Here is a 434852-nt window from a genome sequence, read left to right on the forward strand (position 1 = left end):
ACTGACAAGTTATTTCGTGAAATGTCCCAAAATTTGGGGTTGTGGTATGATAAAAAATATGTTTGGTCTTAGAAATAAACCCATGTGCTTATGGTGAATTAATCTATGAAAAAGGAGGCAAGAATATACAATGGAGAAAAGAAAGTCTCTTCAATAAGTGGTGCTGGGAAAACTGGACAACTACATGTAAAAAAAATGAAATTAGAGAGGGCAGACAGCAGAAGGAAGAACTACAGTCCTGCAGCCTGTGGAACAAAAACCACATTCACAGAAATATAGACAAGATGAAAAGGCAGAGGGCTATGTACCAGATGAAGGAAAAGATAAAACCCCAGAAAAACAACTAAATGAAGTGGAGATAGGAAACCTTCCAGAAAAAGAATTCAGAATAATGATAGTGAAGATGATCCAGGATCTTGGAAAAAGAATGGAGGCAAAGATCGAGAAGATGCAAGAAATATTTAACAAAGACCTAGACGAATTAAAGAACAAACACCTAGAAGAATTAAAGAACAAACAAACAGAGATGAACAATACAATAACTGAAATGAAAAATACACTAGAAGGAATCAATAGCAGAATAACTGAGGCAGAGGAACGGATAAGTGGTCTGGAAGACAGAATGGTGCAATTCACTGCCATGGAACAGAATAAAGAAAAAAGAATGAAAAGAAATGAAGACAGCTTAAGAGACCTCTGGGACAACATTTAAACACAACAACGTTCGCGTTATAGGGGTCCCAGAAGGAGAAGAGAGAGAGAAAGGACCCGAGAAAAAATTTGAAGAGGTTATACTCAAAAACTTCCCTAACATGGGAAAGGAAACAGCCACCCAAGTTCAGGAAGCACAGAGAGTCCCAAGCAGGATAAACCCAAGGAGAAACACGCTAAGACACATAGTAATCAAATTGACAAAAATTAAAGACAAAGGAAAATTACCGAAAGCAACAAGAGAAAAATGACAAGTAACATACAAGGGAACTCCCATAAGATTAACAGCTGATTTCTCAGCAGAAACTCTACAAGCCGGAAGGGAGTGGCATGATATATTTAAAGTGATGAAAGGGAAGAACCTACAACCAAGATTACTCTACCCAGCAAAGATCTCATTCAGATTCGATGGAGAAATCAAAAGCTTTACAGACAAGCAAAAGCTAAGAGAACTCAGCACCACCAAACCAGCTCTACAACAAATGCTAAAGGAACTTCTCTAAGTGGGAAACACAAGAGAAGGAAAGGACCTACAAAAACAAACCCATAACAATTAAGAAAGTGGTAATAGGAACATACATATCGATAATTACCTTAAACGTGAATGGATTAAATGCTCCAACCAAAAGACACAGGCTCACTGAATGGATACAAAAACAAGACCCATATATATGCTGTCTACAAGAAACCCATTTCAGACCTAGGGACACATACAGACTGAAAGTGAGGAAATGGAAAAAGATATTCCATGAAAATGGAAATCAAAAGAAAACTGGAGTAGCAATACTCATATCAGATAAAATAGACTTTAAAATAAAGAATGTTACAAGAGACAAGGAAGGACACTACATAATGATCAAGGGATCAATCCAAGAAGAAGATATAGCAATTTTAAATATATATGCACCCAACATAAGAGCACCTCAATACATAAGGCAACTGCTAACAGCTATAAAAGAGGAAATCAACAGTAACACCATAATAGTGGGGGACTTTAACACCTCACTTACACCAATGGACAGATCATCCAAACAAAATTAATAAGGAAACACAAGCTTTAAATGACACAATAGACCAGTAGATTTAATTGATATTTACAGGATATTCCATCCAAAAAAAGCAGATTACACTTTCTTCTCAAGTGCACATGGAACATTCTCCAGGATAGATCACATCTTGGGTCATAAATCAAACCTCAGTAAATTTAAGAAAGTTGAAATCATATCAAGCATCTTTTCTGACCACAACGCTATGAGATTAGAAATCAATTACAGGGAAAAAAAATGTAAAAAACACAAATACATGGAAGCTAAACAGTATGTTACTAAATAATGAAGAGAACACTGAAGAAATCAAAGAGGAAATCAAAAAATACCTAGAGACAAATGACAACCAAAACACCACGATCCAAAACCGGTGGGATGCAGCAAAAGCAGTTCTAAGAGGGAAGTTTATAGCAATACAAGCCTACCTCAAGAAATAAGAAAAATCTCAAATAAACCATCTAACCTTACATCTAACGGAACTAGAGAAAGGAGAACAAACAAAACCCAAAGCTAGTAGAAGGAAAGAAATTATAAAGATCAGAGCAGAGATAAATGAAATAGAAACAAAGAAAATAGCAAAGATCAATAAAACTAAAAGCTGGTTCTTTGAGAAGATAAACAAAATTGATAAACCATTAGCCAGACTCATCAAGAAAAAGAGGGAGACGACTCAAATCAATAAAATTAGAAATGAAAAAGGAGAAGTAACAACAGACACTGCAGAAATACAAAGCATCCTAAGAGACTACTACACGCAACCCTATGCCAATAAAATGGACAACTGGAAGAAATGGACAAATTCTTAGAAAGGTATAACCTTCCAAGACTGAACCAGGAAGAAATAGAAAATATAAACAGACCAATCAAAAGTAATGAAATTGAAACTGTGATTAAAAATCTTCCAACAAACAAAAGTCCAGGACCATATGGCTTCACTGGTGAATTCTATCAAACATTTAGAGAAGAGCTAACACCCATCCTTCTCAAACTCTTCCAAAAATTGCAGAGCAAGGAACACTCCCAAATTCATTCTATGAGGCCACCATCACCCTGATACCAAAACCAGACAAAGATACTACAAAAAAAGAAAATTACAGATGAATATCACTGATGAATATAGATGCAAAGATCCTCAACAAAATACTAGCAAACAGAATCCAACAACACATTAAAAGGGTCATACACCATGATCAAGTGGGGTTTATCCCAGGAATGCAAGGATTCTTCAATATACACAAATCAATCAGTGTGATACACCATATTAAAAAATTGAAGAATAAAAACCATATGATCATCTCACTAGATGCAGGAAAAGCTTTTGAGAAAATTCAACACCCATTTATGATAAAAACTCTCCAGAAAGTGGGCAGAGAGGGAACCTACCTCAACGTAATAAAGGCCATGTTAAAAAAAAAATGAAATTAAAACATTCTCTAACACCATATACAAAAATAAATTCAAACTGGATTAAAGACCTAAATGTAAGACTTCATACTATAAAACTCCTAAGGAAAACATAAGCAGAACACTTTTTGACATAAATCTCGGCAATATTTTTTGGCTCTGTCTCCTAGAGTAATGGAAATAAAAGCAAAAATAAACAAATGGGACCTAATTAAACTTAAAAGCCTTTGCACAGCAAAGAAAACCAGAAACAAAATGAAAAGGCAACTTACAGAATGGGAGAAAATATTTGCTAATTATGTGACCAACAGGGATTAATTTCATGCATATATATGAATCATTTTGTTGTATACCTAAAACTAACACATGGTATATCAACTATATTGCAATAAAAAAATTTAAAAATTTGGTCTTTGTCCCCTTTTCCTGCCATTGAGCTCCTAAAACACTTGAGATTTCCTGAGTGATAGAAGTAGCTTTGTTACACTAGTAAGGTTACTCCTGACCCTAGATAGCTTCTGGATGGGGGGCTGGTTACCAAAAAAACCCAACCATGTGATTAAAAGAATAGAAATTTCAGCCTTTGTGGAGAGAGGAGAGACTAGAGATTGAGTTCAATCACCAGTAACAAATGTTTTGTCAACTGAGAAAAATGCACAATGTGAGAGTTGTGAGTTAAGTTCTGTTTGCGGCCTAATGAGGACTATAGCCTGGGGGAATAGCCTCTCAGATAGCTCTGAGGAACTGCTCTGAAAAGGTAGGGGGGATGTCCCTGGTGGTCCAGTGGATAAGACTCCGCATTCCCAATGCAGGGGGCCTGGGTTTGATCCCTGATCAGGGAACTATATCCCACATGCATGCCATAGCTAAGAGTCTGCATGCTGCAACTAAGAAGTCTACATGCTGCAACTGTGTGCCTGCATACTGCAACTGAAGATCCCACATGCCACAACGAAGATCGCGCATGCCTCAACCAAGACCCAGTGAGAAAGAAAGGGAGGAAGGGAGGGAGGGAGAAAGAAAAAGTAGGGGGAGTTCAGTATATACATGATTTTAGTGAAGGAGGATACAGGCATTCAAGCACACGTCTTGGCAGAATGTTGCTGCTAGCCATGGGGAGAAGATGTCTCTGTCAATGCTGTGAAAAGATGCAAGAAAATGCGCTCATAAAATCTCCTAAAAGCATTCAACTATCTGAAGGCCTGTTCCACCAGTTTTCTCAAGAGCACAGAGTGCCTCATTCCTGATCTTCACCCTGAACTCCTTTCAGGGTGTGTTGGAGGTCAATGGCTGCAGTGGCTAGTAACTTCATTCTTGTAGAACCAGATGGTTAGTGACAATTTTTAGTTGGCATAATTAACCTTGTCTAGGTAATGAAGCCTTGATAGAAGCTCTTGAACAACAAGGATCTGGGAGCTTCTCGGTTGGTGAACACATTAGTGTGCTGGGAGGATAGCCCCCTGGAAAAAGTGTGGAAGCTCTGCACTCCCTAGTCCCTCCTCAACACTTGTCTTCCATTTGGCTGTTCCTGAGTTGTATCCTTTATACTAAAACTGTAGTTGTAAGTATAGCACATTCCTGAGGTCTGTGGGCTATTCTAGAGAATCATCAAAACTGAGCAGAGGGGTGTGGTTGTGGGAACCCCCAAATTTGTGATTGGGTGGGCAGAAAGGTGGTGCTTTGAGGACACTCAAGAATTTCAGCTGGTGTCTGAAGTAGGGGCAGCATTGTGGGACTGTGCCCCTTAACCTACACGGTCTGTGCTAATTCTGGGTAGTTAGTGTCAGGATTGAAGTGAATGGAAGGACACGCAGCTGGTGTTACAAAACTGATCTTGGAAAATGACACACAGGGTTATCTGATGTCTGCTCATGATAAATTCATGTTAATATTTTTGGTAAGTAAACCACAGAAGTTGATCTTGGGGGGTCACAGGGTGTGGCAGCTTGAAGCAGGATCTTAGTTACCTGACCAGGAATTGAACCCAGGCTGTGGTGAGAAGAGCACCGAATCCTAACCACTAGAACACGAGGGCCAGCAGGCTTGAAACAGAACCTCAGTCCTTGTCTTCTTTCAAGAAATAATTCAGCAAAGAGACAGAGGTAGTGAAGTGGGTAATGCATTTATTAGAAGCAAAGTACATGTGAAAGAACACACAGGCAGCATGTGGAGTGAGCCCCATGCTTTTGGGGTGGCTTAAATTGCTTATATGGGGGCAGTTTTCTGGGTTCCCTCTGGCCAATCGTCTTGCTCGTTGACCATATTTGGTCTGACTCATGTGCGTAAACATCTTTTACCCAAGATAGATTCCAGTGCGAGGGTTTCTGGGAGATTGGCAGGACATATTATGGGCTGGTGCTCCCTCCCTTCCCTGACCCCTGAGCATTTTTCTGCACATGTGTGGTCTGAGAGGTCTCCTGGATCCCAAGAAAAATGTGGCCTCCTTATCTGTTACTGAAGCAGAGCTCTGCCATTATCTTTATCTCGGAAGAGTCAACAGGAGACAATTTCCAGCTGCTCAGCCTGAGGCCCAGATATCTCCTGTCTCAAAGTGATATTGAGTCCTTCTCAGTTCATGATGTCAGCAGGCACGTGATGATGTCATGTCTCATATCAGCGAGGAAGAAATTTTCCTCTACACTTCTATGTTCTTCTGTCTGATCTAAGAATTAAATTGACATGAGGCAGATTAACAGTAGAAATCAAACAAAAGTTTAACAACATGTATACATGGGAGAGACCCAGGAGAAGTGAGTAACTCACCAAAATGGCAGAAGCCCAAATACCACCTTCAGCTAAAGACAAAAGAGGATGTTGTGGGTAGTGGTTTGGGACTTCAAAAGGGAGGAAGGCAGTTCACAGGGAGATGGAAAAGCAAATGTTTGGTAAACAGAGACAATGGAACATGGAGAGGAATTTTAACAGACAGACTTTGCTAGGCTCCTCCCTGTCTACCATACCTACTCTGTACTGTAGTTATCTATGGTGACAGTTTCTTTCCTGGAATAAGTTCTCTATTTACATTCTTTTAGGCAGTTAGGGGGAAGGTCAAAGTTTCTTCCTGAGTCTTTTGGTCCTTGACTGTTTATAGCTCTAAATTATCCAAATGCCAAAGACACGTTTTGGGGTAAATTGTGTTATTTTACACTCTGCCAGAATGTTAACTTTGATCACTTGGTTAAGGTGTTGACTGCCAGGTTTCTACACTGTATAGTTATATTTCCCCCAAACCTATTATTTTTAAATGTTTCAAATTATAAGATATTATGTTATTCATAACTTCTTCCTAGATGTCAAAAAGAATTTTTAAAAAAATTATCAGTATAAGAAAAGAGAACTCCATTAGAGAAAATGAAAGAAATATATTTGTATCATTGAACAAATTTTTGGAGAAAGTAGATGAAATACAGGAGGGAAAAGGAGAAGACCTTAGAGTTACCAGTTTCAACAGAATGTGGCACTGAGATGTCACTGATTGGACAGGGTATGAATTTACCTTCTATCTCCATGTCAGTCATAACTGATGAATTTTCATTTGAATTAGAAGATAAAAACCCAAAGATTCCATTAAACCCAATGTACTTTTCGTGAATGCAGGTACAGATCCATATAACTTGAATATTCAAAGGAAATTCTAGTTGATACTTATCCACCTCAAGTTACAAATAATAAATTTTAGGGACCATCACACACAAATTCTTCCAGATGACAGAAAAAGATTACTAGAACATTCAGCTTCAAAGGTGTCTGTATTTTGTCTCTATATCAAAGTCATTGCGAATGAAAAAAATTGACTTAAGATTGATAATAGTACAAAGTTTGGAAACATTTATCACATGCTCTTAGTAAACATGAAGAAAATTAAATGCATGTCAACAATAGTGTTAGGCATTTGAAATTGAACTGTGATTTTAAAATATAGCTATAATTATTAATGCTACAAAACAGAAACTATGTGAAAATAAGATAAAATATCTCATGCAATTGTTAACACAATATAGATGATACAGTTTTGGTGCAACAGTGCTAACATTCAGATCATCCGAGAACTTTATGACATTTTCTTTGTCTGTCGTAACTACAACAAATGATAATGATAACGTTAAATGTAGAATATTTTCTTAGAATACAAACATCAACAGCAAATCATACATTATTTGAATAAGGTAAGAAGTGCTAAATATCACCTATTTTAGTTACAATGCCTGATACACACTATGTAGAACAGATTATAATTATTACCACTTTTTTGGATTTCAAAAAGGCAAACATGTCTGTAACATTTTGGGGGAGTTTGTTCAGTAAATGATATGACTAGAAAAAGACTATATATTTTTCATAATGTTGACTATTGTCTCCCTCCACAAAAACTACCAGAATAACCTGTTGGTCAGGCAAAGTTAAGCATATTAGACTTACAGCAGCCGGGGAGAGCACCATCTCAACAGAGTCTTAGTGTCTCAGCAGGGAAGAGGTTTTGGCTCTGTGCTCAGGTAATTTAAGGCAAGTTCTTCAAGATAGGGAACTGGTGAGGATTAGGCAAAGTTTGTAACATAATAGTTTAGGATTAGTGGGCACAGCAAGTCTTGAAACAAGTCTGAATACACAAACTCTTTTCCTGATAAGCAAGCTGTTTGTCCAGTTGAGCACAGTTTTCTTGATATGACTAGCTGGTTTCCACAGTGAGGTAACTCTTTGCCATGATAAATTGGTTTGCAGAAATTTCCTGAAGCAAATGGTGAAGTTAGTTATTTACTGGTTAACAATCTTATCTCCTTGGGCTAGAATTTCCTGGGGAAAAGCAGTTAAGCCATATTGACACAGATAATATCACTTCTCAGTAGAATGCCTACAAAAATAATCTAGACAAAATCTAGACAAATCTACAAATAATAAAATAATCTAGACAAAATAATTTGAATGACCAGGCATATGACAAGGCCACAGATATGCATGGAAAACATAAGGGATCATGGCAGAAAATTCCTGAAAAGAATTATAAAATATTCCATATTCCCTGTTTCGTTTAAACTTGATAGAAAACATACAACAACTTTTTTGGTATCAGTGTTGGAGTTTATTGAAAACAATTTTAGGAAAGAAATTTGAAGCCATTTTTGAAAATAAAATATGAGCAAGTGAAGCTGAAGCTATCATGACACTAGAAACTTACTTAAAGGAAAATGCAATGCTCTGTTAAAAACCATTGTGCTGTTGCATTTTCTGCAACACAAGTCAAAGGTTTGATTTTGAAAATAATCATTTTAACATTTATTTGGTAGGTACCAATTTGTAGTAATAGCTTCAGTAAAATTGATGTTAAGTGAAAAATGATGCAGGAACAAAAATTCAGTGTACACAATGCACTTAAAAGCATCAAAGGAATTAATTACATTTTTTGAAGACAAAGCAATAATGTTTATGAAAAACATATTGATACTAAACAGATTGCAGAGTCTCTTGACACTGATATCTCTCCCAATATAGGCAATACCAAGAAAGGAGTAAGAAGTTTTAATTCAACTGAGAATCCCATTTATGATCCAAAACTAAATTTAAATTCAATTTTCTTTTTTCTTTATTAGATACAACAACATCATTTTTAAAGGAGAGTTTTACAATACTGAAAGAATATAATGGCCTTTCAGTGTCATAGATGGCAAATGTAATTTAAAGAATAAACTATTGCAGCTGTGTAAACACTAATAGTTGAAGTTGCCTGGTGAACAAAGTAAGGAAAATGATACTAAGGGGAATTCTATGTATAAGGACTAAAATCCTAAGTTGATTTCTAAAATCCACACTTACAATACTCTAGTTTAAGAATTGCAGGGGGCTTCCCTTGTGGTGCAGTGGTTGAGAGTCCACCTGCCGATGCAGGGGACGCGGGTTCGTGCCCCAGTCCGGGAGGGTCCCACCTGCCGCGGAAAGGCTGGGCCCGTGAGCCATGGCCGCTGGGCCTGCGCGTCTGGAGCCTGTGCTCCGCGGCGGGAGAGGCCACAACAGTGAGAGGCCCATGTACCGCAAAAAAAAAAAAAAAAGAATTGCAGTATATTTGCAGTAATAATTTACAGGACACATTTCCAATAACTCTTTGTGGCTCTTGGGATAAATTTAACCTTGCAGTTGCATTTGCCAATGAAGAGTTTTATAGCTTCATGAAAATAAAATTTATTAAAGGTATAAATGTCACAAGAAAAACTGCATTTCTATAGAAAATAAGACAGAAGCAAGTAGGCATTAAAACTCGTAAAAAAATTTTGTCTCTGTGAAAGCAAGATGTATAATTACTTTATAACAAATTATTAAATCCTAATTTCTTGAGTACTCTAGTGAGTTATTATGATTACAAGTTTTATTTCCTTTATTGTGTGTTCAGTACTTTAATTTGTAGATTTTAAAAATTATTATCCAAGTTTCAGGTGTACCGTGTTATAATTCAACAACTGTATACACTACAGAGTAATCACCACAAGTCCATCACCAAACAGTTGAGCCACTTCACCCATTTCACCCATCCTCAAATGCCCTTCCCCTCTGGTGACCACTAATCTAATATATATATCACATCTTCTTTATCCGTTCATTCATCAGTGGACACTTGGATGTTTCCATACCTTGGCTACTGTAAGTGATGCTGTGATGAATATAAGGGTGTTAATTTGTAGAATTTATATAGAATGATCTCAAGCTTACTGTAATTTTTATTATTAAAAAATAAATAATATACTACCTTCTAAAATTTGTACTTGAGGAAAATAAAATTAATCGTCTTTAAGGAAGGGACAAATTTCCTATTTCACACAAAGGCAGTATATGGGTGGCAAAGCATAGTCTCAAAATGTTAAAAACATAACTCTTAAACAAACAGATAGCACATTACACTGCCTATCTCACAGTAAGACTTCATTTTTGAAATCCTGTTAGATACCTGCACCCTGTGCTTCCTTTCCAGTTTTCCTACCTACACTCCTCCCCAACACCTTCCCTAGCACTTCTTTTTCCTAGTGCAAAGTGCTGCATGGTGGGGATAGTGAATAATATCCTCCAAACTGAGAAGGAACTTTGAGACTGAAAAACCAAGCAGGCAACTGTGTGAAGTGCAATTATGAAGTTTATTGTGGGTAACTTACATACAGGCAGGATCAGGTGGATGAAGGTCCAGAGGCATTCGCGGCTGCACTCTGTGCTGCCGAAAGGGGTACGGGGGGATTTAAGGGGCCTAAACTAAAAACATAATCTGACTACTAAGGGAGGAGCACGTCCACACCCATGGAAACTGGGGGTTTTTTCTTCCCTCCCTGCCGGGGGTGGGGTGGGGGGGTGGGGTCTCATGACCATCAGGCCTTGCAGGCCATTAACTGTCTGCATCAGCAAAAGGCATTCTTGCAGTTTTCATATTAGATGAAGGCAAGGGTAAATGTTGATAGGGAACTTACCTGGCTGTGGCACATTCCTGGTGAGTAGGCTAGAGCTCAGTCATGCAGAAAGGGGAGGGGGTCGTACTGTGGGCCTGAGATGGAGCTGACAAAATGGAGTCGGGGTGGTTCAGCCACACAGGAAATATAGCCGCCTGCAGCGTTGCAGCCTCACATCCAGTAGCCTCTAAGCAAAAACATTTCATACTAATGGGACTCAAGACACGTGACCCCAAAATATGGCACCTTGGTATATTGACTATCTTACACAGAAGGAGTATGGGAAAACAGCAGGAGGAAGGTCATGCTGACCTCCGCTGCCTCACCCTTCTCCTGTTTCAAGGTCAACAATCTCCCACGTGAATGTACCCTCCCTGTCCCAGGAGGAAGAAAGGCATCCTTATCACCAGAGACAGGGAACTGGGGGCTGAGAAATCTGTATAAATAAACTTTGTTAAACTAACTCTTATCTTCCTAGTTACTCCTTTATTACTGACTACTCCTAATCAAAACGTGTCTGTCTTCTCAATTCATCACAAATTTAATGTTTCTTTGTCTACAAGGTATAAAAGCTCCTACTCTGGTCACTTCTTTGAGTCGTCATTCTCTTGGGAAGGCACCCATGTGCTTGTAACAATTCAGTAAAACGTGTATGTGCTTCGCCTGTTAACCTGTCTCACGTCAGTTTAATTTTCAGACCCAGCCAGGGACCCTAAGAGGTTGACGAAAACTTTCCTCCCCTACAGTACATTAAGATCCAAAATGAATAATAAATTTCAAATCAATTTTTTTTCTTTTTATTGTCACTGTTGGCCCAAACTGACCAGCCTTGCCTCAAAAAACATAAAAGACCCTACTATATATAAAATAGATAACTAATAAGAATCTGCTATATAGCACAGGGAACTCTACTCAATACTCTGTAATAGGGACTTCCCTGGCAGTCCCGTGGTTAATATTCTGCGCTTCCACTATAGGGGCACGGGTTCGATTTCTGGTCGGGGAACTAATATCCTGCATGCCGTGTGGCAGGGCCAAAAAAACCCAAAAAAAGGACGACAACAACAAAAACCCCACACAATTTTGTAATGGCCAATATGGGAAAATAATCTAAAAACAAACAAACAAAAGATAAGCTGGCTTGTCTGTTTCCAGTCTTTATTTCCTCAACACTAACCCTGTGTTCCATGTTTTCACATCTGTTATCACAATCTGTAGTATAAGGTAGGCTGATATTACTATCACCATTTAACAAATTAAACAACTGAGTTCAAAGAGGCTGACATGTTATAGATAATAATAAATAGCAAGGCTCCAATTGAGATTCAGGTCTTCACATTCCAGGTTCAGAGTTGATTCCTTATTGCTCAGCTCAGAAGTTATAGCCCTTCCGTTCTGCTCAGGTAAATCCATGATTTTGTGCTCAATCTAAGGTGCTGCTTAGAATCTATTAACTATTTATTTCTTCTCCAGGATTTCTCAACCTCAGCAGTATCAACATTTTTCTTTTTCTTTTTCTTCTTCTTTTTCTTTTTCTCAAGAGGCTGTCCTGTGCACTGTAGGATGTTTAGCATCATCCCTGGCTTCTACTCACCAGGTGTCAATAGCACCTACTCCCAACCTTCCCTACCCGCAGTCATGACAAAATCAACCCGGGTTGAGAATCACTGTTTTACTCTGTGCTGAATTCCTTTAGAATTTGCATCCTCTGTTCCCTTCAGTATGTGAGAACACATGGAGTCTCAGACCTGGTGTGTCAATGTGGAAAACCTCCCTGCCTGTACCCTGTACTTGGTCCCTCTCCTGCAGTAACTGACATCCTCACTGTAAACTTCTATCAGTTCTTGGAAGGTATCCAAAACCTACTTACATTGGCTTGATTCTGTGCAAGTTCATCCAGTCTAATTGATGCAGTGACTGTTCAAGATCAGGGGTCCTGAATTGAATTGGCTGCCCCGAAATGATTTACTGGAGACTTCTGGAAGTGTCCCCCACAGCTAGATTAACTATTTTGATTAATTTGCCTGTCAGTTTGTTGGGAAGGAAGGGAATAGCCATTTAATTTATTTATTCACTTAATTTATTCAACTTAATAATTTATTTAGATTCATTCCTTTATTTAACTGATACTGGGACTGAGATGACTTTTTTTTTCCACTAAATTGAACAGCTAAAATTATCAGATCAGTTGTACATTTAGACTCAATCTGAATGCAGCTTCTATCTCAGCACAAATTATTTCATATCCTTTATTCCCCAGAGAATGTAGCTCAGTTAATAATCAATTTTCAGAGGCTGTTTCTAACCACTCTCTTTTCTTTTTATAGCAGAGAGAGTAGGAGAATTTTTTCCTTAAATTTCAAAAACTATTTTAAAAAATGTTTGAGGAGCCCTTGTGCTTGTTTGATCATGACTTTCAGGCAAGAGAGGGTATCGTTAGTATGTACATAGAACTCAGAACAATCAGTGTGTGTCATTGTACGTCCATGGTGGATTTCCTGTGTGATGGAGGGAAGAATAAGAGGAGACAGACCAGAGGGTTCATGTCACACTAGATTTCTTAGGAAGCTTGTAAAAAGGATTTACTGTATTTTGATTAATCCATCCTTCATCCACCTTGAGTGTCTCCATGGCAACCAGATATTTGTTTCCCAAAGATGGGCTTTCAGACTGGAAGGTTCATTCAGCTCCATACAAAACCCCCTGTATTCCTGTGGCCCACATCTTTGAAATTCCACATGCATAGACAACCACTCCCAAACCCTTATCTGTGTTACTGATCCCAGTGCTAGTATCATTTTATCAATGGCAAGACATGATCAATTGTTTGAAGCATTTTCTCAGCCAACAGAAACATCTGTTTCGCCTCTATTCCTCAAAAATATCAAGTGTTTTAAGCTCAGCCTAAAGGAAGCTAGCTGAACAGTCATTATGGGGCTTTAAAAAATATATACAATGTCACATATTGGTTAGAGTATTTCAGAGCATCCACCAATTAAATGCTCCTATGAATTAAAAAATTAGCTTTCATCAAAAATTAATGGTTCCTTTGCCAAAACAGTTATAAAGCAGAATCTAATTCAAGGTATAGTAACATGCAAAGAACATTTGCCCAAAGTCTCACATTAGTTAGAAACTGACCTTAAATAAGGACATGGAGACCCAAACTCCCAGCACTCAGCTCTGCCTACCCTACAGCAGGGCTGCCTTCTTTTGCCCATAGAAGAATCTGAGCAGTGCCCTGATTATGTGCTGTCTGAGTCTTCCACTTTGTGGGAACAGGATACTCCTCTGTCCTGCCCCCTTTCCAACTCTTTACTCTCAACCTGGAAAGATGGCATGGATGGAGGGATGGATGGAGGGATGGAAGAAAAGCTCTATATTAAAAGTCTGGAAAATATATAACTTTTTTCTTACCCATATCTCCAAAAGGTGTTATATAGGGGAAATTCACTTCAAATATCTTGCATTCCTTTCTTTTTCATGACCATAAATGATTTTTATAATCAACAAAAACAAAAAAAGCACTTTCATTTTGAAAAAGCAAAATAATAATTGTTCTTCAAAGCTCAAATTATACTCTAAATTTATTTCTAATGTAAAAACAAACAAAAACGACCATTTATGCAATTGTAATGCAGTAAGTAGGAGTTGCACAATTTCTCTCATTTTATTTTTTTAAAAATCATCACATGGTTTGTAATGCCCTTATTAATGATTAAGGTAATAAAATCATGTTCTTTTACCCACATTATGGGACTAATAATTTCAACCTTTTTTTTTCCTGCCTAAAAGTAATATTGAATTAGTCTGACACAGTTTAGGAATCATAACTTGAATTATTGGAATTCATTTGGGAAGCCCAGCCTCACTTAAAATTGCTGCTGTCTGCAGTATAATAAATGTGATCGATGGCCTTCTGCAGCGATGCAGCTCAGCTGCTCCTCCATTGCTGAGAGAGGTCTCTTTGTGTGTGTGCCTGTGCAGATTTCTTCAACATTCTGCAACTGTTTCCAACAGGAGCTAGTTTTCAGCCTCCTGTTCACAGTTATTTAAGAATAGACTGCTATTTTCCATTTACCATGGATCAATTTAGATTGCCTATAGCAAAAAGAATCTCGTTAAAGATTGATGACTCGTAAAAAAAAGTAAAAACATACACAGAGAGAGCCTTTATCAGTTCTACCTTACTTGGTTCTTTGTCATTTTGAGCTAGAAGAAAAAACTCGTTTCTACTAGAAAGTAGAACTTTCACATGATCATCAAATTAGGCAAATTAACACGAGAAGACTTAAATTAGTCTCACTGTTGCTCTTTAAGGAATAAATGTTTAAATAAACTTCCAACCAAAGTAAAAACAGACTGTAGCCAATGCCCCACCCCCAACATCTCTTCAACAATTCTGATCCCCCTCTGCTGGATTTCCTTCCTTCCATTGTACTTATCACTCGAATTAGCGATTTTCAGAAAATTTTTTGACACACCTCTTGCAATCGGTTACAATATAACTGTGTATTGAGTTAAAGCAGATAATCTAAGAAATACCCTTTGCTACCTTGTGAAATATTTAACTCATAAATCACTTCTTTCATTTAGTAAATTTATAAATATAAATAAATATTTGCAAAGAAAAACAACTGCCCAGGAGCCTTGTCAGGGTTTTATCCTAAATACAATTGCAAAATCTTAAATCATAGACTTTTTGATTTGGAAGAAATCCTAGAGACTATTTCATACATGGTGAGACTAAAGTAAGTTGAGGCTTGAGTAACTTACCCAATTTTGCAGTGCAAGTGAATAAGGAATCCAAATGCTCCTGAAATCTTTCCACCTTACTGAAACATGAGGGAAGGGGGCAGGGCACAACCTTTGAAAGAATAACACAGCCGGAGGACATGACATAAACTGATTAAAACCAAATGGGTCCAAGCTGGAGGACAAGTCAACTTCCACTAGATCTTGAGCCTCAGTATACGCCCACTGTGACACAGCAGCAAGCTAAATGACACACCCACAGGCGCCATGACAGTTCCAAGGATCCATAAGGATCAAAAAGTGGGCGGTGGCCCAATCCCTGGAAATCCCTGCCCCTTCCCAAAATAGCTAGAATACGCCTCTCGCTCATTAGCCTATGCAATTACCCACCCCTATAACCATACCCTGGTGCCTTTCTCATCTTCTGAGATGGCCCACACTCTGTGGAGTGTGTTTCTCTCTAAATAAATCCACTTCTTACCTATCACTTTGTCTCTCAGTGAATTCTTTCTATGATGAGACATCAAGAACCTGAGCTTCAGTAAGTCCTGAAATCAGGTGTGTGCTCTCAGTTGGAAGACTGTGGGTTTTGGCCGGGTTCGAGTACCAGCCACGTGGGTTCAAGTCCCAATCAGGGTTTTGGCCGGGTTCAAGTCCCGGCATGTGGGTTCAGGTCTCAGTCTGAGGTGCATGGTTTCACTACTATTCTGCTTTTCTACTGGGGGAGCGGAAAAGAAAGGCACGCACATGACCTTCCTCATTCAACACAACAATCTTGTGAGGTACATATGATACTGATCGAAGAGATAAAGAAAACTCTTCTGAGACTCTGAGATATAACTTCTCAGTTGTCCAAGGTCACACAGCTACTAAGAGCAGTGGAATTTGAACCTCAAATTGTAACCTGAGTGGATTCTATGAGCAGCCTCTATCCTTAGTCACATCCAAGTTCAGACTATTGATGAAAGGCATTGATAAGAAGAGAATATTTTGGAACTCGCCTGGCAGTGCAGTGGTTAAGACTCCGTACTTCCACTGTAGGGGGATGTGGGGCACGGGTTCAATCCCTGGTCGGGGGAACTAAGGTCCCACATGCCATGTGACCAAAAAAACAATATTTTACTGAAGATTGGGAGGATCCACTGAGAAAAATTCATATCACATTAGGCAAAAAGTAAAATTCTTCTTTAGGTATTTCTGTTATCTCCCCCCAAAAGTTTCCTATCCTCAGAGGTTTGTTTTCTATGATGTTACAAGTGGCAATGCAAATAATTAAGAAACATTCTATAATAAGGGATAGAAGAGAATTGTATTCAAGCTGACGACTATAACCTAGGAGACACAGATTTAAGAAGCACTTGAATTGTGTTCTGATGGTCTACAAAACGAGGGAGGCTTAATAGGCAAAAACCGCAAAGTTACATAATTGTCGAGGATTAGGATTGGAGGGACTTCTCTGGCGGTCCAGTATTTAGGACTCAGAGCTTCCGCTGCAAGGAGCGCTGGTTCTATCCCTGGTTGGGGAAGTAAGATCCTGCATGCCGTGCAGTGCAGCCGGGGGGGAAAAAAAAAATAGGATTGGAGCTGGCAAGAAGTAAGGGTGCTTTTTTAGCAAGGATTCCTTTGGTTCTGAAACAGTTGCATAGTTACAAGGGGAGACCTTGAGACCGTAAGGCTGCAGCGGGCATCTGCTAGCAGATACTGTTTTGAAAATGGCTGGCGGTGTCCTTGAGTTTGATAACAGTTCAGAAAAGTGAGGAATAGATGCAGGAATGTGCCGGAAACCACACCCACGATGGACACCCAGCTCCATTTTGAATACCTGAACCATAGTTCCTCCATTTTGATTATTAAATGATCTTAAACATGTCATCACAAGGGAAAGGAATTATAATTGCTTAATTAACATAAAAGCTAAGGTTTGTGAAAAGATGGCCTATCGCCAAGGCTGCATACATACAAACGCTGCAAACATTTTACTTCAAAAAGAAAAAACTGGGGTGCGGGATTCCTTGGCGGTCCAGTGGTTAGGACTCTGTGCTTCCACTGCAGGGGGCATGGGTTTGATCCCTGGTCAGGGAACTAAGATTTTGCAAGCAGTGCAGCACAACCAAAAAAAAAAAGAAGAAGGAAGAGAGAGAAAGAAAGAAAAAGAAAGAAAGAGAAAGAAAGAAAAGAAAAAAATGGGGGAAAGGGGGAAAACATAGCCAAGCTAAAAACAAAAACCCAAGATGCCAAAAAGAGAGTGAACTGAAAGTCTAAGCAGCATGAGGAGGCTGAAGCCAAAATGGCTCACAGAGTTGTTGGAGCTGGTTGGAGCCTTACATGCCGTGGGCTAGAGTGAGGACAACTTCTCAGGAATTAGCATTCAGCCCATGCCTTGTGTGCACAAAGAGCTGGACCAGGGCTGTGTGCGTAAAGCTAAGAGTTTTGGAGGACAGCTCCAGCTCTGAGATGCAGATTTAGAAAACATAACCAAATAAAGTTCATAGAAGAATATAAAGGAGACTATCTTTGTGACCTCAGGTGGGAAACAATTTCATAAACACAGTTCAAAAATTGGAACCATAAAGCAAACTATCGATGAACACAGTTATATCTAGATAAAGGATTTCTATTTAATGAAGCACACCAGGGTGAAAAATTAATAGAGAAGAATATGTGAATATATTTGTGATGTCTATGGGAAGAAAAGGGTTAAGCTGTAAGTGTGCAGTCTCTTCTCTCCTTTGATTAGGGGGAAAGAGCGTGGGGGCAGAAATAAGACAGGTGACCAGACCTTATTTCCTTGTAAAAATGCTAATGAATATCTCCTAGCAAAAGAACTAAAGGGATTTCCTAGCAAGGGAGTCCTTATCTATGGAATGTTTTTAACAGGAAGAACATAGTTGGTTAAGATTGCTTCTGATAAACAAGCCAGGAATCTATGGATTTATGGGCATGGCTCAAGGGAAAATATTATGTAATGGATAAAACCATCTAAGTATAAATTGGAGATGTTCATGACCTAGATGACAAAATATTCATTTATCCCATTTCTAGTGAACTTAACTTCATCACATGGTTAAGATGGTATCTGCCAAAATTTCTCCACTTATTATTTTCCCTTTTTCATTGTAAACAAGAACAAAAGAGCATTTTTGCTCACCACTCAGTTCTACAAAGATTCATTCACCCACTGCAGTTTCTGACCAACAGTGCACTCTGTGCTTCAGACAGAAAGTTAAGGTGATAATGGGATGAAGCACTCTTGTTCCAGATAGAGGAAATGAAGATGATAACAGGATGCTCTGTGCTTTGGACAAGCAAGGCCCTTAGATACTTAGATGTATAATCTTGGGAAGAATTTTATTGAACCCAGGTTCCTGCATCTTTCCATTCATAGAAAAGCACTAAAACCATTAACTTGAAATACTTGTTCTTTGCGACTAGTAGAAATCTTTTACCAAAATGTATACTTGACTGCATGTATTACCCAGCCAAAATCACAGATAAATTGTCTTCTCCCTCTACCTCTTCGGAACAGCTTTCCCAGAGCTACTGAGCTGCTGTCACCGGGCTATAGTCCTCGAAGACCCTGAATAAAACTCAAACTCACAGCTCTTATGTTGTGTCTTTTTCTTTCAGTTGACATAGTAAGTATCTTACAGAGAGATACTTTAAGACTATGTAAGTATCCTGTTTGTCATCAAATTTTCACCCATTCATTTTAGCCTCCCTTGATGACTCTCCCCTAAAATTATTATTCCGTGTTGGTTGCCAAATGGCAATTTTCTAATTGAATCATTTGCTCTGCATTTATTAGCTGGCACTCTGATGAAAAGAAGACATTTCACTTCTCCCCCATTTCTTTTTAAATTTTTATTGGAGTATAGTTGATTTACAATGTTGTGTTAGTTTCTGCTGTACATGAAAGTGAATCAGTTATACATATATATATATATATATATATATATATATATATATATATATATATACACACACACACACACTCTTTTTTAGATTCTTTTCCCACATAGGTCATTACAGAGTATTGAGAAGAATTTCCTGTGCTATACAGTAGGTCCTTATTAGTTATCCATTTTATATATACTAGTGTGTATATGTCAACCCAATCTCCTGACTTATCTCCCCACCCTCCACTTTCCCCCCTGGTAACTATAAGTTTGTTTTCTACATCTGTCCCTCTATTTCTGTTTTGTAAAGAAGTTCATTTGTACCATCTTTTTAGATTCCACATATAAGCGATATCATATGATATTTGTCTTTCTGTCTGACTTACTTCACTCAGTATGACAATCTCTGGGTCCATCTATGTTGCTGCAGATGGCATTATTTCATTCTTTTTTATGGCTGAGTAATATTCCATTGTATATATGTACCACATCTTCTTTTGTTTTTTTAAATTTTTGTTGGAGTACAATTGCTTTACAATGTTGAGTTAGTTTCTGCTGTACAGCAAAGTGAATCAGTTATGCATATAAGTATATCCCTCTTTTTTAGATTCCCTTCCCATTTGGGTCACCACACAGCATTGAGTAGAGTTCCCTGTGCTATACAGTAGGTTCTCATTAATTATCTATTTTATACATAGTAGTGTATGTATGTCAATCCCAATCTCCCAGATCATCCCACCCACCCCTTCCCCCCTCAGTATCCGTTAAGTTTGTTCTCTCCATCTGTGTCTCTATTTCTGCTTTGCAAATAAGTTCATCTATACCATTTTTCTAGATTCCACCTATAAACGATAGTATACCATATTTGTTTTCCTCTTTCTGACTCACTTCACTCTGCATGACAGTCTCTAGGTCTATCCATGTCTCAGCAAATGGCACTATTTTGTCCCTTTTTATGGCTGAGTAATAGTCCATTGTATATATGTACCACATTTTCTTTACCCATTCCTCTGTCAGTGGACATTTAGGTTGCATCCGTGTCCTGGCTATTATAAATAGTGCTGCAATGAATATTGGGGTGCATGTATTTTTTCAGATTATGGTTTTCTCTGGATATATGCCCAGGCCCCATTTCTTTATTCAATCTTTATTTACATCAGCATGGACTCAGATTCATACTTTATTCCTTCGGTTATGATCTAGTGTTATCATTGTTTATTTTGCTGTGTAACTTATCCTAGATTTGCCCAGTGGGTGTCCTTTATTTTTTATTTGTCTTTTTATAGTAGGTACTCCTAAGGTGAAATTGCATAGAAGGTGAAATAAAGAGAAAGAAAAAATGATGTTCCTAGCATTATATTTTCAAAATGTGTAAAGCAAAACCTAAGGGAGTAACTAGGAAAACACAAATAATCCAAAGCTATTGGGAGTTTTAAAAAACCTCTCTCTGAATCTGATAGTTGAAGCAGACCAAGTGGATCATTGCTAAGGATACAGATGTGAATAACGTACCTAAGAATATTCACCTAATACACATAGACTATTGTACCCAACAGGTAGAAAATAAACGTTCTTTTTGAGGAAACATGAAAAATTTTTTATTTGGAAATATTTTTAAATATACAGAACATTAAATAGGGAAAGCTAGAAATAGTACAAAGAACACCTATATAGCATTTACTCAGACTAACCTATTGTTAATATTTTCTCCCATTTGTTTTATCATTTTCTATGTATATGTATGCAGTGTTTTTCCTGAATCATTTTAGTGTAAGTTGCACACATTGTGGTTATTCACCCTTCAATACTTCAAGGTATATTTCCTAAAAATAGGGATATTCTCTTGTATTAGCACCACACAGTTATCACCCTTAAAATCTTTTATTGGTACTTTAATCTAACCTACTGTTTATATTCCAATTTTGTTAGCTGACCTAATAATATCATTTATAATGTTTTTTTTTTCATCTTGCATAGCATCTAGTTAAGGTTAGGTATTGCATTTATTTGTCATTATCTTTGGCCTAATGTGAAATTCTTTTTTTTTTTTTTTTTTTGTGGTATGCGGGCCTCTCACTGTTGTGGCCTCTCCCGTTGTGGAGCACGGGCTCCTGACGCGCAGGCTCAGCGGCCATGGCTCACGGGCCCAGCCGCTCTGCGGCATGTGGGATCTTCCCAGACCGGGGCACGAACCCGTGTCCCCTGCATCGGCAGGCGGACCCTCAACCACTTGCGCCACCCGGGAAGCCCCTGAAATTCTTTTTAAAATTGACCAGGTTTGACCACAGTGTAGTAGTTTTCAACCAAAAAAAAGATAATTGCATACATATTTTGAAAAAAAAAACAACATAAATTATTATTTGAAAAGAAAATCAAAGTGAAAATTAGCAGTATTTTATATTGAGATCCAAAAAACAAACTAAAAAATTGCATTTCAAATTTGTGGAATATACCAAGATTAATGCTCTGAGGAATATTTGTAGCCTTGAACGCACTAATCTGAAGACATGAAAGGTGAAAATAAAGACTTCCACTCAAGATAATAATAACATTAAGCAAGCAAACTAATGAAATAGATAAAAACAAAGAGAGCTAGTCAGTACATCCCCAAAGTAGTCATTAAAAAGATGAATATAAAAGATAACAGTCTGTGAATAAGTCAGAGAAAAACAAATACCATGTGCTAACACACATATATGGAATCTAAAAAAAAAAAAAAAATTTTCTGAAGAACCTAGGGGCAGGACAGGAATAAGGATGCAGACTTAGAGAATGGACTTGAGGACATGGGAAGGGGGAAGGGTAAATTGGGACAAAGCGAGAGAGTGTCATGGACATATATACGCTACCAAATGTAAAATAGATAACTAATGGGAAGCAGCCGCATAGCACAGGGAGATCAGCTCTGTGCTTTGTGTCCACCTAGAGGGGTGGGATAGGGAGGGTGGGAGGGAGACACAAGAGGGAGGGGATATGGGGATGTATGTATATGTATAGCTGATTCACTTTGTTATAAAGCAGAAACTAACACACGATTGTAAAGAAATTATACTCCAATAAAGATGTTTAAAAAATTTTTTTAAATAAAAGATAACACTAGATAATCTGAGCAAGAATAAAAGGAAGAAGCCATAAACAATGAATAAAAATTATGACATTCTTACAGGTATTTTAGAGATGCAAAAATAATTTTTAAAAATTTAACCAGTAAATTTTAAACATTGGATGCAATGGACAATTTTCTAAAAAAACAGAAAAAATACAAATTACCAAATCTTACTGGAAAAAATTAAAAGTTGAGTAAACTAATAAACATTAAAGAAGTTGAAAAGGTTGTCACATTTTCCCCTTCCTGTACCAAAGGACAATTTTTCAGGATGAAAAATATATGTTTTATCAGGCTTTTAAAAAATACATAATTGCTATTTCATATAAAATGTTTCAGAGAATAGAAGGAGGAAAAATCACCAAATTACCTTGCTATCAAAGAGAACAAGGACAGTATAATTTTACTATGAGCATGGATGCATTAATCCTGAATTTTAAAAATAAATCAAATTCTGAAGTACAGTCAGTTCTCATTATTTGTAGATTCCATATTTATGAACTCCTCTACTTGTCAAAATGTATTTGTAACCCCAAAATCAATACTCAAAGTGCTTGCACTGTTATTCGAAAATATGTGCAGAGTTGCAAAAACTTTGAGTTGCCTGAGCTGGTTCCCAGCTGCGGTCAGACAAGGCAACACTCTGCCTTCCTGTTTTCACTCATTTACAGTAAACTAGTGTTTATTCTGCGGCCTGTTTAGTGCCACATTTTTCACATCTTTGTGCTTTTTGTTTGTGATTTTGCACCAAATATGTGCTAAAATGCCGTCTGGTGTTTTAAGCACAAAAGGCTGTGATGTGCATTTCAGAGAAAATACATGTTAGATATGCGTCACTCAGGCATGAGTTACAGTGTTGTTGGCCATGAGTTCGATGCTAATGAATCAACAATATATATTAAATAAAGTGTCTTTAAACAAAAGCACACATAAAACAAGATATGTTGACCAGTTGACTAAAATGTGTCTAGAGTTTTACAGGACCCTAACTTTGTATTTCCTCTAGGAACAATGATTCAGTGTTCACTAATTCCGTGTTTGCAGCAACTATATAGACCATAGCTATGGTGAATAATGAGAAGTGACTCTATGTATAGTATAAATGTGGTGTGTGTGTATACAAAACAGTATATCATAATCAGGTAAAGTTTCTCTCATCAGTACAAGGATGGTTAACACAAAACTATCAATATAATTTACCACGTTAGATTTAACAAAGAGAAAGTCACCATAATCTTTCCAATAGAGTGAGATGAAAACACTCAGTAAAATTCAATATTCGTTTATGATAAAGGCTCTTAGCAAAGTAGGAATAGAAGGCAACATCTTTAAACTCATCAATGGTTTTGTAAAAAATTAATAAACAGAAACCTCAATTAAATAGAGTTGGAAGACCAGAAGGGGGAGCTCTCATGCCCTACGATGATAACAAAGCCCAATGGGAAAAAGAAATACTCCTTTCCTGACAGGGACTCAGCCAATGAAAAACCATGGTTTCTTTGTTTACTTAGCCCTCCCATCTTCCTTTTCCTCCCTATAAAAAGCATTCTCTTTTCCTTGTCCTTCAGGAACTTGCATGTGGCTCACCATGATTACAGGCCCTGAATTGCAGTTCTCTGCTGTCCAGAATAAACCCATATTTGCTGGGGATATATCTGGTTGTCTATTTGTTTCAGGTCAACAGTTTGGTAAACTCATATGAAAGAATAAAAGTCTAAAATAAAAAGGGATACCTAAATTTACTATAAAGCCATATAAATGAAGACAGTATGATATAGGGACTAGTAAATATATAAAAGACCCCAGAAACACAAACAATCACATATGAGGCTTTAATGTGTTAGAGAGATGTCCACACAAATTACTAGAAAAATAATGGACAAGTCAATAAATAGTCCTGAGTTAATTGGATTACCATATGAGAAAAAGTAAAAGTAGATTTCCATTTCATGATAAGACTCCAAAAGTATATCAAACTTAATTGTAAAAATAATTATTTAAAAATTTCAAGGAGGGATAATTTAGGAGTTTGGGATTAATATATATACACTACTATATATAAAATAGATAACCAACAGGACCTACTGTATAGCGCAGGGAACTTGACTCAATATTTTGTAGTAACCTATAAGGGAAAAGAATCTGAAAAAAATGCATATCTATATATAGATATATATCTATCTATATATCTGAGTCACCTTGCTGTACACCTGAAACTAAGACAACATTGTAAATCAACTATACTTAAATAAAAAATAAAAATAAAAATTTCAGAAGAAAATGTAGGAGAATATTTTTACAGCTTTGGAGTAATGATGGATTTCTTAACAAAATAAAAATTTTATAAACAGAAATCATAAAAAATATATGTATTTTGGTACATCAGTATTAAAACTTTTAAACAAAATTGTTGTAAGCATTTGTTCAGAGACAAACCACAAAGGATTATGTTGACAAAAAATTAATCACTTGATCTAAGAAAGAAATGGAAAATTTTATTCGAGCCAAACTGAGAATTATAACCTGGGAACAGCATCTCAGAAATCTCTGAGAACTGTTCTGCCCGTTAGAAGTCAAGGCACAGTTATATAAGTTTTTGAGATAGGGGCTATACATTAAATGATGTATTATTGACAATTTACACAATCCAGATCTGGCCCCTTACAAGATCAGGAAGGAATGTTATCTTCTAAGGAGCTGTCTTGTTGATGCTAGGAGAATATTGCTCTTTATGTTTGAGCAGATATTTCTGCTGACGGGGGAGGTATGGTCAATGCATAATGCAGGTACACAGTGCACAGCAGAGGGGAGAGAGGGGGCCAAAGGACAGAGAGGATTTTTTATGTTTAAATTTTTATTGTCTTGCCATAATATATGAATTTTCTTTCACAATTAGTATCCAGAATATAAAACGAACAAATCAATGAAAAGAGGCAAAGAGAACGTCAACATTATAGGTTTTTTAAGACAAAGAATTGAGCAGGGAGTTCACAAATGAAGAATAACTGATGAACATGTAGAAAGGTCTTCAGTCTTGTCAGTATTCAGGGAAGTACACAATAAAATGTATGAGATATTTTATATCTATCAGACTGGCAAAATTTAAAAGTCTTATAATATCAAGTGTTTACAAGGATGTGAGAAACTGGAATGTATAAGTTGCTAGAACTTGTTTGAAAAATTACTGGAGTAATAGCTATTAAGTTGAAATGACCATACCCTACAACTAGAAATTTCACTTTTTCAGTATCTCTGACACATGTATACAAGGAGACTTTTAAAAATATGCTACATTGTAACAAGAAAATTTATTTGTAAACAACTCATCTATCAGCTGGGAGATGGATAAACAAATGTTGGCATGTTTACAGAGTACAATACTATATGGATTACTATTTGAATGAAAGAATCAATCTATGTGGATCAATAGATCTCAAAAGACATTGCTGGGCAATAGATCCAAGCTGCAGAATCATATGTGTTGTATGATTCCATTACATAGTTTTTCAAACACATAAAATATAATCTCTCCCTACAGAAAATATAAAAAGTGGACTGACTCCATGTCAGATTTGTAGTGCGGAGATGTGGGGGGAATGAAGTAGAATACAACTACATCTATAATATCCCATTTATTTATTAAAATTTTTAGAAAAAGATGAAACAGCATTGATTAATTGAGTAATGAATACAACTACATTGGTTATATTATTTTCTCTACTGTTTTCTCTATTTTTAAAAAATTAATGAAAATTAAAGTCGTGAATGTTTAACTGAAATTAGAGGTAATAAACATGTACCGTCGTCAAACTCTGAAGCCCTTAATGGTATCCAGAAATTCTCTTTCGTTAAAATACCTAAAGTAGGCCCATTGGGCCTTCCCTGGCAGTCCAGTGGTTAGACTTCACCTTCCAATGCAAGGGGTGCAGGTTTGATCCTTGGTCAGGGAGCTAGGATCCCAACATGCCTCACGGCCAAAAAACCAAAATATAAAACAGAAGCAATATAGTAACAAATTCAATAAAAGACTTTAAAAATGGTTCACATCAAAAAAATCTTTAAAAAAAAATAAAGTAGGCCCAGGATGGAGTCACTCATGATAAACTAAGATGTAACTTTCTGTGCTCTGCTCCCCAGAAAAGTAAGGCCCAGATCAACCAATCAGTGCTTGCCTCCTCGGCACAGGTTATCTGACCTGTTCTAAGACTTGCCATGGCTACAAATAAGGAAAGTAACCCTGCTCTAACCAATCAACACATGCTCAGTATAATGTGCTTGTTTCTGCTCACTTTAGGCTATTAAAAGCTCTTGCCTTGTACAGCACTTTGGAGCTCCTTTCTATCTGCCAGTGTGGATGCTGCCCAATTCATGAATCACTGAGTAAAAGCCAGCAGATCAGTAAATTGTCTATAGAAATTTTTCTTTTAATACCTTGCGACTTGATTTTTTTTAATAGGATGTCTATATGATAAACTATAAGTCAGTACTCAAAAACACTTCGATGGAGTTATTAGTGATATGAAAAATGCCAATGATTTGTAATATTCAGTGAAATAATGCAAAAATTTTTAATGTATATTTAGTAAGTTCTAAGTTAGTAAAAATGCAAGCGTACAGACAGATTGGAAGGAAACACAATTCAACCAAGGGTTATTTGTCTCATCTCTGAGCAGTATGATTCTTAAACAGATTTTCTTCCTTTGCAATTTCTGTTTTCTAGTTTTTCTAAAAAGAAAATATTTTAGAATCAGAAAACATTATCTTTAAGTTAAAAATGGTTTTTCATAAAAAAGCTTTCAAGGTGTTTTTATTAACAAGTTTGTTTTCTATTTCTCTCATGACTAGCATTGAAATAGCATTTATTTTTACTGTTACATGTGAGTGATTTAAGAATTTAAACCAACCCCTACATAATATTTTAGATCAGTTCTAACTTGTGATTTGGAAATATTTAAAGCTTTCAAAATAGGAGTCCATTCCAGAGAACATGACAGAACATCAGCCATTGCAAACATCTGTCTAATCTTGGGAACTTGAACCTGTTTACTGGCTTATAGAGTGGTAGGCAGAGCCAGAGCCCAACAATTATCCTACCATTCACTTGCTATGAGTAATGACCATCTGCTGGGGACTGGGGAGGACCCAGCTCAGCCAACTTGACTGCCTTGGTTTGCATGATAAACGAAGGTCACAGAAAGTCAATACAATTGAGAGCAACTCCCCAGGTGGCAGAAGTGATCTGCAAGCAACGGCAGAAATGGCTTACATTTGAGGACTGCAACTCTGAAACGAATTTTCTCTCTTTGGGGATTGCACTTCTCAAAAAGGATGCTACTTACAAAATACAAGTGAAATTCAAAAACTACATCTCTTTAGAAGGGCTTAGGTTTTTTGCTTGTTTGTCTCCTCTATTACTGCATGGAAAGAAATATGTAGAATATTTTTTTCTTCTTGGATCTGAAGTGCGAAAGAGTTTGTCATATTTTTCAGTTCACGTTTCACTATCACCACAGATCCATGAGAGGCTTTCTTCTATTTAACTATAAAAATATTTTCTCCTTTAGGCCGAAACGCAACTCTCATTATCCTTCCTCCTTCCTGTTTTAATGTGTTAAATAAATGTCATTAAATATAAATGTTTTGTGAATGAACAATGAACCAAGTCCTCCACTTTCTCATGTGTTATTTTCCTATAACAATATTCTGAGAATTTTTATAAATTAAGGACCTTTTGCTACTTCGATAAAGTATATTATCCATTGAAAAGTTTGTCCAAATAACAGTCAGCATTACTGAGACACATGGAAATAAGGAGGGGTGGGAAAGCTCTGCTTACTCTAAGAAACAGCTGGCTTTTTGTCAAGCCTGCCAACAGAATGGCCAATCAGACAAGAACAAACACAAGCACATCATTCATTCATTCAACAAATATTTATTGAGTGCTTGCTTTGTCAGGCTGAGACAAGGCCTAGCAACCGATCACAAATCATGGTTGCAGTTCCTGCTTTGTCACTTGTTAGCTGCACGAATTAGTGCCGTCACCTAAATTCTCGATATCTTATTTCTTCATTTGTAAAGTGAGAAAAATAAACCCCACCCTATCTCCTTTGCAAGATTGTTTTGAAAATTAAATAGACACTGAAGGGTAAAAGAGTACGCAACCCCAAAATATGCCTCTTGGGCATATGGATCATTTTGAGCTGATTATTTTTGAGAGAAAGCAGACACAAGAGAATCTCTCAAAACTATTTTTTAAATTTTTATTTTGTCCACACCGTGCAGCTTGCAGGATCTCAGTTCCCTAACCAGGGACTTAACCTGGGCCACGGCAGTGAAAGCACCAAAACCTAACCACTAGACCACCAGGGAACGTCCTAAAAACATTTTCTTTATAAAGGAAATTTATATTTATAAGAGAAATCTCTACTTGTGTCTCCTTTTCGCCAGGAACAGAAGGTTGGCTCTAAATAACAGGAGGATTTTGTCAATGGAGTAGGCACCCGGTTAAATCTGCATAACAAAGCTTGCCCTTCCTTCCTGTTAACCTCCCACATCTAGACTGCCCCATCCTCAACATCATTCTTTTGTCTTCAGCTGAAGATGATATCAAGGTGGTGTCTTGGGCCATTTCAGGGAGTCTTACTCAGTTTTCCTAGATATCTCCCATGTATACATGAAGTATACATGTTTATTAAACTTGTTTGTGTTTCTCTTGTTAATCTGTCCTTTATAATCTGGGGTGGTGTTTGAGCCAAGAATCTGTGCGGCTTCCTCTATACAAGTATCACAACTGTAGGGGTTCAGAACCAGTCTCCACAAAATGTGCCACTTTTGTATGAGGATTATTTTTGAGCTAAAGGCAGTTGAGACCCTGAAGAGTCAAGAGAAACTATCCCTCCTTTAACTACCTAGAAGAATTTACATTGGGGATTATTCCCAGAAAAGAATTATTACCAGAGATAAAGTTTGTCTAAGTGCCCCATCAGTACGGCAGGGCAAATAGCTACTCACCAAACATCTGCTATTCTTCTTATCGTCCTGTGAATGATCCTCCTGTCCGTGCAAGCCTCAGGCCCCTGGCCCATTCCTTAGTTCAGCATGGCATGTATACCTCATTTTATCTTTCGGTCTTTAAACTTCTCAGGTATGTGGTTCTCTGACCTCCTCATGTATGTGGGGTTCCAGTACCTACAAAATTAAATCTGATTTTCTCCTGTTAATCTGTCTCATGTCATTTTAATTCTTAGACCAGCCAGAAGAACCTAGAAGGGTAAAGTTTTCTTTATCCTCAACACTAGTATTAATTTGTTGATGTTGCCAAAAGAAAGAGAGCAGAGGCCAGGGTAAGCCAGCTGAGAAGGAATAGCAGAGGAACCTTAGCCATTGCTGTGGCCATGCTTATAAAAACTAATAATAAAACACTTACAAGGAACTGAGGGGCTTCCCTGGTGGCACAGTGGTTAAGAATCTGCCTGCTAGGGCTTCCCTGGTGGCGCAGCGGTTGAGAGTCCGCCTGCCAATGCAGGGGACACGGGTTCATGCCCCGGTCAGGAAAGATCCCACATGCCGCGGAGCGTCTAGGCCCGTGAGCCATGGCCGCTGAGCCTGCGCGTCCGGAGCCTGTGCTCCGCAACGGGAGAGGCCACAACGGTGAGAGGCCCGCGTACCGCAAAAAAAAAAAAAGAATCCACCTGCCAGTGCAGGGGACACGGGTTTGAGCCCTGGTCCCAGACGACCCCACATGCCAGGGAGCAACTAAGCCTGTGCGCCACAACTACTGAGCCTGTGCTCTAGAGCCCGGGAGCCACAACTACTGAGCTCACACACCACAACTACTGAAACTTGTGCGCCTAGAACCTGTGCTCTGCAGCAAGAGAAACCACCACAATGAGAAGCCTGCACACCGCAGCAAAGAGCAGCCCCTGCTCGCTGCAACAAGAGAAAGCCCATGTGCAGCAACAAAGACCCAAAGCAGCCAAAAATAAATAAATAAATTTATTTTTTTAAAAAAAGAAAAAGGAACTGAAGGACTTGAAGGAATGGTCACAATCTTGCCCACTATCACTGAGAGAAAAATTATGACTGAATGTGAAATAAAACCAGAAGGTAATGAACAGCAGGCAATCCAAAATGTTCTCTTACTCCAGCTTCAAGACATTTCCATCCTAGATTTGGGGAGAGAGAACAGGATACCCAAGGAATAATGTCATCCACTTCCCCAGATGTAAGGTCAAGAACTCTTGTCACTCTGGTAAGTGTATGCAAACATCTCAGAAGCAGGGAAAACTGTGGAGTGGGATGAGAGATAGAATAAGGCCCCTGTAGAAAGAACGTGTAAAAAGTGCGTGAGCCAAAACCAAAGGAAGGAGAAAACACAAATAGAATTTTTAAGCATTTACTCCATGTTATAAAAGATATTCCAAGCAAAAATGAAAATAAGAAATATCATTGCACTGATTTATTTATAAGTGGGTAGTAGACCAAACATTTTCCCCCATACTTTAAAAAAAAAAAGTAAAAATGAAAATAAAAAGACTCATTGTAACCTTGAAAACATGATGTTGGGTGAAATAAGCTGGATACCCAAGGACAAATGTATGATTCCACATACAAGTGAAATAGCTAGAATAGGTAAATTCACAGAGTAGATTATATGTTACCAGAGCCTAAAAGGAGGGGGATTGGAGAGTTATTGCTTAATGGGTACAGAGTTTCTGTTTGGGGTGATGAAAAAGTTTTGAAAATAGTGGTGGTGGTTGCACAACATTGTGAATGTGCTTAATCCCACTGAATTGTACACTTAAAATGGTTAAAAGGCTAATTTTACGTTGCATATATATTTTACCACAATTTTTAAATGGAAGGGAAAATCCTCATTGCACTGATTTATCTTGAAACAATTAATAGAAAAACTAGCAGGTCGTAAGAGTATTTGGAATCCCAGAATTACAGCTACAGGTGATATCCATAAAGCATATTTGGATCAAGCTGACACAGCCTGAAGAACTGCCTTAGTCTAGTTTAGAGACATCTCTGTAGGACAAGCAGGAGACTATGAAAACCTTGAGGAAGGGAGCTTTGTCATAAGAATCTTTTATCTTCTTGGTAACAGAATAGAATCTGGTATCCAGTTGATATTTAAATGGCTCTTGAATGGGATATATAGAATCAAAGCTGTCTCATGAATTCACTGAAAAATAATCTATGGTTCCTCTTACGTACCAGGCACTGAGCTAGGTACTGGCAGTCTGACTGCCCTCCAAGCTCACAGTCCATAGAGAGAGAGCCGGGCTATATGGCAGGGAGACTGAGGCACAAGTGGGGGGTCTGAGAGGCTATGGGAGAAGGCTTAGCTGGGTGTAGGAGAGTGGGGCATTGGGTGTCTTCAGAGGTTCTGATGCAAAAAAGAGCAGGATGGAGAAGTGATGAAAGAGCTCAACGTAGAGGATATAAATTTTATCTGAAGAGCAATTGTTACCAAACCAAACCTGGGTCCACTCACCTGTGCACAGTAAAGCCAATCTACTGACACCGGGTTGTGGTGAAGGAAAGTGCAGCATTCATTGTAAGGCACCAGACAATGAGGCTGGAGCAGTTCATGTTCAGAAAGCCCAAACTCCCTGATGGGTTTTTAGGGAGGCATTGTTAAAGGCCAGGTGGGGGAGGAGAGTCGCAGGGTATGTGATCAGCTTGTGCACAATTCTCTGATTGATAGTGAGGTAACAGGGCGATTTCACAGGGGTTATCATTATTAATCCTCAGGCTCCAGTAGGTCTTGGAGTTATGTTCTCGTGGTCATCAAGTAGTTAACATCTTCCATTTGGTGGGGGGTTTTCACACCTGAAAAACAACTCAGGAAATGTGCATCAGATACTATTATCTAGGTTCTTCAGAGAGGAGCTAAAGCAGAGGATATGGGGGAGGCGTCTGCCCTGGGAAGGCTCCATATAGAGTCCTGCTCGGTTACACAGTGAAAAGCTATTAAAAGGCTTTGATTCGAGGAGTAAAGTGAGTATATTTGTATTCTAAGAACCCTCTCTGTATTTACCAAAATACTAGTAAGATGTACCAAAATGTTATCCATGAGATTTCACTCAACCTTTACTTAAAAATATTTTTGTCTACTCTGCCTGAATATTTTACAGTAAGCCTACAAAATATTTACAATCAACACAATCAGTAGAGCTCTTTTCATTAAGAAGAAATGAGAAAACAGGAGGAGACAAAGGAGGAAGAGGAAGAAAGAATGGGGAGGACCATCTGGTTGCAGGGTGAAGAGATTCAGGGGGGGTTCTAAAACCTATATCATACTGTGTTATTCTCTTGCTCAAACCCCCCAATGGCTTCCCAACATACTTGTATTGAAATCCAAGTCCCTGGACAGCCTGCATGTCTTAGGGGGCCTGGCCTTGCATATCTCTTGGACCTCCTTACACACCCCTCTTCCTTTGCCTCATTGAGCTACAACCATACTCAAAATCTTTGCTTCACTTTTTCACTGCATTCAGGTCTCTGATCAGATGTCACCATGGAGCCTTTTCTAGCCACCACTCCCTGCTACTCTCTGTCCTTCTCAACTTTCTTTATTTTACTTTGTCAGGGAGGAAGAAATTTTCCTCTACCGTCCTATGGTCTTCTGGCTGGCCTAAGAATTAAATTGACATGAGACAAATTAGCAGGAGAATCAAACAATAGTTTAATAACACATATACACGGGAGAAACCCTGAAGAACTGAGTAACTCACCAAAATGGCCAAAGCCCTCACCTTAAATACCACCTTCAGCTAAAGACAAAAGAGGATGTTGGGGCTAGTGGTTTGGGACTTCAGATGGAAGGAAGGCAGTTCACTTGGAGATGGAAAAGCAAATGTTTGGTAAGGTAATGTTTGCTGGGCCTTGCAGAGACAATGAGACACAGAGTGGACTCTGATCTCTAGGCCCTGCTGAGTTTCCCCCGCCACCCCAGCCCATATTCTTTGCAGATATCTCTGGTGATAGCTCTGTTCTAGAATATGTCCTTTATCAAAATTCTTTAGGCAGTTAGGGGGGAGGTAAAAAGAAAGACTTCCTGAGTCTTCTATTTCTTAAAAATAATCAGCCTAAAATAATCTTCATGCCAAAGAGACACATCATGGGGTAGCAAATTTTGCTCCCCTACAACTTCATACACTTATACTACCTGATATTAAGTTAAGGATTTGTTCATTGTCTTTTCCCCCAACAGATTGTAAACTCCAGGAGGACTTTGTTTTGTTCAGAGTTCTGTCTTCCGGTGCCCAAAACAGTGTCCGGCACAGAAAACGTCCCCGGTAAATATCTGTGGAATGAATAAAGGAAATGGTAGGCCATGGATAACATGGGTCTCTACCTTTGGTGCCTAGATGTGAATTTGTTGTCATTCTTAGGTTTAAGAGGAAGCCTGGGTCAGAGGATGAAACAGGAGGGAAGGGGGCAAGACACAACCTTTAAAAGAATGACATAGCCATAGGACATGACAGAAACTGGTTAGAACTAACTAGATCCAAGATGGCAGAGGATTTGACTTCCAGTGGACCTTGAGCCTCATTATATGCTCCTTGTAATACATTAGCATAAGCTAAGTGACACACCCACCAGCACCATGACAGTTCTGAGGCCAACCATCAAAGATCAAAAAGTGGACAGTGGCCCAATTCCTGGAAATCTCCACCCCTATCCCAAAATACTCAGAAAATCCTCCTCCTCATTAGCCTATGAAATTACCCAGCCCATAAAAACTAACCACCCCATATTTCGGGGCCTCTCGCCTTCTGAGATGGCCCACACTCTGTCTGTGGAGTGTGTTTCTCTCTAAATCAATCCACTTCTTACCTATCACTTTCTCTCACTGAATTCTTTCTCTGATGAGATATCAAGAGCCTGAGCTTCATCAAGTCCTGAGGCCAGGTGTGTGACCTCAGTTAAAAGAGCATGGGTTCAGGTCCCATCTGGGTTTTGGCTGGTTTCAAGCCCTGGCACGTGGGTTCAAGTCCCAGTCTGAGTTACACATTTCTGTGATGCAGGATATTGGTGAATTCTGGTTTGAGTGCATTGAATTTGAGGAGCTCAGGGGAAATAAAACAGCTCTGTCAACAAACGGCCCTCTCTACTGTTAAAGAACAAAATTCAGCTGAGTAAATTTAGAGATCTAATTGGCTTTATTCAGCAAGTCATGAATTGGGTAGCATCCAATCTAGCAGAGAGAAAGGAGTTTCAAGCGAGAGATTTTTATAGACTGAAGTGAGCAGGAACGAGGAAGTTTTACTGAGCATATGCTGATTGGTTAAAGCAAGGTTACCACCCTTACATAGAGCAGAGGGAAGACTTGGAGCCATCAGGTACCCTGAGCTAAGCAGGAAAGCGCTGACTGGTTGACATTGACCTTCCTTCTCTGGGAGAGCTGAGCATAGAAACTCAGGGACTTCCCTGGTGGTCCTGTGGTTAAGACGCCATGCTCCCATTGCAGAGAGCCCAGGTTTGATCCCTGGTCAGGGAACTGGATCCCACATGCCACAGCTAAAGATCCCACATGCTGCAACTAAGACCCAGTGCAGCCAAAGAAAGAAAAGAAAAGAAACTCAGTTAAGTTTTGGTTTGCTAATGTGTTTTAGCATGAGTGACTCCATTTTTGGCTCAATCTGGTTACTTTAAGAGTACTGATATAGAAGAGAGAGAAACAGTTGATTACTGAGTAAGTAAGATCAGATTTACACATACATGTAAGGTAACATGAAAATGACTACAAAATCTGGTCACAATTTCATGCAGTTTTGTACAGTAAAGTAGAAGAAAGAAATGAATGCCTCTTGAATGAAAGGCAATGAAATGCCTCTTATTTCCTTAGCAGACAAGTGGATGTGCCTGTGTTTATCTCCTCTTTACATGATCTATACATATGAGAGATTTCTGAATTAATTTTGGCAGTAGGTGTTTACAGTTCCAGGGATCAGAAGACCTTGATCTTGCATTACAAAATCCAATTTAGGGTCTCTTATGGAGCTTATTATATTTTCTGTGAGACACTCTAAGGAGGGGAGAGAAAGTTGAAACTAAGCAGAACCCTGTGGGGCCCTCCCGGGTAAAAAAAACCTTTCCTTGTCCCCAGTTTCTTATTTTCAGGATAAAGGCTTCAGCCTCCCAGACCTTCCCGAATACCACAGAGCGGATTCAAGCAGTTGCTAATCAGGGAAGTAGGGGAAAGCAGAAACAAAGGAGGAACAATCAAGAAACTATAGTGCAGGATCCTGGTTGTACAGAAGGGATATACAGAACAATATCTTTGAGTTCTTCTGCAGGAACTAAGGCCCCCACCCAGGTGGAGGATGGAAACTTCAAGCTAGTGATTAAGAGCCCTGGAAGCACCAACATGTTACCTCACCACGAATCAATCAGAAGAAAGTCACACACCCTGCAGACACCCCAAATTTTGCCTATAATAACTTTTCCCCAAAAACCATCAGGGAGTTCAAAGTTTTTGAGCATGAGCCACCTGTTCTCCTTGCTTGGCCCTAAAATAAACCTTTCCCTGCTCCAAACTCCAACATTTTGGTTTATTTGGCCTCGATGTGCATCAGGCACACAAACTTGCATTCAGTAAGAAAGGCAGGGATGGCAGCTGCTTCCCTCCCCAAAGAAAATTTCAGCATTTCACTTTACAAAGAATAAAGTGGGGGACTTCCCTGGTGGCACAGTGGTTAAGATTCCGCCTGCCAATGCAGGGGACATGGTTCAATCCCTGGTCCAGGAAGATCCCACATGCCACAGAGCAACTAAGCCCATGTGCCACAACTACTGAGCCTGCACTCTAGAACCTGCAAGCCACAGCTACTGAGGCTGCGCACCACAACTACTGAAGCCCGCGCACCTAGAGCCTGTGCTCCACAACAAGAGAAGCCACTGCAATGAGAAGCCTGCGCACTGCAATGAAGAGTAGCCCCCACTCGCCACAACTAGAGAAAACCCGCGCACAGCAACGAAGACCCAATGCAGCCAAAAAATAAATAAAATTTTTAAAAAGAATAAAGTGGAAATGCTCCATAAGACGTTGGGATTAGAACTCTGGAGATGAAGTTGGGGCTCATCCTGTAACAGGGAAGAGCAAAATCTGACTCCATGTTGGATCTGTTTCTTTTACATTAACCTTTCTTTTCATTCCTTTTGTTATTATAACCATACTTAACGGCCTGCCTCGGGGAACCCTGACCCTCTGCCTGAATGTTAAACTAAAGTGTCTGTTCAGCTCACGGGGAGACAGTCTGATCCTGCCCACCTGTGAATGGCTGCAGAAAAGAAGAAATTAACACATCCCCTCCCCAATGCTGGCCAAGCCAGGAGATATTTTACAAAACTAATGACCTTTTTGCCTTACTTCCTCACCTCCTCCTCCTCTCTGTTCTATAAAAGAAACTGGCATCCAGACCCCAATAAAATGGTTTTTGGGGACACTAGTCCACCACCTTCTTCTGCTGGCTTTCTGAATAAAGTCGCTATTCCTTGTCTCAACACTACATCTCCCAATTTACTGGCCTGTCATGCAGCAAGCAGAGCAAGCTTGGACTTGGCAACAATCTACATTTGATGCTATTCAGATATTAGAAACATAACAACAGAATCCCCTCTCTGAATTACTATTTTAACAAGACTTAAAAGTCACCAAGGGCTCCCCTGGTGGCGCAGTGGTTGAGAGTCCGCCTGCCGATGCAGGGGACACGGGTTCGTGCCCCGGTCCGCGAGGATCCCACACGCCGCGGTCCGGCTGGGCCTGTGAGCCATGGCCACTGAGCCTGCGCATCTGGAGCCTGTGCTCTGTGACGGGAGAGGCCACAACAGTGAGAGGCCCACGTACTGCAAAAAAAAAAAAACACCAAAAAATTCTTTCATTATGCTCCCTCCTGTTTCAGTTTTCAAGATTGTAGTTATAAATTTTCTGTTGATTGTTTTTTTAAGTATTAAAAAATATTTGCTTTGATGGTTGTTTTCTTTCATAGAGGTATCATTCGGCCCCTTGTGGGCAAGGAAAGAAAAGAGGAGAGAAGTGTTCTCCAGGATGGAAAGAAAACCTCTCTCTCCTCTTGAATGGATTAACTAAATTGGCCGAGTCTCCCCTGCCCTTTAGAAAAAGGAAATATCTTCTTTGTGCTGAAGATTTAGGCTCTTCCTGAGAGCTATCAAGAAAGAAAAGAAGTGAAAGAAGCTTTTATCTTGAGAACCAAGAGTGGGCAACACCCTATAGGATGTAGAGGTGATGCGAGAACTGAAGGGAAATGGATGGGGAGAAGGGAATAAAGGACCAGTGGGAGCAGCCAGAGGAGAACACCAAGAGGAAGAGCCCTGCAGGACACATGTTGTTCTTACTGGCTCCATCAACTCAACTAGAGTTGAGTCTTCTCTGGGGAAGAAACTTCTTGCCTTCAACATCTATACCTCAGAACTAGTCACCAACAGGAACAACTCCACCCAGGCACAGAGGCTTTGCCCCATTGCCTTCTGCACTCTTGGTGACTCTCTATGGTCCCCATAAGCCCAGAGGGGTCCTGGCCAGTGTCAACTAAAAATTGTCACTTACCATCTGGTTCTACAAGAATGAAGTCACTAGCCACTGCAGTCGCTGACCTTCAATACACCCTGAAAGGAGTTCCGGGTGGAGACCAGGAGTTGGGCACTCTGTGCTCTGGGGAAAACTGGTAGAACAGGCCTTCAGATAGCTAGATATTTTCAGGAGAAAATTTTATGAGCCCAATTTCTTGCATCTTCTCCTATCTCGAAAAGCACTAAAATCATTAACAGAGACATCTGCTCCTCATGACTAGCAGCAACCTTCTGCCAAAATGTGTGATTGCACGTATCCCCCTTCATTAAAATCATAGATATACTGACCTCCCCCCTACCTCTTTGGTGCAATTCCTCATAGCTATCTGAGAGGCTGTTTCCTGGGCTATAGTCTTCATTAGACCCCAGATAAAACTTAACTCACAACTTTCACATTGTGCTTTTTTTTTTCAGTCAACAATGGTAATGAAGCAAATTTTTTTGGACGAACAAAAAAAAATGCCCACAATTCCATATTTTTCTGCAAAGCAATAATAAAATACTTTAACGACCTAAGAAAAGATCTTGTAGATGAAGCTGTATTTATACCTCATTACTGAAATATCTGAATAAGAATTAAAGATTACATGCAAAGCCAGAAATTGCAAGCATCCAAACTTGCTGAATTGGAATATTCAGGAGACAACTGAATTCAGGAACACAATTTTAAGGAATGTTACATCACCACTGCCTGTGGAAAAACACAGACACTGATGATGCTGCGTTGGAAAGTTTAGTAGAAGACTTAGCCTGTGAGTATTAAGAGGATTTAGGAATTCCTTAACCAATCGTTTTCACTTATATTTCCCTTTTGTGTATGATCCAGACTGACATAAAATAAAAGGCTATGCCTAAATAAATCTAAGAGAAGTCTTTGAATAAATAGAAAATAAAAATTATGTGATTAGAAAAAATGTTATAAACACACTTTTCATACACTTCGCATAGTGAGCCAAAGTCAAAGTTTCAATCAATTCACTAATGAGGGAACCAGCTATGTGACAATGCAGGTTCTAAGGAGATAGAAGAAAGTGGATTCATAAATGAAAGAAGGAAGGCTAAAAATAAGATTGTTAAATCAGTTACAAAACGGATTAATGAGCTACAAGGCAATAAACCCAAACCTTTGAGGAACCTCTCCTTATCTGTTTTCTATAAATTAATCTGGAACTTGACAGAATTGTGAAAAGACTGGTTCTAAGTCAACATGCATTATATTCCCAGAGCCTGAGGACCCTTCAGTGGACTTGTTGGACATTAAAAAGGCATGCAAGCAGCTTTCAGCCTGATTTCTAAGTTTTAGATAGTTTTTCTGAACATTGAAGAGGCATAGCAACCAAAATATTTTCTTCCAACAGTTTTCTTGAAAGATTTTGACAGAGGGTTGTGTAATCGGGTACTTGGTAAGGAGGACTTTTTTTCTGGCTATAGGATGGTACTGATACTTTATTTTATTTTTTCCTTTTTTGACTAGTTTATTTCCCTTAGCATAATGTCTTCACAGTTCATCCATACTGTAGCACGTGTCAGAGTTTCCTTCCTTTTTAAGGCTGAACAATGTTCTAGCACATGTATACAGCACGTTTTGTTAATCCATACATCTGTTGATGAATAATTGTCAACATTTTGGCTTTTCTGAATAGTGCTGCTATGAACGTGAGGGTACAAAGATTTGTTTGGGTCTCTGCTTTCCATTCTTTGGGATATATACCCAAAAGTGGAATTTCTGAATCAGAAAATGGTATTTTAAAATTTAGATTTTACTAAGTGGGAAGGAATGCTACTAAACGGTTTTTAGCAGGGCAGTGACGTGATCTGGATGTGTTTTCAAAGAACCACTCTGGCTTTGTGTGGAGATGAGACTCTGGGGGCTGAGAGGGAAGCCACGAGACTGGTCCCAGAAGTCCATGCAGGAAGATGGTACCTCACCCAGAACAGGAGCACAAGAATAGTGAGAAGCATTGGATCTTGATTTACTTCTGAGGTGGAAACAAATAAATTTGCTGATGTATTTTCTGTATTTACACAAGTATGTATAAGGCAAATATCCCTCCTTTGTTCTTTTGTTGCAGGAAAGAGAGTGGGGTGCGAGAGGATGGTAATGTCCCAGGTCTCGGGGGGCACAGGTTTGATCTCTGGTTGGGGAACTAAGATCCCACATGCCACACAGCCAAACAAATAAATAAATAAAACAATTGCAAGTCCTGTTCAAAGCCTCTCTCCTCTTCCAAGTTTAGCTCTGTCCTAACTATGCATCTCTTCAGTGATTGTCACCTCCTGATATTCACACCCTCATGCAATCCCCTCCCACACCAAAAAAGGGCTCACATGTAATAAGGGCAGAAATTATGGCATATGACTTTCAGAACTGATATGTTGGCTTCTGACTTGTTCTTTATCGATTCACTTGCTCTGGGGATACCAGCAACCATGTCTTGAATACACTCAAGCAGCCTTATGGAGAGTTCCAAATGGTGAAGAACTGAGGCCTCCTGCCAACAGCCAGCCTCAGCTCCACAGACACATGAGTGAGCCACCTTGAAAGTGGATTCTCCAGGCCCAGTCAAGCCTTCAGATGACTGCAGCCCTTGCCAACATCTAGAATATCTTGAGAGACCCTGGGCCAGTAACACCCAACTAAGCCACTCCCAAATTCCTGATCACAGAAACTTGTTGGAAAAGACATGTTTATTTTTGGTTTAGGTTGCAAATTTTAGAGTAATTTGCTAGGCAGTGATCAATAACTTATACATCCATTTATTCCCTTTGCTGCCTCCGGCTTCTCCAAGGTCAAGTTAGAGGAGGCAGAATTAGAAAATATGGGACTAATAACTTACCTAATTGGTGGTATTGTAATCTGGTGCAGCCCAAATACTGACTCTCTTGCTGGAATGCAGGCTATGTACTCTTTAAGACTCTGCTTGGATTCTGACACGGGCAAAGTACTGTCTGTCTTTACTCATTCATTCATTCATTCATTCATTCTATCTACCTGCTCCAGGTCTTAGTTGCAGCATACAGGATCTTAGTTGCAGCATGCAGGATCTAGTTCCCTGACCAGGGATTGAACCTGGGCCCCTGCATTGGAAGTGCAGAGTGGACCACCAGAGAAGTCCCTGCATTTACTCTCATAATGCCCCTCCCCCTCAGCAACTGCCCGTGTGGTGGGAATCACAGTCTCCTATTGCTGAGGTCCCCTCACCCTGGCAGGCTTCACTCTGGGACAGGATACTTAGATGGTCACCCAGAGCCCTGTTACCATTCTCTGATGTCCATTTAACCTAAGGAAACGCATATAAACTTGCAGTGCAAGATGGTGGATATGTAGGAAGACGCCCTATTACCTTCCATTCTCCAGTGGAGGAGGCACAGGTTTCTAAGCTCATGGATGCTCCCAGATTCGAGGGCACATATATCAAACTGTTCCAAGAACCTTCTCACCATTCTATACACCAATGACTTCACCAGGATGAGTCCGTGACTTTGGCAGTTCATTAGGTGCCCAGCAGAGGAGGGAAATGCCCTTTCCCCTACTTGTAGACACCTCTAGTCTTTCCCAGTTATCTTGTTGAAGCCCTCTTCTGTTGGCTTGGTGTGGGGTAAGTAATCCTCCCCTCTTCTGGCTTGATGTGGAGAAGGAAATCCTCAAAGGCTGTCTGTGTTGGAAGTTTGCATGACACAACTTAGAACTATAGTCTAGTTTCTCTTCAGAAGGGGCTTTGTATTTCTACAGTAATGCTCTTAATTTTGGTTGCTATTGGTCACTTGTTGGTATGTGAATTCAAATTTAAATGGAGCTGAGGAAAGTACACACTGAACCTGACATTTTTCAGGTAATGCACGGACATCACTCTTAGAGTTTTGTGTGACGATCCAGACTGCATATTGCGTACATTTTAGAAACATTATTAAATCAATTTCAAATTATAATAAAATATATTAAAATATAAAACTTTCTCTTACAGTGATACTACCTTTATGTGACAACTAGATTCTTTGTGTTTGTGTTTTGTTTGTTTTCCTTTCCAAGATTGGAATGGCAGTTTGGAGAGAAGAAAATTCATAAGATTTTAAGTCAGATAAATCTAGATTAAAAATGTGGGGCTTCCCTGGTGGCGCAGTGGTTGAGAGTCCGCCTGCCGATGCTGGGGACATGGGTTCGTGCCCCGGTCTGGGAAGATCCCACATGCCACGGAGCGGCTAGACCCATGAGCCATGGCCGCTGAGCCTGCGCATCTAGAGCCTGTGCTCCGCAACGGGAAAGGCCACAACAGTGAGAGGCCCGCGTACAACAACAACAACAACAAAAAATGTGTACTCCCACTTGCTTATTAAATTAACCTCAGCTCTCTGAGCCTCTCATTTGTTATTTGGAGACAGTCATATTTATTTTGAAAGATTTTTGTGAGGATAAAAGATGATATAAGGTACTTAGAATAGCTTCTGGGAAAGAGACACTCAACAAAGTGCAGCTAGTACCAGTTATTGTCATTATGAAAGTATATAGAGCTTTTACACAGTTGAAATATAAACTAGGCTAAATTTTGAGTTCTAATTTTTTATATTTATCTAAACTTGTTTCAAAAATGTTCCCATGTGTTCCACAATAATCATACTTTCATTTCAATGACTGTAAAATATTCCAGCATATTGATATTTTATAATTTATAAGCATTCTCTATTCCCTAAAGTTTAGGATATTTATAGTTTAACGCTATTTCATTCTTGCAGTTTCAAATTATGTGCTATAAACATCTTCCAGTTGTGGAATTACCACAGTGGGTCAGAGTGCCTGAATATTTTTATGACTCTTGATATGTAATCTCTACTGGAATATAGGGCACTGTCAAAATTATTTGTTATTCCCAGGAAACCTCCCCCTATGACTCAAGAGTTCCCATGAGGAAAGGACTATGGTCTATTTGTCTCTGTATCCAGGAGTTGAGCATGGTCCCTGAAACAGAGAGGATACTAAAGGAAAGAATGAATAAATCTTAGCTACTGAAACAGACCATTACATAAACTAAGCAGCTAGCAAAATGGAGTCTGTTTAAACAGGAAAAAAAAGGCTGCAATCACAAGGACCAGTCAAAACACTATTCAAAGAAGTGGGAATAGGACCATTCTGAGCTACATTCAGCCAGATGGTGGCATCAACCCCATATATGCCAAAATGCTGGCCAGAGGGTTTACAGTATAAGAAACACTGAGCAGTCCCTGGATAGCTAAGAAGCCCACTTGGATAAACTGATTGATGGCCTTTACTCTTCTTTTCCTCTAGGAGCACAAGAATGATAATGCCTGGCTTTCCAAGGTTCTTCTGGGAAGCATTCTCAAGATTTTCAGCCTCAGAGGTCATCTTTTCTTTTTTCAAAAGTTTTATCTCTAACCTGTGACGGTAGAGAATTTTTCTCCCCTTTAATTGTGACATATAACCCATGAGCATAAAAGGGCACACAATATAAATGTATAAAGTATAAAAACTAGTTAGAAAACAAAGTTCCAGGTAACTACAACCCAAGTCAAGAAAGACAAGACACTGCTAGCAGCCACCACACTTCCAAGGGCCCTTTCCTTTTCACACTGCCTTTTCAACCCCTTCTCAGAGGTGATCCCCATTGTGACTTATGGCAATCACTTCCTTATCTTTATTTATAATTTTATCACTTGTGTATCTGCATTAGTTTCCTATTGCTGCTGTAACAAATGACCACAAACTTGGTGGTTTGAAACAATACAAATTTATCATTTTAGAGTTCTGTAAGTTACAAGTCCAACACAAGTCTTGCTGGGCTAAAGTTGAGGTGTCAGCAGGGTTGTGTTCCTTTCTGGAGGCTCTAGGGGAAAATCTCCTTGCCCTTTCCTGCTTCTAGAGGCTGGCCAAATTCTTAGGCCATGGCTCCCTTCCTCCATCTTCAAAATAAGCAATGTACCATCTCTCTGACCCTTCTTCCATTGTCACATCTCTTTCTCTGACTCTTAATTCTCACTTCAAAAGACGCTTGTATTACATTGAGTCTACCCAGATAATCCAGGAGAATCTCCCCCATCTCCAGATCTCTAACGTTAAGAGCATCTGGAAGGTCCCTTTGACATGTAAAGTAACATATTACAAATTCTGAGATTACAGAGTGGAAATCTTGGCGGGGGGTGGAGGGGGGAGGCATTATAGTATTTTGCCTAACCACAGTAACCATCTCCAAATCCATGGTTTAGTGTGACCTGTTTTTTTAAAAAAAAAATGGAAACAGTCTCTTTGTATTCAATTGTGTCTTGATTCTTTTCCTCAGCATTATGTTTGTAAGATTCACCCACATTCCGCATAGCTGTAGCTCATGTTCATTGTATGAATATACAATTAATAGACAACTGGGTTATTTCCACTCTGGAGGCCATTATGAACATCACCATTATGAACATTGCCATTCGTGTATACTTGTACACATATGCACACATTTCTCCAAGAAAGTATATTTGCAAGAGTGAAATTGCTAAGTCAAAAGTTATGTGTGTCTTCAACTTGACGAGGTAATGAAAAATGGTTTTCCAAAGTAGTATTCAAATTTACACTCCCAGGAATAGTGTCTGAAAGCTCCCACTGTTCCACATTCCTCACTCAACATGTTATTGTCAGATTTTCAATTTTTGTCAGTCGAGCGGGTACACAATAGTATCTCCTTGTGGCTTTAATTTGTATTTTATGATTAATAATGAGAGCATATTTTCATATGTTCATTGTCATTTGAATTTCTTCTTCATGAAGGAATTGTCCACACATTTAGCCCATTTTTTAACTGGGTTGTTTTTTCCTTATTAATTTTCAGGAGGCCATTCTATCTTATAGATACAATTCTTTGTAATTTCTAAGTCTTCAAATATTTTATCTAAGTCTGTGTCTTTTTTTTTTTTTACTGTATTTGTAGTGTTTTTGATGAAGAATGTCTTCATTTTAATGTAGCTTAATTTATCAATTTTAACATTTATGGTTAGTGTTTCCTTTTTAAGAAAACTTTCCCAATACTGAGGTCATAAAGATGTATTTATATATTACCTTCTAAAAGCTTTCCAGTTTCGCTTATCATGGTTGGGTCAATAATGCATCTAGAATTGAATTTTGGTATGGTGCCATGTAGGGGTTCAATTTTATTTCACTTTTTATGGCTATCCAATTGACCCTGTAGTATTTATTAAACAGACCGATTCTGCAGTGACAATTTTCTCACAAATCAAGTGCCCATATATGCAGGAGTCTGTTTCTGGATTTACTATTCTATCTCATGGTTCAAGTTCACCACCATTGCAAAAGCACCACACTATTATAATAACCATAGTTTTATAATAAGTAATATCTAATGACAGAATAAGACTTCCCATTTTGTTCTTCAACATAGTCTTAGCTGTTTGTGAAATAAAATTCATATTTTATGGCAAGACGTGAAAAAAAATTTTTTATACAAAATACAAAAAAATCCTTATTGACAATTTCTTTATTTTATTTTTTTACATCTTTATTGGAGTGTAATTGCTTTACAATGGTGTGTTAGTTTCTGCTTTATAACAAAGTGAATCAGTTATACATATACATATGTTCCCATATCTCTTCCCTCTTGCTTCTCCCTCCCTCCCACCCCTCTAGGTGGTCACAAAGCACCGAGCTGATCTCCCTGTGCTATGCGGCTGCTTCCCACTAGCTATCTATTTTACGTTTGGTAGTGTATATATGTCCATGCCACTCTCTCACTTTGTCACAGCTTACCCTTCCCCCTCCCCATATCCTCAAGTCCATTCTCTAGTAGGTCTGTGTCTTTATTCCTGTCTTATCCCTAGGTTCTTCCTGACATTTTTTTTCTTAGATTCCGTATATATGTGTTAGCATACGGTATTTGTCTTTCTCTTTCTGACTTACTTCACTCTGTATGACAGACTCTAGATCCATCCACCTCACTACAAATAACTCAATTTTGTTTCTTTTTATGGCTGAGTAGTATTCCATCGTATATATGTGCCACATCTTCTTTATCCATTCAGCTGATGATGGACACTTAGGTTGTCTCCATCTCCTGTCTATTGTAAATAGAGCTGCAATGAACATTTTGGTACATGACTCTTTTTGAATTATGGTTTTCTCAGGGTATATGCCCAGTAGTGGGATTGCTGGGTCATATGGTAGTTCTATTTGTAGTTTTTTAAGGAACCTCCATACTGTTCTCCATAGTGGCTGTACCAATTCACATTCCCACCAGCAGTGCAAGAGTGTTCCCTTTTCTCCACACCCTCTCCAGCATTTATTGTTTCTAGATTTTTTGATGATGGCCATTCTGACTGGTGTGAGATGATATCTCATTGTAGTTTTGATTTGCATTTCTCTAATGATTAATGACGTTGAGCATTCTTTCATATGTTTGTTGGTAGTCTGTATATCTTCTTTGGAGAAATGTCTGTTTAGATCTTCTGCCCATTTTTCAATTGGGTTGTTTGTTTTTTTGTTATTGAGCTGCATGAGCTGCTTGTGAATTTTGGAGATTAATCCTTTGTCAGTTGCTTCATTTGCAAATATTTTCTCCCATTCTGAGGGTTGTCTTTTGGTCTTGTTTATGGTTTCCTTTGCTGTGCAAAAGCTTTGAAGTTTCATTAGGTCCCATTTGTTTATTTTTGTTTTTATTTCCATTTCTCTAGGAGGTGGGTCAAAAAGGATCTTGCTGTGATTTATGTCATAGAGTGTTCTGCCTATGTTTTCCTCTAAGAGTTTGATACTTTCTGGCCTTACATTTAGGTCTTTAATCCATTTTGAGCTTATTTTTGTGTATGGTGTTAGGGAGTGTTCTAATCTCGTACTTTTACATGTAGCTGTCCAGTTTTCCCAGCACCACTTATTGAAGAGGCTGTCCTTTCTCCACTGTACATTCCTGCCTCCTTTATCAAAGATAAGGTGACCATATGTGCGTAGGTTTATCTCTGGGCTTTCTATCCTGTTCCATTGATCTATATTTCTGTTTTTGTGCCAATACCATACTCTCTTGATTACTGTAGCTTTGTAGTGTGGGAGCCTGATTCCTCCAGCTCCGTTTTTCATTCTCAAGATTGCTTTGGCTATTCGGGGTCTTTTGTGTTTCCATACAAATTGTGAAATTTTTTGTTCTAGTTCTGTGAAAAATGCCAGTGGTAGTTTCATAGGGATTGCATTGAATCTGTAGATTGCTTTGGGTAGTATAGTCATTTTTATAATGTTGATTCTTCCAATCCAAGAACATGGTATATCTCTCCATCTATTTGTATCATCTTTAATTTCTTTCATCAGTGTCTTATAATTTTCTGCATACAGGTCTTCTGTATCCTTAGGTAGGTTTATTCCTAGATATTTTATTCGTTTTGTTGCAATGATAAATGGGAGTGTTTTCTTGATTTCACTTTCAGATTTTTCATCATTAGTGTATAGGAATACCAGAGATTTCTGTGCATTAATTTTGTATCCTGCTACTTTGCCAAATTCATTGATTAGCTCTAGTAGTTTTCTGGTAGCATCTTTAGGATTCTCTATGTATAGTATCATGTCATCTGCAAACAGTGACAGATTTGCTCCTTCTTTTCCGATTTGGATCCCTTTTATTTCCTTTTCTTCTCTGATTGCTGTGGCTAAGACTTCCAAAACTATGTTGAATAAGAGTGGTGAGGATGGGCAACCTTGTCTTGTTACTGATCTTAGTAGAAATGCTTTTAGTTTTTCACCATTGAGGATGATGTTGGCTGTGGGTTTGTCATATATAGCCTTTATTATGTTGAGGAAAGTTCCCTCTATGCCTACTTCCTGGAGGGTTTTTGTCATAAATGGGTGTTGAATTTTGTCGAAAGCTTTCTCTGCATCTATTGAGATGACCATATGGTTTTTATTCTTCAGTTTGTTAATGTGGTGCATCACATTTATTGATTTGCGTATATTGAAGAATCCTTGCATTCCTGGAATAAACCCCACCTGATCGTGGTGTATGATCCTCTTAATGTGCTGTTGGATTCTCTTTGCTAGTATTTTGTTGAGGATTTTTGCATCTATGTTCATCAGTGATATTGGCCTGTAGTTTTCTTTCTTTGTGACATCCTTGTCTGGTTTTGGTATCAGGGTGATGATGGCCTCGTAGAATGAGTTTGGGAGTGTTCCTCTCTCCGCTATATGTTGGAAGAGTTTGAGAAGGATAGGTGTTAGCTCTTCTCTAAGTGTTTGATAGAATTCGCCTGTGAAGCCATCTGGTCCTGGGCTTTTGTTTGTTGGAAGATTTTTAATCACAGTTTCAATTTCATTACTTGTGATTGGTCTGTTCATATTTTCTATTTCTTCCTGATTCAGTCTTGGCAGGTTGTGCATTTCTAAGAATTTGTCCATTTCTTCCAGGTTGTCCATTTTATTGGCATAGAGTTGCTTGTAGTAATCTCTCATGATCTTTTGTATTTCTGCAGTGTCAGTTGTTACTTCTCCTTTTTCATTTCTAATTCTATTGATTTGAGTCTTCTCCCTTTTTTTCTTGATGAGTCTGGCTAATGGTTTATCAATTTTGTTTATCTTCTCAAAGAACCAGCTTTTAGTTTTATTGATCTTTGCTATCGTTTCCTTCATTTCTTTTTCATTTATTTCTGATCTGATCTTTATGATTTCTTTCCTTCTGCTAACTTTGGGGGTTTTTTGTTCTTCTTTCTCTAATTGCTTTAGGTGCAAGGTTAGGTTGTTTATTCGAGTTGTTTCCTGTTTCTTAAGGTAGGATTGTATTGCTCTAAAATTCCCTCTTAGAACTGCTTTTCCTGCATCCCGTAGGTTTTGGGTCATCATGTCTCCATTGTCATTTGTTTCTAGGTATTTTTTGATTTCCTCTTTGACTTCTTCAGTGATCATTTCGTTATTAAGTAGTATATTGTTTAGCCTCCATGTGTTTGTATTTTTTACAGATCTTTTCCTGTAATTGATATCTAGTCTCATAGTGTTGTGGTCGGAAAAGATACTTGGTACAATTTCAATTTTCTTAAATTTACCAAGGCTTGATTTGTGACTCAAGCTATGATCTATCCTGGAGAATGTTCCATGAGCACTTGAGAAAAATGTGTATTCTGTTGTTTTTGTATGGAATGTCCTACAAATATCAATTAAGTCCATCTTGTTTAATGTATCATTTAAAGCTTGTGTTTCCTTATTTATTTTCATTTTGGATGATCTGTCCATTGGTGAAAGTGGGGTGTTAAAGTCCCCTACTATGACTGTGTTACTGTCGATTTCCCCTTTTGTGGCTGTTAGTATTTGCCTTATGTATTGATGTGCTCCTATGTTGGGTGCATAAATATTTACAATTGTTATATCTTCTTCTTGGATCGATCCCTTGATCATTATGTAGTGTCCTTCTTTGTCTCTTCTAATAGTCTTTATTTTAAAATCTATTTTGTCTGATATGAGAATTGCTACTCCAACTTTCTTTTGGTTTCCATTTGCATGGAATATCTTTTTCCATCCCCTCACTTTCAGTCTGTATGTGTCTCAAGGTCTGAAGTGGGTCTCTGGTATACAGCATATATATGGGTCTTGTTTCTGTATCCATTCAGCCAGTCTGTGTCTTTTGGTGGGAGCATTTAATCCATTTACATTTAAGGTAGTTATCAATATGTATGTTCCTATTCCCATTTTCTTAATTGTTTTGGGTTTGTTATTGTAGGTCTTTTCCTTCTCTTGTGTTTCTTGCCTAGAGAAGATCCTTTAGCATTTGTTGGTGCTGAACTCTCTCAGCTTTTCCTTGTCTGTAAAGATTTTAATTTCTCCATCAAATCTGAATGAGATCCTTGCTGGGTAGAGTAATCTTGGTTGTAGGTTTTTCTCCTTCATCACTTGAAATATGTCCTGCCAGTCCCTTCTGGCTTGCAGAGTTTCTGCTCAAATATCAGCTGTTAACCTTATGGGGATTCCTTTGTGTGTTATTTGTTGTTTTTCCCTTGCTGCTTTTAATATGTTTCCTTTGTATTTAATTTTTGACAGTTTGATTAATATGTGTCTTGGCGTGTTTCTCCTTGGATTTATCCTGTATGGGACTCTCTGTGCTTCCTGGACTTGATTAACTATTTGCTTTCCCATATTAGGGAAGTTTTCAACTATAATCTCTTCAAATATTTTCTCACTCCCTTTCTTTTTCTCTTCTTCTTCTGGAACCCCTATAATTTGAATGTTGGTGCGTTTAATGTTGTCCCAGAGGTCTCTGAGACTGTCCTCAGTTCTTTTCATTCTTTTTTTTTTATTCTGCTCTGCAGTAGTTATTTCCACTATTTTATCTTCCAGGTCACTTATCTGTTCTTCTGCCTCAGTTATTCTGCTATTGATCCCTTCTAGAGTATTTTTAATTTCATTTATTGTGTTGTTCATCGTTGCTTGTTTCATCTTTAGTTCTTCTAGGTCCTTATTAAATGTTTCTTGCATTTTCTCTATTCTATTTCCAAGATTTTGGATCATGTTTACTATCATTATTCTGAATTCTTTTTCAGGTAGACTGCCTATTTCCTCTTCATTTGTTAGGTCTGGTGGGTTTTTATCTTGCTCCTTCATCTGCTGTGTGTTTTTCTGTCTTCTCATTTTGCTTATCTTACTGTGTTTGAGGTCTCCTTTTTGCAGGCTGCAGGTTCATGGTGTCTGTCCCCAGTGGCTAAGGTTGGTTCAGTGGGTTGTGTAGGCTTCGTGGTGGAGGGGACTAGTGCCTGCGTTCTGGTGGATGAGGCTGGATCTTGTCTTTCTGGTGGGCAGGTCCACGTCTGGTGGTGTGTTTTGGGGTGTCTGTGGACTTATTGTGATTTTAGGCAGCCTCTCTGCTAATGGATGGAGTTGTGTTCCTGTCTTGCTAGTTATTTGGCATAGGGTGTCCAGCACTGTAGCTTGCTGGTCGTTGAGTGAAGCTGGGTGTTGGTGTTGAGATGGAGATCTGTGGGAGATTTTCGCCATTTGATATTATGTGGAGCTGGGAGGTCTCTTGTGGACCAGTGTCCTGAAGTTGGCTCTCCCACCTCAGAGGTACAGCAGTGAGTCCTGGCTGCAGCACCAAGAGCCTTTCATCCACACGGCTCAGAATAAAAGGGAGGAAAAGTAGAAAGAAAGAAAGAGGATAAAAGAAAATAAAGTAAGATAAAATAAAATAAAGTTATTAAAATAAAAAATAATTATTAAGAAAAACATTTTTTAAAGTAAAAAAAAAAAAAAAAGAAAACAGACGGATAGAACCCTAGGACAAATGGTGAAAGCAAAGCTGTACAGACAAAATCTCACACAGAAGCATACACATACACACTCACAAAAAGAGGAAAAGGGGAAAAAATAATAAATCTTGCTCTCAAAGTCCACCTCCTCAATTTGGGGTGATTCGTTGTCTATTCAGGTATTTCACAGATGCAGGTACATCAAGTTGATTGTGGAGATTTAATCCGCTGCTCCTGAGGCTGCTGGGAGAGATTTCCCTTTCTCTTCTTTGTACGCACAGCTCCCAGAGCTCAGCTTTGGATTTGGCCCCGCCTCTGCATGTAGGTCACGGGAGGGCATCTGTTCTTCGCTCAGACAGGACAGGGTTAAAGGAGCTGCTGACTGGGGGGCTCTGGCTTACTCAGGCCAGGGGGAGGGAGGGGTACCGAGTACGGGGGGAGCCTGCGGCGGCAGAGACCGGCGTGACGTTGCACCAGCCTGAGGCGCGCCGTGCATTCTCCCGGGTAAGTTGTCCCTGGATCCTGGGACCCTGGAAGTGGCGGGCTGCACAGCCTCCCGGGAGGGGCGGTGTGGATAGTGACCTGTGCTCGCACACAGGCTTCTTGGTGGCGGCAGCAGCAGCCTTAGCGTCTCATGCCCGTCTCTGGGGTCCACGCTTTTAGCCGCGGCTCGCGCCCGTCTCTGGAGCTCCTTTAAGCAGAGCTCTTAATCCCCTCTCCTCGCGCACCAGGAAACAAAGAGGCAAGAAAAAGTCTCTTGCCTCTTCGGCAGGTCCAGACTTTTCCCCAGACTCCCTCCTGGCTAGCTGTGGTGCACTAACCACCTGGAGGCTGCGTTCACGCCGCCAACCCCAGTCCTCTCCCTGCGCTCCAACCGAAGCCCGAGCCTCAGCTCCCAGCCCCGCCCGCCCCGGCAGGTGAGCAGACAAGCCTCGGGCTGGTGAGTGCCAGTCGGCACCGATCCTCTGCTCTGGAATCTCTCCACTTTGCCACCCGCACCTCTGTTGCTATGCTCTCCTCCGTGGCTCCGAAGCTTCCCCCTCTGCCACCCGCAGTCTCTGCCCACGAAGGGGCTTCCTAGTGTGTGGAAACCTTTCCTCCTTCACTGCTCCCTCCCACTGGTGCAGGTCCCGTCCCTATTCTTTTGACTCTGTTTATTCTTTTTTCTTTTGCCCTACCCAGGTACATGGGGAGTTTCTTGCCCTTTGGGAGGTCTGAGATCTTCTGCCAGCGTTCAGTAGATGTTCTGTAGGTGTTGTTCCACGTGTAGATGTATTTCTGATGTATCTGTGGGGAGGAAGGTGATCTCCGCGTCTCACTCTTCCACCATCTTCCCCCTCTCCAGGACATGAAAAATTTAAACAAAAAATTTTCTCTGCTCTTTGACCTCCACTCTCTCCTCTACTGTGCATTGTGTATCTGCATTAGGCATTGACCGAACCTCCCCCAACAGCAGAAATACCTGTTCAATCATAAAGAGCAGCATTCTCCTAGCATCAATAAGACAACTCCTTAAAAGATAACACTTCTGATCTTGTAAGGGGCCACCATGACACACCACTCTGTACTTGCACATCTGGATTGTGTAAACTGTTAATAATGTCATTCAATGTACAGCCCTCTGTCTGAAAAAACTAATATAACTGTGCTTTGACTTCTAATGGGCGGAACAGTTCTTGGAGCTGTCTAAGGGGCTGTTCCTGAGTTATAATCCTCAATTTGGCTCAGATAAAATTTTCCATTTCTTTCTTAGATCAACTGATTAATTTTTCATTGACATGTTCTTAACCCTTCCATGTGTAGATAAATTTTAGGATCAGATTGTCAGTATATAAACACATTGCATTGAGTCTATAGGTCAATTTGGGGAAAATTGAAGTTTTTACAGTACTAAGCATTTTAGGTCATGAACGACACATCCCCTCATTCAAATAGGTTTCTTTAATTTCCCTCAATAAAGTTTTATAATTGTCCCCATGCACTTCCTGCATATCTTTTGTTAGATTTATTCCTAGGCTCATGATATTTTCTGATGCTTTTATATTAAAGGGTATCCTTTTTCAAATTTTATTTTCTGATTTTTGCTGTTATATAGAAATATTCGATATTAATAAGCCCTGTTATTGGCCCTAATATTTTTTCTACAGATTAAAATTTTTTTCCATATACACAATCAGATTATCTCCAAATAATAATAGTATGTTATCTTCTCCTATCCTTATGCCTTTACTTATCTTTATTGCTCCTTTTACTGGCTAGAACTGTTAGTATTTAATGAAAGTACTCCTATTATGCTTCTTTGTTTTGTCTTGATTTCAAAGGGAAAGCATTCAATATTTAATTATTAAATATAATTGCAGTGGGGGTTTTTATAGATATGTTTCTTTTTCAGAATAAGGAAGCTCTGGTTTGGTGTCTTTACACTGAAATATTGTTTCATTTTAGCATATTAGTCTATATTGATTGAGAAGATCATGATTTTTCTCTTTGAACTTATTAATATGATGAATTACATCAATTAATTTTCTAATTAATTCTTGGGGTAATACCCAACATATGATTTATGTATTGCTGGATTTGATGTAATATTTTGTTTAGACTGCTTGAATATATTATCAAAATAAGATTTGTGTTTCTGGTTCCAGAACAAGATGGTGTAGATTCACTTTTCCCTGCTCTTCTTCTCTAAATACAATGAAATACCTGGAAAATTTTCAACAGACAATGATAAAGAGCACTCTGAAAGCTGTGCGGAAGGTGGACTGTGTAAGGACCTGAGGACTTGAGGAATGACAACATGGTAAATGCACTGGGTTGTTTGTTTACTTTTTTAGTCTCCCATATACCCCAGACTAGGCACCTAAAACCTAAACGAGAGACCTATACAGAGTTACCAACAGGCATTGACTAAAATAGAAAAGCCCCAAAGGACTAGGAAAGGGCAAGCCCAGCAGAGACCTAGTGAGGAGCCTAACCCCTGCTCCAGCACTGGTGGGTTGTCACTCAGCCATGCCAGCCCCAGCCATGCCACAGTCAGACACTAGTACGTGGCTCAGTCTGTTTACAGAAGCAGCAGCAGCAGCAGCAAAGCCCTGACAGGCCGGCACACCATTCTCCATGAGCAACACAGGGAGTCAGATTAGCCTGCAGCAGCAATTCCACCCAAGTACCAGGCCATCCTGAAACTGCAAAACTCATCTCAGGATTCAGTGAAGCTCAGGTTCTTTATGTCTCAGCACAGAAGGAATTCAGCAAGAGGCAAAGTGACAGGTAAGTAGTAGATTTATTACTATAGGATGCTTATGAAGGATACCAGTGGGCAGGCAAGAAGGCTCTGCCCCAAGAACTAAGTGGGCTACGTTTTTATAATCAAAGGAAAAGCTGGGAGGGAGAGAAGACCACCTTCTTCCTCTTCCCTTGTAAAGGTGTTACAGGAAAATGGGGAGCGAGAGGATGGTCATGTCCCAGGTCTGGGATGGGCTGCCAAGTGAGGGTCCTTGGCTTTGCGCAGGAAAGAATTCAAGAGCAAGCCATAGTAAAATGAAAGCAGAGGTACACATTCCACAGGCACAAGACATATGTAGAACACATCCTCTTGCTTACTGTGAACACTTAAACATTTTCCCATCTTAGATCTTCTCACCAATTTCATTTGCAAGTTTTTTAAGTGCTTAGAATATAGTTTGGGTGAGGTTTTAAAACTCATTTTAGATCAACAATATTCTCTCTTATAATCTCTTTACCCATCTTCAATTTCCCTTTTCTCCTACCATTTTAAATCCACATTCTTTGTAGCAAACAGAAGTAAAACGGGATTTGAATTCAAATTTCTTTTTGTCATCTTCCAACTTTGTGTCATAGACCTCCAAAAGAGGCTTATTTCTTTCTTAATAGTGAAATTTTTCTTTGCTTATCTTAGCATTTGGGACAAACCTTCAGATATCTCCAGGCCTTAAATATTTTTAGAAGAAAGAATTTGATTTTTCAGGCAGAGAAGTGGGGTCTATGTGTAGAACTGGTAGCAGATATAACAGGAAAAGAGACAAACTATGATAGACTAAAAGAGAGAATAGATAAGAAAGCTAAAATCAAGTTAATGTGCCCTTCTTAGACCTGTTGTTACTGAATGCAAGTTCATGTGAAACCGTGCAAAACCCAAATTAGGACTCGAACCCACGGTCTTTTAATTGAGATCACACACCTGGTCTCAGGACTTAATGAAGCTCAGGTTCTTGATGTCTCATCGCAGAAAGGATTCAGTGAGAGACAAAGTGATAGGTAAGAAGTGGATTTATTTAGAGAGAAAGACACTCCACAGATAAAGTGTGGGCCATCTCAGAAGGCGAGAGCCCCCAAAATATGGTGGTTAGTTTTTATGGGCTGGGTAATTTCATAGGCTAATGAGCAGGAGGATTATTCCAATTATTTTGGGGAAGGGGCAGGGATTTCCAGGAATTGGGCTACTGTCCAATTTTTGATCTTTGATTGTTGGCCTCAGAACTGTCATGGTGCTGGTGGGTGTGTCACTTAGCACTGCTAATATATTACAATAAGTGTATAATGAGACTCACTGGAAGTCAGATCTTCTGCCATCTTAGACCTAGGTTGTTCTAACCAGTTTTTGTCATGTCCTATGGCTATGCCATTCTTCTAAAAGTTGTGCCCTGCTCCTTTCCCTCCTGTTTCAGTGGGACATATGGACTGGTGTCTCCACTCTCCTTGGTCTTTCCCGAATTCTTCCAGTTGTTGGTAGCTTGTTAGTTCCATGTTCTTTACCAAGACCTCCTGTTGTAAGATAACTCATGCAAGTGGTTCTTATCTTGCCTGCCCAGGGATGGCAGTTTCAGTCAGGGGTTCCCCTAACATAAGCACCATGCACATTCTCATAAACTTGTTTTTTTTCTTTATTGATCTGTCTTTGGCCAGTCTAATTTACAGGGCCACAGCTAGAGAACCTAACATGGTTGGAAGAACAATACTTTTTTCCCTCTCCCACATCTCTCTCTATCTACTGCAGCAGCTCTGGCTGTGGCTTCATTTCCTCTGGGTCTCCAAGACTGGCTACTATGGTTTCAGCTTCTGTAGCCTGACCCTAGTCCATAGAAAAATTAGAAAAACATTCACCAGATGATCGTTAAAAACGGTAAGACAGATTTATTCAAACTACTGCAGTAGGGAGAGGGACCTTGATATAGAACTGAGCTCACCTCTGGATACAGCAAAGACTGGGGATTTATAGCCAAAAAGCAGAGTGAAAAGGTCAGTGAATGGAAAAGTCCTAAGAGGAACTTGATTAGACATCAAGGGTAGGCGGAATTCTTGCTCAACTGGCCTAATAGAATTTTTGCTAAGAGCAGAACAAGGACTTAGATATCAGGATGAGGAATGAGGAATCTGATCAGTTATGAAGGGTGCAGGATTCTCACTAGACCAATTTAACAGGATTCTTACTAAAACTGGGCTTAGCAGACCAAAGACACAGAAGACCAAAGTGGAGGACTAGTCAAAAGGACAGTTCAAAGGAACTCATAACTGGACTCCAATAATATTGCCTTTGTTCCTTCAGCTGTGGAGGCATGGTTGCTTCATGCTCTTGCTAGTCTCTGAGTTGCCTCACCAGCCTTGGTTTTCTCCTCTTCCATCACATGTGTAATCAATTTCCTGCATTAAATTCCTTTTTTTTTTTTTTTTTTTTTTTTTTTTTTGCGGTACGCGGGCCTCTCACTGTTGTGGCCTCTCCCGTTGCGGAGCACAGGCTCCGGACGCGCAAGCTCAGCGGCCATGGCTCACGGGCCCAGCTGTTCCGCGGCATGCGGGATCCTCCCGGACCGGGGCACAAACCCCTGTCCCCTGCATCGGCAGGCGGAATCTCAACCGCTGCACCACCAGGGAAGCCCTAAATTCCTTTTATTTTGTTGTTGTTGTTACACTTGTTAATAAAGTTTAACATATATACAGAAAAGTACAAAATCCTAAGCATGATGAATTTTCACAAAGTGAAAACACATCCATGTAATCATCACCCAAATCAAGAATCATAAACATGATCAACATCCCAGAAAACCCGCACTTGTCCTATTGCAGTTACAACTCTGCTAAGGTTATCCTTCTAAGGCCATAAATTAGCTTTACCTATTTGTTATTTTATATAAATAGAAAAATACATTGTGTACTTTTTTTATGTCTGGCTTCTTGGCCCAACAATATAGCTGTAAGGTTTATCATTGTGTCTATTTGAAGTTTGTTCAGTCTGGTTGCCGTATAGTATAGCATTGTGTGACTGTATCAACTATCCATTCTCTGGGTCATGAATATTTGAGTAGTTTCCAGATTTGGGCTTGAATAATGCTACTATAAACAATATTGTACTTTTCATTTGGTGAACATACTATGCATTCCTCTTGAGTATGTATATCTCGGAGTGAAGCTGCTGAAATCACAGGTATGCTTCTGTGCAGTTTAGTATATTCTGCCAGTTTTACCAAAGTGACTGTATCAATTTACAGTCCCGTCAGCAGTGATGAGAGTTCCGATTGCTCCACATCCTCACCAATACTTGGTATTGCCTCCCTTTTTCATTTTAACCATTTTTATGTGTATGTAGTAGCATTGCACGATGATTTTAAATTTGCATGTCTCATAGCTAATGAAGTTGACCGCCTACTTAGGTTATTTCATTTCAATTTCAAAGTCTTATCTCATTTCTTCAATTTTAAATATACATCATAGTTCTTTTTTCTTGCTTGATTCATATACCTAAAATGTGGAGTAATAAATTTACTGTTGTGTTTTCCTTTTTCTCTCCCATTCCATTTCTACTACTTTTTTTTTTTTTTAAAGAAGATGTTGGGGGTAGGAGTTTATTAATTAATTAATTAATTTTTGGCTGTGTTGGGTCTTCGTTTCTGTGCGAGGGCTTTCTCTAGTTGTGGCGAGCAGGAGCCACTCTTCATTGCGGTGCGTGGGCCTCACACTGTCGCGGCCTCTCTTGTTGCGGAGCACAGGCTCCAGACGTGCAGCCTCAGTAGTTGTGGCTCACGGGCCTAGTTGCTCCGCGGCATGTGGGATCCTCCCAGACCAGGGCTCGAACCCGTGTCCCCTACATTAGCAGGCAGATTCTCAACCACTGTGCCACCAGTGAAGCCCCTCTACTACTTTTTAAAAATTAATTAATTTATTTATTTGGTTGTGCTGGGTCTTTAGTTGTGGCAGTTGGGCTCCTTAGTTGCAGCTCACAGCCTCCTCAGTTGCAGCAGGAGGGCTCCTTATTTGTGGCTCGTGGGCTCCTTAGTTGTGGCATTCAAATTCTTAGTTGAGGCATGCATGTGGGATCTAGTTCCCTGACCAGATATTGAACCCTGGCCCCCTACATTGGGAGTGTGGAGTCTTAACCACTGCACCACCAGGGAAGTCCCCCATTTCTACTGATATTAGTCAATTTTACCTTTCCTAGCATATCTGCTATTTTAATGCTTATAATTTTATTACTTGATTTGTCATCTTTAAATTGTATGCATTGACTCCTAGTGAACATAGATAAGCTAATCACTAAGTTTATACTACCTCAGAATTTCTACCCCCTCTTCCCCTCCTAATTTTTGGTAGTTATATTGTTTTCAGAATTTATATTATTTACATTCTTATCTGTAACTCTAGTCCTCATATTTCTTTCGGTTTCTGTTCTAGAGTTGAATATATTCAATGTTCCTTACCAGTCCATTTGTAATAGTTTCCTTTATCATATTTGGATGGTTCGAATTCATCCTCTGGAAGTTTCCTTAAGAAAGTTTGAGAGGGAATTTCCTGGAAGTCCAGTGGTTAGGACTGGGCACTTTCACTGCTGTGGCCTGGGTTCAATCCCTAGTCAGGGAACTAAGTAAGATCCTGCATGCCACATGACATAGCCAAAAAAAGAAAAAGAAAAAAAAGTTTGAGAGGCGTAACATTTCCTGAATTATTGCTTGTTAAACAATCTTCTGCTTTTATGTTTGAAAGACAACATAATTGGATTTTAAATCTTTGCTTTCCATGCTTTCTTTCCATGTTATCTTGAAGATGCCAAGCCAATAACTCCTTGAGTTGAATATTGACAACCCCAGGTCACTCTTCCACTGCAACCTCAGAGACGCACTACTCCCCACAAATATGATGGCTATGTGACTCTTTTTGCACTCTTACCTCTTCTGCACTCAGATCAGCCTGGTTCCAGGAAGGCTTCTACCGTTAGTCCTGTTGATCCCAGTTCCTTCACTCATTGCTGAAAACGAAGGATGCAGTGTTTGTACTTTAGAGTGGGCCTCTCACCATTAGGATGTGTTATTGCTGGAATATTCTGCCACCACTGGACTATTTTGAAATTTATTCTGCTTCTTTATTTCACTTTCTCTCCTGAGGCTTTTGCCAAACTCAGCTGATTTTGAAGGCTTTACACACATTTTTGGAGTATGCTGATTATGTATGTCTCATAGTTTCACTGAAAATGGAATTTACAGGGTTTGCTTTATTCTCCTGTTGCATTTGTTATTATTTTCAGGAGCAAAAGGGCAAGTATGTGACTTACATAACCATGTTTATACTGAAAGTCCAGAAATAGAGATTTTTGAAGGAAACTGAAGGTCAGGTTTCAAAATAAAGGAGTGAGGAAAAAGAAAATCTTAAGCTTCATCTTTCTGACAACATGTTTCATGACAATGTGGTCTATGAAAAGTTGAGACTAATATCTCCAGTAAAGTCAATGTGAGTTTTTTGGTGCCCTTGAAGTTTAGCTTTTGTGAAAAGATTATTTCAGGGGTCACTTCTGTTTTCAAATTCAGTATTTATTTTATTAAAGTTACAAATTCAAAAAATGAATTGTTTCTTAGACTTAAATTTGTAAATCTTATTATGCTATTTATAAATCCACAAATTTAAACAATTAAGGATTTTTTAAGCACTTAATATTGTAATCTTTTTTGGCTGTATTGGGTCTTCATTGCTGCACACGGGGCTTTTCTTGGTTGCGGTGAGCAGGGGATACTCTTCGTTGCGGTGCACATTGCAGATACTTCTCATTGCGGTGGCTTCTCTTGTTGCAGAGCACGGGCTCTAGGCATGCAGGCTTCAGTAGTTGTGGCACACGGGCTTAGTAGTTGTGGCACACGGGCTTAGTTGCTCTGTGGCATGTGGGATCTTTCCGGACCAGGGCTCGAACCCGTGTCCCCTGCATTGGCAGGCAGATTCTTAACCACTGCACCACCAGGTAAGCCCAATATTGTAATCATTTTAACTGCCTTTATACATTCAACATATTCCACTTTTTAAAAAAATATTTCAATTGTCTGATAAAAACAAGCTTTCCAAACACCCCTATAATTTATAAATCTAATATTGTAAATTTTTATGTATTTGGAATGACTCTTAAATCATATCAAATATACTAAGAAATTACTCAATCACACATTTTAAACTGTAATCCCAAAGCTGATATGCCAAATTACTCTCTAAAATGCCAAATAAGTTATTAAAACACTGCATACGCATATATAATTTCCAAACCTAAAACAAAAATATTCATTGTATTGGTTCAATTTACTTCATCCTCTCTGTATTTAATTTTAAATCTTCATGGGGTACGTTGGTACACACCAAGGCGATAGATTTGGTGTTATCTTAATGGCTGGCTGAGATTGTATATCAATCAGACATTTAATTGGAACATGAGATTCAGAGTTGCAAATCCTTGGGACAAGTTTTCCCACATTCTAGACTGCCATTTTGAGTCTTTTTCTATAGCCTCTAAGTCAGTAGGGACTCTTAAATGTATGTCATTTGGATGGGTAATCTTATAGCCCTGGCCCCAGCCTCACTTACTTACGTTACCTAATTACCAGGTCAGATTTGTCTATAGTTTCCACCAAGCTTGCCAAGTTAAACTTATTTAGATTCATCTAACCTAGTCTAATATTTTTTTCTGCTCTGAATGATTTTCATGTCCTTTCCATCTGGTAAGACAACATTTTTAGAAATATAAGACATTGGAATGAATGATGCGAATTTCTTATGTCTATGCCTGATTTTGTTTTCACAAACCTAACGATTTCACAAATTATAATGACATGAATTAAAAGTAACTAGGAGACTTCCCTGGCAGTCCAGTGGTTAAGACTCTGTGCTTCCAGTACAGGGGGGCGTGGGTTCAATCCCTGGTCAGGGAACTAAGATCCCACATGCCGTGCAGCGTGGCCAAAAAATTAAAAAAATAAAAATAAGCCCATGCTTGGTAATCAATTAGAGTTGTAGAAGGGAGAGGAAATTAGTTGAAGTTAAAGGGCAAACTTAGTTTCTATTTGTTATTATTAACCTGGAAATGGTCAAGTTAAAGGACAAACCTGTTGTATAAACGCTTGCCGTCTGTGCTGTGATTCCTAAGAGGTCCTTCTGGGAAATTTCAAGAGGGGAGACAAACTATTATTGGCCTTTTCTGAGATCAATAATATGATATGAAAACAGAAAGGTAGGGTTTTTATTTCCCATGATATGATGAAACATGTGCCTAATAGTAGAAGAAGGATAAGAAAGCTGCCATCTTACTGAAAGAAAATGAATATCTTCCAAATATGGCAGTGAAAGTGGATCCTCAATGTGGTTTGCTGCAGTTAGGACCTGAACTTCTACTCTGTCTCCAAGATTAACCCTCTGCTTGGCAACCTCTCCTTAGTTAGAGCTGCCAACCTCATGCAGCCGTGGCTCTAACACTCTGATCCATTTGGAACACATGGCCTTGCCCTTAATAGCCCACAACACTATTAAAAAGAGACGGAACATTTTATGCAAAACTAAAGGGCAAAGTATAACCAAATGGAATTTAAAAATGAAGTCAGTCACATATACCTAGATTATACTTAGTTGCTGTGGTTGTGGGACCCCGTACCTCCTCCAGCCCAAGGACCTGACTTCCCTGGATAATTGCACAGGAAATCCTACCCAGGCAGGGGAGGAAAATGTTGCCCCCAATGCATTCTATCTTATAAGCCACTTCAGGATAATTATCAGCTCGATAACACAATAACCCTGATACTAAATGCAGAAATACATATCTATAATACATGATGATGAGGGTGGATGTTTGCAAATTTCCTGCCTCCAAAAACCTGGTTTATAGAGAGGGGGAAAAAAAAAGGAGAGGTAGTCCCCTCAAAAAGTACTTGAAACTGGGATATTTTTCCTGGAGAAAAAAAGTATCAGGACAAACAAGATCTCTCTCAGTATATTGTATTTATTATTTTAGTGGAAAGAGTACAGGCTTTAAAGCAGATGAATGAAGGCTAGAATACACTTTTAGTTCCTACCAGTTATATCCTTAAATAAGGGAATTAAGCCATGTAAGCCTCGGTTTTCTCACTGATGAAATAAGATACACATCTCATGGGGTTTCTGTGAAAATTCTGTGAGATGACATAGCGTCTAGAAGAGTCTGACACATAGTAGGTATTCAACATGTGTTGGTCAATTTCATGTGTCAACTTGAAGAGTGCTTGGGATGAGATTAACCTTTAAATCAGTAAACTTTGAGTAAGCAGCTTGCCCTCCATAATGTAGATGGGCCTCATACAATCAGTTGAGGGCCTAATAGAATGAAAAGACTGGCCTCCCCAAGAAACAGGAAATTCTTCAGTAGATTGCCTTCAGACTGGAACTGCACCATGAGTTCTCCTGGGTGATCAGGCTGCCAGCCCACACGGCAGACTTGGACTTGTCAGCCTCCATAATCACAAGAGCCAATTCTTTCTTTCTCTATATATTCACATTATATTGATTCTGTTCCTCTGGAGAACCCTGACTAATATATAACAGTTATTAGTTTCCTCTTTTTCTTCAAATATTAAAAGAATTCTTTTGTGGTGCACAACTTCATAGGAAGATTTTAAAAGATTAATGTTGTAGTGACAGAGCAGACTTATAAACAGGTATGTCCAGTGGTAACCAATGCCTGAGAATTAACCACAATTACTCTGCCAAGTACAGCAAACCATCCCAGCTCCCTGGACAAGAGAGTGACCACACACACAATCTTCCAGATGCATAGGTTGGCAGGGGGACAGGGGCCACCACCTCTGCAAACTCTTCACTGCTTCTTTCCACCTCGCACAGTCATCTTCCTGGACCCTGAGCTCGGTTCTGGGGATTAATGAGATCTTAGCAATGACCGATGACCGTAGGCCAGGCTACCCCAGCTGTTGCAGATAACCTGAAGATTGTTCCATAGCTAATTTTGTAGCATGGATTATAGCTCATGTCTGGATAAACCTGGCTTTCATGCTTCAGCAATTCCGCTAATGAATAGCCTTGGTACATGTACAATTTAGCTTTCTGCAAATACTTTCCCCAAGATATCCTTGTTAAGTAACAGGCAGTGTAACATGAGCTGCATGTGCACTTTTCTTCCACAGCCTCTATAAATAATCTCTTCATAACCTCCATTGTTACCTCCTGGGCTGCACTGCAAAGCAATCCTCAGAGAAACAGAGATGGAAAAGACATCGTCCTTACCCTCAGGAAGGTCCTATTTAGTCAGTGGATGAGAAGCGAACTGAACAGCTAAAACCACGTGGTATGTGTTATAATAGTATTACCAAACCGAACTTGGGCCCGCTTGCCCGTGCACAGTAAAGCCAATCTAGTGACACCGGGTTGTGGTGAAGGAAAGTGGAATGTTTATTTAAGGCACCAGACTAGGAGTCCAGGGCAGCTCATGCTCAAAAAGCCCAAACTCCCCAGTGGGTTTCAGGGAGGCATCTTTAACAGCCAGGTGAAGGAGGGGAGTTGCAGAGTGTGTGATCAGTTTGTGCACAATTCTCTGATTGGTTGATGGTGAGGTAACAGGTCAGTGTCACAGGGGTTAACATTATCAATCCTCAGGCTCCAGTAGGTCTGGGAGCTATGTTCTTGTGGTCAACAAGTAGTTAACTTCTTCCATTTGGTGGGGGTTTTCACATCTGTAAAACAGCTCAGGAAATGTGCATCAGATACTATTATCTAGGTTCTTCAGAGAGGAGCTAAAGCAGAGGATATGGGGGAGGGATCTGTCCTGGAAAGGCCAAATAGGGTCCTGCTCAGTTACAATAGAGGTATCATCAGAGTACTGTAAGGAAACAGAAGAGGTTATGATTAATTGCAGATAAGTAGGAGATGGTCATTATCAAGGAGTGTTCATGGAAGTGATTAAATTTGACTAGGACTTGAAAGGTTGTCAGGGTTTTTATAAGAGAGCAGAGAAGAAAGCTTTCCAGGAAAATAGAATTACATGAGCAAATGCACAGGCTCAATGAGAGAACAAAGACACTCAAGAGAATGTGCCTTAAGCCGCGTAGCATAGGGAGATCAGCTCGGTGCTTTGTGACCACCTAAAGGGCTGGGATAGGGAGGATGGGAGAGAGGGAGACGCAAGAGGGAAGAGATATGGGAACATATGTATATGTATAACTGATCCACTTTGTTATAAAGCAGAAACTAACACACCATTGTAAAGCAATTATACTCCAATAAAGATGTTAAAAAAAAAAGAGAGAGAACGTGCCTTAAACTCATAAACTTTATTTTATTTATTTATTTATTGGCTGTGTCGGGTCTTAGTTGCAGCACATGGGGTCTTCCTTGCGGCACGAGGGATCTTTCACTGCAGTGTGCAGGCTTCTCTCTCATTGTGGTGTGCTGGTTTTTCTCTTCTCTAGTTGCGGCGCGTGGGCTCTATAGTTTGTGGCACGTGAGCTCTCCAGTTGAGGTGCGTGGGCTCAGTAGTTGTGGCGTGTGGGCTTAGTTGCCCCATGGCACGTGGGATCTTAGTTCCCTGACCAGGGATCAAATCCACGTCCCCTGCATTGGAAGGCAGAGTCTTTACCACTGGACCACTGGGGAAGTCCCGACTCATAAACTTCAAATTCTGTTTTACTTACAAACACCAAACCAGCAAACTGACATATCTGCATCACTCATCTTCATCATTTCCCTCTTATTGGCTATAGAGATAATAAAAGATTAACTCCAAGAAAATTAAGCATCTCTGGATTCAGTAAGTGGGGCAATACTAGATCTAAATTTGTGGAGAAACTTTTCACACTCAGGTCAGATTCTGAACTAGGTCTTTCTCCTGCATATCTTAAAGAATCATACATTAAATGAGCCTAAAGTTTGAGAAAACATGAGGATGAACAAAAGGGGGATTGTTACCCGAAGAGCAGGAGGGTTGCACATGTTAAACATGCCTGGTGCCACTTCCTAAATTGTGAAAACTTATTCTTCCATGAAATCCAGAATTCTTAAAAGCAGTACTTCGGATCTTGGGTGGAGATTGGTCTGAAAAAAAAGGCTGGGATGTGAAAGAAAGTCCTGGGAATCTTCCCAGGGAGTTAACTTTCTCCTGCAGAAAAATAAGGATCATCAAAGACTTTTAAACAGTAAAGTGGTCAGACCTGTGTTCCATAAAAATACCTGTGGCAACAGAACAGAAGATGAAGCAGAGTAGATTGTAACCACAGGCAACAAGAAAGAGTTATCCTCCTTTTCTCTTTGAGTCTTTGCAACTTTTTTATTTTTTGAATTTTTGATTTTTATTTTTTTATACAGCAGGTTTTTATTAGTTATTTTATACATATTAGTGTATACATGTCAATCCCAATCTCCCAATTCATCACACCACCAACCCCACCCCGCACCGCTTTCCCCTCTTGGTGTCCATACATTTGTTCTCTACATCTGTGTCTCTAGTTCTGCCCTACACACCAGTTCATCTGTACCATTTTTCTAGGTTCCACATATATGCGTTAATTTACGATATTTGTTTTTCTCTTTCTGACTTACTTCACTCTGTATGACAGTCTCTAGATCCATCAACGTATCTACAAATGACCCAATTTCGTTCCTTTTTATGGCTGAGTAATATTCCATTGTATATATGTACCACATCTTCTTTATCCATTCGTCTGTCCGTGGGCATTTAGGTTGCTTCCATGACCTGGCTATTGTAAATAGTGCTGCAATGAACTTGGGGCATGTGTCTTTTTGAATTATGGTTTTCTCTGGGCATATGCCCAGTAGTGGGATTACTGGGTCATATGGCAATTCTATTTTTAGTTTTTTAAGGAACCTTCGTGCTGTTCACCATAGTGGCTGTATCAGTTTACATTCCCACAAACAGTGCAAGAGGGTTCCCTTTTCTCCACACCCTCTACAGCATTTGTTGTTTGTAAATTTTCTGATGATGCCCATTCTAACTGGTGTGAGGTGATACCTCATTGTAGTTTTGATTTGCATTTCTCTAGTAATTAGTGATGTTGAGCAGCTTTTCATGTGCTTCTTGGCCATCTGTATGTCTTCTTTGGAGAAATCTCTATTTAGGTCTTCTGCCCATTTTGGATTGGGTTGTTTGTTTTTTTAATATTGAGCTGCATGAGCTGTTTATATATTTTGGAGATTAATCCTTTATCTGTTGATTTGTTTGCAAATATTTTCTCCCATTCTGAGGGTTGTCTTTTCATCTTGTTTATAGTTTCCTTTGCTTTGCAAAAGCTTTGAAGTTTCATTAGGTCCCCTTTGTTTATTTTTGTTTTTATTTCCATTACTCTAGGAGATGGATCAAAAAGGATCTTGCTGTGATTTATGTCAAAGGGTGTTCTTCCTATGTTTTCCTCTAAGAGTTTTATAGTATCCAGTCTTACATTTAGGTCTTTAATCCATTTTGAGTTCATTTTTGTGTATGGTGTTAGAGAGTGTTCTAATTTCTTTCTTTTACATGTAGCTGTCCAGTTTTTTCAGCACCACTTATTGAAGAGACTGTCTTTTCTCTATTGTATATCCTTGCCTCCTTTGTCATAGATTAGTTGACAATAGGTGCGTGGGTTTATCTCTGGGCTTTCTATCCTGTTCCATTGATCTATATTTCTGTTTTTGTGCCAGTACCATATTGTCTTGTTTACTGTAGCTTAGTAGTGTAGTCTGATGTCCAGGAGTCTGATTCCTCCAACTCCGTTTTTTTCCCTCAAGACTGCTTTGGCTATTTGGGGTCTTCTGTGTCTCCATACAAATTTTAAGATTTTTTGTTCTAGTTCTGTAAAAAATGCCATTGGTAATTTGATAAAGATTGCATTGACTCTGTAGATTACTTTGGGTAGTATATTCATTTCCACAATATTGATTCTTCCAATCCAAGAACATGATATATCTCTCCATCTGTTGGTATCATCTTTAATTTCTTTCATCAGTGTCTTATAGTTTTCTGCATACATGTCTTTTGTCTCCCTAGGTAGCTTTATTCCTAGGCATTTTATTCTTTTTGTTGCAATGGTAAATGGGAGTGTTTCCTTAATTTCTCTTTCAGATTTTTCATCATTGGAGTATAGGAATGCAAGAGATTTCTGTGCATTAATCTTGTATCCTGAAACTTTACCAAATTCATTGATTAGCTCCAGTAGTTTTCTGGTGGCATCTTTAGGATTCTCTATGTATAGTATCACGTCATCTGCAAACAGTGACAGTTTTACTTCTTCTTTTCCAATTTGTAGTCTTTTTATTTCTTTTTCTTCTCTGATTGCTGTGGCTAGGACTTCCAAAACTATGTTGAATAACAGTGGCGAGAGTGGACATCATTGTCTTGTACCTGATCTTAGAGGAAATGCTTTCAGTTTTTCACCATTGAGAATGATATTTGCTGTGGGTTTGTCATATATGGCCTTTATTATGTTGAGGTAGGTTCCCTCTATGCCCACTTTCTGGAGAGTTTTTATCATAAATGGGTGTTGAATTTTCTCAAAAGCTTTTTCTGCATCTAGTGAGATGATCATATGGTTTTTCTTCTTCAATTTGTTAATATGGTGTATCACATTGATTGATTTGCATATATTCAAGGATCCTTGCATCCCTGGGATAAATCCCACTTGATCATGGTGTATGATTCTTTTAATGTGTTGTTGGATTCTGTTTGCTAGTATTTTGTTGGGGATTTTTGCATCTATATTCATCAGTGATATTGGTCTGTAATTTTCTTTTTCTGTAGTATCTTTGTTTGGTTTGGGTATCAGCGTGATGGTGGCCTCATAGAATGAGTTTGGGAATGTTCCTTCCTCTGCAATTTTTTGGAAGAGTTTGAGAAGGATGGGTGTTAGCTCTTCTCTAAATGTTTGATAGAATTCATCTGTGAAGCCATCTGGTCCTGGACTTTTGTTTGTTGGAAGATTTTTAATCACAGTTTCAATTTCATTACTTGTGATTGGCCTGTTCCTATTTTCTATTTCTTCCTGGTTCAGTCTTAGAAGGTTATACCTTTCTACGAATTTGTCCATTTCTTCCAGGTTGTCCATTTTATTGGCATAGAGTTGCTTGTAGTAGTCTTTTAGGATGCTTTGTATTTCTGCAGTGTCTGTTGTTACTTCTCCTTTTTCATTTCTAATTTTATTGATTTGAGTCCTCTCCCTCTTTTTCTTGATGAGTCTGGCTAATGGTTTATCAATTTTGTTTATCTTCTCAAAGAACCAGCTTTTAGTTTTATTGATCTTGGCTATTGTTTTCTTTGTTTTGATTTCATTTATTTCTGCTCTGATCTTTATGATTTCTTTCCTTCCATGAGCTTTGGGTTTTGTTTGTTCTTCTTTCTCTAGTTCCTTTAAGTGTACAGTTAGATTGTTTATTGGAGTTTTTTCTTGTTTCTTGAAGTAGGCTTGTATTGCTATAAACTTCCCTCTTAGAACTGCTTTTGCTGCATCCCATAGGTTTTGCAATGTCGTGTTTTGGTTGTCATTTGTCTCTAGGTATTTTCTGATTTCCTCTTTGATTTCTTCAGTGATCTCTTGGTTATTTAGTAACGTATAGTTTAGCCTCCATGTGCTAGTTTTTCCGTTTTTTTCCCTGTAATTGATTTCTAATGTCATAGCGTTGTGGTCAGAAAAGATGCTTGAGGGCTTCCCTGGTGGTGCAGTGGTTGAGAGTCCGCCTGCCGATGCAGGGGACGCAGGTTCATGCCCCGGTCTGGGAAGATCCCACATGTCACGGAGCGGCTGGGCCCGTGAGCCATGGCCGCTGAGCCTGTGCGTCCGGAGCCTGTGCTCCGCAATGGGAGAGGCCACAGCAGTGAGAGGCCCGCGTACCGCAAAAAAAAAAAAAAAAAAAAAAGAAAAAAAAAAAAAGAAAAGATGCTTGATATGGCTTCAATTTTCTTAAACTTACTGAGGCTTGATTTATGACCCAAGATGTGATCTATCCTGGAGAATGTTCCATGTGCACTTGAGAAGGAAGTGTAATCTGCTTTTTTTGGATGAAATATCCTGTAAATATCAATTAACTCTATCTGGTCTTTGTTTTTTAATCCATTTCCCTTGTGGTAATTTCCACATATTTTGCTTTGATGTTCCATTCTGAAAGATATTAAGGTTTAGAGCAATGAACATAGTACAGGAATAAGGAGAATTGGGTTCTAGAACTGGCTCTGTTATCATTAAAATAGAACACAATCGAGTTGACGTGATTAAGAAGGTGAATATCATCTATTGAAAACCTGTTACAATACACTTTTATTCTGGCAAGAGCATTCAGATATTAGGAGATTCAGTTTCACTTATGCTGTACAATTTCATTCAACAGAAGGTTCCTGTTTCTAAAATGAAAGAGTATAAAGAGATCTAAAAATGTTATGAGACCAACTTGTCAATCATTTAATCAATGAGATAGAGTGTAGCAAGAATATGCATAGATATATTGCTATCATCTGCCAGATGTCTAATAAACACTTCCAATATATCAGGTACTATGCTAGGTACTTTATATGCTAAATACTCTTTCAATCCTCAAAATATGATATATGTATGGTTAGCTACACTTTATGGCTGTTGAAATTGAGATTCAGAGAGCTTACGTCACTCCTGAATTCACATAGTTAGGTAGTGGTGGAAGTGGTATTTGAATGACATATATCTGTCTCTTAGAGCACTTGCTCTTACCCACTATTACAGACTGCTTTCTTGGTTTCATCCTAAATGTATAATTTAGAGACCAAATTTCATAACTTATCAAGGAGGATTAACATAATATTTTGAGATATTTCAACAATTTAATGAGGCCAGTAATTTGGAGGGAAATGAATAATTTCTCACCTTAAAAATGATATAAGCAATTAGAGAGACAAGGTATTAATCATGTATTTTTAAGTGGAGAGAGTTAAACTTCTCTGAAACATTGCTATAATTAATTTTATTATGAAAAATATATGTGTGTTAAAGTGAATGAAACAACTGGATTTTATGAAAGAAACGTTGTAAATAGGAAACACATTTAGCAAATTGATGGGCTATTGGTCTTAAGTGAAGCTGTGGATATTTTTTTCTATCAGTGAACATTGTACAAAAATATACCTGAAAGGAGGTGGTCGCTCATAGAACCACTTTCCAGAATTATAAGGGAGAAGGGCTCATGTGAAACCATCTGCCTTAGGAATGGTGGTTCATATGCATTCCCTTTAGAAGAAACGTCAACTTAAAGCAGGCAGATTTTGGTATTCTCACTGAACATCTGAAGCTACCTCACCCCAGAGCGACAGTCTTTAGAGGAGGTGTATGCTGTTGAAGATACGCTGTGTCTCCTAAGCTCTTCTAAATCCTCAGTTTCCATAGGTACTACTTCCTAAACTGATATACGCTGAGAAAGCACCCACAGGCAAGGTGATTCTACTTTCCTTTTCACCATCTTCCTTCTCCAACTTTACAAAGGAAAGGCATACCTGAATCTTACCCTGCAGTGTAAAAACCTATGAGACACCTAACAAAGGCACAATTTGTAATATTGTTATTGGTAAAGCCTCCTTAAATAAAAGCACGATGAACACATAATAGGGCATCATGTCTTTTCTGGTCTTATATCAGGAAAGGGAGAGGAATGGTGTTAGAAATGGGGTATTTTGGACAGCAGGCATATTGAGTAATACCCTCTGGACTGGGAAGGAACTCTGAGACTGAAAAACAAAGCAGGCAACTCCATGAAGTGCACTTATGGAGCTTATCTTGGGTAACTTACACACAGTCAGTATCAGGAGGAGGATGACCCAGAAGCATTCTCAACTGCACTCCACACCACTGAAAGCCACCAAAAGGGGTACAAGGGGATTTAAAGGGGCCAAAGCTAGAGATAGAATCTGACTACCGGGGGAGAAGCACGTGCACACCTACAGGAACAGGGCTTTCTTCCTCCCCACAGGGGATCTCATGACCATTATGCCTTGCAGGTCATTACATCAGCATCAGCAAAAGGCATTCTAGTTTTCATATCAGATGAAGGCAAGGGTAAATGTTGATAGGGAGCTTGGCAAGCTTGGGTCCATCCCTTGTGAGTAGGCTAGAGCTCATTCATGCAGAAAGGGGAGGGGGTAGGACTGTGGGCCTGAGATGGAGCTGACAAAATGGAGTCGGGGTGGTTCAGCCACACAGGGTATTTTGGTCCACTCGGAGATGCTCTTGAAGGAAACCAGAATGCCACCTGTCAACTGAAAGAAAAATGCACAGCATAAGAACAGTGAGTTTAAGTCTTATCCAGGATCTTACTGAGAACTATAGCCTGGGAGACAGCTGCTCAGTAGCTCTGAGGAAGCTGTTTTTAAGAGGTAGGGCAGAAGAGAGTTTATATGTGATTCCTGGCTAGGGAATACCTGTAGTCAAGTATACATCTTGGTAAAGATACTGCTGGTTACAAAACATAGATATCTCAAGTTAATGATTTTAGTGCTTTTCTACGTATGGGAAGATGCAAGAATCTGGGTTCATTAAAAACTCTTCCTGAGATATACATCTAACTATCTAAAGGAACTGCTTGTCCAAAGCAGAGCATCCTGTTATCGTTAGGGGAACCACTGACCGAAACTGCCCGCCCTGGCCAGGCACCATAGTAACCACTTACACAAGTTATCTTACAACAGGAAGTCCTAGTAAGGAATGCAGAACTAACAAGCTACCACCAACTGGAAGAATTCGGGAAAGGTCAAAAGGAGAGAGGAAATGCCGGTCCATATGTCCTACCAACCTCCCAGAATCCTTCTCATTGGACTCCATCTTGGCCCAGCAATGCATGCACCACCAGGAAAGACCCTGAGTCAGAATGATTGGCCAGAGACAACCAGAAAACTAAACCCATTACCATAAAACCTGAGACTGTGAGCCACATGGCAGAGCAGTTCTCCTGGGTTCCCTTACCCTGCTGCTCTCCACCCAGGGCCCCCTCCCAATAAAGTCTCCTGCTCTGTCAGCACGTGTCTCCTTGGACAATTCATTTCTAAGTGTTAGACAAGAGCCCACTCTCGGGCCCTGGAAGGAGTCTCCCTTCCTGCAACATTATCATCTTTATTTCCTCTGTCTGGAGCGCAAAGTGTACTGTTGGTCAGAGACTGTAACAGGTTAATCCTCGAAGAATTGGGTGATGAGCAAAAACGCTCTTTGTTCTTTGTTTACACACCCTGAAATATGCTTCTTTGACGTAGGAATTATTTTAGCTAATGGCATTTAAGAAGCAGCAAATGCAGGAAAAGCTCTCTACCTTCCCCCTATTTGTGTAAAAGGAGGACAGAAATTTACAAAGTTGTCCCTCCTCCCTCTCTACCAAGAACGACAAAAGTTAATCACTAGAGACAACTTAGACCCTTATCAGTCTGGAGATGGCACCAGAGGAATCTACATAACAAACTTTACTAACTAGCCTTTATCTACCCTTAATCTCCCACATATTTGCCTTCATAATCTTCCCTTAGAGACCCAAGGTCCTTTTTCTTTGTCTTGTCACTTTTCTAAGAATGTATCGTTCCTTTGCTAAGAAGTTATATAAACTCAACTTCTAACAAAATCTTTGAGTTACTGACCTCTGAGAACTCCCATGTGTTGCATGCAGGATACACATGTTTATAAACTTCTGTACATTTTTCTCTTGTTCATCTATCTTTGTCAGCCCAATGTATAGGGCCCCAGCGCTAGATGGCTAGAGGAAGAGATTTTTATCTCGTCTATGCTCTGAAATCTGGTATATTTTTTTTAAAAAGATGCTAGGAATAGCTGTGATCTTTGTATAATGACCTTGTCTTTTCCTTCCTCCGACTATGATTTTATCAAAGAATGTGTCACTTCCCAGGGAGAGGATTTTGAGAACAAAGACAACGCAATAAGAGATAGTGAAGGCAGTGGTGCATTATTTAATCCAGGCAACAACCGATGGCCTGACGCATGTTCACTATCTACCCATCTTTCTTATCTTAGAGTTACAATATTTAACATTTCTGAATTTTAAAACATAAAGGGAAATAAAAATATGCTACAAGTCACATCTTTATATGTTCACTATTTTCAGTAATAAGAAAGAGCTTGGGACTTCCCTGGTGGCGCAGTGGTTAAGGATCCACCTGCCAATGCAGGGGACACGGGTTCAAGTTCCGGTCCGGGAAGATCCCACATGCCACAGAGCAACAAAGCCCGTGCGCCACAACTACTGAGCCTGCGCTCTAGAGCCCGCGTTCCGCAACTACTGAGTCTGCGTACTGCAACTACTGAAGCCCACACTCCTAGAGCCCATGCTCCGCAACAAAAGAAGCCACCGCAATGAACAGTCCGCGCACCACAACGAAGAGTAGCCCCCGCTCTCTGCAACTAGAGAAAGCCCGCGCGCAGCAACGAAGACCCAACGCAGCCAAAAAACATGAAAAAAACAGGAGTCTGGTGAGTATCCTTATGTGTGTTTCTGCTATCAATTTTGCATGATTTTGTAGGGGAGCAGAATTTGCCACCCCAAAGTATGTCAATTTGGCATATTAATTATTTTAAGTTGTTATTTTCTAGGAAACGGCCAGCCGTGAGAAAAACTCTAAAGCCAAGGAGTTACTCTTTTAAAAGAAACATTTACATTTGTAAGAGATCTCACTGTACCAGGAAGTGGAGATGACCAAATCTCTAGAAATCCTTATCAGTGGAGAAGCAAAACTTAAATCTGCACAACAGCCTTACCCTTGTTTGCTGTGCTTTTCCTGGTCATCTCTCAAAAGTGACTCGTCCCCACCCTCAGCATCCTCTTTTGTCTTCAGCTGAGGATGCTATTTAAGGGGAGGGCTTCAGCCATTTTGGCGACTTAGTTTTCCTGGCCTCTCCAAGGTAGAGAGTTATTAAACAGTTTTTTTAATTTTCTCCTATTAATCTATGCCATGTCAGTTTGATTCTTAGACCAGCCAAAAGAACCTAGAATTATAGGGTAAATTTTCTTCTTCCCGGACAATTTCAAGGAGATAGAAGTAAAAAAGTTCATGTTTACTTCTGATAAATCAACATTATATCTTTCATAAAAGAAACATTTATGGGAGGTGTGTTATGTTTTTATTTATATTTTCTTAAGTATTTATTAAGACCTCTTTATCTTTTGCCAAAATTCTGCCATACTTATTTTTTACTTTGGCACACAGTTTCTCCTTGCTTTCTCTAATAAACTATTTCTTTGGTTCTTTATTCATTCCTGCCATGTTCTTATTGGATTTAAGGGAACTTAAGGGGAATAGGTTGCCTATTTTACGGTAAATAATGCACTTTACAGTGATGGGGTTCAAGGCATGCTACCCACAAATATGGCACCATGGCATATGGAGCATGTAAAGCTGAGGGGATCTGAGAAAATAGCAGAAGCAGGAAGGTCACACTGACCTCCCTGTCCTAGCCCTTGTTTCCTGAAACAGGCCATAAATATCCCATGTGAAAGGCACCTTCCCTGGACCAGGAGGAAGGAAGACATTCTTATCACGAGAGACGGGGAATTTGAGGCCAAGAAGCAAACCTTGTTAAACTGTTGTCTTCCTAGTTACTTCTTCACCTTTGACTACCCCTAGTTCAAAGCTCTTTATCTTCTCAATTCATCACAAATGTATTGCTTCTTTGTCTACAAGGTATAAAAGCTCCTACTCTGGTCACTCCTTTGGGTCTTCATTCTCTGGGGAAGTCTCCCATGTACAATGTAAAAATTTCATAGAATTTGTGTGCTATTCTTATTAATCTGTCTTTGTCAGTTTGATTTTTAGACCCAGCTAGGGTCTCTAAGAGGGTAGAGGAAAATGTTTTTTCCTCCCCCACAGCAGCAATAATTAACACACTTTTCCACTGCTTACTAATGGTCCAGTACTTTTCTTTTCGCTGTTAAGTGCCATGAAGTAGTTTAAAGTGTTCTCTTAAAAGCATATTTAAGTGTGGGGATAGGATATAATGTTCTCTAAGTACAATCTAGGCTGCTCTGTTCTGAACTTCTATAAACTACCTTCATGAAGAAGATCACTATATACAATGGAGAATAAAAAGCTCTAGGATAGGGCTTCCCTGGTGGCGCAGTGGTTGAGAGTCAGCCTGCCGCTGCAGGGGACGCGGGTTCGTGCCCCGGTCCGGGAAGATCCCACATGCCGTGGAGCGGCTGGGCCCGTGAGCCGTGGCCGCTGGGCCTGTGCGTTCGGAGCCTGTGCTCCGCAGCGGGAGAGACCACAACGGTGAGAGGCCCGCCTATCGCAAAAAATTAAGTGAAAAAAGGAAGGTCCGCAATAGTGCTGTATCATTTGACTATTTTATTTTAAAAGGAGAAGAAATCAGGATATGCAAATATATTTGCTAATATTTGTGAAAATAAACATAGTAAGGATAAATCAGAAACTGATCTTAAAAATGTCTATCTGTGGTGGAGGGAGAAGGTGGAGAAGATAGCAATGGTGTGGTCAGTGGTCTCTAAATATGGTCACTGACAATTCCTCTTTTCCCTGTGAACATAGGCTGCTCCTCCCAGCAAGAGGTGGAGTCTATTTCTCCTATCTTTAAATCTGGACTGGCCTTTGACCTGCTTTGATTAATGGAATGTGACAGAAGTGACACTGTACCAGTTCCAGGTCCAGCCCATAAGAGACTTGGCAAGATTCTGCTTTCCTGGAATTCATTTGCCATGTTGTAAAGAAGTCCAGACTGTCCTGAAGAGAGAGCCATGCAAGAAAACTTGTGAGGTGAGACATTGTCTTAGGGAGAAAGGGGCTACCTGGAGAAAAATTTGAAGTGCTCAAGCTTACATTTTTTTCCAAGGCCCCAGATATGTAAGAGAGGACTTTTTAAGTGTTCCAGCCCAACCCAGATGCTAGTTTAATGCTACCATACAAGTGACCCAAAGCCAAACCAAGTACAATAAACTGTTAAAGAAACTCACAAAATGGCAAGAAATAATAAATTGCTGCTGTCTTAAGTTTTGGGTGCTTAATTATGCAGCAAAAGAGCTAATACATATGGAAACAAGACTTCTTTGACTGAGTCTTTTTTGTATTCTTTTGACTTTTGGAATGCTTTAAAAATCCAAAATCAGGGAATTCCCTGGTGGTCCAGTGGTTAGGGCTCCGCGCTTTCACTGCCAAGGGCCCAGGTTCAATCCCTAGTTGGGGAACAGAAGTCCCACAAGCTGTGCAGTTTGGAAAGAAAAAAAAACTCTAAAGCAAATTAAACCAGGAAGAAAAAAGCAATTCATAAAACCGAAAACAAATTAAAATAAATTATTCTAACTCACAATCAAATTGCTGATATAACTCTGATGAGAAAATAATTATTTTAACATATCTTAAAACTCAGTGCTTTGAATGTATATTCAGAGTGGGAAGATAAAAAGGATTGCAAAGAAATTTTAAATTTTACTTGGTAGTTTTATTGCCAGTAGTTGTGTTATTATTCTGAAACAGTTTTATGTACAAGATAAAGCAAATGTTAATTTTATTTGGAATGAAGATTTTCAGTTTAAGAGGTAAGAGATATATTCATTTGTTCATTTTAATTGGCATTCTTTTACATTTATGATTTTTAAAGATATTTTTCCTGATTTGGTCCAATGACAAGGCAAAGAAGCAATAACACCCTTGTAGCATTGAGCATCCCTAGGACCCTAATTTTGGTATACAAGTCCCCATTAAAGGGAACCAGTATTCCTTAGGGAAATGACTGATTCTAGGGAATGTTACTAATGGATGCCAAAGATGTCTTGTTGATCTAAAAAGCAAAGAAGTCTTCAAGGACAGATGATGTCAAAAGGTTATAAAAACCAGATTAATAGGGCTACTTCTGGTCAAAACTGGGACAATTTTTGCCTGATTCTACTTGACTTAAATGTATTGAATGTGTGAAAATCTACTGAATTGATCAACATACTCAAAAGGAAGAAGACCAAAATGCAAATTTAAAAACAAAACTAAACTAAAAACACATTAAAACCTTATTTGTCACCATTGGAGATAGCTATTGCATCATTTCCTTATTCTGAAAATTAGTAGATTAGTAGTTAAAGGAAACATGGTAAGCATTTTTCTTCTGTTTTTATTAGGATTATATTTTTCAGAATAAACAAAGAGGCCCAGAAAATGAAACAATTAACTCATAGAGGAATCATCAATGGTGTTCAATAGAATGAAAGGATAATCTCATAGTTCCAAAGTGTCACCCCACCAATTTTTTGCTGGTTTCATGGAAAAACAACTCACAATGAGGGACTGAGTATTCATCACCTTAATCCATGATTAACATTGGCACTTTATAGTGTGACCGCCTAAACATTATGGGCTTCTTGGTATGATGCAGTATGAAGGGCACAGCATCTCTTATGAACTATTCACACCAAATATATTTCACCCGAAACTAATCAAGTCTTTACAGCTTCCAGATCTAAATGGAGGTCAGAGTAACAACAATTTAAATGACATCATGAGGAAGCAATCAAATGAATTGAAAAGATGGGGTACTCTACAGGACAATAGTTTGTATCTATTCAACAAATAAATATCATGAAGGGAAAAAAAAGGCAGGGTATAGTGGTGGAGAGGGTCTGTTCTAGATTAGAAGAAATTTAAGAGACATAACCAAATGAAATATGTGGACCCTGATTTGTCCTGGTTTTCAAAATAATAAATGACATTATTTAGATTACCAAGGAAATTTAACTATGGACTAGGTTTTAAATTATATAAAAATTATCATTAATTTTTAGGTGTGACAATCTTATTGTGGTTAGGTAGCAAAATATCCATTTTTTAGAGATCCCTAATAACACAGCTGTGAAATGATTTGATGTCTCCCTTTTAATATAAAATATTTCAACAAACTAGGCAAATATGGCAAAAATGGACAATTATTAAATCTGTGATAGACATATGAGTGTTTATTATAGATAGTAGTATAATTTTGAAGTGTCTATCAGTCATGTCATTTTGTAGAACTAAACCATTTTAGACAAATAAAAATTATTTAATTTGGCCTAAATGTATTAAGATCCTAAAATGCACATTTTTTTTCCTATTATTTTAACCCTAGGCTTATTTTAACCCTAGTTTCCCTTCCTTCTAGCTCTACAAAGCCTGGCACAGTTAGTAACACGTGGTTAGTTAATATTCACTGATAACTTTTAGTAAGACTTCTTTGATATGCTTACTAATAACTAAGTGAATGGATGTTTTAATAAGTAGATAAATCTTTTTGCAAGTCAGATGATTTCCAGTTATTTGCTTAACAAAACTGGAAGACTTAACTGAGTTGCCAGCTGATTACCCATCAGAAAAATATTCAACAAAGAGAACTATATGACTTTTTCAAAAATAACTCAGAAAGCATCCAAAGAATTGATTGGCATCGCTGTAACAAAACTCCTTCCATTTTCATCTACATATTCATGTAATCACATTTTCTCAATGCTTATTTCTATAAAGATGAAAAATAGGAATAAGATTGATGCTGAGTCCTGTCTCATTCTAGCAATAAGTAGCAATTTAGACACAGATAAATGAAGTAATTGGGGAAGGAGCACCATCCGTCTTATTAAGAGATTCCTTCCCATTAATTTTTTACTTTTTATATTTGATAATTATTCATCAAAATGTAAAATATTTATGTTGCTCTGATTAATTGTGAATTTATAGTTGTAATGATAACCCAATCAAGAAGAATTTTTTCATATGAAAAGTCAAATCATCAGAATTTTTTTTTTTTTTTTTTTTTTTGCGGTATGCGGGCCTCTCACCGTAGTGGCCTCTCCCGTTGCGGAGCACAGGCTCCGGACACGCAGGCTCAGTGGCCATGGCTCACGGGCACAGCCGCTCCACGGCACGTGGGATCCTCCCGGACCGGAGCACGAACCCACATCCCCTGCATCGGCAGGAGGACTCCCAACCACTGTGCCACCAGGGAAGCCCCAGAATTTTTTAAAAGTATTTATACATATGTATATACAGTCAGCCCTTTGTACTGCAGGTTCTGCATCTATGGATTCAATGAAACACGGATTGAAAATACTGAGGAAAAAAAAAGTTCCAGAAAGTTTCCAAAAGCAAAACTTGAATATATCACTCCAACAAATATTTACATAGCATTTACATTGTATTAGGTATTATAAGTAATCTAGAGATGATTTAAAATATATGGAAAGATGTGTGTATGTTATATGCAAATACTACACCATTTTATATAAGGGACTTGAGCATCCTCAGATTTTGGTAGCTATGGGAGTGGTGGGGTCCTGGTACCAACCCCCTTCTGATACCAAGGGATGGCTGTGCATACATATATAGATATACATATGTATTATAGGGTGATCAATAAAAGCATTGAAGCATAAAATATATTACATTAGTATAAATTCTATGTATATTCTTTCTATTCTTACCTAGGATGACAATGAGTCCATGGAGAAAAAAGAAATGGTTTAAAATATCTGACTGCTAAAACATCATTTGGTCCTGTATTTTTAAAATGAATGATATTGTGCATCAGACTGAAGCTGAATCTGGCCTCTGTACCCTGACACCAAATTAAATCTCAGAGACACAGTGTTGGGTGAAGTAGAACATAGCTTTATTGCTTTGCCAGGCAAAGGGGGCCACAGCGGGCTATTGCCCTCAAAACTGTGTGTCCCCCCATGGAGAGGGTACTGAGAAGTTTTATAGTAATGGTTCAAAGAGGGAGTGATCAGCTCGTGGACATTCTTCTGATTGGTTGGTGGTGAGGTAAGTGAGAGTCAGCATCATCAACTTTCAGATTCCAACTGGTCTGGGGTCTACATGCTTGCCGGCAGCATACCATCATTAATCATTAACTTCTCCCACCTAGAGGGCATTTCAGTCTCTGCAAAACAGCACAAAGATATTGTGTGTATCTGTTGATGGGGAACCAGGACCTTGCCCCAAGGCTACACTATTGTTTCTCTTGACTATTTCTCCAACCATTTCTCCTTTGTCTCACATCCCTCCCTTCCCTAATTAACAACTGCTTGAATCTGCTCACTGGAACTCAGGGAAGGTCATGGAGTCTGAATGAAGGCTATTTCCTGTAATCAAAGAAATGGGGGACACAGAAAGGCCTTGTGCCCAGGAACCCCACAGGGCCCTGCTTGGTATCAAAATTGCTAAGATATTTAGATTCCATTGGATATGCAATTTTTTTAAGGTAATATAAATGTTTCCTTTCCAAATACCAATATATACAACATGTTGGAATTGTATCTTTGTCACAGGAGAGCCAGCACGGGAGAGTGCTGGTACCTGACCCCCATCAGCTGCTGACAAAGACACAGGAAATCAAGAGAGAAGACACAACATCACACACCCAGTTAGATACACAGCCCTTCCCCCTTTTCTCTAAGTCTTCTTCCTGGCCCCAATGATGGAGAAGAAAGAACTAAAACAGGAGAGGACAAAGAGTAAAAGAGAGGATCACTCTCCCCTCGCTCTCCAAATTCTCAAGTCAAAGCCAGGCTGAAGAAGATAACGTTTTTAAATGAAAAATAAAATGGAAATTTCTACTTGCACTAGAATTCATTTAATAACTGAAATTGAACAGAAAATTATAGGGTCTTTCATGGGATGGGAAAAAAATGATTCGACATAGCATGGGCAGGATTTTGACTCCACCAGATTCACACTGTTCAATAAATTGGTAATAAAAATAAAACTAGGGCTTCCCTGGTGGTGCAGTGGTTGAGAGCCCGCCTGCCGATGCAGGAGACACAGGTTCGTGCCCCGGTCTGGGAAGATCCCACATGCCGCAGAGCGGCTGGGCCCGTGAGCCATGGCCGCTGAGCCTGCACGTCCGGAGCCTGTGCTCCACGACGGGAGAGGCCACAACAGTGAGAGGCCCGCGTACCGCAAAAAATAAAATAAAATAAAATAAAAAAATAAAACTAACTAACTAAATAAAGATATTTACATATACAGTAAAAATAAAAGAATACATGGAAAGATTAATAGTGATCATCTCTGTATGATGATGATTATTTTCTTCATTGGGCATTTCTGTATTTTTCATTTTGTTAAACAACAAACATACTACTTTTAGAATGAGAAAAATATATATTTTCTTTCTTTTTTTTTTGCAGTACACGGGCCTTTCACCGCCGTGGCCTCTCCCGTTAGGGAGCACAGGCTCCATACGCGCAGGCTCAGCGGCCATGGCTCACGGACCCAGCCGCTCCGCGGCACTTGGGATCCTCCCAGACCAGGGCACGAACCTGTGTCCCCTGCAACGGCAGGCGGACTCCCAACCACTGCGCCGCCAGGGAAGCCCCAAAAGTATATATTTTCATTCCTAAGAAACTCCAATATTATTTTTAATATCTATACACATGGGTCCAGGCCAAATATTTTTTACATTTATAAAAGTATTACATGTGAGTAGTTTAAAAATTCATATAGTACTAAAAAGCTTATACATGACCCGGCATTTCCTTGGTCCCTCTGCCTTTCTCCCCTCATCCCCCTCCATGGAACAAACCACTTTCAACTGAACTGATTGTTTCTTCTGGTATTTATGTCCCTATTTCTAAAAAAAATTACATATAGCCTCTTGAGTCATCTATTTTAAACAATCCCCATGACTCCATATAATAATAGACTAAGATTTAACTCACTTCCAATTTTTGCTTTCCTCTCCCACCTCCACTCTTTATCATTTTTATCCCCATTTTTATTTTTTCCCTCTTATGACTGTGACAGTGTAAATGTTGTTCCCCTGGTGAGTCAGAGGGTACAAGGTAGAAGACTACGTTTTCTTTCTTATGTAATTTTTTCTTTTATCCGGAGTTAATTTGCTAATTTTCTTTGAATGTCTGACTAATTCTTTCTACAATTTCCATAGTTCTGTAAAATAACTTAAGCACATTTTTTAGTGTGGTTAACACTGCCCCCTGCCCCACCAAGACACACTTTTTTTTAAACCCAAGCTGGAGCTTAGATCTAGACTGGTTGTTCTCTAGAGGCTGCACAGCTAACATCTTAAGGCTTCCCTTTGCCTCTTCTGCATTGAATCTCTCATTTCTTGCATCCTTTTCCATAGAGTATCTTTCAGTACTTTCTTGAAAAAATTTACATCAGAGACATATTTTTTTCTAATTTTTCCATTTGGAAACTTTTTATTCTACCTTCATACTTGACTGATAGTGAAACCGAGCAGGACTCTAAGGGGCCCTCCAGGGTACAAAAGCCTTTCCCTGTTCCCCATTTCTTATTTGCAGGATAAAGGCCTCAGCTTCCTAGACCTCTCAGAGTTCCAAAGAGAAGATTCAAACAGTTGCTGATCAGGGAAGTAAGGAAATGCCGAAACAAAGGATCAATCAAGAAACTATAGCGCAGTGATTAAGCAGGATCCTGGTTGCTCCTCAGTGGATATACATAACAATATCTTTGAGTTCTTCTGTAGGAACTAAGGCCCCCACCCAGGTGGAGGAGATTCTAAGTTGAAAATTATTTTCACCCAGAATTTTATGGGCATTCTTCTATTATCTTCAAGCTTTCCCTGGTGTTGAAAAGTCTGATGACATTCTAATTCCCATTTCTTTGTAAGTGACTTGTTTTTTTCTCTCTAGAGTTTGTGTTTCTGGTTCTCCTTATATTTGGGGTGATTTTCTAGTTGGACAATTTTGAATAAAACAGGATGTGTGGGCTTCCCTGGTGGCGCAGTGGTTGAGAGTCCGCCTGCCGATGCAGGGGACACGGGTTCGTGCCCCAGTCCGGGAAGATCCCACATGCTGCGGAGCGGTTGGGCCCGTGAGCCATGGCCGCTGAGCCTGCGCGTCCGGAGCCTGTGCTCCGCAACGGGAGAGGCCACAACAGTGAGAGGCCTGCGTACCGCAAAAAAAAAAAAAAAAAAAAAAAAAAAACACAGGATGTGTGCTGCTCATGTCTTTAACCAATTTCTCTCTGCCCCCAGCCCAGGGACTCACACCAGAGGTCAGAGGATAGCTGTTTCCCCTAAAATCTCTGAAGAGCAACGAGAGTGCAGAGAACCTGCTCATTAGCCTGGGTAACATCGGACAGCGTAAGTGGAGGTAAGAGAACATTCTCCCTCTTCCAGTCCTCTTTTGCTGTGTAGCTGCTATACATTGAATGTTTGTGTCCCCCCAGAATTCACATGTTGAAATCTTAACCTCCAAGTTGATGGTATTAGGAAATGGGGCGTTTGGGGGGTGCCTAAATCATGAAGGTATAGTGCCCTCATGAATGGGATTAGTTTCTTTATAAAAGAGGCCTAAAAAAGGTCCCTTGCCCCTTTCCACCATGTAAGGTTACAGTGAAATAATGCCATCTGTGAGCCGGGTGGCAGGCTCTCACCAGACACCAAATGTGCTAGCTCCATGATCTTGGGCCTCCAAGCTTCCAGAATTGTGAGAAAGACATTTCTGTTGTTCATAATACACTCATTAACCTGTTAACACATGTTCATGTGCCCGATGTACAGTGAGGCCAAACTAAAACATCGGAGTTTGGAGCAGAGAAAGGTTTATTGCAAGGCCATGCAAGGAGACAAGTTGCCTCATACCCTAAAAAGCCACAAGCTCCCAGAAGGGTTTCGGCAAAGCATTTTTAAAAGCCAGGTGAGGGAGGTGGGGTCGCAGGTTATGTGATCAGATCGTGGACAGTTCTCTAACTGGCTGATGATGAGGGAACAGGGTGGTGTCACAGGGGTTAACTTTATCAGTCCTTAGGCTCCAGGAGGCCTGGGGCTATGTGCTCATGGTCATCAAGTAGTTAACGTCTTCCAATTGGTGACGGGAAAGGGGGATTTCATATCTGCAAAACAACTCAGGAAATTTGCATCAAATTCTATTATCTAGGTACTTTAGAGAGGAACTAAAGCAGAGGATATGGGGGAAGGCCCCGTAGGGTCCTGCTCGGTTACATACCCATCCTATGGCATTTTGTGAGGACACCCTGAATGGACTAAGACAGAAATAAGCCGCTCCAAAACTTAGTGGTGTAAAGCAACAATCTTTTTTTTTTTTTTTATCATTATGCTCATGACTTTGTAGATCAGGAATCTGAGCAGAGCAAGTGGGAATCGCTCACCTCTGCTCCATAACGCCTGGGTCTCAGGTGGCTCAAATGGCCAGGGGGAATTGGGTTGGGGCCATATGTCTGGGACTCCAGTTTTGACTGTCAGCTGGCTCCTCAGTTCTTCTCCTTGTCGTGTCTGATAGAGTTGAATGACCAGGATGGGTTCTGGCCATCCTGGTGACTGGGCTATGTTGGGAACAGCAGGGGCGCGGAAGTATCTCTCTTCACGCAGCCTGTCCACATGACTGGCTTGGGCTATCACGCAGCACAATGGTTACAGGTAGGATGGACTTCTATGGTAGCTGGCTTACCTCAAAGCGATCATTCTAAGATGTCCACTTGGAAGATGCAAAGCTTCTTATGACCTAGTCTCAGAAATCCCAGAATGTCACTTCTGTCACATTTTATTGGTCAAGAAAATCCTAGAGCCAGCACAGACTCAAGGTTAGTGTAATGAGACTCTACCTCTCCATGAAGGAGGAGCAAAGAAATTGTTACCATCTTTAATCAACCATACTCCCATTCAATACTGTGAACATATTGGAGTATAGAACATAACTTCTACCTGAACAACGTGCCAGAAGAGTCTAATTCGGAACTGAGAAGCAGCAACAGGGAGTATCTGCAGCATGCAGAGCAAGGAAGGAAGATACCACAGGGAGGATGCCACATTAGAACTGAGGGAGTGTGTCTCGGAGGACCTGCTGGAGGAGGAGGCACCTGGGAAGACTGCATTCACATCACACACTAGACATCTCCTGGAGAGCTCCTGAACAGTTGAAGAGAATCTGAAATCGTTTTTAGTATTCTGTGAATAAGGAGGGATTCCGAGAAACAATACACTTTTATTGCTGTTATTATGACCCCATTTCGCACACACTCAAAACAACACACGCATGCACAGGAATGGCCAAAGGAAACTCCTATTACAACAATAAGACTTCTGCAGTGATTGTGTAGCTTTACTATAGGAGGATGTTCATCATGAACCATTCAGCCCCTCCATGAGCAACACATCATCCAAAACTGATGGGTTCCATACTTTGCAAGTGAATGGATATGAAATATACTAATGAAATAAAAAATTGATACATATTTGAACATCATTTATGTACTGGGGGAGGAATATGTCAATAAATGTTGCTGATACAATAAGTAGCTCAGAATATAGCAACGGAAGTCACACATCTAAATGCCATAAGAATAAACAAAAGGAAAAACTTGAGAAACAAGTATCTGAAGACTACAAGAAGTAGACGAGGCCAACAAGAATTAATTTCTTACCTTCAGCACTAGAAAATAAATCTTTAAATCTCTCCTAATTGGATATAAATTATTTTTTCTTTTTTTAATCAACATCCTACCTATTGTCTGCTATCCTGGCCTGTCCTCATCTTCTCCCTTGGACAAAACCACTTTGGAGGAATTAAGTTGTTCCATAACCATCCCATCTTCCTCTCACAATTTCATTCCCAAAGATATTGTAGAAACTGCTGATATCCTGCATACTGTTTAACTCTGGTGAACCAGAACCATTTAATCATGTTGATATTAACCAAGCAGCATATGACAATGAACTACATGACATGTATAGTTACATTTTTCTAGATTAGAATTCCTTTTCTGGAAATATGACAGGATGGGTTTCTAAATGAAAAGATCTCACCCTCATGAGCCATAAGAATATCTGCCTTTAGGGAGCTATATTTTTAGAATATCAATTCACTCACATCTAAATCTCTCATCTTTTTATTTTCCAACTGCATGGAGAAAAAATAGAAGAAATCAAGAAACAGACATGTTTATCTCTCTTAATTCAGGGAACACTTTTAAATTTTTTCCATGATTAATCAATAAGACCTTGTTTCTTTTCATCCTTATTTTGTTCTTTGGGAAAGAATATGATATATCTTACTGAATAAGCACTTCCTGCCAAGCAGTGCACTGGTTATTAAGGTTTTTTTTTCTTCATTTATAGGTGTTCTAAACTCTGATGACTAATATTTCTGGAGATCTCAACTTTATTTTTTTTAATATTTATTCATTCTATTTTATTATTTATTTTCTTTATTTTTCTGGCTGCGTCGGGTATTATTTGTTGCGTGTGGGATCTGTGTTGAGACGTGTGGGATCTTTTTCACTGCGGCGCCCGGGCTCTTTGTTGCGGCACATGGGCTTTTCTCTAGTTGTGGCATTCGTGTTTTCTCTCCAGTTGTGGCTTTCGGGTTTTCTCTCTAGTTCTGGAATGCGGGCTCCAGGGCACATAGGCTCTGTAGTTTGCGTCATGCGGGCTCTCTCTTTGAGGCGTGCAAGCTCAGTAGCTGTGGCACGCGGGCTTAGTTGACCCCTCAGCATGTGGGATCTTAGTTTCCCAGCCAGGGATCGAACCCACATCCCCTGCATTGGAAGGCAGATTCTTTACCACTGAACCACCGAGGATGCCCCTCAACCTTTAGATAAGTAATGACATTACTCAGTCTGTATTCTTAATAATTGTAGGAGGTATATTGCTTGTCCAAAGGCCATTCTTCTACAGAATTAAGTCCTAAATTGTATTCAGAAGAATATTCTTGAGTGTGACTTGAAAAATAAAGATTTCCACGGTCAAATAAGTTTAGGAGGGGCTTCACTCGTGGTGCCGTGGTTGAGAATCAGCCTGCCAACGCAGGGGCCATGGGTTCGAGCCCTGGTCTGGGAAGATCCCACATGCCACAGAGCAACTAAGCCCCTGCGCCACAACTACTGAGCCCACATGCCACAAATACTGAAGCCCGCATGCCTAGAGCCTGCGCTCCGCAAAAAGAGAAGCCACCACAATGAGAAGCCCATGCACCACAACGAAGAGTAGCCCCCCACTCGCCGCAACTGAAAAAAAAAAAACCCCACGCACAGCAACCAAGACCCAACGCAGCCAAAAATAAATAAATAACTAAATTTATTTTAAAAATAAGTTTAGGAAACACTAAGTTAAGCAAAGTTAAATGGTGCATTTACATCAGGACTTCTCCAAACTTTAATATGGAAGATTAAAGATTTGTGAATCTTAAAATGTGGAGTGTTCCATACAGCCTTTCCAAAACTTACTGACCTTTATTGCAAGCAGCATAAATGTCATATATTTAGCTTTGTTCTGTATACATTTGAGAAATGCTACTTTAGAAATAGCTAAATAAGTCAAAATGGAAACTTCTTAAAAATCAATTTATCCACAAACATAACCTACTAGAACCTACTAATGTTAAATGATAACTTCAGAACAAATTTACTGAAAACTTTATGTTTTCTAACGATCAGTGTTACTTAATGGCTACTTTTCCTACTCTCATAATTAAGTGAGTATCTGAGATCTTCACAAAGAGTGAGCACTGAAACTTCATTCTTACTCTAGGTTTCATTTTAGCCGCTAAACAGACTGAGTTGACAGAAGGGACTCTCTAAGTTTATGAATAACCTTTTAATCTCCTAAAGACCTTCTGATGCTTTGTTTTAAGGAATTTATAAGAAATTTTCCCCATAACTCTTACCAGCAGAGTATTAACAGGCCACTCCTGACTATTTTATATTAGGGCAAATACAATGTCAATCTCCTAGCTCTTAATTTTAAAAACAAATATCCAGAAGCAAAAGAAAGAAGGAGGGGAACGGGAAAGAGAAAAGAAGAGGAGGAAAATAGCATGGCAGATTGTTTGCAAAATGGAAATATTTGCAAAGTGTTTTACAGAATAACCACAGTCCTCAGATCCTGGTTTTCACTCTTCTTTGTAATGACTTTGAGGTCCCTCCCATCAAGTAGAGTCTATTTCTCCATCCCTTGAACCTAGGCTTGGCCATGCCATTTGTTTTTGTCAATAGGCCATTATGAATGTGATGCAAGAGACTTAAAAAGTACTTGTGCCTTGGGGCTTGCCCCTTCTTGCAACTCTTTGGAATCCTGAGTCCATCATATGAAGAAGCCCAGACTAGATCTTTGGAAGATGGAGCCCATGTGGAGCAGAGAGGAGCCAAATTTCTATCTTTATTTTTAATTATAATTTATTAATTTCCTGCAATAGTAGATGATTAGCTTAGTCATACCACCCTCATCCCTCCCATTGAAAAGGCCAAGAGGAATGTTGAAACTGAGATTTCAAAGATAGGATGTAAATAGAGGGACAAAGATGTGGGAGGGCCCTGATGTAGAAAAGAGGTTGGCCCCTTGGGAAATTAAAAGAAGTCAGTGGAGGGACTTTTCTGGTGGCCCAGCAGTTAAGACTCCGCACTTCCACTGCAGAGGGCATGGGTTCGATCCTTGGTGGGGGAACTAAGATCCCCCATGCCATGTGGTGCAGCCAAAAAAAAAAGACAAAGAAAAATTTAAAAATTAAAAAAGAAAGGGAGTCAGTGGAGCTGGAACACAGTGAGCAGGGTAGTGAAGGGTATAAGATGGAGTAGAAGAGAAAATCGCAGACAGGCAGGACTCGGAACATGCAAGACACGGAACATGCAAGACCTTGTAAATTTACAAGAACTGGATTTTATTTTCAGTGGTTTTTTTTTTCTATCAAACTTAAAAAAAAAATTTTAACTGTAGTATGCAGCACCATTAACACATGGAGGTATCAATGGGGGAGACCAAATGATATAACCTAGTTGGAGGGCCATTTAGCTATACAAATCAAAGGACTTAAATTTTTCTCTTTGATCCTGAAATTCCACATTATTCGAGGAAATCATCATGGCTGTGCAAGAATGTTTCTTTTCAAATATGTTCATCTCATTATTTTTTTTTTTTTTTTTTTTTTTTTTTTTTTGCGGTATGTGGGCCTCTCACCGCTGCGGCCTCTCCCGTTGCGGAGCACAGGCTCCGGACGCACAGGCTCAGCGGCCATGGCTCACGGGCCCAGCTGCTCGGCGGCACGTGGGATCTTCCCAGACCGGGGCACGAACCTGTGTCCCCTGCATCGGCAGGCGGACTCCCAACCACTGCGCCACCAGGGAAGCCCTCATTATTTTTGATAATAGTGAAAACTGGAGGTAACCCAAAATGTCTAATAGCAGTTTATTAGTGAAATAAATTGCAATATATCATAATGGATTATTACTGAACCATGAAAATTACTGTCAAAAGGTATATGTATATATAAAACATGAAGAAGGGTAGGCCACAAAGTAGTATATTCAATATAATCTGAATTATGTAAGAAGAAAATTGCAGAGAAATAAATGAGTGGAAAAATGTAGGGCCAAATGTTAACAATGTTTATATTTGTAGCTGGAGTTAGGAGTATTGTACAGCAGAAAACTATTTGGGGAAAATTTCTTCATCCTCTGAAGGTGCCAAATTTCCTACCCCCAATATTCTTCAGTGACTGCAGCTCTGGGTCAGAAATACCGTACAAAGACTGTTTATAAATACAGATTGTTGTGTGTAAAAATGATAGTAGAAAACTGTCAGTCAAAATATAGAGATTACGTACAATATAAATTTAGCTCTGTAACAGACTATACTAAAAGGAATAGAGAAAAATATGCTTGCCAAATAATTTAAGTCTGAGTCTAGAATGAAGAAAGTGCAGAAAGGGAAAACTAACTGTGATGCCAAGTTAAAACTGTCTGATATAGGAAATACAGGGTACGGCACAGACAGATGGAGATGGGGAAAGTTTGGACTTCCATCCTACATGAGGATCCAACAGCTGCACCTGATGGTCTAGGGCTCCTGTCCATCACATCATATGTAAATCACAACCAACTAAGGAGGAAAAAATTTAAGTATCTCAGCATCCTGATCCCTGTAAAATGGACTGGGTTCACAGACTACTTTTCTCTTAAGATTCATGAGAACACCCTTCCAGGTATGCTTATCTACTTAGGAGTCCCCAAAAGTTGCTCAGACTTGGACTTGGGATTTTATCTGTGTGGAGGTGAATATCTTTATCTTCTTTAATTGACATTCTCTCAATAATTAAAGGTCGGAGAAGGTGTGGATTTTAAAAGTCTTTGAAAAAAAAAACACACTCTGCAAATTATTGTATTTCTCTAAATAACTTAACAGGGAGAAAAAAAGGGGAAAAAAAAAAAACCCTGTCTGTTATTGAGAAATTATTGAGATTAATTAGAGTTTTTTGAAGTTCAAACTCAACACAGCTGATTTTATTTTCTCCTTTTTTACTTATCTCTATTCTTTCAACTTTCTCCAGTGAGCATGTAATTACTTTCAAGGACAGAAAAATTAATGTTATTAGTTTTTATATCTCACTACCAATTTTTATTGCTTTATTTTTTAAATGCAACCAAAAAAAACAATCTCAGGAGGCTGGAGTCCCTGGGTTTGAATTCCAGAACTAATACTGAAGGTGGTTTTGAAACAGGAGGGAAGGGGGCAGGGCACAACCTTTAAAAGAATGACATAGCCGTAGGACATGACAAAAACTGGTTAGAACCAACTAGATCCAAGATGGTAGAATATTCGACTTCCAGTGGAATGCTAAATGACACACCCACCAGCACCATGACAGTTCTGAGGCTAACCATAAAAGGCCAAAAAGTGGGCGGTGGCCCAATTCCTGGAAATCTCCGCCCCTTCCCCAAAATAATTGGAATAATCCTCCTCCTCATTAGCCTATGAAATTACCCAGCCCATAAACACTAACCACCCCATATTTGGGGGCCTCTTGCCCTCTGAGATGGCCCACACTCTGTCTGTGGAGTGTGTTTCTCTCTAAATAAATCCACTTCTTACCTATCACTTTCTCTCACTGAATTCTTTCTGCGATGAGACATCAAGAACCTGAGCTTCATTAAATCCTGAGACCAAGGGTGTGATCTCAATTAAAAGACCATGGATTCAAGTCCCAATATGGGTTTTGACGGGTTTGAGTCCCGGCCCCATGCGTACAAGTCCCAATCAGAGTTACACAGTTTCAGTTTGGCAGTCAGTTACCCAGCGCATGAATCAGATAAGAAAGATCTCAAAAGCACAGATTTCTAACAGTGTTTATAAGGCCTATTTCTCCCAGCTTTAGAGCCCTTGTACAAGTGCCTACAATTTTGCAAATTCCCATAAATCAGGGAGAAAACCTAAAGCTCCAATAGAAAATGAAGGGGCAAAAAATGTTTCTATTTATGGATGTAAAAACTATAGCATATTAAATCTGAATGCTTTAAACGTAGATAATTGTGGCAAACTGTGTTTCCCCAAAATGGTCCCATTCCTCGGGCTTATCTGCAATGTTACCTTGACTCTCTTCTCATCATGAAATGGGGTCTGGTTTTCCGCTTTTCCTCCCCCTTACTCTGGGCCGATTTGTGACTCACTTGGAACACTTGGAACACTTGTAACATTCTATTTGGAATGCGTGGAAGAGATGCTGCCTGACTTTCAAGGCTAGATCAGAAAAGGCATGGTAGCTTCTGCCTCTGCTCACTGGAATACCGGCCCTTAAGCCTGCAGCTGACATATAAGTGGTCCAAATGCCCCAAGGCCCAGACCAGCCCACGCAGAGAGCTCAGTCAGCCAGACCCAGAGACCACAGAAAGTGAGTTGCCCAGCCAGCCCCCAGCTGCTCTAGCCCCCAGCTGTTCCAGCTCTAGATACTGTCTGCCAGCAACTTCATGAGAGACTCCAAGCCAGACCCACCCAGCGAGCCCTCCAGTATTCCTCAGCCCCCCAAACCATGTGTGTGCTAAAGGGGCCATGCTAAAGATGTAATATTAAGGGATGTGATTAGGCCATCCCAGTCTACTGATTGGCCCTATTCTTCTGAATGATTACAATGCAAAGCAAGGCCTCCAGAAAGACATTCCTCGGTTGTAGAAGGGACATATACATCTCAAAGGAACAGAGAAAGGATTTACAATTGCAAATTACAAGTTTTCTAAAACAAATGATCTAAGAAAAGTGAGGACAGGTGCCTATCATCAGGTCTTGGCTGGAAGAAACACTATATTCTTTTGGCAGCCTTGGGCTTTTCCAGGTTGAAACAAGGGGAGCAGGGTTGTCCCAAGAACATGGCCTTAGGCTGCTGGAAGCCAGGTAGAGCTTGGTCAAGTCTCTTAGTGGGGGGGGGGGGGTGGAGGTGGAGTGGGGAGGAGGTAGGCATGGAGTTGCTTTTGCAGTTTGCAGTTCTCAGTTGTTACATAGCAATAGATAAACAGAGCAAACTTTCTTACCTAAAAGTGAAGTGCTGCTGTAACAAAAACCTAAAACACATGGCATTGGCTTAAAGACTGGGCAGCAGGAGGAGGCTAGAGGGACCCTGAGGAGACTATTACAGAGAGCTGAAAGAGCCTGGAGGGAGCTGTCAGTGAGGGCTTACACTAAAGGTAAGGAAAATGTTATTGAAAGCTGGAGGAAAGGGGACTTTTGTTATGCAGCAGCAGAAATTTGAACACACTCTTGCCTGCAACAATGTGGAAATGTGGAAAACAGAAAATGTATCTAATATACTCTGTGATCTAGCTGAGGAGATTTTGATCTTGGGTGGACTCACTTGGAGGAGTGTGAAGCAGGGTTTCGGTTCCTGGCCAGAGACAGGTCGGGCAGCAGCAGTGAGAGCACTGAATCCTAGCCACCAGACCATCAGGGACCAGTGGCCAGTGACAAGGCCCTGGCCTGTCAGCTGTGTAGAAATGAATTTCCACATAGAGACGGAAATTAGTGAAGCAAGTAAAGTGTTTATGAGGAGAAAAAAAGAGTACAGTATGTGTGGATAGACACACATGGGCAGACTCAGAGAGTCGCACCCTCGTGGTAGTTTGAATCACTTTTATGGGGCATTTCTTCCCAGTTTCCTTTGGCCAATCATTTTGATTTGCCTGGTTCTGAGTCTGTATTTGGTATATCTCAGGATCCTCCCATGTGTGCGCACACATCTCTCAGCCAAGATGGATTCCACCAAAGAGGCCTGTGGGTAGTTGGCATCACTTACTATGGGGTGGCGCCCCCTCCCTTTTTGACCTCCAAGGAGCTTTCTAGTCAGGAAGGTCTCCTTGACTTCAAGAATGAGAAATATGTGGTCTCTTATCTTCTATCTGGGCAGGGCCCAGCCTCCTCTCTCAATTGTCCTGCTATTCTGGTCTTGGAGAATTGGTCCGCAGGGAACAAATCTCCAATAGTTTACCCTGGAGGGAGACCCATCTACCTCCTGCCTCAATTTCAAGGCAGAATATTGAAAATGCCTCTTACCTTCTATTGCCTGCCTATCAGATACAGGTAGAAAGAGGGAAGCTTAAAAGGGAACTGTTCCATTTTTAAGAAAACTGAGAGGAAATATAAAAGATTCAGGACTTGCCACATTCAAAATTAAAATTATTTCTCATTCCCAGATTTTCCAGACAGCAGCGGATACTCAAACTACATGGCTATATCTGTTTCAATTGTCCCTTCATATAGTAATATCTTTGTAATAATTTTTATAAAGAGAAGAGGAAAATAATTTGATCTTTTCTCTAGCATAATTGATCAAAAATTGGTTTTTTAATTATTCATAGTTTTGACTAGGTATTAACGAGAACTAAATCATCCACCTAATTTTATATGTTGGATATTTGCAATAATTCCCAGAGACTTGCTTCTGGCTCCATACATTTGTCAGGGAGGAAAATTTTCCCTTTACCCTTCTAGGGTCTTCTGGCTGGTCTAAAAATTAAATTGATATGAGACAGATTAACAAGAGAAAACCAAACAAAAATTTAATAACATGTATACATGGGAGAGGCCAAGAAAGACTGAGTAACTCACCAAAATAGTTGAATCCCTCACCTTAAATACCATCTTCAGCTAAAGACAAAGAGGATGTTGGGGGTGGTGGTTTGGGACTTCAAAGGGGAGGAAGGCAGTTCACAGGGAGATGGAAAAGTAAATGTTTGGTAAACAAATGTTTGCTGGGCCTTGTAGAGACAAAGAGATACAGAGAGAAATTTTAACAGACTTTGCTAGGTTTCTTCCTGTCTACACACCTAGTTCCTGCTATAGTTGTCTATGGTGATAGCTCCCTTCCTGGAACAGGTCCTCTATCTATAGTCTTTTAGGCAGTTAAGGGGAAGGTCAAAGTTTCTTCCTGGGTCTCTGGGGCCTTAAAAATAACCAGCCTAAATTAATCCTCATGCCAAGGAGACACATTTTGCGGTGGCAAATTTTTGTTTCCCTACACACATTTCTCTGTTCCTCTCCTCTAAATACAACCATAAAAATAAACAACCATAATAGGACTCTGAAAAATGGAAAAAAAAAAAAAAAAAAAAAGGCTAGGGACCTCAGGACTTGAGGAACAACAATGCAGTGAGTTCCCTGGTTCAACTTTTGTCTCCCATGCATCTTGACCTGGGTGTTGGCAGAGCCAGGATAGACCAACATGAAGCCCCAAGAAAAACTCCCTCTAGCCCAAGGACCAGTAAAGGGGCAGCCCAGCAGAAACCTAACAGGGAGCTTCGCACATGACGCCAAACTAACTGGCAACAGGCAGGCTTTCAGGGGAGACAGGGCAAAGCAGGCCTGGAATCTCCCAAACTCCACTTCCTGCAGAAGGCGACCCAGGCCTGGTGTTTCCCAACTCTTTCCCCCTGAAGGAAACCAGAATGTCACCCCAAAATATGGCTCATTGACATAAAAATTATGTTGAACTTGTTAAAGAGAAAAATCACAGGCCCAAAATGGCATCCCTTGTGCTAAAGCCCATGATACCATACCTAGATTTAACACCTGACCTAACTGAAGTTTTGACCTTCACCAGAAGTGTAGTCTTTTTTTTTTTTTTGGCTGGGTCAGGTCTTAGTTGCAGCATGCAGGATCTTTAGTTGCGGCATGTGGGCTTCTTAGTTGTGACATGTGGACTTCTGAGTTGCGGCATGCATGTGAGATCTAGTTCCCCAACCAGGGATCAAACCTGGGCCCCCTGCATTGGGAACGTGGAGTCTTACCCACTGGACCACCAGGGAAGTTCCCAGAAATGTAGTCTTAATCAACCGGTATGGAATTTTCTTGTCAGCACAAATGAGGTCATCTGTCATGTGGCATGTGGCCCTCTCCATCTTGGAGAGGAAGAAGTGGCCATCTGCATGATAAAACCCTTGCCATTCCTCCCCCACCTTCCACCAAAAGAAGAGGTCCTGGCCTAAAAATAATTTTCTCTTTTTCTTGAGAATAGCTTCCTCACTCCACCTTCCTGCCTATAAAACCCCTCAATTTTGTACCCTTCTAGTTGCTAGATGGGATGCTGCCCAATTCATGAATTGCTTAATAAAGCCAATTAAAGCTTCAAATTTACTCAGTTGAATTTTGTTTTTTTAACAATCTGAAGGCAACTAAGAAGCAACAAAGACAGAAAAAGCTTCCCCTTGTCTGCCTAAAGGCAAAATTTAAATTCTCCTTTTATTGAAGACAGACTCTTTTCAGCCCAGAGATGGCACCAGAGGAATCTCCAAACAAGCCTTACTCCATTAGTTGCCTCCCATATACTTACCTTCCCATAGTCTGTGGCCCTTGGAAGCCTAAACTGCTTTCCTTTGCCCTCTCATTTCTCTATAAATTTATTGTTATTATTTTTTATTATTGTTGTTTTTTGTTGAAGATGCTGTAAAAACTGGAATTCTAAGCTGCCATTTCAAGTTACTTTTGGTTTAGTTTTCTCTCGCATAATGTGGGCTGCACATGTTAAAAAACTGTTTTCCTCTTGTTATTCTGTCTTTTTGTTAAAGAGTCCCAGCTAAAAACCTGACATGGGTAAAGTTTTGCCTCCCCTACACCCCCATAGCTCAAGGTGACTCAAGTAGGCTCTTCCTTGCCCTGAGGTACCAACAGAGATCAGGTGAAAAGCCCACCAACACATTCACTCATCATACCATGAACCAGGAAAATCACAAATTGGATGAGAAAAGACAATTAACAGCCAATACTAAGATGAATCAGATACTGGAATTATCTGACAAAAATTTCAAAGCAGCATCACCAAAAAATGTTCTTATAGGCAATCACAAATTTTCTTGGGACAAACAAAAATTAGAAAACATCAGCAAAGAAATATGTTTTAAAAAATGGAAATTATAAAACTGAAAAATATAATAACTGAAATAAAAACTCACCAACTGGGCTCAATAGTAGAGTGGAAATGACAGAGGATAGAATCAGAAACTTGATTATCAATTAAAATAATTTAATTAATGTGAACAACAGAGGGAAAAAAGACTGGGAAAAATAGAACTTTGTGGACTTGTGGGACAATAGCAAAAGATCTAAACTTTGGATTCTCAAAAGAAGAGAAAGAATCAGGGGGAAGGGCTGAAAAAAATTCTAAGAAATAATGGCTGAAAACGTCTCAAATTTGGCAAAAGATATACATCTACAGATTAAAGAAATTGAGCAAATTCCCAAAAAAGGAAATCCACACCAAGACACATATTCTGAATACTAAAGACGAAAGTACAGTGGCTAAGATGGTATCATAGAGGCCTGCAAATATATAATTACATTGTGGCAACAGGAAAAGTCCAGGAACAGACTCATGTATATGAGTGTATATACTGAGTGTATGAGTATATACATATACATGCATGTATAATTTATATGTATAAATATATAAATACATACTATATAAATGAGTACATGCACTCATGTGTATAATTGAGGGTAAAAATGATTATAGACATGTAAATATAATTATATATATCTCTATATATAGATATATAGATATCTATACCTTGTTTTATTTTACTTCTAAGATGTTGTGTTTTTTACAAATTAAAGGTTTGCGGCAATCCTGCCTTGGAGCAAGTCTATTGGCACCACTTTTCCTATAGCATTATTTTTAAATTAAGTTATGTACATTGTTTAGACATAATGCTATTGACTATTGCACACTTAATAGACTACAGTATAGTGTAAACATAACTTTTATATGTATTGGGAAACCAAAAAATTGGTGCAACTTGCTTTATTGCAACATTTGCTTTATTGTGGTGGTCTGGGACTGAACCCGCAATATCTCCAAGGTCTGCCTGTATATAAATGAGTATCTACATGTACTCATATATGATAATTGAATGATAAATGTTGACAGCTCAAATAAATGGAGATAGGATAAATTACTCAATATGCAGTTGGAGACAATGTCTTTCCATTAGAATAACAAAGTGTGATCTCTTACACCATAATACTACAATCAAAAACTAATTCTGGCCAGATTAAAATATTAAACATAAATAACACAATAGAATTATTAAAATGAAAGAACGCAGGCAAGTGTCTGTTACAGTTTGAGGATGAAGAGCTTTTTAAACTTGAAACCAGTTCAGAAAAAAAGAAATTTTGTTTCATTCTCCATCTGACAGAAGGTGAGTGGCAAGAATAGAGTGTCTCTTGAGATGTTTTTTGGGTTTTTTTTTGCGGTATGCGGGCCCCTCACTGCTGTGGCCTCTCTCGCTGCAGAGCACAGGCTCCGGATGCACAGGCCCAGCGGCCATGTCCCACGGGCCCAGCCGCTGCGCGACATGCGGGATCCTCCCGGACCGGGACACGAACCCACGTCCCCTGCATCGGCAGGCAGACTCCCAACCACTGTGCTACAAGGGAAGCCCTCTTGAGATGTTTTTTAGCTGAGTACTCTTACTACTTTAGCTACAACAATTCAAAGAGAATATTATCCCCTATAGCCTGTAAGTAGGGTTTTCATATTTAAATCTTCAAATAAAATCTAGTGACACTTTGTTCTCATAGGGTATCAACTCCTGTAAACATCAGTTGAAAAAATCTTTATTGAAAAAAGTCATTGAATTTATGTAGGCAAGAATAAGTTTATTACTTGATTTGTATTTTCTAAATTATTCCTTCATTTCATATGTTACTAGACTTTCTCTATTGTCTACCATTCTTGGCTGCACATTATAGAACACTTAACTAACAATGACTCACAAAAGGGTTTTTGTTTTTGTCACGGCAAGAAATTTGGAGATAGGGAGTGCTGGCATCCAGACCAAGATTCTGAGACCCCCTTGTAATATACCTCATGGTTAAAAAATAGTTTTCAGAACTCTGGAAATCAAGTCTGCTTTCAAGAGAAAAAAAAGGGGAGAAGAGGTGGTGTCAACCACATCTGTTCTCTCTTAGTCTGCTCAAGCTGTTATAACAAAAATACCATACGTTGAGTGGCTTGAACAACAAATATTTATTTCTCACTGTTCTGGAGGCTGGGAAGCCCAAGGTCATGGTGCTGGCAGATTTCATGTCTGATGAGGACCCAGTTCCTGGTTCATAGATGGCTGTATTCTCACTGTGTTCTCACGTGACAGAAGGGACAAGGGAGCTCCCTGGGTCCTCTTTTATAGGGTCACTAATCCCATTCATGAGGGCCCCACCCTCATGACCTAATCACCTCCCAAAAGCCCCACCTTCTTATATCATCATATTGGGGATTAGGTTTTAGCGTATGAATTTTGGGAGGCACAAACTTTAAATCTATAACTGTCTCTTTCATCAGAAAAGAAAAAAGCTTTCCCAGTATTCACTAACAGTCATTTGTTTGTGTCACATCAACCACAACTGGCTACAAGAAAGATTAAGGAAGTCAGTATTTGGTTTTCCAAGTCTCTGTGGTGGAAAGTGTCATGAACTGTGTCTGCCACAGAATTACAGCTGCAGTCAACCCTAAATGCTTATGTTCCTTGGGAAATTAAGCTCTATTTCCGAGACACACATCCAGGAGGAGGCAACCTAGTGTCACTTTCTTTTGTAGTCTTACTTTTAAACTCTACCAGTAGTACCAGTCTTACTTTTAAACTCTACCAGTAGTCTTACTTGTAAACTCTACTTACTTTTAAGCTCTACCAGTCTTACTTTTAAACTCTACCAGTGTTTAAAACTTCTGTTTTCTTTAGTGATGTCGTTCATTTTGTATTTCCCAAAAGAAAGCTAATACTTAGAATTATAGGCAAGTCTAATCCGTTGCACGAAGATTCTGGGCGCAGCTCCACATATTTGTCACATCACGGTGCTGCTCCTCTTTGGAGCCCTGTGGCAAAATTCAAACATATTATTTTGTATTTAAATATATATATTTTTAAATCATAAAAATAGGAAAGACAAAAGTATAAAGGGAGAAGTGTAGGAAAGTATAATAACAAGATAGTCTTCCACAATTTATTCAGGTAGTAAAATTTAACATTAACAATTTCAAAGAACTATAGGGATAGAAAACGGTGATCAAAATGGTCCTATATTAATAACAATATTCATTCATTATACTGTTAATAATAATAAATATCATAACATATTTTTAGTAATAAAATGACAAAAGTACCATAGTTGTAAGCTATCCTTTCTCTTTTCACACCTTTCATGAACTAATTATCCAAAAAGCCATGAGAGATCTACACCTACCATCTCCATTTTCTTCAACTTCTTTTTTCTTTCTGTCTACAGAGTGACTTTATTTGGCATTTAGATTCTCACATGACATCATATACCAAAATCGATTCCAGATGGAATAAAAACTAATGTATAGAATGTCTTATAAAGAACAATAATTTAAGAGGCTTGGTCCTGATGCGTGAATAAACAAACAGATCGACAGAACAAAATATAAACCATAGAACTAGATCTAAATGTAAATAGGAATTTAGTATAAGATAAAGACAACATACCAAAATAGTAGAGAAAAAATTGATTCATAATAAATGGTGTTGGGCCACTGAGAAGCCATCTGGAAAAAAAATTAACTTGGCTCCCTATCTCATTCTTTTTGCCAAAATAGACTTCACATAAATCAAAAATTTAAATGTAAAAATGAAATCTTAAAAGTAATAGAAAAGAAACAAATTAATCTTGGTATATGTCTAAACAAAATACAAAACCCAGAAACCATAAAGGAAAAGATAAATTGGACTACATAAACATTTGAATTTTCTATACAGCCTAAAATACCACAAACTTAGATGACAAACTGAGGAAAAATAATTATAAAATATTTGGCAAAATACTAATTTTCTTAATACATAGAAAGTTCTTAATAAACAATTGCCTTGACTCAGCAATTCAAATTCTGAAAATTTAAACATCTGATATTCTTGCATATGTATATAGAGACATATTGTTCATTGCAACATTATATGTAACATAGTAGACTGGAGGCATAGTTTTTCATCCTGACATGTTCAGTGGAAAACTGTGCAGCTAATTTTTTAAATGGGCTACAAATACACACAATAATCTAGAAAGGTCCCATATATATTTTTAAGTAAACGAAACAAGGGACAGAAGACAGTTTGTAATAGGCTGTCATTGTTTAAAGGCTATATGTGGGTATGTGCATAAAAAATTCTGAAAGAACACAGATCCATGGATTCTGGAAATTTGGGATGAAAAGGAGACCTACTTTTCATTCTATATTCTTTTGTACTATTTGACATTTTTTTGCATGGGCATGTAACATATGTGCATATATTTCATTTCAAAAAAATTTTTATGTGCAAAGATAAATGAATAGTTGCAAAATTTCTGACAGGGAAGAACTCTAAAAGTAAAAGTAACAAAAAAAATCAGGAGGGAAAAGATTGATCACTTTGACAACATAAAATTTAAAACATCTATTTTTATAAAACACAAAAATTAAGCTGCAAACAGAGAAAACTACACAAGAAATTTCACGTTTATATCTTTATTATTAGCTCAAACAAATTAACATGACAAACACTAAGAACCCAATAGACAAATGCTCAAAAGACATAATTCACAGAAGCACCCTTACATTTTCCTTCATAGCATTTAACGCAATGTTAATTATATATTATCATGTGGCTATTTGTTTGATGTCTGTCTCCCTCACAAACCTATAAGCTCTGTGAGGGCAGAGTTAGTCTGTTTTGTTCACTTTGGTGGCCTCAGCAACTGACATACTGCTTCACACTTTGCAGGCACAGAATAAATATTTGTCGAATTGCTTTAATTATCCACCTCCTCTTCTCCTGGTTGGTGAAAGAGGGATTCCTGCCCTAGGATTATGAGGCTGGCTGAAGACACAGCTCCCAACACTGGACAGGTGAGATCAACAGCAGTTTACTAGTGTGTATAGTCACAGCCTGGGAAGGAGGACACCCCAGGCAGGGCCACGCAAGGCTGGTACTTGGGAACAGGATGAACAACCAGGGCTATGGGAAGCAGGCTTTATAGTATCATGAGGGTGGGGTGCCCCCAGTTCCTGAGGAAGAATGTGATTGGCTTGTTCGAATGATTCCACTTGTAGGCAGGAAACTGAAGCCCACTACTCAGGGATAAGTAGGAACTGCCCCCAGTCCCTCTGATAAGGAGGGTTGTTTGGCGAGGGTACCTTACTCTTAAGAGCAGAGCTGGGTGGGGAACTGGCAGTTAGGCCATTGAAGCCCCTCTCAATTTCACCAGATTTCAAAGCAGTACATTATATTAGACCTTAATTTTAGTTCTTACTCCACATGTATTATTTAATAGATGGAATACTTAAAACTTGAAAAACGTTCAAACTTGAGAGTAATCTAAGTTCAAAATTAAAACAATAAAATACTACTCCCCCCACCCCCACGTCAAATAAGCAAAGATTTCCTAATATGATAATAATTAGTGCTAGCAATGATAAAGGGATACTATCACCCTCATGCATGCTAGTGAAACTTCACATTTAAGAAAGCAATTTGCTTGGACTTCCCTGGTGGTCCAGTGGTTAAGACTCTGCCCTCCCAACGCAGGGGGCCCAAGTTCAATCCCTGCTCAGGGAACTAGATCCCACAACTAAGAGTTTGCATGTCACAACTAAGGAGCTGGCGAGCTGCAATTATGGAGCCCACGAGCTGCAACTAAGAAGACCGCCGGCCGCCACTAAGACCTGGTGCAACGAAATAAATAATAAAATACTTACAAAAAAAAAAAAAAAGAAAGCAATTGCTGAGTTGACTCCTTTAAAAAATCATCAGGGGCTTCCCTGGTGGCGCAGTGGTTGACAGTCCGCCTGGTTGAGAGTCCACCTGCCAATGCAGGGGACACAGGTTCGTGCCCCGGTCCGGGAAGATCCCACATGCTGCAGAGCGGCTGGGCCTGTGTGCCGTGGCCGCTGAGCCTGCACGTCTGGAGCCTGTGCTCCGCAACGGGAGAGGCCACAGCGGTGAGAGGCCCGCATACCGCAAAAAAAAAAAAAAAAAAAAAAAAATCATCAGAAAACCCTGTTGGATCAAGGAAAGGTAAATTTGTTAGACTTACTGCAGTAAAGTAGAAACATGACCTTGTCAGAATTTCAGTAGAATCTTAGAATGGGAAATTAAGATAGGATATTTTTAGAGTTTTAGTGCCTAGGCTAGGAGATTTTTAAAGCAGGACTTACAAGGTGGGGAACTGTTGAATACTGGGCATAGTTTATCACATGGTAACTTTGGATTGGTGGGCACAGTGAGGCAAGTGAGTCTTGATTTGTATATTTTAGTCTTCATAAATAATCAGTTGATTCATAGGGTATTTCCTTGAGCAAGCAAGTATTTACACTACTGAATACTATGATAATGTGAGACAATGTACCTTCTTTGGGGATTCTATACCAATGATGTAATCCAGGAACTAAAAATTTTATGAATGAAAAAATATTCTTCATGCTCAAAATGTTTATTACAACATTACACTGTGCATTTTCCATTATTTTTGGCCAGCCAGGGGGATGATATTCAAATTATTTAACAACCAGCAGAACATGGGCGTTGAACAGGCAGAACGTGAATGAGCTGTAAAATATCAATATGAACACTAGGAAAATATCAAGCCAGCTATTCCACATCCAGACGTCAAATCCAAAAATAGATGGGAAAGATCTTACCTCCTACTACAGCATCCTTGTGAGCTTAACACAGCGAAGATTAATATTTCTCACTAACGCTACACTTCCGTTGAGTGTTTGTGGGGCTCTGGTCTATGTCATCAATGTCGTCAGTCAGGCCCCAGGCTGACAGAGCAGCCATAATCTGGAATACCGATCACTTTGCAAAAATGAAAAGAAAGCCCTGGAGGTTCTCATGTTAGCAATCACATGTTCACTTCTGCTCACAACTCATTTATCAGAACTAGTTACTTGACCCCTCACAATCACAAGGGGCCAGCAAATACAATTCTACTATATGGCTGGAAGGAGGGCGGGGTCAGGGGGTGAACAGAACATACAGTGAACAGCACTAGGGACAACCACTGTATACTTTATGGTCATTAACTCTTTAACTCACTCTTCTTCCTGTACCTCAAGCACATTCACCACCTCCCCAAGTTAACAACCTGAAAGTCTCAGCTAGTTAAAGTAGCAAGCTCAAGTCGTGATCGACTCTACCTCTGGAATGATACGTGGACTCTCTACATCATATCCAGATGTAGCTTCTCTTCATTCAAAGGATGAATGTATTCGTCTGCTATTAATGCAATAATGATGTATAATATATCATTCCTAAATTCAATAGCTTAAAACAACAGACATTTCCGTTTTTGCTTGGCTTGGATTCAGTTCTGCTCCAGGTGTCTCCACATATTCTTGGTCCAAGGAATATGCTCAATTCATGACAGTTTACAAGAGCAGGGGAACACAAGCCAAATAAATGCTCAACATTTGAAGCCTTTACATACCTTTGCATTCCACTGGCCAAAGCAAGTCAGAGGTTCACAAGTCACAAAGCAAGGTCATGTTCAAAGTGTTAAGAACAGAGAAACGTACTGCCACACAGGGGAAAAGTGGAGAGGAATGGATATTTGATGAACAAAAATCTGATGCATCATGGCTTTGAATTAAAAGTACAAAGTATTTATTCCCTTATACAACCAATGTACAATGGGGGAACAGACACAGGATACACACAAAATACTCTCATTTGAAAAGGGAATGAGTAGGAGATACACTGCAGTGACAGGTTCACGTTAGCTCCAATTTTGCTCCTTGGTAACGCTCCACAGTCCCTGACTTTCTGTGATCCTTGGTTCCACCCTCTGGAATTTCCTTCCTTTTCTATTTTGCTCCTCAGCTATATTTGAAAAGAGCATTGGAGAATATGCCATCCTTGGGGACAGAGTAGCTTTTTTAATCTGTTTCCTGCTGATAGAAGGTTGGGGGCTAAATATGATTTTATATCTCAACCATCAGAACATCTTTTAGTCCAAGATGGCAGTCCTTTTGGCACCTATTCTAGTCAGCTTCTCATCTGATTCCAGTTAACTGAAAACACTGATAACCCCAAGCACAGTTTACTTCTAGCTATATTTTTGGGGGGTTATATATTTTTTGGCTCTCTAACCCCATAATTCTGCCTGGCTTAATTGAGGGTTCCTGAGTTTATCAAGCTCCAGTGAGAGAACTATACCCTTAATATCCCTGCTTCATTCCACTACCATCCCCAGGCCATCTGGTCTACCTAAAAGGATTTACTTGACTTCACCTTAATTTGGTAAAGAGTTTTATTATTGGTGTGATGGTCACAGCCTCAATTTAATCCTTGCAAAGAGGATTAATTGTTATCAGCCTTTGCACAGAAAAGGTCTAAATTTTATGTTGTTAGGCTGAAAAGCAATCCCTTTTTCCAAGCCTACAAATCCCCAAATTTCTGCACTTTCTATTCCCTTTCACTTTGGCAGCAACATTTGACTACCACACATGGTATCACTGTCAAAAATTTAGGCCAGGGAATTCCCTGGTGGTCCAGTGGTTAAGACGCCCTGTCTCCACTGCAGGGGGCACAGGTTTGATCCCTGGTCACGGAACTAAGATCCCACATGCTGTGTGGCATGGCCGAAAAACAAATAAAAAAATTTTTTTAAAGAGCAGAAAAATTTAGGCCAGAAAAGGAAGTTAGAGCATTCAATGTCTTGGTATAATTTGACTATGGAGGACTTTCTATTTATCTGCCTCTCCCTAGATAGGAGAAGGAGAACATGGGGTGGGGGAGAGGTGGAGAGGGTTGTCCTCACTATTAGAACTTTTGAATTAAAAAAACCACCCTCACCAAGAAGGGTTGAGGAAAAGTACAGATAACTTCTGATGATGGCTTACTGTTAGGTTAGAAAATATTATTTTTTAAAAATCCTTGTGACTCATGTCTACCTCCTTGAATTTTGAATCTTTTCTGCACTATCTTACAAAATGAGCCAATTAATTTCATGTTTGGCAAAGGGAGTGGAATTAATCTGTTCTCCACCCAATGATTCCTTTTCTACAGAGAGTGCAAGGAAGGCACATCAGGCTGGAGAAATCAGTATTTAATGCCAACGTGGCAATGAATGGAGTAGAAGTAATAATCATACTGGTCTGGTTAGGAACTCTGTAGGAAATAAGAGAGAGAACAGTGGTTAAGTGGGCCCAGTTACTAAGGATCATCACCAGTGCCTTCCTTTCTCTATGTACAAATACCTTCTTTTACTCTAGGCTCTGTCTACCTCCTGCTGGGATTATGACAAATTATTTGTAGTCACTGCATTTGCCTCCAGTCTCTGCTTATTTCAATTTCAACTAATATTGTTAGAGCAATGTATTTCTCAAATGTCACTTTTGTTATATGAATCTACAGTTGTAATCTGTTGTTAATGTCAGATCCTTTAAGGCCCTATGCATTTACCAACATATTACAAATTTGAACTTTACAGCTTAGTTAAGGTTATTATGAGGAATAATACAAGTACTTTCTAAAAGTGGAAAGCACACTCTAAAAGTTATCCCTAGTTCTATTGTTCCTATAGAAACAATTCTTGAACAAGTCACTTAATATCTCTAAATTTCAATTTTTTTTAAATCGGGGGACTTCCCTGGTGGCGCAGTGGTTAAGAATTGCCTGCTAATGCAGGGGACACGGGTTCGATCCCTGGTCCAGGAAAATCCCACGTGCCACGGAGCAACTAAGCCCGTGCACCCCAACTACTGAGCCTGCACTCTAGAGCCCGTGAGCCACAACTACTGAGCCCGCGTGCCACAGCTACTGAAGCCCGCACGCCTAGAGCCCGTGCCCCGCAACGAGAAGCCCCTGCAATGAGGAGCCTACGCACCGCAACAAAGAGCAGCCCCCGCTCACTGCAGCAAGAGAAAGCCCACGGGCAGCAACGAAGACCCAAAGCAGCCATAAATAAATTAATTAATTTTTAAAAATCGGTAAAGTATAGACAAAAACATTTTTCCTGGAAGTTAAATAAATGAAAGCCTTCAGCAGAATGTCAGGCATACAGTAATTGCTCAACAGAAGTTCACTATTTAGAATTTATTTAAAAACTTAAATATTAATTACCAGGTAATATCTGTATAAATATTTCAATGATAAATTGAGAATAAGACTTAAGAAAATAAAATCACCTTAGTACCAAATAATTACTGTCTTAACAATCTTAAACTGCTTAATCTAATGATATTCTAGGCCCCAGGAAAAACTTACTTTGATCCCCATTCTTGAGGCCCATAAATGAAGTCTATCAGCAGCTGGGAGATAAAAGTTCTTCTTGAACTGCATATTTCAGTAATTTAACAGGAAACTCAGTGATCGTTCTTCACTTCAGGTGGCCCTCTTCCAATCAACGTTAGGTCCATTTTCCTTCTCTTTGCACTTAAAACACTTTTAGTGCCACACGGCCCTCTGGCTCCAAATTGCACTCTTAAATAGCCATTTTAAAACTGTTCTTCCTTAGAGCCAAGCAAAAAGAGAGTATATTACAAAAGGAGAGATCACAGCCATACCAGGCCTAGGTCCACAACGTGTGAGTCTCTTTCAATCCCGAGCAGGTTGTCCTAGCAACAGGCTTTACTAACTTGCTCTATTTCACCTCTTAAAGCCTTTGAAGTGAGTCCCTCCTCCCTCACTGCCTTTGAAGTTATTCTTAACAGAATTCTGAACACCCATCTATTAACTGCCCCAGCAGATTTCTGAACACCCCAGAAATTTCTGCATCCCCCCAGAAAAACCTGGGGCTCTTTCCTGAGCCACAGTAACAGCCATAGGCACGTGGCTTCATGTGATTACAGCCCAAACTGTTAGTGTGACTAACCAACCCACCAACCAATATTTCTTGAACGTTTCCTATATTCTGGGCACTTTGCTGGGCTCTACAAACATAAGAATGAAATGCAGTCTCTGACCTCCATCATTTCAATCTAATGCCGTCTAATCCTCTAAACCTGCCCTGTCCAATGTAACAGCCACGGCCTCACAAGGTGTTGGTGCATTTGAAATGTGGCAGGTCCCAATTGAGGTGTACTGTAAGTGTAAAATATACACCAGGTTTTGAGGACTTGGTAGAAAAAAATGTAGAATATTTCATTAATAATTTTTTATGCTGATTACATGTCTAAATGATAATGTTTTAGATATATTGATATACATAAGATATATTATTAAAGTTAATTTTACCAATTTCTTTTCACTTTTTTTAAGTGACCGCTCGAAAATTTAAAAGGACATATGGCTCGCAGTATAATTCTGTTAGATAGTGCTACTCTAAATATATGTGTCGAAATTACCTGAAAAACTTGTTAAAATGTAGATTGCAGGTCCTAGCCCATGTCTGACATTGAATCAGAGTATCTGGGTAATGGGGTCCAGGAATAAGAATTTTCAACAAATATACCAGCTAATTCTTATGCACCTGTAAATTTAAGACTCATTTGTCTCTTGACTGCTAAACTCAGAGCCAAGAGTTATTCCTATTCCAAATAACATTATTTACATTGTTTAGGCAGATGATGAGAAAGGGTAACTGACAATTAAGAAGGGTTCCTTCAGTGAGTCCAAAGTCGTTTCTGGAATCATCCCAATAAAGAAGAGGATAAAAAAAACAACACACTTGATCTTTAACTGGGCAACCCACTGCACAATCACTCTCATGTACATTATGTGGTATTACTACGCCAGGGGCAGGTACTTTAACAAGAGAAGAAGAAAAGGCAGGTTTGGTCTTATACTATCTTGACCACCTGGTTTTCCAACTTGATGGGTCAAACTGAAAACAGAACTTGAGGATATAACTCCAACCTTCTCATTTTGGACCTTTTGTGTTTATGCACCTGATAAAAACCATTGACATTTCTTCCACAAATACTGAGGTTTTACTGTGTTTCAGGAAGTGTGGGCTGGCTGCGGCCGAGACTACCTGCTGGCTGCTTCTCGGTATCTGCTCTCACCTTCTTTCTTAGTCATAGATTTTCAACTGGCCACATAGCCAACCAGAACACGAAAAAGAATTCTACGTTTGCTGTGATGCTTTTCTTTCTTTTTTTTAATTAATTAATTAATTAATTAATTTATGGCTGTGTTGGGTCTTAGTTGCTGTGTGCGGGCTTTCTCTAGTTGCGGCGAGCGGGGGCTACTCTTCATTGCGGTGTGCAGGCTTCTCATTGCAGTGGCTTCTCTTGTTGCGGATCACGGGCTCTAGGCACACAGGCTTCAGTAGCTGTGGCACGTGGACTCAGTAATTGTGGCTTGCGGGCTCTAGAGCACAGACTCAGTAGCTGTGGCACACAGGCTTAGTTGCTCCGCGGCATGTGGTATCTTCCCGGACCAGGGCTCGAACCCGTGTCCTCTGCATTGGCAGGCGAATTCTTAACCACTGTGCCACCAGGGAAGCCCCTTCTTTTTTTTTTTTTTTGATGTTTTTCAAATAGACGTGGCAATATGACTAAGTTCTAGCCCCAGGAATATAAGCAGAAGTATTGCATGGCAACTCCCTTCAAGAGCTTCCCTTCATGGATAGTTGGCACTTCTGCTTTGCCCATTCTTTCCCTCTTCCTCCGTCTTGCTGCCCACAGTATGAATAAATCCATGGCTCCATCTTTAACCATGAACTCAAGGCCACCTTTTTGATACAGTGGGACAGAAAGATGAAAGTAGCTTGGGTTCCTGAGGATTTTGTGTAGTGCCACCATACCAGCCTTAGACTGCCTTCCTCTGGACATTGAGCTATATCCTGTTTAAGTCAACATGATTTGGGGATTTTCTGTTACTTGCAGCTGAACTGAATCCCAACTGATAAACATCTCATTTTAAAGTTGTAATATTGTAAATTCTCTAGACCAGTGCTTGGATTTTAGCTTGTAACTCTGGTCACATTTATATGGCATCTTTTCTATGGAGATCTCCAGCTCCTGTTCTATGGTATGTTTTCCAGTTTTGCAGCCTAATCATAGTTTGAAAAGTTTCTCAGGTTTTCCTGTTAACGTTGTATCAACCTCTCCCAAGCTTATACTTCTAAACTGAATACTAAAGCTTCTCACTGCTGACAAAATAATTAACCAATGGTCAATCTAGGAAAGAAATAGAAAATTTTATTCAAGCCTACATGAGGATTATAACCCGAGAGACAGTCTTTCAGAACTCTCTGAGGACTGTTCCACCCATCAGAGGTCAAAGCACAGTTACATACTTTTTTGAGACAAAGTATTTATTATACAACAAACGACGTGTTGACATTTATACACAGAAAAAAAGTTATAGGAGGCTACCAGGAAAAGCACCGTTATAAAGTGAGGAGTGGGTCATCATGACCCCTCACAAGATTAAGAAGGAAGTTTATCTCCTAAGGAGGTCTGATTAATGCAGATGCACAGTACACACTAAAGGGGAGGGAAAAGGCCCAGAGAAAAAATTTACGTTTAAATTTTCCTTGTCTTGCCAAAAATATATTTCATCATCACTATATTCCATCTGTTAATCTCTCCTTAGATTTCTTGCAGCTAAGTTTTTTCATATTTTTGTAGCTATGTTATTAGATGCAAAAAAGTGTCCATGAAGGAGATGTGGGGCTTTTTGTGAGTTATAAATGAGTTACCCTATTTAATCTGTGACTTTTTTTCTTGTACTCAGCTTTGATATGAATATAATGACCCCTCTATTCCTTATGTTATTTTGATGCTCTTTTACTTGGCATATAGTTGCCCACTAGTGATGGATGTACTTTGTACCGTTTTTTGGGTTTTTTTTGTTTTTTTTTTTGCGGTACGCGGGCCTCTCACTGCTGTGGCCTCTCCCGCTGCGGAGCACAGGCTCCGGACGCGCAGGCTCAGCGGCCATGGCTCACGGGCCCAGCCGCTCCGCGGCATGTGGGATCTTCCCGGACCAGGGCACGAACCCGCGTACCCTGCATCAGCAGGCGGACTCTCAACCACTGTGCCACCAGGGAAGCCCCCTTATGTTATTTTGATGCTCTTTTACTTGGCATCTAGTTGCCCACTAGTGATGGATATACTTTGCTTGCTCTCAAACTACTCTCCCCCTTTCTACACTCCAGGAGGCTAACCAATATCGACTGGCCAATGGGAAAACTAATAGTACATCAGTACATAGAGCAAGAGGTCTGGGCGTTTATCCCCTGGCTCCCTCCCTGTAAGGTCGCTGAGAACTTGATCAGAGTTTAAGAACTTGTCAGGTACCCTCTCCGCTCTTACTCTCTGTCTCTGGACCCTGGTAGCCACGCCCTCCCTTGCCCATTTAGATCTCCACGGTAATAGGTCCATGCAGTCATTATTCCCAGGGTGTTGTGGTTTCTCTATACTTTACCCTCATGGTTGCAAATAGTCCATTTATAAATCCTCCTCATGCTATTCTAATTTGAGTGTAACATCTGTTCCCTCCTGGGACTCTGATAGAATTAATTGGTGCCAGGAGTGACCCCAGAAAACATATTCTCAAAATAGACTTCTAGATTAGGTTGCTCATATATTTGAGGAACATCAGGATGAGCTCCTTCCTGGGGTGCAGGCAGGGCCAGGGTGAGGTGAGTGAAGCACTTAGGGCACAAAATCAAGGAGGCCCTCACTCTCAGGGTCAGGCCAAGAGTAAACGCACCCTAAGTGTCTTGCCAACTTCACCCTAGTCCTGTACCCCAGTCTCATGCCTGACATGGAGTAGAGTGGAGGATGGCAGGCATGGAGCCCTAGTAATTCACTGCATGATACTGTATCAAAATGACTCAAATTATCATCAGCATTAGCTTAGGGCTGTGAAATTAACTAAACAAGGAAGCCATCAGACTGAGGTGGCTTTAATACCATGGCAGCTGTTGGGAAAAAAGTTTTCCTTTGTCCATGAAAAATTAATCAGTCAATCTAAGAAAGAAATGGAAAATTTTATTCAAGCCAAATTGAGGATTATAACTTGGGAAGAGCATCTCAGGAATCTCTGAGAACTGTTCCACGTGTTTGAAGTCAGGGCACAGTTATATAAATTTTTTGAGACAGAAGGGTTCTACATTAAATGACATAGTATTGAAACCAGGGGGGGCCCTGTGGGCTCCTGGGCACAGAAGCCTTTTTTTGGTCCCTCATTTCTTGTAGACAAGACTCCAGCCTCCATGACCTTCCCTGAGTTCCAAAGGGCCGATTGGCAGAGTTGAGTATTTGTTACAGACATTGTAGAGCCCACAAACCTGAAATGTTTCCTACTTGGTCCTCATTAGAAAAAGTGTGCCAACCCCTGTTCTTCTAGATCATGGGAGATGGATTCTGAGGAATGAATGGTTTCATTCCTTGGGATGCTATTCCAGGAGCAGCATGGAGCTTAATATGAATTCAGTAATAATCTGTTCTTCTCCAGCCCCAGTGAAGTTGTATTCATTAGACATACGTTTGCCTGGGGGTACCATAAAGGCCTGACTAATGGCAGATAAAACAAAAAGAAGTGTATTTATCTCATATACAAATAAGTCCAGAAGTACGTGGTCCAGGGGTGGTATGATGCTTTCCAAATGGGCTTTTTTTTTTTTTTTTCCTCCCCAACCATATCTACAATGTTGGCTTTCATCTCATGCTTATTGTAAGATGGCTACAGCACCTAAAGGCATAAGGATTCAAACAGTTGCTAATCAAGGGAGGAGCAGCCCCCAAACCACCTGAGGTAAGATTAAAAGGACCAGGGAAGCTCATCAAGATTAGGACACCAGTCACCTGAGACCCTGAACACACCCTAATCTTGTCTGCAGCACCACCCTTGAAGTATTGTTAGAAAACTCCTCATCAAATCCTCCCGGGTTTTATACATATAAATAGAAAGCTAATAAGAACCTGCTGTATAAAAAAAAAAAATCCTCCCGGGTTGGGACACAGTTTTTCGAGGCAGGAGCCTGCTGTGTCCCCCTTTGCCTGCAAAGCAATAAAGCTATCCTTTTCTACTTCACCCAGAACTCTGTATGTCACTGGTGCAGAGAGGCCAAACTTTCGGCATCATTATTGACAGTTTACACATTCCAGATCTGCAAGTACAGAGTGGTGGGTCATCATGACCCCTTACAAGATCAAGATGGAATGTTATCTTTTAAGGAGTTGTCTTGTTGATGCTAGAAGAATGTTGCTCTATATGGTTGAGCAGGTATTTCTGCCCAAGGGGGAGGTTTGGTCGATGCATAATGCAGATACACAATGTACAGCAGAGGGGGAGAGGAGGCCAAAGGGCAGAGAAATCCTTTTATGTTTACATGTTTCTTGTCTTGCCATAAAATATGAATTTTATTTCACACTTCTACCCTTCTAGGTTCTTTTGGTGGCCTAATAATCAAATTTCCGTAAGACAGATAACCAGGAGAAAAACAACGAAGTTTAATAACATATATACCTCCTAGAGACTCAGGAAAACTGAGTAACTCTCCAAAATGCGGGAAACCCTCACCTTAAATACCATCTTTAGCTAAAAACAAAAGAGAATGTTGGGGGTGGGTGGAGTGGGTTATGCGAGGCTACCAGGAAAAGCGCAGTAAACGAGGGTAAGGCTGTCTTGCAAAGTTAAATCTTTGCCTTCTGCATTGATAAGAGTTTCTAGAAATAATGTCACCTTCTTCCAGGTACAGCAAGGGAGACACCCTTACAAATGGAGATTACCCTTACAAGTGTAAATGTCTCTTACAAAAGGGTAACTTCTATTACTCAGTTTTCACAGCTTCTCCTGTGTCTGCAGTTTCTTAAAAATAATCAGCACTAAAATAATCCTCATGGGGACTTCCCCGGTGGTCCAGTGGTTAGGACTCCATGCTTCCACTGCATGGCGCCAGTTCAATCCCTAGTCGGGGAATTAAGATCCCGCATGTCTCGCAGCACGGCCAAAAAGAAGAATAATAATAATGATAATCCTCATGCCAAAGAGATATATTTTGGGGCGGCAAGTTCTACTCCCCTACACAGCCTACATAACCAAACCAAAATCTAAACCTGAAAATGCCTCACGTTTTCTAAATCAAAGCACTAAGGTCCACCAGTCACAAAGAGCCAACTATATAGCCAATTAATACAATTTTCTTTCTCTGCTTCCCTATTTTTTCTATACAAGTCTTTTTCCTAGTTCCTGTGGGCAGAGTGCTTGTAACCCCCTCTGGTTTGGTGCTGCCTGATTTTAAACTCTTAAAATTTTTAATATACCCTAGTTTATCTTTTAGCTGTGTGAATCCAGGTGAAGGGAAAGGCATGGATCTAGTGGCTTGGGTACTCAGTCATTATGACAACAATAATGACAATAAAGATAGTAAAATCACCGGGCATCTTTTGATGCCAGAGGATAAAGAGAAATGGAAAGCTATGCATATGCAACTAAACACAAAGAGAACTAGAAAGCTTCCAAGACCCCTTTGTGGAGTCCCTCGCCTCCTACACTGGTCACTGCCAAGGACCAGCACCACAGCCTGACTGTAAGAGTTGCAGAGTTGCAATGCTGGACATTTGCATGAAAGTAAGAACATTGATGGGGAAGGGGAAGGATCCTGAGATATTTAAACAAAGAAGGACCCTATGATCCTTCCCTCTCATGTCCTCCACCTGCCTTTTGTCTGTAGAAAGACTTGAGCCAAAGGATAATTTTAATCAGAGAAGAGAGAAAATGCAGAAACAAAGGAAAGCAGTCAAACAAGACCAAATAATAATAGGACCTTTAGTAAATAAAATAAAATAAGGACCTTTAGTTCCTCCTCAAGGGCTATAGATAATATTTTGAGCCATGTCCTTTGGGCTGTCTTGTAGATACTGAAACCCCCAGCAGGTGGAAGAAGTTAACTACATGATGACCAGACTATAACCATGACATAAGCTGCCACAATTCCGAGAGCTGGCCTCAAAGAAATGGGAACAAACCAACCCTGGAACTGAAGACCAACTCTACCAATTTCAAGGTAATTATCAGAGCTGACTGTGCTGTTTCTGCATGTAGCCCCCTCCCTCTGCCTATACACCCCTGTAACTCCCCTTTAAAAGCTCTTGCCCACTGATTGCCAGAGGTGGGTGGGGAGGGAGAGGGAGTCAGCTTTTGGACAGGAGCCCCCCCCCCCCCACCATGTTGCCAGCCTCCAAAATAAAGCAAACTTTCCTTTCCACCAACTTTGCCTCTTTATTGGCTTCAGAGCAGCAAGCAGCCAGACCCCACTTTCAGTAATAATATGAGATGAGGACATTTGAACAGATATGGATGAGGCTGAAGAATTTTTCATATTAGAATTCTCCTAATCCTCTCTTGTCAGGGGAGACAACCCTTGCCCGCTGTTAAAGGGTACAAGCCAATTTCTGCATGTAAAAGCCTTTCAGTGTTACTTTTAATGAACCAACTACAGGAAAAAAACCATATTTATCAATTCCCCATAATAAACATAGTATACATATTCTTAACAGTCCTATTTTCTTGACTAGTATACTCTTAGATTTTTATCTCAGTTCATTATAACTATATACCATTATTTTATGGTATAAAATAGGTAGGACACAAAATCTATAATAACCCCTGCTCTCAACCATCTTATATTTCTTTCAAAAATCACAACATACACTTCCTGTTTTATAATTATTTAGACTAAGTTCAATGAATAAGTGCATTAATTACACACAGCCACTTATTTTTCATAACTGTTTCTCCATTCTTGTCTTTCCTATGTTTGAGTCTTCTCCCTGTGGTTGAATTATGTCATTTAGTTGGTTTGTGCTGAAGAGTAGCAGAATATGCTACCCCCAAAATGTACCTCTTTGGCATAAGGATTATTTTGAGCTGGTTATTTTGAGAAACTGCAGATGCAGGAGAAGCTCTGAAAAGAAGAGTAGAAGTTATCCTTTTGTAAGAGAAATGTACATTTATAAAGGAAATATCCATTTGTGTCTCCCTCTCTCCCAGGAAGAGAAGGTTGACTCTAAATCACAAGAGAATTTTGTCAGTACAGAAGGCACCTACTTAAATCTGCATAACAAACCTTACCCTTCTTTCCAGTGCTTTCCCTCATAACCTCGAATAACTGTTCCCCTCTACCCCACCCAAACGTCTTTCTTTTGTCTTTTGCTGAGGGTGGTATTTAAGGTGGTGGCTTGGGGCCATCTCAGGGAGTTATTCAGTTTTCCTGGCTATGAACCAGGATGTATGTGTACAGGATATATACATGTTAATAAACTTGTATTTGTTTTTCTCTTCTTAATCTGTCTTTTAATCTTGTCTTGTTAATCTTGTCTGAGTTCTTCTGAGCCAAGAACTCAGAACAGTAGAGGGAAAATTATTTGAAATAATTTATCATATAAATTATTTAAATTTATTTCCCTACTGTGTGGTTGGCTTTTTGTTGTTTGTTTCCTTAGAAAATGTTCTGGGGACCATTCTAGAGGATTTGCCCATAAGAGAACATCTTCCTGTTGCTTTTATAAATAAATAACTACTGAGCAGGAGAATGCTCTTTTGGAATTTGTTGTGCGCTCAAATATTATTTGAGAAATCCAGTGCAGTCTGGTGGATTTCCCTGTTAGGTGACTTCGTCTACCTGGCTGCATATAGAATTGTTTGTTTTTGTTTACTTGTTTCTTTCTTTTGGATAAGTTTGAGGAGATAGAAAAAAGGAATAATACAGAGATAAAGAAAAGAATTTCCCAAAGTTGGTCTAGGCCAAAATTTCTACTCCTTCATAATCTTCTTCTAGGAAGAAATTAGCAGTCCTGATAAAAGGTTTAGGTAATTCTAACAAACCTTAATGAAATTAAAGGCCTCTGAGAAACTAAGTGTGTATTCATCCAATCAGCTCACTCTCAGTGAATATTCTAATGAGCTTTATCTAGGCATTCTTTTTTGTCTAATTTAAGGATGATTAGGTAATTGTTTAGTTTTTCGCTTTCTTCTCCTAGAATCTCACTAACAAGGGTTAATCTTCAGTATATTTAGGTCACTTTCTTTGTGACAAATGTAAATAAAATTTCGTAAGTACTCATAAATAATCAGAAAAAAATTAGCAAAAGCAAACCTAGAGAAGGTCAAAAGTAAGAAGCAAAGATAAAACAAATCAAAAATTTTTTAAATTATTATAAAATATTGGCTATATTTCCTGTGTTTTACAACATATCCTTGCAGCTTATTTATTTCATACATAGTAATTTGTACCTCTTAATCCCCTATCCCTGTCTTGCCCCTCCTCCTTCCTCTCCCCACTGGTAACCACTATGTCTGTGAATCTGCTTCTATTTTGCTATATTTACTCATTTGTTTTATTTTTTAGATTCCACATATAAGTTATACAGTATTTGTCTTCCTCTGTCTGACATATCACTAAGCATAATACCCTCTAGGTTCATCCATGTTGCTGCAAATGGCAGCAATTTTTTTATGGCTGATTAATATTCCATTGTGTATATGTGCCACATCTTCTTTACCCATTCATCTGTTGATGGACACTTACGTTGTTTCCATATCTTGGCTGTTGTAAATAGTGCTGCTATGAACGCTGGAGTGCATGTATCTTTTCGAATTAGTATTTTTGCTTCTTTGGGGTATATGCCCAGGAGTGGAATTGCTGGACCATATGGTAGCTCTATTTTTAGTTTTTGAGGAGCCTCCGTACTGTTTTCCATAATGGCTACTCCAATTTATTAACAGTGTACAAGGGTTCCCTTTTCTCCACATCCTTGCCAACATTTGTTATTTGTGGTCTTTTTGATGATAGTCAGTTTCACAGGTGTGATCTGAAAGAGTTTTTCAGAGGACATGTGCAAATGGCCAATAAGCACATGAAAAGATGCTCAACATCACTGTCTATCAGGGAAGTGCAGAATCAAAACCACACACCCCCCACTAGGATGACTATAATCAAATAGACAGAATACAAGTTTTGGCAAGGATGTGAAGAAAATGGATCCCTCACACGTTGTGTGGGAACATAAAATGGCCCAATTTCCTCAGAAAACAGTCTGGCAGTTCCTTGAAATGTTAAATATAGGGTTACCACATGACCCAGCAATTTCACTCTTAGGTATCTATCAAGATAAATGAAAACATATGTCCATACAAAAACGTATGCACAAGTATTTATGGCAGCATTACTCTTAATGGCAAAAAAATGGAAACCAGCCAAATGCGTATCAGTTGATGAATGGATAAATAAAATATGGTATATCCATACAATGGAATATTATTTGTCAATAAGAAATGAAATACCAGTATATTCTACAATGTGGATGAATCATACATCATGCTAAGTATAAGAAAAGTCACAAAAGACTATGTAATGTATAATTCCATTTCTATGAAATGTCCAGAATAGGCAAATCTATAGCAACAGAAAAAAAATTAGTAATTGCCTAGGGCTGGTAGGATACGGGGCAAATGGAGAGTGAGGGGCTGCTAAAAGGCACTAGGTTTCTTTTGGACTGATATAATTCTTCTATATTTAGATTGTGGTGATGGTTGCACAACTCTGTAAATACACTAAAAACCATTGAATTGTATATTTTAAGAGGGTCGGTTGTATAGTATGTGAATTATATTTGAATAAATCTGTTTAAAATGGAATCAAGAAGTTTTGAACAAAGAGTGAGAGTCAATTGCCACTCTCCTCCCAGCAATCATCCAAAACAGGGATTTGACAAATTAATGAATATTATGCCCTTTTTGACATGAAAAAGCACAGACTGGACTGAGCTTTAATACCTTTCTCCATTCCATACTCCAATACTTACTAATTAGTCTTGGCATTCAAGAGGGATTTTTTGGCATCCCAGTTACATGTTCTTAAATATATAAAAAATTTAAAAATTAGTTAGAAAGAAATGTGGAAAAAATGTCACAGTGATGATATCTCCGGATGTTGGAGTTGTTTCTGAACTTCCCTAATTTTCCATTTTGAGCAGCATGTATTACTTCATAATCAGTAAAAACTGTTATAAAGTTATTTCAAAATTTCATAATAAGAGATAGCAAATTTGTCATCGCTTCCTGAGGAAAAGTTTCCTGTGTCTGTGAAGGCCACAGAGCAATATTCCTTCCCAACTCTCCTATCACAAGTATTAAACCTGGCCATCAGGGTAGGCTGCATTGATCTGCAGGAGTCACCTCAAAATAAACCACTTTGTCATGAGGACTAACTTGAGCTGAAGGCAATTGAGAATCAACAGATTTGGGGGAATTCCCTGACAGTCCAGTGGTTAGGACTCCGTGCTTTCACTGCCAGGGCCTGGGTTCGATCCCTGGTCAAGGAGCTAAGATCCTGTAAGCCATATGGTGCGGCCAAAAATAAATAAATAAATAAATAAAAATAAAAAGATGGGAATTCCCTGGTGGTCCAGTGGTAAAGACTCCACCCTTCCACTGCAGGGGGCATGGGTTCAATCCCTGGCCAGGGAACTAAGATCTCACATGCCACACAACACAGCCAAAAAATAAAAATAAAAAATAAAATAAAATAATAATTTTAAAAAGAATCAAGAGATTTGGGAAGTTTTCTGCCTTCCCCTTATTTGCCTAAAAGCAAGGCATAAATTTTCCCTTGAGGAAGGTGGCCCCCCACCATCCCCAAAGAGAAGTACAACTCTTATCATTGAAGACAGGGAGTCAACACCAAGATGAGTTTGCATAAACAGACCTCACTAAAATAGCCCTTATCTTCCATTAGTTCCCTCATATATTTCCTAGTCATTTTTCCACAATATTTCATCCCTTGAAGCCCAAACCCCCTTTCTTTTGTTACAAGGGTATATAAGCCCTTGAGCCTAACCTCTTTATTTATTTATTTATTTATTTATTTATTTTGCGGTATGCGGGCCCCTCACTGCTGTGGCCTCTCCCGTTGCGGACAACAGGCTCCGGACGCGCAGGCTCAACGGCCATGGCTCACGGGCCCAGCCGCTCCGTGGCATGTGGGATCCTCCTGGACCGGGGCACGAACCCGCGTCCCCTGCATCAGCAGGCGGACTCTCAACCACTGCGCCACCAGGGAAGCCCTAACCTCTTTTTTGAGTTTTACTCCTTTCCTGTAACTCCCATGCATGTAAATATTAATAAAAATTGTGTGCCTTTTCTCCTGTTAATCTTTTTGTTCTTTTAATTTGCATGGCCCCAGAGATGGAGAGTCATACAAGAGAGTTTTTCTGGACTTCCCTGGTGGAGCAGTGGTTAAGAATCCACCCCTCAATGCAGGGGACATGGGTTCAATCCCTGGTCTGGGAAGATCCCACGTGCAGTGGAGCAACTAAGCCCGTGCGCCACAACTACTGAGCCCACGTGCCACAGTTTCTGAAGCCCACACATCTAGAGCCCGTGCTCCGCAACAAGAAAAGCCACCGCAATGAGATGCCCGCGCACCGCAACCAAGAGTAGCCCCCACTCGCCGCAACTAGAGAAAGCCCACACAGCAACGAAGACCCAATGCAGAAAAAAAAAAAGAGTTTTCTTCTTCAATAGTCCCTTGTGTGTTTTCAACTTTTAAAAAATATTTAGTTGTATTTGCATAAAAATGCTTAAGCTTCAGAATTTTATCAATATTGCTTTTTATGACTTTTACTCGTCGAGTATTGTATAAAATTCATTTGGTTTTTACGTGTGCCCTTTCTCCCTCAACTAGATTCCAAGGTTGAGGGAAAGACTATGTAATAATATAGTATGGGTATTCTAATTCCCCTAAAATAGTTCCTTTACATAATGTAGACAATCAATAAGTAGTTTTTGGACCTTTCTATTATGAAACTTTTTTTAGTAACAAAAAAGCATGCATTGTATGTTGCTTTATATAAATGTCTTAAACAACTGTTTGGTTCTTAGCTACTAATCCAGATATATACAGCTCATTTATTCTATGCTGTATCACCATGTTTATAAATTACCCTTTGGTTTTTGTAGCTTATTTTTTTTTTTTATTATCACTTTTTTTTCCTTCTTTTTTGACTGCTTTGGGTCTTTGTTGCTGCGCGTGGGCTTTCTCTAGTTGCGGTGAGCTGGGGCTACTCTTAGTTTTGGTACACTGGCTTCTCACTGCGGTGGCTCCTCTTGTTGCAGAGCACGGGCTCTAGGCGCCCAGGCTTCAGTCGTTGCAGCACGTGGGCTCAGTAGTTGTGGCTCGAGGGTTCTAGAGCGCAGGGTCAGTAGTTGTGGCACACAGGCTTAGTTGCTCTGCGGCATGTGGCATCTTCCCGGACCAGGGCTCGAACCCGTGTCTCCTGCATTGGCGGGCAAATTCCTAACCACTGCGCCACCAGGGAAGTCCCCTGTAGCTTATTTTAAAATTACCTTTTAATTTTTGATCTTTTGTAAAAGTCATCCTGTTTTTTAAAAAAAACGACATACTTAAGTTGCAAATGTGTTTTCATTTATGATAAGTCTTTCTTGTATCTTATCTTTCCATACCTCATTTACCCAAGCTTGGATTTGAGTAAATTCTTCTGATTTATTTCTTTAGCAGAATTTTACAGCTATTAGAATCAAAAGCAAACTTCCTTTTAAAAATTAAACATTGATCTTATGGAATGTATTTAATAGTAATCAAATGTCTTTAAGCAAACATTCCTCATAATTAAAGTATGCTGTTCTAAATCTTAACTGTCCTTAGGCAAACCCACCACATATGAAAAAGATTACCTTTCATCCTGTCTTCACACTGATCATTTAGTGAGATGAAGGGGACACGTGAGGTAATCCTACACTCCCTATCACTAGGCTGAGTAGAAAGGCTAACTCTTACAGATTTCATGTAAACTATCAGACCCAGACATGATGGAATGTTTTTGATCCCCACCCCCTTCTCACTTCCCTCCTTACTTTCCTTTCTCACTCCACCCCACCAGTCTATCTCTATCCATTCCTTCTTTCAAACTATCAGCAGATATAGAGTCAGTCCTATACCCACCCTGTATCAAATTTTTAATGGATTATCGTTGCCTGGATAAAGTCTAATGTGAAAACTAAAAGAAGACATATGATGAAGAAGACAGTACTGATGAGTAGCTGGCTCGTCAAGATGGCATTTGCCTTGCTGAAGTCATCACTTTTGTGCAGGGTCTTCATTTCAATTAATTTTGTCAATTTACTAAGAGCCCAGGCTCACTAAAGTAACAGAAGGTTGATATGTAAACGGCAATATCAACATATTTAAGTACAATGAGAGATTTAACTGGCAAGAGGACTGGCTACTCTGACCAACTCAATATTGAATTCTTGGAGAGAAATGTATGAGAAACCAGATTATAATTGAAATTGTGGTACTTGGACACAAGGCAAGAAGTGGTCTGTTTTAAGAGCATGTTGGCATTAGCCTTGACATTTCAGCAACTGATTACTACTGTACATTGAACCCTTAACCACAGCAGTCCAGAATATTGCCTACTGAATCACTAAATAGCCATTCTTCTGACCGACCCATCCCTTCCTTATATATGCCAATATTATTGATAAGATAAGAGGCAGGTTCTTAATCTTCTTGCTGCTGGACCAGGAAACATTTTATCTCTGAGACATCTCTGGCACATATCTAGTATCAAACATCTGACCTTATCTCATAGTTGTATCTCAGACTGATTTGGTTTTCTTCAGGCCTACAATGATATGATAGCAAAAAGATTGTATATAACCTGGACCAGCTACATACGATGTGGGCAAATATAGAGATCCTTGTTTGAAAAGTATTGAGAATTTCAAGACAGTGACAGCAGAGCATCAAACCTGAGGGATTACTCAGGTCACACACTAATGAAGTTAGTCTATATATAACAATCCTCTAGTGCAAGAGTCAGCAAACTACCACCCACAATCCAAATTCAGCTGCTCCCTATTTCTGTATAAGTAAAGTTACATTGGAATGTAGCTTATGGCCGCTTTTGCTCTACAATAGCAGAGTTCTGTACACGCTACAGAGATGGTATGGCCCACGAAGACTAAACTATTTACTATCTGGCCTTTAAGAAAAAGTTTGCTGGGAATTCCCTGGTGGTCTAGTGGTTAAGACTCCGTGCTTCCCCTGCAGGGGGCGCAGGTTCAATCCCTGGTGGGGGAACTAAGATCCCACATGCTGCTCAGTGTGACCAAAAAAAAAAAAAAGAAAAAGAAAAAGTTTGCAGACTCCTGCTCTAGTGTCTGTTCTGTTATTCAAATACTTACCCCATACTTGTTATTCAAAATGGCCTCTCAGCAGTCTCAGCTTGATCCACTCTCCCCCTAAGAAACCATGTGGGGCACATGGTGGGCCTGCAGCTCTAGATCAGAAGAATGTGGAGATTTTTGACCCGCTCAGAGTCCACAGACTGAAGTGCCAAGAATTTCTATGGCACTGTAGGACAGCAGTGCCTGTGAATTCTCCATGGGGAAGCTTGCAAAGCTATCTGAACTCTTCTACCCAGACTTCTTGGGTACCTGGGATTTCTAACCATGGCTACCACAAAATCACTGCCAACTCCAAGTCAGAGAACTGACACTTGCCTTGTGTCTTGTGTGTCCATTTCATGAAGAAATGGGCTCAAGCCCTGTTCCTCTTTGACTCACTTGAGAATGCTGAATCCTCTGGTTCCATGTCTTATTCCCCATTTTGATTCCCCTGGATCAGGTACCCATATAACCTTTTTTTTTTTTTTAAACACCTTTATTGGAGTATAATTGCTTTACAATGTTGTGTTAGTTTCTGCTTTATAACAAAGTGAATCAGCTATACATATACATATATCCCCTTATCTCCTCCCTCTTGCGTCTTCCTCCCACCCTATGTTATGCTGATCTCCCTATGTTATGCAGCTGCTTCCCACTAGCTATCTATTTTACATCTGGTAGTGTATATATGTCCATGCCACTCTCTCACTTCGTCCCAGCTTACCCTTCCCCCTCCCTGTGTCCTCAAGTCCATTCTCTATGTCTGCATCTTTATTCCTGTCCTGCCCCTAGGTTCTTCAGAACCTGCCCCTAGGTTCCTCATTTTTTTTAGATTCCATATATATGTGTTAGCATACGGTAGTTGTTTTTCTCTTTCTGACTTACTTCACACTGTATGACAGTCTATATGTCCATCCACCTCACTACAAATAATTTCATTTCTTTTTCTGGCTGAGTAATATTCCATTGTATATATGTGCCACATCTTCTTTATCCATTCATCTGTTGATGGACACTTAGGTTGCTTCCATGTCCTGGCTATTGTAAATAGAGCTGCAATGAACATTTTGGTACATGACTCTTTTTGAATTATGGTTTTCTCAGGGTATATGCCCAGTAGTGGGATTGCTGGGTTGTGTGTAGTTCTATTTTTATTTTTTTACGGAACCTCCATACTGTTCTCCATAGTGGCTGTATCCATTTACATTCCCACCAACAGTGTAGAAGGGTTCCCTTTTCTTCACAGCCTCTCCAGCATTTATTTTTTGCAGATTTTTTGGTGATGACTATTCTGACTGGTGTGAGGTGATGTCTCATTGTAGTTTTGATTTGCATTTCTCTAATGATCAGTGATGTTGAGCATCCTTTCATGTGTTTGTTGGCAATCTGTATATCTTCTATGGAGAAATGTCTATTTAGATCTGCCCATTTTTGGATTGGGTTGTTTGGTTTTTTGATATTGAGGTGCATGAGCTGCCTGTATATTTTGGAGATTAATCCTTTGTCAGTTGCTTCATTTGCAAATATTTCCTCCCATTCTGAGGGCTGTCTTTTGGTCTTGTTTCTGGTTTCCTTTGCTGTGCAAAAGCTTTGAAGTTTCATTAGGTCCCATTTGTTTATTTTTGTTTTTATTTCCATTTCTCTAGGAGGTGGGTCAAAAAGAATCTTGCTGTGATTTATGTCCTAGAGTGTTCTGCCTATGTTTTCCTCTAAGAGTTTGATTGTTTCTGGCCTTACATTTAGGTCTTTAATCCATTTTGAGCTTATTTTTGTGTATAGTGTTTTTGTGTTTTGTGTAGGGAGTGATCTAATCTCATACTTTTACATGTAGCGGTCCAGTTTTCCCAGCACCACTTATTGAAGAGGCTGTCTTTTCTCCATTGTATATTCTTGCCTCTTTTATCAAAGATAAGGTGATCATATGTGTGTGGGTTTATCTCTGGGCTTTCTATCCTGTTCCATTGATCTATATTTCTGTTTTTGTGCCAGTACCATACTGTCTTGATTACTGTAGCTTTGTAATATAGTCAGAAGTCAGGGAGCCTGATTCCTCCAGCTCCATCTTTCTTTCTCAAGATTGTTTTGGCTATTTGGGGTCTTTTGTGTTTCCATACAAATTGTGAAATTTTTTGTTCTAGTTCTGTGAAAAATGCCGCTGGTAGTTTGATAGGGATTGCATTGAACCTGTAGATTGCTTTGGGTAGTATAGTCATTTTCATAATGTTGATTCTTCCAATCCAAGAACATGGTATATCTCTCCATCTGTTTGTATAATCTTTAATTTCTTTCATCAGTGTCCTATAGTTTTCTGCATACAGGTCTTTTGTCTCCTTACGTAAGTTTATTCCTAGGAATTTTATTCTTTTTGTTGCAGTGGTAAATGGGAGTGCTTCCTTAATTTCTCTTTCAGATTTTTCATCATTAGTGTATAGGAATGCAAGAGATTTCTTTTCCTTTTTTTTTTGAATTTTTGAATTTTATTTTATTTATTTTTATACAGCAGGTTCTTATTAGTTATCCATTTTATACATATTAGTGTATATATGTCAATCCCAATCTCCAAATTCATCACACCACCACTTTCCCACCTTGGTGTCCATACGTTTGTTCTCTACATCTGTGTCTCTATTTCTGCCTTGCAAACCGGTTCATCTGTACCATTTTTCTAGGCTCCACATATATGTGTTAATATACGATATTTGTTTTTCTCTTTCTGACTTACTTCACTCTGTATGACAGTTTCTAGATCCATTCTCGTCTCTACAAATGACCCAATTTCATTCCTTTTTATGGCTGAGTAATATTCCATTGTGTATATGTACCACATCTTCTTTATCCATTCATCTGTCGATGGGCATTTAGGTTGCTTCTGTGACCTGGCTATTGTAAATAGTGCTGCAATGAACACTGGGGTGCACCTGTCTTTCTGAATTATGGTTTTCTCTGGGTATATACCCAGTAGTGGGATTGCTGGGTCATATGGTAATTCTATTTTTAGTTTTTTAAGGCACCTCCATACTGTTCTCCATAGTGGCTGTATCAATTTACATTCCCACCAACAGTGCAAGAGGGTTCCCTTTTCTCCACACCCTCTGCAGCATTTGTTGTTTGTAGATTTTCTGATATTGCCCATTCTAACTGGTGTGAGGTGAGAGGAATGCAAGAGATTTCTGTGCATTAATTTTATATCCTGCTTCTGTACCAGATTCATTGATTAGCTCTAGTAGTTTTCTGGTAGAGTCTTTGGGATTCTCTATGTATAGTATCATGTCATCTGCAAACAGTGACAGTTTTACTTCTCCTTCTCCGATTTGGATTCCTTTTATTTCATTTTCTTCTCTGATTGCTGTGGCTAAAACTTCCAAAACTATGTTGAATAATAGTGGTGACAGTGCAGGTGCCCATATAATCTTAATATCTGGGCTTGGGCCCCTACTAAGAACTTTAGGGGATCTGAGATTTTTACTCTATGTGCTAGCTATCTAGTTAGTCTTCCACAGTTTCATGGTTGCTTGTAGAAGACAGGAGACCCCTGTGTAAGGAGTGAAGGATAGTTTATTACTCACAGCAAGAGCAGTAGCCTGAGTAAGGCATTTTTGCACCATTTCCCCAAACCTCAATTCTCACAGGGTGACACAAGGGCCAGCTTATACCCATACATACAGTGGATTCCTTTATAGAAAAGGCATCTTGGGCTTAGGGAACAAGAATTTTTTTATAAAGCACTATAATTCTATAAGCATATGTGCCCTTCCAGAAGGAAATATTTCTACTACTCTGGACAGTAAGCAAATTGTCCTTTGCTCTGGAGGGAGACACTATCTCTATCTTCCAAGGCAGTTTGCTAAACAAACATCCTTGAAAACACAGTTCAGAACAAAGGGCAATCAGTGCCCTGTGTGCAAGTTGTGCAGAAATGCAAGAAACTCTTGGAGACTAGTCTCTCTCAACAGCCCCTATTTGGAGTTGGTCTTTTACAGTGACTCCTCCCTCCCACCCCCATAGCTAGCTGAGTTCCCCTTTTTCTGGGAGCAAGTTGCATTTTTAGCTGATGACTTCTCCCCAGTTTGATACCTTCCCTTCTCCTTCACAGCTCAATAGCTGGCACTTCAAAGAAATATATATCCTTTCCACCCTATTGCCCCAACACTAACACAGAGCTAAATGCTCTCTCTTGTTTCATGACTCTTCAAGTAGAATTTTATTGATCGTGGTTGTCTGTATATAGCTGTATATATTAGGTACCACAATTTGTTTAAAGCACTTAGTCACTCCCCCATCCACCCTGTTCTTCTCAGTTTCCCAAGGGTGTGTGTGTGTGTGTGTGTGTGTGTGTGTGTGTGTGTGTGTAATGATACAAAAGATTATGATATTAAAGTCAAGTGCCAGAGTATTCCAGCCATTGTGCCGAAAGTTGGGGTGGTTGTTGGAATCATGCTTAGAATGTTCTGTGTAAGGAGCCTGTACTGCAAATGAGAGGCCAAACAAGAGTGGATAAAAGGGAACAGGAAGAGGAATCAGGAACTGACTCCAAACAAAAACACCATCCGGAGGAAACAGGATAGGCCTGTCCAGACACTGGAAACTATAATGAGGAAGGAAAAGCAATTACCAGAACAGATGGGCGGAAACAGAGCAACTAACAGAGGTGGAACCATGTTTATTTGAGAAAGTGTGTCTGGAGATTTGGGGGGCTGAGTAGAATTTGTGCTTATTCCCCATAGCTCCTGGATCGATGATGATATAATGTGTAAATACTTAACAGGCAAGCATGCACTCCTGTAAACAATCAAGATGTTTCTTAAACCTTTGATTCCCTGTCCCTTGTGACTTCCTGTGGGTTTTTTTTTTAATGGATGTATGTTTTTATTTCAATGGATACTAACTTGATTTATTCGTTTCTCAAAATACTTAAAATATTTGCGTTCCTAGAGAATCATACAAGTTTATGGCGATGATTAGAAAGGATATTACAACAGGTCTGTCCTAGAAAATATGTGACAGATGGTTGTGGAGCATTAAAAAAGAGAACTGTTAAGTCTACAATGCAATATCTCATTGTCTGCTGTATTTTTGTAAAAGTTTGCAGAGTGAGACGTATGTTATTGTTTAATCTCTTTTGATATAACTAAATTTCTTCAAACACATACAATTAAAAAATAGTCCACTCTTGAGTAAATTGCCTGTACGTGAATAAAAATGCAATCTCTTAGATGAGTTTTGTGTTTCCCAGCTGTCCATGAGATTATTATGTATATTAAATTATATACTCTCTACTCTGCATTCCATGAGAGCTACAAATGAAAAGATTTAGCCATTTTAAAATTTCTTATTAAAGGCCTCACTAATTATTCATCAGCTATAAAAACTTTATAACTCTTCAATATTTTGAGGCATTTGGGTGCATAAACTAACTCTAATTTTAGTAGTTTATTCATCTAGTTGCTTTAAAAAAGGTAGAACACTTCTTTCATACCCTAAATTAAACATCAAGTGCAATATTTTTTAAATGACTAGAATCATTGAAATTTAGAGTGGGGAACCATTTAATTTTCTTAAGGTGAATAAGAAAACTGCAACTCAGTGATTGAGCAATAATCATATTCCCAAAAGATCTGCCCAGCTAGAAGTGCATTAAAACCACTTTTTCAGACACTTAAGCGTCCATGTTCTTTATATAACATGTAGACTTTTCTATTTGTGACTCCTATAGGGAGTTGAATCTAAATTTATTCAATTAAGTAGTGCCTGAACAGATTTTTGTATATCACTTATCATCTGACCAGTGGGCATTTCTTTTTTAATCAATTCCTTTTTTAAAATTCAATATTTGTATATATTACAAAATGATCATCACAATAAGTCTAGTTAACATGTCACCATAGATAGTTACAATTTTTTTTTCTTGTGATGAGAACTTTTAAGACCTACTCTCAGCATCTTTCAGATAAACAATGCACTATTATTAACTATGGTCACCATGTGATATATTACATCCCCATGACTTATTTATTTTATAACTGAAAGTTTGTACCTTTTGATCCCCTTCATTCATTTTGCCAACCCTTTACCCCCACCTCTGGCAACCACCAATCTGTTCTCTGTATCTATGACCTTGGGTTTTTTTGTTTGTTCTTTTATATTCCACATATAAATGAGATTATATGGTAATTGTCTTTTTCTACCTGACTTATTTCACTTAGGATAACGCCCACAAGTTCCATCCATGTTGTCACAAATAGCAAGATTTCTTTCTTTTTTGTGGCTGAATAATATTCTATTATATATAAATATACATATCACATTTACTCTAGGATTTTACTCTGTATTACTATTGCAGATGAATATTTAAAATCCTTCATTCTTATAATAAAAAGTAGCCTTTTCTTTGTGAGCAAGTCTATTTTTCAAGTCAAAATATAGAAAGCTGAAGCTCTAAACTGAATATAAGTTAAACTTAAATTTTATCCTGTTAGGAGGCCAACAAACCTGATGGTTTTTCAAAGTCTTTATAGAGGTTGGTGAAAAAGACCCCACAGTGAATTAATTTTATTACTTAAGATTATAATGTCTTAGAGTGTCTGTGGAATGTTTATGAGCCTGAAATACTTAGAGATGTCCACATTTTATCATATTTTTCTCTTTTCATTATTCTATTTCTTTCTTTTTTTTTTTTTTTGGCCATGCCTCATGGCTTACAGGATTTTAGTTCCCTGATCAGGGATTGCACTCAGGCCACGGCAGTGAAAGCCCGGAATCCTAACCACTAGGCCACCAGGGAACTCCCTCTTTTCATTATTCTTGTTAAACTAAGTGCCCTGGATACTTTAATCTTTTTTAGAATCACAAATCCTTCTTAGGAATCTTTTGCAGTTGAAACTTCTTTATGTAGAGGGAACTCATGGTGGAAAGTCTCTGCTCCTTAGTATTGGCAGCTACCAGGTTTTTTGCCCCCTTCAATATGCAGGCTTTTCCCTAAAAATTCTGCTGTACATGCCTTCAAATACTACTGTGTGATCATATTGCCGTTATAAGGTACAACTGTGTGTGTCTTCCATCAGCACTTTTTTTTTTTTTTGAGAAACCTCATACTGTTTTCCATAGTGGCTATGACACCGAGGATAGTCATCAGTAGGTAGACCCATTAAACTATAATTTGCTTAAGAAATAATGAACCGTAATCTGCCTTCACTGATCAAGCTTGCTTTAATTATTTTTACAAAAACTTGCATGTCCTCCAAGCCTAAACAGTAAGGTGTTTGCCCAAGTTGTTTTTCAGCAACTTGGAGTCAGCTGCGTCTAGTTTGGGCTTGAGCCAGTTAAGACTGGTTGAGACCAATGACCTTCCAACTGGGCATGCATGAGTGTCTGATTGGTGACCTTCTGATGTCAAAGAGCCAAAAACTCCACCCTCAGAACATGCTAACACAGCCATTTTCATCCCATTAAGAAGCTTGTGGCTTAGGTGCACCTGCGAAGACGACAATTACCTCACGTTTTTCTTATCTTCCATCACCTTTCCCTGAGCTCCCCAGGCCTCAGCTCTATCCCATAAATACCCCGAGCCCCCAGGCTTGGGGGGAGGTGGATTTGATATTTGGTCTTCCGTCTTCTGGCTTGATTACCTTGTGAGTAAACCTTTTCTCTGTCGCAAACCTCAGCAGACTCTGCATTTGGCTTGCTGCACATCCAACAAACGAATCTGGTTCAGTAAGAGCTGTACCAATTTATATTCCTACCAACAGTGTACAAGGGTTCCTTTCTCTCCACATCCTCCACAGCGTTTCTTATCTTTGTCTTTTTGATATTAGCTATCCCAACTTGTGTGAGGTGATATTTCTTTGCAGTTTTTATTTGCATTTCTGTGATGATAAGTGATGTTGAGCACCTTTCATAAACTTGTTGGCCATTTGTATGTCTTCTTTTCCAAGAAACATCTATTCAGTTCCTTTGTCCATTTTAAAATCAGGTTGTTGTTTTTTTTTGCTATTGAATTGTAGGAGTTCCTTATATATTTTAGATATTAATCCTTTATCACATATATGGTTTGCAAATATTTTTGCCCATTCTGTAGGTTGCCTTTTCATTTCGTTGATTGTTTCCCTTGCTGTGCAGATCTTTTTGGTTTGATATAGTCCCACTTATCTAATTTTGCCTGTGCTTTTGGTGTTGTATCCAGAAATCATTGCAAAAGCCAATGTCAAGAAATATTTTGTCTATGTTTTCTTCTAGGAGTTCTATGGTTTCAGGTCTTATGTTTAAGTCTTTAATACATTTGAGTCAATTTTTGTGTATGGTGTAAGATAAGGGTCCAAATGTCTTCTATTAGCATTTTATCTGTGGTCCTTAGACCCAAAACCCATGTTATAATGGCCCTGAAGTAAGCTATGGGATTTTATAATTATATTTTATATTATTTATAAACTATCTTTTCCTCCAAATCCATTTACTATCTATAAGACTTCTTTATACTAGTTAATATTTTGTGTTAATCAGTTCATATTAAATGTTTACACATATTTCCTTCTTTTCTCTTTCCAAATATTTCTTTATTATCATGGTCTTACAAACTCTAAGATTAGATTTTTTTTTTCTTTTTAAATCATGCAGTTTTCTTTTTAAAAGTCAAACCTAAATTCATAGTCTTTCATAAAATTTTGAATTAATCTAGGTCAATTGCCCAGAAAATCATGGTAAAATACACATAACATAAGGATAACCATTTAATCCATTTTTAAATATACAAATTCAGTGACAATATATTCACAATGTTGTGCAATCATCACTGATTAACTTAAAAATAAGAGTGATACCATTTATTGAACTCTGTCCAGTGGTTAGAACTTGGTGCTTTCACTGCCGGGGGCCTGGGTTTGATCCCTGGTCGGGGAACTAAGATCCCCTCAAGCCCTGTGGCAAAAAAAAAAAAAGTGTGTGTGTGTGTGTATATATATATATATATATATATATATATATATATATATACACACACACACACACACACACACACACACACACACACACACATACCAAAGCAAAGGACAAAAAGGCAATATATTGATAAATTTGACTACATTAAATTTAAAATTTTGTTTGATTAAAAAAATACCACAAATGTGAAGAAATGGATAGACTGATAGAAAATATTTGCATTGTATATAACAGGCAAAGGTCTCTAAGCTAGAATATATATTCATATATATTTATGAATATATTTGTGTGTATATCTATTTGTGCATGTATATCTATCTATCTATCTACCTCCTTTACATCAATAAGAAAAAGATAAACAACTCAACAGAAAAGTAAGCAAATGATATGAACAAGCAATTCATATCATTGGAGACAAAATACAAATAGTCAATAAACATATGAGAAGATGCTAAACCTCACTGGTAATCAGGGAAATGAATGTTGAAACAAAAATAAGACACAACTTTTCAACAAGCGTATTGGTAAAAATTAAAAAGTTTACTGTATCAGGTTTGGTAAGGTTATAGGAAAATGGAGTTTTTCTTACATTGCTGGTGAAAGTGTAATCGGTAAAACAACTTTGAGGGTAATTTGGAAATTCATATTCCTCATGACCCAGCAGTTCCACCTCTACGCACTTATGCTGGAGAAGCCCTAACACATATAGGCAAGCAAACTCATTAAAAGGTATTTATTGCATCATTTTTACAATGAAACATTAGAAAAAACTAACACATCCACTGGAAGAAAAATGGCTAAATAAACTGTAGCTATATATATTATGCGGCATTTTAGAAGATGGTAGCTTTATATATACTAGGTGACGTACATTTCAGTTAATCCAGGATAGCCCCAGTTTGTACTTGTTCCCCTGTTCACACTCAACAGGGCCACATTGGATAGCTCTCTAACCTATTTTGGGGTGGGGAAAAAAGGGCAGGAAACCTAAAGAAACACAGACAAGGCACCACAAAGTGGGTGGCTTAAAATAACAGTAATTTACTGTCTCATAGTTCTGGAGGCTAGAAGTTCAATATCGAAGTGTCATAGGGGCCATGCTCCTTGTAAAAGCTGTAGGGGACTCCTTCCTCTTCCTCTGGGAATAGTTTTCTTAGCTTTTGGTGGCCTCAGGTGTTCTTTGGCTTACGGCAGCACAACTCCAATCCTCCATCTTCATATGATTTTCCCTGTGTATGTGTCTACCTTCATGTCCAAATTTCCCTTTTTATAAGGATACCAGTCATATTGGAATAGGATGCACTATAAGGACCATGATTAGCTGTATGTAAAGACCCTATTCCCAAATAAGGTCACATTATGAAATCCTGAGGGCTAGGACTTCAACATATCTTTTTTGGTGGGGGGATGCAATTCAATCCATAGAAAATAGTATATCATATATGGAAACACACAAAGAACAATGCCATACATTTTCAAGAGTTTATATATATATATGTAAACACAGATGAAAATATTTAGAAACATACACACTGAACTGATAAAACGGTGTCTGCTGCTGGTGGTGGATATCCAGAGTAGATTTTAGCCTTTAGCCTTATCTGCAATGTTTACATTTTTACAAGAAAATACATTACTGAAGTAATTTTTAAAAATCAAATAGTTCAGAAAAGTTTTAATGAAAAACAGTGGAACCCTGCCCCATCTTTCTCTATTTCTTTGTCCCATTTCCAGAGGGTTCCGCTTTTAACTCTTAGCTCTTTCTCTTAGTAGTTACCTTCATTAATTTAAATAACATGCTTAAGAAAATGTAATAATTTCTACCCCATAGGATTATTGAGGGATAGAAATGAATTATTACATATCGAGAACTTAGAGGGCTTCCCTGGTGGCGCAGTGGTTGACAGTCCGCCTGCCGATGCAGGGGACGCGGGCTCGTTCCCTGGTGCGGGAAGATCCCACATGCCGGGGAGCGGCTGGCCCCGTGAGCCATGGCCGCTGAGCCTGCGCGTCCGGAGCTTGTGCTCCGCAACGGGAGAGGGTGAGAGGCCCGCGTACCGCAAAAAAAAAAAAAAAAAAAAAAAAAAGAACTTAGAACTGTGTTTGGCATATTAGTACCTTTTTTCAACTGAGGTATAATTGACATACAAAATTATATTAGTTTCACAAATACAGCATAATGAATCCATATTTGTATATACTGTGAAATGTTCACCACAATAAGTCTAGTTAACATCCACCATTCATAGTTACAGAAATTTTTTTCTTATAATGAGAACCTTTAAGATCTACTCTCTAAACAACTTTCAAATATACCATTCAGTATTATTACCTACAGTAGCCATGCTGTACATTACATCCCCAGGACTGACTTATTTTGCAACTGAAGTTTGTACTTTTTGACTCCCTTCACCCATTTTGCCCACCCCTACCACATGAATGCTTAAAAAAGGTTGGCTACTAGTATTTTCATTGTACCACTGTTTTGTCATAAATCAATTTTAGACATTACTTATTGGCTTCGGCTGTGTTAAATGTGGATTTACAGCTTTTATATCATCTCTCCCCTCTCTCATCCTCTCAATCGCTTAATCTTTTCAACTACTGATTAACTCAGTTTGAAGTTCTAAGTTGTTCTACTTCTCCCATTGCTTCTGCTTCAAACTCACCAGTATGTAATAGACTCTTGTCAGAATTATTGCAGTAGGGAATTCCCTGGCCGTCCAGTGGTTAGGACTCTGCACTCTCACTGCCGAGGGCCTGGGTTCAATCCCTGGTCGGAGAACTAAGATCCCGCAAGACACACAGCAAAAAGAAAAAAAAAGAGAGAATTATTGCAGTGAAATTTGGAAGAGAATCTTGTTGCCTTGATTGTGAAGTGGTTTTTTCATTTCTTGCTGAAGCTCACCCTTTCTTGGCCCTTTCTTTTGTAAATTGAACTAAGCTATTACTGTGCTTCTATTCTGTTTCCCTCCAGCTTCTAGAGATCTAGTGTCAGAGTGCTGACCTAACGGATACTGTGAACAATCAGTATTTGTTGATAGATTGAAAGCTCTGTTATTGTTATCTTTATAGTAATGCATGTTTTAGTCTTCCCAAGTTAAAAAGAGCTCCCTGAGAAAGCCTACTCACAACCCACATGCATCATTTCATTCTCCTATGTGCTACTTAATGAATTTGGCTTTGCCAAATTAAATGGTGTGTTAGCTTCCCTTTGGGTTATGATTTTATTCATGACTGTAAAACTGTAAACACAGAACAAAGGGTGTTGCCCGCTACCCAGTTATACAAAGATTGACTCACTGCAGTCGCTGACCAACAGTACACTCAGTGCTCCAGACAGAGGCAGTGAAGATGATAACAGGATGCTCTGTGCTTTGGACAAGCAAGGCCCTTAGATAGTTAGATGTGTATCTCAGGAAGAATTTTTGTGAACCCAGAGTCTTGCATCTTCCCACACATAGAGAAGCACTGAAATCATTAACTTGAGATACCTGTTCTTTATGACTAGTAGCATCCTTTCCTTTACCAAGATGTGTACCTGACTGCACATATTCCCCAGCCAAAACACATATACACAAGCTTCTCTCCCTACCTCTTTGAAACAGCTTTCTTAGAGCTACTGAGTGGCTGTTTCCTGCTTTATAGTCCTCAGTAAGTTCCCTGAATAACTCACAATCCTTATGTTGTGCAGTTTCCTTTAAGTCAACATGACTTTAGTTACAACTACCGTTATCCTGACCCACAGGGAGACCCTGCTTCCACGTTAACTTGCTGGAGCAAGAATGGACAAAAGCCTTTTTCTCTTCAGATAGAATTGAAACAGACTGAAATGTTTTAGATAACTCACAAAATGAAAATGAGCACAGAGTACAAGGAACATCAGTGGTCTGGCTGACAAAGAAGAGACATCATATTTTGCAAGCCAGGGTTTTACATTCCTTTCACATCCAGTCTGAGAGATTTACTGTATTTCCCCCTAATTGAATAGCATTAAGTGTCTTAAAATAGCCTCTCACACATAAAGTGATCTTCTTATAGTAAAGCTCTAGTAGTGTGATATTATAATGCAATAATCATATATCAGAATGATCCACGAAGAAAGGAAGAAGATACAGCACTCAGCTGAGTGTTACATGACCTGGATTCTACTAATCTTTCTTCCAACGATTCAGGTAGAACTCTCTGACCTTGGGAAAGTCAACTTTTCTGAATCTCAAATTTCCTTATCTAAAGAATGGGCATGCTAATATTTACACTACCTATCTCTCCGGGTTGTCCAAATAATTGCCAAGGCAACAATTTATTGCAAGCATAGTCAAAGTTTCTTTCAATCTTGTTCAAGGGAACTTGAAGAAAGTCATTTCATAGATTTCTTGCATAGGCAATTTTTCTAACAAGAATACATAGCTAGATAACATTTTTAGGAAAAATAAATACAAGGAAAAATGTCTGGGTACAGTTTATCAGACTCCTCATATGCAAGTTACTCCTCACAGAACTGGGTGGGGAAATCTGGTATTTATATAGGCTCTTTATTTTAAAACATTTTATTGTAGTTCAGATATACAGTTGATCCTTGGACAGCGCAGGGTTAGGGGCACTGACCCTCCACACAGTTGAAAGTTCGTGTACAGCTTTACGGTTGGCCCTCCCTATCTGTGGTTATACATCCTGAGATTCAACGAACTGCAAATCTCACAGTACAGAACATATTTATTGCAAAAAAGTCATGTATAAGTGGACCCATGCAGTTCAAACTTGTGTTGTTCAAGAGTCAACTGTATACAAAATTAAGGAGAATAGTACAAATCACCTTACTTCAGTGGGTATCAACACACAGTCAATCTTATTCAGGTACACTCCTATCTACTCCCCTCCCAAACTGGATAATTTTAACGTGAATTCCAGATTTCACCTATAGATGTATAGGAGATCAGAACATGTCACCCCAAAATATGCCACTCTGGCATAAGGATTATTTTGAGCTGAAGACTCAAATGAGCTCTCAGCCATCCTCCTATGTTCCTGAAAACAACATAAATTCTCCTTTTTGGAGGTGCCTTCCCCCACTTCTCATATGAGGAAGAAAATAACCACCTTATGATGGCGCTGAAAAAGAGTCTACGTAACCAAATCTTACTAACTAGCCTTTATCTACCACTAGTTTCCTCATATATTTGCCTTCCTACAATTTGCCACCTCTTGAAGCTCAAAGTCCCTTTCCTTTGTCTTGTCACTTCTCTTTAAATGTAACCTCTTTTGGAGAACGGTATAAATGCTTACAAGCCTAGCTGTTTCTTTAGGGGTTTTCTCTTTTTATGAAGTCCCTTCACGCCACATAATACTTTTAGCATCAAATAAATGTGTATGACTTTTCTCCTGTTAATCTGTTGTCAGTTAATTTTGCAAAGCCTGCTGGAGAACCTATGAGAATAGAGGAACATTTTCCTCCACAACAGAAACCTGTTTGATGTTCTAAGATAGTCTCTCCCTTTCTCTTTCTTTTTCTCTTTCTCTGTCTCTCTCTCTTCTTCTTCTGCTTCTCCTCTCCATCTCTCTGTCTCTTCATTTTCTTGTCGATGTTGAAGAACCCAAGTTGTTTGTATTTGCACAGAATTCCCCGTGTTCTGGATTTGGCCAGTTCCATCTCCATGTTTGTTCCCCTAACATGTTCTTCAATTCTCTGAATTTCCTGTAAACTGGTAGTTAAAGGTAGGGGCTTGATGAGATTCAAGTCTGATTTTATTCCTCAAAATAGTTTATTGGTCGTACTATACATTCTCTATTGCATTACATCAAGAGGCATATAATAATTAATGTTCTCTCTTTTTGTGATGTTAAGACTGATCTTTGGTTTCTGTTGATACTGGTCTAATCCATTCATTATAAAGTTTCCCACCAACTTTCCACCTAATGGTTTTAGCAGCTATTGACAATCATTTCCTAGATCCATTACTTCATTAAGGGATGTGTGGTAATATCGTGATTTTATCAATTCTTCTATATTTATAATCTAGAATTCTTCTATAAGGAAGATTTTCCCATATAATTTCCCTGAGGGGGGTGATAACTTTTTATTAGCTGTATAAAATATAAACTTATTATAATTAGGCATATTTCCAATATTTTAAAGAAGATGCAATTAAGAGAGTAGATGAATAAGAAGAGAGAAGCATTAGAGAAGTGATTAACAAAATCTGGAGATTAGTTACTAGATCTATTAGTTTGCCCAACACAATACTAAAGCTTTGACTTTTCCCCCTTTAGTCTTTTCTATTTATTTATTTATTTCCATTCATTTTAATAGACTTTCATTTTTAGAGCAGTTTTACATTCGCAGCAAAATTGAGCAGAAGGTACAAGAGTTCCCATGTACCCCAAACTCCCCACACAGGTATAGCCTCTCCCGTTATTAACATCCTCTGATGAACCTGCATTGACACATCTTTATCTTCCGAAGTCCAGAGTTTACATTAGGGCTTGCTCTTGTTGCTTTGACATTTTATTTATTAAAATACATTGCTTGAATTTTTAAAAGCTTGTTTTCGTCTAAAATCTTGGAAAAGCAGAAAAACACATATAAGAAAATAAAAATCACCTGCACCCTCACTCAGGAAAAGACCACAGAAATATTTTGATATACAGATTTCCAGGTCTTTCTGTTCTTCCTCCCTTCTCCCTTCTTTCCTTATTTCGACCTCTCTTTCTCCCGTTCTTTCTTTCTTTCTCCTTCCTTCCTTCCTTCCGTCTTTCTTTTTTCTTTCTTCCTTCCTTCCTTCTTTCTGTCTTTTGTAACACTTTTTCACCTATTTTCATTTTCCTATGTTGTTTTCTGACAGGAGTATTTTTAGTGTCTATATAGCATTTCATCACATAGATACAATGCAGTTTAGTTAAGCATACTCAGTACTGGTTTATGGGTTGTTTCTGCTTTTTGGCTGTTATAACTATTGCTGTGACTTTTTAAAAACTGTACCTATGCAATCATTTAAGTTTGTGCATGCTTTTCTCTGTAGCATAAAGTCCTAAGAGTAGAATTTTGGGGTCAAATGTATATAAATGTACATATTTCAAATTGAACTGATTTATACTTCCACCAGCGCACTCATACATAATAAGATTATGTTTTTAGGGCTTCCCTGGTGGCGCAGTGGTTGAGAGTCCGCCTGCCGTTGCAGGGGACACGGGTTCGTGCCCCGGTCCGGGAAGATCCCACATGCTGTGGAGAGGCTGGGCCCGTGAGCCGTGGCCGCTGAGCCTGCACGTCCGGAGCCTGTGCTCCTCAACGGGAGAGGCCACAACAGTGAGAGGCCCACGTACCGCAAAAAAAAAAGAAAAAGATTATGGTTTTATAAAAAGAAATAGGAAAAAGCAACTACCAGTCATGCAGCTGACGGCTTCTAGAGGAGCTAAATCGATATTGCTTTCCATTTCCAAGGAATGGATGGTCACCAGTGTAAGGGATAAACTGGAGCCATTCATTGTACAATTTAGAGAAAAAGGTATACTTGAAGCTCTAAGAAGTTCTGAAATCAAGTATTCCAATAGAAAGCGAGAGTCCGTACTGCAGTTTTTATTACCAAATCTCATCTGGAGTGATTCAATTCAAATGTTTATGAGCAATGAATAATGAATCGAGTGTAATAAATAGTTATTTCTCTTAATGATTGATACTTACGTGAAAGAAGGCAAATATTCTCAGGGGATGAAGTGTGACTGGACCTCATGATTTCAACATGAATTTTTGTTTCCTATGCAGCAAATTACGGTTTTGCAAGAACTTTTACTGTATTCTTATGTACTACAATACCTAGCACATAGAAAACACACTTGAATATTTCTTGAATAGATTAAATAAATAAATAAACTATGTTTGGAGAAATAAAAAAGCAAGACCACATCTATGGCTGAGGATGGGGATTCTTCTGAAGGTCATGGAATCTATAGTCTGTTAGGAAGAAGTCTATCCTGGGAGAGAAAACAAGAATATAGGATATGGATGAAGGGAAACTGAAGTCTACTCCGAGCTTCAAAGCACTTGATGTCTGGCCTGTAGGCACTAGCGTGTTAGAACTGGCTTGTACTGGCTAGCAAGAACCAATTCCTATAATTTTCAGGAATCTTGTGAGCTGGTGGTTAAATTGTTAGTAGCTTAAAATCGGCCATGGTCAGACTCTTTACACCATGGAAATCAGTAAACATATAAATGGATACACTCCCGATTCCCCCAACCCCCAAGCCAGTTAGACCAATACTAGCCCATCACTGACTCCAGGTAAATGAGACAGACTCACAGTACAGTGACATCCTAGACATCCCTCATCTGCCTGGGGCAGTCTCACTGGACACCAATTTTCCTGAGGTTATTATTAATAGCTCCCCTTTCACTGTTGAAAGTATCTAGTTTGGACAGTAAATATTTGGTTATTCTAGCTCAAGGGTACTCCCTTAAGGAGCGGTAGGCTGGCCCTGCAGGCCAGGTTCAGGGACTCCCAGTTCAAGACCCCAACTGGGACTTGGACCTATGGAGTTTGAGGAACACCATCTACAATTAGCCTTTTGTTTAACATCTTTAATTCATTCCTCCAAACACTGGTGTTAATTAAAAATTCATTTTCAAAAACTTTATTTCATTAATTTTAATGAAATTAAAATGGGAAATGAAATTTTAATGGGAAAAATTATGATGCCTTATATCTCAACCCAAGAACCCATATAATTTTGGCAGAAAAATGTAATAAGTAATACAAATAATTGTATCTAAGCAATAAACAATTTGAAAATATATAAACATGATTTGTATATAAAGTGAAATGTAATGAAAGTTTATTGTACTTGCCAAAGGATGAATTAAAGACCTGGTGGTAGATGGTGGAGGAAGAAGCAGGGGAGTCCTTCTGGGAAGGTAGTGAAGAGGATACAAATGGACGTTCAGATATTCAAGACCAGAGTCAGATGCACTTGACAATTATCTCTTCTTTCTTGAGACTGATGCTAGAAGCAGCTCCTTGGTCAACTTTCCAGCATGTACGACTGATTCAGAATTTTTCTTCATCTTCTCACCATTTACGAAAATTCTTACACACAATATGGTGAGCTCCCCTTAAAAACATTTTAAGCATTTTATTTTTTCTACCTTTTCATTCTGTTTACCACACACCTCTTTGTTCAATGGTTGGTATATGAACCATTTGGAGGCTTATACTACTTTGCACTTGAGATGCTCTTAAAAATAAAGTTATGACACACAAAAAAGCCCTTTAGGACAAAATTAAGGCTAAACAGAAAAGCCCTTCAAAACAGACCGAAGAGTCTCTCTCCCTAATGCACATGAAATCATCTGCAATACAAAAATCAAACATAGCACACAATTCAGATTTGTTCCACATGATGTTCTTTAGCTAGAAACTGTTGTGTCAAGAATATTGGTGAGTGGGTCTTTGTCTGAAATCGTAATGTCAAGGTATTGCTGCTTACAGAATATTTCTTTAGGAGGTTTTTGAGTGAAAAAAACAGTATACTGGAAGAATGAGTTGTCAGAAAAAATGACATTATGACTATTGTGGTGAAAAGCTGTAGACTAAAGAGTTACTATGGGTTAAGAATGATAACTACAAAAAATTTAGCCTTGTACACAACAATAGCAATGATGTGCTGCAATTCCCTTCTGAAATCTTTGAAATATTTAGTAAAGTCTTATTAAATGCGCCAGCCAAGTCTTGGCGCTCATCATTGGGGACAGAAGGAAGTGTGAGTGCCCATGCTTGGGATCAAACAACAGAAGAGAAGGGAGAGGGAGTCTACTTAGAACATGCGGGTGATGAGACATCCTATAAACTTCTAAAGAAAAACAAAATCAGACTTCTCAACAGCCACACAGGAAGCTTAAAGACAATGGAGAAGAGCCTTTAGAATTATGACGAAAAATTATTACCAATCCTGAAAAGTCTTCTACATTATTTTGATTTTTAAAAAGACAACATCAGTTCATAGCTTTATGATTACGTGTATTCCTAACCACTCTCCACCCTGAAAAGTAATCTCATGGGAACAACGTCTCTGTCCTATTTTTAATGTTATAATCATAGTAATGTGTTACATGTTAAGACTTGAATGACTGGTTGCCTTAGAAAGTTCTGAGGTCTTCCTTGAGCAGCCCTGCCCCCCTCGTACCTGCCTCCCAAGAAGAGTTTTTTCTCCTTTCCAGAACTCCAATGTCTTTTATTTTGTATCATGATTAATTGTCTCCTCATTGGAGTATGAGGGTCACAAGCTCAGCTTAATCGTCTTGCTACACCCAATTGCCGGCACAGGACCTTGAACCTGGTAGGTGCTGAAGAGCTCTGTGTTGAATGTTTCTACATCTTGAGTAATCTTATACCTTTGGAAATCTTTCTAAAAACTTTTCCAGTATTTCAGACTCCCTCCCCAACACCATTCCTACTTCAAAGTAAAAAAAAGGAAAAGTTCTTGTAAAACCGTAATTTGCTGCATAGGAAACAAAAATTCATGTTGAAATCATGAGGTCCAGTCACACTTCATCCCCTGAGAATATTTGCCTTCTTTCACGTAAGTATCAATCATTAAGAGAAATAACTATTTATTACACTCGATTCATTATTCATTGCTCATAAACATTTGAATTGAATCACTCCAGATGAGATTTGGTAATAAAAACTGCAGTACGGACTCTCGCTTTCTATTGGAATACTTGATTTCAGAACTTCTTAGAGCTTCAAGTATACCTTTTTCTCTAAATTGTACAATGAATGGCTCCAGTTTATCCCTTACACTGGTGACCATCCATTCCTTGGAAATGGAAAGCAATATCGATTTAGCTCCTCTAGAAGCCGTCAGCTGCATGACTGGTAGTTGCTTTTTCCTATTTCTTTTTATAAAACCATAATCTTTTTCTTTTTTTTTGCGGTACGTGGGCCTCTCACTGTTGTGGCCTCTCCCGTTGAGGAGCACAGGCTCCGGACGCGCAGGCTCAGCGGCCACGGCTCACGGGCCCAGCCTCTCCACAGCATGTGGGATCTTCCCGGACCGGGGCACGAACCCGTGTCCCCTGCAACGGCAGGCGGACTCTCAACCACTGCGCCACCAGGGAAGCCCTAAAAACATAATCTTATTATGTATGAGTGCGCTGGTGGAAGTATAAATCAGTTCAATTTGAAATATGTACATTTATATACATTTGACCCCAAAATTCTACTCTTAGGACTTTATGCTACAGAGAAAAGCATGCACAAACTTAAATGATTGCATAGGTACAGTTTTTAAAAAGTCACAGCAATAGTTATAACAGCCAAAAAGCAGAAACAACCCATAAACCAGTACTGAGTATGCTTAACTAAACTGCATTGTATCTATGTGATGAAATGCTATATAGACACTAAAAATACTCCTGTCAGAAAACAACATAGGAAAATGAAAATAGGTGAAAAAGTGTTACAAAAGACAGAAAGAAGGAAGGAAGGAAGAAAGAAAAAAGAAAGACGGAAGGAAGGAAGGAAGGAGAAAGAAAGAAAGAACGGGAGAAAGAGAGGTCGAAATAAGGAAAGAAGGGAGAAGGGAGGAAGAACAGAAAGACCTGGAAATCTGTATATCAAAATATTTCTGTGGTCTTTTCCTGAGTGAGGGTGCAGGTGATTTTTATTTTCTTATATGTGTTTTTCTGCTTTTCCAAGATTTTAGACGAAAACAAGCTTTTAAAAATTCAAGCAATGTATTTTAATAAATAAAATGTCAAAGCAACAAGAGCAAGCCCTAATGTAAACTCTGGACTTTGGAAGATAAAAATGTGTCAATGCAGGTTCATCAGAGGATGTTAATAACGGGAGAGGCTATACCTGTGTGGGGAGTTTGGGGTATATGGGAACTCTTGTACCTTCTGCTCAATTTTGCTGCAAATGTAAAACTGCTCTAAAAATGAAAGTCTATTAAAATGAATGGAAATAAATAAATAAATAGAAAAGACTAAAGGGGGAAAAGTCAAAGCTTTAGTATTGTGTTGGGCAAACTAATAGATCTAGTAACTAATCTCCAGATTTTGTTAATCACTTCTCTAATGCTTCTCTCTTCTTATTCATCTACTCCCTAAATTGCATCTTTTTTAAAATATTAGTAGTGTTATCAAAGTCCAGAATATTCAGTCTTGAATAAAACCATGTCCTATCAACAGTCTAGTCTATGTCAAATAGCACCAAGATCAGTGTAGTTCCTTGGACAGTTTTCCCTGGCACATGAAGGGATGACCAGGCCTGCATATTGTTTCAGCAGTCTCCAGGGTTTCTGTGACTTCCTGTGGGCGAATAACAGCATAAATGAGATAACTACAGATATGGCCCAAGAATACACAGAAGTGATTGCATGGGACAACTGGAATCTAGGAAACAAACATTTCTCTAAATGAGAATCTAAAGGAAACATAATACACAATTCTGCCCAGCCTTAAGACAAATGTTATAAAATTATGAGGAGCATATTAGCTCCTAGACCACAGCTCCATTCCAAAAAGTTCTTTACTTTGCATTTGCACAAATAAAGCAAAATTAGAATGGTTTTCCTGGAACTCAGGGATGATCGACCTTAATGTAAATCAAGTCTCTCCCTCTAGGAGGCAGATGATTGTTTACATATTTTAAGTGACAATTGTTTTCAGTTTTCAGTGTCTACTCCTGCTGTTCCCTGTATTAATATAACTCACCTTCCTACATATCAAAACCAACTACTTTTCTCTTTCCTTAATGCCATCCCAAGGCTCTGGGCTATGTATTTGGCACTAGACTACAAAGAGAAGTCAACACAAATGCTGCCCCTGGGAAGCCCACACTTCTTTTGGGGAGAGAGATACAACTATATATATAATTAACTATAATAAAAATAAGGTTGAGAAAAATAGAGGTACAAGCTAAAGACAGAATTAATGGTCATGACACAAACTAAGAACATAAGAGTTATAAATTAATTTTCTGCTAGCCATTAGCATCTACATGCCATCTGCTATGACTGCTTTCGAAAATCCACATATACACTTTGAATTTTCCATCAGGCCTATGTATTTCCTGTTCGAAACTAGATAATTTCATTTTTAAAATCACAATTAGATTTTTTATAGAACTTGATAAGCTGATTATAAAATGTATGTGGATAATGATGTGATACCTTTTAAAAACTGCTTCCTGATTGTTTAAAGTTTCTGTGATAGGTCTTGACTAGAATATACACGACTGTGCAAAAAAAAATGTCTTTGTATTCTTATTCAAATTGCTTCTGAGAAGCAAAATTCCTTAAATAGATTATGGAAGATAATAAAGGTACTTCTTTTTCTTGTAAAAAATATGTATACGGAATAGTAAACATAGAATAGTCTAAACAAGGGGGGGGGTGGGAATGAGGGCAAAACAGGTGAAGGGAATTAAGAGATATAACCCTCCAGTTATAAAATAAATAAGTCACAGGGATATAATATACAGCATAAGGAATATGATCAATAATATTGTAATAACTTAGTATGGGGATAGACGTTTGCTAGACTTATTGTGGTGATCATCTCACAATGTATGCAAATATCAAATCACTATGTAGTACACCTGAAACTAACATAATATTGTATATCAACTATATTTCCAAATTAAAAAAATGTTTAAATAAATAAAAACTATGATCATATATGAGAAAAAAAGAAACTATGAATACATCTACTCAATAAGTTATAGTCACATAAAAGAAAAAAAGCATAAACAATTTAAGAAGAGAAATAAAAGGGAGAGTGGGTATACCCTCTTAGATAGCAATATATATTATAAAGATACAGAAATTAAAATAGTACTCAGGGGCTTCCCTGGTGGCACAGTGGTTAAGAATCCGTCTGCCAATGCAGGGGACATGGGTTTGAGCCCTGGTCTGGGAAGATCCCACATGCCGCGGAGCAACTAAGCCCGTGTGCCACAACTACTGAGCCCGTGCTCTAGAGCCTGTGAGCCACAACTACTGAGCCCATGTGCCACAACTACTGAAGCCCGCACGCCTGGAGCCCATGCGCCACAGCAAGAGAAGCCACTGCAATGAGAAGCCCCTGCTCGCCGCAACCAGAGAAAGCCCACGCACAGCAACGAAGACCCAAGGCAGCCAAAAATAAAATAAATAAATTAATTAATTAATTATTTTTAAAAAATAGTATTCAGGAACAATCAACAAAATGGTATCTGAAGCACACCCATGCATATGTGGAAATCTGATATAAGCTACAGGTGGCATATCAAATGAGGAGGAAATGGATGAATCATTTAATGAACATGGTTAGTACCACCGGTAATCCACATGGAAACGAGAATGAATTTGGCTTTCCCTCCTCTCCTCCCCCCAACTAATAAAATGTTCATGTCACAGAGTTGTTACTATATTATGTGGTTGTTAAAAAGAATGAAGTACATTCGTATGTAAAACTATGAAAAGATCTTCAGGCTGTAAAGTAAAAAGAGCAAGTTACAGAAAAAACATCTCTACAGCACAGTCCTATATACGTGTGCTCGGGTGCAGGGGAGGACAAACCTGAAGCCCCCAGTACACATCTGTATATGAATACACATTTGTAGAAAAAGGGTGTAGACGTATATACAACAAATTGCTACCTCTGTTACCATGAGGAGTCAAGTTAGTGCTGGGTTGGTTGTACATGGGAGCCATTACCCTTTATTCCAGACTTCCATAATTGCTTAATTTAAAAATATATAATACTATGAAACAGTCACTTGGAAAAGCTTGTAAAAATTATAAATTACTAAAGAAGTATGTAATTATTTAGTAAATTAATCTGTTCAGAGAGCTTTTATGAAAAGTCTTTTAGCTGCTAGTATCGGGCTGTCACGTGGTTCGCAAAATGTGGTCTGAGAACTCTGAAAGCTCTCTGATGCCCTTTCAAGGGAGCCATGAGGTCAAAACAATTTTTTAAATACACTGATATGTTACTTGCCTTTTTTGCTCTCATTCTCTCATGAGTTTACGGTGAATTTTCCAGAGGAAGAGGAGGGTCATGAGGTTAGTGAGACAGAAGAGGTTAGGTGTAATGGCAAGATTTTTTCACTATGTAGCTTTATTTTATTTTTATTTTTTAACTATATGAATATGTACCTCTTAAAATTATACCTTAGAAGGTAATATAGGTAAATACTTGTATAATCTTGAGATGGAAGGCATTTCTGAACATGTCACAAAATCCAAAGCCATAAAGAAAAGAAATGATAAATTTGACCATAAAGTCAACAATTCTGTCTAGAAGGAAAAAAAATCCACAAGATTAAAATACAAATGACGCATGGGAAAAAAATTTGCAACATATGGAGTGTGATAAACAGTGATTCTTTCAAAACAATAGAAAAAATGATGAGCACGCCATAGAAAAAATAGGCCAAGGCCATGATCAGGCAATCACAAATGAAAAAGATATAAATGCTCCCTAAATATATGAAGATATGTTCTGTCTCAGCACTAATCAAAGAAATGAAGATAAAATTAATAATAACTTACCTTTTTTAGACATTCAGATTGCAAAGATTAACTAGAATAATGGCAAAGACGCAGGGAAATTGGTATTCACATATAACATCAGTAGGAATGTAATAGAAATTATTTCTGAAGGGCAGTGTGGCGATCTGTTTAAAGATATTAATTGTGCAACCCTTGATCTAAGAATTCCACTTCAAAAATTTAATCTAAGTCCACAGAGATAAATTAAATGCAGCAAAAAAATCGTAAGTCAGATTACTAATTTCTGCCACATCCAACCTTCCTTTATCCTTTTACTAATAGAATCTCCACTTGCCTAAGTTTTAGGATACATGACTACTCCACTGAAGAGGACATTTCCCAGCTGACCTTGAAGTTTCCTGTGGCCCTGTAACAACATAATGGAAGTAAATGGTCGGTTTCTGTGTTACCTGATGAAAATTGCCAGTTCTTCTTTTTTTCCCAAGTGAAAACATGATGCTTGTGGGTCAGATCTAGCCATGCAGACAAGGACAACATTTTAAGGGATGGCAGAATAACAAGCTAGAAGGAATCTGCTGTCTTGAATGAGCACAGAGCAGTGGTACATGTTATACGAAAGAGAAATAAACTTGCTATTGTTTGAGCCACAGAAATTTTCACAGCATAACTTAGCTAATATGAGTTTAAATGTCTGTCAGTATAGTTTCTTCCCATAAATGTTGTTATAATGGAGTCATAGGCAGTGATTAAAAGTGGCTTTATAAATCTATAGATGTCTACATGTATTGTTGGGTTTCTTAGTCTGCTTGAGTTGCTATAACAGAATACCATAGACTGGATGGCTTATACAACAAAAATTTATTTCTCACAGTTCAGGAGGCTGGAAAGTCCAAGATCAAGGTTCTGGCCAATTAAGTTTCCAGTGAGAGCTCTCTTCCTTGCTTGCAGACGGCCACCTTGCTAGGTCTTCACATGGCCTTTCCTGGGTGTACATGCTCCAGGAAAGAGAGAAAGAGAAAGCAGGGTGGCATGCACTGCACTCTGCTCTCTCTTCTTATAAGCCCGCCAATTATATCAGATTAGGGCTCTACCCTTATAATCTTATTTAACCTTAATTTACTCCTGAAGACCCTATGTCCAAATACAGTCACATCTGGGTATAAGTCTTCAACGTGTGAATTTGAAGGGAGACACAAATCAGTCCATAGCATTGCATTTAAAAAAATTACTAAAATCATGTATATTGTGATTTCGATTATGTAAAATTACATATGTGTGGGTGTGTACGTAGAGAGTATGTTTACCTAGATAGAGTCTGAAAAGATGCTCCCCAGTAGCAATGAAGTCTGTAGGTGGCAATGACAGGCATCTTTGGGCTGCATGAAGAACAAACTGTAGAACAGAAAAGAAGGCATAACTAAAAGTAGTGGTTAATTATATCACCACCATAAAAGCAAACAAAAGCTATGTAACAAATTAAGATTTGTTTCAAATGAATAGAGTTAAAGGTTTTTTCAAAATAACCCAAAAGAATGACACTTTTCAGAAGTAGAAATCTGTACAATGCATTATACTATCCAGTGAAATATTTCTTGAAAAGTAGAAATTTCCTGTGCTACTGCTGTGCTTTATGTTGAGTTGTGCCAGGATAAATGTTTTAGAAATTTTTTCTTAAGAATAAACCAGGGCTTCCCTGGTGGCGCAGTGGTTGAGAGTCCGCAGGGGACACGGGTTCGTGCCCTGGTCCGGGAAGATCCCACATGCCATGGAGCAGCTAGGCCCGTGAGCCATGGCCGCTGAGCCTGCGCGTCCGGAGCCTGTGCTCCGCAACGGGAGAGGCCACAACAGTGAGAGGCCCGCGTACCGCAAAAAAAAAAAAAAAGTTTGACAAAAAAGAATAAACCATGTCATCTTCAGAGTCCTTTCCATCTCCTGCTTTGGTCCAATCACTCATCTTCCACTATTTGCCCCTTCTTCACAGAGGGTCACAGATCTCCTCATTCTCCTTATAGCTCCTAATTACTACACTTTTCCTTTCTTCTCTTCTTATGTTACCTGCAGCAGTTGTTGCTTTTTCCCTTTATTCTGTTTGTTTTCCTTCATTTGTTCCTTTATTATCTTCCTTGTTCTCACCCTCTTTTCTTTTTCTTGGTCCTCTTATTGATCTACTCTTGATCTATTGAGTTTTTCATTGCTTTTTTCTTCTTTTCCCCCTCTGCAATCCTTAACCTCATAATAAAACCCAATACAGAAGAACAGACACATAGATCAATAGAACAGAAATAAAACCATGCGCTTATGGTCAATTAATCTACGACAAAGGAGGTAGAAATATACCATGGAGAAAAGACAGTCTCTTCAATAAGTGGTGCTGAGAAAACTGGACACCTACATGTAAAACATGAAATTAGAACATTCTCTAACTCCATATACAAAATAAACTCAAAATGGATTAAAGACCTAAATGTAAGACCAGATACTATAAAACTATAAAACTCCTAGAGGAAAAGATAGGCAGAACACTCTTTGACATAAATTTCAGCAATATTTTTTGGATCCATCTCCTAGAGTAATGGAAATAAAAGCAAAAATAAACAGATGGGACCTAACTAAACTTAAAAGCTTTTGCACAGCAAAGGAAGCCATAAACAAAATGAAAAGACAACCTATGGAGTGGAAGAAAATATTTGCAAACGATGCGACTGACAAGGGATTAATTTCCAAAATATGCAAACAGCTCATACAGCTCAACTTCCAAAAAAAAACCCAATCACAAAATGGGCAGAAGACCTAAATAGACATTTCTCCAAAGAAGACATAGAGATGGCCAACAGGCACATGAAAAGATACTCAACATTGCTAATTATCAGAGAAATGCAAATCAAAACCACCATGAGGAATCACCTCACACTGGTCAGAATGGCCATCATCAAAGAGTCTACAAATAATAAATGCTGGAGAGGGTGTGGAGAAAAGGGAACCCTCTTACACTGTTGGTGGGAATGTAAATTGGTACAGCCACTCTGGAGAACAGTATGGAGGTTCCTTAGAAAACTAAATATTTATTTATTTATTTATTATCCTATGATCCAGCAACCCCACCCCTGGGCATATATGATGTCATTTATATGTGGAATCTAAAAAAAATTATACAGATGAACTTACTTACAAAACAGAAATAGCCTCCCAGACATAGAAAACAAACTTATGGTTACCAAAGGGGAAAGGGGGATGGGGGGCAGGGATAAATTAGGTGTTTGGGATTAACAGATACTTACTACTATATATAAAATAGATAACCAACAACAGCCTACTGTATAGCACAGGGAACTATACTCAATATCTTATAATAACATAATGGAAAAGAATCTGAAAAAGAATATATATACACATATGTCTGTGTATGTATATATATATATATATATATCTGAATTACTTTGCTGTACAGCTGAGACTAACACAACATTGTAAGTCAACTATATTTCAATTTTTTTTAAAAAAGTGCCTTCACAGAGCAGGCAGACTATTAAAATGTGGAGCTTCTCTCTTCCCCCAGATAGTCCCAGAACAGTGTGCTCAGGTATTGTTTCCAGTTCTTCTTTTTTTTAAAAAAAATATTTATGTATTTATTTATTTGGCTGCGCCAGGTCTTAGTGGCAGCACACAGGATCGTCACTGCAGCATGCAAACTCTTAGTTGCAGCATGTGGGATCTAGTTCCCTGACCAGAGATCAAACCCGGGCCCCCTGCATTGGGAGCACAGAGTCTTAGCTGGACCCCCAGGGAAGTCACTGTTTCCAGTTCTTAAGCTGATTCACTCCAACTATTCAGAAAGGTAGTAAGTTGACTAGAGCCTCATGAGTGAATATTCAGTTTACAGCTCTGTGTTACACATGTCCTACAAACAAGGGGATGAATATACCCCTTCTCCTATTACTCTCTAGCCCGTACCCAACTTCTTTTCTTCTGCAGGTAACATTCTGAAAACATGATTTACCTGGAAGAAAAAAACCATTGGGGAGGGGAGGTGTTCAGGAAAATGGAAAATCACCTGCAAATATCTGTCCTGGACCTTACTTACTCTTTTGCAGATGGCTCACAAGAGCAAAACCTTTGAGGAAAGGGACCATAATCAAGGCAAATAGTTGGAAAGGAGCAGAGGATGAGAGGACTAAAGCAGGACTAAAGCAAGCTCTAGATTTTTGGCCTCCATGAAATATGTGCGATATTAAAGGAATACAGAAGAGAAGAAATGGTTCTTAGCCTCGAGGAATTGTAATCTAGTAGGAGAAATAACATGCCTTTTGTGTTGGGTGTCCACAAGACCACCCCCAGTTTCAGTGATTTGCTGGAAGGACTCACAAGATTCAGAAAGTTTCTATACTCCCAGTTACAGTTTATTACAGCAAAAGGATACAGCTTAGAATCAGCAAAGGGGAAAGGTGCATAGGCAAAGTCCAGGAGAAACCAGGAACCAGATTCCAAATGTCCTCTCCCAGTGGCATCCCACAAATAGCCTTAATTCTCCAATCAACTACATAATAACATGTGCAAAATGTTGCTAACCAGGGAAATTCACTCAAGCCCTGATATCCAGGATTTTAATTGGGGGTAAGTTGTGAAGCCCCGCAGCACCTGTGTGATTGATCTTAACTACTTAGTCTCCAGCCCCTCAGAGGTCAAACTGACACAGCATGGCCCAGGGCCTCAGGTATGCAAAAACCATTGTTAGCCTTGTTAGTATCAGATCAAACTGATAGAGTGTGGCTCAAAACTTCAAGCTTACAAACATACTCTTATTAGGTAAAATAACAGTTCAGAGATCATCTCCCAGGAGTTATTCAAGGGCCAGTTCTTTCTGTGGAATATGTAGGATGATTGTGTAACCCACCCTCACTGAGTTAACCCTTTACTGCATCACCAAGTAGTATGCAGACTATAAACTATTTAAATTTAAAAAATATTTATTTATTTTATTTTGGCCTCGCCTTGTGGCATCTTAGTTCTCCAACCAGGGATCGAACCCAGCCCTCAGCAGTGAGAGTGCAGAGTCCTAACCACTGGACTGCCAGGGAATTCCCTATAAACATTTTTTAAAAAATAACGGAATTTAACATTTTTCTGATAGCAGAAAACTTAATCTAGTCATATTCTCAGTTACTTTAGGTTTTGTTTCTATTTTGGTTTTGGTCATCATTTCAGATTTTAAGTCAGTCAATACAATATTCATTCTCCCTCCTATCTAGGGCCCGTTTGAAGATCCGAGGCCGTAATAGGGCCATGGCATATGTGGGAGAGACACTGGGTCCTCGGGCATCCTTGGTTTACGGTGGCATACATAGAATGTGCCTTGCCTCCATTGGTTCTTGACTGCTGACATCTCTCCGGAAGCCACTGAGGTAATGCAGGACAGTCTTTGGTCCCTGCACACTGCATCCTCCTTGTCCTAACAATGAAGCCTCAAGTCATCCAAGCCTTTGGACTACTACTGAAGGGACAAAAATCTTTACTTTGTTCCTTTAAAGCTATAGGAGATTGAGCGAAGGGGTCATCTCAAACTCTTCTTGTCCAGACCTGTGTCACAACCTCTGAGAGTTCTACTCAAAAATAATTTTGTTAAACTTCCTTGGAAGTTCAAGAATTTCCATCCATTGCTACCTTTTAAGGGGTGGGTGTGAGAAATCCTCACCAGCATCTAATGCTCTTGCTCTCCTTGCAGACTCCCTTCTCTTCCAGCACAGGCAACCTGTATCTCCTCTCTCAGAAATGGTGATAGAAGTAGTGCTGGTGAAGTTTAGAAAATGACAAGCCATCCAATTAGGCTGAAGATTAGAATGGGTATGGGAAAGCAGTGAGGATCAGGCAGGAAGATCGAATGAGGCTATCAGGCAGGGATGAAATTGTGGAGAGCCTTGGATGCAATGGGGAGCCATAGAAATTATAGAAAAGGAGAGGGCAATAGAGAGAGCTGTAATTAAGGAAGAATAAGAGTGTGGATCTCTGTGAAATATTTTTGCAATACATTTGGGAGGACAATATATAGATAAGATAATTGGGATTAAAAAAACCTAGGGCTTCCCTGGTGGCGCTAGTGGTTGGGGGTCCGCCTGCCGATGCAGGGGACACGGGTTCATGCCCCGGTCCGGGAAGATCCCACATGCCGCGGAGCGGCTGGGCCCGTGAGCCATGGCCACTGAGCCTGTGCGTCCGGGAGCCTGTGCTCCGCAACGGGAGAGGCCACATCAGTGAGAGGCCCGCGTACCAAAAAAAAAAAAAAAAAAAAAAAACCTAAAACAATAAATTCATTTTCTGGACTTAAAAAAACCCAGAAGCCGTATATATTTGAACAAAGTAAAACATGATTGTTTTAATTACATGAGACTAGGAAGTCTAAGAATATGGAAAATAGTTTTCTCTAAAACTAATTATCCATGATGATTTGAGAAACTGAACTAGAGGGTTGTATTAAATTGCATGGAATTCTCTCCAAACAAGCCTCCCCAATTTACCTCTTATTCTTTTCTTCTCCACTGCCATCATCTGAAGGAATACAAGGCACTTGTCTTTCAGTCTGCTTGAATCCTGTATACCACCTCTACAATGAATTATTAGCATATTAAGAGCATTACTTTTAATACAGAATTTGCTTTCCTACTATATGAAGATTTTCAAGGTACCACTACAAAAACAGGGTACAGAGGGAAGGGCATTTCAAAACAAAGGGAAAAGCACGTGTAAAGCAGGGAAGAGTTAAAATTGCTGGAGCATAAAGTAGTGGGAGCTTCAGCTTGAGAGGTGTATGAGGATGAAATTTGGAGGGATAACAGGTGGGATAAGAAAATTGTTGCTCTAAAGCTGTTTCTGGACCATCCACATCACAATCAGGAGATGCTGCTAAAATTGAATATGGGGAGGGGTCCAAGGATCAACGTCTAAGTAAATTTGCCAGGTGATTCTTATGCAAACTAAGGTTTAAGAAACTACTACTATACAAAATAAATAGCCCTTGAATGTCATTAAGAAGGAAAACTTCACTCTGGAGGCCTATGGAAATTGGATTTAAGGATCTGTTTGGGAAAGAGGCTGCTAGGAGAGGAATAATTTGGGAAAGGTAAGGTCTCGAGGGAAAGCTAGGATGCCTGGAGTTGGCCCTTTGGCCATTTTTTTTTTTTTTTTTTTTCGGTACGTGGGCCTCTCACTGTTGTGACCTCTCCCGTTGCGGAGCACAGGCTCCGGACGCGCAGGCCCAGCGGCCATGGCTCAGGGGCCCAGCCGCTCCGCGGCATGTGGGATCTTCCCAGACCGGGGCACGAACCCGTGTCCCCTACATCGGCAGTCGGACTCTCAACCACTGCGCCACCAGGGAAGCCCCCTTTGGCCATTTTTAGAGTGAAAATATGTGTAACTTCTGATATAAGTGTGGGGTGGGGCTGGGGGGATGAAAACGAATATTTTAGAATTATTTGGCTATCAGTATTGACATTTGTTTCTATTTCTTGTAATGATGCCATGTTTATGCAATAAAACACTTTCAAACAATCTTTATATATTAACTCCTTGGAAAATAAACCATTTTTATTCACTTAAAAAGCAAATCACTGACTTTAAAAATTGATTTCACCTTTTTCATTGGGGAAACCCTTTAAAAATTCCCGACTTGCAAACCTCCCCTCTTACTCTTCATGCTCGCAACTCATTATAGAGATGAGTAAATTCAGGTGGCAAAATCCATGCCTCCTCCACATATTTTCTACACAACATTTTCCCGTTTTTCAAAATTCTTTCCTTTGCTTTTCACTCTCTCCACTTTGTCATCCTTCTACCCTCCCACCATATTTATTCCTCCTACAGGACCCCTGTCTGCAGTAGTAAAATGAGTTTTTCGTAGCAGTTACTTAATTTACAATGTCCGGCAGACACAGTGAAGCCCCGCCCCGTAGGAGGAGCTAACACAGGCGGACCGAATTAGGTGGTCGATCGTTAACAAATGAACCCTTAATCTTTTTAGAGGAGCTAAACACACACAAAGGCCCAATCAGAGGCCGCGGTTCCAGGAGCTCGGTGGGCGGGGCGGGGCAAGCTACCTCCCACCTCCCAGCCTCTCGCAACGGCCGTCCGAGCCTCGCGGGCTTCCGCACGCCCCGCCCCCCGACCAGGCGCGGCGGCTATTGGGCGGCGCACTCCTTGCAGTCGCCTCGGTTGCTGGGAGAGGGAGTGAGGGGGCGGGGCCTGAGGTGGGTCCTGGGGCCCGAGAGAAAGGCCGGGAGGCGAGGGCGGGCTGGGCGGATTTGACGAGAGCCGCGGCGGTTGGCGAAGCGGACGGGGCGCAGCCTCTCCGGTGTGAAGAGCAGTCCCCACTGACAGATCCCCTTCTTCCGGCCGCGCCACCCGGGAGGCGGATCCCCGGGGCCTGAGGAGGCTTCCTTGGCCCTGGACTCCCTCCCTCTCCTACGAGTCACCCGGGCGGCCTGGGAGGAGAAGGAGGAGAAGGAAGTCGTCGGGGGCGGCGGCGGGCAGAGAACCCGCTCGTCTTTTCCCGGCGGCGGCGGCGGCGGCGGCGGCGGGGGCAGGACAATGGAGGTGGCTGTAGAGAAGGCGGCGACGGCGGCCGCGGCGGCTTCGGCGGCGGCCGCCGGGGGGCCCTCGGCTCCGCCGAGCGGGGAGAACGAGGCCGAGAGTCGGCAGGGCCCCGACTCGGAGCGCGGAGGCGAGGCGGCCCGGCTCAACCTGTTGGACACTTGCGCCGTGTGCCACCAGAACATCCAGAGCCGGGCGCCCAAGCTGCTGCCCTGCCTGCACTCCTTCTGCCAGCGCTGCCTGCCCGCGCCCCAGCGCTACCTCATGCTGCCCGCCCCCATGCTGGGCTCGGCCGAGACCCCGCCGCCCGTCCCCGCCCCCGGCTCGCCGGTCAGCGGCTCCTCGCCTTTCGCTACCCAAGGTGAGAGGCGGGTGCGGGCGCGGTAGGGGGTGGAGAGCCCGGGCAGGCCGGCGCCCTGGAGCGGCGCAGCGACCCGCTGTCATGTCGCCGCCGCCCGGGGTGCGCGGCGGGGGAGGGGCGAGGAGGGTCTGTGCTGCCGGCGGTGACATGGAGGGCCCGCGCGTTGTGCGGCGTACCGCGCGCCCCGCGAGCAACTTCCACCGGCGCTGTAGACTTGGCCGCGCTGCTGCTGCTGCTCCCCAGCATTCTCCCCACGGGTGCATGGCCCATGCGACCCGCACTTTTGAAAACCTCTGTTGGAGTCTGCTGTAGTATCTCGGGTCCTTTGACGACTGCATCTAGTTAACCGCTGCCCTCTGCCTCCCCAAAGCTTTGTCCAGGTCCATGTGATCCTAATCATCTCGTATGTACCCATGTTATTTGAGCTGGAGAGGGGGAGGGAGGGATAAAGATGAAGTGATGGTGACTTTCTTTGATGATTGATTACAGATCGGATGCCGTCTATTTTTTGTCTTGCATGTTTTGGGTTATTTACCTTAATGAGCCCCCAGTTCTCTCCTCTCCGATGGGGACAAAGGAACTAAGAGACGGTGTTTTGTTGTCCTTCTCTTTCGGAGATTTTATTTTGAGACAGTAAATGGTAAAGAGAAACAGAACAAAGTGATTTGGGGTGCCGCATTTTCTTGTATTTTGTGGACAGCAGCTGGAAATGTTGAAGTTACTGTTCTCTTTGTGGTGTTTGTTACTGTATAATGAGACTTTTGACAGGTAGTTCCCATTGCTAACGTTAACAGGTTTGAAACACTTAAAGTAAGCACAGTAAATTGTTTCTAGTAGAATAATTGAGGTTTTAAATGTTTATATTGCAAATATTTGAGCACCTCCGTTTAAAAAATACAAAGTGGAAATAATTCGTTTTTAATATATACTGCCTTTTTTAAAGGGACTAGTTGATTTAATTAGAGATAAAATGCAGATTAAACAGTTGAGCTAGGTCAAAGAACATATGAAATTGATGCTTTTAAATAGGTTGTAGTGTTAGATTCTTGATTTAATTATATGTTAGGAACAGTGTCTAGTTGAGAGAGACAGTTTTCCGTGGGTTTCTCTGTTTCTGCAGGTCTTACCAGGGGAGGTACTGACTGCCCTTTGTTTCTGTTTTTAAAGGATGTTTGTATAAGGAAGAGCCTTGGAAGGTAGAGATAGTGTCTTCCACCAGAGCAAAGAATAGCCATGCATGTGGTGCTGTATAATAAAGATAGATGTCACCTTCTGGAGTGAAAGGCAGGCATGCTTATTGCCCATCATAAAAGAAGAGGGTTCCCTAGGCTTAGGTTTCCTCTTCTGCAACACAACCCATTGCCTGTGCAAGCATCAGCTGCCCCTCTTCACCTTGCCAGGTGGGAACCGGGCCTCTGGAAACCAGTGCAAAAATGTTGACACTTTGGCTTATGTTATTACTGGAAGTAACAAACTGCCCTTTGTATCTGACCCACAAGTCTCCTGTCTTCAACCAGCATCCGTGGAAGCTACTTTGTTAGCTTACAAGTAGGGTAAAATCTCGAATCCTTCACGCTGATTTGCTCTGCCATGGCCCACCTGTTGGAAAGTTAGTACAGGTGAAACTTAAATTTTAGTTCTTAATTTTTAGACACATTTAAGGGTTTCTTTTATTTATATTTTAAATGATCAAATGGGCCAGTAGCTAATTAGGAACTAAATTTTGCATAATTCTAGAATTAAGATGTATTGTGTGCCAGGCCATGACATTTAGATCTGAATGAATGAGAACGTGGGTAATAAAAGCTCTGATCCTCAACTCTGAGGCAAGTTTGCAATTATATAGAGTTCTCAAAATGTTCCAGTCTCCAAATATTTTTTACCTTTGTGTTTGTATTGTAAGCAAGAGTTCAGGAAAGCATTTAAATTGGAAGATAATGTTTTTGTTTTTATACTAAGAAAGAAGAAGCCTTTGTTAAATGATACTTTCACATACACCTCTAAAAAATAGGGCTATCTTCAATAAATTAAAAATACTATCCTGAGTCTTAATAACTTGAATATTTTCTCCCTGCCTCTCTCCTTGCAAACTTATTTTAATACTAGCTGTAACAAAAGTTTAGGCAATATATTTCAGAACTACACTTGACCCTTGAACAACACAGTTTGAACTGCAAGGGTGCACTTATACACAGATTTTTTTCAATAGCAAATACTAGAGTAGTACAAGATTTGTGGTGGGTTGAATCCAAGGATGCGGAACTGGTGATAGGGAGGGCCGACTGTAAGTTATATTCGAAATTTCAGCGGCGGAAGGGTCAGCACTCCTAACCCCAAACTTGTTCAAGAATCAACTGTAAATAAATAGGGTTCATTTGATTATCTCTGTTCTTCATTCTCCTAATGAACTTGTGGGTACAGGCATCATAGGTCAAACTACCTTCAGGAGCTAAGCAAGTAATTGAGATGGAGAACTATGAGCCTGGGGTAAAACAATAGGGAATGGTGGGGAGTGAAAGGAAAGGGGAGCAAACTGTACTTAGCTGCAGCACATTGTCCTGTGACAGCGCAGGGCCAGGGTTGGAGGATATTTTATTTATTTATTTTTTAACGAGAAGTCTGGAGTCTGGATTTTATGTCATGTTTTTCTAGTATTAGATATTGGCAAGTAATAAAAAATGCACACGCACACACGCGCGCACACACACAATGTAGACCCGTTCTGTAGGCCAAACAAAACAAGTTTTGTTGAAGCCACATGTGTTGCGATTATACTCTTAGATTTAGATAGGGGTTTTCAAATTTTAGCTCTACTAGAATCACCTGGTATGCTTGTTGAGCATCTAGATTTCTAGGCCTCTCACCCCAGAGAGCCCAGTATGTCATAGTTTTAGAGTTCTAGAGTATAATCATAAACCCTAGTTTTTTGGGGGGTTTTTTGAGTTTTTTTTAGCTCAAGCTGTATTATATTCCACAGTACAGTTGATCAAAGAGGATTCTTTAGAAAATTAAAAATTCAAGGTGTAGTGTTCTCCACAGTATCAGACCTAGTTTCCCTTTCTATTAAGTACTTTTTGCTGTTCCCTTTGTTATATCCTAAATGAACTTTATAGAAAGCAAGTCTTTTCTAACACGTATTTTTTACAAAAATCAACATAATGGTTTGACTGTTTTAAAGAAGAAACAAAGCTAATTTATAGCAACAAACATATAATTTGTAAATGCTTAGACACAATTACACTAGCCACCAAGCCTCCATTGAGAACGTTGGTTCAAACTTTTGTAAGGCTACCAGTTGGAAGGAATGAGGGTGAGTGACCACAAGCTAAAGTTGGTTTACTACCTCAGTCCCGACTTTCATTTTCTTAGTATGCAGTAATGTCCAGGAAAGAGGGAAGAGCTTAGAAAACATTTTCTTTAGGTACATATTGGTACATGAAGTCAGGAGACAAACTGATCTTGGAGAAATGTTACAACATTGTGCAATATTTTGTAGTGTGGATGTACCGTTCAGCCAAAGAGTAGCAAGCTCTAAGAGCTATTTTTAAAGAATACTGAGAGCACACTTTTGAAAGGGGTCAAGGGAGAGTAAAATGTGAGTCCATCAGTCCTCTTTATTAACTGGCAGTCTGTAAGATACAGCTATCAATTCTGGGAGCTGATTTCTTTTGGTTCTTGGAGAAAGGTATTAATCACGTTTCGAGTACAATATATAATGACAAAGGATTTAAGATTTAAGATCTGTATACAATATTCACCTGTTGATGGAAGTTACTGTTGATTTCAGTTTGGGGTTGTTATGAATAAAACAGTTATAAATACTTGTAGACAAGTCGTTATGTCAATATGTTTTCATTTCCTTGGGTAAATACTTAGAATTGGAATTCCTTGTTTGTGTCATAAGTGTATGTTTACCCTGGTGTACCATTTTGCATTCCCTCCAGCAGTGTATGAGAGTTCAAGTTAACGTCCTCACTAATTTGGGTGGTGTTAGTCTTTAATTTTAGCCGTTCTAACATGTTTGAAGAGGTATCTCATGATTTTAATTTTCATTTCCCCAATGAATAATAATGGGCATCTTTTCCTGTGCTTATTGGCTATTCTTACTTATTTTTGGTAAAATTTCAGTTTAAGGTTTTTGTAGATTTTTAAAACTAGATGATTTGGCCTGTTACTGAAAAGTAAAAATTCTTTATATATGTCCAGTTTCCTGGCGCTTGTCTACATACATACACATATTGCAGGTATTTTCTTCCACTCCTTTTGCTTGCTTGTTCATCTTCTTTTTCTTTTTTGTTTTTTTGCTGCACCATGCGGCATGTGGGATCTTAGTTCCCCGACCAGGGATCATACCTGCACCCCCTGCATTGGAAGTGTGGAGTCTTAACCACTGGGCCATCAGGGAAGTCCTTCATTTTCTTTTTCTTTTTTATTTTAACTTTCTATTTTATTTTGGAGTATAGCCAATTAACAGTGTGATAGTTTCAGGTGCACAGCAAAGGGACTCAGCCATACATATGCACGTATCCATTCTCCCCCAAACTCCCCTCCCATCCAGGCCAAATAACATTGATAAGAATTCCCTGTGCTGTACAGTAGGTCCTTGTTGGTTATCCATTTTAAATATAGCAGTGTGTACATGTCCATCCTAAACTCCCTGACTATACCTTCTTATTGATGGTGTCTTTTGAAAAGCTGAAGTTTTAAATTTTATCTAGTTTATAATTTCTTTTTCTTTTATGGTTAGTGATTTTCGTGTTCTGACAATTCTGTGCCTACTCCAAGTTTACTTAGATTTTTCTCCTGTCTTTTCTTTCAGTACTTTTATAGCTTTAGCTTTTATATTTAGATCTGTAATATATTTTGGGTAATTTTTGTGCTAGTTAAAGGTTGAGGTTTATGTTTTTAACCGTATGTTAAAGCACCATTTTTTGAAAAGAATACTTTCCCCGTTATATTACTTTTGGCATTTTTGTAAAAAGTCAGTTGAACATATATGTATGGTTCTGTTTCTCTACTCTCTATTCTATTGATCTATTCGTTCAGTACTAATAATGTTTTTTTATTTTTAATTTAGCTTTTTAAGCAGATTTTGAAATTGGACAATTTTGTTCTTTTTCAAAATTGTTTTGGCCCTTTAAAGTCATTGCATTTCTTTACAAGTTTTTAGAATCGAATTATCAATTTCTACACAAAAGTCTGCTGTGATTTTGATTGGAATTGCATTGAATCTAGATAACAATTTGGGGAGAATGATCTTAATGATATTGACTGTTCCTATCCATGAACATGTTTTATTTCCCATTTATTTAGATCTTTAATTTCAGTACTCTTATAGTGGTCTTGGGCAATTTTTGTGAAGTTTATTCTAAAATATTTTATGATAATGTTCTTTAACAATATTGAAATTGGTGTTTTAAAATTTTTCATTTCCAATTACTTGTTGCTAATATATTGAAATACAATTGGCTTTTGTATATTGATTGTATGCTACGCTCTTGCTAAATTCAGTTATTAAATCTAGTAGTTTTTGTAGATTCCTTAGGAATTTCTACATAGACTATCATGTTACTTGCAGGTAGTTGTTTCTTTTCATCCTTTATAATTTATGACATTTTCTTCCCTTATTGCACTAGCTAGGACTTCTGGTAGCATATTGAATAGAAGTTTAATTTCAATATTAAATGAGAGATGACATCCTTTTTCTTATTCCTGATCTTAGGGGTAAAACATTCAGTCATTCACCACTAGTATGTTAGCTTGTTTGTTTTTTATAAATGCCCATTATCAAAATTAAGAGGTTCCCTTCTATTCCAAGTGTACTGAAGGTTTTTTTTTATCATGAATGAATGATAAATTTTGGTCAAATGCATTTTCTGTATCTATTAAAATGATCTATGGTTTTTCTCTTTTTTTTTCTTTTGCTGTGGTGAATTACATTGATTTTCAGATGTTAAACCAGTCTTGAATTCTTGGTGTATACCCCACTTGGTCATGATGTATTATCCTTTCTGTGTACTTCTGGATTTGAATTGCTAACACTTCAAGGGGTTTTGGGGTTTTTTTTTTTTTTTCTTCATGGGGAACATTGGTGGTATGGTTTTCTTGTGGTTTTTTTTTTGTTTTTGTTTTGTTTTGTTTTGTGGTACGCAGGCCTCTCACTGTTGTGGCCTCTCCCGTTGCGGAGCACAGGCTCCAGATGCGCAGGCTCAGTGGCCATGGCTCACGGGCCTAGCCGCTCCGCGGCATGTGGGATCTTCCTGGACCGGGGCACGAACCCGTATCCCCTGCATCGGCAGGCGGACTCTCAACCACTGCGCCACCAGGGAAGCCCTTTCCTTGTGTTTTTATCTGATTTTGGTATCAAGGTAATACCTCAAAATGTGGTGTGAGGTGTTCCCTCCATCTCTATTTTCTGAAAGAGTTTTTGTAAAATTGCTATGAATGCTTCCTTAAATACTTGACAATTCACCAGTGAATCCACCTGGACTTGGAGTTTTCTTTACAGGGAACGTTTTGATTAGGAATTCAGTGTCTTTAATAGAGATAGGGCTCTCAGATTTTTTGTTTCTTCTCAAATCCATTTTGGTAAATTGTTTGAAGAAAATTATATGATTCAGCTAGTTTGTACATTTACTGGCATGAGTTTGTTCACAATATTCCCTTATCCTTTTAGTGTTTTCAGGAGTTGAATGATATCCCCTTTTGTTTCTATATGTAATTCATATTTATTCTTGGTTACTATTACTAAGGGTTTATCAACTAACTTTTGGCTTTGTTAATTTTATTTATTGTCTCTGCTTTAAAGGTACAGTTTTTTCTCTAAGCATGTGTTAGCCACCTCAGACAAATTTTGTGTTGTGTTTTTATTAACATTCCATTAAAAATTTTTTAAATTTCTCTTGTAATTTCTTCTATGACCAATGGGTTGCTTAGAAGTGTGTTAATTTATAGGCATATGGGGGATTTTCTAGATAGCTTATTTCATTGTAGTAAAAAAAATGCTCTGTAGGGTTTAAATCTTTTGAAGTTTATTGAGACATTTTATATTCTAGCATATCATCTATTTTGGTGAATGTGCACTTAAAGAATTTAAATTCTACAGTTGTTGGGAGTAGTGTTCTGTAAATGTCAATTAGGTCAAGTTGGTTGATAGTGTTGTAAAAAAAATTATATTTTTATTCTTTTTGTTGTTGCTAGGTTTGGTTTTTTGTTTGTTTTAAAGTTGTACATATTTTAAATTTATTTATTTATTTTAGGCAGCATTGGGTCTTTGTTGCTGCGTGCAGGCTTTCTCTACTTGCAGCCTGCAGGGGCCACTCTTCATTGTGGTGCGTGGCTTCTCATTGCAGTGGCTTGTTGCAGAGCACGGGCTCTAGGCGCATGGGCTTCAGTAGCTGCGGCACACAGGCTCAGTAGTTGTGGTTCACGGGCTCTAGAGCGCAGGCTCAGTAGTTGTGGCGCATGGGCTTAATTGCTCTGCGGCATGTGGGATTTTCCCGGACCAGCACTTGAACCCATGTCCTCTGCATTGGCAGGCAGATTCTTAACCACTGCACCACCAGGGAAGTCCCTTTGTTGTTGTTTTTGTTTTTGTCTGCTTGTTCTATCAGTTATAGAAAGAAGAATGTTTAAGTCTTCAATCATGATTGTTGATTTCTCTCTTTATTCCTTTAATCCAGTTAGTTTCTGCTATAAGTATTTTGAAGCTTTGTCTTACTGATGAATTGCCTGCCCTTTTTAACACTACGAAATGTTCTTCTCTATCATTCATACTACTGTTTCATGACCTATGCATTTCTTATATTAATTAGCTATCAGTTTTCTTATCTTTGTGTTTAAATTGTTTATTTTTCCATCCTTTTATTTTTAACCTTTATATTTAAAGTGTATCTCTTGTAGATAGTGTATGGTTGTGTCTTGCTTTTTTATCCAAGTTGTAAAATTTTGCTTTTAATTGTTTAATTCATTTACATTTTAAGTAATTTATTAGTATGGTCCAATTTAAGATTACCATCTTTTTATTTATTTTCTTTTTGTTCCTGCTGGGCCTCTAGTATCTTTGCTCCTCTCTCAATCCCTTAGCAGCTGCTCTCTGGTAGACTTCTGGTAAGTCTCACTCTGCACATGAGTGGTAGCCTTCAGCCAAGAATTTGGAGAAACCCTACATAGACTACTGGCACCCTTCCTCTGTGCAGTTCCCTTCTCTCCAGTGCTTATCTGTTTCACAGCCCCAAATTTCCCCTGGCTCCTAAGCTGTGTTCTCCTGAGCCTCTAGTTCCCTGTACCATGGTCAGGATATAGTTCCCAGGCAGACAATCAAGATATTATAGGGGCTCACTTCCTGAGTTTATTCTTCCCAGTTACATATAGTTATTCATGTCAGGCAAGCTTGTCTTGGTACTAGTTACTCTGTCCTGGTGAAAAGTTGATGTCCGAAGACCATTTTTTAATCACATTGCACTTTTTTCATATACTCAAATGTGGGTAATCAGCAAACTTTGGTTCTTAGATTCTTAGATTTGTCCCTTTAATTTTTCTTAGAGACCGCACCAATTTAAACTATCACCTAGATGCACACATCTCTCGTGTCTTCCTGTTACCTTGACCCCTTTCTCAAATTTTATGTGCATTTTCAAGACCAGTAGTCTCTAAAATGGGATGTGTGCTGCATTATGAAATAAAATTCTAGTGAGGTGAGGGAAAACATTAGAACTTATTTGCATAAATTAAGCTGGAAAGTACTTGATGTGTAGATTGTTGTGGTCACATGAATAAGCATGTTAACTGGCTACATTGCACATATTGTACACAAAGTATCCTGAGGGAGGAGTCAGGGCTGCTGCAAGTCCAAAAGTTACCTTTGTGTGAGTTAGAAATAAGTGTGGCGTATGTAGCCCCAGGGAATACATGGTTTAGCAGATGGAACAAGAATAATCCTCATTTGCCCTCTAAAATTAGGCAGTCCCTTGTGCTGTATCTGAATGGGTCTCCCCTCACCTACCCACCAAGTTTAATTGTGCTTAGAGCCCTGGAAGATTGGGACCTAGAACTAGGAATAAATCTTCTCATAAAAGAAAAAAACAAAAACAATACTATACACAGCTGCCCTGGAGGTGATGGGATTTCTCTACTGCAGACCCCGTTGTGTTTTTTTTTTCTCCCACAAATTGTAACACAATTTGGATAAGTAAGTTTATGGATTTTCACATCTATTTTTAACTAAAATGACTGTCAAAAGACTGAAGATCATGGTAGGCCATTACCAGGACCCTAGTGAAGTTAGGGTCTAATCTCCATTCCTAGAGAAGTTCCATATGGATGCCACTCAAAAAAGTCCCTCGGTTTCAACAGTCTGGAAAGTCCCTAAATTATAAGATGTAGGGCACATGTGCAATAGCCATAAAAAATGATCCCCCCCACATATCTATGGTCAATTAATATTCCACAAAAGAGTCAAGAGTATACAGTGGAGAAAAAGTCTCTTCAATAATCGGTGCTGGGAAAACTGTACAGCTACATGTAAAAAAAAATGAAATTAGAACATTCTCTAATGTCATATACAAAAATAAACTCAAAATGGATTAAAGAGCTAAACATAAGACTGGATACTATAAAACTCCTAGAGGAAAACATAGGCAGAACACTCTGACATAAATCGTAGCAGTATTTTTTGGATCTATCTGCTAGAGTAATGGAAAAAAAGCAAAAATAAACAAATGGGATCTAATTAAACTTAAAAGCTTTTGCACAGCAAACGAAACCATAAACAAAATGAAAAGACGACCTACAGAATGGGAGAAAATATTTGCAAATGATGTGACCAACAAGGGATTAATTTCCAGAATACACAAACAGCTCATACAGCTCAATATCAAAAAAACAAACAACCTGATCAAAAAATAGGCAGAAGACCTAAATAGACATTTCTCCAAAGAAGACATACAGATGGCCAACAGGCACACGAAAAGATGCTCAACATCACTAATTGTCAGAGAAATGCAAATCAAAACCACCATGAGGAATCACCTCACACTGGTCAGAATGGCCATCATCAAAGAGTCTACAAATAATAAATGCTGCAGAGGGTGTGGAGAAAAGGGAATGCTCTTACACTGTTGGTGGGAATGTAAATTGGTACAGCCACTATAGAGAACAGTATGGAGGTTCCTTAGAAAACTAAAAAGAGTTTTACCATATGATCCAGCAATCCCACTCCTGGTCATATATCTGGAAAAGACGAAAACTCTTAATTTGAAAAGATACATGCACCCCAATGTTCATAGCAGCACTATTTACAATAGCCAAGACATGGAAGCAACCTAAGTGTCCATTGACAGATGACTGGATGAAGAAGATGTGGTACGTATATACAACCATGAAAAAGAATGAAATAATGCCATTTGCAGCAACATGGATGGACCTAGAGATTATCATACTAAGTAAGTCAGAGAAAGACAAATACCATATATCACTGATATGTGGAATCTAAAAAATGATACAAATGAACTTATTTACAAAACAGAAATAGACTCACAGACATAGAAAACAAACTTATGGTTACCAAAGGGGGAAAAGGTGGGGGGATAAATTAAGAGTTTGGGATTAACACATACACACTACTGTATGTAAACTAGATAAACAACAGTGTCCTACTGTATAGCACAAGGAACTATACTCAGTATCGTGTAATAACCTATAATGGAAAAGAATCTGAAAAAGAATATATATATATTTTATATACATATATAAAACACTGAATCACTTTGGTGTATACCTGAAACTAACACAACATTGTAAATCAACTATACTTCATTCATTTAAAAAAATTATAAATTCTTTAAAAAAAAAGTGATCCCAATTCTAATTAAAAGTGTAGAGATAGGGCTTCCCTGGTGGCGCAGTGGTTGAGAGTCCGCCTGCCGATGCAGGGGACACGGGTTCGTGCCCCGGTCCAGGAAGATCCCACATGCCGCGGAGCGACTGGGCCCGTGAGCCATGGCCGCTGGGCCTGCGCGTCCGGAGCCTGTGCTCTGCAACGGGAGAGGCCACAACAGTAAGAGGCCCGCGTACAGCAAAAAAAAAAAAAAAAAGTGTAGAGATAGTTCCATTTAAGTCTGTAATCAAGGTTGGGTACTGTTGGCTTGGTTCTTACCCAGTTTAGGAAAATACAGAAAACTGAGCCCAGAGAAATCAGGGCTGCTCATATTTAATGACTTTTTCAGTGTTTTGTAGGGGGATAGATACTTGCATTCTTGATACCTGAATATGCAGTTAATGGTGGGTTAGCAGGCAAGGAGATCCATGTTCTGTAGAAAGCTTGTAACCGTTGCTGCCTCATTTTGTGTTTAATTTTATCAGGTGTATGGAGTTGATGGAGTTGTGATTTTTCCCACCAGGCTTAAATTACTTGAATCTTTGAAGTCTCATAATTCAGCTGTGATAAAGATAATGCTAATTTTGCAAGCATAGCAGCATAAAATGGCAGAACTGATCCTTTATAGGCTCTTCATCAGTCTTGTTGTGAAGTTGCCAGCAATGATTAACTAGGTCTAACAAGAATTGGGCCTAAAAGTTTCAAAATTAATAAGAAGACTCTTTGAAATTGATTGACATCCTCTATGTTAATGAACTGTGCCATAAGTGTATATGACATCTTGGACCATTAGCCAGTAACGGTATGAAGCTTTCATGATTAGCAATACATTTAAAAGCATTTATTTCATTCTTTAAAAATATATTTATGTGATTTACTATGTACAAGATACACTAGTACTTTAGCATATGTACATAATAAATATATATGTAGGGTGCATGTTCAAATATTTCTGTTTAAAACAACACGTGAACATATAAATATCAGCTGAATTGCCTCAGTGTTTTTGCATGTTTATCTAGTCTTAAAAACATTTTTCAAATTCTCTTCTTTGAAGTTACAAAACAACCCTATTCCTCAAAGAAATACCAGAAGATCTTTGATTATGGATAAATAGTCTCCCTGGGATCTCTTGACTATATATATCAGCATCAAGCATAACCAGGAAGAGAGCCTAAAGCACATGAGATTCTTAGTGTCTGTCTGTCTCTGTACTGGTATATGTTGATTTACGTTTCTTCCTGTCCTCATCAATCTTTTAGACTTGCTCTTCAAGTTCTCCCACTTCTCTGACCCTTCCTTTTTGGTCTCCTTGTTGTCTTCCCTCTGTTTCCTTCCCTTCTACTCTTGGAAAGTAGAGTGTAGAGATCACCTAGGACAAACCTTTAGGAATTTTTTTTTTTTGGCTGCGTTGGGTCTTCGTTGCTGTGTGCAGGCTTTCTCTAGTTGCGGCGAGTGGGGGCTACTCTTCGTTGCCGTGCACAGGCTTCTCATTGCAGTGGCTTCTCTTGTTGAGGAGCACGGGCTCTAGGCACGCGGGCTCAGTAGTTGTGGCTTGCAGGCCACAACTATTTTGGTAGAGAGATAGAAGGGAAAACCATATTGGGGTGGGTGGGAGGTAAAGAGATATAGATGGAAAAGTTTACCAACTCTGTTAAAAAACAAAACAAAACAAAAAAGTTTACTTCTGAAGGGAGGGAGGAAAGGGATAAGGCAGTACCTGGGGAGAAAAAAATAGGAGTTGAGGAATATTTCTTGTTTATTTTTTTGTGAATAGGAAAGGCTTAAGCATGTTTATATATATATATATATATTTTTTTTTTTTGGTACGCGGGCCCCTTACCGCTGCGGCCCCTCCCGCCGCGGAGCACAGGCTCCGGACACGCAGGCCCAGCGGCCACGGCCCACGGGCCCAGCCGCTCCGCGGCACACAGGATCCCCCTGGACCGGGGCACAAACCCGTGTCCCCCGCATCGGCAGGCGGACTTCCAACCACTGCGCCACCAGGGAAGCCCTATTTATACAATTTTTAAAGGTCACTCTCCATTTACAGTTATTACAAAATATTGGCTATATTCCCTGTATTGTACAATACATCCTTGTAATACTATCTTACACGCAGTAGTTTGTACCTCCCACTTCCCTATCCCTATATTGTCCCCCACCCCAAGTGGTAACCACTAGTTTGTTCTCTGTATCTGTGAGTCTGCTTCTTTTTTGTTTTTTCACTAGTTTGTTGTATTTTTTTAGAATCCACATATAAGTGATATCATACAGTATTTGTCTTTCTCTGTCTGACTTATTTCACTTAGAATAATGCCTTCCAAGTCCATCCATGATGCTGCCAGTGGCAAAATTTTGTCCTTTTTTATGGCCGACTGGTATTCCAGTGTGTGTGTGTGTGTGTGTGTGTGTGTGTGTGTGTACACACACACACACACACAGCTGCTTTATCCACTCATCTGTTGAAGGGCACTTAGGTTGTTTCTGTATCCTGGCGATTATAAATAATGCTGCTATAAACATTGGGGTGCATATATCTTTTTGAATTAGTGTTTTTGTTTTTTTCAGATATATACCCAGGAGTGGAATTGCTGGATCATATAGTAGATCTATTTTGGGATCCAGTCAAGTGAGCTATTGAATATACAGGAGAAGAGATTTGTGAGTTTGTGAGCTTCTGAGAAGACAGGGTAGGATTGATCCAAGGCATGGTGGAGAGATTAGTGACTGGATAGGAGAAGAAATGTTTTCTTTATTGTGAACAGGACAGAAGGCAAGAAAAGGCATAAATATAGAAGGTTTCTCTGTGTGTCCTCAAAGTGGGTGGCATTTCCCAGTAAAACGTAGTATGATTATAGATCATGTTTGCTGCTAGAGATCAGAATTTATAGTGATACCTGTATGCCTTCTCTGAAGCAGCAGAGTGTTTCAGGGTAGTGCTACTCAACGTGTGGTCCACAAACTGTTAACATGAGGCTGAAATGAAGCAAAGAGTTTGCCACAGGAAAGTCTGGGGGAGCTAGGACAGCCTGGTACCTGAGGTTCTTGGAAATATTCAGTGAAAAGAACAGAGCGCCATGCTGAGAAGAAACTGCTGCAAATAAACACAAGTTGACTAGGATAGGAATTTAGGGGTTAAGAAGAGAGAAGGTTCAGATACATGTGGGAAGGGGGACCAGAGGAGGCAGATTTCAGAAAATATTAGAGAAGTGGTTACACTAAGGTACCATAGGTTTGAATACTTTGTGGTAAAAATGTAAGAGGAAACCTTAGAACTCTGAATCTAGGAAACAACCTCTACATAGGAAACTTCTCTTATAAATACAGGAAAGTCCCTTGTTATGAATTATGGAATCTACTGTGGTTTTACACCATTCAAAGATATTACATAAGAAAAAAGGACAGGGGGCTTCCCTGGTGGCGCAGTGGTTGAGAGTCCGCCTGCCGATGCAGGGGATGTGGGTTCGTGCCCCGGTCCAGGAAGATCCCACATGCCGCGGAGCAGCTGGGCCCGTGAGCCATGGCCGCTGAGCCTGCGCGTCCAGAGCCTGTGCCCCGCAACAGGAGAGGCCACAACAGTGAGAGGCCTGCGTACAGCCAAAAAAAAAAGGACAATAGCCCTCAATAATAGATCTAAAGAAATTGAGATAGCATTGTACCTAGGTCTTAAAGTAGGGATATAATGAAACCTATTTCTACAAATAAAACAGTATGTTATGTAAAAACAACATAAACCATAATTACAAAAGTTTAGAAATGAGTTGGCTGTGCTATAGGATGTCATGAAAAGAAAAACTGACAGTTAAGGAATAAAATTAGAAGTGTTTCAGAAATGAAAATAAACCAGAAAGTTCTTGAATGAATAGACACTCTAGAAACTACCATAAAAGAAGTAAAGGATGGGGGCTTCCTTGGTGGCGCAGTGGTTGAGAACTGCCAAAGCAGGGGACATGGGTTCAAGTCCTGGTCCGGGAAGATCCCACATGCCGTGGAGCAACTAAGCCCGTGCGCCACAACTACTGAGCCTGCACTCTAGAGCTCGTGTGCCACGACTACTGAGCCTGCGTGCCGCAACTACTGAAGCCTGTGTGCCTAGAGCCCGTGCTCCGCAACAAGAGAAGCCACCGCAATGAGAAGCCCAGCACCGCAACAAAAAGTAGCCCCTGCTCACCTCAACCAGAGAAAGCCCGCACACAGCAACAGACACCCAACACAGCCAGAAATAAAAAGTAAAAGTAAATAAATTTTTTTTAAGAAGAAGGATGGAGGGCTTCCCTGGTGGCGCAGTGGTTGAGAGTCTGCCTGCCGATGCAGGGGACACGGGGTCGTGCCCCGGTCTGGGAAGATCCCACATGCCACGGAGTGGCTGGGCCCGTGAGCCATGGCCGCTGAGCCTGTGCATACGGAGCCTCTACTCCGCAATGGCAGAGGCCACAACAGTGAGAGGCCCGCGTACCACAAAAAAAAAAAAAAAAGTAAAGGATGGAAAAAGACAGATGAAAACAAATCAAACAAGTAGAGAAGGAGATCAAAGAAATTCATAGAGAAAGTGACAAGATCTTATATTCACATACCCATAAATAAATGGATGTTTATAATATGAAGAGTACTAAAACAACAGAGCAGAAAAAAATTACAATCTGAGAAAATGTTGAAAGGATGATCAACATCTGTATTAAAAGGTCTTACCATGTGCCTAGGAAAATTGAAACAGAACAGGCACCACTGAAACGTGTTCTAGGGCTTTAAAGAAAAAGAAAACACTTTGGACAGCTATACAAAAAGACTACATCACTTATAATGGAAAGAATGTCAGATTATCATTAGACTCCACCATCAGCATTAGAGTCCAGAAGACCGTGGAGTAAAGATTTTAAGATTTTCACAGAAAGAAAATGTGAGTTGAGACTGTATCCAACCAACTGATTTTCAAGCATAAAGACCACGTTTAAGAACTTAGCTAGTATTGTTCTTATGTACCCTTACTAAGGATACCCGATTTTGCTATATTTTCTTTAAATTTCTCGTGTTAGTATACTTAGTTGTTTTTTTCTGACCCATATGAGTAAATTGTAAATATCATGACCCTTCAGCCCTGAACATGTCAATGTGTCTCTGAAGAATAGAGATTCTCTTCTTAAAAGTGTTTTTAAGCTTTATTGAGATAAGATTAAACATACAGTAAGCCTCACGTATTTAAAATATACAAGTTGATGAGTTTTGACATATGCAAAGATAATCGTGTATGTAAGCACAGTATAGTTACTAAATTTAGGAAATTTGACAATGATACAACACTGTTATCTAATACGTAATACATATTCAGATTTTGCCAATAGTCCCAATATTGCCTTTCAACAACAAAAAAAAAAACCCAGTTGTGGGGTTTTTTGGTTTGTTTTTGTTTTTGGATGGAGGGGATGTTGTGAGGATCCAAGATACAGATTGCCAGCACGTTCCATAGAATACATTTGTGGACGAGTTCCAAAGACTGGATCTCCAACAAATCCCTCTGGTGCAGCACCAAAGTGCAAGCCTCCGCTGTGCCTTCTCCACCAAAGTCTAATATCAGCCCTGGAGGGAAAATACTTCCTTGGGCATTCTGTCTCAGCCTTAGAGGCAGTGGCTATTATGCCATATCGTATCACATCATGTCTGATATTATACCTGTATTCTTTAGAGTTCTCTCTGCGTCTTACTGACCAGTTTTGTTAACCCAGTTCCTTCATGTGGTTAACAAATATTTATATTAAACTTCTTTTTTAAAACTTAATGTATGGTTTCTCTCTCCTTATTGTAACCAGACTGAAGCAGCATTTTGGGCATAAATGATGTGTCCTTTTCAGTGCTTTACATTAGGAAACCATGATCTCATTCTGTCCCATTATTATTGGTGTTGGCTTTGATCACTTGTTTAAGGAGGTGAATGCCAGATTTCTCCACCCTAAAGATGTCTTTTCTCCCCTTTGTAATTAATATGTAACATCCTGTGAGGTACTTTGGGGTCTGTGTGAATATTCTGTTCCCAAAAACTTTTTTGATGGGCATCCACTGCTGATTCATGCTTTCATCAGTTATTACTCTGATGTTGCAAAATGGTGATTTTTATATCATTCCATGCTTATCGGTTGATAATTTACTGTTTCAGTGACATTTTCCTTTTCCATTTATTTATCATTATGGGCTTATGAAATTTTTTATTTAATATGTAATAATGCATTTCTTTAATTTTTTGTTTTGGTAATCAAATTGTTCCCATTTGGGTAGTACAAATCCTTCAAGTTGACATCTTGTCCTTTGACACACCCCTGTTGATTTTTGAACACTTCTTACTTTCTGGCAAAACAAAGAGTTTCTAGATTCATCTCATGTTGTTTGTATACCAGCCTTAGTTGTTTCTTCAAGTATACCCAATTTCTTATTTTGATAAAGTCCAATTTATCTTACTTTAATTTTCCTTTTGTGCTGTATCTAAGAAATCTTTACCTAACACAAATGTTTTCTCCCTGAAGTTTCATAATTTTAAGTTTTACTTTTAGGTCAATGATCTATTTTCAGTTAATTTTTATATGTGGTATAAAGCATGGATCCAAGTTCATTTTACATGTGGATATTTTAATTTTTCCACCACTGCTGCTGAGAAAGCTATTCTTTTTGTACCGCACTGCCTTTGTCAAGTGTCAATTTAATTGTCCATGTATGTCTGGATTTCTGGCCTCTCTGTTCTGTTCCATTGATCTATTTGTCTTTATGCCAATACCATGCTGTTGAGTCTGTATATTAATGTCTTATGCCAAGAAAACAACAGGGAAGATGTTCTGCAGGGAATTCTTATGTCTAACTGTAGAACTGAATTTAATAAGCGGGAGAAAGGGTGAGAAAGTAGTATGTACTTGTTATATGCTCTGACAATGTAGATATATTACAGTTATTCAAGAACTTAAGGAATATAGTTCACATAAATCTTTCCTGAGAAAGCTATTAGAGAATAAATTTCAGACAACCAAGAAATGATTTAATAGACTCATTGATTGCCTTATAGAAATTCACCAGGGCATCAAAGAATATTATTACTTTAAATAGATGCTGGGGGTTGCAGTGCAGAGATGGTATGAGAGGAAGAAAAGAGCTAATTCCTATATTGTTTATACTAGGGAATCAATAGTCAGTATTTAAGAGAGAACTAAGGTTATATAAAGGTATTCACATAAAAAGGGACCATTAGGACAAAAACCAAAACCTTTCTAGATACCAAAAGAAATACGGAAGGGGAAAAAAAAGAACAAAGGAAATAAACACAATGAGATCATTTATATATTCTCTCTGACAGAATTGAGACCATATCAGGCATATCATTAAATGAGCTTAACTGGCTTCTTAAGAGAAAAAAAGTATTTTCCGGTTAATTAACATAGCGAAAGCCACCTCTGTGCTCTATACAAAAGATGTAACCACAAAACTGAAAGACTCAGAAAAGTTAAGAATAAGAGGTTAGGCAAAGATATGCCAGACAAATCAAATAAAAGGAAAACAGAGGTCACTATTTTGATGTTGCACAAGGTAGAACTCAGGCTAGAAATCATTAAAGAGGTTAACATTTTAAGGTTACAAACTGCAAGTCTTAATGAAGATGTATTATTGGATACATGGATATTAATGACAACTTTGATTTTTTTAAAACAGTTTCAGGAGAGTCAATAAGAATTAGTAAAAGAAGACTTAAAATCTCAGTTGAAGATAGGTCAAGTGGACAGAAATTTTATAAGGCTATTTAAGACCTAAATAACACAACCAAAAGGAGGATCTCGTGGCTCTATATTGCATATGGGAGAATACAACATCTTTGAAAAAGCGTGTGGAGCATTGATGAAAAAATGATTTTTTGTTGACATATAAAGAAAACTCTCCAAAATTTTCCCCCCAAATAGATATAGCATTTTTGGACTAGAAATCAGTACAAAAAATTGAAAAAAAGGCCCTTCCACCTGGAAACTAACAAACATACTGCCAAACAACTCTTGGCTTAAAGTGAAAATTCAAGTAGAATTTTTCGGTTACTTGACATGACACATCAGAATCTGTACATTATAGCAGGGGTCAGTAAACTTTTTTTTTTCTCTTTTTACAGAAGGATGGATAGTAAATACTTTAAAGTTTGCAGATCATATGATCTCTTGCAGCTTTCAAACTCTTCCGTTGTAGTGTGAAAGCGGTCGGTCATAGACAATGTATAAACAAATTTATCTGGCTGTTCCAACAAAACTTTATAAAAACAGGTGGCAGACTGGATATGCCACATGAACATCTGTGTTATAGCCAAAGCTTTTATCATAAGAAAATTCTTAGCATCAAATGTTTACATCAATGAAAATGAAAATAAGTGAATACTCAAAAAGGTAGAAAGAACAAAAGAAAAGAATGCAGAAGGAAAGATTTAATAATGATAAAGAGTAGGTTTTAGATAACAGAAAAGGAGTAGAGGTAATACATTAAACATGACAATATGCTTATAATAGTAGAAGTACAAATTAAAACTGTACTGAAACACCATGTTTTCACTTAATAGAATGCCAAAAAAACCCTCAAAATTTGGCATTATACTTTTTGGGTGAAACTGTGGAGAAAGTAAGACACTCAGCGGTATTGCTGGTGGGAATGAAAAATGGTAAAACTCCTAACGAATGGAATTTGTCAACATCCAGCAAAATGGGAAATGCATTTCCTCACTGACCCAGCAATATTCACTTTTAGGAATACATCACAACGGTAGAATTGCAAAAGTATAAAATTATGTATGTGCAGGGTTGTAGCAGCCATGCTTGCAAAAATGAAAAATTGGAGTGACTATCAGTAGGTAACTGGTGGAATACACTCTGATGTATTACTGTGCAGACGTAAAAGAGGAGGGGGGAAGATCTCCATAGGCTGCTATGGAGTGAATTCCAGGATGTATGGTTGAGTGAAAAATGGCAAGATGGGGCTTCCCTGGTGGCGCAGTGGTTGAGAGTCCGCCTGCCGATGCAGGGGACATGGGTTCGTGCCCCGGTCCGGGAAGATCCCACATGCCGCGGAGCGGCTGGGCCCGTGAGCCATGGCCGCTGAGCCTGCACATCCGGAGCCTGTGCTCCACAACGGGAGAGGCCACAACAGTGAGAGGCCCGCGTAACGCAAAAAAACAAAAAACAAACAAACAAACAAAAAAATGGCAAGATGCAGAAGACTGTAATGCTGACTTTGAAGAAGTGGAGTTAAGTTGTGTCAGTGTGCGTTTCTTACCCCTGTCCACTAAAATGGCCTAAAAGCAATATCTCAGTAACAATGAGAAATAAGAGGAAGGGAGAAAGAGAAAATATTGCACTGGTCAGAAAGTTCGTTTGGGTTTTTCCATAATGAACTTTTTGGCCAACCCAATACATGCTTATATTTTTTTAAAAAATAATAAAAATCTGAAAAATGACTACCAGTGGAGGCAAGAGGGAATGGAGAAGGGATAGGCATGAAAGCAGACCCATTTATGTAACTTGCATTGCAGTATTGATTTTTGGAACAGTGTAAGAGTGTTATATAATAAAAACTAAAGTATTAGCCCCCTCCGCCCCAAAAAACCATCCTGAAGCAAATGAACACATGAATATAATCAACCGGGTACTTTTACTAACATAATAAAGGATTTTTCTTCAACTGATTTTAAATTACAACATTAACTGTGCATCTCTAGTATGCGATTTCCCTAAGCAGAAAAATAAATTTTATATTTCATTTTGTGGCTTGTTTTTAGTTATTATCCTGGTATAGTTACTTGGAAACTTTCTATTTCATTGGTATTAAAGCAAACAGATAATTATGTTAATGTCATCAGACAAAGGAATTTGCAGGATAATGGTGAAGGAAAGTCCAGGATAGCAGCTTGCAGCAGGCTTGAGGAAGACTGGAGCTGGAGTAAGGACTTCTCAGAGAAGGACACATCTTGAGTAAACGAAAGTAAAGTTCAAAGACCACTTGATACACTTGAACATATTGAAAGGGATTTGTTGGAAAGTGTGGGGTGATTTAGTGATGAATACCTAAAAACTAAGCGAATTGTAAAATGTAGGAACTGTTAATTACTATGAACAAAATTGTTTGAGAAAGGAAATATAAATGTAATATGTTCTGTGGCTCAGTTGTGAATATTAGTAAAGGCTCATAATGGTTTGATTTAATGGAAAACTAATAGAAATAAATGTTAGGATGATAAAGAGGGAGTTTTGGATGGGGGCTTATCCATCATCTTCCATTGTACAGTTGGACAGGGGACTCCTGTTTTTTATAATAACTCTTATACAGTAATTTAAAAAGTACTTGGTGTCATGTATTAGTAGAATTAAAGAAAAAACTGGAAAGCATGATGATAAGTCAGGGCAAATTAAATTATTTTAAAAGTAGAAAAAATTCTCTTAAAATCATACCTGTGGCAGTAGTTAGTAAAAGTCAACTTGTTTAAATAATATTTAATTTGATTGTGGAAGTGTTCATTATTTATATGTTCTTTTCCTATATATTCAGTGTGTTTAAAAGTACTAAGCTAAAAGTTAAAACTTCTTCCTTGACTTTTTAAAGCTACCCTCCCAGACAGATTCTGTCAACTTTCCTTTTTACATCTGTCAAAAATCTTGTTCCCTTCTTTTTATCCTCTTAGTTCAGGCCTTCTCTGTTTCTTAGGGTCATTTCAGCTACTTCCTAACTGTTCTTGCTGCTTTCTCAGTTTTGTTGAATAGGTTCCACCCCTGCCCAAATTAGGACTTTTAAACTTTTTAAAGTTGTGAAGAAAACACATGTGCAGTTAACAGTTTAAGTGAACACTCATGTAACTACCACCCAGATCAAGAAATGAACATTGCCAGTACCCCAGAAGTTCCTTGTGTGTCCCTTTTTCATCACCCCTTCCCGTCCCGTAGATGGAGTCGATTTGCCCGTTTATGTTAATCACTTCCTTCATTTACTTTATGGTAAATATAATTTAGCCTGTTGGGGACTTTGTGTAAAAAGAACAATATTGTTATATTTCATTTCATTTCTTGCTATTTTCATTAAGCATTGAAGGGGTCATACATGTTATTGCATATAGCTATAGCTCATTCATTTTTAATGTTGTGTAATAATACATTATACAAATATACCACAACTTTTCTGTTGTTGCTGGGCATTTGAAATGTTGCCCATTTTGGACTTTTTAAAGCAATGCAGCTATTAACATTCTTGTTAATGTATCCTGCTGTTCATATATAGGAGTCCTGAGTTTTGTTTTGTTTTGTTTTACTGAAAAGCAGAATTCTGGGTCATGGGGTGTGCAAATAGTCAATTTAACTTTTAGCAACTTTCAAATACCCACCAGCAGCTAACCTGTGTTCCTGTTGGCTGAGATGTGGATGCTCACCAGCGTTTGGTGTTATCCTTCTTTTTATTTTTTGGCAATCTGATGGATGTTTCTTGTTAACTTCTCTGGGTCTGATACGCATATTGACCATTTGGATTTCAGCTATCGTGAAGTGCTTGTTCAAGTCTCTGTCCCATCTTTATATTGAGTTGTTTATTTTAATTTTAATAGGAGTTCTTTAACATTCTAGATACCTTCTCCCATTCTGTTTGTCTTTTTTATAGGGTCTTTTAACCAAGACCTTGATTGATTGATTGATTGATTGACTGGACCCTCAGCAGTGAAAGCATGGAGTCTTAACCACTGGACCGCCAGGGAATTCCCAACCAAACTTAATGAATCCTCCTTTGTGGTTGTTGTTTTAAGAATCTTTCCATATCCCAAAGTAACGAAATTATTTTCCTGTTTTCTTTTAAAAGTTCTATAGTTTTGCCCTTCACATTTAGGTTTCTGGTTCACCTGCAGTTGATTTGTACATATGACAAGTGGGTGGAGTCTAGTTTCATTTTTTTACCAACTGCCCCAGCACCATTGCTGAAAATACCATCCTTTCCCTAATGCACTGCCACCCCTATCAGTTATTAGGTATTTATATATGCATGAGTCTGTTTCTCAGTACTTGTTTCTCAGCCAATTCTGATCTTTTTGTCTACTTGTCACTCCCCCAAGCATTGCCACACTTTCTGAATCACTGTCTTTACAATAGGTTTTTAAAAACCTGTGTGTTTTTTGTTTGTTTTTTTGGCTGCGTTGGGTCTTCGTGCTGTGTGCAGGCTTTCTCTAGTTGCGGAGAGCGGGGGCTACTCTTCATTGTGGTGTGCAGGCTTCTCATTGCAGTGACTTCTCTTGATGCGGAGCACGGGCCCTAAGTGCGCAGGCTTCAGAAGTTGTGGCTCGCGGGCTCTAGAGCGCAGGCTCAGTAGTTGTGGCTCGCGGGCTTAGTTGCTCCGTGGCATGTGGGATCTTCCCGGACCAGAGCTCGAACGCATGTTCCCTGCATTGGCAGGCAGATTCTTAACCACTGCGCCACCAGGGAAGCCCCTTTACAATAGGTTTTGATAGCAGGTAAAACAGATCCTTGTGTAAACCTCCCCTCCCACCGTTTGTTGTTATTCTTCAGAAACATCTTTTGAATATTTTTAGCTGTTTGAATTATCATATGAATTTTACAATCCAGTTTCAAGTTCCACAAAAAACTTGATAGGATATTGATTGTGGAAAACTGTTTCAGTTTGGGGAGAATTTATATGTTTGTAATGTTGAGTTTTCTAATCCACAGCTGTGCTATATCTCTTATATATTTTTTAGTGGCTCATTAACCACTTATAATTGTTCCTGTAGGGATTTTGCACACATATTCTTAGGATTTTTCCTAGGTATTTGATAGTTTTTGATGCTGTTGTAAATGGTGTCCTATTTTAACTTCATTTTTACCTTTTTGTTCCTGGTAAATATAAATACAAATGTGTTTTAAATGTGGATTTCTTTTCAGTAACTTTGTTGAATCTTACTAAATCTAGTAATTTCTCTATAACTTTGTTTGGCTTTTCTACGTATATAGTCATATCATCTGTGAATAACAGCACTTTTTATTTCATCATTTCCAATCCTTAAACCTTTTCTTTTTCTTGCTTAACTGTGCTGTCTAAAATCTCCAGTACACTGTTGGATTAAAGTGGTATCAGTGGTACCATTGTCTTATTCCTGATCTCACAGAGAAAACTTTTAAATATAAGGTTTGCTAGAGATTTTATAGATATCTTTTATAAGATTATAGGTGTTATTTTAACTTATTAAACATATAATAATATGGTTTTAATAGCCTATTCTTTATTCCATTGGTGAGGGAAGGACTCCCATCATAAGAATGGCCCTAACCCTAGACGAATGAGATGGACAGTAGTGTATTAGTCACATATACTCACAGCCCTAGGGAGGAGGCCACTGCATGCCATGCAAGGCCACACAGGGACAGAGTGAACAACCAGGTACTGTGGGAGGCAGGCTTTGTATGCACTATTATGAAAGTAGGGTGCCCCCTGTTTCCCACAGGAGGATGTGGTTGGCTTGTTTGAATAATTCTGTAAGCTGGCCAGGAACTGAAACCCACTATTTAAGGGTAAGCAGAAACTGTCTGGTCCCTTTGATAAAGGAGTAATTGTTTGTTAGGGGATCTTATCTGTGGTAGTAGAATGGGGAGGGATACTTGCAGTTAGGCTATCCCAATTCTTCCAGAATTGAGACAGCACAATATATAGGCCTTACACCACCTCATTTATTCCTAATATCCACAAAAGGTTTTTGGTTTTTGTTTTTTCCTTAATTGTGAATAAATTTTTTTTAATCAAACACTTCATCTAGTGAGGATAATTTTTTTCTTTAATCTATTATGTGGTGAATTCTAAGATTTAATTTTCTAATAATAGAATAATTGCATTCCCAGGCAGAAGGCTACTTAGTGATGTTATATTATCCTTTTTTGCATTGCAGAACTTGGTTAGCTAATATGTTATGATTTTTGCTTCTACGTTTATGAGAGAGGTGGCCTATGATTTTCCTTTTTTATATTACTTGTATGAAGTTTTCTTTAGAGTTACGTGCACTTCTCTAGGTGTCAGTTCCTCCACTGAAACAATTTTAAAAAATACTGGAAAAAATTACCAGAATGAACTATTTCAGACTCTAGACCTTGATCAAACGCTTGAAAGAACCAGGGGAGTGCTTGATGAAGGGAGAGGCTGCTGCTCTTTGATAAGAGGGCTCCAAAAATTGGGGGTTGTTTGTTTTGGTCAGTCTCACAGATCCTTTAGGGCTAGAGGGCTGGACTCTGTCATTTGCTGAGATATAGAGATGGTAACTCTCTCCCCTTTTGGATCCAGACATTTAAGGACATCTTTGTCAGGTTACTGGCTGGCTACCAGATAGTATGGAACAGAAACTTCAATGACCACACTCACTAGGAATTCATACACACTTTGCAAAATAGTTTGGAAAAGTCACAAATGGACTGCTCTGGCAATCAATGAGCAAAACTCAGCAATCCCTGAGGAGTGGAAAAATTAGAGTTCTAGAGTTACCATAATAAACAAGATCTTTTTGAGTTTATCTTGCTCGGAGTTTGTTGAGTCTCTTAGACATGTATATTCATGTCTTTCATCAAATTTAGGAAGTTTTTAGTCATTATTTCTTCAAATATTTTTTTCCTTGCCCTTTTCTCTCTCTCTTCTTCTGGGACTGCCATGATTTGTATGTTGGTATGTTTGACGGTGTCTCACAGGTCCCTCAAGTTCTGTTCATTTTTCTTTGAAACTACTTTTGCAAAGCCTTCCTTCTTATGTGTGTTACTGACCTGTTATCTCAGCCTACGACCTCTTAGAGGTTTCTTTAAATGTGTAGATTTATTTATTTATTTATTTATCTTTGGCTGCGTTGGGTCTTCATTGCTGCATGCGGGCTTTCTCTAGTTGTGGCAAGTGAGGGCTACTCTTTGTTGCGGTGCGCTGGCTTCTCATTGCGGTGGCTTCTCTTGTTGCAGAACACAGGCTCTAGGTGCGTGGGCTTCAGTAGTTGTGGCACGTGGGCTCAGTAGTTGTGGCTCATGGGCTCTAGAGTGCAGGCTCAGTAGTTGTGGTGCATGGGCTTAGTTGTTCCACGGCATGTGGGATCTTCCCGGACCAGGGCTCAAACCCGTGTCCCCTGCATTGGCAGGCAGATTCTTAACCACTGCGCCACCAGGGAAGCCCCAGATGTGTAGATTTAAAAGTGTGTATACCTCTTTAAATGTTCTGATATGTGCTGCCAGGGAAACAACTGCAGCCCAGGGGAGCTGAATAAAGCCAAGCATCTCAGCTGACCCTCAGGGAATCCCCATGCTAACTAAATCACATAATCCCCTAATTTTTGAGTTCAAGGTCCTGTGCACCTGGCACTAGCCAGCCACTTCAGAGATGTGGGCTGCTGTCCCCACTTTGCAGCAGAATTAAGGAATTGGGCATGGTAGCTGGTTCAAGCAAGCAGCCCTCTTACCAAAGTACAGCAGCCCCTTCCTTCATTAAGCTCTTCCCTGATTGCTGTAAATGTCTGAACCAGTTTCAAAGTTCTGGAATAGTTGATTCTGATAGTTTTTTCCAGCTTAATGGCTGTTTTGGTAGAGAGACCAACCCCCAAGCTGCCATTTTTTTAACGACATCCTTTGCTGCCATTTTTGCTACTTTAAAGTAAATCACAGATTTGGCATCTCATCCTTAAATAGTTTAACTTGCATCTCCAAAAAATAAGGAAAGTAACCTTGATACTCCCAATATCATTATTAGCATGGATGGACAACTAAAATAGCTATTATTTCCTAGTGTTCTAGTACAAGTCCATCTTCACATTTACCCCCCAAAAATGTCCTTTAAGCTGTTTTGTTCAAACCAGAATCCAGTCAAGGATTAGCTATACAGCATGATATTTGGATATCATGTTTCTTAAGTCTTTCTTAATCTAGAATAGTTCCCTCTTCTATCTTCATTTCTATAATTTGTACTTGGTGGAGAGAACCAGTCAGTTAGATGATAAAATATTCTGCATTCTGGATTTGTGTGGTGTTCCCTCATAGGCTTTTTAAGTCATTCCTCTCCACTAGTAGTGTAGTTGATTAAATTCATGTTAAACCTTGTTAGGTAAGAATACTCCATAGAAGATGCTATATACTTTGTATATTTTTGCAAAAAGAACTTTTATGGACAGAAAAATAAAGTTAACTTAGAAGGATAAACCACAAACATGGTTTAATAAAAATGCTTACCTATAGGAAGTGGGGTAGATGGAATGAAATGGATAAGAGGGATAGGGATGGGAGTGAAATCTGGTATACTTTCTAATATAGTTTTTGACTTTTGAACCATGTAAATATTTTACATATTCAAAAATAATTATATTCCAAAATAAAAAAGTAAACTTTTAAAACTGAAAATATTATTCCTTTATCTAAAGACACTAAACACTTGGAATAGAAGTTGTGAGAGTGGATACCCTTGCCTTCTTCCAAATCACACCAGAAAGCATTTCATCATTTAAATATGTTAGGTGTAGGATTTTCATACATGGTCTTTATCAGGTTGAGGAAGTTTCATTCTATTTCTAGGTTGCTGAGAGGTTTTTTTTTAAATCTTCCATGAGTGTTGAAATTTTCAAAGATGATCATATGGCTTTTCTCCTTTATTTTGTTAATATAGTGAATTACTTCAATTGATTTGAATGCTCGACCAACCCTTCACTTCTGTAATAAACCCTACTTAACTGATGTATTATCAATTTTATGTATTCTGAATTTGATTTTCTGATATTTAATTAATGAGATATTGGTCTGTACTTTTCTTTCCTTGATTTTAATATCAGGGTAATACTGGCCTTATAAAACAAGATGGGAAGTGTCCCTCCTCTATTTTCTAAAAGAATTGTTTAGAGTTAGTATTATCTTTAAATGTTTGATGGGATCCAGTGGTCCCTTTTAGGTCTAGACTTTTCTTTATGGGACAGGTTTTAAGTACGAATTCAATTGCTTTAATTGATATATTCAAGTTTTCTGTTTCTTCTTGAGAAGATTCTGATAATTGTTTCTTTTAAAGTATCAACACATTTAGTCAAGTTGACAATATTCCCATACTTTTTTAAGCTCCATGGAATCTGTAGAAATGGCCTCTTTTACTTTTGGTTTTGGTTGTGTGTTTTCTTTTTCCTTGATCAGTCTAGCTAGAGGTTTATTAATTTTTCCCCCACCCCCAAGAACTGGCTTTGGTTTCATTGATTTTTTTTTTCTTTATTGCCATTTTCTTTCTTCTTCATTGTATTCTGCTCCTTATAATTTCCTTCCTTCTACTTTTTTTGGTGGATTGATTTGCTCTTCTGGCTTCTGGAGGAGAATGCTTAGACCATTGGTTTTTAGACCTTTCTTCATTAACACACAGGTTGGTTGGAAGTAAGTTGTTCAGTTTCCAGATATTCGGGGGTTTTCCAGTTCTCTCTGTTACTGATTTCTAAGTTTATCTCATTGTACTCATGGAACATATTTTGTGTGTTTTTAGTTCTTTTAACCCATACTTGGATTATTGCCCAGCGTATGTTATATCTTGGTGAATATTCCATTCACACTTTAAGAATATGTATTCTGCTAACATTAGGTGTTCTTTAAACGTCAATTGGATCAAGTTATTTGATTCTTTTGTTCAAGTCTTTTATGTCTTTACTGATTTTCTGTCTATTGCTCTATTGATTACTGAGAGGAGACTTGAAATCTCCAACTATCATGTGGATCTGTCTGTTTCTCTTTAGAGCTGTATCTGTTTTTACATGATGTGTTCTGACATGTTAATTAGGTACTTGAGCATTTAGGATTATATGTCTTGGTGAGGAATCAAGCTGTTTATCATTATACACTGTCCTCACTTTATATCTGGTAATAGTTCTAGTTCCGTAGTCTGCTCTGTCTGATACTATTATAAAGTCCTCAGGGTTTCATATGCTTATTATTTGAATGTGTATCTATTTCCATCCTTTCATTTTTTTAAACCTGTGTGTGTATTTAAATTGGGTTTCTTGTAGGTAGCATCTAATTGGGTCTTTTGTTATATTCACACCCATATGCTTAAGTAGCAAGCCATCAATGGTATTGACAGGACCATGGACAGAGCACTATTTTGCATTATATAGATCCTCTCCTTTTTCTCCCATGGATGTTGAAATATAGTTGCCTGACTGGTGGTGCTCCATCTCATGGTCCTATCCTTCAACTCACTTATGTCTGTGATCCACAGTGTGTAATAAGAGGCTTTGAAGCCACATACGTCTCTTTTATAGAGATGGGCAAAGAGTTGCCAGCCATTCCTAGTACTTAATTTCAAAGCATAAGCCCTGCATTGAGCTTAGGTTTAGACACTAAAACTTCACAAAGGAGATAGCAAATCATATTTACATCTCAAAGCCCCAAAACTGTAAATATTTAATTCGTAGAATAAAAAGAATAAAACCAGATCCTAGTGAGTTTAAGTCCAGCTACTTTTATAAATGTGTAATTTATGATCTATTATTAATCTCTTATATCAGTCATGTTTTTATGACCTTATAATTAAACATCTTTCATGATTTCTTTTGGCAAGCACAGAAACTTACATATAACTTCAACAGTCCTTTTCCTTTAAAATACAGATAAATATAATACTGAATTGTTAGCTCTTTCAGCTTGATTAATAAATAGTTGATTTCCTTGTTTAGCTTGTTACCAGCACATATTCTGGCAACAGCAAAGAGAAGAAATTTGTAGCATTTGTACTAGTCTGTTTGCTTTGCTATTTCTCTTGAATTAAAGTTGACTCCCTGCTTGCCTTTCCGATTTCAAATTTTCCCTTTTCAAAAATGGGAACTTCATTATGTTTCTGCAGTATCCCCACCCTTTCCAGGATAGTGTGTCAAAGAATCACTTTCTTCATATAGGCATTCAGGTATTTACTGTATAATATGCAGTGCCTTATTTTTTCTTCTACTGACAAGGTACATCTTGAGCTTGGGAATGAAGTATGGGTAAAGATGCAAATTTGAGATTTACCAATGTTTGGCCTCATTGTTCCTTGTTAGGCTGAGGTACTTCTATGACTCAGTTCATTTGTGTAAGTCTTAGTAGATGATTTGAGGGAATGAGGTAGGTGAGGTTGTGCTGGTCCTTTCAGAAGGAGTCACCTGTTACCTGATTTTAATTGGGGGCATAGAGTATGATGTACAGGTTTACCAGGTACCAGCCCAACATCATTAGGCCCTTTTTATACATTTATTAATATAATCCTTATAACAGTTCTGCCTCAAATTTGTTCTGTTGAGCATGGAATACTTAGCACTATAACCGGAGCACAATAAGTTCTCAATATGGTAACCATTATCATGATTATCACGTACTGTTACTTTACAGAAGAGGAAATAGAGGCTCAGAAAGATTGTTTAGGGGATATAGAACAGTCAATAAAGAGGAATAATATAGGTCTATATAGCTTTAAAGTCCATGCTATATTCTTTTTATTTAAATAGTTTCCATGTAGAATGTACATAAGATGTGTATGCAGAATTCAAATTCCAGAGTTGCCAGTTAGTAGTTGAATGACCACAGGCAAGTCATGGTGCTCAGTTTCCTGATCTGTAAAATGGGGATAATACTTAATGCACTAGAGCTGAGTAGCTGCTTACTAGACCTCAGGCTCTCTTTTAACCCTAGACTGGGCATGAGGTTTCATTTGCTTGCAACCTGTTTATCTCCATGTGCTCTTAGGCCTTCGAAATGGTTTGGTTCAGGAAAGATAGATGGGCTTGAAATTAGTATTGGAGGGGAGCTGCTTATTCTTTCCTCCATCCTAGGCATAGCCTAGCCACTATCCAGAATTTTGTGTTAATCATTCCCTTGTTTTTCTTTATAGTTTATCAGCTATATATGCTTTCTTATATATTATTTTTGAACTTTGATAGAGTATAATACATATTCTTCTGGGACTTTCTTCACTTAACATTTTTGAGGATTCAGCCATCTGTAATTTACATGCATTGATTTTATTGCTGTATAGTGTTCTATTATTTGAATATACCACAGTACTTTTGTTCTGTTGATGGACATTTGGATTGTTTCTAGTTGTAGACTTTTCTGAAAAATGGTGCTATGAACATTGTTGAGCATGTTTCCTGATGCTGAAGAGTTTCTCCATGGTGAAACTGTGGATCACAAGGTGTGTGCATCACTAAGGGAGTTCATTCACTCATTCACCAAATATTTATTGAGTACTGCTATGTGCCAGGTACATGTTTAGGTGCTTTGGAATATCTGTGAACTAACCAGACAATTTACATTTTACTTGGGATAGTCAGACAATAAACAATAAATATAAATAAATGGAACTGAAGGATAACTGCCAGAGAGAAAAGAATTAGGGCAGGATTAGGGGAATCTGTGGTGCAGGAAGGTGGATGGGGGTGCAGGCATCATCAAAGGTAACATTTGAAAACAGACTTAAAGGAGGCTATGCACCAGTTAAAATTTTTTCAACCCACTAAATAACAGAAAAAAACAACCATGGCCATTAAGTACACAGTGATGAATGATTGAAGAAAATATCTACACACTTCCCACAGAATTATTTTTCTTTAGTTAATCAGATTTTAATCACTCTAATTTCTAGAAGAATATATTCCAGATGCTGATCTCCACCAGTCTGTATAGAGGAACTTTAAATGTGCTCAGACTGGAACAGAAATTACATTTTCCCACTAACTTTTTCTGGTAACAAAGTATTGTTGAGCTAGCATTTATTTGGGTTTAAATTCATTTAGGTCAAACTCACCACCATACATAAATGGGATTCTTTCTTTTTTTTAAATGTCTTTATTAGAGTATAATTGCTTTACAATGTTGTGTTAGTTTCTGCTGTACAACAAAGTGAATCAACTATATGTATACATATATCCCCATATCCCCTCCCTCTTGTGCCTCCCTCCCACCCTCCCTATCCCACCCCTCTAGGCTTCACAAAGCATCCAGCTGATCTCCCTGTGCTATGCAGCAGCTTCCCACTAGCCATCCATTTTACAACAAATGGGATCCTTAATTTGTGGACTAATATCCTATCTGTCAAAATGATGCAATCTGTGAACCCATGGCTTTCTAAGACATTTTTGTAAAGTGTGGTAGTACACTGCACTCTGGGGTCAGTCGGATCACAGCTGTGATTTGAACAATCACAGCTCCACTACTGTGTGACGTTGGTCAAGTTAATCAGATTCTCTGATCTCCATTTCCTCATTTGTATGAGGATAAAGCAGTACATATAAGGAGAGCACTAAATAAATGTTCTTTTTAGTTTTTTTTTAACTTTTTATTTTGAAATAATAATAGATTCATGGGAAGTTACAGAGAGATCCTTTGTACCCAGTTTTTTCCATTGATTACTTCTTATATAATTACAGTGCAATATCAAAACCAGGAAATTAACATTGTTACAATAGTGAGTATAGTGTTATTGTGTGTGTGCGGGTTTTTTTGGTTTTTTTTTTGCGGTACACGGGCCTCTCACTGTTGTGGCCTCTTCCGTTGCGGAGCACAGGCTCCAGACGTGCAGACTCAGCGGCCATGGCTCACGGGCCCAGCCGCTCCGTGGCATGTGGGATCTTCCCGGACCGGGCCACGAACCCGTGTCCCCTGCATCGGCAGGCGGACTCTCAACCACTGCGCCACCAGGGAAGCCCAGTGAGTATAGTTGTAATGCAACTTTATCACATGTGTAGATTCATATAACGTCACAATCAAGATGCAGAACTATTCCATCACCAAAGCTCTTCCTCTTGTTACCCCTTTATAGTCAAACCTACCCTCTCTCCCCACACCCCATTGTCCCTAATTTCAGGGAAAGTAGTAGTCTGTTTCCCATCTCTATAATCTTGTCATTTTGAGAGTGTTATGTAAGTGGATCATTCATAAGACCTTTGGAAATTGGCTTTTTAAAAAACACTAATGCCCTTAAGATCCATCCAGTTTGTTGCATATATCAATAATTAGTTCCCTTTGATTGGTGACTGTTATCCCATGGTATGGATGTACCACAGTTTATTTAACCATTAACTTATTTACAGAGATTTAGGTTGTTTCAAGTTTTGGGCTAATATGAATAACACTGAATTACGATATTTGTGTTCAGATTTTTGTGTGAACCTCAATTTATTTCTGCCCAGGAATGAGATTGCTGATTCATATGATAAATGTTATGTTTAGCTTTTTGAAGAAACTGCCCAACTGTTTTCCACAGTGGCTCTATTATTTTACATTCCCAGTGGGAACATATAAGAGATCTAATACCTCCACATTTTTTGTCAGCATTTGGCATTGTCACTACTTTTTATTTTAGCTGTTTTAATAGCTTTGTGCTGGTATCCCATCATGATCTTAATTTGCATTTATTTACCTGATGGCTAGTGATGTGGAACATCTTATCATGTGCTTATTTGCCATGTGCATATCCTTATTGATGAAATGTCTCTTCATGTCTTTTGCCCATTTTCTAATTGGGTTTTTGTTTTTTTGAGTTTTGAGAGTCCTTTATGTATTGTAGATATGAATCCTTCGTCAGATCTGTGGTTTGCAAGTATTTTCTCCCAGTGTGTAGCTTGTTTTTTCATCTTCTTTATAGGTCTTTTGCAGAGCAAAAGTCTTAAATTTTGATGAAATCAAATTCATCCGTATTTTTCTTTTATGGATTGTCTTTGATATGTCTAAGACCTTCAGCAAGTCCTACGTCCTTAAGATTTTCTCCTGTTTTCTTCCAAAGATTTTATAGTTTTATGTTTTATATTTAAATCTGATCCACTTTGAGTTAATTTTTATATAAAATGTGAAGGTTAGTTTGAAGTCCAGTTTTTGCCTATGAATATCCTGTTGTTTCAACAATTTGTTGAAAAGTCTTTCCTTCTTCCAATGAATCATTCTCATACTTTTTGTCCAAAATCAGCTGGGCTTACTTGTGTGGGTGTATTTCTGGGTGCTGTATTCTGTTCCATTCATCTGTGCATGTATACTGCCAATACTACCCTGTCTAACTCACTATATGTAAGTCTTAAGATTGGATAGTGAGTCTTCTCACGATATTTTTCTTTTTCCGGACTTGCTTTAGCTATGCTAGTTCCTTTCCTTTTCCACATAAATCTTGGAATAATCTTGTCTGTATTTACAAAGAGATCTAGCTAGGATTTTGATAGGAATACACTAGCCTATAGATCAATTTGGGGAGAATAGACATCTTTACTGTGATGAGTCTTCCAATCCATGAACACAGTATATCTCTCATCAGCATTTTGGACTTAATCAGTATAAAGATGCTTTTGCACCTCTGTCAGAAATCAGTTGGCCCTACTTGTATAGGTCTGTTTCAGGTCTCTATTCTATTTCATTCATCTGTGTGTCTATTCTTTGGTCAATAACAGGCATTCCTGATTACTGTTGCTATATAAGCCTTGAAATTGGATAGAGTGATTCCTCCACTTTATTCTTCTTTCCATTATCGATTCAGCTATTATAATGCATTTGCTATTTATTTATTTATGGCTGCGTTGGGTCTTTGTTGCTGCGCATGGGCTTTCTCTAGTTACAGCGAGCAGGTGCTACTCTTCATTGTGGTGTGCGGGCTTCTCATTACGGTGGCTTCTCTTGTTGTGGAGCACGTGCTCTAGGCATGCAGGCTCAGTAGTTGCGGCATGAGGGCCTAGAGCGCGCAGGCTTCAGTAGTTGTGACCTGTGGGCTTAGCAGTTGTGGCACATAGGCTTAGTTGCTCCACAGACCAAGGATCGAACCCGTGTCCCCTGCATTGGCAGGCAGATTCTTAACCACTGTGCCACAGGGAAGTCCTTCATTTGCCTTTTAATATAAATATTAAAACAATATTGTCTATATCTACAAAAAAATTTTGTTGGGTTTGTATTAGGAATTCTGTTAAACTGGTAGATCACATTAAGAATTGACCTCTTTACTACATTAGTTATCTCTATCCATGAACGTTGTCTCTCCATATATTTAGATCTTTTTTGATTTCTTAATTTTGTAGTTTTCAGCATACAAGTAATATACATGTTTGTTAGTATTTCATTTTGTTTAGAGCCGATTTCCATGTAGTTAAAAGGCTGTTCAAATTATTTCATATTTGTTTGTGCCTTTTGAGGAATTGGTCCATTTTACTTATATTGTCATTTTGTGTGAGTGGTATTAATATTTCTCTGTCATTCTTTTGCTGTCTATATGGTCTATAGTGATATCCCCATTTTTATTCTTTATGTTTGGTAAGTTGTGTCTTCTCCTTTGTCTTTGTCAGTCTTGCTGGAGGTTTGTTAATTTTATTGACCTTTTTGAATAACGAGCTTTTTGTTGAATTGACTTTTCAGTTTTCAATTTCATTCACTTCTGCTCGTATATTTATTATTTCCTGCCTCGTGTGAGGTAAAGGTTGAAGTCTGAGTTCCCCTTGCTGCATCTTTTGATATCCTGAGAGAGAGGCCCTCCTCCTTACTGGTCAATGGTGTGGAAGTTGATGCTCCCACCAGGCCTCTGTTGATACCTCCCTGGCTAGTAGGGGTATGGGTGCCTACTTACTGCTTCCCATGTGTTCTTCATTGACACATCTAAGGAGTGAGGATATAGGGGCGAGGGAGGTTACTGGTAAATAGCGATAAAAGTCCAGACTTTCCACTACCCTTCAGCATGGAGGTGGAGGGGTACCTCATTACTGTCCTGGAGTTACAAGCTCAGGCTCCTCACATAGTCTCCACTGACACTGCTGGGGCCTCATTACCACCCAGTGAGGACCAAAGCCCTAACTCCCCACCAGGCTTCTCTGACAGCCAGCAGGAGATGGTTGGGGCACCTGGTTTCTGCCTGGCCAGGGTAGAAGTCTAGGCTTCCCCTTGGGTCTTTGTTGGTGGGAGAGGAAGCACATTTTTTTCTGTGGTGTTTTGCTGGAGTAGTTTTCTTTCTTGCCAGGCTGCCCTTTTCCTGTCCTCTGGATAGAGGGAACGGGCTTTTGTGGACTTTTCTTTGTTTACACCTGTTGATATTTCTGAGATGGTAGCTTCATGAGCACCTACTTTGGCATATATGAGGCTAAAAGAAAACCCAGTGAACTCACCGTTGTCATTCCTTGGGTCCTGAGGTCTCTAGACAGTCTGCCTCCTGTCTACCTTTCTCAGTTTTATGTAGGCTGTCTAGAATCTTTAGCTGTACTTATCTGGAATAAGGAAAAACATGTTTACTCAATCTTTCTATTTTGTGAAATGCATTGTCACATTTTTACAGATTTTAATTACTAATTTCTTGTCAGTGCTGTGTGTCAGGTATATCTTCTCCCAATCAGGGGCTTATCTTCTCACTTTCTTCATGGTAATCTTTTGTGCAACTGTAGTTCTTAACTTTACTGAACTTACTCATCTTTCTCTTATGCCCTTGCTCTTTGTTTCTTTCTTTTTTTTCTTTTGCGGTACACGGGCCTCTCACTGTTGTGGCCTCTCCCTTTGCGGAGCACAGGCTCCTGACATGCAGCCTCAGCGGCCATGGCTCACGGGCCCAGCCGCTCCGTGGCATGTGGGATCTTCCCGGACCAGGGCACGAACCTGTGTCCCCTGCATCAGCAGGCGGACTCTCAACCACTGCGCCACCAGGGACGCCCATTGCTCTTTGTTTCTTGATTGAGAAATTTATTCCAACTCTAAGGTTACACAGATACTCTCCTGTATTTCCTCTTGAAAGTTTTAAAGTTCTTAATCTATCCTATCCAAAAGAATTTTTTTAAATTTAATTTTATTTTTTTATACAACAGTTTCTTACCAGTTATCTATTTTATACATATTAGTGTATGTATGTCCATCCCAATCTCCCGGTTCATCCCACCACCCCACCCACCCTGCTTTCCCCACTTGGAGAATTATTGTTTGAATTAAGGAGAGATCTGATTTCATCCTTCTCCCACTGTAGCAAACTATAGCACCCCTTTTCCACCAATTTCTAGTGCCACATCTGTCTTGTGTTTCTGGTATGTATATTCTGTTCCATTTTTGTTTATCCTTTCATAAATATCACACCATCTTAATGACCATAGCTTTATATGTTTACTGTCTTATTTGTTAGACATGTTCCCCCAGCTTGTCAAAACTCTACTGCAATCCCTGTTGGTATTATTATTAAAAACTGCATTGAATGTATAGACATGTCTGGGGAGAACTGGCATCTTTACCATCAAGAACATGGTGTTTTCATTACTTAGATTTTTTTTTAATGATTCTAAATATAGCTTAACATTTTTCTACACAATGGCCTTATACATTTAAAAAAATTTACTACTAAGTACTTTTCTTTGTTGCTATTGTAAAATAGTTTTTTTAATTAAAATGTTTGTTTATTGCTTGTATATACAAATGAAATTGACCTTTGGATTACTTTGTGTTCATTCTTATGCATTTCGTTTTGAAAAAAATGTATCTGGGGACCTTACTGCAGTCTCCTTGGTACAAATTACTGCATCAAGTTTATATTAATTTTTTTAATTTAATCAAAAATTTAGATTTTAATTCATTCACAATTATTAATTATTTATTGTTTTACCAATCACTATGAAAGAGTCACGCCCCCCCACCCAAAAGGAACGCTATTTGCACCTGTTAAAGGAAGCAGATTGGTGTTTCTGAATCGAGATTCAAAACAAAAACAAACATAAACAAAATGGGTATGTCTGTGTTCCACTTTCAGAAATCCTGATTCCATAGGTCCAGAGAGAACCAGAACTCTCATTCTTTTAAAGTCTCCATATGATTCTGCACATCTCTATTTGAAAAACACTGTGAGAGAAGTTGCTAAACAATAAAAAGAATAGTCAAAAGGATATTTATTTGGAAGGTTATCTCATTTAAAATTATGAGCATTCATTCATCATTTAATATACTAGTGTGGGACATATACACATACACACCACATGTATACACACATGTGTGGGTGCACACACGCATCTAAAACCCCTATATATACATAAATTGAATTGCTTTGTGTTAAGTAATAGGTATGAATTTGAAGAGAGTGGACATTCCATTCACAGTTTGGATGAGATGTGTTGGGTTAGGACTCAGTATGTTTGTATTAAAACTTAGAATGTGAGCTCATGGATATAAAGAACAGAATTGGTGGTTGCCTGAAGTGGGGGTGGGGGTGGGGCGAAATGGGTGAAAAGGGGCAAAAGGTAGAAATTTCCAGTTATAAAATGGGGATGTAATGTACAGCATGGTGACTATAGTTAGGAATACTGTATTGTATATTTGAAAGTAGCTAGAGGAGTGGATCTTAAAAGTTCTCACCACCAGAAAAAAAAAGTTGTAATTGTTCATGGTGACAGATGTTAACTGAATTTTTGTGGTGATCATTTTGTGATATATACGAATATCAAATCATTACATTGTACACCTTAAACTAATTTTAATGTTATGTCAGTTATACTTGAATTTAACCAAAAACAACTTAGAACACAATTTTGTCTTTCCTAGTGGGAGTCATTCGATGTCCAGTTTGCAGCCAAGAATGTGCCGAGAGACACATCATAGATAATTTTTTTGTGAAGGACACTACTGAGGTTCCCAGCAGTACAGTAGAAAAGTCTAATCAGGTAAGTGTATTAAGTCTTGAATCTTTTGCCTCCTCTTAATGAGGCAGCCTGAAATGCTGGAGAACTTACCATGCATTTGGTAGGTTTGTCTCAAACATATCTTTTAATTAATTTCAGATGCCCCCTTCACCTTGCTTGGCTTTCTTTTTCCTTCCTTTTAACATATTTGCTGGATAAACTGGGTTGTTGGTCCAGTAGAGTTAACCTTATTGTGAATTCTGCTGACCTCTCCTTAAGTCATTTAACATGCTTCCCTGTCTCCCGTATTTTGTGTAAACTGGTGATAAAAATGTAGAGGCTGTTTCATAAGAATACTTCCATCCATATGTCTGTGTGTATTTCAAGCAGGAAGCTTATGATGTCTGGTTGTCTTTTTCCTGATGTTAATGGCGTTAAAGAGCACTGCCAAAATTCCATATTTCATTAGGACTTTGAAAAATGGTGACATTTTCATTCTGTCATTCCTCTTTATTTCTCAACTGGAAGAGAAAAAAAGCTTCCTTCTTCTATTCTTAGGTTATACAGGAAAGGTGGTTAAATGCTTGATTCTTTCCCTTTAGTTGCTAATTATTAGAGTAGTGACTTAGTTTCTTAGCATTCTTCAGAGGTGACTAATGAATGGTGTGTATGTGTGTTTATTGTTATGAACTCATGGATTTTTAACATAAAATGTGTTGTAGTTATCCTTATTGGTGCTCAATTTGTGCCATCTTGGCAGTGAGGATTCCCGAACCCTTCTGATACAATCGCAGTGTCACTGTTATCTCCCTTGCTTTCTGTTTTGACAAGATATTGTTCATTTTCTGTTCTACACCTGGAACCAGCAGGTGGTTGGTTCGCCTAGGAGCCTTGGTTCCTTTTAGTCTGAAATGGTATTTAGAGAGCACAATATGGATACTAGGGGTGCTCATCACCATTGAGTTGGTCATTTTTCTAGGACTTTCAGGAGAATGATTTAACAGATACTTTCTATTTTAAAAAGAGAGGAAGGGAAAATACAACAAGTATATATTGACATTTTGAAGTTGAATCTAGCATTGTAGATGTTCACAGAAAACTCAAGCAAATAGGAAGCCAACTAAGACGATCAAGTCCCTTTTTCCTCTGGCATTGCAGTCTTCCTCCAGCACCACCTATTGCTAGAATCTAATGTGGAGCCAGCTCATTAAGCATAATTGAGCCTTGCAGAGTAAGAGTATAGAAGAATAGAATTGGTACTGAAAATGGAGATTATAGCATTATCTCTGTCAAAACAAAACAAGAAGACAATAATTACTATATGTATGTACTGGAGATATTCAGTCAAATCATCATGTTTTAAAGTTACTTGAAATAAGTAATTCTTCTCTGTATGGTTAAGCCACCCACTTGATAGGCAGGTGCATTAGTTTCATTTTGCTTTTGTTTAGGGTTTTGTTTAGGGCTTTAGTTTTTTTTTTAATTTGAAATTTGTTTAACTACATATAGAACATTCATATACTGGTTCCAAAATAAAATCTATGAAACAGAGTATATTCAGAGAACTCAAACTTCTATCTCCATCTCACCTACCCCTCTACCTTATTTTTTCTCTACCTTATGGCTAACCATTTAATTTCTTTTATGTTTTATCCTTACACTTTTAATATTATTTTATAATCTAAGTGATTTTATGTTATTTTTAAGATTTAAGCAAATACGTCATCCCATCCCATCCGCATCTTTCCTAGATAAGCAGTGGTATGAGATGCTTTAACACTTTGCTTTTTTACTTTTACTTTTTATACTAGAGGTCCTTCCTTAACATTATGTATAGAAATCCCATAGTCCTTTTGCCGCATAATGTGGAGATTAAGTTTTAGGTGACATACTTATAGAGGTGATAGTTGAAGCCGAGGGAGTAGGTGAGACCAATCCCTAGACCTAACAAAAATCTACAGAATCAGAGGAGAAAGAGTAGTGGTGGGGTCCAGAGAGGCAATCTGGGAGATAAGAGAATCTGGAAGGGTTAAGGAATCCAGATGACTTCTAGGAAGTAAGAGTCAGTGGCATCAAAAGATGTTAGACAGGTAGAAGACAAGAACTGAGAAAGGGCAGGTTTTGGTTTATGGAAATATTATCCAGGTATTTGGAATTTGGCTAATGTAAACCACTGACTGAGGGGAAAAATTTTTTCCCATCCACGAATGATATCATGAGGACTGCTTATGTGTTGTGTAACCTTAATACCTGTTCTCAGAGAATAGTGCCACCATCTACACAGTTATATAAGCTGGAAAAAAAGGTGCTATCTCTTCTTCATTTCATAGCCAGTGCGTCCTCCAAACCAGTCAGTTTTACTTCCCAAATCTCCTTCGTTCATCTCCACTTCTACCACTGCAAAGGGCTCCTACCTATCTCTGTGCAGAAGCACTTGCCCTTTTTCTAATCTCTTCTCTACATTGCAGGGACAGTGATTTTAAAAATGCACATCTGGCCATGTCACTTACTTACTTAAAAGCTTTTAGGAGACTTCTGAGACCAAGACCAAAATTGTCACATGATCCTTCTTGATCTGGCCCCTGCCTTGCCACCAGCTCCTTCTGTTGCCAGTTTTCCCCTTGATCTCTCCACTTGAGTCCTACTGGCTTTCTGTCACTTCTTTGAACCTGCCATGTTCTTGCTGGAGGCTTTGGTACATGCTGTTCTCTCTGCCTAGAAAGCTTTCATCAGTAATTGATGACTCAACTTTCTTATCTTGGTGCAAATATGATCTCTTTAGAGAAAGCTTTGCCTGGGTAATCTCTCCTCTCATTTTCCCCAACCATTCAACCCCACTAAAAACAGATTACTTTCCCCCATCATATGTTCTTCTAGCTTCTCATACTTTTTCCTTTATGGCACTTCTCAATTTGTAGTTATGTATTAGTATTATTGTTTCAGTAATGTTTGACTTCCTCACAACCACTCAGTAAAATTCATCTTTACAACCACTCAGTAAAATTTATGTTATTACCCTTATTTTAAAGATGAGCATTCTGAGTAACCTGTCCAAGACTACTTATCCAGTAAGTAGGGGAACTGGGATTTGAACCTACATTTCATCTAGGAGACTGGATGTCATAAGGGCAAGGATTGTGTTTGCTTTTTCTGATGGTTATATCCTCAGCAGTTAGCATAGTGCCTAGAATATTTGATATATTGAACTAAGGGTAATGTCCTTATATTTCCATTTCATATGTTTATAATTTAAAACATAGTGTCAGTTTAAATTTATGAACACTGTTAAGAAGATAACTGATAGAGTCAAGTATAGTTGGTATATCATTTATGTATGATTAGTCATGTGACCACCTTTTCTTTATTCTCAAAAATTGACGTGACGTTTCTTTTTTTTTTTTTTTTTTCGTTTCTTTTATTAGGTATGTACAAGCTGTGAGGACAATGCAGAAGCTAATGGGTTTTGTGTAGAGTGTGTTGAATGGCTCTGCAAGACATGCATCAGAGCTCATCAAAGGGTGAAATTCACAAAAGACCACACTGTGAGACAGAAAGAGGAAGTATCTCCAGGTAATAAATTAATTTTTAAATTTCATTTTTTCTCTATCCCTCCCAAGTCATTCTTTCCCATGCTAACTTGTTTTTTTTTTTTCTTGCGGTACGTGGGCCTCTCACTGCTGTGGCCTCTCCCGTTGCGGAGCACAGGCTCCGGACGCTCAGGCTCAGCTGCCATGGCTCACGGGCCCAGCCACTCTGCGGCATGTGGGATCTTCCCGGACCGGGGCACAAACCCATGTCCCCTGCATCGGCAGGCGGACTCTCAACCACTGCGCCACCAGGGAAGCCCTACTAACTTGTTTTGATACACTCATAAGCATTAAATATACTCTTGTCTTTTACTACAAGGAAGTCTGTATTATGGCTGAATTTGAATACTTGTCAATGTTGGTCAGTATGAATAGATACAGAATTCTGCTTTATACTCACAACCCTCCTTCTCCTATAAATGCCTTAATTTGGTATGAATGTACAACATGTGAAAAAGTTGCCTTTAACACTTATTTTCGGGGCTTCCCTGGTGGCACAGTGGTTGAGAGTCTGCCTGCTGATGCAGGGGACGCAGGTTCATGCCCCGGTCTGGGAAGATCCCACATGCCGCGGAGGGTGCACGTCCGGAGCCTGTGCTCCGCAACGGGAGAGGCCACAACAGTGGGAGGCCAACGTACTGCAAAAAAAAACAAAAACTTATTTTCTATATACACTATTGATACTATGTATAAAATAGGCAACCAACGAGAACATACTGTATAGCACAGGGAACTCTACTTAATGTACTATAGTGACCTAAATGGGAAGGAAATCCAAACAAGAGGGGATATATGTATACATGACACATTTTGCTGTACAGTAGAAACGAACACAACATTGTAAAGCAACTATATTCCAATAAAAATTAAAAAATTTTTAAAAACTTATATTCTCTCTTGTCTCTTATTTTTAAGATGATAAGGGGTGGGCTTAAAAAAAGTTTTACAACTCTTTTCTCTCTGATATTCTTATAGTAAACCTGTTTCATGATATTTGTTGTATAGATAACCAAAGAAGTTTTGCTTTTTATGTATTTAATTGTGGTTTCTGGGTTCTTATTGTGTTGCTTATGCTTATAATGTAAAGTTCACTAATAACATTTTTTTTACAGTAAAATATGTGTAACTTAAAATCTGACATTCTAACCATTTTTAAGTGTATAAATCATTGGCACTAATTGTATTCAAAGTATTAGGCAACCATCACCACCATTTCCAAAACTTTTTTAGCCCTTCCAAAAGAAACTGTACCCAATACATAATAACTGCCCATTCCCCTCTCCTCACCATTCCCTGCTGACCTCTAATCTACTATCTGTCTCAGTGAATTTGCTTATTCTAGATATTTCATACAAGTGGAGTCATAGGGTATTTGTCCCTCAATGTTTGGCTTATTTCACTTACCACAGTAGTGTTTTCAGGTTTTATCCATGTTGTAATATTTATCAGCATTTTGTTGATTTTTATGGCTCATTAGTATATTTCTGTTTAAAAATTAATCCACTGCTTTTTATTTATTGAGTCAACCAGTGTTTGTATGCCTGTTCTATATTCCAGGAACTTTGCTAGATTAAAGAGATGAAAAAGTGAATAAGATAGGTACTTCCTACCCTCCAGGAGTTATTAGTATGATGAAGACTGTGAACAAATTAGCAATCATAGTTTAGCCTCATAAGTTCTGTAGGAGCACATGAAAGGAGTATCAAACTCAGATTTGGGGATTTACATTGAAGGCCACATCTGGGACTTCAAGGATGAATGGAAGTTCATCACATAAATGAGAAGGGTGGGGAAAACTGAAGCACATGCACAAATTTCCAGAGGGGGAACATTGAGTGTAGCTGGAGAGTAAGATGCAAGAAGAGGAGAAGTAAGAGATGAGGCTAGGAGTCTTGAGACACAGGAAAAGGGGGATATAATTTCTGAGAACACTGATGAAGAAGAGACACAAAAGAGAAAAGGCCAGGTATATACTCAGGTAAATTTAATAGATTAGTTCTAGAAAGACTTCTGTTTTTCTGTAAAGTCAGCCATCTATTGAAAAAGAGAGCAGAGGAAATAGGACTGAAAGGTAAGAAATATGGAGGATATTTGAAATAACTCCAGTTGAAAGAGAGCTCTAGCTTTGGAAATAGGATTGCTTGGTAGCATCAAGGTTACATTTGGTATAGTCCTTAAAACTTCCTCTATCAGTCCTCAGCAGTCTGATATAGTTATAGAGAAGAATTGAACTATTTAGGGTTGGGGTTTAGCCGGACCAACATTCTAGAAGTTCCACAGGATAAGAGATGCGGATATAGGCATGTGTTGACATGAAGAATTTGGGGATTTTAACTGTATAAAGAAAGTGAAGTTGACAGTGTCAGTTGATAGGGCGAAATAAATGGTTAGGGACTAGAAATATCAGTGAGGTACAGTGAGAGTAGTTTAACTAAGAATTGGGAAGTTAGAAAGTAGAAGTTATTAGAGTGGGATATTTGAATTTATGATTATAGAAATGGAATAGTAATGGACAATAAATCTAGGGTGGGACCATGGTGTGTATGAAATGGAATAAGTAGCTAAAATGAAGTACAAGTCTCTAGAGATGAAAAAGTCTGAGAGGCTTGTCTTTATGTGGTACTCTCTGTGGACTTCCGAATCATCCAGGATGATGATGAGACTAAGGGCTAGGAGGATGACTATGAGTCAGGATTGAAATTCTTCATAAATAAAGGAAGTCTATAAAGGGATGACATGATGTCATAATTATCTAAATCAGAAGCTCTATAAATAATTATTCCTGAAGAGCAGGTACAAACCAGGATGTCCCAAGCCAACTAAGGATGTATGGTCACCCATCATCTACTGTGATGCCCAGATGATATGAACCTCAAGGAGAAGGGTGCAGGGAGCTATGACAATAGTAATGTTGAACCATTTTTGCTTTGCTGGAATTAATTCCATTTGGTCTTGATGTGTTGTGCTTTTAGTATTCTTTTAATACATTGCTAATTTTCTCTATCTGGTTGTTTTCCTTTTTTTGTTCAGAATTTTATATATTTTTCCCTTTTTGATATGACTAAATAGTAGTTTACCTTTTTGTTTTTATCCCTAAATTTATCTAATTACCCTCAATATATTTTTTAGTTCATTAATTTTATTTTTAATTCCTCTCAGCTTACCTTGGTATTGTTTAATCAGGCATTGTATTTATTTGTATTGTAATTTTTCTATTTAACATTGTAGCATAAGCATTGCCCAGTTTTATCTCCACTCTAGATAACTATTAAGAAGTTATGTGGATGACTACAGTGTAATAGTGTAAACTTTATGATTATCTCTGTGTTAATGGGTATCCTCTGTTAGGAATTTTGCAAAAGTGGAGAAATAATTTTTCCACCACCTCTTTTATACATTTTTATTAGATTTTTCTGCTTTGCATTAAAAAAAAAAAACTCCCACATTTGGAATACAAAACATTCCAGTTGGTTCCGTTTGCTTAACTGGGCTATTAAGATTTTTTAATTTCATAAAACATCTTTTTAGCTACACACTTCCTTTTTCTCCTGAATTAATTTTAATTTTTACACTGAAAAGTGGAAAGCTCATTTATCTTTTCCTCCAGAAATGCAAAAAATACTTAATATTTTATTATCTGTAAAACCTGCTGGTAATGGTGGTGTCAGTGAAACTGTAGCTCCTTTATATCTCAATGGACTTTAATTTAAATGAACAATCTAATAATTATTTACTATTCAGTTATGTTAATTTTCTTCTTTTGCCTCCCATTGTCTCTACAGAGGCAGTTGGTGTGACCAGTCAGCGACCAGTGTTTTGTCCTTTTCATAAGAAGGAACAGCTGAAACTTTACTGTGAAACATGTGACAAACTGACATGTCGGGACTGCCAGTTATTAGAACATAAAGAGCACAGGTACCTGCATCTTTCCTACATACATAGATTTATAATACAGCTTTATGAGGACTAGACGACTGCTGGCACCCCAGCCAAACGGCCGTCTGCAAATAATGTTTTGTTTGGCCATTAGTATGTTGGCCTAGTTCAAGATTTTTCAACTTTGGTGCTGCTGCCTTTGTTGTGGGGGCTATCTGGTACATTGTATGGTGTTTAACTGCACCTTTGACCTCCGTTTACTAGATTCCAGTAGGATTCTCCCAGTTGTGACAATCAAAAAATGTCTCTAGACGTTGCCAAGTGCCCTAGGCAGCAAAATCACCCTAGCTGAGAACCACTGGCTGACGCACTTTATTAAACTATATGGAATTAGTTGCCAGCGTTGTAAATAAGATTTTACGTTTTAAAAAAACATTTAGATCTCTGGCTTTGGTTTTGTTTTTTGTTTTCTGGGTTTTTTTGTTTTGTTTTTTAAGAAAATTGAATCTGTTTTAGCCCTAGGTCCCATATATTCAATACTTTCATGTCAGTATTTGACTGGAATTGACTTTAGTCGTCTTTAGGATGGGCATGCTCTTCTAATTCATCATAGTTCCTACCAAAGCTTACTTTTAAACCTGTCCTCCATAGGCATTTGAATTAGCAACAACTGAATTAAACAGTAAGATTCTGATAAACTGATACAGATATAATTGGTTGAAAAAGGTCTTCCAATAATGGCAGACTAGGTAATTTGCACCAGCCATACCAGTGAGGGTAACTAGAAAACATGGACAAAATACAGAAATCATTGATAAGATATTTTTAGAGCTTGGTAATAAAGAATTATTGGACCAGGATTGGGTTGGAATGGGGATAGAGAATGGTACAGGCTTTTTTCCCCTTGGAAGCATTTGCCTAGAGGTTGAGGGGTGCTTTTAATATACTCACAGGGCTGAAAGACAGGGATTGGAGTTCAGGGTCACAGGGGTTAAAGGCTTCTTCTTGCCTTGAGTTGGGATTCTGAAAGTCTACTCTATTATGGTAAAGATGAATGAGCTAGTAAATATTACAGTTCCTCACTGGAACTAAAGTGCAGAATCAGATCTTCTCAGTACCCAAAGTTGGATTAAATTGAAATCTTATTGCTTGTGCCCCAAGTTACCTGTTAGAATAAAATGTAAATTCTCCCTGGAGGAAGAAAACATCATCCTAGACCTCAGATTTATTTAATAATGAGTTTTACAAAATGGTTCAGCACACAATTAGAAATAACCAAATATGCTAGGAGATAAGACAATGTGAACAATGTCTAGAACTTACATTACAGTAACTGAAATTAACTCAATAGAGGGTTTAAGAGCAGGTCTGACATGCCAGGAAATGAGAATTAATGAACTGGGAGAAAATTAAGAAAACATCAAAATGAAGTATAATAAACAGAAAGATGGAAAATGGAAGAGGGATCGAGAAGATGTAACACAAGGTGTAATTGAGGTCCAAGAAAGAGAGAGAAGAATGGGAAGGAAGCAACATTTGAGGGCAGAATATAATGGCTTAGAACTTTGTAATACTGAAGAAAGACATCTAGCCCATATTCAAGAAGCCCCATAACTCCCCAGCAGGATAATTAAAAAATAAAGTAATATTTTTGAAGTGCAAAAAGAAAATACTATAAAACTAAAATTCTATACCCAGTGAACATAATCTTCAGAAATGAAGGTTTATAAGAAAGACGTTTTCAGACAAAATAAACTGGGAGAAGTTATCCCCAGTAAACACTCACAAAAGCATACATTAGGCAGAAGAAAAACGGTAGGTGATACATGATGGAAAGAACGGCTGAAATGATAAGTATGAGTAAATCTAAATAAATGTTGACTTACACAGTAATGTCTTGGTGTGTCATGTGTGTGTTAAATATCACACAGATATGTTAGGAGGATATGGAGTTCATGTTCTAAGGTTCATGCATTGCTTAGGAAGAAGGTACTAAACTACAAGTTATTCTTAGATGATAAGTTAAGATCTGCATTTTTTAATGCATAGAGTAGTCACTAAACGAATAGTAAAAGTCAATATGATTATCAAGATAACAGAGAGAGAAAGTAGAAAAATTAACAATTAGTCTAAACACAGGCCAAAAAAGAGAATAGGAACAAAGAACAAATGGGATTTAATAAGACTTGATAAGTTGGTATATCTCTAAATATATTTGTAATTATAATAAACGTGAATGGATAAAATGTTCCAAATTAAAAGATTCTAGGCTGGATAAGAAAGCAAATAGAGAATCTGCTACTTGCTTTTTGTGAGAGAAACATCTAAAACCTAAGTATATAAAAAGAATGATGAGAAAAGCTATGCCATACAAACACTAATCAAAGGTAAGCTGGTATATCGAAGTACATTGTTTGAGATAAAGAGAGAAACTTTATAACAATAAAAGGCTCTTTCTGTCTAAAAGATATAATAGTTCTAAATTTATATTCCTCATAGCCTTACAAAATATAAAGAAAAAAGGCAGAGACAAATCCACATAGTGGGAAATTTAACATATTTCTCTCAGTAATTGGCAAAACAAGCAGACTAAAACTCAGTAAGGATATTTCAGTAAGAATCAAAAAACACAATTAGCAAAATGACCTCATGGACATTAAGGACACTGCACCCAATGATAAACATTATTTCCAAACATAAAAAAGGAAAAAATCAATTAACCATATGCCAGGGCAGTTTTATATTTCAGAAGATCGAAATCATATAAATTCTTGTGTAAACTCAATGCAGTCAATCTAGAAAACAATAATAAATGAGAAAAATCTCCATATATTTGAAAATGAAGAAATGTAATTCATATCGAAACACAATGAGGTATGATCCTGGACTGTATCCTGGACTAGAGAGGGGAAATGATATAGAGGACATTATTGAGACAAATCACATAATTGGAGAATGGTCTGTAGATTAGATGAAAGTATTATCTCAATGTCAGTTTTCCTGTATTTAGTAATTATACTGGGGTTACGTAATAGAATGTCCTTGTTTTTAGGAAATGCATACTAATTATTAAGGAGTTAAAGGACTTTGCTGAGGAAATATTTGAAAATCTTTGTAAAGGTATACGTGAGATCTCTGTGCTATTGCAAATCTAACTTTGAAATTATTTCAAAGATAAGCAGGTAAAAATAAATTTAAAGCATCAAAGAAGAAATTCCAATGAATATTAGAAAATATTTTTATCTGAGTGATAGTGAAAATACTATCCTTGACGTATCCTGCTAAAGCCACGATTAGAGGAAAATATATATCGCTAATGCATATATTAGATATTAAGGATAAAAAGTAAATGTCCTAAACATTTATCTCAAGTTAGAAAAAGCAGCAAATTAAACCCAAAGTAAGTAGCAAAAAGGATGCAATAAATACAATGCAGAATCAAAGCCAAAAATTGGATCTTTCAAAAGATTAACAAATCTCTTTATGAATGATTAAAAAGAAAACAGACTCAAAAAACCAATGCCAGGAGTGAAAGGGGGGGCATCACCACATTTTCTACAGGCATTTAAAAATATAAAAAGGTTTTTTGTCAATAGATTTGAAAACTTTTACATGAAGTGGGATAATTCTTAGAAAATACACTTACCAAAACTAGCACAATATAAAATAGAAAATCAGAACAGTCCTTTATTTTAGTGTAAATCCCACAAAGAAAACTACAGACCCAAATGATTTCACTGATGAATCTACAAAATAGGTAAGGTTAAAATAATGCTTTTCCTATACAGTCTTGTCCATAGAACAGTAAAGAATGAATTCTCTCCAACTTGTTTTATGAGAAATCAAAATCGAAAATTACAAACCAGTCTTACCCATGAAATGAACTTAAAATTTCTAAGAAATACATTAGGAAACCAAGTCCAGGAGCATTGTGATTTTTGGATAATAGAATCACAACTAAGTTAGCCTTATTATAGGAATACAAAGTTCATTTTACCTTTGAAAATCATTAATGTAATTCGTCCTGTTAAAAGACTAAAGGAAAAATTATATGACCATCTCCACAGAGGCAGAAGAAACAGTCAAGAAAAAATGTATATCCATGATATACAATCTTAGCAAACTAGGAATAAAAGAAAATTTCTCAAACCTGATAAAGATTATCTATGAAAAGAGCTAGAAAACATCATAATGGAATATTGTAAATTTTTTGCATTGAGTTTAGGATAAACCTAAATAAAGACGACCAGTTTGATCATTTCATTTAATAATTACATTGTATTAGGGTCCCAAAGAGTGTATAACAAAAAAAAGTTTACTAAGATAAAAAAACTTGCACCTAAGAAAGAATTTTAAATGTCAGTATTTACAAACGATATGATTATGTACAAAAGAAATCCAATAGAAATATTATTAACTGTGTGTTCCCCCTTCTTTCTAACTCTGGCAACCCTACGTATAATACTTACTGATTTAATTACACTCACACTTTTAAATCACATTATGTGAAATAATGTATTTTGTGCATTTTATGAAAAACTTTTAATAAAACTCTTTTTATGTATCTTACACATCATCTGTTTCTCTAGAGCTCCTTTAGAGTCATCTTACATAGTTTGTCAGAGGTTGTTACCTTAACTTTCAAGTCAATTTTTTTTTAATTTAGGTATTTTATGATATTGTTGCTTGAAGCTTTGTCACACGCAAGGCATAACATCAGGAGTTTTACCCCCATCACCTCACTTCCCCCCATTTATTAAAAGCATGCAATATTTGTTATTTGTGACCTGTAGCACAATGAATATTGAAAAGTATATTTAAACCTGTTATTTAAAAGTGATCTTCAAAATATTTGTTTACAAAGCATCAAACTTTCATAATTATGAAATTGCAAAATAGTTAATAAATCTACATAGATATTTATCTATGATTACTTTTTGCCGGGTCCACCAAGGGAGCCTGTTAAGCTTGTAAAACTGAATGATTGAATGTGTTTTTCTCAGATTTTAAAAATTATTTAAAGAGTGTCCATGGACTTACCTGGTGGCGCAGTGGTTAAGAATCCGCCTACCAGTGCAGGGGACATGGGTTCGAGCCCTGGTACGGGAAGATCCCACATGCTGCGGAGCAACTAAGCCTGTGCGCCGCAACTGTTGAGCCTGCACGCCATAAGTACCAAAGCCCACACGCCTAGATGCAACAAGAGAAGCCACCACAATGAGAAGCCCGCACACCGCAACGAAGAGTGGCCCCCCGCTCGCCACAACTAGAGAAAGCCCGCACACAGCAATGAAGACCCAACACAGCCAAAAATAAATAAATAAATTTATTTATTTAAAAAATAGAAATTAAAAAAATAGAGTGTCCATGATTAATATCTGTAAAGACTCCTTCCTTTTTAAGAGAGAATTTGTGGTGGGGTGGACCTGCCTTCTGTGGATATATTTGGTATTTTAAAAAGATTATTATTTATATCCTTTATACTCATAAATAGTTTCCTATTAGTTATTTGTTTGCTTTGGGGCTTTTCCTCATTTTAGACAGACATTTGTGTGAAATAAGTTGCTTATTATTTTTTCAGATATCAATTTATAGAAGAAGCTTTTCAGAATCAGAAAGTGATCATAGATACACTAATCACCAAACTGATGGAAAAAACAAAATACATAAAATTCACAGGAAATCAGATCCAAAACAGGTAAATTTATATTTATGGTATTACTTAAATCATCTGTATATAATGTGTTAAGTATATTAACTCTAAGAACAGACATTTTACTTAACTCATGGTGAAGTACATCCAAGTAAGCTGTCAGATGGGTCTAATAACACATAGTTGATAAGCCTTTTCCAGAAACTTTGGATTTCTGGGAAGTTTGGAAAGTATTCTTTTCAGCCATGAAATTTCAAAACTATTATGGTAATAAGCTACTTTTAATAACAGCTCATTTATCAGGTAAGTATTAATAATTTTTAATTATTTTGTGTTTTCCAATTATCCAAGAAATGCCAGGATTTAAAAACAAAACTATTTTTATAGTACTGTAAAATATTTTAACACTTAATTAGATACATAATTGCTATTTTAAGCATTGCTAGACTTAGAGATGCCTCCCGAGCTGTCAGCTTTTAACTGCAGTGAGGCAGAGATCATAGAACACCAGGAGACTGGGCTTGTTAAACTGTTTCACATACCTTTTACTCCTTGTCAGATACAGTACTTAAACAGCTTCTACATATTGCTTGTTATACTGTTTGTCCTCCAAGGGAGTAAATCATCAACTGTCCAAAGGCTCATGTCCTAAAATTCAGTGATTGGAGAGCAAACCATTGACCTCTGTGGGGAGGAGGGAGTTTGCCTAGTACCCCCTTTGCATCCCATTTGAGGCACATGCTGACATTTTACAACACCTGTGAAATCCCATGTTCCCTTTCTTTTGTTGTTTTGCACATGAAAGTAACATGTCACTGCTTAAATAGATAAAGAAATACTTATTAGAAAGAGCCTGAATAAGAGAGGCCTTGCAGGGGCTTTGAATGTTGTTCATAGGGAAAAGTATATCAGCCTTTTTGTAGTTCATCTTCCTTAAGATCAGTTGTCACAATCTGTTACTCATCATTTTTCAACATGGCTAGGGTGGGGCATTTGGTACTTTTTTCCAAGGAATTCCTTGGCTTACCTGCTTTCCTTAATGGAGATTTTAAACATAATTTAACCTTTTCTTGACTCCCTGGTGTTATTATTACATCTATTATACATTGTGATAATAAAAGTTCTGTTGTGCGTCTTTTAGTTTCTATTATTCTTTTGTTATCAGCTCTCATTTCATTTTATCTTTCTCTTTCACATGAGAACTGTAGTTGACCAAATACTATTTCCTTTGTCGTATTCTAATAACAGTAGTGTATTTTTGCCAAATTGATGTAATTGGTGGGTTTAAAATTTTGTATCTGAGTAATTGAAAATATATAATGAATATTTATGGAATGATAAGGGTAGATAATCTCTACCATCTAGTGGCAAACAGTAGTAATTGTAAAATAACTAATTTTATGTAAACGATCCACTGTTGATGAAATTCACCCTTTTGACTTTTTTCTTACTCTTTCACTGTGTATATGGTATGACCTATGGACCAGAGTTTACTCTTTTTTTTTTTTTTAACATACGGATATTCATTTGTTCCAACACTTGTTCTGTTTGTTGAAAAGATTATCCTGTTGCTATTAAACTGCCTTGGTACCTTTGTTGAAAATCAGTTGACCATATATGTGTGAGATTATTTTGGACTCTCTTTCCATTGTGCTTTTCTTTCTTGCTAATACCCCACTTTCTTCATGACTAGAGCTTTTTATAGTAAGTCTTAAAATCACATAGTGTGAATTTTCCAAATATTTTTTTACCTTTTTTTTTTTTTTTTTTAGTAGTAGTAGTTTATGCTCTTTTTACAAAATAATACATTATGGTGTGGAAGGATTTTAGTTTTTGAATTGTAAAAATTAAAGACTCTTTGGATTAGGTGCTAATTCTTTGTATCTTTATAGCTACCTGATTATAGAAGGATTAAATTTACTGGACTGACTTTGCTATTAATTCATCTTTATGCATGTGCAAACATGGCATTACTTGTCCTTTTTTCATCCTGTTCTACCATCATGAGGATTTAAATTAGTTGGGTTTTTTGTTTTGTTTTGTTTTGTTGGGTTTTTTTTTTTTTTTGAGGTTGTTTGCTTCCTAGACCTATCTGGTTTCCTTGATCCTCTAGCCAATATTGATATCAAATAATTATCTTGAAGAATTTCCAACGTTGGTGGGGGGGTGATAAATTAAGAGTTTGGGATTAACATTTACACACTACTATATATAAAATAGGTAACCAACAAGGACCTACTGTATAGCACAGGGAAATTATACGCAATATTTTGTAATAACGTATAAGGGAAAATAATCTGAAAAAGAATATATATATATGTATGTATAACTGAATCACTTTGCTGTCCACCTGAAACTAATACAATGTTGTAAATCAACTATAATTAAAAAAAAAAAAGAATTTCCAACAGAGAATAAAATCCCTGCCCTTTTCATCTTAAGTTTTGGAAGATAAGCAGGCAGAAGAAATAAAGCTTTTTTTTTTTTTTTAACATCTTTATTGGGGTATAATTGCTTTACAATGGTGTGTTAGTTTCTGCTTTATAACAAAGTGAATCAGTTATACATATACATATGTTCCCATATCTCTTCCCTCTTGCGTCTCCCTCCCTCCCATTCTCCCTATCCCACCCCTCCAGGCGGTCACAAAGCACCCAGCCGATATCCCTGTGCCATGCGGCTGCTTCCCACTAACTATCTACCTTAGAAATAAAGCTTTTTGTTTATCTCAGAATGTTTGATGGTGGATGCCTCATTATTCTATTTCTGCTTTTATAAGATATTCTGGTATAATGCTATGTATTTTTTTTCCTATCCATCTTGATCTCCATGAAAATAGCATTCCCATTTTCTCTAATCAAAGGAAAAAATGTATATGCTGGTTGATAAAAACATATAGTTATTTGGCTGCTTATTTCAAGACAAAAGTGCTATTAAAAGTAGCAAACTACTATTATTGTCTTTCTGCTTTTATTCAGATATAATGAATAGGTAACAGTTCAGATGACTAAGATAATAGTGACACATTTAAGCTTTTCTACTTCTTAGTTGCAGTGAATACAGTAGAACTCATTCAGTCCTGGTTTTCCTTATCTTGTTTATAAATCATTTTTTTTGTCCAACCTTTTAGGCTGAGAATTTTTCCAGGTGTCATAATCTTTCCAAATAATGTTTTCTTAAGATGTGTTCATTCTCTTGCAGTTTTATACATTTTGATTTTAAGATTGAATTGACTATGTCTTTTGGAAGAATTAATATTTCTGCTATCTCATCTTCAAGAAAGTCTATTTAAACTGAAGGACCCTTAGAAAAAGCTGAGCATTTAAGAGCTGAAAACCTTTTGGTCTAATTTAGGGATTAGAAAATCAATATTACATACTGTAAAACAAATCTTCTGCCTTAGATTTTAGACTTCCCCCTTTTGTTTAATTTTCAGGATAATTGAAGTAAATCAAAATCAGAAGCAGGTGGAACAGGATATTAAAGTTGCCATATTTACATTGATGGTAGAAATAAATAAAAAAGGAAAAGCTCTACTGCATCAGCTTGAGGTAAGTTACTGTTAATGGGACAGTATGTTGTAGTGATTTACCGTAGTATTTTCTCATGTATTTGTGAATTTGAAATCACAGCCTTTTTTGTATAATTGTTTACATTTGATTCAGTAATATTTTTCTCCATTCTCAGGCTCTACCTTGTATCTGACAGTTTACGGCTTTATGATACAGTAGGAATGTCTTAATCCTTATTGTTTACTTCAGAGCACAAAGTATAATGCCTTGCTTGAAGGAGGAGCTTAGTAAATATTAAAGAGATGTAAAGAGATGAATCTTTTTAGAGATCCATTGAATTGACAGCTTTGGGTCACCAGAGGAGTGCAATTGAGCAAAGTTTTTCAGAAAGTTACATTAAGTTAGTTATATTTAGTTCTCAAATATATACATTTAACCTTACGAGAAATTAGGTAAAAGGATGTGCCTCCTGCCCTCAGCAGTCCTAACTGTGAAAGCAGTACTCAGGGAGAGGTGCTCAAGGCACTTAAGATAGTTGTTTGTCACTGCAGGTAAGAAAAATATTACTAACTTCATCAGCTTTCTTATATTCATGAAGGTCAAGATCCAGAGTCAGTGTTTGACTCAAATAACATGAGGTTACAACTTCTACATGGTATCTTAACATAATATTAATTGCATGATATTTTGGTATCCATTTAATGTATTGGTGCAAAAAGAATTTAACAGTAGAGAAGCAAATTAAGAAGAGAATAAAAGAATCCTGATGTTCGGAGATTTTAAAAAAAGCCTCATAGAAAAAATTTAGTTCAACATCTTTATTTTATAGTTGACAAAATTATAAGGTCTTTGTCAGAAGGTTCTCTTCCTCCTGGGAAAGCATGGTCATTCCCATGGTTTATCAATCATACAGGAAACAAAGACCAAAATAATTCTCTCTCCTCTTGGAAACAAATACTTAGTGAAAAAGTATTCGGCTAGGAGGAATACATTTACAGTAACTGTGTTTTCAAGGTTCTGGGGGGCGGGCGGTGGCGTGTTTTTTTTGTTTGGTTGGGTTTTTTTTTAGATAGAAGCATTTAAACTATTTTAAAAGATTTCAAAGCTCTGCTTAAAATCAAATGTCACATAGATTTGCTTCTCAGAGATGAATAGTGCACACATTGCTGTGGCTGTTTCCAAACTTCACTGTAAATCAGAATCACTTGAGGAGTTCTTTAAAAATCAAGATAAGGAACAAAAGATGACCACATCCCCAAATCTCTAGGGATGAACCTCGTCATCAGTATTATTTTAAATCAACTTTATTGACTTACATTTTCTTTTTTTTTTTGCGGTACGCGGGCCTCTCTCTGCTGTGGCCTCTCCCGTTGCGGAGCACAGGCTCCGGACGCGCAGGCTCAGCGGCCATGGCTCACGGGCCCAGCCGCTCTGTGGCATGTGGGATCCTCCCAGGTCGGGGCACAAACCCACGTCCCCTGCATCGGCAGGCAGACTCTCAACCACTGCGCCACCAGGGAAACCCTTAACTTATAATTTTTGCAGCACCTTTTAAAAATGCTTTTCAGTCTTCATACCCAGTCTCCTGGTTCACAGAATCCTTCTTTAAGGCGAATAAATGTAGTCAGTATTTACTAAGACTCCAGACCCAAATAGTTTGTTACTATAGAAGACCAAGAAACTTGGGCTTCTGATTCTCAATTTGCAACATCCCTAAAAGTCAACAGAATTTCTGTTCTTTCTAGAATGTGTCCAAAGTAACGCTTAGTTTTTACAGAGGTCAGAAATAGCCTAATAAGTAAATTATCTCTGGACTTAAAATTAGATACGACAAAGCCACTGATAGTCACTGCAATGACTTAATTCAGTTTAGCATATGTGTATTTTCCAAATTTGAAACCAACTAGGGCCAGGATCTAGGTTCATTTTCTCTATTGAGAATATAATTCCATATTGGAGTGTAGCAATTTTACTTTTAAACTTTTTTTTAGAGCTAGTCCTGTTCTCTCCTCCTTTCCTTGCCAGGTAAAGGAGATTTGAGGTTAGAGACCTTTAAAATAGCACAGGTTCAGTGGGGTTTTCTTCCACTTTTGACTAACCTATGTTCTTGCTTGTATACTTCCCTTAGAGAAATTGTATAGTCTGCTTTTCTGTAGTTCTTTTTGAGAGTGCATTGGTACCATTAGTCACTATATCAATTGGTTCCCATGGTAATTTTCAATAGACAAAAATTATATGCTTCCTTTTTTTTTTCCAAACTTCACTGTAAATCAGAATCACTTGAGGAGTTCTTTAAAAATCAAGATAAGGAACAAAAGATGACCACATCCCCAAATCTCTAGGGATGAACCTCGTCATCAGTATTATTTTAAATCAACTTTATTGACTTACATTTTCTTTTTTTTTTGCGGTACGCGGGCCTCTCACTGTTGTGGCCTCTCCTGTTGCGGAGCAGAGGCTCCGGACGCGCAGGCTCAGCGGCCATGGCTCACGGGCGCAGCCGCTCCGCGGCGTGTGGGATCTTCCCGGACCGGGGCACGAACCTGTGTCCCCTGCATCGGCAGGCGGACTCTCAACCACTGCGCCACCAGGGAAGCCTGCTTCCTTTTTTTTTTTTTTTACTATACACAAAGCATAAATGTTGTCTACCATGTGGCATAACTTGGCACAAACTAGTTGCAATCAGGATAAGAATGCCTAAAAGGTGAAATCATGTGCTTGAGTAAATCATGTGATCTGGTAACTTTACTTGATTGCTGGATGGTACATCTATTTTATTTGTGAGTATTGAATTTAATGGGCATTTACTGTATTATAGCTAATCCACGGTTTTGTACCTCTTTGGATACTGGAAGATGCATGAACAGAAACCTGTATCCCACAATATGTACAACCAGACCAAGGGCCTTGGAGAGAAGGGGCAGGCAGCAGAGGCAGGGTGGCGTTGGTGGTGGCTACAGCACTGGGGGCACGGTTTTTACTTCAGTGAGAATGAGCCTTTGTACCAAGGGATAGGTTGCTATCACCTGGGTTCTTAGAGGTGGTGGTTATTCTAATTGGGTAATCTGATGATGACCATTAAAATATATGTTACATGCAGAACTAATTTTGAAACTTTTTTTTTTCAGAGTCTTGCAAAAGATCATCGAATGAAACTTATGCAACAGCAGCAGGAAGTGGCTGGACTTTCTAAACAGTTGGAACATGTCATGCATTTTTCTAAATGGGCAGTTTCCAGTGGCAGCAGTACAGCATTACTTTATAGCAAGCGACTGGTAAGATAAACTCAGTATGGCATTTAACATACTATCAAAATACAGAGAGAAACAATGGAGTTATTAGAATGCTTAAAATTTAGAAATGTTCATTAGTCTCTATTTAAATGCTTTTTACCTTTTTCTAATTTTTATCAATCAAAATATTTTGGTTTTAAAAAATCTTATATTGCCATGATTGAGGCGTATCTTCAATTTTAATCTACCATCATCCCTCCTGTTTTGTTCTTTTCCAAGTTTTCTCTGTCTTAGTGGCAGTTGAACTTAATACTAACAATAAAGATAAGAGTAAACGTTTCCTGATCACCTGTAGTGTGCCAGGCACTAATCCTAAGCATTTCCATGTAATATTTTATTTAAACATTCACATCATTTTTATGAGATAGGTATACCTATCCATCCATTGTATGGGCGATGAAACCAAAGCACAGAGTTAAGTAACATGCCTAAGGCCACTCAGCTTGGACACCTGAACCCAGAGGCTGTGTTCCTTTTGTCTGTACTGCGTTGTTTACTCTGTCAGTGATACATGGTGCTGGGTATTTCAGCCCCATTGCTAGAGAAAAGTGGCTCTCATTTGTTCAGCTGTTTTCAGAATAGTCTAGAACCTTGCTACTGAAAATATGGTCACTGCATACTAATCAGGTGGTTCAGTAGATGTGGGGTGAGGCCAAATTCTGTGGTTCTGACGAGCTCCCAGGTGATGCTGCTGTGCTGCTTCGTAGACCACCTTTAGTAGCAAAGGATCTAGAAGCCATTCAGCCGTGGAAGTCACACCACATAAGCATTCTTAAAATCTCCTGCTTTACTCTTATTTTATTAAAGATTCCACAGAGATTGACACTTTGAAATCAAATTATGACATCCAAATCTGTTTTCTGTTCACCCACTCAGTTTTGTGGAAGGAATTTTCTACGACCATTTTGAAATAAGGAAATGCACTTCAGGATAAACTTCTGCAAACTAGGTTCAAATATTGAGTAACTTATTAGAAAACTGATTTATATAAGTATTCCTAATCATGAATTGTATTCAACTCTTAAGATTATTTTCTTTCATAATTATCAATGATGTGGTCAATCTTGAGTCTTTTTTTTCTTTTTCTTCCTTTTTACTGCTTCATTGGTCTAATGAAAAACAGCTTCTATACAGTACATACCTTCTCTGTTACTTATGTTTTCCTGTAAGTCAAACAAAACGGATAAAAGGAGAAAATGAGAGAATTGTCTTTTTTTCAACTAGACCCATTATTAATATTTTTATTTGTATGTGTGTAAGAAAGCATGTTATTCACACAATCAGATATTCAATCTCCTTATCAGTTTAAGAATTTGTTTCTCTGATTTTATTCTATGATTTTGTTTGTGATTATAAGACAAAGAAAACAGTACAAACTCGAAGATGGGATTACTTAATCTGCACAATGATCTCTTGAAATAGGAGAGAGGAAGATTGGTCTCTATATTATACACAGGAGAAAATAAACACAGTGAAGCATAAGCAACCAGTATTACCAGCTTCCTGATTTACTAAATTGTGTTTTTTAATTTTTAAAAGTCTGTGGAACCCAATCACATCACTAGCAGCAGATATAGCTAGTAAAATAATTTACCTATAGTGAATGCAGAGCTAAGGCTTGTGATTACTTTTAAACATTTAGAAGGATTTTTAACCTCAGAAAATTTGAAAGTCACTATATTATGCAACTCTGTCCTTTAGAGCTTCTATGCTTCATAAATATAGCCATGTTTACTAAGGTTATTTTTTTAATGATGGCTTTTATATGCTTAAAAATTAAAAAGAAACGTCTTGCTGGCCTGAAATTTCAAGCTTAGCTTGTAATTCTTAGTTCATTTTTTTTTGCTATAGGAATTATAATCAGTAAAAGACCAAACCCATTGGAATAGCAGGATCCTTTCAGAAGTCCAGTTTTAAATATATTTTAAAACATTTTCACAGTATTTCCTTAGGATTCTTCTGTCATCTGTTAAACATTGAGTTTATCCTTATATTATTTAGAAGGAAGGCAAGAAATACCGACAGAAGAGACCAGGAGAGTAAAACACAGTATTCTTTTTACTAGCAATAGATATTTCTATAATACTAGTGATTAGGAAGCTGTTACGGTATAGGTAGTAAAAGGGAAATCCACAATCTTTTTTACTCCCTTTCCCCCGTCCTCCCATATAATTAATCTTCAAAGACTTCTGTTTCCTGAATATCTCATCGACAATTCCTTGCTTTTAGTCCTCAGGGTTCAGAATGTCATGGTCTTTTGCCTGGGTACTGTTAGCCTTTCTTAGAATGCTTTTTCTTTCTCCTGAGTAAATCCTCATCTTTGTAGAGACTACCAGGTTCAGTTTAGATGTGTCTTCCTTTCCTTTTGGCAGCCTTCCATGACCAAGACTGGGTTGGATTACCCGTCTATGTGTTTACAAAGCCCTTATGCATATATCCATCAATACTATTACTGATTTTTATCTACTATTATTACATTTGCATATTTTTCTGTGAATTTCATTAGACTTTTTACTTCTTAAAGGGTAAAAATTTTGTGTTACCCAGTGCTTGATATATAGGAACTCAATGAAAGATTGATGGTAAATAAATAAGGTAGCAGATAACATCTCTTGTCAGAAGCTATAAATAAGTGTAGACAAAACCTTATGTTATATTTTACAGGATTGGAAACTCGAATACTAAATTTCTTTTTTAAGTTTATTTTAACTTCAATAGAAAGGAGACAGTATACAGTATTGCCATCTGAAAAGCTGTTTTGACATCTTCCATAGTTTTAAAAATAATTTTGTCCTTTGCTTTTTGAACAGTAGCTAAGTTTTCAGTGTGAAACCTGAGTTTAAGTTCAGATACATCTGAAGGGATCAACAAGTATATTTAATTAATCCTTATTTATCTTTTACAGTAGCCAGGGTTTATGACTCCTCATAGGAAAGTTTTTGCCATAATTCTTTTGCTTAGCATATTATGAGCATGTTTTATAATGAGAATTATTAGAAGATGCAAAAAAAATTAAGAAAGGTAGAAAAACTTAGGCAAAAGAACATTGTGTTGAGTGCTGTTTGCTAAACACTGTGCCATGTATTCTACATAGTCCCAAAATAAATACGTTTTTTTACACAGAATTTATTGTAGCTATTTAAGATAATTTAGCAATTGAATGAAGCAAACTTATTTATTCAAAAATTATTTATTGAATACCTGTTATGTATCAGGTGGCATTCTGAGTACTAAGGGAACAGAAAACAAAGCAAAATCTCTGCCCTCAAGAAGTTGCATTTTTAGGGACTTCCCTGGTAGTGCAGTGGTTAAGACTCTGCACTCCCAATGTAGGGGGCCTGGGTTCAATCCCTGGTCAGGGAACTAGATCCCACCTGCCTGCCACAACTAAGAGTTCACATGCCACAACTAAGGAGCCTGCCTGCCACAACCAAGGAGCCCATGTGCCGCAACTAAGGAACCCATGAGCCACAACTAAGACCCAGCACAACCAAATAAATAAATAAATATTTTTTTAAGTTGCATTTTAATGAAGAGAGATACAATACCAAAATAAGTAAAATGTATAGACCATTGCATGGTATTGAGTGCTCTAGAGAAAAGTAAATTAAGGGAAGAGTCGAGGAGCATTGGGGTAGGATTGTGATTTTAGTTATGGAATTCTATCTAAAGAGGGTGATATTTGAGCAGAATCCTGAAGAAAGTGAGGAAGCAAGCCATGCAGATACTCGAGGAGAGTATTCATGCAGAGCACAAGTACAGACAGCAAGTGCAAAGACTGAGGTGGGAGTTATTTGTGATATGGACAGCAAGTAGGCCTAAGAGGGTGGAACACAGTGAATGAGCAGACACTAGGATGAGTAAGGTCAGAAGTACTGGAAAGCCAAATAGTATATGAGCCTTGTAGTTGATTATGAGGACTTTGGTTTTTAATCTAAGTGAGATGAGAAACCATTGGAGGGACTTGAGGAGAGGAATGACAGAATATGATTTACAGTTTAACACAATTACTCTGACCGCTGAAAAAAAATGTAGGTGGTTGAAGGCAAGGGAGAAATAAGGGAGACTATTTATAACCTTACTGCAATGAGGTGGCTTTTCCAGGGTAGTAACAGTAGAGTTGATAATGGGAGAATTGGTAGGATTGTCCATATCTTTCAATGATAGAGCCAACAGGATTTGCTGACAGGTGGAACGTAAGGCATGAGGAAAAGAAAGGAACCAAGGACTAAGCAGTAGGAAAAATAGTGTTGCCAATAATTGAGGTGGGGAAGATCATAGGACAAGTAGACTTGAAGAGAAGGATCAAGAGTTCCCTTCTAGGCATATTAAATTTGAGGTACCTGTTAGAGAATCAGGTAGAGATATTGAGCAAGCCATTGGAAGTGCAAGTTCATAGAGGGATCCAGGCTTGAGATATAAATTTAAGAGTCAGATAAACGATGAGACTGGATGAGATCACTTAAAGTATGTGGGTGCAGGAGAAAAGAGAGCAGTTGCAAGACTGAGCCCTGGGACATTCCTGGTGCGGGAGATGTGAAAGAACCAACAATGGAAACTGAGATGGTACATTGGGACACAAACCTATTCTCAGCGGCCTTAAAATATAGCAGCTGGTGAAATAAGGGGAAAACCATGAGATCATAGTTTGTTCAAAGCCAAGAGAAGAAAATGCTTCCCTGAGGGCCAAGTGACCACCTATGTGAAAAGCTACTAAGCCTGAATGGTTTCAGGGAAGAGTGGGAGGAGAGGAACGGGGGACATTATAGATGAGTCTTTTGAAGAGTTTTGCCAGAAAAGAGAGCAGAAAAGTGGGAGTTTTGCCAGAAAAGAGAGCAGTTGATGGCGGGAGGAAAGGAGCCAAGAGTTCTGTTTTTAGCTGGGAAAAGTTAAACATGTTTATGTGTTAATGGGACTGATGCAGTAAAATGGAAAGCTTGATGGATACAGGAGAGGGGAGAAAATTGCTGGGCAGTGTCTTTGTGTCGGCAAGAGGGTGTTGGGCACTATTGCACGAGTGCAAGGATTGGCTTTAGCTAGAAGCGTGGCCAGTTAATCCATTGTGATAGGAGGGAACGCTAATACTGGTAGGTGGTGGAAGTTTGTGGAAGTTCCCTGATTGTTCCTGTTTTTTCAGTGAACAGTCATCAGGACCATCAGCTGAGATGGAGAATGGGGGAGGAGATGCTGGAGATTTGAAAAGAGAAAGGAGGTTTGAAATAGTCATTTAGGAGAGTAGGGACATGAAGGACCAGAGGCCCGTCAACCTTAGGGCCCTACCTAAAGTAAGCAGGCTGTGTTTGAAGTTTGGTCAGTCCCTTTATCAGTCCAATTATAGTGAGTCAAAAGTTAGATTAAACCAGTGTTGTTTGTTGGTTGTTGTTTGGGGAAAAGGTTGAGGAGAGGGAAGGGAGTATGTGTAGTTTGACATGTGAGAGAGAGAGGGGTTGAGAGTATATACCAGGAAATGATTATGAGGATTAACCCTGGGATTTGAGCCGGATAAGGAGAAACTGAGGGCTAGGGTAAGGGTATTGGTAACATGAGGTCGAAGGACAGGGAAAATTGTAAGAGCAAAGGTTTATAGGACCTTTAGGGTTTGTAGGATTATTGGTATCTGGGCACTAGAAGGGAGTAAGCTGGAAAGAAAGGTCATCTAGTTGGATATAAAATCATCAAGAATTAAGACAGGAGTAATGTTGGCGTTGGTGATGGTGAGCCAGGAGCTAAACTCTTCAAGACTGAGGGAGAGTGACTGAGTATTCACTGAGGACTGCGGTGTGGAGGAGATGGGGGGTGTGGTGTGATGACCCGAGATTCACAGCACAGGAGCAAGGAGAGCCATCCCACTCGTAGGCCTAGTTATGAGCTGTACTTATGTTTCCTGAGCAGAGAGTAATTTGTATTTTCTGTAATTCATTAGCCGCCTAATCTCAATTCTGCATCCTTCTTTGAAAGAGTAAGTAAAATAAATAAAAGAGCAGAATTTGTGAAAAGTTTTTATTTTACAAATACTTGGTTGGTGCTTCTGTGAAGTTTAAATAATTCAAAAAACTAACTTTAAGATAGTTAAAGTTAGTTTTTTGTATTCAACAGTATAGCTGAGTTGTACCTCAAAACTAACAACATGTTTTGGAAGGAAAACTGCGTTGTATGTCCACTTTTTTATAACTTATATATATATATATATGAGATTGCTTGTTTGTGTTAGCATACATATGATACAGAGACCACTTTTTGTGTATTTATTGGGAACTTAATAAATTACTTGCCTAATAAAGGTTTTTTTGTGTGTTTTTTTTTTTTTTTTTTTTTTGCGGTACACGGGCCTCTCACTGTTGTGGCCTGTCCCGTTGCGGAGCACAGGCTCCGGACGCACAGGCTCAGCGGCCATGGCTCACGGGCCCAGCCGCTCCGCGGCATATGAGATCTTCCCGGACCGGGGCACGAACCTGTGTCTCCTGCAATCGGCCGGCAGACTCTCAACAACTGCGCTACCAGGCAAGCCTGCTAATAAAGATTTTGATGTTTAGTTGTCTCTCTGCTTTCTTCTAGATTACATACCGGTTACGGCACCTCCTTCGAGCAAGGTGTGATGCTTCCCCAGTGACCAACAATACCATCCAATTTCACTGTGATCCTAGTTTCTGGGCTCAAAATATTATCAATTTAGGTAGGCTGTTATGTACATTTTCTCAAAGTGCCATTTGTTTCTGGAACTCTTAATGATTATGAGATTATTGAAAATGTATTCCCTTCCACCCCCAAAGTGTGTTTATCATCTTGTTTTAAGTACATGGAATTTTCACTAGTATTTCATTAGCGTGTATATATGCGTGACACATGAATGAATATAAACACACATGTAAATATGTGGATGATATGAAACATCCTTTATATTGACTCACAGGGTGTCTAGATTTCTGGATTTAGGAGGTTTTTTTTTCTCTCCCATAGAATCTTGCTTGTACTGTTAATTACATACTTATCAGAATGGTTGATAAAACTCTTGACTTGTGACTGCCATTAATATAGGATTTTTTATATTTAGAATGTTTTCTGTTAAAACAGGACTTCTCATACAATTATTGGCTTACTTACTCTTGAGAGCCAGTCATCAGGCACCTAATGGTTCATTTGCTTTATCTAGCTAGGGAAGACTTCTCTTTTCTTCTTTTGCCTTTTATATAATTATTATATAATTTTTAACCTCCTAACTGAAGTGTACCGTACGTACAGATAAGTGCCCAAATTTTAAGTACTAGAGCGCACTGAGTTATCACAAAGGGAGACTATCATTATGGTATCATTTGGTAACATCAAATATCCTTGCAGGCAGTACTTGCTACATTATGTGCTAGTAGAAAAAGTCTTCAGTTTTTGCCTCCTTTCTTAATTTCTCACAGGGAGACTATAGAAACAAAACTTTAAGAATTCCATATACATTCTTCATCAACCACCAGTATTCCCTTTGATGACAGTTTTTGGGCTCATTGACTTTGTTTCAAAATCTTGAAAGATGGTTGCTCTCTCATTCCCTAAGCTAGATTCTGGGTAAGAAAGGAAGAAACGGCTGGAGAGAGAGCCAGTGCTCTCAGAACACACCAGGAAAGGAAGAAATAGGCTTACACAAACCTCATTCATACACGGGAAGAACAGAAGGAATGGTAATAAGGTGACCCTTTGAAGGAAAGGTCATAAGTTGACTCCTGCAGCTCAGTCTAGAAGCACATATTTATTGATTGATTGATACGTAGCAAGCAACTGGAATCATACACACTCTCACCTGTGTAACTAAAAAGAAGCATCTTAATACAAAGCGTGTATATAAGTTAACTATCTCCTACCCTCCACCATACATGCAGCTATATAGAGAACCTGTCACAGTTATATATCCACACAAATAGTCATATGTAGAATTGTATGTACTTGTAAGCATATCATTTAAAATATAGACCACATGATGTAAACATAAATAAAATTAAGAATATGTGTAACTGTATACACATAAATGGATATAGTTTTAGATAAGTCTACAGCGAAAACAACATCTATTTGTGAGGAGTTTGTAAAACAATATCCTTTACTGTAGGACTTCTCAGAGCTGTCCTATACAGCTCTGTAAATTGCCATTTACAATGAGATTTACATTTTAAATCTTCTAAGGAGACAAGTTTCCCAAACTTGGTTATTTACGGCTTCTGAGAAACATGTTATAGAAGACTGCAAGGGAAAAATGTTGATTTGGATGAATATTCAGTTAGTGTCTTTGTGACTTTGGGTAAGTTGTTCAATCTCTCTGAACCTTAAATCCCTTATCTGTACAGAGGACTTTAACAATATACATAGACCTACTGTCGCAGTATCTAATACAGAGTAAGTATTTAATGAATGATAACTGTATTTTTTAGGATGCATATGTTTATTAAATCAGAAACATTTAACTGAGTCTCTGCTGTTGAAGAAATCAAGCTTTGCCTTATGCTTGGACCACACCTGTTAGAGGTACCTTTAAACTCTAACAGTATAGTTATAAGGCAGAGTATTCTCCATCAGAGAACTAACAGTGTACTCTGAAGGTGTAAAGAACTTGAGAGATAACTAAATCAGAAATACTGTGGTATTGTTTTTAGATCCAATGTCAGGTTTGCTTGTTGTGTTTGATATGCAACAGCAGCCCTCAAAGTAGGGTCTGAGGCTCCTTCAGGTGATGACAGGCCTCCTGTTTCCAAGTACATATCCATGTATGGCTGGATTTTCTTCATATATTTAAACAATATATTAGATAATGCAGAAACAGGTATGAGAGTTCAGCTATTAAGCCAGACATTTAAAGAGATGTTCGAAAATGTAAAATAGCACCACTCTTCACTACATTTTTTTGAAAATAAGTATTTTTTCATAAAAATGTGTTATTATGGGTTGTCACTTTTAAATGAATTAGTGAGGAAAAATGTTTTTAATTCTCATTTTTAGTTTCGAATATGGTAAATTTTGATTGATAGAACCTACATAAACAGAAGCTCTTTGGGGTTTCTATTTTTAAGAGTATAAAGGGTTCCTGAGAGAAAAAGAAGCTCCTTGGCAATTCTGAAGATCAGTAAAAATAGCCCTACAAAATACGGTATTTCACTACCAGAAAATCTTTAGAACTTAACCTTTTCTCTTTAATTAGGTTCTTTAGTAATCGAAGATAAAGAGAGTCAACCACAAATGCCTAAGCAGAATCCTGTCATGGAACAGAATTCACAGCCACCAGGTGGTTTATCTTCAAACCAGTTATCCAAGTTTCCAACACAGATCAGCCTAGCTCAATTACGACTCCAGCATATGCAGCAACAGGTAATGGCTCAGAGGCAACAGGTGCAACGGAGGCCAGCACCTGTGGGTTTACCAAACCCTAGAATGCAGGGGCCCATCCAGCAACCTTCCATCTCTCATCAGGTAAATTTGGAAGCAGGCCTGTCCTAACTTAGATAATTATAGTACAGTTGTATTCAGCAGCTCCTAAAATAACCAAGGCATCTTTCATCCATGACTTAAATATATGAATTTATAAAAATTTATCACATTAAGGATCCCTGATTTAACTCTAGATTTTAGCCCTTCTCAAAAAGAAATTAATGGTTTGTTTAATTGGGACATCTATTCTCATCTGCTCTCTTTCATCTTCAGATTATAAGAGGATAAATGATTCCATTCCTAAATAACCAATGCATATGATTGATGGGAAAAGTTGTGTACCTGTAATTCATAATTCTTTTATTAGTGCTTCAGGATGACTAATACTTTAGGTTATCTCTTCTCTGTAAGGATGTAGTGTTTAGAAAATCACATTGCATCTTAGAAACTAGGACAAAATGAAATAGAAAAGGGCAAGGGTTTGATTCGTTAGAAGTCTACCTTTTTCAAACTTTATTTCTGAGCAAATGTTCCATGAACCATTCTTATTTTAATCCATACAAATTGTCTGTTATTTTCAGTTACTTTTATTTATTAATTTATACTCCCTATTTCTCAGAAGAATTTGAACTGATTTACAGTAAATGACAAATGAAATGGCAGAGGGATTAATAAGTGTTAAGAATACTCAAAGCATGCAGAGCTAGGCTAAGGGTTCTCATCATGCTTGAGAGCAAGACTTAGCTCAACTTTTTGTCAGCCAAACAAAAAAGAAACAGGAATAATATCTATATTATTTGATTAAAAGGAACATGCCATTAGGAGAAATTTTTTACTGGTATTTTTCTAGCACTAAGAGGAATATATAATGTGGTTCTTTATGAAAAAGCAATTAAATGGCATAATAGCATTTTTTGGTAGCAGTTTTACAAAACATGATTTTCATAGGACTCTTATTTCAACCCTGAATAAAAGTTGTGGGCATATGTAGATACTGATTTTGTTAAATTGCTTCTGTGAAGGTCTGAGGTGTGATGTATTTTAAGTTTGTGGCTGTCTAGTAATTTGATTAAGAAGGCATGTCAAATCCAGGAGAATATTAGTATGACCAGTTGATTATTCCTCTTGAACTTTGTTTTAACCCAGGTTTTAAAAGGAAGTAAATAACAAGCAATTTAAGTGGTCTTTGTTTGGTGAGTGTTCAATGGGAAAAGACATGTACGCTTTCGATATCAGGAGTGCAACTGGCAGAGTTGAGATTTTGTTAAGAAAATTGAGGAATAATTTTGTCACTGCCTCTGCAGGCTGCAGGGTGACATATTGCAGGTAGACTGCAGAGCACCCAAATTGTTCTGAAGATAAATGTGAAGAGGAAAAGAGAGAGAAAATAATTACTTGTCAAGTGACTAGTGCTAAGCATTTGCATGATTATTTATCTTAAGTGTCCGAGAGATGTTAAAGTGATTTTTTATTTAATACTTAACCTGAAATAAGATAAATCCGTCATTTGTATTAATTCCCTTTTCACTAAGGAGTGAAGAACTGAGGCATTTTAATAGATACTCCGTGACTTGGTCACATTCTCAAACAGTTTTTTATATAAGCAGCGACAAACCAGAAGTGACCTTGATCGAGCCTTTAGCCTGCTTATCTCAGAAATTTGCTTTTGATCTTATTATTTCTCTCTAGGATTTACTGCTATATGATATATATAATGTACAATCTTTATTATGCAGCCTAATTTTCCCACTTACCAATACATTTGACCCTTGAACAATGCAGGGGTTAGAAGCGCTAACCCTCCACATAGTTGAAAATCCATGTATAACTTATAGTTGGCCCTCTCTCTCTGTGGTTCCTCCGTATCCACTGTTCTGCATCTGAGGATTCAGCCAACCACGGATTGTGTGGTACTGAAGTATTCACTATTGAAAAAAATCCATGTCTAGGTGAACCTGCACAGTTCAAACCCATGTTGTGTTGTTCAAAGATCAACTGTAAAGTCATTTTCTCATCTTTTGGTCATTACCTCACACACCTCTCTTTTTGTCCTCTCTCAGTGACTCCCGAACTTCTTCCAGTACTCTCATCTCTCATTTTATCTCTTCTGTACCAAATACCCACTCCTACATTTTTCACTCATCAGTTTTCCCTCATCTGTAAACTTTCACACTGCCCTACCCACCTGCTTTCTTAGTTTTCTAACAGTTTATTTGCATATATATGTGGGAAAATATCTGTCTTTAAGCAGGGTGTGTGTGTGCCTCTTTGTGGGTGTGTTCAAATCATACTCTACATCTGTCCAATAGGACCCAGGTCAATTTAAAGGCCTCCTTCTAAAAATCACTTATACAGTAGTTCCCTATTTCTTCCTCTGAAGATTAGCCATGTAATCTGAATGATTAAAGAGTTGTGTGATACAGAGCTAGAATACATAGTTATATGACTGAGTGGTACAAACTTGATAAACATTATGCATCTCTGTTTATTGAGCGGTGTACAGTATACTCTATCATACTCTAATGGACAGGGCTAAGTTTGTTAGATCTAAGTATGTTATTTTATACATAATGGTTGTCACTCCCGGGCTAGATTTACTGCTCTGGAGATAACTCTCATTCATATGTATCCATTAATTTCCTAAACAGTGGGTGGATGTTAGAAGGACATCTGCTATGCTTCATGGTTATACTGACCTAGAATAAAATGAAAACCTGTAATAATAAAAGTATTTAGAGTGAAGGTGAGGATAGTGATGATTATATGTCAGTTTGCTTAAGCTCTCAATTATATTTCTCTATTCTCTCCCTTTTTTCCTTCTTGCAAATTAATTGATTACATTTAATTAAAATAGCACTGGTTTTGCTATTTCTTTTATGCTCATAACTAGCTGCTAGTCTTATTCTTTCAAGTTGCTTTTCCTGTCACAGGGTTCTTAGAAATTAACTCAATCAACTGTAACAGTTTGGGAGAGGAAAGAAAAATCACCTTACATCTTAACCACACTGGGATTCCTTGATGGGAGAGTTGACACCCAGTCCCACACTGGTTTTTCACACAGTACAGTACTCTGGCATCAAGTGTCATTTCTTGACTGAATCAATATATAAATCTCAGGGCAGGGGGAGGCAGAAGACTTCTGTAACTACTTTTGTTCTCCCTTAAGGATCATTTTGGGTGCTTTTCCACTTTTTAAAAAATTGTCTCTTTGATTAACTTAGAAGTTTTCCACTATGATTCCCCAGTTCTTCTCTGTTTGTGTTTCTATGATATAAAACCCTTCAAGTCACAAAACTTTAATAGAAGAATCGAAGAGAATTGCTATGGCTTCAGGCTTACGCTTTTATAAGATTTTTTCATTTTCTCGTTTTCTCTAATATTTTTCTGTTCTTCACCCAGAAGAATAGAATTTCAAGAATTTCCCTTGATCTTGAAATAATGTCTAAATCTACTTTTCATTGGGTCTGTAACTGCTGGTCACTCTTGAAAGTTATTGACGGTGAACCCAGTGCCAACTAATTTGCAAGAGAGGGGAAAGAGAAATAATTTACCCAGGAAAGGAGATGAATTCCAAAAATGGGAGAAGGAAAAGAACAAAAAGAGGGCAGAGCTACACTTTATGGCTGTCTGCCTTCACAGTGTCAAAGTTTAAGATGTTGCTATTTCAGCCTTTATAAATTTCACATTTATTTTTCCCACCTTGAATGTGGGAGTTAATAGTTCCCTTTCTGAGAAGTTCTTATTCATATGCAGTTAAGATAGCCTGAAAATAAGTATTTACTTTGCAATAAGTTGCCAACCTTAGAGAGAATTGGGTAGTCAAGGTGAGACTGGCATATACGGTTACCTTTTTCTAGAACACTGGTCTCAATTTCTAGGGCTAGCATTTATTGAGCAAACTAGGCTTGCCTTCCCAGCCCCTACCCTGCCCTATAATCAACCAGTGTTGTCCTTGAAGGGTGTCCTTTCAAAATCTGTTTTCTTTTAGAGAGACTCATCCTCTAAGCCGTAAATAGTACCTTAACCCCCAGCTAAACACCAAAACCTGTTTGGGTAATGAAATGGCAGACTAGTTTTGGATTAAAGCCTTAGTGCTGCCTTTAACGAGCTGTGTGACTTTTTTCAATTTATCCCAGCTTTTAATGTTTAGTGTCCTAATTTGTAAAATGAGGGGAGGGTAATAATGAGATAACACATGTAAAATGCCAGTCACAATGCCTGGCACATAGTTTGATCGCAATAAGATCCGATTCATTAATTTTTAAATGTTATTAATATTCATCTGTTCATTATTTATGTTTTACTGCTTGGAGCCAGAGGACTTGAGTTCAAATCTCAGCTCCATTCCTCCTATCTTTGTTACTCTTGGACAAGTTATTTAAATTCTCTATATCTCAGTTCCCTTTTGTGTAAAACAGAGGTAATCCCTACCTTAGTGGATCATTGTGAAGATTAAATGGGTTAACACATGTAAAGCACTTAAAGTAGTACCTGACATGTAATAACTACTCAGTAAATGTTAGTAATTATTCTACCATCACATTATTTTAGGAAGATTGAAGAGGGCAATTCTTTACAGAATATAATCATCAGGGACTTAGAAGAATACCAACGACAAATATTCCCTACTTCCCAGTGTGGCCTAGATCTAATCCTAGTTTAACCTACTTGCAGCTGGAAAATCCTCTCCCAAGGGTCTTTCCTAATAAAACTTCTTTTCTTTAAATTGCTTATACACATTCTGGAAGGCTGTCCCCTTCCCCCATACCCTTACTGTAATTTTAATAAATGATTCATCTGTGACAGAATTGCTGTCGTTCTGTAAAAGTTATAAAATGGAGTTCTTCATACTTTGTCTTTCAGGAGATGATTGTCACTGAGTTGGTTGAATTTCTTTTTTTCTAGCAACCTCCTCCACGTTTGATAAATTTTCAGAATCACAGCCCCAAACCCAATGGACCAGTTCTTCCTCCTCATCCTCAACAGCTAAGATATCCACCAAACCAGAGTGCGCCACGACAAGCAATAAAGCCCAACCCCCTGCAGATGGCTTTCCTGGCTCAACAAGCCATAAAACAGGTATATATATTTACTTCTCCACAGTTGCTTGTTCTGCTTCTCTCTACTTCCAAATCACATTGAATTTATGGATAGAGCAATGGCGATAAAGAGCAAGAGTAAGCTTTTTCCTTTTTTAAATAAGTGTGGATTACAAAGTTTATTACAGACTGCCCTATAGAGAGAGACAAAGCTAAGAGAGGATCTTGATGCTTTGTAATTAACAAGAGAAATCAAGCCACTTATACAGAAGTGAAGGAGGGTGAGTCATAGGTATGAATTTTTCAGTGTTAATGTGTGTAGCATTTAGATGAGTGCATTAAATTTCCTAAGACAGAATTATTCTGACAAATACAGATTGCATACTTAAAGAGAGACCAATAAACAAATCTTCAAAGTGTTTCAGGGAGACTTCTTGGGCACAAACTTAGTATCACACAGTTTTAATATGTAGTATGTATACATCTGATAAAGTTTAATATTTAAGGTTATATATTAACTCTTAGAAGGTTTAATGTTTATCTAAGTTATAATTTATATTTGTATTATATAAATTTATAATATATATTATATATATATTCTTAGTGTTTTCAGGTAAAAATATTTTTTAGGTATTACACTTTTTTTATTTTTTTTATAAATTTTATTTATTTATTTTTGGTTGCATTGGGTCCTCGTTGCTGCACGCGGGCTTTCTCCAGCTGTGGCAAGCGGGGGCTATTCTTCGCTGAGGTGCATGGGCTTCTCATTGCAGTGGCTTCTCCTGTTGCGGAGCACGGGCTCTAGGCGTGTGGGCTTCGGTAGTTGTGGCTCGCGGGCTCTAGAGTGCAGGCTCAGTAGTTGAGGTGCACAGGCTTTGTTGCTCCACAGCATGTGGGATCTTCCCAGACCAGGACTCAAACCCGCGTCCCCTGCATTGGCAGGCAGATTCCCAACCACTGCGCCACCAGGGAAGCCCTATTACACTGTTTCAAAAAGTTCTCCCAGTGCTTTGTCTTCTCCAAGTACTTGTGTCAAGCCTTTCCAGCTTAGGACTAGTAGATTGATTTCAGTTTAATTTTTTTGCCAAGACCAAAATAAAGAATATGATGCTATTCCCATAATTCTGTGACATTCATTTTAATCAAATGATTTGAAAGTAGTATTCGAAAAGTACGTATACTAAGTGTGTGTATATGTTTATAATTAGTTTGGTTTCGATAAAATATTAATACTTTCTAAAATAATATTTTAATTATTTTCAATAAAATTTATACCTATCTCTGTTTCATCATTAGAGGTGAGGTGAAAAGGGACCAGACTGCAGTTTGGTCTTAAATTCGTTTATTTTCCTAATACTTTTGTGGCCTTGTACAAGTGTACTCTTTGAAATCTCCTTTGCCCCCACTATAGAGTGAGTTAGTACCTTGCAGAGTTTTGCTGAGACTTAGTGTTAGTGTATATAAAAGCACCTGGAACATTCTGGGTACTCAAATATTTCCTCACCTATTCCCTATGTATTATTTTTAATGGGTAGACATGCACTCTAAGAAGGTTTTTAAAAATGTTTCCTGGTCAGAAGTCTAAACATGAATGAATAAATGAACAAGCTAGGATAAAAGATAATGGGGAATTTGTTTTAATTGATAGAGTAGCTTAACGAATTATAATATACTTGTACAGTGGAAATGCTTTTTGGCTATTAAGAAAAGGCAGTAATCTATATATGATCTGCGAAGTATATTACACGGCAAAAAACTTTGTCGGATTTTTTTGTGAGTTATTTTCAATTTTGTGGTTTTGTTTTTGTTTTTTAAATCTCACTTATATATATATAGAAAAAACCTGGAAAGATACACATCAACTGTAACTGCTTATTCTGGGGAGGGAAGGAGGAAGACAGAGAGACACAGACAGGTGGATGGATACGAGGGGTGGGTATGTGGTAAAGATGACATTCATATTCACAGGGTTTTTTACTTAGTTTTTTCAGTGGAGCATGTAAATTAGATTTTTCAAAGTTAGAATATTTCCATCACTGTCACTCTATATTGTGTAGTCCATATATAAATGAAACTGAGTTTGGGAGTTTTTTCCCCTGCATAGTCTTAAGATACCTCTTAGTGGCTTTTTTCCCCCCAGTATTTTATTATAAAAATTTTCAAACATAGTAAGTTGAAAGAGTTGTATAGGGGATAGGTTGCTCTATTTGCCTTCTCACTTATTATCCATATACCCATTTATCCATCCATCTGTCAATCAAACCTTCTCGTTTTTTGATAGGTTTCAAAGTAAAGTATAGATAGCAGCATGGTTCATCTCTGTATACCCTGTAGCGTTCCTTTATTAATGTGTTTATTTCAGCCTCTAACATTAAATGACAAAGAGTTTCCTCAGATGTTTATTGATGCTTAAGTACCTGTTTGTATATGAGAAATGGGTGTTTAGGAAAAAAAAAACCTGAAAGCCAGGGTCGGGGGCTAACGTTTGATGGCTGAATTTCACTCTTACGTGAGGTTTGCTAGGCATGTTTATTAGGAGAGTTACTAAGGTCACTGTCCATAGGTAGTGGTCCAATTCCCAAAAGATCTTTCTGTTTCATGCCTGAAATGCAGGGCCTGGCTGCTCATTGAAGCCAGCTGGGGGAAGAAGATTATTAGCGGGCCGGAGGCAGAGTGGGCAGGAAGCTCGGCATTCAGTGTCTGTATGGTTTCTTACTCGTCATTTTCAGTGCAATGCTTCTTTTTTTTCTTAATTAATTAATTTATTTATTTTTGGTCTTTGTTGCTGCACGCGGGCTTTCTCTAGCCGTGGCGAGCGGGGGTTACTCTTCCTTGCGGTGCACCAGCTTCTCATTTCGGTGGCTTCTCTTGTTGCGGAGCACAGGCTCTAGGCACGTGGGCTTCAGTAGTTGTGGCACGTGGGCTCAGTAGTTGTGGCTCACGGGCTCTAGAGTGCAGGTTCAGTAGTTGTGGCGCATGGGCTTAGTTGCTCCGCGGCATGTGGGATCTTCCCAGACCAGGGCTCGAACCCGTGTCCCCTGCATTGGCAGGCAGATTCTTAACCACTGTGCCACTGGGGAAGCCCAAGTGCAATACTTCTGCCTTCAGCTGAGCCTGATGCTCGTCACCCCAAAGAGTATTTTACCTATTCTAGAAAATTAATTTCCAGCCTTCTTTTGCAGAGGTGGAGGTGGTCCTTATTATCTTGGGGTAGCTACAGATAAAGTAGGAAACGAACGTGAGATTTAATCCTTCTTAAACAGACTCTCAACAGATCATCCTGTTTTTAGTCCCAGTTTCACCTCTTATGCTTCTAATTCTCAGGCTCTTAGGGGTTCTACAGTATATGCTGATTTGCTTCTCTGTTTTTCCCACTGCCAGCTTAGATTTCAGCTTTATCCAATTGGCTACGACTAATTCATTTGCTTTTTGTCCATTTGCCTTCCAGCTTCCAAAATGTGATTTCTGTCTTCTCCCCTGTTTTCTTTGTCTTTATGGGTCAGTGCCTTTTTCAAAAAAAAATTCCCTTAACTGTCATTTTACTTTCAGGTGTATCAGGTAGGGACAGAAGAAAACGTATGTTTTCAGCCCTCCATCTTTACCTTGAAGTTGCTTTGTACATGTTTATATTTCTTTTCCAGTATGTGTAAGCTTTCCAAGATTGGGTGCTGTGGTTTTCTTGTGAATACTAACTGTTGTCTTCTGGTACAAATCAGTTCTTTTTATTTTTTACGTTTGGACAGGATTAATGAAAATTATATATACTTGTGTCCTGTCCCCTTTCCATTAAAATTACAGTTGAATTCAAATAGCAGACTGTGTCTTTTACTTTGTTTTGTGTCTGGAACAGGGATTAGATGGACATTTTACGTTACAGGCCTGCTGATAGACCACCTTTCTTCTTTCCTTCTTGCTACCACAGTGGCAGGTCAGCAGTGGGCAGGCCACCCCATCAGCTGCCAACAGCACGTCCTCTACTCCTTCCAGTCCCACCATTACTAGTGCAGCAGGATATGATGGAAAGGCTTTTGGGTCACCTATGATTGATTTGAGCTCACCTGTGGGAGGTCCCTATAATCTTCCTTCTCTTCCAGATGTAAGTATACATAAAATTTATTCTAAGAATCTGTTTCAAAAATTTTAAGTGAACTTGGATCTGGTAAAAGGCATGGGTTTGTTGGATTATAGGCTGTGCGTTTGTGTTTAGAAGTTGTTTTTATCCTTTAGAAATATGGTAACAGCAGGAATAATAAAAAGATTAATATTAACACTTGAACATACTACAGAATGTCTTTCAGGGCACTGGAGTTAAAGTGTTTGTAAATGAATGATTATGGTGATGGATTATGGAATCTAAGCTGGGAAGGAAGGGGTGAGGACATGGAAGGAGGTACTGGAAGGCTGAATTGCTGGAATGTGATATATTACAATAGAATAAGGTTAGAGAAGGAGTCTAACATTTAAGACACCAGAAGAGATGGAGACAAGTTTAATAATAGAAATGTACCCTGAGAAAACCATAATTCAAAAAGAGTCATGTATACCACAATGTTCATTGCAGCACTATTTACAATAGCCAGGACATGGAAGCAACCTAAGTGTCCATCGACAGATGAATGGATAAAGAAGATGTGGCCCATATATACAATGGAATATTACTCAGCCATAAAAAGAAATGAAATTGAGTTATTTGTAGTGAGGTGGATGGACCTAGAGTCTGTCATACAGAGTGAAGTAAGTCAGGAAGAGAAAAACAAATACCGTATGCTAACACGTGAATGTGGAATCAAAAAAAGAAATTAGTTTTGAAGGGCAGAACCTAAGGGCAGGACAGGAATAAAGACACAGACGTAGAGAATGGACTTGAGGACACGGGGAGGGGGAAGGGTAAGCTGGGATGAAGTGAGAGAGTTGCATGGACATAGATACACTACCAAATGTAAAATAGATAACTAGAGGGAAGCAGCTGCATAGCACAGGGAGATCAGCTTGGTGCTTTGTGACCACCTAGAGGGGTGGGATAGGAAGGGTGGGAGGAAGACGCAAGAGGGAGGAGATAAGGGGATATATGTATATGTATAGCTGATTCACTTTGTTATAAAGCAGAAACTAACACACACTGTAAAGCAATTACACTCCAATAAAGATGTTAAAAAAAAAAAAAAGACTCAATGAACTAATGCAAGTAAAGCCCAGTGCCTGGCACAGGAAAAGTTCCCCTCAAATAAAAATCATAATAATAATAAGAGAAATGATAACATTTACTAACCAGTGCAAAATTACCTCTGATTTCATTTTTATTTAAATTAAACACATTTACCCTCTAAGCTCTTTGTCAGTATGACTTTTTAAAAAATATTTTTCAAAGACAGAAAATATAACATTGAATAAACAAATCTTTATACATAAGTTGATACTTGTTTTACCTTTTCTCATCTTATAAGCTTAAGGTAATCACTCATACAGACATTAAAAACTTTTAAGAAATCTTGTAGGATGTGAAGGAATCTAAAATTTTGTATTATTTAGTTTGTTTTTCAAGTTACTGAGATCAATTAGTATTTCCTAAAAGTTGCATCATTAACCTTACCAGAGTTATTTCATTTTTAAAATAATTGTTTATACTTTAAATGGGTAGAGTACGTGTATTTTTCATGCATAGGCAATCGATAGGGAAACTTTTTTTGTCATTCCTATAATTTTATTTTAGCTTTTAGGATTATTCCACAATGTAAATAACTTTTTTTACATTAAGATCTAACAAATTTAGTCATTCCAGTACTTTTTGCACTCTCTGAAAAGTATTGGCCAAGGTAGTGCCCAAAGAATATTAAACATAAATAACCCTGTGTACTTCCTCCTTCCCCTACTGAAAGAGGACCCACAGAAAGTAAATTTTCCTCTGCAGTCCTCAGATACAGATGACCCTTTGTCCACCAGCTTTCTCAACTGAAATTCCTCATCTGAACCACAGAATAAAGAAACTGATTTGAGTGACTATTTCCTCAGTCCTCCCAAGGATGGTTCATAACTAGTACCATTCTAGATGCAGAGGTGAGAAGTAAATTCATTATATACAGTCTATGCCCTCGGACTGTAGAACTTAATTCTCTTGGAGAATCTTGATTGAGAAAGGCTGGAACTATTAAATTGGATTTTAATCACAAAAACGTTCTTGAGGAATAAATGGTATATTTAAGCATTAAAAATACTTGCATCTAAAGGGGGGTGGGTGAGGGTTGGATTGGGAGTTTGGGATTAGCAGATGCAAACTGGTATATATAGAAATGGATAAGCAACAAAGTTCTGCATAGCACAGAGAACTATATTCAGTATCCTGTGATAAACCATAATGGAAAAGAATATGAAAAACAATATATATATGAATAACTGAATCACTTTTCTGTACAGCAGAAATTAACACAACATTGTAATTCAACTATTCATCAATGAAAAAATTAAAAAAATATTTGCATCTAAAGTATTAAAGTCTTATTCAGTAGAAATTTATCGATATTTTAGCTTAGCAGTCAATTAGGAAAGCAGTCAATTATTTGTATACCTGTTGCATTAAAGCAGGAATCTCTAAGGGATCAATTTTTTCCTACCAAACATTAAGAATGTATTTAAGTGAGGTTAGTGTTCTGAAAATGTGTTATGCGTAGACTTGTCTCATCAATCTAGTGCATACCAGAGCATCGGTTCTCAAAGTGTGGGCCAAGGACATGGGGGTCCGTACAACCTTTTTAGAGGCTCTACAAGGTCCTCTCTGTGTAAGACCAGATTTTCTTCTTATTCTTCAGCCAAAACCACACATCTCAGCAGACTGAGTAAAAGATACAAGTTTCCAGTTGGCTGTTATTAAGCCAGACAATAAAGAAATTTGCAAAATGTGAAACTGTGCTACTCTTCTCACCAAGTTTGCTTTTTTTTTAAATTGGTACCTTTTATTATTTTTAAATAAATTAAGAAACATTATTAGAATTTCTTTTTATAATTTTGTTTTAATTTTTAAGGGTGTAGCACACAATACTCTTTTCTCCTGGCTCATGACTTCTGAAATAGTGTGACTCAGTATATTTACTAAGGTGAAATATTAAGAAGTGTGAAAGCTTTTTTTCAAGGTTGTTTATGGGGAAAGTATGGATCAGAACTTCTCAAATATGATATTTACATGTTTTATTATCTGATAATAATTAAACTATTAAAGTTTTCTTATAAATTTAAAGTAGCTTTTAACTTGCAAAGTCACAATGCCGTGAAATAATTTCTCATCAGATTGACTGCTCAAGTACTATTATGCTGGACAATATTGTGAGGAAAGATACTAGTACAGATCATGGCCAGCCAAGACCACCCTCAAACAGAACCGTCCAGTCACCGAATTCATCAGTGCCATCTCCAGGCCTTACAGGTAAAGTGGGCTTTTTAAAAATTTTATTAGTGGTTTTTTTTCAGTTTTTATTCTATTTATAATAATTTTTAAAAAAATCACCCTATGCCTCCTCCCTTTTTCTGTTGGATGATTAAAATGGGTCTGTGTTTTGGGTACTCTTTAAAATTAATGTACTTTCGAAGTGGGAAGCAAAAGTTAAACCTCTGTACATTTTCAATTTGAATAGAACTTATGGGCACTATAGTGCTCCCAGGAGGAAATTAGTATTGTACGTTCTCTTTTTGATAATTTGCCTGTAGTATCATCTCTTTTTGCATGGAATTTTCCTAGCATCAAAATTTATCAGTGACAATCACTCTTTTTGGTGGTTTTTTTCGCTATTTAATTGTGTTCAAGAATTTTGGACACAACTACTTATTTCCTTCAAGAGAGAGGCACTCTGACTAATGCTACTCGCGGAGACCTTGGCAAATTAGATGCCTTAGACCAAAATAAGGAAAGAGGAGAATTTCTTATGCCATTCACCAGTCATACAAGCATAATTAAGCAGTTGTCGAATTTTAAAGGAGGTACTTATTTAAAACATAAACAAACTGAAAGGAAATTGTTGACAAAATGTGGTAGAGAAACTGTTTAATTATGTAACAAGTTCATACAGATTAATAAGGAAAGTACACAGTATTGCAAAAGGACATGAGTAGATTATTCCCTAAAGAGGAAATACATTTAGTTAGTAAAACAGGGGAGAGGAAGAAAGATGGGTGGTTCCATCTCACCAGTAGTCATTATAAAATCAAAAAGACATAATTTCTAACTATTGAATAAGCAAAGATTTAAATAGTGAAAATACTCATTGATGAGGATGTGATGGGACAAATGCTCTGATACATAGCTGGTGGGAGTATAACTTGACAAAACATTTCTGGAAACCATTTTGGCACTATTACTAAAACTAACGTTTATCCAGTACTAACTCAGTGTCAGGCAAGGGACAAAGTATCTCCTATACATTGCTTCAGTGTCTTCTGTTCATCAGCCTCTGTGGGGCTTTCTCTCTTGGACTGCTTTTATACCAGCCCTACCAACTTTTTATTGTCCTCTGTAGCTTTTGCTGGCACTAGCGTCCTCACTAAGCTCCTACCCTGGTTACTCTAACATGGGACATTCGACAGTGTTTGCAGGCATTTCTGATTGTCACACCCCTGGATGCTGAGTATGTAGAGGTGCCATGGCATCTAATAACTGTAGGGGCCGAGGGTGCTGCTCAGCATCCCTACGATGCACATACAGCCCCCACATCAAAGAATTATCTGTCCCCAAATGTCAGTACTGCTGAGGTTGAACAGCCCTGCCAGTTTAGGGGGACTTTAGACTGTGCTGGGAGTTCAGCAGCTACTCTTGTTTTATATAGTTTCATTATGTGTTTCCAGTTTCAATGTAGTACTAAGTGAGAACATTGAGTAGGAATTAAATACAGTTATTAATTCATTTTACAAATGTGTATGATCTCAGGACCTGTTACTATGACAAGTGTACACCCACCAATACGTTCACCTAGTGCCTCCAGCGTTGGGAGCCGAGGAAGGTAAACTGACTTAACTTATTCTCTAGCCTATAAAATCTGTAACTAGATTTCTCTCGCCAGTGTTCAGCATGCTTTGGTACTCAATACATTTTAAGCAATTTCCCTTATTTTTAACTTTTAAGTTAAATGTTTAATAATTATTATATATTATATGTTAATGTAATAAATCAATGGGTTTAGTAGAGTACAATTTTATCTTTAAAGATACAAAAATGTTTATCTGTTGAAAATAAGAAAATACATTTGACTTTAGTATAATAGCAAGGAAGAAACAAAAATGAAGTCTGTGTAACACACTGCACTATATAGGAACATGCACAAATAAAAACTTAGGGAAAACAAATAATAATTTTATGCTAAAATTGGTGTTCTGACATTTCTAATAACCAAACATTGATTCTGTTTTACAGTTGTTGAAACTGTATTTTATGTGTTACACACCCACTCATAATGCTTGCAAATTTCTCCTAGATAGTGAACCCAATTCTTACTTTCCTAATTGTATGGAAGTAGCATACTCTGAAGGGGAAAAGTTTGCCTTTAATCCTATGAGAACAGAGTAGCTATCTGTAAATGGCTTTTTTGTTGCACTACATTTTTTAAAATAGCAGAACACCAGTAAATTATGAACCTAGTTAATTATCTTCACACTTTGTGACAGTAAATCGTTAATGTGAGCCTAGACTTCTCTTTGTCACTGACTAGAGAACGAAAGGAAAATCCTAAAAAAAAGATGCTAATTCTAAGATAGTTCTAAGATCTGGCTGCCCAATTTTAGAGCCTCAGGATATTGAAGTCAGTTTTAATTCAGGTTTTATTTAAATTTATTTAAATACCTTTCCAGGTGTGTAATGTAACCATTTTGATAGGTTAGTATGTGGCACATTTTTTATACGTAAATGAAACTGTTTTGCATACAGCAGATGCATTTCAGTTATGTATCATTTATTGCTGATGTAACATAGTTACCATTGCTGTGAAGATACAGCATTACTCCGAAAAGCTATTATTATACCTTGTTTTAAGATACTTAAGGTAGCTTTCTTAGATTTTTTCTTTCTTTCTTTCTTTCTTTTTTTCTTATACTTATAGCTCTGGCTCTTCCAGCAAACCAGCAGGAGCTGATTCTACACACAAAGTCCCAGTGGTCATGTTGGAGCCAATCCGAATAAAACAAGAAAACAGTGGACCACCTGAAAATTATGATTTTCCTGTTGTTATAGTGAAACAAGAATCAGATGAAGAATCTAGGGCTCAAAATGTAATTATATTATGATTGCAATACTACTCCTACTTGAGGGATAGGATGAGAGAAACTTTTAAATAGCTTGTAGGAGATCAAAACTATTATATTTAAATCTTTCAGTTGATCAAAACAAAAAGATGGATGGCAAACAGGGAGAAGAGTTTGAAAAGTCAGAGGTTAAATGAGGAGGTTGGGCATTTGAAAGAGAGAACAGAGTAAAACACATGGAAGGTAATTGCCAAAGCAATAATACAAGGAAACTTCCTGTAACTGAAGGGCATGAGCATCTGAATTGAAAGGGCCTACCAAGTACCAGAACAATTAAATGAAAAAAAGACTCAAGTCATATCCTCATCGATTTCAGAATACCAGTATTCTAAACAGGTTCTAAAAGCTTCCAGAGGAAAAAAACACCTTACATAATGGATCAGACATCATAGTGTCACCAAGTCCTCAACACAGACTCTCAAAGCTGGAAGCCAATAGAGAAAATAACAAAATTGTGAGGAAAGATATTTTGTAGCCAGGATTCTGTACCCAGGCAAATTATCAATTATGTGTAAAGATTAAATAAACATTTTTAGACATGCATGCAGATTCTCAAAAACTTAATTCCATGCACTCATTTGAGAAGATATTTGAGAATATGCTTCATCAAAAATGAATTAAACCAGAAAGAGAAAGACATAAGATCCCATTTCTGGGATCTAACACAGAAGAGAGGCAAAGAAAAGGGTAGTTAGTCCCCAATACAACAGCTCCTCCAGTACACCCTGTAGGAGGAGGACAGAAGACTCCATTAGGAATGTATGTAGTGGGAGGAAAATGCTTTGACAGTATTGAGAAACATTTTATAACCCTGTTGGGGATTGTGAGAATGACTTAGATATCTAGAAAAATAAGCAAATGGATTAAATTTTAAAATATGGTAATTATTGACTCACAGGAAAAACAAAAAGTTAGACAAAAAGGAAGTGTAGTCATAGTACATTCTGTGGTTATGCAATGAACAGTATATAGTCATAATGATTTAAACAAACACCTGAATACAAATTTAAATAAAAACTGGACATAATCAGGATATAACGTGAATATGCATTTGACCAAAAATTGATTTTTCAGGATACTTAACCAGTACAGCAATGATACTGACCAGCTGGAATAGATGCTGGCTATAAACAGTTATACTGGTGCCTCCCAACTAAAAAGAAAACAGTGCTTAATAAAACTATGTTCAGAGGATGGTATGAATGGTGTGTGTAAGTATAAGGAGGGTGTGGAGAATCAGGAAGGAAAAATCTGATCTTCCATAGAAGGGAAAATATATACATTTAAAACTGAAGGGCTTCCCTGGTGGCGCAGTGGTTGAGAGTCCGCCTGCCGATGCAGGGGACACGGCTTCGTGCCCTGGTCCGGGAGGATCCCATACGCCACGGAGCAGCTGTGCCCGTGAGCCATGGCCGCTGAGCCTGCGCGTCCGGGGCCTGTGCTCCGCAACAGGAGAGGCCACAACAGTGAGAGGCCTACGTACCGCAAAAAAAAAAAAAAAACTGAAAATATGTTTAAATTTGAAAATCTGAAAAATTATAGTATAAGCATACTGTTTAGAAGTATGGAGGTAAATAGCAGAGGGAAAAGCTAAATAATTTGAAAATAATTGGCTCCAAGGAATGATATTATATACCTGTGCTTTTAACTAAATCTACATTTATTACTTCAAAATGTTTAAAAATGTTTAAAGGAGATAATAGGTTTTGTTATTAGTTTGAAATTTTCACCATTCTAGGCTCAAACATAACATTTAGGTTCATTTTAAAGTTATTAATGGCACTTGCAGAGGTGAAATTACTTCTAAGAATTAAAGCAGCATGCCTTTTTATGAATGATAAAAAATCTGTAGTAGGCCTGTTTTGTGTTTAGATATACTTTGAATTAACAGCTCCAGTAAAATGTATTTATAGTTCACGTGGTTGACTTCTACAGTACCCACCCACTGCTATAGCCATCAGCAGATTCAAAGATTTTCCCTGTGTTATCCACACCCTGTTACAGCTGCTGATCTTCTGTTTTGAAGGTATTTTTCAGTAGAGGTCCATGTCTTCTTTACCATTAGGGACAGTTAGCAGTAAACGTATTCTGGTCTCATGCAGATTCACAGACTCCTTTGAAATAACCAGGTGCTCATGAGTGGGCAGACTGCAGTCCAGAATTGCAGTAGTGCTAATAAAGAATGGCAGTTTAAGATACCCATATGCATATGTTAACTCTTTCCACTGCAGACCAACTATCCAAGAAGCATACTCACCTCCCTGCTCTTAAATAGCAGTCAGAGCTCTGCATCTGAAGAGTCTGTGTTAAGATCAGATGCCCCTGATAGCACAGGAGATCAACCTGGACTTAACCAGGAAAATTCCTCAAATGGAAAGTCTGAGTGGCTAGATGCCTCACAGAAGTCACCCCTTCACGTTGGAGAGACAAGGAAAGAGGATGACCCCAATGAGGACTGGTGTGCAGTTTGTCAGAACGGAGGGGAACTCCTATGCTGTGAGAAGTGTCCCAAAGTATTCCATCTCTCTTGTCATGTGCCCACATTGGCAAATTTTCCAAGGTAAGACGGTGCTTGCTTCCCTTCCTTACGTTCTTTCATTATAAATAATAACAGCAATAAACTTTTGATGATCACTGTAACATAAAACCTTTGTAAAAACTTAAACAGAAGTCCACTTGGCATAAATGCATACGCCAAAATTTTCAACACAGGGTTTCCCATACCCTGCCTCCCATTCCCAGTGCTTCTCTCAAAAACCTAGTCTGTTATGAGGAGAAAAAAAAAATAACTGGCCCTTTAAATTATTACAAGGGAAGTACCATAAAGTGTTATCCTTATGCACAACACTGCCATAACTTAGTGCATCTTATTTGCCAGCCATTGAGCTGTATTGTTCACAAATACCTTGAGTAAATTCTCAAACCCTATATGAGATGATCATGGTCATAGAGAAGAGCCATTGGGTTGATATCTTAGTTCTTCAAAGGCTGTAGGTTTTGTTTGTTTGTTTGTTTAAGTGAGCCTTGTCCCCAAGACTTTTTTTTTTTTTAATATTTATTTATTTATTTGGCTGTGCCGGGTCTTAGTTGCAGCATGAGGGATCTTTTAGTTACGGCATGCGGGTTCTTAATTGCAGCATGCAGGATCTAGTTCCCTGACCAGGGATCGAACCCAGGCCCCCTGCATTGGGAGCATGGAGTCTTAACCACTTGACCACCAGGAAGTCCCTTCCAAGGCTGTACTTTTAAATATTTATAATTTCAGGGCTTCCCTGGTGGCGCAGTGGTTGAGAGTCTGCCTGCCGATGCAGGGGACACGGGTTCGTGCCCCAGTCCGGGAAGATCCCACATGCCGCGGAGCGGCTGGGCCCGTGAGCCATGGCCGCTGAGCCTGCGCGTCCGGTGCCTGTGCTCCTCAATGGGAGAGGCCACAACAGTGAGAGGCCCATGTACCGAAAAAAAAATAAATATAAATAAATAAATATTTATAATTTTAAAGTTATAAGAACAGTACCAAGAGTGCTTCTTTTTCTTAAATCATTTGGGGGGAAAGGTCAATTGTGCCTCACATCAGCCATAGATTAATGTGTGTGTTTATTTTTTTATTTTGTGTATATTTCATGCCTCCTTAACTAGGCTAACGTTTACCACTTAGGCCTGTGAACTCTATTTCTGCTTGCAAGCTCACTCAGCATGGTGCCACGTACAAAGCAGATGTGTGCTAAATCCTCAGTGATTAACACTGATGCCAAATAAGTAATTCTGCATAATAGATGGCATAGAGGGAGGTGGGAAAGGGAGGTGGTGAAGAGAGCAATGGTGCATTAGGAACTCAGCCAGATACTTTATTCCCCAACAGTGGAGAGTGGATTTGCACTTTCTGCCGAGACTTATCTAAACCAGAGGTTGAATATGATTGTGATGCTCCCATTCACAACTCAGAAAAAAAGAAAACTGAAGGCCTTATCAAACTAACACCAATAGATAAAAGGGTAAGTTTCCAACCTAGACTGTTAAACAGTTGTTTTGGTTAGATGCATTACTATGATGCAGATGTGTCTTCATCAAAGAAGTGTATATTCAGTCCAATTTTATACTGCTTTTTTCTTTAGTACTCTTTTTCCACAAAAAAATAACAGTCTTAAATAATGACAGATTTAGACTTTTAAATTTAGTCTACCTTTAGTCAGTTTCGGGTTTGATTCAGATATGTTTTCTTCCTCAGAATTTGTTAAGAATTGGCACCAAAGAGATGGGTTTTTCTGTTTACTCTTCCTGGAAATAATTACATCCTTTCACCAAATGGCACTAGATTTATACCTCAAAGCTAGCTAATATATTTAACTGTAACTAACATTTAAAGCTACTAAGTCAACACTCCTTTATCACTAAAGAAGCTCCTTTGCTAAATTATTAAGTAGAACCGTCAGTATGAAAGTTGTCGTGCAAGAGAGAGCTGAAACATGCACTGCCACTGCTACACAGTGTTTATTGGGGTAAACTTGTAAGCAGAGAAGTAGCAGAGTACATGATGGAACCATCTGCATTCAGAGAGGGGTCCTTAGGACCCAACACCCCATGGCAGGGGCTCTACCTCTGGATCTCAACATATGGATGTTCTTCTATTAATTTGTGTACAATTAATAATTCAGTACACAAATTGGAGAGAGAAGTGGAAATATATTTTTAAACAACTTCAGATAGGTTTCTAGTGATACTGCTTTTGTTCCTGTAATTATAACGACTGCTCTCACATATGACATACACCCCAAAATGTCAAACAGTACACTGTAGTAAGTGATTGAAATGGACAGCAAAGCTCCAAGTATCAGTATTTTTCTTGTATTCATCTGGTTTTAACTTTTATTCTGATACTTTGAGACCTGTAACGTTGTTGCTAAAAATTAGCCGTGACTTCATTATTTCATTATATTTTCATTTTATTTATTTATTGCTTAGAAGTGTGAACGCCTACTTTTATTTCTTTACTGCCATGAAATGAGCCTGGCTTTTCAAGACCCAGTTCCTCTAACTGTAAGTATGGATGTTATTTTGTGCTTTTTTTGTACAGTGGAATGATTTTTCTGAAACTCGATTTATGACAATCTAGTTTCTGTACCATTTTTCAATAGTAAGTTTCTTACATTAATCCAAATCCTAAAGCTTATTAATACATACTGCATGCTTTAATCCTAAGCACATTTTAAGGTTAACAAACTGGCCCAAAACTTCTTTTCTCATAGCTTCTTTCTTCTCATCTCATGTATTTTGCCTACTATTCCCTGGGATGATTTCTATCAATTGTTTCTCTCTCAGGAGTTTTAGGTGTATATCCTAAAGCTGTTGGGAAAAAAACTTGCCATTTGAGATAAAGACCTCTCCAAATCTCTGTGCACATTTTGATTTATAGGTCCAAACTTCAAGTAATAAGTAGACTTTAACAGTAGAGGAAGAGGTGTGTGTTTGTGTGTGTTTACCATTGACTTCAAAAAACTTCGTATTTAAAATTTGATGTGACTTCAGTGCATAATTTTAGAGTGCTGGAAATGGCCTGCTACTCAAAATGTGTTCTTCTCTATGGTCTGAAATTCCTTTAAAAAGCTAATAGATTTGTTGAACAGTTCGATAAATTTAGAAAATTTAATGCAACATTAGAAAAGAAAACAAGCTTAGCAAATATATTGAGCTGATAAACAGTGAACTTCTGTCCTGAAAACAAGTTTTGAGAAGTTGAGATAGGAATAAGGAATACAGTTGACTCTTAGAACAAGGCAGAGGTTAGGGGCACCGACTCTCTGCACAGTTGAAAGTCTGCATATAACTTTACAGTCAGCCCTCTGTATCTGCAACTTCAACCAACCACAGATCCTGTAGTAATATAGTATGAATTCAGTGAAGAAAATTCGTGTATAAGTGTACCTGCACAGTTCAAGGATCCACTGTAAATAGTTTTTAGGGGGAAGGGTCCTTTGTACCCAAAAGAGCCAGGGCAGAAATATGCCAGTAAAAACTTTATTCATTTAAAAAGTTAACCTAGAATTTGGCACTTTTTATGATGCTGGCTTATAGTTACATTTGGCATTAATAGCAGCAGCAAAATAGCCCCCTTTTTCTTAATATATATCATCTCATTTAGTCTTCACAAAATCCTATGAGATTGGTAGAATTATTTCTATTTGAAATATGAAGAAACAGGTTCAGTGAAATGACTGAACCCAGTAACTTACCCAGAAGAATGCTAGTGAGTAGCAGAGCTGGGGTTCAAACCCAGATTCAAAGCCCACTTGCTATAACACATGCAGCAAAAGCATGTCAAATCTTACTAGAAGTAATACTTTTTCTAGTGATTGCTTTTTGTTTAATAATGAAGGAGAATAGTAAGAGGGAAAATGTGGTAAGTTTTTTTCATTAAAAATAACTGGTGAAGATTTTTGATAAAAGTGACACTAAACATTTACCAATGTGTGGAAGCATTCAGGCACTTGTAAATTTTGCTGAATAAATTTCCTTATCAATGACAAAATAGAAGAGAGAAAAGCAATGAGAACAATCTGAATTTTATACTACTTCTTATAGGATTTATATAGGACCAGGTAGAATTTATTTATTATAGCATCTCATATCTTTTGAAAGGTGCCAGATTATTACAAAATAATTAAAAATCCAATGGACTTGTCAACCATCAAGAAAAGACTACAAGAAGATTATTCCATGTATACAAAGCCTGAAGATTTTGTAGCTGATTTTAGATTGATCTTTCAAAACTGTGCTGAATTCAATGAGGTGAGAAGAAAAAAAAATAATAGCAATGTGAAAGTAATGTTAAACCAAACACCTTACCGACAAACGAGGAGATCAAGATATCTATCTGTGGCAGCATAAATAACCAAAAGTTCAAGTCTGTCAGGGAATGAAAGAGATAGTTAGGAAGACTTTATCCACATGTATATTCAAAGATTTATTATATGGTGACAACTTGAAAACAATTTAGAAAATATTTTTATCTTTACATTTTAACCCAGAAGCACCTTTATTTCTTGAAATATGGCACTTCACCAGAGTTCAGTCTTTGTGATGTTGATATTAAAACATTAAGAATGTGGTTTAGATAGTTCTTAATTAAGAATTTTCTCAAAAACTTTATCATCTGTTAGTTTATCTAAACATCTATCAGACTTATAGCCTTTTGTTGATAGTTTGTCCTTTGTATTGGCTACTCATTCCAGAGTTCCACGTTTCATTTAATTTGTTCTAAAAATACCTGTTAGATGATTCTCTGATTATGGCATCTCTGTGATATCTCTTTGGTAATCCAGATGAGTCAAAGCCTTTTATTTACTTCTTATCTGATCTTCTCTAGATTTTGTCTAGCCCCAGACTTTTGTTTACTTTATATCAAAGCTATACATAAACATTTTCTCCAAAACAATCCACTGATATTCATAATCTTCAGTTAGAAGGGAACAAAAATGTGAGAAATCCACGACTTTATTGACTATCTAAAAATTTTTTTTAATTCTTATTTTTATTCAACAGCCTGATTCAGAAGTAGCCAATGCTGGTATAAAACTTGAAAGCTATTTTGAAGAACTTCTGAAGAACCTTTATCCAGAAAAACGGTTTCCTAAAGTAGAATTCAGGAATGAATCAGAAGATAATAAATTTAGTGATGACTCAGATGATGACTTTGTACAGCCCCGGAAGAAACGCCTCAAAAGCATAGAGGAACGCCAGTTGCTTAAATAAGCAACACCACTGGCGTGTGCTGGTTTTTAGATTTTTTTTTTGTTTTCAAAAAACATTTTTGTCAGTAATTTAACATCATTACCAAGAAGAGCTTGTGACCACTTTAAGTTTTCAATGTTTACTAGACTCTGATTTCCTTAATAACCCATTTCTTTTAACCTTATTAAGAAAGAAAAAGAGGGAGGAAGGAAGGAGAAAGGAAGAAAGAAAGAAGCATCAACAACAAAATAAAAAGACATTCTCCCCACTTATTGGATTTCAAACTGCAGTCTGGAGTGATAGCAACTATAGAAAGGAAATAGACTTTGTTTGAACTCTAAGTTGAAAATTTAATGTGGTTTGGATGTGTGCGTTAATCCATTTTTAGAAAATACCACTACTCATTAACTATGGACCAACCATGAGTTAGGTGTACTGTACGTAAGAGCAGTACTCCAATGAATATGAGTGGTAATAAGAGTTCTATTCTAGGATGCCCACTGGTGCAACGAAAAAGTAGATTAGATGCTATTAAGAAGGCACCTAATAGTATATCATGTAAGATGGCAATTGTATTAAAGAAAAAGGAAAACAGATGTTTGATTTTTGTTTTTGTTTTTTTCCTGTCTATAGAGGTGTGTTTGGTATAGCAGGTTTTCAAGCCCATTTTTCGTACATTTCTAAACCTACCTTCTTCCACTGAGGAAGTAAGTGTACTCGTTTGGTTTTGCTGTGTGTCTGTGTGTGGTTTGTTGTTTGCTTTTTTTTAACTGTGCAGGTGATCCTTTTATAACAAGACTCATTGTTTTCAGTATGGCTTTTAGTGGAGCTGTCCAGAATACGCAATACAGCAGTGTGTGCCGTATTTGATGTAAGGATTCTTCAACTTATACCCTATTGGGCATTAAATATAAATTCCCCTGAAAGGGACCAGTTTTTGTGGTTTTCATCTGTCTTCATAAATTGGAATGAAGTGTGTTGTGGAATTTGGGAGCAGGCAACTGGAGGAAATTAGAGTGAAATTTACATTTTTTTCTGAAGCATCTATTTCCCATTCTTCAGAGTCAGAACCTCAAACTGAATCTTTCATCTGACTTAATTCTGGACTTCATGTTCATTTTCCTGATAGAGATACAAAAGACCTACCTTCTGAGGGCAAGCATATTCTTAATGGGTCAGACCTAGCTAGTTTACTGACTTTCATTTATTCCTTTTACTTGTTGTTCAGTATCAAAGAAGGAAACTAGGTTAAGATAGAAGAAAATTATTGTGCCATTTGCTAATCTAACATTTGACAGTATATTTATATGTGAACTTTTTTAGTTTGCCAAAGTAAACCTTTATTTATAAAACATTAATTGGCTGAGGAAATTTTCCTCTCTAGGCCGATAGAATGAAAATATAGCTGACTTGAAAGAATTTTATCCTTTGGATAGTGTCATCTCCCATGAATTAAACCTAGAGGATTTGCTTGTATCCACATGGCATTAGTTCTTAAAATGGACAGTTTGAAAATATCCTGTGGCTAAGTCATTGGGTTTTCAGATACTGCTAAAGATAAAATGAGAAAAGAACTTACTGGCAAGAGCATCTTTTCTGTGTACACTTAGGTTTAGTCCATAATATGTCAGTTATGTACTAAAGGTTAAAAAGTCTTAGTCACTTTTCCAAATATGTGTTTTAGGGTGGTAGTTGTTGTTGTTGTATTGTTTTGAATATGTGTTTGACATTTATTCTCCAAAGACTTGAACAAATTTTGATAATAGTGCATATACCACCAATTGTCTTCTTTTGCTCCAGCATTTTTAGCACAGCAGCCGTGGAGCTTTTCCTAATAAGTTTATTGTTTTTATTTTAGAATACTATTCTTATGATAGTTTTTTCTTCGATACTTGTCTCCTGAGTTAAAGCAGGGCACCACAGGTAAATTTTGAGGATGATCACAAAGGGAAGTAGCACTTAAGAGAGAAAAATTATAATTTTGTAAATGCATCTGAGCCAGAATTTCTACTAATATACCCAAAACTTTCACTGTTATTATTCAGTGCCATATTAATCTTTTCAAACAATATTTTTCTTTCACCTTTATCATTTTTTTGCAGAATGAAAGGCACTTGAAAACCATCTTTCCTGTAATCATACATAATATATACTAAAAGTATTTCTCCAAATAACATTTTCTTAATGATCTGAAAATTAAAGTCCTACGACCTTATTAACAGGTGCCTGTGTGTCCAGGTGGATCCCAGCAAAGTAGTCCTTAAATTATAATAGTAGTAAGCTATAAGATGAGCCTAAGTAAACCTCATGCCCATTTGGAAAGCATTCCTTTCAAAAGGTCAGTGCAACTCAAGCAACCTTGACCTAAACTTAAAAAACTCCAGTGTTTACCTCTGATCAAACACTCCAGGAGATTACCCTCTGGATTTAGAACCAGTAGCCTTATGTCATATCTGCAAGACCCCCCAATGCTGAATGGGATCACATGATGAGCAGGCCATGTGGCAGCTAGAATATACTCAATCCTGGGAAACTCATCGAAAGCTTTCCCAGGTGCCAAGCATCTGATCTTTCCAGCAAAAAGGAAACCCAGTACACAGTTAGTGACTTACATGGCTTTGGTAGAAGTATAAATGGATAATGTATACCATATTAAATTCAAAATACTATTGTACTTCAGCACCTGGCAATGCAGTTATTTTGTCCTTTAAATTAACAGGCCCTGCTTATCTTTTCTGAGTGGAAGTGTAGGAAATTGGAAGGTCCTGAGAGGAAAATGTCCTCTTCCCTTGGTAGCTTTACTTTCTTTTCCAAGCTAAAGAATAGGCTCCACATTTTACTACTACACAGTAGTGTAGATGTAATACAACTTAGGGATGCTTTCAAAAAAGATTCACTCCACAGTCAAAAGGGTGAGTATATAGCCGATTGCTCCATTTATGAATTTGTGTTTCAATTTTCTATTCTGTTACAGTGTTTAAACTTTTAAATTGGGGTTCCGTGGAGAGACTAGTTAGACAATGAAAGGAGGAACTCCCCCTTTTGTTGAGGCCTGATCTACAAGTGAACGTGAATCCCAACAGTAGGTTGCTGCACTGAAGCAAAAGGTTTTTAGGTTTAAATAGAAGGTATATTTATTTTCTGTTTATCTGTATCTGTTATGAATGAGAGAAATTGAGTGATCTGATTGACCATTAAAATTATGGACATAACCATGAGTTCAACCATCTAATTATTGAAATAGAGGCCCTCATTTAAAATAACCATGCATATACATATTTTTTGAAGTATTATATAACCTCATGTAAGTTAAGAGTTCATGTCTTTTTATTTATATTGCCCCTTCATCTTTGGTGTGAATTTACTAAAATTCACAGGTTGGTGGCTCATGCTCTTGAGTGAGAATAATGCTAGCCAATCAGATCACAGATTTCTCTGCCCATGAAGGTTTCACTTATTGTGAAGGATATCTGAGACCGTAGTCTTCGTTGTTGTTTTTAATTTGCGGGAGTCAACTGGTGCTTTGATTTTAATAAAAATCAGCTTTGATGAATTTTTACTGTGAATATTTTACCACAACAAGGTATTTTTAATGGAAAAATTACTGTATGTCATGCAGTAGAATATTAACTAGTTCGGGTCTCCATTACTGCCTTTGTATGTTCCTCTATAAAATCAATACATATAGGGATGATCTACTAGTCCATAAAATAATAGGAAAACTTTTTTTAAAAAACTCTAACACATGGATTTCACCAGCTTTAACTAAGCAGAAAGTTAATTTAGCAAACAGGAAGGAAGAGGGTGATAGATAGTATTCAATCGAGGAGTCCCACCCCCCTGAAAGGAGAACGAAAGATGCCATGAAAAATTCTACTTGTCTGAAACCTATTGGAAGAGGCGGGGGTGGGGGGGGGGGATACAAAAAGTGGGGAATTTACAAGTCACTTTGAAAGTTTGCCTATGTTAATTTCACCTATAAGGTTTGGAAAGTTCTGATTCTCAGATATTACAAGTATTTTTAAAACTCCGTTTTGAATATTTTCTAGATGTTACATTGATGGGGGTGGGAAAAGCCTTCTCTTTGATTCTTAAATGTGTTTTTAACTAGAATAATAGTCCTAATTTGAGTCCTAGAAAAAAAATCCTTCCTTAGAAGTTAAACATGTAGCAAAATTCTATCTTTCCTACATTTTCCAATGTGGTGTGGAAGAAAGGCTATTTTAATATCGTCTGCCATATATGAGCATACTTGTGAATGTGAATTCTTTACCCATGTCCCCTACTGCCTTTAATCCAAGACAAGTGAGCCAGAAAATTCAGTCAGAAAACAGTGGCTGAAGTCTAGTTCTCACTGAGGGGAGGGGATGGAATATAAGGATCAACCAGGGTTAAACAAATGTCTCAGCCTTGGAAGGGGAAGGTACTTACTTGAGAAGTGACATTTTCCCAAAGAAAATCAGGGCATTCTTAATAGGAGAAACAACAAGCTCAGTGAGCCACCAGGTCCCATGCTTTGGCAATGATGCTGGTTCTCTAATCTGATTGTTTAAGGCATTTACTGATGAGGATGTATGTTAGAAAAGCCCAAAATACAAAAAGTCCAGAATAAAGGTTTTGACGTTCATCTTACAGGAGGATTTTTTTCTCTTTGCCACTATAGACTGTGCTCTGAAGAGACTTACAGAAATCAAATTTCCTTCTATACATAAAACTATGGATTCAGACAAATTCCACCTCTGTCCTATTGCAGAAAGCAAAATATGCTTTATAGAGATTCCAGTTGTTACTGTTTTTAATACCTCAACCAGTATTGTCTTTTTTTTTAACATCTTTATTGGAGTATAATTGCTTTACAATGGTGTGTTAGATTCTGCTGTATAACAAAGTGAATCAGCTATACGTATATCCCCATATCTCCTCCCTCTTGCATCTCCCTCCCACCCTCCCTATCCCACCCCTCTAGGTGGTTGCAAAGCACCCAGCTGATCCCCCTGTGCTATGTGGCTGCTTCCCACTAGCTATCTCTTTTACATTTGGTAGAGTATGTATGTCAATGCTACTCTCACTTCGTCCCAGCTTACCCTTCCCCCTCTCCTTGTCCTCAAGTCCATTCTCTACATCTGTGTCTTTATTTCTGTCCTGCCCTTAGGTTCATCAGAACCATTTTTTTTTTTAAGATCCCGTATATATGTGTTAGCATACAGTATTTGTTTTTCTTTTTCTGCCTGACTTCACTCTGTATGACAGACTCCAGGTCCATCCACCTCACTACAAATAACTCAATTTCGTTTCTTTTTAATGTCTGAGTAATGTTCCATTGTATGTATGTGCCACATCTTCTTTATCCATTCATCTGTTGATGGACACTTAGGTTGCTTCCATGTCCTGGCTATTGTAAATAGTGCTGCAATGAACATTGCGGTACATGACTCTTTTTGAATTATGGTTTTCTCAGGGTATATGCCCAGTAGTGGGATTGCTGGGTTTTATGTCAACCAGTATTGTCTTTTAGTGGGCTGTGAAACCAATCCAAAAAAGTTCTTACAAGTCAATGACTTAAAATTTGTTGACTTCCATTTCTACTAGTGCCTGATACTATTAAGGTAAGCAATATATATGAGTTTATAAAGGATTTCTGAAATTGAGTGTTTGAATTAAATTATGTTGATAAAATTTGCTATAGACTAATGTAATGTCTTCTAGGAAGCCTGGGTACTAGACAGTACTAGACAACATTGTGAAGTATCTTAAGCCTGGATACCTCCACAGGTATTGAAAGTTCCTAAAATCCTTGGGAAGGTGCTTAAGCATCAGTTTTATCAGTGTTTGACTGTGGTTTTCAATCACTGCTATCCTTTGGTTTTAATTATAAATTGCTGCTAACGTCAGCTTTGGTGTTTTGAATTACAGTTTGTCATGGGTTGTTTAGCTAACCCTACATGTGTAGCCTAGACATCTTTGCATCAAAAATATTTTAGCCTAAGACTTTCTAATAACTAGACTAAGACAGGTCTGCAAACTATTTAAAATGATTAAAGATGACAATTTAGGTAATCCAAACAAACTTCATTTAACATTTCATGAGGAGGGCAGTCTCCATTTGCAGGGGTTCAGAGAACAGCAAAACGGGGTGGAAGGCAAGAAGTTTTTATGAGGTAAAGAATAAGGAACAAGGAAGTAAGTACAGAGGCCAGAGTTTGCTTGGTATTTGGTGATTGGCTGACTGGATATACAGCGTTTCTGGTCAAGCAGAGCATTTATTGGACATGAAAGTTATTAAGTTTTGGTTTGCCTAGGTGGCACCCCCAGCAGGAGTGGTTTTGTCTTGGGCCTAGAATGTGCCTAGTACCACCTTTTGATCATCCTCTTGACCATCTACTTTATCTTCAGTTTGCTTCTTTATGTCAGGGAGAAGATCTTCAACTAAGATAAAAATTAAAAGATTCCTATGTTCTAGATTTAGAGTTGTCTGGAATATTTTTTTCTCCCCTCTGGGTACATAGTTTTATTTTTAGCTTGGGGGTGGGGGAGGGGAGAAAGCCTAAAAAGTTTCTGTCTGGCTCTGAATATCAGCTTCTAGTTCAGCCAACTTCTGACCATAAAGTTACTTTAAAAAAAAAAAAATTCTTTCAAATACCCTATCAAGTTTCAAACTGGACAAACAGTAACTATTCCTGGCAGTACTGAACACCACCAAAATATACTCCCAAGATCTAGAGCCACTCCCAAAGATAGCCAAAAGAATGAAGTACTTGGACAATTCCTCTGAGAGCTGGCAACAGTTGGTAGGCTGCAAATGGGACACAACCCACATTTCTGTCCAACCATATTCTGGGGCCTGATGGTTGAGCTGCCTCCATACATAAGAACCAACAACCTGCATGTGCCAGCAGGCAGAAAGCCAAGCTCTCAGGACACAAGAAGGCAATAGCTATCCCTGGGACAGAAAGGATCAATAACCAATGAGTTCCCAAAATCAAATTCCCAAGGGTCTGAATTTGGAAAAGGAAGGACGTGAAATTTCTCTCTTGACCAGCAACTACAGGGTTCAGGAAGAGGTGACATTGGTAGGAATTCTCACCTCTGGCTGTGGCTTCTGCCAGTTTCCCCAGAACCCCATTCTGCAGACCCCGCAGAGTGGAGTTTATAGTGAAGAGTGTAAGTTCTGGTATCTACCAGAATTTGACAAGGTTTTCCATGAGTTTTAATTTTAGTTTCCACTTGGCTGTTTCAGGGAATAACTGATAGAAGTTTATCAGAATCCTTCAGAGTCCCATCAACCCTGGGAGGGACCCACATGAGGGCCCTCCTTTGAGAGTAGATACCGGGGGTATTCAAGTTCAGGGGAGGGGGTGGGTATTATTATCTTAGGTTTCTGGCCTTGGAGCTGCTGCAATTTGAAAACCAACTTGAATTTTTGTTTTTGGTCTTGTCTCTTCAGAATGGAAAGGCAATTCAGGTAAGAGGATTAGTAGACAGTGAGTACTTGGGTAAAGGAAAATAGAGGGGAGTTTTAGGAGTCACGTTGGTCTTATTGTCTTGTTTCGTTCTTTAATGAAAAATTAGCCTTTTGCGTTGAATCTTGCAATGAAGTTGATTTGGAATTTTGAAGCCTTTTGGAATCTAATGCATACCAGTTAAAATAGGTGTCCCATTCTGGTTGATTTGGAAACACTTACTTTCAAGTGTGGTTCTTAAACAATATGTCTAATTGGAATGTTCCCCATGATAGCCATTGTAACGCTAGGTTGTCTTAGTGAGACTTGCCATTTTTGTAGATGTCTGCAGCTTCCAGGACCACAATTATTAGACAAAATGAGCAGGTGTGCCGGAAGGTGGAGTGCTCAATTCTTTGAAACTCGAGGATCCCGATTCTTAGGTAAGCATTGGATGTTTGAGAACCAAATTAATACCTAAGAGAGGTGTACTGCTAGGTTGGGGATTTTGTGGTATTTTACAGTGTACCTTGTTGCACAGAATTTTTCTTGAGGTTGTCAGGTGGCGCAGTGTCAGTGTAACCCGTTGCATGACCAACTTAGCACAGGAGCCTTAGATTTAGGTGGCGAGTGCTTTAACGTCTTTTAAGTGTTTGATCCATGCCCACCACTTTTGCAGCTTTGGCTTCAAGATTCGCATTAGCAATTGATCTATTTAATCCTTAAACGATAAGTTTTTTTTTTTGTTTGTTTTTTGTTTTTTGCTGTACGTGGCCCTCTCACTGTTGTGGCTTCTCCCGTTGCGGAGCACAGGCTCTGGACGCGCAGGCTCAGCGGCCATGGCTCACGGGCCTAGCCGCTCCGCGGCATGTGGGATCTTCCCGGACCGGGGCACGAACCCGTGTCCCCTGCATCGGCAGGCGGACTCTCAACCACTGCGCCACCAGGGAAGCCCGAGAAGATTTCTTTATGAAAGTGGCGGTCACCCTAATGACTTTAATAGTATGACTTGTGCTACTTAGATTTTGTTGTGCCATTAGTTCAAATAGTACTAATTTCTTGTTTTAGTTTTCCAAGTCTCCCCGTGCTTTATGCTGTGGACTTATCTTTATGCATCCCCTAACTGCTGCCACCCATTGTAGGCTCCTATTATAGCTGTCCTGGAACTTTTCTGGGAAATATGTATGTGTGTGTGTGTGTGTGTGTGTGTGTGTGTGTGTGAGAATGTGAATACACTTTGCTTTTCCTCACATAAAGTTGGTTTGGATCAGAGCTGTGTGCGGGGGATCAGAGGCTCAAATCCAAAAGCGGCTTGCCCTCGGTTTTGATGAGAAAACAATGAATGCGAAGGGTTCAGTGGGTCGTTCGCCTGTGCATCTTGTCCCACAGGCCATAAGCGGTCAGCTTTGGATTCCATCTTCATCACCAGAGGCTGTTAAAGATGATCAAAGAGGACAATTTAGGCAGAGTCCAAACAAACTGACACTTGATGAAGCAGGCACTCGCCATTTGCAAGGGCTCAAAGAACTGCACAGTGGGGCTGAAGGCGGGAGGATGAAGAATAAGGAACAGAGAGGTGAGTAGAAAGCCCAAAGTTGGCTTGGTGTTTGGCCAACTGGATATACTGTGTTTCTGGTCAAGCGGAGCATTTACAGGGACGTGAAGGTTATTTAAATTTTGGTTTGCTGAGGCCGCACCCAGGCAGGAGTGGCTCCGTCTTGGGCCTACAACTTGTTTCAACAAAACTATGGCCTGTTAGACAAATTCAATCTATGGCCTGCTTTTATACAGCCTAAAAGCTAATAATGTTTACATTTCTAAAGGCTGGCAGGGGCTGTTGACAGAGACCATATGTAGCTCAAAGTCTGTAGTGTTTACTCTGGCCCTTTATACAAAAGGTTTCCTGACTTTAAGCCATTTGTGCCTGTAGTTCAAATAGGAATGATCTGCACCGCTATTGAAGCAGGGTATAAACCTGTCATACACTTAGTTTGCTAGTCCAGGGACACTTCATCATGGTAGCAGTAAATTCTTTTCCTTTCCACTGCAAAATGGGAGTGGAAGGAGTTAGGGGAAGAAGTAGGTGAGTCAAGTCTTTGGGGATCCCAATTTCAGAAGTCTCTACAATAAGCCTGAACAGCAGTAAAAGACTAAATCTAAATGTAAAACCTTGGGTATTTTTCTTCCACAGCATACCTGTGTGAACAGGTATGATACCATGCATGCAAGTGGTTGCTCAACAAAGGGCATATGATTACACGAGGTAGAAAAGCTTGATGTACTCTAACTTTTTTTTATTCCATCTTGGGAATCAGATTCCCCCTATAACATTAATGAAATATACAGTAGAAACACTGACGTTCTCTGGGAAAATATTAATTTATTCCCAGCTGCTTTGGTTATTATATACAAAACTGCAATGAATTTAAGCATATTATTTTATGAATAAGCAATTTCATTATAAAGTATGGAGGTCATAATTTACGTATTCTAATTTTAATTGTGAATTTGATGACTTCTGTTTTTTTGGGGTTTTTTTTAAACATCTTTATCGGATTATAATTGCTTTACAGTGTTGTGTGAATTTCTGCTGTGTAACAAAGTGAATCAGCTGTACGTATATATATGTATAATCCCATATCCCCTCCCTCTTGCGTCACCCTCCCTATCCCACCCCTCTAGGTGGTCACAAAGCACCAAGCTGATCTCCCTGTGCTATGCGGCTGCTTCCCACTAGCTATCTATTTTACATTTGGTAGTGTATATATTCTCAGTGCCACTCTCTCACTTTGTCCCAGCTTACCCTTCCCCCTCCCCGTGTCCTCAAGTCCAGTCTCTATGTCTGTGTCTTTATTCCTGTCCTGCCCCTAGGTTCCTCAGAACTTTTTTTTTTTACGTTCCATATATATGCATTAGCATACGGTATTTGTTTTCCTCTTTTTGGCTTACTTCACACTGTATGACAGACTCTAGGTCCATCCACCTCACTACAAATAACTCAATTTCCTTTCCTTTTATGGCTGAGTAATATTCCATTGTATATATAGGCCACGTCTTCTTTATCCATTCATCTGTCGATGGACACTTAGGTTGCTTCCGTGTCCTGGCTATTGTAAATAGTGCTGCAATGAACATTGTGGTACATGTCTCTTTTGGAATTATGGTTTTCTCAGGGTATATGCCCAGAAGTGGGATTGCTGGATCATATGGTAATTCTATTTTTAGTTTTTTTAAGGAACCTCCATACTGTTCTTCATAGTGGCTGTATCAATTTACATTCCCACCAACAGTACAAGAGGGTTCCCTTTTCTCCATACCCTCTCCAGCATTTATTGTTTGTAGATTTGATAATGGCCATTCTGAGGTGATACCTCATTGTAGTTTTGATTTGCATTTCTCTAATGATCAGTGATGTTGAGCATCCTTTCATGTGTTTGTTGGCAATCTGTATATATTCTTTGGAGAAATGTCTATTTAGATCTTCTGCCCATTTTTGGATTGGGTTCTTTGTTTTTTTGATATTGAACTGCATGAGGTGCTTGTATATCTTGGAGATTAATCCTTTGTCAGTTGCTTCATTTGCAAATATTTTCTCCCATTCTGAGGGTTGTCTTTTCATCTTGTTTATGGTTTCCTTTGCTGTGCAAAAGCTTTTAAGTTTCATTAGGTCCCATTTGTTTATTTTTGTTTTTATTACCATTACTCTAGGAGGTGGTTCAAAAAGGATCTTGCTGTGACTTATGTCATAGAGTGTTCTGCCTGTTTTCCTCGAAGAGTTTGATAGTGTCTGGCCTTACATTTAGGTCTTTACTCCATTTGGGGTTTATTTTTGTGTATGGTGTTAGGAAGTGTTCTAATTTCATTCTTTTACATGTGGCTGCCCAGTTTTCCCAGCACCACTTACTGAAGAGGCTGCCTTTTCTCCATTGTATATTCTTGCTTCCTTTATCAAAGATAAGGTAACCATATGTGCATGGGTTTATCTCTGGGTTTTCTATCCTGTTCCATTGATCTATATTTGTGTTTTTTGTGCCAGTACCATACTGTCTTGATTACTGTAGCTTTGTAGTATAGTCAGAAGTCAGGGAGCCTGATTCCTCCAGCTCCATTTTTCTTAAGATCGCTTTGGCTATTTGGGGTCTTTTGTGCTTCCATACAAATTGTGCAATTTTTTGTTCTAGTTCTGTGAAAAATGCCATTGGTAGTTTGATAGGGATTGCACTGAATCTGTAGATTGCTTTGGGTAGTATGGTCATTTTCACAATGTTGATTCTTCCAATCCAAGAACATGGTATATCTCTCCATCTGTTTGTATCATCTTTAATTTCTTTCATCAGGGTCTTATAGTTTTCTGCGTACAGGTCTTTTGTCTCCTTAGGTAGGTTTATTCCTAGGTATTTTATTCTTTTTGTTGCAATGGCAAATGGGAGGGTCTCCTTAATTTCTCTTTCAGATATCTCATCATCTGTGTGTGTAGGAATGCAAGAGATTTCTGTGCATTGATTTTGAATCCTGCTACTTTACCAAATTCATTGATTAGCTCTAGTAGTTTTCTGGTAGCATCTTTAGGATCCTCTGTGTATAGTATCATGTCATCTGCAAACAGTGACAGTTTTACTTCTTCTTTTCCAATTTGGATTCCTTTTATTTATTTTTCTTCTCTGATTGCTAAAACTTCCAAAACTATGTTGAATAATAGTGGTGAGGGTGGGCAACCTTGTCTTGTTCCTGATCTTAGTGGAAATGGTTTCAGTTTTTCACCATTGAGAACGATGATGGCTCTGAGTTTGTCATATATGGGCTTTATTATGTTAAGTTCCATCTATGCCTACTTTCTGGAGGGTTTTTATCATAAATGGGTGTTGAATTTTGTCAAAAGCCTTTTCTGCGTCTATTGAGATGATCATATGGTTTTTCTCCCTCAATTTGTTAATATGGTGTATCACATTGATTGATTTGCATATATTGAAGAATCCTTGCGTTCCTGAGATAAACCCCACTTGATTATGTTGTATGATCCTTTTAATGTGCTGTTGGATTCTGATTGCTAGTATTTTGTTGAGGATTTTTGCATCTATGTTCATCAGTGATATTGGCCTGTAGTTTTTTTTGTGACACCTTTGTCTGGTTTTGGTATCAGGGTGATGGTGGCCTCACAGAATGAGTTTGGGAGTGTTCCTTTCCTCTGCAATTTTTTCGAAGAGTTTGAGAAGCATGAGTGTCAGCTCTTCTCTAAATGTTTGATAGAATTCACCTGTGAAGCCATCTGGTCCTGGGCTTTTGTTTGTTGGAAGATTTTTTTTTTTTTTTTTTTTTCCTGCACTATGCGGGCCTCTCACTGCTGTGGCCTCTCCCATTGCGGAGCAGAGGCTCCGGACGCGCAGGCCCAGCTGCTCCGCGGCATGTGGGATCCTCCCGGACCGGGGCACGAACCTGCATCCCCTGCATCGGCAGGCGGACTCCCAACCACTGCGCCACCAGGGAGGCCCTGTTGGAAGATTTTTAATCAGTTTCAATTTCAGTGCTTGTGATTGGTCTGTTTATATTTTCTATTTCTTCCTGGTTCAGCCTTGGAAGGTTGTGCTTTTCTAAGAATATGTCCATTTCTTCCAGGTTGGATGACTTCTATTTGTTTTGAAACGCCTAATGATACCACCTCAAATTCAAGTCTTAGATACAAAATTTCAGTCCAATTTTTGCTATAAACTTCATGGGAGAATATCAAGTATATGTTTTGTCTGATATTTATTACATATTCATATATACCTGAACAGACTTGATGCCAAGGAAGAAAGCCACCTTCCCCCTACCCATCTCTCCTAGATACACTTTGCCAACTTTAATGAATATTTTATAAAAGTCCTCTATTGATCTCTTCCCTGAGACAATATATACAGCTAACCTACTGCATTCTCATGTGTCTTAGTTTTCAAAAATACATAATCAATATTTCTTAACTACCAAGTAGTGTACTGAAATTAAACCAGGTGTTTTTATTTTTTTATACATTTTATTTATTTATTTTTGGCTGCGTTGGGTCTTCATTGCTGTGCACGGGCTTTCTCTAGCTGCGGCGAGCGGGGGCTACTCTTCATTGCAGTGCATGGGCTTCTCATTGCGGTGACTTCTCGTTGTGGAGCACAGGCTGTAGGTGCACAGGCTTCAGTAGTTGTGGCTCACAGGCTCTAGAGCGCAGCCTCAGTAGTTGTGGTGCAGGGGCTTAGTTGCTCCACAGCATGTGGGATCTTCCCGGACCAGGGCTTGAATCCGTGTCCCCTGCATTGGCAGGCGGATTCTTAACCACTGCGCCACCAGGAAGGCCCAAGCCAGGTGTATTTTAAATGTGCCACAGCTCTTTGTGAAGATAAAAATATATTTTTATCCTTTGGTAGACGCAGTTTTGCAGGTCTTTACTTAATTCATTTAAGTTGCTGGCAAATGAGTAATTTATTAGATAATACATTTAATTTTTTATAAAGTCTTCTTTATAACGTCTTCTCCATATTCAACTATCTGGCACTAAAAACTAGTAATAGAAGGTTCTTTAATAAGCTTATAAGGAATTAAGGGTCTAACATTTACCTTTGTGTACCTGACAGTGCAAATAGTACCTTTATAATTCAGTTATTCTAGTGCAATACAGACATCATTCAGGAAAAAACGTCACATTATAAATACTTTTCAAGAGTTTTTTGATTACTTACCAGGTTCATCAAAATAAGAGCTTTTTAGAGTCATTCTAAAGTGGAATTACTACTATTAAACTATTGACCAGGTTGGTTCATCCAAATTATTAGGGATGCTGTCTGTGCTGTAGAAAGTTAAATTTTTGGGCATGTTTTAAATATTTCTAGGAGTTTTATTGTATCAGTCACCAGATAGTTTCATATGTTAAGTGCTCACAACACTGAGATACACGTTTTAAGATTTGCCCAAAGACATATAGCCATTGTGTGGCAGAGCCATCAAGGGCTACATGCCCATACAACTGTATTTATTGTATCCGCATGTGAAAGTGGTAGGGACTGATTAATGTCTTGTAAACATACATGCAGAATAATTTCACTACACTCCTAAAACCAAGTCCCAGTCAACAAAAGAGGGAATGGTCATCGTAAGTGGATAGGGCTTGAATTGGAAATCCATAAAGCACGTGAGATGAGCCAAGTTTCATTATATGTATTGTTACTACTTTAAAAAAGCCACCATCACAGAAAATTAGCATAAGATTTATCATCACTTAACTTTGCAGTCTAATTTAAATTCCAGTCCGACAGTATGTAGTGTGTTCCTTTATTCGAGTTACACAACTCTCCTTTTGCCTTAGTTTCCTCATCTGTTTGAAGCATGTGACAATCCTTTAAGATTAAAAGGAATCATTTGAATCACCTAATTCAATCCCTGGCTTCAGGTATTCAATGAATGGGTCACCTTTCCAAGTAAGGAATCTAAACAAAGCCCTAAATTTATAATTACATAGCAGGTTATCTAATCTGTGATTAAAATGCGTATTACCTTAAAGATTAAAAATTAGCGGGAAGGGCTTCCCTGGTGGCACAGTGGTTGAGAATCCGCCTGCCGATTCAGGGGACGCGGGTTCGTGCCCCGGTCCGGGAGGATCCCGCGTGCCACGGAGCGGCTGGGCCCGTGAGCCATGGCCGCTGAGCCTGCGCGTCCGGAGCCTGTGCTCCGCGGCGGGAGAGGCCACGGCAGTGAGAGGCCCGCGTACCGCAAAAAAAAAAAAAAAAAAGTTAGGGGGAAAATGGAATAACACATTTTGGATCTAGGGCAAGCAAAAAACATTAAGACTGGTGTAAATCGGGGTTTTTTTTAGTTTTGCTCCCCCCGCCCCCTTTACTCAAAAATACTTTCCAGCTACTCACAGACATTAACAAGTGTCCATGGTTCACTATAAATAGGATATGGGAGAGAAGGCAAGCCACGTTCAGCCAAAGGAGCACGATGACTTCACAGTCCCATTTAGATGTGGCAGCTCAGATCAGACAGTTAACCCTTGAATAACGTGGGTTTGAATTGTGTGGGTCCACGTTTACATGGATTTTTTTCCAGTTGTAAATACTCTAGTACTGTACAATCCACAATCCGTGGTTGGTTGAATCCACAGATGCGAGTAACTGGATACCAAAGGCTGCCTATAAGTTATGCTGGCATTTTTGACAGCCTGGAGGGTTGGTGCTTCTAACCCCCCTGCTGTTCAGTGGTCACCCCTGTACAGCTAACCCCAGCTGTTCTCCCCCTTTCCCTGTGGGCATGTGCACGCGCGCACACACACACACACACCCTTGCATACCAGCAACAAGCTTTACATTTAAGGCAGGGAAACAACAGAGCCACCAGCTGTACTTTGAGATGGAGCCAACCTTAAGGGGGCTAGGAGAGGCCATCTCTGATACAACTTTGCCCCCGGGAGCATACCTTATACTTTTGGGATATCCTTTTTTATGCACTTTGTGTCTGTTAGTATTGGATGACAACTGGGGCAGCACAGAACTTTTTGCCTCCAGTCTTACCACAGGCAGCTGACAAAATTGCGGGAAAGGTGGCTGGACCAACAGTAGTGACCCTGTGATCCTAAGGGCAATGCAAATAGCTGTTTCTGATCCTCTGGCCACATTTAGCTCTGCAGCAATGCTTACAAACAGAAAAGTGAAGGGTAGAAAGCTGAGGTGTCAATAATATCATTCATCTTAGTCAACTTTTACAGGAAGGAAAGGTTTGAAATGAATAATCGGTTTGCTGCTCAAAGTTATATGCAGGAACAGTGGATACCCATTTTTTCTACTGGAACCTGCTAAACAGATGTACCATTGTGTTAGCACAGACTTGGGCATCATCGTCTGCTTAAAAGAATTTCCATACTCCAAGCTTATTTCCTTTAGTCAAAAGGTGTTAGTTGAGAATGCTTAAGAGAGTCCTGCATCACTTACCTGTGGGGCCCGTCCTTTGGTCTCAATAGGGAGAGTAAATGCAGAAATGGCACACACAACGCAGACAGATGAGAAAAGACAAGGCTCCCAGAAATGATGCACTCGTGAGAACCTGCAAAGCACAAGGAATGACTAAACAGATTGTGCCCCAGTCACTTTTAAACTGACTTTTATGCTAAAGGCAAAATAAGAATTCACTTCACCAAATACGTAAACAAAGGGCTTTGCAGCCGTTCTGTAACTTGTGCATTCCTGACATCCTAGGTCTATTATTTATTTGGGCCAAGCTACTGTAGGCAATTTTGTGCGACTCTTCCATGAGCTGCGAGTGACATTAACATGCACTGGCCAAGTCAGACTTCTCCCTGCATTCACCCCTCAGGCTTCTCCAGAGCAACCCAGTACCTGGGGAGAGCTGCCTGTTTTCCTACCCAATTCAGCTTAACTTGTAACCCTCTCCTTTCCTACAGTACCCCCTCTGCTACAAGTCTACTCTCCCTCTTCAGTTCTGACAGGATCAACCAGGAGGAAGTCTTCTGGGAATAGATGTAATTTCCTGGTCTCTGAAGTGATAACATGTCTGTGTTCATGATACTTCATGGGTCACAGCCAATCAAAACTTACCGTAGAAAAAGTGGACACCATTCTCATCCTGATACTGGTTAGTTTAGACCAGGGGTCCCCAACCCCCGGGCCACAGACCGGTACCGGTCCGCAGCCTGTTAGGAACCAGGCCGCACAGCGGGAGGTGAGTGATGGGCAAGCGAGCAAAGCTTCATCTGCCGCTCCCATCGCTCGCATTACCGCCTGAGGCATCTCCCCCACCCACACCCCCATCCGTGGAAAATTGTCTTCACAAAACCAGTCCCTGGTGCCAAAGAGGCTGGAGACCACTGGTTTAGACACTCCATCTCACACATCCCTAGGACTTTGCCCAAAGTTAGCAAAAAGCCAAGCACATGGTAGTAGCTGTCAACTAATCTCACAAGGATGGTTAACTGAAATGATTAAGGAACAACGAGGCTCTCTAGAGTCACAGAATATTGCAGTTTGGAGACCTAGACACTAGTCTTTGGTCTAGTCCAACCTCTTCACTTTACAGATAATCCTAGAGTAAGGAAGGGCTAAGTGACTACTTGTCCAAAGTCACAGATAGATCCCTGACACATAACAGATCCCTACTGCTGTCACTACCACTAAGGTTCCCCTAAGATACACAATTTGAGAGCCCATCCTGTGTATAAGGCCTACTTGACCTTTTTTTTGTTTTTTTTGTCTGTGCTGCACGGCATGTGGGCTCTTAGTTCCCCAACCAGGGATCGAACCCGCACCCCCTGCATTGGATGCGCAGTCTTAAACACTGGACCACCAGGGAAGTCCGCCTATTTGCCTTCTAAAACAGTAAATCATTCCACTTGTCAGGCAAACAGAACCCATGGTATTAACCACATTTACTATTTCGTAGTTGACCTAGCAAGTGATACGTTATTATTTTCTGATTTAATCTCCAAAAATAAAATATGTTACAATTTTCGCCGAACAGGAGTTTTGGGAAACCAGGATGATAAAAGGGATGGAAACCAAAGGAGACCAGGCAGTCTGAACCATGACCAAATGATGCCACAGTTAGGCATGTGTCTAGGTTCTGCCATTACTGCCACTTCTGTTTTGACACCAAAATTCTCACCACCACCAGGCTGAATTCTAAACTAGCTCTACTTCATATTCTTTGCACCAGATTCAAAGTCTGAAGTGGTGTGAGAGCCTGATGGTTAAGTTTAGGTCATAAAACTTTGTGCTCTACCCACTAGGATCAGGGAGAGCAATTCCTTCATTTCTTTGGCTTCCCTAGCGGGGTTTAGGGCTCTGCTTCCTAGCAGGACTCTAGCAATCAAGTCAGTGTTACTGGATGTTCTTTCAATAAATTCCTTTCTGGGATGTCCCTTGCAGTCCAGTGGTTAAGACTCCGCACTTCCACTGCATGGGGCACAGGTTCAGTCCCTGGTGAGGGAACTAAGATCCTGTATGCTGCACAGCATGGCCAAAAATAAAATTAATTAAAAAAATTAAAAATTCCTTTCTGCCTAAGTTAACCAAAGTCAGTTTTTATTGTTTGTAAGCAAGAACTCTGAGTAATACCTAATTATAAAAATCATCCTGTCAAAGAGGAAATGCAGATGGCTAACAGGCACATCTGCATGTTAGCAGGTGCTCAACATCGTTAATCAGGGAAATGCAAATCAAAACTACAACGAGAAATCACCTCACACCTGTCAGAATGACTATAATCAAAAAGAACACAAATAACATGTTGGCGAAGATGTGGAGAAAAGGGCACCTTTGTGCACTGTTGGTGAGAATGCAGCCACTGTGGAAAACAGTATGGAGATTCATCAGAAAACTAAAAACAGAACTACCATGTGACCCAGCATTTCCATTCCTGGGTATAGATCCAAAAAACCAAATAAACCAAAAACACTAAAAATCAGCTGGGAATTTTGTTAAAATGCATATTTTCAGGCCCCACTCCAGATTCACTGTATCAAAAAACAGATCTGTAAATCTCTACTTCTAAAAATCAGCCCAGACCAGGGACAAAGAGGGATATTACACAATGATAAAAGGTTCAGTCCAACAAGAAAACACTCCTAAAGGTTTATACACCAAAGAGCTTCAAATTACATTCTTTCAGAAAAAACTGAAAGGAGAAACAAATCTACATACAGTTGGAGACTTCAATACCCCTCTCTCAATTGACAAACTGCTAGACAAAATCAGCTGGATATAGAACTTCATGACACCATCAACCAGGAGGATCTCATTGACATTTATAGAACACCCACCGAACAAACAGCAGAACATTCACCAAGATAGACCTCGTTCTGGGCCATAACATTAACCTCAAAGGATTTAAAAGAACTGAAATTATAGAGTGTGTTCTCTGACGCAAATGCTATCAAAGCTAGAAATAAAGATGACAGCAAAATCTCCAAACACTTCTAAACAATCCACAGGTCAAAGAAGTCCCAAGAAAAATAAAAAATAACATTGAATGGAATGAAAATACAGCATATTAACTTTGTTGGACGCAGATAAATAGGAACAAAAATAAAATACTTAGGAATAAACTTAAGAAATGTATTACATATATGAAGGTATTTTTCATGTCCCTACTAAGGGACACGAAAAATTGAATAAATTTGTTTAGTTCTTAGAAAAATGCAGTATTGTTTTAAAAAATGGTTCTCAAAGTAATCTGTAGTAACTCTAATGGATTCTCAGTCAAAATCCCAGTAGTATTTTTGAGTCAATCTGGGGGGAAAAACTGATTCTAAAGTTAATTTGAAAGCATTAACATATCTATAAAAATCAAGACACTTCTGAAAACACGTGCGGGTGAGGGAATCTGGGGAGGTTATTCGGCTAAGAGGCACTAAACAAAGTTCCAATCATCAGCAATATGATATCAGTGCCAAAATAGATCAGTAAAACAATGAGTCACAAAACAGATCCAAGAATTTATGGAAATTTGGTTATTGTAATAGGGGCGTGTTAAATCAACCGAGAGGGGCCGGACAAAAGGATGATGAATGGCCTGGGAGCAACCAGCTATAAGCACTGTTTTGTGGCTTTGTTTGCTTGTTCTGTTTTGGTTTGGTTTTTATTGAGATAGGGGATGGGTTGGGAAATAACGTCTGCAAGTTATGCCCCACTAGGGAAATGTCCATTCTGATTTTCCTGGGGGAGGTTTCAGAGCTTTTTCTTTTTCTTGGAGCTGCTGCTCTTGCTGGCAGCAGCCTCTTCAGGTCCACTGCTGAGTGGCTCCTCCTTGGAAGAGAATTTCCTCTTTTGCCTGGGGACCTTCTTGTTTCCTGACTCTTCAGAGTCACTCACTGGTTCCTCTTTGGGGAAAGATTTCTTCCTCTTGGTGAGACTTCCACTGCCAGCTGTTTCCTCAAGATCACTACTAACCAGCTCCTCCTTGGAAAAAGATTTCTTTTGGGGGGGTTTGGAGGAGACAGATGGGTCTTCATTCCATTCTCCTGAGGAGCCTCCTGGGGCTTTTGCTTTTGCTTCTTTTCGGCTCTTTCACTTGTCCCCTCACATTCCTCCAGGGTCCTGCTGCTGTTTTCTGAAGACGCCAGGGCAATCGCAGCCAGCCTTTTCCTTCTTCAAGTGTTTCTTCTCCTGTTTCTCCAGCTTCCTAGTAACCTCAGCAGCCTCTTCCTCTGCCTGGCCAAAGAAAGTGCTGGAAAGGCTTGAAGACCTCCGGTTCCCCAGTTCTCTCTCTTGGCATTATTGAATCAGGCTCATTAAATCAGTTTGTGTTGTTGCTTTTTAAAGCTGAGACCTTTACCTCAGGTCTCAAGCATAAGTAAATTGTGAATAAATCAAAGAATTTAATGTTTTAGATAAAACATTGAAAGCCTTTGCACTTTCAGTGTTTAAGAAACATTTTTAGAAATTTGGATTAATGAAGGCCACTAAGCATGACCCAAAACACTAACTCCTTACGTGAAAATAATTGGTAAGTAGACTACAAAAAAATTGATATTTTGCATGCCAAAAACTTTGATAGTAACATCATAAGGCAAACCATGAATAATGAAAAAATATCTGTAGTATAATAATAAATGGCCAATGGCCTGAAGAAATTAGAGCAAATCCCATAAATAAGCAGTTTACCAAAAAAAGACCAATGGATAATAAACAGATGAAAGATGCTCAGCCTTACTAATAACAAAGTACAAATTAAGAGGAGATGTGAGTTATTGTCCACCATATCAAAAAAGGTTAAAAAAAGGCTTTTTAGTGATGACGGAAAGAAACAGGGTTGCTTGTTTAAGAGTGTGTTAATATTAATATATCAAGGAGTATATAAATTTTCTTAAAAGATCCATTGTAATTTAAAATATGCACACCCTTTGACCTCAAAAATTATTCAGTAGGCTTTTTCTACGTAAGAATGCTTTTCCTGGGCTTCCCTGGTGGCGCAGTGGTTAGGAATCCTCCTGCCATGCATGGGACACAGGTTCAAGCCCTGGTCTGGGAAGATCCCACATGCCGCGGAGCAACTAGGCCCGTGCACCACAACTGCTGAGCCTGTGCTCTAGAGCCTGCAAGCCACAACTACTGAGCCTGCATGCCACAACTACTGAAGCCCACGCTCCTAGAGCCCATGCTCCGCAACGAGAGAAGCCACCGCAATAAGAAGCCCGTGCACCGCAACGAAGAGTAGCCCCCCACTCGCTGCAACTAGACAAAGCCCGCGCGCAGCAACAAAGACCCAATGCAGCCAAAAATAAAATAAATACAATAAATAAATTTATAAAAAAAGAATGCTTTTCCTTAGACATACTCTGTGGCCATTCCCACATGACTCTGCCCTATTGTAGAGGCCCTCCCTAAGCACCCGATATAGCAGACCGCTCCCATCACCATCTCCTTCCCCTGTTTTATATGTGTTTATATCAGTAATCATATTGAACATGTCAGCAAACTGTTTGTTTGTCCCTTGTCTATTCTCCACTAGAATGTCACTTCAAATAATCTGGGACCTGGGTTTTCACAGTATCCGGAACATAAGAGAGCTCAATGACTAACATAGTCGCACAGTTACAAAGTTGTGCGTGATGTTCAGTGCCCCGTTGTTTGTAAAAGCAGAAAGAAATAACATTAGGAACAACTTCATCAACAAGGTAATGGCTATCTAATTATACACATCCCTACAATGGAAATCTATGCACCTACATAAGAGAATGAGGTTGATCTCCACATACTAACATAAAATGATTATTAATGACGAAAGGCAGTTGCAATATGTAGATACATATGTAGGTATGTGTGGCTAGACGGATGGATGGACAGGTTTGGGTATGTGTATGTTTGAACATGGGCCTATCCACATGTGTACTCACACACACACATGGATACACAGTGTAAAGAGGAGTGTGACTCCACTTGAGGACTGCTGACAGCCTTTAAGCCTCACCCTTCCCTCTTCCCCTTGTACCCCTATTTCTGAACAAACTGGTAAGAAAGCCTGGATGCTTCATCCTTTGGTACTGGCAGGAGATTCAAACCACACAAGCCCCTGCCCGAGCATGGAAACACTCAAATCTGGCCGCAAGAAAAACCCCAGCCAATCTCCTTGCCTGCTCTCTCAGGCCATTTTGGATCTGCCTGAGGGGGCTACCCTGCTCTCCCAGAGATCTCAGCTATGTAATTAAACAATAAACCTTTCATACCCTCTTGGTGTGTGTATGTGACATCAGTCTTGACATCTGACCCCCAGTTTTTTGGGGGGGGGGTGGGGAGGAGTGGAGGGAAGTTCCATCTGTCTCTGCAGGTGACCATAGCAGGTAGATACACAGACAGATGTAGGTATTTATTAAGTAAGGCTATCTACATATTTACAAGCCTCTAGTATAATATGTATGTAATAGGTTTATAGATACACTCATACAACTCTGGTATATTACTGATAACAGATATACCAAGAGAGACATAATATATATGCATAAAAAAGCATCTGGAAGAATATACCCCAAACCATTAAGACATACACTGGTGGCTATCTCTGGTGATAGAATTACAGAGAATTATTCCTTTCTCAGTTACACATTTCTGTGTTTGAAATTTTACAAGCAGGTAAGAGTGCAAGACGGGGGCCTCATTGCTACAGCCCCATAGCACATGTTGAGGATTTTGGTCTTTATTGTTGAGGAATGGCAAGCGCAAGATGACAGAGTTTAAGCACAAGAACAATGTAAGATCTGCACGGATGCAGTGAGGAAAATGAGTTGGAGGAGAGTAAGAGCACAGAGGAGACCAGGCAGGACGCTACCTTAGCCATCCAGGGAAAGGTGATGGTAGTTCAAACCAGAGTGATGCTGGTGGTGGAAAAGGAGATAAGGTTAAGGGTTCAGCATCTATTATTAGGATGTTAAATCCACATGGTTTTAGGACCGGCTATGATGATGAGAGAGAAGGGAACAGCAAAGGACAGTTCCAGGTTGGGTAGGGACGCCATGCACTGATGGAAACTGTGAAGAGGAGTGGACTTGGGGAAAAATGTCATGATTTTAATATTGGACGTGGTGAATTTAAGGTGAGTTTGAGACATTCAAGCAGAAATGTGGAGGAGGTGAATGGATATATAAATCGCAGCTCAGAAGAAAGGCCTAGACTAGAGATATAAAGATGGGAGTCATGAGCATATAGTTGGTGATTAAAATCATAAAAATGGGTGAAATCACCTAAGTGGAGAGTAAAATATGAAAAGATGAGGATCTAATATTAAGCAATAAGAATCCTCAGTGGGGGAGCGGGGATGAATTGGGAGATTGGGATTGACATACATACACTAATTTGTATAAATTAGATAACTAATAAGAAACTGCTGTATAAAAAAATAAAGAATCCTCAATAATAAAGAGTAGAGGAAGGTGTACCACAAAGAGACTGAGGAAGAGCAGTGGAAGATGCAGGAGGAAGACCACAAAATGCAAGGTGACGATACCGTAGGAAGGGGACAGCGCGCGAGGGCGAGGCCATCAGAACTGTATGTGAAGGAGAGGTCCCGCAAAATGCAGGGTTAAAACGACGTTTGGATTTAGAGACGTGGCGCTCACAGAGACCCTACCAAGCATTTTGTTGGAGTCAGAAAGGTTGCAGCCAGTTGGAGCAGGCGGACGAGTGAGTGGGGGGAAGGAAATGAGGACAGTGAGGAGGAAGAACTCTTAAGTGGTTTGAGTGGAAAGAAGAGGAAAGAGTGAGTCAATGGAGTTCACATTACAGTTTGTAAGCTATGGAATCTTAACATTAAAGTGCTGACCAGAAGGATTCAACATGGAGGGATAGATTGAAATCACAGGACAGATCAATGACAAACCTGAAAAACTCAGAGACTCAAATGAAAACCCATCAGAATGAGTTCAGTAAGCTGGCAGTCTGAAAAATCAATAGACAAAAAACTTAATAGCCTCTCTAAATACCAATAGCTAGTTAGAATGTTAGACTAGAAGTTATAATGGAAGAAAATCATCTATTTGCAATAACAATGAAAAGCCTTAAAATGCCTAAGAAACTTAACAAGATGTGCAGGATCTATTTGAAGAAAACAAAATCCCAGCAAGGAACACAGAAGAAACACTGAACAAATGGAGAGAAGAACCTTGTTCTTATATGGGAAGACAACACTAAGAAAAAAAGTCAACTTTTCCTAAATTAACTGATACATTTAATGACTTAACAACTAAAATCTTAATAGGATTTGGGCAGACAAGGGAGGCACATTGCAAATGATTCTAAATCTTATCTGAGAAAGAATAGCAATGAGGTGGAGCTTACACAACCAGTTTTGAAAATGTACTATAAACCCCACCTGACTAATGAAAAGAATATGACAGTGACGAAACCACACAGATCAATGGACTAAAATAGCAAGGCTAGAAACAGACCAAGTGATTGTGGGAATATAAGTAGACATTTCTAATCCATGAGTAAAAATATAGGGAAATAAATGAAATAAATAGTTAAATAAATAGTGTAGGGACAACTGGCCTGCCATATAGGAAATTATAAAGCTGTTTCCTACAGTAGACCTCACACTTCGACACTATGATGGCCTGAAAGAGGGCACGTCAGGGATTTCTGGGTCAGAATTTGGGATTCATTTCACTTTGGGAAAATTGATTGAGTTGTACACTTATGATATGGCCACTTTTATATGTATGTCATATTTCAATAAAAAGTTTGTACAGCTTTTCCCCAAAGAAAGACAAGACCAGAGAAGGACTGGAAGAAAAGAGATGTGTATTCTCAGAATTCTAATCATGAACATTGATATATTTGAGTGTCTATGAACTTTAAGTTTCTGTACAGAGAAAGAGGACCATAAACAAGAAGGAAAGACAAACAGAAAGTTGGGAGGAACATTTGTAGTATGTCAGGAAAATGATTAAAATCCTTTATATATATGAAGGACTCTTACAAATCAATGTATTAAAGACCAAATTGAAAATGGACAAGGACCTGAGTGAACAAGCTAAAAAAGATAGCCAATTAAAATATGAAAAGAACATTCAGTTTCATTCCTAATCGAAGAAACGTGAATTACAATATCAAAGATACCATTTACTGCCAGTAATATTGGCAAAGATGAAATAGACAAAACTAGTTGGCCAGTATGTGAAGCAGCAAGGCCTAACACACTGGTACAGGCTTCCCAAAGAGAATTTTAGCACAATGTATCAAAATGGAAAATAAGCAGACCCCCTGACCTACCAATCCAATTTCTAGGAATTATCCTAAAGAGATAATTGCATAGTTGGATAAAAATGTAAGCACAAGAGTGCTTACAACTGTTGTTTATAATAGACAAATATCAAATAGTCTAGACATTTAACAATACAGAACTGACAAAGTTCTTGAAAGTAATTTTTGGAGTATACATATGACATTTTTCAGCATGAAAAAGGGCTTGACTTTTATTTTTATCAACATGAAAAATGTAACATATTGTTGCATGCCAAAAGCAGGCTATAAAAAGTCTATGAGGGCTTCCCTGGTGGCACAGTGGTTGAGAGTCCACCTGCCGATGCAGGGGACACGGGTTCGTGCCCCGGTCCGGGAAGATCCCACATGCCGCGGAGCAGCTAGGCCCGTGAGCCATGGCCGCTGAGCCTGCGCCTCCGGAGCCTGTGCTCCGCAACGGGAGAGGCCACAACAGTGAGAGGCCTGCGTACCGCAAAAAAAAAAAAAAAAAGTCCATGAAGGTTTGGGTTCAAGATGAACCCACCTCCTCTCATGGACACACTGAATCTACAGCTACATACAAAATAATATCCTCTGAAAGAAACCCCAAAACTAGCTGAGTGACTCCTTCACATCAGGCAAAGAAGAAAATCCCACATCAAAATGGGTGGAAGAGGCTGAGACACAATCTTACCATGAACCCACCCCCGGTTCAGTGACACACAAAAAGAGGGGAACTCACAACCTTGAGCTTCTCCATGAGGAGTGACGGGTTCCAACCCCACATCTGGCACCACAACTTTTAAGACCTGCACCTGACAGATGAACCTGCAAAACATCTAGTTTTGAAAGCCAAGAGGGCTTGCATCCACTATAAGACAAGGCTATAGCAAACAGCATTTTCCTTAGAGGGCTCCCAGGGAGCCTGGCTACCCACCTGGGGACCAGTGCAGTCAGCCCACTGAAACACATCCAGTCTTTCTGTGAAAGAGGCTTATTTGCTTATTTTAAACCATCACCTTGTGGGGCAGGCATCTGCTTTAACATACATCCAGGAGCCTACTGAAATACTCTGCAAAGATGAAGGCTGGCAGGTGCCATCTTTGTGCTGTCTCTCTGCCTTGCTCCAGATCTCTGCTATCTCCCCAAAAGGAGCTTGTGTACATGTATGGTGTCCCAATTTTTGTGGCTACTGCCCAGGGAACACCCCTTGATCGCCTGGCTCTGGTGGCCAGCAAGGTTTATGTTTACGGGTCCCACAAGAAAGTAACAGAGAAAGAGTTCTTAACTACCTACACCCCAGGGCACAGCAGCAGAGAGCCAGCAGACTGAAACACCTTCTTTCTGGGAAAGAGGCCTGTAAGCTTATCTTCACAGCTGCAACCTGAGTGGCAGGCTTCTAATTAAACACACATCTAGGGACCAACTATAATCCTCTCCAGAGACCAGAAGACTGCCTGGTACCATCTTCCTGCTCTTCCTCTGCCCACTCCAAAAGTAGTAAAAATAACTCTAACTACAATAATGTGTTAATGGATACACAGGATAAAAATATGTAAATTGTGATATCAAAAACAAAGTGTGCGTGGGGAGTAAAAATGTAGAGCTTTAGAAAGCATTTGAACTGGAGCTGCTATCAAATCAACAGCTGTATCTCTAAAATGTCTTATGTAAGTCTCATGGTAGCCACAAAGCAAAAACCTAGAGCAGATACACAAAAGAGAAAAAGAAAGGAATCCAAGCATAGCATGACAGAAAATTGTCAAATCAGAAAGGGAGAGTAAGACAAAAAGAAATGAACCTAGGAACAAAGACAGAAAACAGAGAAATGGCAATAAGTATATATCTATCAATACTTACTTTAAATGTAAAAGGACTAAATTCTCCAATCAAAAGACAGAGTGACAATGGATTTTTCAAAAAATAACAAGACCCATCTATATGTTGCCTACAAGAGATTCACTTCAGATGTAAGGACGCACACAGACTGAAACTGAAAGGATGATAAAAGATACTCCATGCAAATGGAAACCAAAAAGAAAGCTAGGGTAGCTATACTTTTATCAGACAAAATAGACTTTAAGTGACAAAGAAGGTCATTACATAATAATAAAAGGGTCACTCCAACAAGAGTATATAACATTTGTAAATGTTATATACTCCCCATACAGGAGCACCTAAATATACAAAGCAAATATTAACAGATCTAAAGGGAGAAACAGATGTCAATACAGTAATAGTAGGGGATTTTAATACCCCACATTCACCAATGAATGAATGAATAATATCTGAAATATAGAAAAACTCATACAACTCAATAACAAGAAAACAATTCAATGTAAAAATGGGCAGAGGGCATGAAGAGACAATTTTCCAAAGATGACATACAGATGGCCAACAGGTATGTGAAAATCTACTCAACATTACTAATCATCAGGGAAATGAAAATTAAAACCACAGTGAGATATCACCTCACACCTGTTAGAATAGCTATTATCAAAAAGGCAAGCGATCACAAGAGTTGGTAAGGATGTGGAGAAAAGGGAACTATTTTGAACTTTAAGACCCCACATTCACCAATGGTGGGAATATAAATTGGTGCAGCCAATATGGAAAACAGTAGGGCAGTTCCTCAAAAAATTAAAAATAGAACTACCATATGATCCAGCTATTCCAGTTCTGGGTAATTATCCAAAAGAACCAAAAATACTAGCTTGAAGAGTTATCTGCACTCCCATGTTCATTGCAGCATTATTTGCAACAGCCAAAACATGGAAACAACCTAAGTGTCCATCAGTGGATGAATGGATAAAGTAAATGTGGTATGTATATATACCGTGGAATATTATTCAGCCATAAGAAAGAAGGAAATCCTGGCACTTACAACAGCATGGATGGACCTTAAGGGCATTATGCTCGGGGAAATAAGCCAGATAGAGGAAGACAAATACTGTATTATCTCACTTATGTGGAATCTAAAAACAAACACTGTCACAGGTACAGAGAACAGATTGGTGGTTGCCAGCAGCAGGGGTGGGGGTGAAATGGGTGAAGGGGATCAAAACGTACACATCTCCAGTTGTAAAATAAATAAGTCCTGGGGATGTATGGTACAGCATTGTGACTAGTTAATACTGTATTATATACTTGAAAGTTGCTAAGAGGTTAAATGTTAAAAGTTCTCATTACAAGAAAAGAAAAATGTGTATGTATGGTGATGGATGTTAGACTTATTGTGATCATTTTGTAATATATACATATATGGAATCACTATGCTGTACACCTGAAATTGATATAACATTATATGTCAGTTGTATCTCAACTTAAAAAGTATATGGGGATGGGATCAAGATGGTGGAGGAGTAGGACATGGAGTTCACCTTCTTCCACAAAAACATTAAAAATTGATCTACAAGTAGGAGGATTAACACAGAACACCGGCAGAAGACCTCAGACTTCTTGCCCAGAAGGGCAAGGAAATCTCCATGTAACCAGGTAGGACAAAAGGAAAAAGAAAGGAATTGGGATGGGGCCTGCACCCCAGGGAAGGAGCTGTGAAGAAGGAAAGGTTCCTACACCCTGGGAAGCCCCCTCAGTGGTGGGGGAGATCAGCCTGGATGGAGGGGGAGCTTCAGAGCCTTGGAGGAGAGCGCAGAAACCGGTTTGTGGAAGGCAAAACAGAAAGTAACTTGCACAGAAGGTCAGCACTGCCATCTTGCACTCCCCAGGCTGAGACACTCATCTGTTGCTGCAGGTGGGGGCTGGGGGCTGAAGCTCAGGCTTCAGAGGCCAGACCCAGGGGTAGGACTGGGGTTGGCTGTGCAGAGACAGCCTGAAGAGGCTGGAATGTGGCAACCAAGGGTGTACACAGAAGAAGCCTGGGCACACCAGAGAGGCAAACTGCCATTAATGGGGGGTGCACAAGGAGAGGGGGCAGGACCACCATAAGAGGTTCTTTCCCTACAAGCATTCTCAAGCAACAGGACACTGCCAACAGGAGCAGGGCATAAGTCACCGCCACTGCTACAAGACCTGTGAGCAGGTGCCAAGAACCGCCCTCCCGTCCCAGGAGTGTGCGGACTGCAGCTACCCCTAGGAAACCCACAAGCAGACACCAAGCCCTACCCCTGCTGTCCCAGAAGTGCACTGGCCGCAGCTGCCACAATGAGACATGTGAGCAGGTGCCAAGCACTGCCCTCCCATCCCGGGAGTGTACGGACCACAGCCATCCCTAGGATATCCACAAGCAGGGGCCAAGCCCTGCCCCTGCTGTCCCGGGAGTGCACTGGCCACAGCTGCCACTATGAGACCTTCAAGCAGGCGCCAAGTACTTCCCCCACCATCCTAGGACTGCACAAGAGCCACCACACCTGCACACCCCATATCAAGTGGATAACGGCAGGCACACACTGATGAAAGAGGCAGCAAGCATCCAAACTAAAAGCAGCCCCTTGATTCTGGACAAGATGGTGGAGTAGAAGGACCTGAGCTCACCTCCTCTCCTGAAAGCACCAAAATCACAACTAACTACTGAACAGCAATCAACAGAAAAGACTGGAACCCACCAACAAAAGATATTGTACATTCAAAGACAAAAAAAATTCACAACAAGACCACAGGAGGGGTGCTTTCATGACATAATCAAATCCCATACCCATTGGGTGGGCAACTCACAAACTGGAAAATAATTATATCACAAAGATTTTCCCACAAGAGAGTTCTGAGCCCCATGTCAGGCTCCCTAGCCTGAGGGTCTGGCATTGGGAGGAGGAACCCGCCCAGAGCAGTTGGCTTTGAAGGCCAGTGGGGCTTGAGTACAGGAGCTTCACAGGACTGGGGCAAACAGAGACTGCACTCTTGGAGAGCACTCACAAGGGTTCAAATACAGTGGGACCCAACACAAAGCAGTAACTCCATAGGATCCTGGGCTGGACGTACCTGCAGGTCTTGGAGGATCTCCTAAGAAGGCAGGGGTCGGCAAATGCTAACAGCCGGAAAAGGAGAAATCAACAGTAATACAATAATAGTGGGAGACTTTAACACCCCACTTACATCAATGGATAGATCATCCAGACAGAAAATCAATAAGGAAACACAGACCTTAAATGACACATTAGACCAGATGCACTTAATTGATATTTATAGAAGATTCCATCCAAAAACAGCAGAATACACTTTTTTCTCAAGTGCACATGGAACATTCTTCAGGATAGATCACATCTTGGGACACAAATCAAGCCTCAGTAAATTTAAGAAAATAGAAATCACAGCAAGCATCTCTTCTTACCCCAGTGCTATGAGATGAGAAATCAATTACAGGAAAAAAAAACTGTAAAAAACACAAACACATGGAGGCTAAACAATATGTTACTAAACAACCAATGGATCACTGAAGAAATCAAAGAGGAAATCAAACAATACCTAGAGCCAAATGACAATGAAAACATGATGATCTAAAACCTACGGGACACAGCAAAAGCAGTACTAAGAGGGAAGTTTATAGCAATGCAATCTTACCTTAGGAAACAAGAAAAAGCTCAAATAAAATACCTAGGCTTACACCTAAAACAACCAGAGAAAAAAGAATAAACTAAACCCAAAGTTAGTAAAGGGAAAGAAATCATAAAGATCAGAGCAGAAATAAATGAAATAGAGATGAAGAACACAATAGAAAAGATCAATGAAACTAAAAGCTGGTTCTAGATAGATTTAATTGATATTTATAGGGCATTCCATCCAAAAACAGCAGATTACACTTTCTTCTCAAGTGTGCATGGAACATTCTCCAGGATAGATCACATCTTGGTTCAAAAATCAAGCCTCAGTAAATTTAAGAAAATTGAAATAATATCAAGCATCTTTTCTGACCACAATGCTATGAGATTAGAAATCAATTACGGGAAAAAAATGGAAAAACACTAGCACATGGAGGCTAAACCATACGCTACTAAATAACCAACAGATCATTGAAGAAATCAAAGAGGAAATCAGAAAATACCTAGAGACAAATGACAACGAAAACACGATGATCCAAAACCTATGGGATGCAGCAAAAGCAGTTCTAAGAGGGAAGTTTATAGCAATACAAGCCTACCTCAAGAAACAAGAAAAACCTCCAATAAACAATCTAACCGTACACCTAAAGGAACTAGAGAAAGAAGAACAAACAAAACCCAAAGCTAGTAGAAGGAAAGAAATCATAAAGATCAGAGCAGAAATAAATGAAATCGAAACAAAGAAAACAATAGCAAAGATCAATAAAACTAAAAGATGGTTCTTTGAGAAGATAAACAAAATTGATAAACCATTAGCCAGACTCATCAAGGAAAAGAGGGAGAGGACTCAAATCAATAAAATTAGAAATGAAAAAGGAGAAGTAACAACAGACACTGCAGAAATACAAAGCATCCTAAGAGACTACTACAAGCAACTCCATGCCAATAAAATGGACAACCTGGAAGAAATGGACAAATTCGTAGAAAGGTATAACCTTCTAAGACTGAACCAGGAAGAAATAGAAAATAGGAACAGACCAATCACAAGTAAGGAAATTGAAACTGTGATTAAAAATCTTCCAACAAACAAAAGTCCAGGACCAGATGGCTTCACTGGTGAATTCTATCAAACATTTAGAGAAGAGCTAACACCCGTCCTTCTCAAACTCTTCCAAAAAACTGCAGAGGAAGGAACACTCCCAAACTCATACTATGAGGCCACCATCACCCTTATTCCAAAACCAAACAAAGATACCACAAAAAAAGAAAATTACAGACCAATATCACTGATGAATATAGATGCAAAAATCCTCAACAAAATACTAGCAAACAGAATCCAACAGCACATTAAAAGGATCATACACCATGATCAAGTGGGATTTATCCCAGGGATGCAAGGATTCTTCAATATATGCAAATCAATCAATGTGATACACCATATTAACAAATGGAAAAAGAAAAACCATATGATCATCTCAATAGATGCAGAAAAAGCTTTTGACAAAATTCAACACCCATTTATGATAAAAACTCTCCAGAAAGTGGGCATAGAGGGAACCTACCTCAACATAATAAAGCCCATATACGACAAACCCACAGCAAATATCATTCTCAATGGTGAAAAACTGAAAGCATTTCCTCTAAGATCAGGAATGAGACAAGGATGTCCACTCTCACCATTGTTCAACATAGTTTTGGAAGTCCTAGCTACGGCAATCAGAGAAGAAATAAAAGGAATCCAAATTGGAAAAGAAAAAGTAAAACTGACACTTTTTGCAGATGACATGATACTATACATAGAGAATCCTAAAAATGCCACCAGAAAACTACTAGAGCTAATCAATGAATTTGGTAAAGTTGCAGGATACAAAATTAATGCACAGAAATCTCTTGCATTCCTATACACTAATGATGAAAAATCTGAAAGAGAAATTAAGGAAACACTCCCATTTACCAATGCAAAAAAAAAAAAAAACCTAGGAATAAAACAACCTAGGGAGACAAAAGACCTGTACACAGAAAACTATAAGACACTGATGAAAGAAATTAAAGATGACACAAACAGATGGAGATGTATACCATGTTGTTGGATTGGAAGAATCAATATTGTGAAAATGACTATACTACCCAAAGCAATCTACAGATTCAATGCAAATTACCAATGGCATTTTTACGGAACTGGAACAAATCATCTTAAAATTTGTATGCAGACACAAAAGACCCCGAATAGCCAAAGCAGCCTTGAAGGAAAAAAACGGAGCTGGAGGAATCAGACTCCCTGACTTCAAACTATACTGTATAGTATACAAAGCTTTGTATACAAAGCTACAGTAATCAAGACAATATGGTACTGGAACAAAAACAGAAACATACATCAATGGAACAAGACAGAAAGTCCAGAGATAAACCCATGCACCTATAGTCAACTAATCTATGACAAAGGAGGCAAAGATATACAATGGAGAAAAGACAGTCTCTTCAATAAGTCGTGCTGGGAAAACTGGACAGCTACATGTAAAAGAATGAAATTAGAACACTCCCTAACACCATATACAAAAATAAACTCAAAATGGATTCGAGACCTAAATGTAAGACCGGACACTATAAAACTCTTGGAAGAAAACATAGGAAGAACACTCTTTGACATAAATCACAGCAAGATCTTTTTTGATCCACCTCCTAGAGTAATGGAAATAAAAACAAAAATAAACAAATGGGACCTAATGAAACTTAAAAGTTTTTGCACAGCAAAGGAAAGCATAAACAAGACGAAAAGACAACCCTCAGAATGGGAGAAAATATTTGCAAATGGACAAAGGATTAATCTCCAAAATAAACAGCTCATGCAGCTCAATATTAAAGAAACAAACAACCCAATCCAAAAATGGGCAGAAGACCTAAATAGACATTTCTCCAAAGAAGACATACAGATGGCCAAGAAGCACATGAAAAGCTGCTCAACATCACTAATTACTAGAGAAATGCAAATCAAAACTACAATGAGGTATCACCTCACACCAGTTAGAATGGGCATCATCAGAAAATCTACAAACAACAAGTGCTGGAGAGGGTGTGGAGAAAAGGGAACCCTCTTGCACTGTTGGTGGGAATGTAAATCGATACAGCCACTATGGAGAACAGTATGGAGGTTCCTTAAAAAACTAAAAATAGAATTACCATATGACCCAGCAATCCCACTACTGGGCATATACCCAGAGAAAACCATAATTCAAAAAGACACATGCACCCCAGTGTTCATGGCAGCACTATTTACAATAGCCAGGTCATGGAAACAACCTAAATGCCCATCGACAGACGAATGGATAAAGAAGATGTGGTACATATTTACAATGGAATATTACTCGGCCATAAAAAGGAACGAAATTGAGTCATTTGTTGAGACGTGGATGGATCTAAAGACTGTCATACAGAGTGAAGTCAGAAAGAGAAAAACAAATATCGTATATTAACACATGTATGTGGAACCTAGAAAAATGGTACAGATGAACCGGTTTGCAGGGCAGAAGTTGAGACACAGATGTAAAGAACAAACGTATGGACACCAAGGGGGGGAAACCGCGGTGGGGTGGGGATGGTGGTGTGCTGAATTGGGCAATTGGGATTGACACGTATACACTGATGTGTATAAAATTGATGACTAATAAGAACCTACAGTATAAAAAAAGAAACAAAAAGAACAACTAATACTAAACTTTCTTTGGGTTATTTGTATGGAAATATATTAATATAAATGTTTCAGACATTACATGAAATTTCTAAAAATCTTATATGTTCTGGTATAATGTTATAAGTCATAATTCTAGTTATTACTTTAAAATGTATATCTCAGAAATAACTAAATTTCCTTGTCAATTGCAATATTATGAACTTTCATCAAATCTTTAACCGTGGTCATTTTTAAGTCTTTTGTCATTTACAGACAGTTCTGGGTGTACTCTGATGCTTTTGCAAAAATGTTCCTATAAAAGGGTTTCATCTTCAAGGAATTCATGGAAAAGACTCTGACAAATACAGGTTTCTGGTAACTGGCTATACTGCTGAACTGAATGAATAAGCATTTTCAGAACTCTAATGGAAAACTGATGAATTCATAAAAGTGCTAACAAAAGATCGAGATAAAAAAATTAATACATGGGACTGAGTGAACTGATGAGAATTATAATTTTTGTGACTTTCTGTTTGAATAAAAAAAAAATCCCACAAGGACTCAGAGGCAAAAAATATACAAATCAGTTTTCACTGCAAAGTAAAGGAGCTGTTACAGTGGAGGATTACTGGACTGAACGTCAATATTATGACATAGTATGAGTGTGTTTCGTGTTTGGTAATTGCAATTACTGTTGCTTTTGTTGTGGTCATCCACTTACAATGCTTGGTCTCAGTTTATTTATCTCTTGTAAAAATAAAATACAGTGTGTGTGTGTGAAAAAAATATGAAGCAGGGGATTAGGTTAACTCTTGGGACTGGGATGAATAACTAATCTAAAACATACTGAGGGTAAAGCAGCTCTGTAAGAGAAAATATTGTGTTTATATATGAACCTTTTGAATTTGAAGTACTTGAGGGATACTTAGGTAGAAATGTATAGCAGGGCATTGGTTTCAAGTTTCTGAAACTCAAAAGCAAGCTGTTAGCCAAAAATACACATTTGGGAGTCACTGATTTTATTTGAAGTTATAGGTTTAGGTGAGGTTACCTAAATGTCATAATTATTATGATTTTATCATGATACTTTAAATTTAACTCCCTAAATGGACAAAGTACTCTATTAAAATAATAATTAAGCAAATGCCCTGCATATTTGCCTTATAATAAATCACAGAATAATCATGTATATTTTTTATAATGTAAGTGCTTTCAGCATCATAGTGCTATTGGTTAATTAGGTCATTCCCCAAGTATTAAAAAGACTCCAAATTTAGAAACTGAGAAAAAATTGTAGAATGATGGTGCCTTATTAAGAAGTTTTATGTATATCAAACCTTTGGATGCCCACTGTACTCTAAGCTTTTTGAAATCCAATCAATCAAATCAATGTATCTGAATTCTTCTAGCACCATAGTCTGGTACATAGTAGAAACTCAATAAATATCTGTTAAATGTGTGACAAACACTGTGTAGCAGTTGAACGAGACTGGAGATTAAATACATACAGAAAATTTTTAAAATAAATAATAAAAGCTGGTCCTTTGAAAAGATAAACAAAATTGATAAACTTTTAGCCAGACTCATCAAGAAAGACAGGAAGAGGACTCAAATCAATAAAATTAGAAATGAAACAGAAGTTACAACTGACACCACAGAAATACAAAGGATCATAAGAGACTACAGCAAGCAACTGTATGCCAATAAAATGGGCAACCTAGAAGAAATGGATAAGTTCTTAGAAATGTAGAACCTTGAAGATTGAACCAGGAAGAAATAGAAAATATGAACAGATCAATCACAAGTAGTGAAATTGAAACTGTCATTTAAAAACTTCCAACAAACAAAAGTCCAGGACCAGATGGCTTCACAGGTGAATTCTATCCAACATTTAGAGAAGAGCTAACACCAATCCTTCTGAAACTCTTCCAAAAATTCCAAAGGGAGCAACACTCCCAAACTCATTCTATGAGGGCACCATCACCCTGATAGCAAAACCAGACAAAGATACTACAAAAAAAGAAAATTACATGCCAGAATCACTGATGAACACAGACACAAAGATACTCAACAAAATACTAGCAAACTAAATCCAAAAATACATTAAAAGCATCATACACCATGATCAAGTGGAATTTATCCCAGAGATGCAAGCATTCTTCAATATCCACAAATCAATCAGTGTGATACGCCACATTAACAAACTGAAGAATAAAAACTATGGTATATTAATAAATGCATAAAAAGCTTTTGACAAAATTCAACACCATTTATGATAAAAAAAAAAAAAACTCTCCAGAAAGTGAGCATAGAGGGAACTTACCTTAACACACTAAAGGCCATATATGACAAACCCACAGTTAACATCATTCTCAACAGTGAAAAACTGAAAGCATTCCCTCTAATATCTGGAACAAGACAAGGATGTCCACTCTCACCACTTTTATTCAACATAGTTTTGGAAGTCCTAGCCACAGCAATCAGAGAATAAAAAAGAAATAAAAGGAATCCAAATTGGAAAAGAAGTAAAACTGTCATTGTTTGCAGATGACATGATACTATATATAGAAAATCCTAAAGATGCTACCAGAAAACTACTAGAGCTCATAAATGAATTTGGTAAAGTTGCAGGATACAAAATTAATACACAGGGCTTCCCTGGTGGCGCAGTGGTTGTGAATCTGCCTGCGAATGCAGGGGACACGGGTTCGAGCCCTGGTCTGGGAAGATTCCCACATGCTGCGGAGCGACTGGGCCCATGAGCCACAACTACTGAGCCTGTGTGTCTGAAGCCTGTGCTCCGCAACAAGAGAGACCACGACAGTGAGAGGCCCGCGCACTGCGATGAAGAGTGGCCCCCACTCGCCACAACTAGAGAAAGCCCTCACACAGAAACAAAGACCCAACACAGCCAAAAATAAATATAAATAAAACAACAAAAAAACAAAATTAATACACAGAAATCTCCTGCATTTGTATACACTAATAATGGAAGAGCAGAAAGAGAAATTAAGGAAATAATCCCATTTACCACTGCATCAAAAATAATAAAATACCTAGGAATAAACCTACCTAAGGAGGCAAAATACCTGTACTCTGAAAACTATAGGACTCTGATGAAAGAGATCAAAGACGACACAGATAGAAAGATATACCATGTTCTTGGGGTGGAAAAATTAATATTGTCAAATGGCTATACTACCTAAGGCAAACTACAGATTCAATGCAATCCCTATCAAATTACCAACGGCATTTTTCACAGAACAAGAACAAAGGAATTGTAAATTTGTATGGCAACACAAAAGATCCCAAACAGCCAAAGCAATCTTGAGAAAGAAAAACAGAGCTGGAGGAATCAGGCTTCCTGACTTCAGACTATACTACAAAGCGACAGTCATCAAAAAAGTATGGTAGTGGCACAAAAACAGAAACATACATCAGTGGAACAGGATAGAAAGCCCAGTAATAAACCCATGCACCTATGGTCAATTAATCTATGACAAAGGAGGCAAGGATATACAATGGAGAAAAGACAGTCTCTTCAATAAGTGGTGCTGGGAAAACTGGACAGCTACATGTAAAAGAATGAAATTAGAACATTCTCTAATGGGACTTCCCTGGTGGCACAGTGGTTAAGAATCCGCCTGCCAATGCAGGGGACATGGGTTTGAGCCCTGGCCCGGGAAGATCCCACATGCCGCAGAGCAACTAAGCCTGTGCGCCACAACTACTGAGCCTACGCTCTAGAGCCCACGAGCCACAACTACTGAAGCCTGGACACCTAGAGCTCATGCTCTGCCACAAGAGAAGCCACCACAATGAGAAGCCCGCCACTGCAACGAAGAGTAGCCCCCACTCGCTGCAACTGGAGAAAGCCCGCGCGCAGCAACAAAGACACAACTCAGCCAAAAAATCAATTAATTAATTTTTTTAAAAAAGAAAAGATACTTGCACCCCAATGTCCATTGCAGCACTTTTTACAATGGCCAAGACATAAAAGCAACCTAAATGTGCACAGGCAGAGGAATGGATAAAGAAGATGTGGTACATATATACAATGGAATATTACTCAACCATAAAAGAGAATGAAATAATGCCATTTGCAGCAACATGGATGGACCTAGCGATTATCATACTAAGTGAAGGAAGTCAGACAGAGAATGACAAACATCATATGATATTACTCATATGTGGAATCTAATTTTTAAAAATGATACAAATGAAGTTATTTACAAAACAGACTCACAGATTTTGAAAACAAACTTATGGTTACCAAAGGGGAAACGGGGAAGGGATTAATTAGGAGCTTGGGATTAACATAAACACACTACTATATATAAAATAGATAACCAATAAGGACCTACTGTATAGCACAGGGAAATCTACTCAGGATTCTATAACAACCTATATGGGAAAAGAATCTGGAAAAGAATGAGTATATGTATAACTGAATCACTTTGCTGTACACCTGAAACTAACACAACATTGGAAATCAACTATACTTCAGTAAAATTTAAAAATTAATAAAAATAAAAATAGATCTCATTAAAGTGGAAAGAATCACCCTATGAATAATGTTACCATAAATATCATGCTAACAATTGAATTCCAATAAAGTATTTTAAATCTATTAAAAAAATAAAAAGTATATAACTATGATCATATTTGAGTAAAATGTATATGCATATGTATACGCACATATGCTTAGATATATTGCAAGGGCTTCATTAAAATATTTATATTTGTTATCTCCAGTAAAATATTAGGGTAGTAAAATTTTATTTCTAAGTTTTTAATTTTTGTGTTTTCAGTGTGGAAGAAGAAAAAATCACGTGGTCAAAATTGCCTTTGGAAATCTCTTAAATCACTGAAAATACAATAAACACAAATGTTTTTACGAACCACACTTGACATTGAGAAAAACTTTCTCCTTGACCAAACCCTAGCCAGGCTTTTCTAAGCTGCTTCTCAGCTAAGCCTCAATCTTGGTATATAAAGATTTGAACAAAGACTAACAGTTTCTAACGGCTCAAAGCCATGCCCCTCGGATGACCCTAGTTCTCTTAAAAGTGCCTACCTGAACATACTCAAGGCTTCCAAAAAATTTACTGTTTGTTCCGATCGATACCTGGAGATAGGGCTCCTGTCTGGGTTTCACGTGGACCAACCCCTCTTACCACTTTTTGCTGATTTTCACTTCCCTTTCTCTATTGAGACCTTCCTTGTCCTATTCCCTCTTCTCCCTTTAAAAAGCCCAGTCACCTCTGTACAAATCAAAGTTGAATTCAGTTCACACTGGACTCTTTTTCCCTACTGCAATAATTACTAATCAAAATCTGTCCCTACCACTTTAACTAGTGTCTAACTTTATCTTGGACAACATAGTTTCTCAGTAAGTTTACTGCTTACTAGAAATCACTAATGAAACTATGAAATGGATAGATTTTTTATTCCCATTAACTGGTGAAGTTCTGTGTATCATCTTATGCGTTGATTCATTGTTTCCATGCTTCTGAGGAAGGTCAGGCATTCAACAGGACAACAAAATCATTGTTCAGCTGTGACAATTCAATTAGGGTTTTTTGAAACCCTTGAAAAGTAAAGGTTTGTCTTTCATCCTTGCCTAGTATTTTTTTTTTCCTGGGCAGAAATTAAAATTTTTTATGTGGTATTTCCCTCTATAAGAGAAATGGTTTTCCAGAATTCTGAAATCTCCCTTTTCATTTGAGCATATGGCGATGTGAAATTAGAGTCTTATGATAAGCTTGTTCCCCCCTTGCCCTCTCCCAATCCCCTGCCAGTTCACTCTTCAGCAACCACAGTGCTCTTTGTAAATTGCAAAACTGATCATGGCACTGCTTAAAACCCTTCAATTACTTCCCACTCCTCCTAAGAAAAAAAAATCCAAAGTATGCCTGCAAGGCACACTCTCTCCCTGTACTTCTCTGCACTCTGCTCATCACAGCTATCTTCTATTCCGAGAACATACCAAGCTCTTCCCATCCCCAGGACTTTGCACCAGATGTCATCCCACCTGACATGCTGTTACCCTTTACAAGTTGTCAGCTTCTTATACTTCAGGTCTCAACTCCGAAGTCACCTACCCAGAGAGGCCTTGCCTCTTTTTATAATTTTTTTAAATTGAAGTACAGTTGATGTACTTTATTACATAAGTTACAGACAGGTGTACAATACAGTGATTCACAATTTTTAAAGGCTACTCTCCATTTATAGTTGCTCTAAAATATTGGCTATATGAAGCCTTGTCTTTTAAAAAGGCCTGTCCCTCATGGAATGTATGGATTTTAATTCAATTTATCTTTCAGTAAAGGAATTTTGAGCCAAAAGGGAGGGGGGAAGGCCTGTCATCCCTTTCACTCAATATCGTTGCGCCTCCCAACATACTTTCAAGTTGAGTGCTTTACAGATATGCAAATAATTAAGATATGCAAATAATTAATTTGAATCATCTTAATTTTGTGCATATTTGTAAAGCACCCAACTTGAAAGTAAGCCTCTTGAGAGCAGGAATCTTGTGGTGGTGTGCTGCGAAATGTTTAACAGGCTTTCCAGAAACAGTCCTGATGGTAGCATTTGCCTGTGGCCATGGGATAAAAACCACCACCGTGCTAATTTCAAGCTACAACGTGACATCAACTAGCTTGCAAAGTAATTTCCTGAAAATTTAACAATCAGTTTTCACAAGCCAGTGCAGGCCAGTTGCAGCACACCACTGGACCCTGGCCTGGCTTATTTACTGCTATAAATAAAGAGAACAATGTCAGGCACAGAGTAAGCGTGCAATAAATACTGGTTGAATGTTGAACTGGGATAAATTCTTTTTTTTTTTTTTTTTTGGCCGTGCCTTGCGGCATGCAGGGATCAAACCCCCGGCCCCTGCAGTGGAAGTGAGGAATTCCCTTATAAATTCTTGCTTCTACTCTATCAAATATAGATTGTAGCTTATGGAGTCCTTACTGGCATTCTAACTGCCAAACTGTGAAAGAGGCAGCTTGTAGAGAATTACCCTGAAAACAACCTGTCGAATGAGTCACCAAAATAAGTTCCTAAATGAAGGACAAAAGAAAGGAGGAGAAAGGGAAGTGGAGTGGGAAGGGAGAGGAGGAAGAAGAAGCATTAAGTGAAAGTAAAGTCAATTTCCTTGCTGATGGCCACACCTCTCATTGGTCCCCAGACCAATAGCATCAGATTCACTCTGGATTCCTGCTAAAACTGTGGGTGATGGTCCCCTATACAGAATCAGAATCTCTGGGTGAAGTCCAGGAATCTTCACGGTATCAAGTTACCCTAGTAACTCTGATATGCACTGAAGCTTGAGAACCGCGTCCAAGGGAACACTGACTGATGAGCTCACGAGAGTGTCACCAAGCTCTCCTGTCTACCTGGAGCAGCCGGCCCCACTCCAAACCCAGGCAAATATTCTACGAGCAAACACAAAGCTTCCCAGATTCTAACTTCCCATCCTAAACCTGGTGAGGAAAGCAAAACATTCCAATTGCATAGTGATTGAAATCACTCAACTGGGCTTAAATATTTCTCAGTAACAGAAATACTCTTATTTGAATATTTACCATTTGGCCTTGATGCTGTTGGTCACCGTTATGGTTATTAGCTAACACTCATGAGGGCTTCCTACGTGTCAAATGCTGGGCTCAGGGCTTTGTATGTATTAATCTCACGTAATACTGAGAAGAAACCTACGCAGTGGGTGTTATTGTTTATCTTCATTTTACAGATGAGGGGGGCATAGAAAGTTGGGTGACGTCACTGTGAAGAGTTGAGAACTCCCCGAGAAGGATGCTAAGCAGAACAAAGCTCTGTGCCCCAGGAGACCTGGTCCTAGTTGAGATATTTCCTGGTCCACAAAGTCACCAAAAGCAGGGTGGCCTCAAAGATAAATGCCCACAAATACCCAGAGAAAATGTTCCAAGGGTTGAGAACCAAGAGACTGTTCCTAATTAAAGCTTGGAGAATAAACTCTACCTCGGTCTGACCATCCAGAAATAGGATCAATATTTTACTGCTGCCTTTCAGCATTATGTTCTTTTCTGGACATGCTGAAATAATAAGTGCAAAAGAACTGTGAAAAGCACAACTGCAAGACCAAAACTGCCCTCATTTTTAATTAAGTAGGCAAAATATTCCCCAAATAGTTTTAATAAGGGTGGTAGCAAAATCCCATTAAATTATAAGAAATACACGTTACAGTCTGTTTAGCCCATGTCAACCCCCCTTCTCTGAAGACTGCCCCTCCCAGGTTGCATTCGTCCATAAGCCTGACTCTTGGCCACAACTGATTTAGCTCAACTATGAACAACTGACCAGGCCTGACCAGTGAGATGCCAGAGAGATCATCCTCCTGGGATGCAGAGAGTGCTTTGGTGTCTTCTGGTGCCTGGAACTAAGGATAGATGTTTGGGATTTGCGGGGCGGCCATGTCCGTGGACAAGCATAGCACACTGGCCTTGAGGGAGTACAGCCTGAATGCTCAGTGACCCTGGGCCCCAGATAGATGTGAGGAGGACAGAGCCTGGGTCCCTGACAGCCCTCACTGCCTGGATCAGGCCCACCCAGGGCCCAGCCTCACTCTTGTCTTTGGCTGCAGCCAGCTCAGGGGGATTTCCATTTCTCGTGGCCAAAAAAGAAAGATCAGGGCAGAGGGGCAAGCTGTTTGGTCCTCTGAGGAACCATGACCATGTGGGGCACCATAACCGCCTCTGTTTCTCTCCTGAAACAGGGCCCATCCAACGGTCCAGATCACCCCTGGATTTTCTCCCAGCCTGTGCCTGGTTCGTCCAAATGCTGGATTTAAGCTGCCCAGGGCCACATCCTTGCACCCTGGTGCAGCCTCCCTGCACTTCTGGGCTGTTTTTCGATTGCACCCTTGACAGTGTCAGGGTTGGAGCTCACTGTCGTTCAGCTGCCCCAGCTCCTTGTGTCATCCATGTCTTTTGCATCCTCCCCCCAACAATGTCCAGCAAAATCTAAACCCTGCATGCAATGCAATACATGCTATTGACTGGAAGACTGGAAGCATCAATTTAGCCTCTTTTCCCAGCCAAATTAACCAGACAATGGGAAAACAACACCTCAAGGAAACTCAAGTAAACAAATCCTTGGTTAAACCCTTAACCTGAAGGGAGCCAGGTCCCTCTTTCCCCACCTCCCTTAGACATATCCTCCCTACAGAGACCCCTGGGCTGTACCTGGGACATAAATGGCGTCACCATTGCACCAATGCGACACGAGGAGCCACCGGTCCCCATCCCCAAGGCGCGCATCGTGGTGGGGTAGACCTGGAGTGGAGAAGCGTAGAAAGCATCAGTTAGCTGAAACCCCTCTCTCCCAAGTCCTCCGCCCTTCCCTCCACAGGTCAGGCTTCGGTGTATATAAAAGGCCAAATATTCTATATGGATATACAGGATATAGAAGATGTTCATTTTCTCAGGTACACAAGTTTGAATTTTAACAATATCAGAAAATAAACACTTAGAAATTATCCTTTAAGTGAGCAAATTCCAAAATAGGTGTTTAATGTTCCAAATGTAATTTTAGAAAGGTACTTGCAGTCAGACAGAAGATTTCCACTTTAGAGCTATAAACATATAAAGGTGGTTCTACTGAATGGACAGAAAATACTCCCCAAGTAATAACAATCCAACCAAACCTTTAATACAGATACAGTGAAAGGAACTGACGAGAGTGCCACGTACACGCTACACCATTCACCATGTTTGTGTTGTAAGATCTTACGGCTCAGTCTACTTTCTTGCATTTATAGTAAAACCTCATTAATCTGTACTTCACTGATTCAGAGTTCTTAATAAATAAGCAAATAGTACTTAATAAAGAAGCGTTTAGGGAGAATATATGAAAGAATGCTTCTTTTAATTTTAGAAATTTTTCTCTTAACGCTATAAATACTGATCAGTTTTCATCAATTCACTGAAGCAAAGCACGTGGCCTCTTTACTTGGCCACATCGTGTTAGCCACCATCTGTCAAATGCAAAAAACAAGACGCTTTCCTGCCCTGGGGGGCACTGCTATATTTATAAGAATGTCTGGGGGTGGAGTGCCTTTTCACAGAAACTTTTTCTTTTTCTAGAAAATGAGGCTAGTGGCTATTGAAAACAATGGATTCAGATACATACAGATGATCTTTGCTCGAATATCAATTTTTTTTGTTCACTTTTGACAATTCTAGGAGATGAAATAACAGAAGACAAGCAACTTCAGGTACACATTTTTTTTTTAAGCAATAAGTCTCAGGGAAAAAATACTTAGGAATGACCCTTTAAATGAACACATCCCAAAATATGTTAAATTGAATATTTCAAATATAATTTTAGAGGCACACCACGATACACATAGACTTTTTTTTTTTTTTGCGGTACGCGGGCCTCTCACTGTTGTGGCCTCCCCCATTGCGGAGCACAGGCTCCGGACGCGCAGGCTCAGCGGCCATGGCTCACGAGCCCAGCCGCTCCGCGGCATGTGGGATCTTCCCGGAACGGGGTACGAACCCATGTCCCCTGCATCGGCAGGCGGACTCTCAACCACTGCGCCACCAGGGAAGCCCACATAGACTTTTAAGTTCACAAATTCACAATAATTTTAGAAGATTGTTAATGGAACTAAATGAAATACTACATATATGTCAAATGTGTCATAATTTCCTATTTTTATCTATGTGAGGGGAAAAGAATCTTTTTCTCTGTGGTTTTGATATGTCATCTGTATTCTAAACAGACTTCTACGTTTCCCAAGATGAAGATGAATGCAGCTATAGCAGTCCCTACAGCACCACTTTCTCTGGCTCAACGAAAGGCAAAACCAGTTAAAATACTAAGTTTCCTACTCAGATATTGCTTATTTCTAGGAATATTTGCTCTTTAAAGTGGTGGTTTCTGAGAAGCTCCTCAGAAGTGATGTATTAAGTAGATATAGTAATTCAATAAATTAAGAATAAATTACTATTATATTCAAATTTAAGCTACAAACAACAGAGTGGGATGTGATCTTTCAAAAGAATAAAGGCGAAAAATATATTCTAATTTTAAAAAGGGAGAAATAGGGTGTTTTACATTTTATCAGCAACATGCAGGTACCGGGCCCTACCCCTATTTCTTCGGGAAGCATGGGATGAGGGCAAGAGTTGTTTTTTACATGGATGCAGTTTAGTGAGAAAGGGAGAAGGTCCTATCTTTCTTCTCAGAGACTGGCTTTCACTAGACCCCATGGGGCAGGAGAAAGGCCACATCATATCTTCTGGTGTCATTTTAATAGGATGCTTTTAGAAAATCATCAAAAGTCAACAGAAGCCAGGAATGCGTGATCTATAGACAAACACCTGCTCTAAGTAGCTCACCTCGCACACCTTGAAGGAACCAACAACCCCTTCCCCAAAACTAACCTCAGCGGTGTAAATACAGATGGTGTTGTTGGACGCCACCAAAGCCCTCAGCATGAAGAGGAAGCCGATGAGGCCGGACTAGGGAACCAGAGCGAGACGTTACCACAGGCGACACGGAGGGCCTTCCGGGGCCCCGATCCCAGGACATTACAGATGCCAACACACATCTCTGAAGACCAGGTCCCGAGGGAGGGGCTGCTCCTCAGCTGGCCTGACTGTGGGGTCCGAAAGCAAAAGCCGGACTCAATCCTTCAATCCTGTCCCCCGAGAGTGTGCCATTCCAGCCCAGCCCCCCAAGATGAGCACACCTCCGCCACCACCCTTGGAAAATGGTACAGGCAGTTTGCAGAATAAGTCATATATATTATAAATGAGGCCCACTGTAGGGTCACAAACTCAGGGTGCAATGAATTTTCCCACCACAGGTATGCTGTCTACATCCCTATCTTGACCACGGTGCAGGTCGGCCTCCATTCTCCAGGAAGCTTTGCATAAAGATCCTAAATATCTCGGCAAGTGAACTGAATACTCCCACGCTGGTACCCATGTCCTGTGAGCGCTGAAGATGGACCTGCTCAGGAGGAAGAGGGGAGGGGCAGGTACCAGGGGCTTGTTTGATCGTTCTAGTCAAACAAACAGCCTGTACTCTACTCTCTTGGTGAAAGGGACTTGCCCCTAACCTCCACTGAAGGCCATGGGTCAGGAGACCTCATTTTAAAACCACTGCACAAAACTAGATTGCTTTAAAGCAAACAGAAAGCAAATACCTTGAAGTGCAAATATTGAGGAGAAGGAAGAACAAAGCTGTGCATCCCACGGTAATAGAGAGGCTCAGCCGTCTTCCCAGGAAATTAATGCCCAGGATAGTTAAAGGATTCACTAGGGAAAAAATGACAAAGGCAATTTTCAGAACCTTGAAAGCAAATGGCATGTATTAACAATGGCCTGGATTCCTCCCTCTCATTTCGGAAAGAAGCAACTTAATCCAAACGTCATGCGTATTCCAGCCAAGACCCAGTCACACTGTCATCGACTTCATGACTCCTTCAATATGCTTTTCCCACGGGGATCCGAGAACGACAAGCACTGGAGTATATGAAGGACATTTTACACCCAGGTTGCTTATTACAGCACGCAGGTCTATTGTAAACCGCCAACTTGCTAGACCTATATTTTAAATGTTTTATACTGTTTTTCAAATTCAAGGTGCCGTTGATTTTTAAGTACCATTATTTTATGTCTATTAAAGCAGAAACAGTGCTTCCAACTGAAATCTAACATGCCATTGTGAGACACATCCCAGTTCAGAGACGTTACGATGTAGGGGAATGCACGTTAGAACTGATACATGCGCTAATTCAAAGCTCCACTCCTCCAGACTTCTCCCCACACGGATCCGCACTGCAGACACCTCAGCATGATTTGGGGACTCGTCCATTTCTACCAGGCAGCAGTCAAGTGGATGACAGGTCACTCTTCTCTCCTCTGAGACTCTGAGTTGCACGTCCCCCACCCAAAACAGAGAGCCACCCAATAGAGAGATACTTACGAGCAATTTCGCCAATGGTGCTGATAATCATGGTCTGGTAGTCGGAAGGGGCAAACACCTGACAGTGGCAGGGGCTCTGGCTCTCCTCCGAGACCCCTACGGTCACCACTGCCTCAGACTCCGACCGCGAGCCACAGGCCAGGTCCCGCTCCGGCAGCTCTGCACTGGCCAGCATGACCCCGTCGTAGGCGAAAGAGATGCCCAGCCTGGAAGCAAGAAAAGACGGACATTAGGAAAGGCTGTCACCAGGCCTGAAGGAGGGGTAGCACCGTGAGAGGTGGGGAGAAGTGGGGAGAGCTTCTCAGGTAGAAGGCACGGTGTAGGGAGGGGAGGGGAGTGGAAAGTGGGGACACGCTTCAAGGGGATACTAGGGGGTGCCCTTCAGCGGAGGCTGTACGGTGGGAAATGCATTTGCAAGAAAAAACAGGATGGAACTAGATGGGGGAGGACCCCTCAGGCCAGGAAGAAGTTTTGTAAGAGGCAGAACGGAACTAACACTGCGTTGAAACTGTCTCCCTCATTCTACAGCTTACGTACTGTAGCCCTGACCATAAAGAGTTAAATATTAGAGAAACGTGGCTTGTGCCCAAACAGCTCATTAAGTTCCCTGAAGCAAATTCCCATCCCAGGTGGTCCTGGGTTAGTTATGGCTACTACTTGTAGATAAGTTCGTTTTCAACTAGCAAATAAGCAGAGATAAGTGCGGTAAAGTAAAAATAACTGCTCACGACTCGAAGTTTTGCAGCAGTCTCGTGATGCAGCCTTGTGAGCAAGCAGAACAGAGAAATGTTATGCTTCCCTTGAAGGCCAGGTGGCTCCAGGAAGTCTGCAGCCCACCTTTAATCCTGAACCCTCCGACTTCCCCCTTTCCCTTAGCATAAAAGCAGCCTGAATTCTCTTCCAAGTTAAGATGGTTCTCTAAGAGTTTAGTCCAGGGCTTCCCTGGTGGCGCAGTGGTTGAGAGTCCGCCTGCCAATGCAGGGGACGCGGATTCGTGCCCCCGTCCGGGAAGGTCCCACATGCCGCGCAGCGGCTGGGCCCGTGAGCCATGGCGGCTGGGCCTGCGCGTCCGGAGCCTGTGCTCCGCAGCGGGAGAGGCCACAGCAGTGAGAGGCCAGCGTACCGCAAAAAAGGAGTTTAGTCCACCATCTTCTCCGTCTGCTGGCTTTCCGAATAAAGTCGATATTACTCGCCCCAACACACTGTCTCTTCTTGGCCTGCCATGTGGCAAGCAGGAGGAGCTTAGACTCCGCAACAGTTTGTTTTCTGCAGCTGCTGCCACAAGTTAGCACAAACTTAGCGCTTAAGCACAGTGAGTATCTCACAGTTCTGGAGGTCAGCAGTTCAGCAGCTCTGGCTGACTTCTCTGCGCGGAGTCTCACGTGGCAGAAATGACGGTGCAGGCAGGGCTGCTCCACTTTCCGGGGAAGCATCAAGCTCACCCAGACGGTTGGCAGAATCCCGCTGCACGGGGCTGTAGGACTCGTGTCCGTTTCCTTGCTGGTTGTTGACCAGTGGTTTTCAGCTTCTGCAGGCTTCCTTCATTCCTTGTCTGTGAAGCCAGCAACAGCAGGTCGCGTCCTTCTCATGCACTGAAGCTCTCCTTCGACCTCACCTCGCGTTTTCTCTTCTGCTGCATCTCTGATTCCAGCTGGAGAAATTTCTCTACTTTTAAAGACTCAAGCAATAATATTGAGCTCACCTGCCTAATTCAGGCTACTATTTTAAGGCTCATAACCTTAATTACATCTACAGTCCCTTCACATCTACATCCAAATTAGTGTTTGATTGAATCCCCAGGTGTTGGAACTCTTGGGCATCATCTTTAGAATTCTGCCTTTCGGACGCCATGAAGCTATGGAAGGTTTTGCTTTTGCTTGATGTTTTCTTACTATCTTTTGTTCTATTCTTTAATAGATACTTTTATTGAGATATAAACATAACATACAGAAAAGTTCCTATATCGAAGTCAAGAAAAAGATATCAGGAGAAATCGCTGGCAGTCCAGTGGTTAAGACCCTACGCTTTCAATACCAAGGGCCCAGGTTCGATCCTGGGCCAGGGAACTAAGATCCCACAAGCTGTGTGGCCAAAAAAAAGAAAAAGAATATCAGCCTCCCAGAAGCCCCCCTCATGCCTCTCTCATTTTTATAAATGGTTGTAAAAGACACATGTCACGTGTAAAAGACAGATGGGGACAATCAAGGAAAATCACATGTGATCTGCATAGTGGATGATGTTAAAGTGATGATTGTTAATCTCGCTGGTGTGATTTTAGGATTGGAATCATCTAAGAAAGTGTCCTCAAGTAGTTGAGACTCTTAATGAGGTATCTGGGGATGAAATGGCATGAAGTCTAGGGCCTGCCTGAAAATACTTCGGAACAGAAAAAAACAGCTGAAGTAAATATGGGTAGATACCAGTGATTGTCAGATCTGAGCAATGAGTAAATCAGGGTCCATCAATGGTATCCTCCCTACTTTCATGTGCATTTATAAATTCTCATAATGAAATATTCAAGAGGAAGACAATAATCACAATATCTCTCCTTGTTGTTAAGGTAGCTTTAATATTTTTTTTGTTTAATTTCCAAATATGAAGTATAGTTTTTTTTTCGGCCACACCACGCAGCTTGCGGGATCTCAGTTCCCCAACCAGGGATTGAACCCAGGCCACGGCAGTGCAAGCACTGAGTCCTAACCACTAGTCCACCGGGGAATTCCCCAAATATTAAGAGTATTTTAAAAATTGAAGAGTCTCAAGAGGAGACACCAAGCTATTTTTAGTGATTATATCTGGGAAAGGCAGATAGACAACCTGTTTCCTGAATTCAAACACTATAGATTAGTTTCTACTGTCTTTAATCTTTATATAAATAGAACCACGTACATATTCTGTGTGTCTGACTTTCTTTGCTCATTATTACATTTGTAAGATTCAGCCATGTTGAGCGCAGAGCACCAGTTTTCTCATTTTTATTACTGTGTAGTATTCTATTTTATGAATATAACAGAATCTATCCATTATACCTGTTGATGGGCATGTGGGTGGTTCGTAGTTGGAGCTGTTACAGATAATATAATGCTACTTTATTTTACTATGCATTTCTGTTGGGTAGAAATCTAGGAGTAGAATTGCTGAGCCATAGGCTATGCATACTTCCAACTGTAATAGAAACCTCTAAACAGTTTTCCAAAGTGTTTGTGCTAATTTGAATGCCAATCAGGAGCGCAGGAAAATTCCAGTTACTTTACATCCTTCCCAACATGGTCAGTCTTTTTAATTTCATTTTTAATTTTTTTTAAGGTTATCTTTTCAAACTTTTTTTTTTTAATTTATTTTCGGCTGCGTTGGGTCTTCGTTGCTACATGCGGGCTTTCCATAGTTGCAGCAAGCGGGGGCTACTCTTCGTTGCAGAACACGGGCTCTAGGTGTGCAGACTTCAGGAGTTGTCACATGCAGGCTCAGTAGTTGTGTCGCACGGGCTTAGTCGTTCCTCGGCATGTGGGATCTTCCCAGACCAGGGAGACGACCCATGTCCCCTGCACTGGCAGGCAGATTCTTAACCACTGCACCCCCAGGGAAGTCCCCAGTCTTTTTAATTTTAGCCATTTGGGTGGATTTGTAATGGTGTCTCATTTGGTTTTAATTTGCATTTCCCTGGTGACTTTAAGGTTGAACATGTTTTCATATGTTTATTTGATACACATTTTTGGTCAAGTGCCTGTTCAAGTCTTTTGCCTATTTCTCTACTGGGTTGTGTATGTTTTTCTTGTTGAAAAAAAAATTATATAATAGAAATATATATTAATAATATATAGAACATGTATATATAGTTTGTTGGACATATATATTGGAAATTTCTTCTCTCAGCTGGTGGCTTACCTTTCAGGCTCTTCATGATTTCTCAGGACACAGAGTTCCTAACTTAATGTAGGCAAACTCATCAATCTTTTCCTTTAGAGTTAGCACTTTTTGTGTCCTGTTTAGAAAATCTTTGCTTACTCAAGGTCACGGCTGCATAGAGAGGACCACTGAGTCTATTCCTTTGAATTTGATTATCAGTGACCTCAAAGGATCAGTTCCTGGAATGTGGTGAGGGAAGAGACCAGGCTGCAAAAGGTTAGTACAGAGCTCATACACTCAGATGAAAAATTTAAAAACTGTTTGTAGATGATTTGGATATTTTTTCTTTCTCTTTCTTTTTATATTGTTATTTTATATCTATTTTTTGGTTGGTGGCAGAAAGATAAAGCATTGCTGGTGTCTGCCTTGTGTTTTCTCCCCAGAGCACTCAGAAGGGATTTACTTCAGTGGGCTTTCTCCCACTGAAATGCTTGTTTATTTAAACCTAGCTTTGAAATAATACCATTCTTACCATATGACCCAGATCTGTAATGTGGTCTGTAAATATTTAGCATCCAATAGGTCTGTAAATCTTCCTCTTTCTTCCTGGGGTAGTGAAAGGGGGAGACAGAATAGATTTAGTGGGTTAAGGACAGGCAAAGGTGACTCTAATATTTTAGATCACAGAAAACAAGAACAACATGGGAATGTGGTAGGGTGAGATAGCCACTTAGCTCCCCGGATACCCCTCACATAAATACTGTTTTTAACACATTCATCTCAGCCAATCAGTCTTGGCATACTTTTTGTTATCATTGTCAAGTACCAAAACTCATTGAATTTAAGATTCTAACCCTTTCACTCTTCCTCTTCTCACCAGTGCTGGCGAGAGGTGGGGTGGAGAAAATAGGAGTATACATGAAAAGCAACTATAAAACTGATGGGAGAATCTTTTAACATGAAGATGAAAAAACCTAACATTAAAAAAGAGTGTGAGGGGCTTCCCTGGTGGCGCAGTGGTTGGGAGTCCGCCTGCCGATGCAGGGGACACGGGTTTGTGCCCCGGTCCGGGAAGATCCCACATGCCGCGGAGCGGCTGGGCCCGTGAGCCATGGCCACTGAGCCTGCGCGTCCGGAGCCTGCGCTCCGCAACGGGAGAGGCCACAACAGTGAGGCCTGCGTACCGCAAATAAATAAATAAAAAAGAGTGTGAGGCTTGTGCAAAAAAACAAGCAGCCTGAATCTGAAAAGAGGATCAGTGCCTAATTTCTCTGTGTGTCGTTAGGGTAATTTGTAAAAGTTCTTGTCCATAGTCAGTGCCTATTAAGTATGTTTGGATCAAAATAAATAAGGATGGGTTATAGATGATTGGGCAGTAATGGCTTTTTATGTAAAGCCAGGAATGCTTGGGGGCTGGAGGAGGTGCTCAGTTGAAAACCAACTATTCTTTTCTCACAAATTGACCTGGGATTACAGGCCCCCTCTAGGGAGTCCAGAAGTGTGGTCTGGGAGTCCTGGATTTTATTGTCACCGAAAGAGCTTGCAGAGAACTTAGAGGTCTTTTGCCCCATACACCCCCCCACCCTCGACTTTCAGGCTCAGTTCCTGGATTTCATTGTGGGTGGACTTGAACAACTGACACTCCACTTTCATCTGCTTTACGTATCGGGGCTCTGGTTACTCATCTTTGGAAAACGTCTGATCTAGCCCTATCCTCCCATTTTCCAACACAGAATATATGGCCCAGAGTGGGTAAGTGACCTGCCCAAGATCACACAGCCGTTTGGAGGCAGAGGCAGTCTGGACTCCCAGTTTCCCGTGCACCATTCCTGAGTCCTGCCCATCTGCCTCTCTGCCATGTCCCCTGGGTTTAGATGTGACTGTGGTCCCCTCACCGCCCCAAGTGTCATTGGAGAGTCATGTCATTATAAAATATATACCTTTTATCCTAATAAGTCATTTGGTTCTGAACCTTTGGCTGCAATCCAAATGGGTGGACTTATTCACCTCCTGCATGGTGTGACCTGTCCTCAGACAGTCCCCAAAGCCTTTCATCTCAGCATCTTGGGAGTGAAGCTGCAGAGGCGCCACTGCCCACAGCATCTTGCCCAGCCTCCTCTGCATGGCACTCTGATGGCCACCAATGGACCGAACTCACTGTGCATTCCCACCTTTGGCCTCACACTGTTCCTCCTGCCATCAGTGGCCTTCTTCCTCCCCTGAGGCTGCCTCTCCTTTCAGTGCGCAGTGACTGCCCCCCTTCTCTCTGGGGGTGGCTCCCACCAGCTTACGGTCACCTCTCTGCTCGGATCCTACACACTCTGCTGCCTGGGCCACTCACCTGGTTCTAAGCATCGGGGCTCTGTTTTGTGACTGATTCTTTCCTACGTGCGTCTCATCTCTCTAACCAGATTTTAAGAGCCCTGAAGGCAGGGTCTCCTGTTTATAGCTCTGTATCCACAGGGCCTTGCTCTATAGACCACCGTGGAGAAGAACAAGATCATCTAATGGGCATGATGGATGGAGGCAGCAAGCTGAAGTCAAGAGAAGTAAAGTGGGAGGAAGAAGGGAGGAGGAGAAAGGGGCAGGATGTACAGTGAGAGGGAGGAGGGAGGAAGGAGAATGTCGAGGGACGGCTGAGCATATAGAGAGGCTGGAGGAGGGAGGGCGGTTCTTATGAGAATTGTGTGGCTCCAAATTCATATGTTGAAGTCCTAACCCTCAGAGTGGGGCTGTATTTGGAGATGGGGTCTTTAAAGAGGTCACTGGGGAATTCCCTGGTGGTCCAGTGGTTAGGACTTGGTGCTTTCACTGCCGGGGCCCGGGTTGGATCCCTGGTCGGGGAGATTAAGATCCTGCAAGCTGCGTGGTGCAGCCAGAAAAAAGACAAAAGAGAGAAGTAACTGAGCTAAAATGAGGTCATTAGGGTGGACTGTAAGCCAATTATGACTGATGTTCTTATGAAAAGAGGAGACTAAAACACAGACACACACACAGGGAAGACGATGTGAAGACACAGGGAGAAGATGGACATCTAAAAGGCAAGGGAAGGGACCTCAGAAGAAGTCAACTCTGTAACACCTTGACCTTGGATTTCTAGCCTCCAGAATTGTGAGAAAATTAATCTCTGTTGTTTAAGCCACCCAGTGTGTGCTATTCTGTTATGGCAGCCCAGGTGAACTAATACACAGTGGCAGAGGGAAGGTGGGGGATCAGGGATGGGGGATAGGAGGGTGGAGAGGGAGGGAAAAGGAGGAGGAAAAAAGGAAAGAGGAGAGAAGTAACCTCGGTGCTCTTCAGTCCTGGGACAACTACTGGGTTCAAAGTAAAAAATACGCATCAAAAATGGTTGGAATTGGACGCTCATGATCATTCAACTGTCCATGGTTTTGAGTTAATTGTCTCTGCTAAGATTTTTTTCTCTCTCTGCAACCAAGTTTATTTTTTATATATTGACAATCAAAATTTCATAGCCACTTAAAGATTATGTGCCAGTCTCTTCAAAGCATAATCACTTCCTTCATTTAATCATTGTTGCCTAGCAACTAATTAGTCTTCCCACCATGCTTTGCAAGATAAGATGTAACTGTCAGTGTCTTGGTAGGAAGGTGGGGGTTATCTGATACTGCCTACTAGTAGGGTCCTGACCTCTGAACCACAAGGGCTTATTTCCAAATTCCAGAAAATAAATTAGAATAACAGAATCATCCTTAATTCTTTGGAAGAAAGCTTGAGTTTCTTCCTTTTTTTTTGGCCACACCACACAGCACACGGGATCTTAGTTCCCCAGTCAGGGATTGAACCCGTGCCCCCTGCAGTGGAAGCACAGAATCCTAACCACTGGACCACCAGGGAGCTTCCCAAAAGTTTGAGTTTCTTATTTCCCAATTAGGTTTTGAGGCACGTGTAATAATTAGGGGAAACACTCCACAAAGCAAAGTGAGAATACTTCACCAAACTACAATTGTGAGTGTGGGGACGTTTGGGACATTTAATCCTCATTTTTGCATTATTATTGAGCACACTCTATCTCACACTTAACACGTCCAGCAGCAGGCCAGGTGGCAGTGGGATTACAATGTTTTTGTCATCGGTGATGTCCTGGGAAACCAGTCAGAGACACCCAGAAAAGCCTACCTCTCACTTGTGGGTAGGACACTTAAGAATTGTACATTTGGATATCACCTGTCCTGCTGTTGCCACATAATCCCTGACAGAGTCAGATTTGGGGAGGTGGGTGGGAAGAGCTATTGCCGCTCTGGACCCGGCTCAGGCATGGAGCAAGGGCTGGGTCAAGAAGAGCGTCTGCCATAAAGTGGTACAGCCGCTATGGAAAACAGTACGGCTATTCCTCAGAAGATTAAACACAGAACTGCTGTGTGATCCAGCAATCCCACCTCTGGGTAAATATCCAGAGGAAATGAAAACAGGATCTCAAAGAGATCTTCACGCCCACTTCACTTCAAAGTTGTTCTAGAAAAATAGCACTGAGAAAATAGCTTGGAAGATTCTCAAAAAGAACTTTTACAAGGGGTAAGTACCTTACTAAATATGAAAATTGTATTATAAAATACTATCATTAAGAGTGCTATATTAGACCAACAATTAACCTGTATCCTTTTCCCAAAAATATAAAATGCTCTATTTATTATATAATAAATCTCATATATATTTGAATCTACAAACCTATTAGAACATAATATTCAACAATAGATTCAAATATATAGAGGGTGGATTATTCAGGAAAACATTAACCCAAACTAGTTCTGACATATTAGTATGAAAGAAAATAAAATTTAAGGCCCAAAGCATTATAAAGAAATATTTCAGGTAGTCAGATCACTCCACACACTGAAGAAGTCAATCTTATGCTAGGATGCAGCAAGATAGCCTCAAACTATATGGAGTAAACTGTCAGGCCTATAAGGAGAAACTAACAAAACCATCGTCTTATTGAAAAACTGTTAGCTGAACCTGGCAAAAGCTAGAACAGGTATCAGATATTTACATGGCATAACTATATTGAATATAACAATATATATGCTTAATGAGAACACATGTTCTTCTTAAGCACACATGGAATATTAACAAAAAGTCACTATGTAGAGAACAAAAGAAGTCTCAATAAATTCCAAATAATTGATAACATGCTCTGGTCAAAATGCAATTAAATTAGAAACAAAGGATAAAAAAATCATTAACAAATAAGTCATTGGTTAAAGAGAAACTCATAGCAGTTACAAAATAGAAATAAAATTACTCTGTAACAGAACTTGCTGAATGCAACTAAATGGTTTATTAAAAATCAAAAAGACTGAAAATAAATGAGCTAAATACTGAACTCAAGAAGCTAGAAGAACATAAAAAGCCAAAGAAGTAAACAAAATAAGGGGCAGAAATTAATGAGACCACCAAAACAACCAATAAAGAGAAAAACAACAGAAACAAAAAAGCCCTCATTCTTTGAAGTTTAATAAAACAGACAAGCCTCTAGTAAGAGGACCACAGAAAAAAGAAGGCACAAATAAACAATACTCAAAGTGAAAGAGAAGACATACACAGTAGATATTTGAAACAAAAGGGAACACTGGGGATAACTTTATACCAATAAATTGGAAAACCCAGATGAACTGGGCAATTTTCTAAAATATATATTACCAAAGTTGACTCAATCAAGAGTATTAAACTAAGTAGGCATTAACATTTACACAAACTGAATGATAGTTTTAAAACTCCTCTTTCTGATACCCCCCACTTATTCTGTTACCACTCACCTTAAAATAAATATTAGGGATAAACTACTTTACAGATAAGTTTTACCAAACATTCCAAGAGGTTAATTCCTATCTCACATAAACTGTCTTGGAGATCGCAGGACAGTGCTGGAAAGCTCTTCCAGGAGCCTGTGACTGACCTGCCTGCAGATGGGTGAAGTGGGTGGTCTGGGCTGGTGTGAGAAATGATTGCACATTGACCTTGACAGTCCTGGAAGCAACAGAATTTAAATGCCAAATTTTATTTTAAAAAATAATAAGGTTTATATGTTTGATATCAATAAGACAAGGCCAATACAAGGAACATAAAATTATAAAACAATCTCTCCCCTATAAACAGTGGGGCTAAATCACGTGACTAGCTCTGCAAGGTGTTATTATTTCCATTTCATTGATGAGAAAAGTGATGGTAGGCAGTCAGAATGGCCATCATTAAAAAGTCTACAAATAGTAAATGCTGGAGAGGGTGTGGAGAAAGGGAACCCTCTTATACTGTTGATGGGAATGTAAATTGATGCAGCCACTAAGGAGAATAGTTTGTAGGTTCCTCAAAAAACTAAAAATAGAGTTGCCATATAATCCAACAATCCCACTCCTGGGCACATACCCAGACAAAACCATAATTCAGAAAGATACATGCACCCCAGTGTTCATTGCAGCACTATTCACAATAGCCAAGACATGGAAACAACCTAAATGTCCATCAACAGATGAATGGATAAAGAAGATGTGGTACCTATATACAATGGAATACTACTCGGCCATAAAAAAGAATGAAATAATGCCATTTGCAGCAACATGGATGGGCCTAGAGCTTATCATACTAAGTGAAGTAAGTCAGACAGAGAAAGACATATATCATATGATATCACTTATATGTGAAATCTAAAATATGACACAAATGAACTTATCTATGAAGAGAAACAAGCTCACAAATGTAGAGAACAGACTTGTGGTTGCCAAGCATGGGGGGCGGGGCAGGGGGAGGGAAGGAGTGGGAGTGTGGGATTAGCAGATGCAAACTATTATATACAGGATGGATAAACAACAAGGTCCTACAGTATAGCACACGGAACTATATTCAATATCCTGTGATAAACCATAATGGAAAAGAATTATGAAAAAGAATATATATATATGTATAACAGAGTCACTTTGCTGTACAGCACAAATTAAACACAACATTGTAAGTCAACTGTACTTCGATAAATTTTTTTTTAAAAAGTGGTAGTAGGTAACAGCGCTACCTGGCTCACAGTGGAGCTGGATTTAGTATCAGTTCCCTCCGCTCTTTTCCGCACTGGAGGGATCGATTGCCCTTCCCTCTAGCCTTCCACCACTAAGGGGATTTCTGGCGACCCCTGGTTGGGGGAGAAGAACTCACCAGGATGGGCTCCACGAGCTTCCCCTCCGGCATGACTGAGCGGTTCATCTTGGTGATGCGCTCCAGTGTAACCAGGGCAGCCTGAGTGTTCCTGGTAGAGACACCGAACCAAGCAGATTCAGGAATAAACTGGGCACAGATGACAAAGAACACCAGAGTTGCAACTGCTGTGGACCCCAGAGGTACCACTATCACGGTTCCATACACTACACTGTCCCAGTTCCCCGAGATGGGAAAGGATATAGCAAGCTTTACAGCAAAAATATAGCAGCTGTACTCTTGCAACTCTAGTGGAACAGAGTTTCCTTCTCCTTATCGCTGTCCCATCTCGGACGACAGTGGACTGATACGGAGCTTCACCCCAGTTTGACCCAACCTACTTAACACAATGAAATTCTTCCATCCAATGTGCAAACAGCCGCTGCCCGGGGTCCCTGGCGCCTCTCCACTCCTCCATCACCCGGCCACTCCCCCAGGAATCCCAGGACCTCACACAGTGCAAGAACCTACAGGGTGAGCATGGCAGGGCCTCCAGCACCCACGAGTGGAGGGACCATCCTGACTGTAGAGGCCTACAACCCACTGATTACGGCATATTTTGAACACCACACTCAGAAAACAGCACAGCCCTCCACTGATGCTGGGACATTGGTACCTCCACGCAATGAAGGCCAGTGGGTTCTTCCTCAGCAAAGCATCTTCCCCAGCAGCATCCTCTTCACCATTCCCTAGCCAGGGGGCAGTTCAGGTCATCCTCATCACCCACTGGGATTAATCTGATCATTTCTAACTGCTTTTCTGACCTTTTCTGTCTTCCCTCCTACGGCCTCCACACCGCCATGTACCAGCTTCCCAGTACATAACCCCTTCCAAACCCCCAGTGCCCCTGGTCCTCAAGGCCCTTTGTAATCTGCACACAGGCCTGTCTTTCCAGCCGGCCTCCCACCAGCGCCCCACATTCCAGCCATTCCAGCCTGCCTGCTCTCCCCCAAACATATTCTGCATTCACACCTTCGTGACTGGGCTTGCGCATTAACTCTGCCAAAACACCCTTTCCACAGTGAGCCAACTGAGACACATACTTAAATAAGGAGAGAGGTGGACATGAGAAAGATAACTGTGGGGCAACAAGGCCGCTGGGCCAGCTGGAGGGGGAGGCCAAGAGGGAGCCCATGAGCTTGGTTACCATGAAGGCCATGATGAGGATGATGCCAGGGATGGAGGCAATGCAGATGAGCCAGCGCCACCCGATGGTGGGGATGACCACGGAAGCCAGGCGATGATGAGCAGGGAGCCGGCTCGCCAGAAAACCTGGGGCAGAGGGAAGGTTAAAGTCCTCCTGTTGATGCTGCACAGCCCCCTCCAGGAGCCACCCTCTTCTGCATTGTAACTGTAAGTGGGTGAGATGGGAGGACTTCCCTGGCGGTCCAGTGGTTAGGACTCTGTGCTCTCACTGCCAAGGGTGCAGGTTCAATCCCTGGTCGGGGAACTAAGATCCCACAAGCTGCGCCCCCAAAAAGAAAAAGAAAAGAAAGAAAGAACGAAAGAAGGTGAGACGGGAGAGAGGCTTTAGTTAAGGAGCAGCACCGCCTCCAGGACCTGGATGAACCGGGGAAGCTACTTCACTTCTCCACGACTCTGTTTGCTTGTCTATAAGTGGAAGACTCAGCAAGACGGGGTCAGCAATGTCACCAAAGTTTTACAAATCTGGGACCCAAGACATTGACTTTCTTCTCTTGAATAAATAATACATTCCCTGGTTCGTAACTCAAGGTACAAAGGAGAGCACTGTGAACAGACCCGCCTCTACTCCTAGTTCCCTGCCGTCCAGTTCCTCTCCTCTGAAGAAACCAATATCACCAGTTTCTTATATCCTTCCAAAGCTGCTTGAAACATACACAAGCTAATAAGGATATCTGTTCTTTGTTCACAAACGGTAACATAGTAAAAATATTTCTCAACACTGCTTTTTTGTACTGAAAAATTTATCTTGAGATCATTTTATATCAACAAATAACATGAGAGCCACCTATGACCAGGCCCCATGAGTTTGGAACTAGAACAATTCTGAGTGTTATTCTGAGCATTATTTTCCCATCAGAAGATGAGAAGTAGATGATAACTCCATTCTACCTCACAGAGATGGAGAGAAGAGAATATTAAAAAAGACCCTTTGAACTTATCTTTGATAAAGGAGGCAAGAATATACAGTGGAGAAAAGACAGCCTCTTCAATAAGTGGTGCTGGGAAAACTGGACAGCTACATGTAAAAGTATGAAATTAGGGCTTCCCTGGTGGCAGAGTGGTTGAGAGTCCGCCTGCCGGTGCAGGGGACACGGGTTCGTGCCCCGGTCCAGGAAGACCTCACATGCCGTGGAGCGGCTGGGCCTGTGAGCCATGGCTGCTGAGCCTGCGCGTCCAGAGCCTGTGCTCCGCAACGGGAGAGGCCACAATAGTGAGAGGCCTGCGTACCACAAAAAAAAAAAAAAAAAAGTATTAAATTAGAACACTCCCTAACACCATACACAAAAATAAACTCAAAATGGATTAAAGACCTAAATGTAAGGCCAGACACTATCAAACTCTTAGAGGAAAACATAGGCAGAACACTCTATGACATAAGTCACAGCAAGATCCTTTTTGACCCACCTCCTAGAGAAATGGAAATAAAAACAAAAATAAACAAATGGGACCTAATGAAACTTCAAAGCTTTTGCACAGCAAAGGAAACCAGAAACAAGACCAAAAGACAACCCTCAGAATGGGAGAAAATATTTGCAAATGAAGCAACTGACAAAGGATTAATCTCCAAAATATACAAGCAGCTCATGCAGCTCAATATCAAAAAAACAAACAACCCAATCCAAAAATGGGCAGAAGACCTAAATAGACATTTCTCCAAAGAAGACATACAGATTGCCAACAAACACATGAAAGAATGCTCAACATCACTAATCATTAGAGAAATGCAAATCAAAACTACAATGAGCTATCACCTCACACCGGTCAGAATGGCCATCATCAATAAATCTACAAACAATAAATGCTGGAGAGGGTGTGGAGAAAAGGGAACCCTCTTGCACTGTTGGTGGGAATGTAAGTTGATACAGCCACTATGGAGAACAGTATGGAGGTTCCTTAAAAAACTAAAAACAGAACTACCATATGACCCAGCAATCCCACTACTGGGCATATACCCTGAGAAAACCATAATTCAAAAGGAGTCATGTACTAAAATGTTCATTGCAGCTCTATTTACAATAGCCCGGAGATGGAAACAACCTAAGTGTCTATCAACAGATGAACGCATAAAGAAGTGACACTATGTACAATGGAATATTACTCAGCCATAAAAAGAACGAAATTGAGTTATTTGTAGTGAGGTGGATGGACCTAGAGTCTGTCATACAGAGTAAAGTCAGTCAGAAAGGGAAAAACAAATATTGTATGCTAACACATATATATGGAATCTAAGGAAAAACAAAAAAAAGTCCTGAAGAACCTAGGGGCGAGATGGGAATAAAGACACAGACTTACTAGAGAATGGACTTGAGGATATGGGAAGGGGGAAGGGTAAGCTGTGACAAAGTGAGAGAGTGGCATGGACATATATACACTACCAAACGTAAAATAGATAGCTAGTGGGAAGCAGCCACATAGCACAGGGAGATCAGCTCGTGCTCTGTGACCACCTAGAGGGGTGGGATAGGGAGGGTGGGAGGAAGGGAGACGCAAGAGGGAGGAGATATGGGGATATATGTATATGTATAACTGATTCACTTTGTTATAAAGCAGAAATAACACACCATTGTAAAGCAATTATACTCCAATAAAGATGTTAAAAATAAAAAGACCCTTTGGGAGGCTAATTAAGGGGTGACTATTTCATCACCAAAGAATTCTATTTAAAAAAAAAAAAGAATATTTCAGAAAGTGATTAGGCTATGAAACAAAGAAAGTAATGTGATGGAGAGTGACTTTTAATGATCAGAGATGATGTTTCTGAAGAGGCAACGTGTAAGAAGGCCAGTAATAAGCCACTGCAGTAGATCAGGTAAGAGGTGATGTGGCGCTGAAAAGAATTTTAGTAGTGAAATGGCAAAAAAAAAAAAAAAAATTTATCTGATAGATTTGGCACACATTGTGGAGGTAAAGGCAACAGGATTTGCCGATGGACATGGCAGTTGTAGGTCCACTAATAGGGGGTGAGTCAGTGGGGCTTGGTGATTGATTGAATGGTGATGACGGAAAGGGAGGGGTCCAGGACAGCTCTTGAATGTGTGGCTCAGAAAACTGAGGGGACAGAGCTTGCTATGAAATGACAGTGGAGACATGGACCGAAGAGGCTCCAGATGAAGATGAAGGGATCAGGTCTATGAATGTTGTCTTTGAGGAGCCTGCAGGATATTCAAGTGGCTATCAGGTAACTGGCCACCTGGGTCTGAAGTTCAAGGAGATGCTCTTCGTTGTAGATAAATTCGGGGGAGGTAATAGGTACATAGATAGCTAAAACCACTGGACTCCTCAATTATCAGTAGATGACCCCAGGAGACCTGCAAAATAAGACCAGCAAGGAGAAGACATAACCAGGAAAGAGGACGAAGAATGAGTAGCAGGTGGAAGAGACAATGTTCACAGATGAGCTTGAACAGGATTATACCCATTAAATACCATTAAGTGTAAAATCGAACCCCTAACTGTTGAAAGTATGGGTGTTCATCTTAACAAAGATCAGGAGAAGAAAGCTGGGAAGAACGTAAAGAGTTAGCGTTCAGTATTTATTAAGGTCTAATTTTTTTTGTTGCCTAAATTTAGTGTCAGAAAAATTAAACATAAAATTGAAAATGTTCTCCTACTGCCTTATTTATTGCCCAACATACAATGCTTCAGTGGGAAGCGTCATCACTTTCCTGGGCTCTGAAAGTCAGGGCTTTTGGATAACGATGACATCAAAGATGGTACAAGGGCACCTAGATTGCTTCTGGATGCAAAACCTCTAGTCAGTAGCCAGCAGGGGTCTGAGGAGGGTGGGGGCGCATCCCCACCTTCTCACCTGGATAAATGGCTCAGCTGGGAGGAGACAATTACAGAAGTTCCCACAGGCATGAGCCAGTTATGGAATTGCAGACCCGAGTATCCACAAGGGAGACTATAAAAGGGGTGGTAGCTGTATCCCTCCACTGAAGACCCAGTGCGGAGAGAATGTTCATCCCAGATGCATTCCTGAGCTTCTGTCATTCTAGTGAAACCAGCCAGCAGAATGTTTCCTGAGGAAGGGGTTACTGTGTTCTAAATGCTGCTGCTGGATGATATACATCCTGGCTCAGAAAACCCTGGAGTTGGACTTCTGGTGTCAAGCATCCCTAATGCTCTTTGGTTGGTACCAATTAATAGGAGTATGCTAATCAAAGAACAATCAACCAACCAGAAGAAACACCATGTACACCATATCCTACAGGATCAGAAGACTGATCAGAAGATTCCCATTTTACCTCACCTGAGACAAGGGGAGCATATAGCCTCGATATTTTGTAGGCAAAACTTCAGTCTTTATGATTAGCCTAAACAGGAAGGGGGAAAAAATACAATCATGCTTTTATAAAACCAAATAACTTTTTTTAAAAAATCATAATTTTTCTTGTCACAAGGATAAAGAATTCAAAAACATAAATATTCATCATTGTAAAATGATAAGAAATAGGTGTGTTGGTCTCTGTCCCTGGTTCCTGCTAACCTGGAAACCTTGGGATTTCCTGGGTGGTAGGAGCATCATTTGTTCTAATGCAGACTCTTGATGAGTCCTGGATGGGGGCTGGTCTAGAAAAACCAAGCCATGATTAGAATCTTGGAACTTTCAGCCCTAACCTCCACTCCTCTGGAGAGAAGAGAGGGGCTGGAAAATGAGTTAATAATCAATCATGCCTATGTGATGAAGCCTCCATAAAAATTCCTAACATACAGGGTTCGGAGAGCTTCCAGGTTGGTGAACATAGCTATGTGCTGGGAGGCGGTGCACCGCAAACTCCACGGGGACAGATGCTCCTGTTCTTAGGATCTTTCCAGACCTTGCCCTGTGTATTTCTCCTCAGCTGGTTATTTATCTGTTTCCTTTAAAATATCCTTTGTAACAGATCTGCAAATAGTAAACTTTTCCTGGATTCTCTGAGACACTCTAGCAAATTATTGAACCTGAGGAGTTTGTGGGAACTTCCAATTTGTAGCAAGTCAGACAGAAGTTGTGGGTAACCTGGGGACCTACTACTGGTGATTGGTGTCTGAAGTGGAGGACAGTCTTGTGGGACTGAGCCCTAAACCTGCAGGGTCTACGCAAACTCCAGCGAGGGTCAGAATTGAATGGAATTATAGGACACCCAGCAGGTGTTGGAGAATTGGTTGGCGTGTAAAGAAATCCACACGTTTGGTGTCAGAAGTGAAGTATTGGCAGAATTATTGAGTGAGTGTGTAAAGAAAAACAGAAGAGAGATTTTTCCCTGTACGATCATACACCAAAATACAATTATTAACCCATGTAAGAAAACAATATAAAATAAACTTCTAAGTGCTCTTCTGTTTACATTTTTATTCCCAAAGTTATTTTAAACCTTCAACCATGTAAGAGATATTAGCCTCATTTCTTTCACCAAGAGAAACACTGTCAAAATATTTTGCCAAGCCTGATTCCCTTTTCTAAAACATATGTGGGAAATTAAAATACGTCCAAGAGAAAGCAAATAGTTTCTCCAACTAATGATGACAGTCAAAGCACAGGTTTCTAATTAAGTACATATTAATTTTTTGAATAGGAGAACAAATGGACTTCTATCTCATCTGTTGTCTAATTGTTCTTATCTGTTGCAGTTATTAACCAGGGTTTGGAGTTTTAACATATTTATTGAGCTGCTTCCTCAGGGATGTTTTCAAATTCTACTTAACTTCTCCGCCTTTAGGGCTCCAGAGCACAGAGTGATGCTTAACTTATGCCCCCAGAGAAGAACGATTCTTTCCCTAACACGTTAGGGTAATAATTAGGTGCTTTGACATCTCCTAATATATTCTAAGGGCAACTTGCTCCAAGGCACCCAGGAGAAAATAGCTTGAGGAGCCTTGTTCATTTAAGGGAGGCTCCCAAGTTGCTGAACACTTAGCATTACAAGTCTCACGTCCCTGAATGATGAGGTATTACACACCTATCCCAGGGCGGAAAAAAGACAGGCGGCAGCATAGCTGTTTCAATCTGTCTCACCTGCTCTGCAAATTCACTTTGACACAGTCTTCAGTTACAGGGCCGTGGCACGTTAAAAGTTATTCCTGAATGTTACAGGTGCTGATGGTCCAACTAAAGTCTTCCAGAAATTCTCAATAAATTAATGGATTGTGTCTGGGTTGACATTTTTGTTACCTACCTCATACGGCACTTTTTGTTAGCATTTAGTCTAACAAAATATTATTTATCTAAAAAATGCTGATCAGCCTTAGGAACAAAGAAATGAACACATGCTCAAGCTAGCACCTTGCTAGCCTCACCATCAAACATCATTTTGACGGGCAAAGAGCTCCTAGTGGAATAAGCAGCCATCGCTGGGGGGAGGGGGGTACTCAAAAATGATTAGCACAAGTGAAGTGTATAGATTTGAAGAAACTTACTGATTCTCTTAGTCTATTAACCACAGTGAATGTGGTTAACAGACTAAGTGGATGTGTCTCTGGGTGTTCACATATCTCCCTCTGGGGTCCTCTAGGCGATGTCTTTACCCTTGGGCATGGCCAGACACGCCGCAGCCCACCATCATCCGCAGGAAGACAAACCAGATGTACGAGGGAGAGAATGAGGTCAGCAAGAAGTAGGCTCCCCACAGGAACGAGACGAGCAAAATCTGAAGCAACAAAAGGAGACATTAATGGGACCTGCCCCCATGGAAGGTCAGGAAGCAAACCTAACTTCTGAAGGTGACTTTTAGTTTCCTCCAGATGTTTGCTTCTCTGTGGAGCTAATTTTTAGCGAGCTTACCGATCACTCACAATCATCAGACAATACAATTCGTATCATTTTATTGTCTGAAAGCCCAGACATCCCGAGTTTAGACCATTCTTCAAAACTCCCCACAGCCTCCGCCCTCACAGGTGGCAGGAACCTGAACTTGTAAATGAGAATGCAGAAACTTGTCCTCCCTGCTTACAGGGATGTTGGGAGCACAACGAAGCACTGTGCTGGAATGAGTATAAGGAGAAAATGTAAGGATTTGCTTTTTCTCTAATCGTAAGGACAATACAAGTTTATAGTAGAAAATATGGAAAAAAGAAAAAGATATAAAAATATTTAAATCACTTTTGATTCTCCAACCCAGAGAAAATACTATTAACACAGTTTTATCCTATTTTCACTGATTATAAGGGGAAACATAATTTTAATAGCTGCAAAATATTCCAGTGAAAAGACATACTATAATCCATGTAATGTAACACACAAACCTTTCCCCTCTGGTTGAATGTTGAAGTGGTTTCACATTTTCTATTAAAATCAGCTGTGACAATGTCTGTGCATCAATCTTTGTGGTTCTCTGATGACCTAAACGGTCTAGATTTCTGGAAGACAAATGATCAGATAAGGAGAATGGATATTCTCAAGGTTCTTGACTTATGCTACCAAATTGATGGTCAGAAAAATTACATCAATTGTATGTGAGGGTGTCTAGACACTTGCAGATTTCTTTAAGAAAAGTAAAAATTCCTATGGATTTGGTGTTCGATATGGCTTTGATAACAGGGAAAAAATGATATCTTGCTACGTAATTTTGCTTCTAATAACTCCTGTGATTGAATGTTTTTCAAGGTTTCTTGAGCATTTGTATGTCTCTTTTTGTAAAATGCCTTTTTTGTGCTCTCCACATTTTTTTGAGATACTTGTGGTTTCATATTAATTTGTAAGAATCTATGATATTTTGTGCACTTCAAAACATACATCCAAGCCTATTACTGTTTTGTGGGGGACTTCTCCCTTTGTATTTACACCTAGAGAGGTCTTTACCACCAGAAATCAGACAAGAGAAGAGAGACCTGGATTTATCATCAGAAGACATAGTTTTATGTCTTGATGTGGAATCTCAATACATGTGTGACATCAAGCAAGTGGGTTAGTTTCAAAGCTACCCCCGAGTTAAGTAATGTGAAACTGCTTATGTTTATACATGCAATTCTCACATTCTACCTGTTATGTTCTAACTAGGCTCATCCGTCAGCTGTACACCTGGACTATGGGGACCAGGTATGGGGACAGGTATCTCGGGGAAGGATGAGAAAGCAGGAAGACAAGCCTGGAATTCAGGCATGTGGTGTCAGAGAAGGATGTTTCCGTACTTTCTAACTTGGGTATTGACAGAGAAATGTCCACAAAAGAAAAGCAGTGGTGATGTCACCACAAAAGAACACACAAAAGAAAATTCTAAATCATCCTTCAAAGCCAACCTACCTTCCAGCGGCCATATCTGTCTGCCAAGAGGCCAAAGAGGATGCTGAATACCATGTAGCGAAAAAACACCATCTGGAGGTGGGGTGAAAAGAAATTATCCTCTAAGCAGCGTTTTCATAATATGCTAATTACTACCTTAAGCATTCACCCACCTGAACTAAAAGAAGACGGGAAACGTGGGAGGATTGGAAGTTGAAGAACAGGCTTTCACAAAGCTCTCCCCTGACTCCTGTACAACATGTTCAGGGCTTCAGAGGTTGACGATTCCCACACCTGAAGTCACTGACACCAGGTAGAAACAGGAGTCCTAGAAGCAGGTAACTGCTTTGCCTCTGATCCAAGATGACAGCACTGGCCTCATTCTACTCAGATGTACAATTGTGAATTTCCACTTTAATAAGAAGACTCAAAAAGTCTATTCAGGCATGCTCTGTCTTATTCAAGTTGAGATGTCTAGAAGCAGTCTTCCTTCAGGTTATTATAGGCAAACCTAACTTTCAACAAACACCAAAACCAGTCATCCATTTAGAAACATTCTTCATCACTAATATAAACCTACTTTTTTTCCTTACTTGTTCTCACAATAGCTTTTCCTTGATAAAATTCAAGAACTTGGGTGTGATACCAGCGATGTAACTCAGCCTGAGCTGTACTCTTACGTGTAAGCCTTTAGGTGACTTATTTTTCTGCCTCCAGCAGTTCCAAGCTTTACTTAACTCTCCTTTCTAGTAAGATCCCTGCCTGACTGCTTCCAGGGTAATCAAAGGAAAGGTGTTAGCTGGCATTTCTAACACTTTTTCCGTGAAAAAGCTCTTTCTCTCTGCTGCCTGCTTTGCCTTTTCTTTTTCCCCCTGACTCTTCATAAGGAAGACTCAAAAGCATTTCTTCTACAGGGAACTATAAAAAAATAAATCATATTTATACTCGAACAACAAAAGCTATACGTTTCCTCTGTGCACTGTTCTCTCTAGGATAGAGTTGAAGGAAGGAAAAGCCAATATTTTCAATGCCCAGCCTGAGATAGATGCCGCACCGTAATGAAATCTAGTCAGTCCTCAGCAAAATGATAAAAATAAGGACAATGGGACACATTTTGCATAAATCCAAATTTATTCATTATGAAGGGTGCTTTTTATTCTGGAAGAATTTTCTTTCTGATTGTTGGTATTAACATGCCCTTATTATTTATTTTTATTTTTATTTTTTGAAAGAGGACGGTAGTTGATGGCAAGATTTTCTGCCTCTTTCTCTTGGTTGGAGGTTAAAATTTTCCTCCTACCCTTCTACATTCTTTGGCTGGTCTAATAATTAAATTGATTTATGACAGATTGACAGGAGAAAAGCAAGTTTAAGTTTGTATGTACAGGAGTCCCATAAAAATATAAGACCCAAGGGCAAGTTGGACAGTAGAGGCTTGAGCTGAGGAATGGGAGGGGACCTGGGGCTTCAAAGGTGGGGGGGGTGGTAATTCACAGGACAATAAGAAGAGCAGATGTTTGGTAATTAGATGTTTGCCCTGCCACACAGATAGGTCATTCAGATGAAAGTCATCTCTGGCAATAACTCTCTCTCTCGGAGCCAGGCCCCCCAACTAAATTCTTTTAGGTAGTTAAGGGAAATGTAAAAGTTTTTCTTGTGTCGGCTGGGTCTTGATTGCCTTCAGCTCAAAATAATTCACATGCCAAAGGGGCATATTTGGGGGTCACATGTTCTGCTCCCTTTTCCTCTTCTTCTGATGGCCTTCCTTGTCAAATATATATATTTTTAATCTTAACCTTATGTCAGCCACACCATTTTTTTGAGAAGTCATATCAGTTGGTGAATCTCCAAACTTTGGGTCTCCTGATATAAGCAGTTTCTATTGTGGAACCTGCAATTATCAAACTCCCTCCAAGAAGGGAAAGGTGAACTTTTTTTTTTTTAATCAACTTGAATAATAAGAAATGATAGACAAACTGCCTGTGGCAGGGAGGAAATTAGTTCTTAGGACTTAAAATACTTTATTGAGGGCTTCCCTGGTGGCACAGTGGTTGAGAGTCCGCCTGCCGATGCAGGGGACATGGGTTCGAGCCCCAGTCCGGGAAGATCCCACATACCGCGGAGCGGCTGGGCCCGTGAGCCATGGCCTCTGAGCCTGCGCGTCCAGAGCCTGTGCTCCGCAACGGGAGAGGCCACGACAGTGAGAGGTCTGCGTACCGCAAAAAAAAAAAAAAAAAAAAAAACTTTATTGAGATGCTGTGTTAATAACACTGTATTAAAGTGAATTAGCTGATTAATAAAAGTAAAAGAAACAGGGACTTCCCTGGCGGTCCAGTGGTTAAGACTTTGCCTTCTAATGCAGGGGGTGCGTGTTTGAACCCTGGTCGGGAAGCTAAGATCCCATGTGCCTCGTGGCCAAAAAACCAAAACACAAAACAGAAGCAATATTGTAACAAATTCAATAAAGACTTTAAAAATGGTCCACATCAAATAAAAAATCTTTAACAGCAACAACAAAAAAAGTAAAGAGTCAACTAAAATTAAATTCAAATTTTACTCTGTCCTCCCGCATAAGTGACAGATTTTTACTCCTTGCTTTCTTTCCATTCAGTGTAAAAAAGTGACTTTCCTAAGGCTGAGTTCTTTACTATTAAGCCCGTCTAGAGAATAAACCTTAACTCCAAGCCTATGTGAACCCCAAAGCTTGTGAACTCTAATCCTGGGGACCACATAGAGACGGGGATTAATATCTCTCTCTCTCTCTCTCTCTCTCTCTCTCTCTCTCTCTCTCTCTCTCCCCTCTCCCCTCCCCCTCCCCTACCTTGGAGGGCCTGCTCCTTTCTACAGTTTTGTTTCTCCAGCACTAACTCTCTTATTCACAAAAAATGTGAGGGACATAATTCACTCACAATCCTTAAGGCCTTAAGTCTTCATGGCCAGACCGTCCAGAAAGTGGAGCTGAAGTTGGGGGATGGGAAGCCCGGGAGATGGTGAAAATGCTGCCTCTTTGCTAAACCAGTCTGAGGCCCTCCTGTTAGTAAGGTTGTGGTCAGTGAGCCCAGGGGACAGATGGGACTCATAGCCAGGATGACAGAGACTAAATGACAGGAGGAGGCAAGGAACTTGGAGCAGGGAGCAGTCACATCTTGGGTGAGTTGAATTACCTAGAGAAAAGACTTGTGAGCTGTGACCCACCTAACAAGGGAAGCCAGGTTACTGCTGACATCGACGAGCCTCTTTAGGCACCAGTAGGAACAACATAAAAGCAACCAACGAGATGTGAGCTGTAAATACAGAAATGGTACCATAAAGTATAGTTTCATGACAGTTACAGATGCAAACACCACACCTGGACCACCAGCATACTCAGGAATGAAGACGTGCAGACCTACAAACCAGCTGTGGTACGCTGATAACTACACAAAACGTTACAGCAGTGACCCTAAAGCTACAAGGATGGACAAGGCATGCTTTCAAAACTGTACTTTTTCTTTTTTTTTGCGGTACGCGGGCCTCTCACTGTTGTGGCCTCTCTCGTTGCGGAGCACAGGCTCTGGACGCACAGGCTCAGCGTCCATGGCTCACGGGCCCAGCTGCTCCGCGGCACGTGGGATCCTCCCAGACCGGGGCACGAACCCGTGTCCCCTGCATCGGCAGGCGGACTCTCAACCACGGCACCACCAGGGAAGCTCTAAACTGTACATATTTTATACGTAAAAGAAAACAAAACACAATGAGTCACTTAACTATTGGTACAAGCCCTAATAAGGTCTTTAGTTATTTTTATTTATACCCTCTCTCTCTTCTAAAAGTATTAGGAAAACTTAAAAATGGAACAGGTGCAATTTTAAAGAAGGAAACAGAGCTAAAAGAATAAAGGCAGGGCTTCCCTGGTGGCGCAGTGGTTGAGAGCCCGCCTGCCGATGCATGGGACACGGGTTCGTGCCCCGGTCCGGGAGGATCCCGCGTGCCACGGAGCGGCTGGGCCCGTGAGCCAAGGCCGCTGGGCCTGCGCGTCCAGAGCCTGTGCTCCGCAGCGGGAGAGGCCGCGGCAGTGAGAGGCCCGAAAAAGAATAATGGCAGATTTGCTGCCACGATTAGGCATAAAATTGGGCTCCAAATTTCCTGGCCTCCAGGACACAGAAATAAACACAACTGAGCGTATAATATACATTATCTGGGAGGAGAACAGAGATCAGTTCCTCAGGTGAGGGGGGATTTTTCCTAGTACCCAATACAGGTGAGAATTCCCAGGTAAAATTTGGTTAAGGCAGTAAGTGAGAGGGTAGGGGCCCCCCTTACCCCACAGCCTTCTGTAGCCCCCCAGGGGTTGGGGGCGAAGGAGGTCTTAGTCTCTTGCAGGCTTACCCTCCTTCAAGGCCTCTGCCATCTGACTGTCATCCTCTACCCATCACCAACTACCTACACCCAGACGTTCCCCTCCTTCAGCGAGGAGTTGGCATCTGGCTCATGGGATTTCTCTCTATTAAGTCTCACCTTCATGAAAACCAGCTTCAATACTCAAGTAAATGAATGCACGCGCGCGCACACACACACACGCACACACACACACGCGCGCACACACACACACACACACACACACACACAGTCTGCTGGCAATTACTTGGTGCTTAATAAATACCTCTTGAAAGAATGAAGAGTAACATCCTTAAATCCATTTCATAGCAAAACTTAGTGTCCAATTCATAAAGCTATTCATGATGGTCCCTGAGAAAAATTTAATGCATAACACACACAATTCATTGAGAGTAAGTTGGTGACTGGTTAGGTCACTATGGCCTGAGTAGTCTCTTAGAGTTCTGACTTGAACCATAACTAACCCATGGCTAAGGCTCACTTTCTCTGATTTGCATCTGTCTCTTCCGGGCTCTTGCTAGGGTCTGGAAAATGAGCAGTTCAAGGTTATGCTCCCTAGAGGAAAAGAAAAACAGGAGAAAGGCCTCAAATGCTAGTTTGGGCCTGCAAACGCATGAGTTTGGGAAGCCACCACACCAAGTGGAGACGGATCCTGTGGCTCTCAGCCCAGTGGGATCGGAAAGGAAGCAGAAGCCCTGGGTCCTCAGCTGGTTTATTCTCAGCACAGGAAGCAGTCACTTACCGTGGTCACTAACTCCCCCTGCCAATTCTCCAGCTGCCATTCACAGCGGATGACAGGAGACACAACCGCTATTAACGTGATCTCCGTGGCCTCAGCAACCTTAAAGAAGGAGGGAAAACACCATGTCAAAGTGCTAGCTTGTCATCACTTCTTCCCACATCTGTCTGTCCATCATCCTTCTAGTCCTAAACTCCTCCTTCCCCTATCCCACATAGGGAGGACCTATTATGTACCGATTTAGCACTGCTAGTTGGATAAAGAAGTGCAGAAGAACTTTGGCTTTCACGGATGTAATATTTATGGTTTGAACAATTTGAGAGTATCCCTCAAGATTTATGACACGTATTCCCTTGTGACGTTGCTGATCTATGTTTTTGCATTTAACACTATGAAGGTGTTGTGTGGGAGCCACGTAGCTGGCAGGTGACCCTAGCTAGCCACCAGCATCCACGTCAACCCAGCATTGCTGTTTTATACTCATCATCATCAAGATCTTAGGGCATATCCCTTGCAAATGGATCTTTGAAATAGTCCCTGATTTCAAGAAGCTGGGATGGAGAGGCAAGATTCATGAAAGCTAGCAAAAAAGCAACGAGTACAAAACAGTATGAGTTCATCATCAGGAAAGAATGACTACAGAGCAAAATTAGTGCTAAAATTAGTGCTACCCTGGGTAGGAGTGTGGAGGGATAAATTAGGAGTTTGGGATTAACAGATACACAATACTATATATAAAATAGATAAACAGGGCTTCCCTGGTGGCGCAGTGGTTAAGAATCCACCTCCCAATGCAGGGGACATGGGTTCGAGCCCTGGTCCAGGAAGATCCCACATGCCACGGAGCAACTAAGCCTGTGCGCCACAACTACTGAGCCTGTGCTCTAGAGCCCGCGAGCCACAATTACTGAGCCCATGCACCTAGAGCCCGTGCTCCACAACAAGAGAAGTCACCGTGATAAGAAGCCCGTGTACCACAACAAAGAGTAGCCCCCACTCACTGCAACTAGAGAAAGCTCGCGCACAGTAATGAAGACCCAACGCAGCCCAAAATGAATAAACTAAACCAAATAATAAATAAATAAATAGATAGATAAACAACAAGGACCCACTGTTAGCACAGGGAACTACATTCAATATCTTGTAATAACCTATAATGGAAAAGAATCTGAAAAAGTGTATATATATTCATATATATATATATACACACACACACATATGTATACATAATATATATAAAACCGAATCACTTTGTTGTATACCTGAAACTTATACAACATTGTAAATCAACTACACGTCCATTAAAAAAAAAAAAAGATTAAATGTCAGACCCAACAGAAACTACAGGAGAAATAAAATTCTATAGCTAGCAAAAAAAAAAAAAAAAGGGTATTGAATTCCCAGAAGATAGAACACAGATATTCATTTGCTCATAACCAAACAACTGCCAAAGGTGGAAGAAAAGTATTTGGGAATTATCTACCCCACAGGGTTCCCGCTCCCTCTCACATCCCTCCCTGAGCGGACAACCCCGAGCTGGAGGGAAGTGGAAGACTCTACACGTCCGACGATGAATTAGCTTGGGAGACTCAGAGGATCTCCAAGCACTCACCCCCATGCTGCCCATGATCAGAAAGAGGGCAATGTGGAAACGTCTGAATCCAATGGTCTCCACGGCGTCCTCCACGGTGAATGTCTTTGACTAACAAGGAAAGGCAAAGAAAGCAACAGCCTCTGTGGGAAGGGAATGTATGCAGATCATCACTCACCCCAGAGGATGTTGGAAAACCAATTTGTTATTATCAAAATAGTAAATACAGGGAAGAGGGGGAATTAAACGGTAACTTGAGGATCAGAGATTTCCATGATCCCCTTACCTTTTGGCTGTGGCTCTGGGGTCCCCAGGTTCAACTCCCGAAGGCTAATGATGGTGACCGGCTCTGTCCGCTTGGCTGCCATCTTGTAAATGGTTCAAATTCCCCACACGGCTTCCCTGCAGGAAACAGGGGAGGGAAAATGCCGGAAACAGGGGAAGGAAGAAGGAAAGAAATAAAATCTAGTGTATATTCTCCTTTAATCTTCATAGAAAATCAGTGAAGTAGGTATTATAATTTATCACTATTTTACAAGGAAAAACCTGAAACACGGACAAGTTAAATCGTGGAGAGATTGAATGGCCAAACGAGAGAACTGGGCCCTGGTGGCTAGTAATCAACCTGGAGAGGGGGGCCAGGTGAGCTCCTGACAGTTTAACCAATAGGGTCCTCTGACTGGGAATGAAGGTAGGCTTTGCTACAGAAAACTAATCACAATAGCCAATGCTTTACATCTTCATAGATCCTACGGTTTACAGTGTAATCATATGTTATAGCGTGCTTTCTCACCTTATTTTCATTTAATTCTGACAGAAACCCATGGAGCACTTCTTTTTATCTCCCCCCCCCCACCCCTTTTTGGGTATTTAATCCTAAAAAAATCTTAACCCTAAAAATCAAAAGAAAAATAAAACAAGGAAAGCTGAAATTAGTGAAAAATTTTTTTCAAATGGCTTTAACATAGTAATTGAACTCTACATCCCTAGTGGGATAAACAGCTATCTTAACCTGTTCTCAGTAATTATACTGTTAGTAATAATGTTGGTATCATTATTTTGATACTAGTACATATTATAGGATAAAGAAATTATGTTACTATTATTAGGAACCAAGATTTTCAGTGTAAGAAGATACAAAAATCAAAGAAGTTATATAAAGACTTTATATCCTAATTTTGAATTGCAAATATCAATATGAGTTCATTATGCATCATACATACACACACACACACACACACACACACACACACACACACACAAAGAAGAATGGTTGCAAAGAACTGAAGCCCATCAAAGATACCAAAATTTTAGGATTACTAAAATGATAATCTCACTGATCCCCTTTGGAGAATACTAAGAAACCAACTCATTATTCTGAAAACTAGTAAATGTCTTGCCTTTCTTGTACAGATTGTCTGTATTTCAGGGTAACCAAACAGTTGGTGAAAGAAAAGTATTTTTTAATTTCAGCGAAAACATCCTAAAGAAGGATAGAATTAAATTGTGATTGTACAACTCCTAAAGAAATAACGGATCCAGGCAACGACCATCAACGGCTGATAAACTACTAGGTGAAAGGCTGAGAGAGAATTTTACTCAGATGGATAAGACTTATAACCCCTGAACCCAACAATGGCTCCTCATGCCACGGAAAGAGATGATCAGATGTGATGTTGTTCCCGATGAGAGGCACGAGGAAGGAAATACACAACATCACCAGTGCCCTAGTCTCATCAAGAGAAATTGAACATGAATCGGAACAAGCCCCTAGCTCTAACTACACAGGGGATGAAGAAACGTGTCAAACTATACCATGTGGATGCAATACGAAAAACCCAGCATGCTAGCAGTTCTACAGGTTAATGCCCCAACTTCTTCAATAAATAAATGGCAAGAAAAAAAGAGGAAAGGAGAACCTATAGACTAACAGAAAGGAGACACACCAGCCAAATAAATGAGTTAATCTGTCTGGAGCCTCATTCAAACAAACCAATTGTAAAACAACAAGAAGAAAGCAAATGAGATGAACAAGAGATGATAGAACATCAGGGAACTGCAAGCAAGGTGGAAAGTCTGATGATATTAAGGAATTACTGATGACATCATCAGGTGTGACAACGATATTATGGTCACAGTAGAAAAAAATCCTTACATTTTAGAGATACATGCTGAAATATTTAGATGAAATTTGACGTCTGGGATTTGTTTTAAAATAATTCAGTGGTGGGTTGGGAATAGAGTGCAAAAGAAGGAGATGGGTGTATAGATGAAAAAAGAATGGCCATATGGTGAAAATTATTGAAGGGGATAGTGGGTATGAAACCGTGCACCTCAAACTGGGACTTGAACCCATGCAGCTGGGACTCGAACCCGGCCAAAACCCGCAGTCTTCCAACTGAGATCACACACCTGGTTTCAGGACTTAATGAAGCTCAGGTTCTTGATGTCTCATTGCAGAAAGAATTCAGTGAGAGACAAAATGATAGGTAAGAAGTGGATTTATTTAGAGAGAAACACACTCCACAGACAGAGTGTGGGCCATCTCAGAAGGTGAGAAAGGCACCAGGGTATGGGGTTGTCAGTTTTTATAGGGGTGGGTAATTTCCTAGGCTAATGAGTGGGAGGAGTATTCCAGCTATTTTAGAAAGGGGCGGGGATTTCCAGGAACTGGGCCACCGCCCACTTTTTGATCCTTACGGTGGGTCTCGGAACTGTCATGGCTTCTGTGGGTGTGTCATTTAGCTTGCTGATGTGAGTGTGTACTGGGGCTCAAGGTCTAGTGCAGTCGACTTATCTGCCATCTTGGACCCATTTGGTTCTAATCAGTTTATGTCTAATCAGTTTATGTCCTCGGGCTATGTCATTCTTTCAAAGGTTGTGCCCTGCCTCCTTCCCTCCTGTTTCAGGTACACTGGGGTTTATTTGACCATCCTCTGCTTTTGAAGATGTGTAATATTTTTCAAAATAGATAGTTCAGAAAATGAGGTTCTGAGATTCTTAAGTAACTTTTCCAACGTCAGACCACTAAGAAGCAGCAGAATCAGAACTCAAAGATCCCCTTTCCCCAGAACACAGAAATAGCTGCAGAGCCGCTGTAGAGAAGCACGTCAAGGTCATCAGCGTTTGCCAAGCGCGAGCTCTGTATCTTGTTGTGTGGGCTCCTGTGGAGACTTTGTAGGAGGGTCTGACAGTGTTCCCTTCCCTAAGAAGTTTTTAATCTAGCTGGGGACACAAAAGATACACAGAAAAGCAACTATACTGTAAAGTAGATATTATTTGTTTTCTTAAAACACTGTCACAGAGACACAAATATTCCCAGATGGGAGAGCAATCAATAACGCTCAGAAATGAGTTCATGAAATCCTCTCTACCAAGGGAGACCACGAAAAGTACAAAAAGCTGTTATTTTCACAGGGTGGAAAAAGTAAAAATGATTGGTCTCTCAGCCCATCTGAGAGGCTGAAATTCACAAAGATACACTGTTCTGGAAACTCCTACTGCTCCCTTTCCAGAAGCTGTCCAAATACCCTTTCGAGGGGTGTTCTTTATCTGGTAACTTTTAAAATAAAGTAGTTATGAGAAAAATCAGCTTAATTTGATTATAAAAAGGACTTCAGTACACATTAAAAATTGGCTATGACTATCATGTTTCGAGATGATAAACTACTAACTTAATCAAAATATGAAAATGAGGTCATTCAGTAAGAATTAGATGGTGGTGATGGTTGCTCAACCTTGTGACTATACTAAAAATCACTGAATTAGACACTCTAAAATGGCGAATCTTATTGTACATAAATTTATCCATTTTTTTCCTGAAGAATAGCCATGCCAATCGCAGTAGCCGACTTAAAAACCAAAAGTGATTCTGGCCATTTTTAGTGTTAGAGAATAAAAGAATTTAGTTTGGTAGGCAAATAATTTTTTAAAATCCCAGTAAGTTCATCTTAAGTTCAGTTACAACTAAAATGCTTAACAGTAAATTAAATATTCAATCAACACTTAATCTCTTCTACCAGTCAAGTTTTATGACTTCTCATAGCAGTCTAAACATGTTTTACAATTTTAACAATCATGAAGGCTTACGTTTTAGAGAGTAATAACAATCTCCAGCAAGTCTGCTTGCTAAAGTATTGAGTGGCAAGAAAAGAAACCCAGGCAATCTGCCACTTACTATTAAGTTTTAATTTGATGTGTGTGTTTTAACGGATTAGGTAGCTCCATGGGTCATAAATGCCCTACATACTTTCCTTCTCTTATCAGCAAAGAGAAGTGATTCATCACAGAGTTCCTGGAGAGAAAGGTGTTAGGTCCAAGATAATTGCTTCAGTTTCTCTTCAATTAAAGCTGAGGGAATTCCCTGGCGGTCCAATGGTGGGGACTCCCGCTCTCACTGCCAAGCGCCAGGGTTCAATCCCTGGTCGGGGAACTAAAGTCCCATGAGCCAGGTGGCACGGCCGAAAGAAAGGAAAAGAAACAAGCTGATGGCAGGAAGGGAGGCTCACATTTGCGATTTCATGTTTCTTGATTGAAGAGACTGATATTACTTGGTTTCCATAATATGAAGAGAACTCTGCCTTCAAATTAAAGTGGGTTATTTTCCTCTATTGGATTTGCAAAAACCTTAAAGATCAGTTGTGCCCAATGTAAGGGAAACAGGCACTGATTTTGGTGTACATGGCTACAACTTTTCCAGAAAGCGGTTAGGCAAAGATGAAAGAATGTTGACTAAGCAATTTCACTCCTAGGATTCATTCTAGTGAGGTAATCAAAGAGGTGAACAAAGATAAAGGTGCATGAAAGCTCAACACACTGTTCTTTTGACAACAGCGATGAAAGAATTGGGTACCACTTAAATGCCGACCAGTAAAGACGTGACCAAACAAAGTATAATACACTCCTGTAACAGAATGTCATTTAAAAGCTCGTAGGTGAAAGGCTATTTGGCGCTGAAAAGCATTTTCCAAGGTGTATGTACCTAATGTATGTATACAATGATCCCGATTCATAAAATCTCATTTAAATACACACCTGCATAGAAACTTCAGGAGAGATGTCTGAAACTGTGTTTTGTCTTTCAACAAATATTTATGGAACACTACGATGTATCAGACAATAAAATATCATGAAAAGGGCTCCTGCCCCCAAAGCACTTACAATCTAATGGGGGATAAAGGCAAGTATTCAGGTGGGAACCACATGGTCCCAAGGGTAGCAGAGGTTGCTCTGGCAACGTAAGGGAGGCCCTGTTTTGCCGAGTCCTGGGACCCAGGGAGGCGAGTCCTGAAAAACTGAGACCTGAAGGACGAGGAGGATTTGAAGCTCTCCTGCAGCCTTGAATGGTTCACTTCCAGACATACTTTCCACAGGGAAAAAATAAAGCTCTCTCTCTTTGTGTGTGTGTGTGTGTGTGTGTGTGTGTGTGTGTGTGTGTGCGCGCTTTCTTTAGGCTACTCAAGTGAAGCAGTGGGAGTAGAGAAGGAGCAAAGATATCTGTAACTGTCTGTGATCGACTGTAAACACCACTACACTCGGACTAGCCAGGTATGTGTGATTTTTAACTGATAAACTTCCTTCTTTTAAGTGTGTTATGAGGATTAAATGAGATAATGCTTGTATAATACAGCACAGTGCTCACTGCAAGATAAGCGCTCATGGTCGCACTGTTTCTCATCTCTGAATAAAGGTATCAACTAAATTTCTAAAATTTCACCATAATCACAAATCAATTACACTCAGGGTAAGTTTTTAAGCATCTACAGTGTTATCAAATGTATATCTCTCCAAATGCAATTATTGCTAATATTTGGCCAACATGAAAACACCTTGGACTCAAATTAAAAACCACCCAAACTGGGGGAAAAAAACTTGCTTGTTTTCTAAAATAGATTGATTAAATTTCAAGGGTCAGCTTAAGTGGTGTTAGGAAGCCCTCACACGTGCCATACGCCTATTGGAACATAAGACCAAAAATAACCTCTCTAATCAGATATGTAACAGTGATATCCACCCAACCCAGTCACCTTATACTTATGAAGAGCGCAACAAAAGGGGTAATTTTCACTAAGAACGCGCTTGTTCTACATTGCTTTCAATTGTAAAACCAGCGTATTTTACAGAAAGAAAAACCTTCTGAACATGGAATGGCCTGGTTGGTGCAGGGGTGTGGTGCTGGTGGACAAAAAAGCTGGCAGTCACGTGTGACCCAGACTCCACTCAGAGGAGCAAACCCGTTCAGTTTCGCCAACTGTAACATCAATCTTTCTAATGCCCAGCCCTTCCTTGAAGATGGTCAAGGCTCAGATGCATTCCCAGTGTCAGGGGAGTTGCCGAGGGATGGAAAAAACAAACATATAAACTACCCGCAACAGAGAAAGTTTTCATTCCTGCCCTAGTAGGTTATACGGGGCCTTCAACCACAGGATTCCTTGGTGGGGGCATGTTGGTTGTAGGGGTGCAGGGTTGTTGATAGGGTATTATCAGGATTTTGTTATTCACATCTGTGAATTATAAAGAGGCTTACAGGACTTCCCTGATGGCGCAGAGGCTAAGAATCTGCCTGCCAGTGCAGGGGACATGGGTTTGAGCCCTGGTCCGGGAGGATCCCACATGCCATGGAGCAACTAAGCCCATGTGCCACAACTACTGAGCCCACGGGCCACAACTGCTGAGCCCACGTGCCACAACTGAGCCCACGTGCCACAACTACTGAGCCCACGTGCCACAGCTACTGAGCCCACGTGCCACAGCTACTGAAGCCCACACTCCTAGAGCCCATGCTCTGCAACAAGAGAAGCCACCACAACGAGAAGCCCACGCACTGCAATGAAGAGTAGCTCCCACTCGCCGCAACTAGAGAGAGCCCGCGGGCAGCAATGAAGACCCAACACAGCCAAAAATTAATTAATTAATTAATTAAAAATAAATAAGTAAAAAAAATAAAGGGGCTTTCATTCCATGTCATTAAGAGGACGCTCGAATACTAACTCAAAGTTAACAGATATGGAAAGTATTCTCTTACTACATTTTCTTGAGTTCCAGCCAAAAGTTTCATTTAAAAAGTTTTTATAAAGAGGACGAAATATTTCGGAGATGAATATGAGGAAAGTTACTGAGAGACAGAGCTTGTAATCTCAACGCTGAAAAAGAATGTTGGAAAAGCTGAGTTGGCATCTTCTATTCTTTGGCTCCCTAAGTCATTCTAAATCCCTTCTAGCCTAGGAAGAGGATGGATGATGGATAAATGCATGGAGGGATGGACAGATAGATAACCAGTCAGACCAATTCAAGAAAATAGGGACTAACATGGGGAAGAATGCTCCACATCCCTCACTATCATTCCTGAAAACCTACAATAGGAAAGTAACCATTGCCTGCCTTCAAATAACTGACATATTGGGGATTTACTGTGAAACTCAAGGGCTCAGATGGAGTCCAGGCTTCATTCAAACAATTTCTAAGGAACTGATGGACATTTTATTCTACTGCATTTTGCTACACTTAATTTTTGAGCCAAAAATAATTAGGCCGTGTAGAGCTTTTTAAAACTGAACTTGTGTGTGTGTGTGTGTGTGTGTGTGTGTGAGATGTAATTTGTTTTGCAATATCATCAGTAAGAAGAGAGAAATTTTTATACTCCATCCGTATTCAGCCAAGTACTAATGGTCAAATCCCCTTGGCTCCCAGAGCAGAAAAAGCAAATCCAGATCTATGTTGCCTGTCGGAGTTTCTTACCTCTCTGTATTTCCTGGGAAGCTTTCCAGTTTTGGGCTCTTCTGCTCTTCCTTACTGCAGCTGAGTCTTACACGGAAGTTGGGCCACTGATGGCCTCTTGGGGGCTTCTGGACTTCCCTTCCCAAGAAGCCTGGCTCGCAGGTCTTCTCCTCCCCTTTCAGCTTAGTTCTGTGAACAGGATTCTTTAAGGAACAATCGTGCATCCTGGGCGACTGAGTGACATGCCGGTCACACCCTCTTCTCAGCAGCCCTTCACCCAATCCCTTTTTAAAGGGGAGATGACATCTCTCATCGAGACAGAAAGAGGCTGCCAATCCTTGGAGGAAACTACTATGTCGTTCTCAAGAAGGCCGGGGATTTCTGAAAGAATGGGGGTCTCAGCAAGCAAAGGGCAGAGGGCAGCTTTGTTTTTTCACGCCTTTTCTCACAGCCATCACTGTTTAGAATTAAACGGCAAAAGGCTGTGATCCATGTAGGCATAGCGTATTTTTAGATAGCCGTTGAGAAGGGCAGTGATGAGCTGAGAGAACCTTGAAACGCTCTGGTGACCTTGGCAGCACAGGGATTTATGGACTTACAAGAACCGTTTACGTACTACTTTAGTCTGTCCTTTTCTTTGATCAATGCCATTGGCTGAGTACCTCATCCATGCTTGGTGCTCTTCGACCCCCAGCAATACGTGGAACACTCCAGTTCCTGCCCAAGGGCACACATGATAAAGTATCGAAGTTGGAACTCATAGATACGGAGTCTTCTGACCCCAACTATATCATTCTTGAGCTCGACCTGTTTTAATCATTAAATGAATACTTGCTGAGCACCTGGTTGTGCCTTAAATTGTGCTGCACAAGTCAGGACACCAACGTGGAAGGTGACACGGACGTTTCCTTGGGCTTGAACAACGACACTTGAACATGAACAATCATCAACCCCGCTACACGGAGGGGCAGGTGGGAGCTTAAAAAAAAGAGAGATCTGTCCAAAAGGCGATTTTGCATTTGGTCAGCTCTTCTGGAAACTTATTACAAGCTAGATACTATGCGAAACTGCTTTGTAAACTGTAAAGCACTACACCAATGTTAATGACACTTAATTCTACCCGTATAGTTACCATAAAGATGGTAATTAACCTGAACACAGGCTGTTCAGACTAGTCGACGGAACACATCTTCCTCTACACCTGGATCTTGGAAGTTTGCCAGTGAAGATGCATAAGGAGTGACTCTGGGGCCGGCTGACCCAGAGAGCATCAGGGTAGACTGTCTGGCAGTCTCCTTTCCGGCAAGCCATTTTCCAGAACTTGCTGAAGCCTACAGATCTCCTTCTCCAGTTAACTCCAGCACAATGTGCACTGAGAATAAACAAAATCACTGATGATATCATGTTGTCACACTTCATTCCACAGGATTTAACAATTCGAGCCACGCCAGGGCCAGGCCTCCATCTGAACAGAGAACATTATCTGTGTTTCCTCACCTGGAGTGAAAACTCTTGAGAACGTCCCTAATCCTGTAAAACTTAGCCCCCGACAAGGAAAAAAGGTATTTGAGGAAGGAGGCAATGAGGAATAAAAAACCATAACCTTTCTCTAGGGTTACTTTGTGTAACTCTATTGTTTAGCTTTGGCCTATAGTTATCAATACTCAATTTTACAGAATAATGTTGAAAAAAGACACCTTAATAACAAAGTGGATGACCCAGAAGTTTAATTACAAGAAAATCTCAGTTTGGCACTCCCCTCTCCCCATTTCTCAATCATTCTAGGATTTGACAATTAAGACCCCGCATGAGGTTGAAATGACTTGCCTGTGTAGTCTCTCTACGACATGGTTAAGTCATATCAAATCCCAAGGCTTACAGATACAATACATGGCTTCCTCCCTCCGGTTAGCGAGAACAATCATTCCATTGACTGCCTTATGCAGGCTGACGTTAAAGACAAGACAACACTTCTTTCATTGGCACAGAGACTGGTGTAGGAGGTGACTGATGGAAGAGGCGGCTGCAGCCGCCAGACGTGCAGCTACTGCTCAGCTGTCCCGTCCAGGATTTGTTTAAAGGAGAACGGAGAAAACTTGTAACCAGCCCCGACGTAGAACTTGTTCTGGAACTCCACCCTGTTGTTAGGGGCAAGGAGAAGGGGGTTTGAACACATAAACGAGAGGCTGGCAGCTGGAGGGGAGAGGCTGGCAGCTGGAGGGGAGAGGCTGGCAGCTGGAGGGGAGAGGCTGGCAGCTGGAGGGGAGAGGCTGAGCATGTGTAAAATCAAGCACCAGGTGACGAAGGCGCCCCAGGCTGGCAGCCACCACAGGAATCCTCTGAGGCTTTTTTTTTTAATCCTTCTCTTGCCTCCCTCTTACACCTTTCCCTCCCCCGACCCCACTTCTTCCAGGCCTTTGCTAGTGGCCTCAAGGACCAGAGCATGACCTCCCCCAGCTCCCAGCAGCCGGGAAGCCCTCGCTAGGCAGTACTGGATAAGGAGCTGTGATGAGACAGCGTGTCACCAGGTTGTACGAGGTTTTTTGTTTCCATCCTGATCTTAAACTGTGGGGCTTACGTGATTGCAGACCCACCAGAGCCTTGACATATATATATATATATATATATATATATATATATATATAGAAGATGTTGGGGGTAGGAGTTTAGTAATTTATTTATTTATTTTTGCTGTGTTGGGTCTTCATTTCTGTGCGAGGGCTTTCTCTAGTTGTGGCAAGCGGGGGCCACTCTTCATCGCGGTGCGCGGGCCTCTCACTATCGCGGCCTCTCTTGTTGTGGAGCACAGGCTCCAGACGCGCAGGCTCAGTAGTCGTGGCTCACAGGCCCAGTTGCTCCGCGGCATGTGGGATCCTCCCAGAACAGGGCTCGAACCTGTGTCCCCTGCATTAGCAGGCAGATTCTCAACCACTGCGCCACCAGGGAAGCCCTTGACTTATATTTTTATAACTTACATAACAGATATCATGTATGATCATTTCCGCTTTATTATACTGCAGAGTTCATTTCTTTAATGAAACGGGGAGAAATGATGTTATAGCCTCAGGCGGGGGACCCTGTGATTCTCTCAACAGGTGAAGTGTAAAACCTTTCCTTTATGAACAGTGGCCACAGAGGGAGGGAGGAAGCCCCAGGGTTGCTAAGGACAGTCTGGTTCAGGGTGCACAGGAGCCCTGATGCTTCAGTATGGACAGCACGCTCAAAACCCTCGGCTGAAATGGGACTTGGGGGAGAAAGAAGCCGAAACAAATGTTTTCATATTCGTCAGCCCAGTGATGGCCGACAGTCTCTGGACACATCTGTGAATGTCAAGGGCCTCCAGTGAGTGCCTTCCTCCTGCTGGGTATCCTCCTTCTGTTTCCACTTTCCAAGAGTTTAGTCGCGGGACTTCCCTGGTGGTCCAGTGGTTAAAAATCTGCCTTCCAATGCAGGGGACGCAGGTTCGATCCCAGGTCAGGCAACTAAGATCCCACATGCTGCAGGGCAACTAAACCCATGCGCTGCAAATACTGAGCCCACACCCCACAGCTAGAGAGCCCACGCGCCACAACTAGAGAAGCCTGCATGCCACAACGAAGATCCCGCGAGCTGCAACTAAGACCCGACGCAGCCAAATAAATAAATAAATAATTTTAAAAGGAAAAAAAAAAAGAGTTTAGTTGTCTGTTCTGTTGGTATAACTCCAGCACTCAGCAACAAAGGCCAGACATCCCAAATTTGCTCAGCATTGCCCTCTGCGAGCCTTTCAGATCCGTCATCTTACCAACAGTTGAAGCCAATTATAATAACAAATGAACATTTCTAACATGTCTTACAGAGCAGTCACTGTATATGTATATAGGCTCCCAGGTATTACATCATTTAATATCATACCAACAAGGGGACTAAACTAAGCTTCCAAAAAGGTACGTGAATTGCTAATGTCACACAGCAGGTCAGGATTTGAACCCAGCTGGCTGGCCCTACAGCCCATCCTCCTTCCCTAGAGCACACTGAGAGCATCTACCCTACAACCAGTTCTTACCAGTGCAGCCGCAGGGCGTGCAGGAAAGCCGAGAGGCCCTCCATGATCAGAAGGATGGCTACCGTCAGAACAGCAAATATGGCAAAAATGATGAAGACCCCAATGAGTCCTCCCCAGCCTTGCACACGAAGGCCAATGTTCATCACCATGGTCCAGAGCACTTCAGACAGTTCTGCAAGATGCAGGAGAAACTTTCTCAACCACACAGTTTATCGGGCAAATGCAGACTATTCTTACACCATAATCCTGGACCTGCACACCCTACGACTCAGCAACTCCACTCCCAGGTGGAGAAGGCGGTCGTGTGTGCCCTAGGGTACCTGTGTGAGACTGTCTACGCAGCTTTGGAGGAGCTTCCATCAAGAGGACAAGTATAGGAGGGCATATTATTCACCAATGAAAGTGAGCAGACCATAGCTACTGGCAGCAACGTGAATATATCCGAGTAACATCATCTTACGCCAAAGAAGCGAAACACAAAAGAATATATGTACTATGATTTGATATGCACTGAATGTTTGTTTCTCCCCCAGCCCCTCAAATTCATATATTAAAGCCCTAACCCCAAAGTGATTGGTACTTGGGAGATGAGGGTGGGATCCTCATGATGGGATTAGTGCCCTTTTAAGAAGAGATACCAGAGAAACCCCCACCCCTTCCAGGGAGATACTGTAATTACAGGAGTTTGTGCAAGGAAACAAACACAGCCAGAGCAGTCAAGACCACACAGACGCTGAGCACTTGCTTTTCTGCTGTAAGTCAACGATCAGGCTCACTTTCACTGCTTTGCTTTCTATCCCTTTAGCACACATTTTGGCCTGGCTTCTCTGTTCTTGGCATTATGCCCAGGGCTGGGAATGCAGAGATAAAAGTCAGGGTCCTTGCCTTTCAGGAGATGACACTCTAGTAGGGAGACAGGCTAATGAGACAGAATTACAATCGGTGCTAGGATAGGGGCACCTCCAGAACCCAGGGGAAGGGCACCTTCCAGACTGGGGGCCAGGGAGGAAGACTACCCGGGAAAGGTGCTAGCTAAGCTGAGTTCTGAAGGAAGGATGAGACATCAGGTGGGAAGAGAGTGAAAGAAGGGAAGAATTTTACAGGCAAGGGAGCTGCAGGGCAAACACACAGAGGGGCCCAGCTAGTGTGGCATCTGCGGGAGCCTCAGTGCAGCTCCTTGTGGCCACTGCACATGAAATGGGGAAGCGGGTGGGGGTAATCGGGAGCCAGTGGGGCATGGAGGGAAATACCAAGAGACAAGACTAGAGAAGCAGGCAGAAATCAAGAGGGGTTTTACACAGTAAGTTGATGAGTCAGGATTCCAGACTTAAGTCATTCTTGAGGCTTGAATCTTTATACCAGGAGATGCAAGGGGCCTGCAGAAACTAGGAAAGGCAAGGAAATAGATTCTCCCCAAGAGCTTCCAGAAAATACAGACCTGCCAACACCTTGTTTATAGGACTTCTGGCCTCCAGACGGTAAGATAATCAATTTCACAGTGTTCTGAGCTGCCACATATGTGGTAGTTTGTTACAGCAGCAACTGGAAGCTGATACAGAGGGTAACCATTCCAGCAAGATAAAGCCAGACCTACTGAAAAAGGTCACTTCTACTATGAAAGAAGAGCCATTCTTCTGGTCAGCGCACCAGAGATGACCCAGAAGCCACTTTCACCTAGAAGTACATTGCATCTGTTTCCAAAGGGACAGGCGATGGTGACCCTGCCATGCGGCCCGCTCACTCACGTGCATGCGCCAGGCTGAGGGCCCAGAGCCGGAGGTAGGAGGCTGTGTTGGAAATGCAGCCCAGGCAGTACTCAATCGTGTGGATGGCCTGATGCACAAAGACGTCTCCAAAGCTGAACTGAAAGAGAGAATTTGTAATGCTATTTCATTAAGTACTTTCTACTCAAACGTATTACAAATGATACAACGGACGAATAAGGCCTGGACTCTGCTGTTAAGACACTTCCAGTTGAACGAGGGGGAAATAGGTATTAATATATTTGTAGAAACAGAATGAGCAGCCCACAGTAGGACATGGTGTGTGTGCAGTAACATTTCCCAGAAATGGCTGAAAAGAGCTCAAAGCAGCAGAGTGGTTGGTTGGTAAGGGGAGCTGAGATTTGTGCTGAGCCGTGAAGAACAGGGAGGGAAAAAGAGAAGCCAGTTCATTCCTGGTAAAGAAAATGACTCCGGGTGAGGAAAAGGCAGGTGGTTGGGAGCATCATGAAGGTAAGTTTGAGAGAAAAACCATTTGGCTCGACTGGGAGCTTGCTGAGGTGAGGAAAGACTCAGCTGTGGAAGCCGTGGGAAAGGCAAGGATGGACACAATCGAGAAAACCACCTGGAGTCATGAGGAACCGGTAGAAGTATCTCAATAAAATAAAGAAATATTGGAGGCAAGATTAATCTGGTAGAAAAATGGATCAGGGAAAGGACAGCCCATAAGCAAAAAAAGCCAACTTGTTGATTATGTTAGTAATCCAGGTATGAGGGGAAAAGGAACAATGCAAAGACAGCAATAGATCATTCTTTTCTTTCATTACTCTGATGTTATGAGGGAAACAATCTGACTGGCACCATCCCTGCCCTGAAGCAGCTCACCGCCCAGCAGGGAGAAGATGCAAACAGACAGTTACCACACATCAGCATGGGAATGCAATAACCAAGTATGCAGGGGTGTCGTGGGAACACAGAGAAGGGTCCCTCACCCAGCAGGGCCAGGGTCATACAGGGCTCTGAGGTCCCTGAGCCCGAATGGGTGAAAGAATGGCACTGGCAGAAATGAATACATTGGAGAAGGGGAGTAGCTGATTCCCAGACGTGTTGCATTGCAGGTGATAGCTGGCCATACAGGCTGAATCTCTCAGCACAGACCAGCAGAGGCAGAACAGGCTCAGAGGAAAAGTCTGGGCTGGAAAGGGACACCTGGGACCACACCTGTGCGAGGAGTGAGAGTGGGAGCTAAGAGAACATGAACTAGGGGAAGATCATGAGAAGAAGAGCTGCCACACTTAGGAAACATCTCAACTCAGAGATAAGAAAGAAGGAAATTGATGACAAAATGAAAAGGTCAAAGAGCTGGGAGCAGTCACAGGGCTGCGGTCCAGGACGTCAAGGATGGAGGGATATCCTGGAAGAAATGGGGGTTGTGGTCACTGGGGGTTGTAGTCAGATGCTATGGGGAAAAGACCAAAATCAGTGCCTCCCCTCCCATTCATCAGTGAAAACAGCAGAGAGGAACTGAAGGGGCGGGGATGGGCAGAGGTGGAGAGAGTGGGTAGAGAGAGTCACAGTAACAGAGGAACGTCTGGTGAAGAATGAACCTCAGCCAAAGAGAGGTCTGGCTTTGCCCCGGCTCCTGGGAGGCAACCTCTAAACGCCTGGCATTTCCCAAGTGAAAGAAACGTCTGATATTCATGGTCCGTCCCTGGGACCACACCTCACCGCTTTTGCTAATGAGGTGTCTATGGTGGGCACTTGGTAGTTTACGGGGGAGCTGGCTTCACGTGGTTAGAGAGTTGAGACTTTCAGCCACACGTTATCAACCCAAACGCATCTCCAGGGAGGGGACAGAGCCGGAGATTGAGTGCAACCACCTGGATTGCACTTGGGTCAATCACACCTACATAATGACACCCCAATAAAACATCAAACACAGAAGCTCACGGGAGCTTCCTGAGTTAACAATACGATAATACTGCCACATGTCAATGCCGGGAGAGTCATGCGTCCCTAAGAACGCTTTGCATTTGGAACCTTCCCAGTGTCAGATTCTGCTTACTTGTGTCTTCCTCTGGCTGGTTCTGATTTGTAGACTTTTGTTGTAAGTAAAACTGTAATTGAAAGTATAGCATTCTCCTGAGTTCTGTGAGCTGTCTACAAATGACTGAACAAGAGGGAGACTGAGGGGACCTCCAGACTTGTGGGTGGTGTCAGAAGTGTTGGGTAGACTTGGCAGTCTGGAGAACTGGGCCCTTAACCTGGAGTTTGGCTAACTCCGGGTACGGACAGAAGTGGGACAGGACCTGGAGGGGGAAGCAGAGTCGAGCCTGTATGTGCCTTGTGCTGGGAGACCCAGGCATTATTGTACTGGGGGAAGAGCCATCAAATGGGGCCTGAAGCTGCCCCCAGTGAAGGCAGCTGGGTCACGAAAGAGGTGGCAGGTGAACATTGACCGGATATATACCGAGGCCACAAGGAGGATGGATGAGGAAGGTTGTACTGGACAGGCTGGGACTTGATGAGTCAGAAGATGTGTGGGTTGGATTCTAAAACATTCCAGCAGGTCTGACAGACCTAGGAATACCAATCACCATGAATATGGGTTACTCTCTGTACCTGGAATCTTGTTGGGAAAACTTTCCATGATCCAGATTTTTCATTCATTCTAATTAACTATTCATTGGTGCAGATGAATACTTGTTGGTTTTTTTAAAGTAATTAACACCACAGACAGAGTTATTTATAGCATTTCTCAGGCCTCAGGAACCCTGTCCCCACTCCAGAATTAGAACAGAGCTCGGGTTAAAACCCCCTGCCCGGGGTTCAGGACCAGGACCGTGGGTGACTTCAGTCATGGTATAAAAACCACCAGCCGTCTTGTCTGGGAAAACATGGTACATTCCTGAGCGGGGAGCGGCTGCCTTGGATGGAAAGGGACAGGGAGGGAGGAGAGAAGAACGCATGAATCTGTGACTTCCCTTGAGAGGCAGACGATGTTACAAAGATAAGTGAACAAAGAAGAGATTGAGCCAGGGTTGAGGACAGAGGCGGGGATGGCATCTGAGGGTGCTTACGCTGGGGGCGAGGACTGAGAATAAATAACCCACTTCTTTTTTTATTTATTATTATTATTATTATTATTTTTTTTTTTTTTTGCGGTACGCGGGCCTCTCACTGTTGTGGCCTCTCCCGTTGCGGAGCACAGGCTCCGGACGCGCAGGCTCAGCGGCCATGGCTCACGGGCACAGCCGCTCTGTGGCATATGGGATCTTCCCGGACCAGGGCACGAACCCGTGTCCCCTGCATCGGCAGGCGGACTCTCAACCACTGTGCCACCGGGGAAGCCCCATAACCCACTTCTTGCTTCAATATAAGGGACCAGACTTGGCCTCTGCTCTCATGAGTGAGGGTCACTGATGGGAAAGATCATCATAAATTTACAGACTCCCAGGGGCACAGTTCTGACCAAGGAGACCTCAGTAACATTCAGGACCTCCTATGTCACTAAACGTGAGGCTGATATTCACCTCATACTCACAGATAGAGCGGCACCTGGGCGAAATGATTTAAAATGCTCCCTGATTGGTTGGTAAGTAGCTGTAAGCTTAAGTGACCCCCCTTTCCTGGGACCTCCCCAACTTCCCATGACTCAGTGATGACAGGGTTGCCACCAGCAGGGTCCTCCCAACCCTCCCAGCTCTACTGCCTAAGTCCATTCTGATTGGCTGGTGCCCACACACTACTGGCTGTCAAATACGTGAGCACCATCCCTGACTAGATCTGGCTTCTAGAATCTGTACAAACTGGAAGTCTTCATAGGGTGTCAAGTCCCAAATACCTCTTCCCTCTGCTTTAGATAAGTAATTTTTTTTTTGGCCATGCAGCTCGTGGGATCTCAGTTCCGCAACCAGGGATCAAACCTGGGCCACGGGAGTGACAGCACCAAATCCTAACCCCTAGGCCACCAGGGAACTCCCCCAGATACCTCTTCATCGTGGTCATCCTGAGCCCCATGGGCACCTGCAGAAGCCCTGTGACCAGGGCTCACGGGAGGATTGGAGTTGTCACCTTCAATGTCCTCGGTGGCATCTTCTTGGATCCTGGAGGCCTGTAGCTTTCAGCAAATAAGAAAATGCAGTGTCAAATTCACCCTTCGAATGACAAAATTTCTATATAAAATAAAGGCTCTCATTAAATATTAGCCATGTCCCAGATACTGTTCTAAACCTTCTATTCAGTCTTTTTATGTAAGCACAATTATCACCCCATTTTACAGAGAAGTAAACTTAAGTAACAGAAAGGTTAAGAAATGAGCCCAGGACTGCACAGCTGGTAAGGCTAGATAGTGGCAGAGCCAGGATTCAAATCCAGGCAGTCTAATTCCAGGGCATGTGCTTTTCTCCACTGTGTTCCAGAACGTGCCAAATTAATCACACTCTTTACAGTAAACCAATCGTCGTGTGACCCAAACAGCCAGATTTCTACAAGCAAAATCAGGAGAGATTAATGACTGCTATGGTCTGAATGTTTGTGTCCCCCCACAAAATTCATGTTAAAATCCTAACCCCCAAAGATGAAAGTATTAGAAAGTGGAGCCTTTGGAAGGCACTTAGGTCATGAGGGTGGAGCCCTCGTGAATGGGATTAGTGCCTTATAAAGGAGGCTTCAGAGAGCTCCCGAGCTCCTCCCATCAGGTGAGGACACAGAGAGATGTCAGCAGTGAACCAGGAAAGGGGCCTCAGCAGAAGGTGACGATGCTGACACCTTATCTTGGACTTCTAGCCTTCAGAACTGTGAGCAATAAATTTCTGTTGTTTTAGCCACCCAGTGTGTGGTATTTTGTTACAGCAGCCCAAACGGACTAGACAATGACTTTTCCAACACAAATATACTTTTTAAAATAAAAACATCACTTTATGAAAACAGCTAAGAAAAAAATTCAAGGAAAAAAAATCTAGGTGTAGTCACCATTCAATTTGGCCTGGTTTTCTCCTTGAGTCTGAAGAAAATATTTCTTTCAAGTCACTGTGAAATTTAATGTCCCACATCCAAAGTTTTTCCTAGAATAATTTCACGGGTGGCATATTGCAAATTAGGCATTAAAGTGTCTTTACCATTCTTTCTTCAGCAGGTCTGAACCTGATATTTGCAGATCTTTGGGCAAAGGTACAAATGAAAGCCCACATGCCATATGTTTAAATATTTAAAAGTTAGAAATCAAGCCAACAAACTCCTAAATAAAATATGTTCTGGCGTCTGTCTTGATAAATAAATTCTCACAAGAACTTGGAAGGCCAGGTTCAAATTCAGCATCCCACACCAGGACATGGCAGCATGGGAGAGCTGGCCCTGCACCCTGGCGTGTGACCCTTCCCTTCTCACCTGTGATTTCATCTCACAGCACAAGGGCCATGGCCTCGTGTGCACATGCGTGGACACTCCCACCCAAATGTCTACGTTCCACCCACACTCCCTCCTTGGGAGTCCTGCTGCCCCTTGGCCACACCAGGGTCACTGGTACCCAGGCCGGTGCTGTGGTTGGCCCTTTTTATGCCCTGGAAGTGGGCTTGTGTCCATCTGGACAGGAATTCCAGGGTGCTGGGTACCAAGAGGGGGCTCTGGGTAAGCCTTTCCCCTTGGCCCATGGTTCCTTGCCCCATGGTGAGGAAATGGGGCTCAAGTTAACATTACTTTGTCTTCTTGAAATCCTATTTTCTCTCCCCATCAACTTAAGGAAGAAAATACCAAAGGAGAAACAGACAGTTTTTCCATTTCCATCTTTAAATGCTAGCCTTTTCTGGTCATATCCTGAAATTGGTTCAAATGAGCATGAACAACTGTGTAGAAGCGTTGACACTGGGACTTTGTGGATCTTACTGACTCTTCTTCCCGTTCAAAATATACTTTGCAATCCCCCTAACTAAACATCTCACAATGTTTGAGCTGGATGCCATCTGAAATAAAATAGTAATCAATTTTAAATGAGTTACTTGCAACTGTCTAAAAACACGTAAAACACATGTGCACAAAGACAGACACAAGGATGTTCACAGCAGCACTATTTGTAATTACTAACAACACTGGAAAAAAGCCAAATAACTATCAATATACGAATGGATAACCAAATTGTGGTATATTCACGCAAGGGAATACTATAATACATAGCTATCTCTCTCTCTCTCTCTCACACACACACACACACACACACACACACACACACACGCACACACAATCTCTCAAACATAACACTGGATGAAGGAAGCCAGACCCAGACGAAGGCGTGGTGTATGGTTCCACTTACATAAAGTTCCAGAGCAGGGAAGACTAACCTATGGTGTTAGACGTCGGGATAGTGGTTGACCTTGGGGTGACAGTGACCGGAAGGAAGCACACGGGGACTTCAGGGTCTATGGTGTTCTGCATCTCTATCCGACTGCTGGTCACACGGATGTGTTCGTGTGATGATACTTCACTGATCTGTGCCCTTATCATTTGTGCCCTTTGATGTATGTAGGTTATACTTCAATGAATTTTAGCATAGAAAACACGCATGTAAATGCAAAGATTTTAAACAGAAATGCAAAGTTACTTCACTGTGACCTGGGATACGGAGTGATAGGAGACCTGGGTCCACGGCAGCAAGTCAGAAGAGGAAGCGGAATGTGGGTGGTCCAGGCGGTCCAGGGGGCTGGCGTGAGTAGTTCTGGGGAGGAGGTGTGCGCTCACTGGCTGCCTACAGGGTGCGTGCCAAAAGGGCCACATCACAGGTGGTCCTCTCGTGAAGGGGTTTCCAAACCATGTCCTGCAGGGACCCAGGGCTACAGGGTTACAGAAGAGCCGGAGGAGATGGGACCTCTGCTCATTTCCCCCAAGGCCCATCAGAACAAGTCTGTTTATAATTTCTATGAACTGGGCCTCTTTAAGGCTTCACAGGGGGACTTGAGAGGAGGCCAGATAATTCCATTATGGAATCATCTCTTGGATGGAGGTGGAAGGAAATGTTTCTAACATGAAAAAGGACCATGTAATCAGCAGCCTAAGGAGTCAATCGACAGCTACACATCCCAGGGGCCAAGGAGGCAGGCCTCCAAGCAGCCTTTGGGAGCCCCTGTTCCCCTGAGTCAGCCTAGGAGGTATCGCCCAAGATGGCAGACTACAAAAGCACCTCTACTTCCTTCCCTGTCATACAAGTCATCTGTGGGGAAAAGGGAGAAATCCGTCACTTTGGGCTCAGCCACTATTTAAACAGCTTTTGTGGAGCAAAGAATAAGACAAGCTATGGTTTGAGAGTCCTGGGACTCAGGTGAGCCAGCAGTAACCTAGTCCTCGACTTACAGACAGGTTGAGTTTCTAAGAAAGACAGTTGCATCTGTTTCTGCAGAAAGGTATTTGCCACCTTCCTTTGAAACACCAGTTCACCTATTTGGACAATGGTCCACCTCAACTCTCCTTTACCATCTTGGTCTCTCACCTATTAACCAAACAACAAACAAGCAGTCTTTGGTTTGTCTTCCTGTGTATTTATATCCCACATAAATTATATTTCAGACAGGTTTTGGATCTGGTCAAGGCTGGCAGGAAATAGTGGGAGAGGTAGGTGATTTAGAAAGAGAGCGCCACCTAGAGACGAACCTCCTGAACTCCAGCCTGGACCCACCCAGGTCCCCGACTCTACCATCAGCCACGTCAGGGTGTGGAGAAAAGGGAACACTCTTGCAGTGCTGGTGGGAATGTGAATTGGTACAGCCACTATAGAGAACAGTATGGAGGTTCCTTAAAAAACTACAAATAGAACTACCATATGACCCAGCAATCCCACTACCGGGCATATACCCTGAGAAAAACCATAATTCAAAAAGAATCATGTACCAAAATGTTCATTGCAGCTCTATTTACAATAGCCTGGAGATGGAAACAACCTAAGTGCCCATCATCGGATGAATGGATAAAGAAGATGTGGCACATATATACAATGGAATATTACTCAGCCATAAAAAGAAACGAAATTGAGCTATTTGTAATGAGGTGGATAGACCTAGAGTCTGTCATACAGAGTGAAGTAAGTCAGAAAGAGAAAGACAAATACCGTATGCTAATACATATATATGGAATTTAAGAAAAAAAATGTCATGAAGAACCTAGGGGTAAGATAGGAATAAAGACACAGACCTACTAGAGAACGGACTTGAGGATATGGGGAGGGGAAAGGGTGATCTGTGACAAAGCGAGAGAGAGGCATGGACATATATACACTACCAAACGTAAGGTAGATAGCTAGTGGGAAGCAGCCGCATAGCACAGGGAGATCAGCTCGGTGCTTTGTGACCGCCTGGAGGGGTGGGATAGGGAGGGTGGGAGGGAGGGAGACGCAAGAGGGAAGAGATATGGGAACATATGTATATGTATAGCTGATTCACTTTGTTATAAAGCAGAAACTAACACACCACTGTAAAGCAATTATACCCCAATAAAGATGTTAAAAAAAAAAAGTTTACCTGAAAATATTTCCAACCACTTAAAACATACGTGATATCAGCACAGCCCACTTAATCTTTCGCACTAACAGGGGGAAGCAGAGACCGATCATCTCAAACAGTGCCTGTGTGTCATTTCTAGACTCTAATGGTCCCTGGAAGGTTAATCTTCCCAAATCCTATTTGATTTAGGCTGACAGTAAACACTTCATCACCCCCTGAGAAACCTGAGGCTCAGGAGAAGTTGAGACAAAAGGAGGAAGTGGGCTGAAACTGGTGTTTGACAATAGGGTGAAAATCAGAAAAACAAGAACAGACTTATTTAAACGTGTTTCCTCCTCTAGTTCCCTCTCACCATCTGTAACATAATACAGTAAAAGCCCACAACTTTAGAATCCTGATGAAAACAACTTTCAATACTCATTAACACACCAAAACCACAGTAAAAGACTCTTATTTTCAACTAATAAAACCACCGCATTCAGAGCCTTAAAAGTCATTACCTACCACTTGACTCAGCACACACACCCCAAGCACGGTTTGCAGCAGGTAAGATTTAAATGCGACCATTATGCTGGAATCAAGAAAGCCCCAAGGAAAAGCTGAGCTCTATGGTAGGAAGCATCCCCGGGGTGGGCCAGTTCCTCACCTCACCAGGTCCTTCAGGCCCTGGTCAATGCGGTGTTCTCTCTAAAGCCCAACTTACACTTGCAGGGAGCCCACATTCCTACCCTCAGTGAGTGAACGGAAGTGGATGGCGCTTACCTGGGATCTCCGATGACTGGCTCTGAGAATAAACGGCTTAATCAGAAGCATCCACGGCACAGAAATCAAAGCCATAATAACACAGAAGCTCTGGACTTCTTGCTGCAAGACCAAAGCCGTAAGATCCCATCATTGCAAGGTGACTGCACAGCACGTTTCACAGGATACAAATGGTAAACATGTATCGTTTCAGCTGGACTTTATTGGGAGTGATTTACAGCGTTTCAATGGACCCATTCACCCTCCCATCTTGGGCTATTCCCAGTGCAGGGAGACAGCTGTCAGTCCGGAGGTACGGGGTGTCCACTCATGGCGGACACTGGAGTCTCCCTGTCTTTATTCCTTACTCTCCAAGTGGTCCCTTATCATACACCCGCACCATGTGGAGCCTGTCATTGGACAGAAGAGCTCATGAGCCACATCATAAGGGCAGCTTTACTTGTCCCTGGTCCCCTTGACTCTGCTCCGTGGGGACAGTCAGCCCTGGCCCTGGACAAAGCACTGGCCTGGCACTGCGCTGGCCACTCTGGAGTGACCAAAAGTCCTTGGGTCACTTTAAGTCACAAACGTACTGTCTCCATCAGTAACCTTGTATTTGCAGTACTACTAAGCCCTTGTGCTCTCTTTTTCAAAACAATCATCCCCTACTTGCACAGACTCACTGTGGGTGAGTCACCTAACGGGTCCTGGGATGCCTGGGCTGAACTCTCTTTTGCTGTCTCTCTCGCTGTCACAATTCACTTTGGAGTGAGGCGTCTATGGTCTTCATGCCTCGCTGAAGCCCAGGCGACATCCCATTTTATCATCCTGTCACGTATTTCCTTTCACATCCTCACCCCCAACTCTTTTTCCTACCCTCCCGAGTCACTGGGTTTGAGGACTGACCCAGAGCTGCTATGGTCTGAAGAACCAGGACTCCTGGGAAGGCTTCATCAGAGCCATTGAAAAGGTGTAGAAACGGGGTGCTCAGAGTAAAAGGGAAAACGCTTCTTGAGCCCTCACATTTCTTTAACTGTTCTGGCCAAGCTCCCAGTGAGACAATTTATCATCATCCCAATTGTAGCAAGATTTACCCCGATAACAGTGGAAACATTTTATCTTCTCCACCTCCTACCCTCCTCCACTCTTATTTTCTTTTCTTTTATTCTTGGCTGAGTTGGGTCTTCGTTACTGGCCGCGGGCTTTCTCTAGTTGTGGTGAGCGGGGGCTACTCTTCGTTGCGGTGCGCGGGCTTCTCATTGTGGTGGCTTCTCTCGTTGCAGAGCACAAGCCCTACACGTGCAGTAGTTGTGGCACACGGGCTCTAGAGCACAGGCTCAGTAGTTGTGGCGTACAGGCTTCAGTAGTTGTGGCACGCGGGCTCAGTAGTTGTGGCTCGCGGGCTCTAGAGTGCAGGCTCAGTAGTTGTGACGCACGGGTTTAATTGCTCCGCGGCATGTGGGATCTTCCCAGACCAGCGAGAAGACCTATGTTCCCTGCATTGGCAGGTGGATTCTTAACCACTGCGCCACCAGGGAAGCCCCCTCCTCGACTCTTAAGTGCTCCCAAGAAGGGGGAGAACCACGGGAACACACACTGCACTTGCCAGTCCCAGGCCCCTGTCCTTGAAGCTACCTCGTTGCCATTTGCCCATTTAGATATCATGCTTTTTCCCTTCACAATGTACAAAGCAACCAGAGATGTCTACTTATCTGTTGCTCTTCTTCTTTGATATTGAAACATGGCACGAAGCAACCAGAGCACTGTCTGGAGGAGGCTGTATTAGCAACTTACACTATCTCTTCCAGCTGCATGACGGGAAGATGAGGTTATGGAAACTGCAAACTGTGTCTAGATAATGAATCTTCATTCCAGGGTGTGGAAACCAGCCAACTCCAAATAACATTTTTGAATGGAAAAAAGTTGGAAAAGCCATTCACTGTTCAATGTTCAGCGCACTAAGACAGGACTTTAGTCTTTAGGAAAAGAATTAGCACATGAACTATGTGGTGAATCTGAGTACCGTGCCTCAAAGAGAAGACTTGTTTGGGAAATCCAAGTGAACTTTCGTTTAGACTCCAGCATTGCATAAACGGACCTTCCAGATACATTCATTTAATGCCAATAGTCTAGGGATGGTTCCTACACCATCGATGTATAACAAACAGGTGCAACAATAGTAAGGTGGGATACAAGAGAGCTTTCAGAGCTATATGTCGTCTCTGATTATTCGCTAAAATCATTCCTTACTTTTTCTTCTTCTTATTTGCTGCTTCTATAGGGGAGGAGAACGCAGCTAGGATTCAAACTCATGAGGACGTGTGCAGCTGTAGGAGGAGCATGGCTGTAACTGGGACCCAGGATGAGCAGTCACTGGCAGGTGCCATGTGCTGGTATTGGGAAATCTAGCCCTAGAGCTTGATCCAGAGGAATTAGAACCTATATAAGTGGGTCCTTCCTTAGTGAAAATCTACCAGCAAACAATATCATCAGGTTATCACTGGAGAGGCCAGAGGAAAAGAACTATTTGTGTTACCAAAAATTAGTCACTGAGATATTTTTATACCCACCTCTCATGGGACATTTATACTTTTTTAAAATAAAATATTAAGTTGATAATGAGGCTGAAAGAAACAGAAGTCAGAATGGCAATAACGTCCAACTGTTGGAAGGTATCATCCACAGAAGAAGAGCCCAAAGAAAAAAAGAAAAAGCATCTCCAATGAGCCCCGGAAGCTCACAGGACAGCATGAGTTTGGGTCAGTTTTCCAGAAACTCACTCCCCCTGTGAACAGAGGGATTCTTCTTCTTGACTCTATTTCAATTTTCTTTCTTGTGAACCTTAACTAGAGTTTACTTTTGTAATAAAAGATTATTCATTTTTAAGGTGCTAGTTAGAGCACTTACCGTTTCAAGCCAATCAATCCCAAGGATTATTTTTTTTCTTTCTTCGCAGACAACGTACAAGCTCATTTTCAACCCCGCAGCAATAATCCCTCCCACGTATCACCCAGATAGGAACGGCTGGAGCCACACCGCAGCACCGCCCTCAGCACCCAGCCATTCATCCAATAGGACCTTCTGAATCTGAAGAACCTAACACATCGGGTGCTGAGACGGCTCAGTCTTGCAAATAATTACTCTCTGCGATACCCAAGGGTAGGAGAGAGATTTAACATAATCAAGTGCGTAAAAGAAGAAAAAAGACCCATCAGTACCTGATGTTCGTATAGGGGTGCGTTCGAAGGGTCATTATAGTTAAACAGGAACATGTTGATGAAGTGAATGAGGATGCTCGGGGCTCGTCGGGACACAGAAACGTCGAAGGAGCACCATTTGAAAATGATCATGAAGACCAGGTATCCGAAAAGACACAGGATAAAAATCATCTCGGGGATGAACTGCAGAACGATGTTGAGAGTGTTCCTGAAGAATCTGAGGGTGGGAAACATACACACGTACAAGACAGAACATCGAAGGAATACCAACAACTCACTATTCTCTCCAAATCACCACATGTTCATTTCTTTGAACCCTGCATCCACTCCCCAGGCACGTGGCAATCATGCATGGCTGGAGAAGAGGAGAAAGAAAGGTGCTTTTGCACAAAAGGTTCAGAGAGAACCAGGGTCTAGAAGATAAAGTCTGAGGCAGAGGGCAGGCTCACAGAGACAACTGATGATCTGGCCGCAGCTTCCCATGCAGACCGGATTCATATCAACACAGTTAATGGTACAAGGATATAGAAGCATGGCTTGGCAGGTTTTCCCCTAAGGATGCCCTAGGACAGGGGTCGGTCAACAATGGCCCACAGGCCAAACTGAGCCCATCACCTAGCTGTGTACAGCTTACAAGTTAAAAATGGTTTTTACATCATTAAGTGGTTGGGGGGAAAAATCAAAAGAATATTTGATGACACATGAAAATGATAGGAAATTCAAATTTCAGTTTTCATAAATAAAGTTCTATTGGAAGACACTCACACTCGTTTGTTTACAGAGTCTGTGGCAGCATTCACACTACAACACCAGAAGTGAGTAGCTGTGACACAGACCATCTGGCCTGCAAAGCCTAAAACATTTACTATGTGGCCCTTTACAGAGAAAGTTTGCCACCTTCTGCTCTAAGACATAGAGAGAGTCCCACAAGACTAAGTTGGGGGACACCCAGTTAAAATGTCAGAAAAGGGCCCCAGACCCTTTGTTAATTATAAGAGTTATTGGAGGGAAAAATGCAGATCCCATGATAAAGCAGGATTACTAGAGATAGTTGAGGCCAGCCTGACACACGATGTCAATGATAGTCCAAAAATCACTTCCTGGTTTTCTCTCTCATTTAACTCTCACAGCACTTTCAGGCAGGCAGTAGTACCAAGGCGCTGTCATTCGTTTACTCACTAAATAGTTCTTATTTTTTAAGTAGAATCGTACATCTATTGGTTTTCTGATTGGAGGTCACCATGTGCCTGGCTCTGGTCAATGAAATGGGAATGGAGGTGGCCTGTGTCACTCCAGGTGGAACCTTAAGAGTCAGTGTGTAACTGACCACACTCTCCTGTCACAGCAACTGGCAGCTTCCAGGTGGTGGCAGCCCATCAGCTCTGGTCGCAGTGTGAGGATGAGATGAGCAGTGCCCCCGGTGGCCCACGATGACATGCATCACGGTCATAAACCACTGCGATTTGGGAGTTGTTACTGCACAATAACCGACCCATTCTGACTCCTCTATTCCCATTCTACAGCAGAACACGATCTTGGAGACGTTAAGCTACATACCTATGATCACACAGCTATAAAGAGTTAGAACCATCAGTCAACTTTCTGACTCTAAACTCTGTACCATTTCTTTGGCACTGTGCTGACCTCCTGGCAGGTGGGTTTCAGCGATACCTACAAGCTGCCATGTCCACAAAAGCATCTCTAAATAGGCATATTGGAGGCCGTTTTCAAACATTTACAACTCAGCACAAATATGCAAGTTTGAGAAGCTTTCTATAGATCAATCTTAACAGAAAGAAGAGACAGGAGAACGTTAATAGTCAAAGAAATGAGAGAGAGGCTGCCGCCAGCAGGAAGAAATTATACCGAATGGAATTCAGAATTTGAGGGCGCCCATGTCCCCATTTGCCCACTGGTGGGAGTTAAGCCTGGATCTAGCATCAGCGGAGGCCCTGCAGGCCGGGAGGACACACAGCACTGTGGCCTTGCAGTCTCTTTCTGACCCCTCAAAAACTTCTGAGGGGAAAGGTGCACTCGGCTCAGGAGAAACAGAGGTGTCATTTCTGGCAAACCAGCTTGTCTGAACTCAAGTCAAGAGACCGGGGAAAGCAGTCCCCATAGGAGGGAAACTTGCACGGAGGGACACAGGAGCAAAGTGGGGGCTCTGCCACTGCTCATCCCCGACACGGTCAGACCAACAGGCAGAAAGTTCATTGTGAAACTTACATGTGATTGAAAAGGCTGAGAATGACACCAAAAACCATCTGGACAATTCCCAGGATAACTGACATCTTCATCTTATAGGAGTTCAAGAATGTTAGCTTGTTTGAAGCCAAGTTCCAAACCTGGAAGGGAAACGTGACAAGAAAGACATGAGACCAGAGTCTAGAAGTTCTCCCAGAGTCAGGGGCTAAAGCTCGATTTCCCCTGAAAAAGTCGCTCTGGGAACCACATTTTCAAATTTCTGTCCAGTTCAGCACATGCATTTTAGGCTCAGCAAAGGACGAAACCTCTTATAAATGCAACTCTCATGACAACTGTGTTGGAACCAATAGCACCATTAGTAAAACATCAAGTAACTGGAAGAAAAAAGAAAAAACCGACATGATTTTTCCCCTGTTCTAAATGAAAAGACATTCTGAAACATTATGGAGAGATCTCAAACTTGCCTGGTTCCCACATTAATGGTGTAGATCTCTGGCCCATGAACTTAGCCAATCCCCTCTTAATAATACCACCTTTTACGCTGAATTTCTATAGCACTTTACATTACAAAGCATTTTCCCAGGCCCTTCTCAAGAAGCCACTCCCGTAGCCAACATTTATTGGCACAGAGAGGGACGCGTGTACCTGTCCTGCCCACACCAGACGGGCACACAGGACAAGCACTCAGCGGCTGGGGGCTGTCGTGGCCTCACCCTGGTTAATGGTCCCAGTCACTAACGCTCTTCTTCCCCGCAGAAATCTCCAACACCCACCCCCATGCGAATGATTCAAGTCCTTGCTCCTACCCCTGACCCCTCTGGAACTTTAGGCATCTGGAGGGTTTGCTCCTCAGAACTAACAAAGCCACAGGGTCTTCTTTTCTTTCCTCCTAAACTACTTCCTCCTCCAAACTCCTCTGCTTCTGCTAAGGGGTCGACGTCCACCTAGTGCAGCCTCAGTGCACAGTTACCTTCCCCTCCCCCATGCAGGAACCACCTCTCACTGATTCTGTCTCGACAATGTCCTGAGCAGCCGCCAGCTGAACAATCACTAAGGGGGCTGCTGGGAAGATGGGGAAAGGGACTCCTGTCACAGGTGCTCAGACCCCAGAGGCACCTCCACGACCCTCCCCATCTGCCCTGGCACTGAAGCTGCACCAGGCTTGCCCTCCACCCTCTGCTTTTTCCCTTTGCCCTCCTGGTTGGCCAGTCTCCAGAATCACTCAACACAGTAAGGGCAAGGTTACCAGTACACCTTAGACCCAGCTTGGAAAAACTAAAAAACGTTCACGGTTAAGTACCAGGTACATACTAGCTCTTTAAGGGTATTTATCTCATTTAATTCTGACAACTCTATGAGATAGTTATAAGTATTCCCATTTTACAGATAAGGGCATTTATCAAAATCTCAGAGAGACTAAGTTACTTACACGCCCAGGGAGAAATAATACAACAGCAAACGGAGCGTTTACTCTGTTTATGCACCAGACTCTTCTGGGTGTTTTACCTATAAAATTCGTTCACTCTTCTGAGCAACTCTATGAGGGCTATTATTATACCCATTTTACAGATGAGGAAACACAGACCCAGAGATGATAATTTGCTCAAAATCACGTAGCAAGTAAATAGAAAATCCAAGATTTAAACACAGCCTATCTGATTCTAAATCATGGGCTTGTAACCATTGTGTAATGTTCATTTATTATAAAATATTTACAGACGCCTTTAGAAAGCCCCCTCAGCTCTGATGCCCAAATATTTTGTGACCTGATTCACAAATAGATGCTCAACAGAGTTAATAAATGCAGCTGTAGAAATTTACATTATGTAAAAATCAAACCCTTCATTAATATATATAAGTGCTAATATAAACACAGAAATGTTCTATTAAAGAGATTATCTCTGAGCAATCAGATTGCAGGAAGAGGAAAGGTAAGAAAGGCAACTCTTTCTTTTTATTTTTTAAATTTTTTTTAACATCTTTATTGGAGTATAATTGCTTTACAATGGTGTGTTAGTTTCTGCTTTATTTTTTAATAATTTTTGTATTATATGGGTTTTTAATCATATATATTATTATTTTATAATGTTTAAAAAGACCAAAAATCTTTAAAAATCTAAATGTTACTAGGGAAAAATTAATTATTTTCAACACATCACCTTCCCTTTCACCCTCACATTTTTCTAACTAGTGGGCAGATGACAAGATTGCACACAGAGTAAAGACTGGACCACTCAATTCTGAATCGTGAAATTTGCTACCCTCCCTTTGTCCATGAGGAGCAAAACTGGGTAGACAGGATTTGCTGATGCATTAGATGGGGGCTGTGAAGAGAAGAGACAGGACAGTGGGAGCAATGAGATTCAAAGGAAAGGAAGGTCAACCAGACCCTAAAAATCACTCCCCTGTAATACTCCTCCGCTTCCTGTTCGCTAATCATGAAATTCCTTGGACTGAAGATAAAGCCTTCCAGTCTACAAAAATAACAACTTGCATTTATTTTTAGCACTTTGCAGCTTACAAACAGGACTTCAAGGACTTCGCCTCTTTTGATAAAACTTTGAATGCAAGTGCCCCTGGGTGGCAAGTATAAACCAATCCTGGGTGATGCGCGCTGCTTTCATAAGGGACAGGAGGTGGGCAGCAAGGCGGAGGAACAGGAAAACTGAAGAGGAGATGACCCACAAGATAGGAGAGACCAGAGAACCAATTTTAGGGCCAGTGCTATTACTCTCAACTGTCAGCAAGTAAAACTGTGGTCTCAGGTTCTCTTCCAACAAAGTGAGAGTAGAGGAAACTTTTATGAACCCCATCTGCCAAGTTCAGCTCCAGACGCTTGTGCTCATTTGGGGCACAAGGCCGCCACCTGGTGGCAAAATGGTGCTAAGCCATCGTGTGAGGGGTTTTACCCAAATAGGGATGTGTCTTCTTGACATCTCTTTGTACCTGCAGGCTGGGCGAGGAAGCACCTTTGTTTGTTTGGCTCAAATCCAATTGAGGTAGATATAGCAAACCATTAAAGTTAACACATTTTTTTAAAACTTGTATAATTCTATGCAATAAAATAAAGCAAATATAAAAGCAAATCCACACTTTTCTAGGAAAAAGAGAGATGTTAATCACTGCAAGAAAACGCCAAAGTTGGGAACTTGGTTAGGTTGCTAAATTGCTTATCTAATACGCATACTTTCCAAGCAACCACGGGCCTTTTAAAGAAGCAACGGTAAACCACCAGGGGTATAACTGAGAAGAAAGAGGCAGATGTTTGGGAAATTGCATGGAAAATGACCCAGGGGCTGGGTAAAGGGTGCAGGTAGGACATTTACTTAAATCCACTGCAGTGCGTCACAAAAACCTCCAGGACACGCTATTCTATCTCAGTACAAGTTGGTGGATTTGACAAGTTCTGGCACTTTCGTCCCCTCCACACAGATCTCCTCAGCAAGACATTTTACATAATGAATATTTAATCTCAGAAGACATTATTACCGGATCAATCCCAAAAGGGTATGGATTTCCGGAGTACACTCCCGGAACGGCTGGGTCCAGCTGTAAATATGGATTTGTTTCCATTACTTGTGTACTACAGAGGGAGAAAGGAAAAACAAAACAAAACCAATGATCAACTAGAGGTAGGAAAAACACTATAGTACCATCAGTCATCCACTTGCAAGCCAATCAAAGTCTAACTGTTGGTGCGACTCACCAATTGGTTCATTCAATTATTCCACAAATGGGTATTGAACACCTACTGTGTGCTGATTCTCACCCTAGGTGCTGAGCTACAGAAATTACCATCTGGCCCCCAAGGAGGTCACAGTCTGAGTTTACAAAGGGCTCCCAGCCTGACTGGGTATAGTAAAGAAATAGTTATACTACATCAGAAAAGAGGCAGGGGGCAAGGGTGACAGGAGCATAGAGGAAATGAAACCCAGCCCTGGGACCAGGCTGGGAAATCTCCCCTGGGAGCACGAGAACTGATCCTGGAGGAGTGAACTGGCTTTCACACATGGCCCCTGACCTCTGGGAAACTCAGCCCCTGAAAGCTGTGGTCCATTAACTGCCTTTAAATCTGTGTCCCATTCTCACCCAGAAGCACAAATGTCAATGGGCAGGAATTTCTTACCATCTGTGCAAACCTGAAGGGGTTAAGAACATTAGGGCTTAATTTTTCTTTTTTTTTTTTTTTTTTTTTTGCGGTATGCGGGCCTCTCACCGTTGTGGCCTCACCCGTTGCAGAGCACAGGCTCCGGACGCGCAGGCTCAGCGGCCATGGCTCACGGGCCCAGCCGCTCCGCGGCACGTGGGATCTTCCCGGACCGGGGCACGAACCCGCGTCCCCTGCATCGGCAGGCGGACTCCCAACCACTGCGCCACCAGGGAAGCCCTTAATTTTTCTTTTTTTAAGAGCACACATGTATGGAGGGGCCCAAGGATGAGTATTTGAAAGGATGAAGAACAGAATGTTGGCAACGTGGACAGGCTGCCTAGAAATACACTCCCTCCCTCCTGCAGCTGGGGTGTGATGGGTATTCGGTAGCACAGGGGAAATTAGGAAGCCTGATTATGCTGACCAGGCCCTCAGTGACAGTGTAAACAGCTGGCCCTGACCGGCCATCTCAGACCTAGAGCCCGGTCCTAACAGCACGCCTCAGTGCAAATGGTGGGATCTAATGATCAGAGACGCGTTCGTGTGTCAACAAAGATAAAAGAGGGAACTGGCCTGGTGCCCACAGCTAAGCCAACAACATCAGACAAGGCCACCCTGTGACCATCATGGACCAAGACAAAAACAAGACCATTCCACGATCATATCTGATATCAAAATATGGACAGTTCAAAATAAGGACGTTGTCCAAACCACAAAAATGACCACCACTCCCCTTATCCTCCCAGCGGCCAGATCCTCTAAGCCCTTCTAACACCCTCTTACTGAGATGCCCCCCATCCCCAGAGGGCACCATCTCCCTCACCGAGTCAATCAACCCAATTCTGGTGACAACACACACAATTCTTGTTGTCTGTGGCTGAAGGATGGTGTGACAGTGTCTCTAGCCCACTGTCAGGGAAGGCAGGCCCAAGACCTAGCTTGTGGCCAGTGACACAATCAGCCCGCTGTGCCCTTTGCCGCTCTGATGCGTGCCTACGGTTTCCTTTCGCCTCCCTGCTGAAGAGGGTCTGCTTCATACCATCCATGCTTGGGCGTGGGGCTGAGCTTGGGGTCTCTCCGACTAGGCTTGGCCTCCACAGCCTGGAACTGGGGCCAGGGTAACTTACATGCACACGAAAGAACAATATCCCAACCCACGTTTGCAGAGTGACAGCAAGCCAGTTGACTCGGACTTTTCGCAGTCACACTCCAGGGCAAACGAAATTTTGTGTAAATAGTTTGCTGAAGCTATGCTGATTTAACACGTTTCGGGATCCATCACTGTGCTTACGAGTTTAAGGCTGAAGAGCAAAACTCAGCAATTTCTCTCCAAATGTTATGAAAAGTTTTGTTCTTCGAGGCATCTCTTCAGGGTACTAATTGCAAAGAAAAAACAAACAAAACCCCATACCCATAGCCATCTGTAACTGTAGTCCTGCAAAATGTTTTCTTCTTCATTTTTATTTACTTATTTATTGTTCAACATTCCTGTCCTCTACTACAGGGCACTTGGACCCAGCAAAGGGACTAAAAGGAGAGGCACGGAGCCCCTGTGACACACCCACCTGTACTACGATAGCCCCTGAGCCCCCCTGGGCCTTCAGTCAGCACCAAGCCCCCAAAGGCACTTAGGAACATTCACGTCGAAAGGAACCCTGCGTTGAATCTTTCCTGAGAAATCCTCAGAGGAGACGGATGGTGTATTCTCTCCCCCCACTTACGATGTGTGGTGCAAATTTTGGTGAGCAGATAAGACCCCTGACGTGCCTTAAATAGAAAGTCCTACCACGCTTGAGAGAGAAAAGATGGAAGCAAGGTTGCAGATACGGTTACACATCTCCGCCTCCCCTTTCTCGCGGTGCTCTCCTGTCACACTTCCCACTGGACGTTCCAGAAAGAGACAGAGAAACCTGAAGCTGCCCTGAAGCAGGTGAGTGGGCAGACATGAGGGAACATCACCTGGGACTTTTAGGCCTCGCAAAGCAACCCGGAACCCACTGTGGTTGTCTCGAGTGTGTGACGCAGGCAGCCGAAGGTGCCCCAAAGATCCCAAGGGAGTCAGCACTCTCCCTCGAAGCCCCTGCCCCTCACTGCCCTCCTCTTCTCCCCCAATTCATCACACTGACCCACCCCTCAAACTCAAAAATCTTTCTCCCTCTCCATAAAAGTCTCCATTCCGAAGCGCTCTCTCCATCCTGATGACTGTGTATCTGACACACTGCATAATAACTGGGGATGCCTGCGGAAGGTGTGGTGGGTGGGGACGCAGAGAGCTTCCAGGTCTCTTTCCTGCAGCCCAAACTTCTCACCAGCCTGCACATCCTACCCTCTGCGTTCCTCACCCCGTCCCCCACAAGTACAGGGAACAAGTACAGCAGCGCAAAACTAACCGTCTCCTCCTTTGCTTTCAACGTTCAGTCAAGCTGCTCTGAGCCGTCAAAACAAAAACGCCCTTCTGGTGAGTTCGGGGCTTTGAACGTGGGAAACCAATCACTTATATATAGTTCAGACCTCCATCAGCCTTTCTTAAAGCGAAGCCTTCTGCCCTAAGTATGTGGCTGCAGAATTTCACTCTATCCCCGACTTCCTGCCAAGCAAGGTATGTTTCAAAAGCCACCTCCTTCTCCCGGAAGCCTCACTTCCACGACCGCTACTCGGATGCCCAGTTTATACCTGCCCCACCGTTGTTTTCGCAACAGTGCCTGGCACACGGGGTGCACTCCAGGATACCTACTTAATTCAGCTGAAGTTTTAAAAACTCTTTCCACGCATTACAGTTACCAGCGCAGTTACTGAGGACGTGGTACAAGGTCTCACACTCAATAGATAAAACCAAATTATCCGGTGAAGTGGTGGGCACACCTCTGAGCAGGGCCAGGCGTAGGATCCCCCTGCCACGAGAACTGTCACTGAGGCCATCTGGATGGCCACTGAGTGACCCAGCTCTGTCCCAACTTACTTCCATGTGCCATTTCTGAACATGGGTTGGACGCTCCAAGAAGAGCCGAAGATGTTGAAAGACTTGGAGAAGCAGTCGTTGTAGATCAAGCCCGTGTAGATGGAGAAGATGCCCAGGAGGAGGATGAGGTAGCGTCCGTGGAAGAAGGTGTCCCAGATCTGGCGACAGAGGGCGATGGTCAGTGGGCTCTGAACCAGACCCCGGGGACGTGCGTTACAGGATGCCTCCAGCACCACTGGGACAGCCACTGCAAGGCACACAGGCATCCCACACAGAGGGGCCACGTGACCAGGCAGGCATCAAAGTGATCCAAACAGACAGGGCACACACATCCTGATTTTCCTGAGCTTCTACGGATGATTCAGAAAAGTCCTAGAATGGTAGCTGTTACTGTGGAAACAAAGCACTATCAGCTTCATATTCTTTAATTCGGCCTTGGTTAGAAAACGTAACTGAAGCAGCAGCTGAGGCCTCCCTTATAAAGGAAGGGACTTGAAAGTGGGTGGCAGCTGCCTCAAGTGCTTCTGGGACCTGACTCCTATGCTGCTAAGTTTTACAGCAAGTGAAGTCTACGCTCATCTGGGGTCTTGTTATAACAGCGAGTCTCTGTCTCAGCACATCCACCAAGAAGAGCAAAGAGTTTTCCGTAGGACTGGATGATGTATATCAGCCGTTCTCAGAACAGCTGAAGTGTCCGTCTGAGACTTTAAATATTTATTATAGGAAAGCACAGCTGTTAAGATGCTTGTCATGGAAAACTCTATTGGTCACAGGCTGATTCTCCCACTAACCCTGCTTATGACTGACTTGCTATGACATCATTGAACGAGGTCAACTTAAGTCAACTTGTATTAAAGATTGCAGATATTCTTAAAATTCCGAACAGAGTGAAAAGCGTGTTTCCAGTTTATAAAATGTATTACAGGGGACATAAAGTGACGTTAGCTGATTAACTTTGAAACAATGCGGACTTGAGTTGTCTCAACCTTCACAACGCTGTGCAGGGACTTCACAGAAAATGTGGAAACTTCAAGTGTGCAAGTGAAGAACCGATATTCAGGATTTCTCAGCATTTCATAAAAATGCTGATCATGGGCTGATCGTAGGAGAAGGGCTCTGCCGTAAAAAAGTTTGTGATATTTTGAGTGAAAAAAAGGGAAGCTACAAATTAATGTGCATTATTTCATCCCAATTTTAGAAAATTATATACCCGTGTATAAGCACAGAAAAAAAAACATTAATTGTGATTTTCTCTAGGTAGTTAGATTATTGTATTTTCCCAATTTTTGCAGTGAACATATATTGCTTTTATAATCAAGGGGAAAAATCAATGTTAAGAAAATAAGTAAAGGAAAAGATCAATGCCTTGTCAAGTAATGTACAAAAAACAAAGATGCTACTTCACCAAACCACCCAAAGGATTTACCTTTGGCCAGGAGTTTTTATGTTGAACTCTGGTCCTTTGTTACTTTCCATCTTTCTCTTACTTTTTATAACAACATGTTATTTCCATGGTGAAAACAATATACACATTTTTAATATTCTACTTATAACCTCCAAGAAACGAGGCGAGACATTTGATGAACACTCACCTCATTGGTCGTCTTCTGGGACAGCAAGCGTCTCTCATTAAGGACCATCCAAAGGGCTGCCAGTAGCATCACAATTCCGTGACCACAGTCTCCAAACATCACAGCGAACAGGAAGGGGAAAGTGATGATGGTGTAGGGAGCTGTAGAGGTGAGACCCACAACAGCCTGAGTCCTCCCAACATTCTTTGGGCCCCACGTCAAAGATTTCTCTACCACGCTCCACGATCTACAAGCTGGTTCCTTGTGTCTTTCTGATTCTGTCTTCCCTCACCATCCCCACCCCTGACACTCACTCAGCTCCCCCATACACTAGCTCATCAATGAGTAAGTATTATTATTCCCCACTTTACAGATGAGCTGAGTTTTGGAGCAGCTAAGTGACTCCAGTCTTCTGACTACAAGTCTTGTCTATGTCCATCTCCATCTCTCCCACACAACAGCTATGGGACTGTGCAGACGCCTACAGATGACCCTCATTGAATCATTAAGGAAACAAGAACTGAAGTTGGCTGCCTGATACATCTACAGTTTAAGGGAGAACACGTGAAATCTTGACGAAGAGCAAATCTTTCACTAATCACCATTTGCAAAAGACAATGCAGGGCATTAGGAAACCAAATAAGATTTTAGGAATGTCACAGTTCAAAGTGATTAACTGCCAAGGCCACCGTAGGGGTAAATCTTATCCAGTTTTCATTTTCAAGCTGCCTAGTTGTGCAATACATCGGTCCCTTTACCTGGGTTCATCTCCCGGTAACTGCCTACACCGTATGCATCGACAATATTCTGGAAGCCAGCTGTGAATTTATTGGTCCTGTTAAATGTGGGAGGAGCTGTTTTAGATTGCACTGCTGTCATGATGGGGACCATGGAGGAGCCGCTCAGTTCCTGCAAAAAGAACATATAAGAAGATGTAAGGAAGAGAGCCATAGGCTAGGTGTCAGCAGGTACATCTCACAGTCCAACTCCTGCCGCCGTCACTTACTGGGTGAACTTGGGACAATTTTCTGACCTCTCTGAGACTCATGATCTCATCTGTAAAGTTAGTACTTATCTCATTCCTCTTACAGGAGAGGTGTCAAGAGAGTAGAGTTCCTCCTGATTCTCTGGTAATTTCCATTCTCCGGCTCCTGCAAATGTTATGCACACTTCTGAGCCCTCTACTCTTCCTTCCTTCCTTCCTACTTACTCTCTCAAGAGTTCATTCACTTTCCTAATTCTGTTCCTAGATTCCCAATGGCCCTGACCCTCCCTGAAATTTCAATTCTCTTTTCATTGCCTGCCTAGGCTTTCAAACACGCATGTCTCAACAACCCCACAAAAATCCAGGAGCCTAAAACTGAACTCACCAACTTGCCCCAAAGCCAGGTCCTCCCCTGACCTCTCAGTAATCTCCAGATTCCAGACACTTTGGAATCACAAGACTTGTCTCTTCTCTCGATTCAGTTAATCACCAAATCTTGCTAATCGTCCCCTTTAAGTCCCTCCTCTTCCCATTCCCACCAGCTCACCAGCGGACTCCAGTCTCCTTCCCTTCCATTTAGTGCCTACTCCAGACCGCGTAATCCTTCTTTTAATAAAACAAACAAAAAGCACTACTTTAGTCATGTTACCCTCCTACTCAAAAATCTTCAAAGGCTTCCTATTACCTAAAGAATGAAATCAAATCTCTTTGGTCTTATAATCCAGACTTCTTTACAACACTGATTTAATCCTGTATTCACACCTTCACCCGCACTACTTCTCCATGGAAATCAGCCAACTCCACACTAGGCTTCTCTCTTCTTCCCTTCTCCAAGTATTAACAATTCTCCAGCTCACCCCCCAGGAACCTTCTGGTCACTCCAAACTCCAGCAGCGCTTACCACCTGTACACTCAGTACAACTTAGCACCAACTAAACGAGTGCTCAGCCGTCCTCCTAGCAACTCGATGACGTAGGTATCACCACAAGCCTCACTTCACAGATGAGGAAACTAAGGGGCCGAGAGATTAAGTAACTTCCCCAAGGTCACCCAGCAAGTCGAGGAGATCCTCACTCCATTTTTATATGCCTTTTCATACGTGTGATTATGATCTCCTTGAGGGCAAGGACTGTGGCTTCCTCCTTTTTTCTAAACATGTCCTCCAGGAGCTGACACAATGCCTGGCATGGAGTAAGTATCTTTTGCTTATGTGATGATGATAATGATAGCCACTCCCTTCCACTTCTCTCCTCACCTCCTACCCACACAGGTCCTCTACTCCGATCTCGGGAAGTAATTATCTCAGAGGACTGGAGATGCTGTAGAAATGGTCCCAAGTAGCCCTGTAGGAGTCTGGCCCCTTCACGATTACAGGATGTCACTGTTGGGTTCAGACCCCTGCGTTAGGGCAGCCTTCTCCCACAGCCCGCTGTCTGCCCCACACGGCAGTGAAATGTTTCTAAAACACAAACTGGACCATGTCGCTCCGGCACAGGAAGGTACACCACTAGAGTCCGTCCACCAGCACCTGCCCTGCAGCCTCTCCCCGACCTTACTCGAAGCCTTTCAACTTGCCGCGCCCCAGCTCCAACCACTGGCCACCCCACCTCTCTCCACCTGCCCACTGACCGCCCTTCCACGGCTCAACCTGTGCACTCCTCTGGGAAGCAGCTGCCCCTCCCAGTCTGGGTGAAACGCTCTGTGTAAGTGCCCCATTTGGGTAGTTACTGGACCATGATGTGGGGACATTCAAATCCTACCTCCTGGCTAACTAACCGGGGTCAAGTTACTTCCACTCTCTGTGCCTCGGTTTCCTCATCTGTACAGAGGGGATACAGATAGCTCCTATCTCCTCATCCAACCCGACCTCCAGGTTGGGTCCCTTCAGACCCTTCAGCCTGAAAGCTCTTCCTCCCACCCTGCCTCATCTTCCCATGACGTGCAGGAAAGTCTGCTCCAGTGCCAGCTGCTCAGAGGGGCCTTCTCCCCAACAGCCCTAGAACGGTATTAGAAAGACCTAAAGCTTCAGGGCCCCAAAGGCCAAGCCATGCGTTCCTCTGCTCCCACCAGGTATGCCACCCACTTAACAGGAAAGGCTCCCCACCTAGCCAGTTCTCCCAGCAGACAGACCAACGGCACACTGCCCAGGCTTCAACCTGATGAGTTTCACCTCCCTGCCACCCCAGAAAATCATTCAAACAAGCTAATAATCACATTCTCCCATGGAAACAGGGGTCCCCCTATCCTCCTGTCACTATAAAGCCTGCCTCTCCTATAGCTCCTGCTGATTCATTCTGCTCCCAAGTGCAGGTCCCAAGTGCAACCTCCACGTGGTCCCGTGTGACGTGCAGTGTCCTCCCCTGGGCTGTGAGTATATGTGACAAACTGTGGCCAACCTCATCTGTCCAGTATCAGGTGTCGTCTGTTTGGCCACCTTGCAATAGTTAGGGCAGAGGGTCCCTTCTTCACCAATGGGGTGAATAGGTGATCAGACAGGCCCCTCACTCCCCACACCCTTCACTTTCCCCCTGCTTTACTTCCCATTCACCATGATTTCACTGCCTGAAATCACATTACTTAGGGACAAGCCTGCTGTCTATCTCCCTTTCGAGAAAGTCTATCAGAGCAGGGCTTTGTTCTGCCAGCACAGCCCTAGATCAGTTCCTGGGGCACAGTGAACACCTAGAGGGATGACTCAAGAGCGCGGTGAGAGTTACAGAAGGTGCGCTGAGTGCTCAGCACAGCAGCTGGCACAAGGGAGCAATCCACTCCCTGCATTCCAGCTGTTATTGCACGTGCCTGGTTATCTGTCTTTCCAGCCAGACAAAGGTGGTATCTACAGACATAACTAGCAGAGTGACGGCACATCAGTGCCCAGTACACACTTGCTAAGATCAAAGACATGGTGCATGTTTATCAAACGCTGAGAAGAGCGGGAGTTTCTGACACGCGCCCACGCCCTGGGTAAGGACCGAAGGCGCAAAGATAAAGGAGACAATCCTACCAGGTGAGGTTCGCTTGACTTAGGAGGCTGACCAGCTGAGGGCCTGGCAGAGAGGCTGCTCAGGCTGGATGTGACTCCCCGCCTCCCGCTCCACGCGCCACACACCATGCCTTGCTCCAGTGCCCTCCTGATGCGCACGGCGTCTGCCACCGGGAACCAGATCTCAGCGATGACGCACTGCTGGGTGACGTCGATGTTGCACATGTTCAGGACGTGGTAAATGGCCTTCATCTTGTGCACTTTGATGACCCAGGAGTGCCAGCTGGCAGCTGCTTCTTGCAGGAGGTGCTGACGGTGAGACTCTGTCTGTGTTATGACCTGGGCAAAAAATACCAACAGCAAAACAAGGGGCACTCATGGAGATGCCGGACAACGTGGCAACAATGGAGGCTCATGGGCCATGGAGGCGTCCTCTGCTCCTGGCCCCCTCCTCCGGCCTGCAGCTCTCTCCCGGCCTTTCACTCTCACGAGCAGTTTATCTCCCCCACTAGAGGTTAAAACCCTCAGGCAAGGACTATATCTTCCTTTTCTTCTAAATTCCTTACAGTACTTTTGCGATGTATTGAATTGTGTCCTCCCCAGAAGACGAGCTGAAGTCCTAACCCTGGTAACTGTGAATGGGATCTTATTTGGAAATAGGGTCTTTGCAGATATAATCGAGTTAAAATGAGTTCATAAAATGAGGCGTAGGGTGGGCGCTATTCCAGTGTGACTGGTGTTTTTATAAGAAATTTGACATGGAGGCACACAGGGAAGATATGTGTGATGCAGGCAGAGACCACAGTGATGCAGCTACAAAGGAAGGACCATCAAGGACTGCTGACAACGCCAGAGGCTAGGAAGATGCCTTAGTCAACTCGGGCAGCTATAATGAAATACCATAGACTGGGTACCTTATAAACAACAGAAAGTCTTCACAGTTCTGGAAGCTGGAAGTCTGAGATCAGAATGCCAGCACGGTTGGGTGAAGGCCCTCTTCTGGGTTGCAGACCTCAAATTCTAACTTCACATGGCAGAAAGCGCAAGCAAGCTCTCTGGGGTCTTTTTTAGAAGGACACTAATCCCATCCAGGAGGACTCCACCCTCACGACCTAATCACCTCCTGGAAGGTCCCACCTCCCAACACCATCACCTTGGGCATTAGGTTTTTGACATTCAAATTTGGGGGCAATACAAACACTCAAACCATAGGAGATCGGGTAAGGAAGGATCATTTCCTAGTGCGTTCAGAGGAAGTCTGGCTCTGCTGGCACCTTGATTTCAGACTTTTCACCTCAGAACTGTGAGAGAATACATTTCTGTTGTTTTAAGCCTCACAGTTTGTGGTAACTTGTTATAGCAGCAATAGGAAACAAATACACCTATCAAAATGCCTTACCTACATAACCTCTCCAATAAATGACAAATAAATGAATGAAGGAAGGAATGAATAGGCAATGTGGCCCCCACAGAATTTATTTAGTGGAATTAGTTTTTGTTCTGGTGATACAACACAGAAACCCTCTTCAGTAACCTCTACACGGGGCTACTCGAGTCATCCGAAATGTAAGTTCAGCATAACTTCCATTCTCCTCATGCAGTTTTCATAAAATCCAGCAGAGTATTTGGGGGGAAAGGACTTCAAGGGTAATTGCTTCAGGGAACCACGGTCTCCCTGACAAGTGACAAAGAAGGAACAGAGAGGACTAGAACAATTAAACACAGCTTTTCCTGGGAAGATAAAGATGTTTGTTAGCCTAGGAGTTTCGAAAAACACACACACCTAATTTCCAAAGATACTCATTGAGGACCTAGAGCTGTGCTGACCAATACAGCAGCCGCATTTTATACAAATAAAAACCCCGCCCCCCAGTTGCACTAGCCACGATCCAAGTGCTCCGGGGCCACATGCGGCCCATGGCTGTCGCACTGGACTTGCAGGTTATATAACATTTTCACCACCACAGAGGGTTCTATTGGACAGGGCTGGTCTGGAATAGGCGATGCTGTAGGCCCAGCTCCTTTCAGTGACTACTTGCAAAGCTTATTGAAGAAAATCATATGTGTTGAGAGCCATCCCAGCTGATGACAGATTCGAGAAGAGGATATGAACTGGGGGCGTGTTCATATGTGAAACTAGACTCACTGTCTTGACAGAATTAATTGCTTGGCTCACACAACTGGGCAATTCCGCGGAAAAAGAATCAGCAAGACTGGCTGGTCGACTTAATTGGCTAGTGAGTTATATCACAGATGCGGCCTAGGCCAGTCTGGCAATAAAGGGCTCCTTTTATCAGACTGGGGTGGGCACCTGCAGGTTGACCAGGGCTGTGGTTAATTCTAAGCCCAGGCAAAGCATCACTGACATGCAGAATCATCACCGTGAGCTTAGTGAACACTGTTCCCTAATTATGAAGCCTCCTGCCGCAACAGCCAGAAGAGCATAGCAGACATTCCAGCCAGCCTTGGAGCAAGGGCCCTGGGAGACAGGACTTATAAGGAAATGGCAGACGAAGCCCATCGGCAGCCCCCGCTCGGGTCACCAGCCCGAACGCCTCACTCACAGTGATTAAATCTTCCAGCCTCATGTTGACACCATCCAGCATCTCTCTGCGCTCCGACGCCGGCTCTGGGCAGGGGTATATGGTGGCTCGAAACCTGTGTTTCATACATTTCAAAGGACACACATGGGTTATTGCCAAGAAGCCTTCTGCACATCCTTTTCCGCTAACCCATCATTTGCCCACTTCGGTTAGATGACCGCCTTCCCCTAGGTTCTACGTATTGTACTCCATGTATTGCACGCACCCTGACCTAATCCTGACCCAAACTGCTGATGAAAAGAGCCCTTGGGCTTCCCTGGTGGCGCAGTGGTTGGGAGTCTGCCTGTCGATGCGGGGGACACGGGTTCATGCCCCAGTCCGGGAAGATCCCCCCAAAAAAAAGTATTGCCCTCAAAAGAGGGAGCCTCCTTTAGGGCTTCCCTGGTGGCACAGTGGTTGAGAGTCCGCCTGCCGATGCAGGGGACGCGGGTTCGTGCCCCAGTCCGGGAAGATCCCACATGCCGTGGAGCGGCTGGGCCCGTGAGCCATGGCCACTGAGCCTGCGCGTCCGGAGTCTGTGCTCCGCAACAGGAGAGGCTACAACACTGAGAGGCCTGCGTATCGCAGCAAAAAAAAAAAAAAAAAAAAGCCCTTAATAGCCACTTACCCATCACAAATCTTCTTGATTTTCTGCCTGAGCTGCTCTCCTTGATAAAATATGATGAATATATTCTTTTTAATTTCTTCTCTCTGGAAAATCAAAACAGTAAAAAATATATTTTTAGAAAATTTTAAAATTTTCTAAATTTAAAATTGGAAAACTTAAACTTCTCCCAGTTGATTGAAGTTTGTAACTCATGACGGTTGAGGGCAAGGCCACTGAGGCAGGCTGGGCGGGGCCCCCAGGAAGGCCGATGCAGCCTTAAAGGGACCACCTTGCTGTTTGCTACACTATTTGGATCACAGCTGAGCCTTGTGTTCAGCTCTAAGCCCTGTGCTTAAGAGGTGTGTTAAGAAAACACCCAGAAGAGAGGGACCAGGATGTTGCAAGGCTTAAAATAAAAAGAGCTGACCTAGCTCACCAGAGTTAACTCATACACAACATTGACATTTCAGCGGGGACTGGGTGTTTGATATTTAACAAAGGTAGAGCCAGGTCTAATGTTGGACTCACACACTCACTGTATGCCCGTATGAACCCTGATTAAATGCAATTTAGAAGTCCAAGTTTGACATTTCACAAGAAAGGAAAAAATATGCATTTCATAAGAATATCTGGAAAAGTTCAACTTTTACTGTAAGCAAAGAAATGTGCTGTTTTACTCTATTTAGTTTGGGATGGGGGGGTAAAGGCAAAATGAAACCCATTGTTGGAAAAGCGGTAACAAATCCAACGCACTCATCACACACCACTCGGGTGTCATGTATCTTTGGAATCAGGTACGACCCCACTGAAAAGCCATGTGTCAGGACCTATCAAGGGTCATGAAAATGCTCACACCCTTTAAGCCAGCAATCCTATTTCCTGAATTCATACCATGGAAATACTTCAAAATAAAAATCCACACGCATGAAGATGCTTATCATAGTGTCTATATTCTGGAGAAAAATTGGAAATAAAGTGTCTAATAATAGACAGTTAATGTCCCATCAACTCAATGGAAATATGAGGCACCAACTGAAAATAATAGCAGAACGAACTGTCTCTTTGCTAGTTGCTCATGGGGGCAGGGAAGTATTTCAGGATTTGGGGAACTGCCTGCTTTACATTATGTGAAGGAACAAAGGTTCCTTCAACCATGGAGTTCACCCCTAGTCCTTTGCTGAATCTCTCAGATCCTTCTTTGTCTCTGGATCCACCAGAACCAGGAATCCATTCTGATCTCATGCTATCTGTTCAGTGATCTTCAATGTCATGAGGCTAAAGTCATCTTACTTTGTAAATACTCTCTCTACCACCATGACCATTCCATGTCAAAACATGATTGTGAAAAGGAATGATTCAATGTCGAATTTTAAAATAATATTTATAAATGGCACATAGTAATACAGGAGGGCATTTATGTTATTTAAATCAAGAGAAGGCCAAAAAAAAATGATTTCCATGCTATTACTACAACCATATTAAATTACACCTGCTTACGGCTATGGACTAGAGAGAAAGAGGACAAGAAAAAAATAAAGACATTAGAATGGTAATGCGTTTTTTTTTTTTTTAAAACAAGTGCTTTTTTCTTATTTTAAATTGTATGTGTTTTAACAGTGAAGTTGTTTTCCATGAAATAAAACTTAAAATTACATTTTTTTAGCCTCTACGATAGACAAGATTATGACTCTTTTAGAAATAAGCCCAACTTCTTGGAATTAAAAAGTAAGTGGATTTAAACACTAGCCGGAAGGGTGGAGGAAGCATACCCTACAGACTTAGTAGCGATGACCGTGTGGCGCTCAGTGAAGGGGACCCTCGAAATCTTCGTTCGAAGTGTGTGGCCCACTGACTACCAGCAACTAACTGCAAGCTGATTCGAAATTCCGGCTCCCGGGCACCACCACCCACTGAACCAGAATCTGTCGATACACTGAACAAGATCTCATGCTCCCATGAACACTGGAGCTTGGGACGCACTGACCTCAATCAGTTCTCAGTGCTGTGTGATGAAGACACAGCTGCCACTCCACGTGGCACTGCCACAGCTAAGTTTCCAGGAACTGGTACAGCTACGGTGTTTGGAGGAATGAACACTTACGAGGTGTTAACAAGACTCAGTCCTTTCATGGGTATTTTTTAAAAGGAGGGGCTGGGGAGGAAAAAAGAAAAGAAAGGAGAAAAAAAGGAAATAGATGTTAGCTTCATAGAGCTAAAGACTCAGTGTTTGAGAGAATGAAACCCTTCTGGTGGGGCTACAGAAAATTTCAGAAAACATTTCCTGCAGCCTGAGATACCCACTGTAACGGGATCTTCCAGAACTGTGTCCATCTCACTGAACTTTAAGTAGATGTTTCCTCGGCAAATTCGCCACAGCAGCCTCTCAAAGGAAGCCATCCTCTCCCGGTTGACCACACCAGCCGTGAACCTGGGCAGTCAGAAGAGGACATATTACTGAGGCACAGGGAGCGGGGTGCAGAGAAAAGGCCCTGCAGGATAGGAAGATGTGCTATCACAAGGGGGAGGACCACCTTCCCTCTGAGCGGGAGGTAAGGACATAGCCCTGATGCGCAGGGGCCACAAGGCCACTCTGGATCCCAGCCCCAACTTTCCCCAAGTCCCTTGTGACCTCCTGTTTCCTTTGACATGTCCGGGTTTCCTTAATCATCCCAATACTATACATTCACTTATTTGCAATTAAAAATACGATAGACCATTCATTATAGCATTGTAGCTAAAGGGAACAAGTGTTCAATCTGCTCAACGATGGTCTCTATGAGTTTATACAAATAAGGTACTAAAACTGAAACATATATATTGATTTCTACACACCTCTGCTTTTGCAGCCATCTAGGTATCTAGATAATTTCTGATCCGAACTTTTCAAATGAACTTTAGAATGGTTACTTTCACTGGCCTATTACTTTAAATGTACATGGATTCTGTACTACCTTCTGATCAAATATTTTCAATACATATTTTCCTTGCCATTTCAAATTCAATGTCTAGTGCCTCAAATAGCATGCCCCCAAGTACCTATTGAATAAAAAACTAGAATTCTAAAACTCACTTTCATCAGTTTTACTTGGACACTGAATGAAATCCCACCATTGTGAATCACCACACATTCTGGTGGGTATTATCACATCCTATTACCTCTACTTGTGGAAGACACGATTGCATAACCACCTCATCGCTAATTACACTCAAACTTCACACTCCAAATCTATTTTATCACCAAAACAGTATTTCAGAGACAAGGAAAAAAAAAACATGTATCCCATAACTGTTCCAAAGCCAGGGAACAGTTGTGAAACCCCATCTAAACAATTATCACTACATCCTTCCCATGTGGAGACAATACACACATCGCACTCTTCAGACTCAAGAAGGTCAGTATCACCATAAACAAGGTAACACTACCTGCAACTCCACTACCCTGGTCAGGTTAGACTTGGGTTTATTACTGGTGGAGGCCTTACAGTCGTGTGAAAGAGTCCTCATGCCGGTCGCTATTTGTCCATTCATTCATTCATTCACTCAAACACTCAGGGAAATGTTGCACCGGGCACTGAGCTACGGACCAGGGAGCCATCTACACATAACCTTCAGAGCAGAGAGTTTCACTAACCCCAGCTTTCCACTCATGTATGCAGGTGTAGGTCTTAACTCCAGGAGACCAGAAGTGTCTTCCATAAAGAAATCATCAGCTAAATTGGTTTCCGTCTGAAAGTCAAAGAATCACTATTTTCATTTAAATGTATTTAGACTACCTTAAAACCACACCTCATAGTTTTGTCTGCTTTTAATGATATTTCAATTTTCCACAAATAGTTATAATTCAAAAGGTAGACTGCTTAGACCTGATCTATTTTTCTGTTTTAAATAAAGATTTATGTGTGTGTCAAAAAAAAAAAAGGTAGAGTGCCCCTTGACAGATCAAAAAGCTTCCGCAGTCTCTTCCTACCAAAATCCCAAACCTGCTCAGACTAACTGGTGCTTTTTTCTGACTTCCACTTCCGTCTGGGCCATTTGGGGCACATACTTTTTAGTGAGCGCCTTAATATTTTTGCATTCATTTCAACTAGTACCACATGCCACCCTAACCCTCCCCCTCCGCCACGGCCCAGCCATGTGACAGAAACAGCGCAATTTATTCATATTCCAAATCATCCAGTTGTCGATATGGAAATTTGAGGTTCTGGAAGAAAAGGCCCTTGAATAAATAGTCCCCAAATTACAACCTCAAAGAAGTCCTGGGTTTTCTTCAGGAGATGTTTGAATTCAGTCAGTTCTAGGAAGCTTTTCTTCAAAGCCTGATAGTTCTCATTGGCTTCCTGTAACTCTCCTTCCAGTTTTTCTAGAGCAGTCTATGCAGGAGGGAAAAGAAAGTAAGCCGGGCAGAAAGCACTATGACATTTACTGTACATTAACCGTAACGGATAACTAAACATCAAAGCGGTATTCAGTGCATCACAAGGTAGCTTGAAGTTGAGAGGCCTGTTCAGTCAAACTCAGGAAGATTGTAGAGCTGTAAGTAAAGCCACTCACAGGAGTTCTCGCATCAAATGGGGAGGATCAGAAAACAATCTGGGGGAAGGGACGTTAGCTGCATGAGGAAGTGAAGGCATTTCAGCAAGTCACGTCTCTTCCCCCATTTTAAACACTGAATGGGGAAGCTGGAGTAAATTTACATGTTGAGAATTCCTTCTGCCCCAAACACGTTGTAGTGATAAAATACAAAATATATTTTCTCATAAGATATAAAAAGAGAAACCACCAGTTCTGAGTTGGGGGGGCCTGGAGAACCAGGTACAAGCAAGTGAAAAAGGCAACACAGAGAAGGGTGAGCACAGAAGGCAAGATGACAAAAACAAAGAAGAAACCAATCTCCCTTTCAAGTGAGGCTACAAAAAGAATATGGCTCATGAAGAAATCTAATGATAGGAAAAGCCACCAACAAAATCAACAATCAGAACACAAAATCGCAGTGGGTGGAATTATTTCTACAGAATAGTCTGAAAGAGTTTTGAATGTTCGAAGAGATAAACAAAAGTATTACTTCCACTAAAAAGTAAAACAAGAAATTACTAAACAAACATGTCATAAAATGAAAGAACAGGAAGTATTAAAAAAGAACTACTTAGAAATCTTAAAAATGTAACATACAGCTACTGAAATTCAAAATCCAATAGGTGAGTAGGGACTTCCCTGGTGGTGTAGTGGTTAAGACTCCGCACTCCCAATGCAGGGGGCCTGGGTTCGATCCCTGGTCAGGGAACTAGATCCCACATGCATGCCACAACTAAGAGTTCGCTTGCCACAACTAAGGAGCCCTTGAGCCGCAACCAAGACCCAGTGCAACCAAATAAATAAATATTAAAAAAAAAAATCCAACAGGTGAGGATCAACTCTCTACTGGACACAATTTGAGATTTAGCAAATAATGTTAAAATATGAAAGCTTATTTCTCATTCATCCAATATCCATCAACAATAGAATGGATAAAGTGTGGTACATTAAATAAAAGAAACACTACCCAGCAGTGAAAATGAATTAATTTCAGAAACATGAAAAATACAAAATTCAGGTAGTGATTATCTCCAAGGGAGGAGGGGAGGGGTGAGATGAGGGGCACACAGAGGGCTTTAAGAGCATCACTGCAGTCACCTTTCATCTTATACGCGGTGGTGACACTTGATATTTGCTATATCATTATTCTTTGTACCATACATGTATTTTCTAAAAATCCTAATACACCAATTATTTAATAAAAACAATTACAAATAAATCCATACTTAAACACATAGTAGTGAAACTATAGAACAAAGACAAAACCTTAAAGGCCATTGAGGGAAAAAAGACATATAACCCACAAAGGAAGGAGCATTGAACCAGCAGCAGATTTTATGGGAAAAATTTACTAAGCATGTATCTCCAGATGTTAAGCTTAACTATAATCTATAGCTTTCAACCCAAGAGAAGGGTGAAAAGGGTTGAAGGGTATTACAGAAAGGCAGGAAAGGGGAGGAAAAAAACAAAGGCATGGTATAACAAAGAGCCAGTAACTCAGTAATCACAATAAATGAAAATGGATTAAGCTCACCTATTAAAAGACTGACAGTATCATTGTTGATGTTTTAAAAATCCATCTAAGAGACACCCTTACCAAAGAAATTAAACAAACAAAAAATAAAAAAATAAAAAGATATCCATGCAAATGTTAGTTCCTATCTTCTAAAAAAAGCACCTTAATATCAGACAAAATTGAATATTTAACATTTTTCAAACATACTTTAGTAGGGAGACTACATAATGAACCCACACACTGGTCACCCAGCTTCAATTGCATCCCATTCCTTCCCCTCTCAAAAACAATCACTACCCTGAATTTTGAACACTGACTATAGGTGGCACAAGTTGGGGAAAAAAATGAAATCCTCATTTCTTTTTTTTTTTTTTATAAATTTATTTATTTATTTATTTTTGGCTGCATTGCGTCTTCGTTACTGCACGCAGGCTTCAGTAGTTGTGGCACGCGGGCTCAGCAGTTGTGGCTCACGGGCTCCAGAGCGCAGGCTCAGTAGTTGTGGCTCATGGGCCCAGTTGCTCCATGGCATGTGGGATCCTCCCGGACCAGGGCTCGAACCCATGTCCCCCACATTGGCAGGCAGACTCTCAACCACTGCGCCACCAGGGAAGCCCCCAAATCCTCATTTCTTAACCATCTGCTCTATCCATTTAATGATTCCATTAAAAGTAATGCTGCCATTAAAAATATTTTGGAGGACGATGCAGTATCTAAGAAGTGGTTTACAACATGATGGTAAATGGAAAAGCAGAGAACTATAATGTATATTATGGATACGTAGTTATAAAAAATACAGCTGGCAAGAATAAAAACAGAAAAATTAAGTCAGTTTATGCTGAGATGGTAGATTTGTGGGTAGATTTTATTTCCTGAATTATTATTCCCTCTAGGATTGCTACGAAAGCCTCTTTAGAAATTCTGCAAGGCAAGGGCCCAAGCCACTGTGTACTACTGCCAGGATTCTCCTTTCTAGGAATGTGGGAGGAACACTCAAGTCACTGCCAGATCAGCTGAATCAACTAACCAATCCCCGTGATCAGTGGTAAGACAGATATTACTCTCATAAGCACATGTTGTTTTAATTTCATCTTTACAATAAATAGTATCTAGAAGGAAAATACTGAGCAAAGACTGTTGGCACGCATCTGACTGCCCCTTATCTAACTGGTTACTATTATAAATGTGTACAGTTTCAAACCAACCAGTCAGCCCATAACAAACTCACTGGGATGAAGTGATTTTTTAAGCTCCTGTCTAAAACATATAACCAATGTCAATTTGGAAATAAAAATACTTGTTACCTGTTTAACAAAAGCAAGAGCCTCCATGCGTGTCAAGTTTCAATGTAATAACAAAGAATATCTGCAATTATTTGAAAAGGCTGTTAAAATTCTCCTCCCTTTTCCAACTACCTATTGTGCAAGGCTGAATTCTCTTTACATACTTCAATGAGAATAACATATCCCAACAGATTCAAAGTAGAACAGACATGAGAAGTCAGTCTTCTGTTAAGCCATGCATTTAAGAAATTTGCAAACAACCTCACTCTTTTCACTAAAGTTTTCATTTTGGAAAATACTATTATTTTTCGTTAAAAAAATGTTAACATGTAATGAGATATTGTTATTTTTAAATGAGTTACAGTAAGTCACCTACTTACCAATGAGTTCTGTTCCAAGAGCGCGTTTGTAAGTCCAATTTGTTTGTAAGTCCAACAAAATTAACCTAGGTACTCAACTAACAACACAATCGGCTATGTAGTACTGTATTGTAATAGGTTTATAATAGTTTTCACACAAATAATACATGAAAAACAAACACAAAAAATAAAAAATACATTCTTAATCTTACAGTACAGTACTTTGAAAGGTACAACTGTACAGTACAACAGCTGGCATACAGAGGCTGGCATCGAGTGAACAGGCAAGAAGAGTTACTGACTAGAGGAGGGAGAGGAGGTGGGAGATGGTAGAGCTGAAGGACTGTCAGCAACAGGAGACGGAGGGCGAGCTGCCATTTCACTCACGCCTGACACTGATGGCACAGGTTCTGGTTCTTTGCTGGAACCAGATGCACGTTCACATCTTTGAAAGTTTGCAACTTGAAGGTTCGTATGTAGGGGACCCACTGTAATAACTATTTTGCTTTTTTCCAGTTTTAGTTCCTAATGCAGTAATATCAGTAAATATAATCCTCATAAATAAAGCTCTTTGGGATCCTCAATATCGTATAAGAGTATACAATCAAGGGACCTGCCCGAGAACAGTGGAGAACTTGAGAGGTAGGACAGGAGAGCAGGCTTTGCTGCCAGGATGGGCCTGACATAGGCAAGAAGGGAACCATCATACATTCTCAAGCAGGGAAGTGACAAGATAGAGCGACACCATGACAAAAATTAGGCTGGCGGTAGGGAGGCAGAATGGACTGGAATGAAAAGAGGATGAAAAAGATTATACATATGGATAACTGAGCCACTTTGCTGAACGCCAGAAACTAACACAACACTGTAAAAAAAAAAAAAGAATGAAATAGTTAAGAAGAAAGTTGGAAAACTAGGAAAACTTCTGCCAAAACTCAGAAATAAGATTAGAGTGACTTTGCAGCAACATGGATGGACCTAGAGATTATCATACTAAGTGAAGTGAGTCAGGCAGAGAAAGACAAATATGATATCACTTATATGCAGAATCTAAAAAAAGTTACAAATGAACTTATTCACGCACACAGGCATAGAAAACAAATTTAAGGTTACCAAAGGGGAAGGGGAGGAGGGATAAATTAGGAATTTGAGATTAACAGATACACACTACCATATATAAAATAGATAAACAACAAAGTCGTACTACATAGCACAGGGAACAATGTCTTCTAATAACCTATTATGGAAAAGAACCTGAAAAAGAACATATATGTGTATATGTATAACTGACTCACTTTGCTGTACACCAGAAACTAACACAACATTGTAAATCAACCATACAGTCAATTAAAAAAAAAAGATTATGGTAAAAACATGAGCCATTAAGATATCTCACAGTCCACAAGATCAGCTCTAGGTGTTTGGGAAGGTAAGGGGGATAACAGCCGGGGTCGGGAGCTGTTGATTAACAGGGCTGGTATTAGAAGACTAGTGATAAGACTGAAACTGGAGATGACTTTATGGAAATCCGATTCATATGGATTAAAAACGTTCTCCCCAAACATCCAGATTTTAATAAGACAAGATCCAAAATATTTCCTAGGGGAGTTGCCAGCCTCATATTTCTGTTAGAGGATCTAGATTTATACTACTGATGGCTCCAACAATGTCAAGAATTTTAAGTTATCTTAAAAGAAAACAAAAAACAAACGAGAAAACCCAGCCAGAGATAAGGTTCAACTCGATGAAGCTCCTTACCTGCCCGCCTCCCTTAGGGAGCCCTTCCTCCTCTGACAATAAAAAGTCCAATTTTTTTTTATCAAGATCTACAAGGCTGGGACTTCCCTGGTGGCACAGAGGTTAAGAATCCGCCTGCCAATGCACGGTACATGGGTTCGAGCCCTGGTCCGGGAAGATCCCACATGCCACGGAGCAACTAAGCCCGTGCGCCACAACGACTGAGCCTGTGCTCTAGAGCCCGTGAGCCACAACTACTGAACCCGTGTGCCACAACTACTGAAGCTCTTGCGCCCAGAGCCCGTGCTCCGCAACAAGAGAAGCCACCGCAATGAGAAGCCCGTGTACCTCGACAAAGAGTAGCCCCCGCTCACCAAAACTAGAGAAAGCTCACGCACAGCAATGAAGACCCAACGCAGCCAAAAATAAATAAATAAATTTATTTCTGAAAAAAGATCTACAGGGCCTTCTGGGATCTGGCTCTGCCTACCTTTCCGCATCCTCTCCCTCTGCCTCACCCTGCCTTCTCCACCACCTGCTCTAGAGGGCTCCTAGAGGGCAAGGCCACGTTTCACTTCTCTCTAAGGTGCCCTGTGCGTGGCAGGTACTCAGTGTTTTATAAAAGCAACTAGACAGAAAGGGGAAAGAAAGAGGAAGGGCCTCACCGGCCACAGTGACCTTGGCTAAAGAAAACTGCTGTCTTCTCACACTCGACCTCAGGAGCCAGTCTGAGGAGAGGCCTCAATCCAGACTGGAACAAATGCATCAGCTATTTCCCACCACACAGATAATTAGAAAACAACCCATTGGATCCAGCAATTCCACTTCTGGGTATTTTATCCAAAGGAAATGAAATCACTATCTTAAAAAGATATCGGCATCCCCATGTTCACTGCAGAATTAACAATAGCCAAGACATTGAAAAACACAAGTGTCCACCAACAGATGCGTGGATAAAGAATATGTGGTATATATACACAAAGGAATATTATTCAGCCATAAAAAGGGAAGGAAATCCTGCCATTGCGACATGGATGTACCTCGAGGGCATTCTGCTAAGTGAGGTGAGTCAGGTTGAGAAAGACAAATACTGTATGATCTCACTTACATGTGGAATGTGGAGCCTAAAAAGAAACTAAACTCAGAGATACAGAGAATAGATTGGTGGTTGCCAGAGGTGGGGGGGGGGGGGGGTGGGTGAAATGGGTGAAGGGGATCAAAAGGTGCAAATTTCCGGTTATAAAATAAGTCCTGGGAATGTAATGTACAGCATGATGACTGTCGTTTTAAAAAAGAAGAAAGAAAAAAGAAAACCTCCCACTGTGCCAGTGTAAGGTCTGTTCAGTGGCATCATATAGACAAAACTTTGCTACCTGTCAGAATCTTATGTCCCAAAGGAAACCACTCCTCAAAGTGGAGTGAGCCTCCCTAGGGCTACGTTGAGAAAGAGAGCTCTCTCCTGGATCAGGGAGAGTGACTCTAAAAATTGCACCATGGGATTTTCCTGGGGGAGTAACACTGAAAAGTGGAACAACACATAAATCCGCCTCCCCGCCTTCAGCAACGGGGTAAAGGACCCATGAGAGGCTTGCAGAGGCCCCAGGAGACAGACGTCGTGACTGTCCTCAGTAAAGTCGCAAAGAACCTACCTCCAGGGTAATCATTTCCCGTGGGAGAGGGGTCGACGGGGACTTCTCAGGCACCTGAATCTCAATCTCATTTTGCATCTGATCTTCCAGAAAACCTGAGGGACAAAACCCCACCAGAGAGCCCGAGGTGATTGTATTTTCTCATACCTACGAAATGGGGTCAAGCAGGACAGGTGCCTTTCCCAGCTTAGCTGCCTGAATTGCCCTGGGGACCTGCCACAGCACCTGGATCCCATCTCTAACCTCCCCGACCCATCTCCAGGATCACCTAGAGTAGCATTACACATAGGGGCAGATTACAGGACATCAGCCCTGCAAACCATTTCCCTCCCTGCCAGTTCACTTTTAGACAGCAAGCAGAAAATTGGCTCACGGAGGATTCTCTCCAGCGATTCACACCTTCTGACTTCATTCACAAATTTCCTTTGGAAGCGGCTCTCATTCACATTTAACTAGAAGGTGGGGGGAAGAAACCACAAGGCACACATTAGTAGCAGCTGCTGCCAACATATTCTCTTTGGTTATTTTATTATATTTTTTTAATGCTGGAGAATGTTGCTGGAATCATCTTAGGACTAGATACTTCTGTGCACAAGACAGGAGAGTTCCAGGCAAAACACACCTTGATGTTCTTACACTCAACCCCCCAAATGCCTTAAGCTCTGGCCTCCTTAGACTTCTAAGAGTCCTCCTGTAGCTAAGGTTTCCTTACTTTTAGCTGCACTGACTATCCAAATTGCCTTGAATTCCTCAATGGAGTCATGCATATGGCAGGACCTTGAAAACTGCACAGCTCCCTGCAATGTATCCCTGTCTTCAAGAAAAAGTCAGCGTCCTTGTGGTGGTGACTTCACAGCTCAGCCCAATAAATGTTATTGAGGAACTGCCCCATGTCAGGTCCTGAGCTAGGGACTAGGGCCACAAAGAACAAGACATGACCCTTCTCTGCAGGGCTTACTTTTGACCCTGACCTTAGTGAGAAAATAAAGAGTTCAATTTTCTAAATTGGATTCAAAAGATTTTGGTGAGGATCTAAACTGCCTCTGGGAAATGATAACCCAACATCATACTCAAGACAGTCCAATACTGACAGATGGTGAACAGACTTCTCACGGTGATCATTTTGAAATGAAAAGAAATACCGATATCCTGGTATCATTGTATACCGGGAACTAACATAGTCATAGGTGTAGGTCAATTATACTTCAGAAACAAACCAACTCATAGAAAAAGAGATCAGATTTGTGGTTACCAGAGGTGGGGGGTGAGGGAATGGAGAAATTGGATGAAGATAGCCAAAAGGTACAAACTTCCAACTATAAGATAAACAAGTACTAGGGATGTAATGTACAACATGGTAAATTATAACTAACACTGCTGTATGTTATGTATGAAAGTTAAGAGAGCAAATCCTGAGTTCTCATCACAAGCAAAAAAAAAAATTCTATTTAATTTCGTATCTATAGGAGATAATGGATGTTCACTAAACTTACTGTGGTCGTCATTTCATGACGTATGAAAGTCAAATCATTATGCCGTACACCTTAAACTTACACAGTGTTATAGGTCAATTATATCTCAATAAAACTGGAAGAAAAAAAAAAAGAAACAGTCTAGCCCAAGAATGTCACTGCAGAGACTGTGGACTCCAGGATACTTTTTCCTCAGACTAACTAGTCAGGAAGAATTGGTTTCTGCCCTGAGAAAAAGGTTGGTAATCCATGTGCCCATTGGATACATCAAATGTTCTGAAGATGGTACATCAGAAAATAAAATACAGTGCCATCTTTGTGATTAGAGTTTCAAAACATTCCTAGAGAGGAGACACATAGGGAGGAAGGGAGAACATGTTTGCAAGTCACTTGCCCAGTGTTATCGCAAATCCTAGCCAGAAGAACTAGAAACACCGAATTCCATCTATTCCAGCCCAGGGCTCTTCTCCCTGAACTTTGTTCACTCCCAAGAAGTGGAAACTCCACCTTCTCCTGGTCTCCAAAGAATGCAGTACTTACATCTTTGAACTGAACCAATCCAAGCTCTCCAAGCTCAGCTACACAGCAATATGCAGCCTCAACCTGGAGGAAGAGCTGTGACAAACACATCTCCTCACTTCGGAATATGGACGCCATCTTGACCCAGCCTTGGTCTGCAGGAGACAAAGGTATCTGAGGTAACAAATGGGTGAAAACCTTAGGACGAAAACTGGTTTTAGTTGCATCAAATTAAAATCCAACAGAACTAAAAAATGCAACAGGAATCACTCCTGATTTTAAAAATATTAACAAAAACAAGGTAGCAATTTTCACCACCTATCAGATTGGCAAAAGATTAAAAGATATGATTAAAAACTCACGTTTGTGGAGAGTATGGGGAAGCAGGCATTTTCATACACTTAATACTTGAAGTGTTACATTTGTACAGCTTTTTAGAGAGCAATTTGTCAATATCTACCAAACTTTATATTACTCATATCCTTGACCCAAGATTTCCACTGCTCTTCACCCAGCTAAACTTGGAGATGTATGGGAAAATAGACTCACAAGGATGTTTCTGATAACACTGTGTATACTAATTATAATAAATAGACCTAACCTAGATATCCATCAACAGGGGGAATGATTCAGTGGATACAACAGAACCCTGTGCAGTCAGCAGGAATTTAAAAAATATCTGTATGTCCTCTATAAGGAAAAAGGATATTCACCTAGAATCCATTCTCATCCAAGACCCAAGAGACTGCCCTATTGCTGCCAAACCAAATTGTCTTCCTCAAAGTCCAACCTTTTGGAAGAACTGTCACACCTCCCAGAGGGAGTCCCTTTTCCTTATCATTTTATAATATATAATCTACTATTTGCCAGACACTGGGTTTATCCTTCCTGTTTTAATCCTTCCATTGTCCCATTTTCCCACAGGATAAAGTCTAAAACCCTTGACGTAGCCAGCAAAGGGCTGCGTGCGTCGTCCGGCCTCGGCCTTCCCCTCCAGCTTCACAGAATTTCTCCTTCTTACCCTAGATTTAGAACCCCAACTGCTTCCTCCCCACCCTGCTTTCCCCACACCGCACATACTCCTGTCATTCCTCCCTCTGGGTGTCAGGATCCTCTTCCTCCATAAGCTTTCCAATCCCCAGCACTCCGAGTGAACTTAGCCCCCTCCTATATACTCCTCCCAGAATATAATCATATGCAATTACTTGCTTAGTGTCTGTTTTGCCCACTAACCAGAAAAATCCATGAGGTCAGAACTCTGTGTTTTTCACTCCATCACCAGTCTAGCTCAATGCCAAAGAAGGTGCTCAAAAAACGCTTCCCGATTTATGGACTAGAGGCTAACCCTCATCCCTCCCTCCAGAATGCAGAGTCTGGTTTTCCATTTTTGCCTTTTGACACCGAGATGAAGGAATTTTTCATCCTGCCAATTCTGGTAACTACGGCGATGTTTTCATAGCAACGAGACGGAAGACATTAGCTTCTTGCAGACCAAAGAGCACAAGGTAGAGACCCTTCCTTCCTACCCAGCCTTCTCCGAGCAGGTCCTGGGCGCGGGTCTCCCGCGACTCCTTCGCCGGACCCCGAGCAGGCAGCACGGGCCGCAGCGGCAGGGCCGGGTGTGTCGGGCTGGCGAGCGGCGGGCCGGATGGGACCAGCCCGGCCGGGGACTCCGCAGGCGACCTCCCTGCGGCGACGGCCGAGCCCCTCCTGCGGCTTCTCCTCCCCGGGCGCCCGCAGAGGCCGGGAGGCGGCTCTGTTGTACCAACACCGACCTGTCCGGAGCGAGGACAAACCTGCTCCGCCGGCCGGCCCTGCTCAAACCCCCTCCCTCTCCCCGCCCCACCTGTGCCCTCGGCCATGACCTTGGGGCCCCACCAGGAAGCAGTGACTTTCTTCCCTGAGGAAGAAACCTACCCCCCAGTGAGCGGAGGGTTTGGGAAGTGGTTGCTCGAGGCCTCAGAAGGGCCCCAGAGACAACTTCCTGCGTATCTACTGCGCACATTAAAACACTCCTTTTCGGTGGAGAAATGAAATAACATTTAAAAATGGTTTTGGAAAAACAAACAAACACACACTCACTACCCTACCAACAATTTCAAAACACTTAACTTTCAAAGGAAAATAGACAAACAAATCCATCTATATAGCCTATGGCTAAAATTCAGCTTCCAGGTGGCCCAGGTAAAGAGACGGAGCCAGTTGAGAGATTCCTTCTTTTCTTACTGAGGTTTACTGTCTTTCCCATTTATCTGGTGGAGGGGTGAGGGGCAGAAGAGTGAGCCAATTCGATGTGTTTCTCTGCAGGGGCCACCTGAGTTCACTTTGTGAGGTGAGCAGATCCCTCACCGAGGCCCTGGGAGCCTGTAAAATGTACCCTAGACTGAGGAGCGTGCTTTTTGGTTTTTTACACTTTGTTATGGAAAAATTCAAGCATCTGCAGAAGTACAGAGGATAGTATAAGAACCCCTCATGTACACACCAGTCAGCAGCAGCAGTTGTTGAATTTTGTATCATCTAATTCCCACCCACTTCTCCTACCCACTCTGGGCTATTTTGAAGCAAATCTCACACATCACATTTTTCTTTCAAAATATTTGAATATCAAAATATTCAAAAGATAAGGATTCTTCCGTGTATATGTTACACACACACACACACACACAATACTATGGTCACACCTAAAATTCAACAATAATTCCTTAATATCAAATAGCCCATCAGTGTTCACATTTCCCAGGTTGTCTGGGATTTGCCTTTTTAGTCAGCCCCTCAGGTGATTTTTGTGTACAATCAAATTAGAACCATTGCTTTTGAGAACACAGGGTGAAAAATCTAACTTTATCCTGGGAGGAAGCAGAGAGAAGCAGGGTGTAGGCAGTTTGGAAACAATCGGCTAAGAAGCAGCAGCAATTTTGCCCCTGGGGCAGTGGAGGACCGGTATTAAGCCAAACTTGACCACACCCACCCATCTCAACAGGGCAGATCCACTCAAGAGTCCAGACTCACCTGGGCAAAGTTTCAAAGACTGAACTCAGCATTCGCAAAGCAGAGCAGGAAGATTAGAACTGAAAACTTCCCAAGCCATCATCAGTGTTGACTCTTCCTCTCCCATCAGATAAGCTCGGGAAGCAAGACAGCCCCTGCCCCAATTAGTGCCTCCCTCTTCTTGCCCCTCCCCCTGCCCACCTCCCTTCTGCTCTTCACCCCAGCTGGGAGTGCTGTGTCTCCTGGTCAGTGGGTGGAACAGTAGCTCCCAAAGGTCCTGGTGCCCAGGAGTCACTGAGAAGCATATAGAGAAAAAAGTACATCCTGGGCTTCCCTGTGGCGCAGTGGTTGAGAGTCCGCCTGCCGATGCAGGGGACACGGGTTCGTGGCCCGGTCCGGGAAGATCCCACATGCCATGGAGCGGCTGGGCCCGTGAGTCATGGCCGCTGAGCCTGCGCGTCCGGAGCCTGTGCTACGCAACGGGAGAGGCCACAACAGTGAGAGGCCCGTGTACCGCAAAAAAAAAAAAAAAAAAGTACATCTTGATGGTTAAGAGCAGAGTCAACATCCAAACTGCCTGGGTCAGGGGCCCATCTCTGCCTTTTAACATGTGTGACCTTGGGGAAGCTATTTAGCCCCAGGCCCTCAGTGTCCTTATCTGTAAAATACAATAGGATCTTAGATATTTATTTAGCATGTGGAAATATAGGAGGGAGAGGTTATTTTCAGGTTTGCTATTTTTTCTCCTAGAGCCCCAAATCAAAGGTGCAGAAGGCCAACATGCTCATATGACACTGGCAGGACGCTGAATTAGTACAACCTGGGGAACTCCCTGGCTGTCCAGTGGTTAGGACTCCGAGCTTCCACTGCTAGGGACGTGGGTTCGATCCCTGGTCGGGGAACTAAGATCCCATGTGCCACGCAGCAAGACTAAAAAATATAAATAAATAAGTACAATCTGTCTGAAAGTCAATTTGCTTGTCCTTTGACCCAATAATCCCACTTTTGGAAGTTCATCCTAAAAAAAAAAAAAGTAAGGATGTAAACCAAAATTTAACTACAATCATATTGTCTGTAATAAGCATGTAATTGTAAAAGACCTGAATTCTTTCATCCATTCAATAAATATTTATTGAGAGTCTATTATGTGCCACTCTGTTCTGGGCTCTGAGGATAGGGTGGTAGATAAGAGACAAGGTCTTCCCCTCATGAAGCTTACGTCCAGATGGAGGGAGACAAACAGTAAACAAGTAATAAGTTAGCAAGATATTGAGGATTATGAAAAGTGTAATCAAAGGAAGATAGGCTTTAGAGAAATGAAGAGAGATCATTTTAGACAAATGGTCAGGGAAGAGCTCTCTCATTTGAGAGGAGGTGGCATTTGAGCTGAGGTGTGGAAAATTTTTAAATGAGCCAGTTTTGCAAAAAGAAGCTGCTAGAAGGGTATTCTAGGCAGCAGGAACCCCAAGGCAAGAGCAGGGGTGTGACATCATCGCAATAGCTAATATATCTATTGAGTGCTTGCCATGTGCTGGGCATTGTTCTCATGGCTGTAGAACACAATTAAATACTTTACATGTGGACTTTCCTGGTGGCAGTGGTTAAGAATCCGCCTGCCAATGCAGGGGACACGGGTTCGAGCCCTGGTCCGGGAAGATCCCACATGCCACGGAGCAACTAAGCCTGTGCACCACAACTACTGAGCCTGCGCTCTAGAGCCCACGAGCCACAACTACTGAAGCCGACAGACCTAGAACGCGTGCTCAGCAACAAGAGAAGCCACCGCAACGAGAAGCCCGCGCACCACAACAAAGAGTAGCCCCTGCTCGCCGCAACTGGAGAAAGCCTGCATGCAGCAACGAAGACCCAACACAGTCAAAAATAAATCAATTAAAAAAAAAAAACTTTACGTGTATTAGCCCATTTAACTTTCTTAATAACTCTATGAGGTTGGCAGTGTTCTTATTCTCATGCTACACATGAGGAAATAGAGGCACAAAGAAGCTAAGTCATTTGTCCAAGGTCACACAGTCACTTATGACAGGTCATCTGACACCAGAGTCCTTGTTTACAACCACTGCATGGTATTGTCTCACACCTTCTAAAAAAATTAACTCAAAATGGTCTAGAGATAAGTTGAAAACATAAAACTCTACAACTTTTAGAAGAAACACGGTAGAACACTTCTAGAACTGAGGGTTTGGTGAAGAGTTATTAGATGGGACACCTAAGTACAAGCCATAAAAAGGATAAAATGGATTTAAATTTTTTTCTTTTTGCTGAACAAAAAGACCCTGTTAAAAGGACGAAAAGACAAGAGAAAGGCTGGAAGAAAATATCTGCAACCCAGATATCTGATAAAGAACCCATATCTAGCATTTATAGAGTTTTCAATCTTCAACAGGAAAAAAATTGAACAATCCAACTAGAAAATGGGCCAAAGACATGAAAAGACATTTCACCAAAGAGGATATACAGGTTGCAAATAAGCGCTTGAAAAGATGTTCAACATCACTAGCCATTAGGGAAATTCAAATTTAAACCATAATGAAATATCAGTATATATCTATTGAAAGAGCCAAAATAATAAATACTGACAATTCCAAATGATGGCAAAAAGGAACAGAAGTTGGATCCCTCATGCATTGCTGGTGGGAATGTAAAAAGGTACAATCGCTCTGGAAAATAGTTTGACAGTTTTTTTAAAGACTAAACATGCATTTTCTTTATAACCCAGCAATCATACTCATGGACGTTTATCCAAAGAAATGAAAACTTATGTTCCCAAAAAAATCTGTATATCAATCATAGCGGCTTTGTTTATAATATCCCAAAACCTGGAAACAACCAAAATTTCCTACTTATGATACATCCACACAATAGGCTACTACTCAGCACTTAAAGCAATAAACTATTGATAAACACAACTCCGGTAGATCTCAAGGTCATTATGTTAGTGAAAAAAGGTCACATACTGGACGATTCCCTTTTTTTTTTTTTTTTTGTACTCACCGTGTGTCATGTGAGATCTTAATTCCCCGACCAGGGATCGAACCCGTGCCCCATGTAATGGAAGCACAGAGTCTTAATGACTAGACCACCAGGGCAGTCCCCGGATGATTCCATTTATATAACATTCTTTAAATGACACAAATTACAGACATGAAGGATAGATTAATAGTTGCAAGGGATTAGGGACGGTGACATGTATGTATGACGATGAAGGGGTAAAACATGAAGGAGAACTCTGTGGTGATGGGATAGTTTAACATCTTGATTGTGGCGCTGGTTACATGAATCTATACATGTGATAAAATGACATAGAACCACATACACTCTTTATATTATTGTCAATTTCCTGGTTTTGACATTGTTCTATAGTTATGCAAGATGTAACCAATGGGGAAACTGTGTGATGGAAACAGGAGACCTCCCTGTACTATGTTTGCAACTTTCAGTGAAATCTACAGTTATTTCAAAATAGAAGTGTTTTTATTTTTTTTAAGATTTCAATAAGAGCAAAGATGACTTGTACTTAGGTGGCATCCTAAGAGAGAGAGCAGAGAAAAATTTTGGAGATGTGTGTTCTAGATCAAGCTAGCCCAAGAGATTCGAGCAACCTTCAAACGATAAGTCCCCACCATGAGACTCAGTTCCCCCATTGCAAAATGAAGATGCTGAGCCAGATGAGTGGTTTTTAAACTGGGGCATAGAACCCTAGGGATTTTGCACAGCCCTCTTCAGGCCCCATTTTGGGGAAGTGGAAAGGAAGAGTCAAGATGCCCTGCTTCATCCTGAGCAACAACTTTATCTATGGTATTGCTGTGTAATTTTTTTTGTTTGAACAGAGAATTTCCTCATTAATAAGAAGTGTGAAAACTAGAGGCGGGGGAAGAAATAAAATAAAAAACAAATTACTCTGAAAGCTGCATGAAGAAAGGATTAGTAATGGACAAGAGAGGAAGCTAGTTTGTCAGGAAGAACTGTAAAATGATTTCAGTGAGAACAAGTGGTTTGTCCTCACACTGTAATTGGTAAAAAAGAATGATGCAGCCTTTATAGCTGTCATGTTATGAATTTTTGATTATTTAATCTTTTTGTGATAGGCATACATAATTTTATAAAAACAATTGCAAAACTTTGGGAAAAAGATCTTAAGAAGTTAGAAACAATATAAATGTTCAACATTACAGAACTGGTTAAATAAATTATGATGCAGCTGTGTGACAGAACACAGTGCAGCTATGAAAAGAGCACCAAAAGCATTCTACTGACAAGGAAATCTCTTCTTGGTACACTGTTGATGAAAAAGTATTTTATGAGAGTGTATATATAGTACTGATGACAAACTGAAATTATAATGGAGTGATCACAGCTCAGGCAGACAAAAATGGAGCCAGGTGGCCATCGAGGATCTGGTCTCAGACACGTCTCTGTACCACTGAGAACCTGAACTTGCTTTGAACTATACCGGATCCAAGGACACTACCAGCTATATTCCAAACAACACCTGCCGGCTGCAGCCTTATGGTCTCAAGGTCTCCCCTTGTAACTATGCGACCATTTTGGACTCCAACCAATCTTTAGTCAACAAGCACCTTTACTTCTTGCCAGCTCCGATTGTAATTCTTGATAAACCACTGTAACCTTGCCATTTTTGCCTAAGTCTCCCCCATTTTGTAGTCCAGCAGAACACAATTCACGTGCTTCTTCAATTTGTGTCTCCCAAGCTGCAGTCCTAACAAACCCCAAATCAACACCTTTTTATTTCAATCAGGTCTCTGTTTCTAAAATGAATATACTTGGTGTAGCCGGCAAGATTCAGTGGCAATCGGCACTTCCTCAGGTTTGGTGTAAGGACCTACACAGACCCATTGTGTCCAGCCGTCTCTTCAGCTGCATCAGGTCTCCTGGCCAGGGTCCTTCCAGTTGAGCTTCAGGCCTTTATTTGGGGGTTTTATTGGTGTAGACACTAGCCCCCCTCCCTTTCTGAGAGTGGGGTTTTCTTGTTTATTTTTCTGTCTTGAGATGTGGGTTTCATGTTTCCACGAGTATTCGGAATAATGGGACGCTCTTACAGAGAGAAATTCAAAGAAAGATGACACACCCACCCCCAGAAACCCCTGCTGGCCTTATGTTTAACATCTATGGACCCTCATCCTGTAACTACTTATCAAAATGGGTCCATTTAAGCTGGGATGATTTACATTGCATTGGCCGAAATGGCGAACTTTCAAAATTCCCAAATTAGTCTATCTTCATGCGTGACTAAACATGTTTCAGAAACAGACACATACTAGGAAGCATATTTTGATTAGTGTCTGGAGGCCTCTGAATGTAATATCAAGAAAACTGCTTCCCTCCAAGCTGTAAATGCAAAGTTGACTCAGACTGTCTCTAAACTTGAAAAATCAGTTGAATGAACTCTCTTGCCCCCCTCCTACCCCCTCCCAAAGTCTGCATCTTCTCTATCCTTTTATGCACCTTTTTCCAAACTCCTTTTTTTTAATCTGCAAGACCCCCCCTCCCTTCTCCTTCTCCACCGGATCTCCTTCCTCCTCCTTTCGTCCCCTCTAACCTCCCTCCTGGCAGGCCCTTTTAAAACTAAGCCCTCTGGACAAGAGAAAAGACCTGCCCTGGCGCCTCAGCAATTCCCCAGGCCTTCCTACAAGTAATCGGAAAATAAATCAGCTGCAAGCTGATATTCAAGGGCTACTAGAAGCAACTGTTTTTGTTTTGCAAATCTCTACAACTCCTACAAACTACTACTACCCACCTACCTTCACCAGCCCCAAGGCCTCACCTATTCCTCTCAAAATGATTATAGATATTATAAAAGATCAGGATATCAGAAAAGAAAATGTCCTGTACTTTAAAAATTTTTTAAATAATCATCATCCTAAGACTTATAATAATAGATACATTTTCTTTCTCTGTCCAATAAAGTTATAAATCTTATCATTTCAATGAAATATAAACACAGCCACATCACCTGAGACTGCAGCCTTAGCTCAATCAGTAGAACCCAAAACTAAAAAGAAAAAAAGAGGGAGAGAGGGCTTCCCTGGTGGCGCAGTGGTTGAGAGTCCGACTGCTGAGGCAGGGGACACGGGTTCGTGCACCGGTCCGGGAAGATCCCACATGCTGCGGAGCGGCTGGGCCCGTGAGCCATGGCCACTGAGCCTGTGCGTCCGGAGCCTGTGCTCCGCAACGGGAGAGGCCACAGCAGTGAGAGGCCCGCGGACCGCAAAAAAAAAGAAAAAAAAGAGGGAGAGAGACCGTTTTAAACACAAACTTCTAAAAGGACCCTCTTGCCCAAAGAGTCCCCTTAAAATTGCTTGTCAAAGGCAAAGACAGATCTTAAAAGTCTTCTCCATAAACTATAAAAGACTTTAGCCAACTGAGCAAGTAATCTAATTATCCAATTTATTCCAACTGTTATTTATAAACTAGTGAGTTTTGTAGTGCACCAATTCATGACTAAAGTTTTATTTATTTTTTAAAATTTATTTATTTTTGGCTGCATTGGGTCTTTGTTGCTGTGCGCAGCCTTTCTCTAGTTGCAGCAAGCTGGGTACTCCTCATTGTGATGCGTGGGCTTCTCATTGCGGTGGCTTCTCTTGTTATGGAGCATGGGCTCTAGGCACATGGGCTTCAGTAGTTGTGGCTCGTGGGCTCAGTAGTTGTGGTTTGTGGGCTCTAGAGCACAGGCTCAGTAGTTGTGGCACATGGGCTTAGTTGCTCCACAGCATGTGGGATCTTCCTGGACCAGGGATCAAACCCATGTCCCCCTGCATTGGCAGGAGGGTTCTAAATCACTGCGCCACCAGGGAAATCCCAAATGACTAAAGTTTTTTTTGTTTTTGTTTTTGTTTTGGCTGCATTGGGTCTTTGTTGCTGCACGCGGGCTTTCTCTAGGTGCAGCGAACAGGGGCTACTCTTCGTTGCGGTGTGCGGGCTTTTCATTGCAGTGGCTTCTCTTGTTGCGGAGCACCAGCTCTAGGTGCACAGGCTTCAGTAGTTGTGGCACACGGGCTCAGTAGTTGTGGCTCACGGGCTCTAGAGCGCAGGCTCCGTAATTGTGGCACATGGGCTTAGTTGCTCCACAGCACGTGGGATCTTCCTGGACCAGGGATCAAACCCATGTCCCCTGCATTGGCAGGTGGATTCTTAACCACTGCACCACTAGGGAAGTCCACCAATGACTACAGTTTTAAAATGAAAACTATGAGATCTCTAGTTGTGTCTCTCTATATCCAGATGGTATGGCCAAAATTAATTTGTAAAAGAGCTCTATTTAATTGGCTTAAACAAATAAGTGCTTACAGAAACTCTCAGAAATATAATAGAACCTAACCCAAATGAATTTCAGGTTCTCACGACCTGGGGAAATATTCGGTATTAAAGCTAATTTAAGGGACTTCCTTGGTGGTGTAGTGGTTAAGACTCCGTGCTCCCAACGCAGGGGGCCTGGGTTCGATCCCTGGCCAGGGAACTAGATCCACATGCATGCCACAACTAAGGAACCTGCATGCCACAACTAAGGAGCCCACGAGCCACAACTAAGGAGCTCTCGAGCTGCAACTAAAGGAGCCTGCCTGCTGCAACTAAGGCCCGGCACAACCAAATAAATAAATAGATAAATAAATTTTTAAAAAATCAATTTATTTATTTTTGGCTGCATTGGGTCTTCGTTGCTGCATGCGGGCTTTCTCTAGTTGTGGTGAGCGGGGGATGCTCTTCATTGCAGTGCACAGGCTCCTCCTTGCGGTGGCTTCTCTTGTTGAGGAGCATGGGCTCTAGGTGCTCGGGCTTCAGTAGTTGTGGCTCACGGGCTCTAGAGCGCAGGCTCAGTAGTTGTGGCACACAGGCTTAGTTGCTCCGCGGCATGTGGGATCTTCCCGGCCCAGGGCTTGAACCCGTGTCCCCTGCATTGGCAGGCGGATTCTTAACCACTGTACCACCAGGGAAGCCCAATAAATAAATATTGTTTAAAAAGAAAATAAAAATTACTACTTGTTAAGTTTTGGTGTAGTATTAAAGAAAAAGATTCATAACTATCTGAAAAAGCTGGTAAAACATTTTCCCCCTTTTTGAAACTACATATCTATGTGAGGCCAGACTTTCTGTATATAGTCAAACAAAAATAACAAATAGCAACAGATTGAATGCAAAAATAGATACAAAAGACAAAAGCTGTCTTCTATTGTCAGACATTAAAGAGATTTGCAAAATAAAACAATTGTCACTCTTCTCACTAAATTGTTGTTTGTTTTGGAAAATCGAGTTATTTTCATTAACCTATATATGATATCAACATACAACAGGTTTCATATTATTTTAGATGAGCTAATATCTAAGTATTTTTAGAATTTCTCAGTTTTAATCTCTAGTGTGATAAATATCAGTGGATAGAATCCACATACGCCACAGCTCTTTGGGGTTCTCAATAATTTTTAAGGGTATAAAGGGCCACCTAGACCAAAACATTGGAACTGGCCTGGGGAGAGAACAGAGGGGTATATTAGCTTGCTAGGGCTGCCTGAACAAAGTACCACAAATCGCGTAATGTAAACAACAGAATTTATCATTTAGGAGTTCTGGAAGCTAGAGTCCAAGGTGTCAGCAAGGTTAAAGCAGCCCTTGCAATGGCTGTGAGAGATAATCTGGTCCGTGCCTCTCCCCTAGCTTCTGGGGATTTGCTGGCAATCTTTAGGGTTCCTTGGCTTGTAGAAGCATCATCTGATCTCTGTCTTCATTTTCACATGCATGTGTCTGTGTCCAAATCTCCCCTTTTTACATGGACACCACACATACTGGAGTAGGGGCCCAGCCTACCTGAGTATGAGTGTGACCTCATCTTAACAAATTACCTCTGCAAAGACCCTATTTCCAAATAAGGTCACATTCTGAGGGACTGGAGTTAGGACCGCAACATATGATTTTGGGGGTGTACACAACTCAGCCCGTAAGAAGGCGGAAGCAATAAAGTCAGGCCTGAGCATGGGAGAACTCAAGGTTTCAAGACAGGACAGAGCAGATGGACAAGAAACAGAGAGGGAGAAGGATAATCCGAAGAAGGAGAATTCGAAAGAAGAAAGTGTCTCAAGAACCATGGATTGGTCATGCCAGAGGAGGGCTGAGAAGCACCTGGAGGTTACTGATGACCCCAACGGACTTACTTCAGTGGAATGAAAGGTGCAGAAGTCAAAGTAGACTATGGACTTGGGAAGTCAGCAGCTGGTGAAGAGAAGGTAGATGACAACAATTCTTTCAAAATATCAGGCTAATGAAAGGGAATGAGGGACCAGGGCAGTAGCTGATGAGAAAATAAAGCATCATGGGAGGTTTCATTTATTTTTTTAAGGGCAGAGACAGTTGACAATCCAAGAGAACTCTGTGAGCTCTAGTTGCACTCTAGAAAATAGCAGCTTCTACTTTTTCTCACCCGCTAAGCACCTTTGAGACAATCACTTTGAACCATACAAGGATATCACTTAAATTTCTCTGGAAGTTTCCTGATTGAGCTCAATATTTTATAGGCAACTTTTCATAGCACTGCTGACTCATGGGAGGTTGAAAGAGAAGGTGTTAGCAACCACAGCCCAGTTAGTCTAAAACCAAAGTAAACTTGCTGAATTCTCTAGCCATACTGTAAATCTCCACGGTGAAGGAAGGAGAGAGAGAGTGAGAGAAGAACCAAGCCCAGCTCCGGCCCTAAAAGGGTTTTGCAGTGACTGGTAGAAAAGAGACTGAGATTTACTCCAATCCACTCACTGGAGTGGAGGCCTGTGAGGCTAAAAGATTTACCAAAGCCACATAGGACACTCAAATTTCTTTAATTATTTGTGTCACTGACTTTTTAAAAAATGCAAGTAATTCTCCTATTAATCATAAAATACTATATATTTTTAATATAGTCTCAGAATCCCCAATAACACTTAAATTTGGCATTAGGTCTTGAGAGAAACTACGTTCTTAGAGCAGAATCAATCCCCTATATTATCCAAATGAACATTGTTTTTGATATCGAGTGTTTAATACCACAGTCCCCATTCTCTAGACAAGTCTGGGGCACAATGCCAGCTGCGGCCACTATACACTTGTCTGTGCAGGTTTCTGGCAAGACACTTTCGTGCCCTGAGGACTGTCTATAAAATGTCTCTTGAGGAGCTGAGGAGGGAACACTTGATTTACAGCACTTCAAAGTGGACATTCCTTTCAACAAAGGGCCTCCTTTGTTCTCATAGCCCTGGACCCGGGATTAGGACGATACTGGGAACAACCACATGTTCAGCTGTACAAGATCAATTTACAGGAGATCGTCACATAATTTAAAAAATGAAAAGGGGTAAGTGGAAAGCAAGGCAAAATCCTTGCAAGAAATTTATGTCAGCAATTCCAAAAAAGGTAAGCTGCAACACTAACAACCTGATTTTTCTAAAACAGTGTCTAATTTTTCTCAACTGAATCCCAGCCAGATGACCTTCATTCAAAGAACTGATTTTCCCATCCACTTACCTAGCACTTGTCCACCACAGGCCAGGCACTGAGCTCACCATCCACGAGCCTTCACAACAGGCTCTAACAGAGAAAGTGCTGAAGACAGAAAGAGAATGATTTGAGGTTGCTCGAAAGAGAGAGAATGACATCCAGCTCCACACACACACACACACACACACACACACACACACACGATTAGGTGCAGTTTGTTGACAGTAACATTCATGAGTTCACGAGTCTATGCTGTCAGCACACTGAGGATGATGCTATGTAAGCTGGAGCCAGGACCGTCCCCTGCCGTGAGCATCCCCACTCCCTCCTAGCCTCGGACCTTCTCCAGTGATGGGTCTCAGGGTGCGTTGATGCCATCCAATGTCCATTTGGCCCTCACTGTGGTTCTACAGCTTTCCATCCTCTAGATCACACCCGGAGAGGAAGAGCCCTCCCAGGGACAGCCACTTTCTCCTCCACCCTCCATCCCATCCCACCTCCCTGCCTCAGCACACGGCCACCTCGTTCCCGAGGAAAAGACCCTCCATCATGGCACCCTCCGGCTCCCTTTTCTCCACCTCAACATGCCTTGGTCTTGTCTCTGTTTCCTTTCTCTCCAGAGCAGAACTACTTTACACCCCTTTCATTCCTGTCTTCACTTCAAGTCACAGGCTGACTGGGAGTGAGATTTAGGGAAATAAAATTTCATCATGAAGAGAACAGAACGCCTCTAAGTTTGCCACTGGCCAACTTTACCCATCACCTCTTCAAGTTTTTCACTGGGGAGCATTTCCCCAGTTATTCACCTTTTCTGTAATAATATTTACTCTAAATTCTATTAGGGAGTTTCTTTTCAGTATGATTCTACCTCTACTTTCTTAAAAAAAAAAAAGACTTTACTAGCTCATTTCTCTTCTTTCTCCATTTAATATATAATAGTGAGCACAGAGTCATAGAATCGTGCCACTGGAAGAAAACTTAGAGGTCTAATCCAGTCCCTTTACTTCAGAGGTAAGGAAACAAGCCCAGGGAGGTGAAGGAATTTGCCTAAGGTCACACAGCTAATCAGTGACCAAGCTGGATGCAGAACCCAGGGCTCCGGACAAAGGGTTTTTGCTTCATCCCTGTAGCTTCCCAGTTTGTTTCTCACAGGAGTTAACATCCCTTTGTGTAGGCACCATATGGAGCAAAACCCCTTCTGGGGATAATTTATCCCCTCTGGGGAGTCCGGAGGACCCCAGACAAAGGTCTTCCCACACAGGATTGAAGGCAGCATTTCCCTAGATTTTCCCCCCTGTATCCCCCTCCCAGAGAGACGACCACCATCTTTCTTGGGTAACATCATCGGCAAGGTGATGTGACTCCCCCAGGGTCTCACGGGAAGTGACTACATGAAAAGTGGAATCCAGGACTCCTGACTCAGGGTTGGTTTTGCTGATCCCAAGGGGCTCTGGGCAGCCTGGACAGAAGAGATGAGAAAATGAGAGAGAGAGTGAAGGAAAGTCATAGAAGAGACTGGAAGGCCAGGGAGGAGAGAAGTTAGATGTTGGGAAGAGAGGACCAACAATCTGTCACTTGGCTACCTGGTCCTTTTGAGTTTCATGTGGACAGAACTGGAGAAGAAAAATTGGCCGAGTGTTTATTGTAAACATGCAGCTTATTTCCCAAAAACCTTAGCTTAAAATTACTTTTGGGGAACACACATCTCTGTTTATTAAACAAAAGATGAATCTGACCACAAACACTGTTGTACCAACAGAAACATTTTGCACAAATGGTCAGACTGGGAACTGAAGGGAGCCAGAAACTGCCAATCACAGAGGCCCGGAGCGGAACAGGATCTCCCCTCCGTTGCTGATTAACTTCACCTTAAAATGCCCGTCTCTGCTTCATGCTAGTAACTCACTAACATTCCCACAGCTGGAGCTATCCCACGGTGGACATGGCTGCCTTAAAAGTTAGTAATAAACCTGTCACTTAAGGCATTTTAGCAAAGTCCAAGGAACAACCTTGAGAAGTCAAATGCAGCAATACCAAACTCTAACCTACTACGTTGTTTGTAGGAGAGAATTCTTACGGCTTAAGGATTGGGCCAGGTGGTCTCTAGGTGCCTTGCCAACACTGAGATTCCACGTTGTCGTTGTTGTTGTTTTTCCTGTGTCTTACTTCTAGTCTTCTTCTTGTCCTGACATTCTTGGGTTTGTCTGCACTTTCTGTTATACACCTTGGGCACCTCAAGAGCAGAGGCTGTCAATAAGCAGTTCTCTGTACCATATGCAACTTGAAACTTCATTAAGATTTTTTTTTATGGAGACGATTTCCTGACATTGAAATTTTCCCCAAGCGGTCAGACATTGTAAACTGTAGTCTATCTGCTCCATTGTGACTACATTGCTTTCCTGTGAACTACTCTTTTAAAAAATGTATTAACTTGATTTTATTTCCTGACTATAAGAGTAATACACATTCCTTGTAGAGGATTTGAAAGACATAAAAAAGTATAAAAAAGAAAATAAAAATCATCAAAGTGTAATTTTAGATATGACCACTGCTAACATCTTGGTAAGCTGCTTTCCAAACATTTTTCTTTATATATGTGTGTGCTTACAAAACTGCAGTGATACTGAATATATAGTTTTATATCCTGCTTTTTCTGCTTTGTATTATATAGCAAGTGTTTTCCCAAATAATAAATGTTATTCCAAACATAATATTAATTTAAAAAATTGTTTAGCATTTTATTCCATTATAATTTGCTTCTAAGCTTTTATTTTTACAAATATTGTAATGTTGAGATAGAGAACCTTGGATATACATTTTGGGCACCTGGGTGCTCATCTCTGACTATTTCCTTGGGGAAAAATATTCCCAAGAGCTGCTCTATAGAAGGAAAGGTGACCAAACTAAGCTGACCCTAACAAAGTCTACAACTCAGCTATAAATCATCTCAACTACTGAGCCTGGACTGACATGATGGCACATTGTTATTGCCCCAAGCACCTGATTAAAGCAACCAACAAAAAATAATCATGTCTCATCCTAGGTCATCCTAGGTCACAAGTTATTTCTACAAACAATTGTATGTAATTACAATTTTTCACACAATAAAAAATAACCAGGTACACAGGGAAACACAACAACATGAATGGAAACCAACAGAAATAATAGACAATAGAAACAGACCAATGGGGGTGGGCAAATATTGAAGTTGTCACACAAAGATTTTTTTTTTAAATCATGTTCACTCTGTTCATGAAGATGAAAAACACGACTGAATAACCGAAAGCTATTTTTTAAAGTACAAAATGAAAATTTAAGAACTAAAACTAAAATAATTGAAATTAAGAACCCAATGGGTAGTTATAAAAGTGGATTAGACATAGATGACAAGAGATTTAATAAAAGATAGGGCAGAAGAAAATATCTAGAATAAAGCACATGAAAACAATAGGACGGAGAATAGAAAAGAGGGTAGAGAATTAGAAGATTCTATGGGAAAGCCTAACTTATGTGTAATTGGAGTCCTGGAAGGAGAGAAAAGAATGGGAGAGAAGTAGTATTTGATGACTGAGAACTTTTCAAAACTGATGAAAGACATCAAACTCCATATTCAATTGCCTACAAACCTCAAGCAAGACAAATAAAAGGAAATCAATACCTGAGCATATCAGAATAAAACTGCTGAAAACCAAAGACAGCAAAATGCCTAGAAACAATCAAAGAAAAAGGAGACAAATTACCTACAAGGACACACCAATTAGATGGACAGCTCTCAACAAAAACAACAAAAGTCAAAAGAAATAGAATATCTTCAAAGCACTGAAAGAAAATATCTGTCAACCTAGAATTCTACACGCAATGAAAATACCTTTCAAGGATATCTTCAAGAATAAAAACATATCCAGATAAACAAACACTGAGAGCATTAACCACTAAATTGAGGGAATACTAAAAGCTGTTCTTCAAGGAGAAGGGAAATGATCGCAGACAGAAGAACAGACATGCAGAAAGGAGTCAAGAGCAATAAACTGGCTAATATGGGGATAACTTTAATTTATTTTATAAAATAGTAGTAATGACTTAGAGTTAAAAGGTATGTATAGAGTTAAAAATACATGACCATAATGGTATAAAAATCAGGAGTTGATAAGTAAAGCTCCAAAGTCTTTGCATTATCTATGAAGAAGTTTAAAGTATCAATTAATAGTGACTCTGATAAGATCAGAATGCATGCTGTAACCTCTAAAAAACTGAATAATAAAAAACTCAATCCAAACTTAGTAAAAAAAAAGAAAAAAAGGAACATAAGACAGATGGGAAAACCAGACAGCACTTGGTAAGATGGTAGATTAAAACCTAAACCAATCAGTGAATACAGTCCATGGGAATAGAGCCAGTGGCCAAATTAAAGACAAAGATGGTTAGAAATGGTTTTTTAAAATCCTACACTATGTTTTTATAAGGTATCTATCTAAAAACATAATAAAAATTTAGGAAAGTTGAAAGAAATGATGGAAAAAGACATAGTATGCAAAACTAAGCAAAAGCAGAGGGTAAAATGAATTGGGAGACTGGGATTGATATATACAAATTAATATGTATAAAACAGATAACTAATGAGAACCTGCTATATAGCTCAGGGAAGTCTACTTCATTTTGCTGTACAGTAGAAACTAACACAACATTGTAAAACAACTATATCCCAATTTAAAAAAAAAACTAAGCAAAAGAAAAGTGGGATAGCTATAGTAATAGCAGACAAAGTAAACTTTATGGCAAAAAGCATTACTAGAGATGAAAAGGGATGTTACAAAATTATTTTTTAAAGGAGGTTCAATTCATTGGGAAGGTGTCATAATTCTGTGTTTGTATGAAGCCTAATTACAACCTCAAATGTTTCATGCAAAAATAGACGAGACTACAAGGAAAAGACAGAAATCCACAATCATCTGTCTCAGTAGTCAATAGAATTAAACAAAGAAAACAGGAAAAATATAGAAGATATGAACCACCCAATTAGTACTCTAATAGACCCACGTAGAATACTGAACCCCGCAACTACGATACAGTCTTTACAAGCACCATTAACCATTTACAAAATTTGACCATATGATGGTTCTTAAAGAATACACAAAATAAGTCATTCAAGTGTGTTTGCAGATCACGATGCAATTAAGCTAGAAATCAATAACAAAACGATAACTAGAAAACCTCCATATGTTTGAAAATTCAGAAATATACTCTTGAGAAGATGTGAAATAATGAGATCCAGGGTGGAGGCAGAATACGGCCTTAGCCAAGCGGAAGTTCCATTCTTTTTTATTAAACCCACCTCTGTCCTGGCCACCATATCACCACCCTCTAGTGCAACTGTGGATTAAGGGCAAGCTGAGTCGCCCTGGAACCGCTCAGAAATGGTTCCAAATGGTGGGCTCCAGGCCTTGGTCACTTTGTTCCTTCTATCAGCTCTATGGTATGATCTCAAATTGGACGCTACGTAGTTCTCCATTTTTCTTACAAGGGTACTCCTCATTGTCTCCAAATCCTACACCTATAACTGAGTGGCAGTGGGTGAGGTTAAGCTCCTCCACAAACTAAGTGCTGCTCAGGGGAAGGTCTAGATGTTCCAGTCGCATGAGCAACTAGAGACTGACATTATTTTGTGAAAACGGATCCTGACAAAGCTGCATGCAGGAAGAGCCGCAGACCCCATCTCTGCTCAGAAATTAGGGAATAGCAGGCACAGGCGTGGTCAGGGCTGTGATTCTCAGAGTGGATGAACCGGAAATGAAAGCCCCAAGTTCAAAGCCAGTGGTCTCTTCCCAGAGATGGAGGGGCGGTTAGAGGAGGCGATCAGAATCACAAGGGGGGTTAGGGAGGGATTCATTGGGAGTATGGGATTAGCAGATGCAAACTATTATATACAGGATGGATAAACAAGGTCCTACTGTACAGCACAGGGAACTATATTCAATATCCTGTGATAAACCATAATGGAAAAGAATATGAAAAAGATTGTGTGTGTCTATATATATATATATATATGAATCACTTTGCTGTAGAACAGAAATTAATTATACTTTAATAAAATAAATATAAAAAAAATAAAAAGAATCACAGAGGAAGTTCCCTCAACATAAAATATCCTTCTGGAAGGCAAAGGCCATTCCAGGCCACAGAATGCTGGTTTTCAATCATTTAGCACAGGAAACCCTCTGCCCCCCTCCTTCTCTTTTTCACATGAAATTATATCAGGGAAAACAGATAAAATTGGAGGCAGTGAGGGCCCTGGAACCCCATGCTCTAGGCCACCCCAATCTCAACATGGTCACAGACATTTTAACTTGGACTTTAAAGTATGTGTAACCAAACACCTGTCTCAACCATTAAAAAAAAAAAAAAACCTTGAGAAAGTTCCTGCAGAATGTCTAGCTTTGAGCAATGCAACTTCCTGGTATACTTTCCAAAGGAAATCTGATGTAAAATGAAAGACTTATCAGGTGAGGTAACGACCTGCATGGAGTTGCTAGTTATAGACATGTTAAAATGAAAGAGAGCTAATAATGGTGACACCTGTAAAACAGTTGCCACGTGGCCCTTCCTTTGGGAATTAATGAGTGATCAGACCTCAGTCAAGTCCATCCTATTTTAGAATAATAAAATCCTCTCATCTGTCAATAAGAGAATATGTGTCTTTTAAACTGACTTGCAAACACCTAATCTAAAACAGCCCCCAATCAACTAACAATGCGTTTAAAAAAAAAAAGAGAGAGAGAACAGATCATTGCCTGTCCCCTTCACATCCACTGCTTCCCAGAATTACTTTCCATCGTATGACTTGATAGGATGCTGTCAGTTTAGACAGGTGCATGCTCTTTAAACCCCCATTACAACAACCCCACACAGGGCTGTTTCGAATCTATGTCCCAGGCTCTCACTATTTTGGAGGGACATGCTCTGCTCACATCAAACCTATTAAAATACACCCAACATCCTACATTAAATTGTTTCTGTTTAAATGTTTGAATTGTATAACTTTGCTTTTGAAATAAATTTTTTTCCTTTTTTTTTTCGGCTATGCCACAGCTTATGTTATCTTAGTTCCCGACCAGGGATCGAACCCATGCCCCCTGCAGTGGAATCGCCAAGTCCTAGCCACTGGACGGCCAGGGAAGTCCCGAAATAAATTTTTTGGATTGCACAGGTTTTGTTGCTGTTGTTCATATTTTGGACCTGAGAACATTTTTCAGGTCTCAAACATTTGGGGGGCCCTTGAAAATCCCGTGGACCACACACACTGCTGTTATCTCCACTGCCCTTTGGATAAATCAGCCCTAATCTGTGAAGCTCACTGAGGGGTGTACTGTGAGGAGAATGTCGAAAACAGAGATCAAAAGATCGGAGAGGGACTTCCCTGGTGGTGCAGTGGTTAAGAATCCGCCTGCCAATGCAGGGGACACGGGTTCAATCTCTGGTCTGGGAAGATCCCACATGCCACGGAGCAACTAAGCCCGTGTGCCACAACTACTGAGCTGGTGCTCTAGAGCCCACAAGCCACAACTACTGAGCCCGTATGTCACAACTACTGAAGCCCGTGTGCCTAGAGCCCATGCTCCACAACAAGACACCGCAATGAGAAGCCTGCACACTGTAACAAAGTGTAGCCCCTGCTTGCCACAAATAGAGAAAGCCCGCACACAGCAGCAAAGACCCAATGCAGCCAAAAATAAATTAATTAATTAATCTTTTTTTAAAAAGATAGGAGAAAAAAAATCAAAGAAAGTGTTCATCCTATTAAGTAATGTCATCTCTGTGGGCACCCAAGGGGAAATGGTATCAAGAGCATTTATCTGGTTTTGGTATCAAGAGCAGTTGTGCTTTTAACAGATACACACTACTGTATATAAAACAGATAAACAACAAGGACCTACTATATCACAAGGAACTATATTCAATATCTTGTAATAACCTGTAATGGAAAAGAATCTGAAAAAAAAAAAATATATATATATGCGTGTAACTGAATCACTTTGCTGTACACCTGAAACACTGAACATCAACTATACTTCAATAATGAATTAATGAATAGCAGTTGTACTTCCCCTGTTGTTTCCGTCTTGTGAGGTCATGAATCACGTATGTGATCATGTGACCCTCCTGGCACTGGCTACCAGAAAGCTTAGAAAACATGCATGCCATGTTTGTGCTCTCAACTCACTCATGGATCCATCTTATATTTACTATCCTAACTTTCTCTTTGCCTCACTTCTTCTTGTTTCTTTTATTTTACCTAGCTTAATTAATGTATGTAAGCTTCCTTAAATCCTTTTTGGACCAAGGCAGGATATAAATAAATGAATACATAAACAGCATTATTTTTCCTTAAAACTGCCTTTCTCCCATACTTTCTACTTACGATGACCCTTCTATTATAATGATATTTACCAGGGGCTGAGTACTTGCCGTCAGCCGGCACTGGGCAATGCGCTTCACGTAGATTACTTCATTAAGTCATGACTACAACTCCTGAGATAGGAGCGCCTCCTATTATTCTTCAGATGAGGAACCTGAGGCTTGGATGTATAAAGTAACCTGCCCAGGGCCCCTCAGCCAATAAAACGCAAGGCTGTGATTCTAGCCCAGACTGGCCTCACGGCCACCCCAGCCGGAAACCTTGCCTCCATCCTGGACGCTTTCTTCCTGGATTCCTTTCTGTTGATTCGGCCTGCTAAATACCTCTTGATTCTGTCCCCCCCTCCTCTATCCTCAGTCCAGCTGCTTAGTTCAGGGCTCTTTTGATGTCTGTCTGGGATTTCTGCAGCAGCCTCTTCGATAATCTCTCTGAATACAGACCTGCCCTCTCTCCTCCATTTTTCTGAAATACAAAGGTGGTCACATCTACAATTTCCTTATAGGGTGCCCCAATCATAAGATGAGAGTCCAGTTTCCTTAGGCTGGCATGCAGGTCCACTTACAACCTCTTAGTCTAACCAGACACACCACGACCCAGCCCATGCCCCGGGGACAGTAATTCCTCCCCAGGCAAGGGGCACACGGTCATGCCTCAGAGACCAGGCACACACTGGTCCCTTCTCCCGTGCCTGGCGAACTACACATCTCTCAAGTTTCAGGTCGAGATGCCACTTCCATTGTGAAATGTTCTCAGGATCCACTAGTCCTCAACCCTCCTCGCCACACTTATTTCACTGTGTTGTCATTACTTATTTGTCCATCTTCCTCACTGGACCCTGAGCTCCTTGAGGACAGGGGCTTTGCGGCCTTACCCATGTCAAAACCCCTCCCTCATACCAAGGGCCTGGATACACCAGCTACTTGGTAATCACTGAATATTCAACCAAGTGGTAGGCCTAAACTGGACTTTTGTACACTGCCTGAAGATCAGCCTTCTTAAAGCTCTTCTGCCCCCAATCCCCAAATCCAAGAGTATAGGGCCACCATTAATTGGTACGTTTGGGCGGATTAGAAAAAAGTGCCCCTCCAGGCTGATGTATAACAATGAGACATCCTTATTCTGGGCTTACACATGGCTTATACGTCCTTCTGTTAGGGAACTGTAGACCGAAACCATCCCTGAAACTAACCCTGAAGAATTCAGGAGGGGCCAAAAGGAGGGAGGAGAAAATCTGTCCTGCCACCCTCCCAGAAGCCCTCACGCTGGAATCCGTCTTGCCTGAGAGATGCACGCCACCAGGAAGGACCCTGAGTCAGACCAACTATGGGCAAAGCAAGATGATTGGCCAGAAACAACCCGGAAACTAACCCCCTTAACATCAAAGCTGAGACTGTGAGTCACGTGGCAGAGCAGTCCTCCTGGGTTCCCTTGCCCTCCTGCTTTCCCCCCAGGCACCCTTCCCAATAAAGTCTCTTGCTTTGTCAACACGTGTGTCTCCTCGGACAATTCATTTCTGAGTGTTAGACAAGAGCCCACTCTCGGGCCCTGGAAGGGGTCCCCCTTCCTGCAACACTTCCACTGAGCTTTGAATGAGTTTCAAAGCTCATCCCTCACTCTCTTAGCCAGACCCAAGCTTATTTAGGAACATAATACACGTATCCACACGTGGTAGCCGGCCAGCATGCACACATGCTGCTATTCCTTGTACTCAAAAGGCCCATCACCTCCCACCTGCATATGCAAACTTCAATACCCAGCCCAAAGGTCACTTCCTCTGTGAATCTCTCCTCCACTGCTCTCGGGCAGACTTCCCCCTCCCTCTTTTATATCCCCATCACCGGGGAAGATACCCATACTGAGTCCTACCATACTGCCTCCCAGTTCTTTCTTCACTGCCTGGTCTCACTGCTGTACTGAGTAGGAATCAAGAGGAGGCGTCACATCTTAATCATCTCTGAGTCTCGAATGCCTGGGACGGTGCCTTTACAATACATGGTTGGCATTCAGCAAGTGTCTTAGACTGGAGGCAGAGCTTCAATCAAGTTACTACTCAATTCAAAATCTTCACAAAGCCTCCCTCTGGCCTCCTGACTGTTTCAAACCCTCCACGCCCAGCCCGGCACATCGGATGCTCAGCCTCTTGGTCACAGTGCATTTCTGAGCACCTCTTACCTCCGGGCCTTTGCTCACCTGTCCCTCCTGCATACGATGCCTTTTTCTCCTCTTTGCCTGTCAAAGCCCTATCCATCTTTCAAGGCCCAACCCAAATGCCATGTTCCTCATGAAGCAGCCATCAGGAGGTGAGGCCTCTTACTGCTGAGAAGCAAAGTGCTTTGTCCTTCACTCCTGAAACACTGCTCTGTGCTTTAATGATGTGTGTTTGTAATAAAGCACTTGGAGGGCAGGTATTTCCAGACTTGAGCAGAGGGTAGTGCACGCAGTAGGTGCTCGGTAAATACTGGATAGGATGACTATGCCTGAAGGTGGAGAGGCAGTAAACTCATCTTCAAGGAACCAGCACGACACAGATCTCCTGCCCTGTCCTCTTTTTTCTCAGCAGGGACAAAATGTGAGCTAAGGAAGAACCAACTGAGTCACCGTCCATTCCTCCCCCAGCCAACGTAGCTCGGCTTCCCTCCTGGAGAGGTGAGAGCCAGGTGTGACAGCCCGAGTTCCCTTTGCTCCACCCCCTCTCTTTCCCCCAAACACAGAGCAGAAATTCACCTCTGCCAGCGTTGTTTTCAAGTTCCTGCCAGACGGGCCACACACAGGACGCATGGCAGGCGGCCCTCAGCTCGCCTCTGCGGGGACCGTGATCACAGAAGCCTCCCTCCTCAGCATGAAGCACCTCAACTCTGCGCCCTGGGCCGCCCTGGTCCTCAGCCTGGCCTTTGCCTCTTTCCACCCGGCTTGCTTGGCAGGTAGAACTGTGAGCTTTATTCTCGCCACGCTGGGAAGAGGAAGGGAGGGGAGGGGGGAAAGAAGGAGGTGGGAGAAGGATTCCTTGGCTAGGGTTGGTCCCGCACAAAGGAAAGAGGAAACAGGACTTTCTCATCTGAAGGATTAGGCAAGAGAGGGTAGGGTGGGATGGGAGTTACCTTAAGACCAGCGTCAGCCAGTATGGGAGCAGCCAGCTCTGCTGGCCTTTGCCACAAAGAGTCTCTCCCATCAGGGGACCAAACTGGCCTAAAATGATATCTTTGGGTTGCTGTTTCTTAACGGCTCCTTGTCAGCATAATTGTGTTGCAAACCCATATTTTGTGGCTGTCATCCTGCTTTTGCGTGCCCTCCTCTCACCTAAGGACCTCTGTCCCTCCCTTGACCCTGTGCGCCCTTTGCAACTTTCACAAAACCTCAACACACAAAGCTGTCGTACGCTGTTTAACCTTCTCCCACCTTGCCCGGCTCAGGAGATGTTGGGTCACGTCCCGATTTTCTTGTGGAGGCTGAAGGGGGATGTTAGGTGGCCTCCCCTGGCTTGCTCTCCCAGGCTGGGCTCTGCACGTCAGGGACCTCGGTCACATTCTCATGCTCCTGGTTTCTGCCTCTGGCTTTGATCTTGCTCCTCAGAACAGTCTGCCCTCCTCTCTGACAGACAGATTCTCCCTCTCTTGAAACCAATCCTCGCCGTCCCCCCTCCAGGCTGTATCTCTCTCTCCCATCCTCATGGTCTCCCCTATGGAGGTTCAGAGTGTGGGCTCTCAAATCACTGAACCTCAACTCAACTCTGGCTTCCACAACTTACTAGCTGTGTGACCTTGAGCAAATTACTTACCCTCTCTGTGCTCCAGTTTCCTCATTTCTAACATGGAGATAATCATAGTGCTTATATATAGGTTTGTTGTAAAGATGAAATAGGTTACTGAATGTAAACAACTTCTAATAAAATAGCACATGGTAAACCCTCAATGAATGTTAACACATTCCTTTTACTTTCCAAATCACCCCTCCCCAGATAAGAGTGGTTTCTGTTTACCTGGCCATGCTTAAGAGAGGGCCTCAAACACTTGACAAATTTAACTGCACTGAATGGTTGGGTCTTGCCAGCAGCCTTTACTTTGGAAGTGACTCCAAGTGGGACCAGTCCCTGGCTGGCTTTGCTTATGAGGGAGGTGGGTGATATTTAAATTCTTAAGAATTTGTAACAGGGTATTTAGTTTGGACCATATAAAATTTCTGATACTGAATAATTTTTGACCTACAGAAATGCCAATTTCATATGGTTGAACCTAATATTAGTATTCCATTAACTAGGTTTTTTTCCATTCACTAGCTCTAGACTGGGACCACTTCCATTCTAGGGTAGAGGGGAGATGAAAGTCAGGGTCAAGGAAGTTATTTGGGTAACAAGGGAAATTAAAACATTGAGGAATCAATTTTTCCAAAGCAAATAAAGACCAAGCTCTAAGGCATTTAGCTGTAAATTATTTACAGTAACCATCAGATTGCATCAAGGTAATTACTATACTTAAGCAGGACATTGCAGTGGCCGGGGGTGTGTGGCATAAAATTAGTCTGAGCAGCAATTTCATGGCTTTGGCTAAATCAGAAGTTTCCTCCTGACTCGTCCTGCTATGTGACAACAAGCAATTTTGAAGGACATGTTAACCTAGAGTCAGTGGGGCCTGGAGAGTTCCAAACTTTTTTTTTTTCATTCCCAAAGAAGTAGATTGAACAACAACATAATTTCCAGAAAGATTCTTTTAAATGGTCTCTTGGTTTTGCTCTACCTAGATCAGCATTGTCTAACAGAACTTTTTTTTTTCTTTTTGCGGTACGCGGGCCTCTCACTGTTGTGGCCTCTCCCGTTGCGGAGCACAGGCTCCGGACGCGCAGGCTCAGCGGCCATGGCTCACGGGCCCAGCCGCTCCGCGGCATGTGGGATCTTCCCGGACCGGGGCACGAATCCGTGTCCCCTGCATCGGCAGGCGGACTCCCAACCACTGCGCCAGCAGGGAAGCCCATAACAGAACTCCTTTGATGATGGAAGTGTTCCGTTATCTATGCTGTGCTTCCAATATGATGGCCACTAGTCACATGTGGTGATTGAGCACTTGGCGTGTGGCTGATATGACCAAGTAGCTGCATTTTTCATTTAATTTTAGTAAACTTAAACAGCCACAATGGTTAGTGGTCACCGTGTTGAACAGAGACCGAGACCATCTACCTTCTGTTTTTTGCTTTTGTTTTTAATTTTTGGCCACACCCCATGGCATGTGGGATCTTAGTTCCCTGACCAGGGATCAAACCCGCACCCCCTGCATTGGAAGGCAGAGTCTTAACCACTGGACCACCAGGGAAGTCCAATCATCTACCTTCTTATCCTCAGGGATGAGAGGGAACGTGGGCCATGGTTTTCTCCCTTGGGGATCCTTATGTTCCTCTCCATAACCCCTCCCCACCCCCCAAACTCTGATATATCTGCTAAAGTGCTTTTTATCACTGTGCTCCTTGCTTATTAATCAAGGGACAATTCTAAGTGCTGCATGTTCTAGAAACCTCTCAACTTGCTTGTAGCATGTTTAATTAATTTTTTATTAAACCCTCTCTCTGAGTAATAACATCATAATCATCATAAATAAAGAATCAAGGTCAGACTTCAATGTTTACTAGTTCAAGTTTTTGAAGGAAATTGAAGCTAGTTACGAAAAGACATTCCAGATTTTTAAGTGATTGTGTTTATACTAGAAAAACAGTTTATAGATGTACCTATCTGCATGGAAAGCAGCTAAAAGAAAGTGTTTAGAGGCCCTTGGTGATGGAAGGGACATGAGATATGAAGATAAGGCATCTCTGAATGGGACTCGGGAGTGATAGGAAAAGGGGAGTGTGTGAGTTTGCTAGCCAACAAAATACCACAGCCTGGGTGGCTGAAACAACAGAAACTTCTTTTCTCACCGTTCTGGCGGCTCCGGGTATCACCGGGTTTGTTTTCTCCTGAGGCCCCTCTCCTTGGCTTATAGATGGTCCCCTCTGTGCTGGGTCCTCATGTGGTCTTTGCTCTATGAGTTCACATACCTGGTGTCTCTTCCCCTTCTTACAAGGACACCAGTCATATTGGATTCATTTAACCATTTAACCTTAATTGCCTTTTTAAAGCCCTATTTCCATAAAATGGGTTAGGACTCCAACCTACGAACCTGGGGGACACAGTGCAGGCTATGACAGAGGGTTAGCTTTGTTGCATGAAATTTCAATGTACCTCTACTGGAACTTCTATAACACTTTCATAATACTCACTACTGATTCGAAAAAAGATTGCAAACTCTATGCCTGAGAATGGCTTCTCCTAGTGCCTGAGACTATCTTCTGTCTTTTCTTCCAGAAGCCAGCGGCAGCAGCAACTCAACCTTGACTGTCCACCATCCAGGCCTTGAGACCCTGGAGCAGTGCCCCAGTAAGCCTCTCCTGGCAACCTCCCTAACCCCAGGGCTCACCCTGGAGCGGGGAGGGACACTTAAGCCTCCTTGCTTTCTGCCCGTTGGCATCGGGTGGCTGAGCGCCTTCCTGGCCCTCCTGTGCACCGGTGTGGTTTGCTCACAGCCCCAGAACTGTCTGCAGAGCACGTCTAAAAAGCTCTCTTGGGCTTGGTCCCCATCTAAGCTCACACTCTTTGGTGCAGGTGGCTTTAATGGCCCATCCCCAGGACAGCAGTCGAAACCCCGCTGACTGCAAATGTTTATAGAAATTTGGAAGTGGAAAGACCCTAGACATCAGCCAGTCCAACTTATGCCCAAGGCAGGAGCTTCATTTTGGTACCCTTTGCATATTTGTGTTCATCCTCTATTTGAAGACTTCCAGTGGCAAGGAGCCTACTGCTTCATAAAGCAACCACTGCTATGCGCGTCTAATTAACAGGAAGTTTGCCTTATTCGAAGTTTGCCTCCTTGATTCTGCCTTCATTGGATGACCAGATGTGTTTACTTCTGAGCACTTACAAAGGAGGGTAATAGGCAATAACATGTAGAGGTTATGAACATGACTTTGGACTCCTACAGGCTTGGGTTTGAATTCTAGTTCTGCCATCTCGTGACCTTGCGCAGGTGACAGCCTCAGTTTCTTCATGTCAAACAGCAGGAATAACTGTGCCTATCACTCTGTGAGGAATAAATAAGGTAATGTGTGTAGAGCACTTAGCCTAGTACACGGCGTACTTTAGTAAATGGTGGCTCTTCTATTATTACTGGTCTCAATGTTATGAATATTAGAGAAGAGCTCGGGGGAGGGGAGGCTGGTGTGACGCTGTCATTCCCGCTCTCTCTTCCCACCAGATGTCGACTTCTGCCCACAAGCAGCCCGGTGTTGCCACACCGGAGTGGATGAATACGGCTGGATCGCGGCTGCCGTTGGTTGGAGTCTCTTGTTTCTCACCCTCATCCTGCTCTGTGTGGACAAACTGATGAAGCTGACTCCAGATGAGCCCAAGGACTTGCAAGCATGAGACTTAGAATCTCTGTCCCAAGAATGTCAATCACCACCAAGTTGTAGGTAATAGCAGGCAGGGATAGCGCTAATGTGATTTCCATTACTTTAAAGTCTTTTAATCCTTTTTTGTTTGTTTTTGCTTTTGTTTCTGTTTTTGTTTTGGCCGTGCAGTGCGGCTTGTGGGATCTTAGTTCCCCAACGAAGGACCAAACTCAGGCCCTTGGCAGTGAAATTCGGAGTCCTAACCACTGGACCTCCAAGGAATTCCCAAAGTCTTTTCACCCTTAAACTTCAGTTAATTTTAAAAGGGAAAGAAGGAGGAAATGGGGGTCCAAGGAAGACAAGATCAGTGCTGCTGCCGTCACACCTAATTTCAAAAAGCACTTGGGCCCTTTATAATCTGATATCTCCCTGATCACCTCCTTTCTCAAGATGGCCCCCATGAAAATTGCTTGTGGTTTAACCATCGCCTTCTTCTGGCTTCCAAGGGTGTGGTACACGAGAAACATAAGCTTCAGTCTTTTAGTCAACACATTCAAAACAGAACTCAGAACCTTCTCACCAAAAACAAGGTGTTGTCCTTTGTCCCATACTTCAGTCAAGGGCGTCACTGTCGTTTCAAAATGTGAAATTCACCTTGGACACCCCAGCTTCCTCACGCCCACGTCCGATGCTTCTCCAGCTCTTGTTCTTTCTGTGATGCATCTCCCATGGCTGTCCTAGCCATTCTCCCTGCCGGCACCCTAGTCCTGGTCTTCACTACACCGTCTGACCATCATGTCAGGAATATTTCATTTCATTCTCACTGCTTCAGGATCTGCACCCCCAGCTTGTCACTCCCCTCATCCCAATGTCTTCCACTTCTCTGCTGTCATTCCCTCTTTTGGGTGGCTACTTCCACCTCCACCTCCAGAAGGAAGGCCGTTCCTCCAAGTCCAGCTCTAATGCTTGCTCTGCCGGCAGCCTTCTCTGCTCGTCTTTGGGAGACCAGAAGCTGGTGGTCTTAGGGCATTTCCGTGCTGCCCTGAGCACAGCCATTGTGAATGGGCCTCTTCACACTCTGGGGCATAATGTTTTCCAGTGAACGGATGAATGAGCCAATGAATAAGTTCTTGCCCTAGATGAATTTAAGATCATCGCTCTGCATTCAGAACCACTGTTTTTCTATAGACGGTTGACACAACTGACCTCTACTTAGTTCCTGCTGGCTCAGGGAATCCCTCAGGACCAGGGTGTCCCCCATCACTGTGCACTCTTCCAGTGGGAGTCAGGAGGAAAGGAGGGTGGGTTCATGAGAAGGAAGAAAGGACAGTGACTCTTTCTTTATGAAAACATGTCTGCCCTTTGAGAGCAAATATGTGTTTCGAATGGATAAACTCTAAATAATCATAATACAGAAAAAAAAGAAAAGTCAGAGGCCTCTGAAATAGGAAGAAACATTTTCTAGAGGTGGCAAATGACCCCAAGCCGACCGATTGCTCTTTCAGAAAGTCTGAATAAATTTCCCTGCCAATAAGAACTAAAGGATCGCCTGGCACATTTTGCTATCTTCTGAAGAGCCAGATGGTTTCAGAATCTCAGTTGTTTAATCAGTGAAACGGGATGGATTTATTGTTCCTAAGGGTTAATCATGTAGACACAAGTGTCTATGTAAGCCCCGAGCGATGTCATGGACATACACGTGGATGTGTGTTCCACTTTTTTAGAAATTGAAAGAAAGAGTTTCCACAATACATGAATGGTTTAATTCGTTCGAGATGAAAAGATTCAGTGTGGAGCTCACTTGGATTTAATATCTGTGAACATTTTTGAAATAAATCAGTGGGCAATAGTGATAAGAGCACGGGCTCACAAAAGCAAAAAAGAAAGAAAGAAAGGAAATTAAGATTTATTTCTAACGAATGTGAATAATAGAATTGACTCATGTTGCCTTGGTGAGCTTCAATTTTCTAAGTGGAAAATGTAAGAACTGGACCGAATACACGGTTGCAAACTAGGTTCCAAAAGCTCAGGGAGCTATTCAAGGTGCTTCATGAAAGTGGGTGTGCATGAGGCCCTTCCTTGCAACCAGAGCAGCAGGGCTCTAATCTGTTTTACACGTTTGTGGACCTCTGTGGCAAGACTGCATTTGCTGCCTTAAGGAACGCACAGTCAGAGCACCAGGTGGCACCTGGGACAACGTGTAGATTCTCTGACTACACTGAAATGAATTGTGTGTAGTTGCTGCCACTGTCACAATAAAATTTAGGCATTTTGTGAATTGCTTTTCTTTCACAATAGGAAGGATAGATCAAATCCAAACAATCACTTTTTTCTTTGAGACTGGAAAGAAAGATGGTTATATAATTTGACGGTTATGTTACCCAGATGCTGTCTCTCAGATCCACCCTCAACATGGAATCTCTTTATCCTAACAAAGCAAAGATGTGTCAGTAAATTAAAAAGGAAAACCTGAGGGGGAAAACTGAGGATCAACATCCAGCTAAGAGCTTCCTGGGATAAGGCAGCAGGACCTGCCTAACAGTAGATGTACTTTTCATTTAAAAACTTTGCCCTCAGTAACCAAGGCTGTCCTCGGCACCATTACAGACTGTGTGACACAGGGCACATCCAGTTTGGGGCATTTCTAAATATCTCAAAATGCCCTACACAGAAATAGAATATTTAAACATTAAGGTGTGACACAATTATCTAGCTTTTAAAATCATCATCTTTAAATCTATTCATTTTTAGATGCATGATACCCAAGGACAAATAAACCAAGTATATAATTTTCTTTTATGTATAGAAACGTTATGCCATGCAAAATTAATTAAAAACAAGTCTTAGGGTAACTTGGGCCTCTTTTCCACAAAAATACATGTAGGCATATTTTTAAACTTAGAGAAAGAACAATCTAGAACTTTTTTTTTTTTTGCGGTACGCGGGCCTCTCACTGTTGCGGCCTCTCCCGTTGCGGAGCACAGGCTCCGGACGCGCAGGCTCAGCGGCCATGGCTCACGGGCCCAGCCGCTCCGTGGCATGTGGGATCTTCCCGGACCGGGGCATGAACTCGTGTCCCCTGCATCAGCAGGCGGACTCCCAACCACTGCGCCACCAGGGAAGCCCTAGAAATTTTTTTGATGAAGAACATTTCTTTCTGTTGGAGGCCTGGCTTCTGTTTTGAAGTCACATACACATACAGTGACATTCCATGGGTCTTCATCACTGTGTGGGAGGAGTGCCTTGTAGACAACCTCTACCTGATGTCTACAACCAGCCTTGCCTGGCTCAGCCCATCCTCCACACTTCCTTCCAGAGTGATCTTTCTAATCCATAAATAAGGGATCGAGTCACTCTTCCCTGCCTAAAATCCTCCAGTGACTCCTCACATTTGACAGAAGAAACTCCATACTCTTACCTGACCCATAAGCCCCTCACTAGCTTTATCTGTTCTATATTCTTCTCACACACCCAGTTCTGAATTATTTCAGCTCTCTCACTATCCTCCAAACCTTCGTTCTTGCTGTTTACACAGCCTGGAACATACGCTTCCCAAGAGGCAGATCTGCCATGAACCAAGAGAAGCTAAAATTTCTGGTCCCCTTTCTTGCATGCCCCCCACCCCAAGGTCCTCTACCTAATTTTGTATTCCGAATTTTGTATGTTTTTGTTTTTGTTTTTTTTAAAGCAGGAACTCTAATTGCATATGTTTTAGGTCGTAAAACTGGACCTGACCTTGCTCTTCCCTCCCATCTCCCTCTCCTGATTGAATTCATTTGGTTTACTGGGATTGGTCCTCCAAGTCAAATTATCCCTCCTCCCTGGATGGACACACACACACACACGTGCAAGCCCGCACGCATGCACACCCTACCTCAATGGCCTGTGCTCACCTCCAGGGCAGCACTGTGAAAAAGACTCTCTCCTTAAGGGAGTGGAGAAAAAAGAAACCCTCCTACACTGTTGGTGGGAATGTAAATTGGTACAGCCACTATGGAGAACAGTATGGAGGTTCCTTAAAAAACTAAAAATAGAGCTGCCATATGATCCTGCAATCCCACTCCTGGGCATATATCTGCAGAAAAACATACTGTGAAAAGATACTTGCACCCCAATGTTCATAGCACCACTATTTACAATAGCCAAGACATGGATTCAACCTAAATGTCCATCGACAGATGACTGGATAAAGAAGATGCGGTACATATATACAATGGAATACTACTCAGCCATAAAAAAGAATGAAATAATGCCACTGCAGCAACATAGATGGACCTAGAGATTATCATACTAAGTGAAGTAAGTCAGAAAGAGAAAGACAAATATCATATAATATTACTTATATGTAGACTCTAAAAAATAATACAAATGAACTTATTTACAAAACAGAAACAGACTCACATAGAAAACAAACTTATGATTACTAAAACGGGAAGGGGGAGGAGGGATAAATTAGGAGTTTGGGATGAACAGATACACACTACTATGTATAAAATAGATAAACAACAAAGACCTACTGTATAGCACAGGGAATTATATTCAGTATCTTATAAGAGCATATAATGGAAAAGAATTTTTAAAAAGAATATATATATATATATATATATATATCAGAATCACTTTGCTGTATGTCTTTAACACAATATTGTAAATCAACTACACTTCAATTTTTTTAAAAAAACACACAAAGACTCTCTCCTTGACCAAACTCCTTTGTGCCTTCTTGTCAACTAGACCTCAACCTAGCCTATAAAAACCACAGACTCAACACAAATGATTTCATCCCCCCCGTTAAAGGCTTGAATCAACACTAACATATTTTCTAACAGCTCAAGGCTGCATCCCTAGGATGACCCTAGCCTCTCTTTTCTCAAGGCTGCCAAAAGAATTTGCTGTGTGTTCTAATCAATGCCTGACAATAGGCCCCTGAGCATATTTTCTTAGAACATTTACTAAAAAGGGCTTAGTTGTGAGTCCTTCCACTGTCCCTTCGAGATACCTCTCTCTCCATCTATCTACCTATCCATCCATCCATCCATATCTCCTACAACTCAGGACCTGAAACCTGTTCCTTTAAAATTTATTCATCGAGCAGGATAGGCCCTCTGTCCCCCGGTCTCTGTGGGAGGACAGAATCCTAGCTTCAGGGTCTTCAGGTAGCAGGTAGAGCTGGCCTGATCCGCATTTACACTGACCAACTCTGTAATTTCTCAATTCCCTGACTCTCCTGAGGGCCCCTCACCTCTCCCTTCTCCCTCATCCTCCCTGTAAAATGCCCAGCCACCTCTGTACAGTTGAGTTCAGGTCATAGTGGACTCTCTTATCTATGGCAATAGTTATAGTTCTTATTCAGATCTGTCCTCACCACCTTAGTGTCCAGCTTTGTTTATCTTTGACAACTGAGCACTTTGGACTATAGTACCTACATGCTTGCCTTTCCCACTGGTCTCTCTGAAGGCAGAGACTGTGTCTTTCACCTCTGATTCCTTCTGCCTAACCAGTGTGAAGCAAAAACTCCATAAACATCTGATGAGTTAGTGAATCAGAGGAGACCCACGAATGTGGCCTGTGCAAACAACCACAGTGAAGCAGAAGAGCTGTGAGGACAAAGAAAGAGGCTCTTGGGAAAATTTGAGGTTTCAAGGTTGGGAAACATTTAAATTATTGTTTTCATAAGTCCATAAGTATACATAATTAAGTTACTTGTGGAAACAAGTATCTGGCAGACCTACCCCGAAAGTTGATTCCGTGATAAGAGACTAAATATACAAATGGACAAGGGCCAGACCACATATAAAAATAGAACTTTAACCGAGAGTCTGCAGCAACCAGTCCAAGAAGCCAACCCACTACCCTCAGCAACTAGTCCAGGAAGTCAGACAACCTCCATAGCAATCAGCCCAGACAGCCAGGATTTGGTTAATAATGGACAGCTTCAGACAGTTTAATTAATTCATCAATTCTTTTTTTTTTTTGTGGCCTCTCCTGTTGCGGAGCACAGGCTCAGCGGCCATGGCTCACGGACACAGCCGCTCCACGGCATGTGGGATCTTCCCGGACCGGGGCACAAACCCGAGTTCCCTGCATGGGCAGGCGGACTCTCAACCACTGTGCCACCAGGGAAGCCCTCATTAATCAATTCTTGCCCCAACTTCCAACTTGGGACCAACCACAGAAAGCCAAATAAGTACCCCTGACCAATCACATAGGATGCCCTGCTCCTACTTAGCCCATCTACAGCCATCCCATGCCAACAGCCTCCGACGGGGCACACCTGAAGACCTGAAGTCTTCCTCCTTTCACCATCAAGCTCTCCCACCCCACTGCCTACCTTCGAGTCTCTGCCAACTGTAAATGATGGTGGCCGACTCCCCGAATAAATAGCGTTTGCTTGTTTTCAGTTGGGTGGTCTTGTTTATTTCCACAGTGACTATTTGTTGAACTCTTTGTTGAAACATTTGTCCTGTGCTTTGTACCCTGCAGGAGATCTTTTTACCTCGGAGATTCCTGTTACCAGGTCAAAATGAGAGAAGCTATTGAGAGGGAGTGTTAGGCTGAGTTGCGTGACCCCCAAAATTCATATGTTGGAATTCTAACCCCCAGTACCTCAGAATGTGACCTTAGTTGGAAATAGGGTCATTGCAATTATAATTAATTAAGATGAGGTTACCCTGGAACAGACCTCTATTGGGCCTTTAATCTGATCTGTCCTTATATAAGAAAGATTTTTTGGCGCACACACACACACGGAGGACAACGTGTGATGAAGGTAGAGATCAGGATGATGCCCACAGGCCAAGGCCCAAAGGTCGTCAGCAACCACCAGAAGTTGGGGGGATGGGGAGAGGCCTGGAACAGATGCTCCCCATGGCCCTCAGAGGGAACCAACCCTGCCGACACCTTGATCTCAGGCTTCCAGCCTCCCGAACAGTGAGACAGGACATTTCTATTGGTCTTAGCCACCCAGTTTGTGGTATTTTATCAGAGCAACCATAGCAAACTAATACAAGGAGTATGGTTTTTTGAAAAAAGAGCAGTTTCAACTTGAAACCAAGGGGAGTCTTGTGCCCAGGGTTTGCAATGTCTGGACCACAGACATGAAGTGATTGAACATGAACAGATAGGCAGGATGGTTTCCCATGGAGCTTGAAGCTGTGGTCATGTGGAGTGAGTGAGTGAGTCACACTTGGGGACCAGAGACCCAGGCCGTCTTCCTGCACCTCCCCATGGCCCAGGATGGCTCTCCTCTCCCACACCACACACTACCTATTCAAGAACAGGTCAGGAGGGTGGAGATGCTGCCTTGGAAGACGGGACGACTAGAGGTGCCAGATGCCAGCCCCAGGGTCACACACATCCTGTGCACGGCACAAAAACACCATTCCATCCAGACTTACCTGCGTGAGGGCTGGGAGTGGCCAGGGGTGGAGAATGCAGGACTTCAGGGCTCTCATGTAAGTCCTGGGGTAGCAGGAAGCCCCCTTCTAGAAAACCCTATAATAAACCCACACTGCACCCATGGCTGTGCACACTGTCGCCTTGTTCTGGCCACACCTGGGGCCCCTGAGCTCGCTTCCCTCACTGGCCCACTCCCTACTTACTGCCTGACACTGCCACGCTTCGTCCCCTCCTGCCCCACTGCCCCCGTCTGACTCTGAATGGTCCTGGGCAGAGGAACACGGAGTGTTTGAGAAGCCAACGCAGGGCGCCTTGGGAGCGCGTGAGCGGGAGAGCGAGTACGGGGCCGAGGCTGCTGCCAGCTGGGATCTGGAAAGCTCTTCTAGAGCAGCTCAGGTTGTTCATACGCACTTACTCAGGTTTCCTTGAGGAATGGGCACCTTTTAAAAGTTGCAAAGAGGTGGCCTAAGGGCTGCCAAAACCTAAGAAAAAAGAAATGACACATAAGATGTAACATGTGGCTTCGACTACAGGCTTGTCTGGTACAAAACACACTTGCTATATAGCATATTTGTAAATGCATTGTTTAAGCTGTACTGAAATGGGAATTTCCTGGCAGTCTAGTGGTTAGGACTCCGCACTTCCACTGCAGGGGGCAAGGGTTCAATCCCTGGTGGGGGAACTAAGATCCCAGGTGCCGCATGGCGCAGCCAAAAACAACAACAAGAACAAAAACAAAACCAAACTGTACTGAAAAGAAAAGGCTAAAGTTAAAAAAAAAAAAAAACTTGATTACAAACAATACTGCATAATGGCCAGATTGGTAAAGCGCCGTTGATAAAAAAGGCCACAGCACAGATGCGACACTGTCGGTAGACTACAAACATGCAGTTATGCAATTTGCACGGGCAAAGAAGCCATTCCTATTCCCCACTAAAGCAGCCAGGCCCACAAATGCAATTATCATATTTCTTCTGTGACATGTTCATTTCTCTCAAGAAGGAATAAGAGTTAACTGGCTCTATAAAGGTAAGCAACTATTTCTCTGTTTTCACTGGTTGAGCAAGTAGCTTATTTCTCAAATTTTGTATTGTTATAAGCAGTATATGAAATACAGAGAAAAATCATACTTTGAAGATGCTGAGATCAAATATTCTTTTTAAAAACTGAATTATAAGTTATCAAGCCATGCAAAGACACAGAGGAACCTTAAACGTATATTACCAAGTGAAGGAATCCAATCTGGTTACTTATTAAATGATTCCAGCTATATGACATTCTGGAAAAGGCAAAACTATGGAGACAGTAAAAAAGATCAGTGATTGGGGGTGAGAAGGGATGAATAGGCTGGCTGGTCACAGAGGATTTTTAGGGCAGAAAAGTATTCTGTATGGTGCAATAATGTAGGATACATGTCATTACACATTTGTCCAAAACCATAGAATGTGCGCCAAGAGTGAACACTTATGTAAACCATGGACTTCGGGTAATAATGATGTGTCAGTGTAGGTTCATCAATCGTAACAAATGTACTGCTCTGGTGGGAGATGCTGAGAGCCGGGGAGGCGATGCATGTGTGGGCAGGGCGTATGTGGGAAATCTCTGCATCTTCTGCTCAATTTTGCTGTGAACCTAAAGACCTAACCTAAAAAGTAAAGTCTCTTTTTAAAAGTGGATTTACAAGTATCTGGGAGAATCTTAGTACTCACTCCAGAGAAGGGTGATTTTTTTATGCATCAAATTAAATAACCTTGAGTTTAAAATCTTGAATAGGGCTTCCCTGGTGGCACAGTGGTTGAGAGTCCGCCTGCCGATGCAGGGGACACGGGTTCGTGCCCCGGTCCGGGAAGATCCCACATGCCGCGGAGCGGCTGGGCCCATGAGCCATGGCCGCTGAGCCTGCGCGTCCGGAGCCTGTGCTCCGCAACGGGAGAGGCCACAACAGTGTGAGGCCTGCGTACAGAAAAAAATAAATAAATAAATCTTGAATAAAAGACTACTTATACAAGGATAACTTCCATATCGTATGCACTAGCACCAAACTTTAATGCCTAAATTAGTTTATCAAGTCCATTCTTAGGATCACTGAATAAATCAAAAGTGTAAGTACTTGTTTACTCTTAAGATAACTGTACTCATTTATTTACTTATTTATTTGGGGGAAAATGTCTGATATACAGCCAATGGTCAACCCAGCCTTTCTTCATTTTACTCTTTATTCACTTTTACCCCCATTTCTCTCTCTCTCTCATTCTCCTGCGCCCACCCTCTAAGGCAACCATATTGGTCCCTATATGGACTCCTATAAAATATGAAGTATTATTATAAGTTTAGGTACTTTGAATTCACGTAAGCTAGATTTCATCCTGCCTCTTACTTTGTTCACTTGCTAGTAATGTTTTGAAGATCTGTTTACACTTCTATGTCCATAAGTCCAGTTTCTAGCTACTACACAGGATTCTACCATGTGAGCAACCACAGCTCACTTCACCATTTCCAGGGAGATGGACACCCAGGTTGGCTCCAAGCCCACCTCCACATCACACTGCCACGAAAATCCTCAGAGGCTCCCATTATGGGCTTGGGAATGTATTCCCCAGGGCAATACTGCCAGCTGCAGTAACACACGGTCACAGGAGAAACACATTCTTAATTAAACTAAGTGATACAGGATAACTTTCTTTTTAAATCAACACACAGATATTTCATTTTGTCCCAGAAACTGAAACTGACTTTTCATTGTTTCTTTCTATCTCCCTGTTCCAGGATAGACATTAATCATATCCACGCCTCATCCAAGAATAATACACATAACATTCCCACTGTTAGATATTGAATTCGATTTATTGAATTCAATTTTATTTTGAATATGAAGACAGCACTGCTAATCAATTTGTATCAGAGTTAGCATTTTTCTTTTAAATGTGATTTTTTTTAAAGGTTAGCTATAACAGAAATTCTATGCAAGTGTGTATTTTAGCTGAATTGAAAAATAAAATTTACTGCCCTGTAACTCTATTCCTGGCTCCGGGGCAGATTCCTCACCTTCAGATATACCAGGTTTGTGCCAGGATTGGGGAAATGTGGAGAAGCAGTTTTGTTCAAGAGAGCAATTCTGAAGGACCTTTTTAGAACTATGATGAGACCTCAGTGTGTTTTTCCCAGAAATGAACCAAAATGTAGCTTCAACTGGTCAGTTCTGAAAGTCTGTCCCAGAAGTGAGAACAAACAGCAGAGTGGGCTATGAAGCTGGATGACACCTGTGTTCCATGCTAAGATGGTGAAGAAACCTCAGACATCGTGACTTACAAGGCTTATACTGAGGGTATTTCAGATTCTATAAAACACTAGAATGTAAATGCCAGAGAGGCAGGGGTTTTAATAATTTTAAATCATTTTTAAAAACATCTTTATTGGAGCATAATTGCTTTACAATGTTGTGTTAGTTTCTGCTGTATAACAAGTGAATCAGGTATATGCATACGCATATCCCCATATCCCCTCCCTCTTGCGTCTCCTTCCCAGCCTCTTTATCCCACCCCTCTAGGTGGTCGCAAAGCACCGAGCTGATCTCCCTTGCTATGTGGTGGCTTCCCACTAGCTATCTATTTTACATTTAGTAGTGTATATATGTCAATGTTACTCCCTCACTTTGTACCAGCTTACCCTTCCCCCTCCCTGCGTCCTAAAGTCCATTCTCTACGTCTGTGTCTTTATTCCTATCCTGCCCCTAGGTAATCAGAACCATGGGGTTTTTTTTAGATTCCATATATATGTGTTAGCATACATTATTTTTCACTTTCTGACTTACTTCACCCTGTATGACAGATTCTAGGTCCATCCACCTCACTACAAATAGTTCAATTTCATTTCTTTTTATGGCTGAGTAATACTCCATTGTATATATGTGCCACATCTTCTTTATCCAATCATCTGTCGATGGACACTTAGGTTGCTTCCATGTCCTGGCTACTGTAAATAGTGCTGCAATGAACACTGTGGTACATGACTCTTTTTGAATTATGGTTTTCTCAGGGTATATGCCCAGTAGTGGGATTGCTGGGTCATATGGTAGTTCTATTTTTAGTTTTTTAAGGAACCTCCATACTGTTCTCCACAGTGGCTGTATCAATTTATATTCCCACCAACAGTGCAAGAGGGTTCCCTTTTCTCCACACCCTCTCCAGCATTTATTGTTTGTAGATTTTTTTAATGATGGCCATTCTGACTGGTGTGAGGTGATACCTCACTGTAGTTTTGATTTGCATTTCTCTAATGATTACGGATGTTGAGCATCCTTTCATGTGTTTGTTGGCAATCTGTATATCTTCTTTGGAGAAATGCTGATTTAGGTCTTCTGCCCATCTTTGGGTTGGGTTGTTTGTTTTTCTGATATTGAACTTCATGAGCTGCCTGTATATTTTGGAGATTAATCCTTTGTCTGTTGTTTCATTTGCAAATATTTTCTCCCATTCTGAGAGTTGTCTTTTCATCTTGTTTCTGGTTTCCTTTGCTGTGCAAAAGCTTTTAAGTTTCATTAACTCCCATTTGTTTATTTTTGTTTTTATTTCCATTTCTCTAGGAGGTGGGTCAAAAAGAATCTTGCTGTGATTTATGTCATAGAGTGTTCTGCCTATGTTTTCCTCTAAGAGTTTTACAGTGTCTGGCCTTACATTTAGGTCTTTAATCCATTTTGCATTTATTTTTGTGTATGGTGTTAGGGAGTATTCTAGTTTCATTCTTTTACATGTAGCTGTCCAGTTCTCCCAGCACCACTTATTGAAGAGGCTGTCTTTTCTCCATTGTATATTCTTGCCTCCTTTATCAAAGATAAGGTGGCCACATATGTGTGGGTTTATCTCTGGGCCTTCTATCCTGTTCCATTGATGTATATTTCTGTTTTTGTGCCAGTACCATACTGTCTTGATTACTGTAGCTCTGTAGTATAGTCTGAAGTCAGGGAGCCTGATTCCTCCAGCTCTGTTATTCTTTCTCAAGATTGCTTTGGCTATTTGGGGTCTTTTGTGTTTCCATACAAACTGTGCAACTTTTTGTTCTAGTTTTGGGAAAAATGCCATTGGTAGTTTGATAGGAATTGCACTGAATCTGTAGATTACTTTGGGTAGTATGGTCATTTTCACAATGTTGATTCTTCCAATCCAACAACACGGTATATCTCTCCATCTGTTTGTATCATCTTTCATCAGTGTCTGACAGTTTTCTGCATACAGGTCTTTGTCTCCTTAGGTAGGTTTATTCCTAGGTATTTTATTCTTTTTGTTGCAATGGTAAATGGGAGTGTTTCCTTAATTTCTCTTTCAGATTTTTCATCATCTGTGTGTATAGGAATGCAAGAGATTTCTGTGCATTAATTTTGTATCCTGCTACTTTACCAAATTCATTGATTAGCTCTAGTAGTTTTCTGGTAGCATCTTTAGGATTCTCTATGTATAGTATCATGTCATCTGCAAACAGTGACAGTTTTACTTCTTCTTTTCCAATTTGGATGTCTTTTATTTCTTTTTCTTCTCTCATTGCTGTAGCTAAAACTTCCAAAACTATGTTGAATAACAGTGGTGAGAGTGGGCAACCTTGTCTTGTTCCTGAACTTAGAGGAAATGGTTTCAGTTTTTCACCATTGAGAATGATGTTGGCTGTGGGTTTGTCATATACGGCCTTTATTATGTTGAGGTAAGTTCCCTCTGTGCCTACTTTCTGGAGAGTTGTTATCATAAATGGGTGTTGAATTTTGTCAAAAGCTTTTTCTGCATCTATTGAGATTATCATATGGTTTTTCTACTTCAATTTGTTAATATGGTGTATCACAATTATTTATTTGCATATATTGAAGAATCTTTGCATTCCTGGCATAAACTCCACTTGATCATGGTGTATGATCCTTTTAATGTGCTGTTGGATTCTGTTTGCTAGTATTTTGTTGAGGATTTTTGCATCTACATTCATCAGAGATATTGGCCTGTAGTTTTCTTTTTTTGTGACATCTTTGTCTGGTTTTGGTATCAGGGTGATGGTGGCCTTGTAGAATGAGTTTGGGAGCGTTCCTCCCTCTGCTATATTTTGGAAGAGTTTGAGAAGGATAGGTGTTAGCTCTTCTCTAAATGTTTGATAGAATTCGCCTGTGAACCCATCTGGTCCTGGGCTTTTGTTTGTTGGAAGATTTTTAATCACAGTCTCAATTTCAGTGCCTGTGATTGGTCTGTTTATATTTTCTATTTCTTCCTGGTTCAGTCTTGGAAGGTTGTGCTTTTCTAAGAATTTGTTCATTTCTTCCAGGTTATCCATTTTATTGGCATATAGTTGCTTGTAGTAATCTCTAATGATCCTTTGTTTTTCTGCAGTGGCAGTTGTTACTTCTCCTTTTTCATTTCTAATTCTATTGATTTGAGTCTTCTCCCTTTTTTTCTTGATGAGTCTGGCTAATGGTTTATCAATTTTGTTTATCTTCTCAAAGAACCAGCTTTTAGTTTTATTGATCTTTGCTACTGTTTCCTTCGTTTCTTTTTCATTTTCTTCTGATCTGATCTTTATGATTTCTTTCCTTTTGCTAACTTTGGGTTTTTCTTGTTCTTCTTTCTCTAATTGCTTTAGGTGTAAGGTAAGGTTGTTTATTTGAGATTTTTCTTGTTTCTTGAGGTAGAATTGTATTGCTATAAACTTCCCTCTTAGAACTGCTTTTGCTACATTCCATAGGTTTTGGGTTATTGCGTTTTCATTGTCCTTGTTTCTAGGTATTTTTTCATTTTCTCTTTGATTTCTTCAGTGATCTCTTGGTTATTTAGTAGCGTAATGTTTAGTGTTTGTATTTTTTAGTTTTTTTCCTGTAATTGATATCTAGTCTCATAGTGTTATAGTCAGAAAAGATATTTGATACGATTTCAATTTTCTAAAATTTACCAAGGTTTGATATGTGAACCCAAGATATGGTCTATCCTGGAGAATGTTCCATGAGCACTTGAGAAGAACGTGTATACTGTTGTTTCTGGATGGAATGTCCTATAAATATCAATTAAGTCCATCTTGTCTAATGTATCATTTAAAGCTTGTGTTTCCTTATTTATTTTCATTTTGGATGATCTGTCCATTGGTGAAAGTGGGGTGTTAAAGTTCCCTACTATTACTGTGTTACTGTTGATTTCCCCTTTTATGGCTGTTAGCATTTGCCTTATGTATTGAGGTGCTCCTATGTTGGGTCATAAATATTTACAATTGTTATATCTTCTTCTTGGATTGATCCCTTGATCATTACGTAGTGTCCTTGTCTCTTGTAATAATCTTTATTTTAAAGTCTATTTTGTCTGATATGAGAACTGCTACTCCTGCTTTCTTCTGATTTCCATTTGCATGGAATATCTTTTTCCATTCCCTCACTTTCAGTCTGTATGTGTCCCTAGGTCTGAAGTGGGTCTCTTGTAGACAGCATGTATACAGGTCTTGTTATTGTATCCATTCAGCCAGTCTGTGCCTTTTGGTTGGAGCGTTTAATCCATTTACATTCAAGGTAATTATAGATATGTATGTTCTATTACCATTTTCTTAGTTGCTTGGGGTTTGTTTTTGTAGGTCTTCTCCTTATCTTGTGTTTCCTGCCTAGAGAAGTTCCTTTAGCATTTGTTGTAAAGCTGGTTTGGTGGTGCTGAATTCTCTTAACTTTTGCTTGTCTGTAAAGGTTTTAATTTCTCCATTGAATCTGAGTGAGAACCTTGCTGGGTAGAATAATCTTGGTTGTAGGTTTTTCCCTTTCATCACTTTAAATATGTCCTGCCACTCCCTTCTGGCTTGCAGAGCTTCTGCTGAAAGATCAGCTATTAACCTTATGGGGATTCCCTTGTGTGTTATTTGTTGCTTTTCCCTTGCTGCTTTTAATAGTTTTTCTTTGTATTTAATTTTTGATAGTTTGGTTACTATGTGTCTCGGTGTACTTCTCTTTGGGTTTATCCTGTATGGGACTCTCTGTGCTTCCTGGACTTGATTGACTATTTCCTTTCCCCTATTAGGGCAGTTTTCTATTATAATCTCTTCAGATATTTTCTCAGACCCTTTCTTTTTCTCTTCTTCTTCTGGGACCTCTATAATTCAAATATTGGTGCATTTAATGTTATCCCAGAGGTCTCTGAGACTGTCCTCAATTCTTTTCATTCTTTTTTCTTTATTCTGCTCCCTGGCCGTTACTTCCACCATTTTATTTTCCAGCTCACTTATCTCTTCTTCTGCTATTGATTTCTTCTAGAGTATTGTTAATTTCAGTAATTGTGTTGGTCATCACTGTTTGTTTGCTCTTTAGTTCTTCTAGATCCTTGTTAAAGGTTTCTTGTATTTTCTCCATGCTGTTTCCGAGATTTTGGATCATATTTACTATCATTACTCTGAATTCTTTTTCAGGAAGGTTGCCTATTTTGCCTTCATTGATCTGGTCTTTTTACCTTGCTACTTCATCTGCAACATATTTTTTTGTCATTTCTTTCTTTCTTTTTTTTTTTTTTTTTGATGTGTGGTGCTGTATTCCTATCTTACTGGTTGTCTGGCCTGAGAAGTCCAGCACTGGAGTTTGCAGGCAGCTGGATAGAGCTGGGTCTTGGTGCTGAGATGAGGACCTCTGGGAGGCCTCACTCTGATTAATATCCCCTAGAGTCTGAGGTTCTCTGTTAGTCCAGCAGTTTGGACTCGGAGCTCCCACCACAGGAGCTCAGGCCCGACTTCCAGCCAGGGGACAAAGATCCCGCAAGCTTTGTGGCATGGTAAAAAAAAAAAAAAAGAAAGAAAGAAAGAAAAAAGGAGCAGTGCAAAATCAAAGAATAAAAAACAAAATAACATTAGAAAGATAAAAAATATATTAGGAAAATAAAACTATAATCGAAACAACTGCAACAAGGTAAAATAAAACCACAACAAAAAAAAGAAAAAAAAAAGGTGGGGGGGAGCAAGCCAAAAGGAGAGATAACTAACAAAGTATAAAGAATGAAGTAAAATTAGAAAAATAAAAGATTAGGAAAAATAAAAATATAAAAGAATCAACAGTGAATCAACAAGGTAAAACAGAACCCCAATGTAAAAGAGGAAAAAAGAAAAGAAAAAAAAAGCGCCTTGGCTATGGGGGTGGAGTTTAGGCAGGGGTGAAACTTAGGCAGGGGCAGGGTTTAGGGTGGGGTGGGACCTAGGCAGGTGCAGGGAGTGACGTTTCAGCAGCATGGGGCAGGGCCTAGGCTCAGGACCTGTGCAGAAAGAGAGAGGCAGCAGGTGGAAAGGAGGGCCTCTGGAGTGTGGAGTTCTGGAGTTTGGAGGTAGGGCCCTGAGTCAGGGTGTGTGGGTGGGCTTTAGGCCCAGCAGGTTGGAGGGGGTCTCACAGGGGGTCTCCGAGTATAGAGGTAGGGCCCTAGGTGGGGTGTAGGGGCGGGCCTTGGGCTCTATGTGGCAGGAGGGAGCTCCGAGGGCAGAGGATTAGGCCCCAGAGCCCAATAGGCTTCCCCGGTGCCGAAGTGGACAGGGAAAGGCTGGTCCCGTTCCCTTCTGTTCCTTTGCGCCCCTCCCCCACCATCTCCCCCAGGGTCTCCCTGGTCGCTGCTGGACCCCTAACCTTGGGTGGGTCCTGCTGGGTGTAGGAACTCCTCCCCTACCCCAGTCGCCCCTCAGGGGTGCTGTCCCAGAGGTCCGGCCTTTACTTTTGCTTCCCCCTTCCCTCTCTCCCACTCCCTCAGGACCTGCACGGCTGGAGAGGGCCTCAGTGGGCAGAGGATCAGGCCCGGGATCTCAGTAGGTTCCTGGGGGCCCCAGTGGGCAAGGGAAACCTGGCCACACTCCCTTTTGATTCCCTGCCCTCCCAATGGTTCCCCAATTTCCTCCTTTGGGTGTGGGATCCCTTCCCCTCCCCCAGCCACCCCTCAGGGGCGCCAGCCTCAGCCCGCCTCCACTTCTCCTCCCCCTTCACTCCCCCCCATGCCCCACATCCTACCTGGTCGCTGGGGGTTCCTCCCATCCCCTTAGGTGTCCGTGGTCCCCCACTGGTGCCTGCTAGGTGCCCTAATTGTGAAGAGACGTGAATTCTGGGTCCTCCTAGTACACCATCTTGACTCTGCCCCTTAAGAATCATTTTTAATATATTAAAATAATTTCCACAGACTTGATATACCACTGCAAGAGTTACATTTTCCAGGGGACAGACAGAACCTCCCAGGGCACCCCAACATCTCCAATTTGCATTCAGAGTTGTCAGCCTTCCAGCCCATCTCTGGATAAAGCCACGTGGAAGGCAGCCAGCTCAGTAGGCACAAACAAACCTCTCACTTCCAGCTTCCCAAGGGCAATTCCCTTTGAAGAACTCTGGGGGTGAGAGGTTAGGGTGGGGTTGGCAGGGAGCCAGGTGGATAAGATCTGTGCATGTAAGGCAAATCAGACCTCCATGATGGTCTGAGGATGGTAACATTTTTTTCAGCTTCCTTGAGGTATAATTGACAAAAATTGTATATATTTAAGGTGTACAATGTGACAATATTTTAAAATTTTTTGCCCGGAGATGTTTAGCTTACCATTTAATGTTATCTACATAAATTATTTTTACGGGCATCTGTGGGTTTCAGTGAAACTCAAGGAGACAGTGTAAGTGGACCAAAGTCACATCACTCTAAGTAGCTCAGCTTGGATTAAAAATGTTAATAATAATAAATCTGATCTTCTCCAGGCTTGGAATTCTCTGCTTTAAGTCCTCATCAGCAAGACTGCCTGGGATACTGGGACAATGTAATGAGTCGCAGAATCGGAGTTGGAAGGGACCTTAGAGGCCAACAGACTTTATCTCCTCTCTCTCTCACACACACACACATGCATTTAACCATACCTCAAGAAAGATGACCTGTCTGCTTGGTGACCTCCAGGAAATGATGTTCATTGCACTACGAAAGAGCCCCTTAGGACTCCCCTGGTAGCACAGTGGTTAAGAATCGCCTGCCAATGCAGGGGACACGCGTTCAATCCCTGGTCTGGGAAGATCCCACATGTCACGAAACAACTGAGCCCATGCGCCACAACTACTGAGCCTGTGCTCTAGAGCCCACGAGCCACAACAACTGAGCCCTATGCTGCAACTAGTGAAGCCCACGCACCTGAAGTCCGTGCTCCCCAACAAGAGAAGCCACCACAATGAGAAGCCCACGCACCGAAACGAAGAGTAGCCCCCGCTCACCACAACTAGAGAAAGCCCGCACACAGCAACAAAGACCCAACGCAGTCAAACATAAATAAAATTTTTTTAAAAAAGAAAGAAAGAGCCCCTTAAAATCCACGTATATTGAAAACATAATAATTCAAAGGAAAAAAAAGCTTAGGAAATAATCTGGGAAAGTAGTAGTTGTTTCCAGTAATTTGCTATTTTAGATAATGGAACCTACTGAGAAAAGAATACTAAATATCAAAGAACAAGGTAAAGGAAAGATAATATGACTATGGAATATTATATAGATGTAAAATGATAACTATGAAAAGTATGCAGAAATTTTTTATTGGTCAAATTATAAAATATTAAGTATATATAAAAATACTCTGACTCAATGCTGGTGAGGGTACAATGAAATGTATTCTCAAAGTGGACCTTGGGGATATAAATTGGCCCAGGATTTCTGAAAAATAATTGATAATATGGAATAAGACCCTTTAAATCTATTCAGACCATTCACCTCAGTGATTTCACCTCTAGGAATTTATTCTAAGGAAAGGATCTGAAAATTAGACAGTTTATACACAAAGATATTTAGCACACCATTATGTACAAGAGCAAAACATTAGAAACAACCAAATGTTAAACACTGGGGGAATGGATAAATTATGGTAGATGCACAGAGAGGAATATTATGCAAAAATAAATAAATAAATATAAATATATATATAGCCCCTTTCGCCATGTGAGGATACAATGAGAAGTCTGCAACCCAGAAGGGGTGCCTCACCCCAGTAGGCTGACACACTGATCTCTATGAGTTCCACCTCCATAACTAATTACACTTTTCATATTTAAGCGAGAATGGTGAAGGAACCAGGAATTCTTCTGTTGAAGAGTTAAAGGGAATGCAAGTGCCGACCACAAAACTTTACAAAGGAACAAATACAATCAAGTTGCTAAAGGAAAAAATGTTTTTAGTAAACAAATTAACTCAGATACATGGAAGGTATAAGACAATGAATTATACAAGAATTTGGGGGAAAATGTCGATTTAGACATAAAAGGATGGGTAAAAATAGGTCTTCAGTGACATGGGAAAATGTTTATGACAATGCTTAAGAAAGAAAACAGAATAAAAAATTGTATAGACAGTGTATCCCTCAACTAGGTAAAATAGGAGGCCTATGGAAAAGTCTGGAAGGAATTTCACCCAAATGTTGAGAGCTGCTTGAATAAGCTGCATAGTAACCTCAGGCAACAAAATACAGGGGAATATGTATGTCTGGGTAGCACGTGCATATGTGTTTAATTGTGAATTAAATACCACCATGTCTCCCAGCTTCAGTAAAACTTGTAAAGAGCTGAAACTCTGTTATAAGGTACTTGTATCACCTGTGAAGCAGTATAGTGTTATTTGCAAGTGGACTTGGATGAGTCATAAATATGTATTGCAAACTCTAGGGCAACTGCTTAAAAGACTAAAAAGAAAACTTGAAATGTTAAGAGAGGAGAGAGATGGAATGATATAAAGTGTTCATAAAACTAGAGAAGGCAGAAAAATACAGAAACAACACAATCAATGAATGAAAACAGTAACAAATATGGCAAACGTGTCCACAATCACTTTAAATGTGACATGTATACACTGATGTGTATAAAATTGATGACTAATAAGAACCTGCTGTATAAAAATATAAATAAAATAAAATTCAAAAATTCAAAAAAAAATGTGAATGGCCTAAATAAACCAATTAAAAGAATATCAAAATAGATAGAGAAAAAAACAAGACCCAACTATACACTGTCTACAAGAAACCCACTTTAAATATAAAGACATAGATAGATTAAATGTAAAGGGATGGAGAAAGATATACCATGCTAGCACTAATCAAAAGAAAGTTGGCATAGTTATGTTCATTTTAGAGCGGAATTCAGAGAAGGAAATTTATCAGGGATAAAGAGAAGCATTATAAAATGATAAAGGGGCCAATTTTCCAAGAAGATATAACAACCCTTAATGTGTATACTCCTAACAACAGAGCAACAAAATATGTGAGGCAAAAACTGATAGAACAGCAGGGAGAAACAGATGAATCTACTATTATAGCTGGAGACTTCAACACCCCTCTATCAGTAACTGACAAACCCATCAGGCAGAAAATCAGTAAGGACATAGTTAAACAGAACAGCCCCATCAATCAACTGAATTTAATTGACATTTATAGACTACTCCATCCAACCACAGCAGATTACACATTCTTCTCAAACTCACATGGAATATTCACCAAGATAGACTATATTCTGGGCCATAACAAATTAAAGAGAAGAAATAGCTCCGTGTCACTCAGTCATTATGTTATCCCAAATAACAGACACTATTAATTTGAATGTATCTTTCTAGCCATGGAAAATGAAGCAGAGTTCGTCTTTTAAAAAGCACAAAATTAGACAATCTACCGTGAAATAATATTTTTGCTGCCTATTAAAAAAAACCCTAAGCTAATAAGTCTAAAGAAATGGTAACATATTCACTTGAAATCAATTTTTCTCAGAAGCAGAAAGGTTGTCAGTTTTCGCATCTCTACTGACTGACATGAATCTGGGCTGTGTTCTGTTTTCCTTCCTTGCACAATGAGAAATATCCCTGCTGCTCCGAACACCAATTCCCCCATAATCCTCTGAATCCCAGCCCTTCTCACTCTCCTCTCTGTCTTCACTCCATGGGCCACCCCCATCAGTGCACAGCATGTCTGGTATCCATAATTTTAAGGTTGCCATATTTAGCAAATAAAAATAGACATGTAGGTAAATTTAGTAGGAATAAATGAAACTTTGTTGATGTTCTTTGCCTGTGTTTTAGCTTATCAATATCATTTGTAATTCTGACTGCCACCCATCACAATACCATCCTTCTACATTTTGAGGCATTATCAAATTCAGTAAGTCACTCTGAACTCATTGATGTGAAGAGCATACAAACCCTAACTTCTGAGGTCCAGGGGACAGTAACCTCAGAAGACAGAAACCTTAATTATCCAGAAAGGGGTTGAGACACGGAGGACTTTGTCATAGGCCAAAGCAGACTTTTGACCCTGCAGAAATACTTGAGATGTTACTCCTGGTGCGGGAGAAAGTGGTAGGCAGCCTGGGCAGGAAATGCGTCATGGAAAATTGATCTGTGTGCCAGTAAAGGGAAAGGCATCGAGGCAAACACTTTTCACAATGGTCCCCCCCAAGGCAGTGTGCAGAAGCTTTTAAGTTACCTGTGTTAAAGCCGAGGCTAGAAATGGAATATGGCTTTCTGGACCCAGCCTCCCTGTCCATGAAGTCCTCTATCTCAGCTACAAGCACTGGGAAGTCCCTGCAAAATGCCATGAAATATGTCAGGAGGTCAATCGGCCAGTGCCCCCCAGTGGAGCACAGAATTAGCCACAAAGGGGTGGGGTTCTCAAGGTCATGGTGCCATTTCCCTCCAGCAGCTGAAGAATCCCAGACACATTCCCCCATCCTTCTTCCCAGATTACATCCTGCACCAGTTCTAGTCCTTTTGCCCTCTTCCTGACCTAATCTATTTAATTAGAAGATCAATTAGAAAGCAAATCATCGTGATCAGTCCCAATCAACAAACAAGATTAAATTGGCTGTCTGGATGGGAGGGCAGTTTGGGGGAGAAAGGATACCTGTATACGTATGGCTGAGTCACTTTGCGGTGCACATGAAACTATCACAACATTGTTAATTGGCTATACATCTATATAAAATAAAAAGTTTTTTAAAAAAGATTAAATTGGCTGAGATTTAAATTTTTTAATTAAAATTTGGATTGCAATATCTCTGATGGTGGAGTTATAGTGGTTTTTATTTCCTTTTTTGCTAATCTGAATTTTTCCAGAAAAGGTAAAATTAAATAGATTAGGTTTAATGGGCTACCTATAGTATTGGGTTGACCAAAAGGTTCGTTCGCCTTTTTCCATAAGATGGCTCTAGTAGCACTTAGTTGTCTTTTTCATTCAAAACAATTTTGTTAGAGTGTGACAGCTGTCATATGAACATGCATTTAAAAAAAGACTTATTAAAATCGGTGAATATTTGTGTAGCCATTTTAATATTGAAGATGAAAGAAAAAAGCAACATTTTCGACATATTATGCTTTATTATTTCAAGAAAGGTAAAAATGCAACTGAAACACACAAAAAGATTTGTGCAGTGTATGGGAAGGTGCTGTGACTGATCGAACATGTCAAAAGTGGTTTGCAAAGTTTCGTGCTGGAGATTTCTCGCTGGACGATGTTCCAAGGTCGGGCAGACCAGTTGAAGTTGAGAGCCATCAAATCAAGACATTAACTGGGAACAATCAACGTTATACCACGCGGGAGACAGCCGACAGACTCAGAATATCCAAATCAAGCATTGAAAATCTTTTGCACCAGCTTGGTTATGTTCATCGCTTTGATGTTTGGGTTCCACATAAGTTAAGCGAAAAATACCTTCTTGACTGTATTTCCACATGTGATTCTCCTTAAATGTGATGAAAACGTTCCATTTTTAAAATAAACTGTGACGGACGATGAAAAGTGGATACTGTACAACAACGTGGAATGGAAGTGATTGTGGGGCAAGTGAAATGAACTACCACCAACCACACCAAAGGCCGGTCTTCATCCAAAGAAAGTGATATTGTGTATACGGTGGGATTGGAACGGAGTCCTCTATTACGAGCTTCTTCCAGAAAACCAAATGATTAATTCCAATAAGCACTACTCCCAGACCAACTGAAAGCGGCACTCGACGAAAAGCGTCCAGAATTAGTCAACAGAAAACACATAATCTTCCATCAGAATAACACAAGACTGCACGTTTCTTTGATGACCAGGCAAAAACTGTTACACCTTGGCTGGGAAGTTCTGATTCATCTGCCGTATTCACCAGACATTTCACCTTCGGATTTCCATTTATTTAGGTCTTTACAAAATTCTCTTAATGGAAAAAATTTCAATTCCCTGGAAGACTGTAAAGGCACTTGGCACAGTTCTCTGCTCAAAAAGATAAAAAGTTTTGGGAAGATGGAATTATGAAGTTGCTTGGAAAATGGCAGAAGGTAGTGGAACAAAAGGGTGAATACGTTGTTCAATAAAGTTCTTGGTGAAAATGAAAAATGTGTTTTATTTTTACTTAAAAACCGAAGGCACTTTTTGGCCAACCCAAAAATATGATGTTCTTATTTAAATTTGGTTAATTACATCTTTTTTCAAGAACTTTACTCCTAAACTTGTCTTGCAAGGAATCCAGAAAGAACAGTAGCAGGGAAATGTAAAACAGCATTCTAAACACATACCGGCTCCTTTGTACTGTTTTCTTTAGAACAATCTCAGAATTGTAAAATGCTGAATGAAAGACACCACTGATTTGAGGCGTATCATCACATCACAGAATCAAAGTCTAAATACTTACACTAATGCGTAGTTTCAGGGTACTGATGTAACCACCTAGGAACCAGTCACTCTAAAACAACTTTACAATAGGAGCTTTCCAGATACGTTGTTTCATGCTTCTGTAATGCTATCCTTTAGCACAAATATGACACACAGTAGTTTAACTACATGAATATGGGTTACCTAGAATTGTGACTACAATTTTTGCAGTCTCCCAACACCAGAGAGATCAAACACACACCACCTCTAATTATTCCCCCAAGTGGGTGTAGCAAGGAAGGTATCGGAGATCTTTAGAGGAAGAAAGTTACTGCATAAATAGTGCACGGTCCAACAACAATAAAAACATTTCATTAATTATCTAACCCAGGCACTGGACCAAAGGATCTCTCTTGTTATTGTTCCTTGTTTGCTTTTTCCTTAAACTGTGCTTGGCAGGTGCAATGTGGAAGAGAAAGAGGGACAAGAAATGCCAACTGTGGTTTAAGTTAACATTCACGTCAACCCAGTGGTCAGGCTCTGGGTGTGGGACCAGCCTGACCTTCCTCCCAAGCCTTAGCTGCTCCTCCTAACTCCTTGTTCTTCCACCATTTTGAACCTTTTTACATTTCGAGCATGTAAGATCTCTTAGGGGAACGAGGTGTGCCAAGTAGTCCACAGTGTTTTTGGTTTTAATCTGAAGTATACTTATTAAAACATAATATAAAGATATATTAAAACTATTATATTTCTTAAGCTACGTCTAAAATATTGGAGTATCTGACACCACTGTGTGAATATATGTATGTTTTTAAATCCCTTTATTTTTCTTTCAAGGATTAATTTTTGGTTTTCTCAAATGTGCTTAAACTTTCCTGTTATCCTGTCCTTCTGTGTTTTTTTTGTTTTTTTTTTTTTAACCTCTGTAAACAGCCGAAACACACATTCGTTTCTTCATAGTGGTCTTTCTCTAATTTTTGGATTCAAATTCTCCTTTGGGTTGATCCTGTGAACTTTCCTTCATGAAGGCTTATTTTCTGCCAAGACTTGCAACTGTTAACTGTGGTTTCCACTTCAGCAGGAGCTGACTGCCTTGAGAAGCAAGGCAAGTTCTGGGTCATGGATGCCCACAGCAGGCTCTTATTAGCCTCTGCAGGGGCCTATGAGATTTATCTGTACCAGACTAGTTTTTAAATTTTCAATTAATTTTAGATTTAGAGAAAAATTGCAAAAATAGAGTGTTTCTGTATACCTTTTACATAGCTTCCCCTAATATTAAAGTTAGCAGAATCCATAAATGAACCTCTGTACGATACTGCTAACTACACTATAGACTGTATGTGGGATTTCACCATTTTTTCCACTGATAACTTTTGTTGTTCTAGAATCCTATCCAGGTTTCCACATTTCATTCCTTTGTTGTGTTCCACTGTGTTTTGTAGTTCCTCTTGTTTTTCTCAGTTTCAAGGGGTTATTTTCTTGAGTTTCATAAACAACTCCAGGTTTACCCTATTACCTTTCAAGATTATACAAACGTCGATCTTCTCAGTTATCTTTCTAGACTGTAGTCCTAATCTTTTAATTCCAAAATGAATCTGCTCTTAATGGAAGCATCAATTTGATTAGTGGGGAGCCGTAAAGCAAAACAGTTGAGTAGAAAGGAGTGGCACCAACCAATGTGAGTGACAATTCTGCAAATTCCACACACTGAATAGACTGCTTTCAACTTAATTCTTCGGAAGATGAAAGTACTAGGTGTTCTCATGAGGGACATGAAAATTAGAGAAAAACATCTCACACAACTTTCACATTTTGCAAATGAGAGAATTATCATGTTGCAAAGGAAATAAACAGAAAATCTCACTTGACACCAATTCATAGCATTTATTGACATTTCCATTTAAAATGCTAGGAAAGCTGTATAAATTGTAAACATGGAAACCAAACACTTGCATAAATTATCTCAAAAACTCTACAGCACATTAGAAAACAGTGCAGCTAACTGAAGGGTAGAAACATAACCAGCAAGAAGGGAGGGTTCGATTACTAAATCATGTACCCATACTGAAATTTAAGGGCCCGTTTGAGACCAGCAAACCATGATTGTCAAGTTCAAACTGCAGTATTGAGCCCACGAGTGCCCTCAATTTACTCTGCATATTTTTGTACATTAATACTCATAATCTAGGAATGAGGGTGCAGGAAGAGTCATAAGGACATGGGCATTGACAACGTCGGAGGAGACAAGTGGGCATCTCAGAGCGGCTCGGCTAAGCAGCCTTTCCCGTAAGGGCGAGCCTCGCCCAATCCCCATGCTCCCTAGACTGTGGTCCGGAGGAGGGCAAAGTGGAGAGTTTCTACTCCCCTTTTCTGAAATTAACCCTCTGCTGCTTAGAGCAACCGAGCCCATTGGTGGAGCCTCTGTTCCCCCTAGTGCCCCCTCCTCCTTCCCCACATCTACAGGAGGAACAGTACAGGGAGCCTGGCTAGAAGCTGGCCCTGTACTCTCCCGACCTTGCACACTTAGGGGGTCAAGTTATGAATGCTGGGAATCTGCTGGACAAGAGAAGGGGCTATTCATGACGTTCCAAATTGTCCAGAAAGATTCCGTGGAATCAGGGACCTCGAGACCCAAAT

At 40.3% G+C, this 434852-nt stretch overlaps 4 protein-coding genes and 3 long non-coding RNA genes across 14 annotated transcripts; 3 read left to right on the forward strand and 4 right to left on the reverse strand.

The window, feature by feature from the left end:
• Positions 1-53845: 53845 nt before the first annotated feature.
• Positions 53846-154478, forward strand: LOC141279581 (uncharacterized). 5 transcript variants are annotated; one of them, XR_012334095.1, is made up of 7 exons: positions 53846-53948; positions 54205-54418; positions 73490-73854; positions 75927-76151; positions 83368-83485; positions 101373-101497; positions 114410-118623. It is a non-coding gene; the product is annotated as an uncharacterized lncRNA (long non-coding RNA). The 5 variants fall into 5 exon arrangements; XR_012334097.1 differs by lacking the exon at positions 53846-53948 and adding an exon at positions 152417-154478 and having other exon boundaries at positions 54157-54418; positions 114410-114558; XR_012334098.1 differs by lacking the exon at positions 53846-53948 and adding an exon at positions 119737-121136 and having other exon boundaries at positions 54157-54418; positions 114410-114558.
• LOC141279485 (uncharacterized) lies at positions 147110-152368 on the reverse strand. The gene is made up of 3 exons (XR_012333758.1): positions 148475-152368; positions 148040-148165; positions 147110-147576 (listed from the first exon to the last, which is right to left on the reverse strand). It is a non-coding gene; the product is annotated as an uncharacterized lncRNA (long non-coding RNA).
• A 1154-nt stretch (positions 154479-155632) lies between the features above and the next one.
• TRIM24 (tripartite motif containing 24) lies at positions 155633-250470 on the forward strand. 4 transcript variants are annotated; one of them, XM_019949103.3, is made up of 19 exons: positions 155633-156108; positions 194479-194597; positions 197978-198125; positions 201925-202057; positions 207600-207716; positions 211108-211222; positions 214312-214458; positions 221032-221149; positions 223652-223920; positions 228784-228957; positions 232840-233013; positions 236196-236331; positions 237826-237898; positions 238991-239159; positions 241424-241752; positions 243052-243184; positions 244152-244226; positions 245826-245975; positions 246729-250470. In XM_019949103.3, the coding sequence occupies exons 1-19, from the start codon at positions 155745-155747 to the stop codon at positions 246936-246938; spliced, it is 3153 nt and encodes a 1050-aa protein (XP_019804662.2). In that variant the 5' UTR covers positions 155633-155744; the 3' UTR covers positions 246939-250470. The 4 variants fall into 4 exon arrangements, with proteins under 4 accessions (XP_019804662.2, XP_019804712.2, XP_019804779.2 ...); XM_019949153.3 differs by having other exon boundaries at positions 223652-223818; XM_019949220.3 differs by lacking the exon at positions 245826-245975.
• An 11511-nt stretch (positions 250471-261981) lies between these two features.
• SVOPL (SVOP like) lies at positions 261982-322232 on the reverse strand. The gene is given in 18 exon segments (XM_073809974.1): positions 261982-262038; positions 262240-262265; positions 263305-263386; positions 263388-263416; positions 290952-291041; positions 293160-293237; positions 293914-294038; positions 294709-294914; positions 299087-299160; positions 305713-305841; positions 306899-306990; positions 306993-307023; positions 311210-311273; positions 313465-313586; positions 315179-315250; positions 320277-320375; positions 321886-321969; positions 322119-322232. Coding segments are annotated over 17 exon segments (1494 nt in total). The 3' UTR covers positions 261982-262038; positions 262240-262262.
• A 9110-nt stretch (positions 322233-331342) lies between these two features.
• On the reverse strand, positions 331343-370236 carry ATP6V0A4 (ATPase H+ transporting V0 subunit a4). The gene is made up of 17 exons (XM_019930874.3): positions 370075-370236; positions 369462-369556; positions 368132-368258; positions 365852-365934; positions 365206-365299; positions 362768-362980; positions 359432-359582; positions 358695-358834; positions 357103-357260; positions 353483-353576; positions 350015-350133; positions 347789-348005; positions 344592-344693; positions 339338-339466; positions 335371-335488; positions 333626-333797; positions 331343-331718 (listed from the first exon to the last, which is right to left on the reverse strand). Exons 2-17 carry the CDS (start codon positions 369524-369526, stop codon positions 331625-331627), a joined length of 2076 nt encoding a protein of 691 aa, XP_019786433.1. The 5' UTR covers positions 369527-369556; positions 370075-370236; the 3' UTR covers positions 331343-331624.
• Positions 370237-403608: 33372 nt separating this feature from the next.
• Positions 403609-408273, forward strand: TMEM213 (transmembrane protein 213). The gene is made up of 3 exons (XM_004317747.2): positions 403609-403753; positions 407158-407229; positions 408104-408273. Exons 1-3 carry the CDS (start codon positions 403609-403611, stop codon positions 408271-408273), a joined length of 387 nt encoding a protein of 128 aa, XP_004317795.1.
• Positions 408274-414699: 6426 nt separating this feature from the next.
• Positions 414700-416086, reverse strand: LOC141279486 (uncharacterized). Its single transcript, XR_012333759.1, has 3 exons — positions 416053-416086; positions 415506-415597; positions 414700-414746 (listed from the first exon to the last, which is right to left on the reverse strand). It is a non-coding gene; the product is annotated as an uncharacterized lncRNA (long non-coding RNA).
• Positions 416087-434852: the final 18766 nt, after the last annotated feature.

This window comes from Tursiops truncatus, chromosome 9, assembly GCF_011762595.2.
Source record: "Tursiops truncatus isolate mTurTru1 chromosome 9, mTurTru1.mat.Y, whole genome shotgun sequence".
In the NCBI taxonomy this organism is placed as follows: Eukaryota; Metazoa; Chordata; class Mammalia; order Artiodactyla; family Delphinidae; genus Tursiops; species Tursiops truncatus.

Bases quoted from the DNA above. Each gene is read 5' to 3' on its own strand.
- TRIM24 (XM_019949103.3), top strand. From the start codon at position 155,745: ATGGAGGTGGCTGTAGAGAAGGCGGCGACGGCGGCCGCGGCGGCTTCG. The intron at 194,598-197,977 runs GTAAGTGTATTA...TTCTTTTATTAG, and splicing joins CAGTAGAAAAGTCTAATCAG to GTATGTACAAGCTGTGAGGA. The intron at 228,958-232,839 runs GTATATATATTT...TTGCTACCACAG, and splicing joins CTCAACAAGCCATAAAACAG to TGGCAGGTCAGCAGTGGGCA.
- ATP6V0A4 (XM_019930874.3), bottom strand. From the start codon at position 369,526: ATGGAAGACACTTCTGGTCTCCTGGAGTTAAGACCTACACCTGCATAC. The intron at 368,259-369,461 runs GTTAGTGAAACT...CTGACTGCCCAG, and splicing joins TACATGAGTGGAAAGCTGGG to GTTCACGGCTGGTGTGGTCA. The intron at 348,006-350,014 runs GTAAGTTTCACA...TCCCACCCTCAG, and splicing joins CTCAGCCTTTTCAATCACAT to ATTCTTCAGGAACACTCTCA.
- TMEM213 (XM_004317747.2), top strand. From the start codon at position 403,609: ATGGCAGGCGGCCCTCAGCTCGCCTCTGCGGGGACCGTGATCACAGAA. The intron at 403,754-407,157 runs GTAGAACTGTGA...CTTTTCTTCCAG, and splicing joins CCACCCGGCTTGCTTGGCAG to AAGCCAGCGGCAGCAGCAAC. The intron at 407,230-408,103 runs GTAAGCCTCTCC...TCTTCCCACCAG, and splicing joins GACCCTGGAGCAGTGCCCCA to ATGTCGACTTCTGCCCACAA.